Source organism: Microtus pennsylvanicus, chromosome 6, assembly GCF_037038515.1.
Source record: "Microtus pennsylvanicus isolate mMicPen1 chromosome 6, mMicPen1.hap1, whole genome shotgun sequence".
NCBI classification, from domain to species: Eukaryota; Metazoa; Chordata; class Mammalia; order Rodentia; family Cricetidae; genus Microtus; species Microtus pennsylvanicus.
The window spans coordinates 61,212,232-61,788,947 of NC_134584.1; the positions used below are offsets into that span (position 1 = coordinate 61,212,232).

The 576,716-nt window shown below is 35.9% G+C and overlaps 1 protein-coding gene across 1 annotated transcript; it reads right to left on the bottom strand.

The window, feature by feature from the left end:
* Positions 1-33,912: 33,912 nt before the first annotated feature.
* Positions 33,913-474,682, bottom strand: Edil3 (EGF like repeats and discoidin domains 3). The gene is made up of 11 exons (XM_075976362.1): positions 473,620-474,682; positions 357,035-357,163; positions 317,149-317,178; positions 273,932-274,060; positions 227,159-227,272; positions 194,919-195,100; positions 159,084-159,239; positions 157,476-157,620; positions 152,915-153,099; positions 68,151-68,306; positions 33,913-36,792 (listed from the first exon to the last, which is right to left on the bottom strand). The coding sequence occupies exons 1-11, from the start codon at positions 473,684-473,686 to the stop codon at positions 36,643-36,645; spliced, it is 1,443 nt and encodes a 480-aa protein (XP_075832477.1). The 5' UTR covers positions 473,687-474,682; the 3' UTR covers positions 33,913-36,642.
* Between the last annotated feature and the right edge of the window lie 102,034 nt (positions 474,683-576,716).

Below are 576,716 nucleotides of genomic sequence, written 5' to 3' on the forward strand. Positions count from 1 at the left end.
TATTTCTAAATACTCCAGGAAGGTTGGCCTTTTTATCCCAAAACAGTTCAAAGCATAGAAAGTTGGCAACTGAAAGTGGTACATTATCTCAAAGAACAGGCAGTCTGACCTGCTGGAGCTCAGAAACACAACTTCAAAATAACCATTGAAATATTTTGCCATTGTACCTGTCTGGTTGCTGAGTTACACCGTCTTCATTACCCTAATGTTAAGCCTGTCCTTAAGAAAAGGAAAAAATAAAGTCTGTCCTTTGTGTTCCACGATTTTTATTTTATTTACTTATCACAGACATTTTTCATGAAATATAATGATTATCTTAAAAATTCCACTCATGAGAAAGGTCATTCTTGACATCATTAAATAAATATCTTTGTAATGTTATAATTATAGGATACATGACATTTTATTCTGCAGGTCATTATGTCTTTACTTTGACCTTAGAATAGCTATTTTAAGGATAGCAATACTCTAAAATAACTGAATACAAAAGAGAAAACAAAAAAAGTAGAAAAAAGGTTATGCTGACCCATGAATAAAGCACTCATTTCTGTTCCTATATTATTCTATTTTCTCATATGCTAATCATTCAATTCACCAAATGCCTAAATATATTAATAAATATAAAACATAATTCTAAAATTTTCATTATATATGTTGTCTTCAATTGAGAAAAAAATGTAAGCAAGAACAAATATAATGTAGTCATTTAAGAAACTAGAGGAAGCAAAGGTGTAAGATATGGAGGTTCACCCACTAGAAAGTAACTTTTAAATTGGACTGCCAAATGAAGCATTTGAGATTTCTTCAAATATATGCCTGTTTAAATGTATATAGATTTTTATGTAAGACTATGCATAGACAAGAATTTATTTTTGAAATATATAATTTTATACACCTAAATAATACTGAGATATATATATATATATATATATATATATATATATATATTTCATTAGACTGCTTACATGAGACAGCCTTGGTTGTCCAGAAGTGGCTGCTTTCACATTGGAGAGGCACAGCACTTGAGTCTATTAAGTTGAATGGTTGTGCAATCCCAACCTTGCTTTAAAAGCTTTAATCAATGCTGGAAACTTACAAGAGGTGAATTCTGGTTTTATTGAAGTATAAAAGCAGTAGCAGCAGCAACAACAACAGGAGTGTAAAGGAATCTGGGACCAGAATGGATGGACTCTCTAGCAAAATGGGAAGGCAAGAAGGAAAAGAGCAGGATCTCTCCCCTAGAATCTCTTTATAACTGGGTTTGTCAGTGTTCCACACACATCAGTGGTAGATCTTTGCACTTCAGTTAGTATAACTTGAAAATATCACAGGCAAGTCCATGGAGTAATTTAATGTAGATAATCCATCCAGGTGTGCCCAGAGGTTTATCTCATTTAATAGATCCTATTAAAGCAACAACCAATGCTCACCGTCACAAGTGCTAATATGTAATATTCAAAATGGGTTTTCATATATAATATATAGCAACATCAAGTTCCATCTTATCTTAGTTTTATTATGGATACTTAACCTATATATTGTTTTTTTGTGTATCTGTTTACATGTATGTATCTCCAGGAACATAATTACATGCAAAGTCATTAAACTACATGAGTGCTGATGCCAACATTTAAAATTTCAAATATCTTGCCTTTGTGAATTTGGATAATGTACTTTAGCTTCACTTACTGATTTACCAGTTCCCAATAATCCTGGTCAACCGTTGAAATGCAGACAGAATAGGGCACTAAATCTCTCATTTTTTTTCTCTACTTTAATTCCCTTTTCACTTGTTTTTTCTTAATTGTTCATATTATTTCTAAATTCTCTAATCCCTCGGTTGCTGTGCTTTGATTTACCCTTGCTAGAAACTCCAAATTAAAAGTTATTTCATATGAGTGGTTCTCTTATTCTCTTAAATACTAATTCATTCTGGAGAGGGAGGGAAAAAATCTATTGATTACATGTGAAAACAAATTTATGAAACAAAGCACAATGAAGCTAATGATTCCATAGTAACAGTTCTTGAGTATGCCCGCAGTCTTGTAAGAAGTCGTGTTGGTTAAGGAACTCTGGAAACATCAGCACTCCTGACCAACGCAATATTTATTTACTGTGTGAATGGCAGCAAGCCCTTTTTCATCTGAGGGTAGGTTGTCAGCTGATATCTCTTTAAATCAATACCATTTTGAAGGGGTCACGAAGTTAATTTATCCTTTCAGTGACTTGTATATGTGGATTGACAGCTAAGCAGATAGTACGAGTATAAATTTGTGTTTCTTAAGAAGAAACAGTTTATGTGGAATTTTAGGTCACTCTAATTACTATCACTCGAACCAAAATATAATGACAGGTTGCCTTTTGATTCACAGACTAATGGTATAAAGACATTTGAAAGAAGAAACCTTCAATCTCTTCACAGTGGCTTGAATTAGCAGTTCCATGGATAGGACGAGCAGGGACGAGCCTGGAGTAAAACTGATGGAAGTACAGTGTGAATTTCCACCCACCCATAATTATGACAGGTATGACGATTAATCAGAAACTCTGTCTGAAGCTTGTTGGGATTTAGAGATAGGTGACAAAAGAATAAGTTTGGATAAAAACGTGCTTGCTAATGGATCCAAATGAAACCGTCTTTCCCAGAATTCCCTGTTACTCAGGAAGGGGTCTCTGTCCTGATACCCTGGAGCCCTGATTTGTGGGAGCATCTGCTTCCATTGGCTCTGACAGGAGTGTTCTTCTCAGGGAGTTCCAGTCTTCCCACTTCCCTTCTAATTATTCAGATGCTTTTCTCCTCTCAGCTGCTTGTATGGGAGCAAAACTGTGCTTAGTGATTTCTCCTGAGATAAAACTCTAACAACGGCTTACCATAGACAGCACATATGTGACAGACTGAAACTACAGACAAGAAATGAAAATACCTAAGCAGATTAAGCACAAGGTATCTGGAAATAGAGGCTTCCACTTTCCTTTTCTTATCTTTCTTTCTTTCTTTCTTTCTTTCTTTCTTTCTTTCTTTCTTTCTTTCTTTCTTTCTTTCTTCCTTCCTTCCTTCCTTCCCTCCCTCCCTCCCTCCCTCCCTCCCTCTCTCTTTCTGTCTCTCTTTCTTCCCTCCCTCCCTCCCTCCCTCCCTCTCTCTCTCTCTCTCTTTCTTCCCTCCCTCCCTCCCTTCCTCCTTTCTTTCTTTTTTCTTTCTTTCATTCTTTCTTTCCTTTAAAGTTCTAGGAAATGAGGCTGTATTATCCCACACATAGTAGGGACTTAGCACTCATTTGGAATAGTCATGATTATTGTGTTAGTTGTTGGTCTTCATAAGAAAATACAGTTTAATCAATCAGAATTCACTGGCTGCTGAATTGGGCAGTCTGACAAATTTGTTAGCTGGTTAATCCTTAACACTTTGAATAATCTGGGGAGATTTAAAATATTGATGCCTGTTTTCCAATCACCAGAAGACTAATTGACTCTGGCAAGTGTGTGGACTGGAATTTGAGACTTCTCAAAGGTTCCGAGATGTGTGTAAATACAACCAAGGTTGAAAATCGCTGCCTAGATTATGATATCTGGCATACACTACGTGTTTATTTTGTGCCAGCCGTGTACAAAGTACATTATACATGACATCTTGTTTGCTCAGCCAAATAGCTCCACAGAGTGGCAAACATTATCTCCCTTTGCCGATGAAGGCTCTAAACTGAGGTAGACGGTGAATTTTTTAGTCATGTGATCGCTGTGAGTAGGGAAGAAGCCTTTATTAAGTTGTTATATGTGTGTATGTGCATGCATATGTTTATGCACGTTGGGGGGGACGTGAATACTATTATATGCACACGGAAGTCATAGGAAGCCTTATGAGATTCAGTTTCTCTGCTTCCACCATGGAACCCAGGGATTAAATTTAGGGTAATGTGCTTGAAGAGCAAGTGCCTAACCAACTGAGCCATCTTAGTAGCCCAAGAGGAAGGATTTGATCCAGGTCTGACCCTACTTCTATGTTACTGAATATATTCATGAGCAAAATTTGTGATATTTTGAGGGGAAAATGGCTAGCGATAAGCAAAATATGCTGTAGAAAGACTTCACAGTGGGCAGATAGCCTAGCCAGGAGTTTCCAATGTTCTTAGTGATGAGAACTCTCTGGATCCTCCAGTCTGTTTCTTGCCAAATAATTAAGCATTTGTGAGAGTCAATAAGTTTGATCCTCTTTTTATTTATATATACTTCAGTTGATTCATATCTTTTTTTCCTGTTTGCCTCATGTATTTTATTTTTATTTTATTTTATTTATTTATTAAAGATTTTTGTCTCTTCCCCGCCACCGCCTCCAATTTCCCTCCCCCTCCCCCAATTAAGTTCCCCCCCTCATCCCGAAAAGCAATCAGGGTTCCCTGTCCTGTGGGAAGTCCAGGGAACCCCCACCTCCATCCAGGTCTAGCAAGTTGAGCATCCAAACTGCCTAGGCTCCCACAGAGCCAGTGTGTGCAGTAGGATCAGAAACCCATTGCCATTGTTCTTGAGTTCTCAGTAGTCCTCATTGTCTGCTATGTTCAGAGAGTCCGGTTTTATCCCAGGCTTTTCCAGACCCAGGCCAGCTGGCCTTGGTGAATATCTTGGAAAAGCTTGGGGGAAATTCTGGACTAGTTAGGATGAGTTTTCAAATTCTCCTTTAGAGGCAACTTTAGAAAAGGCATAGTTTTGGATCCCAATGACAACAGTGACACTAATAATCTTTGCAATATATTTTTCTGACTCATAGGCTATGTATATTATTTTGTTTCTATGTTTGAAGAAATCTCATGGTAATATCACTCCGGCAGTGTTGACACTAATTCCTTTTACATATGGTTGGTCCTACTTCGTCAACTGAGCCTTTTTCTGGGTTCTCAAGAGTGGAATTTACCAGAAAATTGAAAGGTCTCCCAAGCTCTAAGATACAAAAGATCAACATAGTAAAAACGGCAATCCTAAGAGAAGTCAGGGTGCCCTGCCCTGTGGAAAGTCCAAGGCCCTCCCCACTCCATCCAAGTCTAGGAAGGTGTGCATCCAAACATACTAGGCTCCCAAAAAGCCAGTACATGAAGTAGAATCAAAACCCAGTGCCTTTTCAGACCCAGGCCAGCTGGCCTTGTAGAATTCCTAATAGAACATCCCCATTGTCTCAGTGTGTGGGTGCACCCTTCGCGGTCCTGAGTTCCTTGCTCGTGCTCCCTCTCCTTCTGCTTCTGATTTGGACCTTGAGATTTCTGTCCAGTGCTCCAATGTGGGTCTAATATGCAACTTTAAAAGAAATGTTTTTAATTATAGAAATGAAAACACATGGTATTGAACCTTTGACTATTTCTCAGGACTCTAATATTGTAGCATATTTTTTGATAAAAATTACTAAATTTCAAATGGGCAAATAAAATGCTTATTCAATATAAAAATAAAACCAAGTGCCATGATCATTGGTTTCTCAGTCAGTCCCCTTTGTCAGCCACATTCAGAGAGTCTGGTTTGATCCCATGCTCCTTTAGTCCCAGTCCAGCTGGCCTTGGTGAGCTCCCATTAGATCAGTCACACCATCTCAGTAGGTGGACGCATCCCTTGTAGTCCTGACTTCCTTGCTCATCTTCTCCCTCCTTCTGCTCTACATCTGGACCTTGGGAGCTCAGTCCAGTAGCCCTCCTATACACAAAGAATAAAGAAGCAGAGAGGGAAATCAGAGAAACATCACCTTTCACGATAGCCGCAAATAGCATAAAGTATCTTGGGGTAAGGAAGTGAAAGATCTATTTGACAAGAACTTTAAGGTATTGAACAAAGAAATTGAAGAGGATACTAGAAAATGGAAGGATCTCTCATGCTCTTGGATTGGAAGGATCAACATAGTAAAAACGGCAATTTTACCAAAAGCAATCTATAGATTCAATGCAATCCCCATCAAAATCCCAACAAAATTCTTCACAGACCTTGAATACAATAATTAACTTTATATGAAAAAACAAAAAAATTCAAGATAGCCAAAACAATTCTATACAATAAAATACTTTATTGTATAGAGTTGGAAGTCAGGGATTGTGATGCATCCAGAAGTTCTTTTATTATACAGGATTGTTTTGGCTCTCCTGTGTTTTTTGCTTTTCCATATGAAGGTGAGTACGGTCCTTTCAAAATCTGTGAAGAATTTTGCTGGAATTTTGATAGGCATTGCATTGAATCTGTAGATTGCTTTTGGTAAGATTGTCATTTTTACTATGTTAATTCTATCTACGCAAGAGCATGGGGGAATCTTTCTATTTTCTGGTGTCTTCTTCAACTTCTTTCTTCATAGATTTAAAGTTCTTGTCATACAAGTATTCCCCTTGTTTGGTAAGAGTTACTCTGAGATATTTTATGCTATTTGTGGCTATTGTGAAGGGTGATGTTTCTCTGATTTCTTTCTCAGCCCTTTTATCATCTGAGTACAAAAGGCTACTGATTTTTTTTTTAGTTAATCTTGTATCCTGTTACATTACTGTAAGTGTTTATGAGTTGTAGAAGTTCCTCGGTAGAATATTTGGGGTTGCTTATGTAAACTATCATATCATCAGCAAACAATGAGAGTTTGCCTTCTTCTTTTGCAATTTGTATTCCCTTGATCTCCTTTTGTTGTCTTATTGCTCTAGCTAAGACCTCAAGAACTGTATTGAATAGATATCGAGAGAGTGGACAACCTTGTCTCGTTCTTGATTTCAGTGGGATCGCTGGGAGTTTCTCTCCATTTTGTTTGGTGTTGGCTCTTGGCTTGCTGTACATTGCTTTTATTATGTTTAGATATGTTTCTTGTATCCCTGCTCTAGTTCACTTGGGTGAGTTTGCTTCTTTTTGTTCTAAAGTTTTCAAATGTTCTGTTAATTCCCTAGTATGGGATTTTTTCCAGCTTCTTTATATAGGCATTTAGTGCTATGAACTTGCCTCTTAACACTGCTTTCATTGTGTCCCATAAATTTGGGTATGTTGTGTGGTCATTTTCATTGAATTTTTGGTAGTCTTTAATTTCTCTCTTTATTTCTTCCTTGACCCATTGATGATTCAGGTGAGCATTGTTCTATTTCTATATGTTTGTGGGTTTTTTGGAATTATTATTGTTGTTGACTTCTAGTTTTAAACCATGGTGATCTAATAAGGTGCATTGGGTTATTTCATTTTTTTTATTTGTTGAGATTTGTTTTGTTACTGAGTATGTGGTCAACTTTTGAAAAGGTTCCATGAGGTGTTGAGAATAAGGTATATTCTTTTCTGTTTGGATGGAATATTCTATAGATGTCTATACAGTACATTTGAGTCATAACATCTGTTAGTTCTCTTATATATCTGTTATTTTTTTTTTGTCTGACTGCCCTGTCCAGTGGTGAGAGGGGAGTATTAAAGTCTCTCACTATTAGTATGTAGGGTTTAATGTATGATTTAAGCTTTAGAAGTGTTTTTTTTTTTTTTACATATGAGGGTGTCCTTGTATTCGGGACATAGATGTTCAGTATTGAGATTTCCTCTTGATGAATTTTTCCTGTGACTAATATGAAATGTTCTTCTTTGTCTCTTTTGATTGATTTTAGTTTGAAGCCTATTTTGTTGGATATCAGGATAGCTAAGCTACACCTACTTGTTTCTTAGGTCCATTTGATTGAAATATTTTTTCCCAATTTTTTTACTCAAAGATGATGTCTGTCTTTTAGGTTGAGGTGTGTTTCTTGTAAGCAGAAGAAGGATGGATTCTGTTTTATCCAATCTGTTAGCCTGTGTCTTTTTATAGGTGAGTTGAGTCCATTTATATTAATGGATATTAATAACCTGTGATTGCTATCTCCTGTTAATTTGGTTTTCATTGTTGGTGATGTTAATTTGTGTGTTTTTCCTTTCTTTGGGATTTGCTGTGGTGAGATCACCAATTGCCTGTGGTTTTGTTAATGTAACCAACTTCCTTGGGTTGGAGTTTTTCTTCTAGTACTTTGTGTAGGGCTATGTTTGTAGCTAGGTATTGGTTAAATATGGTTTTGTCTTGGAATATCTTGTTTTGTCCTTTTATGGTGATTGAAAGTTTGAACAGAAAGGTATTATCCACTATCTTAGTTAAGATTTCTATTGCTGTGAAGAGCCACTGTGACTCATAAATAAAGACATTTATTTATAATTGAGGTGGTTGTGGCTTACAGTTCAGAGTTACAGTCGATTATAATCACTGTAGGTACCATGGCTGCATTCAGGCAGACAGGGTGCTGGCTACAGCTTGATTCAGAAGGCAAAAGGGAGTGAACTGTGACACAATGACACTAGTCCTCCAGCAAGGCCATACCTACTCCAACAAAGCCACACATCCTATGATCCTTATGGGATTATGGGGGCCATTCACATTCAAACTACCACACACACTGAGTTATGTCCCCACCGCAGTACCAAACGCTACTAACTAAAATGTTAACATTGTTGTTCAGAAGAATCAAAAGCTTCACTGAAAGGGTGTTTTCCAGGCTATTAAGGGTAGCTTTCCATGAGATTCTCAGAAAGAACGTACAGCGATATAAATGCTGAAAATCTGTAAGACAGGATGTAGGGCTATGTCTTTTTGAGAAATTTTAAGTGATGGTGAACATATTGGAAAAGAGCAAATGCTATCCAGTTTTTCACATCTCACATATCTAAAAAAAGTAACTACTAGATTTGAACTAAAATTCTGTCTGTGATGTCCTGGATGAACCTGGGTTAAAAGGTATAATGTGTTTATTTTATGAAACATTTATATATTTCTAACTTTTATTTTGAACCATGAAATAATTTTTGCCTCATATTTACCTTATTATAGATTAGTATTTCTAAATTTTTATCTTGGTAACTTTAGGATTAATTTATATATTTTATGTGTTTCAGAAAATATTTCTATTTAGGAATCAAAATTCCTTTCCAATAAAAGAACCACATTGCTACATGTCAATTCAGTGTGAAATAACTAAACGTAATTCCTTAGTAAAATCAGGGGATAAAGATTAATTCCAGAAAGTGTTTTGTGCTCACTTCAGCTAAAAATGATGCTGCTTCTTTTGAGAGACGTCTTAGAGTTTCTATTGCTGTGAAGAGACAACATGTCCATAGCAGCAACTCTTATAAAAGATAACACTTAATTGTGGTAGCAGCTTACAGTTTCAGAGGTTTAATCCATTATCATTATGGTGAGGTAATGCAGCTCGGAGTGGTGAACAGGGACAGTGGGTGTGGTTTGAGCACATTTGAAACCTCAAAGCCCGCCTCCACAATGACACACTTCCTCCAATATCCCTCCACCTATTCCAACAAAATCACACCTCCTAATAAGTGCCACTCCCTTTGGGGGCCATTTTCTTTCAAACCACATTCCACTCTCTGGCCCCCAAAGGCTTGTAGCCATATAAAGCCAAAAAGTCCAATGTTAAAAGTCCCTAAAGTCTATAACAGTCTCAAACTTATTTAAAAATCTAAAGTTCAGATTTTCCTCTAAGACTCATACAATCTCTTAAATGTAAATTCAAAATCAAAATGCAGATCGCATACTTCCAACATATAATGGCACAGGATATACATTACCATTCCAAAATGTAGGGATGGGAGCATAGTGAGGAAATACTAGACCAAAGCAAGACCAAAAGTCAGCTGAACAAATTCCAAGCTCTGCATCTCTCTGTTTGAAGTCAAAGTGCTCTGCAGATATCCAACTCATTTCAGCTTTGTTGCCTACAACCCAAGCCTTTTTCTTGAGTTGGTTCCACTCCCTGTTAGGCACCTTACTCAGCAGATATCTCAGGATTCTAGTATCTCTACTATCTTGGGGTCTCCAAGGCAATATAGGCTTCTCCTATACAGAAAGCTTCACCCAATGGCCTCTCTGAGGCTCCATTCAGGGACGCCCACGAAACATCTGACCTCAGTGGCTTTCCTTAGTCTCAGAGGCAAATCTCATACCCTCGGTTCTATCCTAAACTTTACAGCCAGAACGATGTGTTCGAAGCAGCCAAGTTTTGCTGGTTGCTGGATCTGGAATAGGGCCTCTTATCAATTAAATCTTCAGCTTTCTGTTGTCAATGGATTCTTCACTGCCTAAGGTAGACTGTTCTGGAATATGTTTGTAGACCAGACTGGGCTCATACTCTGCCAACCTCTAATGGTGTGTATCACAACATCTGGATCTAAACTTTTCTTTAATTGCTTTTCACCAGTTGAAAATTCAGCCTGGTGAAATCTTGCCCTGAGGTCACCACTCCATTTTTTTTTCCATTCCTTAATTTGTGTATCTCCTTGAACACAGGATTTGTATATCTCCATTCTACTTTCTGGTGCTCTTTTTCTCCATGGATTGCTCCTTTTCACTGTAAGTTTTTATAAGCATGAACACTAGAAACCACATGATAGAGTCTATACTAGTCTATTTTCAGATTTCCTCTCCCAGCAGAATCAATCCATAACTCTTCACTTCAGCTGCAAACAGACTTTTTGGACAAGGACAAAAACAAGCCACCTTCTTTACCAAAATATTACAAGAAAGATCTCTAGGCATTATACTAAAATTCTTCTCATCTGAAATCTCTTGAACCAGCCCTCCAAAGTTTAAACAATTCTCAGCAGCATTGTCTTCTATGATTTACTACTATGGCCCACTAAGCAGTACTTAAGCATTCTACTGCTTTTCTATTCCGTAGTCTCAAAGTCCATATTCCTTCAAATAAAAGCATGGCCAGGCCTATCATGGTAATACTCTATCCAGCAATACTGGAGTCCCCGGTACCAACTTTTCTCTTATTCAGGGTTGCTATTGCTATGAACAGACACCATGATCATGGTAACTCTTATAGAGGAAGACATTTAATTTTGGTGGCAACTTACAGCTTCAGAGCTTGGGTAAATTATCATCATGGTGGGGAACATGGCAGCAGGGAATATGGTGGCATGCAGGCAAACATGGTCGAGAGAGTTCTACATCTTGATACAAAGAAGCTACAGGTAAACTCAGACACTGAGCATGGCTTGAGCGTATATCAGACCTCAAAGCCTACCTCCATGGTGACTCACTTCCAACAAGACCATACCACCTAATAATGCTACTCACTTTGGAGGCTGTTTTCTTTCATACAAACAAGCACGTGTCTGCTTTCTCTGCTAAAGTGAACAGAACACTGGGGAACTGTGTTTTTTTGTACAGTTGCTCTTCATAAGTCTTAGGGGGAGTCAATTTCACTTCCTTTTAAATATTTTTATGCTTAGGCATTCATTTTCATATTTAATTTATACATGTTTTATAGTTAGAAGATGTTTTCAAGGTCTTCCTTCCAGAGCTCTCCAGTGGTAGGTAGGATATCTTTCCATAAGCGCTTCTTCTGTTTCTGTGGGAGTTTTAAGCAATGCCAAGAAAGCCAGACTGTGGCCTAGGACACTGTGTCCAGGACCATACACTTCATCTCTGTTGGTCCTGATGTTCTTAATAGGTTTCAAAACACTTGACCCTGAAATACCATTTTACACAGGGCTTAAAAATTATGTAGTCATTTCTGCAGCCAGCTGTTGATTTCTTAATTGCCTCAGATAAATTTTACTTTCTTTATAAAACCCACACTGCTTAGCATGTAATTATTGCTTGCTAAATATTTCCTGATTGATTTTGAAAGACTTTTTGCTGACCCTAGCCAGGAAGATCAATAGTCTCGGTCTGGCATAATCTCTTTGTATGTAAATTATTTCACAGTGGAGATGGGATCTATTATGTAATTAGACAGTGTGTGTTAGTCACAGAAATTGAGGAACAGGAAACTTTTCAAGTAAATAAACATAGTATACTATTTTACAAGTTCACTATTACCATAGATCATTTGTCTAACACTAATACTTTGTGTTTCAATTTTATGTACAGTGTCCATAGCAATAATTTAAAATAAAAATATAATACTTTATGGAATATGCCATTGATGTTTCTTGTCTTCTTCTTATTTAAGTGCTAGGGGTATAATAATCTAGCTGGCAAACATAGGTTTTATATAATCAGTTAGCAAATTCAAAAATATTCCCTTAACATTTCAAATCTGCAGGGGTGGGGGTGGAGCTGAAAGGAGGGAGGGAGAGAGAGAAAGAACTCTTTTACCTTAGACTCAAACTGAGCTTGCTTGCTCTGTGGGAAACCTTAATCAGTTCATTATAGTGTTAGGTTATTTCCTCTCATTAAGGAAATGAATTGCACTGAAAAGTGAAGAGTAAGGAGAAGGAAGGGGGTTTTAGAGTTGTAACTTAAAAAACAAACAAAATTTTAAATAGCTTTTTACAAGCCATCAAGCATATCAAATTGGAGTATTGTCATCATAATTAATAATTGTATCAGTGGTGTGGGAGTGTTTGATGTAGAAGGAAATACTACATGATTTGGAAAGAATATCCTTAGGGAGAACATTATTCATGCAGTTTTACTGGTTCCATATAGATATTGTTGCTTTTATAATTGTGAGCTGCAGGAATGAAGAAAGTAAGTATTTCATTATGCAGTAAGATTATTCTATTCGTTTGTTGGCTTTTTAGGGTAGACTGTGTTTGGTATTGTTAAAAAAAAAACAAATGACAAAATCTTTGACATACAGTGTGGTAATTTAGCTTTTGCTGATATCATGTAATTGAAAGAAACACCATTGTTTTATGTTTCAAAGACTGGGGCCACCTATGCCTAGCAGGAGACATTACAGGGGCAAAGGAGAAAGAAAATGAACAATTTAAGACTGAGCAGATTCAGGTTTCTTATCTCATGATCCACGTTACCAAACAGTGAATCTCCCGTTGTTATTAAAAAGACCAGGCTATGAGAAATATTCCAGAATCAGTTTTACAGAGTAAGCATCATGATTTCGCTTCAGTTAATAAATCAAAAAGTCTGTCATCTAAACTTTTTAAGTTAAAACAAATTACGAACATTTTTCATGTGAGAATAAATGATTTATATGGCAGAATTTTAAATGTATAGGAGAAAATAATTTCCAAAAATAAGACAAAATTTCCTGGAAAATAATAGCATTTTGTTTGTCATTATTATTCACATTAAAATACTATAAATAATGGATGCATGTATATGAAGATTAGAATTACACGTGTAAGTATATATGTCTCTACATATGAAGTTTTGCTAGTGATCATTCCTAGTGAAGACTATATATATTTTATACACATTTGACAAAATCTAGTTGTTAAATTATTAAAGATGAGAAGCCTGATGAAGATACATTAATTTAATTAATCAAGAGAAAAATCAACACATAGGAAAATTGTTTCCTTTTTCTTCTTTGGACAAATTATAATATAATGAGAAACATATAAAATAAGAACATTGTTCATTTTAATGAGAAACATTTGTTTGTTTGCTTGCTTTTTTATTTATTTTTAAGAATTTTCAGACAAATTGCCTCATGCAAGGAAGCCATGAAAGAGGACATCACAGTAATTCCAGGCTGCAGAACATACTTAAAACTGCAGGCAATCCTGTTTCCCAGTGTCACGCATGTGTAATTTCCATCCTGGTATCTTTGAAAGCCCAGAGAATGCTTAATTTAACAGCATCATGCCTTTCATATCTACTTCTAATTCCCAGCTGGAACATGGTATCTCGCTCCACCTTGGTAAGTTGCCCCTTTGTGTATGAGAGTCTTGATCCTTCTCAAGGAAACCCTGATCATGGTAGAACAGAAGTGGGACTAGAGACCTGGGCCTGGCCTGGCAGGAAGTGGCAGAGCTTGTTTTGAGAAGGCTTAGAACACACTATTTCACCCTGTTCAGTGAGAAAGAACAGAGCCTGAAGGCCGTATTTTTGGAAATGTTATATGAAAATTGAAAATAGACTTCTTATGGAATGTAACGTTTTCTCATTAAACGAATGCCTGAAGAACAGCTGTTGATGTTCGTTCAGTGACCTTTGGGGCTTTCTCTTACTGCATTTTTCATAACGCACAAGTGTTCATGTGAGAATAAAATACTGGGCTCACGGTTTAGGTGACCGGATTTCAATTATGTTCCAGCAGTGATGGCTGCCTGGTCTGCATCAGGCTTTCCCCTGCTGGGTGTATTGCCTCACATGAGATGAGCAGGATAAAGAGGCTTTTAGATGTTGGCGATTTTAGGTTTAACTGCACCAATGAAAGGAAAAGAGACATGCCAGTTTTATTAAAGGGTGTCTTGCCCTCCCCCTTCTCCTAATTAGTGTTCTATGTCTGGACAGTTCACATACATATAAACACTCAGACATCTTTGAGGCTGAATGGAAAATATTTGTGGCCAACACTCCAGGCAAAATACAGTAGTATTCAAGAACATCTAAAGTGTCTCTGTGTAAGTCTTCACACAGTTATTTTTCCAGTCACAGGACATTTATTTCATTTTGGATTTCTTACTCCCTACTCTTTATTTGTAGATATATACTGCACACACCCCTTGGTCAAAACTCAGTCTGCGGATTATTATTGCTCACATCAGAGGGTCCATTAACTTGCTTATGTTCATAAAAGTGTCTCTTTGGTTTGTAGTAAATATGTAGAAAATGTGCCTTCCAGAATTAAAATTACTCAGACTAAAAGAAAGTATGTCAATAGACTTTTCCCTGGTGGCCACACAATGAATTTCTTTAATAAAAAATTAGATTATTTAGTGAAAATGACCTAATGGTCTCATATTTCACAAAATAATTTTAAATTAAGTCCATTCCTTCATAGTATGCAAAACCAAATGTTTATTATTTTTATTTTACTTTACATTTCAAACCTGGTTGCATTAAAACTCTAATGGAAATTTGGAATCACTTTTTAGGATGCAAACTGTCTACAGAAACCAAAACCAAAGTACCACTAAGCTCCCTAGTTACTGAGTTTGAAGTTTTTATTTCAAAGTGCATGACATTTTATTTTGTTTAAGATATTTTTCCCTTATAATTTAACTAATACTTTCTCACTTTTACATTTTATTCCAGAAATAAATTTCAAGTCACTTTACCAGACAGAGAATCATAAGCAGTAAATGGCAAAGAGAGTATAGAACGGCAGTATTAGATAGTTATAGGTACTATCCATGAATATAGGGTCCGTTATAGCTATGAAGATTCTAATTATCAACTATTTCTCTTATGATAACAGGAAGAATGTGTATCCATAGTAGGTTCTATATTATGTAACATACACATAAAAACATTGTTTACATCATCGGCTGGTTAGCTCAGTTGGTTAAAGCGTGGTGCTAATAACACCAAGATTGCGAGTTCGATCCCTGTATGGGCCAGATATGCTTTTGGTCAGGCAATGGTGGCGCATGCCTTTAATCCCAGCACTCAGGAGGCAGAGGCAGGCGGATCTCTGTGAGTTCGAGACCAGCCTGGTCTACAGAGCTAGTTCCAGGACAGGCTCCAAAGCCACAGAGAAACCCTGTCTTGAAAATCCAAAAAAAAAAAAAAAAAAAACCAACCCCCAAAAAAACATTGTTCACTTTTTTTAAAATCATGTGTGATTTATAGTATATAAAAGAGAAGAATGACCATCAAGTGTCACCTTTGAGAGAATACATGATACATGTTTTTTTTTATATGCAGACAATTGTACATGCTAGGTAGAGAGATAGCCTTATTATCTTCTCTGTGCAGATTAAGTATGACTTTAAAGAAATATGCTACTTGTAATGTCAACAAATGATAGATTTGAGACAGTAAATTTTATGTGTCAACTTGGCTGTTTCATGGTTCTCAGATATTTGTTTGATTATTATTACTCCAGATGCTTTTGTGAGACATTTTAGATGGCATTAGCACTTTAATTAGTAGGATCATAAACACTGATAACATGTATAAGAATTGCCTGATTATTTAAAGACTATAATAAAAAAGATAAATTCCTAAATGAAAGACTTCCATGGAAACTCTTGGATTTGAAGGATAACTTCAAGTCTTGTCTCTTTCTCTACAAACAAATCTGTAGATTAAAAAATATATGATTTATCATCCTCCAATGTAAGTAAGCCTTTCACCTAATCCTTTACCTCTTCCCTTGTGACACCCCCTCAACATATGTTGCTGGCTCTGTTCTTTTTATTTATTCTTTCAATAAAATTACCTAATAGAGTTTTGGAGACAGTTTTGCAATTATTAATAACTTCCGTAAGTAATATAATGGTGTTTCATATGGTCTATCAAAGGCCACATGCATGCTGGGGAGCCAGAAAACTTAGTTGCTGCTTAGTTCAAAAGGTTGAGAGTCTAAGACCATCGGGGACAATGATTTCACCCTGGACTGTGCTCACTGATAGATCACTGTGTACATCCACACCGAATGGGTAAAGACTTCTATTCTTATGATGGCAGTGATTGAATAAGTATCAGGCACATTCACTCAGAAAGGCTTACATGGCACACATTCTGTAGATCTTTCTCTTTCCCTATATATTTCCTTTATTTTCCCTATCTCCCTATTGGAAGTGATGTCCACATTCTGGAAAGGTTTCTCTTTCTCAATCAATGTGGCAATCATTCCTACAATACCCTTAATGACACACCCAGACATCTAAATATGTCTCAACTCAAGCAGGTTGACAATCAATATTAACTATTTTAATTTATTACCAATAAGGAGCTATCTTTTGATTTAATGAATGAGAAGCTTTTGGAAGAGAGAAATGAAGCCATAAAACAATCCCATACCAGTTCAGAATTATTGATTATAAAAATGGTTATTTATTTAAAGGGAAAAAACTTACAGATCACTGTCCTAAACAACAGTCATCTGAGCACAGACAGGAAACAGTCTAGCAGCAGAAGCATGAGAGCAGATGCACTTAAACTATAAGAGACCACACCCAAGTGGGCTGGTATCTTAAAGGCTCCCACAGAATGTGCTCCCACAGCAGAGAAAGCACTTGATAAGTGAAAATGGGGATAAAACTTATGACAGAATTAATGAAATCTACTAAAAAATGTAACTTGTATTTGCTATTTATTTTATTTTTGGTAATATTAGAGGATTGGCAAAAGACAGGGCCTGATTTACTGATTTAATATTCATTGAGACAAGGGGAATGTATTAACTACTTTCTCATTCAAGTACCTGACAAAGAAATAGAGGAGAAAGACTTTGTTTTATTCTGTGACTTCAGAGGGTCACGGTCCATAATGATAAGGACTTGGTCTATAGTGGCAGGAGTATAAATGGTGGCTCATTCACAAAGTGAAGGAACCAGGAATCTAAAATGGGTATAACCTTCACAGTTTCCTAGTGAGATCTAAGGACAGCCAGACCAGACTTCATAATGTCAACACAACTCCAGACCTCATAATGCCAACATAACTCCAGACCTCATAATGCCAACACAATTTTCAAAATGTGTCACAAACTATGGAACAAGTGTGCAAAACATAAGTTTGTAGAAAACAGTTCAGATTTAAGCAATAATGAGAAATAATTGTAAATGCTTTTAATATTTAAAAAATAAATTCTATCACTTGCTGTTCCTTAATCAGGTTGCTCATCTAACAAATAAGTGATCAAGGACTATTCTTATAAATTGCTAGGTATGGGGTACCTTTTTACCCTATGATAGCAATTTGAAATCAGAAGTATATGCATTTGCTAATATGTCTAAAACAAGCTATAAACAATTTTATAGCATCTATTGCCCATTATCCTCTTACAATGCATATAACATAAATAATATAACTACATTCTTATTTATTGTAATGGCGAATCAAAGTACAAATATAGCAAATCATAAATCATTATTTTCAGAGGTCAAAGTGAGTAACTACAAATTTTGCTGTGCAATATATATGTTCTTTTTGTAATACCAGGATATTTAAGAGCAATGAGTGTGGGACTGTGAAGAGTGTGGGCCAGAAAAACTGCAGGTCATGTGGTCCTGGGTTTCTGGTGAGTATGAACAATGGTAAAGGTGTTGGTTTTGTCCAGGAGAACTACTGCTTCTTTACAGAAGGGAAGGGACTTCTTTGGGAGCTTTAAATGAAACATGTTGTGAATGAAAGAGGGCTGTATTCACTTCAACTCACTGTGCTCTGCATATGAGGTTCTTTATATTGCTAAAGTACTTAAAAATTAGTAGAAGCTTAAAGTAAGAACACTGTTGTGGAACATCATTTTTTTTTCTATTTATTTATTTATTAAATATTTCTGCCTCCTCCCCGCCACCGCCTCCCATTTTCCTCCCCCTCCCCCGATCAAGTTCCCCTCCCTCATCAGCCCAAAGAGCAATCAGGGTTCCCTGACCTGTGGGAAGTCCAAGGACCGCCCACCTCCATCCAGGTCTACTAAGGTGAGCATCCAAACTGCCTAGGCTCCCACAAAGCCAGTACATGCAGTACGTGCAGTAGGATCAAAAACCCGGAACATCATGGGGATGAAGATGGACTAGGATACATGAAGATTACTGAGCAACACTGGCTAAAGAATCTCTAACGAAATGGAGATGTAGTTGTCATGGCAGCAATATGCACAGCCCTGTGGCTTCCTCCTGTGAAAATACTGGTTTGGATCGATTCCACAGGACTGGTTTAAGGGTGGAAACATTGAGGATTGTTGTTCTAGAAACATAAGATAAAGCTGAAGGTCGTATACTCAGTTGTATTATAAATTTTATTCTTATGTGTTGTGTGTTAGGCCTTCAATGATCAATTGTTGAAGGACTCTTGAATTCTGCTAAGGTAGGTACATTTTAGGATAATATAAATCTATTTTGCCTAGAGAAGGAATTCCTGGATGAGAGCAAAGAGCATTCATATGAGCGCAAGGATGTGAAGGTGCTTGCAAGCAGGAAGCCATGGCTAGATAATGGGACCTGAAAGAATGCAATATCTAAGGAATCATGCATCTTGATTATGACAGTGTCTTGAAGATGAAATAGCTCTCACAACTGTAGAAAATGCTAGAAAGGAGGGATTTGTAAAACTAGCAGTTTACATCTGGTATTTCCAATCCATCAAGTTTTAAAGTTTGACTAACTCAAATAAAAGATGACATTTAGCACAGACCTCCAATGACTACAGACTGTTTCCGAGGAGAAGAGGAAGTTAGAAGGGATGTTATAATCACAGCAGTAGCTTTTCACAGAAGATCAGAAATAGAAGAGTCCTGTGAGACAAACTTGCCCATTTGTTGAATAAAAATAGTGACAATAGGAATAGTTTATCCTAAATGAAACCTGGCATTAAGCCTCATTCTGGGTAGAGAAATCCTGAATGAAACCGTCTCAACACACGTATTGAAGTTTGGAGATCAGTCTTTCTTTCTACTTAAAGAATCAATCAGTTAATTATAAATTTAAGTATGTTGGTTAAAATAACACACACCCACTTTATTTTTATAAAGGCACATGAATGCATTAAACAGTCTTAATATTGCTGTGTTCTGTTCTCTAGTCTTCTAAGTCTACCTCGTGGGTGAGAGAATTCTTGATTTGTGGCCAAATACCATTAGTAGTGAAACATGAATGCATGTGTTTGATTTAGATCTTGGGAATCATCAGACAGCTGGGTGAAGGTTATGCCTTTCCCTCTGTACACCAAAGAACATGAACAAATGACTTTCCGAGTGTGCAATTCACAACGTATTACATCAGTCAGTGTGAAAAATAAAAGCGCTGGTAACAGTTTGGCTAGAATTATTCTGCAGAGTGAACTGCCTCAGGGGCAACAGAGCATGAGGAGCCCAGTGCTAATGATGGCTTCTTTTCCACACACTCATCAAGCGAGCCTGAGCCCTGTGTACTGCCTTGGGCTCATGGGGGCACTGTGATGCTGAGCAAAAGGGACAGCGACTGGGTTCACGGTGACCAGAAGAGAGCAGGAGTTAATGTTGGATCACAAAAGAGGATTGCCTGAAGTGGCTCTTAGGCCGCTGCTGCTCAGCGGAGCAATTTAATAACGTCGGCAGAAAGCCATGCTTTGGGCAGTCGCTGCCTCAATACTGGATACGCCAGCTTCTGGGATTTTCTGATGTATGGCTTACAGCAAAGTCCTCCTAGTTCACTAATTCTAAAGTCCCTGCCTAAATTTGCCTTTCTGACCCACATCCAGCCTGCTTAATACTCTCCTAATTGATCTCCTTATCCTCTCTTCATTTTTTAAAGGAGCATTTCAACATTCTGTTAAACTAATTGCACGATTTGGGAAGGGAAGTATTGCCATCTGTTTTTAAATATCTACTCTTCCTTTCTTTGATGTAACATACTGTAGCTGAATAATACATCTCCCTGCTTCTCTTGATTCTCATTGTAATGGTGGGAATAGCTTTTTCTGCTCTGCAGACTGGAGTATAAATGGTGGATGCCGGACTCATAATTTGAGGCTAATAAGCAAGCAGTGTAACCAGACAGTTAAGGCCCTCGACTCTGACATGCTGCAGTCCCTCAAGCACAGTTTTCAGTTGTTATGTGAGGCGGGACTAGACTATGACATTGCTTAAGCACTATTACTTTGACCTTCATTGTGGTGACGTAATCCACATTCTAGTGCTCAGTTTAAAAGTCTTCACTGGATCCTCATACCCAAGGCCTGCCTTTGAGGATGGTGTTGTAAGTTCTTCTGAATCCAGATCCAGTCCCTATTTTCAGTTCACTTTTCGGTCACTTGATTATGGGTATTCCAACCATCAAATCCTTCACCTTACCTATTTCTTTCAATTGGTGCTTTCAAATATACTGTACCCTTTTCTTAGAATTAGCTTCTTTATCTCCCTTGGCCCTTTCTCAAAAATTTTTCTACTAATTCTTTAACAGGTAGCTCCAATGTCACTGTCTCATGTTGGAATTCTGAACTTCTTGCAAGATTTTTCCTGGCAGACTTAACTTTTATGGTGCTCCCAGAATCCTCTGCATGCAAGTATGGGAGTCTCTTACCTCTATTGTCTTGCATCATAACCTCTGTTTATCTCCCTTACTAAGGCTCATTTCACTTCATCTCATTGCCCAGAAATAGACTACATAGCAGCCCTTTCCCCTTAGCTGTAACACAGGCAAAATGAGTGGTAAGTAATCTGGATGAAGATATTGTTCCAGAGAATGTCTTTATTCAGGAATGAAGCCGTGAATGAGATGGAAATTCTGTCATCTCAGATGGCAGGAAGGTTTGGAGGTGGTCTGTATTCTTCTCTAATTGCATGCATTTGCTAGTGGGGTGGGGAGCAAGAGAAGGGGAGACTAAGGGCCCAAACAGCGTGAAGAAAATGTCTTTCTTATATTCACTGTTGTATATTCCTAGAACTTTGAAAAATAAGAAAGTGTGCAGACAAGCCCCATGAGGAACTAGGACAGTGCAGTCCTTGCATACAAGCATTGCTTGTTTTACTAGTATGTTCTACAGCTTATCTTATTTTAAGAGCCCTTGATCTTGCTTCTTGACACCCATGGACTACATAGACCTATTTGGTGACTAATCACAGTTTTGTTTAATCTGCTTTGTCATATATCTCCTGCTTTGTCTTGAACAAGATGTTAAAATTCTCAGTGGTCACCATTTGCAAAGAATCTAATTTCCATTTAAGAATGTTCTTCTGAGTCAAACTCCTTGAGAAAGACACAATGGGATGGAGTTTATAAATTCTTTTTATGTGAAAGGAGACAATGGGGATAAACACCTTATGTGTAGCTAAAGCTATAAACTGATTTCAAAACTAAAACTTTTTCTTGGAAACGATGTTATAGTTTGTAGTTTCGTTTTCTTCCGATTTCTGAATAAATATCCAGGAAAAAGGGTGGATAATTTAATGAATGTATTAAAGGTGGTCATATAGTATAATGCTTTAAATCAAGAAATCTGAGCTCAAATATGCAAGTTCGTAGCCTGGGCCTGTTCCATTGCAGCAGGATACTTAAAGTTGTTTGCATTAGCTACCTTGGGTATCACATGGAAATAACATTACTATAGACTTCATAAGCCTCCAAAGAGGATTAAATGAGATTAGTATACGAACTCTTTCTTTAGTGTTGGCACATCATAAATGCAATAAATAGTAGGGCTATCCATTCTTATTTCACATAATATTTATTTGTCAGTTAATTTTCTTTTCCTTGACCTCTTCCATAACCTGAGACAATGAACTGTTTCAAAACTTATATCATAGAGATTGGTGACCTTATTAAAAGAAAGCATCAAGAATCCAATTCCATATTTTCTGGAAAGATAAACTGCCGATGGGGAGGGTATAAGCTCATGTCTAAGTAACGCCTTTCATTTTGGTTTACAAATAAATAAGCTTTTTTTTTCTTAAGGTGTGGATAGGACTATCATATTGTGAGATTTTTCTAGATGAAGCAAATAAATAAAAAATGAGGTAGGGAAAGGGCTCATAAAATTAACCCACATGTTTTTTGGCACATATCTTTATGTTGGCCACCCCTGAGACAGCACCAGGGTTTAAAATGGATTCATGCCCAAATTCTTCATGGTATAATTTTAAAGGTTTTAAGAAAAATATGTGGCCACAATGAACACACATTCTGTGCTTTATGAATGACCTGTTTATGGCAGTGGCTCTGTACAACTCAAGCAGACTGTCTTAACCCAAATTCATGCCTTGTTAGGACGTGATATTTTAAATCTAATCCTTTTGAATCTCCTTTCAACCACATTAATGTACAGATACTGCTGTAGTGAGCTGTGTAACTTTACACGAACCCCGTCCTTGTCACTAATGTGACTATGAAGGAGTCTGTTTGCTATGCTTCAGTGTGTGCTTCCAGCCCGTTTCTGACGGCAGGAAATAGCAGCTCAATCATTGAAGCCCCGACTTTTCCTCTACTGCTAAAAGTAAATAGCCCCAGAAAGCTTCCTCACGCCAAGGAAGTCTGGATAAATCTGTGATAGGCAGCAGAGGGCTGTCTGTTGTGCCTGTCAGAATGACACCTGAAGGAAGGCGCCTGGCTCCTGCTGACAGATAAGGTGAAGGTTGCTGAGGCAGAGATAAAAAGCTCACTAGGTCAAAATATATTAAAGACTGAAAGATCCCAACAGGAGTTCTTAGCAATGCAACCGCAAGCCTTTCTCTGAACAAAATGACATTCTGTTCTGATTTTTGAGGGTTTATAAAAAAGCATACTATGTAAGTGGAATGAGGGTACATCACACACACACACACACACACACACACACACACACACACACACACAGAGCATCTCTCTCTTTCACTCGCTGTAGCTCACTGACTACTTTTCCAGTGGCGTGCTTAGAAAAGAGAAGCAATCACTGCAAAGAGAATGGACAGAATGGAGTAGTTTGTTGCCGGAAGCAGAAGCTTTCATTGCTCTGAATGTGGGAGCCGGTGTTGGTGATATGGTGGTGCTGCTGTTAAATGTCAGTTCTGAAGACAGATAGAGCCAAGGAAAAGTCTTAACTGGCTCATTTTCACTGTTGCCATCGCTTACACGTTTTAGATCCTAACATGCTTTATATAAACATGCACGCCTTCCCTCCCATCCTACCCAGTGGTATATTCTCAGTGAAGATCTTGTGAGGCATTATTTGCTATGGTTTGCATTCCCCAGATGAGCACTTTTCCCAATCAGCAAGATAAAATTATATTAAATTATATGAATTAAAATTAAAAGTGTGATTTGACTTTGCTTAGAGCATTTTGTGCATCCATGTAACTGAATCACCATATCTCACTCTCTTCACATCCATGTATTTTCTCACCTTCTGATCTCCACATTTACCTGCTTTTCAAAAAGAATTAGCCTTGTGTAACATTAATCAGGAGAATTAGACATAAGTAGCATAATAAGTAAATCTAAAGGGAGGTGATTATTACTTTGTATTTCAAAATGAAAACGTCTATCTTACTAGCCTCATTAAGAGGACTTTTTAAATCTTTATTTCTACACATCCTAACCACTATTCCTGTCAACGATTTGAACTTACTGTTAAGTTTCCAGTGCAAGTCACTCTTGGTGAGACAAGACAACAGAGGGAGCTCCTTGAATGAGTATCCCTTTGGTGTCAGGAAAAGAGCTGAACAAAAAACATGTGAGAGCTGGTGAAGTGTGTGTGTGTGTGTGTGTGTGTGTGTGTGTGTGTGTGTACATGCGCGCGCAGGTGTGTGTGCATGCATGTGCATGAGTGTGTGTGTGTGTGCGTGCGCGTGTGTGCGTTTGTAAGGGGTGGCCCCTTGGAAACACAGATGCTCATTGAATGTAAGGACAACAAAGACAGGCTTCCTCATTGTGCAGTTCTCTGGATAGAAATGGAACTACCCCCATAGAAATATAGAAATAGTCAAAAATTTTATGGAGACAGGGTAAACAGCAGGAAGGTACAAACTTCCAATCCCCAGGTCAGAAGGAAAAGACACAATGATTGTTGGGGCAACACCACCCTGGACTAAACAGTGAGGTTCTGTCTCAAACAAAACAAAAGAAAAACAAACAACAACACAAACAAACAATGAAATCCCCAGCCCCAAACCAACCAAGCAAACTAAAACAAAACCAGCATATAGGAGTGGTCCCACACTTTGTGATTGGATGGGGAGACAGGCATGAATTTGAGTTATTTCTAGTTATAGATGTAACAGGAATCCAGCTGCGAACGTGGAATAAAGAGACACTGGCATGAGCTTTACAGGGGAGGTCAGTGACAGGGAGTGGTCAGCTGATGTAGAACAGAGTTAAAAACGAAATAGAAGATGTTTGGGTTGGCTCCAGTAAAGGTTTGCTGACAGCAGGTTCTAGAAGAACTCACAATGATACTGACATTTAAGACGGAAAAGATTCCAAAGTGATGGCAGAATTGATGAACACCACAAAAGGAGAAGAAAAATGTATGAACTTTTTAACCCTTTTTTAAAGACAGAGAGGTGGGACTTGAACAGAGGAGTTTTCCAGGAGTCTCTTCAGAGTGGGCCTGACTACTTGGCTACTGTCTTGCCATGTTGTAATCTCAGTCAGTCAACCAAGAAACTTGCAAAACAGTGTGAAGTGTACGGTTTGCATACACATTAAATACTGTCTTTGTTTTCTATCCCAAAGACAAAGAAATTAGACCTTCAAATATATCCTTTCTAGTTCCAAAATACCCAAGTCACAATTATTCCACAATTAGCCACCCTTTCCTTGATAAAATAAGAATGAATAAAGATCAAAAAACATAAGGTCCTGCATCTTTCTACCTCATCTCTAGGGAATCGCCTCTAGGTGCTGCATTCCCTGTGTCTCCATTGAAGTGGCAGTGTACTATGGCCTCTCACAGTTTCTAGCAATCTGTCTCATTAGACAAAGCCACAGTCTTCCATTTGACTGAATGGCCGGCAGATATATACATGATGGTTCAAACTGACTGCTTACAGTTAACACAGCTCTAGTGCTGGGGAATGATAAAAAGATGTCATCACAATAAACATTCCTGGTCATTATGAATAGTGCCTTGAAAGTTATGGCTCCTGAGACCACCTGGGCTTAAGGGAGCCTATGGGCAGTAGGTTTTTCCAGACCCAATGTTGTGTGGAACTCTCCTTGCTTTCCTTTCCTTTCTTCATCCTTTTCCTCCCCTCTTCTTCCTTCCCTCACATTTTCTCACCTGCTCTTTTTCAGTTATCCCTTCTCTTCTCCTCCTTCTGCATCTCCTCCTCAGCCCTCACCTCTTTCTTTCTTTTTCAGCATGAGGGAAAAGACATGTTGGTCTTCTTTCCAAGACATAACTGTTAAATTAAAGACAGTAAATATAGAGACTTATGGTTTTAGATCACTTTTAATATATGCTATAGGTGTGCATGTATGTCTGCACATATCTACATAATGCAATGTATTTATATGTATATATATATAAATGTACATATGTATATAAAATCACATGCATACGTATATATTTTTCTAGGGGAAATAAAGCAAGAAGCTGTGAGAAGATTTGGACCCAGGGAGGCTGTTTGACTCCCAGCCTTGAGATTCTATTTTATAAAACAAACTTGATTTGATTACCTGATGATAGCTATAATGCTAATCTTTTCACAACTGGCCACCTTGGGTGTACCAAACAATAAGGCATATCTACAAAGTGGAAGAAGTTCTTCATTGGAGGATCTTGTAAGATGTTTGATGTACTCTTTCAGAACAGATTGGACAGTTAGATTAGTAGATTTTGTATAAAATTCAAAAAATCAAACAGAATAAATGAATTAAAGTTTATGTATCTTCGGTGTTTGAATAATGTCATAATGTTTGAACCTCTGAATAACTCTTTTGCAACAAAATAAGTAGTAACGTTATGAACATAGTTCCCAAATGGATCGTTGCTTTTATTGAAAGTTAACTCATAACACTGAAATCATTCCATTGGACTGCATCTCTTCTAAATAAATGTTCCTGACACTAAGGTAAATTTCAGCTCAGTCACAGTTATTATTTCATGGCTGAAATTATGATAGAGGCCAATTTCATTTTTATTTAGACAGTGTTACATAAATTTTAAAATACCAAGGGATATTCCAAAGACAAGAAACATGATTTGAGTGAGAAAACTATTGCTTTCCTCTAACATGATTATAGGATAAAGTATATTCACACTAGCATGCAACATAGGTGATGCATCTTTTAATATTTTAATGTTTATCACTTCACTATGGCAGTCTGCTTCTCGTATCTCTCTTTGATGTATGTCAGTGTCCTGGAGGAAGTTGTAGTGGAAACTCCTATCAGGGCTTCTAAAACATGACACTGCCTTTCAATCCATTTCTTTTACATAACGTGTAAGATAAACCATAAACTATAATGCAAAGGTACATATATTTAATTGGAATTTACAGGTAATTTTTGACTGTACTATCTAATTAACCTTCTTGGAGGGAAAATCATATTTTACATGTTTCATTAAAAATTATTTTTGTTAATCCATTTAAAGTTTTATTACATTTACTTATTTCGAGTGTATATAAATATATACATATATGTATGTGTCTGTACCACAGTGTCCCTGTGAAGGTCAGAGAACAACTTGAGGTAGTCAGTCCCTTCCCTCCACCTTGGAGATCCCAGGAACTCAGTTCAAGTCATCGGTAGTGGGGGCAAGTGTCAAGTGTCATTTCCTGCTTAGTCGCCTTGCTAACCCCCGTCTTTCACTATAAAAATACTTTAAGAAAAGGCTGAGAACCAAAGGATACAATGTTGAGTGGGGAATGAAGGGAAATGGAGTTGGGAAGAATTGGAGGATAGGGAGGAATATTGTAAAAAGTTTCTTAAAGAGCTAACACAATTTAAAACATCAGTATTTATACATTTTCTTCTCAGAGTTGATTGTTCCTTAATCACATTTCTCAAAGATCTGTTCAGGTTATTCTAGTTCACTGATGAGTAGTGGACAAAATTGGTTATTTAACTCAAGTATGGAAATTTAATTTACTGATTACATGGGGTTGTACAGGGTTATTTGTAACTGATTAAGCTTTAATTACATTAATTAAAAAGTCACCAAAGAACAAAAAAGACAATTCCTGATCTATTTATTGTTAAAAACTGGATCTTTTATTGTGATGACATTTACTTTGCATGTCTACATACGTATGTATATGGTGTGTGTACATACGCACATGTGCATTTGTTGGGGGAGTATACATGCATGCATAAGAAAGCAAGATAACAATTCTAGTTCTGTTTCTCAGGCACTGTTCTGTTGGATCCAGCCCAATTGGGCTGTGTGTTCCTGAGAAGGGGAGTGCGGGCAGAGGAAAGGAATAAACAGACAGAAGATAGATTCAGGAGGGCTTCTAGTGACTACTGTCGCAAAAAGCCCTGAGTTTATTATTCACAATCCTTCCATACCCCAGTGAAAGGGGAGGGTACAAGACTTCCATGATACAAAGAACAAGCAAGCGTAATTACCTCCTTACATCTCAAAACACCTGGTAACTATGCCCTAAGACAAAACATCCTGTTGACTGGTCTTTGAAGAGTTAAGGCGTCCAGTAGTGACACCCATGGTCAAACATCTCATTCTTCATCCTCCATGAACAAGATTAGGTCTGAAGTCTCTTAGCTTTAGTCAAGATGGAACAGAATCAAAGCAATGGGCCCTCACACTGTTCACTTTATGTTTTGAGATGGGGTCTTGAGTTGGTCTGGACCTTATCGACTAGACTGTAGGTTTTTTACTCTTTCAGGGACTGCCATCTAGCTCCCCAGTAAATACAATGACTTATTATTACTTAACAAACACAAAGTCTTAGCTTGCTTTATTTCGAGGCAGCTTTTCTTAACTTTAATTATCCATCTACCTTTTGCCTCTGGGCTTTTACCTTTTGATATTTCTGCATATCTTTTCTTTCTAATCTTATTCCATGTCTGGTTGTGCTACTGGGTAGCTGGCCCCTGTTGTCCTGTCTCCTCATTTTCAAACTCCTCCCCTTCTCTCTTTCTTCTGTTTATTCTCTCTGCCTTGTAGCCCTGACCATCTCTCTCCTGCCTAGCTATTGGCCATATAGCTCTTTATCAGTGAATAAACTAACTCTCCAAACCCTTATCTATGGTTTTATTCTTATTTTTTTTAGATTAATTAAGTACATCATTTTCTCTTCCCATTTCCTCCCTTCTAACTTTCCCATAGATCTTTCCCTGCTCTCCTTCAAATTCATGTCCTCTTTTATCATTGTTGTTGCATGCATGCATATACATATATAGCTCTAATATAAATGACTAAGTATGTATAATGATACTTGTATGTGTGTGTTTAAGGGTTACCATTTGCAGTGACCATTTGGAATTGGTCAGCATGTCAAAATAACCCTATTGAATAGTAGTGGTGTGAATACTACGATGGTAGCCAACAACACTCTCGTTGGAATTAAGACCTGATCAATAAGAGGGAAATCATGCCTGGTACTGGAAATCCAACCAACTCCCTAGATATAGTAAAGCCATAGATTCTGCAGAACTTACAACCACCAAATTATTAAACCTTTATAATCTGTAACTACATTCTAAGCATTTGTCATTATACCCAGAGATGATTATAGTCCTCATTCCTCATCAAGGAAACTTCTTGATGCAACAGACAGAGGCCATTATAGAAAATCACAACCAATAAAAATGCAGAATTGTGGGGTCCAGTCCCAATGGATACATCTATGAAACACCTAAAGATCAGGAATTATTGTAGAATGAGAAATTAAAAAAACTGTAAGAACCAGAGAATTTGGAAGCATTCTGTGACATTGTGTCTCCCAATAATGGTAGAAGCTTCATACACAATGTCTCACCAACACAACTCCCTAAACATAAGTGGAACAAGGACAATAATAGATGTGACAAAATAGATAGAGGAAAGTCCATAAGTTCTCAACCTAAACAAAAACTAGAGGCCACGGAGGAATACGGAGAGTGGGAGACACTCTCTTCTCCTGATAAGTGAACACCATATTTATTTATTTATTAAAGATTTCTGTCTCTTTCCTGCCACCGCCTCCCATTTCCCTCCCCCTCCCCCAATAAAGTCCCCCTTCCTTGTCAGCCCAAAGAGCAATCAGGGTTCCCTGATTTACTTTGCTGCTTTTCTTCTACTTAATATTATAGTAACACAAATTGGGGGAGGTAGAAGTGATGATAGAGTGACTTTCAATTTTCTTTGTATTCCAAGTGATGCACTTTTTAGTTTCTCTTCTTTCTTCATTTCTTTCTTTCTTTCTTTCTTTCTTTCTTTCTTTCTTTCTTTCTTTCTTTCTTTCATTTTTCCTTCCTTCCTTCCTTCCTTCCTTCCTTCCTTCCTTCCTTCCTTCCTTTCTTTCTTTGAATTAAAACAAGAACAGGGATATTGAACTGTCACAGGGTAGCCTTAAAATTAAGCTAATAATCAAAGTCCTACAACATGGTCAAAATCTAGTCTCTTTGAATTCCATTTCTTTTCTTAGAAAGAGGATATATTGTCCTTAGAATTGGAATGAGTTGAACATGGAATAATTGCACTAATCATTATGTTTGATTTTCCAACTTACCTTCTTCAGTGTGCCTTCTCTACTCTGTTACATTGAGTGAAACAGTTCCTATGTTCTTTCTTTGTGTGGGGACTTTTTGTATTGTTGTAGAAGTAATCATATATGTTTCCTTTATATTTTTCTCCCTAGTTCCATCCTATAAACTGAGAGCTATCATCAGATTTTTAGCTCTATACTTTCAAAGTGTCATATACTGGCTGCTACAAGATAAGTGCTTCTACCTTTCTGAATTAATTTAATAGTTAACAACAACACCAATGAAACATAAGTTGAATACTATTAACTTTTTCCAGAAAACGAATCCAATTGTTTAGGAACAGTCTTATTTACAAAATATATTACCTTTCTTTTATACATCCAGAGAAACACTAAATACAAAAATTTTAATCTCCCAGGACCTGAATCATAGTATATTGCAATAATTCAGGAGTATAAGCATGTTATATTAAATTTAAGAAGCAGCATACGTATTTAAAAGATTGAGTTTCTAGACATAATAAGGACATGAGAGGCGATCATATTACAATATTTTTAAATTGATTTTATTTGGGATTTTCAAGACAGGGTTTTTGTATAGCTTTGGAACCTGTCTTGGAACTCTCTCTGAAGGCCAGGCTGGCCTCAAATTCACAGAGATCCACCTACCTCTGCCTCCTGAATGCTGGGATGAAAGGCATGTGCCACCACCACCCAGCTCATATTATGAATTTTTAAATTGTACCTAACTATAGAAAGTTCTGGGAGACACTAGCCAGCTGTGAGGAAGCAAGTCATACAAAAAATGAGGTAACAGCATGGCCATGTGGCATACATAGATTAATAGAAATTGGCCAATTTAAATGTAAGAGCTATCAAGTAATAAGCCTGAGCCATCAGTCAAACATTTATAGTTAATACTAAGCTTTTTAGTGGTTATTTGGGAACTGGTGGGCAGAAGAGAAACTTCTCATTCCATAAAGTCCATTTAAAAATTATTTAATCTCTTTTAAGGCAAGCAGGCAAACCACTCTCTGATTTATGTTTCAATACAAGTAAAAGGTGTAACACTATTAGTCTTGAGCTATAACTCAAAAACCTACCTTCATGTCACATTTGAAAGGTCACAGATGTTTGCTCCCCACAAAAATCCAGAAGGATATGTATGGAAGAAAAGTCTGTATCACAATCGAGTACCTTACAGAGGAGAAGAGCAAAGAGCTTTGCCCTCCAGGTAGAAGAAATCCACACAATTCTGTTTGTTATGTTTTATTTTCCTCTTAGAAATCCTATCAGGCTTCTAGCCCCAAACTTTTCTCCAGCTCCAGCCTATTGACAGGATCCATTGAATTCAGCTGGAAACTCACGCTGGCTAGGATGCATTCAAAAACCCAGTGGCCAGCAGACATCAACTGGGTACAAGGCAACTCAGTGGTAATGTGGACAGGGTTTTGAATGTTTATGGCTGTGTCTCAGAGTTAGAAAAATATGCTGTGTTGTGATCTATTGTGTCAAGAACACTCACAGTCAAGGCCATAATTGATAAAAAAAAAAGCTATAAATAGTCCCCCCTCTGCCTTACCACACCATTTCTTTTGTGTACCTGGAGTACCAGATCCCATATACCAAACCTCAGAGCAGCGTATTCATGCTATTTAATAGGGTTCTTTGGAAGGATGTTTCTGATGTTGGGGCAAAAGGAATATATTACATATCTAAGTTAAAAAATCTCCATAACCCAGCAAGCAAAACACATTTATTGTTACCTCTGTGATATGCTACCTTTAATCCCTTCTCTGAATTTCTAATTCCTCCCCTCAGGCCCAGGCAGAAAATACTTTGGCTTCTAAAAGCACAGTGGCGATCCAGCTGGTCAGACTCCCTGGTCTATAGACTTTCTTCCTGTTAGAAAGTGTCTTTAGAGTTTTATTTGGTTTGTCTTTTGACCTTTTCTATATCACAGAGAACGGACAACTATGAAACGTGTCAGTCTGGTTAGGGTCTGTCAGTTGGTGTGACTTTCATTTAAACCATTCCTGTTCTTTTTATCAAATGCTCACAGCCTGCTCCAGTTATCTTCCTGTTGATTCTCAACCACTGCGCTTACGTGATTGTCAGAATCTCGTTTCCTCTGTCCACAGGGAACGCATTGTTTGAATGCGCTGCGGGTCTGCCTGCTGCTGCTCCCATGCAGAAGAAGGCAGTGGGTTGAGCTTGCCTTGCAATTCATCTTCTTTCCTAACATACTGATGTGTAGACAGATGAAGTGTGTGATGGAGTTTTATATAAATATGGAAAAATATGACTTTAAGAACATTAATGTAAAATTGTATCAGAGGCAATCACCATATGCTATGCTCAATGGTGAGATGCGCTGACCATTTGCAGATGTGACTATAACACTTTTCAGTAGAAATAGTATTATGAAATGACTTCTGCAAGTTTTGAAAAAATAAATGAGGTGCCTTTTCCAAGAATGTTCCCTCTTTCCTGCTACCAAATTCAACGAATAGAAACAGCTCTTTAATAAGTGCGACTTACTTACTCTGGAAAACACTTTCCTTGGCAGCAAAGGTGAAATGCCCGGTATGAATTATAGGTGGTTACTAAAACAGAATCAAAAACATCTTATTTTCTCCCTCAAAATCAATAGAGAAATTGCTACTTACTCTAGGCATTCCCGACTCTGTAAGGACAAATGTGGCCGTGGATCTTGTTTCAGAGTAGTTGAGATATTTTCCACTGGCAAAATGTTTTAATCCTTCTTTTTCTCTCAAACAAAACAGTCCGTTTGTATCTTAAAGGCAATATTTTCACAAATAAGCAACAAATTGCTGTGATCATTAATTTTGTAAAAATGAATATTGGTAAAAGTGCCAAGAAGCATTGCATTCTGGACACTAACATTTTTACTTTTTTACTTTAGTTTTAAAAATATCTTTATTTAGAGTTATGCATTCAGATCTCAAAACTGAAACTGTAGAAACCATTTTCAGGTTGTACCGACTTGTGCTATCCTTTCTCCCATTGTCTGAGTTGTTTCCTCCTCATGAGGCTTTTCTCCTGGAATTCTAAGTGTTCCTTTTACTTTTTTATCCTGAAGCAGCTGCTGTCTGAAGGCCTCTCAGTTGATTTTCCTCTCAATAATCTGCTATTATAATAAAAATTTTATTCCACAGAGTTGCTTTCATAATTCACTATCAAACTTATTGAGAATATTTTCATAATTGTTTTTACTTAATGAAAGCACATTTATGTATGTTTGTGTATGCAAAAAATTAGGCAAAAATGGAACCCCATTGAACCATTCATATTAAAATGCAATTAAATAGGAGCATGTGGGAATACAGGACCATGAAACTTGCTCTACCACAGATTCCCAGACGTTGAAAGAAAACAACTTTTAAAACCTAAGTTTTGCTCTAATTTTTTGAATCCTAATAAATGATTAAAAAGTAGCGATAACACATGCTTATTTTCCTGGCGACATCTACAGAGCCAAAATAAGTTTATAAAAAAAAGTCATGTGTTAGACTTCTGTTAAGCAATAACTGCAGTTAGACCTAAATAGACATTATTATTGTCTCGTTATTGCTTACTACCAAAGGGCTTCCTTCAACATACTCCTGAGCATTGTTAACTGAAAGAGTAGTAGAAATATCATATTAATAACAACATATTTACTAGTCTTGTACTTCACTACCCTAAGTATACATGAGAAAAAAATGATTGAATTATTAATAGTTTGCAAATTTTCTGCAAAATTTCTGTAAAAAGTATAGAGGAATGTACATATTTTAATAATCTCAGATAAAATGTTTGTGCAGTCTCACATTAGAAAACAATTATAATCTCTATATTTTTATTTACCTATTTTGTTGATATGTATAAATAAAAATTAAGCAAAGTATGTGTTCAAGGTTAGTATGCACCGTGTGTTTATGTTTTCCGATAGACTTGTTTAATTAAGACAACGTAGCTTTTCAAAAGTTTATTTTAAGTTTGAAGACTAGACAGGGTCATACTGATTTTACAACATCCTATATGACTTAAGTATATCTACAAAGAAAAAAACAACTTGGAATATTACACAGCTTGAAAATTTGCAAAAGTTATGTGTACCTTAGTTATAACTGTTCTTACAGACAGACCAGATGCCAGCATTCAATGCTATATTTCATAATTTGTTGTCTATCAAAGATACAGTCGTTAATTCCTGGTCTTCAAAATTTATACTTATCTTTATGAAGACATTCACAAAGAGAAAGTCAACCCTAAAGTAGAAATTAGTATCTGTGACAAATGATTACACTGGGATATAAATGAAATGGATATGTCAAAAGTTAATTAATTAATAATATCCTAAATTACATAATTAGCTCATGAAAATTATATACTAAAATGAGACTAGGTAATTCTTCTTCATTCTGCTGTTTGTAAAACTTTGCTTGTAAATAGAAATAAAACATCATGTTTCAGCTTGAAGCCGCAGATACAACTGACATGAGAGCTACTTCCCAGTACTTGCCACTGTTTTCTGTGTGAGCATCCTTTGTTGACAAATGCATGCCATGTGATGTAAAGCACATTGAGCAGAGGGAAAGTGCATAAACAAGAGAAAACCTTCCACTGACTTTCCAAACAGTAGCAAATACCATTAATCCCAACTCCTCTGGAACACAAATTTTAAACAGGTATCAAGAGAACAAAATTCAAAATATCTTATGAAGCCATGAATAGTTTTGAGAAAGTATTTTGACATAAAATATTATTTATAATTTCTAGAATTTAACATTAAAGATAAAGAATCTTCAAAGTAAAACACCTTCAGATTTAGTAGTACTGCTATCGCTGATAGAAACAAGGACTATGAACTAGTCAGCAAGAGCCGCACGTTTAGGACATAAGCAATTGTATGGGATGCTATTTTAATTTAAAATACTATTTTGCCCATCTATGCTGATAATTTTAAACATTACATAGGAAAACAGTATTGAGGACATAGTACTTTGTTTGTAGAAAATGTTGAATATTATTCAACATTTTATATACTGAAAATCAGCACTTTTTTTTTTTTTTTTTACAAATCTGATACAGTAAGCATGTAGGCATGGGGCAAGCATTTGACCTGATGGTTACCTATGAGTTTGCTGTTTAGAATGGCAATCTGATTGACTTTCTCTTTCAATTCTTACTGTGATTGAATAATACTCCATAATTACATCGAGAAATACTGTGAACACGTGGACAGACAGCACATAACAGTAGTGACTTTCCTTATACAACACACATATTAAAGGAAAAATAAAACAAAACATAGCAGTGTTTGCAGGGCCTTAGCATTTCATATACATACCATCCTTTCTTTGGACCTTCAATTTAAAACTCCAATAATTCTATGTCAAGGTCTTATAAAATAAATACTTGTAAGGATTATAAATTAGGTGTGTGGGGCATCTATAGAGGCGGCATGAGCTTTAATTAGAGACATATATCAATGATTCTGCCATTATCAATAACAAATTATTATGATAATTGCTTAGTTTTCTAGGACGTTTGAAGCACAAAAGAAATAGAAATCAATTTTCATCTTAAAAATGGTTTATGACTTTGTCATTAGTAAATACATTGCTTCTCACAAATTCTGCAATGTGCTTTCTTGAGAAACCACCACTGGTTTCAAACAGCATTGGGGTTTTCATTTCACAGGAAGAGTGGAAATTTGCAAGGATATGTTGAGTACACTTGGCCAAGCTGTGCACTAGGCTCACATACATTTGCTAACATCTTAAACACACACAGAATGATTCTATTATTTCAAACAAAAATGAAACTTTAAATTCCAGGGATTTGTGTTTTTGTTGCTCTTTTTTTTTAAACTAAATGAAAAGGGATTCTCAAAAGAGGTATTTGGAAATGAGATAGAGCTTCATTCAAAAATAAAAATTCAGGTTCAATGTACTTATATTAATATAGAACCATTTACTGATAACCAATCATGTTGAATGTATGTTCAATATTAACAGATGTTCCATGTATGTGAATAAACATAATACATTCAGGTAAATAAAGGGTGAAAATTCAATGAGAAAAGATAATAACTGATTTATGTCACATATAAATAATATAAACTTGAACATAAAAGACTTAGTTTTTATTAGAAGTAAAGAAAATAAGAATAGAATTGTTATATGATTGGTATGGCATATAATATATTCCTCTCCAAGTCTCTGTAATAAACACTAATAGGGTTAGGCACAGGGAAACAATCAAGGTAACCCAATTCGTTACAGAAAAAAACCTTATTGCTAAAATTGAATGTTTTATAAGTGTTGGTTGAACAGTAACCATAGATCTCTCTTAACTCTTTCATCTGATAACTATGAGTTTCTTTACTTTTGCTGTAAAAGGGAGACTTGCTTTGCCCACTATACTTCAACCCAAGGTATATAATTCAGAGAAGGAGGACTATAATTCAGAGACAGTGTGATGTTACTTAAGAGAGTTGTGCAATAAAAACTAAATTAAGTTATTGAAGAGGCAGGCTAAGAACTCCTTAAAAGCCAGTTAGTAGCCCATCATAAATTTGAACACTTTTTCATGAGTAAAAGAAAACTCATTCAGCTTCCATCAGATTTTGCACAGTTCATTTCATGGAGATACTTGTAGGGAAATAAAGAAATGCATTGTGGGATGTGGAGTTCCTTCATTCCTCTTCTGTGCAGCCCAGCAGCTCTGACCGCAGAGTGATTCTTCCATACCAGGACCAAGGAAGGATTCTTATGTGTCGTGCATAAATGGGAGGGTCGATGACATTTTTCCTGTGAGTGTCGTTGTCAAAATTGCCTTGAAAAACCTAATAAAGAAGAGTAAAGAACATGATTATATAGTCCTTTCCCTCTGTAAGCTTGCTTTCTTATCTCTAGTACACATTGTAAATTTAAATATTTTATTTTTATTATTATTTTTGTTTGAGACAGGGTTTTTCTGCATAGTCCTGACTGTCCCAGAGGTTCCTTTGTAGACCACTTGGCCTGAAACTCACAGAGAGCCTCCAGCCTCTGCCTCCCAAGTGTTGGGGTTAATAGCATGTGCTATCACCCCTGGAACAATTTTACTTGTAATTGCAATATTTCACTGTTTATTGTGTGGGATGCATCAGTACGGGTATATGCAAATGCGTGGGTGTTTCTATATGCACATTTGTGTTTGTGTGTGCGAATGTGTGTGTGTGTATCTTCCTGTAAAGCATTAGGCAATATGGTGATGATTAATAAAAGCAGCACAGCAGAGGCTGGAGAGTTGGAGCAGCAGTTAAGAACACTGAGCACTCTTCAGAATCTGGGTTTGAGTCCCAATACCTGCATGATGGCTAGCAACCATCGGTAACTACAGGTCTGGAGATCTAATACCTGCTTCTTCAGGGCTCCACAGGCGTCAGACACATATGTGGTGCACAGGTATAAATTCACACTAAATACCCATACACATATAATGGTGATGATGATGATGATAAATGCTGCAACCCACAGAGCCTGAGTGCTTGGTATAATCAGAGGGAATGAAGTTATCTCAGAAACACATACAGTGATGGTGGAGTTGAGTAAGGTTCTCTGCCAGCGTAGCACTCAACCACTTTAGAATGGTTTTATGTACTGCACAGAGGAATGAGTTAGCTGGCGTCTGTAAGAGGTCTCTGTAGGTGAGCCGTCTCAGGCTCCAAAGACTCCAGAGGAGGAAGCTGTAGGCTTTGCATGCACCTATCTTCCATTAGTATTCATAATCTCACACTCCTACTTCCAAGGAGAGATTTGCAGCCTCCCTAGAGCCTGTCTCATGTTAGCTTAGCCAACTATCCCATTGCTTTAGGACTTAGAGTTCTTGACACGGTCAGGCCCATATGAAAGTACACCTTCACTCAAAGCTTAACTCTCTCTGGGCTTCCTCTGCCCCCTCTGCAATAACAAATTTCAAAGGCAAACGGCAGAGACTATTTGATTGTCTTTTTGCTGCTTCTACTGGAAGATCATTTGCCCTGAGTGGCAAATGTTAAGTGCAGTCCCCGTCTGGTAGGGCAGTAACTGTTTAACTTGACAGAAAATATATCTTCATAGATAATTTTCAAGTAAATATTTGCTGAATAAAAGAATACAGAGCAATGCTATTTCCAGAAACTACCATGCTTGCATATCTGATTTGTTTTCAGTTAATGGAATTTTTAAAATTTTTCAGTAGGGATTTGGCCTGTACTGACCAGCGAGGAACTCTTCATGAATTCATATATGTTACTGAGTAGCAGCATCTCTATTGACAAAATCTCATTTGTTCAGAATATAGCATGTAAGCAAAAATCCTGTGAAAAGTTGACACTTTAAACATCAGTAGACCAGAGAACATACTTTCATATGCTGACATTTCCTAACACACACAGTTGGATTCTATTGACATAAAATTTTACAATGAAATATGAGATTCAACATCCAACATATCGGTCTGCTAAAAAATTTAATGCCTTTGTTTGAAATAGTTGAGTTTAAATTCATTAATATGCATTGCAAAATATATAATAGTTATTAAAGTGTTATATTACTTAATAGAAAAGAAATAGAGAAAAAGACAATTTTCTTTTAAGTTTCTACTCTGTTACAGTCTTCTATAAGGAGCTGTAAAGCCCCCAAATTATAATTATTAACTATATTTAGCTCTTTTTTATACTTTATTGTTTTTAATTGAGCTATAGTTTTTCCTCACTCCTGTTCCTTCTTCCCCTCTCCCCTTCAACCCTCCCTGTCATACATATATATTTAGTTCTATATAAGATGAAATAAATCAATTGTGAAAATGACTGCAGCTATACAATTTCCAATGTAAGTCTAAAAAACACAGATATTTGGACATTCATTTTAACAGTAAATGAATTTTGATAACACAGGAAAATTTATAAAATTTGTGACTATAGAAAATTGCCCAGATTTATATTGCAATCATCTAAACCTTAATCAACCAGTACTGAAAATACAGGTTATTTTTCAAAGGCTCACAGTAATGATGGCATAAAGCACCAAGCATGCAAAACATGAACTTGCTTGTTTTCAGGGGACATCTTGCTTTCGTTGTGCAAACATTAGCACACATCCTGTTTCCTGGTCTCTAGCACAGTAGATGTTGCTGAAAATGCAATTTCAGTATTTTACTTGAGCAAGTAAGGCAAACACAACATTTCTTGTTGCCTTAACAAAATTGGTAAGCTTTCCAGAAATATGTGTTTGAAACACCCACTTTAATTAGGATCTGAAAGGGTTAAGGGCATCTATGGATTCCCCATAAAAAGGGAAGACAACTAGATGAGAGAGGTCTGCAATTTTTTTGAAAAAGTACTCACAAGTTTAATTTAGCCAGAAGGCTAATTATCTTATGATGAGTTTGTGGTTATCGTGGAGAGCTCTCAAGCATTTGCTAATACATGGGACCTCAAGTAAAAGTTACTCAAGGCGCTTTGCACAGGCGTGCATAATTATAACCTAAGAGAAGCAAGAGGGAGGAAAAGGACAATTCTCTAAGCGTGGATGAGTTTCCAAATTTTGTTTTCTACTGTGAACTCTTCTGTGATACTAGTTAAAATTCAAATCAGATTCTGGTGGGGATTCAATCCTCAGCACAGGCGATAATATCATATAAAATGCAACAATAAAATGCTCCCCCCAGCAACAGCTTTGATGCTTTTAAGATGAGATTGTCATTGGTTTCTACAGACCAATATCTATTAGACCACTGCATATATCAATTGCATGAAGCCATCAAGCATTGTGGAGGAAATTGAGTATATCCTTTGTTACCATCAGTAAGTCACAGCTAACATTACTATTTCTGTTGTTTTGAGACCGGATCTTTTTACCCCGATTGGTCCTGAAAAATGTGGTTCTGCCAAGAACTCCCAAGTTCTAGGAGTACCAGTGTGCGGTACTACTATGTCTGACATTATATCTCAGCTTTTGTGAGTCCGAAATTGGAACTCCAAGACTCTAAGCATGGAGCAATGGATCATGCTGTGTGTGTGTGTGTGTGAGTGTATGTGTGTGTGTGTGATTTCTTATAAAAAGTCATCTGACTTACAAAATTCTGCTTTGTTTCTATTCTAAACTTAATAGAGCAAATTTCTTATACATGTTTCTATTCTTTCAGTATTCTGGAAACTTCTTTAGGTCCCTGAAATGGTGTTTAGTTCTGGGTACTGGTACATTGTTTCCCCAAGCTCCTGAAGACTAGAATCAACCAAACCTACAATGGCTGAGTAAAGTCTATGCTCTTCTGTGTCGCACATCTTTTTCATTGTGTTAGCACAAGCACACTGTTTGTTTTATTGATTATGTGTACACTTTGCTAATGTATGTAAGAGATAGAGGACAAGAGGAATGAAAATTTCCAGGGAAGTTGCACTCATGAAATCTCAGTATTATGGTTGCCTAAAAAAGACCTGAACAGGAACAAAACCAACTGACACGCCAATGTCGATCATGGAAAACTCCCAAGGCACCAACCCTGAAGAAAGCGCTAGAAACACTTAACAAGTGCTGAGAGAGGAAAAAAACAAAAATGAATAAATGTGTAAGTACAACTCAACTTCTTGAGTGTATTTAGTGTTGCTTGTATATGTTTCCAGGGCTGACCAGTATGTATAAACATTAATACATAAAGAATAAGAGGCCATGACTGTGAGAGGTATTGAGGATATATGAAAGGGTGAGAAGAGAGAACAGCGAAGGAGGAAGCGATGTGACTATATGTTAATTAAAAATGAATAAATCTACTTGAAATACCAGTTATAAAAAATCCATTACATTGGGTGGTAGTTTTTCCTGTATTATGGAGAATGGGAGAAGGAGTTTATGAAGAAGAGAAAATTCTATACTTATATTCACTTACCCTTTCATGCAGTAGATTTATAGTAGAGAAGTTAGATATGAACTACCGCTTCTAGCTCAGCTTCCCAGGAACCTTGTTTTAATCTACTATTTATCCACAAAACGAATGAATCTGAGTTGAAGAACTCCAGATCTCCTAGAATCAGGTGCCTCTATATTTATTTTATTACATCCATTGGTGTATGTGTGTGTGTCTATTTATCTATGTGTGTCTGTTTGTCTGTGTGTGTATGTGTGCACATGTGTATGGGGGGTGGAGAGGGGCATGTATGCTCGTGTTGAGGTCAGTCAACAATTTGTTAAAGTTGGTTTCCTCCTTCCATCATGTCCTCCCTGGGTACGGACCTCAGCTCATCTAGCTCCATAGTCAGGGCCCTTAGCTGCTGAGCTCCTTCACTAACTCTGCCCACACCCTTTCTAGATCTCACATGTGACTTTGACCTAACTTGGCCCCATTACAATTTAATAGGAAAGATATGCGTTTAGATAGTTTAAAAGTCTCTAATTTTTAAATTTATAATTTTTCCATTGCTGTGAGTGCTGTTCTTACATCATTCCCAGCCCACGCTTTCCTTCCCAGCACCTCCTGTGTCTCCTCCCATAATTCCCTCTCAAATTCATGACCTTTCATTTGATTATTATTGTTACATGTGCAACACTAAAAAAGCTCAGGAGATTTGGTGTGTGTTGTGTGTGTGTGTGTGGTGTGTGTGTGTGTGTGTGTTTGTGTGTGTATGCCTCCTGAGTGAAGTTTATAATTTGATTAGAAATTCTCCTCAACCCACTGTTTTATGATCAATGAAAACAGAAACTTGCCTAACAAATGAAAAATACGTTCACATATTCAATAGTAGCACAAATATCTTCAGAAACTGAAATTTAGTATTTCAAACTGAACACTAATGGTTAAAATTTTCTGGTATTTCATCATTTCCAGACTATGCTCCTCTGGTGTGCAGATCATAGAATGACCTCTGTTGTAAGTGTGGCAATTAATTAATAGGCAAACCATAATATGAACAGAAGAAAGAATCAGGCACAACTTTGCTGTGGACATGATAGTATGATCAATACCAACTAATAATTAGAGAAACTTATTCTTTCAGATGTTTTCCTTAAGAGTGTAGTTTTCCATTGTGTTACTTCTAAGAAGGATATTAAACTGGAAACAAAAATTATACTGATCTTTATTTTATTCAACCCTTGGTATTATAAAAGTTCATGGAATTTGAAATAAGTTTTTAATCTATTGAACAATAATTAGTGGACATTAGAATTTAAATATTTACTTTATAAAGTTACTATGTACTTTATGTACACGTGAGCATAAAATCTGATTTTGATGTGTGACATCTAGGTCACATGCTTGTTAAAGTAAACTCAGAAATGTTAATTTGTTGTTATATGGTTAACACTATTAATTACATGCTTGGATATTTTTATATTTTCCAAAGTTTAGAGTTTCAAACTGAATTAAATGATAGAATTTAATTTTTTTAAAGTCACACAAATTTCATAGTATTAGAGTGTACAAATGAAGTTAAAATAAATAGTTTTTATTTTAATAATGTTTAGAACTGAGATTTAAGTGTTCCTCATTCTAAAATTTATTGACCATAGTCTAGGAAAATCAATAATTTAATTTAGTTTCTATGTGTCTATCATCATATTCCAGAATTTAAAAATTAATTTAAGTGAAAAGATAAATGATTTTTTAATTGCTTAAATATATATTTCAAAAAAGATTTATAAGTATGAAGCTCTGGCCTTGCTTGATTTGTAAAATTTGCAAGCCAAGTCTGATTCTTTTAGAATAGACTCCAACTATTAATCAGGAAATTTAATTTTCTAAGGATATTTTCTAGCATCCTAAAACCATTTCATGATAGAGTGGCTAGTGCATCATTTTTGAAAGTTTCCTTTGCAATCAATTCCACTAACCCAATGAACCTCTGTAACAAAATTAGCCTAAATACAAGTACATTTTTTTCAGTATAATAAGGAAATAAGAATCTACACTCCAGGTAACTTCCAATATACTAGGAAATGTTTCTTTGTAAAACAGGGCATAATGAGAATCCATCCTAAGAGGTTCAGATCACAGGACTGCATAGCAAGGAGCTGGGTTTCAGGGAGCAGCCAGCACTGTAGGATATCCGAACAGTGCTGTAGCAAGCACACATTTGAACCTTGAGAAACAAAGTACCTTCCATCTTAGCTCAAGAGGTTGGACCCACTACCCTCTACAGTTACAGGTGAAATGATGGCCACCTGATACACCATGTTAAGCAGTGACCATTTTTGTGTTTGAGTCAAAGGAGATTCAACAAAATGTATACATTGACTTTCTTTGAAGCCAGAGGCATAAATTTACATGTCTCAGTTTCAGAAAATATGCACGTAGTCATAGGTAAGAGATCAAGTAGAAAATACTTTTTCTGTATTAGCCACTAGCTCTAAAATGTTACTGATCAGTTTTCCTTTCTCCCCAAAGTCATCTCATTATTTTTGTAAGCGCAGTGTATTGAAGTACATTTTCTTTTGTATGTAGTCTACTCACCTGTACTATTTGAAACAAACAGTTAACTAAAACTTCTTTTAGTCGATGAATCTCCAGAAGGATTTAGGAATCGGATGTTCATGCTTTCCTAGTGATTATAGATTCAGGAAGTTTCAAGGACACACCAGTTCAACTTTGTATAGTCTAGGGTACATCTACCCTGAGAGAATTTTGGCTTTTGCCATTAGCTACTGTGAGGCCAACTGTAAACCTTTGGAAAGTCCTGTCACCTCACACGTTTTTGTGCTCCTGTGGGGTATGGGACACATTGAATAATCTATACTAGCATTGTCATTTAGGTGGGAGTTTGGGTCAGCTTCAATCCTGAATGGGCTATCTTGGGCTTCTACATGTCACTTCATTTGCTGTATTTCTTTCCATGCTTCTTCACTATGTTAAGTTAATTGTAAGCACAGCATTCTAACATACATCCTGTGTGTATTTTGAGTGATTATTCAGATTTTAGGGTGATCTTTAGGACCGCCAGTGTTTATGTCACTGTATATAAGGAGAAACCTAGCATTTGTGTTCAGTGGTATAGACAGGCCAACAGACGTCGAGGAAGGATTTTTAATACTTTTAACATTAATAATTTCAACCAGGGACTCCAGTTCCAGAAAGCATTGTGTCTAAGGCTTTCCCAGTGTCCAGGACAGCTTACAACAGATTTTCATAGTTCAAAACTAACTTGTCATTATTTTCTGAATAAATATTGATATTGCAATTTAGTAGTATTTATTTACTTGTACTCTTAGATAAATAATCTAGACACTCCTCTATCAGGATATATTTCATATCAAATTCACACTTTTATTTTTAACTTACAAATGACATTTATTATCATAGAAACAAACCTAATATATTATATAACATATTATATAACTATATATATTCTAAATATATTCTAGCTAGAATAGCTTATTCATTCTTTTCAATACTTTGGTTAAAAAGAACTCACTATCTTTATATGCATGAATTTCTTTAATATTTTTGCAAGAGCTAATAAATTTCTTTAAGACTGTTACTTTGGCCAGCTCTTTAGGTTCAACTTTATGTCACAGTTTTCCGAGAGCCATAGAACATGGTGACACAGAAAACGTTCCGCATCGTAATTCACATTGGATTCCCACTTTTATCTGTGTTCCTTTCAGAATGTTTTGTTCCATAAGCTCTTTTACAGAGATCCTGCTTGCTTCAAGGTTTGTTTGTGTCTCAGACTCTCAATGAAATCATAGAAGTCTTTCAAGCAAGCTGCCTGTCCTGAGATTTAGTTTCAAAGGCCCAACTGTAGACAATTTTTACATTAAGAAGAAAGTAAAAGTGCAGTTTTCCTCCAGTGCAGAAATGATTTAAATTGAACATAAACAAGTGGATTTTCCAGGAAGTTCTTTGGACTTGGACAGTTACTCTCAAGCCATTCCTCGTGGCTCTAATATTTGCATTTTGTTGTACTTATGTAGAAAGGAAAGATTTTTTGTTTTCGTTTTTTACTTTAGGCAGTTCGACATTACTTCAGGTAGCTTGACATTTTACTGGACTGATGTATAGCATGCTCTGAGTACATGTAAAACTCCAATCTCCTATTACACTGCAAGATTGGAAAAAAAAAGAAAAAAACCCAAACAAAAACCCCTAGCCATGCATTTGACGCTCACTTAGAACCCGTGCAGTGTTATTTTCACTACTTGTTCTTTCTGTGAGTTTGTATTTTCTTTTTAACAGGAACCAATAGGTGTTCCCATAACAGTTGATGAACAATTTGCTCATGTATTGTCCCTTTCATATACTCCACACGCTTTGTCCTTTCATTGTTCCCAAATCCATAGAATCTCCTTTGTTCTCATATAACTGACATGTCAGCTGCTTGGCTGACAGTTACTTCTTGACTGGGAAACAGCTCCATGGTGACTGTCAGAATTCCTTCTCTCATCTCATTTAAGATTATTCAGAAAGAAAAGAAAATGGACTGGCACTGACTGTGCTTTGGAAAATCTGAATGTTTCTGATCTTGCATAGAAATATTTCATTCCTAGTTGTGTAGTAATAAGCAATAAACTTTCTTCATCTTATCAAACGCTTCATTCCTGTCAAAGCACAGATTCAGGTCCTTAGACTATTGTGAATAACCAACTTATTTAGGAATTTCTAACATTCATCCAACGAAACGAGAGGCAAAATGGACAAGGAGTTAGTTCTATCCTTTCTGGGAACAGTTTTCATACACAAACTTGGCTTCAAATATCCAGAGAAGATGTTTCTCTTCCTCCACCTCTCATTGCATCTCAATAAGGCTACACTATGTGCCCATTTTGGTCTTGAACTCACAGTTCCCCTGCCTCTGCCTCAGAAGTCTGGTGGACAGCATCCCAGCGGATTACAGGTATGTGTACCATGCCCACATAGATAGTGTGTTTAGAAGATCACATGGTCTTCACAAAGAAATTTATACTCTGAATTTTGATAGGTCGTGATTTTCTGTAATTGTCCCTGTCACACAGAGAAGTTTCCTTGAAGAAAAATGAGGAATGAACTCTGTGGTCATAAGGACAGATGGTTAGATTTGTCTTAGGGATTATGCTGGTATCCATAACTCTAATGTTACATAGACTTACCAGGCATATACATGTATATGCATGTAAAGGAATTAATGAAATAGGACATACATTTGAAAAAAAGCAAGAAGGTATATGGGAGGGTTTGGAGGGAGAAAATGGAAGGGGAAAAGGATGTAATCACATTATAATTTCAAAAATAGAAGAAAAAGAAAGATAGCAACTCATACTCTGCTTTGTTATTAAGTTGGTGACCCCAGAACAAAGACCCAGAGAAAGAGCAGAGCGAAGTCCACTCTTTACGACTATTCCTATTCTAAACCTACTGGCATTTAGAAAGCTCACTCTAAAAGCCAGCAGCTAGGGGACATCACCATATTTAACTTCTTTTATGATGAAAGCTACCTTAAGTGACAAGAATGTTCTTGGAAATATATCACACAGGATGATAGCCTATAAAGATTTATGAAACATAAAATATTCCATTCTAAACTGTGGCTATATATTTAAACTATCTGCCTTCTGGCACTCAGACATCAGTGTCATATGAAAGATCCCCATAGAAAAGGAATAGTTTTAGAAAATCATCTGCTTTTCAAAGATGTCTCCAAAAGACATTAGCAGGACCCGTCAGAGAAAAAGGACATCTTTATTTTTCACTTTTACACTGGAAATACAGAAATTCCTTTCTTCTTTTCTTTGAGAGGACCAAGTCACCTCACTCTCCACTGAAGCCCTCAGCTCAACTCTCAGTCTCTTAAATCACACCAGGTATTTTCCATTTCATCAGAAAAATTTGTGGACTGCTTCCAGCCCTCCATATCAGATAAAATACAAATGATATGACAGTAGAGAAATTGATGTGTTTTTGGTAATTCTCACCTGACATTAGGAGCCTTTTCCTCCCTTCAATTCTCCTTGAAGTTTCACCTTATCTTAGTAAGAGCTAACAAAATATAAAGCTGTGTATTTGAACATAGAAGTGATTAAAGCATTCACCTATGTTCCTTTCAGGCCAGATCAATACTTAGAAGATGAAATATTATAGAGTAAGATACCATCTTCCAGTTCTTTGTGGCCAAGTCGAGTGTGAGCATTGCACTGGAGTGCCAACTTATGGATGTACTTGATGTGTGATGTACTTCTGTATATGTGCTGCTTTAATTGGTTAGTATATAAAGCAGTTTTGGTCAATGGCTTAGCAGAGCAAAGCCAGGCTGGAAGAGAAATAGAGAGAGAGTAGGCAGAGTCAAAGAGACGCCACATAGCTGCTGAAAAAGAAAGACACCAAGAACCTTTACCAGTAGTTTACAGCCTTATGACAATACAAAGGTGAATAGAAATGGGTTAAAAGTATACAATGGAAAAAGAAGAGCATCTTCAACAAATTGTGCTGGCAAAACTGGATGTCAATCTGTAGAAGAATGAACATAGATCCATATCTATCACCATGCACAAAACTCAAGTCCAAATGGATTAAAGACCTCAATATCAGTCCGAACACACTGAACCTGATAGAAGAGAAAGTGGGAAGTACTCTACAACACATGGGCACAGGAGACCACTTCCTACGTATAACCCCAGCAGCACAGACATTAAGGGCCTCATTGAATAAATGGGACCTCCTGAGACTGAGAAGCTTCTGTAAAGCAAAGGACACTATCACTAAGACAAAAAAGCAACCCACTTACTGGGAGAAGATCTTCACCAACCCCGCAACTGACAAAGGTCTGATCTCCAAAATATATAAAGAACTCAAGAAACTAGACCGTAATAGGCTAATCAACCCAATTATAAAATGAGGCACTGAGCTGAACAGAGAATTCTCAACAGAAGAGCTTCAAATGGCCAAAAGACACTTAAGGTCATGCTCAACTTCCTTAGCGATCAGGGAAATGCAAATCAAGAAAACTTTAAGATACCATCTTACACCTGTCAGAATGGCTAAAATTAAAAAACACCAATGATAGCCTTTGCTGGAGAGGTTGTGGAGAAAGGGGTACACTCATCCATTGCTGGTGGGAATGCAAACTTGTGCAACCACTCCGGAAAGCAGTGTGGCGGTTTCTCAGGAAATTCGAGATCAACCTACCCCTGGACCGAGCAATACCACTCTTTGGAATATACCCAAGAGAGGCCCTATCATACAACAAAAGTATATGCTCAACTATGTTCATAGCAGCATTGTTTGTAATAGCCAGAACCTGCAAACCACCTAGATGCCCTTCAATGGAAGAATGGATGAAGAAAGTATGGAATATATACATATTAGAGTACTACTCAGCAGTAAAAAACAAGGACTTCTTGAATTTTGCATACAAATGGATGGAAATAGAAAACACTATCCTGAGTGAGGTAAGCCAGACCCAAAAAGAGGAACATGGGATGTACTCACTCATATTTTGTTTCTAGCCATAAATAAAGGACATTGAGCCTATAATTCGTGATCCTAGAGAAGATAAATAAGAAGGTGAACCCAAAGAAAAACATATAGGCATCCTCCTGAATATTAACCTTCATCAGGCGATGAAAGGAGACAGAGACAGAGACCCACATTGGAGCACCAGACAGAAATCTCAAGGTCCAAATCAGGAGCAGAAGGAGAGAGAGCACGAGCAGGGAACTCAGGACCGCGAGGGGTGCACCCACACACTGAGACAATGGGGATGTTCTATCGGGATCTCACCAAGGCCAGCTGGCCTGGGTCTGAAAAAGCCTGGGATAAAACTGGACTAGCTGAACATAGCGGACAATGGGGACTACTGAGAACTCAAGAACAATGGCAATGGGTTTTTGATCCTACTGCATGTACTGGCTTTGGGGGAGCCTAGGCAGTTTGGATGCTCAACTTACTAGACCTGGATGGAGGTGGGGGTTCCTTGGACTTCCCACAGGACAGGAAACCCTAATTGCTTTTCGGGCTGAGGAGGGGGGGACTTAATTGGGGGAGGGGGAGGGAAATGGGAGGCGGTGGCGGGGAGGAGGCAGAAATCCTTAATAAATAAATAATTTTTTTAAAAAAAAGAAATGGGTTAATTCAAGGTGTAAGAGCTGGCTCGACGTTTGCCTGAGTCATTGGTCAAGCAGTGTTGTAATTAATATAGTTTCTGTGTGTTATTGGTGTCTTGGCAGCCAGGAAATGAATGAACAGGTACTTGTGTATTTTGTCCAGGAACAGGAAGAAGGCATTCTCTTTTATCTGCCCCAAGCTTCCTCATGAAAGCACGAGGTGCAGGCAAAAAATCTAGAAAATCTGTAATGGCCACAAGCTGGCAAAACAAGCATTTACAATATAGTTATATTTAAAAATTCAGGTTTGTCTGGTCCCAGTGTATCTAAGTACACTGTCATTTTGACTAAATTTGTCAAACATAACAGAGAAAATTCTCCCCTAAGCTGAGTTTGGTCTGAAGTGAATCTTGCATCTTTTACTTGGGGAACTATGGGTAAGTTGATTATGAAAAAAATACATGGTACCAGAAAAAACTTCATCAAATTTGCTAAATAAGGAAAAGAAACAAAAGTGTACTTTTTATGTGAAAGTAATGACTTCTTTTAATTGGTATAATCTATAAAGTATCTCACTTGTAGATAAAGTTATATTCTTTCTAGATTTGTTAGAAGGTAGGAAGTGAGATCTTGTCTTCCATCTTCTGAGCTCTTCAGGGATGCTGGGATTCCATGTTGAGATGATTCTGATTTATCTTTTCTAAGTGATTTTTTAAAAAATACAGGTTGTGTTTCTGATAGTGTTTTTTTGTTATTATTTTATAAACTTTATTATTAAAAAAACCTTGTAAAAAATAAAAAAGTCATAAAGTAAAATTAACTGGACCAAAAGTCTATACAAATAATTGGATTTCTACATTGAACCGGTATTCAGAACAGAAGCTTCAGAGCTTCATGTTAAATTTTATACTTTGGTATTGAATATGGTTTTTACACTTATCTGCCATCAAAACAAAAAAAAAAAAAATTCGTGACAGCAAAATCCTGATGACAACAAGAAATGCACTGCCTCTTTTAAAAAGCCCCAGAGGGTGTCAGGTTATGTAAGTTCCAAGAGTGTGCTTATACAATTGATATATTACAAATGTATACATTGTTGACAAATTATCTATTTGCAAGTTTAGAAAGTAAAGGAAATATATGAAAATACCCTAAGTGGGTAGCTTTATAGGGTATGGGAGATTTAGGGGTCCTTTTCAGTTTATCATTACCATGGACATATAACAAGATGCTCTTATTCTTTTTGAGACTGAGACTATAAAAAGCCAGAAGAATAGCACGTTAATTAAGCCATTTTGAAAATGTTGAAGGACAGACTTTTAATTGCTGAACATATTGCTGCTGATGGCGTGTTGGTGGATAATAAAACTGGCATATGGGCCACATAGAACTAGTGTTTTTTAGTTGAGCATTTTTTAGCCTCAAATTATATCACATAGTTAATATTTAGTTTCGGGTGATTGTTTTGTTATAAAATAAAGATCAAAGTGTCTTTTGCCCGTGTTTTGGTCAGCAGTTGTCATTGCAGAAGCAAAGGTGTGGGCTCTTTCAAAGTCAGATTGGCCAGTTACTCACCTTATGCATATCAAAGTTCACATCACATAGGTGTTGGTGTGTTTCTTAATGAAAAGACTAATAGTTTTCTTCCAGTCAGTGTTTCCTACCTACATTAGGTTCTTTACTATCAGTAATAACATTCCTTAATTTAAATAATCTATTAAAGTTGTTAATTATGGCTATTCTGCCTGAAGCCCATCACTAATAAGTATCTTAATATGTAAACATTTTAAGACAAAGATGGGTACATAATAGGGATGACTATTCCTCACAGCAGAAGTACAAGTGTGAGCCGGACTGAATAATGAGCAACATCTTTTGTTAAGGAATATTGTCACTATATCACTATTTTGCTAGGTCTAATACTATATAAGAAGAACCTGAGGAAAGGATTCTCAGAATTTTGAGCAAGGACTTGTTTATTGATTTATCATGAGTAAAATATTTAAAAACATAAATTGTTAGGTTTTTTTTCTTTACCTGTTTGTTTTCTAAAGAGAGCAAAAGAAAGAAGGCATGGATTTGGATGAGTGAGGCAGTATGCAGGATCAAGAAGGAACTGGGGAAGGGGAAATCTTGATCAGATTTTCTTGTATAAAAAAGTGTGTTTTCAATTAAAGAAACAATTACAAAAATACATAAAGTGAAAATAAATAATTTTTTGACATTTGAAAATTTGGGAAATTAATGTGTACAAAATCAAACTTTTCATTATTGTTATTCATAAGCATTTTTTGTTTATGCTGCTAGGGCTTTTCATATGCATTTTTAATTCTTATGAAAACATCTGTTAGCAAGACAAAAACACATGGTTTCAAATTTTAGGGTAGTTTATCAATTACTCTAAAAGAAAAGTTCCGGGTTGTGGGGGGCATAAAATAATTAGCATCAAGAAAGGAAAAACATGTCTTCATCTGTGTTGTTTGTTTTTCTCTGTCAATATCCTTAAAATTATCTTTGTAGAATTTCCTGGGGTGTTACTGTCGCTAAATATAAATGATATCATTATGCCAGGCCCAACCCAACCTAACCAAATGCCAATTTATGGATTTTGTGTGTGATATTCTTTTCATGATGGTTTTTCGTTAGCACCTTTAGTTTATTCTGTTTAATTTATTCTGTTTTGCTTCTTTGTTTTTATTTTTAAGAATGCTTTTGTTGGTTTGTTTTTTTATATAAAGAAGGTTAAAAAAATCTAAATACTGAAAAGAAAATTAAACTTCTCATTTGTTAAAAATGGTTGTCTCTTTTATATCACACGTCTTTATTTTTAGAGCCTAGAATAGAATACAAAGGATTCTCCTAGGAAACTTGAAGTCTATTTATAAATTATAACTGGCTTTCCACAATGTCTACATTGTGAATGGTTCTTTGTAAATTCATGAGTTGATTACAATAAAATGGCCTCTTGCTTGTCCTCGTGGCCAGCCTGTCACTCTTGCTAGTTTTTTTTTTATTTTTTTATTTTTTTTTATTTCCATCATCCAGAATGCTGTTCTGTTCCTCAGCTGTGACTACAGGAGACGCTGCTAACCCTCTTTTCTGAACTGTCTCTTCTCTGCCCGATGTACTGCTTTCCGTGTTCCTTCCTGCTCTTCAAGCCTTCTCCAACCTAGACTCAAGTGCATCCAAATTTGGCTTTGCTCAGCTGTCTGCATTTGATTTCGCATCCTGTCTTCTAGTCTTGATCATGGGTCTTCTTTTCAGAATTGCTTCTGAGGAGTGAATTCCCGTCTTGTCTTTGCACATGTTAACAATGTAACAAGGTACTGGTTACAAATTGACATTTGACCAAATTGCTTATCATGTTCAGAGTTCAGTAGGTAAATTCAGATCTAGAAACCCATTTCACTCAGTTAAATCATCTCTTCTGTTAATGGATATCCCTCTCTAGCTGTGTCCTGCTTAGTTATGGGCTTCAGATGAATGATAATTACTGTACTGTTGTAGGAAAGGGATTTAAAAGCTGCAGATAAATGTATGGAACAGAAGTCTGTAAAAATCTATGTTTAGACAATATAGGGATATTTAGTGCGATTCAGCTATAATGTGGCTGACACTTGACATGGGAGTAGACTATGAGGCAGCACAATACGGTGATATCAAATGTTTGGCAAACTCCAAAGTCAACTTTGATATGGCAGTAGTAGCATTATTTCTAGCAGAATGCCATTTTTTTTTTTTTTTGCTGAACAGTTCAAAAATAACTTTGAGGTGAGATGCCAGAGCCCTTGCCTTCACCAATTGGCCAGTGTGTATCTGCCTGTAGACTAGTGTTCCTAATTTTGTGCGGCCTGTATCCTTGTCTCTGTATTTGCCTATTGTTGTGGTATATTAGAAAGATTACCTTTCTAGATGCTAAAATTTCTAGTACCTTGATCTTGAAGTTTTCAACATCTAAACTTCAGAAATAAAATTCTGCTTTATATAATCTCACCAGATTATGCAACATGTTGTCTGTTTATTTATTTATTTAATTTGTTTTCTAGGCATGGTCTTATTCTATAATCCAAGCTGACCTGGAAATGCATAGCAGAGGTTGACCTGAAAGCAGTTGCATTTCTTCTGTCTTATACCCAAGTATTGGGTTTATAGGCATGATCTATCATGAATGCATGATATAGTCATATAATAGCTGAGACAAATTAAGACTCATAGATTTCATGTTTACACTAGTCATTTTTATCACTGCCTATTTTATAATAGTATTAAATCAGTTTTGATGAACTAAGTCAATAATACAACTACACCTATTTAAAACCTTCAGTCCTTTGACATCATTGTACAGTGCCAAACTGTCAGCCTTGAGTACATACATACAAGTGACACTGTCTGGACCAAACAGATTATATTTAGGGATATGTATATATATATATATATATATATATATATATATATATATATATATATATGAATGCAATAACAATTAGTGAATAAAGAGGCCATAAATTTGAAAGAGAGCAAGTAAGGGTATATTGGAGTGTTCAGAGGACAAAGCAAAGCAGGAAATGTTTCATTTATATTTGTAGTAATATGGGCGCGGCTGGGCTGTGTCCCCAAAACCCCAGCCGCCTGCCCGGCTCGGCTAGCTTATGCCCCGAAATAATTACACAGACACTGTATTCTTTTAAACACTGCTTGACCCATCTCTATCTAGCCTCTTCTAGGCTAACTCTCGCACCTGGACTAGCCCATTTCTTATCATCTGTGTAGCACCGGTCTTACCGGGAAGATTCTAGCCTAAGTCCATCTTGGGTCGGAGCTTCAGAGCTTCATCGCGTGTGTCTGCCCAGGAGCCGGGAGCATGGCGGACGTCTGCTCCCGAGAAGAGCGCTGTGGAGTCTGAGCTCACTTCCTCTTCCTCCCAGCGTTCTGTTCTGTCTACTCCTCCCACCTATCTTCTAACCAATGAGATGGGCCAAGGCAGTTCCTTTATTGCTTAGCCAATGAAATCAACAGATTGACATATGACACTCCCACATCACTTCCCCTTTTTCTGTTTAAACAAAAAAGAAAGGCTTTAACTTCAACCTAGCAAAATTACATATAACAAAACAGTTATCAAGTAAAAGTTACATCAGAAACATTTATACATATAACAAAATTGACCTTAAATCTCTATCAATTCAAATTATTCATACCTATATCATTTCCCCCTTTAAATGTAAAAGAACATTTATAAATAATATTTTGGGAACATGGGCGCAGTTTTTTCTCTCCAAACTGCTTCCTGCTGAATGGGGGCGCTGTTAATCAGATCATTTAGGGTGTAACCTGTGTGCCAGGTTTATCTCAGTTGGCAGTTGAGTGACGTAATTTTTTGAGGGCGTTCACAGGAACATTTCAGGAGGTCGTGGTCTATCATACCAAATCGGGATAGAAGAAATCCAAAGGGTCTGGTCCTCTGTGAAAACAAAAGAAGACTCTCTCCAAAGCATCATATCCTTAGACCCAAATTCTGATATCATACCCTCATGATATCCGTTCTGGTTCCACTGGGCAGCCCATATAATGAAATGTCTCTCTGTACTTAGCTCCTTCACAGTCAAAAATTTTAAAGAAAACACAATAATACAAAGAATCCAGACTCTCTGTGAATTTTTCATCTTTACGCGGCTTATTTTTACTCTATCACTTTACTTTATTCTGTCTCTTTAAAGACTTTACCTTTTTTTTTTTTAAAAAACCATTAACTTTATTCTCTATATTCTTTTTCTTCTCTCTCCCAAGCCTACGTACATTCATCCAACAGTGTGACTCGTTTAGTGGTCTGAATCTGTCCTAATGTGAATCTGCAATTTTTTACTATCCAGGAGCACTTTTGATTTGCGCCTTTAAATCATTAGGTGCTTAAGAATCTAAGCTGTGAAATTTCTAGGTTAACTTTTTGCTTTTTGAGCGTACATCTTTGACCAGGCTGTCTTTGAACTCTCAGAGATCCTCCTGTCTCTGCCTCCCAGGCATTGGGATTAAAGGCATTTGCTACTATACCTTGAACTCACAGAGATCTGTTTGTCTCTGCCTTCTAGGCACTGGGATTAAAGGCATGTGCTACCACACCTTGAAGTCACAGAGGTCTATCTCCCTCTGCCTCCCAAGTGTTGGGATTAAAGGTGTGTACTAAGACACACAACAACTCTCTTCCTTTTTTTGTTTTTTGCTTTAAGAACTTCAACTTTCAGCTTGCATATATTTTTAACACACTTTAAACCATTCAGAAATTTACTCTGTCTTTGAATCTCTCTTTACTGTATATCTCTCTTTTTCTGACCACAAGAGCCTTTAATTTGCCAAGCAATCTCACTCAGTAGGACTAAAGGCGTGGCTTTGACGGCTGGATGTAGCCCATTCCTTAGCTTTCCAGCCTCATGGCTGAGGTACAGGCTGCAGCCATGTTTATAGCCACACCTGGCATTTCAAGGTCCCTGCCAGCCAGCAAGCTACAGCAGACAACACTCAAGTCCTCTCTCGGTAGCCGGCCCTCCTGCCTCAAACAGTCAGAGTTTGCCCTGGCAGGATGGCCCAGAAAGCCGGCATTTTAAAATGGCGCAGCTTTTTTCCTGCTACGGCTGTAAACCGAAAAGCATGCGTTCAGCTTTTCGTCAACACCGTTTAAGTGTTTCGTGGCAGGACCTCTTAATGAGCTGCAGGGTTTTGCAGCTGAAGCTGAGTCAGGAAGCCTCTTGGGGCTACCAGGTAGGAGCGGCACTCAGCACTTTAATTCTGAGACTGAGCGTGCAGCACAGAAATTCTTTTCATCCAAGTAACATCCAAATCTGACAGGCAGAGCACTGCGCAGTCTAAAAACACGTCTCTGTATGGCAGCAGGAATCCGCCATGCTCTTCCGCCTGCCTAAGCCTGATTCTGCCTTCTGCCCAGGAGCAGGCGGGGAGCTCTGAGTCATCGTCAAGGTCTCAGAGCACTCTCCTTCCGATCCCAAGCGGGAACACAAACATAAAGCCAGAGTTTGCACTGGCGGCACAGCCCCAGGAAGCCACTCTTTGAAATGACACAGCGTTTTTTCTGCTGCTGTTGCCGAATCAGGAAATCTCTCTACAGCACGCCACCAACAAACAGCAAAAATCTGTGTTAAACTCTCTCTCCCTTATTTTTAAGACTTCTCAGGTTTTTTAAGTGGGTTTAGTTAGCCACACGTCTGGGCGTCATTTGTAGTAATATGGGCGTGGCTGGGCTGTGTCCCCAAAACCCCAGCCGCCTGCCCGGCTCGGCTAGCTTATGCCCCGAAATAATTACACAGACACTGTATTCTTTTAAACACTGCTTGACCCATCTCTATCTAGCCTCTTCTAGGCTAACTCTCGCACCTGGACTAGCCCATTTCTTATCATCTGTGTAGCACCGGTCTTACCGGGAAGATTCTAGCCTAAGTCCATCTTGGGTCGGAGCTTCAGAGCTTCATCGCGTGTGTCTGCCCAGGAGCCGGGAGCATGGCGGACGTCTGCTCCCGAGAAGAGCGCTGTGGAGTCTGAGCTCACTTCCTCTTCCTCCCAGCGTTCTGTTCTGTCTACTCCTCCCACCTATCTTCTAACCAATGAGATGGGCCAAGGCAGTTCCTTTATTGCTTAGCCAATGAAATCAACAGATTGACATATGACACTCCCACATCATCACACTCCCACATCATCACATGACATCAACAGATTGACATATGACACTCCCAATCTCACATTGACTTCCATACTTATGTGAATATGGAAATTTGTTATATTCTTTGTTATATAGCTCCTGTATTAGTAAGGACCCTATGCTGGCTCAGTTTTATATTAACTTGGCACAATTAGGGTCATTTTAAAATAGGGAATCTCAACTGAGAAAATTCTCTCACTAGACTGATCTGTGGTCAAGCCCATGTGCATTTTCTTGATTAATGATTGACAGGGTGGACCCAGATCACTGCATGTGGTGTACCCCTGGTCAGTGGTCCTGGGTTTTATACTAAATCAGGATGAATAAGGCATTAGGATCAAGACAAGTAGCACTGCTCCGTGACCACTGCATCAGCTCCTGCCTCTCGGTTCTGCCTTGAGTTCCTGCCCTAAGTTTTTCAATAAAGGACTCTGATGTGGAAATATAAAAAATATAAATCCCTCTTCCCCTCAAGCTGCCTTGGTTATGGTGTTCACAGCAATAGAAACCAATGCTAGAATAGTCTCTAATACTGAATTACAGCAAAAAACAAAACAAAACAAAACAAAACAGGTAATTTTTCAAAACAGTTGATATATTTATGTAGCAACATCCTTATTTTTAGATAAAACTTAAAACTATATCACTGTCTCCTTAACTTCAGTTTCAATTAAGTCATCAAGCAAACATCCAAGTGGGAAAGCAAGGTGACTGTGGCTGCGTTTCTATCACGTGGCACAATTTACTTGTTATCTTTGAGATCTATGAGTTTGTGTGCAGCAATCTCCTTTTTGGAAATTGCTTTCAGAACGAAATTTCTTTCCTTTTCATTCAACCTTATTTGAGAATGGTGTTGGGGGCTGATGCTGAGGGACTGAGCCTAATAGCTCCACCGGGCAAGTGATCAGCAGTATGGCTGCTCTCTTGACAGGACAATTCACTCCCTTGCCCCCCCCCCCCCGCAAGCATCTTTCTCCATGATTACCACAGTAGATTCCATTCTCCTTATTTTTAAAGTATGTGTGTGAGTTTGTGCATATGTGCTTGTGGAATATGTGTATGCACTGGCTTTGTGTGAATGCACATATGTATAGGCCAGAGGTTAATGCTGAGTGTTTTTGTCTGTTTATTTCCACATTACTATTACGATTATTATCTGTAAACAGGGTCTCTCACCTAAATTGTAGCTCACCAATTTGAGCTAAACTAATTAGCCAGGCAAGCCCCCAAGAACTCTCCTGTTTGTACCTCTCCAGCACCATGATTCCAGGCTTATGTTACAACAACTGCAATATACATATGTTTTCAGGATCTGAACTTCTCGTGTTGGTTTCACAAGTACTTTTTCTACCAAGCCAACTCTGCTATCTTTGAAAAGAATTTTTTAGATGAAGAATTCTCATTCTAACAACATTTTCAAGAGACAGCCTTACCAATGTTTATTCTGCTGTCGGCTGCCTTACTATGTACTGGATTTGAGGGGCTTTAAACTTCCACATTTAATTTCAGTTCTTTGATAGTGATCCCTTCAGAGTTTCAGTGGGATGTTCTGTGGCATTTGCAATCCTCTTGAAGTTGAATATATCCTTCAGAGCAGACTGTGGAGAGTTTGCAGTGATGCTTATGTATGTTAAAAGTCAACTTGGCATTAGGCAGTTCTTACTTTCCACAGAGTGGGTCCCAAGATTCAAAGTCAAGTCTCTGAGTGAGTGGCAAGAGCTTTTACATACTTAATCATCTCCCTGGCCTGGTCATCATTACAAACACTAGGAAAGGGAATGAAGTTAAGAAGATCAGTAATTCTTTATGTCTACCAGAAAGTCATAGGCTTTGAAACTGGCGATCTGTGCAGGGAAACTCCCTGGATTTAATCTATCAGACAATGTACTTAGTTGGCTACACTTTAGTCTTTCAAAATATGCTGATGAAATAGAAGTTTTGCATCTTTCCTCATTATAAATGGTGATTTTGGTTCTACTATATTATGCTAAGTTACATTCTTCTATAACTATAACATGCAAACGATTGAGTGAATACACATGTCACTGTTGTGGAATATTAATTTAACTAAGCAAAGTTGTGTTACACCTGTTTATGTTGTGGAATATTACTTTAACTATATGAAAATGTGTTACATTTGTCTGTGGTGTGTTTAATTATGTAAAGATATGTTGCATTTGTTTCATCTTGCCTGCCTAAGGCACTTCATAAGTGTAATAAAAGCTGAACATCCAATATCTAGACATAAGGGTAATAAGTTAGAGTGGTGGACAAAGTGAATAAGGAGAAGTAGAAGTCTAGATTTGAGAGAGAAGAAGGAGGAGATAATAAGGGAGGAAGGGTGGGACATGCCCAGGGCCAGAAGCAAGGCAGTCACCAGATAGACAGACAAAAGAATCAGTGAAGGTAAGATATACGTAAGGAAATAAAGGTAAACAGTTCTGGGGCAAAAAGTAAGATGAAGAGAAACAGGTTAAGATATAGCTGGCAAGACTATTTTTGTCAAAACTCTATCTCCTCAAAATACTGTTCCTCCCCTGTAGAGAGCTGCGTGGAGCCGCAACTGATGGCGATTATGGCTAAGGCCCGACTCATGCTATTATCATGCAATGATTGTCAGCTGCTTACATATGTGTGGACCTATGGGCAGTGCCCACCTGGCAACTTGGGGTTTGCGGTCCGTGCCTTTTTAAGGGCTGGGAGAGATTTGCCCGGTGAGAGAGAGAAAGAGAGAGAGAGAGAGAGAGAGAGAGAGAGGGAGGGAGGGAGAGAGGGAGGGAGGGAGGGAGGGAGGGAGGAAGAGAAATAGAGAAAGAAAGATTGCTGTCAAAAAGTCCTGAATAAACTGCTGCAAGAAGAGCTCCGGTGTTGCGTCTTCCTTGATGGTCGAGGCGGGCATGACACTCTCCATACTTACTTTTGATGGCATAGTACCTTTTTTGCATAAATATCTATCTTAAAATTTAAAATTTCCATCTTGATATTAATAATGCTTAAGTTTTACACAGTGAAATTTTTCTAACAATAATCTCTAAAGTCTCCAGAAGGAAGATGGGAGTCCACAACAATTTTACCTGTTTCATAATGATTCCATCAATTCGATAAACACCACTCAAAGATCAGCTTTGGACCGTAAGCTGTCCAAGACAATTTCAATTTAGCTAGCTGAGATAGTCCACCTTCTTACAACACTCCAGCCAGAATGTCATATTAGAACTTTATATTAGAACATTAGATAAGCCTTACCCACTACTCAGAGACCAGCTGCAAATATTACAGCTACTCCTTTTGAGACTTTACCATTGTTTTAGATATTTACAAGATCCCATAGAGATACCATCACCCCCAAGACAGCTGGAAGTAATTCTAAGAAATTGATACTCCCTCTCACAACAGATGCGATGGATAAATTTTGGTCTTTCTCTGGATTGGTTATAAGTTACTATAGGGTTGGGGGCAGAATAATAATAATCAAATTCAGGAATTTTATTTGATATAGAATAAAGGGGGAATAGACAGGATAGGATAATTACGTAGATTAGGGTATCTACTTGTAAACTTCTTTAGTAACTATTAGTTTTAGACAATTTACAATGGTATAGATTCTTGTATATTGTTACATATGTAAAAATATTTTTTTATTCCTGTCTAAGATAATTTGTATATTGATACAAATTCAAAATTATATTTGTCATTTTGTATATTATTCCTATTTCCGCTTAAAATGTTTTGTACACAAATTTAAAATTATTTTTGTCATAATGTATGTATGTTTCTACTTCAGCTTAAGATATTGTGTATACTGATACAAAGTTAGAATTTTTTGTCATATTGCACTATACATTTCTACCTTTGATTAAGACATTATTATATATTGTTCTAATTTTGAGATCATTGTCTTCATGCTGTATACATGTTTGAAAATGCTAATTTTGAATGCAAAAAGACAATTGGACCTTTAAAGGTCAGATCAGCACCTATTGACAAATTGATCTTACACACAGCCAATGTTGAGTCTCTTAACTATAGTGTTGTGGCCTGGATAGGAGGGGCAATTTCCAAAGGCCTAAAAAGAAATCAAAATGTCAAATGTTTTTTATTATGTTTGAATATACCATCTGAAATGAAATTGTAGACAGGGCATTTCTAAAAATAATATCCCTTCTAGGAATGACCCAAATAGATGATTCCAATCAATCTTCTGGATTATGCAGAAGATGTGGCAAAGGCTGACATTGGACCAATGACTATAGCTCAACACGGTACAATCAAGGTAAACCTTTTTCATCAGGAAATGCCTTTGGAGGCCCCTTTCAGTACCCAAAGTTGAATGTGGTCCAGTCATTCCCAAGAGGATCCAATGCCTATTGTAAAAAACCATATTTCTCTGAATAATAGAATAGCTTTGGAGGATGAATCAAAAATTTCAGGAGGAACCATCAAACATTATTTTGGCAGATTTCTATAAGTGACCAAAGACTAGAGCTAAGGGTATAGATAAGCAACATTGTAATTGAGAAGATCATTAGACACAAATGCAGATGTGACTATTATTACTCCAGAATCAAGGCACCCAAATAGGCCCCTTCAGGAGGTAGATATTCAATTCCTAGGGATTGGAACCCTATCTCAGGTAAAATAAAGCATGAAATAGATTGAATGAATAGGGGCAGCAGGAAGAGAAGAAGGCTAAGGCCAAACGTGGTTAATGGAGCAGTGAATCTATGGGATTGTGATCTGTTCCAGCAATGGAACACCCAGATTAACATTCCTCCAGTCTCAGAAAGGAAACATAGACTAACTTATGTTTCTGGGAATAATATTATAAGGCACTATTAAAAAACAGTTACTGACCATTCAGACAGTATAAACAAGGCACAACAGCTGTTGATCTTTCAGAGGTACCAATGGCCCTACCCTTTAATATGGTTAACTGACAAACCTCTCTGGGTTGGGCAGTGACCTTTGACATCAGAAAAACTATAGGGTTTTGAAATGCTGGTTCAGGAACAGCTAAATACTAGATATATTGAAGGATCTACCAGCCTTTGGAATCTCCTGTATTTGTTATTTGAAAGAAATCTGGAGAATTTGACAGACCCAAGAACCATAAATAAAGCAATTCAGCCAATGGTATCTCTACAGCCTGTAATGCTTTTGCTTTCTTTATTACCTAAAGAATATACTCTTATAGTTACTGACTTAAAAGAATGTTTCTTCACTATACCATTATAAGACAAAGATAGGGAAACATTTGCCTTCATGATGCCTACTTATAACAACTCTCAGCAAGTTAAGAGATATCAATGGAAGGTCCTCCCACAGGAAAAGTTAAATAACTCTACCCTGTGCTAATATTTTGTGCAAAATCCATTGGAAATAATTTATGTACAATTTCCATAATATATAATTTACCATTAAATGGATGATAACCTATGGGCTGATTCATTAAAATTTTAATGTGTACACATTTAAAAAATAAGAAAAATGTTTGAAGAAGTAAAGAAAATTTTGTCTTGCTGTGGATTCCAAATTATTCCTTAAAAATTACAAAGATAAGATTCTACTAATTCTATAGGATATAAAATAGGTCTACAAAAAATAGATCACATAAGGTAAAAATCAGGAGAGATTGATTGCAGACTCTTAGTAACTTTCAAAGATTGCGAGGGGATATTTCAAATTTATTGACACTATTAGGATAGAAGCTGAGGAAGTGAGTAATTTGTTTAGGACACTAGAAAAGGACAAAGACTTAGATAATCCTAGAGAATTATCAGCTGAAACTGAAAGATAATTGACTTTAGTGGAAAAGAAATTACAGAATGCACTTATGGATCATGTGGAGATAAAACTTAACTGCATTCTGGTTATGTTACACTTTAGGCAATCCTCTTTGGGAATTTTGATGCAGAGTGAAGATATTACATTTCAATGGCTATTTCTACCACGTAAACAGAATAAGAAATTAGAGACATGTTTAAAAGATTTCTGATTTGATTTTAAAAGGAATAGTAAGACTGTCAACTTCAAGAATGGACCCAGCAGAAATTATACTACATTTAACTAATGAGGAAATTTCGTCTTCAAGGGAAAGTAATGAATATTGACAAAGAGCTTGCAATAATTTTTGGGAAACATTAACAACAGTTATCTCAAAATTGAGAGAATTAAATTCATAAAAGGAATCAGATGGATCCTTCCATGAATTGTATGGATAAGACCAATTTCTGGAGTCCCAACATTCTGTACTGATGCAAACAAATTAGGAAAAAAGGGTAAACCAGGAAACTTAAGCAAAGAAATTCAAAGCTCTTTGCAATTCTGTGAAAAAAGTCTGAATAATATGCCCTTCTCATGATACTAATGGATTTTACAGAACCTCTCAGTATAGTTATTATCAATATACAGAAAGGGTTGTTCTACAAATTGAAATTTCTATATTTATTCCTGATAGAACAAAATTAACTTCATTATTTATACAATTACAAGAAATACTCAGGAATAGGAATCATCCCATATATGTATATAAAACACACATAAGATTCCATATGGGTTTGCCATGTCCTCTAGCACAATGTAATGATGAAATCTATCTGTTATTGATAAGAAATATACTTGACACCTCAGGATTTTATTTAAAAACCATCATAACAAGAGCAAAGGTTTAAAAAATGATTTTTCTGTTGCTTGGCAGCAAGCCAAGAAAGTTGAGAAAGAATTCCTACTTGTTCTTTCTTTAACCAAACTCCATTACCTGAAGAAAGTAGCCATAAAGGTATGCAAACAAATGAAATGTGGCAAATGACTGTGTTTCATTTTGCATAATTTAAAAAATTAAAATATGTACACCATATAATAGACATGTTTTTCAGGATTTCAATGGACAACTACTTTGAGTCCTGAAAAGGATTATTCTGTCATGCTCATCATGGGAATACCTGTACAAATTAATACTGACAATGATCCAGCATATATCTCTAGTAAAATGAAAGAATTTTTTGTATATTATAATATAAAGCCTATTACAGGTACACCACACAATCCTACAGGACAAGCGATTATAGAAAGATTTAATTGTACATTAAAAGAAATGTTTAGTATACAGGTAGGAGAAAGTAAGACCTCCAGAGATAGATTGCATAATGCCTTATTAATTGTGAGTTTTTAATGCTAACGAGAAAGGAACAACAACTGTGGAAAGACATTGGACAACAGAAAAAAAAACTCCTTATTTAAACCAGCCTATGTGCTTTAAAGATGTGTTAACTTTAGAATGGAAACCAGGACATGTTATATTGGAGAAGGAGCTTCATTTTTGTTCTAGAGGAGAAGAAGAGCTATGGATACTATCAAAATTGATAAAGATTTGATTTGAGTAGGAGAGAACTCCCAAGAAAGAGAAATGGTGCTTCATCAATCCATGTGACAGGTCAAAAGGAAAACTCAACAAATAAAGATCAGGAAAACATTATGCTTTTCTTATCTTTACAAAAAATAAAAATACCCATCTTAAAGATATCAAAAGACCTTGAGCATCTAGACATCTAAAAAAGAAGGGAAAACTATCCAGAAAAAAAATTACTAAGCAAAGAAAAATCTGATTTATGCTACCAGTATTCTTTGCAGGGTAAAATCTCACTACCTAAATATCTATATCTCTTTACTTCTCAGAAAAGATGTAGTCTCAACTCAATTAAAATTCAAAGTTGGTTTTGGAGTTGGAGCATGGCTCGCTCCTTCTCTAAAGAACATTTATAATTAATAAGAAGTTTCTATGCCATGATTTGGAGCTGGTTGGTGGCCTAAAAGAAAAAGCCCATAACATGTCATTCCTTCAAGGAGTTTTCCCTCTTAAGCTATATTCCTAATTTCTTAGTTCTATGATTTCGGTCTACTATTATTTTAACTTTAAAGTATTTAAATGAAGCTCTTCATAATGGAATTTGGGAACTTATTAAAATCAAAAAACCTTTCTGGAGATACTAATTCATACAGATGTCTACCAACTAGTCAGAGGTCAGTCAAAGTCCTAAGAATTGTAATGCATCTTTTTCTGAGTAGCAAACTCCAAAACCTTTTTTTATTTCAAATTTTAAATTTTGGTTATAGAGTTGACTGGGATGGTCCTTCCCACATTTGTTTATTTATATTAACTACGGTCTCTATAAACATTCAGACTTAAGTATTACCTGCAGATACTCTGAGGCAGAGGCCAGAGTCTGTATTTTCTTTCCTACTCACTTTCTTTCCTCCTTTTTTTGTTCCTGTCTTAATAACAACCCCCCCCATTATCTCTATCTTTAATTTCCTAGTTTCATTAAATGACTAAGCTGGATTTAGGCTCAGAGAGGTTCTCCTGCCTATCTTGTACTAGACCTATAAGCAGGATCCACTAGATAGGTTTTGTTTCAACAGACATTCCCATGAAAATCAGATGGCTTTTGTATCTGAACCCCTGGGTAAGAAAGTTCACCATCATGAGTGAACTGAGATGTTTTACCCATTTCTTCAAGGTTCTTTCTTTCTTAAGGTTCCACAGTTTTTCTTTTTTCATATTTCTGAGAATTTTTTCATTCTTTTTTATCTCATGCTTTTATGGTTTTTAAACACTTAATGACTTCAAGGATAGAGAAGAAATAAAATATTAGCAGTCCTTTTCATCGTCAAAGTGCCTGCAGTGTAAATTCGTATCCTGACACTATGGCATTATACCTAATCTACTGAATAAGGAAACTTATTTTTAACTTTTTAATTTTTTCCATATATGAACTCTTCCTGAAATTTATTATTGTTTTGCTTTCAGTTTTATCCTCAAAAATTAAACACTGAAAGTTTCTGTCAAGTTTTGTAGTTTTCCTGCTAAACATAGTAAAACAGCACTCCAGAAGTTTGAAACAAATGTCACCTTCATAAGAGCAAGGGAACATTTGACTTTCAAATTAAATGGCAGCTGAAGCCACGTAGTGAAGAAAGCTAAAAGCCAGTTCAGTGTTAAGAAATACTGTGCACTGGAAAGAGGACCCTAAGGATGTGTGGACTGTATTAAAGTGTCACCACAGGCCGAGTTAGGGCTGACTAAATAATGAATACCGTTAACAAACAGAATTGTGGATGCTGTGAGAGGTTGCCTAGAAAATGACATCTGCAGGATGAAAACAGAGCATCCTTTTGCTTTCAGTTGGATTTTGCTACTTGTGTATGCACAGGTAGATGAATACATTTCTATGTTTGTGCAGACATTGCTATGTGTAAATGAATACTATTTTATAACCATTCTAAAGATCAGTTACTTAGTGCCATAGAAAAACAGAAAAAGCATTTATGTGTTTTAGAATTTTATTTTCACCACTTATAGTAGAACAGAGTTACTACTATTTGATGGTTGTTTTCCTTACATAATCTTACTGAGGCAGGCAAGCATAGGAGCTGGTTTATCTTGGAACCCTCATAAACCTAGTTCCTCCACCTGAATGTGCTATGGTCATAGTATACTGTTTTGTGTGCACACCACTCACCCAGTAATATACCTAGCGACCGCATCACCCTCTCACCTCTATAGTCCCATCTGGAAATGAAAAAATACAGTACATAGAAAATAAATATTTAAATGATTAATTGAAAACTATTTGCATCGATAATAACATCAAATATTAATGATTTGAAAGCTTGTTTTTGTTTGTTTTCAAAGTAGAGTTAGATTGGACTCAAAAATCCCACTATATACAAAGAATTTCATCCCAAATATACTTTATATGAGTAAAATACACGTACATTACCTGGAGGTAATGTTTTCAAATGCTGGATGAAATGAATTTTTATAGGGAAAATATTGTAAGATATGAGTCACTTAATATTTAAATGACAATATGACTTTCTTTGTGCTACTATATGAAAGCAACTAAGATGACAAGGCAAGGAAAACTAGGCAAACCCATAGTAATAATGAAAGTTAGTTATATCACTCTCAGTAACGGTCAGCAGGCAAAACAGCAGTAGGATACAGAGAACTTGAATAACATTATCAACTTAGCAATAACGTCAGTCAGCAACTTCATAGAATGCATTTGCATATGTTTCTAGCTGTGATAACAAGATCAAGTGCATTCATTATCAAATACAGTAAAACAACTTAAAATATTCAAATATAAGCATTAATTTACATCTCAAATTTAAATAGAAATAAGTATGTCAACAAATGAATGCTTGCGTGTTCTTTTGTTTTAGGTTTTGTGTTTTAGAAATAGCTTCATAAAATAACTCAGGTTAGCCTTGAATTTGTGCCAGATCTCTTGCCTCGGTTTTCTGGGATCATATGCACATGTCTCCATGCCCCACTGATTGTAAAGACTTAACTACTATTTATTTTGAGTGCATATTGAAAAATAGTTTAAAAGACTTCTCTGTCTTAAAACAAATTCCAAGTTTAAATCCTGCATTTCATGAAGCACATAATTCTACAGAACAGTGTCTGTAAACCCTCAGAGGATTTTATATACCCATGTCTTGCTGTATAGTATGGAGAATTTGAGAATTTTTATTAATAAAAATATTTACTTTATTAGTAAATAAGTTTTACTATCATAATCTCTACTGAAAAGTCTTTTATTTGAAATTCTTATTTAGCATGGTTTATTGTATGCATTGTCATTTTTAGAATATATTCAAAATTGTTTGGGCATTCTTTTTATTACTTACCCTTTGCTAAATATTATGCTTTGCAGTTTTGTGTTTAAAGGATGTGTGTGTTTGTGTGTGTGTGCTTGTATGTTTCTTGTCTTTTTTCTTCCTTTTCTTTCTTTTTATTATGTGTTTCTTTTTGCCTGTTTGTCTGCTTTGTTTTCTAAAGAGAGAGAGAAAGAAGAGACATGTAGTTGGGTGGGTGGAAAAAATGGGAGGAGTGTCTGGGAAGAGTTGGGAAAATGGAAACCATGATCAAAATACATTGAATGAAATCATTTTCCATTAAAAGTTCCATATGAAGAGCAGAAGGAGGGAGAAGATGAGCAAAGAAGTCAGGATCGCGAGGGGTGCGTCCACCCACTGAGACGGTGGGACTGATCTAATGGGAGATCACCAAGGCCAGTTGGACTGGAACTGATGGAGCATGTGATCAAACCGGAATCTCTGAATGTGGTTGACAGTGGAGGCTGATGGAGAAGTCAAGGACAATGGCACTGGGTTTTGATTCTACTGCATGGACAGGCTTTGTGGGAACCTAGTCTATTTGGATGCTCACTTTCCTGGACTGGGGGGAGCAGAGAGGACCTTGGACTTCCCATAGGGTAGGGAATCCTGACTGCTCCTTGGACTGGAGAGGGACGGGGAGGGGGAGTGGGGAGAGCGGAGGGAAGTGGGAGGAGGGAAGGAGGTGGGAATTTTCAATAAAAAAAATAAATAAAATAATAAAATAAAAATATAACCAGAGACTGACCCTTCACTCTACAAAGCATGCAGACCACTTACCTTATCTTTTCTCTGTTTTTCATCCTGGTACACAGTCCAGTGCTCACCATCATTGCTGTAGGCTAGTTTGTATGAACCGACAAACTGCACATGACCAAAATCCTTAGCTCCTTGTGTGATGATGCCTGTCACTTTGGTAGGTACAAGAAGATCAACCTAAAAAGAGAAGAGCACAGTCATTAAACGGAATGAATTAACCCATTATAAATTTGTAAAACTCTTGAACTCAAGAGATTAAAAAACATACATGCTAAGAGAAAAACCCTCCTGGCTATTTGTACTTTGAAAGAGATGAATGCATTTATTATTGGCTTATATTTTTATCTTGCCATTAGATATATAGTCTAAGATGTCTTCACCCACCAGGTGGAATACTTTAAAATAAAGTGATGGTCAGTTTAGCTCACTAGTACTTCTTATATTAAACTGGTTCACTTGTTGTGCAGCCATATGACACTGACATTGAACATTTGTGATCATAACTTAATGTACAGATTTAGCGATCAATTCAATCACAGAAAAACAAAGTAATATAGTATGTGGTCAATTAAAGACCAATTATTGCTTCACGAAGTGGAATACAAACAGTATATAACACTTAATAATTAAATATTAAGATTCCCACCAAGTTCCTGTGAATTTTGTTTAATTCAAGACTGTATAATTGATTGATATTAATCATTTTACAATGAAAATCCCCTTTCAGAAAACTATAATCATAAATAATTTGAGGATAGAGTCGTGTTCAAAACTGAAGGAAATATATAAGGACAACTGGAGAAAAGGAAAAAAAATGAAGACTTAACAATATGAGAGTCTAACTGTACATCTAGGCGATTATATTTTGGTTTTCATGCAAAATGGTGAAAAAAAACTACGAATAAATCCTATTAGTCTTCTGTACTAGCTGATTAACAGGCAAGTCTCCTGCATGCAGGCTGCTACAACATCAGACCTGGTAATCAAAAAGGTCCACTCTGTCTTCAAACTCACTCATCCCCTGTGACCTCAGCAGCTCCCTGAGACACAGACTATGACTATATAGAGTTGATCAAGAGGTGAGTAACCAGTTCCCCAGCTGGACATCCCAGTCTCTAGGCTTTAGGCCTCTCTCCCACCTACCTTAGCTGCACTAGTCATTCAGAGGGCAGGACTCCTGCATACAGGATGCCCAACCCCCCATCAGACCCTGTAATCTGTTAGTTTCACTTTGCCTCCAAACTCAGCCATCCACAGAGACCTTAGAAGCTCCCTGAGACACAGAGAGTGGCAGTACAGAGCAGATCAAGAATGGTTCCTGAGACACATACAGCAGATATACATATTGTAACTGTAATTCTTTTTTAATAGCTGTTTTGTTATATGTAATTTTACTATGTTAAAGTTCAAACCTTCCGTTTTATTTAAATAGAAAAGGGGAGGTGATGTGAGATTCTCCTCTGTATGCTGTGACTACCAATTGTTAATAAAGAAACTGACTTGGCCTGATAGGATAGAACAGAGATAGGTGGAGAAAACTAAACTGCATGCTGGGAGTGAGAAGCCATGGAGCTGCTGCCAGAAAAAGACACACAGAATCTTGCTGGTAGGCCATGAGCCTCATGGTAAAATATAAAATAATGGAAATGGGTTTAATTAAGATGTAAATCTAGCCAATAAAAAGTTAGAGCTAAAAAATGTCAATTAGTGATTTAACTAATACAGTTTCTGTGTGGTTATTTTGGCAGTCTGGGCACCTGGGAAACAAACAAATGGCCTCCATACTACTATTTGGCACTCCAACATGTGCTAGCTAGATCCACAAAAAAACCTGAAAATTTTTAAAAAGTAATCTTAGACACAACAGAACAGAGTTAAGCACAGCTTCTTGGTAGGCAGCATTTTGCCGGCAGCATGCTGTAGCTCCTTTAAGAGATTAAAGGTTATGTTTTACTGATTCAGCAGTAGCAGAAAAAAAAACCACACAGTTTTGAAATGCCAGCTTTCGGGCCCATGCTGCCAGCGTGACATCTGGCTCTTTCAGGAGGCTGAGCATTTAAATGAGGTTTGTGAACAGAGTGCTACAACTTGCTTAATGGCAACATAGACAGGTTGTGTGCCTAAAAATTGGACTGTGAGCATGGCTTTTGGAGGCAGCAAACAGCTCCTCCATGCTGAACTGGGTGGACCAAGCAGTCAGGGCCTTGTTTGCCCTAGCAAGGCTACTGCTTAGGTGTTTAAGAATCACTTAGCCCTGGTCAGAAGAGGATTACCAATACACGATAAGGACAGTTTCAGAAATAACAGACCTCTAAATGAGAAACACTGTGTCTAAAAAATGTACATAGGCTTGGGAGAAAGAAGAAAAAGGGTAACGAGATGGTAAATGTAATATAAAAGTGTACAGTCATAGATTAAAGAAGTAAAGATAATAAAATATAGATCAAGAAACATAAGCCAAATAAAGATGGAATATACACAGCTCAGATTATGAATATTATTATGTTTTCTTTGAATTTCTTGACTGTGAAGAAGCTAAGTACAGAGAGACATTTCATTGTATGGGCTACTAAGCTAAACCAATTTATATTTTAAAGGTACCTTGATTCCAAAATTTGGGTCTAAGGATATGTTGCTTTGGAAAAGAGGTTATTCTTTTGTTTCCACAGAGGATGTGAACCTATGGAATCCTTCCAGACTAATATGGAAGAACCCCTGAAAGATTGCTGTTGATACCCCCCAAAATTACTTTGCCCAACTGCTGACTAAGATGAACCTAGTACACAGGACACACCATGAACCTGATTAATATCATCCCCTATCAACAAGAAATAGTCTAGAGAACAACACTCATATTCCCAAATATTGTTTAAAATGTTTGTTTATATTTAAAGGGGGATATATCCATTTGTATGGATCTTGGTTTATTGATACAAATTTAAGGTAAATTTTGTTATACTGTATATATATATACATATATATATATATATATATATATATTCTGCTTTTAATTAACATTGTGTTTGTGTAGCTTATTTAAAAATGTAATGTTAGTTAAAAAGTATAGATTAATAGATAATCATCTATAATAGTCAAGCTCATAGTCATGTTAGTTAGGTTTTCTAGATATATAAAGATATATTTCAATTAGATAAGTATTCTTTAAATCTTTCAGAGACCTTCAGAATATGACACTTATATTTAAGAAAATTAGGGCTTTTCATGACAATGAGACACATCTCCTCCTGGCAACAACAATCTATTTCAAGAGGATAATGGGAATCAAAGAGGCTCCTTATGGAGTCTGTTCACCATTTGGACAAGAAACTGTTCTTGCCCAGGCTGCTTAACTGGAAGTGCAAGAGCCATAGAGACATGACTGCTGATCCTGCCTAAAGGTGAGAAAGGGCCTTCAGGGTTCCTGCTTCATGAAAGAGTCTGCCAGACACATTCAGGACATAAAAGAAAGCGATTGGTAAACTGCCAATGTAGGCAGAACTGTCTTTGAAATTTCTTGTTTCATGGAAAAGTCTGCTGAGCCTATAGGCTAAAGATGGATGCCCCAATGGTACAGAAGAATTTTGGGTCATTGTCCAGGCAACAAGATGTCTCTATCATTTCTAGAGTTTTAGAAGTTGCTTACAATGTTCTTTCTGTTTACTTAGGTAATATTATGTTCTTCTGTAGCCTTTGATGAAGTTGAAGAATTTATACTTATAGTTTTCCTTAGTTATGACAAAAGATAAAGTAAATATAAATATTGTAACTGTAATTCTTGCTTGGTAGCTGTTTTGTTAAATGTAATTTTATTATGTGAAAGTTAAAGCATTCCTTTTTATTTAAACAGAAATAGAGAGTAATGTTGCATTCCCCTCTATATGCTTTGAATACCATTGGTTAGTAAAGACACTGTCTTAGGCCTGTGATAATGTAGAACAGAGCTAGGTGGGGAAAACTAAAGTGAATGCTGGTAGAAAGAAGGGAGGAGTCAGAGAGAAGCCATGGTGTCGTTGCCCCAGACAGACATGCCAGTGGTGTAGGAGGTTCTTCTGTTCATGTGTTGCTTTCATTGATTAATGAATAAAGAAACTGCTTTGTGCTTTTGATAGGGCAAAACTTAGGTAGGTGGGGAAAACAGAACTGGAGGCTGGGAGGAAGAAAGCAGAGTTGGAGAGAAGCCATGGATCTCTGGTAAGCCACTGCCACGTGGCAATACACAGATTAACAAAGATGGGTTAAACTAATATGTAAGAGATAGCAATAAGAAGTTAGAGCTAATGGCAAAGCAGTGTTTTAATTAATACGGTTTCTATGTTGCTATTTCAGGTGTAAGCTAGCCGGGCAGCTGGGACAAACAAGTGGTCCTCTCCCTTGCAGCACGCCAAAACCTTTCCAGTAGGCCACAAGCCTTGTATTAAAATATAAAATAATGGAAATGTGTTAAATTAAGATGTAAAAGCTAGCCAATAAGAAGTTTGATCTTAAAAGGTCAAGCAGTTTAATCAATACAGTTTCTGTGTGGTTATTTCAGGAGTCTAGGAAGGCAGGAAACAAACAAGCAGCCTCCTACTGTAAAATGTTATGAGTGAAAAGTATAAAAGAATTGAGTGAAAAACCAAGGTATTATGTAGTAAAATTATTAAAATATAATAGAAACCTAGGGGTTAGGGATTCTTTTCATCCAATGGCATAAAACAGTTCTAAAATTTTCCTACTTACTATAAACTCATTCTTGAATCTTTTTTACAGCTTGCAACTCTAATGAAAATTCAATTTAAAAACTTGATTTTCTTGGCAGGCAACTTTTGAAGTCACCTTTGCTTTTCTTTGTGTTTATTTCTGTGTGCTTTTTATCTTTTTTGCCTGGACAATGCATCCTCTTCTGACTATATCCTATGACTAAGTTCCATGCTACATCCTTAAATTTATCATCCTTAACCACCACAATCTCATGTGTACTTTCAAACACTGTGTTCTTTTGCTCCTATTTCTGGTCTTTTCTCTTATGAGCATGCATGTTAACTCCAAACAGATGGTCGGGGTCAGCTGTAGGTCATGAGTGATAACAAATTGCCATGGTGCATAAATAGAAAGAAAGCATATTTAGTAGCACAAATATTCATTGAAAATATAAGAAAATTTTCCTAGGTATTAAACTGTGGGTTTGCACACAAAAATGTATACAAATATATTTGTGTGTGCATTTAAATTCATATGGACTTTTTCTCATTTGGATGAACTTCCACTTTAAATAGTAAGCTAAATTTAAATGATTAAGATAAAGAAATGCCTCTATCAGTTTGTGAAAATATTTCAGTAGAAACATTATCAATGTGTTATGCTATCTAAAATATTTCATGAGTCAAGCAAGCATTCTGGATAGCAAATGTGATGTTTCGGGAATGAATGTTGCCTCATACTGTTCTAGGGGTATTCTGGAATATTCCATATTCGGTTCTTTAATAGGCCAAGTACTATATTATCTCTTTACACATGAGAAAATAAATACATATAAATACATAGAGAAGTAACATAACAGAGCACACATTCCAATGGTTAACAGTGAATTAAGGTCTTGAGATTCTATGCTAATTCATTCTGTTTCAGGAGTCTACCACATAGAGGAATTCTTTAATCATTGAATTATACATTCAATGAGTCAATGATTTTACCTTTTCTTTTTTCTTGGAATAGTGAATAATATGTGAGGAATGACTATATTCATTAAAATCACAGTATATAAAAAGCAACAAAAACAATACTGCTGTGTTTTAACATAAATTTTCTCTCTGCTCTTTGGCTGACTCAGCTTAAAAATATGGGTAGCTTTTACTGTTATATAGGCAAATCTAATTGCTCAGAGACACTTGGTCAAAGCCGATGTCTATCATAATGTTCTTCATGCTAATTGACATTCAAAACAGAAAAAAAAAAACAACTAAGTACCTGATAGCACTGAACCAGTGTACCATCACAGACTGCAAACACAGGAATTCAACTGCTCAGGGGTATGAACCACTCAGGGTGGACTCTTTAGCCGCAAATGCCTATGGATCCTCAGTTGAGATTTGAGAAAAACTCTTATGACATGCATGTGTTTCTGTGGTGATTCCTGCAGTCATCTGGGTTTCCTACTGGGTGGCAATGCTTTCTCCTAAATTTTATGCCTTGACTCTTTCCAATAGATATATTTTCCACCCACTCTAACTTGCTCCCCTCCTCTAGTCTTTTTTTTTCTTTAAATCTAGAAATGTTTTTCTTTTCTGTTTCAATTCAGCCAGCTTCTGTACTTAAACAGGCAGCATAGGCAACAATCTGTTTGAACCTGGACTTTATCCTAAATTTCCCTGCGTTAAATTTAGAATACCAGCCATAAGAAGGCTTCTTTCAGTATAAAAACAATTTTGACTCATATGTGAAATGAACTTGCTGAAACGGCACACACAGAACTACTCTGAGCAGGAAATGGGGAGTTCTGGCCAATGACCAGTTTCTCCTGTCAATCTGAACTGAAGTGGAACTGTAAACTTTTTGGGTAAAATACTCGATTTTCTAGTAGATTCCCATCTCCAAAGGTACCTCTCAAATAGGATCAACTGTTCAGGGCACTGGGCAGGTTCATGGCTCTATATTTGGCATAGCACACTGCACTTCGTCTGAATTTCTATGACAAGAACCTTACATGTAACAAGTTCTCAATAAAAGTTTCGTTGCTTTAACTGGAGCTGATTCCTTAGTAGGTTCCATGAATAGGAACAAACCAATGGCTAAGAAACAATGTCATCACCTATCCTTCCAGAAAACCCTCTGCACTATCTGCCTTAATCCAGTTTGTTTTGTCTTCTATAAGACGTAATATTTTTGGTCATGGCAATGAAGTACGGTAAGTTGTAGCATAAAGATTATCGGTAAAAGCAAGTAGCTAATATGTCTTTAATGTTTCGAAACTCAGTTTTGAGAGTAAGTGTCCTCACACAGCTGGAGGTGAATGCTCCTTATCTGCCTATGTGCTCATCTTTCTCTCTCAATCTCTCTCGGGAAAGTTAAGTAAGCCTCTGCAGAGGGTACCATGAAAATACAATGCTGTGTGTTATTTTATTAAGGTATGATAGCCAGCCTTTTTAACTGATTTGATCTCACGAGTCTAAGGTTTAGACTCCTTAAAATATTGAGGATGTTTAGTAATATATGAATTTTAGAATCTCTTATCATTATTTCTTTGTTAAAATAGTTAATTTCCAAAAGTAGTTTCAACCATTTAAGATAGCAATTTGTTTTATTATGCTATATTTTAAAAATTAAAGGATAAGTAATAAAATCCTATGTATGGTTCCAGGAGTAGCTTTCTGAGTGCAGGTAGTTATGCAGTATTATGCAGGACAATTGTAATATGCCACCATTCTAAATATCCAAGTTATTATCTGCCCTGGACTCCCATTAGAGAAAATCCTATATTTAACGGTTCCCTTCAGTAACAAAATCTACAGAGCCATATGCCAGCTTAAGCTTCATCCCCATATGCTGTCAGCCTATGATGGTTAACTTTCGAAAGTGATTAATTTAGCCTTGTGGAATCAGTTCAACTCAATATTTTCAGGTATCTTGGTGGTTATGAGCCTGTTAGAATTAGCCATTTTATTAGCCTTAAGACTACTAAAAGGGAATTATATTTACAAAAAATATAAGGCCTTTAGTTTTTACACAATTCAAAGTGTTTTCATAAGCTTAGCTCATGTATATGTGGCTTTGAATTTTGTATGATTTATCTTGGGTGTTTTGCATATAAGAATAACAACAACAAGTTGTGGTGGCTATATTATATTGTTTATTGCAGAACATGATCTATAAAAATATTTTATCAATTTTTCTTTAACATCATTTGCTTCCAGTTCTTTTATCCACAGCAAGAACATAAGCTAAACTTCGTTTATGTTTCATTGTTCATTGCTGTTGCTTCTTTGTAGACAATGAGCCTGCTATTTGAGTCACAGCATGCACTGTCTCCATTTGTCCACATTACAGGCTTTTATCTGCTGTATAATTTCTCTCTACTGCTCACCAACTCTCTCTTGTAGAAAAGTTTGCTCATGAAACCCCCAATAGAAAAAGAAGTTTTCATTTTCATATCCTGAATTGGCACTAAATGACATTTCATTTCATTTTCCTGCTTCTGTACTCTCACGAACTATATATATATATTATCCTTTCTAATATCCTATTACAGATTTTCTTGTTCATCTTTGAGGTTGATAGTTTATCTAGCAGTTGAATTCCCATAGATGACCATGCACTTTACTTTACATTTGACTTTATAAGTTTTTGTCTTTCCTTATGCAAATCTAACATACTTTTGTGATTGTATAACATTTTGTGCCTTAAAAGACCTGTTTAATTGCATCAGCTAAAAATTATTTACAAGTGCTATAATTTCTACTGTATTTTTCCTTTATTATTTATTTGTTTATTTATTTATATTTATTCAGTTTTAATATTAAGCTATCCTGGGTATATATTTATATGTATGTATTGTGTGTCCATAAATATATACATGTGTGTGATTACAAGCTTATTTATACCCATATATGTGTGTTCTATGGTAAGGGAACATACTATTTTTTGTTATTATAATTTTCTCTAATTGTTTAGTGATACATTTTTAAAAATATGCATCCTTTCCTGGCTGATTATTACAAGATTGATGCTTTCTTCTTGAAATTATTACTATCAATCATCATTATTTACCAGAATATCTCTTGGTATGAATTTCATTTATACTGATTGGATAGATTGGTATGGATTTTCACAAGCTAAATTCTCTTTCCCGAGAGACAATGGAATAGGACTTAAAGGATTTTTTGTCTCACATTTAATTTCATTCACTTTTCAGTTTTTGAGATCTTATGTACCTCCATATTTTTAAGTATTTATTTTTCTTCTTAACCCTAAATACCAATCATTCAAATACTGAATCTTTACTTATTTTCTTATTTGTAGCATTTTTCCCATCATCATTTAGTTTTTATAATTCCACTATGTATTCTCAGAGAGTTTCTCCATTTGTCTTCTTCAATGTTAATATTTTTATTTCTAGCCATGTATTTACAGCATTGAAATGTTTAAATTTCTTTGTTAAACATAGATACAATGAATTCCTCATCATCTTAGCATTCACTTCCCCTCATGTTCTTGAGAATAGCATCTTTACATAGAGTCCTACAAACAGCTGAATACACAGAAAAATGGATCATCTCTTCCTGCTTTTTTCACAGCCTCAGGACACTTTTCTCTCCTTTGTTGTACTGCATATTAAGAATAATCACCTCAGTCAAAACATATGCATTCTCTTTTCCTTAGATTTGAGAAAGGAGAATTGTTGTTAGAGACCAAATGAACTTCCCTTTCCAACCATCAGTGTAAGGAGGTCTCCTTGATTTTTTTTTTCTCAGACTTTCCTCTATCAACACTGTCTCTGGCATCCTTCCCAAAGCCTGGCAAACATTTACATGGTTCAACTGAAGCTGGTTGAAGGACAGTTCTCTTCTGTTCTTCCCGCTTTACTTCAAATAGAGATAGGGCATGTTATTTTCTTGATAATATGAAATTTGAAGTGCTCTCTTGTTTATGTTTAAATGGAGATTTTGTTTGAATAACTGTAGTTCCCGATTAGGTAATTTACCTTCTATCATATTATTATCAGTTTTCTCCTCAAGATGCAGAATCTTAGGGTCAGGAAATTATCCTTCATTATTCACCCTGTGCCCTGTGTACATAATAAAGAGTTCCAGTGACATGTTTTGAAAGGTTTCATAAGTTAAAATAAATTTATTTATTTATTTATTAAAGATTTCTGTCTCTTCCCCGCCACCGCCTCCCATTTCCCTTCCCCCCCAATCAAGTTCCCCTCCCTTGTCAGCCCAAAGAGCAATCAGGGTTCCCTGCCCTGTGGGAAGTCCTAGGACCACCCACCTCATCCAGGTCTAGTAAGGTGAGCATCCAAACTGCCTAGGCTCCCCCAAAGCCAGTACATGCAGTGGATCAAAAACCCATTGCCATTGTTCTTGGGTTCTCAGTAGTCCCCATTGTCCGCTATGTTCAGCAAGTCCGATTTTATCCCAGGCTTTTTCAGACCCAGGCCAGTTGGCCTTGGTGAGTTCCCAATAGAACATCCCCATTCTCTCAGTGTGTGGGCTCACCCCTTGCGGTCCTGAGTTCCTTGCTCATGCTCTCTCTCCTTCTGCTCCTGATTTGGACCTTGAGATTTCTGTCCGGTGCTCCAATGTGGGTCTCTGTCTCTTGTCTCCTTCATCGCCTGATGAAGGTTAATATTCAGGAGGATGCCTATATGTTTTTCTTTGGGTTCACCTTCTTATTTAGCTTCTCTATGATCTCCAATTATAGGCTCAATGTCCTTTATTTATGGCTAGAAACCAAATGTTCATAGCAGCATTGTTTGTAATAGCCAGAACCTGGAAACAACCTAGTTGCCTTTCAATGGAAGAATGGATGAAGAAAGTATGGAATATATACATATTAGAGTACTACTCAGCAGTAAAAAACAAGGACTTCTTGAATTTTGCATACAAATGGATGGAAATAGAAAACACTATCCTGAGTGAGGTAAGCCAGACCTAAAAAGAAGAACATGGGATGTACTCACTCATATTTGGTTTCTAGCCATAAGTTACAATAAATTAAGTAGCATACTCACTGTATCCCTGCTCCCCTCTTGCACGGTCTGTGATAATGGATGTTGGTTTCCCCTTATCATTGGCTACTATTGCCACCTTTGAATTTCTGGATGCAATAATGTAGCCACAGGGCCCTCATCCAAGAGTGCCTTTGGTTCTGGCCTGTTTTACTGATTGAGGTATCAGAATCTCATAATATGATTACAAGAGATGCTGTCCAAATACTGAAAACTTGGTGTGCATAGTGCAAGGACTATGGAAGGGATCAAAGGCTGCAACACTTATGATGAACAAATTGAAAGAGTTAAAAAGATGCAAGTGGATTTTTCAGAAGCTCAACAGAGAAAGTCTTAAACTTGATTCTGCTCTATAAACTCTGAAGGAAGCTTTGACATAATTAAGGGAATCCCATTAGACTTTTTTCATATTAAAAAGTATTCCTTAGTGAATAATTTAAAAATACTATCAAACTAATATAAATATTATTAAATATACTTAAATTTGAAAAGTAAGAAAGGCCAGACCTAATGTGCTGCTGTAGACTTGCTGAAGTGATGCTCTACTGGGGGAGAATTACTTATCTTTTTGTCTTTTTTATAATAAGTAGGTCATAGTTATTCTCCACTATAATTTTGCTTTTGAATTGTTTTGAAAACTGATACTTAATTATAGTTATTAATAATTAGATAAACATGCTAGTTATTATCCATTATCTCCAACTTCTATGTTCTAAAAATTAAGCAGGATGAAGAATATAGCTTCAAAATCCAGAAAGAAGAATTGCACTTTCTTGGAGTATCATTGAAAGTGACTTTCTGCTGAGTTCTTCAAAAGCAGGGCTGCCTCAGGAGAGAGCAGAATTCTTCATTCACTTTTCAAGACTAATTCTGATTAGGCAAGAACCTGGACTTATTTATTCCATGAATATAGTTCAAAATGGTCATTAATTGAATCCGTCTTCAACTGATAAGGCTATTACTAGTTGGTAATTGACTATTTAATACATGTCAGTGATCAAAGAGCATTGCAATACACAATAAAATTTTGGATATATTAAAAAATCTGTTGGAGCCAAACTGAATTAGCAAAGAATACTATCACCAATAACTTACATATAATTTACAAAGCAATGATATTTCTTTTAAGGGAGAATTGACATAGTTTGTTATTGATCTATTTTTAAAAGCCCAGGTGTACATTGTGTAGCTGAAATTTTGCTGCATGCTCCTGAAAAGCTTTCTGAAAATATTCTTAAGAATAACTTTAATGATTCATCCTACCACAAGCACATTTGCTCAACAATGTTCATTTATAATAGCCAGTAGCTAGGAATAGCCTTGATATCCTTTGATAGGAGAATGGGTTTAAAAAATGTGGTATATTCTCACACTAAAGTATTACTCAGCTGTTTAAAAATGGCAACATGAAATTTACAAGAAAGTGGATGGATCTAGAAAAAAATCATTCTGAATGTAACCCAGACTCAGAAAGATAATATGGTTTCTATTTGATTATAAGTGGATATTAGCTGTTAAGTAAATATTATTCAAGCTAAAATCTTCAGACTCAGTAATTTTAGGAAAGAAGAAAGGTCTCAGGGGCACTTGGATCTCTCTGAGAGGGAGAAATAGAATAGATTATATGAATGGACTTGGGATAAGTGGAAACAGGAAAGAGGGGATAAGGTGAGGAAATGGAGGTGAGACAGGGTAGAAGGAAAGAATGTGGGGGAGAGACAGCTGGAATTGAAGGACATTAGAGGAATTATTTGGAAACTTTCTAAACTATATGAAGATGATTCTAGTATGGTCTGCTAATAATGGAGAATACAGGGTCTCAACCAGACTCTCTTGCCGCCACAAAAGGCTTGAAGCAGTGGACTGGGTTGTACTTAATTGAATTGTAGGTCAAGGATGTACCATGAAATCCCCAAACAACCAAGTCTGTTGGTAAGAGAAAGAGTTGCTCTCCACAACCTGACAACAGGGTCCCATTGTTGAGGACAACACTTGTATAACTAATTGAACATGAGAAGTCAGGATGGTGGCTTTTACCCTATGTTTTAATCTCATTAGTGCATAAAGGTACTCTGATGTCTACTGAAAGAGAAATGTATACACCACTCAGCCACAAAAGCCTCTGATCTATAATATCAATCTTTCCTGCCTGCAAAACATTGTAGGGAAATGGTGGCACCGTGCTTGTGGGCATAGCCAACCAATATCTGATTTTTTATAAGGTTCACTCTACAAAAAGGACTGAAGATCAATACTAAAAAGTAATCCCACACTCAAAATTGAGTATAATAAAGAGTTATTTATTTATGGGTAGACTCACAGATCACTGTCCTCTACATGAATGGGGAACAGAAACCGAATCCAGTAGGTAGGAGAGAAAGAGGTTGCATAGAAGCTTTATGACTGCATTTATAGTATAAGAGACCATGCTCAATGGGACTGGTATCTTAAAGTCTATTGGCTGAAGGAGTTCCCACAGCAAAGGGTCACACACCTGACACTGTTTGGGCAACCAAAAACCAGAGGGTAGTTAGCCCAGAGACCTAGGGTAAAATCAAAAATTATTGGTTTAAAACAATTATTGATAAATAAACAAACAAAAATGTAACGGCGTAAACGAATGCAGACAGATTGTAAAAATATATATACAGCTTTAATGGAGAAATAGACTTACAGAACCACCGTTCCCATGGAGACCAGGAAAGCAGAAGCAAGCACAGCGAGCATGCTTGCCAGATTTATAGGTAAACATTAGCCTGAGGCGAACATGCCCCCTAAGGGGCGGGACTTATCCCTACAAAAAACTTTCTAATAGTATTGTGCTATACTCACAAATCAGTGCCCTAATTAGTCATTATCAGAGAGGCTTTCTCCAGCAGCAAAGGGAAACAGATACAGAGACATATAGCCAGGCATTATGTGGAGAGAGTCTAAATGGAATATCTCTATCAGATTCCTTCCTTCCCAGAGCTCAGGGAATCCTATAGAAGAGGAAGAGGAATTATTTTAAGAGCCAGATTGGAAGGAGGACTGTATGAGAACAGGGCTCTCTAAATCAACTAAGCAAAGGATATATGAACTTGTAGAGACTAAAGCAGTAAGCACAGGGCCCATAAAAATCTTCACCAAGTCCTCTGCATATCTACTATAAATTTTAGACATGTATTTTTATGATAACGTGAGTGTGAGTATGTGCTGTGACTTTTGTGCTTGCACTTGGGACTCTCTTCCTACTGTTAGGGTGCTGTGTCCAACTATGAAATATTAGGCTTTTGCTTCATTTTATTTGTCATTTAGGATTGTTATCTTTTAGAAGCCTGTTCTTTTCTAATGAGGGGCAGAAAGGAAATGGTTATGGAAGGACTAGGAGGTTGGGAAGAAATGGGAGGAGTTGAAAAGGGTGTCAGGATGTAATTTATGAGAAAAAATCTATTTGCAGTAGGAGGAAAAAAGAATTACTTTAATAAATCTAATTTTAGCAAAGGTATTTCCTTTATATAACCATTTTATATTTTGAATACTCACAAACAAAAACTATGTGTCTCTATATGTTTGTATATAAACATTCTTGTTTTTTCAATTATAGATGAAAAGGAGTTTGAAAGGCAACTACTCACAGTAAAAAATACACCATATTGACAAACTACACTGCATGTCTTGGACACAAAGTGAGTGAAAATACTAAGCAAGCTGACATATATGTATTTTTATATAGCCTTCTTGCTGGAGAAGCTCTGTGTCTTCTGTTAAAATAAGATGCTGAAAATTTCCAATTCACTCTTAAATTACTTTGTTTTATCAGACCACACAAACATAATGAGAAACTTTTCTAATCTCACTTGGATATGTGTATATGTCACGATGAATAATTTTTAGACTAAGCCAATAATCACAGAACAAAGAATGTTAGATACAATTGTGGTTTTGTTTGCTTATTTTTTTGTTTTTCCTCTTGAGTACTCAAAAGTAATCAGGAAGAACAAGCCCTTGCAGGAACCATAAATAAGGTGAATATGTCAAAGTTTTTGAGAAAGGACACTATCAGTGTCAACAGTTAAAGAAAAAACCATAAAGAGCACCTAAGAGGTTGGAGGAGGATATGGGGATGACTATCACTAGTGGGGTACAACAATTGATTTATTAATACAGAGAGTTAACTGCTGATGGAGGAAGGTTATTGGTTAATTAATAAAGAAACTTCTGGGCCTGGTAGGTTAGAACATAGGTGGGTGGAGTAACAGAACAGAATGCTGGAAGGAAGAGGAAGTGAGAGAGATGCCATGCCTCTGCTCTCCAGGGCAGACACAATGAAGCAAGCCGCCAAGTCAGACATGCTGAATCTTTCCCAGTAAGACTGGTGCTACACAGATTACTAAATATGGGTTAGGTAAGATGTGAGAATCAGCCATTAAGAGGCTAGAACTAATGGGCCACGCAGTGTTTAAAAGAATACAGTTTCTGTGTAATTATTTAGGGTAAAGCTAGCCAGGTAGCAGGAAGTGGCCTGCCGTTCCTCATACTACAAACTGCCCCAAGGCATACCTACAGTAAATATATTTTATCCAAAATATATAGTGCACACATGATACAAAAATGCAGATTAAAAGGATACAAATTATTTCCAGTCAAATCCTTCATTAGTAGTATCACCAATGTCATAGTTATAATAGAAACAAATTTTTTCAAGAGTGTCAAGTTCCTTAACATCAGTCATGACAAATTATACAAGGATTATAATACACAATTGTGGATATTTCTCATGAAATACATATAAAATAGAAATACTTTATTCACATTTATCTTTATTTATGAAATATGTATTATGTACATATTTTGATGTGTTTTTGTTTATTTCTATTTATTTTATCTTGAGTTTAACTAATAAATGACAATTTTATTGTGACTCCAATTTTAAACTTCTCATTTAAAAACTGATTTCTATTTTACATTTATTCTTCTTAATACCATTTCTATTTTTGACTTTATTAAAATGTAGAAAATAAAACAGTGTAGGACAAGGATAAAATCTGCATATGATGTCATAGTTATATACTAACTAAATCCAATTGTACAATGTGGTTGAAGATATCTATAGTGAAGCTCATACACGGTGTGTGGATAACACAAGGTTTTGCCTTGAAATAAGATGAATAATATCCATTAAACATGTTACTCTTCTTTTTGACAGAATTTCTCTGTGCAACTGTCCTAGCTGTCGTGGAACTAGTTCTTGTAAACCAGGCTGGTCTTGAACTCATAGAGATCCACCTGCTTCTGCCTCCCAAGTGCTAGTATTAAAGGCGTGGATCACTACCACCTGGATAAATAGTTTACTCTTGATTGCATGCAAAAAAATATTCTGCTTCCATTTTTTTCCTTTGAGAAGCAGCACTGCCTTTGTACTATGTATGTGTATGTGCTTATCTCAGGACTCACATAAATGCTCATTTCCTTATACAATCAGCTCCAAGAATTCTCATATTTATGAATTCATACTCTTTAATTTTGAAACTATTCCTGCACTATCTTTCAATTATTCCAAAATAGCTCCTAAACTGCTGTCTTAAAGTTGATGTGGATGTGGGTGCTGTGGGACAATGGTCTTCTATCCTGTCACTTGTATTATTTTTAATAAAATGCTGATTGGCCAGTAGCCAGGTAGGAAGTATAGGTGGGGCAACCAGGCAGGAAGTAGAGGCAGGGCAATGAGAATGCTGGGAAGAGGGAAAAAAAAGCAATCTGCAGTTGTGACCCAGAAGCAGAGGAAGCAGGATGTGACTGCCTGGCCAAATAAGGTACCAAAACACATAGCTAACTCAGACAAGAATTATGGGCTAATTTAAGTTATAAGAATTAGTTAATAAGAAGAATGAGCTAATAGGCCAATCAGTTTATAACTAATGTAGACCTCTGTGTGATTCTTTGGGACTTAACTGCGGCAGAACTGAGCTGGCCAGTCACCATGTGGGATTAAAAATCACTTGAAGTAAGCTCATTATATTCAACTACTCTATATTTTTGCACACATGGTCAAGATTTTTATAAACCTCCAAGTTATACCTTACGTTTGCATCTTTAATTAAGAAATTTGTGATATCAATTCCTCATCACTTGATTATTTTAATTTACTAGTGTTTAATTTCTCATTAGAAGCATTAAGACCAAAAATTGTTGAATTATTTATTCATAGTTTAGTTTTGAAGAAGGGTCTCATTATGTAGCTCTGGTAGACTGGAACTAGCTGTGTGCCAGGCTGGCTTTAAAAGCAGATCTGTCTGCCTTTACTCCACTAGTACATTATCTGGGTGAGGACTGGTGCCCATGGATGGGGGCTTGTTGGCTAGGGCTGTGGCTCAGTGGTGGAGCCCTTCTAGTGGGCACGAAGCCCGGGATTCAAGTCACAATATCACAAACAAAAAAGAATAAATAAGACAAAAAATATTAAAGGCATGTGCAGCACCACAACCTTTTCTTTTTTTTGAGACAGGGTTTCTCTGTAGCTTTGGAGCCTGTCCTGGCACTAGCTCTTGTAGACCAGGCTGGTCTCGAACTCACAGAGATCTGCCTGCCTCTGCCTCCTGAGTGCTGGGATTAAAGGCGTGCGCCACCACCGCCCGGCAACTTTTTAACTGTAGTTGTAACTTGAAAAATAATTGGAAGTATTATTGCATATTCAGAAATACACACTAAGAAATACAAATTATTTTAATTTGATATTTGCACATTAAAGGTTTAGAAATCAAAAGAAATTTTTAATGAAATTCTGTTTTGATTCAAGGGAAGAAAAGCACATAAATTATTAGATAAAATGATATTAAGCTATAATATCAGAAGCCATTTTACAATCAAATGAGAAGCAATAAAAAACAGAAATAAAAAATACACCTAAAGAGGATGTTTTTGTATGTCTTTTCCAATAGGAAAACACCTTGTGCATTTCAAGAAATGCTAAATCGTAGAGTCTTTGCAACTGTTTCTTTTAAGCACAGCCAGTGGTGGAACAAGACAATGTCTCTTTGAAGGCTCTCTGAAGGGGACTGGGAGAACCAGAATAGAGGTCACAGAATAGTTTCCTCTCTTTAATACTCTATACTGCTGAAAAACATGACCTTCTGTTGGAATGTGCTGCCTACAATGCTTGCACAGTCACATTCCTTAAGGGCAGCAGGAAATGACATTGATCAGCATTCATACAGTGCACACCAGCATGAAGAGGCTTCGGGGATGCTGGGAAGATTGAAAGGTAAATTGTGATGAACAAGGGAAACAGTACAGTCTTTGGGAAATTCTCCCACTACCACAGCCAATGAGGCTGTATTTTCAAGTTATAACAATTATATGAAATAATACAATAAAACACAAATAGTACAAAATATATTTAACATTTTTTTACAGAGTGCACATTTTAATAGTTTTTTGGCGAATATGTTTTATTGAGAATTTTCCCATTTATTATTTATTTTCTACAAAAATATAAAATCATGACTAGGTAGTATTGAATACTATCAAATTTTATTTATTTCATATTGTGATAATCATTACTAGTTCTCAATTAGTTAATATATAAAAGCCACACATAATACTAAAAGTGTTAAGTAATTAAAACATTAACAATCAGTGTGACCATCTCCATTATGACCTTGTATTTTTATCCTACTTAAAGGTATCCCATGATGAATTATTTAAATGTCTTTACTTTTCAAATATAGCTAAGACAGACATGTTGTAGCATTTAACATTCACAACTGTTTTTTGAGATTGTTTTTAAATTTTCCATAAATAATATTATATGGAAATATTTTAGGGGCTGTTTTCTAAAATTAGTATTTTCCTTTTTATCAACAGTGAAATTCTAAAATTACTAGAATTTGCTTATTTCTACTGTTGTTCCATGTTTGCAGATACAGCAATGTATTTATTCATTTTGTGTATACTGCTTTAGGGTTGTGAGTTTTAAAGTTAGAAAAATGAACATTTCTGTACTTATTCCTTTTTTAAAAAATATTTAATTTTTCAAAAATATTATGCATATGGGTGTTTTTTCTGGCATGTACATGTGCATGCCTGGTGCTCAGAGAAGTAAGTAAGTGTCTAGGACCCTTTGGAACTATAGTATATATAGCTGTGAGCTGCCATGTGCTGCCTGGAGCAGAACACAGGTCCTCTGGGCTCTTAACCACTGAGCAAATGTTCAGGCCTGACTTGTGCTTATTTTTTGATGTGGACATTAAAAACAATTATTTTTACCAATACCTTATGACTTTTCTTAGAGAAATGTAAGAGTATTTAATTTCACAAGATAAGGTTGGGCTTTCAAAATGTCCTTAGTTTACACTCAAAAGATAAGTTTAAATCACAGTTTTAATATCTCAGTTTATAAACTAACACCTAACATGGTTCAAGTAAGAATGTACTTGATAGTCTTATATTTAATGCTTAGATCTCGTTGGTGGAACTTTTGGGAAGAATTAGAAGGTTTAGCTTTATTAGAGAGGTATGTAGCTGAGGGCGGGCTTGAGGTTTCCAAAGCTATGCCATACCCAGTTATTCTTTCTCTCTACTTTCCGACTCTTTTTTAGCTTTAGGGTTGTGGGTCAGATGTTAGCTCCTTGCTACCAATATAGAGAGTTTACTGCCTGTTTGCTGAGATAGTCTCCACCATGATGGAAATAGACTCATCCTCTGAGACTATAAGACAGCCCCCAATTAAATGCTTTCTTTTATAGGTTGCCTGCGTCATGGTGTCTCTTCACAGCACCAGAAAAGTCACTAAGACAATGATAGCAGATGCCTTCTCAAAATAAAGATCTTACACATTCTTGAAATAGATTATTATTTACTAATGAAGGTATTTATACTTTGATGGATACCATTTAAAGTGTTTTATTAAAACATTTGCATTAGTATTCATGTGTGAAATTTCCATTCCTATCCTTTTTTATAATATATTTTGTCCAGTTCTGATTCAGAGAAATCATTCTTTCACAAAACACAGTTTCACAGAGAGAAACTATTGTTGAATTAAAGTAGTTTTTTCATCTGAACGTTTGTGTAAGGAAGAGTGATTACATTTGAAAGCCGAAATTCAGATTTAATTTCATAACAATGATATATTATTTTGTTCAGTTTTTTCTTTTGTTACACTCTTCATTTTTTCCCCTAAACACATCTGACTTTTTAGTATGACTTTGAGGTTCATTATTTATAATAAATATTGGCTGTCTGTTCCACTTTTTTTACTAGCATAAATATTTCTGTTTAATTTTTCCACTTTATATGTATTTCTGTCACATTTTAGCATATTAGTTTGTGGTGGTTTGACTAGGTACAACTCCTGTAGACTCCAGTGTTTGAATGCTTGGTCCATAGAGAATGTCACTAATAGGAGGTGTGGCCTTTTTGGAGGAAGTGTGTCACTGTGGGAGTGGTCTTGGAGATCTTCTTTGCTTAAGTTATAATCAGTTTGACACACAGTCAGTCTCTTTCTGTTGCTTGCAGAACAAGATGTAGAACTCTGAGCTCCTTCTCCAGCACCTGTACGCCACCATGTCCTGCCTTGATGATAATTAACTAAACCTCTGAAACTGTAATCAAGCTCCAAATAAATGTTTTTCTTTGTAAGAGTTGCCATGGCTATGGTCTCTTTGCAGCAATAGAAACTCTATGATATAGTTTTTTTCTTTATTATTTTGAATATTTTGCCAGAAATTATCTATTGATTATTTCCTTATTTTTAAAAAATCACCTTTGAAGTCTTGAACTTAAATTTTTCTTTTCAAAAAAATAAAAGTCTTCCTTTATATATATAGTAAACATCAAAGGTGGGGTGAAATTCTGAAACTGTGCTAAATTTGGACAAACATAGCACACTAAGGTCACTTTTTGTCTCAGTGAATAACATAGCTTATCACAGAGCTTACAAAATACAGAAAACATTAGCACTTTTTTCTACAAGTTTTAATCAATTAGAAATAAAATTATAAAATCTAATCAATGTACCAATAAATCCTTTACAGAGTAAGTATGGATAGAGGAGTAAAATCCTTAGTTAAAAGAATTTTAACATAGATAAACAAAATGATAGAACATATTTTATAATGAGAAGTATCATTATTTAAAGGTGTGTCTAATTGCCTCAGTTGTTCTATAGTTTTTAATGCTTCCATTAGGATTTTATAATGATTTTCTGAATTAATATAAAATCTTTTGGAAACAAACAAAGAAGGAATAAGAAAATCCAAATAAGTGAGTGACCCAACCTGAAACAGTAGAGGCATGGAAGGGGTGTGAAATGAGCTACTACTATCCAAAATTAGGACTTAAAGCAAGTAAGATATCATAGTTATTTAGCAGCATTGTGATGAGGATAGATACACTGGCAATTGTAAATAAATAAAGATATAAATTGTGCTTCTTACGAGTTTGTTGTGAGACACAGATGGCGGTGAGAATAAATGAAAGTAGATTCAGCAAACAATGCAGCAGAAATTGGCTATTTGTACAGAAAATAAATGTTGGAGTCTTTCTTTTTACCATATGCCAAATAGATTTCTAGTGACTTAATTTCTTTAATGTAAAGAAAAACCTTTAAGTATTCTTGAAGGATATATATGGAAGTAAGTCATTGGTCCCACGAAGGCAGAAATCATGTTAAACAAAACTTTAAAAAGATATTATGTTGTAGGAGCTGTGGGCTGTGTTCCTGCCTCCCCAGCTCCTGGTCGCCTGGCTAGCTTATGCCCCGAAATAACAGTATACAAATTATATTATTTTAAACACTCCTTGGCCCATTATATCTAGCCTCTTCTTGGCTAACTCTCGCACCTGGACTAGCCCATTTCTAATAATGTGTGTAGCACCCCAAGCTGCGCTTACCGGGAAGATTCTAGCCTACGTCCATCCTAGGTCGGAGCTTCATTGTGTGTGTCCCCGAGGGCTTAGCTATGGCGTCTGTCTGAGGTGTCTACCTCACTTTCTCTTCCTCCCAGCATTCTGTTCTGTTTACTCCTCCCACCTATGTTTTAACCTATGAGGCTAAGCAGTTTCTTTATTACTTAACTAATGACCTTCCTCCATCAATATTACTATAGTAAATTAAAATTCTTGTAACAAGTTCTAAATTATGCAAAAAACATAGGTAAAGACCATCTCCAAAATGTTTTGAGAACTGTAAATCATTGCAAAAAGCAAACCTATAATCAAGATGTGGTGGTGCAGATTTGCAATCCAGTGCTATCGAGGAAGAAATGGGAGGATTTGAAATTCAAGGTAATTCTTTGTTATATTGTGAATTTCAAGACAGGCTGTCAAGAATAAATAAAAGTAAAATTCATATATATGCATATATACATACATAAAATCTAGGGAGAGAGCACATTGGGTAAATTGCTTGCTATTCATCACAGGAATTTGAATTCAGATTCCCAAGAATCATGGAAAGGCTAAGCCTGGAAGCAGGCACTTGACTATCACCCCAGGTGTGGAGGGACAGAGATTGTTGGATCCCAGGAGCTAGGAAATCTTCTAGTCTACACAGTTCCACAAGCTCCTAATTCAGAAAAAAGTTTTGTCTCAAAAATTAAGATGAGTTGCATTAGGAAAAGACATCATACTTTGACCTATGATGTCTACAAGTATGCACACACACATGCAAATAAACAAGAGTACATGCACATATATACATTGTATGTCTCTTTCCAACCAAATAAAAAGCAAATACTTTCTGTACAAAGGACAAATATACAAAATGTAATTATAGATATGATGTGGTGATTTGAACAAGAACAGCCACCACAAGCTCATTGGTTTGAATACTTGGTTCCTTAATGAAGTTTCTCTTTCTCTCTCCATCTTCCTTCCTCTAACTTGCAGATGAGATGTGAGCTCTCAGCTACTGCTCCAGTGCTATGCCTGCCTGCCTGCTGTCATACATACCGCCATGATGGTCACATCACAGTCCCACTCTCAGAAACTGAAAGCAAGCTTCCCTCCATTATGATTATTTTTATAGGTTGCCATGATCATGGTATCTCTTTATAATATTGGAGAAATAATGAAGTCAGAAGTAAAATAAATGCTGCCTTCCATATTCTGCTTCCTTTGTGTGTTTTAGCACCACATCAATAAAAGAAACTAGTACAACTGTGTAGAGATAGCTAATGTTTAGTGACATTGAAAATGTACAGAAACACTCCATTTGAGAACTTCACCCCTAAGTGCATTCCTGAGATAAGCTATCATATATCGTTATATGGAGACATAAAGGAGAGCATTATCAGCAGCAGTACATTTGGATGAGATAACTGCAGAGCATAAAGTCTATTAAGATAAATGATACCTCAAAGGGATATATTTCTTCAATGCTTTAAACAATTGTAATAGCATTGCATGCAAAACATAGGAAAATTCTCAAAACTGTAGTATTTGACTAAATTAATATAAATAATGTAATGAGTTGCAGATAAATAGGAATATGTAAAATTCCCAAATGTACTGACGAGTTTTCTGTTGACTTGACATAAGTCAGAATCATCAGAGAGGAAGGAGCCTCAATTCACAAAATGCCTCTATAAACTTTATTTTCTTTCTTTCTTTCTTTCTTTCTTTCTTTCTTTCTTTCTTTCTTTCTTTCTTCTTTCATTCTTTCTTTCTGTCCCTCTCTCCCTTCCTTCCTCTCTCCCTTCCTTCCTTCTTTCTGCTTTTGTTTTAATTTTATGTTTTGAGACAGGGTTTTTCTGTGTAGCCCTGTGTCCTGAAACTCACTCTGTAGACCATACTGGCCTGGAACTCACAGAGATCCACCTCTCTCCGCCTCCATAGTCCTGGGATTAAAGGAGTGCACAATAATTGCTCAACTGTAAGGAATTTTCTTAATTTTCAATTGACTGGGGAGGCTCAGGCCATAGCTGGTGCTGCTATCCCTGGGTTCGAAGTCCTGGATTCTATTAGAAAGAAGGCCAAACAATCTATGGATGAGAAAGCCAGTGAGAAACACCCCTCCATGGCCTCTGCATCAGCTCCTACCTGTAGGCTCCAGCCCTGGCTTCCTTTGATGATGGACTACAATTTGGAATTGTAAGCCAACTAAACCCTTTGTTCCACAACATGCTTTTGGTCATGGTGTTTGGTCACAGCAATAGAAATCCTAACTAAGACAACAAGTAGAAAGTAAGCAAAGAGAGTCACTAATGCCCAGTGGTAACCAAATACATTTTGCTCTCACTTTGTTCTAACATGGCCACCAATTATCTCTGTCTCCCAGGAATTCTTTCTTTCTTACCCAGACTAGTGTAGCAAGATACAATATGACCTTTCGTTTCTTTTCCTAACCACTCCTAATACCCATCTCTTGCTGAAATTAGATTGCATAATTAAAAAGTGATAGCTTAACTTGAGATGATTTTTAGTATGGGTACTTTGGCCAAGAGAGCTATTTCTACAGTGTTCTTTAGGATTTATTGCAAAGATACAATGGGACCCAAAGTCATATAGAAAAAAAAATAAGTAAAAAGACACCCAGAACCAGAAAGAAGTTTAACTAGTTCTGTGGGCAGATGACATTAACTCCTATGTAGAAAATCCATTACAGTCCACTTAAAGCTTTTATTTCAAAAGCAAATTCAGCATGTTTATAAACTGCAAGTGAATTTGAAGATGCAACATTGTTAAATGCAAAATCTGCCAAATGATCTACATATTCAACACAATCCCAGTGAAAATTCCATCTACCCTTCCTAGAGGATAATGATGAATTAGTTTTAAAATTCACACGTAGGGTCAGAGAGTCCAAATAGCAGAAATACTCTTACAAAATAACAAAATTGGATGATTTTTATTTCTCAGTTTCAAAAATTTTCTGCAAAAATATTAACTGAAATAGTATAGAACTATTAATATAAATGAATGCATATATATGCATATAAATGTATGCATATAGGCATGTATATATGAATTTAATTTTGCTTGTAATTTGTATAATCTTTTATACCTATTTTTACTATGCCCGAACTCATATCAGTAATAATAAGTAGCTCAGTAAACAAACACACATACAGAAAACTTTGTAGTTTGCTGAAATTATTTTCACATTTCTTCTGCCTTTAGTATAAAATAATCAGGGTAATGGTCATGTAGACATGAATTAGCAATTATAATTGCAGATTTCTTAAGTTATTTCACAAAGTTAGTCTCCCATAATAATAGACTAGTTCTTATATGGAAACTATATCTAATTAAATGACCTGCTATAAGTGTTATTTCTTCACTATAACTTTTAGTAAAATCAATATAACCAATGTACTTTAAAGACCTTCTTGATGACTATGTATAATAGTAAGAAAATTTAATGACATCAATTGAACAGTATTTATTGGCTTGCCAATATATTCTTTCTTCCTTTCATAGCATTTCTCATAAAGTTTGATGCTTAGTATAAAACCAGAAGTTCAATAACTTGTGTTCTGACTTTTAGCGTTTAAATTTTATGTAAGGCCTAAGCTAATATGTCAACTAATATATCAAAATTAGCATTTATAATTGAGATTCATTCAAAGTGGGAAAATGGCTTTGCTGAGATTCTCCCCGATTGTGGAGTAGACCTCACTTTTGTCTCTAGCAGGTCGACACAATAATTTTACCAAGTGCTTATTAGACAATATGTCATGAAGTACATATTTATATTGTTCACCAAATAAAACCAGAGTGGGTTCTATTTTTCTATAAGTTCACAATTCAGGAAACTCAGAAAAACTGTGTTGCTTCTCCAAGGTCATGTATATCAGGTATATTCAATACATGGCTACTGTGTTTAGTATTCTCAAGATTTATCCCAAAGAAAGGTCCTGGTGGGAGACACATTGAAAAGCAAGCAATCGTTTTCTGTGTTCGGAATCCGAGGAAGAATACCTGTGAGCAGCTTTCGGGCAGAGAAGCATCTTATTTCTTGTTTATCTGCTCCAGTGTGAATGCTTCTGTAACCCACGTGCTGTGAGGCGATATTTCTGCAATTGTCTAAAAGGGGCTGTATGTACCTGGTGGCTCTTACATTCTTGAGTCTGTCGTGCCTATAGTTTTGTGAGTACTAGTAAGAAACACACTATATTTCAGTAATTTATTAAGAATGTTTGACTTTGGCTAGAGTCAGAGCTCACAGAGTTCTCTTTCTTCCATTTGCTTTGGATCTCCCAAATTTATTAGCAGGTCTTCATATATCAGGCATCTGAGAACTCGGTAATTTGACCAGCAGACAGATGCAGCAGAAGAAACTGAGGCAAAAACAAAAGCTGAGGCTGGGTTTTAAAATACACAGTACCAACTTTTTCATCATGAGTAGTAAAGAAAAGACTCAATTTATGTTTGATCAAAGACAAAGAATTGCTGAAGGGAAAATTCAAGGTGGAGTATTAAGAACTCCACGTTTAGACTGATAGCGCAATGACTTTGGCAGCCTTGTGCTGTGTAAGCTTGGAGAGTAAGTGGTTGAAAGTTGGTGAGAGTAACCCTAATGCTTTGTCAGCAATACAGGGTGAGATGAAGGTGTCTGCACTCAAAGAATGTAATTGGAACTGAAAAACCAGCGCCTGAGTGAAGGAGAATGCACATTTTTTTTCTGTGCACCACTGACTCTGTTTAATCAGAGTTTAAATCAAGATAAGGGACAACAAGCAGATAGTCTGTGGCACTCCTGCAGAAAGAGTGGGGTAAACACTGGTAGATAAGGATCCCAGGCAGGTTGACACAGTAGGATGCAAGGTCATTTCCCCCCAGTAAATGTGAGAACCAGAAGAATAGAGGGTGTTAGGACTTTACTTCTGCTTGTTTCTTAATTTACCTGCTGGAAAGTAGAATATTCAGAACCAAACTTTGGCTTACCTGAAGAGGCCAGATGAGAGAAATTGCAGATTTAGGAATGAGGAGTACGGGCTAGGGCAGAATATACGGAGTGATGTACGTATCTTGGAAAACCAGATTTTATCTGTTGTGGGAATTCATTCAGCTACAGTTATGAATGGCTGCTAAAATTTTAGAGACTCAATTATGGAAAGGAAATGACTTAAGATAGGGAGAGGGGCAGATATGGTTCCCACCTCCATAGGAAAGAACAGATAAAGGGCAGAGTATATGCTCTATGTCATGGAACACTAACATAGGTAAACAAACGTGAATTCGAAGCAAAAAGAAGCCAGGGAGATCAGTGCCAATGAATCCCGTATGGATTAATGAAGACCTTAGGATCCAGGGTAGACCTGCAGTTATTTGCATTTCACTGTTTATAATTAAAAAAGGAACTCATTCATATTAAAAGATCTTCTGCCTGAGACAAATGTGTTTTGCTGAAGTAGAGGAGAAGCGGGATTAACCACATGGCTAAGGCATCATATAGCACTAAAGTAAGTAAGGTTGGTGAGCACACACTGCAAGGTTACTGGGTAGTTTCTGCGACTTTGGAATTTCTTTGCTTGAAACACAATTCTGTTTTCATTCCCTTCCACCCTAAGTAAAGGAAGACTCTATAATAACTCAGCAAACCCTGTTTGCTGCCTACGGATTCCATTTTGTGCTAGCCCTGTTATTGTCTCCTTGCATAAGAATTCCTCCAGAGATAAGAAATCAAAGAAAGGGAATGGAAATCACTCATGACAGCACTGCACTTTTTGCTATTTTCTGACATGATTCCTCTGCTTTAACAAGGCCTGCTATGAAATAGCTGAAAAAATAATTCATTGATGTATAATATATTCTGAAGAGGCAAAATGTTCACTAAGACACTCATTCATTTCTTTACTATCAGCTTGAAAACAATGTTTGTTCATCAGTGAAATGATTTAGATTAATTGTGGGTCCAATGCTGGCACAATGCTTGGGAACTTAGGGGTGGTTGGTCTTCTACATTAAAATGAAAAATAAAGGTCTGAAATCACTAATTAAAAACACTCACAACTTAAGTAAATTACGTTTAATTTTATACTTGGCTGAATTCTCTTGCTCATTGTTTTAGAGATTTTTATCTAGAACTAGCTGTTAGGCAAACTTATTTTAAAATTCACTATGCTAATTCACTTATTTTAAACCATTCCTTTTTGATAATATAAATAGGATCTGCTCATATGTTAAGATTTAAGATGTGATCTGTGCCATGTCATATTAATGCTGGAATAAATCTACTTTTACAGAGTCAACTAAGGTAGTGAAACACGAGATTTCATGTTAAAAATACAGAGTTGCAAGGCAGAACAGGAAAATAAAACATAAAAACAATGAGTGTTTACTGGTTAAAATGCAACGGGGCTCAGTGTGCTGACTTATAAATAAACATGCATTTCATATCTTCTCCTTCATGACTCTTAGTCTAAAAAATGAAACAAATGATTTGATGGTAAACCTAAAACAATAGCTTTAATCTGGTGTGGGAAGTCCTTCTGTATATGTATTGCTGTTATTGGTTAATGAATAAAGCTGTTTTAGGCCTGCAACAGGGCAGAATAGAGTAAGGCAGGAATTCTAAGCAGATGGAGGAGAAAAGAAGGCAGAGTCAAAGAGACTACATGTTGTTGCAAAAGGAGACAGACGCCGGCCAGAACCTTATCAGTAAAACCCAAGCCTTGTGGTAAAATATAAGATAATGGTAATGGGTTAATTTAAGATATAAAAGCTAGCTACCAATACTCTTAAGTGGTTTGCCAAGCAGTGTTGTAATTAATATAGTTTCTGTGAGATTATTTTGTGTCTGCACGGCTGGAAACAAACAACAGTCTCCATCTACTTCAGTCCTTCAGTGTTTTTCAGCGTCCGTGCTCCTTTTATTCTTCTATAACAGCAAAATTCCAGATAATGAAGATGTAGTTTACATCATAAACTTCCTTCTCTCAGATACTTTATGATATAATACTAAGGCCAGGAGACAAGTATTTAAAATTTGAACTCTTATGCTGTAGTTTCATGACCTCTCTGAATCCTAAGTATAAAATAATAGGCATAGATTATTGAGATTCCTTTCCATTTGGTAATATCTGTGCATTCCTGTGCACATGCTAATAGTATTACTTCTAAATCATTTTTATGCTCAAAATAATTCAAACACAAATTCAAGATTTAATGAGTATTTACTATGTGTGAAGTCCTGAAGTCAGTAAAATCTTATTGTGGGAAAGTGAGGGGAAATTTTTGCAAGCACAGATTAAAGCCTCCAAGACCCTTTGAGCAGAGGAACCAAGGACACAGAAAAGTACAAAACTGTCAGATCCAAAGCAAATCTGGTTATTGAGGCATTAATGAAGGAAGGAGGACAAGTCTTGGCAGGGAGTCTGCTTGCAAATGCTATGTCCCTTGAAATGGCTCCACAGGCTCGGAGAAGATAAAGAATCTGAGTCCTCGGAGTGTATGGGAGGATGTCCATCAAATAGGAACAAGGGCTTGAGTTTGTTGGAAAAGCAAGATAACAAACTTATATCTATGGATTCGAGATTGTTTTTTAACCATGAATGGGCAATATCTAAAGTATAGATAATTAATTTTCCACTATGTTCCACTTGAGCAAATCTTTTAAGCTCTCTAGACTTAGCATATTTATAAAATGTGATGTTAGTCTTGCCCAGACCTGACCTCCAGCAGCCTGTGTTTTTATTTTTCAATCTTATGTTCAGCTCTAAAACTGTGCGGTCTCTAGGTATAAATTTTTATAGAGACTACCACACTTGAAAATAGCTCCGTGTCAGCCTGTTTTATTCACAAACAGCATAAATGACCATTATCATACATAATTTGTGAGTCCAGAACACACTCTAGCAACACTTTATGGCTTTTTGAAAAGAAGCTTGCATTCATGTGACACAACACAAATTTAATTTTTTTTGGTTTTGCCAGCTTTCCAAACAGTATTCTATACTTAATTTCTAATTTTAGTATGCTGACCTTTTAATGTTTACAATTTATGAAAATATGTAGCCCATTTTCCACCAGATTTTCTGCAGCAATGTGAGGGGGAAACCTGGGGTGGCAATTCCTACATTTCATCTGTGCTAGAAAAACAATGTTGCTGCTAAAAATACAAAAAAAAAAAATCAATTGCTAGAAAGAACAGATCCTCTATATATCTTTGGCTTATGCTTAGTGTTGCTTCATGCAGCTTTGTTATTAGGTGGAAACTGACTTTGCCTCATTCTCCATACATAAGCCCTATACACAAGGACTCATCATGTCTGGCCATGTTTCAATATCTTACTCTGAAGGGAAATAATTACATCTTTGCCCAAGTTTAGGAGTGTTGATCTAAAACCTTTTTCTTTTCATGTTTCTTTGGGATTTGGAAGTAATTTATATGTAGTGTGAAGGGATGTATTATTTAGTAAGATTAATCTCAAATATCATTTATTATGATGTCATGCAATGTCAACCATAAATCAGAAATGGAACCAGGGTAGGGCATTATGTGCAGTGCCCCCTCCCTCACTGGATACATTTATTGCAAAACTGCACTTTTTTTTCCAGTTGAAAACGAATGTTCTTGTTCACATACTACTATTTCATATTCATACTGTAATTAGTAAGAGGCGTCCTTAGTATATGAAGAAGAAAGTAATTCAACAGCATTAAAGCAGTCAAAGTCAATACATTTTGGTGTTGATATTTCAAGTGATTTATGTGCTTATCAAACTGAACGATATAATAATGCATCATTACAAAAATCTGCTGACACTGAGAAGAAAGCTCATATTTCTCAGATTTGGGCCACTCCTAAAGAGAGACATGAAAATTCTTGTTTCATATTTGCTAAAATATAGGTATAACTTTATTTGAGAGTTTAAAAAGTTATCAGTTAAAAGATGGATTCCGTAATGTCAAGGAAGATAAACCCAATATTCTCTCCTAGATCCTTTTACGTCTGATTTTCTACAGAGCTGCTCTGCTTCAGCCAGAACTTGAGTGGAAGCTTTTTTTCTGCAAAGCATGCACTAGCTGACTGAATGTCAATCATGTATTATCTGCTATCCTGAGACAATTGCATACTGTCTTCAAGCTGTTTCTTCTCCTATAAGGTGAGGCCCATAGCAACTGTTCCTGACTTATTTTTGTAAACTTGTTATACTTCTTTATAAGACAGATATGGAATGAAAAAGGCTATTATGATATTTTACATAGGTTGAATGCTAAAATGTATTTAAGACATATTTCCTTGAGTTACAAACTTGTTTGCTCCTAAAGCAATAGAAGCAGTGTTTCCTAGCAACAGATTAGACCAATATAAAACCCAGCATACAGGTGCAATGAGAAGGAGCAGAAGTATAATGGTGAATAAGGATCACATTGATCAAACTTTGACAATCACTAAGGACCTTCTGTGTGAGAACTCCGAGTTCCCATTGAAAAGTAATTTTATGGTGGGGGGAAGCTATTAAGTATTTTGCTTATAAATCTGATAATTATAGAGTAAATCTTGTGTTTCTTACTTTAATTTCCTTGTTTCTCCAGATAATTGAATAAAACTCTTAAATTTGGAATTATGTCTTTCTTTGGTTAAACATGAGAAACTAAGCTTATGTTCAATTTTAACAAATGCTAAACAAAGAGAATCAGAAGTCCCACTCCACCCTCACCCCATCTGCTCTTCAACTGGCAAGAAAAGATTGACAGTTTCTTTAGTAAAGGAAGACACTCTCTGACTTTGCCCCATGTCCTGTCCTGTCCTGTCTGGCTTCCCCTCCCTCCACTTAAGTGCCTCCCACCAGCTCCCTGTGCTCAGAATATCTCCACTCTTTCTGTCCCAGAGTGAGGCTTCTCTAAGAGCACTGAGCAATGGAGAGGGTTCCTGGGCAGAGGAGATATTTGGGGAAGAAAAATGTTGATATTTTCCTAATGTTGCTATGCACTATTCAGTGCCCTTGGATTTTGGGAATGGGGAGTAAGTTTCTCCAGATGATGGCTTTGCATCTAAGTAAATGCATTCTAGAATTTGCAGTAAAGAGTTTAGATTGAAAGAGTTTAATAAATTCAAGAAGAGATATTTGAGATCTTAGGTCTCCACTCTTATAACCACAGTGTCCACACTACTATGCATTCCTTCTGCCTAAATGTGTGCAACTCTCTCAAACATGCCACTGCATAGGAGATGATATCTTAGCAGAGTGAAAATAGTTTCCCTGTTCACCTTTATGCATGGCTAGGAACTGACCTTGAAGCCATGATGATAGCTCTCCTCTGAGAATCAGAAAAAAAAAAGTAGGCTCGGGGCTGGCAACAGAGAATATAATTCTATCAACAATTTGAATATGCTAAAAGTAGACTTCCTCAAAAGAGAAAGGAGAACAACCAATATTGCAATTGTTGTCATCTAAGACACTGAACAGGGGATGTGCCTTAGCCATTCCTGGACTCCCAAGTTAAAGAAACTGTGATGTTAAAAATACACACATTGAAATTGAAAATTTATTATTCAGAATTGTATACCATTATCGCAGACAAAAAGTGTACATCACAAAGATGACTTGGTAAACTGTCATCAGTCACACAGCAAAGACAAGGTTGTGGTCACAGGTAAGAGCAGGGCATCAAGCAACATGAGGAAGGGGGAGAGAAAACATTTTTCATTATTTACCAAGTGTAAAGACAGTGTTTGTGAATGAATGCAAACTCTTGCTACTATCAGTTCTTCAAAAATTCAATCATTTCAACTCATCCTATATTTTCAGCTTCTGAAGCCTTTCTTTTGATTAAACATTTATGTTCCTTGCCTCTAAAATGTTAGTACTCTATTACATATTTTGTTTTCACAGCTTTATTTAAAAGTCCTAAATCAACTGGCTTACTCCCACTTCCCTTCCACACCTAGCGAACTGCAAAATACCTGATTTTTAGAATAGCATATCCAGAAATATTTGACAGTGTAAGAAATCTTCATTTATATCAGGGATGTGTACAGTGAAGTAGTTAAGTCTTGTTTTAATTGGAAAGAGCTAAATGTACTTTCTGGTAACCAATCACTCTCTTTTACTGTATCTGCCTCATCAATTCGCCATCTGCCTCCAAATTTCATCCAACAACATGTTTTTCTTTAATCACACCTCTATTTTCTCACTTTTATTTAACTTCACATGAACATCATGAGTGTTAACACATTCATGCTCTGAACCGGGGATAATCATCCTCTGTCATTCATTCGCTGCCAATTAGTGTTGGACTAAACTTAAGCAGATCAAAGACAATTATGGGTGAACAAATGTGGTACTGACAGCACGAGAAAGCTGGGAAGCACATTTGGGGTTGTACATAGTGTCTATAGTCACTCGGTGCTGCCTTTCTCTGGATAGAGATGCTTGTCTTGATGATGGGCCATGCAATTTTCGCTGGCACAATGATTTCATCATTCCCTTTCCCAACTGCTATCTTTAATATTTTTAATTATATGTGCATGGGGGTTTTGCCTGGATGCATTTCTCTGTAGCACATGTGTGTCTGGTTCCCACACAGCCAGGGGAGTGTGTTGGATCTGCTGGGACTGAAGTTACAGACAGTTGTGAGCAAACATGTTGGTGCTTGGAATAGAACCCGAGTCCTCTGGAAGAGTATCCAGTGTTCTTAACTACTGAGCCGTCTCTCTAGCCCCATACCCCTGTCTTAGTGGGAGGTTCATATTGCCTCAAATTCCCTTAGGTTAGACTATCTTCTCACATCTTCTGGTCCAGCTAACTTATTTGGCAATTACTCTCAGAGAGTTTCCATTTCATGCTCTGAAATCTACCTTTTGCTCCAGGAGGTTTTAAATGTCTTCAGCACATGCACTACACAGGATTCAGTTGTAAAGAACAGTGGTGGCTAGAACTCCCAGCATACACTTCTAGGTGAGGATTGCCAGCACAGACTCTGAAAGCACAGGAAGGCTAACAGCCAAGAGTAAACAGAACCTCATAGTGCTTAGACATCTAAACACGGTTTCCTCAGACGAAAAATCGACATCAGCAAAGCAAAATACTGATAGAGAAATTGTCTATTTGATATTGATAATATAGTCTCTAAATCTTCATCATTAAGACAAAAATGGTGATTTTAATTTTCAAAAGCAGCTTTGTAAAAGATGGTGTACCAAAATCATGCCAACATGATTGTTTCAAAATGCTGCCCTAGTGATGTGGATTAATGAAGACACAAGACATAGCAAGAACAACTAAGTAGCTAAAACATAGTAGTGTAAGCATATAAAGTGTTTGTTGTAAAGTTATTGACATTAAGGGCACACTTTAGTCCAGCATTAAGTTGCTTTATCAATGGACAAATGAAAATTCCTGCAAATATGTTTATATCTCATTAATTAATTTGGACCAAGCAAAACATAAAGAAGTAGGATAAAATTTAAATATATGAAGTATTTTATATATTAGGAACATTGTAACACAATGTATTCAGGAATTATGAGGCTAGAATTATTTTTTAAGGTATATTTTAATTTATAATTATTTTGTGTGTATGAAATATATACATGTGAGCATCTCATGGAAATCAGAGAAAGATGTTTGGCTTCTTAGAGCTGGCAGTTGTAAGACACCTAACATGGATACTGGAAGTTGAATTTCGGTCCTCTGAAATAACACTCTTAATTTCTGGGTCATCTTATTCCCACTAGAAATATTTCGTAAAGTGATATTTGATTGATTAGTCAAAATATATTTCATTTTTTCTCTCAAGAAATAATATGAAAATATAAATTTTCATATACAATTAACTGATGGAGAACCTCCTTCAGCCTCCCCAAACTTATTACTGCTCAATATATAAGCAATAGTTGTTGTTCTGGAGCAGGAAATTTATTTTGACATGAAAAAATATTAAAATAATCAAGACATGAAAGATAAGAATAAGTGATCCTCTTAATGAATAGAATTCAGTTGGCAATAAACCACACTTAAAAATATTTCTTTGTTAAGGCAGTGTCCACTGACTGTACAAATGGCCAGTATCTATAAACTGAATACTGAGATTGCATAGTCTTTGTATTATTATTACATAAACAAAATTGATAATGTTACAAGAAGATATTTATTTAAACACCATATTTTTTTTCTATTTCTGAATCAAAATTAGAAGCCCTAGCAGGGCACATTGGTTTTCTTTCTATATTTTGACCCTTTCACAATATAAATGTCATCATTTTATCATATTTGAGGGAGTCTGGGAAGATATTCTGAAGCAAGTTATTAAATATCATGATTTTCCTGGCACAGGTATTCTTCTCAAATATAAACCAGTGAAAGTAAAATTATGTATTGAACATTATGTGATGCTAACAATTCTACGATCACCTTAGAGTTATGAGGTAATATGCTTGATTTATGGAGTACATTTAGACAAATACTTTTTATGAGTTGTGGCAGTGCTATCTAGAATAAACAAAGTTAAATAGGAGACATTTTAATCATCTACCAAGTTACATTTTCTAGAGTGTGTGAGAAACTGGCATTACAAATCATTTATTAACTTCACAGGACCATTCATCCCATTCATTATTCTACTCTTCCAGGATGTCGAAGGTTTGACTTCGACAAAAACAAGCAAACAAACAAACAAACAAAAACAACAACAACAAAAAACTTTGCCATTGCTTATTTTAGCCTACACCTAGTCAGCAAAGTCTGGGTACAGTGAAAATTGACTTTTAGTAACTAGTTTCCCTGAAATAGCTGAAGAAAACAAAGATCTAGATAAAAGAATTACAATGGATTTTGGTAATTGTTAGGCATTCTTTTTTTGAGTCTGGTATTTTATGAGAAAGAAACACTCTTAGCCAATACCAGATTGCTTAGTTGTTTCCAAATTACATCTTGCCTGAAGAAAAACTCTGGATCTATTAGAGTATTTCTCCCTAAATTGCTTACAGAGGAAAACATTTCTCAATTTGTTTTTCAAGAGAATTTGTTTTCCACTGGAATTTCTGATTGAAATAAAATTAACTTAAAACATCATTGTATATAAAACCTTTCTACAATTCCTAATATAGTTTTCATTTATTTATTTATCTTATGTATGCATTTATTAAACCAATGGCATACAAAAATACTCTTTCATCACAGAGGTGTTCTCTCTCTCCCTCTCTCTCTCTTCCCCCCGTGTGTGTATGTGTTGTATGTGTGCTGTTATTTGCATGTGAAATGACCCCTAAAGACTCATGTTTTAAAGACTCACTTTGTCTTCAGCTGGTGGCACTGTCTTAGGAGCATGTGAAATCTTGAGAGTACGGCCTAGCTAGTGAAAGTAAAACATTGGGGGTTGTCTTGAAAATGATATCTGCTCTGTTCTGCCCAGTGCCTCTGTTTCCTGATAGTCTCTGTTGTAATTAAGCCATACTGCATCATTCTGCAACTCAGGCTCAATTTCCCTAATCTTCGTACCTTCCTTTCCATTAGGGATCTATTTCCTGAACTGTGAGTCCAAGGACAGCTTTCTCATTTTTTGACGGTTCTCCTAGCTTTATACCACACAGTAAGGAGAAAAGTAAATGAAAGGGGGAGGGGGTATGCATTGCCTTTTCCTTTATATTGGCTTCTTTTGCTTACAATATACATTTATTAATAAAAATGAGAACAAATTTGATCTTAAGAAATCAATAACATTTCAAAATTCATTTTGTATCTAGTTTTTTAGAGAAAGTACAATGTACTTTAACAAAATCCCCAATTTCCCTTCTATTACCCCATCCCTCCCTAGAAGGTTGACAGTTACTGGCTGAAGTCATGATGTTTGCACATAAGCACACATTTTTATGGATGAATTGCGAAATGGAATGGAAAACATTTATTTCTTTGAATTTCACTTCATAGTGTATCATACCAATACCTGACACGCAATTGATGAACCATTTGAAGTTATCTCTATATCAATTTAAAGAGTAAAATTACTTGGCAATAATCATTAAAACTGCTGAGCTGTTACATATTAAAAATGACTGTTAAATCTAGGAAGCCGAAACTTTAATCCATTTTCAAATATTCTTAAAATTTTTTAATAAAATCTGAACTAAGTAAGACTTATCACATAATTACTTTAGGGATTAAAAATATCAAAATCTTTCCTGGTGAATCATTCTAATGGTCAGTGAAATTTGTATGCTATCTGTGATATTTCTTAGTGGTTGTATCTCAATTTCTGCTTTATTACATTCTATTACCATATTTTATTCATTTGCCTATTTCTCCCTGACTTAAAACTTCTAACTGGGAAGAGAAAATGCTCTAAGTCTCATGTAGACTTATCCTTTTATGTAAGCAACACTCTGAGTCTGATTATGTTCTTGACACATAGACTTTATATGTGATGTGGTCAGACAATGAGTACTTTAAATTAACCTTCGTTCCTATAATTGATCAATTAGGAAACTTAAAGTACAACCACTATGGCCATATTTTTCTGTGACCTGTTTATGAGTAATCTTAAACTCTTTTATTTCAATAGTCAAATTTAATGATGCCTGGTAAATCTGAAGATATTTTGAGATGAATAGCTTAGATAAAAGGAGAACAAGTTGCTGATTAACTTTAGTTGCTCCTAGAAGCCTATTAGTCGTTATATTATGTAAGTGCTACTGGACAAATGCAAGCCTTTATTACAATATTGGACACAAATCAATTAAATTATAAAATCTCTTACTAGAGTATATAACTTTTCATGGTACCTATATTTCAGGACAGTTACAATTATATTTCCCGCACTGGTATTAAACCTGGAAAAGCCTATTCTAGCTGAAAGAGTGCTGCTGTGAGGCCAAAATGATAAAGAATGCAGAACAACAGAGGAGAGAGGCAGCCAAGCCAATAGTAGAAGTCTCTGATGGTGCTTTAAAGAGCGCATACCTCACATCATTCAACTGAGAAGTGCGTTCGTTGTAATAAAAGACGTAATTATTTTTGTGCAATGAAAAATTTAAATTGTGTGTGTGTGTGCTCAGGAACACATGTATGTGCTTGAGTGTGTGTGTACATGTGCACTCATGCGTGAATGTGGGTGTGCATATACCATGGAGCATGTGCTGAGAAGGTAATCTTGGGGGGTAGCCTTTGTCCTTCTACTTTGCTTGAGAGATTTTTTTAAAATTACTTTTTCATTATTGTTTTTCTGCTTTGTAAAACTTACTGGTCCATGAGTCTCCAGAGATTCTCTAGTGTCCATCTTCTATCTCACAGTAGCAGCAGGTACTAAAAACATGCTTGTTACATGTCTAGCTTTGAAGTAGGTTTTGGGGATCTGAACTCAGGTATTCATGGTTGCCTATCAAGTCTTTGTTTTTTTCTATGAGCCATCTCCGTAGCCAAGATACAAATCTTTGTTGATGATGTTACTTTGACAAAACAATTTTTAAAATAAATATTTGGTTAAGAAATGCAGTAGGTGTTGAGATGAGGTTTAAAAAAGGGAGTCTAAAATTATTAGTTGACTACTAAGAAAAGGAGAAAAAGGTATTTTATCAGAGTCTGTTTTTCCAAGATCTGGTAAATGTAGATCTTTGACCATAATGGACTCTGGCTTGTATGTTTTGCCTTGTCCTCACAAATTTAGTTGTATTTTTCTTCTAGAAATAGAATAAAAACATAACAAAACAAAAATTCCTAAACAATGCTTGTTTCTTTATAAGATTCTGGATAATGAGGTTTATTTCTGTCTGAGTTTGTTGTTTGTTACATAAACATCTTAACAGGGTAATGTTGGAAACGATAATCATTAACCTAGTGACCATTTCTGCTAAAGAGACAAAAACTGAACCAGTGACGTTTTCCAGCATTTTCTCCAAACTTAAACTATTTATACTGCATTTTGATGAGATGGCATTTTCACTCCCTGGACCTCATTAAGCTTTTATTTTGAATAACAAAGATTTAGCACATTGAGATCTCATCTATCTGTGATATGATCACTATGGAAGTAACTTAAGCATGCTAACATTATTGTCAGACAATTAAGCAAATTCCAGGTAGATTGATGTTTAATTTAATGAGACTAACATTTAAATGGAGATCTTGAGAGACTAATGGCATCAAGAAATGTCAAGAGTAAAGAACACTGTCATGAGTCAGTTGTTATACAAACAACAAATTGAGCCTATGCAAAGGGGAATTAGATGACTGGAGACTGGAAAGATTCTAGGAATGGCTGGAAAACAGGACTCTAACCAGACATTGAAGGATCACACAGGCAGCCCAGGGACTTGGAGAGGCCAAGTCACTAATGTAAGTTGCATGACAAACAGGCAACTTGGGGAAGACACAGACCACAGGAGGCAGATGAGAGCCAGAGAGGCAGCTTTCGGATATGCAAGCAAGGAGCTCACCTCTTAGGAACTCATTAAAAGCTAGCTTTGTAGGATTGCGGTAGGGGCTGTTTGGAGAACAAAGCCTGACATTCAGACTTCACATTCCTTCCCTTTATACTGGTAGAATGAATCTTTCTGAATATTGCATTTATCAGTGTAAACTTTACCTTCAATTGCATCAAATAAAAATTCTAATCTGTAGCCTGGGTACTTTAAGCATAATCCTTCCCAAGAGCATTGTTGAATCTCCTCAGTACTGTGTTTTTGTTTTCTACTTAGCCTATGCAAGGTTGCAAGTATTCTCCGTCTTTCCTTTATTTGCTTCACTGTGTTTTTTCAAAGTGTTGTTATTCTAAATATAGTTATAAATTACACATGCTTAGGTAAAGAAAAGATATAGGAGTTTCTCCTTTAGGATCCGTGACAGCTCCAGTCATGAATAGCTGGCTCAGTTTGTAGTACCAGACATGAATTTTTTCCTATTGAGAGAGAATAAAGTCCAATTAGGAAGCTGTTGGTTACTCTCAAGATATGGGTGCCACATTACACCCTTAGAGATACCTTGTTGGATTTTAGATGCTTCTGGTTTACGGTCTTTAAAACTGTCTAGTATTATTGATTGTTTTTCTTTCCCAGTAGCTCACATAGAACCTTTGTTTACTCTGAGAGCTAGTCTTTAGGGAAGAGACTTATGTAATAACCTGCATCCATCTTTGGAAACACCCCTGTCCCTGGAGTTGCCTTGGTCCAGACTCCACCTCCAGAAAAGCCATTAAGCTGTGGACCACTCCCACAGGCTATTTAGGCTGCCACCCAGAAAAGGAACACGTGCTCTTTGGGTTTTGTGTGGTCTTCCCTCTTTTTTCCCCTTGCCATGCTCCCAGACCACCAGGAAGCACTGCATTAAACGTGGGCATCTTTTATTCTGTCTAATTTGGTATGATTGGAATTATTTGCGTCGGTGGAGAGGCTCGTTTTAGGATTATTCCTAACATATATTTCTTAAGAAATATACCTAACATATGGAAGTTTCCACTGAGGAGGTCTGCTTTTCCCACGGGTCCAGTGCTGCGTGCTGGAAAATGCCCTTCTCCCTTGCTCTCCACGAGGCTAAGATTGGCTTCGACTTGGTGAGTTCCCCTTTTGGAGTACATGGCTGATAGGGTCCCTGGGGGGGCCATTTGCGCATCTTTATTTTTGTCCATTTTCGGGCTTTCCAATGAAGTTGCAGCCGTGCCTTGATGAAATGAGACGGGTGTTTGGAGATGTCTACCACTCATTTCTCATGCACCTCTGTTTTGACTCAAAAGTTCTCTCCCGTGGACACATTGCAACAGACTTGATTTCTAATAGGCATGGGCTTCTAAATGGGTCCTTGCGATTCAAAGCCAATTACTCAAACACCCTTTGGCTGTCTCTTACAAAAATCCTTTTAAACTGGGGCTATCTAACATCTGACATAAAATAAACAAGGTTCTAAAAGCCCATAGTTTCTACATGCATGTTCCCCCATTTCCCCACTTCCCTTCCCGCTTCTATATCACCTTTCTGTTTCTCTAGCTGTTTGTCTCACTCTGAAATCCTCTAAAACAGGTATGTTTCCCCCTGTCCTTCCGCTCTCCTGGCTTCTGTCACCTAACTATGCCGGGATTTTAAGTTGGTCAGCTGACACAGGTTCCTAAAAGTGTTTTGTCTATCTGTTAGAATAATGTGTCCACAGTATGTCTGTGTAACTTTGTGGGTATGTTTTCATAGTATACTCAATTTATGATTCTGTGTGCATGTGTGCTCATTTTGTGATCAGTAAAATTTATAACTCCAGACTACTACAGCTTTGGAAAAATACAAACACGTGGGTAACTTCTATATTGACCTTTCCGGGTAAGAGTACGCACATGTGCTAGTATTCTTTGACTTATTACTAGCATTGGTAAACTGTAACTAATTGGATAAAATACATGTCTAAATTTAGTTTATATGCTCAGTTTAAATAACAGGTAATGGTACCCAATTTTCAAGTGCCTTTAAAGATCTGGGAGTATGCATTTAACAAAAGAGCCTCTAACACAGAGACATGTTAGCTCCCACAGCACCCTTTAGCATCCAAGAAGATGCATGGTTACAGAACACCTTCTGCCGTGAGGCTTGCCTTTGGGTTTAACAAAGCTACCCACATAGCAAAAACTGGCCTTTCCTTTCTTCAGCTTCCTGGATGCCACCCAGGGAATCAATCTTCTCATCCTGTCAAGACAGGTAGATTAAATCGTCCCCCTCACAAGAAAATCTTTGGGCTTCTTGTACTCAACTGCTAACGGAAAACACTGCTTCTAGGCTGATGTTCTCCAAGGACTGAGGAGAAATTTGGGATTGCCTGTGTAGCTAAAAAGCTGTCTCATTTTTGCTCATTTATCCCTTTAGATCTGTCTAATGACATTTGATGACTTAAAGTACAATTAACTTATTACTTCATCCATGGCATTTGATGACTCAAGGTACTGATAGCTCATTACCTTATTTATTAAGTTTCCTGGTAATAATACAATCAGGTATGTCTCTTTCACAGGCCTCACAGTTCAGGATTAACAGGTTTTAGTTGTATCTTAAAATTGTCTGTCTAATAGCATTTGATGACTTAAGGTACTGGTGGTTCATTACTTCATTTGTTAAGTTTCCTGCTAAAATACAGACAGGTGTGCCTCTTTAACAGGCTTCATAGTCCAGGACTAACAGGTTTCAGGCGTATCTTAAAATTCCAAAAGACCCAATTCCCTTTAATTGTTTTTTTTTAAATGTTTATATCTTTTGACCTAAAGCAATAGCCTTTTGCTATGACACCAAGTTGTAAATCTGTTCCTGCTCTCTTATAAATACCTATAGGTTCCTGAGAAAGTTCTGCTGCTGTTCCAAAAATCAGGTATGATAAAAAAAAAAAAACTAAGAGTCTCCAGAGCCTATTTTAACTCCAGCCAGTTTCAAGCATATTTTACAGGTAACTCCTGCTGTCTGGGCTAAGAACAACTTAGGAAATGCTCTCCAGACAATGCCAGACACGTACACCAGCTCCTGGTACTTCACCATTTATACCTACTCTCCTGGATCAAGGACACCTACCAACTAAAATCTGGTTTTATCTTCTATTATATCCCAATTATACACCTGAGCCTCATCTGTACAACCAGGGCACTTCTCTTGTCCCATTCTTTCTTGCAGTAAGTGACTTCCCATGGCTAGCCCCATTTATAGGACCAATAATAACATTTTTTTTCTAGCCACATGCCTTCTCATCTCCCTCCAAAAACAGCTGCCTGAGGACTCCAGGATGACAGTAAACTGGATGCCACTACAAACACACCTCTTGTGAGCATGAGCCCACCAACTCCCAGCTCCTTCCTATCCCATGTTGCTCCATGCCTGCAGGAAGTAGCCAGTCTTGAGCTGACACCCCTTTATCCAAAAAGATTCTAAAATGTTGGCCATAAGTATCACCTCAGCTCCCTGTCACCCCTTACACATAGAGTCAGGAATGTAATTCCTGGCATCCATCTTTGGAAGTCCCCCTCCCACTGGGAGTTGCCTTGGTCCAGACTCCACTTCCAGAGAAGCCTGCCAAGCAGTGACCCCACCTCAGAAAGGGTCAAAAAAAAAAAAAGCCTGCCAAGCAGTGGACCACCCCCACAGCCTATTTAAGCTGCCAAGGAACACATGGTCTTTGAATTTTGCGTGGTCTCCCCCTGTCTCTCTTCCCCTCCCTAGTCTCCTGAAGAATCCGGGAGCGCTGCATTAAATGTAGGCATCTTTATTCAATCTAGTTTGGTCTGATTGGAATTATTTGCGTTGGCAGAAAGGCTCATCTTAGGATATACCTAACAGCTTCCTGGTCATTTCCAGCTAAGTTTTCCCAAGTCCTTTGTTCAAAGTGTGCAGTATCCTTAGTAATGGGGTTTCACCTTCAAATTCTGAGTGTAAACCAAAGGCAATGGCAAATCTCTTTATATCCACAGATAAGTATAGTTCTTACCATCTATCAAAGAACCATTTTTGCAACAGATGGAGACTATTACAGAAATCTACACTTAGCAAAAGTTCAGGGAACAACTGAATGTGGTGTTTAACCCCAAATGGTATATCTACAACTTAACTGTCTGCAGGATAGGGGGCAGAAAGATTGCAAGAGCCAGAGAGGAATGGGAAGTCTGCTATAAGTCACTGTCTTCTATGCATCACAGAGAAACTGCATCCATGGAATCCCAATGATATGGTTTCTTTAAAAGGAGCTAAATAATACCAGTTGATATGCCAAGTTGGAAAAGGGACATCTAACAGGACTCTCCTATTTGATAACAAGTTATAAGCAATTCATAGATACTGAGAGAGAGAAAAATCAAACTTCTCCAGGGATAAGCCCTGTGGTTGCTTGAATAAAAATGCTTCACAAAGGCTCATATTGTTGAATACTTGTACCCCAGTTGGGAGAACTGTTTTTGGAAGGATTAGAGGGATCCTTATTGAAGGAGATGTGTCACTCACTAGGGGTGAGCTTTGAGGTTTCAAGTCTATTCTCATTTCCAGTGTACTCTGTCTCATGCTTGTGGATCAACATGATGCAAGCTTTCAGCGTTTTCTTCTGCCATGCCTTTGCTCCACCATCATGGCCTCTAACCCCATGAACCCGTAAGACTAATTAAATGCTTTCTTGTATAAGTTGCCTTGGTCATGATGTTTTATCAAAACAATGAAAAGGTACCTAGACAAGCCCCCTGACAGATTATCCTGATAGGTATATTTGTATAAGAGAAGTAATTATTTATACTTTAGGTATTTATTTTCTTTGATTTATAAATAGAAATTGTATTACTATTTTTTAAAGTTGCTCCTTAAGATATAAAGATAATGTATATGGAAAAGCGACCTTTATGCATGTTTCTACAATTCCTTCAAGACTATTACTGGGCACTGGTGAAGTCCAAGGAAAGGGAAAGTGAAATAATTTCCAGTTTAAATGACTTTGATGTGATCACTCATTGTGTACTTGTATTAAAATCTGACATTAAGCTCAGTGAGTATAAAACATATTTCAAGAGGGGTTTGCAGCACTCCTGGTTAACATCTTGGAAAAGTTTTGCTTAACTTTGTGTTTCAGTAATTTCTACAGCGGAGTTTTCTCATGCACAGTGGCCTGGATTACAAATGATTTGAACATATCCATTTAAATAAATAAATAAATAATAAAGTTTGTTATTCCCTATGATTTAAAACATCTTTACTATTTGTCAAGACTCTACCCTGAACTATTAAAAAAGATGATAAATAATCAAAGAAATTACAAATACCTTTAGATGTGATTTCATTTCTCTTTGTCAGATTAAAGAAACCAAAGTCATTGCCCAATAAATAGTTTTCATTTTCCAGAACTCTAACTGAATGCATGAAATCTATTAGGTGCATTACCATTTATATGCAGATTTTACTGTGTTCAGATAAAATGTGCACTTCAAACTTTACAAGAGTTTCCTCCCAATTAAAGGAACATAAAGCTGGTGGATTTAAAGAATTAAAAATGTTCTAAATTGTTTTAGAGATACAATTTTTAAATAATAAGAAATCTAACTTTCAAGGGAGACTTTTCATCCTTTCATGCTCAGTTTCTAGGAACTGAAGTTAAGAGCTTTATCTCCCATTTGAAACCAATTACATCTAAAAACATAATGTAAATTAAAGCAGCTCAAATTTATTTTTCAAGCATTTAATCTAAAAACACTAAAAAAGTATTGTTCATCACAAAATTTCCTTTTTATTAGGATGCCTCAGTTAATGTAACATACCACTTGTGATTTAGCAAGTAGCTGTTTCAAGTGAGAATGAATCATAATATTTATTCTCAGCCAGCCACGCTGGCATGTGCCTGAAATTCTGAGAGGTGAAGGCCGGAGAAAGGCGAGTTTGAGATAATCTGATATTACAGGCAGGAAGAGACACAAGGAGAGATCCTGTCTTAAAGAACCAAGGGCTGAACATAACATCATTTTAGACTCTGCAGCTACTAGAGGGCTTCCATGCACCATACCTCCCCTCACCTGATGGCTTTAGTGTGACTGGCTTGTACTTCTTTACCAACTAGTTTACCAACTCTACCTCTGTATCATGGCTCCCAAATTCCAGACTGGTACTGTGGCCCTTGCCTTCTCATTGGCTACAACTTGCTTCTATAGGAACATTACCCCGAGTTTGATCCCCAATTTTCTGATAATGAACAATGAAACTATTTGACATCTGTCAAAAGGAATCAGGAATATTGTGTTGCCAAATACAGAGATTTCCTGTGGGTTATGACTGTTAATGTATAAAGTGAGGAATTTGGGGGGAGGGGAGCAATATGAGCCATAAACGATCATTTATTCAATGAATATTTATGGCTGCTAATATTTTCTCATTATAAAGGTTGGGATGCATCAGTGATTAAGAAAATACAACATGTATCAGTATATGTTTTTTTAACAGTAAATAATATTGAGAAGTCTGTGTTGATGGAATAGGATATTTTTCAAGATACAAATTGTTTACATGCCAAACATTTTATTTAGTGTCAATTTTTAAGCTAAATCAATAAAATCTAAAAACAACTTGTGCTAATATGGTTGAAAAATTAGTCAATGCAATTATTTTAGTTTGGACTTAATTATACATAAAGTAAAAGATAGTTATTTTCTCTCTTTTCTTTTTATGGGATGAGGCACACTCTGGGGTTTGCTATAGAGATTCATATCATGTTGGATTTCCTAACTTCCTAATCTTGACTAATTCTTTGAACCTACTATGTATGATAAAATTACTACTCTGTTCACTTGAAGTAAATCATGATTCTATTATTTTCGACAGGCTTTCCTTTTCAGTATTTATTTTGGAGCAGACATAAGACAAATGAGATAACATTGTATGCCTCCCACTTTAGTTGTCTAAACCTTTATTATTCTTTTTTTTACCATTTCTGTTAAAATAGTTTTTAATAATAACCTGCTGACATTTAAATTTATTTTCTCTCCTTTGCTAAGTTCTTCAAAGGAGAACCTTAAGTCTTGTTCCCAGTTGGTTGGTGATTGACCTAGGCTGCTGAACCTTCACACTTAGTCTCTATACACAAACAGCCTTCAGAAATCCTTCATCATTTCAACAGCTCACAAAACATCTCCCTCTTTATCTCTTGAGGGAAATCTGGCTCATGTTCTATGCCTTGGTCCTCTGTGAATCTGTGCCTGGCCTTGGCACATACTGTAAGGCTTTTTATGAAGCAGCCTATTTTCTTTTTTTTCTTATTTATTTATTTATTTATTAAAGATTTCTGCCTCCTCCCTGCCACTTCCTCTCATTTCCCTAAATGATCTGATTAACAGCACCCCCATTCAGCAGGAAGCAGTTTGGAGAGAAAAAACTGCGCCCATGTTCCCATATATTGTCTATAAATATTCTTTTACATTTAAAGGGGGGAATGATATAGGTATGAATAATTTGCATTGGTGTGGATTTTAAGGTCAATTTTGTTATATGTATATGTATTTCTGATCTTGATTAAGGTATTGTGATTGTGTAGTTCATTTTTAAAATGTAATGTATAATTAGGAAATATAGGTTGTTGATGGATAATCATAAATAATAGTCAAGTTTGTAGTCATGTTACTTAGTTTTCTAGATATATAGAGATATATTTCAGATAGGCATTCTTCATATCTCTCAAAGGCTGCAGAATATGGCATTTAAAATATTTTAATAACTTAGGACTTTTCATGACAATGAGACATGTCTGCTCCTGGCGGCACCAATCTATTTCGAGAGGAAGATGGGCATCGAAGAGGATCCTTATGGAGTTTGATAGCCATTTGGGGAAGAAACTGCTCTTGCCTGGACTGTTGCATAAACTGGACACAAAGAACCCACAGAGAGAGGACTGCTGAACTTGCATAAAGGTGAGATGGTCCTTTGGGGTTCCTGTTTCATGAAAGAGTCTGCGAAACATTCTGCAGGACACAGCAGAAAGTGACTGAACTGTCTTTGGAATTTCCTGCTTGATGAAAATGTCTGCTGGATACTATGGGCCTGAAGGCTGAAGATGGATGCCCCAATGGTACAAAAGAACTTTGGGTGACTGTACAGGCAACGAGATGACTCTGTCATTTCTAAAGTTTTCTTATTTCTTGTTTACTTAGGTAGTATTATATCCTTCTGGAGTCTTTGATGGAGTTGAAGAATGAATAGATAGTTATAGTTTTCCTTAGTTATGATAAAAGATAAAAGAGATATAAATATTGCAACTGTAATTCTTGTTTGATAACTGTTTTGCTATATGTAATTTTACTATGTTAAAATGAAAGCCTTCTTTTTTGTTTAAACAGAAAAAGGGGAAATGATGTGGGAGCGATTTCTTTCTAATCTGTTGCTTTCATTGGTTAATTAATAAAGAAACTGCCTAGGCCCATTTGATAGGCCAACCCTTAGGTGGGTGGAGTAAACAGAAGCTGAGTCAGGGAGTTGCCATCGTTCTCCCACTCCAGACAGACGCAGGTTAAGATCTTTCCTGGTAAGCACACCTTGTGGTGCTACATAGATTACTAGAAATGGGTTAAGAGGCTGAAACTAATGGGCCAGGCAGTGTTTAAAAGAATACAGTTTCCGTGTAATTATTTTGGGTAAAGCTAGCCGTGTGGGTGTCAGGAAGCAGCCCACCACCCCTATTATTTCAACACCCTCCCCTCCAACAATCAAGTCCCCCTCCCTCATCAGCCAGAAGAGCAATCATTTGTGATCCTAGAGAAGCTAAATAAGAAGGTGAACCCAAAGAAAAACGTATAGTCATCCTCCTGGATATTAACCTTCATCAGGCAATGAAAGGAGACAGAAACCCACATTGGAACACCGGATTGAAATCCCAAGGTCCAAATCAGGAGCAGAAGGAGAGAGAGCATGAACAAGGAACTCAGGACTGCAAGGGGTGCACCACACACTGAGACAATGGGGACGTTCTATAGGGAACTTACCAAGGTCAGCTGGCCTGGGTCTGAAAAAGCATGGATAAAACCAGACTCACTGAACATAGCGGACAATGAAGACTACTGAGAACTCAAGAACAATGGCACTGGGTTTTGATCCTACTGCACGTACTGGCTTTGGGGGAGCCTAGGCAGTTTGGATGCTCACCTTACTAGACCTTTGTTATTCTTTAAAAACTTAAAAATCCTGGCAAGAGAAATCACTCGGTGGGTAACAGTACTTGGATCTCTGCTTGGGGACCTGAGTTTGATCACTGGGACCCACATGATTGAAGGAGAAAACAGACTAGTATTTCACCCTCTGACTTCTCCGCAAGCACAATAACATTCCTATGCTTGCACACATACATGGACATGCAGAGATACACAGACAAATAATATAATAAAAATATCCATATTTCTACCAGAAAACCTCGTGGAAAGTAATATTTATAAGGTAGGAATGCCTCTGAAAGCTTTCATTTGTGATAAAAGTTTTTCTAGAAAACCATTTTGCTTTACATATTTATCATTTCAGAAATATATTTAATACCCTGTGTACTGTGTCTCTTAGGGTGGATTTACCTTTATTAGTGTGACTTAAAATATAAATTCAAAACAAAAAGTTAAATCTAAAATCTAAGTCTAGATTTTCTTTATGCATACCAAAACAAGAGGTGGCCTTTTGTAAATCTCATTTTATTTCTTCCTTTTCTTCCTCAAAAGTCTCATTATGGCCCAGTGTTTTAGAAATTATTGTTCTAAGATTCAATTCCTTATAGTATTTTATGTTTGATGGATTGTATAGTTCATCAAGCTGAACAAATATTAAATTTAAGTGCTTTGTTTCCGAGATATAGGAGATCATAGATTGCTGGCAGCACAGGAACGGCAGAAAAGAATATTTACTCTAAGGGATGAAAGACTGAGATTTCACAGTTTGATTTTCCTGTACAACTTAGTTTCATAGCATCTGACCTCATCTTTCATCATCACAAACCTCAATTTTTCATGGACAATACAATAAAAAATCTTTGCCCTAAGATTTCACTGTTTTTATGAGGATCAATACAAATGGTATACAGTAAACCTTCTCTTGATATTTTTCTTTCATATTTACCCTCACATTCAACCCCAATTCTGCTGTCCAGATTTATAATTCCTGTAAAATATGAAGCACCATAGAGATTTAAGGCTATATTATCTTCTCTGACAATGTGTTAGGCTGCCATGATAGACTTGGCTAGGGATAAGTCTATTCTTCTGTGTGTTATGATGAGGGTGATGTGATGGTTCAGTGAGCGTTATTACAATAATTTTTATTCATTTTAAAGATAATTCCACTTTCCAAATGTGTATGCTAATGTTTTTGTTTAGCAATATTATAACCTGATTTTCTGGTATAGATTGGCAAACTTCTCTCATATTTATTCTTATAAAACTCTGTGCATATCAAGTTAATTTTTCTGTTCAAATTTTTATCATAACTCTGGGTTATCTTTAATAAGAAATAACATGTTGTTAAAAAGCAAATAACATGTTGTGGCATATTAGTGTAAAATGTCAAGCTTTTTACATTTGTTTTTTAAGTAAACATGGAAATACTTGAGGGAACTTCGTTCTTTGGGTGGGAAATACATGAGGCATGGTTTGGATGGAATAAAGAGTATGCACTCACTGAGTAATATGACATGAAGAGTAATCATTACAAATTCAAATATTTTGTGTTTTCTTTTCAATGGTTACTTATGCTGTCATCTGATCGTAAAATTACTGATCATAAATTCTGTCATTTCCAGTAAAGTTTCTACATAGACTTAGAGAAACAAATGAGCAGACTCCCTAAGAAGGCCTGCTTTATGCCATGGAGAGTCAACCTAAGTTTCACCTTTCTTTAACCACCATATGAGAATCTGAGCATATACAGACCTCCTCCTCTCCACTTAATCTCCCTTTTTCGCTGAATTCTGAACATACAAGAGGACACTCATCACATTCCTATCTTAACTCTTAAGGCATGATTATCTGAAGTATGTATTGAAACATGAGAATGCAGCATCGTGCACTGCTTTTCATCTTTCTAAGTGAAAGCCCAACTTTGCATCAATGTGTCATTTTCATAATCTGATATTTCTCTGAAAATCATCTTCACCAGACTCTGAAGTGCATATAATTTAAAAAAATCTGAGAAAATTTACTCCTGATTCCCCAAGCAGTTAAACATCATATTCCCTGAAAGAAGGATGTTAAGGTTCCTTTGTGTCTTGGATTTAGCACACTATAGGTCAAAAGGACTTGAATTATTTATTTAACTTATTTATTATTTATTTAATATATCTATTCAGGTTGGTCTCACTTGCACGTGTCTTTAAACTTACTCTTGGTCTACTGCTAAAGCCATGACTTCAAAACCGCTCATGTCCCACCTTGAGAAAGAAACTGCAGTTGCTGCCTCTTTCCTAAATATTCAAAACAAATATGAGTGTATTTACGATTTTATAACCACACCTACTCCCCCACACATTCAAAAATACCTTCTTTGGAAATTTAAATTCTTCCAGAATTCTAAAGACATGTTGTAAAATGCCATGATGTGTATAAAAACTTTTCTTAGTAAAATTTTTAAATTGAATTTTTCCTTACCCGAGTCTCAAGATTAACTGCTAGTTATTTTAAAATTTTAGTGAAGTTAAATAGATTGAAAGGTCTCCTGTGTACTTTCTCAAGATATAGTTGCTCATGTTAAAAGCAAAACTACCAAGTCAACCTCATTCTTACTATAATCTAACATCTAAATGGTAGCTGTTATATCTGAAAGGTTTGGGTTTAGATTTCTAATTAAGAGAGTAAATGTATTGACTTTTTATAAGAATTATTGACATGTTTTTAACTTTCAGAAGAAAATGTTATCAAGCTAAAGAATTCATGTATTTTTAAGAAATCTTTGACAATGAATTCAGCTGAATGTTTCAGCTATTTATCTATTCTAGTGATTTATCTATCTATGCGGTTATCTGTTTTTTTCAGCAAGAACAGTAAGAATTGATGGCAAAGTTCTACAAATATCCATAGATCATTGTCCTCCTCAGAGTGTCGTTATATTAGAAAAAGCTCTTTCTAATTCTTCTGAAATTTCCTTGTCCACATTTTACAGGAAAATGAATGCAAGTTTCTACATACACAGGTATGCATATCAAAAATTCTACCTTTAGCTGGAATAAAGTGGTAACTCGCAGATGTTAGTAACTTTAGTCCTAGGTGATCTAATTCTCTTCTGACCCCTGGGGGGTTTACATGTATGTGGTGCACAGACATACATGAAAACAAAACACCCAACCACACAAAATTATAATTTGAAAGAAAACTAAAAAACAGCTAACAGGTAGATCCTTATATTTTAGGATCTAAATAAGGGAACTATTTAAGTTATTTTTATCAGACAACAATATGCAGAAGAGTTTACAAAGTCTTCAGCAAAGCCACGTTTCCATGATTTTGAGAACCTATAGTCAGCAGACAGCACAGATTTGTCGAATGTCCAGCTCTATAACATCACATGCTTTAGAACAGTAAAATCTGAAGCACGGTTTTTGCAGTATATTTTTAGTAACTGAAAATTTACAAATTGCACAAGGACTTCCACCACTGGCTGTTTCATTCCTGAGGCTCCACATCCACTGTACTAATTAATAGCCTAGATCTATTTCAAGATATACGATTAAACACTTATATGATACTCAAATGTGAAATTGATGAGATTTAGCCTTTTCCAGGGAGTATTGGGTATCAAAGTTCACATTAATCTCTCTTTATAGAATTTTCATTGAAATATTTATCATGGACCCAATTAGTAATTCACATAAGGCAAAAATATCAGTATCATTATCAAGCAATAGTAAAAATCATGATATAATATTTATATCTCTTTTCAGATTACAGTTTAAGTGACACAATAGCACTGATAAATTCCAACTTACATTTCTTTAAAGGAGAGAAGCAGATTAAATTTGAATAATTAATTTTAATGCTTTCTTTTATATGTAGCACATTAAATTTTCACTTGCTCTGCAGCATCAATGAGGGGCTATAATCTAATTTCTGAGATTTGGAGATTATGTCAACCCAGATTAGTCTTTGTGTTTATGACAGGCATCCTTTCTCAGAGGCAATAGAGAATTTGTAACTATATTTACTCCTAATTGGCTTGACCCAGGTGTGCTATCAACATACTGACCTTTCTTAGAAAATTGCTCTAGGGGTAATTGTGCTTATTTTCTGGAATATATCCTTGAATTAATTTTCAATCATTCCTAGGATGTGGAATGTTTTTGATATGAATGTGAAAATCTGTGTTAGAGTTGAACAGCATCTAGCAGAGTTGCAGGAAATAACAAACCTTTTGTTCCATTGCTCCACTTGTGCTATTTAGTGATGTGTCAGCTTTAAATTACTTGATAATTAATTACAAAGAATCATTAGATATGAAGCTGTGGATCCGGCACTTTTCATACTATAAGTGCATGTTTCCCTAACTTGATGGTTCTTTTTTAAAATCCTATTTTAAACCTGACATTATAAAAGGCAACACATAAAGCTAGTAGCAGGAAGAAAGATCCATGAACAAGAATTCAGACTCTGGGTTCCTATATTGACTCTTACACTTTTTAGTTGTGTGATGCTTCAGACTGTAAGTAGCAGAGAACTCAAAATGTATTAGCTCATGTAGTTAGGGAGATGTATTGTTTCAACTTATGATGTCTGGAGATAGGTCCCCTTCAGGACTGGTTAATGAAGAAACTCCCCAGGACCCCAAAAGACATAATGTTTTTCATTACTTTATTACTACACTATCTTCACTATATTGGTATTTTTTTCCTTGCTGGTATCCTTGAACACTTCAACTGCATTGACAAAAGTTAGTGAATGACAGTCTCACAATGCAGTAGTCAGTAAAGTGATATTTAACTAACTTTGCAACTAATAACACTATAAAGGAAATCCCATTGAGTAGCTTTGCAGCTGAATTTATCATGTTGTATTTGCAGGAAAGGGTTCATGTTGCAGGTGTTTACCTGGATGGAATCCTCAGGATTTTCAAATAAGAGAAGTAACTCAATCTTGCTGCTCTTCATCTGACAGCATTTGCTATCATTTATCTAGCATTCTGTAGCTTTTGTTACAGAGTTTCTGAATCAGTTAAATTATGTGAAAATATTTACAGCAACACACTGTATCAGACAAGCCTACAGCATTATGAAAATATGTTTATAATATGTCTTAGTATATCCTTCATTGATAGTCTACTGTAACATTGTGCACAAAGAAGAATGAGACAAGGTCATGATAAATTACTCTGTTCTTTTATGTCATCTCCACATCACATCAATCAAACCCAGTTACCAGACCCCCTACCAGACAGTAACAAAACACGGGGTTGAAGGGTTTAGTAGTTCACATTATGTTTCAGAATGGAGATATAAATTTGGTTCTATTAAAACAACTTGTATATGTTCTTTAAAGTGGGGTCCCTGAAGCCGCCAGTAGGGAATTAAATAGATGTACAGATGTGTACTTGTTTGTGTCCCAGAATATCTCAATGCATGACGGACTAACTCACCATCTGCATTTAAACAAGATGTCCAGGTGATTCATATGAACGTATTTCCCTCCGCGAGTAACCACTTGTAGAATATAGTTTCTGCTTTTAGCCAACAGATGTTTTGAATGTAAATATTTTGACAAAATTGTGCTAGCGTTGATTCCTCCCTAAAAATAATTTTCTGAAGCAAACTACATGAGTAAAACTAGTCCTTAACCAATTTCCTTTTCATCAATATTGCTTCTTCCTTTTATTTTTATAAAGATATTTTAATTGAGCTATTTTCTTAAATGTGATTTTACAACAAATTTCAGGTTAGTCAGTTAACACTTTTTCTTTCATATGTAATAATGATGTTTGGCCTGACTGTACAATTCCTTTGTGGGATTTGCTATCAAGTCAAATTTTCTGACTTAAATTTATTACCCAACTTCATCAAAATTTTGGTATTTTAACACTATTACATTGCTACTACAAATTTCTGTCACTTGAGATTTATCTCTCAAAAATTTTATTTTTATTTGATTGTTCACTACAGTAATTTTACCTTAAATGATATAGTACTCTGAGATGTTGAATACTAAGGTTGTAAACGGTCATATAGGGCTTTATCCAGTGTAAGTTACATCCTCACACAAGAATGCATTTTCTTCATGTCTGTTATCTTTTACTTTCAAGCTATATTTTACTAGCATCTGCTGCGAACAATATAAAGAGAATATAATAAGGGATAGGTTGTGCTGGTTGCTCTAAAGAGTATTCATTAGTAAATATTCCATTAGCATTTAGGTGTTAAACTGGCATCAATTTCTCACTACTAATTATCTCCCTGAAATAATATGGGACACATTACAGATATTCCAAGCATTTTTCAAATGGGCGATAAGTCAGCTTTGTAACCATTACTTACACGGTCTGAGAGCCCAGAATGGTGACTGCACTTCTCCCTGACCAACGGGTAGTTGCTGTTCCTTCTGCTAAGTATAGCAGAGTCCAAAAGTAGAAACAGAAACATATTAAGACTTTTTTCCTGGGTTTTTGTTCATTTTCATTCAATTCAAAATGAATTGGGCTGTGAGTCTGGGGAGACTGGAAATCCTTGAGGGGATGTGAGCACACTGGTTACTGAGACTATGTGGCAGTCTGATGTCAACTACACTGTAAGAGAGAGTGGACAGTGGGTGAAGATAGTGAAGTCCTGATCCCACAGCGAGATCCACGGAAACTCCAGCAAAGCCTGAGAATATACCACTGCTGCTGGCATGGAAATGGAAGGAATGATCCTAAAATGCCTTATATGTTTCAGGTCACACAAAGTGCCTCTTATTTCATGCTGCACACCCTTCTTGAGAAGATGAAATTATCTATAACTTAAATTTTCAGCTTGGTTTTGCTTGAACTGCAGATGGAATTACGTCAACTTTAGAGCAATTTCTGAATATTTGTACTGCCACATCTCATAGGAAATTGATATCTTCAAATCAGATTTTATTTCTTGGTGATCTGATTGTAAAAGGTAAAATGAGTTCATACTCTGCTGGTCATGCGCAGCTATCCCTGTACCCTCTAACACATATATTCCTTCGCCTGCTCTTTGCCCCCAATGACATGTCAAGCTGCCTTTGAAGTGTCCCTAACTAGTCTTCGCTTTTACAGATTCAGTCATTCAAATGTATTCCTCACAACTGTCATCGAGACCACTGTGCTCTGCAAGTCTACCCAAGTAACCCCTCAATAAAATATTTCAGAGGTTCCTAGATCTTCCCTTGCAAAGGCAGTGAATTGTGACTGAAAAAGTTGCACGATTGAGAATCAGATGCACAAACTAGAATCTTGAATCTGCCATATATTCCATGTCTTCCTGAGAAAGTTGCTTCTCTGTCCTTTTAGTTTAAAACATTTGCATCACAACATTGTTCTGAAAGCTTGATAAAATTATCCATATATATATAAAATATAAGACATATAATACATAAGTACATATGATTCAACTAAGGAACAATTTTTAGTGAAATTTTCAACTTTAAAAATTTAGTACTTTACAATACACTTGTATATATAAACACAATAACTTGAATATTATCATATTCATGCATTTTCTAAATATATATGTAATATTGCTTATGTACAATTTTAAGTTTAAACAAAAAGGGCCAATCTATATTGAAGTAAGTCCTAAACATATTTTTTTATACTCTTTATAATAATAATAGTAATGAAAACATAAATGCCACCTTAATAAATTTTCATAAGATTATGTTGATATTAATCATGGAATATTTTGGGTTATATTTTAAAATTATTTATTTCAATTTTTTGAGATTATAATATAATCACGTTTTCCCCTTTCCTTTCCTCCCTCCAAGTTCTTCTGTATACCCCTCCTGTTTTCTTTCAAATTTAGGCCTTTTTTAATCAATTGTGAATTGAAAAAAAATTGCATACATTTTTTATACATTCCTAAATTCAGAAACTCAACATGCACAGTTTTTATGATATTACTTGAAGGAATGTCACTTAGGATGTCAGAAGTTACATTCATATTATCTTATGATGAGGTGAAAAAGGACAACATAGTGGATATGTTAATGTGGATAGGATAAGGCACAAAAGACCTTGACTCTACATAAAGATTTTCTTTTTTTTTTTTTTGAATATTGTTTTGGTATCTTGAAGTTAAAGAAAAACTTGCGTGTGTGTTTGTGTGTGTGTGAGTTGTGTTCTCGATAGATTTTGGGGCCTCACAAACGCTTATTATAATTTAACATGGAACTGCGATCCGTGAACTCCCTCAGTATAACATGTTTGGGTAGTCACAAAACATCAATCATTTTTCACCTGTTTTCTTCTTGAAGTAATAATACACTAAAATATGCAATATAAAAACAACAAGAACACTTTCCATCATGGTAATTTGCACTAATCAAATAATGACAAAAGCAGGCAGACACACTTGCCAAGTACATCTACTGTCTTGTACACACTAATTAGAAAATTTATGGGACATTGTGTTCAATCCTGAGAATGTATTTTTTAAAAGCTATTTAAGCACTTCTTTACACAGAGAAGATACTCAAGAAGCTTTGTTTAACGAAGGGCAACGTAATTAGGTTAACTACAATGAATGGAGTTCTCTGCAAACTGGAATAATCTTGGCTCATGAAAAGATATTGTATCTAAACAGATTGTGTTGAAAAGGTGAGATCAGAAGTGCTTTTCTGAGTCTGTCAGTCTGTTAGGGTCTAGTCAGTGTTCTGTATTTGTTATTACTTCAGGTAGCCCTTTGATTTTACACATGACAGACTTTATGATCACAAAAATATTTACATGTCTAGGAATTGTTAATAATGCTCTTTAAATTGATTACATTTGTAAGAAAGTTCAAACCACAGATCTTTGGTGTGTGTGTGTTACTTTAAATTTTGTAATCTCCACTTCACAAACATAAAAATGTAAGGCTAGATACCTTTTTACAAGGAATGCATATATCTACAATTGTTTAGAAAATATATGAAAGCAAAGCATATTTCCATGACATAGCCAGTACTTGACAAATAGTGTAATAAGAATAATCACATTGAATTCTGGATTATTCTTGGGCTGTGTTTATATTGCTATGGTGTAGAATGTTTTAAGCTATATTAATTTAGGAGCTATAGAGCTTGCTCAATGACTAGAGGTTTCAACACAAGAAACAAGCCTGAGGATTTGTTTTGAGGTTGCATTCCTAGCACCCACAAGATTATCAAATGGACAAAGAAAATTTGGTGTTTCAAATGTAGATACCTGGTATCTGTTCCTAGAGAAAGGTACAGATACATATTAGCTATCCCTGTCATCTCTGGGTTGAATGAAGAAACTCTGCCTCAATGATTAAGAAGGTGGTGAGTAACCAATAAGACTCTGATGTCAACCTTCCCTTTCTACACAAGGTACACATATGTATATGTACAGCCCCACACTCATGCCCCAGCAAATGGTACCACATACACACATATTGCACACACACACACACACACACACACACACACACACACATATTCATATAAAGAAACAGTCAAATGAATACATTAACATACTTGATGGATTATGCTTCAATTAAATAAAATTGAGTTACTATGGTATATGTGTATATTCTATGATTATATTTATAAATCTTACCCTAAACCTGGCATCATTTTCTTCTCACCACAGTTTGTATGCATAATAGTCCATGTGGATGTTGATTCTGATTTCTACAGTAGGAGAATGGCAGAATGATGGGGGAGACCTCGAGGGAGGGAGAGGCTAAGTGAGACTGCTCCGTGACCACGTGACTGCCTGATGGAGGAAGACCATTGGTTAATTAATAAAGAAACTGCTTGGCCTGATAGGTTAGAACATAGGTGGGTGGAGTAAACAGAACAGAATGCTGGGAGGAAGTGAGGCAGACGTCATGCCACTCCTCTCCAGGGCAGACACGATAAAGCCAGCTGCCAGGTCAGACATGCTGAATCTTTTCCCAGTAAGGCTGGTGCTACACACATTAAGAGGACTGGGTTAACCTAGATGTGAGTATTAGCAAGTAAGAGGATAGAGCTAATGGGCCAAGCAGTGTTTAAATGAATACAATTTGTGTGTTGTTATTTCGGGGCATAAGCTAGCCAGGTGGCTGGGAGCCAGGTGGCAGGAACGCACTCCACAGCTCCTTCAACAACTGCCTCCGCTTATTTCCAAACTATGCCATCGGTTAGACTCTCCCCGTCTCCCCTTCCACTAGTTCTTTGCACTGACTGATTAGATTTCATAGTTGTAAGACCATATCACAGCAAATCACTGCAGATTGCAGATGGATTATCGTGGAGGCTAGAATTCTAAGCTCAAGGCTTGGTGGGTTTGTTTCCTTCTCAAACAGTTCAATGGCTTAAAGACAGTCACGTTCTACCAGTGCCTTTCCAACATGTGGGCCTATATGCTAATATACAAATCTTTTTTTCTTACAAGCCCGTAAGGCCAATGGAGTTAAGATTTCCCATTTGAACTCATTTAACCTTAGGAGCCATTACACCCAGTCTTCAAAGACGTTCCTTTCTGAGGCACTAGGGGAAGTCTTCATCATGTCAGTTTGAGCTAACAGTTTAATACAGGCATGTTGTAAAAACACTTACATTATAAACATTTCAATATAGAATAATTCACATATTTTATAATAACTATCTATCATTTATTTATTTATATTAATTGTTTTGCCTACATGTATGTATGTGTAGTACAAGCATGTCTGCTGCCTGCAGAGGTTGGAAGAAGATTTTTCAAGCTTTGACTGAAATGTATTTATCAGGGTATTTAGATGATAATGCTGGAAAACTTTATTTACAGGTAGTTGTCTGGATGTGGTTTGGTACTGATTTACTTGGCCATTCTGCCAACACATTATCATTAGATGTTACGGTTTATACAGCCACCTAAAATTCCAACACTGAATGCTTAATTGCACACAACATAATACTTGTTCAGGGCCTATTAGAAGTAACCAGATCATATGATAGATGGGATTAGTATTCTTAACATAACAGACGAAGGCTTTTCTCTCTGTGCCTTTACCATGTAAAACACATTAAGGAACTATCTATGTATGAACCAGAAGTCAGCGTCATCTAACACCACCACAGTGGTGCTTTGACCTCAGGTTCCCCAGGCTCCAGATAGAGGTATATCACTTTTAGTTCCATAATTTCTTTTTAGTTATTCAATCTACGGTACCTTTATTAGCAGTCCAAACCACTGAGTCATAAATCTCTGAGCAAAAGAAAATAACAGAAAAGTCACTCTGAGGACTCAAAATATTATAGAGGATTTCATTTAAAATTTCATTAACACAGAACCTCAGTGAACTAGGTTAAAATGTCCTACTAACCATATAAAAGAGAATGGAAAGCAGAGTTTGAGAATTTCACTGTTCTTAATTTATAGAGGAATCCTCATTTTGTTTTGTTTTTTTTACTGAAACAGCTATTCAGAGAAGACTGTGCATAGGATTGCAAAACGTCTTTCCCTATTTAATTAAAAATAAAAGTTTTATCTGAACTGGATTAAACACCAGTACTGTATAATTGAACCAATAACCTTTAAAGGGATCGTTTTTAGAGAATCAATGAACACTGTTCTGTATTGAAGGTCATTAGAAGGCTATCCTTGAGATCCACTGCATAGCCTTTAAAATCCACTTGGCCTTTACAATTTGTCTATATGGCATTTCCCTAAAATCCAAGCAACTAAACAGGAAAAATAACAAAGCATCCACTAAGTAAACTTAGTACTCATTTTGAAAATAAAATTATTTCCAAATATAAGATTTGTGATGTTTTATTTGACAGATGGTATTTAGAGATTTCTGAAAGGTAGGTTGGTTCCTGTAAGTAACACAGGTAAATTAAATATTTGTCTATAGAAGTGAATTATTAATCAGATATAAGAGGGATTTCAGCTTCCACATTTTTTTTACAAATTGTATTTTCAAAGCACAGTTTTTGTAATGTTTGCCCTATATGTGAATTACACAGCTACATGGACATAAAAGAAACTTTGTAAATGTCAATAATAGCTTAGATGGAAAGCTCTATTGCTGAGCACTCTTCTGAAGCATTCAGAAATGTCTCAAGAAATGGGAAAGGAAGAAAAAGGCACAGGAATTTGAGTTAAGGACAATGCCGTTCTGACACACAATAAATGCTAACGGCTTTTAAAAAATAGTCCTTCCAGGTTCAGAAATACAAATGATGCCTTTGCTCTAAATATACACTATTATTTTCTTTCTTCAAATATATAGAATAGAGTACATATTAGGATGTGTACTCTAAAATTGAGGAGTGAATGACTAAGAACATGTGAACTGCTGTATTCAACAGAGTTCAGCTGGGTTAAGGGACTGTTTGGAGAAGTCTCCACTTGGGCCTCTTCAATGATGCATACAAGAGATTCAGGAACCTTATGTTTGAACTGTTCCTCTATAGGAAAGAAGGTCATACTTTAAGGCAAATAAGCTGCCTGCCCCAGTTTGCTCATAAAAGAGTACCTTGGAGTTTCTCCAACTTTTAGATACACAGTTTACTTGTCTGCTCATCCATTCTAGTGTAGGATGCTCACCCATTCTTATCCACCTTCTTGGTGCACTGCCTTTTGCCTTCTTTTTATGGTACTGAGTTCTTTCTCAGTTCATTATTTCTTGATCACAAATTTTGTGTATTAAAGATGAAATAATTCAATGAATACAAGTTAGTGACTTGCTTTCTTTATCCTTAACATACATTATTCAAGTTTTCCCTTTTCTGACTTCAAAATTAATAGTGTTAAGTTTCATATGACTCACAGAAGCAAATGATGAACACACTGTTATATTGTATGAATTTTGGAGGAAGCGCATAGATGGAAGTCTGTTGCAGGTACCTGTGAGACAGACACAAGGTACTTCCTGACACATTGCTGCTTTAAGTTTTCTAAAAGTTGAATTGTCTGTGGCTGAATATTTTAATATGACAGATTAATTTAAAAGTGGGTCCTCTCGGTCTCCACACCATTGTTTCTGGCCCAAGAATCATAGTTGTCTTCTTCCTTGAGCAGTCCTATTTTGAAGGGAAACATTGGATAACTCTTCACTGCTGTCAGTAAGAAGAGACCAAGATCTTCAGCTTACTCTAAAGCAGTGGTTCTCAACCTTCCTAATGCTGCAACTCTTTAATACAGTTCCTCCTGTTGTGGTGACCCCAAACCATAAAATTATTTTTGTTGCTACTTCGTAACTTTAATTTTTTGCCACTGTTATGACTTGTAATGTAAATATCTGATTTGCCAGATATCTGATATGTGACCCCTGTGAAAGGGTTCTTCATCTCCGAAGAGGTTGCAACCCACAGTTTGAGTACCACTGCTCTAATGAATAAAGGGAATATTGGTGGAGGCATTTTCTGTGTGCTTCTCCTCGTGCAGGCAGTAGGTCAAAATATTGACAGATTAAAAAGGTGCCAACCTTCAAACTTACACATTTTAGAAGAGTAATTGCTTGTGTATTTTCAAAATAGTTTTATAAATTTTGCTAACATGAGAAGAGCCTCACATTGCAGGTGCATAATTATACTGTCATTGAACACAAACACAGATGTATACAACTAAATTAGAAAGAATAATTTCATTGAGGAAACAATGGCACTTATTTCTCCTTTCACATTTTTTTGGCTTAAGAAAATTCAACTGATTTTTATCTATTTTTTTTCAAAGGCTGAAGGATGTGTTCTCATGTTTACAGTATAGGAGAGGAAAAGTGATCGTGTAATTGGAGATGTCACAAGGGGAAACTTCATTAGATCATGGGTTAGTTGTCTTTGGTGTCACCATAATAATAACCATATCATCAAAAAAAAAACTTTGTCAGGAGTCTGCGCACATACACACACAAACACAGAAGAGAAACTGCCTCCAATCCATCTATTATGGCTCTTACTGCAATTTTGCCCACTGAACAAGGGAGGGATTCCATGCATTATTTACACGCCATCAATATACAAGACACACTCATAGATGTTATGTCATTATGAATCTATATTAGCCCTTTGATGTAAGGCTAGCCTCATTTTGAAGATGAAGCATCCTTAGATGTGAAATGTGCACACATAACCAGTAAATATAATACACAGAGCTAAAATTTAAAGCATAGGAAACAGAATCTAGTCTTTCTACCACTCAATATACCCCGAGAAACCCTGGGAAAAGGTGGCCCCAGCAATGACATCAAGTCACATCAATCCTAAAAATACAATTGATCTATTTATTCTTTGTACTCACAGTTTGGGAATATAGATTTATTATTAAAAGAAAGGAAATATTTGTCATTACCTTATATTATAAACAGTAAGACTATTGAAATTATGTTGAATTATTAAGTGAATAGTTGGGAAAGACTAAAACTGAGTCACACGACAGAATTCTCACTAGTGCTAGCTTCTAATCAGAAAGATTTATTTGAGCATCTAGGCAAATCAAATCTGTTTTTGTTGTTGTTTTCTTTACTTTTTTTATTCTTAAAGTTTGATTCAACTTAGGAGACCAAGGAGATAAATTCACACTCATGGTACTATAGCAACTAAATCTCAAATCTTAGGAAAGATATAATTTATTCATTTATGAAAAAGGACAATTTTATTTAAATTCTTTTCATGTTTTTCTAGAGAAAGAGTTTATTTTTCATGTTAAATTGCTTGTTTTTATTTCTTTGTTAAAGCACTGAAAAATAAAATCAATTACATTTTTAAAAGATGATGATATCCTAAAATTACTTTCATTTAATTCACAATAAACTTTGCGAAATGGGTTTTGAAATAGCATGCTTCATTGATAAACAATTTCACTAAAAATTCTGTTTTTCATTTTATAAGCATGTTATCACTTTATAAAATGAAATGCAAATATCACTTTATAAAATGAAATGCAAATACACTGTTTAGTACAATAAGCTTCCTGTGACATTGATATTAGCTGAACTTCTTGCTTCTCAATCTTTTCGGGATTTTTATTGTACGATCAACAGATCTACACATTGTTTTTTTTTCTGAAACATTTTGAAATCATACTTCTAACTCCTTTGTGGAGACATAACCAACCCAAGTCAAACTTAAGGCATGTATTCTAGCAATCAATTCTCAAAACTTTTCACTGAGTCCTATGCTAGCTCTCTTCTAGATCTGCACTAGAGTCTTAGAATGTATTAGATTATACATTATCCATTCTTTCTAATTTATATTAAATTTCTAATTTATAGCTATCTTTATTGTGGATGAAATTCTCTAGGTTAGAAATTTTGTTTTTTACTTCACCTCTGGACTCAAGAGTCCAGTGCTAGAGTTCATATGAAAAATATCCTTTGAAGCAAATGCAATACTTAGATGGTATTTATTAAAATATTCAAATTTAATTAAAGACATCATATAGTTGAGGAGTATAAACTCAGTGGAGTGAAAGCCAGTAATTACTGGGACACATTTTCCTGAATAATGATGGATGGAATCACTTAGTATTCAGGAGACCTGTCTCCTAGGTTTTTGTCCATGTTGGAAACCATTGCCTTCTTTGGGTTAAGGATGATTATTGTGACACTATGCTTCTAGAGTCCCTCTGAATCAATTATTGCTCTTATACACAATTGTAGACATTATTATTTCTCTGAACGTAAGACAAGGGATCAATTAGAAAGGCAGACCCATTGTGTGGCATTCTCTCTATTTTGAAAAGAAATATTTAGAGTGTAGAAGGGGCAGACCATCTACCCAGGTGCCTGAAAAATATTGATGGCAAAGCCAAAGAACCCAGGTAATTTGTAGATTTTTAAGGAAATCATCACAAGTAAAACTTTTTAGACATTTCATCGGAACTTAAACTTTTTAAAATTTTTGATGTTACAGTTCCCATGTTTCTCCTTTTCTTCCAAACTCTCTCATACATCCCCTGTTCTCTTTCAACCTTATAGCTTCTTTTGTCATTCATTGTTTTATATGCAAATATGTATATAATTTATATTACTAAATGTTTCCTCCTTAACCTGTATTATGTTGCTCATATGTGTATTGTCAGGGGTGATCATTTGGCATTGGAAAACCAATTGGTGTGCCCTTCCCTGAAGAAGACTATTTCTCTTGTTCTCAGCAAACCTGTATTTTGTTTAGGAATGAGGCTTTGTGGGTTTTCTCCACCTGCAGTTACATCTCTGTTGGTTTTATCCATGTTCAGCTAATGTTTAGGCAGTCATGTTAATGAGACTTCATTGATGTAGCTTTGGCATTGCTAGGAGACACAGTCTTCCAGCCAACTCCTTGATTCTTTGACTCTTACAATCCTTTAGCTCTCTTTTCCAGAACAGTCCTGTCACCCTAGACGTGGCCGTGTTTTGTAGATGTTTGCATTAGAACTGAGATCAATAACGCTACATTTTGATTAGTTTAGCTTTGTGCAGTGGTTTCTCTCTCTGTTGGAAAGGGAAATTTCCTTGATAAAGGGTGAAGACTATCTGTGCCAGGCAGCAAAAGTTTAGGAAATTATACGCCTTGCAAACTTACTACTGTTCATCATAGACAGAGGAGTCACTAGAAGACATGCAAGGATTAGAATCTGTCAAAATAGCTGCTCAATACAATTGCAAAATTGTAAACTTTTAGTTCTAAAGAATCTGCCCTCCTTTAAAGCACTCTCATTCTATATTGTCTTCCTTTCCAGATATTTAGTCTCTTCTTGTTAGGTAGGCGATAGATGCCTCTGACAGACAAGATGGCAGACCCTGCGAATGTGTACATTCATGCCTTCCCTGCTTTCCTAGATGGGTTTTTTTATCCTAAGCACTGCAAGGTAAACTGTAAGGCGCTTTTTGTACTCGCATTTATCTCATTCTGCTCAGCTGGGCACTGTGGCATATGGCAGGGCAGGTTGTGTGTGCATGAAAATAGATACTCATCTGAGTGTCAAGATGGTGGTGAAAAGCTTGCTAGCCTCTGTCACTGAGGTGTGCTCCTTGATCAGTGGTTCATGCAGAGGAAGGGCTGAATTTAAACACATGCACTTCAAAGACCATCATCAGGGAAAGCCACTCCTGTTTGAAGATGTGATGTTGCTTTTGTCTCCTGGGTAGAGTACTCCAAATGAAACTTGAAGCTTTTGGATAAATAGCATTAATCTATAGAAGTAGCAATCGGCCAATTTAATGCTACTGCTCATTTCCATTTCCTTTCTAGTTCTATTTGCATAATGATTAAATAGAAAAATGCAAGGAAGATTTAATAGATTTTTTCTATAAAACAGCTTATCTGTAACTTCAAAAATTAGGCAAACATCTCCAATTAGAAAGGAGGCAGTAACAAATAAGACAGATGTCTGTAATATAGTTCCACTTATTTAAAACAATAAAAACTCTCTTGGAAAAGAATTTATTAATACTATTTATAAGTGGGTTTCTGTTTATTAAAGAACCCCAGAGAATAAAATTCCTGTATGTTAGAGATAATATGTTTTCTATATTTGCTTATTTGTATTTTAATTCCTGATGTTATTTATAAATATAATTTCAAAGTGCCTTATTTTTAAGTTGCTTTTTTTTTGTTTCAGGAGCTGAATAGTTGGTAGAGCCCCACAGTTCTCCAGTTATGTTAAAAAGAACTTCATGACTGAACAAGCAAACAAAAACAACCAGTGTGTAGAATTTTCTAAAACATAAAAGAATTCACTGATTATTTCTTAGTCATTTGTTATTCATAACTTCTTGCTGGTTGTGACATTTGACATGTAGAGAAGGGCTGAGCACCAATACAAGAACTGAGTTAAGGCAGAGAGGGTCCAAGCTACATTATTCTTTCTTTCAATTTCTTATCTGAGAGAAAATTATTGGCTCCAACCAATAGCTTTGTGGCCTCCTTCTTCAGTTCCCCCAAGTTCTTTTTACATAATCTTGCCATACCAATGCAACTTCCTTATTTTCTCCCACTAACTCCCTCCTTCCCTATGACTTCCCTATGACAATTCTGGTACAAAAAAAAGTATCTTAAATAATTTCAACAAGGAAGATGTGGTGTCTTCACTGAACGGTATAGCTCTGGCCAAAGATTACATGAGTGTATTAGCAGCTCCTTCTTATGCTGGGCTACCATGACCAAGTTAGTGCCTTTACAGAACAAGGAAAGCTGAATAAAACACTGAATAACAGGTATGAGTTGGTGGTGATTGTGGATCTCAGCATTTCCTCTTCATACTTAAACAGAGCTCTCACAGAAAAGTCAGAATTATAAAGATTTAGAGTATATGAAATTATTAGACTTCAATCTGAGCACAAAATATCATGTTTTCTTTTTTCTGTTTTTTGAAACTTGTGTGTGCACTCTGTGTGTGTGTGTGTGTGTGTGTGTGCTCACACGCATGCATGTAGCGTGTGCCAGAACATTTGTGCAAAAGTCAGAAGACAACTTGAGGTGCAGTCCTCGCCTTCCATCCTGGGTGAGGTAGGGCTTGCTTATTGTTCACAGTGGTTATCACCTCAGTAGCTGTGCCACAAGGTTCAGGAGAGTCTACTCTCTCCACCGCCCATCCCACACAACCCCACACAACAGGATCCCTTCAGTTATACATGAGTATATTTGCAAGATTCCTGGATTCAGGACTCAGGTCATCATGCTTGTTCAGTGAGCATTTTTCTAACAGAATTCTCTAACCAGCCCTCTGAAGGTATAGTCAAATGATCTCCAGTACTGCTAATTTCTAGATTATCTATCAGTGTTAAGGAGACAGAGCTCACCCAGCATATGTACATTCTCTAGGCATCATATATAAAGCTTTATTTATGTAATTGAGTTAAATCTTCCTATAGTCCAATGAAAATGGCATTTACTGTATTTCATAGATGAAGAAACTGTTTGTAAAGGAGAAAATATGAAGATGTGAGCTCAAATTGTAAAGGTTATCAGCTATTTAAATAATATGAGCCTGCTATTCCTCAAAGAAAGTAAACACACACATCTTAGAGACTTGAAAAGTCATTGAAAAATACTTTCTACAAACCATAAACACAAGAGGCTCAGAGTATTTAACTCAGAGGTGTTCCTAGCAATATCAATGCATTCCTGAGATGGAAAATGCTATACTGAATTCTTTTTTATATTGAAAGAAACTGACGATAGAATTTAACATTTAGGTTGATATGTAAACATAAAAGGTCCCTTCCCAGTTGTTGGTACAGCAGAGACAGAATTTTAAAAAAATCATCTGACTCATCTTCTTCAGAAAATAATGGAGATTGATAATTTAGACATAAAAATCAATTTAAGAATATATGCTCAGATGTTAACCAACTATCAGTGTTTCCAACATCTATTCATCTGGGGTAGAGCACAGTGTAAAATGGTCCCAGGCAAGCAATCCTACTAGAATCACTATCTATTAGCTAAACATCACCCCTATATTAATGTCCTTGCTTTTTTTAAACAACTAGATATTACAAGAGGAAGAACACGGATAAGATTGAAGTATTCAGCAAAATAAAATACCAGAGTCCTAGTTCAATTTTAATTTCATATAAATCAGAATGGAGTTTTTTTAATGAATATTACTCAACAATATTTTGGACAAGATTATCCTAAAACTTATTCAACATTAATTTGAAATTCAAATTCAGCAAAGTTTCCTATATTTTTATCTGATAACCTTAAAAGACAGAAGATGTCATGTTCGGTATCACTGAGCGCTAAGTCATTCTGAAGAATAACACAGCAAAGTAGTTAACATTTTCAAAGCAATAATGTCCTTCAAACTGTACACATGTAACACCCTTAATCCTGAACATATCCCTATAACATAGGCAATACAGTCCCTATTTAGCGAATAAGAGTATTGCAATAGTTAAAAATAGATGCAGTTGCTTAACTATGTACATACACCTTATAACTAGGAGGGAAAAAAAATTGATCCCAGAGGAATCTGCAGTGGAATTTAACACACTAACCATTATATTGTGCAGTTGCTTATAAAATATATAAGTTCACTTACAAGGATTCTTCAAAATTAAACAGATATCAGCTGTTTAAAACAATATCATTGAACACATTTTCAAAGTTAAATGCATGTACTTTATATTAGACCTCCTTAGATACTGGTAATATTCATGACCACTGTTTAGACAATTTGTCATTGGGAAGGAACAGCAATATGTCTTTGTCTATTTAGATTCTGTCACACACAGGCCAGAGAAAACCAGAATTACAGTATATATACCCACTTTCTAATGGATTTTTTAAATTTATATTAACTGTGTATCTTTGATAGATTTTATTTTCTCTAGAGTCAAAAATAATTAAATTTGTTGTTTTAATTTAATAAATGTCAATCAACATAAGCCTGAGTTTTAATAGTCAATCATTTTTAATTAAATATATGTAAATCCCATCAAAATAGTTGCCTATAAATAAGTATCTTTTTAAAAATTTCATCTGTCATGAAGAATCCAAGGGTATTTGTCCCCAAATGCACTTTTCTGTGTGTAGCAAACACCAATAACATGAGCATCTCAGAGGATGGAGCTAAGAGCATTTCAGTCTGCTGGTAGACTCCGATGCACACGTCCTTTAACCAAACTTGGAGCAAATGCTTTTGACACCCAGGATGTAAGCAGATACAAGCAGCTGTTGATGCGCTTTCCTCCCCTGAGAGCTTTGAGCTGTCTTATTTTTAGAAATGTCTCTATTTCCCATTAGAAAGTTTGAGGCAGCTGTAGAAACATACGCATATATACTTAGTGTTGCATTCTGAAGTGCTTTTAGCCCCATTATCTCACGTCACAGCTCCTCCCATATCATCAGACATATGTCTAACGGAACAGATGGGTCTTGTGGTACTCATGAAGGGACATCAAATCTGGCAGCCATGGGGATTAAAACTCCAAGGTGCTTTTCATGCAAGAAAGGAAGGCTGAAGCCCCAGTAGGTGGCAGGAAGTTAAAGGAAGGAAAAAAACGAGAGTGACTCCAAGTTTAAGGAAAGGATTACTCACTGTTTACTAAGAAAGACTGATAAACCCCGTCATTTGAGAAAGAATGAAACCTTTTATTTTATTCACTTACTAACAACACTTGTCTTTGCTACTTGTGTTATATAAACACGAGGTATAAAAGCCATTCGAGACAGATACAAACTTGAAAACAATTGTTGCAAGACACTCATCTGCACTGCATTTTCAAAATATATAACAAGTTGTTAATTGTGATTCTAGGTAATTATTTCTTTGTTTTTCTCTTTATCATGCTGCGAACCCTTGAATGAGAGAATTTATATAATATAAAATATTCAAATGGGCACAGGAACTGTTTTTATTGATTAAAAGCTTAAACATATATATTTCTGCTTTTTAAAAAAAAATTCTGATTAGGTCTGGAGAAATGGCTCAGAGGTTAAGAGCACTGGCTTCTCTTCAAGAAGTCCTGAGTTCAATTCCCAGCAACCCCATCGTGGCTTACAAGCATTTGTAGTGAGATCTGAGGCCCTCTTCTAGTATTCAGGCTCTACATGCAGATAAGTAAATCTTAATAGTAATTTTAAAATTTCTGATTAAAAAAGACAACCAGCAATAGATGAAAATCACATGGAAAAATGTAAATCTATTATTGAACAAGCTGATGACCAGCATGTTAAGGATGTAATCTCTCTAAGAGATACATGATGTTTTAATAGGTTAGAGTTCCTGTTATAGAACATGTGAAATGTGTTCTGAAACAGGTATTGTTTAATATTTCTAAGTTGCTTTTCAAATTGAGCCATATTATTTCATAACTGATGATGTGTATTCATACTATAAGAATAAGATATTATATGTGTGTGTTTATGTGAATGTAAATATGTACATATATATCAGAGAAGCATCTGACCATGTGTGTTTGGCTGAACCAAGCTTTTGAAGCTATCACCTGGGATAGTGGATTACAAGTGCTCCCTAAAACAAACCAGTTAGAAAAGATGTGAAAGCTGCTTCAGTGGCCTACATTTTCCCAACAGCAATATTCTCTATATAAATGTATTTTATCTTGATATTGACTGGCAACTAAATAATTGACAACTAATACATGTATACACATACATATGCATGCACATGAATGCGTTCTTACAAATAATAAAAGAAAGAAGCATAATAGAATTACCTACACATTATAGTGTCATTGATTTGAAATAAAACTTAGATAATCTAAGACAACCAAACCATATGAATTTAGTCCTGGAAGCTTGTTAGACAAAGAACACATATCTAAATGTGATGCATATGTATATTTACACATGACCAAGTTGCAAGAAGAATGCAATTTATTCCTTCTACTTCTTTTGTTCTATTTTAAAACAAACTGTTCTTTCCAAATATCCAGTACCCAATATTTACTAATGTTTACTAAAAATAATAGCATATATAATTTTAATCATAGAGAGCAACCAATTAAGTGAAGAAGCTAGATCAATAGATATACAAAGAACTGTCAATCATGATAAGTGGCTGGGGCTCAGCTGTTCAGGACTGGTCAAATGTATTACCTCCCGAGAAAAGCAGTCACCCCACTCACAGGACAACTCGATAAACACTCTGGTAAATATCACTGCGTGAACTATTATGTGTGATGTCCCCTTTGCATGAAGTCTGGCTGTCCAGTCTTCAGCAAGCTTCTCTGACTCGTAACCTCATTACCAAACAAAACCTCTTAGCTCACAGGAAGTGCTGCTGCACAGACAAATAAGATCACCAATTAAAACTGAACACAATTTTCCTTGGGAATCTTTACAAATGCTCATCTGATTCCAAATATAATTCTCAAGGTCTAATTTTTACCCACTGGCTTTCTTTCTACTCATGGCTTTAAAGGAGAGAAGTTACTATTTTATTATTAGGAGTGATAATGAAAACATAACTAGTGTCACAAAATAAAGTTTATCTGTGTGAGAGCTTGCGCGCGCGCACACACACACGTCATTTAATGTTCATGATCTTCAAATCAAAAATGGACCCGCTGAACACACTTTTAATAGTTTCAATTCTGCCATTCATCTTTTCAATGGATTCAAACACTGCTTATCAACAGAAAAAGAACCTCCATTTTTAGTTTTGCTGTTTTCACGGCTTTTTGAAATTCTGCAATGTTCGTGTATAAATATTCTCTTCAGCTTTGTTTTGCTTATTTCTATTGTTTTTCTACTTGGATAGTAGAGAATTACTTTGATAGAATCATGTTATAGCTATTTTAAAGATAGTTTGTAGTAAAGTAAGGTCATTCTTTAAATTCTTGTATATACCAAAGTATATGGGTGTTAAAAATTTCAATAGCTATTTCAGAGCTATGTCTTCAATAATAGATTTTTTTTCTTTTAGGACTTTTTAATAAGTATTTTCTTTAAATGTGAGCTTACTAATGGCAGTATGCATTGAAAATCAGGATACTTCTTCATATTCAGAAATAATACTTTGGGACCCAATGGTCACTTGATCTGTGAAAAACCCTCCTTCACACTTGTGTAAACCAACAGTGTAGAGACTGAGAAGCCAATCACTTTTTAGCAGATATGAATTCTATGGCCAAGACATTCTTTTCAATCAGAAAAGAACTAAATTAAAGAAGACTTATTTAATTTGGAAGTTTAAACTCCATTTCTTTCCTACACATTTCTACCAAATTAATATTAAACTGATCATCTGTGGGGTAAGATGCTGTCAGACAAAGGTTAACATTAAAATTGCAGTCCTACCGTTCTTTTAATTTCACTAATTTGGTTGAAATATTGTGCAGATGACCATAAATTAGTGAATTTTAAATACAATAAAAAAATGCTTTCTCTGTGTCAGCATTTTTATTGCTAACAATCAATTTTGTTTTATTGTCATTTATTAACTTTGATAGATTTATTTCAACAATCAATTTGTATTTCCATAGTCACTAACAATAAGGAATATACTTATAAATGGTGTATACTTATATAGTCTTCTCATACATTATTTTAAAATAAGTTTTTCAATCAATCTGAAATCCTTCCATTATTTTCCTTCATATTCTTAAATCATACCAAAATGAATCATATTTTATAATTTACTAGATCATGATATGAGTACTTTCATTCCTGGTTGATTAAATATTTTCTGTTCATGCTGAATCAGTTGGACAACTAAGATAATACATGTTAGGGAGAATTACTTAGCTGTTGAAAGTTATTGATAAAGGTCTGCTCGACCTTGACTAAAGGTCAGAGAGTTCAGACCTATTCTTGCTCCTTTAAGGTTATCTGCCTGGAGGTTTGACCTAGGGTGTGGCTACTTGATGTTTTGATATTAAAAAGGTAATTACTTTGTTTGTTCTTTGTATTGGATCCAACTAGGACAAGCTCAATAGAGTCTGGAGTCTCAGTAGTTTACCCTAAGGCACTATCTTGTTCTAAGAAAGACTACAAACTGAGACTACAAAGACACAACCCAGGAAGAGATTCCCTCCCCCAAAGGAAATTCCTAACTTTCCAACAGGAGTAGATAGGACCACCTGCTAGCACACACCCACTGCTTTTTACCAGGATACCCCTAGAGAAATATCAGCCAATGAGGGGTCCTAAACCTTAGAAATCCCTCACCCCCACCTTTTCTACTATAAAAACCAAACCCCAGCTGAGCTCAGGGGCTCTCTTATCATTCCAATATATTGGATACATGGAGACCGAGTGCTCAAACTTGTGTAAGAATAAAGGCTCTTTGATTTTGTACACAGGACTCTGTCTCTTAGTTGGTTTTGGGATGACGCTGTGATCTGGGCACTATAATGATCTGTCCTGTCCCTTTAAGATACAAGCAACAGCCCCCAGCTTCCAGTTCCCTTTATCTGTCTCTTTTAACAGAGGTAGCTGTTGCTGTGCCTGTGCCCCTCCTCCATCTCTCTCTCTCTCTCTCTCTCTCTTTCTCTCTCTCTCTCCTCTCTCTGTCTCTCTCTCTTCTCTCTCTCTCTCTCTCTCTCTCTCTCTCTCTCTCTCTCTCTCTCTCCTCTTCTCCCCTTCTTCCCTTCCCCTCTATAACTCACTAAATAAATATCCAACCTTACTCTGCATGGTGTGCCTGTCTGTCTCTTGCCTGCTGTGTGGCTCCTTGCCTGGGACCAGCAGCTTTCAGAGACATGCGGTGTGGTCTTGTGTTGTGCCCATCCCCCTGCCTCTCCTGGAGGGATTGGCTTCCCTGTTGAGGTCTTTCACCCACCATGCCTGGGACTTGCTTCCCTTCACTGCAACCACTTGTGGAACTGTGCCATTGTGCCGTCCCTGCCTCCTGTCTGGCACTGGCTGCTCTTGGGACCCACAGCCCGCTGCCTGTCGTCACTTTGGGAGCCACTCTGGGACCTGAAGCATTTTTACTTAAATCATAACAGGCTTAACACTTTGCATCCTGGTAATGTAGTCTTGCCTTCCTCTTCTTTGTTGGCTTGGAGTATATAAGGGCTATTAGAAATAAACATGAGATGATTCTCAGTATTTGTAGGCTGCCCTCCTAACTATATTTGTTGTCTTTTGTCTATTTATTTCTCAATCCTCACTCTTCCCCACAAGAGCAGATGAATATGTCAGGCCAGACGGGACAGATGGTGCCCAGCGTGGGGCTTGGTATAAAAGAATAATGTGATAGAGACTTCAGATGACTAAGAGACACAAGGTGTAACGTAAAAATCTAGTGCTTGAATAAATAGTAAATGTGGAAATATGGTGACTATATCGCCAATAAAATTGTAAATAAGATTGTAGCTACGGGTCAGGGTAAAAGAAATCAACTGTCTGTAGAATTGCCTAGAGATATTTTAAAGGCCAGAGGGGCTCAGGTGCAGTGGCGGCAAATACAGAAATTTTTAGAGTTTGTAAATAGTCTAAACTTCCTACCTCCTCCCCAACACTGGTGGCACAGTTGTTGACATTTTCAAACTGCCCTGGGACTCTAGGAAGCGAGAGGGCAACCCCACCCATGCTCCTGATCAGTCTGAACTCTGGGTGCTTTGGTCTGGGAGCAGCCTCCACTAGTGATCAAGCAAGGGAGAGAGCCAATGGAGTGCAAGGCCTGTGGACCAGTGAGGGCTGTGGGCTGAGGCCTCTTGGTATAGCTGCTTGCCACTGCAGCTGCTCTCTTGTCCTCAGCCCAATGGAGCTGCTGAGAGCACAGCTTCCAGTCAGCCCTAGTCAGACAGAGACAATGGTGGGCTGCATCCTTAGGGAGCTGCTGCCCCACCCAGGCAAGCATCTGTGAAAATGCTAATGCTGCCTGTCATCTAATGGAAGCTTTGCAGCCTAGATTAGATTATTTTAGATTTAAAGGATTGTGTATTTGGGACATATGCTGTATCCTAAAGAAATTAAGCCTCAAAAAATTGGAAATTGGAAAAGATAGCTTACAAACTTTGAATGACTTTCAGAAATTATTGGGAGATATTCAATGGCTCTGAAACTATTTAAAATTGCCTATGAGAGATTGGAGACCCTCAATGAGATTATTAAGGGGAATAGTGATCCCAGTTCCCCTAGACATCTTACAGATGCTGCTAAACAGGTACTGGTTCTGGTGGAATATGTCATATAGAGTCAACAGGTACATTACATTAATTATGATCAACTTAGGCAAGCATATATTTTGCCTACAAGATTCAATCCTGTGGCAGTATTATAATGGTCTGCTCTGTTCCTTTAAGAGACAAGCCACACCCACTCTTTTCCCATCCTCAAAGGCAAGCTGATCTTCAGCTAACAGCCTGCATCCATCCCTTCCTTTTCATCTCACTCTCAAAAAGGGAGCTTCTGTCTCTCCCCACTTCTTCCTTTCCCCCTTCTGTCTCTCTCTGTGTGTCCCTCTCTCTGCTCTTCTCCCTCTCCATTTTCCTTCCATAACCCACTAAATAATTATACAACCTCACTCTGCCTAGTGTGTCTATTCCTCTGTCTCTCACCCTCCACATGGCTCCCTGCCTGGGACTAGCCGCCTTTGGAGACCTGCAGCATGGTCTCTTGGTGTGCCCATTTGTCTCTCCTCACTGCCCTCTGTGGCCTACTGCAGCCACTTGGGGACTGAGTGCTCTTGGAACCTGCTGCCTGCCCCCACTAAGGGACCTGTGGCGTGGTCTCATGGGCTGCAGTTTACTTAATTCATTATAAGTGTTATGGCTGAATCTTCCTGTTTCTCCAGTTATGGTCTTAAACCCTTATTTTGAAGCAGTAGCTTGTTTGGTACAAAGAAGACTGGCTAGAATGTAGGTGATATTTCAGTAGAGAACTCAGTGTGATCAATATTCCTTATACTAGACATCAGGTTGGTTGGTTATTTCAAAATAATGATTCTTAGGCAATTGCATTTGCTTAACTTCTAGGCCAAAACTGATAATCATTTTCCAGCTGACCAGTTGTTGCAATTTGCACAAGTTCATTCCTTTATTTTTCCTAAAACTGTAATGAAAGATCCCTTAAAGGATGCCTTGTTATTTTTTTCAGATGGTTCTTTTAATGGAAGAGTAGCATATGCTATTGATAGTAAAGGATATGTAGAACAAACAGATGCAGCTTCAGCTCAAATACTTAAACTGTGAGCTGTTGTTATGGCTTTCCAACTTTTTCAAATAATACATTTAATTTATATACTGACATTCATTATTATATTTTAGAGCTGATCAAGTCATAGAGCCCTCCCCCCTCTCCTGCATGGGAACTAATGATAGTCAAGTTAGTATACTGTTTCATACAATTCAAAACACCATTCATCAAAAAAGTCATGCTTTGTGGGTCATATTAGAGCACATTCAAATATTTCTGGTCTATTGACTGAAGGTAATGCTTTAGCTAATAAATGTACTTGGTTGATTACTTTATCTCAAGTTGAGCTTGCTCAGCAATTACATTCTTTACCTCATCAAAACAGTACAAGAGAAAATGCTTGTCAGATTGTTAAGCAACGTGACATATTCTGACAATATTAACCTGCATCCCATCTTGTAGTAAATCCTCGAGGTCTGCTTCCTATTCATTTATGGTAAATGAATGTTACTCATGTTACAGAATTTGGCAAATTAAGGTATGTGCATGTGGTGATCAATGCATATTCAGGTTTCCTAATGGCCATTGCACAAACTGAAGAAGCCACTAAGTATGTGACAACTAACTTAAAATGCTTTTCATATATGCAAATTCTTAAAATTGTAAACATGGATAATGGATACGAATATATTAGTAAAGCATTTCAGCAATTTGGTTCCCAGTGGGATACTGAACATGAAACAGACATTCCTTATAATCTTCAAGGACAGGGAATTGTAGAGCATGCCCATGGCTCCTTTAAAACACAACTTCAAAAAATAAATAAAAGGGAGTTTTACCCCTAGTCACCACATAATGTGTTAAATCATGCCCTTTTTATTTTAAATTTCTTTCCTGTGAGCCAGTCTATCACAGATAGATTTTGACATGATGGCATCAGTGCCACCTTCACTAAAGCAAAATAGAAAGGCCCTTGTTCTGAATTATGGAAAGGATCTGACCCTTTCTTAATATGGGGTTGACAGCATGTTTGTGTTTTTTTTTCACAGAAGGAGAATGAAGCTCGGTGTTTGCCTGAATGTTTGGCCTGATGTATGGGAACAAAGGAATGCCAGGCCCAATGACATTATTTATGCTGAGACCCCCCCCACACACACTTCAGGAGAGTTGCAGTGAGATTGCTGACCCTGTGTTCTTGACCGTCTGATGTCAACATTTTTCAGTCTGAGAAGAGAAGGAGATCATGGTAATGGCTGGTGATTCCCAACTTCCTGATAGAACTGCTGTACAGAATTCCAGACCTCTGTTAGTCCTATTTAATTTGGAGCTGGGCCAGGAAATTGACAAAATGTTTGACTGTGTATCTACAAAATACCTTGAGACACAAAAGTTAACTTCATCAGTATGATGTTCAATCTGCTGTTGAAATGGAGGATCTAACAACTGGGACCTCAAAAATATCCCCTTGAGGGAAAGGGACTTGTTGAAGCAATTGGGCATGTTTATGGAGGCAATGAATGACTAAAGCCCCCATTCAGCATATGAAGACGAATGGCATAAAAATATTGCTTCTTCCCAGGGACTGGAACAGTTTAAACACATCTTTGAAAGTTTGTAGCAGCAATACAACTGGACTATAGAGAGGAAAATGGCCCATAGTTCATTTATCACAGAAACTTTTTCTTGATTTTTAATTAGAACGAAGTTATGAGAATTGTAATTTGACCAACTGTGTATTTATTGCTAATTTTCATACTAGAATTATGGTATTGGCCTGATAATACTATTAACTACTTAAGTTCATAATAAAGACGTTTCTGGTTTAGAAAAGGTTAGAGCTTATCTGAGAAAAAATTGACATAATGCTAATGAGTGTTTAGATTTGATGTTTAATAAGACAAATGCTAAAGACATCACAGACCAATTTAAAAAGGCCTCCCATCTTGGTCATTCTTAACTCCTTTATTAGAAGGTATTGTGGCCATAGGAGCATGTATATCGCAAAACATGATCAGCTTAACTATGATTTTCTAGTTACTTTTAAACTCTCTGGATGGAAAGTTGGCTCACAGGTGCATGGAATCGAGTTATGCATTCTCCCTTAATCCTTTATGGGAAGAGGCTGGTAGTCAAAGATTAGGTAAGATCTTTTTTCCATCCAGGCAATTTAAGACAGAACATGCATGATAAAATGTATGTATCGATTACGGCTAAGTCTGGAAGGTTGAAGAAGACAATGTAAGACAGGCACAGTTGTCTGTCCTTTGTCAGAAGTGTAGGTTTTATTAAATATATTAAAAAGGGGGAATCTGTGGGAGCTCACAGAAGTGGGTCTATTCCACCTTGACTGAAGGTCAGAGAGTTCACACCTATTTTTGCTCCTTCAAGGCTATATGACAGCAGGTTTGACCTAATGTGTGGCTGTTAACAGAATGTTTGGACCTAGGGTGTGGTTACTTAATGTTTTGGGTATTAAGAATGTAATTGCTTTGTTTGCTTTTTGTATTGGTAAAGAATTCTTTTGCCTTCCCCCTCTTTTTGGCTTGGAGTATATAAGGGTTATTAGAAATAAACGTGAAGTGAATCTCAGTATTTACTGGATGCTCTCCAACTTTATCTGTTGTCTCTTTTCTGTTTATTTCTCAATCCTCATTCTTCTTTCAAAGTGCAGATGAACACGTTACGCCAGCCTCAAAATTTTTTTTCTGTTACTGTGATAAAACATTTTGACTAAACACAACTTGGAGAAGAAAGGATTTATTTGGCATAAACTTTCATTTCACAGTCTATCATGAGGAAAGCCAGGGCAGGAACTTGGAGGCAGGAACTGAAGCAGAAGTTATGGAGGGATGCTTCTCAGCCTGTTTTTTTTCTTTCTTTCTTTTTTAATATATACAACTTGTGACCACATGTCCTGGGGAGGCACTACATACCTTTTCCCTCCTACAGTAATCATTCATCAAGAAAATGCCTCACAGTCTTGCCTACAGTCCAATTGATGCATATATTTTCTTATCTGAGGTTTTACCTTACTAGAAGACCGTGTTGCGTCATGTTGACAAATGACCAACCAGCACACAATTCTTCATGTTTTATTATAATTGGTGGTGCCTAAAGATCATATCTTGATGTTTTACAAACTACAGGAAGGGAAACAAGGGATTATTAGACTCTAATTAATTTCTCTTGTTTTAGCAGAAAAACCTTCATTCCTTTTGACTATCTCACTAAAAACTAATCACACAGTCTCATAGAGTGATTTCTAAAATACAAAAACAAAATGTGATTGAAATTCATTTTTATTACTTCTAATTTTAAGAATTATTTTAGATTTTGAAATGATAGTATAATTACATAATTTCCCCTTTCCCTTTCTGTTATTTGCATGTATGTTTTTAGGGCTGATCAGTTGTTTTTGGATAACCAATTGGGTTCTCTTACTTGGGGAAGACAATGTTTTCATTCTCAGAATTACTTAGTTGCCTATAGCTCTTTGAGTGGGTTTGAAGACTCATGATCTTTTTCTGTCCACTTTGGCTTATCTATTGATCTTGTCCTTGTTCAACTCATGTTCAGGTAGTCACATTTGTAAGGCTGTATGGGTGTACATTCTGACATTACTAGGAGACAGAATATCACATCAAACTTCCTCATCCTCTTGTTCTTACAATCTTTCTTCTCCCTCTACCTAAATGATCCCCATTTTTTGATGCATGAGTTGTTTTAATGAGGCGGCTTAGACACAGAAAGAGCAGAATTGCATGTTCTTTTTTGCCTGAGGCATCTAGCTTCAAATATGCTGATGTGAGTAGGTATTGTGGAATAACTTCAGGAACCAGGAACATAAAGGACCCATTACTGGAGTGGAGGTTGGTGATAATACAGAGAGGAATAACAGAGGATACATGATCTGAAATGAGGAAATGGGAAACATGGGGAGGCTCTAGTTATAGAGGAGGAAAACAAGTACAGAAAATATAAGAGGAAAGTAAATAATAGTAAGGAAATCTGGAAAAGTCTTAAGGATTCTTACTGTTAATGAATTACCTACAAAATGAGGTAATATACATAAGTATGTTTATAAATATGCATAATATAATTTAAATCAATTTTTCTTATCTGGGCTGACAATGCTTCCTCCAAAAAAACAGAGACTACTTATCCAAAGCCAATACCAAGAAAGAAGCTGTCTTTGAGTTGTTGGTCAGAGAAATTCAAGAGACAACCCCAGTGTTGGAAGTTCTTATTGCTTAAGACTTTATGCACTTCAGACCCGATATCCAGAGGCCCCTGAGTTGCAGCTGTCCTGAATAACTCTTTCCTGCAGAGTAACTTTCACAGTATCAATGGCCACTGAAACTTTTGAAGGAGGCAAACAACCAAGAGCTCTACCCAGCTTGATACCTATGAGTACCAATGGTGGCTAGCATGGCATGGTAATTGCAAGGGTGCCATGATAGTACACATGCCGTGGCAGTAACCAAAGCTCTCCATTTGTATTGGATTTAAGACCCACTTAATATGAAGGACATCATGCCTGATTCTGGATACGTAGTCAACTAACCACGTCTAGTGAAGTCATGGATATTGGAGGAGAACCTGTGACCACCACGTCACTAAACCAGCAGAATCTCTAACTACATTCTAAATATGTTTCCTAACACACAAAGTTAAGTGTGATCCTCACCCCCATTGAGGGAATTTCTCTGTAAAAAATGGAGATCATTATAGAAAACTACAACTAATCAAGTGTGCAGCTGAAGAACCCAGTGCCAATTGTTTTTTTTTAATAGCGTAAAATTTTTGATAATCCAACTGTGTGAGGAATATCCATAAATCAGGTATTATTACTATGTGCGCTTTCATTTATGGCAACAATGGGAAGTTGAAAATATACTTTCATTTTGGCAGGGTTCTAGAGCCATCATGATGGGGCTTTTGGTACAAAGTTTGATTATTTTATCAAGTTTGGAAGAATGTGCCACAGCATGGTAGAAGACTATTCTTTAAGAAGTCTGAGAAATTCCTCTATTAAGGTTGTCTGTGAACCTAAGGACACTTCTGCAATGCTGAGGTACATCCTTCTTAAGGATTTATGATTAACAATAATTCAAGAAAGCTTATCAATCATGATCTTCACACATGAAACAGTAACATAGCTTATCATTATGAGAATTCCAGACACTGCTATATCACAGAAGACACAGACAAGATGATTAGAATACTAATAAGCATTACATGGAAGTTATGTTTAAAACAGGAATTCTTAAAGAAATACACAAAAATCCTCTCTAATAAATCATAATTAAATGGAAGAGTATTTGGCAGGATTAATTTACAGTACATTTCATTTACAAATATTATTAGATTAGGTTCTAACAAAACATTAAGCTTGAATAAACCTCGTCTATATATTGCTGATATGTAAAAGTAACTTTTTTTAAAAAAAATTAAGAAAATAATTAGTAATGAAGAAAGATAATTCAGATGAGAGAATGGCTTTCCTTATGAAGAGCTATCACTCATGATTTATTATTTATATTTTAAAACACAACTAAATTAATGATTTCAGAAACTTTGTTTAAGGATAAAAATTGGCCTCTATGCCAACAGCTCAAAACAACTGTATACACTGTTTTGTATAAAATGTTAATCATAGTTTCAACAAGACACTACACAGCAACCATGCTAATGGTGTGTAGATAGGTTGCATCCTCCCAAGTAGAAGATATGGAAAAATTGTCATATTCTGGAAGTTTTTCCTTGTACAATGTCAGGAAAATATATAAATAAAAGAAGTTGTCAGTTTATTTTTCCATGGAGAGTTTGGATATGTTTTGACACGACAAAAATTAGATATCCACTTGAAGAACTAGTCTCAGAATTGACAGAAAATATGTCATCAAGAGAATAAATCGATGCCAGTGTGTGAGAGCCTTTACGGAGACAGACAGGTTAAACAAAGTGATGGATGGAAGCTGGCTATGAAAATCACATCTCTATTTTTATAAGTGTATTTGTTTCATTTTTATCTTTCTAGAGAAATTTGCCTTTAGCCATTTCTTTATGTGTATATTTCTAGAATACATCCATCTGCCTAAGTTGCTATTTGCGTGTACAATATTTTGTATTGCTCTGCATGACATTATATATCATGAATAAGCTTATTTATAATCAGATATATTCTTGGGATAACTTGGATCTTATAATTTTAAAATAATTTATAGCCAAATGTCAAAATTTATTTATCTTTATTATTGTTAATACTAAGAAAGGCAATGAACATTGTCCATGGTTTATGCACACTAGGAACTTGTTGTGTTTTAAAAACTTGATCTTTGATAAAAAATTATATTTACACATGTATGCATATATTTAAAATCTTATAATTGTGAGGGTTGCAGTTTTTACTCAATAGTAAAATATGTCTGAATTAATTTTATACCTATACAAAATATTATTTGAAACTATTATAATTGTCTGTTTATACTAAAAATCAAATATATACTCTACAGACAAAAATGCATTGTTTGAATTTCATTTCACTTGAAATATCTTTCCCATGCAACATGCCATTATGAAGTATCACCTACATGTCACTATTAATTATTATATTTACTTAGGTTCTGGAGTACAAGCTGAGAAAATAAACAGACTGCCATTCCAATATAGCAGACATTCTGAAGCTAACAACCTTGCACTGGATTATAATTTTGAATTTGCTTTACATTACTACAGCAAAGGGATTACTGAAAACATGGTAAAACTCAGAAGTCCTATTTTCTATAGTTTCACTTCCTCGAGTTGCAGGTACTGACTGATAAGTAACCCAATTCAAAAGCATTAAGAAGAAATTCAGGAAATAAATATTTCGCAACTCGTAAATAGCAATTCTTTCTGAGTCTTGCCATGGGATATTGAGCTGTCCTGTTTTGTTCAATCCACACATGAATTATCTCTTTGTTCAATGGATCTCCACTCTGTGTGCTACCTGCCCATCAGCCACTAATAGATGTGTTGTTTGTATAACCTATCATTATGCTGAAATGATTTTTTTCAAGTAAGTTTTATTTTACTTCTAAATTGCATGCAAACATAAAGTCATAATGAAAAGGAGGCACTAAAGCACAAAACAAAGACGGATTAGAGTTAGCTCTTTCACTAATTGACAATCCTGCAAAACATATTGGAAAACAATTATACATGATTCAGTATGATCTATGACTTTGGGCCTCTGTGATGGTCTTAGAACGGATCATCGTCTATGACAATGTGAAACTAGTAAACATGGAAGAGATCCTAGGTCAGATACAGGAAGGGCATAGCTCATGGCCAAGCCTTTGCATGGACAGGAACATCCAATGTCACCCTGATGGATCTCGTGTCAGAGGCTGATGTTTTGTGTTCTCCCTTTCTCTCCTAAGAGTAAATTTATAACAGAAGAATGAGAGACAGATGGAGGTAAGTGTGAGGAAATTAAAACGAATGAATGAGGACAAATCAGGGCAAGATTTTTGGGCTGTATTAGGGATTTATATTTCATTCTCGGGCCTAGAAAAAACAACTGATCAGTTTCCAGCAAGAGTGAAATAAAACTGCATTTGCATTTTAGCATACATTCATGAATATGCCTCCCACCCACGCTCACAAGTTACGATTAGAAAAACAGATTTTTTTTTTTGAAGTAAAGAAATTGAAACTGGAAAGGTGGTTAAGAAGCTTCAGGATGCACCCAGGAAATAGGGGTGGCAATTCAGATCTGGAATTTATGGGATTGTAAGAATGGTAATGATTTCAAGATAGCTTGGTCTCCATTTTAGTAGCTGAAATCACTGACATTTGGTAAATCAATTAATCTGAGCCTATGGAGTTGGTAAGAGAGACATCACTGAGAGGATAACCAGTAGATGAAGGGCCGGTGCTGGGAGAGAGCACTTAGCAGCATCCAGCGAAGGAAAACATGTTTGGTGTCATGTTCGTCAACTGAAACGATGAATTCTAAGAAACAAGTGCCTTCTTCAGCGCCTGAAGAGGACTGGGGCTTGAGTATGTGGGATGCTTCAGGGTCGTATGACACATAATCACTTGTTACAAAAATGATTTAATGTACTGAGAAGTGTTACCAGCTAGCTAAGAAAAGCAGGTTGGATGACAAAGTAATATACAGGAAACACACCCACACAGGAAAATTTAAGGTGACTATAGGAAAAAAATGGTATATTCCCAATTGTGGGAATATAATATCGTAAAACCTAGTGACTAAACTGAAAAGGAGCATTGGAAGTTTCAGGTGACCTTGGCAATGACAGATGTGGTTGGTGAAAGTTAGCTTTTGTTGTTTTAAGTACTTTCATGGTTTAGAGACATACCACGGCTTCTCCCAGGTTTTGAAACTCATTAATAAAATGTAACATCAAAGTGGAGCCCTTGCATATGAAAGAAACTAATCTCATTATGAAGTTGAGCCATCGTGTCTTTTGTTGTCACAGAAGACAGCAGAAAGACTATTTATGCACAAAGGTATACCATAATAAAGGTTTTTCAAGAGGACTATTTTAAAATGAATCAAATATAATGTTACATTAATTGCAAGTATCAACAGACTCTGTAGAACCCACATTTCTTTAATGAATGAATTAATTCTATGGGGGAGAGTGTACTCAAATCATCCTAATGCTTTGCAATCAGAGGAAAAGGGATACTCTGAGTCATCACATTACAAGACTCTCTGTAGGTCAGTGGCATGAATTCAGTGTTCTTTGATCCTGATGTTAACTGTCAATATTAAATAAAATACAAAACATCAGAACATTTAAAACTTAGCAAGCAGATTGTCTCAAATTTGATCAGGTGATCTACAGATTTGATCTGTATGTACAGTGTGATCTGGTACAATTTACCCAGCCAACTTGTCCACAGCCTGCATCTGTATATCAGTGCTGAGTACATAAAGGCCAGAGATATGATTTCATAAGTTGTTTCTATTTTTCCATTTTGGAAAAGTCAAATATGAAAGCCAATTTAAAGCAATATAAAATAATGATTCTGGCATTCAGCTAGCCACTAGGAAATATTTTACAGTACAAGAGTAGTAGGCAGTAAAATAATCTCAGGCCATTACCTGTAACCACTGTGACTGGTCGTTGTGGCCGGAGGTCCAGGCATTTACTTTGCCTTGTTTGTCCAGCCGGGCTTTCCTTGGTTCCCAAGTGAACATGTCCATGTTGAGTGTTCTGAAGACGCTGGAGGCCGTGATCTGGTAGTCTTGTATATGCCCTGATTTCATCCCCAAAGGTTCTGAACAGCCTGGTAAAAGAGAAGAACTCTGTGAAGAAAACAATTGATCATTCTAGAACTTTTCCTTGTTCATTTCAGAGTGGCAAGAGAAGACTGAAAATAATGCTATTCATTCTCCCAAAGAGAGGACGTCTAAATTCAAAAGAGGAGCTCTAATCAGAACTAAATCTGGAATAAAATAGAACAACAAGATAGCCCATTCAAGCTATTTTGTCTGAATGTATTTTGGAAAAATTGAAAACAATTCAGAATACTTTTCTGTGATAGATGATTTTGCAAAATGAAAACATTGCTGAAATGCTCTCTGCTGTCTCATTACCGAGAGCCTCGTGACTGTTCCCTAGTTCTCAACAATTTCATTGTGTCTTGGAGAACCGGCATTTTCTCATAAAGTATATTTGGTTTTCTCTTATTTGTTTTCATAATATCGTCGATGAAATTTTCCCAGTACAGAGTCATTTTCCTAAATTACTTCACAGTCATATTCTTAACTGGACAGCATTTTGTTGTCTAAGAAATATGCACTAATCTTACATTTCAGAAGTAATGTAGCCAGGTTGGCTTTGTGCTCTATCAATCCTTACTCAGCCTTTAAGTGTTGGAAGGACACGAAAGTGCTGAAACACTTAATGCAAATTGTAACATTGACTAATTTGGCATAAATATGTCTTCTTCTAGAAGGGATGAAGATAATATTTACTTATTATATACCATGTGCCAGGAATTGTACAGTTGTGGAATTTAGAATATTAAAATAGAAGAATATTAAAAACTCCAAAACCATTACTATTATTTCCATAAACTCTTATATTTATGCTAAATATCATTTAACACTTATATTTTGGAAGATTATCAAATTTTTAACATGATTTTCCACTTTTGATGTGTAATGCAATTTTGGTTTAAAATGGTATTAAAAATGTAGTATCAATGTGTGGGTGTGCTAAAACAACTAATCAAATTTGTAGAGGAGACAAGAGTATGCTATTGTATTGTCCAGTGACTAAGATTTCCTTATAAAAGTTGTTACAGTTTGGCCAAGGATCTGGCAAGGTGAAGTAGATTGTTAAAGAGCAAGAGCGAGAGAGATAGAGAGATAGAGAGAGAGAGAGAGAGAGAGAGAGAGAGAGAGAGAGGGAGAGAGGGAGAGAGGGAGAGAGGGAGAGAGGGAGAGAGGGAGAGAGGGAGAGAGGGAGAGAGGGAGGGAGAGAGAGAGGGAGAGAGGGAGGGAGAGAGGGAGAGAGGGAGAGAGGGAGAGGGAGAGAAGGAGAGAGAGGGAGAGGGAGAGAGAGAGGGAGAGAGAGAGGGAGAGAGAGAGGGAGAGAGAGAACTTCTTTTTCCTTCCTCCCATACTCTACTGACCTTACTAACCTCCCCCTTCCCTTCATTGAATGTATGGTCTTAAACCTATAACTTATAAGTTCAGTGTTCAAATCTCCAAAATGAAAGCACCAATAGAGGCTACCTTAGGCAGGTATCTTAGGAAAAAGTAGTTGATTAAATACCAAATATTTAAAAATAATGCTGATACAATCACTATTCATTAAAAATGAGCTCCTTTAAAATTTCCATAAAACTCATTCCAACAGAAAGCAGTGTTAAGTTTCCAAGTATCCACCTATCAGCTCTTACCTAATAGTTTCCTACAACTGTACAGTTGCTCATGTAGACTATTTTATGTGTAGGCTCGAAGACAAAAAGCATAGTGCACTCCACTGACAGTAATTGACTATAATCACTGTATGCACTAGTCAATCTGAATCATATCTTCCCTCCTGCAACTTCTCTGTGTAGTCTGTACTTCCATCTTCAACTGTATAGAAACATTGACATGGAAGACTGTTTTCTTAGCCAGAATCTTATTGACAATACCTACATCCAAACCCAATGTTAAAGAGACTATAAAGCCAAAGTGCGAATTCTGAGGGGGAAAATGCAATGTCCTGACAGAGATCTCAAATTCTAGGAAGTTCTAATAGCCATAGTGGTGTGGTATTTGTCTTCGGGCAATTCCGAAGTCATGTGCACTCTCTTCTTGATTCTGAATTCTTAAATTGGAGCCTGCCTTCACCTACTGCTGGAGACCGATCTTTTTAAAAAATGTGTTTAATTTGCAGAAGACATGAAATAGAAAAACAGAGTCACTTTTTATTGCTTTTTAAAATAAAATATCTGAAAAAATGAATAGAAATGCCTCTGATAGTTTCTTTTTAATCACCAAATTCATTTCATGTTCATTCTAATGTCCATTATATAGCAAGGAGAAATGCTAAATAATTATTAATTAGAAGAATGGGTGAATGAGTTTTAGTTTTCTTTTCATGGTCATGAATTTATTTCCTCCCAAATGTCCTAAGTCATCTTTCATACAATTTAAAAGATGTTCTTTTCTAGTGTCCAAGGAAAGATGAGCTGCTTCCAGGTGATGCTAAACATCTATGACTGTTGAAAGCAATAAGGGGGACTTGTGCTTGTCAGTATTACACACAACTGAATAGACTATTATGATATAAATATTTGACAATATTTATTTCTAAGAATCAAAGCTAAGTTATTTAGCAATGGTCTTTATATCTCACAAATCTCCTGTTCCATTCATTTGATTTTGTGAATAAAAATTATTTACCTCTTCTACCAGTATAATAGAACCTAAAAAATAAAGTATTAACATAAGCATTGATTATTTCTATGGTGAAACACTCCAGACTTTAAAACCAATCAGCAATAGATACTGTTATCTGCACCAAATTTTAAAATCAATTTGTGGGGTTGGGCTTCAGAGCACTATTTCCTATTCAAAAAACGAAGTCTGTAAAGAGTCAGGAATAACCTCTTGTCAAGCTTGAAAGCAAAATATTTTTACACCTTAAGGGTGTAACTGTGTCATGTATGAGAGGCTGATCCTCATGAATCAAAGGATTGAAGCATTGGCGAAGGTGATATTAAGCAACAAAAAAACCAGAGGGCTTACTGCAAACCTCATCATACTGTGGTTTTCTTGTGATTGCTTTATGATGAATGGCTTAGAGATGACACTGGCCTCTGGTGATAAAATGATGTGCAATACAAACACTCTGCAGCAATAATTCTGCTCACATTTACTAACAGTCAATAATCTGATACAAATAATTTTAAAAGAAATCTCTCTGTTAAGATAATTAATATCAATGAAAATATTTTTCCATAAACAACACTGATGTAGCTAATGCTCATGTGATCCTTAAAGTAGATTCACTCATATGGCAAATTGACTAATTTCTTTCAATGCAATGGGCTTGTTAAGAATGCTCTTTTTAATATTTTTTTTATTTGCTTACAATAGCTCCTCAGTTTTCTCCTTGAGGAAAAGATGCTAATAAAGGGTAGGTAGGAAAAAATGTGGGTTCACGGTACAGAGGCATTATGGGACAGTGGGAGAGAGAGAAATAAGCATGAATTAAATATATTTGTGAAAATTTCAAAGAACTAACTTAATTTTTTATAACGGCAGTTTTCTTTCAAATTTGGAAAAAGGCTTTTCCTGTTTTGGGGATTATGCTAAAACACGACACAAGTAAACTTTCCAATTTATTCACAGTTGTTTGAACAAAAGAAATATTTTGAGATGGTGGCAAAGATAGGCAAGTTTATCTGCATGAAATGCAATAACTGCCCTCTAAATCACAGTTGAGTGGAATAAGCAGAAAGGATTTTCTATTTAGTTCAGAATATAGCTACAAAAATAAAATGGGATGCAGACATAAAGTTTCTGTGTTTGTATCCTGTTGTGATGCTCCTGCAGGAGAATTATTTAACTCTGTGTTCTTTGATGGAGTACCCTTGAGCTAGATAACCATGACTTATGTAATAAGCAGGTTGCTAGCTGAGAATGCTCCAAGAATGAATTTATAGTGGTACTCTTGGTGTTGAAGTATTCCTCCCTAGGGAGGGATGACAAATTTACATGTTCCATAAAATCTAAAAAGAAAGCACCAAATTTAAAGACAAAATGTGATTTTTTTTGGCCTTTCAGCCTAAATTTACACAATTTATGAGGTCAAGCAGACTGTATTTTTAAATTGAACTTTCATTACCAAACACAAATCATATTTGCAACCAAAATCAATGGGGCACATCTTTTGGCAACAGCTTCTCATGAGAATTCCCTGCATTCTATTTGATTACACGGAGATGTACTTGACTCTATATGATTTCTGCCGGGTGCTTGACAACTTTATTTGACATATAAACGGCATGCATTTTCTCATTGAACCATGCCCTACATGTTTTGTAGAAGACATAAAATTGTGTGTGTGCTGAAAACCTAGAGAATAGTAGGTAATACATACAGAGCTGTTTTCTGTCCTCGTCAAAGCCACTTTCATAATAGGAAACAGGAGACTTACCTGAAAGTTCACAGCCAAGAAGCTCCATTCTTAGAGTACAGTGCCTTCGACAAATTTGGGGATAGAGTCTGACATACTGAGCTTTGATTGGGGGCGTGAAAGAGTTAGCATAAGGTGTGTTGTTGTCAACATTTCCACGAAACACCTGTGGAAAGACATATAAGATTTTAAAAGCTGGGCCTGGTGGCTCACACCTGTAAAAACTTTATTAAGGTGGCTGAGATAGGAGGATCACCATTATCCTCATAGGTCACCATGAGTTCAAAGTCAGCATAGGCTATAGAGTGAAACTGTTACCCTTTTGTGTATACATATATGTGTATATGTGTATGTACATACAAATACATTTGCAATGTATTCTTTAATTATTTTCATATATGTGAAAATGTTCACACTTGATGCAATTCTTAGAAGATTATAATAAAGTATTATTGAGAATTTAAGAAACACCTTGCCTTTCACAGTCAACAAAAAGCCACATATAAAATCTGAATTAAAACTGTTAACCACTGTGGACTGTGACATAATCATACTTCCCTCATAAATTTTTTAATTTTTAAAAGGATTTATTTATTTAGTTTAATGTGTATGAGTGTTTTGCATGCATGCATGTGTGTGCATAATGTGCAAGGTTAGACAAAGATCTCAGATCAGATGAAATTATAGTAAACTAGACTGGTGTAAGCCACAGTGTAAGTGCTGAAAACCTAACCCAGGGTCTTCCACAAGAGTCATAAGTGGTCTTATCTACTGAGCTATGTCTTCAGCCCCCTCCTTCACTTTAATGGCCAGGACTGCAGGGACAGATAAAGTCATTCTCCCCATCTCTCTCTCTCTCTCTCTCTCTCTCTCTCTCTCTCTCTCTCTCTATATATATATATATATATATATATATATATATATATATATCTCACATCATAGACAATCTATCATCTATATTATTTATATACCTTTTCTGTTGTCTATCTATCATCTCCTCATAAAAATTAGCAACCTAAGTCCTTCAAGTTAATCTAAGCCTGTCCATTTGCAAATAAATAGACTTTTCTGGTAAGCATCTTTCCTTCTGTTCTTCTTAGTCAGACTTTCAAATGTTATTAAAAAATAAATTAATTTAAAATCCTGAACAGCAAAGGAAAAGAAGATATTAGATGTCATACTCATTTCTTCACAACATTTTCTTCTGCTCAGTAACAAATACATTTCCAGTGCAAAATATGTACAGATATACATCCTTTCCATAATTCAAAGTTCTTGTTTTTAAAATAGTCAAGTCAATTATTTGATTGAGGAGAAGGCTGTCTGTAAAGCAAGGAGACTAAATTGGAAAGCTGATTGTCCTTTAAGCAGCTTGTCTGTTATGCACGTCACTCTGGTAACTTTTTGACAAGTATTTGACGGACCACCAATTAAAATCTGAGAAAATCTTAAACGACAGCTGTTAGAAATTTCTAACTTAGGGAAGTCCTGCTCCCTCCAACCAATTAAATCCAAAAAGCTGCAGAAATGTATTTTAACATAAGCCTCTAACAGAAGGCTCAGGTGTCACATGATAACATGTGACCGTCATAGAACTGAGTTAAATTCCGTATGATGGGTTAGTCTTACCATGTCTTCATTGGAGCCTTTCACTTTGTACATTGCCCAGGTCTTCCCATCATTGCTGTAGGCAATTTTGTAGGATTTTATGTATTCTGGGCTTCCAATCCTTTTTGCTCCTTGGGTAATAACGCCAGTAACTCTCATTTTTCTTTGCAAATTTATCTAAGGAGACAAAGTAGTCAATGAAAATCTTTTCCACTGCTGTCAGGGTTGCAATATTGGCAATCAATACTGATGTTGGGAATGGAATATTTTACTTATTTTTCTATTCAACTAATATGAAGTGCTTATCAATAGTTGGTATTTTTCATGCAAATATATCAAGTAGTGATATATTTAAATTCAAAATATCATCTAATGATGGGATATAAAACAATCTATTACATGTTCAATGGCCCCCTCAAAATAGAAGACTTGAAACTCTTTGGTTCATTTTGCTGTATAGGTATATATGTATAGGTATGCCTTCATAAATTCAATGATGGGAACACTCTTCTCATTAACATAATTCTGTGTTATCACTGTAAACCTCTAGTGCTGATTTGATTATTAGTGCGTCTCTCTGATTGAGGACTCCAGAGTTTCCCTTAACAATGAAGCATAGAGAGTCCAGAGTATGATACATGTTAGATGGAGAAAAGCTAAAAAGCAGAAGTGATGCCAGAACCAATCATAAGCATCTTTTTTTTTTTTTTTTTTTTTTTGGTTTTTCGAGACAGGGTTTCTCTGTGGCTTTGGAGCCTGTCCTGGAACTAGCTCTGTAGACCAGGCTGGTCTCGAACTCACAGAGATCCGCCTGCCTCTGCCTCCCGAGTGCTGGGATTAAAGGCGTGCGCCACCATCGCCCGGCAAACTTTATTTATTTATTTATTTATTTTTATTTATTTATTTTTTTTATTTTGGTTTTTCGAGACAGGGTTTCTCTGTGGCTTTGGAGCCTGTCCTGGAACTAGCTCTGTAGACCAGACCAGGCTGGTCTCGAACTCACAGAGATCCGCCTGCCTCTGCCTCCCGAGTGCTGGGATTAAAGGTGTGCGCCACCACCGCCCGGCCATAAGCATCTTTTATTTCTGACTCTTTCCCCTTTGATCTCTGCTGTGTTGTGTAAAATGTCAATGGATGGGGAACTTTAGATGTTCAACCAATAGTTGCTTTTCTCTTCCTTTTATCACATTGCAACTTTCCAAATGATATATCTTTCCATTGTAAATCAGTTTGCAGCAGAAATCATAGACAGCTACATTATAAAAATATTATTCTGTTATTCAAAGAGAAAGCATGTTTTGACTTTTATTGTACATCAATTAATTAATTTGTATGATGGGAACATGTTTTATTCATATAGAATAAACACCAAACTACTTCATTTGCACTCAATGCCTTCATTATATTCGTACATGTATACTTAACAGGAAATTACTGTTTTTGATAAATTTCTGTAAAGCACTAACCTCTCTACCAGTACAAATTGAGTGATTTAAATGTTTTTTACATTTATATTAGTTACTAATTTAGCAACATTTTTCCAGAAAAGAAGTCATCAAAGTCTCAGATGTTTATAAACAGGCTTTTTCATGGTATGAAGAGCCTTTGAGAGTAGCATTTAAGTGAAAGACATTGTGAAAGAAGAAGTCAGTGGCATTCTATCACATGTTCCTTAATGTCCCAATGTCTCCCTACTCTCTGAACATCATGAGATTTGGGCCAACTTCTGCAAGGCTCAGCCTTACTATTATATATAAAAGCCAGAGATTTTGATATACATATATACATGCATACATAAATACTATAAGAGAGCTTAGTTCCTACCTCACTTTACTGAGTAGAACTGCCTTATCTTTCAGTAAAGTTTAACATTGTTAGTCTTGAGATAATCTAGATTCTGAAGCCTACATCACTAACCCAAATTGTCCTCCAAAACAGTTTTTCTGTTATAGAACTATCAGTGGTACCATGTTTCTTCAACAATGCTGTGTGGATTGGCCCATACATTCAACTTTGTTTTTCTCATTTTGTGGTCAGACATCACAGTCATTAGAGATGTGATTGCATTCTCAGCTCCATTCCTGTTCCCAGGCTCAGAAAATGAACACACTCCTCAATGTAAGTTTAGCTTGCTACACTTAGTATTTATCTACATTTGTTTCAGTCCTCTGATGGTTGGATATGATGCTCTTACTGTGTTCCCTATACTAAGTAAGCCCTGATAGACATTTTTCATTATGTTATTAAATTTGCATGTTGCTATGCAACCAGTTTGTCTATGAACCTTCATCCTCTTCTCATATTTCTCTGGGGTGTCTTAAGAGTCTGAACCTTCCCCATACATGGAACATAAACAGTTGGCTCTTTGAATTATGTTTCTTCCCATTTTGGAAGCCAGCCTTTATTTTAAACTACATTTCATACTGCTGAGATTTCCTTTTTCAATTATGTTTTATCTCATTTCAATTATCTTGTTTACGCCTCTTGTAGACAGCCAAATTATCTCAGCTAGAAATTTGGCTGATGAGCTATATAGTAATTTTCTAAAGCCTAAATGGAAAAACTGTATCAGAATTATATAATAAAAATCTGAATTCATTTTTTTCAACAAACTATTAAGAATTGCTTTAAAAGGTTCATATTTTCTTGAGTATTTAACAAGATCAGGTCTAGGTATATATTCTAAGAATGCAGAAACCCAATTAGTCAAACATCGCCTCATTTGACTTGTTCCTATTAAGTAAACATTTGCAATTAAATATCAGCAATGTTTTCATTAAATACTAACGAAAACAAAACTTTTTTTGGTTTTTCGAGACAGGGTTTCTCTATGGCTTTGGAGCCTGTCCTGGAACTAGCTGTTGTAGACCAGGCTGGCCTCGGACTAACAGAGATCCGCCTGCCTCTGCCTCCTGAGTGCTGGGATTAAAGGCGTGCGCCACCACCACCTGCCTGAAAACAAAACTTTCCAAAGTTGTGCTTGTAGTACAGGTTCTAGGACTTCATTAGGCTTAAGAATACTGATAATCACATAGTTAGAATTATTATTCTTGGAAAAATAGTAATTCAACACAAGTAAGTGAGAATTTCACTTCCATGATGGTACACACACTTAAACCAGGAATCAAAGTTACTGCCAAGTAATAGATAGATAGATAGATAGATAGATAGATAGATAGATAGATAGATAGATAGATAGATAGATAGGTTGGCCTTAGAGGGAGACTAAGCCATAGCTTTAGAGGCATTGTCACCATAAACACCTATTGCAAGTAGACCTAGTCCATCCTATTACAACCTTTTATGTTTGATTCTTCCCAGGCAAAACTGATCTTAGATTCACCTTGCTTTGTGGACTATACTGGGAACTACATTAACTGTTTATTGGAAATTTCTAAATTATTTTCTAAGTACTTATATTCAAAAATATATTTTTATTTTGTATGACTTGTTACAAAGACCATATTTCTACACAGAATAGCGGGGACACTGTGTGGGCATAAAAGACTTAAGTCCTTCCTGAGGTATTTCAAGCACATTGTGTCCCTCAATGAATGTGAGTAGGAACATCCATTCAGTTATGCATTGTATAGATTCCAGGCTGAGGTCAGGCAGCTACAGAAAGGACTGAAGTATGCACAGCTAGTTTGACTTCCTACCTTTGTAACGTTGTTCAATTTGTCTAAGCTTTGAAGTGTAATTTTACGCACTGCTTAAAGGATGTTAATAGAATTTTGATACATTATATGGTTTACACATAAAAATATTTGGCCCCGAGGAAAAGAAATATTAAAATAATTACGTCTGGTTTGCTTTTCAGGTTTTCATTTGGGGGTTAAGGTAGTTTAAATTAAAATAATTCCACCAGAATTTAGTCCTTAACACTTAATATTAAGGGATATCAAGGAGAATATCTTCATGAATTCATAATCATAATAGCCATCTAAAACTAATTTGGTAAACAGCTTCTAGAGGTATGCATTATTAAGGTACTTAGGGCTACCACCTTAAGTGTATGGTGTACATGTGTGTATGTATGTGTGTAGATGTTTGTATATATATATATATATATATATGCATGTGTGTATTTGTGTATGAGTGTGTATATGTGCATATATGTGTATGTGAATATGTGTGTTTAGGCAGTGTGTAAATATCTATGTTTGTATGTGTATATTGCATGCATATATATGTGTGTGTGTGTGTGTGTGTGTGTATGCATGTTTGTGTAAATACAACCATGAGCTTTAAATTTTTGAAAAGTCAGCAATTAGAATCTGCTGGTGGGCTTCTACCCTGCATCTGCTATTGGACATGATCTTGCAAGAAATATCAGATACAATCCTTTCAATCAAAAATTGTAAAACTTGTGCTTAGGACAAGAAATTAAAATACTTTATCCCCTCCATCCTATAAGACAATTATGGGAATTAGCCTGCTTCGAGAAAGTGACCCTTTTCTCCTTGAAGACATGATCCCCTTCTCCTTCTTCATTCATTTCCTGTGCAAAAGTCTTTTCAGACTATCTACCTGAATAAAATGGCGATGTTAGAGGATTGCGAGATCAGATCCAGACCATGGGGCAAAGATACAGCTGCCACCTGAGTCAGAATAAAAAGCAAATGCCCTTCTTGTCTCAGTTAGTGTTTTCTGTTCTGGAGCACACATTCCTGATCCCAGGAATAGAGTTTGCCATGTTCAGAAACATTAGCTGGAATGGAGTTGGGATGGTATTCTCTTTCTTTGTGACTTATATCTAACATTCTATTCCAAGAAATTGCAGGAAAATGACTGAAATTAATCACACTCTGAAACACACACACACACATGCATACACAACTAGCAAAAATAAAATCCTAACAGTACTATGAGACATCCTTAGAGCAAATGGATATTTTAAGATTTTAGTACTTTTTATACCTGAAGCATATGAAGTGAAACTTCAAGGGCTGAACAATACTGGGCAGGAAACTTCTAGATATGTCCCGTTTCCTTCTCAGTTTGTTTGTATGCCCTTTACTCAGTTCCAGCTGACAATCGTGAGAATCAGTCATAAATTATGGGACTGCACTGAAATGGGAGGCTTTGATTACTAGCCAGGCTGTGTGTTTGACCCTAGGCACTCCATATCTTTACTTAGGGACTCTACGGCAAAGAAAAGATGCAGAGTTTGTCTTTCAGGGCAGTAGAGTGTAGGGTTGAGGAGGAAAAGACTAACTTCTGCTGTGGGAAGTCCTCTTGAGTTAACTCAAAGATTACTAAAAGTATGAGGGAGGAGGCTTTATAATATCATAGAAGAAATACTTAAATTAAAAACCAACTGTACTTATTATGAATGAACATAAAATGACTTAAATATAAGATCCAAAGGAGGAAAGGAGCAATGTAAAGTAGCAGGTAAATAAAATACTGTTCCAAAAGACATGGTTAAAAACCTTTCAAGAATAGGACAGAGCAGTTGGGTGGTGATAACACATGCCTTTAATCCTAGTGCATGGGAGGCAGAGATCTCTGTGATTTTGAAGTCAGCCTGGTCTACAGAGTGAGTTCCAGGATAGTAGGGGCTATTACACGGAGAAACCCTGTCTCAAAAACAAAACAAAATTAAAAAAAAATATAAGGACAGACCAATTATCTATATTGGAAGATGATATAAAATTCATGGTAACAATTAAAAGGAATGATGAATCTATTTATATTTTACTAAATGTCCTCATTGAATTCAATGAATTAGATGATCTTATAAATTGATAACTAAAACACAACCCATTTCAAAAAGAGCAAAGTATTATTTGCTTACTTGAAATTAAATGAAATAGACAGGTTACTCCAATTCACCCATGAGGGGCAAGAGCAGAAACTTTGATTCTATGCTATTAACAATGATCTTTACATATTTCTGGTGAATTTAAATAACAGAGTTGTGTGGTTACATGAAACAAATTGACAGTGCACATGTTATTCAATTCTGCCACCGTAGTTTTAGAATGTGTCCTTTGAGTATAATCACACAAAGTGATTTGATAAAAATTCCAAGCTAGTCCTTTCAGTACCATGTGTAATAAGCCCAATTTCCAATGATTTAAACTGTCTATCAGGAGATAAGTAAGGATTTTCAAGAGATAGATGTTCAAAACATGGAATACTGGCAAGTTGTAAATCAAAAGAACAAGCATAAGAGACAGACAGATGTAGGGATAGGAATGTAGAGGAAAAAGGAAAAAGAATTGAGTGGAAAAGGATAGAGAGAAGAAGAGAGAGGCAGATACTGAAGGAGAATTCTTAGCTTATTGATATAGAAAACACACCGCGACTCCATCAACACACAGTAAATTATATACTTTAAAGAACTCAAAGAACTTAAGATTTCTATGACACCAATACATCACAGATAAAGTTCATAGCAAGAGAATAGTAATGGTAAGGATATCTGAAATATCAAAACTTGACTAGCATAGCAGTATGGTTCATATCTTTGACCTTAGCACTTGAGACAGAAAGGTTGTCATGAAGGATTGTCATGAAAGCTACTGGCCTACAGAGTAAGGATCTGTTACTAAATAAACAAATACAAAAACTAAGAACTAGAACGGTTTTTGTGGGAAATTATTTCTCAAACTTTTAGTCTCAGAATTGCCATATTAAAAATCATTAAAAGCACAAATATTAATATACATATGCATGTGTGGTTTTAAATATGAATGTGCAGTTACTTTGTTAGATATTTACAATAAATCATTTCAGAAATGTTGATAAGTTCAGACTGAAAAGTGACTGGGGAGTAAAAGCTCTTGCTGAGGAAACCTGATAACCTGAGTAACCTCTGGAACTCGTGTGTTGATGGAAGTACAATACTCACAACACAAAATTAGTCTCTCATCTCCACACATGACCATAACATATGGAGACCCATACACATCACACACATATAAGGAGATAATAGCAATAATAAATGAATTATATTTCAAATGAAATTTCTACTAAAATAATAAATAATAAAATAGTCACAGGCTACTAGAAGTACTGAACTTTTGTAAAAAAATACATTATTCAAGTATAAACAAATATTTACTGAGACATTGGTTCTTGTATTTCTTTTTTTGTTGTTGTTTGTTTGTTTCAAGACAGGGTTTTTCTGTGTATCTCTGAATCCTGTCCTGGAACTCATTCTGTAGACCAGGCTGGCCTTGAAATCACAGAAACCAGTCTGCTTTTGCCTTCTGAGCGCTGAGATTAAAGGTGTTTATCACCACCACCTAATGGTTTATAGTTTTCTAAATTTCTTTCAGATATGTCTTGGAAAGGCTTCTCTCTTACTTCCACTTTGAATCTATAGGAATGTACTATATTGTCTGAGATATATGAAAAAAATAAAGCTTTTTAGAGCTGTACAAGAAAGCTATAGTTTAATAAGCTATTCCGTAATTCTAAATATTTTTTGATATCAAATCAGTGCTTGGGATATCTGTTTAAATTTCAGTGAAAGTAACTTCTTAAGTTTTACTTGCTGTGTGAAATACAAATTCTCCCAATGAATTTTTCTTATCTGGTTTGCTAAAGTCTGCGGATTGTTGTATGCTTTAGAGAGTTCATTTCCTCATGTGCCATTTTGTAAAATTGTGCATTGATAGTTTTTAACATCCTGGCTCACTAAGCTATGTTGATTCTCTAAGTGATGACAGTTGATATTAATTAATTTCAAAAGAGTCATATAATTAATATCGAAACCAATTTTATCAAAAGAAAATTTCTGTTGGTTACAAGCTGTCAAAATCACATTTGCTTATGAAGTTTTTAACACTAATTTGAACTTGAGATTTCTGATTTTCTATCAGTAAATACAGTCAGCCATTTTCCCTGGTGTGGAGAATCTCTGGCAAATTGCTTGGAATGACGGCTATGGTTTATCTGATAATTGTTTTCTGACATAAACCTGTTGCTGCAATCATGAGGGAGGGGAGTTCATATAAAAAAATCATTGAACCACACAGTGTATTAGCTGGTGATATCAAATTTCGGCACTAAGCAGAGCATGTTTTTTACAATTCCCATTGCCTCACACAGAATGTGAGAGCCTTAACAGGGACTGACAGTTAATTAAGTCAGTTATCATTATAGCTTCATTAGGGGAATTTAAAAATGAACAGTGTGTTCTTGTTTTGCTCCTAAATGTGCATGTTAGAGACGATTCATTGACAGTGATTATGTTTGGTGCCACTGTCTATAATGTTAGTAAGTGAAAGACGGGAAGGAATATATAAATTTCATGGAAATAATGTAACATGTGAGCTTCCCGGATGGGCTTTGAGGATTCCCTGTCCTAGAGACTTGTGGACAACTAATATTGTTTTTTTGTTTTTTTTGTTTTTTGAGACAGGGTTTCTCTGTGGTTTTGGAGCCTGTCCTGGAACTAGTTCTTGTAGACCAGGCTGGTCTTGAACTCACAGAGATCCGCCTGCCTCTTCCTCCCAAGTGCTAAGATTAAAGGCGTGTGCCACCACCGCCCAGCCTCACAACTAATATTGTTAAAGAAGCATTTTTTTTTAAAAAAAAAAAAAACCAGACACAAACACATTGCTCAGGGTTCATTCAAGTAGCCACACATTATTTGCATGCACATAACCCAAAAAGAGAAAAAATGCAAATTTAATGAAGTAAATGATGTTAAAATAAATAAAAGTAATCAAGGTGAAAGGAATGACCAGAACTGAATATGTACTTCTTTTAAACAAAATACAAATTAAATAAGTATAAGCAAACACATGTGAAATAGGAGAAGAGAAAACCAGAATATTCAGAATTTGTGAGGTATTACGTTGCTCATGGTGAATGTGTAAGCTTGCTGTATTTCATTGTTAATAAAACCAAGAAACTTTATTTCTAAGTATGTTGCCTTAAAAAAGAAAGTATCTGTACTCATGAAAAATTGAAAATTTTACATTAGCAAAGAGGAGGAGAAGTGTGAAGAGAATCCTCCAGAAGAATGAAGAAATAAAATACAGAAAATGGGGTATAATTCAGCAGTAGAATAATTATCCAGCATATGACAAGTTCACAGTTTGATTCCTAGCAACACAAACACACACACACGACACACACACCTGTCTCTGCACACATAGACTTTGTATGCTTTAGTTTTCTAGTTTGCATCTGTGTGTGTGTACGTTTGTGTCTTTGGTAGCTCTCACACAGTGAACTTACTACATTTTATGTGTCACAAATGTTCTTACTTGAACCCCAAAAAAAAATAAGCATATGTGAAATAGCACAGAATGGAATGTATTCCATGAGTGCATATGAATTTCAGCTCTAAAGCAAATGCTTTCCAGTAAGTTACTTACAAACTTCACAGCTCTGAAAGCAAAGGTATTCTAGGACTCCGGAGCAAGGAATACCCTGTCACACTGCACAGCAAACCTCACCCAAGTGGTTTATTGAGAAGGAAGAATCTGGCAGGGTGGCAGCCTCTGCTTGGGCAAGGAGCTGCAAAGAACCGAGCCGGAAGATGGCTTTATATAAGGCTCCTTGGGGGAAAGGCACAGCTTTCCTATGTGACCTGGGAATGGAGGGATTGTGTGGCCTGATCTTAGGCCTGTTTTTCTTTTGTAGGACAGGGCCTGGCCATTCTTTTGCCTGGAGTGGCCTGGACATAACCAGTCTTGCCTTGGGGAATGATGAGGGAGGTGGGAAAGAGTAGGAATTTAGTATTAATGAAAAAGTATCTTACTCTGTACTACAGAGCTATAGTAACCAAAAGAACATGGTACTGGCTTAAAATCAGACATGTTGATTTATGAAATTGAACTGAAGACACAGACATAAATCCACGCACTGATTTTTGATAAAGAAACCAAAAGTAGTCAGATAAAGATAGCATCTGTAATAAATGGTGCTAGTCAAACTGATGACTGTGTTCGGGAGAATGTAAATTAATCAATATTTATCAACCTGCACAATACTCAACTTTAAATGAATCAACAGTTTAAACATAAGACAAAATACCCTGAATCTGATAAAACAAAAAAGTGGGGAATTGTGATGAACTAATTGACACAGGGAAGGACTTTCTGAGCAGGACACAGAGAACACGGACATTAAGCCCAATAATTAATAAATGCTACCATTTAAAGCTGAAAAACTTATGTACAGGAAAGGACACCATCAGTCACACAATGCAACAACCTACGGAATAGGAAAATATATTTACTAACTTTACATCTGAGGTAGTTTGAAAGAAAATGGTCTTGTAATTCTCTCGGATTGTGTTTTCTTTCTTGTCTCTATTTCAGGTTTCAAGTCTTGAATAGTTTCTTTCATATGTTTCATTGCTTTTTCTTGGTTTTCTGTAAGGGATTTGTTGATGTCTTCCAATTTTTGTTCTTCCTTTCCTCCATTTCTTTCAGGGAATTTTTCATTTCCTCTTTAAGGGCCTCAAACAAACATTCTCCTAAAGTTATTTTTTTAGGGCATTTTGATCTGCTTCATCTGTATGTGATTGTTCAAGTTTTGTCTTGTAGGGCTACTAGTTTTTTTTTTACTGGTGTTGTCTAGGTCTTTGCGGTGTTGCATGTGTTCTTACCTCGTCTACCCATCTTTTCTCTGATTGGTGTAGTTGGGGCTGTCTGTGACTCTGGTCATCAATCTTCCAGGTGCCAGTGGATTCAAGGCTCAGACGGTTGCTCTATATGGTATAGTCGGGGCCACAGTTCCAGTCATCCTGTTGGTCACTTTGTGTTCCTGGAAGTTGCTCTGTGTTCCCAGGGTTTAAACTCTCTGCAATACCAGGGGTCATTTGGGCCCACGGAGGTTGCTTTCTGCTGAGGTTGCTGCCTTGGGAATGTCCAGAACCAGGGCTATAAGTTTACTCATCCCAACATCTACTTTTCTCTGAACTCTTGGAGCAAATGAAGGGTTCAGACTTGCAGATCTAAAGCTTCAGGATCTCCATGACAACAGCAACAACAGGATATCCAAGAGGGGTCTCAATGAGGGCCCAGAATCAATACTGTAGCAGAAACCAGAGGCCTGGACCCAGACCAGAGACTCCTGCCTTTATAAAAGATGGAAAATTTTCTTTTTGCCTTTAATATCCTTCTTTTACCCTGTACCTTTAATGTTTTGATTATTATGTCTCATGGACAGTGTTCTTTCTGGTCCTTTCTGCTTTTGTGTTATGTATACTTCTTGTAAGACATCTCCTTCTTTAAATTCCTTCCAGGAATTTTTTATGATAATCTTATTAAAAATGTTTTCTGTGCCTTTTTACTGGATTCATTCTTCTATACCTATTATTCATAGGTTTATTCTTTTCATCACATCCTAGATTTCCTGGATGTTTTATGCCTAGATATTTTTAGAGTTACCATTTCTTTTGACTGAACTATTGATCTTTTCAACTCTATCTTCAAGATGTGAAATTATCTTTTCCATGTCTTTTAATCTCTTGGTGAAGCTTACCTCTGAGATTTTGTTTGACTTTTTGAGATTTTCATTTCAAGTTTTATTTCATTGGTGTGGGGGGGATTAAATTTCTTCGTTAAATTTTAAGCTTATATTTTGTACTGTTTTTCCTATTTAATTTTCTCAGAAGTTGCTGGCTTCTGGATTAGGCATATTGTCTTTGCTCATAATTGTATTTGTATATTGGATCTAGGTACTTGTGTGATAGCCTTTAATTGTTTGTTGGTGTAGATATTTGGTCTTGTCTTTGTTGTGTAGGTAGCTGATTCTATGATTATTGTTACCCTAAGCTTTAGGCTATGGACCAGAAAGAAGAACAATGCTTGGTTTTCAGGTTTATGACTCTGGGTTTTGGGGTTCAGACTTCTACTAGTCCTAGAATTTATGAGTTTAGCCCTTGAAGCCACTGATGCATTGGGTTAGCAGGAACTAAAGTTAAACTATTTTTGGAATTATCTTAAACAGTACGTGGGATTTGTTTCCATGATGACAAATTAAGTATACCCTGGTTCTGCCAAGGGTGGCAGCAAGGAACCTGAAATGATTGAAGGGAGACTAGGAGGAAAGGCTGAGGTAGACAGGCCATAGTAGTAAGTCTAACAGTATTTCCAAGAGTCAGAATGGAGAAGAAGAATGCTATAGGCAGCCTGCCTGGGTCCTAGCTAAGTGGGGAGCTAGGGAATTCCTGAAATACCATGTTTCTGCGGGTTCTTGAGAATCACGAGGAATGAAAAGGGGTTGGCAGGAATGTGTGAAGTGGACAGCAAGAAAGAATTAAGAGGACCCTGGATTTGTACTAGAAGGCCAATTTCCAAGAGGATGGACATGGCCTGGAGAAACAGCACAGACAGACTAGAGGCAGCACAGCACATCAAATAGTACACTGAATAGTCCAGAATGGAAGACAGAAAAGGAAGACACAGGTATCCTACCAGGCTCCAGGCCAAATGTGGTGGCTATGGGGTGCCTGAGTTTGTGATAAGTCAGAAATGAATGAAGGTTATCTATGAGAAATGGTTGAAAAAGGCCAGAGAACAAAGAAACAGCTAGACTCTCTTTCATTTATTTTAAATACTTTTATACTTAAAATGTAAACAAAGAAATAATTTTTTTATCATTGTAGCTCTAGGAATCACTTACAAGCAAATATCAGTTGGAAAAAAAATGCGTGATTCAAAAATAATTTTTAGAAAAATCACATAGGTTCCTTTCCTTCTTGGATATAAAAGGCAGTAGCTTGTTGGTAGATGTTTTAAAAGTGAATCGACATTGAACTCCTATGCAAATACACAAAAGTATGCAATAATGTTCTCTTTAAGGAACAATTAGTATATGAATATATATTCAAAATTTTGTACCAAACCACATGATTTGTTTAAACTACAACTTATTGATAATTATTTCTTTTACATTTTAAAAATTGTATCATATATATTTGTGTGTGTGTGTGGTATGTCTTTATATTTGTCCGCTGAGGTTAGAAGAGGCATCAGATTTCTTAATGTTGGAGTTAAAGGCAGTTAGTAGACAACAGATGTAAACACTGGGAACCAAATCATCTGTAAGAACAGCAGAGGTTCTTAAGCATTCTCTAATTTTTTGTTTTTTTCATTTTTGCTTTCGTTTTTAATGAGAATGCATGCATCCTGCATGGTGTAAGCGAGGGCTCAGTGAAACCTCTGAAGAAAGCTACTCCATAGGGGGAAAGGTTTATTTGACATACGAAACTTTTACATGGTTGTTTGTCAGGCAGCAGAGATAGCATAGCCAGAGGCAATGGGGGGAGTCCAAAGTTGCCATGGCTTTCTCTCAAAACAGAGAGAGTATCAGGAAAACAGGGTAAGCCTTGCCACTTATAAGTGAGTTTTGTAGCTGCAGAGAGAAAGGTATGTAAGCCAGGGCTATATAGAAGTTTAGAGTAGCAGTGGGAAGGTGAGGTGAGGTTTTGATATGTGTTATGAGTATATGGTGATGGTGCTATGTGTTATGGGTATGCTAAGTGTTATGGGTATATGGTGATGTATGTTATTGGCCATGGTGACATATGTTATGGGTACATGTGATGGTGATATGTGTTTTGGGTATATGGAGATGGTAATATATGTTATTGGTATTTGGTGATGGTGATATGTGTTAAGGGTATATGGTAATAGGGAAGTAATGGCTTTTCCTAATATCATTTTTTTGAAGGGTGCAGAATGTAAGCTGTCACCTAGTCACCAGCAATCTCTGTTTACCCTGTCATAGTCCAAACTGTAAGTTTGCACACTAGCACTGGCACTGGCATTTGAGGGTGTTCCACATTGGGCCTAACACATTGGTGACTTGTGGTGCACATACCGATGTCATAACAATTTATTTGGTGGCACTGTATTTCCAATTCTTGTATTTATAAGATTTCAATGCTCAGAAGACTGCTAAAATAGTGCCTATTTCAAAATATAGGAAATAAAAAAGTTATTCAAAAGATAAGCAGCAAAACATTCTCTAAGACAGAAAATAAGAGAAAGATAATGTATTATGGCTATGAGTGAGGGATATGACATTTAACTTAAGGCAAAAGAAACTGCAGGATAAGAGAGACCAAGTTGGAAATGTTTTTATTTCCAGAAATACTTAAATTTTTGTTCAAATGAATAAAATATTACAATCGAATATTTTACTTCAGCATATAAATTCTCTTCATATTGAATTACAATGTTAATTTTAATTATTATTTTGAAAAAATACAGAAAGGACATCTAAATAATAAAAATTATCATTATATTTTTATCTTTACACACATACCATACAATATTCAATAAAGATCGAAAGATTACTGAAATAGAACTTTGAAATCCTTCTAGGTATGGGTTCTGAGAGAATATATGTCTTTATATTTAGTCACTGACCATGTTCTTGACACAGACAGACCTTAAAAGAACATATATTTAATTATGTGTATGTGTGTGCCTGTGTAATTGCCTAAGGTAGCCAAAGAGGGCGTTTGCTCATCGGGAACAGTCCTTAGCAGGCATTTGTCAGTCATCCCATATGGAACTGGCAATCAAGCTCTGCACTTCAGAAGAACAGTATATATCTGTTTCTCACTGCGCCAAGTCTCCAACCGCCAGGGAGAAAATTCTTTGTTATTTCCTGAGTCATTGAAACCTCTGCCACAGAACTCCTAAATCCCCTGTAACAGCCTTGATGATAAAAACCTCTTTTGCCTTGATGAAGTTATTCTTTGTAGGCTCATTTTCAAGTTAGGATCTGGTTGCCAAGGGAACCATCCATGTCATCAGAGATAGGGAATTTTCAGTCTTAACTTACACCCTCAAGGAAGCAAGAGAGGCTTAAGGTTTAGTTGACTTCGCAGGTCAGTGGTGTTGTCATTTATGTTTATATAAAAAGTTTGCATTAAACATCTAAATACAGCACTGGTTATAGAAGACACCGGCTAGGTTTCTGGGAAATGATATAGTAGAGAGAGCAGGGACACTCAACACTCAGCCCAGTTTCTCTCATACTTCATCCAGAGTCCCTTCATCTGACCTTTTTCTTCAGCATCCTTCCTAGTAACCTTTGCAATAAATTGAAACACATGATTGTTTGTCCAAATTTCTGTGAGCTATCCTAGTAAATCATTCTTACCCAAGCTCCTGGTATTGGGAGACTGATTTATTGCTAGTTGGTCAGAAATTACTTCCTGTGACTGGCATCTGAAGAGGGAGGTGATCTTTCCTGAGCCTTTAACCTATGTAGCAGACACTAACTCAGGCTAGTGTTAAAATTAAGGTAAATTGTTAAAAAAGAAAAGAAAGTGTTCGGTTGAAAAATTGGTAAATGGAGGGAAGAAATTCCATATATTTGGTGATCAGAGAAAGAATGCTGAGTTTGCCAACAGGAAGAACATCATTGTTCCTCCCTCAGATAACTGTTTTCACTGGTCAGCATGAAAACAGTCCCCCACTAGGAGGGATCTATTTAGCAGCAGTTAACAAAAATATCTTCAGGCAAAAGAAAACAAAACAAAACAAGAAAAAAACCCAGACAAGCATCTATATTGTTTGATAATAGGAATATTGAATCATGTAGACAGTTGTAAATATCATCTTCTTGCACTTTGGATTGCGAAGCTATCACTTGAAGGGTTAAATAAATAAACATATATGGGTTATTACCCAAAGTTCTGGAAAAAATGTTTAACTTAAAAGTTATAAAGTATTGAAACTCCTTTTTTCACCTGCGTCATCATATATAATATAATTAATATGACATTATAAAATATAATATAGTCCAATATAACAATACAGAACAATATCAACATCGACTATGAATGATTAAGTTTTCGAGAACACCAAGAATGTGGTTTTAGGAAGGCTCCATAGGTGTTTAGGGCAGCAGAGTAGCCCTGAAGCAGTGTTTACTGTGTGGAACTGACTAGTTTCCTTGTGGAACTGACTAGTTTTCTTGGTTGTCAGAGGATCTCATCAGAGTCATCTAAATCACCAAAAAAATCCAGGCAGCGCGCACAGTGCATCCACACAGTCTCACACGCTATGTCTGCCTTCTGCATGCTACAAAACCCTCTTCTGATTTTGAGTTGAATTGCTCAGTCTGACATTGTTTTTCCAAGACAGTGTGTGTGCGTGTGCATGTGTGTGTGAGAGTATTTTCATTAAGTTGCAATTGTGCATGTTAATCTAACTTGGTAATGTAATTAAACAGTAGCCTCCAACTTATCCAGTTTTTTTTCTTTTCTTTCATTACTGTGGTTAATTGGGATTTGAAAACATTAACTACAAAATATAATAAATAATCTATATGTATTAAGCATTTAACTATAGTATTGTTGCAATTGTTTTACATCCATTTAATTGTTGTTAATCTTTTCCTGAACCTAATTTATAGGGCAAATTCTAACAAATGTGTGTTTGTTTAGGGGAAAACAGTATAGACAAGATGAGTACCAAGCACACTTTCAGAGAGCTGGGAGGTGCAAATGGAATGTGTCCTTTGGGATTATGCAGGGGTCTACTACATTAATGACACTAAGAAAGATTGCTTTTTATCTACAAACATGAAATTTTTTTTTGAAATATTGCAAAAGGGAAAATTACTGAAAAAGCTTCTCACTCTGGGAGAAATAATTAACATTCAGGATTCTACACTTGTATAACTTCACTAATATATTTTTTAAAAGACATAAAATCTGAAGTATTAATAATACATTTGTTGATGAGGTTGACTCAAGAATGAAAAATGTATGTAGTAGAATTTAAACCTGTTTTCCCCTTAAATATCATTGATATTACACAAGCTCTGAAGTGCTAGGAGCAAGGGTGACTAAATTATCCTCCGGTGGCCTGGGCACTGGTCAGCCTTGAATATGTGTCCAATTAGTCCCCCCCCCCTTGGATAAAGTGGTGGGAAAAGAGCATGTGTTTAAACATAACTGCTGCGGTCTCCTTATGACTCCTTGCACCTGGTAAAACTTCCACTTAAAGGAAAACACCCCATTCACTACACAGCATGCATCAGATACAACGCCCCAGCAGGGCTGTGCTCTGCTGGCTCTTCCAGAAACATTGGCAAGGAAAGGCATTTCCGTCTGACTCTCCACCTGTTCCTTATGCACTTTCTCTGTACTGCGCCATCTCCTCTCTTTTGACTCTTGATATCGTTAATATTTCTTCATCTGCTCTGTCATCTACAGACTCACATTCTGGCAAAAAGTCACCTTTGCTTTACATTGCAGCTTGTGTATTAAGTATAATATATATACATCTATATGTGCACACACATACACATGTGCGCATGAGTGCACACACACACATACATACACACACACACACATTAAGGTAGTCCTGAACTCTCATGGATAACATCTGAGACAGAGACTATCTAAGATAGAGACTTCAGACCATGTCCTGAATTTTGTAATTTTCTGGTCCTTTTCCTTCTTACCTCTTATAACTGGTGTAAAAATTGAATGAATGATTTATTTAAAAAATATGGTAATTTGAAAGGGCTCATGAAAAACCTAAATAAATAAATGAGGAAAGGAAGTCAAACATGTGAATCCTCTGTTTCATCTGCATCTTAGGAAACCAGAGTGAAAACTGAAAAAGAGCGCTGAGTACGAAAGAAACTAATGTCACTATATCCTCAGAAATGCTAATTCCAAACAAAACATAAAAGAAACAAAGAAAATGAGGTCACCTTGTTAGCACACACACTCAGAAACACAAACAGAGACTCAGACACGCACACACTTGATAAACTAGAGGTGTTACCAAAAGGCATGCACTTTCTATATAAGCTCAGAGGAGTTGGTCTGCTAGGAGAAAGAAAGGTTAGATGGAGGCTTCTTTCACTTTACTTTGTGAAACTCCTCTGGATCACTGTGCCCAGAGGCAGCAGGTCTGTAGTTGGTGTAATGTGGGCATTGCAGATAGCATAAAAGGTTTTTATGACAAGTGTGTGTGTGTGTGTGTTATGTGTGCATGAAGATGTATGTTACTTCTGAGATTTAGCCCAATAATGAGGATGAGGAATCTCACACAGTGTTTTAATAAACGATTGCTACTGCTCTGACCATTACAGTGAGAAGAACTTCAAGTTGGTAAAACCAAACACTTCGCTGAAAGATCCAGAAAGGGAAAATAAAAATAGAATCTCTAATTACTCCATCTGAAACAAACAGAATTCTCTAATGCACACGTCCCTATCAGCGACACTGAGGAATAGATAGGAAGACCCTCATGCACTCACTATGACCATCCCTCATTATTCTTTGTCATATGCAAATAAAAGACAGGCCGATGAAGTAGCTACCAGCATCCGCTGTCAGGGTATTCTATACCATTCAGTGTTGGGGTTGAAAACAAATTTTTGGTGAGGCTTTTGAGCAATAGCCTTCAATACAGAAAAAAAGCACGGTGAAAGAAAATCTTGAAAGGTATTTCATGAAAGTAGGAAATGATGACAAAATTCTGCAAGGCAAACACGTGCTGTTCTGTGAAGTGTGGCAAGCTGTGTAGGATATTGTTTTCTGCCATCATGGAATGTACTTGGCATTACTGAAAAGAGGGAAAAAAATCAGGAGATCATTGCTCTGTTATGCAAACAACTTCACATCTGCACTCACTGCTGGACTCTGGGAAACTGACTCTTGTCTTTGTTTGCCCCTCTGACAGATCATGACAATTGTAGAAGACAGTATGACATCCTTGTGTATCAAGGCTCGTCTTCACAACTTAACATTATTACTAAAATTCAAAATTTTATCTAAACATTCTAACTTTTAGCTGGCTTTTTTCCTTATTATTTAGTCTAAATGCACTTTCTAGGAATGGTATTAAATAATTTGTTTATTTTATTTACATATGTTTATGGCACATTAATTAGTGTCTACCATCAAACTTACTCTTACAATATTTCATAATCTTCAAAATAACTCACTGGACACAAAACTGCAGTGCAGTCTGTAGCAAATTCTCCCTAGATTAGTATATTTTAATTCTCCCAACTGCCTATTCATCTTTGTATTGAAGATTAATTTCTAATTAAATAAATTTCTTCCAAGGAACTTAACATGTTTTAAATGATCATCTTAAACAAAAATATAAATAGCAAAATATCCAAAGTCCATTAACATTTAGAACAAATACACTTGAAGTAGTGTTTTGGGGACTGAGATTAAGAGTTAGGAGCTAAGATGTAGTGATAACTCTCTGAGAACCCTGACTGAGCAGATAACAAGCCAGCAAAACAACATTAGGATACGGGCATCCTGTGCTGTCTCTGGTGTATGAGTTTGTGTGCGTGTTTAGGGCTTAGTTTACTTGGTGTTGATGAGCAAACTAACTTCACACGTCCTACCTTGATAAATAGATATTAAAAGTAGTCCAGCAGTGGTGGTGGTGCATGCCTGTAATATCAGCACTTGGAGTCAGAGGCAGGCAGATCTCTATAAGTTTAAGGCCAGTCTTTTCTATAGTAAATTCCAGGACAGACAGGGATGAGAGAGACAACCTATCTAACCCCAACCAAAGACATTAAAAGTAGCAAAAAATAGAAGTATTGCCTCTTCCCTCCATAAACCTTGATGCTAGCTTCTTCCATGAGTACTAGGAACTGAAGTTATAACATTGTCCTAGTGTGACAGGCACAAACCCGATGGAGTCATTTCCCCAGCCTCGGGTTACATGGTTTTAAAATAATCTTGCTGAGTAAATGTTGGAAACTAAGAAATTATTTTAAAATCCATACATGACATCTTTTGTAAGTTTTAACTTCTGCTTTGCGCCTTAATATATTTGTATTTAACATTTTTAAATCTCCAAGAATTTAATATTTCAAATGAGTACATGTTTTATTTTTCACCATTATTTCATCAGTGTCCTGAGTGTAGAGAAGCTGCATCACACTCGCCACTGAGAACATACATTTCTGTCTATCACATCTGTCATCCGGCCTTAGGAATTCTGGGATGAGAAGTGAGTGAGGAGTCTGTTTACATTTCACATGTTCCTGTGGTTCAAAAGCAGTGTAGATTTCTTCTAACATAGTATTAAAATCACATTTGGACTATTATAATTAGATGAATTAAATAATGCTTGTCACTTTTTGAGAAGATATTGAACTGTAGATTTCACTATTTTCTCATTACAATAAAAATTGTTAGTTGTCTTTTTTTCTTTGGCTTTTTGAGACACGGTTTCTCTGTGTAACTTTGAAGCTTGTCTTGGAATTCCCTCTATAGACCAGGCTGTCCTCGAATTCTCTATGAAGAGATTTGCCTATCTCTGCCTCTCAAGTGCCGTAATTAAAGGCATGCACCACCACCACCTGGCTATGTTAGTAGCCTTTTCCTTCGTCCAATCATACAGATACACACAGGTCTACACATCCAGAAACAGATACAAATACACACATATACACAGACACTCACAGAGAAACACATACACATATACACATACACACACATAGACACACACAGAGATTCACATACACAGACAGAGATACACATACACAGACAGAGATACACATAGACACATAGACACATGCACATATGTACAGACACACAAACACACACACTTTTCACTATAGCAATTACCAATTTCCGAAATATCGTCTAAACTTAATTTTAATGCTGAATCTCTTTATTACACAGATTTGACTCTCAATTATTTTTTAAAAAAATCATTAGATATTAAACTGATAAGAATGGATACTACATTTGATTTAGTTTCAGGGAACCATGGAGTTGGCCTGGTCTTGCTGACTCATAAGAGATGCACTTCCTCGGACAGTGAAACATTCAGGCTGCTTTGTGTTTTTCTATATGATCCCTTAGTGGTCAAAGCAGCATGGAAGCTTGACAAGACAACTGGTCTTAAGCATTAATCTTGTGTTCTGTTTGTGGCTTGCAAAATTCATTGTATCCTGCAACTACAACTGTATGGACCCTGGTAATTGCCATAATATTTTGTTTCTGATAAATGTATACAAAATCTGATTGTTCTCAATAAAATTGCCACAGCCTCAATTTTTTTTCCTGTGGATGCTCAGTCACTAACATTTCACCAAAAGGCTAGTTTTCTACAAATAATCTCACTGGGAAACAGAACTCTTATGCCCAGCAAAAGATGGCTAACAGAAAGCAAACTCAATGGCATCTTTGGACGTTCTTTGTCTCATAACTTTGTGTTAAGGCTCTTCTTTTTCCATTTCTCTTTTCTTCCATCATTTGTTCCTTTCTTTTCTCTCTCTTTCTTTCTTACTTTTTTTCTTCTTTTTAAAATCTTATGGGACTTTGCATATATATTATGGTTTCTAGTTTTGTGTTTCTCTGGGATTTTTGTGTGCAAAAATCTTTTGCTTTTTCTTTGGCTTTTTCCTATTCCAATTTAATTTTCTTTAATCCATTTTAGTATTATCCCTCAGATGTCTGTATGTTTTCTAATGAGAGACAGAAAGGGTATGGATGCAAATGAGACGAGAGGTAGAGAAAAACTTGGAGAAGTATGGGGAGGGAAAACTATAATTAGAATCAATAGTATTTAAAAATCTATTTTCAGCAAGAGAAAAAAATCATTAGATGTGGTTAACTCATTAATAGCTTAAAACTATAATCTATAAACACTATTAAAATGCATGAGAAAAATAAAAAAAAATTGAAAAGAGATTTTGGTCTTGTCACATGTGGTCTAAAGAGGAAAAGACACAAAACAAATTGCAACATAAGGATGGGTGCTGACTGTGACTGAAAAAGCATGGGATAAAACCGGACTCTCTGAACATGGCGAACAATGAGAGCTGATGAGACGCCAAGGACAATGGCAAGGGGTTTTGATCCTACGTAATGTGCTGGCTTGGTGGGAGCCTAGCCAGTTTGGATGTTCACCTTCCTAGATATGGACGGAGGGGGGAGGACCTAGGACTTACCACAGGGCAGGGAACCCTGACAGCTCTTTGGACTGGAGAGGGAGAGGGAAAGGAGTGGGGGGAGGGGGAGAAGGGTGGGAGGAAGGGGAGAGGGGTGGGTGGAGGGGGAGAAGGGTGGGAGGAGGGGGAGGGAAATGGGAGGCTGGGAGGAGGTGGAAACTTGTTTTTTTTTCTCATTTTCTCAATAAAAAAAGATTTTTTTTAAAAAAAGGATGGGTGCTAGAAAATGAAAACTTCCTTGACTGCAAGGATAAAAATACCCATTTGTGTGAATTGCAGATAAAATACTGACACATCAAAAGGTCAAGGCACTTCACTGGGTTTGCTTGCTTCCATGAGATGACATGTCCCAGAGTAAATTATCTACACAATTGTTACTTGCCCTAAATGATGGGTTCCCTTCCCTAATGCCCACACAAGGAAGTATGAGGTCTCCCATTAAAATTTGAAATATTGTTTGTATTCAAACAATTTCTATGTCAGCATAGGATACTTCTACAGGTTTAAAAACTGTAAACAGTAGGTGCTCAATGAATAGTAGTTCACCTGCTGCAGATTAGAAACCAAGGGAAGCATTCTAAAACATATTAGATAATTAACTCTTTTATATTTTGTGTACAATTTTCCCGTTTAGGTTAAGTCACCTCCCAAGGGAAAGTTTATGATCCATAGGCAGTTACATTAAATTGTGGAGTTTTTGTTCCATGAGATTACTGTGGTTTGGTATAAGGCTTGAAAAATATCATTATGTAGAGATACTGGCTCAGGCTAGGCTCCTGTTAGGAAAACTAAACTAGAAAAATTCCCATTTAATTCTAAATTTAGTATTTTATCTATTAACCACAGTAATGAGAGCAATCAACTAAGAAGACCTAAGTTTAACAGAGTTGTTTAAATGTGAGAACTGAAAAAAATGGCCTATATGTTATGAACTTGCAGCAAAATGCTTCAAACTGTTGGAGCATTAAGTGCATAATAGAAGTACAAAAGCTATGAGCTTATTTGTGCATGAGGGTGAGTTAGATTATTTTTCCAAGAAGCAAAATCATAAGAAAATGAAGCAATCTATATTAAGTATAACGGTGTTAGGCTCAAACAGCTACAATTTTAATTAAATATATCAATTCCGGGAAAGCAGCAACAGCAACATTAAGAATAAACACATGGGGAAAATGTAGCCAATATATGATATAAAAATATGTTCTCAAAAACATTAATGGAAAATGGACTCACTTATTCATAAACTCAAAGTTCAGTTATTTTCTTCCTGTGAGCCATGCACAGTGGTTCTGCTGGGGAAGCTTGTTGTCTATAAAATGACTTGATGGGAATAGGAAAAACATGACACCTTATCCCAGGATCCCCACTTGCTCTGAATTTGTCTTGTTTGAATGGAAATTCCCAATCTTCCTTCCATTAGTTCTGGTCATAATACTTACGAGGGAATGGTGGCAGATACTGAGATGAGAAAGGCCAGTGCCTCTTTAAAGCAACAGCATCTGGCTGATTAATCTACGTCTACCCTCTGTACAGGGAGGGAAACCTACCTTTCCAACTGCACACTAGACACTCTCATCCAGAAAGTAAATAGATGGGCCACTTTCTCAAATATGCCTGCGCAAAGAGGTGTCTTCTTGCTGGTTACTGTGTTGTGTGTTCACAGTAAGATGGTGGGCAAGAGTTCATTCAAAATTCTAGTTTTGACAGAGTTAAGGAGACACTGAAAAACCTTAATGAATATTGAGAGTGAAGTTAGTTTTCCTGTCTCAGACTTTAACACTTTGGAGGCAGTTTACTTTTTTATATTTTATTTTCTTATTCTTTCCAAACTTAACCCCTAAATTCTTCAGTATAGTGGGACTTTTTCATGCTGCTTCTGGCTTCTCTCCATCTTCTGTTGGACTTAGCTTACTTGTTTCCCAAATTGTAACAGAAAGTTACATAAGGCCATCCTAAAATATGAGGAAATGCCAAAGTTATCTTCAATAATTAAAGTGCAAAATGATTTTTTTGTTATAGTCTGGCCTTGTAAAATATAGAACCTTCTTCTTTAAAGACGTGATGGCAGATTTAACAATAAAACATTTAAAGCCAGGTCTTGCGAGATGCAGATATTTTTACACTCCTTTTACTATTTAATTATGATTTAATTATTGAAAGCTTCCTGTTGCCGAGAAACATCTATTGAAAGTGGTTGAACATGAGTATACCAGTTTGTGTACCAATACGGGTCTTTCCAAGAGGGACAGAACATAGTCAGGCTGACCATAACGAATCACCAAGAGATCTGAAGTAGCTAGCCTGGATTTGTCAAGCCCCATTACAACTCATTGTTTTAAAATGCCTCACACCAGGGGCACTTTTTCTGTGCTGTGCCCTGCTTTCCACAATCTTGAGATATTTAATGAACTTGCTTCTAACAATGGAAGAGACGAGACAGCACTATAGTGAAGAAAGTATCTCTTGAGAGTGAGCTTCAATCAAATCATCAGTATCAAAATGAATGTGAGGTATCTGCTCTAAGAATTCTTTGTTGCCCTCTGACCTACCAACTTTAAAACTCTAAGAGAGAGCCCTGTTTACAAAGAGATCTTCATGTGGATTTTATGTAAAGTTTGAGAACCACTGTCTCAGACAAGCAGTGAACTACTGAATGATGAATAAACATAAGATTTTACCTTCAAGCTCTAGGAAATTTCAACACTTCCTCACACTCACTATGCACCATGTTCACCTCCTACCCACTCCCAACCAAGAGGAATTATCAAGAGCTGTTGAAAACCATACAGCACAGAGGGTCTTCTATTTTCAAAGCTGGTCTCCTGCTCCATCTGTCTGAGTTTGAATGATAATTTTGTATCATAAACCTTTAGCAAACCCAAATGACTGAGCAGTATCTGCACACCTAACTAAAAGGATATCAACACGAGTGGTTTGAAGGTGTCAGTCATCACACAGAGTAGCTAGAGTTATCAGGACTGTACAGCCATTTTCATGCCATGAGAAAGGTATCTGTTTCTAGGTCTGTTTTGTTAAGTCTATGTTCGGTTAGTTTTGAAAATTCAAACTCTCAGACAGAAAAGGGTTTTAAATTAATTGCTGCCATGAGAAAAACGGAGCTTTCAGAATGAGGCCAGGTGGCTTGGTACATGGTCATATTTTCAACACAAGGAGGTTTTCAGTGAGGCTCTGGGGCAGAACAAATTTGTTCAGAGTCTGCTGTGGAAATAAGGCATTCCTTCAGCCCTGTCCAAATAGTAATACCACCAGTTCCCAGAAGATAAACATGGAGAGACAGTCAAGCCGTTACTTCAGGCTCACACATTTCTCCTACTTCTCTGTATTTCTCACATGTAGGTACTTGAGGACAGGCTGCCAGGAAACTTTCTGTATTCTTGCAGAAGGCATTGAGGTGGCTGTTCAGCTTCTGCAGGAGGGACAGAAGTGGCACCTACTCATTAAGAGCAATCCCCACAGGGGATTCTGGTAAGCCGGCTCAACAGCCTTGGCTGAGAGGATTCTGCCTCCTAATATTGAGGAGTACAGTTAGCGGCATAGATTTGTAAGCAGCTATGGCAGATAATAGAGTTCCTCAGATCTGATTTGAGCTTGGAGTGCTGTCTCCTCCAGTTCCACATGCCAGAAACAGACCTATGCATATCAGAGGATGCCTAGCTGGCTGTGTGATGAGACACCAAGAAAGAACCAGGTTAGTGGCCACACACACAAAAAATCAAGGCAGATTCTATATCCAGAAATTCTGAATTCTGAATGTTTTTCTCATAAAAAGAGAGTTGCTCCTTCTCAGTATTCAGGTTTTCTTCATTTTAGTATGGTTTGAAATTATGAAGGTTGTATTAGGGCATTAAAATCTCATTCTTTGTAAATCCAAAAGTCAAATTAAAAAAATCTCCTCATGCCTAACATGTAAAACAAGTAAAATGAAAAATATTATTTATTTCTGTTTAGAGTGAAATAAAATTACATAATTTTTATCCTCTCCTCCCTTCAAATCCTCTAACATACTCCACCTTGCTTCATCTCAATTTCATGGCCCATATTTTCACATGGTATTACTACATACATATATGTCTAAGCATATTTACATATGTTTCTAAATATATTGGGCACAGTCTGCATAATGTTACTTGTTTCTAGGTTGGTCATTTGGTAAAATTTGGGATTCTTTCAGAAATGGATTTAGAAAGATTGTTAAGGACAAGAGTATTAGACAATTTGGTGTGACACTGTGTCTCCTAGGGATATCAGAAGCTACACCCATAAAGTCTCACCAACATGTAGTATTTTATACAAGGAAGACTTACTAAACCATCCCTTAAAGTTTGATGGATGCTAAACTTTACTGGAAAGCAAGTCACTAGGATTCTTTATGTACTGTAAACAGCAGCACAGAGGCGACTTTTATAACTTTGAGAGTAAAATTATAAATCTTGGATGTTAGGAAAACACTAGGATTTTTAATTCTGTCTCAGAACATGAATCTGATAGAGACAGGATACATTTATATTACAAGAGTATGTCTGGGTTTCTAGACTATATAGTAAAAGTTTATTAAAACCCTCAAAAATCTTAACAAAGCATTCCCTAAAAAAGTTCATTATTACATTTTAGTATGTGTGTATGTATGCATGTGTATGAGTGTATGTGTTTTTAGTGTGTGTGTATATATGTATGAATGTGCGTGTGCTTTTAGTGTTTGTGTTGTAGTGCATTTGTGTTCTTGTACTGTGCTTGTGTTCTTGTAGTGTGTGTGTGTGTCTGTGTGTCTCTGTGTGTGTGTGTAGTGTGCCTACACATGACAGAGACCGTTTATGGAAGTTAAGGACAGCTTGCTAGAGTTAGCTCTCTTCTTCTATCGTTTAGGTCCCAGGGTTCTGATTCAGGTCATCAGGATTGGCAGAAAGAACCCTTACTGGCTGAGCTATCTAGATGACCCTGAACATCAAGGCTTTAACAGTTCAGGAATGAAACATAAATGAGGCAAGAAAAAGGGTCATGGTGATGTTTGGTACACAGTGTTTAACTACCTGTCTTCTCCATAAGGGATTTACAGTAAATTATTTATGTATCCCTATTGTTGCATGTGAAAGTAGTTTGTGGCGATTGGGAAGGCAATGCTGGATATTGCATTTTTATGAACTTAGGGTCCTCTACCTGATGTGGGATTCCCTTCTGTATGCTATGAATGTTTTATTACCATTGGGTAATAAAGAAGCTGCTTTGAGCCTATGACAACACAGAATAGACTAAGGCATAAATTTCAAGCAGAGATAGAGGAGAAAAGAAGGCGGAGTCAGGGAGATGCCAAGTAGCTGTCTAAGGAGATAGATGCCCTGGGGGTTTACCGCTAAATCACAAGCCTCATGGTAAAATAGAAAGTAATAGGAATTTGTTTATTTAAAATATAAGAGTCAGTTAATAAGAAGCCTGAGCTAATAGGCTGAGCAATATTTTAGTTAATACAGTTTCTGTGTGATTATTTCAGGTCTGTGCAGCCAGGAAACAAACAGCAGCTTTTGTCACTTTTCTTACTCATTGTACAATAAATGCCAGCAATGGGATATCATATGTAGCTGTACAGACAGAATCCAGTTGTTTGTGTTTTGTCAGAATCCTTGAATGTTGTTGTTATGTTATGTTATTTCCATGGAAAATAGAACCTATCTTTTAGGTTTCATGTTCCCTATTCTTTCAGTATTAAGTCATATGAATCTATTAACAAATTTTAAAATATGATGTTATGGAAATGTATTGAAAATAAGCAAAAATCCTATCATCAGATGATTACAGTATATGAGAGAAACAGACCAAAAAGTGCTACTGTGGAAATGACCATGATGATTATACTGTTTTTGTGGAACTCTCAGTTTCACTGTTAAAACAGCTTCTAAAAACAAAAAGAAGGAAAGAAGGAAGGAAGGAAGGAAGGAAGGAAGGAAGGAAGGAAGGAAGGAAGGAAGGAAGGAAGGAGGGAAGGAGGGAGGGAGGGAGGAAGGGAGAAAGGGAAAAAAAGAAAGAAAGAAATAAGGAAGAAAGGAAGAACCTCCCCCCGTGCATAAAATTTGCAACCATGAATTGTGTAACATAAAGTCATCAACGAACTATCAGTAGTTTTTGAACTACAGAATTCAGGTGATTTTCTTTGGGATAGTGTCTTTTTTATTAATACAGAAGAGCCCAGGGTCACTTCAAAGCATTAACTGTTTCATTGCTAACACATAATCCCAAATTATCTGTTAATACTACAGTAAAATGTCCCGTAGCTAATTACAGAGCACTGAGTTACCCCAAAACACTGAAGCTAACAACACCCCCCCCGAAAACACCCTGCTAGGCTCCTGGCAACTTGCAAACTTGTCACCAGGCAGTGCAAATGTACTATCTTCCTTTCCTACTTTGTTTCACTCCTCGCTCCTCTCTCTTCCTCCGTCTCACAGTCATCACTCTCGGTGTTTCCAAGGACAGGTACCCAAGTCCATCCTCACCTCCAATATACTTATTGTTGTTTGTCTTTCAATTTACCTTTTCTCTAACTGAGGCAGAAAAAACAAAACAGTAATAACAACAGCCCATGCTTTCCAGGCAGATGAGGCAACTTTTACGGCACTGCTGTCTGAAGATGAACTCAGAAGATTTTATTTTTGCCAAACAACCAAAATGCTGAGCATTATGAAATTGAAATATAGGACATATCTTTTATTTACAGTAACATATAATGTGATTAAAAAAAGCATCATAGCCAAATCTTTTTAAAGTAAAATAGATTACTTTGAAACCAAAAAGATCTAATCTGCTTTAATCAGTGTTAAAACACTACTACCACCACAGAGACAAGTAGCAATTCAACTTTTAAATGAGTGTTTAAGTATTATACTATATTATCCCCCATCAGACATATCTTCATATAATAATTTAGTGATACAGTTACTAGGGTAATGAAAATTTCCTTGCATTCCACAATTGTACTTACGAAGTTTTAAGGTTTATTTTTTAAATGTACTACTAAAATAAGTTACATTGGATAAGTGATGGAGGAGGGTCATCTTTCTATCTGTTGTTTCATTGGTTAAATAAAGAAACTGCCTTGGCCCTTTAATAGGACATAAAATTAGGTAGGCGGAGTAAACAGAACAGAAGGCTGGGAGAAAGAAGCTGAGTCAAGGAGTCACCATGATTCTCCCACTGCAGACAGAAGCAGGTTAAGATCTTCTCTGGTAATCCACCTTGTGGCCTACACACATTATTAGAAATGGGCTAGTCCAGGTGTGAGAGTTAGCTGAGAAAAGGCTAGATATAATGGGCCAAGTGGTGTTTAAAAAAATACATTTTCCGTGTAATTATTTCCGGTAAAGCTAGCCGGGTGGAGGGACACAGCCCGCCGCTCATACTACAACAGATAAGTTATTGAACTCTACCAGCAAGTTCAAACAAACTATCCTGTTAGTTTTCTTCCTTTCTTTTCCATTTCCATATGTAAAACCTTCTCCCCTGATTTCCCACAAGGGTACTATAGATTGAATCCAGGACAAAAGGAAACACTCTACTGACTAGGATATTTCGTTTTTACACTGAGTATTCTAGGCTGGCCTAGAATGGAACCTGAATCTCCAAGCTGGCGGATTCAGAGAATCTCAAAAGTAAGCACCATTTTGCTCAGTTTTTGATACTAGTAAGACAAGTCAGAGCACCTGAGCATGTCCAGTGAGTGTCAGTTAGCAGTCTTCACAGGTGAAGAGCTACAGTGTTAGTCGTCTACACAGAACTAGCTAGAATAGCTAGCGCATGACCAGTGAGTGTCCAAAATCAGTCTGCCCGACAAATAGCTGAATAGGGATCCCAAATCATCTCAGAAAGAAAATGATGAGACATAGAACACTATTACATATTCCCATAAATATATTCAAAAATGGAAAATAGATCTTTAAAAATACTTACTGAGTAGTCAGTCTGGCTAATCATATTTAGTTAGCAAAACACTCAAAGGTTTAGTACAAACTTTTAGATCTTTAAATGAAGTATTTCAAGACATATGGACCTGTGCAACATTCCTATTTTTACTACATTATTCAGAAATATAAACTTATATCTTAGGGTGCTAAGATGTGAAATGTGATGTGGCTGCAGTTTAATAGGAACAAATCTAAGTGAAGAGTAAAAGGTCAGAAAAATTTGTTAAAATAAAATAAAAAATTGTTGAGCCACATTTACTGTACTTATCCTTTAAGACAGAACCAATTATGAACATTATTAATAATTGCTCAGCATGTAAATTGAAACTGTCAACTTTGATATTCATTTTATCAAGTTAAAGAAAAAAGTTAAGCTGTGTACTAAAATTTGTGTATTAAGTCATATACCTGAGAGACTAAGAGGCCAGTGCACTTATTATAAGTGCATTTAACCAAGTATTCAAAAGCTTGAAAGACTGAATAAAATAAATAAAAGAATCAAAAAAACAGGAGAATTTAATAATGTATTTTTCAACACAGAGAAATTAGTATCTAATACGAGTAAGCCTCTTACATATGAGTATTAGTTAATTGATAAAGGATTTTTCTTTTGAAAAATATCATACAATAATATACTCTTACAGAACACAATAAGAATATGTGCACCCCGAGCATAACCAAACCTTGAGTATTAAACAAGACTAAACAGGTTTCAGTTTTTGCTCCTTGTGTACATGTGATATTCCTCCACAAACATGTTAGATGTGCCCTTGCTCATTTCTCCTGAATCATTATGATCTTCGCATAAAAAGTAAATTGACCATCACATACTATCACCTTCATGGTCACCATTCCTCGTAGAAGTATGCTAAATCTTTAATTTTTCTAAGCGACCAGTTCATCTTTAATCTAAACTTTTCTCAACTAACCATTTTCTTATATCATTGAATTATTTCTTCTTTGGGACAAAGAATATATAAATATCTTATGAAGAATTTAAAAAGTTCATATTTTGTTCATGAATTTATGTTGGCATGCATTTGCAGAAATCAACTCATAAGTTACAGTTTGACTTTTTAAATATGTTCACTGTACATTTGTACAAAAAGTATCAGAGTGTAGAAATGCTACATCTATAACAAGTTGGCAGCAGATTAGTGCACATATACCTCGTTTTCATTTTGTATTGCCCAGTTGAAAAATATTTAAGTGACTTTTTTACCATTTCCTAACTATTGTAACTAAAGTGACAATGAACATGACTAAGCAAGTATTTGTCCAAAGGAGGAAATGTTCTATACCACAAATAAATTCTTAATAGCTATGAAGACAAAGGCAATGTATCTAATTTACATATAATTTCCTAAGAGCTCTAAACAAAGAAAGACACTAAAAGAGATTTTGGCTTAGTTTTGAAGAAGGAAAGTGTTTCTAATCAGCCATAAATCAATTTTATTGATATTAATGCCTATAGACAAATGTTTAAATATAATATACTTAATAAAGTAACATGACATGCTCCATGTTTCTCTCATTGAAATCATGGTGTAGCAACCTGCTATCCAATAAAAATCACTCAGAGGGCTCCATTGTTGAGTAATATTTGTATACTGGGAGATGTGTTACTTTGATTGGTTTAATAAAAATCTTAAGGGTCAATAGCTAGTCAAGAGAGAGAAAGAGTAGATAATCAAGGCATAAAGGAGACCTGGCAGGAACATCAGGAAGTCAAACATACAGAATGAAACAGAGGTAAATAATCACATGGCAGAACATAGATTAATAGAAGTGTATTAATTTGTTATAAGAACTAGTAGAACAATCCTAAGTCAAAGACCAACTTTTCATAGTGAATAATAAGTCTCTGTTTCATTGTGAGCTTGTGGCAGATGAAAAGCGTAGTACACTTGGCATTCCAATACTTTGCCACAACCACAGGGACAGAGAAGTCATGCCAGCTGGTGCCACTACTGTCACTGCCTGGGCCTCTCTGCCCATGGGGACTCCAGAAAGTGGGCTAAACAGCTATACAGAGCTGGGCTGTAAATGTGACTCCCCCTGGTACCTCTGACATGAGACTAGTCTCTCAATGAATCAAGTGGGGAGAACCAGCTTCCAGTGCCATAAGCTAGCCACATAACAAAGGGCCTAGCAGGTGAAGGCTTGGCTCACACTGTCAGAGAATACTGCAGGTACTTAGTAAAGTTAGGTCAAGAATGAGAAAACCTCTGAACAGGTAGGGTATGCTTTAAAATGTGCTTAAAGGTTAAAGAAAGAAAAGAAAATGGATATACACTGTCATTAAAATAGTTTAAAAGTAATAGTAAAGTCTTTAAAGAGAGAGTAAAGTAATACCCCCCCCCCCCAAAAAAAAAAAGCCACATATGGAAAATACACAAGGAGTCTGCATCTGATATTGGAGTTCCCTCTGTGTGCTGTCATTAATGAATAAAGAAACTGTCTTGGCCTGTTGATAGGCCAGAACTTAGGTAGGTGGGGAAGAAGGAACTGAATTCTGGGAGGAAGAAGATGGAATCAGAGAGATGCCTTGGAACCGCCAGAAACAGATACTGTGAATTTTACCCTGTAAGACACTGTCACATAGTGATATATAGATTAATAGAAATGGGTTAAAATAATATGAGTTAGCCAATAAGAAGCTAGAACTAATGGGCCAAGCAGTGTTTTAATTAATACAGTTCCTGTGTGATTATTTTGGGGCTAAGCTAGCCGGGCAGCTGGGATGAATAAGCAGCTCCCCTCCATGTAACATGAATCCTCGTCTATGATGCTTTGATGACTTTGACCTTTTTAAATGATAATGAACAAAAAAGTGCCAGCTATTGAGAGATACTGGATTGTAGAAAAGTCTACTGAATTAAACCAGTTTATATATTTTAAGGATGTTTTAATTTTAAGTTTAAAATGGATGTCAGAAAATATGTTGCATTGGGGGGAAGTTATGCCTTATTTTTTCAAAAATAGGAAACAAAAGCTATGAATTTCTTCAAAATTAATAAAGATGAGATTTGATAGGGAGAGACCTCCCGAAGATCCTGGCTGCAGACTTGAAGGAGGAAGCCAGGAAAGACTACAAGACAGGTGACATGTATGCTGATCCCTCTGCATGGGAACAGTTCTGAGATTGGATGAGACAGGCTAAAGTTTGATGGCTACAGAATCCTAATGACTTATTACATGCCATCCTTTCATATGCCATGGAGAGAGTTTGATCATAAAGTCCAAACAGACTTATAAAGTTAGCAGGTGACTTTTACCTGCTTAAATATAAGAGTTCTCAGGAAAAAAAAAAAAAGACCAGACACCAGTGACAATAACTCTGGCTGGACAGGAAAGGAACCAGCATAGGATCAAACTAGGCCCTCGGGTGACAAGGTGTGGGTGACAGTTGATGGGACACACTGCAGGGCCTCTAGCAGTAGGATTAGGATTTATCCCTACTGCTTGTACTGGCCCTTTGGAACTCATTCTCTTTGGAGGAATGACTTGCTCATCCTAGATATAGTAGGGAGGACCTTGATCCTTCCTGTAAGTAATGTGCCTTACCCTCTCTGAGGAGTGGATGGGGGTGGGGTGGAGGCGAAAGTTGAGAGAACAGGAGGAGGGGAAGAGTGGGAACTGGGATTGGTATGTAAAACAAAGAAAGATATTTTAAAAATAAAAGAAATAAAAAAAAACAAAAAAAATAGAATGTCTATCACACTCTTCCCCTCAAAACTCAGAGATTTATGCAAAATAGCAGGCAAAAAGAATGTAGGAGCTAGAGGTGGTGGAAAACTCCAAACAAAGATCATTTTTCAAATACAAAATGGTTGATACATGTATGAACTCACAGAGACTATAGCCATCACCCTTTACTAAGAAGATGTTTTCAATTAATAGCTGCTGGGAGAGAAAATATCTTATTTCCTTATCAGTCTTCACCAGCACAGTAACACTGAGGATATAAACCACACTCCAGGGTAGGCCTTATGCTCAGGAGTAATTGACCAATACAAAATAGGACTCCATGGTTTTTGTGTGCTTTTTTTTGGTTGTTGTTATTTTCACTTGGTGTTCTTTTACTGTTATGTTTTATTTTGTTTAGAAAGAGAAAAATAACGTGAAATTCTGTGGGTAGGGAAGGGGAGTATATGAGAGAGAAAAATATGACCAAAATATTCAAATATTTGTAGAGAGAGTATTTATCTCTATTTTCAATTTTTTTTTTACAAATAACGATATGACACTTTTTTTGGATAAAAGGGAGCTAGTTAGAAGCAAGCCTAAGTATAGGCTGAGATTTCATAATTACTAAGGTGTCTCTGTGTCATTATTTGAGTGCTGGCTGATGAGACAGAGGAAGACTCATTGTACTTTATGGCAACAGAATGAGGTACAAATTTTCTAATGACCCTAGGTCATTTTCAATCTCTCCCACCAGATTTAAACACATTCTTCCAGTAACTCTCCTTGTCCTCATTTTCTAATTGATGTTTGCTAGATTCTCATGTGGCATCTTTTATTATGCTGTTTTCCAAGAATCTAGATCAGTGGAAGCTATCTTCCAAAATTGCCTTATATCAAAATTTCCTGACCCATGTAGCTTCAACAAGAGTACTTTGACATTTGGTATGTGCTATTAATGATATGAGACACAGTGATTATATTAAGGTACCACATGAACAGAGGTATAATATTTCACATAAGTCAGTTTTGATCATCTTTCCTGTCTTCCTAATATATATAATTTTTGTTTTTGCTTAAATGCCCAGGAAGCCTAAATGGATAGAATTTGAGATGTCAGCTTTACTATGCTATTTCTTCTCCAGCCAAGCTCTTAATATCAATACATTATTGCTTCCTCCTGTTGTAAACTTAGCTGGTTGATGAGAATGAAATCCACTGTGAATCTCAGGGAATCCTGCTGAAGAAAGGTAGGAAGAACTGTAGGAGCCAGAGGGGTCAAGGACACCACAGAAAATACACATCATCAACTAACCTGTGCTCATAGGAGCTCACAGAAAATGAAACTACCAAGGAACCTACATGGAACCAGCCTGGGCCCTCTGCAAATAAGGTACAGTTGTGTAGCTTGGTCTTCCGGTGGGACTCATAACAGTGGGAACAGGGGTGGGCTCTGACTCTTCTGTTGGCTTTTGGGATCCCTTTCTCATACTGAGTTGCCTTTTCTGACCTTAATATGTGGGAGAGGAGTTGGAGTCATACTGCAACTTGATATACCATTAGTTTTTGATAACCATGAGAGGCCTACCCTGTTCTGAATAGAAACAGAGAGGTAGTAAATGTGTGTTGGGGGACTGTAAGGAGAGGAAAACTGCTTTCCAGGTGGAGAAAAATAAAAAGAGATCCCTAAAAAAAATTACAAATGCCCTTGAAGAGTTATATGTTTTATAATTAATTCTACAATATTATATCTACCTATAAAGTAATTACCTACTTTGAATATTTCTATAATGTGAAGATTGTAACATATTCATATTGTTACACTCTTTATACTATGAAGCTTTCCAAACCTTTTCAGAACTGATCCATAGCAATGCCCCTCAGAATGTTTAAAAAATTCTTTATTTATACAGTGGGATATTAGCATGACCCATTGTACATTTTACATTTGTACATGGGAAATTATTTCTCAAAAAATACATAGATGAAATTGTTTCTTTATAGTTTCATAATTTGTTATTAAATGTTAACATTGTATGAACAAACATATGCAAATGATGATAGATATCTGTTTTCAGTACAACTTACAGCAGGGCACTCATGTCTAAGAATGCTCCCATTTTAGTATGGTTTTCACATATTCAGAGCATGCGTATCTTTCCCACATTTTCAAATTGTTCACAGTTTCATCATAAACCAAATTACACTTTGAGCATGGGAAAGAATCACACCAAAATCTTCCTAATCTACTCCCATAAATGATTCTGATCATTTGGAGGACAGCTCTGTCCCATCCCTCTCTTACCTGAATCCATGGCCATCGGTCATTTTCAGCAGCTGTCCAGGCATTTATGAGTCCCTTCTTATTAAGCCGAGCATAGTAGGGATACCACTTCTGGAGTCCAAAAAGTGCTCGGTGGGTGGACGAAGCTGTGATCTGCTGATTGGATATAATCCCTCCTTCGATTCCCAACGGCCCAGAGCATTCTGAAAAGAAATCATGATAAATATGCATGTGTATCAGAAATCGTAAGGATGACACACGCTGTGGCATAGCATTTAATTAATTAATTTATTTATTTATTTTATTTAATTTATACCATATACCGTTTTAGCCCTACCCACTGGCAGATCTGTTACTGATTATTACGTTTGCAAATAGTGACTGCTCCTTGTATTTGAAAGTGGCTTCGCAGAATGCAGATTCTTTATTGTGATTTAGATATGTGAAGATGTATCATCTTAAATTGAGAGCTATATCAGAAAAGCTACTTATTTTAAAAGGCCTATGTTCTAACCTATCTCACATTCCATTTTGTCAAAGCTTAGTAATACTCAAGAGTCTTTAGTCCTTAAATATTAGTTGGTGATTTTTTTCTTGACAAGAGTATATATGAATTTTGAATCAAAATTATTGTGATGCTAATGATTTTTACTTTTATGAACTTTCAAACTTCAATTTTTTATATTAAATCAGTAATACATTCATAAAATCTCAATATATGATTTGTTGAAATTTATATAATAGTTACCTATGTCATCTGAATTACAGAAACAATATATTCCAATACTTCTACTAAAAGAACACATAGCTATGAACCAACATGCTTGACATTTTCCTACTTATAGTATGTGAAAAACTTAAATTGTTATTTAAAAGAATTTATTGAAAATGTACAATTCTGCATGTTTAGTTTGTGCATTTAAAATGTAAATATCTAGCAATTTTATACAAATGTGCAACCTGGAACCTTAAACATTCTTAATAAAAAAATAAATTGCTAAGGTTAAAGTATGCATTAAAACCATATGTTCTTATATACTAAATATATTTATTTCTTAAAATTAGCAGTGAAGTTAAAGTCATATAGTTATGTTTCAAACATACATTATGTAGTTCAAAACACTTCATTTATTTTAAATTTAGTGTTAAAGGTTTTATACTAGTAAAATAATACAGTTAAATTAGTATTCGAATTTAAAATTTTATTAACATTTCATATGTTGAATTTTTTAGTGCAGATTTGGGTAATCAATAATAATTCTATTATGATATCTATTATAATGTGCTGTTTGAATTCCTGAGCCTGTGAATAGAGAACATTGCCCTTATTTATAGTGTCAATTCCTATTAATTATCTTGATTGGTGATTACTATCAAGATTACTTTAGGTTTTAATCAATTTAGTTACTTTATTAATTAAGTTTAATTAAATTTAATAATTTTGTTTCTTATTGGTCACTGTTTTCATTGACATCAACATCAACATGCTTTTCTTTTCTAATACATGCTCAGTGGATTAAACAGCTCATTGAAAATTACCAACACTTGAGTGGCTTTAAAACTTTAAAGATGGAAATATAAAATATAGATATGCAATTATTTCATCAGATTACTTTAGGAAAGATGAGGTCTACATAGGAAAATCTCTTCTTTGCAATTCTCTTGAAATGTTATATCTAGACAATGTTCTCTTTCTCAGCTTGGGTTTGACTTACTTTTACTTTCTTAAAGAACTTTACATCTCATTTTGAAGTCATTCAAATTAAAAATTACAGTTCTAGGAACTGCATAATAAACAAATTCTCATATTTTTAAACACTTAACATGAAAACATAGAATGCTGATTCTTCGGACTCTTGCTTTCTTTCACATTTTAAACTTAAAAAGCTGTGCAAACTTCATAAGAAGCTATGAAACTTTCATGATTACTCTTGGTTAAAGTATAAAAACTGCAGAAGCCTTTTTGATGAATATCACCATTTTTGGCTGTATTTCTTTGTGTAAGGTTGAGAACTCATGGGGTGGAGATTGTAACTATGTTTTCAAGAATTTGAACTTACATTTGTCTGTGTAGCTTTAATTAATAAAAAGAGAGGCTATGCACTTAGAAGAGAACAAGGAGGAGTATATGGAAAGTTTGGATGGAGGAAAGGAAATGAGAAATGATGTAATTATATTACCTCTCAATAAATAAAAAAGACTATCACCATTAAAATAGTTTTAGGGACCTGTGTCTGCTGTTTGTGTAATGTTTGAATACAATGATTCTGGAAGCAGAGAGACTGTTGACTGCAGACTGTTTAGTTTAGACCACTAAATAGATTGACAGTCCTGCAGAGCCTAGCTTAATCAATTAGATTGCATGGCAGTTTTAGGAAGAATGGAATCTCATTTAGAGATGTATATCTAAATATCTTATGTTATGGAAGATATTGTTTCCAGCACTTTGAGAAGGGACTACATTTTCAACTACACTGTTCAGTAGATCCTTGTAGTTGTTACCCTTAAACTATCCATCTCCCTTATTAAGGAACACATCAGCAAATATTGGCTATGAGCTTTTGCATTGTCATAAGCTGAATACAGATGGATGATTTTCACTTTGTTGCCTATCTTTTTTTTTTGGCTCATTTTGCAGCCAACTGTATGATGGAGTTCAACTACTGTAAGGTTTTAGCCCACAAGCTGTGAGGGCCTTTTAGATGTGTGCCAAGAATCAAAGAAATTCTCCTCGTTGTATGAAACTCTCATCTAAACTTCATAAAACACAGATTTGAAGCTCCATGAACTCTGTGCTAGCAATTAGTCAGTACAGTCTCTACTAGGAACTGGCATAGGTAGTGGAATTACTTCTCCGTATTTTGGATGCTCAAAGATTGCAAATTGAAGGCAAATTTCTGTTTAAATAGTATCAAGTATTCAATAGTATCTTCTATCACAATAGTTAAGTAATATCATGGAAACTAGGGTCATCCTGAAATTCGCCTGTGAAATTTTATGTGTATCTAAGCTTCAGTATCTCCTTGATTGCATAGACAAAAGAGTGAAAGAAGAGAGGTTATGGTAGCAAGAAACTCTTCTGGGGTGGAGAACACAGAATACACAACGGTTGTGCTGGTGTACCATGAAGAAAGCTGGAGGTCTTATTCCCGTACCACATAAGCCCCATGTGATGATGCGTTCATGTGAACCAATATAGGGAGACAGAGAAATAAGGATAAAAGTCAAGGTTTTTGTCAAGCTGCAAGTAAATTCCAGGTCATCCTGACCTGTATACGATCCTGTCTCATACAACCAAACAAAACATGAAAAATATTTCTTTTTTTTCACTAGAGATGTCCTGCCATAGGCAGATGAAGGTAAAGGTTGATGAGGCACTGAGCATTGGGAAGCATGGGGTCTCTAGGTGATGCTGCAGAGTCCACGGTGATTTACACTTTTTTTATTAGCTGAGTGATTCAGTCTATCTATCTATCTATCTATCTATCTATCTATCTATCTATCTATCTATCTATCTATCTATCATCTATCTATCTATCAATCATCTATCTATCATCTATCTATCTATCTATCTATCTATCTATCTATCTATCTATCTATCTATCTATCTATCTATCTATCATCTATCTATATCATGTGCTATAAGACTCCCAACCTATGCCAAGTTCTCATTAATTACACAGGGTCATTTATTTAACAATAAATTGAAAAAAAGTGCTCACATATTATATTTATAGAGGATGTGTGTCTATTAAGTACTTCAAATGATGAACTTTATTTTTATGTTGTCCAGTTTATAGGCATTGCTTTTACCAGTGCTCAAGTCCATCTTGCTGGTTTTCTTCAAACAATCTTTTATAACATTTGCATGTCTACTGTTTCAATTACATATATCAGATAAGTACAGCACTGTAAACTCAATTGTGAGGGATTGATCAATGAAGCCTGAATGCAAGAGACAACATCTTATCTTCTACATGCTAATTGTCTATGACTATGTTTTCTTTAGTTTTTAAGCTTATATTTTATTTTATGTGTATAGTGTTTTGCCTTTGTGTATGTCTGTGTATCATGTAAACCTGGTGCCTACAGAAGTCAGAAGAGGACATCAAATCACCTGAAAAAAGGAGTTAGATAATTTTGAGCTACCATATAGGTACTGGGAATACAAGTTGAGTTCTTTTTAAGAAAAGCCTATGCCATTAATTAGTTAATTAATTAATTTTTTTGGACAGGGTTTCTCCTCAGGGTTTCTCTGTGTAGCCCTGGCTGTCCTGCAATTTGTTCTGTAGACCAAGCTGGTCACAAACTCACAGAAATTCACCTGCCTCTGTCTCCAGTTAGAGCTGGGATTAAGGGCTTGTACCACCACTGCTTAGTTCAGCCCGTGTTCTTAATTTCTGAACCGTCTCTCTAACCCCTATGCTATTTTATAGGGGTTGTGATGATACACAATTTATCAGTTGTGAGGGCACTAAATGTAAGGTGTGATTATTATTTTTTTATTGTAAATAAAGAACATGGCTCTGTGAAGTCACTTGAAATTTCCTTTAACTGGATCCCAGTTGAAGTGACTCAGATTCAGGCCTTTTAGCCATTTTATTTTAAGCAGCACTAGATCTATTTCACGTCTAAAACTTTAGATGCACAATCCCTTCAACACTGCAAGCACTCAATAAATAAATGCTGAGCATAGCTACCGAAGCATTGTTTGGTAAATAGCAAACCAATGAATAAATTCTAACTATATGTTTATCTCACCTGGACACATTGTCACAAGAGCATCTTCTCTCAATAATCATGAGAATCACAAACAAATGATGTCATCGTCATGAAAAGTTCAGAATCTAATTTTGTTCAGCCTGTGCTATATTCTTACTCACTGCCCTATTAAATACAACAGTTTAATAATATAGAAAGATGTTATAGTGCAAATGTAAATGTCTATAGAACTAAGATTAAGTGACCTTAAGCAATTCATAGTAGGATGCTTAAAATAAATATATTATGGGGGTGCATTGCCATCACTATTAGTAAATGAAAGAAGAAATGTGCACTGATAATTGATTAGTCCATGTAATGAGAATTATGTGTTTGAAAATCATATCTCCCTAAATACTCACACTTGATTTTTAGTGTAATACATTAAAGAAGAAAAAAGATACCACACTATTTCATTACTGAGGACAAGGAAATGCATGTTAACACTATAAAAATGGATGTGAGATGTGGAGTGTCTCTTCAAAGATTGAGAATATTTCTTCTGCTGCTGCGTTATTTGCGGAACTCTCTTTCCCTGAGTAGAGTATACAGGGAATATGAAGAATATTTCTAGGGCCTTCGAAATACGAAGGTGCTCACAAACTGAGATGTATTGGAATAGTGAGTGGAAGAGAATGACAGCAAGGTACAGAAAAGAATGAGTTTCAGAAGTATCCGAGACTCCTGTGCGCTAGTCTTCCCCAGGACTCTAAAGTGTTCACTGGAGGCTGCCCTTGGCCCAAACACTGCTTATTTAATATGGATAGCTAGAATGGTTGGTTTTAATGTCAACTTCCCACATATTAGTGTCATCTGAGCAGAGAGCCCCACTTGAGGAACTGTTCTGATTGCCATAATTGATGCACAAAGATCCCATCCAAATGTAGTTAGCACCTTCTGGTGGCAGCCAGATTATAAAGGGAGCTGGAAAGAGGATTATTATTCACCTCTTGCTCACTTGGCCTTTCATCTGGCTGCCGAGTTGATTTACCTTGATGCCTCTGATGCTGATATAGATTCCTTCTCTAATATATATCAAGAATTTCAGGTTTCTATTGACAACAAGGAACTGGCAGTTCTCCAGGAGCCTCCATGTTTGCAACACAAGATTGGGACAACTAAGGCACCCAGTCTCATAAATTGAGGTGTATTCTCAGCCTCTCAAGTATAAGGCAATTGTTACTATTTTGAATGAGCTGATTTACAAATTACACACACTGTACATAAATACACACAATCACACACACATTCCATTCATTCCATCAGTTTAGTTCCTTTAGAGAAACCTGAAAAAAATTATCACAGACAAATTCAAGTTTGACTCATTAACTGAACTCGTGTTATGTGCTTATCTATCTAAAATGCATCTACCCTCCATTAATTTGAACAGTTTTTAATCATACATATACATTTAAAGTCTGCTACAAGCTAGGCACTTTCCTATGTAGTGTTCATACGAGGGAATGAAAAAACCACAAAATAACTTTGTTCTCAAAGAATTAATATTTTTTCTGCAGGCATGAACTATAAACAAATAAATAACTAGGAAAGAGCATAGCCTGGAAGTCCTATGAAGAAAAAAATAAGAGCTGTGAATCCCATTGACAGTGAGTTATATGATCAGAGGTGGACTTTCTGAAAGGTAATTCTAAATGCAATTGACGGAGAGAGAAGGAAGTGCAAGCCATTAAGGTGTCTTTACAATCACATCAGCCAGGTGTAGCAGGGCACGCCTTTAATCCTAGCAGCAGGGAGGCAAAGACAAGTGGATCTCTGTGAATTTGAGTCCAGCCTGTCTACATAGTGAGTTCCAGGACAACCAGAGCTACACAGTGAGACCCTGCCTCAAAAAATGGAAAATAAAAAAAAATAAGTTACTGTTTTAGTTAAACAAAAACTGCAAAGTAAATAAACATTAAACACTCATTTTGACTTTAGAGATTTTGCAGTACATAACTGTAACATAAAGTACTTTATTTTAGGAAAAGAAAACCAAAGTAACAATTAAATATAAATTAATTAATGATAATTTATAAGAGTGTAAAGCACCTCATTGAGTTTTTGGCAAATTCTCTACTGCTAATTGCCCTGCTCTGCAATTCTAGCTGAGAGCATGAAGGGGACCTCATTTTAAGAATGTGTACACTGATCAGGCTTTTGCATAAAGCATGTGACCAGTTTCTCTTCAGGTGTCAGGGCGGCTTGGGTTTGAACTCCTACAGCACACTTACCAATGATGCTACCTTGGGGAATTTACTTAACCTTTGAAAGTTCTGGAAAGCACTTTAGAAGTCCTAGGTCCAGGACACATCTAATAACAATTGATTCAGAATGGCATGGTGTAGGAGTCTGGTGTCTTTATTTTTAAAACATCTATAGAATATCAATACACCTCAAAGTATGCGCATAAGGGATCAATCACCTATGTATCAGAGAGGATATCACTCGTTTACAAACTTGTTCGGAAGGACAGGAGCAAGTACTGAACTAGAACCTACTAAGCCTATTGCAGTCAGCATGCCTTCATAATATTGCAGTGTTGTTTTACTGCAGTTAAAGAGATCTGATATAAAATGCATGGATGGATGAAACGGACTTTACTGTAAATAACTAGAGACTTATGGTTTAAACATATGCCACAAATTCAGACAGATTTGACTCCATCCATCTCTTCTAAGAGAAGTAAAAATGTAGAACAAAACCGACTAATATTCCCATGAAAATGTTCACTAATAAAAATTATAAATACACACATATGCACATCCATTAATCATACAGTTATGGAAAGTGGTTCAGAGCATCATGTCACTTGTCATCTCCTTAATACCATATCCATCATCAGATATTTTTGTCACTAAAGCATTCAACTTGTCAGATAAAGCTCTTTGCCTGGGGGAAATATAAACCATGCCTTCTGTAATGAATGAAAATGAAATGAATCCCTGCAGTATATTGCCAGCCTCGCTGGAAATAAAAATAACTAATTAAATAACCTCCTTTTAAAATAGGTCTGTGTCTGGCAGGCGCTTTTCTTCTTAGTGGTAGAAAATAGGGGTCTCTTATAGAAGAGCCTCGTATTAACACTGTGGCAAATCAGATTACAGCTTGAAAAGGCATATATATATGATGGGTATTTTCCAACCAATTTAATATCTGAACAATGCTACAGTTACAGTGAATGAAGATGCTGTTTTAGCTGTTGGCAGTTTTGCTGATGTAGTCAAAGGCATATCAGAAAGTAAAGTATCTGGCCTTCCTATTGAACTGAACCCCTGCTTCCCTCCTTGGCAACACCCTTTCTGCCCCAGCGTGGCACATGTATTAGCAAACAATATGAATGTTGCTTTTATTTATTATTCCGATTTCCAAGGTCACATACAGGATATATTGAAATAACATCATAAAATTGGTATATTTAAATGTGACCTTGACTGGAAGGCAGAGACTTCTTTTCAGAGAAGTATCTGTCAATAGAAAACAACAATAACAACAACACAAAGCAGTTAACCACCTAAAACTAAAATAATATTTTTTATTACTTCAGTTTTTGAGATTGCAATATATTTACATTACTTAACCCTTCTCTTTTCTCCTTCTAACTCCTCTTGCTTTCTTTCTAAAATGTCCATTTCCTTAATTAATTGCTGTTGCTTGCATATATGTGTGTGAACATATTTCCATTCTTAAATACAACGCAATCAGTTTGTGGAATGTTACTTGTATGTGTATGGTGTATGTTTGTGTGTGTGCGCATATGTGTGTAGTGTGTGTACACATGTACACCTAAATACAACCTACTCAGTTTGTACAATATCACTTGTCTGTATTTATGTGTGTATGCCTATATTCCTAAATATAACCTACTCAGTCTATAAAATGTCACTTGTACATATATATATATATGTGTGTGTGTGTGTGTGTGTGTGTGTGTATACAAATACATTTTCTCTTCAGTCTGTATAATCACACTTGTATGTACGTACATAGGTGTGTGTGCATGTGTATCAACATATATAATCACTCAAACAGTATAATGTCACTTGAATGTGTGTGTGCATTTACATAACACTCACATAAAAGTTGTTCAGTCTATATAATATTATCACTTTTATGTATGTTTTCAGGAAAATTTCCTTACATGTGGTCTTTTTGTTGCAAAGAAATGGCTTTGGGTTTATTCTCTTAAGGTTTCATTGTACTATTGCAAAGATATAAAGAACCAGTTGTGTTAAATATTATATGAAACAGTACAAAAATATTATTAAATAACCATATTTTCCAAAGTCTGTAATTTTATTAGAAAGATTGCCACTGATTATCAAGATTGTACTCAGCATGTGCAAGAGACAGCAGAGAAAATGTCAGCAGTAAATTAAGTGTTTTAGTCTGCTTCATATATTACAAACCATAATATATACTCTAGCATCTACAACTTGTATAAGTAAAGTTTATTCCACAAACAAAGTTATGCATCTATTACACTGTGTGTTTTGTGCTAATCAACCCTTAAACATCTGGATATAACCCTACTAGCTTTACTCTTTTCTCATGGTCTATTTACAGATTTGCCAAAGAGTTTAAATTAAGTGATTTGTAACTTCCACATGTACAGTGTTTTAAGAACAAAAAAAATTTGAAATCAAGGCACACATAATTGTTATTAATTACAGTAATCATTTGCTGCTATGGATAACTTCATCACAGCTCAAGACCTCATGGCTGTGCATCTGTCAACTCTTTCGCACATGGCTCACTTTCATTAATAAAAATTTTTGTATGCAAAGGAAATTGTCTGAAAATCTCACTACTTTAGACTCCAAAAGTCAATAATTTTTCATGAATGCTAAACATTCAGAAGGTGAGAGTCAACTTATTAGATGTTTACTATTTACTTTTCAACAATTTACTAGATATTTCAGAATAAATTTTACCCAGAAAACTGTATCTGAAATAGTTTTTTAATCAGCGTCTATCATTTTTACTTATCACATTATTCCTCTAATCTCAATTAATTGTTGAGATCAATCCTGGTATACAAAAAATCTAAGTCCATATTGCAACTTTAAAGAACTTATATGTTTGTTTTTGCACATATATTTTTTATATTCACTTATAAATGTATATATAAATTTCATGTAACATTATACTTGTTTTATGACTTTTTGTGTATTTGGTTCTTTCCTGATAGACTGGTATATTTCCTGCATTACTCATAGCAACTGGCAGTAAGAGGTACTCAGACACCTAACTATATTTCTATTAAGGCTCAGATAATTGATGGAATCTCCTTTTTCATCATTCTCAACAATGCTATGGATACATTTTAACCTCAGTCCCAGACTTTTCTATATCTATTTTCCTTCGTTTCCACAATTAGAAGAAGTACTATCTAAACATGTTGATTTCCTCTAGATGAACATACTATACATCCTACCTGCTCCCCTCCAAAATTGTGTGCAATTATTGAGTCATGATAAGCATTGCAATTTTAGTGACATTTATGTAGAGTGAAGAAATCTATAGAAAAAAATAATCTGGAACATTGGCCATCTATCTATGAATTTAGTATTAATAAATGAGAATACAGGTGAATTTATTTTGTAATCTCTGTTCCTGCTGTTTCTGCCACAGACTGAAGATTAAGGTTTGACATAGATCACATATCATTCGACCCAAGATTAGGGACATAGTGAAATTACTCGATTGGTAATGAAGCTTTCAACCAAGTCTAAAAACAAGAGTTTGATCCCCCCGAACCCACAACACAAAGGAGATAATTAACACCAAGTTGATCTCTGATCTTTACATATGTGGCAATATATACACTTTCCATATATACACATATTGTATACACACACATGATCACACGTATATAAGGGGGAGTTAGGAAAGGAATACAGGTCAGTTAATAAAGCACTTTCTATACAAGAATGAGGACAAGAGTTAAAAGTTCCATGATTTCAATATAGTCTGTAACCCCAGCGCTCCTCTAGCAAGATATGTGTTAGAAACAGGAGAATTACTGAGAGCTTATGAGTTAGCAAGCCTGGCATATGCATGAGTGAGTAATTAAAAATCTCAAGTGAAGCTGAAGACAAGGACCAAAAACCTGACTTTTTAGTTCTGCACACCGTGTTATACACAAATCCTCACAAAGCTAAACATGCATGTGTGTGTGTGTGTGTGTGCACATATGTGTTTTTGCCTCTTTGTATACTTCACAGGTATAACATCTCTTACTTCAGTAAGGTAGAGAGTGATTATATTGCAGGACTTAGCTTCGTGGGATCAAGTTTAAAGTTGGTGTCATTTCACATCTAGAGATGCATAACTGAGGTGGATTGTGAAAAGGCTATCTCAAGGATTTCTACCTCTTATATTTCCTCTCTTGCTGTTTAGCGTCACTGTAAATATAGGGGCCATTGTTATATTTCTTCACTAAAGAAAGTCAGTCCATTGTGATACAGAACATTGCTTTGTGTGTAATGGAGTGGCGCAGCATCAATTGGGGAGTGAGTGTTGGCAGTGTTACCACGGGGAACAGGACATTGGACCATAGGTGTCCTGCTAGCAAGATGAGCGCTCATCCATAATTTCCAAATCATTACCACTATTTATCATGTGCTTTGTGGCTTTACTTGGGGGTTTGTTTGTCACCTTGTCTTTTCAATAATCTTTTTGTATTTATCCAGCAATCATAATAACAATGAAAAAGCAATAGTTAAATATTTGTGTGTCAGAAAGAGGGCATTCCCCGCACACCCACTGTCTACTCTCATCACACTTGCGTGGACCCAGAGCTCATCATCATGTTTATAGTAATGTGAGTAAAATTATTCAATTAATTATAGTTACCTCCAACCTTCGTCATTTAGAAAGTGAGATTTTATCCTTGAATTTCAACACTGTTTTTAAAACTATCTTGTACTATGTGGTTAAAGCGGAATAGTAAAAAAGAAAAATCTTTTCATCCTTTAATAAAAGCAGCCTTGTTGCGACATTCCTTGGCTAGTTTGCTAGTGAGATTTCAAAAACTCTATAATTATATTTCTGAGAGTAGAGAAGCTGAACGTAGAGTGTAAAACAGTGGCCGTCTTTCATTTTTATGTTGCTAAAAAGTGTAAGACGAACATGAAAAATATTCCAATTTTTCTTTTAAAACTTCAGTTTAATTTAGATTAAATAGTTTTCTGTTCATACATTTAAATATATTACTTTCTGCTTCTCATTTTCAAAATTATAGTAGACGATGTTTTGTTCTCTTTGTCCCTCCCTCCCCACCCTCCCGCTCTGTGTTTGTGGGCCTCCTCTGTGTGTGTGGTGTTTGTGAGCCCCTTCTCTGTATGTGTGTGTGTGTGTGTGTGTGTGTGTGTGTGTGTGAGCCCCTTCTGTGTGTGTGTGTGTTTGTGGGTCCCTTTTTTTGTGTCTGTTTGTAAATATTACTAAAGTCAAAGGAACATTAGTTACCTACATAATTTCCCAAATATGCCTTATTCAATGTAAAATACAATGCATGTATTTTAATTGATGTTGAGGGGAGGCAGTAAATACAATGAGAAAAATGTCTACAAATGTCTTTTGGAAAGTTGAGATCAGAGGAGAGATTTGGCACACAAGACAAGGAAGGCACTGGCAACAATTAAAGGGCAGTCTGTGCATGGCCTTTGGCGAAATGCTGTAAGTAGAGGATTTGAATGGATCCCATTTATAATGGGGAGGAAAGTAAAACATCATTCTATGTTTCTAAGTATGTTCCTGATATTCCTTAATTTTGACGATAAAAATAAAGAAAATTTTAATAAGTTTCTGAGGGCATTACCCTACCTTGTAAAGTACATGAGAGATTTTCAACCAGTTACATTTAGTGCCTTAGACTAAATTGTCCCCTCTCCTGTTGCCATATTAATTTCAGTGTAAAAATTTATATATTTCTTAAAACTATTTTAAGATTAAATATTATGTTCTTTGACTCACAGGACATGGAACATTTACCTTTTTATGACTCTACCAACCACTATAGTGATACAATTAATAATAGTTTCATGTCAATATTTATAGTTTTGCATGATTAATAAACTCAAAGGAGCATGCACAAGGAACTTTGTCAAACTGCTCTAATAATGAAATAAGTCTCAAAAGATAGCACTTCCCACACTAAGAAAAGAAGATAAAATCACCTATGAATTCTTTTTTAACTCAGATATAAAAAAATCCTGTCACTTTATGTTGCTAGTAAGGTCTTATGCACAGCTTGCTGACCTAATGAACCTTTATTTAAAGGAAGCATTTTAAGTACAAATATTGTCATAATGGAGAAATCTCAATAAATGGAACTCATCATTTTTGTAGCAAAAGCAATAGAATAAGAATGCAAGAATAAAAAGTTCTGGCAGCCTATTTAATATAGAACTGATAATAGAGAAACAGAGGGGCATAACATAAATATAAGAAATTTACCAGTTTGGGTTTATATATAATTTGAAGGTGTTCCTCTTTTTATCCAGATAAATAGGATGGTTCTCTTTGCACAAACCAGAGAAGCCAAAAGAAGGTCATGACTACAATATACATATGTCTTAGTATCAAAGATCATGTATTATGTATTTTGATATCGCCTCAGCCTGTAGCGTAACTGTGTTGTTAAGAGTCTTTGAAAAATCCTGAGTTGTTAGACAATCCCTTATACTTTATACCTGTGTCCATTTAATTAGCATCGTTAAAGAAAGTCTAAGCAATTGTTAGGAGCATAGTTTTTGGGAGCCATAGACAGTTACGGGAGATCCTCCCACTCCTCCAGCCTATCGCCGCTGAGATACCAGCCCCTTGGGGCGTGGTCTCTCTCCCTTTAAAAAAAGCGGCCACTTCCCTCTCCTCTCTCTCTTCACTTCCTGCTCCGCCGGTGACTTGACTTCCTTCCTGGTTACGCAGAGGGCTGACAGTGATCTGTAAGTTTTTTCCCCTTTAAATAAATACCACCGTATTAATCATAATTCCAAACTGGTGTGGCATTGTTTATGACTTACAACGTTTGGTTTTAGAACCTCTCCTTTCCCCGCTCGGCTGCCGGCCGCGGCTTGGCGGGAGCCCTCCCTTCCTCAGCCACAGCCTGTGCCTTGCGGCTGCGGCCTTGGCCTCCCCACGTGGGATTTAAACTCCACAGGCCCGCGTAGTCTCTGCTCGCCTGGTTTGCTCTTTTCTGAGTCATTTTTAAATCTCCCTTGCAAGCACAGCTCTTAAGTGGCGCGAACCAGAGCACGCGGTTGCTGAAAGCTGCAACCCCTCAGGGTGACTCTGTCACGTGGAGGCATAAGCGGCTTCCAGGTTGCTCTTCTCTATCCCTGGATTCTGGTTTCTGGTTCCATCTCTGGAATTGATTTAATTACATTTACTTTGTTGAGCAACTTACATTTTCCAGTTTTTAACAAATACTAGGCGGACTCTGAAACAGGACCCTGTTTTCGTCGAGACTTGGCAACAGCGCCACCTGCTGGATAATAGGTAATATGGCAGTTCTCGTTTTCAACGCAAATTTTACTGTTCTGGTTACCAATACAATGGGTTATATCATGCAAGGTTTATATGACTATGGGGATAACTTAATTTACTGGTTACTAGGTTTCAGTATTCTTTTGCATATTCTATCATTTAGAAAGATCATGGCACTCCTAAGAACCATACAATCTTTACTAGAAACTCATGCAGGTCAGGAGATTAAGGATTCAAAAGAGACAATAATAAAAAGACTTGAAATGATTGAAGAAATGATTGGAGCTGGTGAACAGAGTAATAAGGCACAAGGACAGGATACAATGCCAACACCAGCTATTAGAACTGGCTTACCAAAGGTTTTAGCAGCATACCCTATACTTAATTCTGACAAAGCGTCAACTTCTAAAGGCTCAAAGGGAGTCAGAGAAGCTAGATGGACGCCAATAGCAATGAATGATCTAAAAGAAATTAAGCAAGCTATTGTTAATTTTGGCTTGCACTCTGCATACGTAAAGGAAATGATAAGGACTTGGGCTTCTAATGCTAGAGCTACCCCCCATGATTTCCATCAGTTAGTGTCTGCAGTTTTAGATAATGGACCTTCCTTGATGTTTGGAATTTATTTCAGAGAAGAATCCAAACATATGGAACAGCAAGGAAGAGCAAAAGGTATTGAGGTTTCCCAAGATCAAATTCTTGGTGCAGGAGAATATGCTGATCCACAGGTCCAAGCTCTTTATGATGATGAAGTACTGTGTCTATGTCACCAAGCAGCTTTAAATGCTTGGAATAGGATACAAGATCCAGCAAAAAGGGTTGAATCATATACCAGAATTAGGCAGGGTCAGAGAGAACCCTTTATTGACTTTTTGCAAAGATTAATTAAGGCTCTGGACATAGGGGTAACAGACCCAGAAGCTAGACGAATACTTCTTGAATCTCTAGCTTTTGAGAATGCAAACATAGAATGCAAAAAGATAATTGGGCCTTTAAAGTCTAGATCAGCACCTATGGATGAATGGATTCAGGATACGATGAATGTTGAGACGTTTAGCTATAACGATGAATCTTGGGTAGGAGAAGCGATTTCCACAGCAATGAGGAGACATCAAACTGCCAGGTGTTTTACTTGTGGTAAATTAGGACATCTGAAAAGGGATTGCAGGCACAGAATTTCTAGGAATATTATCTCCTCTGGGAATGACAAAAATAGGAGACCTAGGCCTTCAGGTATATGTAGGAGATGCAGTAAAGGCCGACATTGGTCCAATGAATGCAGGTCAACAACAGACAAACAAGGCAACCCAATACCATCGGGAAACTCCTTGAGGGGCCTCTCGCAGGCCCCCAAGCCAACAGTGGCCCAGTCATTCCCAGTCACAGTGGAGAACGTGCCTCACCAAGAAAATTAAAAGCTCCAATTTCTGCTGTAAAAAGTAATACTGGTCTAAATGATGAAATCCATGTGGAGGATGAATCAAAAAACCCAGTTGGACAGAGTAAACGTATATTTTGGCAGACTTCTATTAATGATCAAAGACCAAAGCTAAGAGTCTGTATAAATGGCACTTTTATTGAAGGCTTATTAGACACAAGTGCGGATGTAAGTATCATTACCCCAGAATCTTGGCATCCAAATTGGCCTCTTCAAGAGGTAGATGTTCAGTTCCTGGGAATTGGAACCCTATCTCGTGTAAAACAAAGCATAAGATGGGTTGAATGCATAGGGCCCGAAGGGCAAATAGGAAGACTAAGGCCATATATAGCCAATATTGCCATAAATTTATGGGGCCGTGACCTGCTACAGCAATGGAATACCCAGATTAACATTCCTGTAGTTCCAGGAACTCATAATTCTGGGAAGTATATGATGAGGTATTATGGAAAAAGGTCACCAGCCATTCAGGCTGTACAAGAACATACAGCCAATACCAAACCTTTAGAGGTACCAACAGCCCTTCCTTTAAAATGGCTAACTGAGAAGCCAATATGGATCAAACAGTGGCCTCTAGCTGAAGATAAACTACAGGCATTGGAACAGCTGGTGCAGGAGCAACTAGATGCTCACCACATTGAAGAATCAACCAGCCCTTGGAATTCTCCTGTGTTTGTTGTAAAAAAGAAATCTGGTAAATGGAGAATGGTGACAGATCTAAGAGCTGTCAACAAAGTAATTCAACCTATGGGCTCACTACAATCTGGAATTCCTTTGCCTTCTCTGTTACCAAAAGGATGGCCTCTTATAGTTATTGATTTGAAAGATTGTTTTTTCACTATACCGTTACAAGAAAAGGATAGAGAAAAATTTGCCTTCACAGTGCCTACTTATAATAATTCTCAGCCCAATAGGAGATATCAATGGACTGTCCTCCCACAGGGTATGCTCAATAGTCCTACACTGTGCCAATATTTTGTAAATAAGCCATTGGAAATAATTCGTAAACAATTCCCCAAGTCCATTATTTATCATTACATGGATGACATCTTGTTATCTGATTCAAATAAAGATACTTTAGAAAGGATGTTTGAAGAAGTAAAGAAAGTCTTGCCTAGGTGGGGATTACAAATTGCCCCTGAAAAGATTCAAAGAGGAAATTCTATTAATTACCTAGGTTACAGAATAGGGTTAGAGAAAATTAAAATGCAAAAGGCACAAATTAGGAGAGACCGGTTAAAGACTCTTAATGACTTCCAAAGATTGTTAGGAGACATTTCTAGTCTATGACCAGCTGTTGGGATAACACCTGATCTAATAGTCCATTTAAACAAAACCTTAGATGGTGATAAAGATTTGAATAGTCCAAGAAAACTGACAGCTGAAGCAGAAAAGGAACTGACAATGATTGAGGAAAAATTACAGGAGGCACATGTGGATAGGGTGAACCCAAATCTTAGCTGCATCCTAGTCATATTGCCTTCCAGAATTTCTCCTACAGGGATTCTAATGCAGAGGGAAGATATTATTTTAGAGTGGATATTTATACCTAATAAACCAAGTAAAAAATTAAAAACTTATGTGGAAAAAGTCTCTGAATTAATTATAAAAGGTAAGCTGAGACTTCGTCAACTAGCAGGTATAGACCCAGCAGAAATTATAGTGCCTTTTACTACTGAAGAAATAAAAAAGTTATGGGAAGACAATGAACCGTGGCAAAGAGCTTGTGCTAATTTTTTGGGAGAAATTAATAGCAACTATCCCAAAAGTGGTAGACTTAACCCCATAAAAAGAACTTCTTGGATTCTTCCTAGAATTGTACGTGATGCTCCAATAACTGGAGCCCGTACGTTCTATACTGATGCAAATAAATCAGGGAAAGCAGGTTACAAGTCAGATGAATTGAGTAAGGTGGAACAAAGCCCTTATAATTCTGTCCAGAAGGCAGAATTATATGCCATTCTTATGGTGCTAAGGGATTTTAAAGAACCTCTTAATATAGTTACAGATTCACAATATGCAGAAAGAGTTATCTTGCATATTGAAACCGCTGAATTTATACCAGATGACACAGAGTTGACTTCATTGTTTATCCAAGTACAAGACATAATCAGGAACAGGCTTTGTCCGATGTACATAACACACATCCGTTCCCATACAGGTCTGCCTGGTCCTCTAGCCCAAGGCAACGCTGAGATTGATCAATTATTGATTGGAAGTGTGTTGCAGGCCTCAGAATTTCATAAGAAGCATCATGTCAATAGTAAAGGCCTAAAGAAAGAATTTTCCATTACTTGGCAACAAGCTAAGGACATTATAAAGAGATGTCCTACTTGTTCTTTCTATAATCAAACACCGTTGCCTGCAGGGAGTAACCCAAAGGGCACTAAGAGAAATGAAATCTGGCAGATGGATGTGTTCCACTTTATAGAATTTGGTAAATTAAAATATGTACACCACACCATAGACACGTATTCAGGTTTTCAATGGGCTACTGCCCTGAGCTCAGAAAAGGCTGATTTAGTAATCACACATTTATTGGAAGTTATGGCCATCATGGGTATACCTGCACAAATAAAGACAGATAATGGTCCAGCATATGTATCTAAGAAAATGAAACGCTTTTTTGATTATTATAATATAAAACACATTACAGGTATACCAAATAATCCTACAGGTCAGACAGTTATAGAAAGATCAAATCGTACTATAAAGGATACGCTGAACAAACAGAAAGGGACCGAAAATACCCCCAGAAATAGATTACATAATGCTTTATTAACCTTGAATTTTCTTAACGCTAATGAGAAAGGAACAACAGCAGCAGAAAGACATTGGATAATGGAAAAGTCTGCTGAACTAAATCAACCGATTTATTTCAAAGATGTGCTGACCTCTCAGTGGAAGCCAGGAGATGTGCTACGTTGGGGAAGGGGTTTTGCTCTTGTTTCCACAGGAGAAGAAAAATTGTGGATACCATCAAAATTAATAAAGTTTCGATTTGAAGAGGAGAAACCTCTTGGAAAGGAGAAATGACAACTCATCCACAATGATGATATTCATACAGGTGGTAAGAAAAACATATAGAATGGGGGCAGGGTTCTGTTCTTATCTCCACAGGAAAACACTCATCTTTGAGAAATTCAAGGGACCCTGGATGTTTGGATACTGACAGATGGAAAAATACCTGCCCGATAGGAAATATCAAGAAAACTGAATGGGTTGTGTAAGTAATATTAAACCATATTTCTAAATTTATAAAGCTGGTTTTGAAGTTGGACTCTGGCTCAGTCCCTCTCCAATTCCAAGCCTGTTAGTAAGAGAAAAACCCAGAGTTTCTGGAGTTTCTGTCTCATGTCAAGAGCCATGATGTGGGACAGAAAGAAATATGAGTTTAGAAAACATCTTTGCTTTTCTTCATATCTATCATACTTTTCATTGAATATATCTATCATGTCTTTCATTGAATATATATATATATATATATATATATATATATATATATATATATATATGTCTATATGATTAATGCTTAAGTTTTTCATAATGAACAATGAGTTTTTCCTGAAGTGACATTTGAAGTTTCCAGGAAGAAGATGGGGCCCCATAACAACAACTCCACCTGGTTGATATGACGTCATGATACTGATAGCGCTACAACAAGACCTGCTTTGGGTACCAGCTGCACAAGACAGTTCCAACTTGGTTAGCTGAAATGGTGCACATCTTATACAACATTTTGGCCAGACCTGCACAAAATACTCAGAGACTATTGGCAATTTTAAAAGACATTGATCTTGAAATTTAACCATCATTTTACTTTCACAGGATCCCCCAGAAAGAACGTCGCCCCCATGACAGCTGGAAGTAATTCTAGAGGACGACGTCCCCTCTCCCAGTAAAGTTTGCCCTTGGGTTTAGGGACATCATTTAGGGGTTGATTATAATTAGTATACGATTGAGGGTTGGGGGAGGAATTTTATAAGCTCAGGGATCATTTTGAAAAAAAAAAGAGGGATGATGGGATAATAGATTTGTAATTGTGAGTTACTGTTTTTAGACAAATATATTGGTATAGATTCTTGTATATTGATACAAAGTTAAATTATATTGACTATTGTATGCATGCATGCTTCTACCTTGTTTAAAACATTTTTATGTATTGACATATATTGTATTGTATATATTTACCATATTGCTGTGTACATTTCTACCTCTGATTAAGATACTTATATAATGTTTGTGTATTGATATATATTTACCTACTACAATGTATATTTGTACATTGTTTATATTTGGAGGTCATTGTCCTCATTTGTTTCACAGTTGTTTATTGTCTTAATCTTTAAGTTAGATAGATATTGAGAATTATATAGACTATAGTCATCTAAGTTTGTCATTTATAATTAGACTAATCAGGTTCTTTAGATATATAGAGATTATACTCAGTATAGATAGATAATCTTCAACTTCTTCAAAGAGCTGTAGAAAATGGCCTTTAATCTAACTCAGAGTTTTGTGGTAGTGAGACACAATTGCTCCTGGCAACACCACTCTATTCCCGAGAGAATGTTGAGCACCAAAGACACTCCACCTGGAGCCTTTCTTTTTAGCAGAACTGGCCTTTGGGCAAAGAAATGCCCGTACCTCAACCACCGACAAAGATACAGAGCATGCATCAATGGATAAAACAGGACTGTCTTATCCTGCCAAGACAGGGTAAGATAGTTTTGAAAAGTTGCTTGCCTTTGAAATTGGTGTGTCAGTTATGTTAGGCCTTAGCCAAAGTTGGTTGCTTCAACGCTGCTAATGTGACTTTGGGTGATTGCCTAGGTAGCTAGTTGTCTCTGTGATTTGTTGCATGTTTTGGAAGTTGTTTTATTGAACTTCCTAATTAACCAGGTAACATTATTTCCCTTCTCAGATCTTTGATGGGGTTGAAGACTATATAGATGTAGTTACTTTTCTCTCATGACTTGGCCAAGTTATTTATTATACAAGACCTAAGCTAGTTAGAATAGGATATTTGTACTTATTGTATATAATTTCATAGTAGGTTTAGAACTCTCTTATTTAAACAAAGGGGGAGGTGTTACAGGAGGTCCTCCCACTCCTCCAGCCTATCGCTGCTGAGATACCAGCCCCTTGGGGCGTGGTCTCTCTCCCTTTAAAAAAGCGGCCACTTCCCTCTCCTCTCTCTCTTCACTTCCTGCTCCGCTGGTGACTTGACTTCCTTCCTGGTTACGCAGAGGGCTGACAGTGATCTGTAAGTTTTTTCCCCTTTAAATAAATACCACCCTATTAATCATAATTCCAAACTGGTGTGGCATTGTTTATGACTTACGTTTTCAATAGACTGCATTAAACATGTCTAGGTGTAACTGAATCTAATATTTAAAAAAGAGCTACCTTTAAAAAACAATTACATTTAATCCTAATTTAATGCTTTAAAAGTGATACACAACTTGTTAAAAATCAGTTACAGATGCTGAGACAGCTCAGTGAGAAAGAGCACTGTTGGGTGCTCTTGTAGAGGAACTCAGTTCAATTCTCAGTGTTCACAAGGTGGCTCATAATCAACTGTACCTCCAGTTCTTCTTCTGAATTCCTTGGCACATGGCACACATGAAGACAATGCATCCATAAAATAAAATAAACTTAAAAAATCATGTACAGATGTACTTTCTTCTCTGGTATGAGTCCACATCTACTTATTCTTGAGGTGATGATTCTGAACAACTGAAACCTTTTTTTATGAACTCATACACCAGTGACTTATTATGCATCACCTGTGCGAAAGACACTGTAGTCAAATATCAATTCCTATTAACTTCTACATGGATAATCGATTAAGAGATTCCAACAGGTCAGAAATGGTGGCCGTGAAGGCATGGCATGTATAGTCTTCAGTTGACTTCCCTTTGCCTTTTAAATACATCTAAGAGTTAATAGATGATTTCATCTTTCTACACATTAGAACTTTCTAAACCTACACTGTGGTTAATACATATCTTATTTTGTTTTTTTCCCCTTAGGTATTATATGCATAGTGACAGAAAACAAAACTCATTAGAGAGAACAATAATTGACTAATATTGACATCCAGTGACAATTCTTGATGATAAGTTTTAACTCCAAAAGCTTCATTCACATTATACAGAGGAAACATAGTTGGTTACAGATAAACCATGAATTAGGGGTTTTAAGTCCTTTCTATCACATAGATATTACATAGATATCACCCATTATTAGCTGGTGATATTGATAGTTATTTTTCAGGATGATGCCCTTGAATGAATAGAATAAAATACAAGAAAACACAAACTGCTTTAAAATGTTTTATATATACTTACTAAAACATTATTAAAAGACCTAATAATTGGTTTGATAAAATTTATATTAAGAAAAACATTCCTTATATTGCTAGATATTTAAATCAAGTATAATGTGATATGAAAATGTATGTGATATTTGCTACTGCTTGTCATAGCTTGTACTACTATTCTAGTGGTAATTTCCTATATTCATGGGATTAGAGGCTTAGCTTCCTAGAGATATCCTTGCCAGGCAATCACAAGGCTATCAGCTTAATCCCCAGCACAAGATATATATATATATATATATATATATATATATATATATATATATATATATGTGTGTGTGTGTGTGTGTGTGTGTGTGTGTGTGTGTAGAGAGAGAACAAGACTATATATATATTTGGGCAACTATTGAAAACTCAATATATGGAGTTTTATTCAAGCTCCTTTGTTCATTTATACCTTAAGACCGCCTGCCTTGATTAAATACTTAGTAGAAAGTATTTAAAAGAATGAGACCAATAATGCAGTTAGTAGAAAAGCTTTGTCTATAAGTCTCACGAGTGTGCTGAACAAGGAAGACACCAATTGACATGCCAAACTAAACAGGGAACAGCCCATATACTCCAACTCTACATAAAGAACTACAGGCATCTGAGGATGCTGAGAGTGGTGGTCTCCCATCAGGAAAATATCAGTTGATTTTCCCGTGTTATATGGTCAGTCCTGAATATATACACACAAATAACACTATGTGGGCTGAGCACATTTTCTGCTACAGTTTCCTCAGAGACAGAAATTTAAGATCCTTAACCAGGAAGGCAAACAACTCAAAAGTGCTTCAGCAAGTCCCTACCCTGAAACTGACAAGATCCCCTCAGTCTCTCTCTTTCACAGTTAGCAATACAACTGCAAAGAAATGACTAAAATAAGGCAAGGGGCAAAGCAAACTTTGAGAGCAGATCATCTGTCTGGAAGAAGTAGATACCAGCCAAGAGCATGGAAGAAATGTAGACAAACTGGAAATATGCTCTTCAACCTGCTGAACTGACTGCTGGCTATGTAGCATGTTCTTGGTTCCCAGTTTTTGTGAAGTGTCACTTGTGCTAGGGTGGACCTTGGTGATGAAGCTGTCGTTGAGTCGTTTCTGCACCTGTAAGTGAATACTTCCTATACTTCTGTAAATATCCCCAATAAAATTCACTGGTTCACCACGTTGGACTTTGGTCATATCTGTATTTGGCACGTTGTGGGATCCTTATCTGGGAATAGGTATGTGTTCTGTCTCTCCAGGAAACATTCTATCATGCTACAGCAGGTTATAAAAATAAATGTGTATATACAAATACAAGTACATACATACATACATACACACACAGACACACACACAGACACACACACAGACACACACACACAGACACACACAGACACACACACACACACACACACACACACACACACACACACATATATATATATATATATATATATATATATATATATATATATGCCTGCAATAACAATTAGTGAATAAAAACAGATATGAATTTGTGGGAGAGCAGGTAAGGGCATGTGACTTTAAAGAAAAGAAAGACTAGGAATCAATGTTACTATATTATAATTTCAAAAATACAATAATTATAAATGAAAAGAAGATTATTAGTTATCCTAGAATACAGGGATAATTCTATTGGAAAAGGAGATGATATTATTAAGTTACTATTTAGTAGATAAGACATAATATTTACAGATGAGTCATCATCTAATAGGTGTTCACCAAAATCTGTGTTTATTTGAAAGTAAGAAAATGTAAAGTGAATTTTACTTGGATGGAGCCAACACAGCAATTTCAGAATTTTTTCTGAGTATAGAACTGCATTTTCCATGCTGGGTATTTTGTGGTTGGATAATCGTGACATGCATTTATGGACTTCCTTAAACAACTCTGGTTCTCTCCATTTCTCTTGTCAGAAAGTTTATTTTTTGGCCTACCCTAGTTTTCCTTGAAGTTTACTATTGCCCTCACTGACTTTGCACTTCTGGTTCTTTTTATAGAACCATACTCAAGTTCAAGTCACTTTCATGTTGGATATTTTATGTGTCTGATTCTTTAGAGTTCTAAAAAGAAACATAATATTGACCAGATAAGGCTATTCAGGTAAGTACTATGAAATTTATTTTTACAACCGTGGCTGCTTTAATGTCTCTTTTGAGTTATATGCTCAGATTAACATGCCCCATAACCTGGGATCGTATCTGCGATTATTATCTCTGACTTACACCTGTGCAGTCTAGACACTCAATCCAGCATGCTTCTCCACCTACTGCTGCAGTTACATAAGGACCATTAATGTCTTGAGACTTTAATTTAGAAGTTCTTTCCTAAGGCTCTATTTTATTGACCAACTCTTTACAAACATGATCTTCTTTGTTCTTTCTTACTTTCATTTCTCTGATTATCATTTAGTTTTGATTTTGAGTTTTGAAATGAGATCTCATTTTGCCTAGGGTGGACTTGAACCCATGGTATATACAACCAAAGGTAACCATGAACTATTGAGCTTCTTGTTTCTACCTCCTTTGTGCTGAGGTGATGGGCACATGGGTCCATATCCAACCTTCGATTACTTTTTCATTGTGAAAACACACACACACACACACATGCGTGCACACACACACACACACACACACACACACACACACACACATACACACACTTCCTTTCTTAGCAATGCCATCCAGTCATCTCTGTTTTTAATTGTTTCTTAATAGCTGAGTTTTAATTAACATGATTGTAGAAGTATATTAATAGTATTTAGCTTTCTAAGAGGTCTTGACTGAAATCTATCATTTGTAACTTAACTTCTTTTAACCTTTAATACCAGTAAACAAATAAAGATATATTTACAACAACATTTTCTCCTGGGTTAGATAACATTTCTCATCCACAGGAAATGTAGTTAGCTCTTATTTTCACTTCATTTTATTTTTTGCATATGATTGATTCCCATGCAGTTAATATATCCCCGAAGTGCACTGTGCATGATGTGTACTGATTTTATTTAAAGCTGTGTTATACAGATCAAGAACTTTAATTAGTTTATTTGGGAATGAAAGGCACATCCATCCCAGTTGAAAGGATGGTACCAATCCGAATAGGGTTCTCTAGCTTCCACATCTGAATTTTATCATCTAAAGGTTTCCAGGGGACAGCCCACATCTTTGTAACAAGCAACCCTACTTTCTTCAGATGTCCTAATTACACTGGCAAATTCGACACACCCAGGCAGAAAGAAGTTCATTTTGCCTGCGTCTCTCAGCAGATACAGTTAGCCTTGATGTAGAATTGCACACATGGCCTTGGCACCACTGAAAGCCTTCGGTAGGAATCATTCATGCTGCTTCTGTCACTGTTAAATTAAGCTCCAGGTTGCCAGTAAAATTTATTGCACCTATTTAAAATCTGTGAGAGCTCTGAAAATAACTCTATCATTTGGGTTATTGCAGTTATTGAGGGACCATCTATAACCTTTCTCTGTCTGAAAAAGGCATGCATTCCTGCTGCTGCTGGCCATGATAGCATAGGAAATCATTGTGGATTTTGATCTAATTTCCTCATTATGAATGAACTCTTTCAGGCTCACAATGATCATCAGACCCTAAATTTGACGAATGTATACAAGAATGCCTTCCCATTACATGTAGAGGTTAATGTGCAATGTTATTGCTTGGTAGCTAAAATCTGTCATAAAAATTCTATTTTAACCATGTCTCAGGTTCTAGACTTGGAACAACTTCTTTTCTAATGATTTTCTTGTGTAATTTTTTCACTTTTGATACTACATATGCTTTAAGTTCTTTGATAGTTTCACATGCTACAAGTCCAGATGATAAATGTTACAATTTGAATTTATAATCTAAGAAAGGTAAATAAAAGGCTAAATTGAAAATCCAAGACATCTACAGTGTAACAATAGAGGAATAGTGCCATAAATAAAAATTCAAAGTTATTGTATGGTATTTCATTCATCATTTACAACCCAATATTAAACTACAAAGAAATGAGAACGTGATTCAATTTGTTAGAGGTATTTTCATGCGTTCTAGAAAGGTCTACAAGAGCCAGTTGTTTATATTTCTTTCTCTTTTATTTCATTATCATTCTAAGGACCAGTGTACTCTTCTCCCTAAATAATACCTTTTGTAGGATATGAGATTTATGAGAAAACATGTATTATGGGAAGATTGTGGAAGCTCTGCATATAGGACTATGTCTGGCAATATACTGGCCTCACAACCACTCAGCCATTCTGCCTATAAATTCAACTATATTACACTTGGTAAATTCCCACTTCCTTAACACGTGGGTCTGGTCTGCTGTTGGCCAAGGGACTGGTGTTTGGCCCTGTTCAGGGCCCAGGTCACCATGTTCCGCATTCTGCAACATGGTATGGGAGGAAATAGTAACCCAAACAATGTGAACCCTAGTCATGGCACACTTTGATCTCTCAAAGGGATCTCTCCTGCATGCCTAGGACCCATTAATGACAGTATGGGACAACCTATTCTTGATGGAGTTGAAGGGGGAAGAATGGATCTGCAATAAAACACAAAATTCGCTTTTGTTTGTACAAAAACTTCCTGTATTCATATGGTAGGTATAATGTGACATGAACCTTTGCCCAGGTATGTGATGTAGATGTTGGTACAGGGAATGCCTCACTTAAAGTGATGCTTTGAGTATCATGGCTATTGATTTCATTGCAGGTAAGATCAGGTTGGGTGCTGTCTCACTGTGACATTAGGCTATTCCATAATCACTCTGCTAATGAAAAGGTAACATTCATTGTTATGTCTTTTTTTTTCAATTTCTCAATTCCAATGTCCTTTAGCTTAGGTTAAAAACTACTTTCTTCTGGTTTCATCTAAAATGTTTATTGTGTAATGCTTTTGTCATAGTTGCTCTTGTTTGATTTCATGATACTTGTCAGTTTTTATAATCAGAGTCTATATTATTCTTTCTCACACCATTAATCTGTGTAATGTATGACAGTCGAAATTGATTCCATTCTGACTATTGTTGCTCCCTAGTCTCAGAACGAAAGTAGCTGGATGTAATTAGAGAACAAATTAATTTATTCACAGATGTTATAAAACCTCATATCTATGTAGTCATGCCAAGAATGCTTCAAAAACATTCATCTCTGGTCTATTTAATCACAGATTTGAATGCAATCTGATTTATTTGCTTTTATTCATATTTAATGTTTTTCCAAGTACTGATAATTTTTAAAAACCTTATTTTATATACAAGTTATTTTGAAAATGTGGGAGCCTTTGTGTGACTCAGTTTCCATCTGGAGTCCATTCTGACTTATAAGTCATCTGAGTTCAAGCTTGCCTGCTCTGCTTTTTCCAATAAACTTGAGGGTTATGGGAGACTTCTGATTTAGCCCATGGGAAAGAGCGTTTTGCTCATGAGAAAAGAACACTATCTAGTAGAAAGTATACTTCTGACACCAAACCTCCGGAATATCAAAACAGAAAGTAAGACTGCTTTAAAGCATCAAATGCATGTTAGAGAGGAGGCTGCTCATTTAAGGACAGGAATGGCCTGTGGTTAGATACTGACTGTGCCACGGTTTGTCCTGCTTTTGTATATAAGCAAGCTCTAAAATAAACTCTGGGCCATTTGTCTGCTTGATTTGATCAACAGGCTGCTAGACAGACCTCCCAATTCTATCCTGTATCTTTTGTCTCAGTTTCTTTCATTTGCCTCTCCTTTGACCTTAATGACTCTCCGTTCCAGGAACCCTCGCTGACTTTGTAAGAGCATGCTCCTACATAAAAATATGCCTTTTATTTGTCTATTTGCTTATGCTTTCATCTTATAAACATATATTAATTGTACAGGTAAAGCAGTTCATTATGGAATTTCATTATGGAATTTTCCATACACATGTACTATACATCTATTAATTTACTATCCATTACTCTCCCTTATATCTTTCTCTACTCTTATTGGTAAATTTTCTCTTTCCTAAGTTATTCTAATATTATTAGTTTCCAGTTCACTTTCACCTTAGCAGTTATCAAGAAAACCATCGACAACAAATGCTGATGAGGACTCATAGGAAAGGAAATTGTATACACACACGGCACAGCCATACTACTCCTTGGGTGTACACCTAAGGAGAATTAAGTGACCATAACAACAGGGCCACAAGCCCAGCCACGCTGCAAGATTCTTGTATTCTCAAGAGTCAAATCACGGAAGCAGCCTATTTACCTATCAACTTAACAATGATAGAGAAAATGCAGTATGTATAAACAACTAACTTTTATTCCACCATAAGGAAGAATTCATTTATGTCATTTACAGAGAAATCAATGGAAGTGGTGCTGTCTGATGACATACAACAAAACCAAAAGAGAAATATAAAATTTCTCCAATATAAGATACAAGTTGTTTCAATAATTTTTTTTAAAAACCAGTTTAAATAGATTAACAACAAAATTACATATTAACAAAGTGTGCTATGTTTTAATACATACATTTTTATATAAGGTCCAAATCAGGTTATATATACCTCTTCATTATTTCTAGATAAAAACATTAATATAATCTAGCTATTTGAAATATCATATTATTGCTATTTCTAGTTACTCTAAAACATAACTGCTCTCCAGAACTTATTTTTCCTATTCATAACTTGTTACCTTCCTCCAGCTCTCCCACAATATCACATCCTAACCTATACCATTCTCACTTCCATAGATCAGTCTTTTATGATTAACAAATGTGTGAGCTTACATGGCCTTTGTCTGCTGGGATTATTTTACTGGTAGATTTCTTGAGTGCTATATATTATAATTCATAATATATTCATCTTTATGTTGTAAGAAGATACCACATTATTTACTCTAAATACATTGCTTATGTTTCCTTTTCACTAAGGTTTTTGAAAAAGAGCATTGATATCTTAAAATAGCCACGAACACCGAAGCATGAATGAATAATTAAGGGTTCATGGTTGACTTTATATTTTAAAGAAGGGAAAAGATAGTAACTGCTGTCTCCTGGAGTTATTTTATTTGGTGTAAGAGTATTTATCCTTATATAATTGGAGATGCCTCAGTATTTTTTTTTTACCTCATGCACCTTAAAAATCGAATCATCTGAGACATTATTGCTGTCTTCCACACACATTGTTCTCAATCACATATACTCAGTTACTAAGCATGGGTAAGTTGAGTATGTAAAAAAATAAATTAAATAAAGTTACATAGATATTTAAAGATACCATGAGGCTTCATTAATAATACCATTTTTAATAAGTAAAAATTCTTGTGGCATTGTTTATAGTTTTTAATATAGATGTCTTACAAAATACTTGATATATGTGGCTAATACAATGTCCATTAATAGAAATCAATTTGTAGATGAGGAATCTGAAGCTTAAGATGAGTAATTAACTCAGTTGTATAGTGAAAGGAATAGCAGAAAGGAGAAATTTGAATTCCAGTTCTATTTATTAGGGCAAAGTCTATGTTCTTGCCTCCAATATTGCCAAGACAACTTAAGGTCACTCCTCAAAGGCAAGTGCTTGAAAGTGTGTGGTGTAACAAATTCATTCCTTTGTCCCACAAATGGCAGGAACATTATATGCAGGGTTGCAGGTTATGCAGCTGCAGCTAGCTGGGATTCAGGCCAAACTGTAGTTTACTAACCATGCAATACCTAAGGAAGTTACTCAATTAATCTCTAGCTTCATTCTCTCCATAAAGTGAAGCTGGAAATAGACAGAACCTATTTCAAACGTTGCTGAGAGGATTACGTAAGTTGGTTTCTAAATTATGTAGAGGGGAGTTTGACACACAATGCGGCCTTAAATTAAAATCAACATTATGATATGACCGCTGTCATTAAAAATTATTTCAAGATCTCAATCAAGTTCCAAGGGTATAACATGCATTTCACATGTATTTATAAAATGTTTGACCACTTTTCAACTGAGTAAACCAGTGTTGATAGAAAGATATTGGCATACATGCTAGTAGCAAAAAGACAAATATACATGTATAGAGAAGTTAAAAGTAGATATTATATGTACCTGGGTATTTGCATATACTAATTAATTTGTTAGTGAAGGTTTCAATTGTGGCTGCTGAAAAGGAAGGCAAATAAACCTAGCTCTAAATTTTCAAAATTTTTTCACATATATTATGTTTTGTTACAACCATAGGTAGAATTATTAGAACAAAGGTTGATAGAGGCACCTACACTATTTTACTCATCTGCTATATAGAGCAGTTTGGTATTCTGAAGCATTACCTTATTTCCTACGGAGGAGTTTGGTTTTGTTTTTGACCCCCATCACCCCAAATCATATGAGTCTCAATTCTTTTTTGGCATTATGTTCTGGAGTTATGAATTATAAGAGCTCTATGGGTAACTATTTTATCCATAAATAGTGTAGTGATGAAAATGCATTTTAGTGTCATTCCTGAAATTTAATTATGACCTATTTAAACATTCAAGATATGCATATGGTTATTGTGAGCTACAAAACCCAACAAATAAAATCAAGTCTGGTTATTTTTAGATTAGTTAACTAATATGCTTTCAATTTCCATTGCATTATTTCAGCTTAAGTATCACATCCAGTTAAACATACATGACAAAACACATCCATTCTCATAAGGATGCGTTTATCATTACAGAACGTCATCATTTTTCTCCAAGCTGTTTATGAAATTGGCCCCCTGAGCTCTTGAGCTTGTCATTTAAAATAATCAAGGGAAACTACACAAAGACTTTAATTAGAGGAATTTTGTGATACTTTAATAAATACAGGGACACCTAAATGATATTCATGCCAATCAAAAGTGATTTCATTAAGAATAAAGAACAATGAACTTTAATCAAATCTTGCAATAAATAAATGGAAAATAGTACATGTTAAAGCAAGTGTGTTGTGTGAACTATATACAAATCTAAGCTGAAATTATTTTGCCTTAACCCACCTATAAATATAGTTAATAAACAGCTACTAATAATATATTTAAAAATTCCATTAGACAATTCTGATTCCTGATAGGTAATTTTCATGTTAAATGTGGAGTGTTGCCTTATACTTATAAATGCTGATTGGCCAGACAGGTTGTATAGGCAGGAAAACTAGACAGGAAGTAAAAATGATGCAATGAGAACAGGAGAATTCTGGGAAGGAGGAATTCCTCCTACTCCTGCCCAGACTCTGAAGAAGCAAGATATGAGCTGCCCTGCTGAGAAAGGTACCGAACCAGGTGGCTAGCTTAAATAAGAACAATGGGTTAATATAAGCTACAAGAGCTAATAAGTAGCCCGAGATAATGGGCCAATCAGTTTTATAACTTATAGAGATCTCTGTGTGATTTTCTTTGGGGCTTGCCGGCTGTGGGGTACTGGGCAGAACATAAACCCCAACAAGCATGATACATCTTGTGACTTATGTTGTGAAAACTTGGGAAAACCATATGAAACATCAGCCTGAGTTTCTATAGCTAAATATCAATCTACATTATTATTATGAATTTGAATTAAGTTATTGTGTTATTCAGAGGGCACAATATACATAAAATCAGCACTTTATGGAGTTTCCTTAAAGGCCCAAATTATGAACTATTGTTATTGGTGTTATTATTTACAAAGGTTTACCGCAAGTTAAGCACCATTCCATTGATTACAGGCCTGTCACTCTTCTTTCCAACTTTAATTTAAAAAATTAACAATAAATTGTTAAGGAATAATTTCCTCCTACTTATTAACATTTTCTTAGCTATTAGTCCCAGATATCAGAACTCTACTATCATAGGTTCCAAATCCTTGCTGGATTATAGTTTATCTCTGTATGTTAACTGCAACTGAGTTAATTTCCATTATATTTTCAATCCAATGCATCTCTCTTGGTTGGCATAAATTTTAGTGTTATGTATATCGATATGTAAAATGGGAGCAATGCAGAAATAAGCCTGGGTATCTGATGAGAAGCTCCCATTCTTTTCAGATTATGCATGTTGCATCTCCATGTCTCTAGACTGAATAACACCCCCAGAGAATATATGTATCAATAAGAACACATATGCAATGAGTCACTCAATCAATCATGCATTCTCAAAGCAGATGATAATAATTTAGGTTCATATTCCACTGGAAATGTAGACTTAACAAGTGAAAGCAGGTTTATGTATAAATGTAGTTACATTATAACACTTACTATGTTGACAGTTTCTTCCCATATATTCTCCTGGGCATTCGCAGGAATAGTTAGCAACGAGGTCTGTACATATTCCACCATTTCTGCAAGGCTCAGCTTCACATTCATTTATATCTGAGGGAGGAAGAACAAAAGAAGAAAAGTATTGACACAAATGTGTGGATATTAGAAAATGTAAGCATGTTACTCTTTTGAGTTTATGTGCACAGCTTTTAGAACACAAATGCGGCTTAAGCCAGCATTTTATTTTAAAAAAATTAGATCAATTTTAAGTAGAATTGAGAATCTATGCAAGATCAACAGACTTAAACCATTCCACAGTTCTAAAAAAATATGATTAGTTTGGGGAAATATTTGGTGCATCCTTAGAATTAAATCAAACAAATTAGCCCTGATAGAGAAAAATTGGTTTCTCTTACAAGATCTCAAATCTATCCTGCAGCAATAACTGCCAATTAACACTGTCTCGTTTCATCTCAATTCATTAAAATTCTAACTGACAGAGAGGTTTTAGTTTCTAAATAGTTTGTCTTTGATGAGAAGCAAATTAGAGTTAATAGCTAAAGCTCATTTCATGTAAAGTATAATAAGTGTAAATGATGACCGCTTCCTAAACTCATTCATGAGTTTCTAAAGTTAGGTTGGCTAGAGGGACTTACCTTTGCTATATCATCACTACATGATGTAAAACCATGCAAAACAGAAACCATGTAATGATTTACACTAATATCCATGATAGTTTTAGACAACAGAAAAAATAATGTGAGTTTTTGAAACTTTTTCTTTCCGTGTATTTGTGTGTGTTTGCACGTATGCTTTGTGAATGATTTGATTACACTGTGTAAAGATATGTCACTGTGTGAGGTTTAATAAAAGGACGAGTGGCCAATAGCTAGGCGAGATGTATAGTCAAGACCGTTGGACAGTGAGAGATCTGAAAAGAAGAAATTCAAAGTCACTAGCCAGAATACAGGGAGCAAGGCACCCAGGAAGAGAGATAAAAGTCACGAGTCATGTGGCAACACATAGATCAATAGAAATGGGGTAATCTTAACAAACATAAGCTATAAGTCAATGTTTTATAATTAATAAGAAGTTCTCCGTTTTTTTTTTTTAATTTACTTTTTTGTGAACTGGCAGCCCAAAGATAAAGCCTATTACCTATGGTATCCAACATCTGGCCACATATATCCACATAAGGCCTAAGAAACTTTACAAAAATCTTCAAAACATAGAGTCAATTGATGCTTCCTGGTGACATCAGTCACTCCAGTGGGCAACAAACAGAGGTTTGACTACCACCTGCTGTCTGTGGGCTGGAGCCAGTGACCAGCACCATGCACTAGTACCATTTGCTAAGCTGAGCCATATGGTTTCTGACATAGCCAGTTTTATATTTGTTTCATGTACTCAGTTAAGACTGATCCATACTTAAAAGACCTCTAAACAGGTTACAGTGTCTTTAAAAAATGTATGGGGGTTTAAAAAAAGAAAAGAAAATGGGTATAGAAAGTCATTGAAAAATTATTTTAAAAGTAAAATATAAGATAAGAATTTAAAAGATAGAATAAAATACAAAAAGGAAAAGCCACATTAAGATGGAAAACACAGAGAGTCTAGAGCCCATATAGTGTTTTGTCCACTTTGAAGTTCTGAATGCTAATGAACAGAAAAGAACAGATCCTGAGAGATAGTGGACTGTGGAAGGGACTGCTGAATTAAAACAGCCTAGAAACTTTGGGAATGCGTTAATTTAAAAATGCAAGTTCAAAAATGTATTGCATTGGGGAAAAGGTTTTGCTTTTATTTTCACAGAAAATGTAAATCTTTGCTTTTTATTCAGGTTAAAGATGATCAAGTTTGAGAGGGAAAGACTTCCTGAAAATTGTAATTATAGACATTAAAAAAAAACTATGAGAGGTGATACATATTTTACCTGTTCAAAAATAAAACAAAAAGTCATCTTTGGCTGGTGTGTGTACAATATAGAATCCTAACTTGTGTCAGTGCAGATATGTATGTAACCTTTAAATGTTTGTTTGTTTTCAGATCAAAGGAACATGGATCCAATAAAAATAGGTGGCCCAGGTACTCCAGTCTCTCAGAGTACCTCTGTTGCAGTTTCCTCAGAGTTCTGTTTCCAGAAAAGTTTCGAGGCTTCTGGCTGAGATGGTCTAACCTCACAGACTATTCTAGCAAGGACTACAGATAAACCTTGTACTTTCTCTTCCACAGAGAATAGACAACAAATGTTATGGCTAGTTTTTGCAGGACATAGCCATTAACGAAGTTTTCTCAGGGTCTTTTCAAGATGTCATTACTCCTACTCAACAGGAAGTACCCAAGAGATTATGATGCCCACATCCCCAAGAGTTTAGGTTGGTGTTTTTGTAATTCTATTGGTATGGATGTTACAGATGCTTGTCATCATTTATCAAGGTTAGCAACAAGTTGTTACTGACCATGATCAGGAATAATGTTTAACAAAGGAGATTAGATTAAAGGATCTTTTTTCTGAAGGGAAAAATGGAGAATACATTAGAGAAATGATGGGATAAAATGGTAAATTATTGCATGCAATTTTGAGCAACCATTAGTATCAAATATTTTACATTGGTATGGATTTTTATATCTTGGAAATTTAAAGTTAGTTTTATTTTATTGTGTGTATGTTTCTACTCTTGTTTAAAGTATACAACTCATTAAAAAATGTAAAGTTTTAGTCCTTGAAATCTATTTAAGATATTTTCAAAAGACATGTCATCTATATCAATCAAATTTATAGTCAAATTAAATATGTTTTCAAGGTCATACAGAGATATAATTTAGATAAATATTTCAAACACTTTGAAGACCTACAGAATATGGAGTTTAAAATGTCATAGCAAGATAAGGCTTTTCATCACAGCGAAGAATGTCTGCTCCTGGCAGCACCAGTTTACTTCAAAAAAGAATGACAAAGCATCAAAAAATATTCATGTGGAATTTAGTTGTATTTTGGCAAAAGCGAGCCATTTGGCAAGAAATTGTTCTTGCCTCTATTACTGACAGTATGATGTCACAAGCAGGGCACAAAAGAAAGATTCTGCTAAACTTTACCAAGACAAGGTAAAACAGTTCTTCAAAATTTATGCTTTATGGAAAAGTCTGTTTTATTTAGTCCTATAGACTGAATATGGATGCCCCAACACTATAGGAAACTTGGGGGAGATTACCCAGACCTTCAGATGTCTCCGACATTTCTTAGTTGTGGAAGATTCTTGTTCTGCACTTTTTATTTTTTTAGGCAATATTATATCCTTCTGGGGTCTTTGACAAAGTAGCAGACTAGATACTTAAAGATTTCCTTAATTATGATAGAAGGTAAATTAGGTATAAAACATTGTTCTCACCAAAATAAAATTAATAATAGTAATTTTTTCTGAATTTGCCAAATGCAAATGGATGGAATGGGCATTGCAAATGTAATTATAACTTGATAATTACTCTTATTGTGTATAGTTTTACCATGTTAGAGTTAAAACTCTTTCCTTTATAATTAGACAAAAAGGGAGAAATGTGAAATTTTTGATTATACTGTGTAAACATGTGTCACTATGATTGGTTTAATAAAAGTTAAGTCACTAATAGCCAGGTAAGAGGTATAACCAGGACTTCTGGACAGAGAGAGTTCGGTGAAGAAGAAAGGTAGAGTCATCAGCTAGTCACAGAAGAAGTAAGACATGCAAGAGGAGAGAGAAAAGTCACAATTCATGTGGCAACACAAAAATGACTAGAAATCAGTTAATTTAAGTTATAAGAGCGGATTAGGAACAAACCTGAACTATAAGTCAAGATTTCATAATTAATATGAAGTCTCCCTGTCACGATTTTGCATTTGAGTATAGTGTGGATGTTAGCTAGAAGAGGGTTTTGGGTTTCCTAGACTTAATGTGTTGTAAGGAAAGGGCTGCTTGTTTTTCCCTTGGCTAGCTTAGCTCCAAAATAACCACACAGAAATTGTTTTAATTAAAACACTTCTTGGCCCTTTAGCTCTAGGCTCTTATTGGCTAATTCTTACATCTTAATTTAACCCATTTCTATTAATCTGTGTATCACCATATGGCAGTGGATTACCAGGTAAAATTCCCAGCATCTGTCTCCAGTGGATCCATGGTGTCTCTCCTACTCTGCCTCCCTTCCTTCAGCATCCAGTTCTGTCTCCTCCACCTACCTAAGTTCTGCCCTATCAACTAGGCCAAGGCAGTTTCTTTATTCATTAACCAATGAAAGCAACACACAGAGAGATCTCCTATACCACTTATGAGCAATTGTGATCCTGCTGATGTGGGTGCTGAGAACACTGTCATATTTTCTGGAAGGATAGCAAGATGCATCCCGGAAACATGATTCCACAGTATTCTCTTTGTTTATTCAATCTGATAAAATTCTCATTTTTTTGGTCATATCACAATTTTAATTATTTAAAGTGTGATGAAAATCATTGCACTCTGGTGTTGTGAGAAGTCTTTCATCCTTTAAGATACTGGCCCACTTTGGGCATGGTCTTGTATACTATATAAGTACAGATGAATAGCATGCAAGACCTTTTTGTTGCTGGATTCAGTTCCAATTCCTAGGCGTGAGGATTGTTAATTGCTCCCCTACTGTGAGTTTTTCTCCAAGTAAATAAACCTTTGTTATACTCCGTTCTGGGCTATTGTGGAACTCTTTGGTATGACAACAGCATTCATTTTGTTGTTAGTACAGTTTATGACAATGATCAGTTTTGGCTACCCTGAAACTAGCCAGAATTTTTTATCTGTATCATATTTACTGAAAAATATCTTTGATGATATTATGTCAATGACTGAAAAATCAAAGCTTCATTTATAAGAATGTATCATTTCTTTCATGAAGTAAGATACAAAATGTTATTTCTTTATATACAGAAATATATCAGAATCTAAGTACTTATACCTGAACAAGACCAAATAAAAAAAAGATAATTTGATTTTGGATTTGTGGGCACAACTTAATAAATGTAAATGAAAACAAGATATAGATGGTATTTCCAATCAGGAAACCATTAAAAATAAGAATTATGAGGATATGAAATTGTATTTATGTGTACAAGCCTTCCACATTTGAAAGGAGTGTGGGTATCCCAAAGCTAAAGAAATAAGGAAGGGAATCGACTACAAGAACCACTTGTCTCCTGACCTAATCTGATCCTATGTTTTAGCTCTACAGACTTAGAACAGGGCAGAGCAGTGTCCTCTTATACTGCCAGTTTAGCTTGTGCTAAGGAAACCTTTCTCCTGTGGATTTGCCAAATCAACAGGGCAACAGTGGGGATCAATTTCAGGTGACATTAATAGCTATAACATATAATTTTATTTTTCAATATAAGACATTGAATATGTTCATTTTAAGTTTCAAATACCCCAAATTATACATTGTTAGGGCTTTAACTTTTAGAGGAATTGAATTTTCACCACCAACAATGTAATGATAACCAGTTTTTTTATGTTAACAAGATGGACACACACTGCTCTCTTTGTTTTGCCAAGTCTCCCAGATGTTTGTAAAATAAATAGTCTTATCAATATGTGAATGTGAATCAAAGAGACAAATAATCTTTTAAAACTTTCAACTATAGGTAACTTTAAGGCATATTGATAACTAATAACAAAACAAGTTATAATTAAGGTCATCTGATTCTTCAAATAAAGTCAATATAATTATCCAGAGATTAAAATCATATAGTTGTATCTGCTGGTCTCAAAATGTTCTATAGACATTACCCAACTGTGACAAGAAAGGGTACTTTCAAAATTTAAATGTATACTTCCTAGGTTTTTAAAACACAAAATGCTTTCAAATTCAAATACACAAAAAAACTTAAATAAATTATATGCTTAATACAATAGAAAATTTAGCAAATCAACCCATGTGTCCTTATCTAGTAACATTCAGGAATAAAGAGCAGGCAGCAATTACGCAGAAATGCTTATGTATTAGTGTAATGCAGCTCTTTTGTTGATGGTGGCTATTTGCACTGTGATTAACACTGCAAGCAGTCTAAATGAAAACTGACCTCAATTTGTGCAAATCATGTTTAATTAAAGACTAGATAGAAATGTTCATGGGATACAATGTAGTGAAATGAAAATTAAATCTGTATAATAGATTGAAGGTATTTATTTTTGTCACAAATCAAATCATTATCATTTTCAGAAAAAAAGTCTACATTTATTTTCATTATAGTGAAATAGGGATTATATTTGTTTCTAAGAAACACATGACACTGTAGTCATTACCTTTCATAAATAAAGATTGTCATACCCAATCACATTTACAGTTCAAGTATAATAATAATAACTAAGCTTCCATGACTACTTTGTAAGAATATTTAGTGGTTTCATAATATATTCCTAATAAGGTAAAGAATCTGACTTCTGAAAACATAAAACAGCCGGGCGATGGTGGCGCATGCCTTGAATTCCAGCACTCGGGAGGCAGAGGTAGGCGGATCTCTGTGAGTTCGAGACCAGCCTGGTCTACAGAGCTAGTTCCAGGACAGGCTCCAAAGCCACAGAGAAACCCTGTCTCGAAAAACAAAAAAAAAAAAAAAAAAGAAAGAAAGAAAAAAAGAAAACACAAAACTTTGCTATTCACCATTTTGAATAGTATATGGGTGTGTTTGGCACACAGAGAACATAATACATATGAATTTCATATGTATTATGAGTATCATATGAGATCATAGAGTATCATTGGTACCCAGTGGTCATGATGCACACACAATTTCAGATGACTCATCTTTCTGAGTTTCCCATGAGAAACTGAGAGTTTTCTCATGAATTACCTTTGCCTTTTCTTGTGGCCCCTTTCTTATTTTCTGTTTTCTTTATTTTGCTTTTTGATAAAGAAAAAAAGTAAATGAAAATGAGAAGGTATGAGAAAATGAACAGTTGGATTTCCTTAAAATAAAACAGTAATTTATGAGCCTTGATTTTTACCTAATTACACAGGCTCATTCATATCTGCATAATATAAGATGCTTAACCATGGTGATGTTCTTATTTCCTGTAGCCCTGTAAATGCTGGTAGCTATGATGGCTAATCTTGGTTGTCAAGTGGATTGGATCTATAATCAAATAAGGCACACACTTCTGCACAAGTCTATAAGGGTATGCTCTGAAAAAAATCATCTGAAGTGGAGACCGTCTTCTAGATGACAGTGCCTTCCAAATGGGTGTCCACATAGAAAGAGGTCAAAGGTAAGAGTGCTAATTTTTTGACTGCCTATTCTCACTCCTTGTTAATGAAAGCACACATCCTATTACCTGTTACTGGAATCTTTCACTGACATCAGTACCTAGTTTCATTGGTCTTCTGACATTAGTACAAATCTCACAGTTCTCCAGAAATCCTCCCCTCAACACCAAATTTAACTCTACACTATCCTGTGGACTGAGCAGTTATTGGATTTGCAGAGTTACCAGATGAAGAAAGCCACTGTGGGATTAATTTTGCAAGTACATCTAACACATCTTCTCAATAAGTGTTTATTTGATTTGTTCTAACTTTAAGAAAGAATGAATATTCAGTGTACTAGTTAGTGTTATTATTATTATGGTGAAACACTATGAAGAAAAGAAGGATGGAGAATATGAGGGTTTATTTTACTTTAATTTCCATATCATATTTCATCACTGAAGAAAGTCAGGCTAGGAACTGCACCAGGGTATGAATTATGAGGCAGGAAGGCAGGAGCTTATGCAGAGGTGGTAAAGGAATGCTCCTACTGGCTTGCAATTCATGCCTTGTGCAGCATGCATATGTAGGATTCCCCTCTGTATGCTGTGAATACTATTGGTTAATAAATAAACTGTCTTGAGCCTGCACAGGGCAGCATAGCGATAGGTGGGGAAAACTGAACTGAAAAATTACAAATTGGTGTGCCAATGTATGCCAGCTAAATCCACATAAAACCTAAGAAAGCTTGATTTAATTGATACAGTTTCCGTGTATTATTTTGAATCTGGGTTGCCAGAAATGAACAAGTGGCTTCCTTACTATAGTATACTATATTGCAGAACCCAGAACTGCCATGCCAGGAGCAGACACACCCACAATCACTAATTAAGAAGATGCCCTGCAGTTTTGTTTATGACCCGATCTTAAGGAAATCGAGGATTAGTCTTCTCCAATGATTCTAACTTGCATAAAACTAACTAGTGCATATGGTAACCAGGTTCTGAGAATTTATAGTCAATCTCTCATCTATCTATCTATCTATCTATCTATCTATCTATCTATCTATCTATCTATCTATCTATCATCTATCTACTATCTTTCATCTCTCTCTACATATGTATAGTTATATATCTTTTTACATAGAGATTATAATCTCTTATTTGTAGTCACCCGTACAAATAAAATAAAATTCCGTAGTTTCAACATACAGTGCCACAGAATATATATATTACATTCAAATTGGGAGGACTGGGGAAATTATGAGAAATATTGGACTCAAAACAGACAAAACCCAGCATGGCAAAATCCAAATCCTGTAGTTCTATGTGTAATATCAAAAGACTTATCTGGTTCTGTCCTTCCAGCTTTGCTCATTGTAACACATTTCATTTACTGGCTGGTTCCATGCACCATCTACAGCTCTTCTTGGAAGATATTCCTCAGTTCTGGCACTTTACAAGAGCCTTCTCGGGGTCTTCACCATAATCCATACTCCACTTTCACAAATTTATGCAAAAGAGCCTCTCAGGGCCTTTATAAAGAAACGCCTCTGCCCTCCAAATGTTCTAAACTGCTATCTTAACAAGAGAAAGAATGCTTAACCCCTTTAACCTTGTATCCTTCCTCACTTAGGACCAGAACAATGTGGCCATTGCTGGCAAATTTGACTGACTTTTAAGGATGGAACTTGCCCTGCCCCCTTGAATGGAATTTACATATCTTGGATTTGTTGGTGCTTTTTAGGGGCAGAAAATTCCTCAGACATTTCCTTTTTGTATACTTTAGGATTAGCTGTAAGGGATTTTGCCCTGAAACCACCATTCCCTTTATTCCATTTGAAATCAAGAATCTTCTCATTTCTTTAAGCACAAGCGTTGATCTAGCATTAATTTCCTCATACTCCACTCCCCTCAAACTGTACATTTTGTATTTCTTTCTGTCTTGCTTGCTCTTTTTTCATTGCAGACCTGCATATGGGTGACCATTAATAACCATGTGGCAGAGCCAATTTTCTGCTAGCTTAAAATCTCTGCCAACAAAATTAGTCCCCAAAACTTCAACTTAGCCTCAGGTAGATTCTTAAGGCAAGGGTCAAAAGTTGCCATATTCTTTGTCAAAATATCACAAGTCTGTAGCCTAGCTGTTAAAATTTTTCTCCCTGAAGCCTTTGCTCTCATCACTGCTATATTCCAGTGTGTTACTAGGCTCTACTTCTTCCTAGTAACTAGGAAGACCAATTAAGCCCCGCTTAGAGTGTTCAATCACTTTCCCTGTCTAAAGTCCCCAAATATTTCTTACTCCCCCAAAAGCAGAACGATCAAGTTTGTTAGTGCAACTTCACCCTTCCTATTATCAACTTCTGTCTTAGTCACTTTTATGGTGCTATTATATGACACCACAACCAAGGCAACTTAATGAAGAAAGAGTCTAATAGGATCTAACATTTTCAGATCTTTAGAGCTTATCACTATCCTGGCTGGGAACTAGGTTTCAAGCAAGCAGGTAGTCATTATGCTAGAGTAGGAGCTAAGAACTTACATCTTGATCCATAAGTATGAGACAGTGAATGAAAGTTGGGTAAGACCTGGGCTTTTATGTATAAAATCCCCTTGAACTAGTGAGGAAACTCCTTTAACAATGGCATGCCTCAATCTTTTCTAAACAGTTCTGCTAATTGGAGACCAAGTATTCAAACATATTACTCTATGATGATCATTCTCATTCAAACCCCCACAGTCAATATGAATACTGATCTTTGGAGAGTTCATCTTATATACACCAACACGCTGAGAAGTATTTAGCTATTCCTTGTATTCTTATTCTGAGTGTTTTTCTTGTGTATTTTGTGCAAACAATAATCTAAAGACAGGAGTGACTGGATGTCAATTAACTTTGGAAAAACAAAGTTGCACTTGATAGTTCTTTACTCATGCCTTTCAAAGTCAATAGATGATCTACTAAGACTTTCTTGTAGCAATGATAATTTCAGTTGTTGGTTAAGTGGCTTAGTGAAGGAGGGACAGGAGAAAAGCTGCTTAGATACACTACCTTAAACTGTAATTGGAATATAGTTTCAGAGACCAAGGAAGACCAGTTCCTTATATGTTGTAATAGGAGCGGCGGGGCTGCATCTCCAGCACCCCGGCCACCTGGCTAGCTTATGCCCCGAAATAACAACACACAAATTGTATTCTTTTAAACACTGCTTGGCCCATTATATCTAGCCTCTTCTCGGCTAACTCTCGCACCTGGACTAGCCCATTTCTAATAATCTGTGTAGCATCAGTATTACCAGGAAAGATTCAGCATGTCTGACCTGGCAGCTTGCTTCATGGCATCTGCCCTGGAGAGGGGAGCATAGCCTCTGAGCTCACTTCCTCTTCCTCCCAGCATTCTGTTCTGTTTACTCCTCCCACCTATGTTTTAACCTATGAGGGCCAAGCAGTTTCTTTATTATAATTAACCAATGACCTTCCTCCATCACTTATAGAAGACAGGATGGCTGACAGGTTAGTGGGCTGGGAAAGGATGAGTGATGGATGGCCAACAGGAAAGCAGAGTGGAAAAGGGTGACTGATGTCTATTTTAGGGTTCATGGCCTAGATTTGGGTGAGATGGCTGAGTGGGAGGGAAGGGCAGTGGTCTCAAAGATTGTCTTTCTAAATTTCTGGTTAGAACTCCAAGTAGCTCCAGTATGATGAAGTGTAGTGGTGGCTGATACAGGAGCAAGCAGAGGAAGGGAGCTGACTCTGGAGTTTTCTTAAGTTGTTTGTATCAAGTTCTTACAGATAATTTCTGGTAGGCACTATGAACCCATGTGTGTAGATGCATTTACTTTGCCAACTTTGGATAACTGTATTTTAAGTACTGTGCACATGTTCATTCTAGAATACAAATCAGTTTGGGGAAAATCTGTTCTATTTTCTTTCTTGGTTGATATCTAACCTTTCTTCTCCATGTATAAACTAAGTCCTAAAACTTTAAGCTGGTACAGGGATCCACAGAATGAACACACATCTTTTTATATAAATAGGACAATGACAGGATTTTTTTTTTCTCTAAGATTAAATTTCTGGATCTCCTTTGTTTACCTTTGGGTGTTTTTTCTCCTTATGATATTGTTAGTGATAGAAAATTAGTTATGAAGGGCTTATTTTCAAGATTCTACCAATATTTATTCTTAAAACATATCTCAGCTTCCCATTTAACTATCAAATATTACACCAATCTCCTATCAGTTATTGCATCACAAATTAAGGCATTTGATAATTTCTTTCATATATAGCCTTTACTTTTTAAAATTTCTCTGTCAAGTTTGAATAGCTATTGATTAATTCATAGAATTCTGTTCTACTAATAACATGCTGAATTTAATTATTTCATAATCAGAACCACCCAGAGCAATTCCCAGGCATTTCTGAACCAGTAAGAATGTTTTTTTTTTTAAATCTTGTATGTCTTTATGTCTTTTGAACTTGTTTTTCATCTTACTGCCAGTAATTCATCTTAAAATGCCAAATTCAAAGCTATTTTTTTCAATCATTGTCTACACATGCCACTCACTATATTATATTGATACCTAGGTAAGTTTTCATTGTGAAAAACAATAGTTAACATAAGCTACAAATAAAAGGTTCATTTGCTGGCCATTTTTCCTAAAATATCATATTCCGTACTCATCTCTGCCCTGAAAACTTGTCATTTTTTGCTGTGGGAACTCCTTCATCCAATAGTATCTGTAAGATACTAGACTACTTGAGTGTGTTCTCTTGTACTATAAATGCTGATTTAAATTTTGCACAGACTGTCTCTATCAGCTGCTGCATTCAGTTCCTGTTCCACATTGGTGAAGAGGACTGTGATCTGTGAGTCAACCCCTAAATAAAGAACTCTTTATTATACTCAATTCTGAACTAGTATGGGACTACTTTATAGTATCCATCTACATCTTGCACCTACATGGATACCAACTCCATGTCTACTGGGATTGGTGCAAAATATCCTTGGCCAAAGGTCTCCCACACTTGCCTACCTGGCTTGATTTCACCTACTAAGCATCTTTTTGTATTTTGCCAAAATCCCACCACTGCGGAGCCACCTCTTTGGTGGGCCAGGTGCCTGGCAACTTGGCAATTTTAGGGGCTCATGCATGATTTCCCCCACATTTTCCATGCTGCATAGCAACTTGTGCAGTTTATAGTTTGTGTTCCTGGATCAAGAGTTCTGGGTTCCTTGATATTCTGGCTACCAAAACACTCTGTGTACAGAATCAAATTTAACTGCTCTTAATTTGTCAAGCAAAGCGTATTTGTCAGTATTTAAGGAGACACCAACTCAGAACTAAGCATGTCATGTCTCTCGGCCACACAGCCACAACCTTGACACCTGCTGGCCAATAAAGATTATTACGCCTACAACAACTTAACTGAAATCTCATAACAAAGCTGATCTAATGGGAGCTCACCAAAGCAAGCTGGACTTGCACTGATGGAGCACATTATCAAACCGGATTCTCTAAACTTGGCTGACAAGGAGGGCTGACTGAGAAGCCAAGGAAAATGGCACTGGGTTTTGATCCTACTGCATTTACTGGCTTTATGGGAGCCTAGTTTTTGTGGGATGCTCACCTTCCTAGACCTGGATGGAGGGGGTAAGACCTTGGACTTCCCACTGGACAGGGAACCCTGACTGCTCTTTGGACTGGAGAGGGAGGGTGAAGGCAATGGGGGGAGGGGGAGGAAAATGGGAAGAGGTGGAAATTTTTAAGTATAAATAAATAAGAAAAATAAAAAGTAAAAAATCAATAAATTTGGAAGTTATATATTTGCATACAGTATCAACATCCAGGAATTTAATAACCTTTTTGTTTATACTATGGATGGTAATCTGCAAGGCTTATGTGGGTTTTTTGATACATCCATTTATTTGCTATTGAGACTTAGCTTTGTTTTTCATATTATATCCTTAAGAAAATGGTTTGAAAACAGAGCCAAAATTGAGGCACTTTTAGAAATGATACTGTCTTTAATTATTAACAACTAGCTCACAGGATTAATATCACTAAAAATTAGAAGTTAGCTGAAAAAATCAATACCATTGAAAAAGTAATATTAATTGGACAGACAAAATTCAATCCATGTCAAAGGGTGCTGAGAAATTATCTGAAAGAAGTTATACTGTTGAATTTGACAATTGAAACCTGTTTAAAAAGTTATGATAAGTTAGTAGATAATCTCTCCAGGATGGCAATCTGCACTAAATCCAAATATTATCCAAGGATGAGAAGTTATACTTAATGGAAAAATTTCATACCTTGGATGTGTTGACCTCACAATGAAAGCCAGGAGATATGCTACTTTGGGGAAGGGGTTTTACTCTTGTTTCCACAGGAGAAGAAATGCTACGGACACCAAAAGAACTAAAAAAGATTCAGTTTGAAAAAGAGGAACCTCTTGAGAAAGAAATGACAGCTCATCCACAGAGGTGACAATAATACAGGTAGTAAGGAAACCTCATAAGGGTTGGGGCAGGGTTCTGTTCTTGTCTTTGCAGGAAAATACCCATCTTCAAAATGTCGGGAGATCTTGGATATCTAGATGCCTAAAGAAGAAAATATAACTATCCAGAAAGAATCACTAAGCAAAAAGAAATCTGACTTATGATGCTGTATCATTTGCTGGGTAATCTGAACATGTATATATCTCTACACAACTTTCAGAGGTTAGTTCTCATCCACCGTGTGGTTTCCAAGAATCAAACTAGGGTTGTTAAGCTTGGTGGCAAGCAACTCTACTTGCTGAACAATTTCACCAACCTTTCATATGGTTTTAATGCAACCTATATTTCATTTGAAGGATACAGTTAAGGAATGTTTCTAAAGTGATATGAATCATAGTATAGAGACCTTCAGACAGATGGTGAGTCTACTGCTGGTATTTGTATTATGTTTACAGATTTTTTGCCAAAAGAAATGTCTAGATGATGAAAGACAGTGAAGAGGGAGAGAGGGAGGGAAAGTAAAAGAGCAAGAGAAGAAAGGAAAAAGAAAGAAAACACATGTGGGAAGAGGCTCTACTGGGTTTTTGCTTTCATATCTGTCATTCAATAACCATAAAACCAGAGAAAAGGTGACATGCTGTCCATGTGCCCTTGTTCCCTAACTCTAAAATGAGAATAAATTTAATAACTACTTAATACAGTTATATTGAAGAGTAAATGGCATATAGAAAAATATTTATCATGTTGCCTAACTTTAAAATAAATCATATAAAAAGTAAAAAAAATTAAAGCTAACTTTGGATTTGAACAATGACTATCCTCTAAATCCAAGCATGTTGTTAAAAGAAAAATTCAGAGTCTCATATCAGGAGTCATCTGTTATTGGACAGAAAGAAGAAAAAATTTAGGAAAAATTTTATATCACTCCATGCCTATTTTTGTCTCTTTGTACCTTTTATTGAATATATGTCTATATGAATAATGTTTAAGTTTTTCACAATGAGCAATGAATTTTCCTAAAATAATCTTTGAAATTTCCAGAAATAAGATGGGGCTCCACCACAACAATTCCCCCTGGTTGATATGACATTATGATGAAGATAGCACTTTAAGATCAGTTTTGGGTACCAGGTACTGAAAATGATTCCAACTTGCTTAGCTGAAGTGGTGCACCTTCTTAAAACATTCTGGCCAGAACTTTTAATAATCATCCAGAAAAACCCTAATGAATACTCAGTGGCAATTACAATTACACCAGACAGTAATCTTGAATTTTAACCATCATTTTAGTTTTACAGGATCCCATAGAAAGAAATCGCCCCCATGACAGCTGGAAGCAGTTCTAGAAGATGACAACCCCTCTCCCAACAAAGTTTGTCTTCGCAGTAGGTACATCAATTAGAAATTGATTATAACTGGTATAGGGTTGGAGGTTGAGGTGGAAATTATGTTGGCTCAGGGATTTCTTTTGAATGAAAAATGGGAAATTGGGATAATAGGTAGATTAGTGTGTGCTGACACACACTAATAATAATAATGAGTAATAGAGCAAATGCTTGTAAGCTATTATTTATAGATATTTACATTGATATAGATTATTGTATATTGATATAAATTCAAATTACATTTGTTATATTGAATATGCTCCTATTTCTGTTTACAATATTTGTACACCCATAAAATTTTTTGTCATATTGTATGCATGAATGCTTTTTATCTCTGCTTAAGACATTTTCTATATTGATACAATTTTAGGATATATTTAGCACATTGCACTATACATTTTTACCTCTGGTCAAATTACTTATACATTGTTTACATTTTGAGGCCATTGTCCTCCTTTGCTGTGCAGTTGTTTAAAGATTGTTTAATATTTCAATATGAAGTCTTAGTCTTTAAGATATATAGATATAAGAATTATATGCCATTAGTCATCCATGTTTGTCATACTTATATTTAGAATAATTAGATTATTTAGCTATTTAGAGATTATATTCTGCAGAGATAGGTAATCTTTAAACACATCAAAAAACTGTAGAATATAACACTTAAATAACTTAGGTTTTGTTGACGTGAGACATGATTACTCCTGGCAGCACTGATATATTCCCAAGAAAATGTTGGGCCCTGAATACATTCCACTTGGAGCTTGCTTCTTTTTGGCAAAATTGAATGTTTCCTTTTTAAGAGATTTTATCTTCTGAATGGATAAACACTTGCCAGGTGATCATGGGAACATGTGTTCTAATTCCAGAACCCATCTAAAACCAGACTTATTATCCCAGGCCTACTGTCCCAATGCTGCTACATCCAGAGGAGAGGCAGAGACAGGAAAATCGCTAGGAGCTTGTGTACCAGCTTGCCTAAGGAATACATCTATAAACAACAAAGAAACCCTGTCGAAAAAGGAAGATTATGAGAATTTATACCCGAGGTTGTTCTGAATTCTACTTGCTTGTAGCACAGATGCACCTGCACTCTCACACATGAATGTGTACACATACATGTGGCTCACACATACCTATACACTTGATTCACACATATAAAACATCTGAGTTATAATACACAAACCTGACTCGCATGTACATGTACACCTGGCTCACACATACATACATCTGACTCACACACATAAACCCACTGATAAGTTGTTTTGTTCCAAGATGTTTTCTTTTTTTAATATATCTTAATTTAGACACAATTAGATCACTTTCCTCTTCTCTTTCGTCTTTTAAATTCTTCTCATGTCCCCTCTCTCAAACTTTTTTAATGCCTATATTATTTTACCTCAAATTGTTGGACTCTTTTCTACTCAATAGGAGCTATAGTAATAGTGATATATGTACCCGTTAATATTATCTATAAAATGTACCATAATTAGCAAAACAACATTGGATTTCTCTAGAGCAAATGTACAATATTGCTTAAAAAGGAAATTAATTTGTCTGGTGCTAAAAGATGAGCATGAGGTATTTTTTTAGATTTATTAAACTGGTAAGGAACATGAAAGAACACAATATTTTCAGGAAAGCAAATACTTTAAGTGTAAGGAACATACACCATAGATGACTTTGCTTAGCGAGGGGGGGCATTAACAATGAGGGTTAATATGAAGACAGAGACCAGATTTGGGGTCATTAATGATGGGATTAATATGGAGACAAATCCTCGATTTGAGGCCATTAAAGATGGGGTCAATATGGAGACAGAGACTGGATTTTATGGTCATAGAATCAAATTTGGAAGTTTGAACTTTAGTCTTTGGACACTGAAGAATTTACTAGAAATTGGAAAAATCATTCAGAAAGTCAGAGATAAACATGTTGAGTACATATCAATAAAATCCTTAAGATATTAGTTACTATGGTTGTGTAATTTTGAACTTTGGGCATAGTTTGCAATGCATATTCTGGTTTATCAGATGTAATGAATAAAATTCAATTTCATGGTATTTTTGTAATATTCTTCTTGTTTTATTGTTATTTGCTGGAAATGCAAACAATCTTGGACATCTATATTTACTTGAATAATTGGACTTCAATTTTTGACCAGAATGTGATTTCCTGATTTCATTTTTTTTCATATAAACATTTTAACTTTAGCATATGGTGTGTTTTAAATTTTGTACATTCAGCAGACAATTGAGGAAAACTACATAAAGTAGAAAATCATTATTGACAAATGGTTTTCCTTAGGCTCTTGCTCAAGCTAAAATCTATTGCTTTCATTTTGTAAAGCAGTTCATAATTTTTAGGCACTTCCTCTGTGTGAACTTTAATAAGTTTAGCTGAAAAATGGCATAACAGGAAAATGTGTGTGTGTGTGTGTGTGTGTTTGTATGATATCAACTAGTTACTATCATTATACATATAGACAAAAGAAGAAGAGAACAGCAAGGTTGAAAATGTAATCAGATTTCCCAGAGTTGAAACAACAGTACTATAAACTGCCAGCCTCATAGTCTGTCTTAGGATCTGCAGTATTCTTTATTTCAGCTCTCATAACCCAACACATTCACTACCACTCCACACTTCCCTTTAAGGTTCTGTTTGATATGTCAGGAGACTCAACCATGAAAACTTCAACATATATAATGGAATAGTGTTTATAATAACAGAAATATTAACATATTTCCTCAGGGTCAAAGATTCTTGACCAAAGGTCTGAATTTGAATAACCCCCATTTCCACTTTTCTATTTATCTCTCTGATTAATTTTATTAAGGAGTTTAAATGTTTTGAGTTTCATGGGCTTTAAGAAATTTGCCTCTTAAATTCACACCTGTTATCAATGCAGATATTTTTCTTTAACGGAGTTATTTTATTTTTGCTTTCTTTCACACACAACATTTAGCTTTGTACTCAGATAAAGGCTTCCTTTTGCTTTAGATTTCTTCTTTCTAGAAGGTATAGACAGACTTTATAGCTTTGAAATAAATGTTTTGCTATTTACCCTGAGTAATCATTAATATTATTTTAAAATATATTTTTGAAATGTAATGTACATGTTGAAAAGTAAACAAAACAATAAAGTTAATGAGTAATTGTTAAGAAGAAAATTAGTGCCTTTGGGAAAGTCAAGCACTTGAGTCCTCCCAAGCATCCCAAAGTCTTTCTGTTATCTTTCAATTCAACAGCTTTTTATAGTTTTTCAATGTAGTTTACAATGTTTTGATGTTAATACATATATATCTTCTGTTTTGACTTTTAATGCCATAGTTACAAAGTCAGTCATTCAGCATGTGCATTTCTATCTGTGGCTTCTTGCACATGGTTGTTACAGAAGACTATAATGAGCTCCTTTCATTGCTATATGTGTATCACTGCAAAATAAACCACAGGCATTTTCCTGTTTCACTTGTAACGGCACTGTGTTGTTGGAAATAAAAAGATCAGAGTCCATACTTGTAGCTGTCTCTTGATGCATTAATGTATTGAATGTCTTCAAAGTAAAATGTCTAGTAGTAAAATAGCTGGCTCATTTAAATGCACACATTCAACTTAGTAGACAATGCCAGATGGTTCTGTAAAGTGGTGGCAAGAATTTCACTGTGACCAGCAATTTAGTTCATAGTAATTTTTGAAGACAGGAACTACATGAAACTACAAGTGACCACTTATTTCATGTACAAGTTATGAACAGAAAGGCTTAATGCCAAAATATTCTCTAAATATTCCACCAAGAAGATTGTTTTAAGGGGATAAACTCAAACTTTCAACTCACAGAGTTAAACTATGTGTTTCTGTTTGTTGGTCTTTAATTTTTTATTATCAGTAACTTTAGACTATGAATATTCAAACATTGGTTCTAAGTAATGTTTATTTAAATGTCAGGTACTAACACTCAGTTACAGTTTGTATATATGTAGAAGAATAAGTCAACCTAAACATTTGATTCATTTATTTAAATGAGTTTTACAACTGGATTCTCAACTATAGATACAACAAGACTCATTAATGAAATACAACTATGTCCTTGGCATGCATATATATATATATATATATATATATATATATATATATATAATATTGATATATATTGATATCTCCTAAATGTTGGTATGATTAAATAAATATGGAGGCACAATGGGGAATTAGGCAAAACTTTTAGAGTTTCTGAAGGTTAGATAAGGTAATTGATGGCAAGAAATTTTACAACTTTTAAACTTGAAAGGTTTAGAAAGAACCAGCCTGATCCTTTCAATAAGTTTTAGGATATACTCATATTATTTTATAGAATATTTTACTATATCCCTGGAGGAGAAGTAGGTACAACTATGATGAGGATTTTTATATACAGAAACTTCTCTGGCTTTATTCTTAAAGAAGCGGGCAGAATTTTTATGAAATATTTAAAAAGAGCAGCTCGCTCTTAGAGTTACTTGAGAGACAGTGATTGATAAAAAGCAGTGCACAACCTTTAAGGCTACTGAACTGTGTCATTAAAAAATACCACAATTGCTCACAAATTGTGACATTTAATTTTATTAAATTTGTACCTCAGCTTTCTGTAAACACTGGAAGATAAATCAGTGGGATATCTATATGATGGGCTTAAGTTAACATTAATAAGTATAGAAAAGTCTCAAATCCCAAGTAGCTTCAGCTTCTATTAAATGAAACAGGGTGACTGGAGTTCTCTCATTCCTAAATCTTGTCTCCATAGTTACAGGATGTTTTGGTTAATCTTGGCAGAGCTTAACAAAAAATATCTGCCAGTTAAGTCGACTTTGGAAAAATTTGTTTCAAACCAACTATTCACTATTCATTGCTTAAAAAGTTAGCCATTATTTTTATAGTTTATTTTTATGTCCATATTTGTAAATACACACTAATCTCATGTTATTTTACAGTAAAAGTGATAATCATGGTGGGGGTGATTCTAAATATCTTTGCTTCTGGTCCTGACATTAGGAATAGGAACCAGAATTTTCAGGTAACCTGCCTGTAAAGCAGTCTTCACCTAGATATTCTACCACTGCCTAGGTTAGTATATTGAGAGGAATCCCAAAGGACTGCATGGCATGACAGAGTACAGACAGAGATGGCACTTTTCAGGGGAAAGGAACAAATTCTGAGAATGAACTCCTATAGTCCTATGGAAAGCAATATGGATATCGTGAGAAAATTATAATTAGAATGAGTATGTCAACTATCAATCTCAGTACTGGGTAAATACCAGAAGGAAAGGATGTCTTCACATCAAGAGACATCTGCATGCTTATAATCATTGGACTATGGTTCACAAAATCTAAGATGTGGAAGTCATAGTGAATATCAACTCAGGAGTAGAGAAAATCCTTACAACAGAATAACAGCTGCAGAAAGGGACGAGTCCTTCTGCTTAGGAGAATAGGATGGAAGAGGAAATCACTGTGTTAACAAAATATGCCAGACATAGAAAAAAAGTTATCACTTGGATTATATAACTTAGTTGGCCCTACTCATGAAATAATTTATGCTAGATCAAAAAGATCAAAAAGATCTACTTTGAAGAAGGAAATTGCATAAGACAAATGAGCTCAAGAGGTTACAGAAAACAGCAAAGCATAGAATTTTTAATAAGACAGGGCATTGCCTTTGCTATAATTTACAAGTAACTAATATTTAACAGATTGCTGCAACAGGTTTCTACACATTGAAAGTGTCAGATAGAGACCTGGTAAATACAAAAGGGCACCGAGTTTCTAGAAATGAAACAATAATGAATTAAGTTAATAGAGAACGAACTGGGGATAATAGTAGTTCAGATATTGTCCACACATGCTATATTCCCTGCAGATTAGTGAATGCTAAAGGCATATTAGCAGACAACACACAAAATAAACACAAAGGTACAAAGCACGCTGAACATCACTGACTTGGGGATCCGTACAGATGAAAAATTCCTATAATATTCCTATAGTGGAAAAATAGAAAACTTTGAGATTAAATGTGCAAGTTTGTCCCAAACAGTATATGTATAGAGCTTAAGAGATCCTAAACATGAAGAATTACACAAAAAAACCCCACTGTGATTACAAAAGTAATCCCACAAATATTGAAGACTTTCCATAAGGTTTGGCAATTTATTTGCGTGAAAAAGAAGAATTTAGGGTCATTCTCACCCCACTTATAGACTTCCTTGAAATAGACTGCAGACATAACAAATAAAATCTAAAGCTGTTTTAAAATCATGGAATACATATTAAATAAAACATATTTGTGTGTGCTCAGTTGAGACAAAACTTTTTAAATTAGAATACCAAATGTTAATCAAAAAACATTGATAAACTCTATGTGATCAAAAATGTAAATGCCTGCTGCTCAAAGCCCAATATAAGTGAATTAAAAATCAAGCCCCAAATTGGCAGAATATACCTTTTAGTAAAGAATCTATGACAGCATTTACATTTGCAACATGTAAAGAATTATTGTTAACATCTTAATAAAAAATAAGTAACTTCAGAAAATGGTCAAAATGTTCATGAAAGCATGAATTTTACAATGGCAGAAAATATATGATGAGAAATTCAACACCTTTGTCATCAAAGTTATAAAGGAAATCCAAATTAAGATGCCATTGAATATGTGTTACAATGGCTGAAAATTAAGAAGCTTTCTTTAGTCAGTCTTGTTTAGAACAGAGAGTTAAACTTATACAACAGTAGGTTATATATAAAGTAATACAATCACTATGAAAAACAAATCGACAGAACCTCATGTAAACATTATATCTGCAGTAGTATGAAGCCATTTGACCCCTACATCTTTTTCCAATGCAGATGAAAATAGGCCACTCTTTATTTTTAATGGAATATTTATTTAAAATATTCCCAAATTTGGTATTCATCATTTGTATGTATATATTTTAATTGCAGCAGATAAATACCATTCGTCATTATTTATCAATAAAATGGCTCTTAATATAAACAATAGATGAAAAAAGCTCAAATAAACTGTTCTCAGTAAAGAAACCAAAGGAAAGTACCTATTATCTGATTCCATTTTTAGAATTTTAGAGAATGAATTAATCTGTGTTGACATAAAGTGTAGAGGTTGAGATAAAGTTACAGGCACATGAAGAGAATGAGTGAGTGTGGAAGGCAAAGGGGGCTCAGAATATCTAGAAAGGTCCTGGTTTCACAGATGCCCTCCTGTGTCAGAATGGATCATACTCCAACATTCAAAGAATATCTTATTCTCTGTCAATTGTTTCTCAACAAAGCTGGAGAAACAGTGATCATCCAATGTATTCATTGGCTGTGAGCAGAAAGCTGTTCAAACACACACACACACACACACACACACACACACAAGCACAATGCAGACCAACAATCACTATATCAGAAAATTAATGAGAAAATGCCAACCCCCCAAGATTCATAAAGGTGAGGCATTTTTCCTTTCCAATATATTTTGGCTCAAAACAAGAACTGTGCAGCCCAAATGAAATGAGGCAGGTCTTGCTAGGAAGACTGAGTAGTTTAATCAAACAACTAATAGGAGGAGCTATATTCATAAAAGTGAGAAAATTCTAGTATTTTGATGTAGTTTATGTGCCACTCTGAGGTTATTTCTGTCACTCAGGAGATGCTTTCCAGTGGCCTTAAATGAAGATGAAAGCCCTGGAAACAGATACTTTTCTTTTTCTCTCAGATGTTTACTTTCAGACTGAATCCCTTTCTGATATGTTAACTTTCAGAAATCTGAAACACATTAGAGCGTACCTGGGGTTAATAATGCCTTCCCTAATAGTTATTATTACCAGTAGATTTCTGAGGAAAATTCATTATGTATATTTATGAGTAAGCTATCTGTATCTCTATGACCTATTCAAGATGTCGTAATTTCCATGTGAAAATCATGAAGTACTTTTCTCTAGGTATATTATCCTACAAAGTACATGTGTGTATTCAGGGCTTATTATTTCTTTCAAATTATATTGAAATGGAAATCTTATATCCAGTAATTACTTGCCATGTAATTTCGCATTGGAGGTGTGAGCCTCAGGGTTAGCCATTTGTATCATATCCATTGAATCTGATTAAAATAATTAACTATTTCCATAGCAAAGTGACACATGGACGTCCTACTGTCAGACAGGAAGAGCTCAAACTAGAAACTGTATTTCCGTAATAGTCCTGTGTAAGACTGACAACATAGCTTAGTTTCCTTTAATAAAATCCAATGACTTGTGACTTACGATAAGTATCAGTAAATAGTAGTATATGTGGAGCCCCATGCACTTAATGTGCTTGTTAAACCGGTTCTGAGTTTAATGATTTGAGTTTATGCAGCATCTTCCACACACTCATTAAGTTCCTTGTGCTGAGCTTCGGAGGATGAAAGAGGGATTATGGAGTCTCAGTTAAATGAACTACGGAATTATATTTAGAAGTAATGTTAATATGTTTCCAAGCTAGAAACTTTTCACAGGTGAATAAAACACGTAAAATAATTTGGTAGACATGCAGGAGTAAAGAGGATCCAAGAGCTTTTGATTATGTTGCTTTACTGAAATGCAAACTGCTTACGAAGTTTGCAGAACACTATGCCTGTTTCATCACTAAACTATATTAAGCCCCTGTTATGTAAGGATAGAGATTGTAGTTTTGTATATTACTTTGTGATGTTTGAGACATTATTTGGCTCACGACTTTTTACTTTATTCCTTTCAAAATCAGTAACTATCATTAGGTAAGTGAAAAATGATCTCCCACAACACTTTCCTTTTTACTGTTCATTGTTATTATTCTTTATGTTCGTGTGCGTGTGCGTATGTGCACATGTGTGTTTGCCATGTGAGTACAGATTCCTGCAGAACCCAGAAGAGGGATCCAGAGGCCATGGGCCACGTGTTACAGACAAGTGGGAACCATCCCACATAGAGGTCCTAGGAACAAGAATCAGGTCTTCTTAAAAACCACCAAGAGCATTGAGCCACCTCTCCAGCTCCACTCTTGAGTTTTGTTGTATACTATTTCAACCTTACAGTGATTACTCTGTAACCTTAAATATAGGACTATATTTCACCCTGCTTTTTGTTTATCAGCTTTAGACATTAAGACTGCTGCACTATGCTTCAAATCTCTTTTCTATCTCTAAAGCCCTACTAATAGTTTTGATTTTTATATATTCTGCTCTACAGTTTTGTTTTATTCACTGCACAGTCAGTTAACACAAGTTTAAAACAATTCCAGGAATCATGGTCTACAGCAGCACAGGTGTACTTATTATTAGACTCATAGAATATTTTGTTAATTCTATAAGAATCCCACATGTTTTGATCATATTTACACCCAGCCTAAACCTGTCAGATCTACTAACCCTGCTCTACCAACCAAATACTGAGTCATTTGTTTTTATAATTATGTCATGTGCAATTTGTGTTGCTTGTATACTTTTGGGTGTGGGGTTATCCACTGGTGTATGATGGACCTACCATAGCTCACATCCTTAAAGAAAACTGATTCATTTTCTTCCAGTATCTCTCATATATCAATAGCTTTTCAGCCAGAGGAGAGACTGTATGCTTGCCTAGTATCTCCAATCTGGAGCCTTGTCTGGTTTGGACTTGTGCAGATCCTGCACATGCTGTCACAATCACTCTGAGTTCATGTATGCAGCTGTCCTGTAGGGTCCTTGTAGTCCTCCATTCCCTCTGCCTCTTGTTATCTTTCTGCACCCTCTCTACAATGATCCCTGAGTGAAGATGGCCATCTCATTTAACATTCATTCTCTTATTCCCTGCACCTTCGTTACTTATGCGGCTCTGCGTCCACTATAAAAAATGTTTCCCTGGTGAACATGGAGAGATATCCTAATCTATGGGTACAATAATAAATCATTAGAGATTAATTTAATATATGTCAGTTTATCATAATGATAGTAGTAGTTATTCCCCTAAGGCATATGATCAGTCTTGTAATAGTGTCTTGGCCTTGATAACAATGCTGATTGGGGATTCCATCTTGAAAAGGAGAGTTATCTAATCAGAAAGTTAATGACTATTCCCTGACATTCATTTCATTATTGGACTTGTGGTCATATGCTTCCAAATCATTATTTTAACTCACAGGGTTTAGAAATCAGGAAGACACAGAGTTTCTTTTCGCCTCTGGGTACTTTCTGACAACATAAAAACTAGCCAACAGGTAGGAAGCTTCCAGATCAGTAGCATCTTGTTTTCAATGCCTCTACTCTCATTTTGCTAAAGAGATTACATAGGATACTCTTGCTACTCTGTCTTGAGCAGTTTACCTCAACTATCTGGTAAAACTTGATTAACTCCTTACATAAATTCAAAAAATAGAAATTACAGTTGTCTGGCTATGTTTCTTTGGTTCATGTATGTGTTTGTTCATAAACAGACTTCTCTGTGCTTGGTTGAAGGCATGATTAGCACTTCTGAGTGGGGAACACAGACACAGAACTTGCTCCAAGGCTTCTGCCCTCTTTTCAAATTGCATTGAGTACTTTATGAGGATTCCATAGAAAATCATAGATCATTTCTAATAGGTGAAGAACATTCTTGACTCTATTCCAGGCTTTTGTGGCTAGGGATGCACATCCTGTCTTCTTCACCAACCAACATGATAACCTTCTATACTTCTTCATCCAGGGAGACAGAAATCAATCTTATTGTTTGGGGTTGTTCATTTCTTTCTTCCTTTAAACAATTATTTTTTATGTTTATACGTCTGTATCTTTGTGCATAGAGATGTGAAAATATGTGCATATTTGTGTGCAGGTGTCCACAAAGGAGAGCATAACATCCTTTTGAGATGGAGCTGTGGTTTTTATATCCTTTATTTTGCCTTTCTCCATTGTTAGATCATTTTTTTATATATAAGAAAACTTATTTTCAATCTATCATCAATCTATATTTTCAGCCACCAGATATCTTCCAACTATCTATCATCATTTATCTATTTAAAGACTTAAAATAGGCAATGCACTTTTTAATCTTTTCAAAGTAACTAAAATATTTGCTATTTCCTCCAGTGCCGTTAAGAAAAGACTTCTATTCTTAAAGTCAACTCAACTTCTGACTGTAACCCGTTTTGTGATGATGGTAGCCCAGAACACAAAGAAATTTCTTCTACTACTCCTAAGTGGAAATAAGAGGCCAGGCAGTGGTGGCACACGCCTTTAATTTCAGCACTTGGGAGGCAGAGGCAGGCGGATCTCTGTGAGTCTGAGACCAGCCTGGTCTACAAGAGATAGTTCCAGGACAGGCTCCCAAACCACAGAGAAACCCTGTCTCAACCCCACCCCCACCCCCCAAAAAAAAAGAAAAAGAAAGAAAGAAGAGATCATTTCCTGCTAAAGCATTGACCTTGTCCTGGAGATTTTATAAAAAAAAAAGATCATGAAACTATGCTTTTCTAAAAATGTAACATGTAGTACATAAAACACTTCTTCAATATGTGTTTGTCTGAAACAATAAACCAGAGCAATAGTATCACACAACATAGAGAAAGGCTGAAATGGTAGAAGATCATTCAAGGGGTGGAACAAGGGATGGAAGAGAATATTTGCTTTACCTTTTTGTTTTATTGAACCATTGAAAAAGATTTTACTAGAATCTGTACATAAACCTTCTGCTTCACTTAAAAAATGAATTTTAGAGGAATTACCTAGTTGCTTCTGAAACAGTCATATGTTCATTTCACATGTGAAATAGTAATCCATTGAATAATATTCAGACCACTATTGTCTGTCTTTTAATTTATTAAATGAGACAGAGTCTCACTGTGTAGTATAGTCCGGCCCTGAACTCTTGATTTTCCTGCTTCAGCCCCTTGATGCTGAGATGTGTATAGGAGAAAACATGGCCAGCTTTTTCCAAAGTACTGTACAGAAACAACATGAGCCACAGGACTGCTGTGATTAGAAGAGGTCAGGAACTTTCAAAGGTTTTAAGAAAACATATGTGAATAAGTATATGTTTATATCAACTTTTTTCTGGCAATATTATTTCATTTTGCTCTATAAGATACTATTCTTTGAAATATAAATTCTTTCTATTTTCCATCACATTATCTCTTGTGCCCTTTCAATTTTGTTCATTCAATATAACTAATGTTGTATTCCCAATTACATCTGTGTTACCCACGTTCCTAACCTTTGTATGAAGCCTATGTAGACGTAGGTATGGATATGTTGATGATTATTTTTATTCTTAAATTCTGTTGGAACATTTGCTCTTCACTTGCAATTAGTTCTTATACAGTTGTATTATACATTTAAAGATAAAAGCATATAAAATTCAAAATGCATAATTTACAAATGCATTTGTATTTAGAAAGGATAACTAAAATAAAACAATGTCTCCGCTTAGAATATTGCGTATTTTGATGCCAATAAACTGGGATGCTCTGAAATTTTCTAGACAATAATAGCTAGGATATATCACTGAACAAAGTGTTGCTCTAACAAAGCAGCATGATGCATTTAATTAAAACATTAAAATAGTACACAGACAAGACTGAGACACAACAAGCTTCATTACATCTGAGAAAACAGAAAAAAAGGGAGCACATTTATAAAACCAGAATAAAACTGACAGTGAAAGTAATTGAAATATGACTGGCTTATGAATCTATCAATTACTTTGTGCAGGGTAATGTAACATTTTGGCATTCTCATTTCTCCACTCTTATCTGACAATTCACAAAAGTAGGTAACCTTCAAGGTCTTAGCAATTTACTTTTTCACCCAGAAGGAGAACGCTGTTCTGAAATTTTCATGATTAGTATTGACACTGAAAGAAATTAAAGTCAATACTGAGAATATAACTTATTCAATTTCCACCAGCAAAACAAAACAAAACAAAAAAACTTCTGTTACATTCATACATATCTAAACATGTCAGCTGTTTCTCAGAAACAAGTCCTGAATTCGGCTACAAATAGAAGTCCCTGGAGATGAAAGGGAACTCGGAAATTCAACAAGATACACTGTTTCCCAAAGCAAAAATTTGGGGATCTACTAACAAACATGAGGCAGCATTGTTTAATGCTACCTATTGGTAAAGCAGCTTGTGTTTGCTTACTACTTATTCAAAAGTAAGGTGGATAATATAAAATAAGACATAAATAAATAAATATGATAATCTTGGTGTTTATATCCTAAAGTTTTTATACTACGATCTTCAGGAAAAAATTCACAAAAAAGCATGTACTAGCGAATAAATTCTGTAATTTACCTTAATTTTTCAGCCTCAAACTTATGGGATCCAATTCTATAACTTTTTATTTTTGCATGCCTGTTTGATTCTCAATGTATAGAGTATTGATGTAGTCTTTAAAACTTTTACAGTCATTTTATTCCCCCTCCACAACCTCTTTATTACAAAACTCATAAAATCATATACTACATGCCTATCAAAGATTATACACAGAAAAATGAAAACAAACAACATACACTTTTGTGATATTTTAAATATATCTCCATTGTCTCTGTGTTTACTGACAGGTGTGAATATTTAGCTACAGGGTTCCCAGGAGATCCACTTTCCGCATCTCTACCATACAATTTAATGAATAGAAATTTATCTATTGTGAGCTCACCAAGGCCAGCTGGATTGGGACTGAATAAGCATGGGATGAAACCGAACTCTCTGAACATGGTGGACTGTAGCACCCCAAGGTGCCCTTACCGGGAAGATTCTAGCCTACGTCCATCCTGGGTCGGAGCTGAATCACATCTGCCCGGGAGAGCAGAGCATGGCGCCTCTGTCTGAGGCTTCTTACCTCACTTCCTCTTCCTCCCAGCATTCTGTTCTGTTTACTCCACCCACCTATGTTCTAACCTATGAGCCCAAGCAGTTTGTTTATTACTTAACCAATGAAATCAACAGATTGATATATGACACTCCCACATCAGTGGACAATGAAGGCTGATGAGAAGCCAAGGACAATGGCACTAGGTTTTGATCCTACTGCATGAACTGGCTTTGTGGGAGCCTAGCCTGTTTGGATGCTCACCTTCCTGGACTTGGATGGAGTGGGGGAGGACCTTGGACTTCCCACAGGGCAGGGAATCCAGACTGCTTTTCAGACTGGAGAGGGAGGGGGAATGGAGTAGGGGGAGGAAGAAAGGAGTGGGGTTAGGGGGAGAGGAGTGGGGTGACGGGGAGAGGAGTGGGGGGAGGGGGAGAGGAATGGGGTGAGGGGGAGGAAAATGGGAGGTAGGGAGGAGGCAGAAATTTTTTTCAACAACAACAACAAAAAGAAATTTACATTACACAAAGTATTGAAAGACAACTGGTATCTAAAGTAAATAATCTGCATTTGTAATTTAGCTTACCTTAAATTCCTATATAGAAGCCAGAACACAGGAGTTTTTATAGCTATTTTTTGAAAGTGTGTGCACATGCATTGGTTTTATTTTGTTTTCACTATTGTAGTCTGAGTCAATATATAAATTAAGAATACATATCAGTCTAGTGGTTGATAGAACTATATTAGTCACATTTCTATGTTTATAGAAAGATAATTGTATTATTTATTCTTATATTTATTTTCTCTTTTAGAGGAACTAATAAAATTATTTTTTTCTGGGCTTCAGGATGCCTCCTTTGGAAACCTAGGCTTCGTAACACCAGCTTGTACTCAGGTCTGGGTAATGTGGGCATGTGGTAGAACCACCACATGACTATGAGAGCAGCCTCTTTCGAAACATAAAATCACTGCTGCTTTCTTCATCTCAAGAGTGATCCAGGCTATAAAATTAAAAAAAAAAAAGGTCAAAAGTTTCTCTTAGATAAACACTTGGTATTTGTTGGCTTTTGAGTCTTTATTATCTTTTCAAACAACTTCACTGAGATTTTTATTCATTTTAGGCAATAGGATGCCTTGAGCATATTTTCATTTAATAAGCAATTCCCCAATTGTAGCTTAAATAGCAAGATAATTCCATGTACTGTGTATAAATTCAAAAGGATATTAAATTTGGGACTTCTCTTTCCTTGCTTACACCTGCTACATTTTGGGATTGTTGTAGTCTATGGGAATCTGGGACTCTGAGCATTGGCAAAGCTTCTTTGGAATGGCAGCCCCCTCATAATGATGGATAGCTAAAATGTGTAAATATGTGAATAAATTATTTCAAATGTGTGTCTGTTCGCTTTATTAAAATGTAGGAGGCTGTGCTCAAATTTAGAACTTTGGTGTCTCTGAGTTCCATAAAATAAATGGAAAAAAGGTCATGTGTGCCAGACAGTTCTAAATGTACACATCTTGAAGGATGCCTGCCCATTTCCAAACTCCATGATTTGCTTCACCCTCAGGTATACACTGACAGCTGTGTATACCTGCTGCTGATCTGGGGATTGGATATATTAATTGGTATGGTCCATCCATGGGAGAACAGACATAGAGAAGAAACTCTTACAGGCCTGTATACTCAGTGTCATTTGGGAAAATATTTTGCCACTGGGAGACAGAACATGTCCCTAGGTGTGTGTGCTCCTGGGAGCTGTTAGGCCTGTACTCTGGAGTGCATGTTAGAGGAAGCTTTCTGGTTTGAAGCTTAAGGCAGAGCTTACTGCTGGCATTGTGTATAAAAGGAGCTGGGAATCAATTTAGGGTTGGCAGGAGTCTTGATTCTAGAGGGGTTCCAGGGGTCCAGAGAGATGTCCCCAGCTAGGTTCTTTGGCAGCTGAGGAGAGAGAGCCTGAAATGGCCCTATCCTATATCCATACTAATGAATATCTTGCATATCACCATAGAACCTTCATCTGGCGATGGATAGAAATAGAGACAGACACCCACACTGGAGCACTGGACTGAGCTCCCAAGGTCCAAATGAGAAGCAGAAGGAGGGAGAGCATGAGCAAGGAAGTCAGGACCGCAAAGGGTGCATCCACCCACTGAAACAGTGGGGCTGATCTATTAGGAGCTCAACAAGGCCAGCTGGGCTGGGACTGAAAAAGCATGGGATAAAACCAGACTCTCTGAACATGGCGGACAATGAGGGCTGCTGAGAAGCCAAGGACAATGGCAGTGGGTTTTGATCCTACTGCATGTACTGGCTTTGTAGGAGCCTAGCCTGTTTTGATGCTCACCTTCCTAGACCTGGATGGAGTGGGGAGGACCTTGGTCTTCCCACAGGGCAGGGAATCCTGACTGCTCTTTGGACTGGAGAGGGAGGGGAAGGGGAGTAGAGGGTGGGGAGTAGGGGGAGGGGGAGGGAAAGGGGAGGCTGGGAGTAGGCAGAAATTTTTAATAAAAAAAAAGGAGCTGGGAAGGAAAGAAGGATTCATTATTTTTCTTATTGTAGAATATCTTCATCCAAGCACCGTGTTTTTCTATCTCTGGTATTATAGATGAGAGTCTTACTTCATGCTTCTGTTAATGTGGCTGTAACAGAAACTCAATTATAGGTTCTTTGTCTTCATGAGGCAATTTCATGCAATTTCACTACTGAGAATTCCACACACATAGTCCCCTTCAGTGATTTGCCATTATACCATTTTGTTGTAGAATGAGGGAGATGCCCTGGAAGCTGCTGTAAGACTCCATGCCTCCAAAAGCATAGAGCTGCTTGGTTTGGGGAGATAAGTTGGTTCCACTTGGAATCCACTCACATTCCTTCACTGTCATATTTTGGAATCTCTGTCCTATCACCTAAGCATCCTTGCCTTTGCCCTGTTATGGTCCAGAATGGAGTCAGCCAGAGGTTCTATTTGTTCACAGAGCTCATATATGTCAAAGCATCAGTTCAAATCTAATATATTATAAGAAATCTTAATGAATATAAAACAGAATCTAGCATCTTACTTCTTTATACCCTTGCTTCTTAGTGTTCTAGTCCCTTAATTTGTAATTATATTCTTAATATAAATCATAACTTTTAAAGAAAGTGTTTGAGAGAAAGAATGTGAATGGCTTCAAATATCCATCAAAGCTCTCGAATTTGAATTGACAAAGCACAGGAAGCTAAAAGTTGGACAAACAGTTTGATCCCCCAAAAGTGGCTGTACTTTCAAGTCACAGAACCAAATCGACTGAAGTATCTAAAACCCATAAAATCACTGGGAGGTTAACTTTAAACATACTCCAAACAATTTGAAACTGTCAAGTCATAAGCTGTATCAGAAAGATAGCTAGCTATAAATATCTTCTTCAATTCAGTAGCGCTTAAGGGGAAAGAAAAACATTGTATTCTTAGATGAAAGGTGTCATTTGTACTATTGCATGACTATACTCCAAGTTGAAAAAAATTATACAGCCTTGAATGTCATGCATCACTTAAAAATAGCCTAGTAACAGTTCAGTTCCCTCAAGAAACCTAAATGTATTTATTTTTGTTTAGTTTTTACATAAGAGACTCTAAATATAACTATGTATTATAAATCTAAGGTGAACTTATGAATAGGAAAGTCATTAAGAGTCAAGGAGCCAATGCCACAGGAATTAAAAAATTACTCAGGAAAACTGAGAATCAAAATTATCCATCTTGAGTCAAACAATTGATAAAATTTTTGGTAAAATAAGTAATTTTATATTAACACAGATTCTTTTGTCATTTATAGGAATAAAATGTCATGTCACGTTTTAGTACATATTATATATATAATAGACATATATGTTTAAATGGAGATATAGAAAATGACTATCTATATTGAAAAATATCACACATAATTATTATCAAGTAACAACATATCTATTTATAAATGAATCCCATTTCTTAATCTATCAAAATAAGCCCAATTATTTTTATAACTTTAAATAGAAACATGAAATCACTGCTTGCCACTGAGTAGAATGGATCTTCTGAAGTTGCTAGGTGGTACTCTGGTTACCTCTGGTTTTATTGTGCTGTGATTTCCTCATTACACATGAAGGCCAAAGGGGAAAGCTGAAAATACTGATTTATTTTCAATGTACATAATTTTCATACATATATCAGTTGAAATGGATTATAGTAAAATCCCTAAATATTAAGACAACTATGAATAAGAACAGAAATACAAAGCTATAGTGTAGGCTTTGAGCCATAGAACCTTAAGAAGGATGCTCACTGGATTTCAATATTGTTTCTCTATATTAGATAAAATAGCTTTTGTGATTCTAGTTACCATTTTCCTCAGAAATGGAAATATAAGTTACCATGAAATACAAAAATGAAAAATATTTAAAACAGATATTTTAATAAAGATTCATTAAGCAAATGTTGCTAAGCTAGGATAATGCAGGCATCTTTCTAGACAGAGGAGATAAATGCCTAGGTGAAGCAGCTATGTAAAACTATGTATGTCTACTGTAAAATGTCAAGGATATAGCAATGTTTTCTTTTGCTATTTACTGTATTTTCTCCATATTTTTACTTTAGTTTTCCAAAATTAAGCTAGTGGCTTCCAACACCTTCTGTTATTCATGTGTTTGTTAATGTGCCCAACGTATTTGAGTGGCTTAAAACATAATTTTGAAATACAGTTAGATATCAAGTATATATATGGCAATCATATAACTTTCATATACATAAAACTGGGAAAATTACAGAACAAAAAGAAATGGACAGAAATAATAGAAATATTATATAGAAGGTGAGATATACGAGTATTTTCTTTTGTGAGACACAGAGGCATAAGAGCTGATATTGGAGATGAATAATAGTGAAAGGCTTTTCTGGGCATAGAAACTGCTTCAGCAAAGGCTGGACATGGGGGAAAAAATCAACAAATGCGGAAGAAGAAAGAAAAGTGAAAAACTCTGGGGAGCATTTGGGTATGAAAGAATAGAAATGACACCAGGAAATACAATCAGTGCTGAAGTCTGGCAAAGCATGAGGCTCATTTCATGGAACTGGTGAAATTAACTACACCACATTTGGAGTGAAATGCATGAGGAGTGTATGTGCATAGCTGACCTCTTTCTGTTAGGGAACTGATGATTTATAATGAACACATCCAAATACATGCAAGTGCCTCCCACTGAACTGTTCCCACCATAGCTTTCCTCTACCAGGTACTATAAAGCACTGCCTAAAAGCCTTCTGAAGAACAGCACAGTCCTTGAAGGACACATACCAGAGCCATCAGTTCTAGGGCAAACCACTCATGATGTTCTCAGTGTGAACTTGGGTTCTCAGGGCATTTTCTCTTATAAGGATAACTCTGGTCCTGAACATATCTCCAACACTACTAAGTCCTTCCTTGCATTACCACGCTCAAAGTGTATAGAACTTTGGCTGTACAACAGAAGCTTATGAAATTCTTCAGTTTGTATTGTCCAGATGAAGTTATAAGGTATAGGTGACTTGGAAAATGTGGCCGAGGAAGTGCTCTATTACTCAAAGGACAGTGACTCCTGGAAAAACAGTTTGCTAACTACAAAGCAGAAATAATGGCACAGACTAGTAGCAAACAGGTCAAATCACTCTTTAGGTAATCTTGATGGGGACCACTTTTCATTGCTCTATAATATTTCAGACAAAACAAGTCACTACGTACACGGCAATATAAACTTATTCATTATGTCTAGGACACTGTAGTTATATATGAGTGGGGGCTTTCCCCTACTGTATTTTTTATTAGAACATGCTTATTTGAAGATGCAAAGGAACCTTGCCATGGCTTTTAGGTACACTCTACCTTTGCTTCCTGCATCAATTACCTGTCCACTCCCATCTGGGTGGTTATTAAATTCTCCATTTTTGACTTTTTCTGCTCATCAAAGACTATGTCTTATAGGTCACTGAGTTAAACAGTTTTAAATTCTTAAAAAATTTGTATCAATTATCTATTAGTCATTCTTTAAAAACTGAAATATGACACAGAACCATCAAAAAGATCATGAATATTGGTATTCTCAAAAAGAAGAGAGAAAATAAGCAATGTTCCAAATTCATTATGCCATAAGCCTCATTATCAGGTGAAGTGGTCTTTCATTCCTCATTAATTTCATAGGTTCTAAAAGGCACATATTTCATGTTTCCTTTTGGTTTACTTCAGGGGCCAACATCACAGAACACACACGGTTGCTTTATTGATCAACACCAATATATTCCTTTATTCTTTTAATATATATCAAACAGTTACTATAACCTAGGTTCTTTCAGGCAAGGCAGTAGGAGTGAGACATAAGCAAATTAACATTTTATTGTAGAAAAGAACCTTATTCGTTAGATAGAAGGACAAATACCATAAATACAGAATATATTATGCTGTGAGTAATAAATGCTAATGCCAATTAATAATAATAATAATAATAAATGCTGTGTAAAGAGGTGATACAGAAAGGTACAACAGAATGTCCTTCTCCTCACTAAACTATCACTTTGAAATGTATCTCTTTTGTTAAAGTCTGATATCAAGATAAGAGACAAGCATTGTAGTAATCTAGGAAAGAGCAAAGCATGTAAGTGACTCAGATCCAAAAGTCCCAGACAGAAAGCAACCGTGTCATGACTGAAGACAAGAGAAGTAACAGAGAGAAAATTGTTAGAACATGAGTTGGTGAAAGATGGTCCGGGAGATCAGCAGGTCCAACACGTTGGCTCTCAGCAAAGCAGATAAAATTCAACTTTGAGCATGCTAGGTTACCCTGGATGTTTTTGAATACAGAAATGACTCAATGTAAAGTCTCATTTAAAGCAGTCATTTAAGCTTTTTATAATGGAGATAGACAAGTGATAAGTGTACAGTCAGCAAAACATTTAGCATAATGTCACACTGGAAATGGTGGTTTGGTGGAGAAGATGGGTGGAGGGAATGGAATCTGGATAGTTTTTAACAAATCACAGGACACGCAGAGGCATCAGGCCCAGATGTCTTAATTCTTCTGCAAAGAAAATAAGAGCAGTAGCATTTACAGCGTCTCTCCTCTCTCCGTGTTTGGTTAGTGTGTGACTCTCTCACTTTCTCTCCCTCACACACCTGTTGCTGAAAGAAATTATAGCATAATTAGTCCTTACTTTTTAAGCTGAGGAGTTTAGTGTTTCATTCCTCTATTCCATAACTAGCTCATATATATTCAGTATTTATTTTAGTCCTGATTCCTTCTGTCATGCTAAAAGGAAAGAGTATTTTGGAAAACCAGTTACTGAGGTAATGATGAATAAATTGCAAATGCATAACTTTCATAATTGCACAAAAGCACTTACAAATATTTTAAATTGTCCAGGAATTTTTAGATAAAATCTAGTGAGTAACAATCAATCCAGTGATTTCTGCTTAGCTGAAACTGTGAGCTGACCCTCATTATTGTCTTGACAGACTCATAGTCACCTTAGATACATACATCTGATATGACTGTGACAATGTTCCAAGAATGTTTAACTTAAAAGAGAAAGTCTAAACCCAGTTCGAGCAGTATAGAATATACTGGATTCCTGGATTGAGTAACAATGGAAAAATGAGAAAGAAAGTTGAGCATCAATCTTCTCTTCAATGCAGCTATTATGCCATCTGCTTCATCAGTTGCTGCCTCCTCAGCTATGTATTCCTGGCCACAGTGGACATCACCATTCTCTCTTAATCTAAGCCAAAATTCTTTTTTCCTGCTTTAAATTTCTAGTAATTATCTAAATGGTCATTCATATAAATGAGAAAAATAACTCCCATGGGAAGAAAACCAGGACTTATCAGAATTACTAATTCAAATCTGTATGACATGCTAAGGCCTGTATTTAATCCCTGGTATATATGAGCTCTCATTTCATCATATATGCCTGTGTTCATCATCCGGATAAACTGTATTTATCTTAATACAAAAGCCAAGCAATTCCTTTACTTTCTACATAAAATAGTATTTTTCAGATCATTAAGGGTAAGATATTTTCATTTAGAACTATTCTAAGTTGTCATTAAAATTATTAAAAGTTTCTGAATTACAAAAGTTAATTCATCTTCAAGATATATATATATATATATATATATATATATATATATATATATATATATATATATGCTGTAATATGATTACTAAATCAATAAGGGAAATGAGAGCCAAAATCAATCAAGTTAGATCCTAAAGCCAACACTGGTAAATATTCGCTCAATACAATGTTGATGTCCAGATTTCTCATTACAATGTAAATTATGCCCTTATTTTCCAAAACGATTATTGTATTTTATCTTGTAATTATATTAGTTTTGATTTACATCTTTCTTTGAAATGTTTTCTTGAAAGTCAACTGTACCGTACAATTATAACTCAGCTAACATGAAAGACAAAATGATAATGTATTGTCAGTTGATTTTTATGGTTGTACCTTAGCTGAAAATTACAGTTTTAATTATTTATTTATACTGCAGACGTTTTACTTTACAGCAGCATGAAAACAACTTGTGCACAGTCAAAAACAAACCAGGCAAGCATAGGATAACCCAGATATGAAGAGGCTTCGATCAGTCCCTGTGAGGAAATGCTAGTTCCTAGTTGATAGGGAGCAGAGCATGTGGCCTGGGAGTGCACTATCAGGCATGATGCAGCCCTACCCTTGATAAAAATCAGCATGGGGTGACTGATTTTATCATGTGTCTCTTTTCTAATATATTTTATTGCTCTTGAATTTTGTATATTTATATAATGTTTTCATCAAAGCTCCATTTCCTGCCTTAAGATTCATTCCTTATCCCCCACCACTTCTTTTTTCTCTGAACTTTATGTGCTTTCTTATCTTCTATTTTAAATAGAGGGTATTTAGTGCTGAGTCCATTTAGGGTTTCATGTATGTGTAAGGATATAGAAAGAAATCTATTGATCCATATGTGCCTTTCAGTGGACACATCCTGGACAAAACCTTACTTTTCCATAACCAACAACCATCACTTGCAAGTAGTTTCTTATCTCTGGGTTGGACTTTATGAATTTTATATATATAGTTTGAATCAGTGAGAAGACTCAGAGGGTAAACGCATTTGTTTCCATGCTTGGTTACTTGAGTTTGATCCCAGAACCATATAGAAGATGCGGAGGAGAAATTCACTCAGGTTATGTCTGATCTCTACACATGCACATAGCATGTGTTGTTCTTTTTTAAAAAATGCTCCAAGATCCCCGCGGCAGTAGGCAGCAGAAATGCTGTAAGTCCCAAATGGTGGCGGCGGGCCATGTGGTGGTAGGCAGCGGGGTCTGGGAGTAGCCAGTCCCAGGCAGAGACAGCTGCTGGTCCCAGAGCAGTGGTGGCGGGCCATGTGGCAGCAGGCAGTGGGCCCCAGGCAGAGACGGCTGCTGGTCCCAGAGCAATGGCTGGTCCCAGGCAGGGAGACATATGGCGGGCGGGCAGAAAACAGAAACATGGATAGACACGACATGCAGGGTGAGGTTGAATGTTTATTCAGGGGTTTATGGAGGAGGAAGGGTGAAGGGAGGGAAAGAGAGAGGGGGAGAGAGAGAGAGAGAGAGAGAGAAAGAGAGAAAGAGAGAGAGAGAGAGAGAGAGAGAGAGAGAAGAGGAGAAAGAGACAGAGAAGGGGGAAGCAGAGAAGTGGGGAGAGAGGCAGAAACGAAGCTCTGTAGGGATGTCTCTCTGTAGGCTGTGAGCATGTTTTATTACTATTGGTTAATAAAGCGGATGATTTGGTCAATAGTCAGCCAGAATAGAGCCAGAAGGGAAATCTAAGCAAAGATACAGGGCAAAAGAAGACAGAGTCAGGGAAATGTCAGTAGCTGTCGGAGAAGATGTCAGACTATTACCAGTAAGTCATGGACCACATGACAATAAACAGATTACTAGAAATGGGTTAATTTAAGTTGTGAAAGCTATTTAGTAATAAGCCTGAGGCATTGGCCAAACAGTTTATAATTAATCTTGAGCATTAGAGTGATTATTCAGGAAATGGTAGATGGGAGAAAAACCTTATCATCATATATTTACAAGCCATTGTTTTAATACTTATCTAGAACTCAGTACCTAAATATGTGTTTTGTTATTGATGCTTTTTAAATTTTAGATCCTATCTTAGTCAAGCCATAGACAACAGAAAAAATACTGTAATAATGCATATTAGAAATGATAAAAAATAAAAAAAATGTATTATATAGTCCAACAAAAGGTAATTTATTTCCTACTCAAGTTCATTAGTAAAAAATAAATGTTTATGATATTCATGTAATCGATGTTAAATAATTTTTCAAATATGAACACTGTACACATCTACTCAAGTCTTTATTAACCATGTATGGCTTCATAAACCATGCATGTTATTTGGAAAGAGGCCGCTAGTTAGTTCTTGGCTGATTAGCCTCGAAATAATCACAGAAAAACTGTATTAATTAAATCACTGCTTGGCCCATTAGCTCTAACCTTTTATTGATTAACTCTTACATCTTAATTTAACCCATTTCTATTAATCTGTGTATTGCCGCCTGGCTGTGGCTTACCAGCTAAAGTTTTAGCAGGTCTGACTCTGGCAGCTCCATGGCTTCTCTCTGACTTTACCCCTCTTTTTCCCAGCATTAAGCTGTAAGAGTTTTAAAGTGAGTGCATAGATAATGCCTAGGACCCTAAAAATACCCAATGTAGGCAGGTAAGACAAAAACTATTTACTTCAATATTTGTACACATCATGTTTCCAGTACACAAGGCAGCAAAACTTCAGTAAGCTTCTGTTGAATTGAGAAATCTGATGAGCAATTCTGAAGTTCTGAATGATTAAATGTCAAATGGCCATTCATCTATTGATCAAGATTATTTCAAAGCCAGGTTTAATCCATAATATCCCCCATAAATTGCTGCTTCCTCTAGCTATGACACTGTAGATAGATGGCTAGTCAGTAAGTTAGTGGCCCTTAAGTTTGAGGCAGCTAAAGATTACATGGGTACTGAAAACTAACATACACAGACCGAGCAGGTTGTACTTATGTATTGAAGAATATGCACACATGCACACACACACACACACACACAAACACACACGTAACAAGAATTAGTGGAAAAGGAGTCTATGGATTTGAATGAGAGCAAGGCATAAATGGGAAGGCAAAGGAATAATGATGTGATTATAGTATAGTGGCAAATAGTAAAAGAAGTAAAAAATTTATAGGCATGAAGTCCAACATTTTTGCCAAATATTCTGATTCTATAGGATACAAATAAAACAATAATTGCATAGAAACAATAAAAAACATGTAATTTTCAAACATGATTAGGTACAATTACCATTAATTATTGAAGTAACAAATATCATTTCCTAAATATAATAAAAATGAATTTTGCAGTTTATAAAAATGAAATGAGTCATGAGTACAGTGAACAGTAGCTGAAAGTGTTAAATTAAACATCTATAACTCAAAATTGAGATCAGCCTGTTTTACAGTAGGCAGCAAAATCTATAAAGAGAAAATGTTATATTCTACATTTTTTTTCTGGGCAACTTTTTCAGAGAGAAAGGAGGTTACAAAGCTTTCTATCTTGAGCTAACCTAATAACATGGACGGTGTCTTTAATAGGCCAATCATTTAACTCCTGAGCTTGGTTGGCTTCAAGGCCAGCCTTTCTTTTCTGAAGAGGAAGAAACTGAAAGCGGTGGAACTGAGCATGCAGGTTGGGAGAATGCTTCCTTGGGAAGATAGGCAGAGTCCTGGTAATGAAGAAATAGTCCTTCTCAACAGCATTAGATTTGTTACTAAGCAACAAGCAAAAATATGAGTACTTCGAGTACACTCTAAATTCAGCATCTTGTAGAATACTCTATGCTTATAAAAACCTTTCAGAAGCCTACTGTCTTGACAACTAAATTAGACACCAATTCATCCTGTAATTTGTATGATTTAATTTACACACATATCAAAGTTGGTCTGTGCATATCACAAACTTTCTTTGTCATTTTAAAAACAAATATAATTTTTCCATCAAACCTAATACTTAACATTATTATAAAATTCTTAGAAGGTTATAATTTCATTACATTTTTGATATAATTAAAAATCCATGTAATCACTAAAATGCAAAACTAACAGAAACAAATGCTGATTAAAGTGTACAACAGTCTGTAACTCATTGCTGGTAAGTATGCCATACAATAAGGAGATTTAAAATATTTTTTAACCAAACTGAGTGCACTTCTGCCCTCCAATCCACCACCTGCATTCCATCCCAGGTTTAGTTAAATGAGCTGAAAATGTGTGCTCACCAAAACTCTGCACAGGTAGCTTCATTTATTTTCCCCTAAACAAAAAGAGTTAAGAAGGCAAAATATATTCTAGTAGACAAATGTGGAAACAAAACTGGTAAAACTGTAGAACATGAGCATTTTTAAAAAATAAATGAACCACAAAAATATAGACTATATTATAGAGGAACCCTAAATACATATTTTAAAGTAATAATTATCTACTTGAAAGACAACACAGTTTAAGATTCTCACCGTTTAACATACTGAAAAAGGCACAACTACAGAGACGAAATACAGTATCAGCACCTATTAAAGGTAAAATGTTATCTTAGAGTTTCTCTTGCTGTGAAGAGTCACTATAACCATGGCAACTCTTACAGAGGAAAACGTTTAATTGGGGCTAGCTTATAGTTCCAGAGGTTTAGTCCATTATTGGTGGGTCACGGTGCTGTGCATGCACACAAGATGCTAAAAAAGGAGCTGAGAGTTCTATATCTTGATCCACAGGCAGCAGAAGGAACTGTGTGTCACACTGGACTTAGCTTGAACATGAAAGACCTCAAAGCCAACCTCCACAGCAACACGCTTCCTCCAAAAGGGTCACACCTCTTAATAGTGCCACTCCTTCTGGGTAAAGCATTCAAACACGTAAGTCTGTGGGGGCCATACCTATTCAAATCACAAGGGCTGAACAAGAAAAGATACATAGCTAGAAAATGGGGATATTTAGCTAAGTAAAACTGTTTTGTGTGACCAGTGGACATATATTTTATGACTTTTATAATCACACGTAAGTATATGATAAAAAGTGTGGACCCAAATATACAGTGTGGACTTTAGTTGACAGAACTGTAGAAAAAGTTGAGAGTTGTGGAACACACCTTTAACGGTAGTACTCAGGAGGCAGAGGCAGGGGCATCTCTGGCCGTTTGAGGCCTTTCTATATATGTATATATATTGAAATCTAGCAATCTATGTATTGAAATCCAGTCTAGTCAATAGCTGCATAGTGAAACCCTCCCTCCAAACAAACCAAACCAAACTGCTGCATCAAAATTAATTTACAAAAATACCTATTATGCGAGGTAAAATGCTAAAATTAGGACACAATTACAGAAGGAGAGATAAATGGGGTTTTCCATATTCCCTGTTCATTTTTCTGTAAAATAAAACTATTCTAAGAATAAAGTGTATATATTTTTATCAATTTAGTCCTAACTTATTAGTATTATTAGTGTTGGCACTGGAAAAGATTTTTGTAATTATCCCTTGGCTAAGTTCTTCCTAAAATAAATTTATTAACATACATTTATCAATCATGTATCAGAAAGTTATTTTTGATTGTTTATAAATATATATTCCAAAAGTATATTTAGTTCACAATCTATCATATAGAATTGATTTAGTAATTATTTCTTCTTTCTTCCTAATAAAATATTTCTATGCCTGCTTGTATTCTAATGAGATAAAGAAATAGTATAAATTGTGTGAGCAGGAAATAGGGAGGAACTAGTTGGGGATAGGAGGAGCTGGGAGAAACTTAAGAAAGCTAGGTACTAGTAATCAAAATATGTTGTATAAAAAGCAATCTATTTTCAATAAAAATACTACATTGTATTTGTATAAATAAAAGTATGCTACATATGAATTAAAAATATCACTGGGTTATTAGTACACTTCTCAAATTATTGACTTTCAAAATAGTTTGATTTCAAAAACCTTAATAAATGCTTTGTCTAATATCTATTACGATATAACAGAAGGTAGAAATCATTTCTTCTTTCTGAAATGGTACATGTAGATTTTTCAAGTCCAATGAATGATTTATCAATGTGTGTGTGTGTGTGTGTCTAATTGATCAATTAGAGGATCATGAACACAAATTCTACTCAGTTAAGTTATAATTAATCTACTTTTCTAAAATGCTTATGGGTGGTGCTGAGATCTCATCACACCTTGGGTAGCAATGCCTTAGGAAATATCTGGGTCATAAAGCTGTTATGAGAATAGAAAACTGACTCACATCTCTGTCTTTCCTATCGAGGGATTAAACATTTCTTTCTACTTCTCCTACCTGAAGAATCTCCGAGGGCCTCTAGCACTTCTAAATCTGCTTTTCCAATGTATAATCCTTTCCAATTCCACCTGAAAGAGGAAGGTTTGATAACCTTTGTGCAGTGAGCAAGCCTCCATTTAGTCATAATACTCCCCTGACTTATGTGAACCCAAGGTCACCTTTTTCTACTTCAATACCTTAATTTATATGTTTTCAATTGAGGAAAGGTCAAATGACTGACTCAAGGTCACTTTTCCAATAACTGTAAAGGTCATGTCTCAAATCCCAGTTTCTAAATCCAGATTCAGTCCTCTTTCATCCATTTTTGCCTCACTTCTTATAATGATGCATGCCACAGGAGACAAACAGGGTAATTTAGATATAAAATACCAATCCAGAATTGAATTTCATAGCCTTGGGCTTTCCACTACAACTCTTGAGAGGCAGTTAAAGTTTTTGGAATGTAAGTTACTATAAAGGGGGAAGTCTCATGCTTTAAAGTAAGACTTGGAGTTCAGGAATAAATTGTGATTCCAAGTTTCTGTATTATGAGATAAGGGAATGTGGGAAAAGACTTGAATGTCCCACAGTGGTATATGGAATAAAGAATTATCTTAGACTGACCCATCTCTAATGTTCCACAATAAATGGCTCATCTAACCATACGTAGTAGCTAGAGGCAGATGGCTAGTTTATGTCAGCTTGACACAGGCTAGGGTCATCTGAAAGGAGGGCACCACGATTGAAAAAATACCTACATAAGTTTTAGCTGTAGGATTGTTTTAAATTAGTGATTGATAGGGGGAGGCCACTCTATTGAGGGTGAAGCTACCCTCTGCTTGTGATCCTAGGTTCTATAATAAAACAGATTGAGGAAGCTAAGATGAGCAAGTTGGTATGTAGCATGCCTCCCTGGCCTCTGCTTCAACTTTGGCACAGGCTCCTGTCCTGTTTGAGTTTTTGTCCTAATTTCTTTCAGGGATCAATGACAATGTGGACATCTGAGCCAAATAAACCCTTCTTCCCCAAGTTGCTTTTCATCTTGGTGTTCTATCATAGCAATAGTAACCCTAACTAGGACAGAGGCCATCTATCTTGAAACTTTGTTGGTTCTGAACATGCTGTTGTAGTTTCTGTGAGATCTTATGCACATCTGACTAGTTGTATATGGAAGTCATCCTGCAGTTCTGGCTCTTCTAATCTTTCAGCCTCGGGTTCACTGAAGAGCTGGTGGGAGCACTCTGAGCCCTGAGAGAGGGGTTTGAGATTTAAGATTAAGTGTTCCCAATTCCTCAGTCTTTGTACCTTGGTTGCTTGGGTGGCCATGAACCTTAGATTGCATATGCCATCTGGCCTAGTGGAAAAGCAAATTCTAATGTTCTGTTAAAATAACATAGATTACTAGACCTGGATGGAGGTGGGTGGTCCTTGGACTTTCCACAGGTCAGGAAACCCTGATTGCTCTTCGGGCTGAGGAGGGAGGGGGACTTGATGGGGGAGGGGAGGGAAATGGGAGGTGGTGGCGGGGAGGAGGCAGAAATCTTTAATAAATAAATAAATAAAATAACATAGCATTAAAATGACTCCTAATGTCAATTCTGATGTAACCAAAGATCAGAGTCTTGCTCAGCTATCATCAGAGAAACTTCTTCTTACAGTAACTGGGAACTGGAACAGACTCACAACTGAACACTGTGCATAAGTGATTACATTTAAATTTCAAGTGTGAGTGTGTTTCTTGTGCTTTGATTTTTTTATTCTTATCCAACTTGTTTTTGTTGTTTACTCCTTTTCCTATAGAAACAGATAAGAAAAGTCATAGAGTTGAGTGGGTGTTGAAGTAGGAAGTACCTTGCAGGAGTAGGGAGAGGGGAAACTACCATCAAAATATATTGTATGAGAAATTATTTTCAATAAAAATATGTATATTATACTATTTTGAAGCCAGGGATTTTTTTTTTCGGGACAGGGTTTCTCTGTGGTTTTGGAGCCTGTCCTGGAACTAGCTCTTGTAGACCAGGCTGGTCTTGAACTCACAAAGATCCGCCTGCCTCTGCCTCCCCAGTGCTGGGATTAAAGGCGTGAGCCACCACTGCCTGGCTTGAAGCCAGGGATTTTTACTTATTCCCTATAGCTGATTTTTGAAAACATCCATGACAAAAATCTGTTTCTTCCTTTGGAGAGATCCTTTGTGTGCACTAAATACAAAAAGTTCATGCTCGATTACAGGAGTAAGAAGGCTGTCTACCTCAGGCCTTGCATCTGGTAACACATCTTTATACTCCGGGCAGAAATGGTTCTCATATTTCCATCATGGGATTGAATGAAAGGAAACACCAGAGATGCAGGCAGAGTTGCTATCCTAGTCTCTCTAGGTATGTTATGAGAAGCTCCCATGTGGAGAATGAGCTGTGATTCTACCTTCAAGGACAACCAACCTTGGCACTTCTGAATGTAGGGTATGAAAATGAATAGTCTCTAATTTGCTTGTTAATGATCTGAGACTTAGAGATCACTCAAGGAAGGCCAGGTGCCAGTTGTAAGGAACAAGAACATTTCAGTACTTACAGAAAACTTCTCCAGAAGTTCTACAAATTCCTGATAGTGGAAAGACTGTAGGAAATCGCAGGCTGCTTCCAGTGTCTCAGAGTTAAGACATATTATGCTTGCTCTGGGTGGCTGAAAATCTGACAGGGCTGATATGACAAGATTTGTCTAAACCATTTTGCTAAGTGTACTTTTGTATTCATTGGCAATATTCCATATTCACTCTTCCTACCCCATGCTGTCTCCCTAGCCCTAACCTTGATGCCCTGATCAATACACAAGCTCACCTTCTGCATTCAGCATGCATGTGACCATCTCTATAAGATCATCTGTCAGCAGTTCAGAGTTTATTGTGGCCTTCCTGCATGTGAGATTGCACAGTGGAAAAGGTCCTAAGCCTCTCATTAGGCAATTTTATGTTTGTTGAAGGCCCAGAGATTTTTGCATATAGAAATGTCAATATGTAAGAAGGAGAACACTGAGTTATATATTGTTTAGAGCCTAGAGTATCCTTAGTTTCTTGAGCATTGCTTGTTAACCTAATCACTAGAATAATTGCTGGAATACTTGGAGAATGTATTTTATGGACAAGTATGAAGGAGAGAGACAAATATTAAAACATGAATGACAACATATTGTAACATATATTGAATAATAATGACAAGAGCTAGCAAGCAAATTGCTAGTCACACAGAGTATGAGGACTGAAGCAGCCCTCATCATGGGAGATAGCATATACTGTAGAGAGGCAGCATGAGCCAAAACGCCTGGGCTTCGTGCTGCTCTACACATCTATGACTTGACTGCAAACAAGAAGGGTAATGACTTGTACACAATAGATCAATAAAAATAAAACCACATTGAATATCACTAACTTACTGTGCTGACAGTGAATCCCATTAAACCCCCGCGGGCATTTACAAACATAGCCTATGAATGTGTCCCCTCGATACGCTTCACTTATCTCACAGGTTCCTCCGTTGTGACATGGATTGGGGATGCAGGGACCTGAAAGACAGGGAAAAAAGGACTTCATGATGCATGTGCTTAATAAAAAATATTTTAACAACATTTCCAGTTGACAGTTTTATTCTTGATAGTCTATAGAAAGAGCGCCAGGTGTGTGAATACTGGTAAGAGGCCAGAATTTAAATATAGGTGCCATGTGATTTGGGGAAATCATTTAATTTTTCTGTTGCCTTGGTGTGGTCTTTTGACAAATATTAATATGATGAAATTAACTTTAATGGTTACACTACAGTTAAAAGAGTTTGTGTATTAAAATATGCAGAACAGTACAACCATATTTTATGCATTCAAAAATATCCTTAATTCAATTATTATTACCAGAATTTCTGAATTGTGGAATACCTTCTTCATGTACAACAATTAATACTGCAGTTTTTAAAGGCCATGATGATACAAAAATCATCTGACTCTACCAATATAGAGAAAGTTAAGTGCATAGATGATGCTTGCAATCATTTTTTTGAATTTTCATAAATTTGAGATGGAAATTTGCTTCAGAGAAACCGTCCTGTCAACCCTAAACCCAGTAGCTAATGAAGAGCTGCATGTTGAGTAAGTGGCTATGATAATCATGATGTAGGATTTGAGGATGTTAGTTCAACAAAGATTTTAAACTGTTGCATAAAATAGAGTCATTCTGAGAGTTCCCTGGCCAAATGCAGCTATTAGCAGTGTGATTAGATGGGAGCATCCAGCTACTGCTGGGTAGAATCTGCTGCAACAATGTTCCCTCTGGGTCACACTCCTAAGGCAGCAACAGAACAACGTGTGGTACCAAACTGGGCCAGGCCCACCTCACGTGTGCATTCTGTACTCAGGAATGCTTCACTGGTACAGCTGAGGTTTCTCTGAACCACACTGTCAGTCTGAAGCTTTTTGAAGGAAATGCTTTATTTTCATCATTGTTTTTATCTTTTAGAAGTGACAGGCAGTGTCACAATCTGAGGGACTATGTTAAACACTCATACTCTCTGATCTCTTATGTCCCTCATAAGCATTCAGCACAATGCTTGACATTGCATTCAGCATCCGGGAGTGTATGCTAACTGAGTGAAGACAGACCTAGAGGAGAGATTCTAGAGAAAACTCTAGGGAAATCATGGAAAAGCTTTCCCTGGAAGATGAAATAAGATCAAAAAGAACAAAAATAAGTTATAAGGATTAGAATACAAGAGCATTGCCTTGTCCTAGTAGGATATAAAGCTGATGCTAAGCAGTGGGCTATTAATGTGTCTCTGAACAACAATGGATGCACAAGAGACAAGATGAGACAGTATACTTACTTATACTTACTTATCTTTGGAAAAGTAGATTAGACAAGAATGTGAGACCAGGTAATAAAATGATGATACACAATTAATAAAAACTCAGTGGTATAGGAGGCTCTTCTGTCTTTGTGTTGCTTTCATTGGTTAATAAAGAAACTGCTTTGGGACCTTGATAATGCAGAACTTAGGTAGGTATGGGAAATTAAACAGAATGCTGGAAGGAAGATAACAGGGTCAGAGAGAGCCGCCATGGAACCTCCAGAGCCAAACATGCTGAATCTTTCCCGGTAAGCCACTGCCATGTGGTGGTACACAGATCAATAGAAATGGGTTAAACTGAGATGTAAGAGTTAGCCAATAAGAAGTTAAAGCTAATGGGCCAAACAGTATTTAAATAATACAATTTCTGTGTGGTTATTTCGGGGCTAAGCTAACTGGGTGGCCAGGACAAACAAGCAGGCCCTCCAAGCAACAACTCAGAGAGAGATATTGGAGTTCAACCTAAAGGTCAGAAAAGCTAAACAGCAAGCCCCTGGCTCTTACCTCTACTTCAGTCTGAAATGGTGATCCTGCATCCAAGAATCTTAGAATGAGATTAAGAATGAGAGCTGTCTGCTCCTATTTTATGATCATCTCTATAGCTCAGATCGAAGGTGTGTACCACTAAGATTAAAGGCATATACCTATGTCACACTGACTGGTCTGTAAGGCTGACCAGTAGGATGGCTTTACTAACTTATCTTTAGGCAAGCTTTATTTATTAAAGTACAAATAAAAAACTATTACAAAATAACTGTTATTGGATGGAAGAACTGATGGAAGATGGGAGAGACTAATATGAGAAATTTGTTTTTTTAAAATACAGATGGTAGAACACTTTGTGAGGAAAAACTAATTGAAAAGATAGTTAAAGGTTGGTGTTAGAAAATTGGTGTTATGATTATGACACGAAACACCTGATAATTCATCAGTGAATCCAGAGTTCTGGAGGCAGATCTCGAGAAGAGCAAGAACTTCCAGCTGAGACAAGGAAGGCAGAGCATTGGACACAATGATACTGAAGACTTGGTACAACTAAGATGCTCCACCAAACAAGGTGTGTGATGGGACACTAGTTCAACAGAACATATGGCTCTGTGTGACCTTGCACTTCTCTCCCAATCCCTCTGCCTTGATAAAACCCATTAGATTACATTCCTAAAGCTAGCCACCAAGGTTTATTCCTGTATTTGGCCACTTACTCCTTTTGAGGCTGACGACCAAGGTCCAGCTATCAAATTATTGAGGTTCAGACATCAAATTCCCCTTAAACTCACCTAATTAACATGCCTAATTAAAATTAAACACCTTGTTCTCCCATGGGATTTCCCCTTTTACCTATATATCACTGTGCTGATGTTTAAAGAGGAAGGCTAGAGGAAGTTGATAGTATTTAGCAGATCAATATCCCCAGAGATGCATATAGATCTAAAAATGAGAATCTGTGATTTCAGGAGAGGAGAACCAAATAAAAGTGGCACTAAGACTTTCATTCATTAATTCTCTCTTAAATAAGAAAAAAAATATCTTTTAAGTAATTGTCACCTGATAGCCATATATATATATATATATATATATATATATATATATATATGGCATGAGAATATATAAAAAATATTCAAGTGGTTATATAATCCTGAACCAACAGGGTACTATGAAGACTACTTAACCCAATCTCACAATTTAGCATATAAGAAAACATAACCTAATAAGAATTCAGTAAAATCTAAAAACTGCCATATATGAAGAAAATTGGATTTAAGGAATTATACCTTGGAGAAAAAATAGTTATTAAGAGCAAAAGTAATGAAGCTATTCTTGCTTCCTCGAGAGAGTGGAGTAATTATAGTAGAGAGAATCAAAACCTTTCCCACATTCACTTTGGCTTAAGAAACTCCATGGGGGATTAATAAAGGAATTGAATGTAAGACCTTTGCTTGGTCTTGCTAGGAGATAAAACTGAGGCCATGAAGTGGGTTATTTAAAGTCTCTCTGAAGAACAATGGTGCATGGGAGCCTGGCTGAGATGGCACACTATGCCACTTATCTCTGGAAAATTAGACAAGGCAAGAAAGTGAAATCAGATACATTAGTAGAAGAAAGAAGAGGGGAAAGATGGGGGAGAGCAATAGATCCAACACAAAGCTGAAAAGAAAGTCCCCATGGTGAGAGGGGCCGATGAAATGCTGGGTTGTTCAATTCAAACCCTGGGTGGTTAAATTCATGAAGAAAAGTTTCTATCAAGAAATAGTAATGCCGGTTAATTCAGGCTTAAGTCATTTTTACAGATCTTCTGTGAATTATATTTTAAGTGATCTAGCTATCCACCAATGTCTGCTAATTTGAGGAGTCTGTGGGGTTGTGTTTGAGAGAGACAATAGGAATATTTGTGGTATTTTACAACATTGGGAAGAGAAGGAAAGAGAAGGAAAGGGAAGGGAGGGGAAGGGAAGGGAGGGGAAGCAAGGGGAGGGGAGGGGAGAAAAGGGGAAGGGAAAGGAAGGGGAGGGGAGGGAAGAGAAGTGTTGTTGGGGATGGGGTTCAGTGGATTCCAGTTAATACAGAAACCTGAAGATAAGGTTGACCCAGGGACCCTAAATCCTAAATACCTGGGACACAATAAAGTCTGTACAGTAATCCTGGTTCAGTCTCTGGATTCTCTGCAGATGTGAGTTTGTGAGTTTAAGCTCTTTGTATCTGCATCCCAAAGGGGATCATGACCTCAGCTGATATCATGGTTTTAGGAAAGGATTGCTCTTACTGTTAGTATCTACTATATAAAATTTAGTGAATTAAAGAACAAGGGTGAAGTAAATCAAATGGGACTAGGATTTTCTTTTACAGAGACCCTTAAGTTCTTAGTTTTCTTTATACTGAAAGAATATATCCTGGATTTGTGGGAGGAGGGACAGGCACAAAGAGGTTAAGTAACATATCTAATCAGCAAGGCTTTTATCACACTTTGCCTGACTACAAAGTCTACAATCTTCCTAGCAAGCCATGCTTGCTCCCTTGTTGTCAGTGTGTGCATTAATGTTAGTTATGACAGATGTAAACAGTCAGCATGAATTCGCTGAGCATATTTCTATAAATAATGCAACATTCCAAGCCTCCTCTAATGTAAGAATCTCAGAGCATTTTCAGCAATTGAATCAGAGTATGTTAGATACTATGTATATATAGAGAAGGCCCTCTTATAATGCTTTATCTCATTATTATAACCTTTGAATTCAATTTCACCAATATAATTTTAACATAATTATGTGTAAGCCTAAATCTGTATAGTCTCTATATTCATATGTGTGTGTGCATTTATGCTTATGTCTTTCTCTGTACGTCTGTGTGTACTGCAATAGCACATGAACATGAGTGTGTCTTTGTGTATGTGGGCATGCATGCATTTTCTCTCTCAGTTGGGACCACCTGTTCTTGCATGCAAAAATCAGAAAAGAGTGTTTTATGTCCTCCTCTATCACTTTCCACTAATTTCTTTTGAGGAAGGCCTTTTCCTGAACCTGGGGCTCATGTTTGTGCATCTGAGCTGGATGCTCAAACAAGACTAGGCAACCCTACAAGCTCAAACCAGGCATTGGTAGGAATATCTGGCTTTTTTTTTTTTTTTGGTTTTTTCGAGACAGGGTTTCTCTGTGGTTTTGGAGCCTGTCCTGGAACTAGCTCTGTAGACCAGGCTGGTCTCGAACTCACAGAGATCCGCCTGCCTCTGCCTCCCGAGTGCTGGGATTAAAGGCGTGCGCCACCACCACCCGGCTAATATCTGGCTTTTAATAAGGTTCTGGGATCCAAACTCCAGTTCTCATGACTGTGGGGCAATCATTCTTAACTACTGAGCCAGATCTCTAGCCTCCATCCCTAGTTTCTATATACCTTTTCTGAACTCTTTGATTTCTCAATTCAGGAAGTTTGAGTAATCAGATGGGTGACTTCTTATCCCTTGCCCCTTCAGGCCATAAACATCATATGGGAAGAGTTCAGGTTTCTATATGTAAATTCCTTTTATAGATGATGAAATGAAGTTATGGTGATAACAAATGGTAGTATTGACATGTGTTGAATATACCCTATTCTAGATTTAGTTCTATAAAACAACAATGGCTATTTTCTAGAATTTTCTATACTTTACTAGTCTCAATCCTTCTTAATTTGTAATTGGTTCTCTTTTTTCTCTCTAATATGGTTGAAGCTTTAAAATTGTCATTTTAAATTGCAGTATTGTATTATTTTCATCATTACTGCATACATTTTCATTCTTTGACAAACATATGACTAAGAAGTATGTAACTTTGTACAACATTATTAGCTTTACTTAATTTGTTGGTCAATCCACATATCAATAAGGCAGTATATTTTGAACATGAGCCAAGCAAAGTGAATAGAAAGTAATTCAGCACGTAACAATAAAATGAATTTAGGTGAGCACTGACAAATTTTGCTTGGTACTCAGATTTGCTTTGTATTTGATATTGAACATAAATAATCAAAATGTACCACAATAATTTCTAGCTAGCTTTTCTCCAATTGATAAAGAGGCTAATCACATGAAAATGAAGGAGATGGGAAGTCTTCCATCTTCGTGCCATCTAGCCATATCCAGTTGGTAATTTTGATACTAAATTATTTTAGGTTTTAGTATACGGACCAATAAAAGTAACTGCTTATCATATGTGAAGTTGTTTCTTCTGTACTGGTAAGAATAAAATTGACCTTACAAAAGTAGTATCTATTCTTGAGGCACTTAATATGTTATAGGCACTGTGCTTGTAGTTTGTAGTCAGTGCTTTGAATGAGGGCCCCAGAAAGACTAAGCTCACAGTATCAGAGTACATTCGGTTCTCCAGTATGTTCAGTTGATTTTAATGAACATTTGACAGCTGGCCAGTACTGTGGATGTCAGTATATTTAATTAATCTCACTCAGGATTAATACCTGTCATTGGGTAGAAAATGGTTTATAGAAATTTAATTCTGAGATTTCCCTCTGGTATTATAGTAATTTCTTTAAAACTTTTGCTGTTTGACAGTTTCATACTTTTATATAATGAACTTTAGACATTTAACACCCCTTATCTTTGATGCTCTACATTGTTGATTTTAATAGCCCAGACTCTATTATATTTGAAGCATATCTCCTGTAACCTGTCAGTCCTGTACATAGCATTGAAACAAACAACGAAACAACAAACAAAGTCTGAGAACAAATTAATGCTTGTGAGCCACTTAGATGTTCTAACAGAAAGAAGACCCACAAATCTGTCATCAGTGTCTTCCCACTGTAAGAAGCTCTCTAAAGACGGCGGCATCATTTTTGTATTATAGACATATAGAAGCAGAAAGAGTGGAGAACTAATCGGTTCTGGTTGGTGTTTTGAGCCATCTTACTAAACCCAAACACTTTCATAATATCACTCTTAGAAAAGAACATAAATGAACTTTCAAATGCAAAAGGCTTCTGGGAGTTTTTAAATCAATGCTGCAATACTTTTCTAGGGAATTTTGAAGTAGCTCCTAACACAATGGGGACAGCATGTGATCAAAATTAATGAACGACTGAGCTCAACAACATTCTTTCCGGGCATCTTTATGCAAGTTCATTTAAGTATGCCAACAAGATTAATTGTTCACAAAAACAACTGATTCATATACTTTGCTCTTTTGCTTCCTTCTCTTCATAATTCTAATAATAGTGTTAAAATTGTTTTCTTATGTGTAACACAGTTACCTTCTCACACAATAAGCACTATGCTCCAATTACGACAGTTGTAGAGAATATACAGAACCTTAGGAAGCAAATCCATTAACACTCTTGTGTTTGTGCACATTCGGATCTGGTCTAGTTTAGAGATTATGCCTCCAAAGGCTTGGGATTAATGGTTAAAGGTGAATGTACACTTTAGATGACATGATGGAGAAAGCCAGTGTAGAACTTATAAAAGCACAAACTTTCGCGTTGCTGTTGCTGGACAAATGAAGGGAAACAGGAATCAAAAACTGGTTTTGACACTCATCTTATAAAGCATATTGAAGTCTACACATGAGCTTATGTTTATTAAGATTTTGATATTTTGTTACTCTCAATTTTTTTAACCTTGTCCACTCCATTTTAAAAGTAACCGAGAAACCACAGTGCTGGCTCAGTAGTTAACACTGTTCTTGCAATATACATGTTTTTGGCTTCCAGTACCCATGTTGGCAGTCTACAACCCCATATAACTCCAGTTCTAGTGCACCTATTACTGGATCTTGTAGGCGCGCCTGCAATCACACACGCCCAAACACAACACGTAGCTAATAATAATAAAAAATAAAAATACTGAAAAATAGTTGAAAAGAAGAAATTATTTCAGACATGTTGATGAGATTGATGCTTTCCAAATGTCTTCTGTGCAGTCTCCTGTTTTTGTTTTCTTCTTTGATCTTTTTCTCATAAATATAAATGTACAACATTCAGTTGTGTTATGATGAGCTAGTCCAAAATACTTTGTATTTAAAAACAGAATTAAGCTACTTCAAACAAAATAAAACAATCTCATTATTGAGGAAAAATCATCAAGATGAATATTATTGCTCTTTAAACTATAAAAGCTTTGAGGAAGATCATGCAAAATAAAATCTGGGGTAAGCAGACACTCTTCCTGTATGTGTTGACAAACTGTCTCCTTTGGAAGACACAGGCTTCAGTGTGCAAGTGTCCACAGGAGGCCCTGAGATGACCAGTGGTTACATGGAATGCTCTCCTGGCCTCGTATTCATTTCAGGTTGGCCGCAACTAATTTCCACTCAGTTGGTAGCTTGAATCAGCAGAAATATTCCCTCTGAACTCCGAAAGGCAGAAATCAAAAACAAGGCATCAACTATACTCTTGGAAAAATAACAATCTCCTTTTTACTTATCTTCCCACTTCTCAGGGCTCCTGTTAATGATGTCATGTAGTCATGAGCATTGTAAGGGCACTGGCTACATCTTTTAGTTATTAACAACATCAGGCCAATCCCCCCACCTGCCTTAACAGGCATTCTCCCATTTCTTTGTCTCCCCTCTTCTTTTTTTCCCATATCGGAAGATAACTGCAAGCCCACTATAAATTTGGTATGAATTCATGACCAAATATTTATCAGTTTACATCTGCAAGGACCCTGTGAGCTCAAGATGCAAAATTTCTATGTTGATGCCTGAGGTAGTCAGATTTTTCATCACTGTGACAAATATCTGAGAGAAATAGTTTAACAAAGATTTCTTTGAACATTAGTTTCAGAGGCTTGAATCCATTGTTATGTGGCCCCATTTTCATGGGTCTGTGATAAAGGGGTCTTCAAGACAGACAGGTTTTGATAAATTAGACCTGCTAAGTTATGGTGGTTGGAGGTAGCAAGAAAGGTAAATGGTAGATGGGTGGAGCCAGAAACAAATATCCTGAATGAGATAATCCAGACCTAGTAAAATAAGCATTACTTTTTTTCTCACTTCTGGATGTTAACTTTCAATATTCAGGGATGAGCTGGTGGTTATTGGGGGCAAGACAATTGAAATCTCAGAATACAGAGTGGGGAGGTGGATATGTTATCCCACCACTAGCTGCGGGGATATGAGCATTTGACGGCTTTTGGGAGGTGGGGAGTAATTATTTTTTCATCCTTTCTAGAAAACTAATGTATGTGATTGCTGGTAGGCTAACCACATACTCAAGAAAGCACCAATCCCAAGACAAAATGGACAACACAAACTGGACTCCATGGTGAAAGAAGAAGAGCAGAGAACTAATCTCAAAGTTGGAAAGTTGGGTGGAAAGGGATGATGTAGCCAATAGTGTAATAAAGGGAAGAATTGAGGCAGTAAATATGTTCAAATTGTGTTGTCTGAAATGCTCAAGGAGTTATAAGAATAAATTCTGTTTTTAACACGAGATCTAAATCAAAATTTAGGGCCAAGAGTCCTGTTTTATGTCAGGAAACACACACATAAACACACACGACCCACAAAGACAGAGAGGTGGAGAGAGGAAGGAAGGAAGGAAGGAAGGAAGGGAGGGAGGGAGGGAGGGAGGGAGGGAGGGAGAGAGGGAGGGAGGGAGAGAGGGAGGGAGGGAAAGAGTGAAAGAGAATGAGGGAAAAGCAGTAGATGTTGGGAGGAGTTAGGGCTATATGTACTTTGAGGAAGCTGAGAAGCCCCCTTCTAGCCAGGTCCCACCTCCTATCACAATGATCTACTAAGTAAACTAATCTATTTTTAATTTGTGCTTTTATGATCTGAACACTTCTCACAGACTAGCTACATTATCTGGGAGCAGGGGCTTTAATCTGTAAGACCTTTGAAGGACAATGTTCAGTCAAACTACAAATAATACCATAATCTCTAGGATCTTAGAATGTGAATGAGGGTCCCAGAGATTAAGGAATGATTAAGGTTAAATGAAGTCACATGTGAGTGTTCTACTCTGTTCTGCAGGTCTGCACTAGGAGATTGTATTTGGCCATACAAAGGGTGAGAAATGGTTCTGTGTCTCAGAAGCCATGTGAGAACAGCAAGAAGACACCCTGAATGTGAATTTCCAAGCTTTGGAACTTGAGAAGACACATTTGTATTGTTTAAGCTGCTTTGTACTTTGAAGACTCTGATATTCAGTCTTTCCAGAGAGGGAGACAATCTCCAGGTATAGCCCTTGAGTTTGCAGCTTTCTTATGGAAATGGATTTGATTAAGGGAACCACGGTCCTAACTTAATATCAGAATTGATGATAATGATCATACCTATCAGCAGTGTCATCATAGTGAAGTGATTGAAGGGTCTTGACAATGGTAAACATCAAGAAAGTTCTCCAAACTAGTAGCAATGACTGGGAATTATCTACTATTGGGTACCTGGGTGTCATCAAAGAAGATAGGCAACCGTATGAGAGGAAGAAATTTTAAAGAAATATTTCTGATGTGGGATTCCCCACTGTATGCTTTGAATACCATTGGTTAATAAAGAAACTGTCTTAGGCCTGCGCAGGGAATAGAGATAGGTGGGTAAAATTAAACTGAATGCTGTGAGAAAGAAGGCAGAGTGAAAGAGAAGTTATGTAGCCCCACTGTAGCCAGATGGAATTTTATCCGGTACACCACAGCCTTGTGGCGATACACAGATTACTAGAAATGGGTTAAATTAAGATGTTAGAGTTAGCCAATAAGAAGCTAGAGCTAATGGGCCAAGCAGTGTTTTAGTTAATACAGTTTCTGTGTGATTATTTCTGGGCTAAGCATCCAGGAACCAACAAGTGGTTTCCAACAATAGATTTTCTTCAGACCTATATCCTTTCAAAACTCTTGTTTAGCACTAGGCTTTCTGATTATAAATCATTAATTTGCTGAGAAAATTATTACATGTACGTAAGTTGATAAATATTTTTAATCATTGTGGCACAGGAGGTGATAAATCATTCACTCGTTATTAAATATGCTTCCAACTTTAAATTATGAGTAACAAATTTTAGTGGAATGATTTTCTGTTTCAAATGTCAGTAACTACTGCTGCAGCTAGCACCGTGTTGGCAAGTGCACTCTGCCCTTCCCCAGACTCAGGCATCTTCTTCTTCTGCTGTGGCAAGCTTTCAAACACCATGTGCATGACGGGAATTCTCAATTCTGACAGTTTTATCACCCAATCAGAATGTTGCAGCATTTTCTGCATTCTTACTGAATACGCATTAAAGTGATCAAAAATGTTATTTCTGGGCATTTGCGAGTTAATGGCTAATATTTACTGCTTGAGGAAGGTGTGATTCCAATTATAGAGCAATATGTAGTGAACACAAGACAAGGTAATTTTTTTTAAGACATAAAGTAGGATCTATATATATGTTTATTAATAGAAGAGCTGGCATATTAGAATCTTTGGCAAATTAACAGATATGTCATATTATCATAATGTTGTTAGATTTAGTAAATAGAAGATTAAGTGACATTTTGTATATAACACCATCAATAATATAAACACCAGAGAAGTAGAAAACAGGCATGGAAAGGAGAAGAGCCCCGAGTTTCAGTGTGAGAAATTCTGTGAAAACTTGGAAAGAACATAGGCTAATTTATAATTCAGCTTTCAGTAATTTTTAGCTAATGCAAAGAAATCATCTCAAAAATTTTTACCTAGTAGGCTGTTTCCAAAAAATATATTTTGCAAGTCACTTGTATGATAACTGTGTGCATCAGAATCCACTAGCTCTGTATTGAAGGAAAAAAAATGGGAATGGGAAGATGGCTCAAGGATTAATTCAGATCGTTAGTTACTCTTCCTAATGAGCAGCATTCACAGAACCCACATGGCTGCTCACAACTATCCAGGCTCAGGGGATTTTATGCCCTCTTCTGGCCACTACAAGCCCTGCAAGTATGTGGTACACAGACATACTTTCAGGCAAACACTGAAGTAGATGCAGAAAGAGGAGGAGAAAAACTTAAGTTTTCACAAAAAAAAAAAAAAAACTTAAGGATTTACATTTGTAGGTGGTAAAGGGTCCAAACTTATCTATCACTCAAATTTTCCTTTAGCTACTGCTACCTTATAAACTCTCATATTTCAGTAGAAGAGAAATGTAATAGTAGAATAGAAACCATTCTTTTCTGTAAGATTGTTATAGAAATTTCTGGGCCCATGATTCCAGAGCATAAGCAATCTCACTATGTTCCATGCAACTAGAAGCAACTGCAGAATTTCCCTGTTCTTCATCAATCTTTCCTTGACAGCTCTTCACCTTATTCACCTCCCACTCAGCTTGCTGCCTGTATTTCAGCTTAGCATCTCACTGTATACTGCTTCATTCCTAACTGTATGATAGGTCTCTTTTGTCTCCGTGAATCCATAATTAACTGCTTGTACAAAGTATCCCTCTGTGCTTTATTCTTTATCACCAGACACTAGTGAAATATTTCAAGCATGAACGCTAACTGACTGAAATATTCATAATTTCAATATGACTGCCAAACTGCTATCATAATCAATAACAAACTGTAATGGTTGCAGAATTGATACAGTTTTTGTAGCCTTTTATTAATCCTACCCATTTGTAGCTTGGAATCAAGCCACAATTTCTTTGTCGAATATTGTTGCAATCATTAAAATATTAAATGGTGCACAATCTTATAAATTAATGGGCATATAAAATTGATGCACTTTTGCATGATCCTCTTTCCTTTGAAAGCAGTTATAGAAAGTGGTGGAACAGTTTCTGTTTCTTCTGAAATCTGACCTTTGTGATTGTCGTCTTAATCACCAAGCAGAGAGGCCCCTGCAGGAGATATCCAGCTGCATTCAGACGGGAAAGGTATAGACTCCGACTTCACAGCTGAGAACACTGACGCGCAGCTGGACAGGGCAGTTGTTGTTTGGACTGCCTTCTAAGGTCGCACATGTGGCTTCTTTGTGGCAGACTTGGGAAAGCATCAAACAAAGCAGGCATGGATCCTGGCCAGCTGGCCATCTGTTCCTTCACCCACTGTGATAATTTGGTCTTGTAGAATTTTGTTAAGTGAGCATTAAGTAATGACCATGTCAAACAGGGTGCATAGTGAAAGCCTCTTAATCACAGAATGAAAATGCAGAGGATGCTCACTTAAACACAGAAAAGGTCACCAAATTCATCCAAGGCAAAACACAAAGCAAGGCAAAACAAAGCCCAAACCAAAACAGTGAAATAGAGGCAAAGGGCAGTAATTAACTGCATTTGAATGTTTGGATTGTATCATATTGAATCCATACCAAAAAGAAGTGGGTGGACTTTGTATGAGGCAACTAAAACCTAGTTAAATACAATCAGAGTTTCTATTATCTTCTTTTGCAAAAACATATTAAAGAGTTGAGATGCTAAGAAAATGTGAGTGGCTATATCATATTAATTAAGGTAAAGACATTTATAAGTCATTGATATAAAACAATAACTTGTTCTGAATGCTCAGAATATTTTTCTGTGTAACTGTTCTTCTCTTGTTTTGCTAGTTTTTTAGCGATAGCATTCAAAAGAATGGGTTTCTTATAGATTTGTATGCATACTTTGTCTATCATCCATTCCCCTTCACTTCTCTCTAAGTCACTGGTTCTCAACCTTTCTAATGCTGAGACCTTTTAATACAGGTACTCATGTTGTGGCAATCCCCAACCATAACATTAATTTTTGATTTACCTCATAACTGGATTTGTACTGTTATTATGAATATCTGTATTTTTGATGCTGTCAGGCAACCACTGTGAAAGGGTCATTGAGCTCCTTACAGGTACCTTGCTTTGCTTGTCACGAACCACTGGTCTGAATCTCTCTCTGAGCCCTATTGCCCAGCCCCATCTTCCTATGAAATTTATTCTTCCCCAACACAGTATTTTTTAATTATTTAGGAATGCCACACATTGCACACCATTCACACTCACTCACCATTCCTTCCAGGTTGACCCAAAATAGAAAAAGAGCACCAAGTTCTACTTGCATTGGACATATACCCATTGGCACATGATCAAACTCCCAGTGACCAGACCCTTTTTTCACACCTCTGCTAGTTTATGTCACACATACTTCATCATCTTACCCAAAGCATTTAAGATTTCTTCCCATATTTTTCCTTTCCAGATCCTTGATTTACCTGTGTATGCATGAATACATGTGCTAACACACACACACAACACACACACACACACACACACAATTAAATGCACCCAAATACTGTATTTTTCTATAAATAAGTGGGCTTAAAGAAAAAATACATATGGTCAAAAATACTTGAAATAAAGTGTTCAGCTTCCTTAACTATCAGAAAAATGTAAATTAAAGCTGAAATTACAACTCACTTCAGCTACAAGTAAGACAGCAAATGCTGGGCCAGTATGTGGGGAAAGATGGAATTCTTGTTCATTGCTGGTGGCAATCCACCAGTGTAGCCATTATGAAAGTCAGTGTGAAGATTTCTGAAGAAACAATGAAATTAGAACATAGTGTCTAAGATACCATTCTAAAGTGCTACTACGGAGTAAGATACATGCTCTATCCCTTTCTGAGAATGCAGCTTTCCATCATATATAATTCCTTCTCCAATCAAGAAAACATTAAAAAGTTTAGAGAATTAATTAGGTTACCATGAAAATGAGTGAATTCAATGAGACCATTGTTATATGTATCATTATACTTAGCAATCAGTTGATCCCCTAGTGACTGCCCTTCCAATGCCCACTCTCACACTTGAATGAATTTCTCCCTTTCCAAAGATAACCTTTATTTCTTTTCATGTTTATTCCTTTTACTTTCTATATCCCTTTTTCTTTAAGATCTTTAAACCACACTCCAGGGCATGCCTCAAGGCCAGGAGTAAAAAGTCAACACAAATCAAATTCCATGCTTTTGGTTTTTATTGCTTACTGTAAGCTCTTGTGATATTTTGCTTTGTGTGAGCATATTTTTCTTATCAGTACTTATACATTTTTATTGTCATTTTTTGGGGGTTATTTCTTTACTTTCATAAGGGGGGCAGTTCATTTTCACAAATCTGTTCATAACAGTTAACCAGGTAAAATTACATTAAATTTTGACCATATAAAAGTCAGCTCTACTCCATGAATTTTGCTTAAGTATCTTCCTATCTCCAAAGATTTTTCTTCCCTTACTCCTTACAAAATCTAGTTCTTACCAAGATTTTATCTTCACCAACCATCTTCCATCATTGTTTTCTTATTCTCCCAGCAAACAATTATCCAGTTTTTGTTGATTTATTAGTTCACATATTTGTTTGTTGGCCTTATTGTTCAGGTCAGAGTGGAGCTATTATTGTGTTCCAGACACAATGCTTACTGAATAGTTTTCTAAATATCATCAGAGGACTTTGCTTTCTTATCTTTCATGGTTTTCAGCAACAGAGAAATACACTAATCAAATAAACACACCAAGAATTGAATTGTTTAGTATATCATTTGTAAATGGAGACTACTCATTCATTTCCCAACTGCCCAGACCTGAATAATCACACAGAAACTATATTAATTATAACACTGTTTGTCCTATTAGCTCAGGCTTCTTATTAAGTAACTTGTACATCTTAAATTAACCCATTTCTATTAATCTATTTATCACCTAGAGGCTGTGGCTTACTAGTAAGCTTCAGGTATCTGTTTCTTTTGTCAGTTACATGGCTTCTTCTTGTCTCGATCTGCGCTCTCTCTCTCTCTCTCTCTCTCTCTCTCTCTCTCTCTCTCTCTCTCTCTCTCTCTGTTTTGATTTCCTGCCTGTCTTTATCCTGCCCTGCAACTTCTTTATTAACCAATGGTAAAAAGAACATATTCACAGCATACAGAGGGGAATTCCACATGAGTCATTAAAGAAAGTGTACTATGACCTAAAAACTATTAGGTTTGTGAAAGAAATAAACCCCAAACTAGAACCCAAACACTTAGTAAGAGTAGTTGTAAAGAAAGAAGCATGACCCAGGTGTAGCTCTATGGAAGCAGAAGTGGGACAGAAGCGGGGGCCTGTAAGGTGACCTGTGTAGCTTAAGTAAATGGAGCAAGTATAAAAGGATAGACAAGAGCTGAGCAAGAAAAGTCTTTGCAAGCATTATTGAAAAAAAATCTTTAAAAGATACACTGACATGTCTAAAAATAATATAGCTGGCCTGAATTTCAACATTAAAGAAAAATTTCTGGACTGTATAGATGATATTTGAAAAGGATGAGTAAAGATACAGTAAACCAACTCAATATCACAACACTGGTTCAGGAAAAGCACACAAGGAGGCCTGGACTGGGTTGATGCAGATATGGAGAAAGTAGGCAGATGTCCCAGACTGTTCAGGGATGACCTTTTCCAGATTTCACAGCTTGGTGTATGAGCGCTGGTGCCACCTGCTGACAAAGCAGAGCTGAACGGGAACTCTTAGTTCTCCTTTGGAAGTGTTGAGAAACTGCTTCAGACAGGTTTTTCATAACCCAGCCTCTGCTAGGTCATGGAGAATATGCCCAACAAACATAAGTGTAAGTGTTCCTAGCTGTAGGTAGAAATTAATGGACATGGATGTGCCCACTAACTATAGGAGAGAACACAGAACAAAGAACAAACAGTCTAGTATAAAGTCTAGTATAATGTCAAGAGCTGGTCAAAGACATGAAAGAAGTTATCAGGAAAATGACACCTTTGTCCAGTAGTAATTGCTTAAGACAAACTCTTATTTGTCTTAATCAAAATTGCCACTAAGCACCTGACCTGTAAGATCTGTTGCAAGTGCTCTATTTCCACACCTCCAAGTATACAGTGTATATACACTGCATAAGAGAATTAGGTTAAGGGAGTCTGCTCCTTCAAGAGCCATAATTTCAGTTCAGTTGGAAATTTTGTTTGGTCTTTTTCTTACCCAGAGAATCACTGTCATAAGGAAAAGTTATAATCTAAATCCTATCACCATGTATTACTCTTAAAATTTGGCTTATATGGTCCCCTAAGAAGAAACCTAGGCAATGAAAAAATATTTAATGGAAATGAAAGATAAACAGTTAAGAATATGCTAAGGAGCCAGGTTGTGGTGGCACATGCCTTTAATCCCAGCACTCGAGAGGCAGAAGCAGACAGAACTCCATGAGTTTGAGGCCAACTTTATTTACAAGAGATAGTTCCAGGACAGGCCTCAAAGCTACTGAGAAACCTGTCTCAAAAAAAAAAAAAAAAAGAATATGCTAAGGATTGGTACTCATTTTTGGATTTATATGGAACATTTTCTTAGGTTATATTTCAGTTTGATTCTCTGTTAGCTGTCCCCTGCTGGTTCTAGAGTGGGTGGTACTGTCATGACACAACGCTGAAGTCCTGTATTTCAGGAAATACCTAAGACTGATTAAGTCATTCTGATTGGAGAGTCCAGTTTATACTGCTATAAATGATGACGAGAAATGCTCTGCAAAGCTTTGCTCATGCTGTGCACAGGAAAGGCAAATAAATAAATAAATATGTAATACAGATAAATAAATAACCAAATATAATTAAATAAACAGTAACAGCCTCAAACACTGTGCATCTCCTGTGTGCCTGGAAATGTGGTTGATATATATTGAGAAGTCTGGAAATCCAGGTAATGTATGTACCAACTCATTATCATTGCAAACTCAGTTGAAAATGTTGAGCTATTCAGCACAATTCACGTTCTAAGCCCCACAAGTGTTAAATATATATCACCAGAGTCATATTACTATAAAATCTTCATTCCTACATTTCCAGTATTATGCATTCAAATTTGTAAATTCCATGTTACATTAATCACATGAATATAGATAGGCAAATTTTACACAGCACCACAGTAATTACTATATTCCTTCCAAAAGAAACCATTCTTGCTGACACTTTTCTAGTGAATGCTGCTAAGATTACTTGCAGTTCATAAATGGCACAGTTCCACAGTTCATGAAGTTATGAGACATTGAAGCCCACCTCAATCTAATTCAAATGATAAAAAGATACATATTCCATTTTAATACTACTTTCTTTGGACTCAGAAACTATATTGAATACTGTATTAAATATTCTTATAAAAACATTATGAGAAGTGGCAATAATCTAGTTTTTGCTGTGCTGCAATTTAATATTTAAAATGTTTTCTTGTTCCAAATAAATTTGTTGATTGAGATAACTAGGATATTACCATCTGTTTGGACAGAGATAGTGAGTTCACTCCCCTGTCCAAAATGCTGCAGATTAATTTTGTCTATTATCTTTTCTTACTCCAATAAACTTTACTTTTATAAAATGGTATTAGAATGCATGGAAACAACACACAAAAGGGCAAATTGCAGCTTTCGTGGTACTAAAAGACGCCATGCATCTTCCAAAGGGGGGGGCAGCCAACAGTCCTACCCAGCTGTGACTCCTATGAATATCATCAATGACTTGCATGGCATAATAATCCTTAGGGTGCAGGAGCAACCAGCAGCTCTCCAATTTGACTTAAGACCCACTCAATGAAAGTAATAACATGCCTGGTCCTGGAAACCTAGCTAACTAATCAGTGCTAGAGAAACTGTGATAACTGGAGGAGAATCTATAGCTATTAATTTACTAAACTAATATAATCCCCAAATCTATCTATCTATCTATCTATCTATCTATCTATCTATCTATCTATCTATCTATCTATCATCTATCTATCTATCTATCTATCTATCTATCTATCTATCTATCTATCTATCATCTATCTATCTATCATCTATCTATCTATTATCTTACACTAAAGATAAAAGCAGTTTTCACCGCTCATCAAGGAAACTTCTCTTCGCAACAGGCAGGGACCACTGCCAAAAACTAAAACTAATCAATATGCATATTTGGAACTCAGTTTATAAATACATATACAAAAATTTCTCACACCTAAGGCTCAGGGAGCATTGTAGAAGAGAGGACAGAAAGATTGTAAGAGCCAGATGAGGTACTTTGATGTGAGACTGTTTCTCTCACTAATACCAGAAGCTATACAACTAAAGTCTCACTAATACGGCTAATATGGCCAAGCAAAGAGAGCAGAAGGAGGACATGCTAAACTGGACCGGGGTAGTTCATAACATTTCAACACATAAAAAAAAACTACATATAACTGAGGAGAGCTGTGAGCCTGAAGGTAGTCCTCCCCAGGGAAGACGACATCAACTGATTGTCCAGTGTAAAATGATCAACTTTGAAAACATACATACAAGTCACACTATATGTATTCAACAGGTTATACTCAGAGGTATATATGTATATATTAATAGGTGTATGAATGTAACCACAATTGATGAAAAAGAAGCAATGAATAAAAAAGAGCAAGGTAGTTTATATGGAAGGTTTTGGAGGAAGGAAGGGAAAGGGAAATATAATTAAAAAACAATCTCAAAAATAAACAAGAAAAACAAATGAATGTCTTAAGTAGTTAATTAGATATTGGATAGCCAATCAGCCATTTAAATATAGTAAGTCTGCAATGTTTTATTTAAGATCAATTTAACAAAGACAAAAGAATTCCCAAGTAACAGAATTTGCTGCAAGTGGCAGAATGTGAATCTTTCACATGGTTAATTAAAATAGCTTATAGCAAGATATTTTGTGTAAAAAAAAGCTTTTAAAATACTTTATGAATCTAATTGAGGTAGGTCGCAGACAATGAAATAAAAAGATTTATTATTGTCTATTTAATACTTAAAAAATTTATAAATATTGAAATTTCCAAAAACTTGCTAAACCTTTGTCTTACACTGTTGTACATGACAGTATGGTGGTTTCTATGAATATGTTGATTTGCAAACACAGATGGTAGGCAGCAAAAATGCCTGGAACTATGACTTTCAGAGACTGACATATTATTTAAGGTTATATACTTGTGTGATATGTAACAAGTAACTACATCTTATTACACTTGCTTTAATAGTTTTCAGGATGAAATAATTTTAAACATTTTGTATGCTAGAAACTTAAAGAATTTAAAATCTCTGAATATATTTGTCAAAGGGAACAAATAGTCCTCATGGTGAAACTCTTTCCTTTCTCTCTTATTGTGATCTTTCTCAATAACATTTATCCTCTTTTAATATAGCATGAAACTTACTTATTATGATTTTGAGTTTTGTTTCCTGTCTCCCTCTCCTAAACAGAATGTTCATGAGATAGAACTTTCTCTATCTCACTAATGCAACTAAATGTTATCAGGAACACTGTCAACATATTATGGTAAATGATTATATCTCTTCATTTATTTGGTTTATTGTAACCAAAGCTGTATTTGTTCTTCATTAGACCAATACATCTCTTAATGTGTACTGCAAATCATTGTGATATATCCAAAAAATGTCTTCACGGGATTACCTTTCAGAATTATCTTATCAAGCTATATCAAAACAATGTAAGAGAAATCTTCTGGTTTGTTTGTTTGTTTTTAAAGGAAGTATGTTCTCTATGATCTAAGCAGCATATTTGAGCTTAAACAAAATTGTTTTACGAACAATTTGATCTTAAAATATTCCTCAGACATAAAGATTATATTATGAACTTACTGTGTGTCAGAATCTAGGTATATTGAGAAATAATGATATATATAGTCAATAGCCTCAATTATAGTATAGGCCACTTTCCTGAAGAATATCAGTTGTTGTAGTGCAATGTAGTGTGAAAGCTGCCAAGAAAGAAAATGAATCAATAACCCCATTCTCTTGTAGTGCCTAGGAGCCACAGCATTGACTAACACCACAATATAGCTTCAAAGATGCAATAATGGCACTGACATCTTTGAGGAAACCAACAGCCATTTCATGTTAAAATCAATTCAACAGAAGGGAATTCAAGACTGGCATTGCAATTCTCCTGAATTACATTGTGCACATGGCTAATGAAGCCAAAGACACTACAGTAGAAGCTACTACATCCAGTTTCTGAGAACAGTATCTCACTGTGTTCAAAATCCCATTCCTTATATCTGCAGGTAGGCATAGCTCTTATCCACATGAAAGAATATGCTTTATGTAGCAGACAGGGGACATAACAAAATATAAACATGGTCAAAATGCAGAGAACAATGGACTGTGGATTGTTCAACCCTATTTGATACAACTACAATAGAGTCCACAATTAAGGCTCAGAGAACAGCATGTAAGAGGTAGTGGAATGGTTTTAAGAGAAAAAAGCAATTCTATGCTGACAGAGTACTCCACACACACACACATACACACAAAGTTTTGTGACATGTTATGTTATATTTAACATAATGAAACTAAAGTGATTAGTTAAGTATGTCTAAGGCCAATGGACATAACAAATAGCATTACTTATACAGAAATTGATAGCACCTTCCGTGGAAAATATTTGCATAATGAGAAAGTGAAAGATTGTCTCAAATGGAGGTTGGATTTTGTGAAGCAATTAACAAATCTAGTTGATTTGATTTATGATGCAATTTGCTCTCAAAAAAAGCCAATGGAAATTATTTCTCGAGCAACTGGACTTGGTAGAATACATGGTATTCTATTAAAGCTCTGAAGTTGGAATAAGGTAAATTCACAGCATTTTAATAGTATGTATTTTACTATAATACATTTAATTCTTGTATGATAAATCTCATAAAAATAATATGAAGTCTGAATACCAATGCTCAAATATGCACCACTTGATTCTTTTCAGGAAGTGATTACAAAATTGTCTTTCAGTTTTCTACTATACTGCTTTCAGTGTATGGTCCAACAAAAGGAATACTGGAAGTGGATCATTTCTTTGTACACATTCTGATTAAACGTATTAGAAAATATTTTCTAAAAGAAGGATCTTTGTTAATGAATAATTGAACAATATGCATTTGTGGTGACAAAATGCATAGATCTTTGGGAATTGACATGGGAATTTTCTAAATAAGTGAATGTATGTTTCTAATTCATTATTCACTGGATGCCTATATATAAACTCAAATAGCATACTTAGTGTCTTAATCTGTTTTCCATAGTCAGAAAATTTTGTCCAGTGTAGAGGTGGAGCTTTTCAGTTGTGCTCAGTTTTCTCAAACCCACAGCCTTGCCTCTGCTTCTTAAAATTACTAGCAAGTTCTAATATGGAGTAAAGTCTTGGACTTGTCATTTGAATTTGCAGTAGGAGTTTCTCCACTTAAAAAGTGAGAAATAATATGTGTGATTTCTGGCAGACGTGGTAAGAAGAAATAGGCAATTAGGGATGCTTTCTACAACTGCTTTCTGACAGCAGAGGCTACTGGTGAGATGTAGTCTAATTGAAATCTCTAGGTGTCTACAGTCAGCAGAGACTGTCTAGTGCCTCATACTGGGTGGGTATTCTAAAAACTCTTCTATTTTTAACAACTTGGGTCTAATTGTACTTCAGTCATGCAGTTAAGATCAACTTAACTAACTAAAGGAGGGGGTAGTGTGAATCTGGAGTAGTCTTTTTATTACTTTTTTTTAGACTACAAAGAACAAAGCATATTCATTAAAGACACCAAACTGGAAAGTATGACACATGTAATAAAGAAGACACTGTTTGGTTTAACTTTTTTAAAAACTGACTATAGCATTCTGACTTGGTGGCTATTGTCACAGTGCTGACAGTTGAAAAGATCACCACTCATAACTATAAGCATGACAAAAGAGATGACAATCTTAAGAATGTATTAAGATAAATACACTCTATTACTTCCTAATACTTAAAAACAAACTTTCTGCAAAGATAGTTTTAGAATTGTACCGCTAGGGACATTTATTAGCCATAGACTTGACAGCATTTGAGACCAAAACCTAATGCGAGTACAAAGCAACATGTAGTAAGAAGTGGGAATTAAATGTCACCTTAGGAGACCTGGATAGAGGTGGGCGGTCCTTGGGCTTCCCACAGGTCAGGGAACCCTGATTGCTTTTTGAGCAGATGAGGGTGACTTGATCGGGGGAGGGGGAGGGAAATGGGAGGCGGTGGCAGGGAGGAGGCAGAAATCCTTAATAAATAAATAAATTAAAAAAATCAAACAAAGATATCAACCTCAAAATAAAAAAAATAAAATAAAATTTAAAGGATAAAAAAAATGTCATTTAAGTGTTTTATGTACAACACAGAAATTGGGTGTGGTGTACATACAGAGGAAGAAAGAAAATGTAAGAGACATGTACTGGTTGACTGCAAGTTACAGCACTAGAAAAGCAGATAAGACGGGAAATATTTTCCCATACATGCGAGCTGGCCATACCTGTGGTTTTTCCATACTGACTCTCCAGGGGTCACTACAAATTTACATTTCAGTGAAAGACTAGAGACACCAAAGGTCTTTGGTTCCTGGATTTGCGAACATGATCCACAACACAACTAATGCAAACCCAAGAGGCATCACAGGGAAGAGGGCAAAGAGAAAATAAATGTGTAGTTAGAAAGAACAGTAAAATGGGTACATATATTATTGTAACCAAGTGATAGAGTGCACTTTCACTAAACAAGGAAAATGTCAAGAGTTCATGGTCGAACTGTATCTTGCAATGAAACTAATGAGATATACTATCTTCAAAATGCTAGAATTTTGCATCTAACTGGTAACTTGAGAAAAGCAAAATCAGAAAAAGAATCAGTATTTCATATCTTTGTACTCTGCATAATATAAGACAGAACAATCCTCAATAATGGTCTGTGTTATGAGTATTGTACACCATGTTTGCCTAAACTAAAAGCCGAGGGAATTAAGTAGATACTACCACTGGAAAGATTTTTATATCTTCAAATAAAAAATTTGTAACAAAGATGACCCAACAGGTGTTGAATGAACCCCTTAACATAATTAAGTCTTACATGTGAATTAATTCAACTTTGCTTCCAAATGGCATTGGAATCATAGTGCTGGTTTTGATGTGCCAACAGCACATGTTCCTGTTGGGCATAATATTTAATGAAATTCATGAGGAATTCTGAATTAGATGAATATTTAAAGTAGTCTTTACTGAAATCTCAAGTTATAATTTACTTAAATAACTTAATTTAAAGGTTATATAGTTAACTATGATAGAATCTTTAACAAAATGGTCAGAAGTGACAGTTAACATACTTAGGACAAGGTATTATCCCTTTTCTAGACATATGAGTTTTACAAAAGTTTCTCCAAGGAAACAAAATATTATTAATTTTATATGAAATAAATAAATGTGTATTTTATATATGCTATGTCTGAAGAAGGAAAAATTTTAAGTTTGAAGGGAGCTTATCTATACATTCTTTCAACATTTGCTTTTGACATTTCCTTAAAAATGACTAACAACTCTCAAATAAATTGATTTTGTCATTAAAAAACAACTTTGAATTACATGTCAGAGAGTTCTTTACTTGTAATTGTATATATATTACAAAATTATAAATAATTTTATATAAATATATTTAAATTAATTTTTTTGAAAATAAGCTGTAAATATTGGAACCCTGGACAACTTCCCAAGGCTAGCAAAGTCATGGATCTTTGAGAGCCTATAATCACCATTTCACGTATCCAACATAATCCCTAACTACATTCTAAGAATTTGTCCTCATTCTACAGATAATTGTAGTCTTCATCCCCCCCATCAAGAAAGTTCTCTCTGCTACAGATGAACACTCTTATTGAAATACATTACTACCAATCAAAATGCAGGCTTGCATTAGTTTTATACTGGGAAAACTAGTATATGGACCATTTCACCTTGCACAATAACTGAACAAATCAATGTGATGATCATCATCATGCATATTACCCAAATTACTGGATTACAAAGTTATTATTTTGCTTCTTAAGTTTTAAAAAAAGAGTAAGGATATTGAATCCATGTGGCCACCATAAGACAAACAGAGGGATCCAGATCTAGGAATCCCCTGTCCCACAATTCGTTTTCAGTGTTCTGACATGAGGTTTAGGTTTAAAGAGAAAGCAAAGGGGTATGCAGACCTACCTAATCCTTGTCAAGGTATGCCTCTCCGCCCCGTATCTGTTCCCATTGTCTTGCTGCTAGTACAAAGTAATTGTAAAGTAATTGCTTCTTTTTCTCAAGTAGAAATTAGAAATTCATATAGTTTGGCTAGTCAAATTCCCTTTTATATAATCCATATGCCCATTGAAAATCCTTTGAAACTTAGAGTACATAAAAATTGTTGCATTTATATCTTAATATTTTGCATTGCCTAATTTAATTAAACTTGGTACTGATATTTTTCTTTAATTATCATCAGAATATAAGGTAAAATAAAATTGAAGTTTTACAATCTGATCATTGATATTTATTCTATTTTTCATTTAATTAAATATCTTACAACTTCCTTGATACTGTTTTGAAATGTCCATAGATCTCCACTGAACCATCAGGGCTAGACATTATCTAACTATTTTCCATCTTTGGATTTACATACAAGCTGCCCTTTCTTAATTTGCTTCAGTTACTTAATTAAATCAATTAACTTGGAAATTCTGAAGGCCCTTCATAACTACATATCAGTTTCCTTCAAAGAATTGCCTTCACGTCTTTGAAGTAACATATTACTCATCCACCAAATCTTAAGATTCTCTTTTCTGCTGTGGCTATTTAAAAGTATAAGTCAAATGGCCCAACATAAACTATCAAAAAATGGCTTCATGTGTTAAAGGAAAATTGTTACTTTTGTATAATTTTTAAATTCAGAGGTTCTGTAAGAAGGTTTAGATGTTGAAGTTAAACTTTTTTGCAAAGTGTGCATATGTGTTCAAACCTATCCACATCACATTTTGTGTGCATATGTGTTCAAACCTATCCACATCACATTTTGTGTGCATATGTGTTCAAACCTGTCCACATCACATTTTGTGTGCATATGTGTTCAAACCTATCCACATCACATTTTGCGTGCATATGTGTTCAAACCTATCCACATCACATTTTGTTTTTGATATCAGTATTAGTCAGCCTCCAAATGCTCCGTGTGTAAACTGGAAACGTTCCATAAACAATGAAGATGTCAGAAGCATGATAAAAAGCAAGAAAAAAATGAAGCAGATGTTATTTCCAAAGCCTCCATGTCTTTCATAAAAGTGATATGCGATGTATAATGCCTATAATATTAAAAATTATATAAAGAAACTATGTCTGCTTGAGAACGTGGCTCCTTAATAACAGATGGTGAACAGTAGGGCTTCTATCAATCATAGGGTCGAGAATTGGCAGGGCTTTAACACTCAGCGATAGAGATACATGTACTTATTGGTTATCCTGTTCGCTGGTAAATAAAGTGGAAAAAATTCCATTAAGATGTTTTCTTGACACATTTTTCACAGTCATCGATTGGTATTTTCTGCTCTATCTCTCAAGTTCCTCCACATGGTGATTTCCCAGGGGTCATATCCCCACCACACTGAAACACTCAGCTCTTGTTATCTGAATCTGGGAGTTTGGACTTGTGTCTAAGCACGTTATAATTTATATTTTATTGTCAGCCACTTTAAAAGAAAATTTCAACGTGTAAAAAATACATTGGCTTAATCACAGGATCTGCATGTTAAAATTGTCATGAAAGCAAAATAGGATTGGGATAGTTTAAAAGATAAATGCATTATAGTAAGATTAAACTTTGCCTTCTAATTGCTAAAATGAACTTAGACAAGGAACTATATGCTTTTATCATGTCAAACATTTGCTTTCCATTCAAAAATGGTAAATATATTGAGCTGATTTTTATCTGCAAGTGACAATATTAAAATAGAATGTAAAGTTTATATCTATGCTTTTTGATATTTGTCACTTTATTTAAAATAAGAATTTTCTTAGTGTTATCTAATTTGAATCTCTGTATGGAGTTAAAGAGCAAATATAATAAAAAGTAGAGATAAAATTATATAATTATGAAGTACCCAATTTGTGAAGGTCAACTTCATTTATGGAAAGTGAAAGAGAGAGAGATCCTATGAATACTTAAGATATTATTACAATATCTTTTCCAATCCTTATGTGTTTTTAAGCCTCATGTTTTTAGTTATATAAACCTTATTATAGCTGTTATCCAGCTTCTTACACAAACCCACTTGTATAAAGTCAATGAAGTAATGGTTAATCCCTCTGCTACTGAATTTCATTTGGGTGAGGCATTGGAGATATCTGGAGACTTTATCTATTACTTTGGATTTTTACTTCTACATATTAAATAGTTTCTTTTTACTTATTTGGAGATCATGGGTGATATCGATTGATTCTTCCTCCCAGCATTTCCAACCTTTCAGCATTGTGACAGAACATTGTCATCTACAAACTTCACATGCAAGAACTGTATGATTGAGTTTCAAAAGAAAACACACACATGCACACACAGAGTCTGATACTGATTTAAATTTCCATTATTGTGGTATTGTGTTGGGCTTTATTCACAGTAATTATAGTCCACAGATTGCTATGTTATCCAGGAGGCATTAATTTCATCATTGTGCTTCAGTATCAATTTTCATGCAGAAAATCTGTAAGAGATATAGAGTCCCACCCATTCTTATAAATATTTTTATACCTCCACATACTTGATTACATAAAAGTAAAAGACACAAAAATTATCAGCCTAACTCACTAGTATACATTAATAAAGCTAAGCTACTATTTTAGCAAGCTGAATGTTGCTAAAACAAAAAACTTGTGTTACACCTATATTCAAGGCATAGTGCCATGTGAACGTTTGTTTACTTAAAAATATTCCATACAGAGATGTACTGCTTAAGGATCTAAAGATGATGTCAGTCTTGGTCCCCCATAGGAGTCCCAAATTGAAAGACAAGTATTCTTCTGATAGAGACATCAGAAAAGACACGATGTCAATGCAGAGGTGACGGCCAACACAGTAGTAATGTGGCTTCAATCAGTGACAGGAAAGAATGCCAACTCCTATCACAAATAAGAAATATGACAAAAAGACTCCAGAGTCTGTGGCACAGTGGGTCCTTGGCCTTGCTGACATCTTGAGTTCAGAATTCTCAGCTCAATAACCATGAGAGTAAGTCTTTTTCTCTGTCATTTTAGAGTTAATCTCATATGTGCCAGCCTGGCCTCAAATTTGATATGTACCTGAGAACTGACTCTAAAGTTCTAATCATCTTAACATCACCTCCCAAATTCTGAGATTTCAATTCTTCACCGTTATCCTTGGCTCTACAGGACGATGGGAATCAAGTCATGGGCACTGTGCCCCCTGAGCAAGCATTGCTCAAACTGAGATCTGTTCTAGCACAGTCTTCCTACTTGAGCACAGTCATGTTTCTCTGGTGTCAGTTACCTTCAGCAGACTAGTTCAAAATGTAGGTGCAAAATGGTAAAAAGGAATACACTGATTTATAACCATGTGGCAATCTGAATAGACTCATAAAATTTTGCTCTTGTTTGTTCCTTCCAGCCTGAATTTGAATCATGCTTCCAACCACTGTGTCTACATGATACATTCCACCCACAAAGTGACCATATTCCTTATAAGATCAGTAATTTCAGGATCCTTGTGCTTTGTTGCAAGTTATAATATTACTAAAGTGTAAAATGTTGGAAACGTAGGCACAATAAGTAAAATATTATAAAATGTTCCACATGAAAAGGCAAAGGCTCTGGACAATAAGGAGAAAATGTATGCTGGTAATGGTAACAAATGCAGAAATAGCAAATCTTTTGATGAAGTCATCAAAAGGCAAAATAGTGCTAGTTTTGCCATGTCACTTCAAACTGCAAAATTTATGATCACATTATATTTAATAAATGTAAAAATGCATTAAATTTGTATGTACATATATAAAAGATTAACATAGCATAGGTTAATTGGTAGTAATCAGGATTTCAGATATCTACCAGTAGCTTCTGTAACACACCTTTCTAAATAGGACTAATTAAATTTTTTAACAGTTTCAAAAAATGTATATATCTATACATGCTCAAAATGCATAAGAAATTGGGAAGGCCTACTAATTATAATTTTCACAATGGTTAGAGTATGTCCCTGCAAGAAGGTACTCTGAAGTAGGTTATGTACTATGGACAATTGCCTACTCATGAAGGAGACATTGGTTTTCATGCCGCCATTTGCACTTCTGGGAATGAAATGGAGGGATGAGTCTTGATCTTGAATGTGTCCCCAATCTATATAAAGGAAACGTTCTATTTACATTTCATATACGAAGACACTCTAGTACTTTGGTTAATATAAGTAATTGCCTCCTTCAAACTCTTATTTCCAAGGGCTGGAGAGATCACTCAGAAGAACACTGACTGCCCTTCCAGAAGTCCTGAGTGGAAATCCCAACACCCACATGGTGGCTCATAACTCTAGTTCCAGTGGACCCAGCACCCTCACACAGACATACATGCAGATAAAATACCAATTCACATAGAATAAAAATAAATATCATTTATTAAACACCCCTAATTTACTCCTTCTTTCCTATTCAAAGAAGCACTTTATGTAAAAAGCAGGAAGCAAATCTGTGATTTCAAAGAAAATAAATCCCTATTGCAGTCATGCTAACCATAGTCACCTTTTGTAGAAAGCATTTCTAACAGATGCATAAGTTCAGGATTGGAAAATGAGAAATCACTGTGTTACAAACAGACAAGAAATGCAGGACAAGAGATGAGTGTAAATGGTATTTTTTTTTCCCTGCAGATTTATAACATTCTGTAACAGCCAAAAATGAATTAAACTTTTCTAGCCACAATGTGCAGGGCATCTAGAAAATACAGTAGAGGAGGTTGTTCTGCCTCTTGTGGGGAAATAGAGTTATGAAGGTGCATTAAAACCAGGCACTGCACAGGCATCGACATTGGAAAGAAATGGGGTCTCATGAAATTGAAGCTTCTGTAAAGCAAAGGACATCATCAATAGTACAAAATGGCAGCCTACAGAATGGGAAAAGATTTTTCCCCAACCCCATATGTGACAGGGTTGATTTCCAAAATATATAAAGAACCCAAACAACTAGATATCAACAAACCAAACAAATCCATTAAAAAATGGAGTACAGATCTAAATAGAATTCTCAACAAATGAATCTTAAATGGTCAAGAAAAGGAGATGTCCAACATCTTAGAAAACAGGGAAATGCAAATCAAAACAACTCTGAGATTCTATCTTACACATGTCAAAATGGCTAAAATCAAAAACACAAGTGACAGATCATGCTGGAGAGGATGTGGAGCAAGGAGAACAATACAAAATTGCTGATGGAATTGCATATTCATGCAGCCACTTTAGAAGTCAGTGTGGCAGTGCCTGGGACTCAACCTACTACAAGACCCAGCTATACCAATGTTGGGCAGATGTGCAAAGGATGCTCAATCATACCAAAAGGACACATGCTCAAGTATGTTCATAGTAGCTTTATTTGTAAGAGCCAGAACCTGGAAGCAACCTAGGTGTCCCTCTATCAAGAAATGAATAAAGAAAATGTGGTACATTTGCACAATGAAGTGTTACTCAGCTGTTAAAACCAAGGACACTGGGAAATTTGATGGCATATGAATGGAAAAAGAAAAAAAAATCATCCTGAGTGAGGTAACCCAGATAAAGAAAAGAAAATCATGGTATGTACTCACTCATAAGTGGATATTAGCTGAAAACAAAGGACAACTATGCTATACAATTCACAGACATAGAGAGACTAGGTAACAAGGGAAGTTCATGGAGGGACACCCAGATCTCCCTGGGAAAAGGAAATAGAAGAGATTTTGTGAGTGGACTAAGGGTAGAATGAGAAGGTAAAATGATCCATCAGGTAAGGTAGGCACTGAGGGAGAGAATGCTGAGGGGAACTACTGGGGAACATTTTGAAGTCAGGTGGAAGCCTGGCTCAAGGTAATCTCCCAGGTGTCTATGGGGTGGACCCCACTTTAGACTCCTAGCAATAGTACATAAGTAGCCTGAACCGGCCTTAACCCGTGATAAGAATGGCGCCTGGCCCAATTCTCAACAGAGAGGCACCATCCAGCAACTGATGAATGCAGATGCAGACACCACAACGAAACATTAGGTGGAGTTCAGGAATCTTGCAGAGGAAGATTGTAGAAGGCAGAGAGGTCAAGCACACCATGGGAAGGCTCACACAATGAACTAACCTGGGCTCGTAGGGGCTCACAAGGACTGAACTGACAACCAGGGAGGCAGTATGAGACTGACCTAGGCCCTCTGCATATATTACAGCTCGGTAGTTTGGTCCTCTTATGTGACTCCTAACAGTGGGAACAGGCTACTTCTCCAACATTTTTAGTAACTTTTCAGACCCTACTTCTCATGCTGGGTTTCCTTGCTCAGCTTTGATATAAGGAAGAAGCTCTGTTTTACTTCAACTTGACATGCCATGTCTTATTGATACTCATAGGAGACCTGCCCATTCCTGCATGGAGAAGTGGGAGAAGGAGATTGGAGGGTGTAAGAGGGAGAAAGGGGGAGAGGGACTGGGTGGGAAGGATGGAGAAAAGGAAGGCTGCAGTAGAGATGTAAAGTAAATAAATGAAAACAACAGCAAAACAAGCACAATAGAAAACAAGCACAGAGTTTTACTAGTTCACTTGAAAGAATACCTTAAAGAACCATATTTAGTGATCCACGAATTATTCAAATATATACAAAATTAAACATTCATCAACAGTTTCGTCTCGTTGCCACCTCCATTTAAGCAAGCATCCAGAAAGAAGACAGCATTCATTGGTGATACAAACCAAAAGAAACTGAAGATTATGCGAATTACATTTGATTAATAATATGCTAATCTCTTTGTTCTACAGATCTATATATTCCTAGATATCTCCCAAGTATGACAGCTTGCTTGAACATTCTGGTAAGAGAACAGCAAACTAGGGATGGTGACAGGTTTTTAGAAACTAAACATGACTCAGACATTTCAGTGGTTTCTGTACTAACAAAATACACAACACAGAATGTTAAAATATGCCGTTCACTTCAGTTTTATTTTTCTAGTACGAGAATTTCCACAATTACTCCAATACATTCTGTCATTAACTTAAGCACTAAAGGAGACTTGAGGGCTTCATTCTAAGGCCAGTATCACAATATCTAAGAATGATAATCAAAATAAGACAAAAATCCTTGACTAATAAATGCTGAAGTCTTATTTCTTATTTTTTTATTCCTGAGAAATTACTGTTCATTCTTTATGAAGAGCCTTTGTGCAAACTTAGAAACAATGATGTTTAAACATCTCTACGTTAAATTAATAGACACTTTTATTTGATAGAGATGTATAATTTTGAGTAATTGTGGAAGATATCATTAAATCTTGATGAATTCCAGTATGAGAAGACCTTGTTTGAACTGATACATTTTTCTTTCTTTTTTCAAAAAATGTTTTTGAGAATATAGTTAAAAGAATAAGATTCCTTGAGATTTTATCAAACAGTTGGGGTATTTGTCACTTCCCCCTCCTCCATCTATCTTAACTTCCTGGTAAGTGGATGCATATACATGTATATATATATATATATATATATATATATATATATATATATATATACATATATGTAAGTATATATACTTTGTAAGTATAATATTTGCTTAAGATTATATTTATGATATATAATAATATAATATATAAAACCTATCTATCATCTATTTATCATATATATGATATATATATCATATATATATATAAAATCTTTTTAATCTATCTATCTAAAATCTTAAAGGGAGTTATGCCAACATTGCTGACAATGTGGCTCCACAAGAACCACAGACTAACAAAAATCCCAATAGTAGGTAGGGGAAATATCCTTCAGAATTATTGCTTAGGGTAGTTTAAGAGACTCCCAAAATAATACAGATTGTATCTGTTACCCTTCATTGCTTCTCATGGATTGATGGTATACTCGTATTGCTGAAGACACCACATCCTTAAGGCATAGGACTCTGAGTTTTCAAGCTGAACCAAACCTTATAGCCTTCCTTTTTCCTTCATTTTGGCCTCCATGGTACCAGAAAATACCGTACAAGCTTCCAAAAGTGGGAAAGCAGTTAATAGTCCTACCCAGCTCTGATATCTGCTAATCATAGCAATGCCTAGCATGACAAAATATTCATAATGGTTCACTTAGGGGCACTCACATGTTGGAGGTAACCTATGACTGTCCAATCAGACTTCAGGCCCACACATGGAGGATTCATTATTTCAGGTACTAAAGTCAGATTTGTGGGAAGTGAACTCATGGATCTTAGAAGAGAATCTGTTACCATGACTTTACCAGGCCATTATAATTCCTAGCTACATCATCAGTCTTATCCTTACATTCACAGGTAATTGTAGCTATCACCCCTCATCAATGAAGCTTCTCTTTCTTTATCCTCCTGGACCTCTAATTCCAGAAATCAACTGGATATAAAATCTCCTGAGGAGGCTCTGCATGGCAGGGCTCATCTTTGAACTGTCTCTGTTTCCTGATGCAATCCTCTCTATCAGCTCCCAGCATCAGAAACCTGCTGGTTGTTGTCATGTTTCAGTGCCTTGATTTCCTGCTAGCAAATATTAACAATGGCCACATTATTAGTATTGTTAACCGAAAGAATACTGACAAAAAGCATATTCTGCTGCAACAAAAGCAAAAAATAGAGATCAATATAATGGCCCTTTTATTCGGTTAAAGAGTTTAAATAGCAATTTAAAGCATGTTTAAAATTTGTATCAAGCAATAATCATGTTATTATTTCCTTTGTATTTTCATCAAGGAAATGTATCTATCATCTTTTTTGCAAACCTCTAAGTTCCCATGAAAAGGAAACTGGTTTCTTGAATAAGCAATGCTTTTTAAAACTGCATAAAATCAGTCTGACTTAATTTGTCATTGACTTAATCAAACCACAAAAATCTATGAAGTACTTACTATGTAAACATTATAGCTATAGCAGGTGGCATTTCAGTAACGACTAACTGGAAAAAAATCCAATGCATTTTTGGTTATGTCAGCTGATACAAAAATAACTAATGCGTAAGGTTTACCGAGATTCAAATCAACATTGACATTTGAAACACAAGGTATAAATCCATGAAAGCCTGGAGGAGTGAACTGTTGAAGAACATAAGAAGGTGCCCTTTATTTCAGCGTGAAGAATGATGTGACATATGAAAATCCCCTTGACATAGTCCTAATCTAAAACCTGCTGGGCATTTTCTATGCTCCACCCAGTTTCAAGATGACTATTTGCTTACTCTTGAGAACCACACAGGAGGTCCCTGAGTGGCCTTGCTTTAAGGTGGGCTTCACTGGCTTCAGTTTCTACCCACCAGACTGAAGAATATGACGGAGATCATACAACTGTCTAGTAATGATTAAGGCCTTTGAAACCTTAGCTTTCCATGACACATCCCTTTTAACAAGGCCACATCACGTAATTCTTCCCAAACAGTTGCACCAATGGGGGACTAAGTATTTAAACTTCTGAGCCTATGGGACCTCTCATTCAAACCACCACAGTGACTTTGGCACTTTGGCTTGACTTTAGCCATCACTGACCTACGCATTCCCTTTTCTGTTTTAAAGGAGCAACCTAATTCTGGTTCAGGACAAACACCTCCTCTGGTACAGAGCTTACAATTCTCAGGGAAAGATTTCATCACCTGATTTTCCTAGAGGAAGAGAGGATGACCAACTTACTCAGAAACATCGGAAGGGATTAAATCTTCCCAATGAGAGTATTATGGGATATCCATTTTAAGGCAAGGAAAATCATTATTCCCTGGAGACTTCATATCTTGCTGTGGACCTGACTTAGCCCTTTCCTCCAGAATCTCTCACCCTTCGCTTAGAGACCAACTCCATTCCTTTTGTCGGCAGGATATGCACAGCAACATTTTTTACCAGGGCCTCCTAGTTTCTAAGCCAGGCTAGGTCTCAGTGAAGCGATTTCAATATCCTTCTTGTCTTCCATCTGATCTCTCCAGTTTCATGCTCAGCTTTGTAGCAGTCTGCTTGTGGGAGTCCCATTTCCCACACCAGCTTACTTCACTGAAGACCCAATCTCTTGTTAAAGACGCATGGTCTCCTTAATCAGTCCATCCCTTTCTCTCCAGACATCCTCTCTGTCCTTCTGCAGCCTACTTGAAGAAGCCATCTTTCCCTAACACCTCAACTTCCTTGGAACTTTGTCTCTTAGTGTGTAACCAATTTATTTAGTTCTTTCCTGCAGGCCCTATCAGTCTTTCCATTTCTGTTTCTTTCTGCCAGCTACTGACCTGGAGAAGTGTTCCCTACCAGAGACCCCACAGCCCCCACACTTGCCTAGGATCCAGAGAGTAACCAAGAAACAGAACACCAAACCAACAAAGACAAAAACAGACCTCAACTAAATCATCAAAATTCCAGATTCCTAAACTCAAACCCCCAAACACAAAAATGCCAAGACAATACGCTTCCTCCAGAATCTAACAACCCATATTACACTTGACCTTGAGAAATACAGAATAGCTACACACAAGACAAAGAATGCAAAAGAGCAGTTATGAATATATTCAAGGGCATAGAGATGAACAGGTGGGTGGGTATGGTGATGATCTGGGAGAAGTGTGGGTGTGAACAAGTGGGTGGGGTATGGCGATGATCTGGGAGGAGTGTGGGTGTGAACAGGTAGGAGGGGGGTGTGTGTGTGAACAGGTGGGTGGGGTATGGTGATGATCCGGGAGAAGCGTGGGTGTGAACAGGTGGGTAGGGTATGGTGATGATCCGGGAGAAGTGTGGGTGTGAACAGGTGGGTAGGGTATGGTGACAATCTGGGAGGAGTGTGTGTGTGAACAGGTGGTTGGGGTATAGTGACAATCTGGGAGGAGTGTGTGTGTGTGTGAACAAGTGGGTGGGGGTATGGTGATGATCTGAGAGGTGTGTGAATGTGAGTATCATCAGAATACATTTTACAAAAACAAATATTTTTCATAAAAAGTAAGAGTGAAGAGATTTACTATATCATTTCTTTTCCTCCAATGGACATAGCTAAGGGTGCATAGGGTCTCAATAGATACTACCAGGATGTAAACAGATTTTAAGATTAATATTCATGTTCTATGTAAATATATGTATTTATAATGCAGAAGCCTGAAGTGAACTTAAGAGGGAAAGACAAAGTAAGTATTTAGCGTCATTATTGAGCCATCTATTTTTCATTCAGCGACTCAACAAAACCACTTAGCTGTTAAAGAATTTCTTTTCTTCTATATTCATGCACACATATGCACACTTAATGACACATTGTTCGAAAATTGACTATTTTATTTTTCATGCCATATTTAGAAATAGGGAAAAGACTGAAATATCAATCCAATATAACTTTCTCAATAGTAGTCACAATATATTCTTTAATTTCCTTCATAACATTTGAAATATAAGTATAGGTTTAGATACAGATTGAACTAAGAAAAGAGAGATTTAGAAAATCACATGTTCATTTTTCCTTATTAACTATTTAAAAAGTATTTTATGTGGAGGAATGAAATAGATCTATTGATTTTGTTGGTTGATTGGGGTTTGGTGTGGATGGAAACATGAGGGATCAGGTTGAGGAGGGAAGGATGGTGGGGGAGAGATGACTAGAATTGGGTGGGATATATAAACCTAGGGCTCACAGAGACTGACGCACCAATCACGGAACCTATGAGGATGATTCTAGTGAGCACTTCCAGCAATGGAAGTTTGGAGGCTGAATGGCCATCTTCTGTAAACAGACATTGCATCCAATATTGGAACTGGGATACCAACACAGCTACAGATAGGACACTACCTATCCTGCCTGCAAGATGTGCTAGGGTAATGTTGTTTCAGAGCTTTTAGGAGTGACCAATCAATGATGAGTCCAACTTGAGACTCACAGCACAAGAGGGAGCTCAAGCCAGAAATGGCCAGGAACCAGAGGCTGAACAGTCCATAGACCTCAGATAGAACTAAACACACCTGGGAAAAAAAGTCAATGAATTCTAATGATATTCTGCTATACTCATATAAATTGGTACCTAACCCAAGAGTAATCAGAGATGGTTCTTCCAGCAGCTGATAGAAGCAGATACAGAGACACCACAGCTAAATATTAATTGGAGACCAATGAACCCCACAAAACAGTGGGAGTAAGGAATGTAAAAGCCAGAGGAGTTGAGGATACTGGATAACATGGCCCACATAATCAACTAAGCAGGGCTCATAGGGCTCATAGCGACTGAGGCAGCAACCATGGAATCAGTTTGTGCTAGGTCGTCTGTGTGTATGCTGTCATTGTTTAGCTTGGGAATTTTGTGGGTCTCCTATCAGTATGAGTAGGGCTGTCTATGATTATTTTGCCTGCTCTTGGGACTCTTTTCATCCTTTGGATCTGCCTTGTCCAGACTTGATAGGAAGGGTTTGTGTCTGGTCTTATTGCATACTGTTATGCTGAGTTTGGTTGCTATCCATGGAAGGCCTGTTCTATTTTGCCAGGAAAGTGAGGTACTATGGATATTGAAGGAGCAGACACGGCAAAGCTGTGATTAGGATGTATTGTGTGAGAGTTTGCTTCTTATAGCTGAACACCATATCACAACACATGAATATTTTGAATGGAAGCATTCTGAGATACATAAACATGTCACAGAAAATAAAGCATTGTTTGTACTCTATCTTGAGAGAATTTACTTAAAAATAAGATTTAATATGCTTGTTCTAATTTTGTAAATTTTGAGGAAATAATGGTACATGACCTACCCAGCTGTATGTAATTATAAATATGTAGATGAAGATATGTATAAATCTTTATAGTTTAAAGATAATTTTATTTATTTGATGGTTTACTTATAAAACATTTCTAGAGACTAAGCTATTTCTTGCTTTACCACAAAGTTTACCCAAGTAATATATGAAAAATTGCTATGTACATATAATAAGAATGAAAATTGCAATTGTTTCCCAATATCTCAACATTATTATTACTCAACAATCAATAGGAAAGTTTCATTCTATGATCTTTTACATTAGTGCCTTGGAGGACTAGTTGAATTAAATCTTTAGAAGCTAAGATCTCTCCCCATTTCTCCTAGAATCTAGAGATAATTGCTTCTTTCTTGTTTTACAAACTGTAGCAATAAACTTTGGATTTTATAAATTAGGTTTTAATATTTAAGCCTCTTTTGAATATATTTATGAACAAGACCATTCTTGATAAAATAATTAGTAAAGTTCCTGCAGGCAATGGAGAAAAATATGTATTTCTCTACAAAGGATTATAGAAAATTCATGACAAATAGAAGAGAAAGAAGAATAAAAATGCAGAGCTCTATCTCAGGCCCCAAGGAAATAAAGTACAAAGATCAAAATGAGGAAGCAGCTATTGCTCATTAGGAAATAGTTGGGTAAGATATCATTTCTTTCTGAAATGTATGAGATTTAGAATAATTGAGCAAAGTCAGCCAAGCAGAATTAAACTCCACAAGAAAATAGAAAACAGACCTAAAATAAATGTTACAGAGCTTTAAAAAAATCACCATAAATGGAAGCAATATTTTTGTAGGATAATAATAAATATTTCAAAAATTAGAGGAAAAATATCTAATGATTGTGCTTTGGTATAGGTACACAGTGTTTTATTAATAATCTTTTATTTGATAGAACAAAACTATAACTTTTCGTTATTAGTAAAACCATTTCTATACATTTTTATATGTTGGTGTAAACTATATGTGATAAAGTGTGCTTACTGAATAGCTAAACTGATAGCTTAAAAATATTTTAAAGGTTTTTAAGGAAACAATGTCAGTGTTACAGTAGTGAGCATCTTTGATTTCAGAGAAGTATACTTTTGAATCCAGGTAGTGCCACTCTCATGAATCCTAGTGTCAAATACGCAGAGTTTTGTTTAAGTTATGAAAAGTTAAATTTACAAACAAATAGAGTAGAGGGTAGGTTTTACAAACTATAATATAGCTCTCATTGCCAAGAACTTTCATAGCTTTTTGATAAAAGCATCCCTAACACACCTGAAGTGATGAACTATTGTCATTTTGATTTATATTTCCTTCATGATCTGTGACATTTACCTCCTTTCCCATGGCATTGTTCCACCAGATTTGCAGAGGGGTCCACGAAGTACATTTGTCTAGTTTTTAACCAATTCTTTTGGGATTTGTCACTGTATTGTGTGGGTTTCTTTTTCTGAAATTAAGTTCATGCCAGGTGTTACAAGTCTTACATCCCGCTCACTGGATGCTTTCTCAGGGCCATGATTGATTTCTTTAGGAAATGTTTGTGGTTTTGTGTGCTCACATTGTTTAATTCTTTTGCTGTCTGAGTTTTATTGTGATACCCAAACCATCATTTCCAGGTCACAGGTCCAGGATCCAGTCTGTTGCTCAATTTACTTCTAGGACTTTTATGTGTTCCAAGCATTATATTTTTATGTTTCAATTTAATTTATTTGGAATAGGCTTCTTAGTTGTGTGTGTGTGTGTGTGTGTGTGTGTGTGTGTGTGTGTGTGTGTTTGTCTGTCTGTTTGCCTGTCTGTCAGGGGAATGTTCTGGGAATCCTGTTTGATTTCTCCTGGGAATGAATATTGGAGTTATTGTGAGACACTGTGAAATTTCCTCAAACGAATGAAACTACTAAGGCAAATGTCTCTTCCACTTGTATATCCAATGTATAACCATCATCTCATAGACATAACTACATTAATTACCATGTTCACTGCAACATTATAATAGCTAAGGTATGGAAAAAATCTTGGTGTTCATCCATAGAAAAGTAGAGAAGGAAATTATCACATATACTAATACATACAGTGCAGTGCTAGTTACCCTTAACAAGAGTTTTTGACATCTGAAACAACATCGATAGTTCTACATCTGCACATGTCATTTTAGATATATGTGAAATTAAAGTATTTGCATACATATAAACCCTTAGTAGAATAGGGATTATTGGGGCATTGGCTGGCTTGGCTTCTATATCAGTTTCAGAGAATGGTCATCTACAGAGGGATTATACAGCATGAGCATAGCAGCCAATCGTATTAAACTGTGTATTAGGAAATTGCTAAAAGAGCCCATTATATATAGTTGAAAGCAAATATATGTATATATTTTAAATATATATATTACATCATAAACTCTATAATGTTCAGATAATTCTAAAGTAAATTCAACAATAAGAGGGAAAACATGTTTGGCTTCATTTTTTTCATAAGAATATATTTTAAAAAGAAAATAAACAATAAATCAGCTAAAGATAGTTAATACTTCATTATAATTAATCCTTATGATTCAAACACAAAATTATTTTGCAGTGGAAACAACAAACTTCACAGATAATAATATCAAAATGTGATATGTCAGCAGAAATTAGATTACCTGGGTCTAGAAAGTGGAGGACAAGGTAAGAATAAAAGATAAATCAAACTATGGTTTGGGAATACAAAGTCATCTGTTCAGAAACATCTCAACTTCAAAGTTTTTTTTTTATTGATAAAAGAAGAATAAAGAAAAAAAAACAAATTTCCACCTCCTCCCAGCCTCCCCTTTCCCTCCCCCTCCTCCCACTCTTCTCCCCCTCCTCCCACCCCTCTCCCCTTCCCCCACTCCTCTCCCCCTCTCTCTCCAGTCCAAAGAGCAGTCAGGGTTCCCTGCCCTGTGGTAAGTCCTAGGTCCTCCCCCCTCCGTCCATATCTAGGAAGGTGAACATCCAAACTGGATGCCCACTTAAAGAAAACTATTATCAACTTCAAAGTTTTGAAGTTGAGGAAAATAAGGTCATAAATTAGATAGAAGAGGCTCAACAATCTATGAACCTGCTCTTCAGTCATGTGAATTTCACAGGCCTGATGAGAACAAGTGTGCAGTGCCAACTTGGGTAGGAGAAATGTAAAGGAGTTTTCCTCATCCAAATTCGTGTAGAGCATTCTAATGATGGGAAATTGAAACAACCTGTGGGTTTATCTGAAATCACTGATGGGGACATTTGTAATGTATGCTATGTTATATAGCATTCATGTATCATTGCAATTTATCAATAAAAAGCATATATTAATTATTTTGCCATAATCATCTTATTTTGATCTTTTTTATCTGTTCTTACAGGACAGTTCTTCCCTGGATTAACACAAAAGTAGAAACCATAAGGCCATGCAGCTGAGCAAAATTTCTTTGATCAATAGAACAGACTGCACCTCATCCATAAGCTCCAACAGAATCATTGTGCTAACTAGACTTTCATACAATGATAAAGTCCATTTTTAAAAGAAAAATATTTTAGGGGCTGGAGAGATGGCTCAGAGTTTAAGAGCATTTCCAGATGTCCTGAGTTCAATGCCAAGCAACAACATGGTGGGTCACAACCATCTATTGTGAGATCTGGTGCCCTCTTCTGTTGTGCAGGCATACATGTAGGCCAAACACTGTATATATAATAAATAAATGAATAAATCTTTTAAAAATATTTTAAAGAGAAGAACTATTTATTCATTAAATGTTGACTGAGGTTTCTGTCCCACCCAGTTCTGCAGCCATTTAGTCCCAAAGAAATATATTGAGGTCTACATTAATTATAAACAAATTGGCCCAGTAGCTCAGGCTTTTTATTAATTATTTCTTATAACTTATATCAACCCATAATTCTTGTCTGTGTTAGCCACATGGCTTGGTATTTTTTTCATTGATGCAGTCACATCGTGCTTGCTTTGTGCCTGGCTTCCTTTGTGTATGGATGACAACTGCAGACTGTTTCTTTCCTCTTCCCAGAATTGCCCTGCCTTTATTTCCTGCCTGTTTGCTGTTTCCCCGCCTATACTTCCTGCCTGGCCACTGGCCAATCAGTATTTTATTAAAAATAATACAGGTGACAGAATAAAAAACCTGTTGTCCTACAGCAATTGGTTTCATAAGTTGCTGTCCATAAATGTGGGTCTTGATGGTGGAATGGCTCATGCCATGTCTAGGAAAGAGAGACATTTCCCTTCTGTTTGGTTTTTCCATTCAGTTTCCCTGGGAGCTTATTGGAACTGACCAATCAGGGTTTTCCTATGTGAACGAAACCTCCCCGGATGCAGCCTCCATCAGGGGAGTGTTTTACGAATCTTCTAGGCATTTTTTTTTCAGTAAAATCATATTGATAATCAAGATTAAGCACAGAGCTAAAATCATCTCTGTCATGCAATCAACCAAAGTTGACCTTAGCTTTGGGAACCATTTCCTTGCTTTGTTCTTCAACCATAAGTTCTTTCCTCCATTCCATAGGAGAAAACTCCCTAGTGCTGACCTCATCAGACTGTTCCTCTTCAGAGCCTTCAGTGACGTCATCTCAGGCCTTATTCTCTGGAAGCTACTTGTCTAGCATTCTGGTGGTTTATTAATTGCCAGTTAAGTGCAATGTATCTACAATATGTCCATGGAACTGTGTTTTCTTTTCCTAGTGTTTCTCTTTGGTCTGTCTCACATTCCTGGAAACATGTTGAGAAGCCCATATTCCCTTCTACCAATGCAGACATTGACACTCTCTGTGATAGTCACTTCAGGATTTACACTGTGCTTAAAAATCACAATTAGTTAGATGAAAACAAAATCATGATATAAGATAGAAGATCTTAAAAATATGTGAATTAAAACATTTTAAATAGGTGACTTAGTCAACCACATAATTTTCATCCTTAAATTTAAATATCATGTCTGATGTTGTAGCTATATTTACAATACAATATAATGCCTTGGAGAATATTCCAGAAAATTATAATTTTTTTCCCTTCTGGGATTTAACTGAGACATTTTACCTTCATTATTTTTAAGCATTTATTTCAGTACCATAGTTTTATATGTTTCCATATTCTTTAATGTTGGTGTTGCTATAATTTCCTATGTAATAGCTCATTTGAGGTAATTTTCTTCTTTCACAAAATTTTCTGAGACATTATTCAAACTAGCTTAGTATAACTTGCCTATAAAATGAAAATACAAACAAAACAGCTAATTTTCTGGTCAAAACACAAACAAAGTATACTTCAAAAAGTTGGGCCTTTGCTTTTTCTTGTATGTTCACTTGCTCATTTAAAATAGAATCATAATATGTAATTCAGGTTGACTTGGAATTTGTTGAGAAGGGCACTTTGCTGTGGAACTCATGATGTCCTCTATCAGACTCCTAAGGGCTGGAATTAGAGGTGTGTACCATCATCCTTGACTTAAACATCATTTGTGATGCTGTGGAGGCTACAGTAACTTCATCCTATAGCTGGGTGAATACTCAAATACTGAGGTCGATTTTCCATTGCTAGACTGACAAATAGGAAAACAAGTCTTTATAGTATAGAAAGCTTACCTGCTGAAGTAGGCTCTTCTTCATCTGATGCTATATTAAAGGGATGGAGATGAAGTAGACAAAAAAGGGGGATGGAGTAGGCAGTGGCAGGGGAAAGGGAAAAAAAGAGAAAAAATTGAACATTAATATGCTGCATATTTTCAAATAACCACTACTAGCCAATGCCTAATAATTTTGGCATACACTACATTTTTTTAATCATCTAATTGCATATAATTAATTAGAGGAAATGCAAATAAATGTATGCACTATTTAATGTATGTATTTATTAGAAATGACAATATTATTGTTCTAATTTAGTTCATGAAGTTTTAAACAGTTTTTCAAGACGTTAGTCATATATAATATATAGATGCTGGGAATGGACCCCCCCGTAGTTAACAGGCTTCAAAGAGGGGCAAGAAGTAGGCAAGGGATGAAGTAAGCCAGGCCACGGTGGTGGTGAGATTCTTCAGGCTGAATAACTAGCAGTCGGAATGATTCTTTATCTTTACATAATTAGGTAAACGGGGAGAGATGCATGTTGACCTAGAACATAGGTCATAGCATTTTTGTTTCTCGACATGTGTTTAAATTTTTTCTCTTGCACATCTGGGGTCATAAGATTAGTCATCATTGATAAACAGAGTTATCCTTTATAATAATTTTTACTCACTAACCCCATAACCCAATTTATAAGAACTAGAGGCGTATGACAGCCAGTTTTCAGGTTGGTAGCTCTTGTCTCTTCAAGGATGTTATATAGAAAAAATATCTTCATGCTAGCATGCGTAGATGGCCACTTCCTGAGTGAGCAATGTATTATTAACTCTTAATGGTCAGAGTGTCCATGAAAACTAATTAGGTCAAAGATACTGCAGTTATTATTCAAATTCTGGCATAATACAATGTTTTATATTTTATATATTTCTAGAATTAATTTTTCTGTCTAATCCTGTCATTCTTTTGTTCCTTAATCACAAGACACACAGTGGTCCTGCATGAGCTAACTTTTATAAGAAAGGGAGGCACCTCTTTCTTTTATCATCTTTCTACACCATTCTTTGTCCATCAATATAAGTTCTTCTGTGGGCTAAGGTAATTTCAGCTAATCTACCTTTGTTGTTGTATATGCCACGGAATTGCTTGAGTGTATAGAAGGAAGAGGCTTGTAATGTGAGCTGTGGCCAACTCTTCTAGCCCACCAAATCATGTTTACCTTTTAAAGTTTACTTTGTTTTGATTATCTTGTTCCAGAGCAAGGACAGGGGTTGATGTTATAATATCTAAGACCGCCATAGGGAGATCTCTGGCTTCTAAATGTACATTACAACCTTTAAGGTATAAGGAAGACCTTCAAATAGATAAAAATATCACTAAAAGAGGAAGAGGTAGCATGCCCAGGATTTTCCTGGGGAAAGCAGTGCTCCTGGGGGAAGGCAAAAATGAGTGATAGGAAAATTTCCATCATTCCAATATCCCCAATTGTACAAATATTAAAAGTCTCCCAAGCATACAATATGTGGAAATCAAAACCAAAGGTGGCATGGCAGACATCATGCAGCTCAGCTTTGCTGGGTCTTTGCCAAGTCACTGTGCTAGCTTTCTGATGTTTGCTGGCTCCATGAGATATGACTATGCCATCGCAACCTTTGTAATTTTTTAACTTAAGGGTTGGTAGATCTACTAGTGTGGCTGGTAATGCATTTCTCAGTCTATGAAATACAGTTGAAAGGACAAAAATAAAAATAAGCACAACTCAATTCCCAGGATTACCCCCAACGAAGGATTCACTTTTCATTTTCTATTCAGTTAAAAGTCTCCTTAACAGTAGCAACTTTTACTCTGTGTGATAGAACATGCTTATTAAACCTTCTGATTCAAAACCATGGTGACTATTTGTAAATTAAGTTCAAGTGCCCATGCACTGTGCATAGCCTGTCTGTTATTTCCCTATCCTATCTTCTCACCCAAACACTGAAGCATATACATTTATTCATTGTCATGTACCATACACACTTCAAGAATCAGGAATGATAAATGATATCATGATAAAGGCATGAATGTGTACTTGTTTCCTTGTCTCACGGTCTGCCCAAGGCTGACCTGGAATTGAAAGTTGGCCTTGAACTCACAGAACTGAAGTGATTATATGTCCTAAACCCCCTTACCCCAAGTATAGGAATTATGACACCCAGCTTTGTGGATACAAATTTTAAAGAATGCATCCAGATAATCTTCTAATATATTCTTCAGCCCACATAAAGATAAACATGGATACTATAAAGGCAGAGATAATAATATGAAGAAAATATCCAACTGCAGTATTTCACAAACCTAGAACTGATGTCTGGCCTCTCTGTCAAGCTAATTACTCAGAATCCTTTTAAACGGCACTAATTTGTAGAAGGATTGAAATATTGACATGTAATATTACTATGTGGCTATATAAACCATAACTTCTTACAGTGTTAATCATGTTTTTGAGAGCAGTGAGACTACAAGCAGTAACCTAATGTGTGCATGTTGGGAGGAAACACAGAAAGGATGAGAGTGAAAAGCAGAGGTCACATGAGCAGTTTCCTAATTTCTCATGCAATCTACCTTTTTAGCTTTATTTTCCTACACACATGCTGGCATACTGGGTAGTGGTGTGTCTGCTCTGTGCATACGAGCAATTTTCCCAGAATATTATCATGGGATAATATGTCAAAAGCTAATATTATTCCACTTGATTTACCATGCTTTAAAATAAAGGAATTATTAAATTGAATGGTTTATCCCCATTCAAGCTTTATCCCCACTTGATATGCTAACTAATGTATCTTGTATAACCAGGAAATGTTCTCCACTCTTTCCATTAAAGTCCCAACTCTACTGGCTACATTTGAAACACGCTTACTTTGGGTCCTTACTGTACTTTCCACACCATTTTGGCTTACATCACGGGCACATAAAGAAATAGAGAGAGCAAACATGGTTGGCACACATGACATTGAAAACATAAATATTTAAAAAGCTGTTTCCACTTCATCATGTTCAAAATATACCATAACACAATAACAGAAGAAAGTACTGATAACTTCCTAATTTCTTGGTAGGAAATTGTCAAGAAGACCTGCAAAAAGATTTGACTTACATAGTTCATTCCAAATATCTGGATATTTAAATGGCTAAAAGTAAATACACTTGTAGCTATGCATGTTACATTATTAAAACAATTTAATTCTCAAGGCAATCAATAGTTGAAGATTAGTGAGGTTGCACTGTTTCTACAGACTCTAAAATTTGAACTGTCTATTTGAATTTGAGATGATATCAGTTTGACTGAAAAACTGTGGTTTTTCCTTATACCTTATTGCTCAGCAAATGCTGATTCAGTGCATTCTCAGAAAAAGTAGAAAAATAAATGACAAAGATTCTCTTTTTTTTCCCATGGAAATTTATTTATTTATTTATTTATTTATTTATTTATTTATTTATTTAGTAAAGATTTCTGTCTCTTCCCCGCCACCTGAAAAAGCCTGGGATAAAATTGGACTCGCTGAACATAGAGGACAATGAGGACTACTGGGAACTCAAGAACAATGGCAATGGGTTTTTGATCCTACTGCATGTACTGGATTTGTGGGAGCCTAGGCAGTTTGGATGCTCACCTTACTAGACCTGGATGGAGGTGGGTGGTCCTTGGACTTCCCACAGGGCAGGGAACCCTGATTGCTGTTTGGGCTGACGAGGGAGGGGGACTTGATTGGGGGAGGGGGAAGGAAATGGGAGGCAGTGGCGGGGAAGAGACAGAAATCTTTAATAAATAAATAAATTGATGTCACCAGAAAAAAATAAAATAATGAAACAAAATCTAACATTGGGGGTGAAGTGATAAGTCCTTTTGGGGACTTCCCTATGCCTTATGCAATGCAGGGATATAAACAGAAAAGTGAGAGCCTGCCTATAGTTACACAGAGCATGAAGAAGCAGCTATATACAAAGATGAAATAGTAGAATTGCTAAGTTTCTTAAGTCTGTTTTGAATACATTAGCCAGGATTTACAGCCTCTAGAAAGTTCCCAAAAGGCACATATAAACATAATTATTGTTGTGGTTGGGTTCTGCTTGATATTAAAACCAATGTTTAAAAAAGTACAGAGTAGGCCAGACAGCATGTGCCTTTAGTGCCAGCAATTAGGAGGCAAAGGCAGGTGATTCTCTGAGTTTGAGGCCAGCCTGGTCTACAAAGCAAGTTCCAGGACAGCCAGGGTTACAGGCAGAAACCCTGTCTCAACAAATAAAAAAATAGTAAGAAGTGTTCTCAAATTATATTTGGTTTTGGTATACCTTAAAGTATCTTGACCACAAATGGACAGTATAGAATGACAAGGAGCAGAGTATTGTGTAGGGTTTTATTTCTATGAAGCCTCTAACTTGATTTCCAACAATATTTAGGTTTCATTAAGAAATACACATAATTTTAATATATACAAGTTCACCAAGACACATATATTGGAATTAGTTTATTTAACTAATTAGTAGCTATATAGTTGTATTAAAAGGCTCTGTGTAGCTTAATTATATCACAGAACAAAACATCAAAAAGTATTAAGAGGTGGTAACTCAAGTCTCAGGATAAAAATAAACCGTAAAGTTGATATCAGTCGTCTGAATAATGTCATTTCCAAAAAACTTGCATCATTGACAGCACTGTCAGACTAGCCATGTGACTTGGGCTGTTCCCATTTGCTCCTTAGAGTCAGTCATGAACTCACTGGTTAGGAAAGATGTTGATCTGACCCCAGCCAGTCTTGTTTAGTTCTGGAAATTAACACACAAGCACTAAGCAAAGCAACTGATAAAGTAAGAGTTGCTCATGTCAACTCTTAAATGCACTGCAATTCGTGTGATGTTAGGAAGACAGTCAGTAAAGAAACATCTGACATTCAGGAATTAACTAAAGATTGTTCTTTCATCAAGCATAGCAAACTCTCCCTTGGTGTTTGCTAAAATGTTATAACGTTTCACACATCTTTTGAATTTGAATTTGAATTTTGGGAGTTATCCCAGGCTGTTGCATTTTTAAAAGCTCTGCAGGTGGCTTTTGTGAATACTACGTTCTGAAAATGACGGCAGTAGACCATCAAAGTTGATTAACTGGAAGGAAGCCATGGGTCCAGTTGGTGAAAGTTTTATAGTATGTTAGAAGCAGGAAAAAATAAGTAAAATAAAATCACTTTGAAATATATATTGCGATTCTCTCACTTTTTCTCATAATATTGTCAATTTTTGTTATCTTTACTGTTGAAATTGGAGGAAAATGGCAGTAGGTTTAAATTCAAGGTACCTAAAGCAAAATCTGCCCTCTTTTCTTACCCACAGTCACTGTTCCAGGTATAGAAATAAGTATGCCTCTTGTTAGGTTTGATTCCTAGATACTCAACTCTCTCATATAGAATGAAACAGTTCCTGCATAAAATGATATCCAACATTCGTTACCCTTTAACAGATTTCTGTATTTCATATAATATTTAATATATTGCAAACTGCATGCAAATAGTTGTTATACCATACTGCTTAGAAAATAACATCCAGAGTAGAAATACTTTTTGATTAGTGCAGAAGCAAATTACTTTCTATCTAATACTGGTTGACTCTCCACCACAGAGAAGATAAGATCTGCCACCATTTGCCAACATTGAGTAATGAGAACTCTGTTGATTCTGGCACGGGGAGACACAGCTTTTTCTGAGAAAGTGCCAGTAAGTATATCTTTCATATTGATTCTTCTCTGTCTCTCCTTTATGTATCAATGAGGAAGGCTATAGAAACCTAACGACTTATCAAACAACTTAAAAATCATAATTAATACTATCTTTAAAAGAAGGCTCAGTAGCTGGGCAGTGACGGCATACACCTTTAATCTCAGCACTTGGGATGCAGAGGCAGGTGATATTTGTGAGTTGAAGACCAACCTAGTCTACAGAGCAGGACAGTTAGGACTGTAACACAGAAAAAGCTTGTCTCAAAAGAAAAATAAATAAGACTCACTGGTTGCTAAGCAATTTATTAGACATTTGTTTACATAAATTCAATTATAAACAAAATATTTTTGCAAGCCTATAACTGTCCATGCAATTGTTTCCATATTCATTGCTACATTCTGGTTATTGTTTAAGATATATTATTAAATGTTTTGGTAGATATTCATATGCTTATAGCTATGATCACTTTATATAACTTTTTTATCAATACTGCATGTGTATATTATTGAGAAAAAGGATATAATCACTTAAAACTTTAAATTGGTTAGTTAACTATAGAAACATATGGAAACTATACTTGACAATCCTATGGAACCACTAACCCATACAAAACATGAATTCTGATGAGAAAAACTACACTCTATAATATTTAGATAGCTTGTTGTTCAGGCTAATGCTAATCTGTTGCTGTGTTAAAGTATGCCGGGATGCATTAAAATTATTTGAGGCAGTTGAGATAAAAAAATGCATGTAAACTCAGGCTCTCAGAACCCTCCAGTATGCGTTAATACAATAAAATTACTCCTTTGATTTTGAAGTGGATCACTTCTTTTTCCCAGACAATCTAGCGTGCATATGTATAGGAAGTGGGAGAGTACACAGAAGAAGCAGGAGAATTTCACTGGAAGACTCCTTTGCTTGCATACACATCCCTGCCCCCTTCAAACTCTTCCCTTTTCTTCTTCAGGTACCAACTGTGCAGTACAATAACTACTCAAACACAATAGTCCGTATATTACCACAATAACCTCTGGTGCAAACACATGAGTCTTCACTGGGAATACTTTTGTGTGTTTTTGTGTTTTAAGCAATTCTCTCTGTGCTTTTTGCACCTTTAACATTTCTGGATTTTAAATGAGCTTTTGTACTTGGATAATTTATGTATTACAAACAGTTCTGTTGCCAATGTGACTTCACATCTCATAGGGAAACCACATTAGGAAGTATAAGCTAGACACTTTCATCAAACATTATTATGTGGATACTGATCAACTCATAGAGACTTAGAAAATTCTGTGTACTATGCCATAAACCCAGTTACTTTTTGCAAATGTATGATTTTTAGCATTAAATGTCTAGTCTATGCAATTAGCTATTCCATATGTAATAATATTTACTGATATTTAAAAGTATTTTATATTTAACTGCAATGAAGTAAAGGTTTTGATAATGTTCATATTTGATTAGTCATGCCTGTTTGATGCCAGATAAAAGTGTAGTGTGCTTTCATTATAAAATATAAAAAAAGCAAACAATTTCAGACTTAAATTCAATCATAAAAGTAATGTAGATTATATTGCTTGTAAGGCTGTTTTTGGAAAGACTGAAGAAATATTTAAAGAAAAGTGTAAGTTGTATGTTTTGTTGTTGTTGTTTCCTTGTTTCGGTTTTTTGGTTGTTGGCTCAATGAAAATAGGACTTAAGAGTATCAGAATTTCAGTTATCATCTTCTTGCTTGTTTGAATGTATGACAAAGACTTTCCTAAAACGTCTCAGGCAATCTAGGAAGAGGTCAATTCGACACTATAGGAAGTATAGAGCATATAAGAATTTCACTCAGTGGATGCGATATTTGAAAGGAAAATAAACAAATAAATCAAAAACTCCTCTTTTTAAAGAATTTTGCATGCATTTTAAGTCTAAGACAAGACTGAATCTAATTTTGCTTACCATATGAGAGAGGATTTCTATTCTAGAACCCAAAGTAGAACAAGAGTTCAAAGGTAAATGTCCAAACACAGTAAAGTTGGAGAGCCTTTAAATTTTCAGTTTTGTTTCTCAATAAAGCTCAACTGCTTTCTTATACAATAGTATTAATAGGATAAAAAGAAAGCTTTGAATGACCATCTACATTTTGCTATACAAATCTCTATATATTTAAATATATTATTTAAATAACTAAATTTAATTTCTTGCTATAGATCAAGAAAGGAAAGACATTATATTTGAAAGAAAAAGAGTACTCTACTGACATGTGATGCATGAATAATTACATCTGCAATTGTTAAGAATACTCAGAACACATCAAACAATAGTGTCTTAACAGAGTAGGTTAATTACAAGGACCCGAAGATGCAGTTTTGATGTTTGGCAGCAATAGAACTCATATGGGCTTTACAACTAATTATATACTGAATTATTTTAAATACCCTTGACAGTGAATTTAATAGTAAAGGGTACAAATAAAGAATAAAAGATAAAAGGGAAACTTTGGTTTTACTATTTGCTGTTGGCTAACAAATTTATTTATAAAAGTAAACAGAAGTCTTACAGTCGAGTAGTTTGTGCAGACTACATAACATTACAGCTTTTATTAATGACATGTTTTCTTAGTTAACAATGGTTAAGGTGTGTTATACTATAAAAGAATATACAATTAAATATTCTAATGGTTCTAAAGCATGTTTTGTTTAATCACTCAACCCTCTTCACATATGTAAACTTATTCCATCTTCTTGGGTTAATTTCACTTCATACCCAGTCACTTACTTAGGGGCAATTAGTATCCAGAATAAACAGTTACCCCCTCCCACTCTCCAGTGACACTCACACTATACCATAGAAACCATAGTAATTAAATACAGCCCAAAGTAATTTGTAGACTTGTTTTGCATGCAGGACACTATCCTTATTTTAAGGATAATGGTTATATATTAATTTCATATAGTGATCATAATTGGGAATGAGTAAATAGTTTTAGGTAGTTATTCAATTATAGAGATGAGAAAATAAAACCCAGTGGTTAAATTTATTGACATTTTGTAAAATCATTACCCTGTTAAAGTGATGGTAGGAAGTTAAACTAAAGGTATCTTGAAATGACTGATGGTCAAATAGAAAGACATTTCAAGGGATAAAACAGATGAGAAGTTATTGAAATTATGCCTGACAGTTACTCATTTTCAATAGAATTAATCTAGTCATAATATTTGGGAAATTGAATATGAAAGCGATAACTTGCCCTATAGTAAGAACGATTAATGTGGTCCAAAGTACCAGGGACCTGAAATTATCTGTTCTCTCTATGCATTATCTGCTCTCTCTATGAATGTGGTCACAGCAGCTGAATTATGTATTTGACTCTGCAAGTAGTGGGGACAGATACCATCAGATTCCTGCTCATTGGACTTAATTCTGTCAGAAAGACTGTTCAATTCACCCTCAATTCATTTCCTTAAGTCTGAACAAATGACCTGATGTACAAAGCAAATGTGTTAAAAGCAAAAAAAAAAAAAAATCCTACAATGTAAGGAAAAGATCAGTAATTCTGGCACAAAACTCAGTGACAATATGACAAAATCCATGTAAGGAAACCACAGAATCAAAGAACATAAAATGTTAATGCTGGTTAAGATGTGCTGGCAGAAAGACAACTGTGATAGCGAGTTAGTGTTTGCAATAGAAAATCAAATATTTATCAAATCATCTGAGTTAACTCAAAGTGCATATATAACACATTTTAAAGAAACTCTACTAAAAATTTAGAACATGTACAGTTCTTCAAATATGTGCTATCTATAATATAACAGATTCTAAGACCATGCTACAGAACCTTTTCTACATTTTATTAACATTTATTGTGTGAGCATTCATGTGCACGCATGTTGTGTTGCATTCGAGGAGGTCAGAAGACAATCTTCAGGATACGGTCCTCTTAATCCATGAGTACAGTAAGTGCACACAGGCTATCAGTCTTGACAGCAATAGCTGTTGATCTCTGAATCAGTTTATTGGTTCATTTTTTAAAAATCTGAATAATATTACACATAGTGGTTGTATTATATTTAGTGAGTAGTTGCCTAAAGAGTAATTGCTCAGTTTATGACTATAGCATATTATATTGAACTATTTGGTGAAAGATACTTGTATAGATTCTGCTGTGTCTTTTGTGGAAGAATATGTGTCTAAACAATATCAAATCCCATTAGAAACATGATAAAATGTGAACCATAAGTATTAGTAAGTTCATTAAATATAGAACAAACTACAATCTTAAACATAATACAAAATATTCATGTTTTATAAGTAATGAGTTAAATTAATCTATGTTATTAACCTTTTTCTACAGCATACATTTAATTAGATTGGGATATGTTATATTTAAAGCTTCTTCCCATGGGATGTAATTTATTTTTGTAATGGTAACCATAGATGGAGTAGAACTAGAACATTCCTTACCCCATGTCTTTGTAGCACAAGACACATGTGGCTGAGTCTTATTTGTTACAATCTTAGATTAAGGGACAGGGCTCTCTGTCCTCAACAGCATTTTGAAATGAAGAGTACATGTCTTTGTGGCACGATTGAGCATCCTTTGGATATATACCCAAAGGTGGTATTGCTGCGTCTTGAGGAAGGTTATTTCCTAATTATCTGAGAAATCACCACACTGACATCCAAAGGCGCTGTACCACTTGCATTCCCACCAGCAATGCACGAGTGTTCACTTTACCCCACAACCTCTCCAGCACAAGCTGTCAGCAGTGTTTTTGATTTTGACCAGGTATAAATAGAATCTCAGAGTTGTTTTGATTTGCATTTCTCTGATGACTAAGGACGATGAACATTTCCCTAAGTGTCTTTCAGCCATTTTAGATTCCTCTGTTGAGAGTTCTCTGTTTAGGTCTGTACTCCATTTTTTTTTACTGGATTATTTGTTCTTTTGATGACCAATTTCTTGAGTTGTTTGTATATTTTAGAGATCAGACATCTGTCTGATGTGGGGTTGGTGAAGATTTTTTCTCATTCTGTAGGGTATCATTTTGTCTTGTTGACCGTGTCCTTTGCTTTACAGAAGCTTTCTAGATTCAAGAGTTCCCATTTATTGTTTCTCTCAGTGTCTGTATGGCTGGAATTATATTTAGAAAGTGCTCTCCTGTACCAATGCATTCAAATTTACTTTCTCTTCTACAAGGTTCAGCGTTGCTGGCTTTATGTTGAGGTCTTGCATTTGGACTTGAGTTTTGTGCATGGTGATAGATATGGGTCTATTTTCATTCTTTTACATGTTGATATCCAGCTATGCCAGCACCATTTGTTAAATATGTTTTCTTTTTTCCATTTGATATTTTTACTTCTTTGCAGTTCTTGTCGTACAAGTCTTCCACTTGTTTGGTTAGAGTTACTCTGATATATTTTATGCTATTTGTGGTTATTGTGAAGGGTGATGTTTTTTCTGATTTCTTTCTCAGTGTAGGGCATATTCCTAACTTCTGATTCATGTAGAGATACTCAATCTACTATGACAATACCATTTCTGGGTTGGTGGGCCTGGCCATCATAGGAAAAGAAGTTGAGCAAACTAGGACAAGCACATAGGTATCAACCTTATCATCCTTTCCTCTTCTGTTCTTACCTTCTGGTTTCTGCCTTGAGCTACTACTATCTTGGAGTCTCTCAGTAATGGACTGTAACTTGGAATCCAAACAAACCCTTTCCTCTCTAAGTTATTGCTGGTCAGGGTACTTATTGAAATAACAGAAACTCAATTAGGATATATGGCAATTCTATTTTTAGTTTAAGTAAAATATCTATAGGAATTTCCATAATGGCTGCTTCAGCTCCCTTTTCCTAGGTCTTTACTATCATTTTGTCCATTACTTTGAATTCTTTATTGTTTGATTGTTTTTCAATCATTGTGTCTGAGGTGAGATGGATTATCAAAGTAGTCTTAATTTACATTTCCTGACAGTTAAGACGTTGAATGCCTAAAAATTTATTTACTGATATTTGTGTTTGCTCTTTTGAGGGAAGTTTGTCCATTTCCTTAGCTCATTTATTGATTGGCAGTTAGATAATTTAGTGTTTTGTTTGTTTGCTTGCAGTTCATTATATTTTCTAGACAGAACTTTTCTGACTGAAATGTAGCTGTTAAGATAATTCTCTGGGGATTTTTCTCATTCTGCTAACTGCTTCCTTTGTTATGCTGAAACACTTGAATATCTTGAAATGCCATTTGTTAATCCTTGGGTGTTTTCCCCCAGCAATTAGAGTCAGTTAAGAAAGTTCTTGTTGCCTGGTGATGGTGGCAGCCATGCCTTTAATCCCGGAAGTTGGCAGATTTCTGTTAGTTTGAGGACAGTCTGGTCTACAGAGCAAGCTCCAGAGGAGCCAGGGCTGCATAGAGAAACCCTGTCTTGGAAAACCAAAAAAGTAAAAGGAAAGAAAAAAAAAAGAGGGAGACAGAGTTCTTGTCTATGCCTGTATCTTAAGTGCTTTGCCTTAGTTTCATAATTTCATGTTTTACTGGTGGCGTCTTTTCTAGTTTGCTTGGAAATAAACCAACACAAGGAGGAAAGTATTTATTTCAGCTTTTAAGATCCATTTATCAGGAAGTGAATTCAAAGTGGGAACTCAACTTTGATCCTGGAGACAGGAAGTGAAGCAGATCCTGAGGGAAAATGTTTCCTCACTCCTCACATTCAGACTTCTGACTCAAGTCTTGTCCTTTCCCTTTTTATGTGTCTTAGTAACACGTAAAACACTGTACATGCCTGTCCTGACATTCAATGTCTTCTCACTCTTTCTCTACAATGCCTACCCACTGTACCATTGCTTTCAAACCTCCATTTTCTCTAAAAAATAAAAAAATAATAAAATAAAATGACCATTTTTTTTTCTTCAGCTCTATCTTGATCATCACGGCAACCTCTGATATTTATAGCTTGCATGAACTTCTGTTATTTATCTCCCAAATGATAATAAAAATGTTCCTCTGGCTTCCAACTGAGTCATTTTTAAATATTATTTTATCAATGGTTCTAACAGGTTACAAAAAAAAGGAAAGAAAAAATTCCCAGAATCATATAATTGATCCTAGGATGTCTGTGCAGTTTCATTCTGCCTTATAGTATTAGGTTAGTAGTGCACTTTCCATTTTTTCTACATAGAACCCTTTATGAAGTATTCATGTTCACTAAGATTGTTGGTATTACACACCACAATACAAGCCCTCACCAATAAGATGATCAGAAAGACAATTGCTTCTGTCATATCACTGTGGTAAAAGAATGAATAAACATGAATAGGAACTTCAGAAAGTACATTTTTACATGTTAAACAATACTCTTTGAATAAACATGGACCTTTGCAGAAAAACCAAACAGGAATTGAACAGTATTATAGATAAATCCTCCTTATGAATATAAATGCAAAATTATTCAATGAAATTTTTGCAAACCTAATCAAAGAACACATCAAAAAGATCATCCACCATTATCAAGTAGGCTTTATTCCAGAGTTAAAAATGGTTAAATATAATGAAATTAATTTTAAAAACTACTATATAAACAAAGTGAAAGAAAAAACATGATTATCTCATTAGATGCAGAGCTGGCCTTAGACAAAATCCAGTATCCCTTCACGTTAGAACTCCTGTACAGATTAAGGAAGGGTTTAAAAGATATACCTAAACATAGAGCCATAGGCAACATCAGCTTAGATCCAGAGAAACTCAAAGAAATTTCAACAAAATCAGGAACAAGACAAGGTTGATCACTCTTTCCATACTTATTCAATGTAGCGTTTGAAGTCTTAGCTAGAGCAATAAAGCAAGTGGAGAAGATCAGGGGTATACAAGCTAGAAATTAAGAAGTCAGATTCTCTTTATCTGCAGATGGTATGACATTATGAATCAGTGACCCTAAAAATTCCACTGGGGAACTCCTATAGTTGACAGTTTCAGCAAAGTAACTGGGTACAAAATTAATACATAAAAATCCATTCATTCTCTTTAGTAACTTTTCTAATCCCCATGCCCCTACCCTGGCAAGTAGTATTCTTGTCCAACTTGGTTGCTGACGGGGTAACTCTAACCAAGTGAGTAAAAGATTGTATGTTAACAACTTCAAGTCTTCAAGAAAGAAAGTGAAGAAGATATGAGAAGATAGAAAGATCTCATGGAGATGCAGGATTAACATGGTAAAATGATAGTCTACCAAGCACAATCTTCAGTTTCAATGCATTCACTATCAAAATTCCAACACAATTGTTCACATATCTTAAAAGGATAATTCTCAACTTCAATGAAAACAATAGCAACAATCAGAATAACCTTGAACATTAAAGAACTCCTGAAGTTTTACTATTTTTTGGTTTCAAGCTGTACTACAAAGCTATTGTTTTAAAAAAAAACAAAGTAAAAAACAGCATGGTATTGGTGTAAAAACAGTCTTCTTGACCAATAGAATAAAATTGAAGACATAAAGTTAAATTCATTACCTATGGACATTTGATATTTGATAAAGAAGACAGAAAATATACACACACAAAAAGACATCATCTTCAACAAATGTTGCTAGCAAAACTTCATGTCTCCATAAAAGAACGCAAATAGACCCACGTTCATCACACTGTACAAAATTCAACTCCAAGTCAATCTAAGACTCAGTATAAAACTGGTTACACTGAACCTGTATAAAGAAAGTAGAAAATAGACCCTAACTTTTTGTGACAGGAGACAGAGTCCTAAACAGAATACTGATAGAGCAAGCACTAAGATCAACAATTAATAAATGGAACCTCATTAAACTAAAATCTTCTTTAGGGAAAGGACATTTTCGGGCTGGAGAGATGGCTCAGCCATTAAAGGCTAGGCTCACCACCAAAAACACAAGGGTAAGGACATTGTCAATTGGACATAGTGGCAGTGTACAGAGTGGAACGATTTTTTTTAACTCTGCATCGGATTGAGGACTAATATACAAAATACATAAGAACTCAAGAAACTAAATATAAAAAAACCCAATATTCCAGTAAAAAAATGGTGTGCAGATCTATACAGAAAATTCTCAAAACAGAATACTCAATTTTTTTAACATCCTTAACCATCAGGGAAATACTTTGAGATTTCACTTTTTTTTTTCTGTAGCTTTGGAGCCTGTCCTAGAACTAGCTCTTGTAGACTAGGCTGGCCTCGAACTCAGAGATCCACCTGTCTGGGATTAAAGACCTGTGCCACCATCGCCCAGCTTGAGATTTCATAGTAGACCTGTCAGTATGTTAACATCAATAAAAATGTAATAGCTCAGGCTGGAAAGGATGTAGAGTAAGGGGAACAGCCATTCACTGCTGGTAGAAATGCAAATTTGTACCACCACTGTGGAAATTAGTGTGGCAGTTCCACAGAAATTGGGAAGCAATCCACGTCAAGATCCAGTGGTCCACTTTTGAGCATATAACCAAAGGATGATTCATTCTACCACAAAGACAATTGCTCGACCATGTTCATTGCTGCTCTATACATAATATCCATAAACTGGAAACCTATATGTTCCTCAACTGAAATACAAATAGAGAAAATATGGTACATTTATTTACACAATGAATTAGCATTCATCCATTAAAAATAATAACATCACGAACTTTGCAGGAAAATGGATGGAACTAGAAAAAATCACTTAGACCCAGAAAATAAATACAGCATGCACTCATTTATATGTGGATATTAGCCAGTAAATAAATAATAACAGTGCTATAATCTATAGACATTGAAAGGTTAGGTATAGGAAAGGGATTAGGGTGTACTCGTGGATCTTCTTGGGAGGGGAAAATAAAATAGATTTTATGAGTGGGTAGGGGTTAGGGGAGATGGGAACAAGAGGATCAGGTTGATGGGGAGAAGGGAGAAGAGATAATTAGAATTAAGGGACATTTGAAGGATGTTATACAAATATAGCACAGTGGAAAATTCCTAAGATATGTGAAGGCAATCCTAATAAGGTCTCCAAATAATAAAAGTGATAGAGTCCCAATTTTCCATCTCTTGTCACCAAAGGAAGTTTCCAGTGCTGGGATTGGATCACATACAATTGAGTTGTTGGCCAAATGATCCCATTGGAATCTCCAGCAATGTTGCTGGAGCTCCTCCGCTCCTTCAGCCAATAGCTGCTGAGATACCAGCCCATTGGGGTGTGGTCTCTCTCTCTCTCTCTCTCTCTCTCTCTCTCTCTCTCTCTCTCTCTTTAAAAAAGCTGCCATTGCCCTCTGCTTGTTCTCAGGCTTCTGGCTCCGATGTTGTCTGGGATGGTGATCTGTAAGTTTCCCCCCTTAAATAAATAACCATTCTATTAATCATAATTCCAAACTGGTGTGGGATTGTTTGTGACTTGTGCCTTCACAACAGCACAGTTATTGTTGAAATAATAGGTTGCTCTACTCAAAAAGACAGCAAGGCTCCATTGCTGAAGACAACACCCGCACAACTCATTGAACATGGAGAGTCAAGCCTTTGCCTACAAAGAATCTTCACATTTATGTTCTAGTATCTGTGGTGTGGGAAGGTTCTCTGTAGGCTACCAAAAGAAAAAAGTACATACCAACTTAGCTACAAAACCTTTAAACTATAATGGTGTCCTCCTGAAAAATATGCTAGGGCAATTGTGGCAGGGAGCTTGTGGGAATAACCAACCAATATGTGTTTTGACTTGAGGCCCAATCCACAAAATGGACCACATACCTCACACTGCTTGAGTGACCAAGAACCAGAGAATAGATAGGTCATAGAAAAATCAAATACTACTAAAGAAAAAGTAAAAAAAAAAACTGTAGCACAATTAATAAAAATTGAGAGACAAGTATTGAGATTCAACTTGAGGTCAGAAAAGTCATATAGCCAGCCACTAGCTCTTACCTCTACCTCAGTCTGAAATGGAAATCCTGTTTCCAGGAATCCTCAGCATGAGACTATCTGAGAGCTGTCTCCTTCTGTCTTATATTCCTCTCTAATGCTGGGATTAAAGATGTGTGCCACCACTTCATGGTCTGTAAGGCTGACCGGGGTGACTGTTTTACTCTCTCATTTTCAGGCAAGTTTTGTTTACTAAAACACAAGTGAAATATTCCTACAAGTACCAAGAAAATGACTTTGATGATAGATGGTGGGTTGGTTCTTTATTCATTCATCGTTAGAGAATCTTTCTCCTGGAAGAGACAGGAGCAAATACAGAGACCCATAGCCAACATAGCAAAGAGAAGGAACTTGGAACAGTAGCTCTAAATGGGATGTCTCCAACATATCTGACCCTTGAGAATTCAGGGAATCTTAGGGAGGAGGGGGAAAGAGTGTGAGTGACAGAAGGGACGGAGGACAGCAGGACAAGGAGGCTCTCTGATTCACCTCAGCCAAGATCATATGACCCACATAGACAGAAGCAGCATCAAGTTACACCTTTCACTATTTTTAATCTTATGTCGAGTTTTGAAAGATAAAAAAATAGTGAAATGTGTAACTTGAAGGGAGATGGAGTATTCCTTAACATAGCTTTAACTCATACCAATAATGTACAAGACTGTCTTCTGGACTGTAATGTCTTCTGCAATGTTTTCTGTCTCTTCAGCAATGGGATAATGACTGCTATATAATTTTTCCTGCTATTGAAATTGGGTCTAAAATGAAAGGCTTTCTTTCCTCAACCATTAGAACTTTCTTTAAAGGGAAATAGTGTGTCTATGTGTAGACATTAATCCAGTGACAATGTAATTTCCCTTTTTGCAATTTGTCTCCCGAGGCTCCTCCCCTCCCTGCCTTAATTGGAATGCCTTTAAAAAACCCAACTTATGCAAAGGAAAATAGACGCATGCAAGGCCATTTAGAGCTGATTTGACTTGTGCTTTTTATCTTCACATTGTTTTTTTTCTGAACTGGGCTTGTAGCTCAGGGATAGAATACAAGTTCTACACGCTCCAGCTCTGGATTTCATCTCCAGCATTAACTAACTAACTACTTAATACATAATAAAAATACATTTTGCTTTGTGAATGGACACTCTTAATATTTATTCATTGAAACTTTTAAAAACTGTGTAAGGAATAGGCCCTTCACAGCCTCTGAAAAATGAAATAAAGTTCAAAGCAAACATGAAGGTGATATAGTCAACTTTTCATTCAGAAAGAAACTCTTCACAGTTCAGGGCACTCTGCTTCTCACACAGGAATTCCTCATGTTTCTTTCCCAGAGCTGACCTCTAGAAAACGATAGAATAATGTCTCTTGGCATGAAATGACAGACGGTGAAACATTGATACAACTATCATATCTTCCATGGTTCTTAATTTTTTTTTAACATTCTCACTTATATAGTTTTCATTGCAGCAAGTTTGTCTACTGTAGAAAAATCTCAAATTTGTGGAGAGATTTAAAATGTTAATAAAGATGTGAATAGTCATCTGATATGGTTTAAGTACCAAGAAGTAGAATTGTGTCTTGTCTTTAGACTATGGTCTAGAACAAAAACCTGATTTTGTAAAAGGAACTAAAGAGTCAAGAATTAATTTCCTTTCCTCCCTGTGACACACCAGTAGGATAGCAGTGTTCTTATTCTCTTCCTGCCCAAAGGCTAGCCTAGTGAGCTGGGGAGCAGAAAGCCTCAGATGAGGAGACACACTTGTGGGAAATGTGAGTTGAGGAGGTGGCATGTGTGTCATGATGTATATTGAAAGTATCTTAGAATCAGAAAAAAAAAAAAAAACAGATAAATGTTTGAAGCCAAGAGAAGTCCTTAAGTCATTCTTCCAGCATTTCATTTTTCTCTTCGTTTAAGTGTTCAAACTGGGTGTAGGTCACATGTACTTGATTAGCATTCACAGACTGTAAAAGCACACTTTCTTTCCTTAGTGAAATGATTTGCTCTCTGCTCAGGACAAGGAGACCCTCAAGCTGAATATAAGATGTGATGGAATAAAACAGAATTTCCTCTCATCAAGTGACATTTCTACCTGTTAAAGAGCCTTTGGAAAATTGTGTAAAGTGTAATTATTGTTCCTTGCAATAATTCATTTGTGTTTAGAATTTTTGGTATAGTAACAAGTATTGCCTTCCGATGAGTCACTTTTATACATTTTCAAATCAGCTAGTTGTTAGTCCCATTGAAAACAATTAAAATAATTAATAGATTGAAAAATGGACTCTGGGATGGAGAATAAATAAAAGCAATTGAGAAAGGTACAGCTTAGAACACTTGATCTTCAAACGACAGGCCTGAGGTACTGAAGCATTATTTTAAAACTTCCCCAGTTGATGTTCAGGTTCGAATTTTGCATCTCATTTTGGTAATAATTTCAAACTTCAATAATAACGAACATTGAAGGGTTCTAGAATCAAGCTTTGGGGTAACTTTGCTAACACTACTGAAACTGCACAGGAACAGATAAAGGAGTGCCCGGAGGCCTTCCCATCCTAGGGCAGACCACCTTCTTGTTTTGCTACCCATTGTTCCCCACAAAACTTTATAATCTGAGCAGGCAACTATTTATTTATTTTTTTCTAGAGAGCTCTCACTTTTTTTACATATATGCTTTAATCACACCACTTTCACACAAAATATTCTAATTTAACATTTGCAGCAGATGAGCTGCATTTTCCTTTGAGTTCATCTTAACAGTCAGCCATGTCATAGAAAGTCATCTGCGGGGTTGGGCATGATCTCATTCACTTGCGGCCCAGAGCATCTTTTCCACTCATGCAGTCATTGTTTTCTGCACTGGGTAATGACTTTTGGTGCAACTGTGCACGTCCTTTTGCAACTGCCTGTATCCCGAGGGAGGCATCTTATCTGGAGGTCACTGAGAAAGGAAGATTATCTGCTGGGGGCTCAAGCAAAGCTGTCCAGGGATGTTGAATATACACGGTTAAATGGAAGTTCGTAGGGTTCCTATTTCCTTTATTTAATATTTATGCAAAGCCATACAGGGCTTATTGTTGATATACCATACCCAAGAACATAATATTGATGTGTTGTCATAAATTCTGACTTGGCATTCATTATATTTTTAGAGGAGGACCATTCTGCAGTCTTATAAAGAAAAATCAATCCATAAGTTATTTGCTTTAAGCATGCAAAGCTATATTCCTGAAAGGCTGACTCTTAATTATGCAAGCCTTACTTACATTATTCATAATTTTCAAATAATAAAACACAGGGTTATTTTCTCATAGCAAATGAGGTGATTTGTCAAATTATGTGTTGAAAGAAAAATTTTTAATAACATCAAAATCTGACAGTTAAATTACTCCTAGTTTTTATATTCAAGCACAAGCAGAAAAATCTGATCTAAAAATAATAGGTCAGGATTTACCACACACTTCACTAATGTTATTAAAGACTGAAATGGTGGAAAACTATTCAGAGGTGTAGGTGTTTGATCTCTGTACACAGCTTTTGAATTGAGTAGAAGGCTTAACTATGTGTATTATTAAACTCCTAGATGGAACTTTCAATCATGTAAAAACTGTTTGAAGAACTTTGAACAGAATGATTTGCTGAGTGTGTTTAAAGTGTTGATCCATGTTTCACAGATAAGTAGAGTAAAGCAAAGCACAGTCATCCATAGGTAGCTTTGGTGCGTTGGTCTTAGAAAGTACATTCCTTCCCAGGAATCTACAAGGATGGCTCCAGCTAAGACCCTAAGCAATAGAGGAGAGGGTACTTGAACTGGCCTTGCCCTGTAGTCAGATTGATGAATATCTTAAATGTCACCATAGAACCTTCATCCTGCAACTGATGGAAACAGAGGCAAAGAGCCACAGCAGAGCACTGGGCTGAGCTACCAAAGTCCAGTGGAAGAGTGAGAGGAATGAGAATATGAGCAAAGAGGTCAAGACCATGATAGGGACACCCACTAAAACAGCTTGCCTGTGCTAAAGAGAGCTCACCAACTCCAACCGGACAGGGAAGGAACCAGCATAGGACCAAACTAGGTCATTGGGATGTGGGCAACAGTAGTATGGCTGGGGCAGACTGTGGCCACTGGCTGTCAGACCAGGATTTATCCCTGCTGCTTTTACTAGCTTTTTGGAACCCATTCTCTTTGGTGGGATACCTTGCTTGGCCTACATATAGTAGAGAGTTTCTTAGTCTTTCCTCAAAGCAATGTGCCTAACTATCCCGAGGAGCAGATGGAGGGAGAAGATGGTGTAGGTGGTGGGAATGGGAGGAGGAGAGAAACTGTGAACTAGGAATGGCATGTAAAATAAAAAAGGATAGTTTTTTTTAAATAAAAAATGCTAAAAAAAAGAAAGTACAGTCATCCATATATATGTGTATGTGTGGTGCATAGGTCTTAGAAAGTACAATCTTCCATTTGTGGCTGTAGTACATTGGTCTTACAGCATTTCATATGTAGCTGTGGGGTATATTGGTCTTAGACAGTACAGTCATCCATGTACCCATTTAAGACCCATTTATGACCCATGTACCCATTTAAGACTCGTTTAAAACCCATGCACCCATTTAAGACCCATGTACTCATTTAAGACTCATTTAAGACCTATTGGTTTTAAAAACTCTGAGAGAACAAAACTGTGTATACTTCAGTCCCTTATAGAAAATGAAAAAGCATTTGATTATTACGTAGGCATACTCTTCCCTATACCACAACACCTTTACATGACACATATTAACACTGTGCAATGTGAACATCTGTCATGTTCATTATTTAGGAAATGCCATTCTTTAGACAATGTTTGGACATGCTTAGTACATTTACAATTTTTAAGTATATTCTATTCATGGCTGTCCTACTTCAAATACTTAGAACAGATTACAAACAGAAGAGGCAATATTTGAATACAGCCTAGCTCACTTCTGCTTCTTAACCACAATACCAGGCTGCATTTCTTTTTAGAACCAATTCTTTCAGTTAGCTACATACCTCAGAATTTCATGAAACCTCTCCAGCAAATGCCAAATGTTATCCTTATATGTAATATATTTTGACTCAGGTTCAACCATTGTTTCTATATATCCTCATATGTGTAACTGGAACATGAACACTATATTGTAGAGAAAGTCTGGGGTAACCTATGTAATAACCATTCTGCCCTTGAAGAAGAGTATATTACTTTAGTCTAGTCATTGCATTCATCACAAACTTACTCCTCATTTAACTCTGAGATTGGTATTAGATCACCGTCTGATTTATAGGTTCTGACATATAAATATGTTTCGTATACATGTGGTATTAGTATAGTATAAAATGAGGCAATGTTAATGGATAAAATATACCTTTGACATTAGGCTATCAGTTAACCACATGAAATATTTCTGGCTTATGCCTTTCAGTGTTTCTTACTTGAAGACATTGCCACCATGCCTGTTTGGCTGTGTGCAGTGAATCTATCCTTGCAGTATATAATCAAGAAATCATTTCAGTGAGTAACACTGTTAATATCTATGGGTGAATAATTAATGAGACCTTTGAAACAGAAGATGTTGTGTAGCATATCAAGTTTGTCTTTTGTCCTGGACACTTGAGACACTGGTGGAAAAAAGGAAATTTACATATAGATGTGTCCTTAGAAAATTTTCAGCTCTCCTGCAGATGGGCACACTGTGCCCAATGGCTCTCTATTGTGGAGATGAAATACTGCAGCCCTGATTTTGCTGTGAAACTGTAATAAGGTAAATTCCTCATGTGTCTATATCAACATGCTAAATAAAAAAGGCACAGACACTTATTTGAAATTTGCCATATTTTCCATCGATAGTATATCAGTAAATAGATATGCTTATCATGATTCCATAATTTTCTGAGGAAATAAAGTTTTATCCTTTCCATTTGATTTTATATATGCTGTGATGGAAATCAAGATAATAAATATGAATTGTTGTCTATTTCAGTTTAATAAATTTTATATTTTCAAAAAACAAGATGGAAAGCTGTTGAATATGCCCAGCTTGATAAGGAGAGCCATTTCAAGGTTATGCAAGGTCAACGTGCACTAAGGAACATGGGCTGCAGCAGCTTCCTGCACACTATATATATATATATATATATATATATATATATATATATATATATATATATATATATATATGTTCTCAAAGTATTATATATAGAAAACAATCCATTTTTAAAGAGTAAAAAGGTTATCTGGAAATGTCACCTCTTTCTTTTCCTCAGGGAATGGGACTAAACAAACATTCACAAATATTGCCTTCTCCTTCCAGTTCCTCAACAGAGCACTGATGCCTTCATCTTTATTTCAATAACTTTGCTTACATAATTCTCAAAGCAAATAACATGCTGCTCGTTCCTGTTTGGTGTCAACCAGTTTTGTGGACAATGGTGGAGCAGTTTCTAAAGTTTTCTCGCTTTTTTTTTTATCATGATCTTTATCTGTAAAAATATTTCTTTCCTTTTTTTTTGGCATGCACGACTTACAGTTTATTGAAACTTTTAAATCAGGAATGGAGGACAACAAAAAGTCAGGCAGAGGACAGCTCACCAAAACTCCTAAGACTCAATGCTCCAGGTTAGACAAAAGGCACCTCTGACCTTCACAGAGCCCAACAATACATGTGCTCTACACGATGTTACCCTCCCTGGATATCCAGGGCCACTAGATAGATCTAGAGCCCTGTTGCCTCCATGATATTCATTTACCACCCCTAACTGTCCCAAGGAGAGAAGTCGGAAAGCTAGAATTCATAAGCAACAACATGATTACCTCAGATGACTTTGTCCTTGCATGGCCAGCATGGCAAGGCATGACAGAAATGCAGAAAGATGTTCCCTTCTATAGAACAACAGTTTTATATTCTGCACGAGAGGAAGCTGGTGACCATCTAGTCAGATCCTACCCAAATTTCCTAGCCTTAGTCCTTTTCCATTGTCCCCCGCCATGAGAAAAAGTCTCAGAATGAGAGAACTTCAAGCAAGAAAATAGTGGGAACTGCTGAAGCCTTATCTTTATCGGGCATTACATAATCAGCGCAAGACTGTCAGCACATGGAAAGCAGCATAGATTAGAGGAGAACTGGATCTATTGAAGCCATATGCTTTGAGATGTCATGTCAGCATCTTAAACATGTCCTGTTTCAGTGAGGATACTAACACTGATGTTCTTCCTCTTTCTACCTTTGTGTCAATACTGATGTGCAGAAAGGGAGTAAACCAATGCTCTGTCATGAGTCAATCTTCTGTTCTTGCCAGCCAGGTGATGTTAATGATTTTATCATTTCTGCCATCATTTGGTCTTCCTAGTCCACCTCAGCTAATCTGTAACAAAGGTGCTCTAGAACATCACTAAGATTTTTTTTTTTTTTTGATTAGGCTGGGCCATGGTGACGCATGCCTTTAATCCCAGTACTCAGGAGATAGAGGCAGAAGGATCTCTGTGAGTTCGAGATTTACAAGAGCTCGTTCTAGGACAGGCTCCAAAGCTACAAAAAGATTTATTTGATCAAATGTCAATTTCTTCACATACTTCTCCTAATTTTGGGGACTGATCTCTTCTTTATAGTCTTACTCAAACTTACTGGAATTAATATCTATCTCAGCTAATTTTGTCCCTTTTAGATAATTTATATATGATTATAATAATCAAGGTTTAAATGAAACAAAGGGGACAGAATTTTCTTATGTTATTTAATTATGCTTAGTAACAATGTGTTTTTAGAAAAATCAACAAATACACACTTTTTTTGTTTCTACTATGGAAATAAACAATTCCAAATAGAACTATCATTAAGTGGACCTAAATCCACTGAAATTTGTTTCAATTGAAGGATACCATAATTAGATTTTCAGTCTTTTTTACATAATTCTTATGGTATTAGATATTGTTTTTCCTTTTGTGATACAGGGTTTTGTTGTATTGCCTAGGCTAGCTATGAACTGGACATCCTACTACAGCTGTATCCCAATTTCTGGGATTATAAGTATGTGTCACCATGCTTGGCTGCAGGGTTTCAAATACAATGTCATTGTGCTTAAGAACTGAGCAATCTCTACTGTTGCTTTTTCTGCAAATACCATTGAACAACTAAACCTAAAGGAAATTCTAGTTTTCTATTCCTTATAAGAGTATAAGAAGAACATTTTGTCCATTTAAAAACATGTCAATTTCACTAATGATAGCGTTTTAAGACTTTGTCTTTATTGCTTCAAATTTAAATTCAAAAATGATTTGTTATAATTGGAATACTATAGCTCAGTGTACAGTTAACTCACTATAAAGAAAGCAAACAGAAGATACAATTTCCAAGAAAAGAGGCATGTATTCATATTAAAATTCAATAGCAAAGGAAACACGCACAATAAGATGTGAGACTTTCAGGAGTGCTGAGCATATCTTAAATGTTTTAAAACCCACTGTAAGTCTTCTATAAGGCATATTTATGAAAGTGTTCAAGTGGGAAAAGATACATTTTCTAAAGATGAATATTATCACAGCGCCTGTGATTGCAGTTTTAAAATGATGCTGCCTTGCTGTGTTGCCTAGACTAGCTCTGAGTGCAGCTTCTGCTTTAGGCTCAAGAGTACTTGGGTCACAGGTATTAGCCATAACAACGAGACTTATTACTTTAAAATAGTACTTTTCCTTTTCATAAATGTATAAAACTGTGCATTTCATTAAATTCCTAATAATATTAATTAGAATAAATGAACACTTTAATTTTACATTGGAACTTTAGGTTTCATTATATTATCCTGAAATAAAATAATACACCTTTTTCCATTTTAAACTGTTTATATATTTTCTCTCTTTGTAAGAAAAATAATCAGTGTATGGAGAAATTTCTCAGTGGTTTAAAAGCACTTGACTGCTATTGCAGAGGACTTAAATCCATTACCCAGAGCCCTCACTGAGTATTACACAGATGCCTATAAGTTCAGATTGGGGGACCTGAAGTCCTCTTCTGTCCCAATGTGCACCAACTCACATAGTGAGTACAGCATACATACCCCAGACAAATATACACACATGTATAATGCAAATTTTAAGTTTATAAGTAATAGTAGAGAAATTTCATAGGAATAATTTTACTAGATTTTATAATCTAATAACTACAGTAACTACAAACCTTTGCATATATTTATCAATGTTTTTATTGACAAATCAAATTTTAAACATGCAATTATAAGAAAGGTAATAAACTAGCCTCAATACCCTCTTCTGTACTCCACACACACCTTTGCAACAAAAATGGATAGCTCAAAAAATAAACGACAATTTTACTGGAGAGGTTGTGGGGTAAAGGGAACACTCCTGCATTGCTGGTGGGAGCCTGCATTGCTGGTGGTACAGCCACTTTGGATGTCAGTATGGCTACTTCTGGATGTCGTGGGAAGGAGTAAAAGACAAGATCTCCTGAGTAAACTGGAAGCATGGAAACCACGTGAGAGGGTTGAAGGAGATAGGAGAGACAGGGAGGGAAGCAGGGAAAAATGTACAGCTCAAAGACATCAATTTTCAAAAAAAAAATAAGCTTTCAAATGCAGTCTTTGGCACAGGATATGTGAAAAGTCCTCATTATTTAGATTTGCTCTTATTATTCTTGGGCACTTCAGTACTGTTGATATTGAAGACAGCAAACCCAGAAGAGATCAGATGAACCATCTTTGAAATCCCATCTACAAAAATGGATCTAGTGTCTGTGGCTCACAACAAGGTGAGTATGTTAGAGTAAGATGTCAGAGACATGACAACTCATTCAGTGACAGGAAGATGCATTAGCATATAAAGTATCACAACCTGGGTCTGATTCAAAAACCAAGGTGGAAGGAAAAAGCCAACTTCTAAAAGCTGTCCTCTGTCACTCTGTAATCTGCCTGTGTGCTGTGACTGGTACATGCCCACATTCTCTCTCTCTCTCTCTCTCTCTCTCTCTCTCTCTCTCTCTCTCTCTCTCTCTCTCTCTCTCTCTCACACACACACACACACACACACACAACACACACACACACAACAAACGCACCCAAACCATAAACATATGCATGAAAAATTCATTGATCAATAATTGTAAATATTTAACATCCACTCCTTATGTTACAAAGCTATAATATGTACACATTATTAAAATCTATAAATGTTTGTTATTATCTGTTAATGACATATCCATTGTCATCACACATGCAAAGTATCCATCTTCTACTAATAAAAAAATATCTCACAGCAAAACAGTTGTCTAAATGGTAAATACTAAATAAAATTCTTAATATGTTTATATATTATATAATAAAAATATTTATATTATATTCTGCTATAAGTGAAAGCTTTAACAATAAATGGGTCCTTTTTTTCCCAACTGGAGAACAACTGTTTTCTGTACTCAATAATAATAAGGTGTGTTGATTTCCTATTTTGATTTTTTCACAAGCTAATATAAAATTGCTAGATCTTTCTATCTGCAAACTAACATTATAACCATAATGATTAATAATTAATTAAAAGCATTAAACTAAAAAGCTAATAAGTTTATAGGTACGCTATAAACATTATTTGATGCATAAAGTAAAACTACTTTTTTTGTAGTACTGCTAACAAGGATTAAAAAATGAACTTCTAGATGTATCACAGTCCCTGACTTCAAACTCTAGTACAGTGTTACAGTAATGAAAACAACCTGTTGGTGGTATAAAAACAGACAGAAGGAGCAATGGAATCAAATTTAAGATCCAGATATCAATCTACACACTTACAAACACCTGAATTTTGACAAAGAACCTAAAAATATAAAATGGAAAAAATAATTGGTTTGGTATAACTGGACACCAACATGTAGAAGAATGCAAGAAGATCCATATCTATTCCCATATACAAAATTCAAGTTCAAATGGATCAAAGACTTCAACATAAAACCAACCATACTGAACCTCATAAAACAGAAAGTGGGATGTACAACATTGTCACACGAAACCACCTCTTAAATATAACCCCAGTAGCACAGACACTGAGAGCAACAATTAATAAATGGGACCTTCTGAAACTGAAAATTTTCTGTAAAGCAAAGGACATAGCCAACAAGAAAAAACAGAAACCTTCAGAATGGGAAAAAATCTTCACCAGCCCCACACATACAGAAAATTGATCTCCAAAATATACAAATAAATCAAGAAACTTGATATCAAAAGAACAAATAATCAAAAAAATGGGTATAGGCCTAAACAGAGACCTTTTAACAGATGAATATCAAATGAATGAAAAACTCTTAATGAAATGCTCAACATCCGTAGCCATCAGAGAAGTGGAAATCAAAACAACACTGAGATTCCATCTGATACCTATCAGAATGGCCAAGATCAAAAACACTGATGACAGCTTATGCTGGAGAGAATGAGAGATAAGGGGAACACTCTTTCATGGCAGTTGGGAGGGCAAACTTGTCCAGCCACTTTGGAAATCAGTATGGTAATTTCTCAGAAAATTAGGTAATGATCTACCTCAAGACCCAGCAATACTACTTTTGGGTATAGACCAAAAGGATGCTCAATCATACCACGAGAACATGTGCTCAAGTATGTTCATAGTAGCATTATTCATAATAGCCAGAACCTGGAAACGACCTAAATGCCCCTCAACTGAAGAATGGATAAAGAAAAATATGGTACATATACACAACGGAGTATTACTCAGTGGTAAAAAAAATGACATCTTGATATTTGCACACAAATGAATAGATCTTTAAAAAAACATATTTGGTGAGGTAACCCAGACCCAGGACGCAAATATAATATGTACTCACTCATAAGTGGTTTTTAGACATTTTATATATTACCGGTGAAAACAAGTTGTCCCCAAAATACACATACATTCATGTCCAAGAAACGTGTAGAGCAAACAAGGTATTTTTTTTTAAATCCAGTTCTTTTGCTGGCAGGCTGAATTTTGACATAAAGCAAAGAAAAACCAGCCTACATTTCACAACCCTAGGGGACCTAACAACAAAGAGGACCATCAGAGATACATACATGGATCGACACAGGCAGGAAAAAAAAGACAAGATCTCATGTATAAATTGGGAGCATGGATATTATGAAAAAGGGTATAAGGGGAGGGGAAGGAAGGGGGAGCAGAAAAAAATGTATAACTCAATAAAAACCATAAAAAAGAACAAGCAGCCCAATTGTTAGCTGATGTGCCTTTCTTGCCAGAATGAGTTGGTGACCAAGGGTTATGATTAATTTCCTGTAATTGTTTCTACCTCAATTCCCGAATTTTAAAAACAAAATTGTTGATGAGTTGTTATGTACCTTAAAGTTTTAAAGTAGAGCTGACTGATTATTTTTATATACAAGTTTAGATTTATGATTCTAATAGGATATCTTATACCATTATCTTTTGAGACAAATAATAAAATGATTGGTTCTTTCTTTATAACTTCAAAATTTTGCATTCCAGCAAAAGAACTAGCTGAAAAAAATACCTTGTTTGCTCTATAATGAGTTGCTTGGGCACGAATATATTTGTATTTTGGGGACAACTTGTTTTCACCTGAAATACGTAAAATGTTGAAGCATGTAAAGAATATGGAAAACATGCTGTTTTTTTGCTTGTATTCATTCACGTGAAAAATAGAATGTAGCCACTCTGATTTTTATATGGATTAAAAGGTTTTTGTGAGGGTGTATAAGTAACATGGTCTGGAGCCTGAAACTTTTTGCCCCCTGATATATCTGTTTTTTCAAGTAAATTCAAAAATTCAAAACCAAGTAAAGTCAAACTTGCTGGAAAAGAAACGTAAGGTATTTGACATCTAGCCAAGCAGTTCTATTTGTTTACATACATTTATTGGTTTAGAAAAGTAAGTAAATATAACTATAAAGATAATCTCTTGAGCTCTCGTTGACTGGGAGACCTCTGCAGTCATCTCACAAAGCAATCAGCTCTGGGAGAAACTATTTTAGAGCATACAGAATAGTTAGCTTTCTTTATAATAATTTCATATAAGATGGACTAAAATATGTGTTACCTTTTCTTGGTACAAAAGTAATATTAATGGGAGAATCTGTTAAGCATTTATAATATTATTTATGATAAACATTTTAATAAAATATAAAAAATATTCATTTGGTAATTAAAATTTGGAAATATGAAAATAGCCTCAAACCTCTTAGGACTATTTAAAGTTTGTCATCATTCTGGCATTGCACAGCCACTCACCAGAACCATCTCAGACAGTGTCTGATGGGGACACAGCTTCATATTCTAGAACCAATCATTTTTTTAAGAGATAAGTGTGAATATGGTTATCACAGGACAGTCAAATGCACACTCAGCTTGCAGCTTCTTTTCCAATGTGTCTTCATGTTTCTGGGATAAACAGCCTTTTGTTTTGTAATGATGTAGGAACAATGGGACAGATTAGAATTAATGAGCTTGGAGTGCCAGAAATTAAATAGAATATTAATCTATTCTAGAAAAATAATACCAATTGCAAAATGAAAATAGGTTTGGCTGGGATGAGACAAAGAAGAGAGTATGGTAGAAGTGAATCACATGCCATTGGGTCTTTTCCCCTATGTGCTGGAAATGAGGAGCCTGACTAGATATCAACCAGCCTGTGAAGATGCAGAGGCAGAACCAGTGTCACGATGTCTTCCTATGAACTGCCCCATTAAACCCATTTCTGTAATATTCTCCTTTTCCCCAAAAGACTGCTAGATCACATAGTACTACCAAATTCCAAGCCTGATATGAGTTAAATTTGTGCTCAATATTATCACCTTAAGATGCCTAGTAGCTTATAGTAAGCCATAAGATTAGGTTAAAAGTATTTCTATATTGTAATGGCATATTCATCTTAAAGGAAAATTATCCTTGTGTTCAAATTCTACTGTCTTCTAGAATTCTATCTCCATATTTCTATTTATCTTGGTTCTTTATCTCAGAACTTCTCTTGGTTTTATCTCCATTGCTCTTGGATTGGGAGGATCAACATAGTAAAAATGGCAATTCTACCAAAAGCAATCTATAGATTCAATGCAATCCTTATCAAAATCCCATCAAAATTCTTCACATATCTGGAGAAGACAATAATCAACTTTATATGGAAAAACAAAAAACCCTGGATAGCAAAAACAATCTTATACAATAAAGGATCGTCTGGAGGCATTACCATCCCTGACTTCAAACACTATTACAGAGCTAAAGTATTGAAAACAGCTTGGTATTGGCATAAAAACAGAGAAGTCGACCAATGGATTCGAATAGAAGACCCTGACTTTAACCCACAAACCTATGAACACCTGATTTTGATAAAGGAGCTAAAAGTATACAATGGAAAAAAAGAGAGCGTCTTCAACAAATTATGCTGGCAAAACTGGATGTCAATCTGCAGAAGAATGAAAATAGATCCATATCTATCACCATGCACAAAACTCAAGTCCAAATGGATAAAAGACCTCAATATCGGTCCGAACACACTGAACCTAATAAAAGAGAAAGTGGGAAGTACTCTACAACACATGGGCACAGGAGATCGCTTCCTATGTATAACCCCAGCAGCACAGACATTACGTGACTCATTGAATAAATGGGACCTCCTGAGACTGAGAAGCTTCTGTAAAGCAAAGGACACTGTCACTAAGACAAAAAAGCAACCCACTTACTGGGAGAAGATCTTCACCAACCCCGCAACTGACAAAGGTCTGATCTCCAAAATATATAAAGAACTCAAGAAACTAGACCGTAATAGACTAATCAACCCAATTATAAAATGGGACACTGAGCTGAACAGAGAATTCTCAACAGAAGAACTTCAAATGGCCAAGAGACACTTAAGGTCATGTTCATCTTCCTTAATGATCAGGGAAATGCAAATCAAGACAACTTTAAGATACCATCTTACACTTGTCAGAATGGCTAAAATAAAAACACCAATGATAGCCTTTGCTGGAGAGGTTGTGGAGAAAGCAGTACACTCATCCATTGCTGGTGGGAATGCAAACTTGTGCAACCACTTTGGAAAGCAGTGTGGTGGTTTCTCAGGAAATTCGGGATCAACCTACCCATGGACCCAGCAATACCACTCTTGGGAATATACCCAAGAGAGGCCTTATCATATAACAAAAGTATATGCTCTACTATGTTCATAGCAGCATTGTTTGTAATAGCCAGAACCTGGAAACAACCTAGATGCGCTTCAATGGAAGAATGGATGAAGAAAGTGTAGAATATATACATATTAGAGTACTACTCAGCAGTAAAAAACAAGGACTTCTTGAATTTTGCATACAAATGGATGGAAATAGAAAACACTATTCTGAGTGAGGTAAGCCAGACCCAAAAAGAGGAACATGGGATGTACTCACTCATATTTGGTTTCTAGCCATAAATAAAGGACATTGAGCCTATAATTAAAGATCCTAGAGAAGCTAAATAAGGAGAACCCAAATAAAAACATATAGGCATCCTCCTGAATATTAACCTTCATCAGGCGATGAAAGGAGACAGAGACAGAGACCCACATTGGAGCACCGGACAGAAATCTCAAGGTCCAAATCAGGAGCAGAAGGAGACGAAGCACGAGCAAGGAACTCAGGACCACGAGGGGTGCACCCACACACTGAGACAATGGGGATGTTCTATTGGGAACTCACCAAGGCCAGCTGGCCTGGGTCTGAAAAAGCCTGGGATAAAACCTGACTCGCTGAACATAGCAGACAATGAGGTCTACTGAGAAACCAAGAACAATGGCAATGGGTTTTTGAACCTACTGCACGTACTGGTTTTGTGGGAGCCTAGGCAGTTTGGATGCTCAATTTATTAGACCTGGATGGAGGTGGGTGGTCCTTGGACTTCCCACAGGGCAGGGAACACTGATGCTCTTTGAGCTGACGAGGGAGGGGGACTTGATTGGGTGAGGTTGAGGTAAATGGGAGGCGGTGGCGGGGAAGAGACAGAAACCTTTAATGAATAAATAAATAAATAAATAAATAAATAAATAAATAAATAAATACGATAAAACTAAAAAAAAATCTAACTTCTTGATCTTTCAAACATCACTGCCCAATCCCTTAGATCTTTAAAGACAAAGTCTATGTTTATGCTGCCATGTGCTCTGTGCACATAGTAGACACTCAAATATTTGATGAATAATAAATTTGATGAGTAATAAATAATACACTGAGGAATATTTTCCTTAGTAATTGAAAATATACTACTAATTCTTAAGAACAGTTGCTCCATTCTGCCCATATTTTAATAACCATATACACAATTATAACTTCCAAATATGTGCTTGACATCTTGAAATATGTCTAGCAAATTCTTCTAATTCAATTCCTGGAATGCTGAATTTACTGTTTGCCTGTATATCTATTTGTACTCAACTTTAGTATCTCACAAAATTGTAGTCTCGTGAGAAAGAACACTTATGGCTTTTCCAGAAGACCAGAATTAAATTCTCAGCACACATGTTGGGCAGTTTGCACTTGTCTATAATTTCCAGTAATAGGTGATGTAAACAATGCCCTCTTTTGGACTAACTGGTACCTACACACACATGCAACCATCCCATACACCCATTTATACTCCATTAATAAAAACAAATAAAAAATATATATTTTTTAAAAAAATACAAGGAGAAGAAAAGTCTTTTTGTTTCAGCTGTATGAATTGTTCGCTGTATCCTCTAAACTCCCAGTGCTGCCCCTCAATCTGCTGGGCATTGTCTTCCCACTCAATGACACCAAGTGTGCCTGATAACCTATATCATGGTCAATCTGTTCCATCTCCTCCCATAGCCCAGCAACATCATCTTTACTACATGTTAATCATCTCTGTTGTTTTTGGTAGGAAAAACAGATTTGTTAGTGACTTTTCTTATCCCCTAACTAACACATATAGTGTCTTTAATCTGGAGTAAGTTTAGTTCCTTATTTTCTACGTTAGACTTATAGTTATTTGTAAATGTTATGTTTTTCATTCATGCATGAATTCTCTGACATGCACATGTAGCAGGGAACTTATTCATAATTTCATGTATTTAGACCAGTATTCTTATTTATTACCTAGCTGTCCATAGTTTTCATCATCTATTTCATCTCTTCTTCCTCAATTTATAGCAATCCCTGTGAGTATAATGTTCACCTTTATCATTAAGTAAATGACTTTATAGTTATTTGATTATTGATGAAGGGATATTAAGACTGACTAACTGACTGACTGACAGGTTGATTGAGTTCTGGGGTTGTAATACTGATCTCGCATGAAGTAAAAATTAATTGATCTGAACTACAGCACTAGCCAAGATTATAAATTTTCTTAAAATCATTTGTTTTTCATGTTCAGAGATTCCAGTTTTATCCCATGCTTTTTCGGTAACAGTCCAGCTGGCCTTGGTGAGCTCCCAGTAGATCAGCTCCACTGTCTCAGTGGGTGGGTGCACCCCTCGTGGTCCCGACTTCTTTGCTCATGTTCTCCCTCCTTCTGCTCCTCATTGGGACCTTGGGAGCTCAGTCCAGTGCTCCAGTGTGGGTCTCTGTCTCTATCTCCATCCATCACCAGATGAAGGTTCTATGATGATATGCAAGATATTTGTCAGTATTGCTCTAGGATAGGGTCATTTCAGGTTCCCTATCCTCAGCTGCCCAAGGAACTAACTGGGGACCTCAGCTTGGGCACCTGGGAGCCCCTCTAGGGTCAAGTCTCTTGCCCACCCTAAAGTGGCTCCCTTAACTAAGAATTGTGGTTCCGTGCTCCCCTATCCAACCTACCTTTATCCCAATCCTCTTGTTTCCCGAAGTCCCCCCCTCCTTCCTGGCGAACAATGAGGGCTGATGAGACGCCAAGGACAATGGCACAGGGTTTTGATCCTTCTTAATGTGTTGGCTTGGTGGGAGCCTAGTCAGTTTGGATGTTCACCTTCCTAGATATGGACGGAGGGGGGAGGACCTAGGACTCACCACAGGGCAGGGAACCCTGACTGCTCTTTGGACTGGAGAGGGAGGGGGAGAGGAGTAGGGGGAGGGGGAGAAGAGTGGGAGGAGGGGGAGGGAAATGGGAGGCTGGGAGGAGGTGGAAATTTGTTTTTTTTTTTATTTTCCTTTTACCAATAAAAAAATCATTTGTTTTTGTTCCTTTTCATTTCATCAACATACTATGTGGTTGTACTTATATTTGTTACTATTAATAATATTTGATTTTTAAAAAATTACTCGCTCCAATAGGAAACACAGCATTGTGCTACATAAAATAGATATTTTAAAAATTGCTGATATTTCCATTGATAAACTCTAAGCTATTCACTATCAACAGACATTTTATTTATGTAAGGTCTGTATGAACAGCTCCACATCGCTGTATAGGAATATGATCCAGATGAGAACTGTGGAGTTCTGTCTACAAATGCCTGGAGAGATAGTCAGCATCCAGAGCACATCTGTGCAAAATTAGTGCATTTGGTGGGTGATGTTTTCAAATTCAAGGATATGATGCGGCAAGTTTTGCTTTAATTTGCTGCAAGAGAAAGTTTCTTATTGCTTTCTACAAGGAATCAGAAATAAATCTTAGGAATTTGAAGAGGTTGAACAGATATGAATGTGGGATTTTAAGTGTGTGAAGAGAATGAGAGAGCAAGATAGCAAAAGAGGGTGAAAGAGCTTATGAGTAAGTTCATTTTCTTTTCTTGTGAAATAAAAATACATTTAAATAATTAAATGATTATAAAATGTATATCATTGCATAATAATGTGAAAATACTATATATAACTAAATAAAATTTAATATGTAAGTAATATATATATTTTACACACACATATATATGTGTGTGTGTATATGTATGTATATATATATATATATATATATATATATATATAGAGAGAGAGAGAGAGAGAGAGAGAGAGAGAGAGAAAGTTTATTAAAGAAAAATTCAAAGTAAATATGTTACCTGATGAATGAATTACACAACCTGGGAGACTTAACTGTCTTAACCTCTAAGATTTGTGTCAGGAATGCAAGTGATATGAGGATTGAAAGCAAACGTGGTACAGTGCTTCAAGCTTATTTGACACTAAGTGTTTTGTGCGGGAAAAAGAAAATCCAAAAATTGGATGAGAAAGTCATTTGAATTGCATAGCATGGAGAACTTTAAATGAAGCTATGACAAATTATTAAGGTGTGAAGTAAAATCATGATGGAATTTTTATATATATATATATGTATATGAAATTACCCCTGACTGACAGATAAATCACTGAGACAAATGTAATTTTAAACATACTACTAAAACACAATTTTTAAATTTTGGATATTATAAGTATGATGTTTGTCCCTTTCTTTCTTACCTTTCTTCCCTCCAAACCCTGTCATATATGCACTCCTCCTTCAATTTCATGGCTTTTTTAATTAATTGTTATTTTATGTATATAAACATGTATATTATGTATATATATAAACATTGTATAAATGTTTCTAAATATAATCTATTTGGTCTGTAAAATACTATTTTTATATATGTTTCCAGTGTTTTTCATTTAGCAATTGACAACCAGTTGCTATGATCTTCCCAGGTCTCTTGCTCCTAGCTTTTCTCCTTTGTCCATAATTCTTTGCATAGGATTGAAAACTTATGAGATTTTTATAATATTTTGTAGACAATTATGAGTAAGTTCATTTTCTTTTCTTGTGAAATAAAAATACATTTAAATAATCAAATGATTATAAAATGTATATCATTGTATAATAATGTGAAAATACTATATATAACTAAATAAAACTTAATGTATAAGTAAAAATATCATAGCTCTATGTTGTTATTACCTAAAAATATTCATTTTTTATTTTCAATATTTTATATATAAAATCTCACAATTCTTTATGATTTGTCTCTGTTGCTACCTAATATGGAGAAACAATGACTACAAAATGTCTCAGGTAGTTATCAACTGAAAAGTCAGAGTGAGCAATGTTAAAAAGAAAATGCTTCAAATATTTGGTCCTTACGTTTTAAGAAAAGAGTAAATACTGAAGTAAATAAACTTTAAAAACACTGCTAGTTAGTATTTTTAATCAGTAAATGTTCAATATTACATTAATATATGCTTGATAAATACAGGCTTGAGAAAGAGGTTGTTGAAACAAAAATAATATGTTTGTTCTATGAAAGTACCTAAGTGGGAAATTATTATTTTCTCCTAAATTCTAAATATTTTAATGAAATAAATATAAATTAATGAATAATTTTAAAAGTCTGGTGTGAAAAGCTGGCTGTGTAAGCATCAAGTCCGCTACATGGATCCCAAGTACCCACATAAGAAATCAGGTGTTTCCACATGAGCCTGTAACCCCAGAGATGCATTTGATGGAAAAGACAGAAGGGTTGCCAAGGCTTGCTACTAGCCAGTCTACCTGAAAACCCACAGAGTCACCTAATTCCTACCCTGACACAAGATGATGAGCTAGAAAGCAGTAGAAAAGGACACCAGAGTCTTCCTGTAACCCCCACTTCCAGCATGTGTCTATGCTACACACACACATATGTGTATACACACATATACATAATCATATTATTTTATAAAACATCAATGTTCCTTAACACACAAAGAGCATTTTAACCTTTTACATTTAAGTATTACAGTAAATTTTCCATTGTTTTGATGTTAAAGCTTTATACATAAAAGGGAATTGACATAATATCTATGGTATATGGTAAAAGGTATATGGCCCCTTGTTCCGTCCAGCCCGTGAACCTTATACCTGAAATAACACACCGAGATCTGTATTAATTAAATTGATGTCTGGCCCATTAGCTCTAGCCCCTTACTGGCTAACTCTCACATCTTAATTAACCCATTTATATTAGTATGTATTGCCACTTGACAGTGGCTTATTGGCATGAATCTAACCAGCGTCTGTCTCAGAGAAGAGAGCCATGGCCTCTGCCACATTGCCATCTTCCTCCCAGCATTCTTTTCTGTCTACTACACCTATCTAAGGGCTGCCCTATCAAAAGGCCTAGGGAGTTTCTTTATTCAACCAATGAAATCAACACATAGAAAGAAGACCCTCCTACACCAATGGTATGCTTCATTGTGGGGTGGGAAAAAAAGTTCTATCTTTTCCAAGAACTGTTAAATATATCTTAGTGAAGGGAGAGGTTGAATGAAACATATTATAACAAATAAAGTTAAAATAATGTAGTTTAACTACCAAATAGCTAATTTTATAAGGGATTTAATAGCATAATGATAAACCTGATGAAAATGTAAGTGTAGGAGGGGGAGGGAAATGGGAGGCTGGGAGGAGGTGGAAACTTGTTTTTTTTTCTCATTTTCTCAATAAAAGAAAGATAAAAAAAGTTAAATAATAAACAGAATCCTAAAGACTGAAAAAAAAAAAAGAAAATGTAAGTGTATAAGCATCCAATTCCTTAAGTGTCACTGAACTAACTATAATACACAGTATGACAGCTTTCTTAAAACACTCTTCCAATGAAATGATGGATGATTAATTAATTATTAAAAGTGGGACATTAATTATCACTTTGTCTCTGGTTTATAATTTGAAGTTAAATGATGCAGACAAAACATTTTATAGTACAAAGAAACTATGAATTTGATATTGGTGGAATTAAAATAATGACACTAAATTTTCATTCTAAATTTCAACATTTCTGGTAGAAGTACTTACAGGTCTAGTTTTCTTTGGTAACATAGACTTCTGAATATATGATTATCATATCGAACTCTAAAATGCTACTTTTATATATGTGTAGATGATGTCAAAGTGATTACCAACTTGATTTCTATGGAATAATGTCAAGCTCCATAAAATATTGCTGATTTAATAAAAACCTTTAAAGACAATTATCTTTGATATGAATTAAGCTGGCTAAGTGCTTTAAGAATAATATAAGCCAATTGTTATTCGGATTCAATCTTGCTAGTGTAGTATAAAAACCTAAGAAGCACATTAATGTTCACAACTGGAATATGAACATAGAAAATTAATAATTTCATTTACAGATTCCTTTTATTGTTCAGCTAGCAGTTATGGGGCTCTTCCTAAACTCAGCCTATATCAGAAGCATCAGATACAAGGATAGGTAAGACAAACTCATCCCTGGTTACAAATGCTATTAATTGTTGTTTTCCAAATTAATTACCAATAGCTATTGAAGTGTCTAGTTTTCCAGCAATAATGGTGGCTGACAAAATTTTATTCAACCTAATTGTATTTTGTACTTCACAACTATAAACCACTTTGTACAAAGTGTCCAGACCTGATTATGGTGCTGCTTTGACCCAGAGAAAATATTTGTACAGGAGCTTACAAATTGTGGTTTCTAAAATACTTTTAAATTCCTTGAGAAATTTCTACATGCATTTTGATCAATTTTACCCCTATTCTTCTCCTTAATTTCTTCCATACCTGTTCCTACCTCTCTCCAATCTAACTTTCTATCCTTTCCTTTTTGAAGTTGTATAAACCATATACTCCAATCTGTTCTGTCCACATAGCTCAGGATGGGACAACATTCAATGCAGTGTGGGCAACCTCCTAGGAGCCATTAAAGTATAAACATGTTGTTAATGGGGAGCCATTTGGAAACAATGAAAGTTATACAATATATAGCAATAAAATTTTCACAGATTAAAAAGTGATTTTGGAAAATAATCAGTGACATAGATCAATTTTGACAAAGATGAGGCTTTTTTGAAAGGGTTTTGCTGAGAATTGCCATGGAATGCTATCTTCTTTATATTCCTAAAAGGTGATGTGTGCTCATGTTCTAAGAAAAGTAGTGATTTAGGAGATTTTCAAAGTACTAATACTCGTTATCAGTTCTTTTAAAAAGTTCTGCTAAATTTAAGTTAATGATTTTACCTAAGTCAACACTAGAATTGTGTCCTTTCTTTGCATTCAAATATGTTTTATTAATATGAGAGGCTTATGGAATTAAATTTATTAAATTATTATTTGGAGCTTAATTTTACTACTAATCACTAAGCTGGGAACAATGATGTATTTTAAGAATATCATCAATAAAAATATAATTATAACACTAAATAAAAACAATAGAATCGACAGTATTAAAGCCTAGGAAGTTCAATAGAATCTTACAAAGGCTCTTCAGCCCACAAGAGTCACATCTGTGAGTCATGCACAAAACAATCATGATGAAGACGGGGATGCTGAAATCTTGCACTTACCAACCTCCACAACACTAGAGCAGTTGGGATCTGTGAAGCCCTCTGGACACTCACAGGAAAAGGAATCATCAGCCAATCCCGACAGACAGATGCCACCATTTTCACATGGATTGGGGCTGCAAATGTCACCTGAGGAACAGAAAGTCAGAGTTTGACTTTTCATGTTTATCTTAGGATTAGAACTCACCAGGTTACTTGGTATACCAACTCACTAAAGATCAGGGCTAGACTGTTTTATTTTTTTCTAATTAGTTCAATACATCTCTTTACAGCCCTATAAATTTTCCTTTGTAATGTTTTGGTTCCTTTCTCTAATGTACTGGGATGTATTTCCCAATACTTAGAATCTGCTAGAGAAATGGCCACCAGTGTTGACTAGAAAATGGTAATTGGTGAAGTTGTCTCCTGTAGTAACTTGTAAGACAGAAAGCGTATGTGATAACATTTTGGATGGAATAATGAGGTTTCCATAGAGACTGTTAATATGTCAGTTGGCTCTTAATATCTGCATGTGATAAGCTACTACAAGAAACAGGCATGCCAAGCACAGAGCCCTTTAATTGAAATTTAAAGAAATACAGAGGGACCAGAATATGACTGGAAAATGAAACTATTGCTCAATTTTAAGCACTCAAATTAATAACTGGACAAATTTTAAACTTTGACAGAAAGATATAACCCCATCATAAAGTCATTTATGTGCCTTAATGTTCACGAAAACAGTTCAGAGAATTCATTTGGAGCATAAATGGGCCTCTCAAGATATCAAAGGGCATCACAAAATCCTGAGAGGTTTCCCTGAGTAATCTGGCATGTGTAGGGTAGCACTGCTGATTCAATGTGGAAGGAATGGCTGGCAGCCTTTAGGTAAAGTCCTGGGTAGACAAGTATGAATTATTGTGCAAAGAAGACTTGAGGTAGATTTATCCGAACATTTCAAATGAGACTTTATAAGTTAAAATGACACCTACAATGTGAAAAAAATGAGAAAGAAGAAAATAAAAATGGAGGGAATAATCAACAGCATCATTAGCATCATCTAGACCAAAGATTTAATTTATTTCATTGCATCACTAATAAAATAAAATAAAATAAATGTGCATGAAGGAAGATGCACCTAGTGTGAACCCAGTTTTCCAGAGGAAAGTGATAAGCAACATATCTACCAAGAACAGAGAGAATTTAGAGTGAATAGTCACCAAAGCAATTTTGCAGTGTCCTTTATAATTTCATTTGTTTTCAGCACTATCCCTAACAGGGTGTGCCTTCCCCAGGCAGTATAAGTTGTTTATGTAAAATCCATAAGGGCAAGGCAAACTGAAGATACTTACAGAGTCTTATATGAATTGACAAATAATAAAGCAGTGTCTGGTGTGGGAGAGTTGTCTGTATTCTGTCAATCATGTTTTAAATAAATGCTGATTGACCAGTCAGGAAGTATAGGTAGGAAAACCAGACAGGAAGTAGAGGTGATGCAATGAGAACAGGAGAATTCTGGGAAGGAGGTTGTTGATTTCTCCCAGTCCTGTACAGACCACAGAGGAAGCAAGATGTGACCTTCTAGCTGAAAAAGGTACCAAGCCATATGGCAAATACGTATATGTGTATATATATGTATATATATATATATGAATAATGGATTAATATAAGCTATAAGAGCTAATAAGTAGCCTGAGCTAATGGGCCAATCAGCTTTATAATTTATAGAGATCTCTGTGTGATTTTCTTTGGGGCTTTCCGGCTATGGGGTACCGGGCAGGACAGAAACCCCAACAAGCAGGCCTCATTCATGTTACAAGTGTCTGGGAGAGAGTTTTAGCAAGAGAGATATTCTTTGGGCTTGCATTTATATTAATTCAAAAATCAATAAAAGCTCATTCTGAACTGCTTCTTTCTAGCAGTTAAGGCCCTATGCAGTATACACACACACACACACACACACACACTGATCTCCTTCTTTTGTAGCTCATACCACACACTACAAGTACTGATGTCGATTGACAGAATTAAAAAATATGTAAAGTTGGTAGTTTTGTTTGATTATCCAGCAATTAGGAGCTCAGCTGTTCATTTTCTGAACTTTATTGTTGTTTGATTATTGAATTATTTTTTCATTTTGCTTTTGCCTTTTCTTAGTCAGAATTAGTACTATTGTAATAAAATATCATGGCTAAAGCAACTTGGGGAGCGAAAGGTTTATGAGGCTTATGCTTCCAAATCACTGTTCAGCATCAAATTCAATCAGGGCCGGAACTCAAACAGGGCAGGAACCTGGAGGCAGGACTTGATGCAGAAGTAAAGGAGGGGAGGATGGCTGCTTACTGACTTGTTCCTCCTGCTTCCTTATAGAATCCAGGACCACCAGCCCAGGGATAGCATCATCAACAAAGGGCTGGGGCTGAGCCCTCCACATCAATCACTAATTAAGAATATGCTCCACAAACTTGGTTACAGCCCAATCTTAGGAAGGCATTTCTTCAATCGAGACTCCTAGATCTCTGAAGACACTAGCTTCTGTCAAGTTGTCATAAAATTAGTCAGCACATGCCTACTAATTTGTACTATGGTAAAACTTGTAAACATTTTTAGTTGAAATATACAACTTGAATATAACATGATGGAGTAACAACTTATTAGAATTATGGTTAACTTATCAAACTTAAATTTACATTTATCAAGCTTATATCTACTATATTAGCAACTTTATAAATATATTTTGATTTAAGTTTTGTATCCTTACACTTTCCCTGTTATTTCCACACATCCTGAATCTAGCCTATGAACTTGAAAATATCAGACAAGTACCCCACTTCTTAGCTACATTCTCAAACATAAGGCCTCAACATATTGGTAAATTTTCTCTACTTTGTGTCTTACACACAACATTAATATTTGCACATCATTTTAAGGGATAGAAATGATAAAAATTACTACAGTATACAATTAATCCAAATGACATTGCAACAAAATAAGTATTGGTTTTGAAGTAAAGCAAGAAATCTGTGTGTTGATTTTTATAGTTCACAACAGGATGACCAAGTAGTCTGTCTTAAGAGATGGTGTAAATGTATTTGGTTTTAAAGGCAGTATTTTATCTGAAAAAAAAAAGTCTGTTTCATTTCAGATGTCTAGAACATTTCAAATAAATATTTCTAATAAGAAAGCTGGTATTGAATTTGAGGGCTTTCCTTACACAATTAATTATTAAATGTTAGTGAGTCATTAGGGCTGAAATAGGACGCAGGGGCAGATGAGAGATCCTTCCGATAATAAGTAAATATTTCAGCAGATAAAGAAACATTTTTCTGAAAAAATATAAGAAGTATTAGACTAAAAGTTAGGTCCCACAATTGTGACAGTTTACACAAGTTAAATCTACTATGTCAAAATCTGAGGATATTCACAAGGTTCCTCAGTATTAGGTGGATAATCTGACCAGCACATAAAATTGTGGCCTTGCACAAAACAAAGACAACTGTAACAACCAAAGTTAACCACTATGAGCCTTAGGGTCCTACTGTGAATCTGTTTCTGCCATGCACAATTATAATAGCATTCTCATTGTAGTAATGTTTTCCAAGACTCAGATACAAAAAGGAAGTTAAGAGTGTAACAAGTGTAGCCTGCTAAGGAAAGCCTCTACGGCAGAGCACTTGTCTAGCATTCAGAAAGGCCCTGTACTTTCTACCTAATACCAGGAAAGAAAAGAATCTACAGAAGTTTACTAAGAAATAATGACAGCATGTTGGCAGTTCAATGACCACCACACCGCTCATTTCTTTATAGTATCCTAAGTAAACATTTTGCATAAAACGACAAACATATGAAGGTAATGCCCATGGAGGATGGGATGATGAAAAACCAAAGCAAACAAAGAAATCCCTCATTTTCTTTTTTTTTAATTAATTTATTTATTTATTAAAGATTTCTGTCTCTTCCCCGCCACCGCCTCCCATTTCCCTCCCCCTCCCCCAATTAAGTCTCCCCCCAGCCCGAAAAGCAATCAGGGTTCCCTGTCCTGTGGGAAGTCAGCAAGCGATGAAAGGAGACAGAGACAGAGACCCAAATTGGAGCACAGGACTGAAATCTCAAGGTCCAAATCAGGAGCAGAAGGAGAGAGAGCACGAGCATGGAATCCCTCATTTCAATGCATGTCTTAGACCTATGCGAAGAACTAAAGGGACTGAGGATGAAGAAATAGCCAGGAACAATGAAATCCTCTGTAACACAGCATGGAGCTCCAGGGCAAAACCCACTCTGACAGAATCCTTTTGGGACAGGCACAAACAGGCAGTAGTGGTTTTGCCCTGAATTTGGGCTGTATACAAATTGGGCTGGGTCCATGGGGCATCCCCCAAGTCTGAAGAGGGGATTGTAAGCTTACCATGGATCTGAAAAAGCATGTTGTCCCATAAAATTTGATTGGGCAGTGTCTCTCCATGGGCACAATAGAGTTCAATCTCAAAGCTACCTGCTTTTTCTTCTGCTCACCAAAACCATCAACTTACTTTGCTATTTTCTACATTTAGTAGTTGTCAAGATGATGGTGTAGGTGTGTGTTGGCAGTCTGAAGAGAAAGTAAGGGTCCTGGGTAAATATTTGTCAAAACTTCTGATTCTCTGCAATTCGAAATAATGTAAGGAAATGCCTACTTGAAGGAGAGAAAAAAATCAAAGTTAAAACTTAATAAGTCCTTGGAATTCAAATAAATGATTTTTTTCTATTTAGTCATTCTCTAGATTGATAGGTCTTAAAACTACGATGGCAATCAGCACAGGAAGGCAGCTCAGCAAAGAAAAACAAGACAATACAGATTGCAATCCCTTTCTCTCCACTGTCAGCAGGCACTCTGCTATGGCTCTGCACGCTGCAATCTGAACAGTATTAATACCTTGATGTTTCCTGGCTGGCTAGCCTCACCTTCTTTAGATTAGGACAGATGTGTTTAATTTTATTCTAACTATGTTTTATAGTTCCATCTGCAGTTTATGGCAGAGTCGGGCAAATTAAGCTGATGCTGGTTTGCCTTTTGGCAATAGAATGAAGCAATTATTTTTCCCAGGAGAAAGAAATCTTTGCAGGCTAAATTTAACTTAACCATTTGCCTGAACTTTCCACCCACTCACGAGTTCTGAAAGGACTGGAATAGTCAACTTCAGCTTTAACTTCATTTTGCTCACTGACCCTTACTTGTTGCCAGTAACTTCATGTTGAAAGGGACATAAAGAACATCTTATTTTCTCTCATTATCTACTCACAAGCCACGAACCTTGAACTTTTAGAGTAACATTTGTAGATACCTCAACTATCACCTCTTTCTATAAAAAAACAGAGCAGAATAAATAAGTAATGACAAAAAAAAGAACAAGAAACAAAAAATTGGTACATTTTAATGCCGTTTTCTATTTTATCAGTATACACAACTATGATACTTCTAATTCACATAAAAAGAATATTCTATTATGACAGTACAGTGGAAATTGTTATACAAGATGGCTAATTTGTTTAACTGATATTTAAGATCTCAAATAGTTTATATGCTATATTTTCTAGATAAGCTTGTGTCTGTCTTCTGTTTGCATTTCAGAGAATTACTGACTCATTCATCATGTATTTGTTTGCCAGAAGAAACCACATTGAGATGCCAAAGTGCAGCAGAGATGAAACATATAATGTTCCTGCACTCTTAGAGTTTATATTATAGAAGAAATGAATAATGAAAGCCTTACAAATAAGCAAACAGTGTGTCGCCCGCTGTAAAAACAAAGCCAGGAGAAAAATCTCCCTGATATAGAATGCTATAAAAAGAAGTGATTATTTAACATTGAGAGTCAAGCAATGTCTTTATCTTAGCTGTGAACTAAAGGATGAGCAGAAGGGAGCAGTGTCAAAAGGAAGAAAGACCTTTCTTTTTAGAGAGAACAAGTGACTAGCTCTCATGGTAGGGACAAGAGTGATGAGGGCAACTCATGCAAGATCAGTGTATATGCGACACAGTAATGGCTTGACATTAAGTATTTGTTAGGAGAACAAGTTTTTATAGAAACATGTGTAATTTGAAAGTCCATATTTAATTCTCCTAGTGCAGCAAATAAAATACAGTGTTCTTGATTTATATATCTTAAGCATCTAAAATATACTTATTATTTACATGCTGTTTTCATATAGTTGTATATTGATGTTGTTTTATTAATATATTTACATAGCGTTACTAACGTATTCATGTGTTTGTAGCATAATATAAACAAATTTCTTTAGATGAATATGGGAATCTCTGTTTTATCTTCTTCACTAGCTGTGCTAGCAAATATGAGACTATAGCCTCAATGTTTATTCTGACCTCTTTCTACCTCTACAAACACACTCATATAAAGTTGTAAAACTAAAACTAAGAAAATTATGTTACTCAAGAATTTTACTTCTTGAACATAACTTATTACTTAATCAATTCAGTTTCTCAGCATGGTAATTGTGCAGGATGTTGCAAATCATATTGAAATGTGGGAAAGCAAAACACAGGAAATACTTGAATTCACATTCCACAAGCAGGGAAATGTGAACCTGTACATTACTATGCCACCTTCAATTTATCCCTCTTCCATTGAACATGGCAGCTATAATGCTACTTCATTAAAGAACTAAAAGAAAGCAAAATCTTTGCTTTCAATTGCACAAGTCAGAATTTTGAAACAACTATCAATTGAGTGCATAAAATGATTAGTCAAATCTTGTTCACAAATGAGCAATAACTCTAGTTAAAATGAAATAAAGCTCACGAGAACTTATATAGCCAAGCTGCCAAAACCTACCAAAAAAGTTAGCATTCTTATGATTTATTCTATAAGAAAACATGGAAAAATGTCTGTTTTTAAACCAACAATAGGCTTTTTAAGTTGTTATCCCTTAATATATCATGTATATTCTAATTAGTTGAATGCATACAATTCTATTTTAAAACCTTTTCTCACTTACTAAAAGCTATGGTCACTGTATATTTCAACAGTTTATTAAAAAGACATGAATTACCACTCAATAAGGAGCGATGAATATATTAAAGGAATTTTTAAGAATTCATATGGAAACTTGCATATCATTGTACAACTTGTGTGTTTGTGTGTCTTAAAATATAGTTACCCTGTATGACGTTGACCATAAACAATGATTCTACTAAATGCCAGAGAACAACAAATAAAAATATCAGTTCCAGAAATAGGCAGCCTCTTTTAGGCTCTTGAGTAGTGGGATCTCCAAGCATTCTGCATGATTTCCAATGCTCTAGGTTACTTTCCAAAACCATTGGATAATCTCACATAGCTGAAGATGCCCTAGATTTGCACTATGTAAGGCGGAGCCATCATGCAGGTCCTGATCTGGAAGCTTTGTCTCTATTACTTAGTTGCCATAGTTCTTGAAAATATTATTTTGGTATCAGAGGAAACTTCAAGCTACAAAGCCACTGGCCTACTGAGATATGATCATAGGAACAACAGTGACAGTAATGTCATAGGATTAATCAATCACTTTCTGATTGCGATTAAGTGTCCTCTGTAAGATGAAACTCTTACTTGGTACCATTGTTTGGTCAAAAAATTGTTACTAAACAGGCCATAAGCCCTAAGAGAGAGAATTCTATTCTTATTCTCCTAAATGGACATTGTATTAAACTGATCGCTAATTGAAAACGTAAGTCATAAACAATGCCACACCAGTTTGGAATTATGATTAATAGGGTGGTATTTATTTAAAGGGGAAAAAACTTACAGATCACTGTCAGCCCTCTGCGTAACCAGGAAGGAAGTCAAGTCACCAGCGGAGCAGAAAGTGAAGAGAGAGAGAGGAGAGGGAAATGGCCGCTTTTTTAAAGGGAGAGAGACCACGCCCCAAGGGGCTGGTATCTCAGCGGCAATAGGCTGGAGGAGTGGGAGGACCTCCCGTAACAGCTAATGGTTTAAAATTATACGCACACATAAATCAATATATCTCCCAAACTTTGTCATGGAAGCTTCTATTGTGGTTGATGGTGATTAATACAAGACCCACAACCTGTCAAGGTACAGAAAATAAGTGACCACAGAATCCCAGAATTCCCTGCCCACATCAAGAAATTTGTCAAATTTCTCCTCCCCAAACTAAGGTTCTTTGCAGAAAAGGACAGCAAATAGTTCAAGAGTGAGAGGTGGTGGATGATTATAAGCATATAGTGTCATTTGGGGACTGTAGGGCAACTGCACATGTCAACTTACAGCAGTTGTGGCAGTATGGACAAGACCTAAGCAAACTCAATTCATACAGAATTTCACCATGGAGAACGAGGTGGCAGCAAGGTTTGTCTCTAGTTGAGGAGCTATTAGCATTTGGTAGACGATGGGAGAGGAAACGTCGTTTTTCTTTAAGAGTCTAACCCCTGGTAAGTTGATGAAACTCTAGTTAAGAGCTACACATACAAGAATAAATGAGCAGTACAAAGTGGACTTGATAGATTTAAAAATGATGAAACACAGAAGGGAAGAAAGAAAGAAAGAAAGAAAGAAAGAAAGAAAGAAAGAAAGGAAGGAAGGAAGGAAGGAAGGAAGGAAGGAAGGAAGGAAGGAAGGAAGAGAAAACACCTATTTTGGTAGATAAAACAAGGGAATGGATCTGGGAGGAGTTGGAAGAGGTGCAAATTTAATCAAAACACATTGTGAGAAATTCTCAAAGATTCAGTATAAAAGAAAACCTTTCAAAAATAGTGTGATTTGAGTCTATGATTTTGTGCTTTAAAAATAATTTATATGCTTCTTGAGATATCTCAGCTTCTCAAAATATGCATCATCAAGCCCAACCTGAGTTCCCTCTCCAGAATTCACATGGTAGAAAGTGAATACCCACCCAAAATGTTCTCAGGTCTCCTCGTGTGCATCACAGTACATGCAAATAGGTATAAAGGCACATTGGTACACATTGACATATACCCACAAAACAGACAAGCATGCAATTAAAACTAACTTCTGCATAATACTGTATAACATTGGTAATTTAAATAGAAAAAAATCTATTTTAAAATTCAAAGAAATACTAGAAATACGTAAGAATAATAATGTAAGAATAATATATTATTGATAGACATTGAACATCTTTGCTATGAACAACCATCTGATTCTGTACCTCAATGACATTATTGTCCAAAATTACTCACATAAAACCCTGAAAGTGTCTGTCAGATATATGACCCAAGGAATACTTACATACAAACACACTTAAAGGATTCTGAGGCTAATCTAAAAAAAAAAAAACATGCTCAAATGCAATTCAGAGGGTTTCATTGCTATCTTAGAACACCTTTTCCTCTGCAAATTGTTTCCAAATACTAATAGCAGAGAGGATGAAATTACCCACAAGAAAATCAATAACTGTTGATTGTTAACTGTTTAAAATTCTATCAATTTTATGAACTTTCAATCAAATTTTCCTATATAAGTAGACAGAAATATGTCTTAGACTCCAACAAAGAGAATATATTTGATATACTTTGTGTTTTCAAACACCTAGGGAGTCCTTTAACATAACAGAGGCTAGGTTTTTTTTAGAACTGAATGGTACATTAAAGATGAACTAACCCAGTTGTTCTCAAACTCCACTGTGTATTGGAATCACAAGGGAGTTTCTCAAATGCTTGATGCTCAGTCCAATTAAGTCAGCATCCTGAGAAATGAGATCCAACCTTCAACACTGCCTAATACAAGTGCTACATTTCACTGAAGAAGACAAAAGAAAGGCAGAAAATAATAGACAGAAAAATAAAAGGAAAGAAGAGAAATGAAAGGCCAGAAAAACATATGTTAGGGGGAATAATGGGGAAAGATATTAGAATTCCAAGCTTTCTTTATTAGTGCCCTATGAGTTAGGAAAGAAACCTTTTCCAGTAAGTTATATCTGCCAAAATGCAAACAAGGACATATTCTAAGTGATAAATATAGAATAACTATAATTTAATTTTAAGATGTATTGTCTTTGTGTAAATGAAGGAGAGATCCAAACAGCAGTCAGATGATTATTATTTTATAATAAAGTAAACTTTTAAAGTATTTTGTTCTATTTCTAACTATGAATGGATATCCTTGCAGTTATTCAGTTGACAGCTGATGTGACAGTGACTTGTGCCGCTAAAAGTATATATTTGGAAGGCCAGTATAGAGAATTATCTGGTCTCACAGTCTAAAAGTAGATACAAAATAAGACAAGAGATGGTTTTCTGTGCTATGTAAGACAAAGCAAGCCTAAGAAAGGATCCAAACTCAGACATAGGAACTTGAAAGCCTTCAGAGAGTAAATTAACTCTAGAGAGAAACCCTATGGCCAACAGGGTCATACAGCTCAGATTAGTTAGTCAGTGGCTCAGATATGCTGACTTGATTTACTGGTTTTGCTGGCTCTCAATGACCCTTAGGCAAATAGATTCAAAAATTGTGACCATGAATGCCACCTTGGTAAATAAAAGTCGATCGTTGGCTGCAGTGGAAAGGTTTGTAACTGTGGCACTGAAGAGTCCAAGCAAGACCCCTTCTCTCAATAAATAAATTAATAAGTATATAAATTAATTAACAAACCATCTAAATATAGTATAAATGAATAAGAAGAAAGGTTAAATGGAATGTTTCATTAGACTAATGGCTCCCTGTGTGGTCGATGAGTAGCTAACTTTTTGGTTGTTAGAGTTTGGCCTGTCACATGGGACAAGATCTGATTCAATCTGCAATCATTATTCTCAAGACTTTCAGGTTCCAGGAGCACCTGCATGTTTTTGCTGTGCTCACTTAAGAAACTAAAGAGTCTTCTTTTTTCCCCCAGGATTTTCACAGATGCTTTGCTGAACACTCTATTTCATGTTATTGTGATTAAGAACATCAGATGGACCCGCTTCAAGATGCTACTCTGCCTGCACAGGAGCCCTTTTCTATGTCTCTGTTGACTTCTTTGAAAAAAAAAAGATCTCTGGTAAAGCTCAACTGGCATAATCCATCTCATAAGTATGAGCAAAGTTTCTTGACAATAAAATGTCTTCATCAAAGCTATTCAAGTCATTGGAACTCAAGAGTGTTTGGGATTGAAACTTACTGTATTAACTATACATGTCGGGGACCTGGTAGTGTATTGATGATGAAAAGAAACATCTAGTAGCAGAGACAAGGATACTGGCAAAGGATAAACTAGAGGAGTAGGAAGTAAGAAAAACAGAGGATTTTCAGAGAACATGCAGAAGGACTGTTTTGCTTGAGGAGTGAGACAATGAGAAGAAGCTCACGCTGGATGTCATGTCTTTGTATGTGATGTGACACATTCACATTCAAATATTGCATCTGGTGTTTTCATGAAGTGGGGTGCTACAAATGTAATGAATCAGAAGTTTGAGAAAATAAAAAGTTAATATTTACCTGTAGGGCTTAGAGAACATTTTCTTGGAAAAACAGGGGTAAAAATGAGCAAAGGGAAAGAATTCCCCTGCCCTGACAGACAAGAACTGGTTACAGCATGGACCTGCCACGTATGTGGTTGGAGGGGAGCAGCTGAAGTGTGCATACACCACAATGAGAGCCAGGCTTGTGCCTTGACAACACCGGTAGGCAAGGCTCCCAGAACTCAGGGTGAACCTCAGACTGAGGCAGATTTATTGAAAAAAATAAGGAAACACTGTGAAAGGGTATAGTTTTAAATTATATATCTAACAATTATGTAAACATCACAAGCTACTGAATTTTTCTCTCAGAAAATGCTGCAGTTCCTTCCTTTGACCGGAGAGGACAACTCAGAAGTTCGACAGGTAGACTCTGGCTTCTGTATAAATAATGCAGCACACCATGAAGGTATGACTCAGCCCATCGATCCCTTCACACACACAAACCCATAGCGATTTTATGAAAACAAGAGCTCTGAAACAGATAAAAATCCAGTGTTATCTTCAACACTTGTATCACTATGCCTTCTTTTTCAAACATTAGATCATGAATCCTGCCTTTCCTAACCGCATCTGCCTACCCACAGTTTGAAAATAATCCTTAAGGGAAAACATCTCTTACTCCTGCAAATTAGACTGATAATTTGTCAGGCACAAATCCACAAGAGGAATGGGACATTCTGTTCGGCACTCCATGTACCAGAAAAATTACCAAAGCAGAAATTAGACAGTCTTATCCTCTTTTATTTAGAATCTTGTTTCAAAATTTATAATTGTAAGGCGGCATTAGAATGACTTAATATCAATTACAGCTGATCAAAGCTGAAGGAGTACCTTGTAGTGCTTCAAGTGTGTCTTCAGCCACTGATCGCGAAGATGTTTAAAGTATCAGTCTTTTGTGGCAGAACACTGTAAGCTACAACAACAAACCCAGGAGTAAGCTTTTATCTGCCTGCCGATCAGAATAACACATATGCTGCAAAACTGCAAACTAGTCCTCCTCCAGTAATATACTAGCTAAGAGGCATCTAGCCAATTTATATTCTGAAAATCTTAATGAAAAAGTCATATATAGATTGTGGTTAAATTTTGTAAGTAAAGAAAGAGGTCATATTCATCTTTAATACAGTATGTTTGCATGAAGGCACTTTATAAATAGATGAACTATACTGTATTCTGATATGGACTAAAAAAATGTCAGAGTTCAGCATTTCTAGCCACTGTTATTCATCCTAGGGAACAAGAAAGTAAAGGGAATTCTTTGTAGTTGTGCCTACCGCTATGTAAGGGTACAAATGATCTCGCTAAGTTTCTAACTAGTGTGGGCTCTCTTATTCTGATATAAGGCCCCAGTGAACTATCTACTGTTTAATACAAGGGAGTCCCTAAGGGGGAGAGACACCTGAGCAATTAATTCAGCAGAGGGTAGAATCTGCTGAGTTCTGAGATCTTCTTGGCTAGAATGAGTGCCCAGGCATTGCTGCTAACACCCCCATTTGCATCTTTATAGGGAACAACCTATTGTAAGGAGGGCAGCAGAGCCCTTTCTTCAGGAGTGCCTGATGTCTTAATGGAAGTCCATTTAGAATATTAGTGCTTTTACCCTAAGTGTATCTAAGAGAGTCTGAGGGAGCGAGGGTTTGGTATTCTTCCGGCTTTCCAAATAGCAATATAACGGTTTGCTGAAAGGAAGCCATTAGGCACAGAAATGGACAGCTTCTGAGCTTGAATGCAGCCAAAAGCCTATGTTCTCCTTCATCTCAGTAGTCCCTTGCCAGTTTTTCCAGGTTGCTAATCTCAGTGCCTACCTGTCCTCACTTCTGTGATAAATAAAAGCTCTCGGCCAGTCCTGACAGGAGGGTGAGTTTTGCACAATCGACGGCCAAGACTACCAACTTCGTGTCTATATTCCTCTACAGTAGGTGAGGCTCTGTCCTTGTCTGCCTTTTATTTTCTCAGTGTTGGAATTATTTTGAAGTCATTTTGTCAGCAACTCCCAAAAGGTGCATTCAATTTAAAATCACCTGCGGTGTAGGCCTTCAAATTCCCAAACCGTGTGGAAGTTTCCTGTTCCATGTTCTGCTAAGATTTCTAGTAACAGTAGTGCCTCAGTATGTGACCAGTGCTGGGGGAAAAGTGTCTTAGGATCCAGAGGGGCTTGTGCAGAACTACCACTTCCTCCCTCTCATCACCACTGTGATTAAGCTAAGAAAACCTAAGCTATCAAAATTGTTTCAAGAATTCTTCTTTTATTTCTTCCCTACACTTTATGAATTTTAAATTTCTTTATCTATTTTATTAATGTGTATTTATGCATATGTGTTTGCGTACAATGAACCATCTCATTCCCCCCTCCAAATTTTCCTGTATCCCCCATTTACTTTATACTTTAAAAAATATATTATGGTATTTTTTATTGTTTTTATTGAGCTATATATTTTTCTCTGTTCCACTCCCTTTCTCCCCCTTCCCCTTCTACACACTTCCATGATCTCCATGCTTTCTATTTACTCAGGAGATCTTGTCTTTTTCCACTTCGCATGTAGATTAGATCCATGTATGTCTCCCTTAGGGTTCTCTGGTATTGTGAATTTTAGGGCAATTTTTATTTGCTTTATGTCTAAAATCCACTTATAAATGAGTACATATTATATTTGTATTTCTGGGTCTGAGTTACTTCACTCAACAGAATGTTTTCTAGATCCATCCACTTGCCTGAAAATGTCAAGATGTCATTATTTTATTCCGCTGTGTAGTACTCCTTTGTGTAAATATAACATATCTTCTTTATTCTTTTTTTCCCAAGGGGCATTTTGGTTGATTCCAGGTTCTGTCTAGACAAATAATACTGCTATGAACATAACTGATCACATATTCTTGTGGTATGATTGAGCATCCTTTGGATATATACACCAAAATGGTATTACTGGGTCTTGAGGTAGGTTGTTTCCTAATTTTCTGAGGAAAAATACCAGAACCCATAAAATATGCACATGACTTATGTAATAATGATTTATAATCACTGCTATTTATATATTAAATATGCCTTAATGGAATCTTATTGTGTGGAAAGAGCTCAAAATCTGGTATAAATGGGTATGATATGGTAGGCTGGCAATTAACTATTCAAAGTATAACATTATAATGCCCTAACTCCCTTCCCAAAATACAATAATAATATATTTTTTCTAGTGTGTTCAGAGATAGAATTCTTAAAATTATTTAATTTTGTGATATATATATATATATTATAATTACATCATTTCCCCTTTCTTCCCTCCTTCCCAACTTATAATTCTCTTTTGCTATTTACTTATTTTATATTGGCATACATATTTCTAAATATGTAATTACAACCTTTGCTCAGTCTTCCTAATGTTATATTCCCTTAAATAATTCTACTCTTTCATTCATACTATCTATTAGAACATCATATTATTTCTTAGCAAGAGCAGTTAATAGTTCCTGTCTTAACTGCCTACCAAGCATTTCACTATTTCATGCTTACGAAGATCATACACAGTCCTTAACTCTTATTAATCACAATGAGAATGATGGAGGAAGGTCATTGTTAAGTAATAAAGAAACTGCTTGGCCTCATAGGTTAAAACATAGGTGGGAGGAGTAAACAGAACAGAATGCTGGGAGGAAGAGGAAGTGAGCTCAGAGGCCATGCTCCCCTCTCCTGGGCAGATGCCATGAAGCAAGCTGCCAGGTCAGACAGGCTGAATCTTTCCCAGGAAGACTGATGTTACACAGATTATTAGAGATGGGTTGTTCGGGATATGAGAATTAGCCTGTAAGGGCTAGAGTTAATGGGCCAAGCAGTGTTTTAAAAGAATACAATTTGTGTGTTGTTATTTCTGTTGTAAACCTAGCCGGTGGTGGGAGCTGGGTGGCAGAATGCAACCTGCAGTGCCTACTACAGAATGGCGCCCAGACGTGTGGACAACTGAATCCACTGAAAGCCTGAGAAAGCTTAAGAAAGAGTAAAGCATATTTTCTTGGTAGCAGCAATTTCTTGGGTCTGCTCTGCTTGCTAAAGGCAAGCAAGCGCTCGCATCTAAGAGAGGCTTCCTGACTCAGCTTTAGCTGCAAAACCCTGCAGCTCATTAAGAGGTCCTGCCATGAAACACTTAAACGGTGTTGACGAAAAGCTGAACGCATGCTTTTCGGTTTTCAGACATAGCAGGAAAAAAGCTGCGCCGTTTAAAAATGCCGGCTTTCTGGGCTGTCCTGCCAGGGCAAACTCTGACTCTTTTACGCACTTTTATGCAGGCGGCTCATGCGGTTTGCAAGCACAGGCTGCTGAAGCTGGCTTGCTGGCAGGGACCTTGAAATGGCATAGAGTTGTGGCAGTAAACATGGCTACAGCCAGTACCTCAGCCATGAGGCTGGAAAGCTAAGGAATGGGCTGGATCTAGTTGTATTTTAAAAGAATACAACTTGTGTGTTGATATTTCTGTTGTAAAGCTAGCCGATGGTGGGATCTTGCAACATAGAATTCTTTTCCAGATGCAAACGAGATGTGAAACAACAATCCATTTTGTATTCTCTCTGTGAATACAAAGTCAGTATTCCTGAATGCATGTGATGTTTACAAAAATGATATTATAGCTCACTTACACAATGCATCTGAATGATTCATCATTAAAAATGTAGGAGCATTGTAATTTAAAATATTGCAATGAGAATGTCTACACAGATAAGAGTATCACCTCAACATTGTGACCTACTTCTATCAGCCAAGTTCATTTGATATTGGTAATGATCTGAACTATTTCCACTAGGTTTTCAGTAACTGTAAAAATGAGGTCTGTTTTACCATGCTCGAACAATGTTTTGAATGTTATTATTGTTAAATGATAATTTAGAAAATTGCCTGTCTTCACAGTATTTGAACCTTACAAAATTAACTCAGGAACCTACACTGCTAATTTAATTTTTATGCTTTCCATTTTAAAATTAAAGGCTTTTCTTAATTCTAGAAATGCTGTATGTTTACTTTATAAAATTTGGGAAATAAATAATAAAAAAAGCAGAAATCACTTGTTCATTACAATTCACTTCCTTACCTATAATCATAACTAATTTGAATTACAGTCAAGAAAAGTTTTCACTGTGTAATTGCAATGAGTATAATCATTTCTTGATAGTAAAAGAATACAGGACACCCTTTCTTAAAAGGTTAAAGAAACTTATTACATACTTTCCTCAAAGAGTTAAGGAAAATATATGACTGTTGCATATTTTTCCCCTAGTTTTCATTCCCTAACCCTAAATGACAATTATTACTGCAACTCATTCTTAGAATCTTTTCTGAAATTTCCTATATACTTAAATTTATGTCTGTTTTAACACAGTTGGACAGAAATGACCATGCCCCATGCCTCAGTTTTGGTTTAAAAATACATCTGAGATACTGTAAGCATAAAGCAATTTTGCTTAGCAAGTATATAGCACCAAATAATGTAAGCACACTCTGCTTCAAAGTTTCAAGCCTCTATACTTTTAGTACACTCCAGTTCCTCTCCAGTGCAATCTATTTTGAATTGGTGACACACTGAAATCTTTGCTAACTTTATTTTGAATAGAAGCCTTACAAGAGAATCAAGTCATAGTTTTCAAATAATTTCATGCATATTACCTATTACCTATTAAAAATGGTTTTCAATTTAGAATACCACTAATGTTCCGTCACTCTTTAGGTTTGTAAGCATTGGTTTGGGATTGCATCCAAATTGATTTTTATTAGTTTTAGCAATGTGTAACTATGATTCTGCTACTCTCTAATAGGGACAGTTTATAAGATGGGTTCTATTAAAATGAACTCTGATATATTATCACCTGGGAAGAAACAGCAGAGAATTATTTGCCTTACTGAATTGCTATTGCAAAACAGACACAAATTTGGGGGTCTTAATCCTTAATATTGTCTTGAATGTGAGTCCCAATGTTAATGTGATTTTTGCTGGCAACTTTCCCAGACTAGGGTTAGGAAATCCAAGGGATATATCAGCATTCATTACTGAGTTCCCATCCTCATGATCCCTCCTTCCTCCTTGAGACTGAGATAAATTTCACAGGGAATGTTTAGCATGTGCAAACACATGGACAGTTTATAAAATGTGTCTCCATCTTCTCATTTCCCTGAACAGAAAAGTGGTAGATACAGTGAGATCTCTCTAAAGTTAGAGACAGAGAACTAAAAGGCTATGTGTAAAGAAATCAGTGCAATGCTTACATCTTCATAGGGAGGTCATAAGAATAACTGTTTTCCATTGTGTTTATCTTGCAGTATTTCCTGATGTCACATACACTGGCTATCACCAATAAGAAAACAATTAATTAAAAACTAACAGCATTTAAAAATTAATTGGCAGCTCCGTAGAAGTAGAAATATAACTATCAAGGTTAAAATGAGAAATATAGAAAAGTGAATATATAATCATTACTAAAGAGAGAGAAAGAAAGAGAGAGAGGGAGAGAGAGAGAGACAGAGAGAGAGAGAGAGAGAGAGAGAGATCTTCAAGAACTCAGCATGTTTTCTTCACCCACAGAGTACAGGTGTGAAGTATCATGTGTCTCAGAGTTGATAAGCTTTTGAGCCAGAGGATACATAGATTTCTGTCACTAAACTGCTGATATTGTTCATTTAACAAACATATGTTCTATTCTAGTCGGTCACACCTTTTGGGCAAAATTAATGGGAAACTCATTTCCAAAACAATATTTCTTTTTCATTCATTCATATATATATATATATATATATATATATATATATATATATATATATTACATATATATGAGAGAGAGAGGTTAAAATTTCATTTAATTTTCAAAATTGACAATAATATCACTAACAAGATATGAAATCCACTAACCTAACACTTATTTATTATTGCTTCTGATGAAGTATAATGGTCACATTTTGTGAAGGCTACATTTACAGTTAAAATGGTAGTAAGGAAAAGTTAATACAAAGGAGTTTTAGTAACACACTCAGAATTCAGTACCAAATAAACAATATCAACTGATGAAAATCTACATAGTGTGCTTGCCCGTCTCTTACCTGGGCTCTGAGAGAAAAAAAAATAAACTATAAACCATGTAGGAGGAAAAAGTAAAACTATCATAGAAAAATTTAAAAATTTATTTGAGACACCTACACACTCATTCTCTGAAAATATTCTCTTTCTTGCATCTGTTGCATCACTCCACTCTGAAAGCATGCACCATTGTCTTACTGGATCAAGACCCAGCAAACTAGAGTAAAAAATAAACTATCCACAGATCTACTTTGCCTGATTTTATTCTTTCAGTTTTACCTAGACAACTTAAATTTCCTGTTTTTGGAGTCTACTGAACAGTTTCAAATATGAGTGTGCATAACTATTTCACACATACACACATTTATTTAGTAATGCAAAGCAGCTTACAGCAGTAAAAGTGATTCTATTTCAAAATATTGTATTACGAATACATAGTTTAGCATGGAATTGGATGTAGAAGTCAAATGTCCATAAATTCTCACTAAAACAAAGAAAAAGTTAAGTTTACTAAGCAAAGAAAACTAATGATGATGTTCAGAGACTCCTTACAAAAGATGTGTGTGCCTTTGGTTTTTTTGTGAAGCTCTTAGCTGCTCGTGTGTTTGATATAATCTAAGCCTGCAAGTCACTGAGAGTTTAGTTTATATCTGGAAAAAAATCTACTTTATGTTCACTTAAGGCACTTCATCAAGTTTTTCTAATTGATTAATGAAATTATGCCTTATGCTTGTTAATATAATTATTAAATTACTAAATCAGCTGCAATATAATACCACTGGGATTATAATTCAGTTTTAGAAACTATTGGCAAGATAAGATCCAGAATCATTTTCAGGATCAGTAAAGAAGTCTTCCAGGCAGGAAAGGTAATTAGCAGCAATCAAAGTTATTAGAGATCCTCAATGTTGACTCAGTTTCAGGGTCTCTACTCCTGCTATTGCCCAGATTTTCTTGGAGCTCGTAACTTAACGTTTAAATGATTGGCTCCATCCTTTAACAAAAGAGAAATTGTAAACTGCTCAGTATTGACATTGTTTAAGAATATTGAGCTGCAATCTAAAGACATAGCAAATATGTTCCAAGAAAAGACACATTTTTGTTTTGCCTTCATAAGCTTCCTCCTGACTTTACGTTTTGCTGTAAAGAAAGAAACAAAATTATTTCCACTTTTCAATCTAAACTTTAGTGACTTTCTATTATGAACATTATTTTTTCAATCTCCCTGTTCTAAAATAAAACACAGAAATGATAATTACAATTATAGATTTACTATGACAGAATTATCTCAAAAATCAAAGTACCAAAAGCCAATGATTCTTTGAATTTATAGAATATTTCCAAATTTCTATAATATCTAATATATTGAACATCTCCAGAAACTACATACAGAAACAAGCACAAACAGACATGTGTGTATACACACACAAGATTTTATTTAATATGTAAAGCTAAACCATAAGGTTCCCATTACTGGCATTTCCAAACATAAGTCAAGTGAGGTTTAAATGGAGACTTGCACCTAATAAACTCACGAGTCTTCAGTAAACTGCCAATGTTTTTAAACTTGCCAAGTTTCTATGTCCACCTGCAAGGTGCCCTCAAGCCCCTTGGCCATTCAGAAGGAAGTGTTTGACACACTTCTTTAAAACAGCACTGAGAAAAACATATTTACCTTGAAATGTGAAATGTGTAACTAGTGGTTCATTAATGTGTTTTCTGGAAGCTGACAGTAAGAAGGTCTTGATTGTTCCCTAAGATAAATGGGAATACAGAACCATGGCATGTGTGACAATTCTCAGAAAATTAGGAAACAACTTCCTCAAGACCCAGTAATACCATTTCTGGGTATATATCTAGGGGATGCTCAATTGTGCCACAAGGACATGTGCTCAACTATGTTCATAGCAGCTTTGTTTGTCATAGACACTACTTTCTTATTTTGGGAATGTACTCAACTCAGGAGTTGACTGTCTCTTCTCTTTACAACAGTTTGGGTTTTGTTTGTCTGTGGTATCTGGTTACAGTGATTCCAGGACTAAAGTCTTTGAAGGACCCACAAACATTCCCTTATATGAGAAAAAGTCACTTACAAAGGGAGTCAAAGCGGAAAGACTCCCTTCACACACTATTGGTCCTAAACATACAAAACATTTTCCTTGATTCTTTGGATTGTTTTCTGTGCTTCTATTTTGTTGACTTCTCAAATTTTGCATGCAAATGGATGGAAATAGAAAATACTATCCTGAGTGAGGTAACCCAGACCCAAAAAGATGAACATGGGATGTACTCACTCATAATTGGTTTCTAGCCTTAAATAAAGGTCAGTGAGTCTATAATTGGCTATCCTAAAGAAGCTAAATAAGAAGGTGAACCCAAAGAAAAACATATAGCTATCCTCCTGGGTAGGGGAAGTAGACAAGATTGCCAGGCAAAAAATCGGGATCTTAAGGGTGGGGTGGGAGGGGGGTAAGGGGAGATGGGGAGAGAAAAGTGAGAAGGGTAGGATAGGGAGAACTTGGGGCAACGGGATGATTGGGATAAAGGAAGGATGGATAGGGGAGCAGGGAAGCACATGTCTTAATTAAGGGAGCCATCTTAGGGTTGGGAAGAGACTTGGACCTAGAGGGGCTTCCAGGTGCCCAAGGCGAGGTCCCCCGTTAGTTCCTGGGGCAGCTGAAGATAGGGAACCTGAAATGATCCTATCCTATAGCCATACTGATGAATATTTTGCATATCCCCATAGAACCTTCATCTGGCGATGGATGGAGATAGAGACAGAGACCTACACTGGAGTACTGGACTGAGCTCCCAAAGTCCCAATGAGGAACAGAAGGAGGGAGAAGATGAGCAAGGAAGTCAGGACCAAGTGGGGTGCACCCACCCACGGAGACAGTGGGGCTGATCTATTGGGAGCTCACCAAAGCCAGCTGGACTGTGACTGAAAAAGCAGGGGATAAAACCGGACTCTCTGAATATGGCGGACAATGAGGACTGCTGAGAAGCCAAGGACAATGGCACTGGGTTTTGATCCTACTTCATGTTCTGGCTTCGTGGGAACCTAGCCAGTTTGGATGTTCACCTTCCTAGACCAGAATGGAGGGGGGAGGACTTTGGACTTTCCACAGGGCAGGGAACCCTGACTGCTCTTCAGACTTGAGAGGGAGGGGTAGAGGAGTGGGGGGGGGGAAGGAGTGGGCGGCTGGGAGGAGGCGGAAATTGTTTTTTTCTCAATAAAAAAAAAGAAATATTTAAAAAAAATCATTTTCCTGACACTGCTCCTGTCTGTGATGGGTACTATTAACAGCCAACTTTAAAAGACCTAGACTCACTGAAGAGACAAGCTTGTAGGCATCTGTGAGGGATTATTTAGAGTAACTTAGTTGAGGGGGAAAGACCTTCTCTAAATCTAGGTCAACAACATTTTAAGAGATGAAGTCTGAGATTGAATAAAGGGAGGAAAACCAGTGATAGTAAGCATTCACATTCAATTCTTCACTTCCTCAATGTAGACAGTGTGATCCAGCTCTGGCTGCAATGTCTTCTGCACTGCCATGGAACAGAAGCCCTTAAAATATAAACTATAGCAAACACTCCTTCCTAAAATTGCTTCTTGTTGGTATTTTATCATCACAAAGAAAACAAATGCAATACTTTTTCTTTTCCCTAAGGGCACTGCTTGGTGTTGATCTGAATCTTCAGTTTCATACTTTTGGATAAATCACCCTATAAAGGAGACAGCCACCTTCCTATTGGGATAAACAGAAGAGGAATCTTCTGATTATGAAACAAATGTCCTTATACTCACACTAAATTAAGTCACTTATGGCTGGTTTCCACAAGGAAAAAGTGAATATAGAAATGTGCTTAGATATTAGGGTTGTGTTGAAGATGAAGGAGTGAGTATTAGCAAGATACTTCACAGAGGACCTAGCACATAAAGGGAAGGCAATGACATGAGAGATAAGTAAATTCACAAAGCATATTTTAAATAAGCATATAGATGCAGAATTGTCACAGTGGATCATGATTTCCCAATGACACTTTGTTTATATATGGTCATTCCTGGGAGCCCCAGATGTCACCTTCCACCTGTTCTGGTGTGAGCAACGCTATAATCCATGACCCAGAATAGGACAATGTCACCCCAGTGCAGATCCTGTGCTCCTTTATCCAGATGTTTGTATTCCCGCATCCTAACAGTCCCATATACTTATACTTTGTATTTATGTTTTTATGATGGAGGGAGAAGGTAGGAAAAGAATTGAGAGCACCTTATTTCATAGTTTCACAATTTTTCATTGATTAAAACCCTATAAAGAATACTGAATTCTTACTGTAGACAACTAAGTTTTACTGTCTAAATTTACTGTTGTTCAAGATCTTGACAACAATGAAGATGGAATCATTTATTTTTCCAATGTCTTCCTGCAATTTTTTTTAAAAAAATGAACATTTGCGTTTTATTCATTTAAATTTCCTAGTGGAAGATATGATTTGAACATCTTAAATATTTTAACATTATTCCTTCACAACTGATATCTGTACTAACACCATTTTCAAATAATATTCTAGTTCAATTTCAGTGAGGTGAATTTAAGAAGTTCATGAAAGAAGGACATTTTATGTATGCATTTTGATGTTTTTAGGAAAAATAAAATAGACATATTATGTTCAGCTAATGAATGCTATTGTTAATGTTATTTCAGTAAACTGGGGTAAAACATAACTTTTTATCAAGAAAAAATCTTTAAGTAGATAGAAGAGGAAATTGTTTTTTTTAAAAAATAAACATCCCTTAGCTTTTTAATTGAAAGATGGAAGAACTGTTTGCAATCAGTAAGTCACAGACCTCTGTGTTGTCACAGATGGAAGTTGTTAATTGCTTATATCCATAGACTAACTATCCATTGGATGTATTAGTATTTTATTCCTAACTAAATTGTTCTTATTGCACACATATGCATTAACTCTTCAAACAGAATCTTGGAATTTTTAATTTTATCCTTAAGATGACCAAACAATATGGGGGATATTGTGAAATATCTAGTACACTTGGACTTAAATAAAAGACAAGCATAGTTTTCATAATCTACGGCTGTCAAAGGATTCTAAAAGTTGGTCTGTCTGATGGTTATATAAGCTGTATCCTTAGGAAATGGCGGCAATTATTTTTAAGAGTGCATTTTAAAACAAAGATCTTATAGATAAATGTAAAAGTAGTTCATCAATTTCTGTTTGCTTTGTTTTTGATTTTTTTCAAATACAACTGCTAGTAACAGATCAACACTATTATGACAAGATCCTGATAAAGAGTTGAGAAATATACTCTAGTTTCAAGCCAGGCTTAGATTATAGTGTGAAGATATTTATAAATATAGACAGATATTTTATAAAATATTTACATTGTCTTATTTATTTATTTTTTAGTTTTTTCGAGACAGGGTTTCTCTGTAGCTTTGGAGCCTGTCCTGGCACTAGCTCTTGTAGACCAGGCTGACCTCAAACTCACAGAGATCCACCTGCCTCTGCCTCCCGAGTGCTGGGATTAAAGGCGTGCGCCACCACCACCCGGCTACATTGTCTTATTTATGAATCTGAACAAAAATTGTGTGTCCAGAATTGTATGTTTAATTGTTCAGTCTTCTTCCTGTACTTGATTGGTAGCTGTTCTTTAAGTGCCTCTGTGACTTTAAAATTTCGTTTTTGCCAGGCAATGGTGGCACACACCTATGATCTTAGAGTTCACAAGGTAGAGGCAGGCATATCTCTGAGTTTGAGGCCATCCTGCTTTCTCTGACTTCACAGAGAACCCCTATCTTGAAACATAGCCAAACCAAACCAAATCATTTATTTTATTTTTTGATATTATAATTTCATCAATTACCCCCTCTGTTTCCTTCCTTGCAAACCTACCATTGCAAACCTTCTAGCTCTCTTTAAAGCATGCCGTCTGTTTTCAATAATTGCTGTTTCAAACATACATCTATATTGTGAAATGCAGAGCTACTAACTTCCCAGGGTGTTTGTTACTTGTATGACTTTTCACCACTTCCTTCACAATCTGTCAACATTTATTTATCTGCTTTTTGAATTATTTATCAGATTTGTCAATGTGTTGTGTCTCTGTCATTACTTTTTTGATATACCTCATAGCTTCAGGCTCATGTCCTATGCATGATCAAAGCAAATACCTATGTGTATCAATCACATTCTAAATGTAAAATAAAATGGACCAAGAATCATCTTAGCGTTTGGGCCCCTTAATAACAGTGTACTACATGAAATCAATTTCTTAAAATTCAAATAAATGATGCTCCTGTGTGCTTAACCACCTCAGCCCTAGGTGCAGCAGATTTCATTGTTTATACTCCTTCAAATCTCATTGATTCGAATCCCACCCATCATGTGACACAATGAGGATGTCCTTGTGAAGGAGACACCAGAGAGTCCTGTCTGCTACAGAGGTCACCAAGGAATGGGTTATTCACAAAGAGCTGCTTTCAGAACTGTAGGAAATATCATTTATATTCATTACTATCATTTACAAGACACCTATCATGTACAGGTCCTTAAAAACTATTATTTTTTATCATATAGTAAATAAAGAATTTTAATTGTCAATAAAATTTGACCTTTTATCTCTACTTTCAAATATGTTACTACAAAATTAAGAGCAAAATCTAACATATTTTATATGATTTACTTTGTAAAAATTGATATTACTGCTTTATACCCTAAACTATAAAATCAACATATATTTAAACTTTTATCCTGTGTCATTCATATAGAACAATAATTTAATATTATTACATATATATAATATATAATAATAATTGTACTATACTTGTAGTTTCTATCATTTGTTTAGTAGCTCTTTAGAACATTTTTCTTTTCACCCCTTTGTAAACATTAGAATAATAAAAATCCAAGCAAGGCTTATTCTTTTAATGAACTTCTTGGTAATGCATGAAGCCAAAATCCTTCCTTTGAAGGTGTATTCACTTCTGGATACACTATTAAGTAGAAGGCATCTCGTCCATTAGCACTAGACCACTGACAGACATTCTCCAAACGCTCAGCCTTTGTAGAGTACTCTTCAGTGGTACTTGAGTTCTAATAATACCTGTTTGTGTCCTCCGCATAGTCCCCAAATAATTCAAAGAAATTGGTAAGGTTTTAATCACAGCTGACGTCAATCAAATAGCCTACTTTCTGTCTCTGTTTTATAAATGGAAAATGATATACACATAGGTTTATAGAGAAGAACAAATGATTAAGAACAGAAGGGTAAAGAAGACCTTAGGAAACTTAGAGAGATAACAGGGAAGAGTATTTCAAAAAGAACACACAAAAGTGTGAAATACATGAGGTATGTAACTTTTGTATAATTCATCTTTCTTTCTTTTGTTCTTTCTTTCTTTCAAATAAGCTCTGTTGTCACTAGAAGATAAGGATCTGGCATATTAATTTCAGAATTATTTATATTTTTAGCAATAAATCTGGCATAACATAAGAATTCAAATATGATTCCTGCCTTCCAGTTCCAAAGTCTTGTTTCCAACTTTGTAGCACATATTGGGATGCAGCCTCTCCTCTCTTTTGATTATTATTATTATGAATTTTGCTTGGTTGTTTTGTCTTATTCTAGTGGTTTTCTGGCTTTTTATTTTTTCTTACTTTATTTTTTTATAATTATGTGGACACACGCTCTACATCGGCTTATATAGTATATGAGGCCACGCCCCAATGGGCAGGTAACCACCGGCTATAAGACTTCCTACAGTATAATTATTTCTATTCTCTATTCATATTTTAATGAAAGTCATAGAAAATGGTGTGGGTTTGTGTGGGTTCGTTAGTTGGGAGAATATAAGAATAATTGGGGAGATGGATATTGTAATCATAATATATTGTATGAAAAAAATAATTCGAATATCCTCTGGATTTACAGAATCACCTATGTAAAATTATCTCCTCAAAATCTCTATTCATAAGGTTAAAGCTGAAAACGCCTATCTTCTATATTTCCTTTTTTTCACTGAATTTCCAAGTATTGGAATCCTATTTATAGGTTCAGGGTCATATCAGGCTGAGGGGACAAAAATACTCTCTGGATGATTGCAAGGATCAGTGGAGGCAGCAATAGCACATCGTCTGAGTCTACTGCCAATGTAAATCTCTTTCTATTGTGATCAGGCTTTGCTTTCCTCATAGGCTCAGACAAACTCTGCAGACTCTGGGTACCCAGTGTATCACCACAGAGGCACTGCACACATCAGTTCAGATCTGTTGTCTTCTCCGGAGAATCCAGGATTCTCTGCCCTCTCTCAGCTCTGTCCCTCCATGTATGTCTGCATTGTTTGCATTCTAGAATCGCGGGGCATCTCTTTAGCAATAGCAGCCCCAGACCCCATAGGAATGCGGTTTACATCTCAGTTCTGCTAACTTCAACCTTGTGACCTTAGAAAAAGTTGCCACAGCCTCAGTTTCCTCTTCGGCCTTACATTGCAAGGAATAAGTAAGAGCACTTTAATGCTCATTGCATATTAAATTTCCGAAACGACCTTTTCCAAATTCAAGAATGAAAATGTAAGGCCGGGAGGTGGTGGTGCACGCCTTTAATCCCAGCACTCAGGAGGCAGAGGCAGGCAGATCTCTGTGAGTTCGAGGCCAGCCTGGTCTACAAGAGCTAGTTCCAGGACAGGAACCAAAAAGCTACTGAGAAACCCTGTCTCAAATAAACAAACAAACAAAGAAAAAACAGACAATTAAAATGTATACAAACCCTGCAGTAGTAGAAGTTATTCAGTCTAACAGTCTAACTACCTCTAGGAAGAAGATATAATTTGAATGGTGTAAGCATATAAAAACACGGCTTTATCTAAATAATCCAGATCAATAAAACAAATTGTAATCAGTGAGAATCTGTCACCATTCCACTGACAGTCCAAACTGTTTTATTTTTCTCAGAAGTCGTGTCATACAGATCTGCATAATTAAAGAAGTCTGTCTGCCTCCTACATCTGCATTTTTTATTTCTATGCAATTATATTAACAGAAATATTGTCTCTGTATGTCTGCATGTAGCTAAACTCACAATGGTATATATATATATATATATATATATATATATATATATATATATATGAATTTGTTTAGAACATGATAGGCTATTCACACCCTAAAATCATTTCTTTAGTATTTGTAGTTGGAACATGTATTCGCAGAACATTTTACTGTTCATAACTGTGCCCCCAGCATTCAAATTTGGACAGGTACACTGGTACGAAGAGAACTTTGACCTCTCAGATTGCTCTAGCTTGTTCTTTTGTTACTTCTGTGCTCACTGCCCAGAGCAAAATGCAGAGCAACAGCCCCTTAAAGATATTTCTGCTGCCCTCTCTGTAACACACTCTCTTCCCTCCCTCCCTCCCTCCCTCCCTCCCTCCCTCCCTCTCTCTCTCTCTCTCTCTCTCTCTCTCTCTCTCTCTCTCTCTCTCTCACACACACACACACACACACACACACACACACACACACACACTCACCTCCCACTCCAAAATGCCTGCTGTTGCTCATGCTCCCCAGATGCCCCAGAATTCTCTACAAAAATAGTCATTACTTCATTGTCAGTGGACTGATGCAGCCCAGCACTTAATCCCTGGGGTCTCTCTCCTCCTATTTAATGTACCACTGCTCAAGAATTGATGCTGTCCAGTTATCACAGAAGTCTAAAAGCTGAGCATTTCCTGTGCTTTATGGTGCTTGATGCCGCCGTGGTCACATTTGCTTTTCACCTTTTCCCACGTGATTGTTAGCACTGACAGGCGTAGGCTGAGTATAAGAAAGGCAAAATGCAATGTTTCTGTACGCTTGCTCTCTACAAAACCTTATTACAAAGAATCGCTTCTTAGCGATGCCCTGGCACTTTTGTCCCTGACTGCATTCCCTTGCTTTCACCTTTGCTAAGCAAAGAAATGTGTCAGTACAAACGTAAAGACTGATGATCATAGTTTCTCCCACTGGTCTTAACCAACACCTTGATGCTATGAAAGTTTTAACAGTATGTGCTGCAGTAAGAGGATATGGATTTGTGGTACACAGACTTGTGCTCAAATGCGATCTGCACAAAGCATGACATTTATATCTTTCCATGGTTGTGTTACTTTTCTGGGTTCTTTTTCATCCCCTTCGCAATATAGTCTTGCAGCACTCACTCGACAGTGACTTTTATTCCACTAGCACATTCTAGGGATTGGTGTTTCTTAGTCATAATCCTCCTAGACTGTAAGCTTTCCCTTAGTAGGTGGTGTTCCTATGACTATGATGTAGGGATTTTTTTTTCTTCACTTGTGAGCTATGCTTTGAAAATATATATTTTTCCTATATCCTTTCCATGCCGAGACTGTTAGTACTGCATAGCTGTGTCTACATCAGAGATTCATTTAACCATTTAAAATGTGTGCTCTGTAAAACACTTCTGGAGATATGAAAAGACAGAAATAAATAAAACCAAACATATAAAACACAGGGTTACACAGGGAAATGAACACATTAAAGATTGCAAAATCCCAGGAACAGTTTTCTAAGTAAGTGTCCAACAAAGGACATCACTATCATTGACTACTAACATTTTGAAATTATTTCAGGAATTTTGTGTGATTTCCAACTTGTGATACGGTACTGTTTTCTGATCAGTCTGTTCTTATTCAATTCAGACCCTCTCACTTCTACTTTAATCAACCATGATCATATATGACTATAAATATTTCTGATATTTCATTTACAAGTTTGCATCTCATCAGTTTAAAGGGGGCTATGAAAAGGGAGGGGAGGGTGTGAATGGAGACTAATTATTCCTGACACCTAGACCCGAATAATCACACAGAAACTATATTAAGTACAACATTGCTTGGCCTATTAGTTCAGGTTTCTTATTAACTAATACTTATATCTTAAATTAACCCATTTATGTTTGTCTGTATACTGTCAAGGCTGTGGCCAACCAGTAAGTTTCCACTGTGTCCTTCTCCTTTGGCAGCTACATGGCATCTCTTTGACTCCACTTACTCTCTCTATACATACCTTTACTCAGATTTCTCTCCTGGATTTATTCTGCCCTGCCACAGTCCAAAGAAGCTTCTTTATTAACCAATAATAATAAAACATATTCACAGCATACAGAGTGGAATACCACTTTATCTCTCATTTTCTATCTAAATAAAAAGGGTTTCAACTTTAACATAGCAACATTGCATATAACAAAACAGGTATCAAGCAAGAATTACAGTTACAATATTTCGTTGTGAGTATAAAGTTTCATATATAATTTATCATCTTTTATCACAACTAAGAAAAACTATAACTACATTCCTTCAACTCTAGCAAAGACTCTAGAAGGATATAATATTATGTAAGTAAACAAGAAGTGCATTGTAAGCAACTTCAAAAGTTCTAAAAATAACAGAGACATCTCATTGCCTGGACAATCATCCAAAGTTCTTCTGTAAAATTGGGGCATCCATCTTTAGCCTACAAACCTATAGTATCTGGCAGAGTTTTTCATGAAGCAGGAAATTTCAAAGACTGTTTTACTTATATTGACTATTTGTTAGTCACTTTCTTCTGTGTCCTGCAGAATGTCTGACAAACTTTTTCATGAAGCAGGAACCCTGAAGGACTGTCTCACCTTCTTTAGGCAAGTTCAGCAGTCATTTTTCTGTGGGTTCTGTACATCCAATTTATACAGCATACCATCAAGCAGTCTAGGCGGAAGCAATTTCTTGCCCAAATGGCTAGCCTTGTTGCATTGAAGGTAAATTCCATAATAAAAATTTCTTCAGTGCCCATCAACCACTCAGGTAATTGGTGCTTCCAGAAGCAGAGATATCTCACTGTTGATAAAAGCCTAAGTCCTTACTTAAGACCTTTTAAATGCCATATTCTGTAGGTCTTTCAAGTGTTCAAAGTTATTTGATTGAAATATATCTATGTATATCCTGAAAACCTAACACAATTAAAAGCTTGATTATTACAGATGATTGACTATTAATCTGCATATCTTAACTATACATTATGTTTTTAAATAAGCTGCACAACAAATACTTTAATCAAGAGTAGAAATAAATATACAGTGTACCAAAATTTACCTTAAATTTGTATCAATAGATCGAGATCCATACTGATGAAAATTATACATCTCTGTATCATATCCCCCCCTTTTATATTTTTAGAAATAGATTGATTTTTGCCATTTAACTGCTTATACACAACCCCCTTTAAATGAAAACAAACATTTATAAACAATCATTTTGGGAATTTGGGCATAGCTTTCTCCAAACTGTTTCCTGCTGTTTGATGGGTGAAGTATTTTAGGGGTTCATCAAGCCTTTTGGGGGAGTCTTATTCCATTAAACCACATTAGTCTGGAAGGAATCCATAGGTTCTCATTTTCTGTGGAACGAAGCTGTGTCCTACTCATAAGGTTTTGGCATGTTCCTCTCCTTTGACAACTACATGGTGTCTCATTGCCTCTTCCTACTCTCTCTATATATATTTCTGTTTGGGTTTCCCACCTGGCTTTATTATATCCTGCCTTAGGCTGAAGGACTTCTTTATTAACCAATGGTAATACGGCATATTCACAGGATACAGAGAGGAGTTCTACATCAAGAGGGAGCTCTTGCTCCTAAAATTACTTCATCTTTATTGCTATTATTCATTTACCATTAGAATATTTTTAATCATCACGTTCCCTTTTAATAACAGGGAGTCTGTTTTAATACATTTTAGTTTTCACTTACATTTAACTTGTGCTCTCATCCCATTCTAATGCCATAGTGCATAAGACACTCAGCTATGCATCTAATCAGTGTTTTAAAATGTTCTCCGTTAATATGATTTGTTGGCAGTATCCAGGTCACAGTCTGGGAATGGCGAGTGCACAGTTTTTCTGCAGGGGCGGTCGAGATTGTGTACATGATCATAGCGTTTCCCTTCTGGTGATGACAACCAGTATTTCTCTAATCTTGGCTGTACTAATAATGGACCATAATTCCAAGCAGGACTTTGTCAAATTATGATATACTGAAGAACTCAAAGAAGTACTCAGAATTTAAGTTGTAATTAACACTCATATTGGCATGGTTTTAATGTACCAAATTTCAGTATTTTATTTTAAACAAAACAAAGCATTAATAGCATTGTTTTTAAATAAGAGTATATAAATTAAATTAAGTTATATGACTATATGTGGGTTCTGGTGCACTGCTAAACATTGATTGAACTACTCCTTATTTGTTCTTTAAAGCATTCAGACCTAATTCTACACTCTGTATTATAGTTATATCTTAGTTATGCCTGCGACAGAAGGTGGAATACTTTAACTTAGTCAATAATTGGTATGGCCAAATTTCTGTTATTTTCACTTATTGGGAAAGATATCACAGACCTTTCTTTTCTTGGTTTGTATTTACCTAATTTCATTAGTGTAGTTTGTGAAAGTTCTCATCTTTAGTCTAGTGTTCATTGTTAATATCTGGTATCAATCTGTGTGGAAATATTTTCAATTCAAGTCACATGCTGTTTGATAAAGAAGTCAACATGTTCTATATTTGCCCTTATCAGTAAGCTAATCAAATGTGGTGTAAGAAAATTCAAAAAACTGCTTTTATGTCCACCCCTGTACACTTGATTGTATATTACCATTAATATTGTAGAAGAAGGTAATTTAATAAAAACTTTCCATTGGGGTTATATGCTCAGTAATCATAAAGTAGGGCCAATATACTGTTCTAATTTGACTCTCTAATGCCCTTCCCCCAAGACCCATGTGCTAACATGAATCTTTAGTAGGGTATAGTACTGTGAGGAGGTGATGGAAACTTTATTAGATGAAAGTCAGTAGGAGGAACTTAGGTTGTTGGGGAGGCACCACTGCAAGGGTATTAATGCATCAGAATTTTCATCCTTATCCCCATTTATAAACAATGATAACATGGACAGCTTTGCACTGTTCTGCATTCTTTCCCACAAATCTGTCTTGACACAGGTGCCAAACAGTGCAGTAAATGTGAACTGAAACCATGGGCTCAAGTTGTCAATTTGCCACATAGATAATACAGTTTATGCATCTCTATAGCAGTGTAAAATGATTATATTCATTATTTAAAATATGTATTTTGTACTTCCAAAACTCTATAAGGAAGACAATAATACTAATCTCTACTACACACAACAAGTTCTTATCAATTTTGTTTCATTCCCCTGCATCCCAGGAGTTGGGCTATCTCACACCACTCTGGAGTCTTGTTCACTTCCCACCATCTAGCTGCTTTCTTAGCCAAGCATCCCAACTACATTCTTTTAGAAAATACATTAATTTAATTAAAAAATGAATTAAAATGCTTGCTTGAATGTTCATTTATAGTCAGTGAGAAAGCTCAGTAAAGAAAGAATCTTAAAGCCATGCCTGGAAAGTTGAATTCAATTCCTGGGATCCACATGGTGGGAGAATATTTCTTTCCCCAGGCTACCTTATCTCAGTATAGCACATATCACAAAGACAGTAAGTTAATAAATTTTAAAATTGCTTTTCTATGATCTTTATTAATAGAGAATATATTTTGTGTATTTATTAATGATTTGAGTTATTCAACATGGGGAATTATTAGAGCAAGTACACAGTCAACAATTGCAGTGCTCCAAATACATATGTTTTAACCTTTAGTTACTTTTAACTGTTAATCTTTGTCCTAAAACTTAATTTAATATTCCATATCTTAAGCACTTTTTGCTCCCTCTCCACATTTATCAGTAGTAAGATACCAACTCTACACACATCATCATTATTTTCCAATGGAATTGTTATAACCATATACTACTTTTGGTTCCCCACTGGACCATCAAATCTTTAAGTACAAAGGCCCATCTTTTACTAAGATATTGTCATTATGCACAGGGCCATAACTATCTGTGTACAGTTGAATGTAACTAATTCAAGATCTAATGAAAGGAATGATTTTATGGAAAGCAACTTGAGGGCTAAGTGTTTGTCTTTGCCTCATTTGTTATTCTAAATTTCTTCTAATACCCTAATTGTGTATCCGATACCTAGTATTCAGTCCTAGTATTCAAACCTGAATAGACTTACCAGGTTGTATTTATATGTTGCATCATTTTTGTGTAACAGAAACGGTAAAAGAAGAGCAGGCATGAACTAGGCAGGGAAGCAGGGAAGATCAGACAAAGGAACACAAGAAGAATAGAAAGAGAAGGAGAAGAGAAACAACTTAATTATATTGTAATTAAATGAAAAGGAATAATGGAAAGGTCTTGATACATTGACTTCCCTAAAACATTATTGAATAAGGTAACATGTTGGTTAATACTACCATTATTTTTGGTATGATCAAAAATGTTACTATTTTTCTTGCTGAAAGGTATAACTTTAGGATTTATAGTTAACTATCCATTACTATACCAGAAACATTGCGGAAAAATCTATAAAGTCTATTATTTTTAGTGACATTCTCTACTCCAGATAACAGTGTGTGTTGGGTTGAAGTTTAGTTTATAAAGCAACTCAAATGTCAGAAGAGGTCAATATCAACAAGAATGTGTCTACAAGCATAAAAAAAAACTTTTCAAAAAGATTATAAATGAAGCATATTTAAAGTAAGAACATCAGCCTGTAAAATACTGTCATTTGAACATTCCTTGGGACCTTTTTGAATATCAGTTGATAATGAACTGTTTACTATTATGAGTTTAACATATTTTGATTTAAAGAAAAAAATTAATGATAAAAAGCTGCTATTAATTAAATAACATACACTAAAAGTGTCTATTCCTGGGGACTTGGAGAGACAGCTCAGTGTTTAAAAGCATGTAATGCATTTTCAGAAAACTCAAGTTTCTCTCCAGCACCTTCACTTTGCAGTGAACAGACCATCTTTTACTCCAACTCCAGAGGTCCCCGGCAGTTCTAGCCACTGTGGGCAACTGTAGTCACACTCACATCCCCACACACAGATGCACACATATGCATACAATTAAAAATAAACCTTTGAAAAAAAGCCAGTGGTTATATATATATATATATATATATATATATATATATATATATATATATGTGTGTGTGTGTGTGTGTGTGTGTGTGTGTGTGTGTGTGTGTGTTTATATATGATACATACATGAAAACATTATGTACATGTATGAGCTATAATATTTATCTTTCAAATGCAGTTTATCTGATAGAGACTTGTTCATCAGAGAAACCAATTTTGAGATACCAATGTATTATACACGGGATAGTTTTCTGGAGTGAAATCACTCACTATGCATTCAGAGATTTTCATCTTTCAAGTGTGTGATATCTAGTACACACATACACACACACACTGTATATAAACTGTATGCAATAAGAAGCCAGTTGAATGAACCAGCACATTTTGTCTTTACACTTTTATGAACACTGAACACCTAATGTTACTCTGGAGCCCCACGACAAAATATATTAATTAGTGGAAACTACACTAAACACCAAGTTTATGTCACAGTAATGCTTCTGTGTGGTTGCAGACAAGCTGACATGTAACTACTAAGACATTTGAGGTTATTGGTATGCATTACTATGCTTCTGGTGACTGCCGCTGCCTTCCCCATGGATTTAATGAAGGAAAGTGATGGACTTGGATGGAAAGCCTTTAGAGGAAAAGTGTCAGGGCACCTAGTCTGCCAATGGCACAAGGGATCCGGGAGCACTGATTAATTTCATTCCTAGAACCTTATATGGAAATGGAGAGGCACGCTGAGCACAGCATTAAAAATATATTACAAATATGTCCTGGTTAACCTGTTTGAAGATTATTGCTGGCAGTCAGAATCACACGCTATGGAGTTCCATAAGAGTATTTTTCCACGGGTTGACCTGGGGATGAAACTCTCATTCTGTATCTTTAAATTTTTTGCTTTAGCTTTAGGCTTACAGTGAACTCTATAGTCAAGCTGCATAAATATTCCCGAGCACTGCTTTGTGTGCCATGTTCTCCTGAGACTAGTGCAGACAGTAGATTGCAGTTAGGAATTTTAAATATGTTCTTAATTCCATGGTGATCATGTGCTTTTGTATTCTCTCATACACACACACACACACACACAATGTTGTGTGTTTTAGTTCACAAAGGTACTTCCTTTTCTATGCTTTTTGATGATAAACTTATTATTGAAAAAAATATTATCTGCTCCTCATTTGAAAGCAAAAAAGATAGATGCCCACATGAAAGTATAGAAGATTTATTAGAGAAAAACAGAATAAATAAAATATTCTCTAAAATATAGAAAGATATCCAACAATAAGCCTTGCAGTACAGACTGACATGGCATGCTGTAGGTCTTATCAAACCTAGGGTGAAGGAATTCAGCAGGCTTTCACACTCCGAAGGAAGACTGTATTTCACGTGGAGTGTGCTTTCTGTCCTCTTCAATGCTACACCAGAGACCCGCCACACTGCAAATTTAGTTGGCTTCTTTATTTACAGAAACCATGATTGCATTTTTTTCCTATGGAACAACTTACTCGGTTGAAGAGGGTAAGAGCATACACACACTACTGTAGTTTGTTCCTTTAGGGGTATTCAGAAGCAATACTTCTTTGGTACATGTTTTTACTTTTTTCTTTTGTCCTCATCAAATACAGCACTACACTTCACATTATAATCAATTAAACTCATTCTCAACTGTTCAGCATTCTGGCTTCCCAATGGAGCAGCCTGCACGTGCCTGATCTCCACACTAGGGTGTTTGGACAGAATATCTGGGATCTCTGCCCACCCTCAGTCATGAAGAGTCTGCCATGCTGTTGCAGGAGGTTAATGAAGGCTAGAAGGACCTACTTACTGCATGGTTTAGGGTATCCTGTCCGTGTTTTTCTGAAAGTACCCCACATTTTAGATGACTATGACCAAAAACCAATTTCAGTGATGCAAAGTGCATCACTTAATAGTGCATAGCATCAAGCAGAGAGCCTTCTGTTTGGTGGTGGTCTGAGTAACATTGTTATAGGAATGAGTATCTGCATAGGTTTTATAATAGCAGAATTCTATTAATTTAAAGCTATGTTTAATTACGTGCTTTATTCATATGAGGTACAGGTACTATCCTAATTAATAAAGAAAAATTTAATTTAATCTTTAAAACTTACAACTCAGTTTTGATATTATAGGTTCTGTGAAGCTATCTTAGGATATCTTATTAAGCATGTTAAATGTGGGTACCTGATTTCCAAAGTTCTTGATCTTATCTATAGCATATTTCCATATTGTCAATAACAAAATTCTGAGAGAAAGCTTGCTTCACAGTTTGAATATTTGAAATATCATATGCCTATGTCTAAGGAATATTTTTGAAGATGGTTACTGAAATTTATCTTAGTAATCTAGCCTGAATTTTAAAATCAACAAAATTATACAAGCTAAGTGAATATTTGGGATCTAAATGCAGACATATCTATACCACACAAGTATATGCACCTAGACATTAGTTTGCATAGTAATATAGAAAAATAACACAAACGCCTTGAATGTAAAAGCACTGCTTAATGCAACTGTCTGTTTTAATCCTCTCCTAATGGGAATGGTCAGCAGTTGTGGAGGCCTGCTTACTTCATAAAATAACTTCTTTATTGGCTGCCATAACAATTTTCACCCTGGATTTTCACTTACTTCTCTGGCCATTCCTTTCTCGTGAGTTTTTATTCCTCATATATTTTTTCTTTTTACTACTTTGTTTTGAAGGTTCTATGTTATACCTATTCTCTGTTATTACCATCTATCTGTAATCTGCTGTCCAGCTAGGGAACTCAGAAGTCCATTGCCTCAGCATTTTAAGTACCAGGATTACAGACATGTACTGCCATGCTCAACTTCATTCTAACTTTTAATTTTAGAATGTTTCAATGTTCAGGATTTTGTGCATTCTGTTTATATTCACTCCAACAATAATTTCAGGCTATTTTGTATGAATATTCATTAACTCATGACTAAATGATTTTATCTCATTAATACATTCCCCCCCAAAACTTTAGAATTATAAAATCAATCATATGAGTATTTCTATCTCATATTTAACATATTGAAGTTTCCTGACCATTTTCCCAGGCCTACTTTCCTGTTGACTTTATTACCTCAGTTTATGTTAGCTATAACCTTAGAGACCCTCAAACCAAGCCACGAGAGGCATTCATGACTTACCTTTCTCTTTCATGTCTATTTCCTTTCAGCAGATCTGACTGTCTTTACCTTCAAAACACATTCAAAGCATGCCTGGGTCTTGCATAGTAAGCATCCAAATTAAAATTGTAATTCTCCTTTGCCTTGTCTTGTGTGCTAACTACTTATCCAGCTTGCCTTTACACATGATAAATATGTTCTCAATAACAGGACACAGTGATCTTGTGAAACATAAGATATCTTAATACAATTCTTAGTGTAAGGATATATCACACATATTTAACAGGGATATAGTGCACGCCTGTCTGGCATTTATACATACAAACATTATATGAGTTAAACTAGACCTGCATCAACCATACTGCAGTAGATTCTCATCTTCCTCTCATCTCTACCTCTTTTCTTCATTCTTGTCTCCATCATTCAGTTTACCATAGCCCATAGGTACCTTAATATATCTCACAAGTTCACATCAGGATGGTTCTTCTGAAACTCTATCTAACCCTACTTTCTTAGCTTATTCTTATTCTAAGCCTGAGAAGATCTTGCCTGCATTGTAGTCTCATTTAGTAGTTAGTTCATATATTCCTTTTTAAGAGAGTCCGTGATGACTATAACACTTAATATATTATGTCTCCATGCTTCTACTTTCAAGTGTTTCTTTCATAAAACCCCCAGGTCTCACATATTAAAAGTTTTACTTAAATATTTTATAATTGTTCTTCTTTAATACTAGTATGAATCCCTCAAAAGTTAAACTATTTTTTTGTTTTTATTTTCACTCTTATTTTAGAATGCCTAATAAATTAGGAAGCAATAGAAGATAAAAAGGGGGAAGGGGGGAAAGAAACAGTGAGAGAAGAGAAGAAAAATCAAGATTTTTACAACGAAGTTTCAGGATTGAACTGTGGCCCAAATATGCCTACTTTATCCTAGATTGCTGCACTGCTTGTGGTGTTTCTAAACAATGGCTATCCCCAAAAGTTTATATTCTCTAGGTTTCCAGATTGAATTGGGAATGTTTTCTAAAGAAGGAAACAAATAAGTCAAAGTCACTTCATAATTCAAGTTTGTTTCTTAGATTTAAATTTACATATTTAATATTATAATTTACAAAGATAATTTTTCAATAATCACAGTGTTCCACTTCTTTTAAATCAATGTAGACTATCATCAGAGATGCTTCAGTTTTATCTACCTTTCTTTTATAGAGAACTCAAGTTTCTACTTGCTCAGTTTGTGGAGACTTTTCACCATTGCCTCCCTAATCTTTTTAGTTTTATGCTCATCAGTTCTTTCTCTAAAGAAGGATGCATGCTCAAATTGTCAATATGCTTCCTGCTTTATGGTTTACTCACTCATCCACTTCTTAAGTTTATGTCTTCTCTCAAAAGGGCCCACTAGCTATCCCTTGTTTGTGATTCTAGAATGTGTTTCTCAGCCTCTGTTTTCTAATTTTTGGGACAGCATTCAAATGGTTAGATGTCCTTTGATCCTTCTCCTTTTCTGGGTGTTCTTTCTTGTTATGAAATTCTTATTAAAGGAGTTTTATATTCTTCCACTGAAATCATGAATGCCAGTATAAAGTGTCATCATTTTAATGTTCCCGCCCTTATTATAATGCATGAAACTCTTTTTTTTGCCTTTTAGACAACATATGTATATAATGTCTTAATAGCCATTAATATGCTCTCTTGCTGGAATAAAGCATTGATGTTTCCAACCAGGATATTGACTCTTGAGAGTGTGTAAATTCCTTCTTCCCCGATAACCTCCCAACATTAAGGAGCTACTTTCTGTCTGGGAGACCAACAGTAAGGTACTTGTTGAGGTCCATCCTCAACATAATAACCTCTTACCAGGGTAGGGGCATGGGAATTTTGAAAATATAAGTAAATAATATTAAGATACATAAAGATAATAAGACAGAAATCATACAATTATACCAGGAGAATATTTTAGTGATTACTGAAATCCCCCATGTTTATTTTTTTCACAGCCTTTATACCCAACTATAAACCAATTTAAATGGTGGGTAATAACAAAAGACTTTATTAACATGATCAAGGATAACTCACACAGTCAATCACTCATTCACTTTATCACTCTGAGATATCAAATCATAAGCATTTTGTTTTCTAGATAGTGAAGCCGCTCTAAATCTCTTTTGCTGTAGGCCACCCTTCCCCATGTGACCTCATAGTTACAGAATTACAAACAGAAGTATTTTGCATATCCTGACCATCTGTCAGGATTGAATGGAGCTATCTTAATTTCAAAAGAATCAAGCAATCACATCCTGAGTTGGGACATGCAACTATGCGTCAACCATTTTGAGTGACCTCCAAACTCTCTGACCAACAGACAAGGTGGAAATTAGGCTCACATTTTGGGCCTAGACAGGTGCTTAATTATGAACTATAGCAAACACTGTGTTGTCTATTGGAGCTATCCAGTATCACAGTCCCTAGTAATATGCACTTGAGACCATTTTATGTTTCTGATACAGTGTATCCCTCCATCTGGCCAGTCTTGTTTCTCTTACTACAAAAGCTTTTCTGCTTCCAGCTAAATCTCCATGTTAGACTCATTTGGGTTTCTGGAGATACATTCAGACACACATCATCTCTAATAATGAAAATAATATCTGAAATATTATAGGAACTCATAAAATATCCCCAAACTATCACTGTGGCATGAGAATCATTTTTAGTTAAGGATATTTCATAAGTAACAAATAAAAAGGACCCATTCTCACATTTTTTTCCCAAATGGAACAAAAAAAAAGAAGTTTTCTTGGTACCAGGAAGGGTGTTATTGATAAATAATATCTGCATATGCATACTTTGATAGAACAGGACTGTTTATATTGGTTATTATCTCAGATCAGTTACCCATCACTGTGAGAAAAAGCATTGAAGATAACAATCTTGGGTAGAAAGGGTTTATTTTGGCTCACAGTCCTAGGTTATGGTGTACCACTGTAGGTAAGCCATAGAGACAGTAGCTTGAAGAAATTTGGCATATGGCATATATGGTCAGAAACAGAAAGCAATGGATGGATAAATGCTAGTACTTCACTTATTTTATCAACTACTACACAATCAGGGATCCTTTGCCTGGGGACTTCTGGCAGCCTTGGTAGGCACACATCTACTCATATAATCTTAGGTGATCTAGATAATTCCTCAGAGACATGTCCACAGGCCAATCTAATACAGACAATATCCCATTGATACACTCTTCCAAGGTGAATCTAGAATGTTTTGACTACTAGAAATATCACGATTATCTCATTTACTGTACAAATCTTTAATTAGAATTGTTAAGTATTCATTAAAAATTAGAAGTTATTAATGACTTACTGATATTTTTATATCTTGACGTGTTACATTCTGATCATTCCTTCATCTGTTTTCCCCTCCACTTTACTTACTTCTTACCTCTACTTCTCTTCTCATCCCATAGATATCATTTAATTTTCATGTTTTCTTTTTTATTTTCATATATTATAGAAAATATGCAATATTTATCTCTTTATACCAGTCTTATCTCAGTCAACATGCCTGTTGATTCCATATATCCACTATGATTACCAGCAATTTCTTCTTCTCTATGACTGAATAATACAACATTGCATACATGTATATCACATATCATATATATATGTAATATATAAGTACAATTGCACATGCCATCTTTTCTTTAATAATTTCAATTGATAAGTACTTAAATCATTTTGATCTCTTAATTTTATTTTCCTCATCTCACAATTCAGTTATTTTATACAACTGTAACTTTTTGTTTAACTTACTATCTTGCACAATCTTTTTTTCTATATGTTTGGGTCATTTACTTTCTTGTTGGTTTTCTATATCCTTACAAAATAAAACAAACACGTTTTGCTCCTATAAGTATACCTTATGTTAATTTAATTCATCAGCCTACACAAAGTCCCAAAGAATGTGGAAGTAATATTTTGCCTCTCCTACATTATCCCAAGTAACAGAGTTTCAATTCTTGAACAGGCAGCTATGGAACACTTGCTAGGAACACTGCACTAAAAATACTCTCCACAATGGAAAGTTATAAATAGAAAGATGTGTTCATATTATCTTCTTGACAAGTTTCTTGAATGTTTCAATATATAGACCTTTGAAAAAGATTCCAGTAGTACCTGCCCCACAATGAGGTTACATGTCATTCAAAATCCTTTGAGTCACCAAGTAGGTGCTGTAAGAATAAAAAGTAGTGAAAGGAGAAAAGATCTCATGTATATATTTTTTAATTCTTTTAAATCAATTAAGACATACTGATTTCCATTTTCTGAACAAGAATGTTAGTCATTTTGAAATATTTAATTATTTGAAAATCTATATTTTTACATTGAACAGATATATCAACTTTTTTGATTGTATATAGAGAAAATACATAAATAGGGAACAAGGAACACTTTGAAGAGAGGTGTTTTTGGATTAAATTTTTGAAACAGAAGATATAGTTCCTTTTTAAAAGATACATATGAAAAACCAATCTTGAAAGACAGAGTATAATATGATGAAATATATATATATATATATATATATACACACACACACACACACACACACACACACACACACAAAAGAGATTCAAGTTAAGGAAAAATATATGTAAATGACAAGTAAAATTGAATTTTACAGTAATATATATTAATTTAATATACATTCTTAAACTTAATTTAATAGACATTCTTAAACTTAAGTATAATTTAAGAATATAAATTCTTAAAACAATATGGCACAACATAACACTTTAAAAGCAACTAATTTTTATAGACAAACCCTAGTACATCTAAGTACATCTGTCATTAACACACCCTATACTGATGTAGACTAGATGGCAGCATTCATTTAAAGTTACAGCTGCAAATCCAATTTTGTATTCACACTAGGTAAGTGGCTACTCATCATTCATACTAAATCTACAGTAATGGGTAATCAAAGAATATGAGTGGATAGTGCTCTTCAAGCACCATATGAATTGGTCAGATGGTGGTGGTACACATTTTTAAATCCCAGCACTTGGGAGACAGAAATAGGTAGATCTACAGAGCTAGATCCAGGACAGGCACCAAAACTACAAAGAAACTCTGTCTCAAGGAACTAACTGGGGACCTTGGCTTGGGCTCCTGGGAGCCACTCTAGGTTCAAGTCTCTTGCCAACCCTAAGGTGGCTCCCTTAACTAAGAATTGTGCTTCCGTGCTCCCCTATCCAACCTTCCTTTATCCCAATCCTCCTTTTTCTCCAAGTTCCCCCATCCTCCCCTTCCCCTTTTCCCTCCCCATCTCCCATTACCCCCATCCCACCCCACCCCCAAGATCCCACTTTTCTCCCCGGCAATTTTGTCTACTTCCCATAGCCAAGAGGATAACTATATGTTTTTCCTTTGGTTCACCTTCTTACTTAGCTTCTTTAGGATCACCAATTGTAGACTCCGTGACCTTATTTATGGCTAGAAACCAATTATGAGTGAGTACATCCCATATTCATCTTTTTGGGTCTGGGTTACCTCACTTAGAATAGTGCCTTGGCAGCTGAGGATAGGGAACCTGAAATGACCGTAGTCTATAGCAATGCTGACAAATATCTTGCATATCATCATAGAACCTTCCTCTATCTGGTGATGGATGGAGATAGAGACAGAGACCCACACTGGAGCACTGGACTGAGCTCCCAAAGTCCCAATGAGGAGCAGAAGGAGGGAGAACATGAGCAAAGAAGTCGGGACCACGAGGGGTGCACCCACCCACTGAGACAGTGGAGCTGATCTACTGGGAGCTCACCAAGGCCAGCTGGACTGTGACTGAAAAAGCATGGGATAAAACCGGACTCTCTGAACATGGCGAACAATGAGGGCTGATGAGAAGCCAAGGACAATGGCAAGGGGTTTTGATCCTACGCAATGTGCTGGCTTTTGGGAGCCTAGCCAGTTTGGATGTTCACCTTCCTAGATATGGACGGAGGGGGGAGGACCTAGGACTTACCACAGGGCAGGAAACCCTGACTGCTCTTTGGACTGGAGAGGGAGGGGGAGAGGGGTGGGAGGAGGGGGAGAAGGGTGGGAGGAGGGGGAGAAGGGTGGGAGGAAGGAGAGAAGGGTGGGAGGATGGGGAGAAGGGTGGGAGGAGGGGGAGGGAAATGGGAGGCTGGAATGAGGTGGAAACTTGTTTTTTTTTTTTTTCTTTTCTCAATTAAAAAAAAAAAGAAACTCTGTCTCGAAAAACAAAACAAAACAAAAGAAACAACCAAAACAAGAATGCAAAGCAGACTAGCAACAGGCAAAAGGTACACTGGTCTGGGGTTAGGGAATTACTTTGCAATAAGAGTATGCTATTTATTTTTAATTGTATTCAAATGCCTTTTATGTTAAAAAATAATTTCCCATTTAATTGCACAACTAAAAATTACTTATACAAAAATTTCTACTAAAAATTGATAACTTTGATAAATGATTTTTTGAGGAAAAAATGATTTTTTGCCTTGGGTATTTATACTCACATAAATTTTGACCAAATCATATTTATCACAACTAGATGGATTTTGATGAAGATTGGTCAAAAAGACAAATTAAATGTCTTACTAAATTATGTTATTGCTATTTATAAAACACAATCAGAAAACTAGGCTCTGGCCAGAGAAGTTACTATGATAATTATGTCTTCCAAAGGATATGCTGAGGTACCAATTGCACAGAATCTCATGGTTAAGCTCTAGTTTTGGCATCTTCAAATGTTTAAGTGGATTCAGCTGATGACTTTAGGCCCCTAATCCAAGACAACCAGCTCCATCACAAGAAGAACATGGCATAGACACATTCAGGACAAAATGGGCAGAAATCATGAGTTTCCTGGGCAGAGAAACAGACTTCTGAAGCAAAGAACTCTGTTGATACCTTGATCTTGAACTTCTAAACTGCCAAATTATGACAAATAGGTATCTAATCTCATGCCACCTATTAGGTGGTACTTCTTCTAGCAGCCCAGGACATAGTATTGCAAGTATGATATCTGGTGTTATTCATATCTTTCTATGAATAGCTACAATTGTTGATAATGCTAACAGTACAATTTAGAAAATATATAATCATGATATGCAAAGTTTGAAGCTTGTTTTCAGCATGAAGCATCATGAGGCAGTTAGGATTTCACAACTTTTCTCATGCTGAATAAGATGCACTGTTTGGGAGCCAGGAAAGCATTTGCATTGATAAATGCTCTTTTGTTGAATTCTTTCAGCTCTGTGAACATGAAACAGAACAAGATACTGGCACAGATTTGTGCCACCCAGTGACATGTGATCTGTTGGGAGAGATGATAAACGGTTTGAACACTGACACCTGAAGATACAAAAACAAATGATCTTGTAATCATTGCACCTTAATTCTTTGTAAAGATTTGAAAATATAATTTCATTAAAATATTTGACTTGCATTGTTGATCCATTTGTTTATTTCATATTAAGAACTCATGGATATTGATCAAGCCCAAGCAATTCGCAAAATATAACAATTTCTTAAGGCCCTTAAGTTAGTACTCTTAGAATAAACAGAATTTTCAAGTTGAGGAATTGAAGTTGAAATAACACAAAGTTGAAGAACTTCCCCACAGATACCAAAGCAAGGAGTATTGACCATATTTATGCTATCATATGTTTTCATATATAAATATAAAGATAGTTAAGGATACACACACACACATACACAATAAAACATCTTAGGGCAACACATATACACTAAAATAAAATGTTCAATAGGTAAAATTTCAAAGCTTTCCATTATTTGTGGACTTATTTGTAGTTCCTGATGAAGCACCACAGTTATACAGTTGATTACCATAAAAAGATTCATTGTAGCTTCATTTGCCAGGTAGAAAAGGTTTATACAATGGAGTTTGTTAATTGTTTTAATGGAGAGACTGCTAACCTGAATTTAATCTTTAAAATAATCCATTTTTGTCTGTTGACATTTTATGCATATAGATTGTCATAAAAACTCCTAATAGTTCTACAAACATATAAGTACTTATTTTTTATTTGTTGCAAATAGAACCATACTGTGTGACGCATCTGCAGGATTTAGAGGAAGGAGCAGAAGCAGGGTAGCATATTAAGAGGAAGTCAATCTCACTGAAAACTAGCACAGATTAAGTTAAATATGCTATAAAGTCCATAAATAAGTTATTTTTCAGACAGAAATACAGTGAAAACTTTTAAGTAGTCATATATGTACATATATAATTTAATATCTATTTTTATTTTCAAAGTTACATCATGATCAACAAGTATTCTGGTAGAACACTAAGTAGTCATGGCAAATGGTTAAATTTTGTGTTCTTTCTGTTCCAGACAATTCATCATAAATAAAGAAATGGAAAGAAACACTATCACACACACATACACACAAGTATTTGTCCCTAAAAATAACAATTTTGTAGGTGAAAATATTGACTGTTTTATTTTAACTTATATATTTGTTTAATATGTTATTAAAAAATGGGCTATCATTAGGTATCATCTGAACACTAAGGAAATGAAAAAGAACGTAAAGAAATTGCAACAATGTTTGTAGTTTAGATATTTAACAACATTTTTAAAGAAACAGGAAAGCCTGCCATCATAATAATGGAACACCAGAACACACCCACCAGAAAAACCAACTCAGTTACATTATTATGAGGTTAAATGATCTTCAATATTCAACAAAGAGCTAATATGTAAAAAGTCAGTTATACAAGATCTCCTTAGTAAATTTGGAACTTGGAGACCTTGGGGGAAGCATTGAAGGTGAGAGGGGAGAGGCAGGGAGGGGAGCAGAGAAAAACGTAGAGCTCAATAATAATCAATAAAAAATAGAAGAGAAAACAAAAAAAAAATGTCAGACACAAACTTTCTATAAATTTAATAACTAATTTTGAGAGCTATGTAACTGGAGGTTTCTCTCCTGACAGTCAACTTCCAAATAACCATTCCAAGGCTTAATATTAATTATAAGCAGTTTGGCCTATTAGCTCAGGTTTATTATTAACTAGTTCTTACAACTTAAACTAAACCATTTCTATTTTATATTTTACCATGAGACTTATGGCTTGTTACCTCCTATCTTGGTTCTCTGGCGACTGCTCGCATTTCTCTGACTTCTACTTCTTTTTCTCTCAGCTTGGTTTTCCCACCTAGCTTTAGTCTGCCTGATTCTTGGCCAAATTAGCTTCCTTATTAGCCAATTAATAAGACATAATTACAGAGTACAGAAGGGCACTCCACATCAGAGCTATGCTAAAATTCCTGTGTTTCAGTTTAAAAGCTACAAAAGCATAATAATAATAATAATAATAATAATAATATAACTCTTAGTTGAGAAAAAACATTAAGTTCCTCCCCTCCCTTGCTCTAGGACCTTCAACATCTCCTTTTTATGCTTGAGTCTTCAGGCACTGAAGCTCAGACTGTCTATATGCGCAACTAATTACTGTTTTATCAACATTCAATTTTAGTTGGATGTTTTAGTAATATTGTGGATAAAAATTGGATCCCAGAATAAATCAGTTCTATTCTACATTTCCCACAGGACCTAGGAAAATGACACATATTCCAGGAATATTAAGCATGTATTTTAAAATTAAAATGAAACTTTATCTGAATTTAAAGACTGAAAAGTAATTCTTTTTTGAGAAAAGTTAAAGTTTTAAAATTAATCACTAAAGATACACACTCACTGTATTCCAATAAATTTAAACAAAATAAAACAAAAATACATGTATATATTAAGGTTTCACATTAAGGAGAATCATTGGCAGTTCTTTTCCCACCCCCTCCAAAGGAAACACCCTGTCAAAAAGGAAAAAAATTGGCTCCATGGTTGCCCGGAACCTGCTCTTGCCTTGAATGTATCATGAACCAATATCATTCCTCTGACTTCCTCTCAAACATAATTGACCTGTCTGTCACCCCTTACCTACTCTTCCATCCCCTGACTGCCTTTTTTGTCTCACTCAATTTTAATTTTCAGAATGTTGGGTTGTTGGACTATGAAAATCAGCTCTGAACCTCTATGCCTCTATACCTCTGATTCCTTTCTGGACTACTTGCTTCCCTTATCATTGTTTGTGAAGTTCTTAATTGCTACAATGGAATTTTAATCCAGCAAGAAAAGAGTCATAACAACCAGAAGAACCACTTCATTAATGTCTGGGAAATGAAATGCATCTGTGCTGAAAAATGGAATGCTGTCATGTACAACTTAGTTCATAACACTAAGTCATCAGCATCAGGTTAAGTACAAGAGGTCTTCTCTGGGATGCATTAACAGGTGGCGATGTGTGCAGACATAGTCACAGTCTGTGTACACTTTAAGTAATAGGAATATGATGGGGAAAGCTGTTGGACCTTGAGATAGTAGCATGTTGGATAATATTGTAGACTAAAATAGGAATCAAGAAGGCCACTATGTAACTGTGGTGATGCATAGAACATCATGAAAGAAGCACATGGCAGAGGATGTCCACCCTCTATTTTAGGACTCTTACATTGAGAGTTATATATTTAAGCTAACTAATACAATTTCTTGTGCATAACTATATTTACAATCATATAATCTATATACGAATACCAAATGAGCATATATGACCAACTAATCCACGTGTATTCCTTCAAAATGATGCTCATCTGAAATTCTCACTACTTAATGTCCCTACAGAAATTAAAAAGTGTTTCAAAATTCTACCTTCTTAAATTGATGTAATTTTTTTTTTCGACACATGGTTTCTCTGTGTTGCTTTGTAGTCTCTCCTGGAACTCATTCTGTAGACCAGGCTGGCCTTGAACTTACAGAGTTCCACCTGCCTCTGCCTTCCGAGTGCTGGTATTAAAGGGGTGTGCCACCACAATCCAGCAAGATGTTATTTTTCTAACTAATCCATTGTTTGTAACTAATCTTCATTTTCTGCTATTGTAAATACCCTAAGTTTATGCTACTTGTATGCATAGTAATAAAGGCTGTAATTCTTAGAGTTAGTGGTTGTCTTGATTGTCAGGAATACAAGACTTTGTGCTGTGTCACTGAAAAAAAGTCCATATTTTATATGTATAGACTAACAGCTCTCCATAGTTCTCAGTGGGTTAAAGTGTAATAGGAATACACCCTCTACTTTCTTAGAGCAAAGATAAGAATACCTTTCAACACCTTAAAGGTTACAAACTTTAAACATGCAAGAGAGTAGGTTGATGCCAAGATCATCAAAGGATTTCTTCTTTTCAGCTCATAGATGAATTAAGTATCTTTTGCCAAAGAAAAAATCTGTAGCATTCCAAGACTAAGAATCTTTAAAGGCCACTTTTCTTTTCTGCTTGCCATATTCAATATCACTGAAATATGACCCTTAAAAGTACTCGGAAGTATCAAGTGCTTTTAATTCTGCATGGAAATGACTTTAGTTTTCCAAGTTAAATGTCTATAATATACAATTAGTATGATTACATAAAATAAAATTTATTGTAACAGATAGCATAGAAAACTCCATAAAATAGATATTAGTTTGTGAAAAACAAATAGATATGTTACAATCTCCAGTTTTTTGTTCTCTGCGATTTCTGTGTGTGCAAATATATGTGCATGTCCACACACATATGCTCCTTGTACCTTTTCTTTATCTCTTGTATTCTCTTTGTCTGTTTGCTCTAGTTTGAATTGTTTGTTTTCATCTTATTATTAATTTTAGATGTCTATTTTTTTTCTAATATGAAAGGGCAATAAAGGGTGTAGATTTTGATGGGAGAGGAAGTGAGGAGGATCTAAGAGGAGTTGAGGGAGGGGAAAAACTAATCAGAACATATTGTATGAAAAAAATCTATTTTCAATAATGCAAAAGGAACAAATTCAATTCTATAGTATATCTAGTTACACAATAATTCTCTGTTAATTGATAAAAAATTATAGTTAGGTAAACTCATATCCTTTTTCACAGACAAGAAATGGAGTCTCTAAGATAGCCACTCAAATATTAGGCTGCTGTGTTTTTGTGCTATCAAGCTGCAGCAGACCTGGAATTCAATACTCCAGGCCCCTGAGACATTTGCGTGCACACACAAACGGAGGCCTATGCTAACACAGTTTTATAAAACACCTTAGAAATTTCACAAAGTAGTATCTACTAAGAAGTTTCTTTTTTTAAGTCAAAGGAAAATTCTTGAAGCAAAATGAAACCAACAGCATGAACTATAAAAGACAGTTCTCATGACAGCATGAATTTCAGACTTGTCAATCTCAAAATCATCCTGTTAAGTCAAGTCATGTGTGATACAGTGCCCTCTCATGCTTGCAAGCCTTCGCCTGTCTTACTTTAGAGGGCGAAATACAGAAATAGGTTGGCCATAGTCTTCCTTGCTAAAATGTGTCAGTTCCAATCTAATTATAAAAAGGACAATTATCATTATTTTGACAAAAGCCTGTCATAGATTTACTAGAGAGTATAGCTTCACTGGCACTCATCCAATTGCAGGCAGCCATGGCTGACAGTCTGTGAGATAAACCTTCACCAAATCAAGACTTCATTTAAAACATTCCCACGAACTCCATACTTCTCTTCTAATGAGCTTTTATTTTTTGCTTAAAGAGAATTTTCAGGGTTTTTTTTTCACACAGATTAGTCCAAATTGGATATTGAAGATAAAAATAAAAGAAGAAATATACATATTTTAATTGCTTTTTTTACCTTTGGTATTTCTGTGTGCAAGTGTGTGTGTATGTTTGTGTGTGTGTGTGTGTGTGTGTGTGGTGGAGAGAGACACAGAGATAGACAGTGAGACAGAAAGAGAGACAGGGAAAGATCCTGATCAAAGGTTGCACAGGTTTCTTCATATAATCAGAGATGAGAGACAAACCTACATATAATCTATGATATAGTGAAAAATATTTGGGCAGTCAACATTAAAATCTTCAAAATCAGTACTTTTTTTTTTCTCTAAAGAATATTGATTGTATATAGAATACCTACATCTGGTATAAAATGTGTTTCAAATATCAATGATTTAGTGTGGCATATCTCACAGTGTAGCTTCCTGATGAATTTAGTGGTAATGCAGCAGCCTCCATTTTCTTATTTTATTCACTCTTTTAAATATTTTATCATTTTTTTCTGTAGCTTACACTATCATGGTAATAACTGTGCATGACAAAATTGAGAAGGTAACCCACAACTAGCTATTTTATCTTAAATAGAAATCTGGTAACCTACATAAAGATTAGCATAGCTCTGTCAATTTATTTATATTCATTTAAATTTTATTTATTTATTAAATGTTTTATTTATTGATGGGAGGCCCACATGTATCATGGAACATGCATATAAGTCAGAAAACATCATTTTAAGAGTCAAATCTTTCCTTCCACTCCAGGTTCAAAGGGTCATACTCAGGCGTACAGGTTCCCAAAGCCAGTGTATTTACCTACTGAACTGCTTCTCCAGTCCTAATACCCTTAATTCTCAAAAAAAAAAAAAAATGCAAGGAGAGACAAAGAACTGGCTGAATCATATTCAATTTCATTCACATCTCCCTAAGTGCCTGCCCATGCCATTGAGTTTCCTAATGTTTACATATCTGTGAGAAGGTTCTGATACAGCAACCTCAGAGAGCTAAGTGGTTTCTGCTCTACACATAATCTCCCCACTTATATTTGGAATCGTACACTTTGACAGATCTACCCAACTCTCCTTCTCATAGGCATCACACTCAGTACATTCATTCATGTTTATTCATGAACTATGACTCGACCTTCCCTACATTCTCTCTAGTATTCTGCAATAGTTTCATAAATCACTTGAACTTCACTATCTCTCGATCCTCCCTTAAAACAGAAGTACCTGCAGTTATCACATCAGTGCCCTCATCTCAGGCTCTTGACTGTTTGGTCACTGAATCAACCATTAATTTTCTTTATTCAGTGAATAGTCTAATAATATCTGTGCATGTGTGAGTGATTCTCCTCATATTTGTGGATTGAGCCCCAGGATCTCACAAGACAAGCAAAGCATTGCCTGGCAATTTTCCTTGCAGTAGGTATGCCAGTCTTCAGAGTGTTGTGTACTGAGGCAGATATACATTGCATAGCTCTAGGGGCCACAGAGATGGCTGAGATCAAGGTGAGCCGTTATGTATTTTATTAGTCTCTGGTCTATTATATAAATGTTCCTTCTGCCTTTAATGACTCAATCTTGGACCGGACTGCCTATGATAATTATGTAATTTCTGCCTCATGGTTGCTATCCCAACAATTCTATCCCCTTATATAAACAAGAAGTTGGATTAAAAACTTTTCATTATGTCTTTGAGTGACAAGTAAGATATTTCGTGAATACTCCAGTGAATTAAAGCACTGGCACTCTGTTTATTTTTTCATTTCCCATATTCTTTCTTCCTTTCTTCTTTGGTTAAGATAAGTCTACTTTGTTTTTTTCACTAAGGATAACACAACGCAAAACTAAAGCACTTTTGAAATATGCTTTTTACACTTCTGTCTTGAATTCATAGTTACCTAACCAAACTGTATATGAGAAACTAAGAGATTAAAGAATTTAGAATGGCCATTATTTGCAACTAACCACACCACTCACCATAACATTTTTGTTCTTATTTTTCCTATAACCAACGACCAATACAGTTAGCTCTTATAGCACCCCAGACTTCACTTTCTTCATGTTGTGAAATGCTAATTTGTTAACATTCTGAACTACAGAACTACATCTGTCCCTTAGTCATTTATTACAGTCTCTTTTCCTGTGCCGTGTTGTTCCTCCCAAATAACTTAGTGATTCATTTCAATATGGAAAGATGATAAGCAATCAATATTCTATTTATCACTTACATGTTATTCATTATTTTATTATTTACCAATTCTTTATTTTCAAACTTAACATTTAAGGATCACTGAGGTGCTCAAAATGTAAAAGGAATTACTGTCAAGATTGAAAATCAGATCTAAATATCTAGAATAAAATTGGTGGGAGAAAAAGCAAGAACCAACCCTTTACAGTTGTCTCCTGAGCTCCATAGACATATTGTGACATGAGCGCACACAAGTGTACATGCATACATGCACACACAAATGATTAAACTAACTAACTAAATAAATAAATGGACATTTTAAACAGTCGTGACTAAAATTATAAATACCTAACAGTAATAAAATGTATGCAATGGCACATTGAATTTTTTTCTTTACTTCCTATTCTTATACCCCACTTCTCAGAGATAAGCACACTCGCCTTTAATCCCTGAACTTTGGGTGGCAAAGGCAAGCAAATATCTCAGGTGGTGACCAGTCTGGTCTATAGAGCAAGTTCCAGCACAATGGATTACTTAAAGAAACCCTGTGTTGAAAAAAAAATATGAAGGAAAAGAAAAAGGAGGAGAAGGAGAAAGAAGAGGAGGAGGAGAAGGAAAGGAGAGAGGAGGAGGGAGAGGAGGAGGAGAAGGGGAAGAGGAAGAAGAAGAAGAAGAAGAAGAAGAAGAAGAAGAAGAAGAAGAAGAAGAAGAAGAAGAAGAAGAAGAAGAAGAAGAAATATGTGTTTATAATGGTTATGTACTTAGATGCAAATACACATTCCTCTTCATTTTGATATTACCTGTGACAAAGTGAAGGAAGCCATATACTCTACTATAATCATTTCAGTTCAACAGTATATTATGAACAACTTTTCATGGTGAGATAATTTTATTTTACAGAGCAATATATTCATCACAGTGAAATATGTTTTATTTGCTTATTTATTTGATTGTTTCTCTAATCACTTATTTTTAAACCATACTTTCATGAATTTGTGACTTTAGATATTTATAAGTCTGCACTAAAAATCAAACACATTAACACCCACAGTAAACAGCTTAGTTCATCTATAATGTTTTCTCCATGGTGATACAAGAATGATTTCTATGAAAAGTCTAAACTGGTAACAGGACATCTGGTTTTCACATAATATAACAAGCTAAACTATATTTTTAGTATTTGTCAATGGACTGACAAAAGTGTCAAACTTACAGTTTTCAACTCAAAGTCACGTAGAGTGCGCCAAAATCGTGTTTTCTAGAAAAGGGAGATTTCTCAATGTAGTGTAAAACGTCTGGGACATAGCTGCTGTTTAACTAATGTGTATGGCAGAACACAAATGCTGACTGCCAGATTGTGTCATGTAGTTTGGAAAGGCTACTTCTATTCCATTGGTGTTGCTTTAGTAGGATGATAGAAGAATAATGCCAAAGGTCTAGATTTAAGTTGCCTAAATTAATGTTTGAAGGTCAACTTTACAAACAATTGTTGCAAATATCAATTAAATGAGAACCAAAAAATCATTAGTTTTTGAGCACAGCAACAGATATACTAGATAGGAATTTGAAACGTTATAACAATTTATAAACAATAAAAAGTGTTCACAGTATTTAAGAAAGTTAATCAAACTGAAAAGCTAGAGGGAAAAAGCATATCAATAATTAATAAATCCAGGTTCTAATCAATACACACACACACACACACACACATATATATATACATATATAATATGTATATATATTGTAAATATAATGTATATTAAACTTTTCAGTGATTTATTCCCGAGTACATACATGAACAATTGTATTAACTACTTTCTCCTCCTTGAAAAAAAACCACATTTTCTCTGGCCTATCCTGAAACAGTTTTCTGCGCCAGCATTGTATATAATTTGTTCTGCAAAATTGAATTCTGACCGTTTTGTGTAATCATTCCCCACAGTTCCTATAAGTGCTGCCCCTGTCTCCAGAGTCCATTTAGATCCAGGCTGTAATCCACCAGCTCAATGAAGCAGGTTCTCTCTCAGGATCTGCAACGTTTGATTCGGTGTTTTGGTGTAAATTTCCAGTCTGTGAGTTCTATTGCTTATGGATTAAAAATGAACTAAACAGTTACTGTGCGATATGCTGGTAACCCCTACTTCCATTAGCTAGTCCCCACATTTTCTGATCTGTGAAATTGAAATATTCTTCAGATTTACTAAGCTTGCCTTTTTGTAATAATGATTATTTTCCACCTAACTCTACGTTCTAAAGAGAAGAATAAAAGCTCATGGGGGAAATTAACCTAAGAATAGTGACTAAGTATAAATAAGTAATTTCTCTGATACATTTCTTTTGCTGGTAACAAAGAAGTATTGGAATCCAAGCCAGGTTTAAAGAAATTGCATAATTAGATTAGGCATTGTCTAGAAATGTAGCAATTTGAACTTAGGAGCAAGTAACCTATCCATGCAGCTAAAATTGAATTCCGCTGAAATTGTGAAATGTGGTAAATTTTAAAGACAAGACTGCTATTTGTTTTTTTTTCTTTTCTTTCTTTCTTTATTTATTAAAGATTTCTGCCTCCTCCCTGCCACTGCATCCCATTACCCTCCCCCTTCCAAAATCAAGTCCACCTCCATCGCCAGCCCAAACAGCTATCAGGGTTCCATGCCATGTGGGAAGTCCAAGGACCGCCCACCTCTATCCAGTTCTAGTAAGGTGAGCATCCAAACTGCTTAGGCTCCCACAAAGCCAGTATGTGCAGTAGGATCAAAAACCCATTGCCATTGTTCTTGAGTTCTCAGTAGTCCTCATTGTCCGCTATGTTCAGAGAGTCCGGTTTTATCCCAGGCTTTTTCAGACCCAGGCCAGCTGGCCTTGGTGAGTTCCCGATAGAACATCCCCATTGACTCAGTGTGTGGGTGCACCCCCACGCAGTCCTGAGTTCCTTGCTCGTGCTCCCTCTCCTTCTGCTCCTGATTTGGACCTTGAGATTTCAGTCCGGTGCTCCAATGTGGGTCTCTGTCTCTGTCTCCTTTCATCGCCTGATGAAGGTTAATATTAGGAAGATGCCTATATGTTTTTCTTTGGGTTCTCCTTATTTAGCTTCTCTAGGATCGCGAATTATAGGCTCAATGTCCTTTATTTATGGCTAGAAACCAAATACGAGTGAGTACATCCCATGTTCCTCTTTCTGGGTCTGGCTTACCTCACTCAGGAAAGTGTTTTCTATTTCCATCCATTTGCATGCAAAATTCAAGAAGTCCTTGTTTTTTACTGCAGAGTAGTACTCTAATATGTACATATTCCATACTTTCTTCATCCATTCTTCCATTGAAGGGCATCTAGGTTGTAGCCAGAACCAAGACTGCTATTTGAAACCTTGTGTTCCTACTATGTTTCTAAGATCAGGGCACACCTTTAACTGTGACAGCTCTTATTGACAATTATCATCTATACAAATAATTATGACTTTCTGACCAAATGCAAACTAGGAGCTTTGAAATAATGCCACATGGATGCATCATATTCTACAGATCAATTACTTGTGGCTTTCTCAGGTAATTTTAATGAAAAGGTCCCGATTTCAGAATTTACAGTCATGAATGCAGTTTCAAATATGTATCAAACTCTCACAAAGGCACTGGCTTATTGGTGCATCTACCATTTTATTATTATGTGCTGTGATAGCTGGCAAAATATTCAGGATAGAAAGTTATGCTCACTGCATGAATACATTCCTTGGAAAATTGCTTCTGCAGCCCCCAATGCAGCCCACTCAAGTGGAATTTTCCAAATCAAGTGAATGCTTATATATGTATGTGTGCAGTTCCAAACCTAAATCTTGCTCTGAACCAGTCAGGTGACCAACAACAGCTATTTTCTGTGTGTATACCTTAATTTCCTTGTCTTCAAAATAAGAGGAACAAATATTTCAGTCAGGAGGGTCTTCATGAACAATAACTAGGTATAGAATATGAACTGTTTCATACAGTCCTGAACACAGAGCCGAGAGAGTAGCCAATAAAAGGTGAGTATTGTGCATCTATTCTTCTGAGAAGCGGCTTCTAAAGCTCCATATTTTACGCAATATGTACAAGAGTTTTAAAAGAGAGCAATGGCAGGACAATAGACTAATCCAAGTTAGAGATAAAGAATTAGCGAACAAAAAATTCCAAGTGCAGATTTATAAATAGAAGAGAGCAAAACATCATAGAGTCTGTAATGATAGGATAGAGGTCATCTGGATGAGCAAACAATCAACAACAGCAAAACCCACCAATAATCTGAGTCACACCTGTTCTTCCACCAGGAGAGCTTCAGAGAAGAAAAGTGTTCTGAGTTTTGGGAAACTTCAGCTATACTGTGAGGACAAGTCTTCCCAGACCTACAGAACAAGTGCTCTTTTGATTGAACAAAAAACAAATAAAAATTTTACCTCTCATGAAATAAATGAATTCAGGAGGCCAATGATAAAATGAGAGCTAAGATGCCAATAGGATAACATCCAGAATTAATAATATTTTTTTTTAAAAAAAATCACTATAGATCCTTGAAGAGGAAACTGACTTGTGAAATTACATTTTATATAGGCTTGGTCAGAACTGTAGGGTGTCCACACTGGGTGGAGGAAATATAAAAGTACAAAGGCTGTGGTTGGAATTCTGAGAGAAAATGATATCTCTCCTTGGGAGTCATTAACGAGAAATAAGCTGAGGGCAAGAACAAACATAATAGAAGTCCACACTTAGTCATGCACGGCTAATGAACTATAAAGGCAGAGGGATCAGAAGGCAGTGCAGTGTCTGGGAAGTCTGAAGTCGGAAGCAGCAAAGATGCAGCTAGGAAGGTGGAGAAGGCTACCACGAGGTATGCTAAGCCAAGGTGGACACAACAGAAAGGAACCAGGGGAGATTCCAGCCTTTTACACACTAAACTATTTATTATTAACTGAAAAATTTTGAAGCGTCATCTGTCAGAGAGTAAGAAGGAAATAATTAGGATAGAGAGGATTAAAAACAGGAGGATAATCCAGAAAGAGCACACCATAGTTCATCTGAGAGAAATAAATGCAAGGATGAGCAGGAGAGGAATTCAAAGGAAGCAGGGATTGTAATATGAGACTTCATGGCTAAAAGGCTTCCTAACTTTCTAGCATTTATCAGGCTGAGAAGGAAAAACCAGGAAACACATGATCTAAAATGCAGAGCTAGGAGGGCCACAACAGCCAGTTGCTGGCCCTAATTTACACAGCAACTTTGAAGACAGAACTTCGGTGATCCCTTATGTAAGACAGAAACCTCAGGATGATATGTGCTAATGAATGAATATTCATGTTTTAGAGCATAATGAGTTCGGCTAAAATACAAAAAAATAAAAAAGTGGATAGGCAGTAGCGTAGTTACAAATCAGTAAAGACCATTTATTTTATTTCAATTTAATTCATTTTTTTAATTAAGTGATTTTCTTGGACATATGTAATATTAATTATTATTAATAGCTATAATTCTTATAGCTAGAAATTTTTAGCAATATTAGGATAAAAATCAAAATAAGCAATTAATTAAAATAGATATCTTAAATAAAAATCTACATTTTCCATCAAGAAAAGCTGTAACTAAAACATAGGTTTATAAAAAATATCCTATGTATAAGGAAAAGCTATAGGTCTGATGATTCATAATTGAAAATATTTTGAAAACTTAAATGAGTTATTTTTTCTGATAACAGTTGTGTTATGTATGTATGTATGTATATAAGTATGTATGTATATAGGACTGCATAGTGAATTCAAGGCCTGTCTGGCTATATGAGGCTCTAGTCTCTAAGAGAAGACATGATTCTTAGGAGGTCAACATGGCTTTTAGATCATGTAAGTAGGTAAGCTTCTACCACCACTCAGTAAATCATCATTTACATAACCTTAATGAATTTTGTGGGTCATACAAGTGATATTCATACTTGTGTCCTATGAACACGTCATACAGCATTTATGTTTCCCTTTTCCTTCCTGTGTTATGATTCTCAACAGGTTAACCCTGGGACTGAATCTCCCACCTCAACTCCAACTTCTCAGCTCCATGATTCTTCTGACATTCTCACATCTACACAAATAGAACTCTGAAATCTTAACTGATTGATGTTTCTAACTCTAAAATGTTTGCAATTCTTTGTGATCAGAATGCCTTTCATGAACCTGTGAACACCATAGACCCACAGCATGTTATGTAAGCATTCCTATGGCCATCCCAGAGATAGCATACAAATCTGAAATAAGAAAGGAACACAAAAAAGTAAAACAAACAACAGTAACAAAATAAAAATAAAAATGAAAGGCCAAAAAGTTACATAAATAATTAAATCCTTACAAAGATGTTAACTAAGTTTAAAACAATATTCTAAATTTCTTTTCTAGATGGGCAATATCCTAGAGCCTTGAATTGAGACATTCCTTAAAATAACACATCTAAACTCAGAGTAGAATTTTACAAACAGCAGTTGCATGGGAAGCTAATGCTGATGAGGTCATTTTAGAAATCATCCTATTAACTTAGGGAGTCTTTATGCAAAGACGTAGGGGAAATGTTTTAAATGTGGGCAAACTGATTTAGAGCAAAGTCAATTTTGAGCTCTGTTGTACCTTCCTTAACACCACACAATCTATGAATACCATGTTAAGCTGTATTTTCAATCATTTGGAGAATGTGGAAAGTACTTATTCTAAATATCATTTTTATTCCATTGCATTAGACACGCACACATCAGAAAACAAACAAAGTCACATTTTGTGGGGCCTCACTCTTGTGAGCCACACAATCACCTGGAGAACTACTCCAAAACCTTTGAAGGCCACATTTTTCTGTCTTTTTCATCATACAAATAGTTACCGTATCCCAAGTGTTTGCTCTTCCAGAATCTTTGTTCTTTAGGAACATTCTTAAGTTGACAAACATGCAAATATCCATCCCTACTATACTTGGATTGAGTTACAATTTACAAACCAGAAAGAGCACAAACTGTGAGCACGTGGCTCCATGTTTAGGTAGAGATGTGTCCTCAGAACCTCTCCATTCTGTACACCTCCCCTTAACACTCCAGCATGCTCTCCTGTGCCCTCAGTCTGTCAGTGTCTGGGTTTTATATCTGCAATGTATATTTTTTCTATCTTTTTTCACTCAAAATTATATGTTTGAAATCCATCTATAATGTGCCATGAGGTAGATTTTTTTTCCATTACCATAGATTCTGGATGAATATGTTATTTAGGTTATCTTTTCAACAGCTGATGGAAATTGGTTTGTTTTCACTTCTGGCATTATGAACGGCTTCCTTCATGAACATTCTCTTCTAAGCCATGAATGGTTAAATAGTTTGTCTCAGATCAGACATAGTTAACTTACATTAGCTGCAATAAGTAATGGCAAATGGCTTTATACTGTTAGATCCCAACTCTGGGATGCTAACTCCTCAGGAGGGTTGCCCCAAGAAACCACTTGCTTTTGATGCAAAAGCAAGAGGAATTTTATTCTCCTTTGAGCAAATGGGCTCCTCAGCCAGGCAAGGGAGAGAAGCCCCAGCTAGCTATTACAGGCTGCTTTTAAAGGCAAAATAACCCCACATATTCAGAGAGGGGCGTACAGTGGGTTGTTTGTCAAATTCAGGGATTGGCTCCTTTTAAGGGCATTTACTATGATTGGTTATGTCAAAGGCGGGACAGGCGGTTGCTGGGTCACGCGAAGGACAGGGAAGCACTTGCATGCTGTTGGAAAACACCTAAAGTTCTAGTCAACAGGCAGGGTGGGGTCACAACTAGTTCACAAAAACATGTTTTCTCCAGTTCACAAAAACATGTTTTCTTCAATACAAAGTGTACCCTTATCTATTAAACACATTTTCTATTTCATGCTTCCACATGTTCATAGTATAGGTAAATATGGTTATGGCATTCCGCTTTTTTTAGCTATGTACAATATAATATATCAGAGTACTTCCCCTTAAAAGTTATGATGTACTTTCCTCAACATACCAATAAGCTAAATATCTATAAGTATAGGATATAGAATAAGGATGAAGTATATAAATAGATAAATTGCCAAATATAACACTGAAATATTTTATTTATTTATTTTTATTTTATTTTTTTTGTTTTTTATGACAGGGTTTCTCTGTATCTTTGGAGGCTGTCCAGGAACTAGCTCTTGTAGACCAGGATGGCCTAGAGCTCACAGATCCGCCTGCCTCTGCCTCCCAAATGCAGGGATCAAAGGCGTGCACCACCACCACCCAGTGCCTGAAATATTTTAAATAAATATACTTTGAAAGAAAATATAATTTAATATCTCTTAGAAGAAATATTTTAAGTAGCATTCCATTCCTGACATAATATACTATTTGAATTAGCCCTAAGATGTGTGTTTTTTACATTTTTTTATTATGTGTATACACATATCTTTGTTTAGGTGTGCGTACCTAAACAAGTGCCCACAGAGGCAAGTCATAAATGTGTTATTTCTATTGCAGGATCCACATGTGTTCATATCTGAAAAAGTTCAAATGTACAACTGAAATCAAGTGGGTCATTTAGAATCCCCCCACACCTCTCTCTCTCTCTCTCTCTCTCTCTCTCTCTCTCTCTCTCTCTCTCTCTCTCTCTCTCTCTCTGTGTGTATGTGTGTGTTTTGAAACAGGATTTCATTTGCCCAGGCTCAATATTGGTATCAAGCAGAAGCTTGAACCTCCTGCTCTGTCTCCAGAGATTACTGGCCAAAAAATTCCCAGTTCAGAATTTCCTTCTAATACATAAAATATAAAATAAATACCATGGTTTTGTTGGTCAGGTTCATAGAATATGCCAATTCATATTCAAATGGACCACTGTATTTTCCAATTAAATAAAGTGGAAAACAAGTAATTTCATTGCTCTAGGTGTTGAATATTAAAGATATGAATGATATTTACTTATTTTATGTATGTTTTAATTTTGAGTGTTTTGACACTGCAATAAAAGAGATTATCAGATGGATATGCTGTATACTATCTCATTCACACAATACAAAAGCAGTCCAGCTTCAAAAATACTAGAAGGAAGCCAGTAGTCAGTACATCTTGTATAGAATCCTGTAGTTTTGCGGTCCTAGTTTTTAATCTTCGGTTATTCATAAGTCTTTCTGAAATTCTACTTTCTTTTCTGTGTAATTTAAAGAATATCTAATGAGAGGATTATTTGGGTAACTGTAAAGAGTCAGGTAGACTTCTTAACACATCTTTGAAGTTACAACTGCTTTTCTAAAACCCACAATGCTCAAGCCATAGCCTAACTAATCAAATTAGACTCACCGCCAGAAGCAAGGCACCTGTATGTCTGAAGACTCCTGGATGCCAATTACTTAAAATCATAATACTTAGAAGAAATGTGTGTACTAAAAGTTTAGATAGACAATATAGGGGAATTACCATTTAGTCAGAAAAAAAAAACAAGGAAAGCATGGATGACCAAATGGGAATCAGGTGATAATTCAATTCATGAAAAGCTCAGAAGGTAGAGAATGGGCCCGAACAGCAGGAAGCTCCACTGATGAATTCAGTCATCATAGTGCTGGCTCCTCCATCAAGTCTCAATGATGTTACCATGTCTACTTTATCTTCATGCCAAGCTTACTTTATTGTTTCTGCATTGAATTTAATTGTGTGCTATCATGTTAATGAATGTGTGTGAAGGGAAGCCTACTCTGGGCTATTGGGAATTCTTAGCATCAATCAGAAATGTAACCTAAAACATTTCTAAAATTTAATAAATTCACCTTACTAAAATTATATCTTCAATTTGCCTTTGTGGAAAAGAATGTAAATCTTCCTTCCAAAACATTCTGAAGATAAATTGTCATCATTTAATTCTTTCCCATGGCTTTACTTTCTATAATATGAAATATTTTAAATACATAAAATAAAATTTGTCTAAAGTTTCTCAAGTAAAATATTATGGCACATAAATTTTTTCACTGTCTCAAAGACAATAAACTTTAAAACGCCCTCCTAATTTAATAGACATTTATGCTTATTGAGACTTTTAGAGGAATGAATCCCAAGAACCAAAGAAATCTCATGAAAGTTATTATGCTAATCTCATTACTTCTAGTAGTTCAAGAAACGTAGTTGAAATATAAATATATTTTCATTTTAATCTTTCTACATTAGTGCTTGGGAAGAGGTAACAGGAAGTGTGATGTAATGTTACTAAATGTTCACTGGACATTATCTTTAATTTCATTTACTTTCTGGTATGGCAATATATATGGTGATGACTGTAAAAGCTATGTGAACTGATCTATGTCCTGTTAATATTATGAATCACTAAATTTTTTTAGTGATTGAGATAATTGTTTGACTCTGGATGTTTAGAATATACATGAGAGTGTTGAAATTGCATATTACGAGCTACCAGAAAACTGCGAGCACTGTGAAAGCTGTATAGTTCTACCCATAAATGACTAGAACAAAACAGATAAATCATGAAATCCTTACTTCTCACCTGGAGAACTAGAAAGATGTTTGACATTGGAGGTGCTTGGCATGGGATTCTGCTAGATGTGTCTCAGGACTACCAAACTCCACAGTTGCCCACTGTTTGCTTCCTATTATACCATGGTGCTTTCTACCTTTCATGCTTCCATCCCAAAAGGAGATAAACCACTCAACTGAATTAACCATATCTGTGAGATCAACTGTAACAAGCAGTTAATTAAAGGAATTTACTGTAATTAATGTTCCTGGAAAAGTTGTCTGTAAGTCATGTTCTCGTGAAATGAATCTCTTTAAATTCATTAAATAAAGTATACTGGTTGAAAGAATTATACTATGAATATTTAAAAATATTTTGCTATTTCACATCCATCAATTAAACACATATGTGGGCCAGAAGCACTCATATAATACGAGCTTTCTCTAAATGCTAAAGTTCAGATGCCAGATCAGATGCAAGTGTTCAGAAGCTACATTTTAGTAAAGCCTGGGAACAAGGACATCTTGTTTGATGACTCAACTGAGGGAGTGCTGGCTCAACTGAGGGAGAAGGCAATGAATATAATTTAATCAACATTCTCTGTTGTTTTGATATGCTGCTTTGTCCAACTGAAAATCTGCTTGGGGTTGGGGGTTGAGTAGGCATAGGAGTCAATGGAACAGACTTCTGAGAAAAAAATTGGGTGATGCAATCTCAAATATCCTGGGGGATTTGTCCAGGCGCATGCCCTCAATGACTGGTCATGGAAATTAAAGTCTTCAGACTTTATGAAGATATTGTAGCTGATCTGAGACTGAGGTAGTATTGAAATTTTTCTGGACTCTTTAGACTACATCATCGGGTGGGTGCTCCAGGAAAAGAACCCCTCTCTGAGCAGATCTGTATTCATAGACTTAGGGAACAAACCAGGACCTGCTCATGTTGCTTGCCTTCAAGCCAACTGTCATAGCTCTTTCCTGTTACTGTGAACAAATACTGACAAAACGAACCTGGGGAAGGAATGGTTTATTTATCCTATAACTCACAATTCAGCATCCACAGAAGCCAGAGCAGGACATGATGGAAGAAACCCAGAGGCAGGAACTCAGGCAAAGAGTATGAAGAAACCCAGATTTCAGCAACCATTTATATAGGACAGGTACGTGTTCCCAGGGACAGCACTGGTCACACAGTAGCCTGAGTCCTCGTACATCAACTGGCAATCAAGAAAATGCCCCATAGACTTACTGCAGGACAATCTGACAGAAACAATTACTGAATTGAGGTCTTAGTTTTTTTTTTTATCAAGATCATAGCTGAAGTATGATACAATCTTATTTGAAGCATGAGAGAAAAGAAACTAAGCTTTCAACAAGGCTTCTTTTACATGGGTGTCCAGGAAGAAATTGTAAGTGCAGTTGCAATATGGGTCACACTTGCTAAAAGTTTTGATAGAAAAATAATTAAAAAAGTTAAGAAATCAATCCCTTCTACACTGTTTAGCCCAGATTTTATTTGAACATTTTTCATGCTAATATGTGTGTGTGTGTGTGTGTGTGTGTGTTTTGAGTTCCAACATTTCGTATCCACATTTTGGGTTATGTTCTACAAACATTTTATTTTGTTTTTTTACTTAATAATTTTGGTGTTTAAATTAAAGTTTATTCACGCTGGTTGAACTGAAGGAATGTATGGGATCAATTCTTCCCCCTTACCTTTTGTGTTTAATTTGTCTGGCTTTGGTTAGGATATGTTTATTTATTTAATTTTTCTGCTTTCAATGATAAAGCAGTAAAGAGAAGTGTGGTAAGCAACTCTCTCTCTCTATTCCAATGCATCAAACCCTTTTCCTGGGCTGAAGTTGTCCTGTATATTTAAAGGGTCATCACTAACAACTACCCTTTCAGTTATATAGTTTTGCATTTAGAGAATCAGGAGATAAAGCATAGTTATTCTATATTAGAAAGTGATCACCTGTAGATGCATAACATAAGCAAGCTCAATGCATCTTTGGAGGTTCTTTGTCTCCTATTGTTTTGCCAGGACATTGTTTGGGCCAACAAAGGCAGGTTCCTGTACACACATCTCTGAATTTATGCCTTTCCTGTGCTTTTCTCTGGCTCTTTTGTTCTGTTTGATTTTTCCTGCTTGATTTGTGTGTGTGTGTGTGTGTGTGTGTGTGTGTGTGTGTGTGTGTGTGTGTAAGACATTGATGGAGTTGGGGATGGAGAACCTGTTATCAGAATATATTTAATATAATATATTAAAAATAATAAACTTTTTAATATTTAAATTTTTGTTTCAATAAAGGGGAAAATAGGGCAAGTGGGTGGAGAATGGACTGCATATGCAGTTTGTAGGATACTTGCTCAGTCTGATTTTTTTTATTTATTTATTTTTTGGATAGAGTTTCTTTGAGTATCTTTGGAGCCTCTCCTGGCATTTACTCTGTAGACAAGGCTAGCTTTGAACTCATAGAGAACTGCCTGCCTCTGCCTCCTGAGTGCTGTAATTAAAGATGTGTGCCACTACAGCCCTGCAAGTTTTTACCTCTTGCAAGTCTGTTCTGTTCTAATGAGAGACAGAGGGAAGTAAATCCCGATTGGAGGGGAGGTGATAAGTGGGAAGTATAGAGGGAGGGGAAAGTGCCATCAGGATATATTATATGGAGAAAGAGTCTATTTTCAATAAAAGGAAAAAAAGACAATGAAACAAAACAAAAATTTCATTAAACCCATCAAACAATGAAAGTAAGCAAAAGGAAGAACAAAATAAGGAAGGAAGGGAGAGAAGAAGAAAGGTAGAAAACGTTGAGATGGAGGAAGGACAGATATAAGAACAAGGAAAGAGATATCTTGATTGAGGGATCGTTTTGAGGGGTAGCGAGAAACCGGGTTCTAGAAAAAAATGCAGGAATCCACAAGGATGACCCCAGCTAAGACCCTAAGCAACAGAGGAGAGGGTGCCTGAACTGGCCTTGCCCTGTAGTCAGACTGATGATTATCTTAAATATCACCATAAAACCTTTGTCCAACAACAGATGGAAAAAGAGGCAAAGACCTCATCAGAGCACTGGACTGAGCTCCAAGGCCCAGGCAAAGTGTGGAAGGAGTGAGATTATGAGCAAGGAGGTCAAGACGATGAGGGGTTCACCCACTGAGAAAATGTGCCTGAGCTAATGTGAGCTCACCAACTCTAACTGGACTGGAAATGAACACTCATGGGATCAAACTAGTCCCTCTGAATGTGGTTGACAGTTGGGGCAGACTGTGTGGCCAATGACAACAGCACTTGGATTTATCTTTACTGCATGTACTGGCTTTTTGGGATCCTATTCTCTTTGGATGTATACCTTGCTCAACCTAGATGTAGTGAGGAGGGGTTTGGACTTTCCACAGGGCAGGGTGCCTTGTTCTCTCTTAAGATTGAAGGGGGATGGGGAGAGGGTGTGTGGAGAGAGTGGAAAGGGAGGGGGAGGAGGGGAGGAAGTGGGAATTTGAAATAGTACATTTTAAAGTAATTAAAAAAAAGAAAAATTAGGAAAAGAAAAAGTGATTCATGAAAAATCAACGGGTACATCGGGTTAACGAAAATGGACTAAGTTCCTTAAAGATCTACATCATAGAAGATACTGATTACTGACACACTTATTTAAAGCAGCATTAGATGATTTAGTCAGAGGAATTAGGAATTAAAAAAAAAGTAAAGTTACCCAAGTTAAAAAAGAAAACATGCACATTTTTTGCATGTTGGTGGCGTAGTAGAAGCCACAGGACTCCAGTCAGACTCATTGCTCCCAGCAATGATCACTTGGCTTCTGTATACCTATCAAAATATAATTTTTTTCTGATTTTTCCTTCTTTTGTTTTCTATGTAGCCAAACAGCTTTCGCTTGTAAAAAGTATTGTATGTATCTTTACACTGAATTCTGTTTTTTTTGTTTGATTTTTTAGCACTCTCTGTATCTCATGTTTTTATAATTCAGTAATCTGAAATGTATTCTCATTCTTAACTTCTTTATATTTTTTTATACAATTTTTTTTCTCCACACACAAACTAGACTCATAGTCAGTTAGGTCTACTTGTACCCAACATGGGTTCCCATTTGTTGAAGCATCACTGACAATAAAATAAATGTTTATCATGTAGTATGTTGTTTTGTTACACGCATGTGGCTATAAAGAAGTTGATTAGCATGTCTGTTACTTGAGATATTTACCTTGAAGTTGTTAGAACATTTGAAATCCCCTCTGTCAGCAGACTTCCTGTATACTCGCAAAGGTCATTTGAAGCTTCGTTTCCCTGGGTTCTGCAGCTTCTGCCAACTCCACATTGCAAGTATTCATAGAAAATGAATTCCCATAATGACTAGCTTTTGTGTATTTAATGCTATTTTGTTTCTAGTTCATTCTCTTTAGATCTTTTTCTGCAAGAACAATTGTAATTGTACATTTTATTTTTACCACCCATGCAGGAGTTTTGTGCTTACATCAGTTTCATCCTAGAGACAACAACTTCCCAATGTTACTTTATAGTAAATTTTAGAACCACTTACTTAATGGAAATTGAGGTTCCAACATCCTTGGAGCAAATATTTATGGCTAACCTTTCTGGAAAAAAATATTCCATGTTTTTATTTCTTTTCAGTCACTGGCAAGACTGAGAAATCTGAGGTCTTTTCTACTATTCCAGTTGTGAGAGAAACACTATTTCAACTTAGTTTTGTATGAGTATATGCTGCAGAGGCGTAGACAGAGTTTACCTGCATGATTCTGTTAAGTGAATGAATGGCTACTTCCCCCCAAATTACTTGTTTCCAGTATTAAAATTGCATTCAGCAATTTTTATTCATATTCTTATATGCTCACATTCTTTCCTGCTCCACAAGAGTGAAAAAATCCATCATCACAGAATAGAAAAACAAGCAGGTAATGGAAACCTTTTCTGAAACAAAACTGTAGAAGCATGTCCTACACAAACGTTTCACTCCTTCCCAGCAACCCTATTCTACAGAGTTATAAATGCTAGATACAGAACTTGTTTCTTAAAGCAGGGTCTTATAATGGAAGCAATCCAGGCTTATAATATTGGTGCCAGTTAGACCACAGTGAGATAGGTTATGTGAGCTGTTACCATCTCATCTCCTGTTTTATTCTGTTACATTCTGTAGAAAGGTGTGGGTCTATTAACAAAGAAAAAAAGAAAAATAAAATCTTAATATATCCAGGAAATATGCCTTTGCATATTGACACTCAACACCCAATAGTGTAATGCACCCAGCAATAATGTTCTGGGTGATTTTAATTGAGCTCACTTGTTTGAAACTGACTGTTGACTCCGGTTTGCCTAGGATTGTGCATATGTGCTATAAATGGCCCTATAGACTATCTCATTCCCATGCCTGTAATTTGGTGCAGAAAGCAAAGATTTCTTCAGCTCAAATGACAATAAAATTTCACTCAAGTCAAGAGCCTTGTATGAACACACCAGTAAAAGATGTGTGGAGCTCAAGTAAAGTGAGATGCCAGCAGCAGCTGGTGAGTTACGACTTCTCTCACTCGAATCTCTAAGATTAATTCATTGGGGAGAAGGCAAAGTAGCAGATACACATTGTTTTCTACATAAGCTTGAAATTTTCCTCAGGGAACTTTCAAATTAGTTTTCTGTTAAGGGAGAGAGAAAAGGAAAGATGAAAAGGACCATCTCTTAAAAGAGTCACAGTTATTTGACATAGAGCTGTCAGTGATTTAAAGCAACCAGAGCTGACACACTCCCTACTTATGAATCATCACTATCTGCATACTAATGATGGCATACTCAATATGCCTCTTCTAATATTTCTTCTATCCAATAACTGCAAAAAGCATGCCTGTTAGAAAACAGGAAAATTGCTCATCAATATTTCCTTTCTAAGAGCTGGTGAGATGAATAACTAGGAACATAAACATAGTTTTCATCTTCCATTACAAATGCTTTGTCTGAAATCCTATATCTGTTTGCTATCACTGCTTGCTGAATATTAGCAATGGGCAAGAAGAACAGGATGTGTAAGGTAAGAAGTGGATAATTTCTGCCAAGTCTGTGCTGGGGTTTCTCTTATACTCAGTGAACACCAAGAACAGTCAGAATAAACAATTGCCCCAACTTCCCATCTTTATACCTGGTGTTCAGATGTTACATAATACAGAAAACCTCTGCTTCTGTTACATAGTGTTGTCAGGGAAAGCTTTTTCTTTCAGGTATAAGGATAAGTATTTGGGATAAATTTAGGAATTGTGTTGATTTAGTGTCGGTTATCTTCTAAGACTACTGCAACCTGTGACACTCTTCCACATTACTAACTCATCTGCTTTTCTGGGATGTTAGCATATTGTCATCCCCTCCATTTTGCATACTCTTTGCCTTTGTTTCTATTTTGACATTTTCTTGCTATTTCATGATTAATTTTTTATTAGTGGAATTAATTTTCATCTTCACTTTAGTCTATAAATCATTTGATATTTTAAAAATAATTGATACTCAGCACATTAACTGAAATAACACTATAAAAGATTTTCAGAAATAAGCAAAATTAAAAATTATGTTTTAGAGAGATGTTGCATACCAAGATATGAGTGCAGCTACTATTGCATCTTTAGGGATATTTAGCCATATTGGTCATTGTAGTTTGTTGGCTCAAAAGCTAGCTAGACTATTGGTTGCTTGTCTTCCATGGCAACTAACATAGTGACTCTAAGACTATGAAAATTGGTCAGTAGGAAGGAGATGTTCATATCAGATGAAGCTCAGATCCTGAGCCCTGTGTCCACAATATACAGTGTCTTCTGTAATAGGGACTTACCTTCATCATCTGACAGGCAACCATGAGCAACAGCAATAGCCTATATTGTTTTAGAAGTCTCTTGGATGCCCTTAGTCAACAATTCAAAAGGAGGATTTCTCAAGGCTGGTATTGGGTTTTACATTTTCAGTAGTTTATGGCACCTGGAGGGAACATTGTCAGCCCAGGTAGCATTTTTATCATTCAAATATGTTTACTCATAAACTTGAATGCCTTATATATAATTTTAAATGAGAAAAATTGGTTTTATTACCATTTTTCATCCATCTCTAGAAGTTGTTTTTCTACCTTCCTCCCTCGCCTTATATAGTGTGACTTTACTCCCTTCTGCCCAAGACGTAAGGTGTTCTCAACAGAAGATGAATCATGCCTGAAGTAGACATTTAACCAACTATTTAGAATTAGTGCACTCATCTGTCTTAGAAGAGAACCTACGCTAAATCAACAGAATTCCCAAATGCATCCCAAATACTTATCCTTATACCCACAGATAAGGGTAGCTCTCATCCTTCCTCAAAGAAGCTTCACTTTACAGCAGGCAGAGACCCTTAAGGAAAACCGAAACTGGACAAAATGCAGGAGAAAACTGAACATAGGGTATTTAGTCCCAAAAGAACAAACAACAGTACAATCCATGACCCTAATGCTCAGAGAATGTCATGGGCATATGACTTTAAGAACCAGAATACCAGGAAATTTGCTGTTGGATCATGTCTCCTGAAAACAAGAAATGACAGAGCAGCTTTGGTTATGATATCTTATCAAGACCTGAATGAGGACATACCAATATCATGATAGCATAAAAGGGTGAATTTTATGGTCTCCACTACTAGACAAAGTGAGAGATGCTGAGAGAAAGAATTAGTCAGCCCCAGTGAGAAAACTCCTAACTGGATATTCAATACTGAGTGGTCAGCCCTGACATAATACATGATATACATACATGCAAACATATGTATACACTAAACAGACTCAACATGTTGAATTTACACACACACACACACATATCTGGCCCATCATATTTGTGCATTAGTATGTGAATGTGTATATGTATATATTTATATATAATATATACTTACATATTATAAACACAAATATAATATAAGCATTAAATACACATACACATGCCAGAAGAGGCCATGAATGCGAGAAGGCATTGGTATGATGTGTTCATGGTAGAAGTTAATAGTTGGAAAGAAAAGGGAAAGAGGAAAATGTAAAATTATATTTTAATTAAAAAAATTTTAATCATGTTATTTTATGACCTTAACTTCTATTAATAACTTTACTGAATAAGGAGAGAAGTCTGTTGATGACAGAACAGTATTATGAAATATTAGGATAAATTGTACATAAAAGTATGTTGTACCTTCCTCAAAAATAGAATACTCAGATTTGCAGAAGAAATGTTATTCTATTTACCACCAAGATAACATGTCACTTGTTTTCAGATATCTGGTTTAAACATTAAGATACCTAGACAAATCAGTACTCAACACACATAGAAAATGCGTAGTTTCAAGAGACATCTAGTTTATAAACTGAGCTTCAACACTATCCCTCACATCACTAATTCTATCTCAAACAATATGAAGTATGTGCCACTTAAGTCAAGCTGATAAAATAACAATCTCACAAAGTTAAGAGTTTCTCCTGGAAGAACTAGATGCTTTCTTTTTCTATTGAAAAAAGGAAAGGATGAATTCTAAAATTGGTCCAGAAGAGTTGGAATTCAGAAATGCAGAAGCACGCATTGTGCTTTTGCTCAGACAGCAGTAAACATGCAGGAGTGAGATGGACTGGATGGGAGTTGTCAGGCTGGAATGGACATCACACAGAACTGCCAAAAAGGCTTTTGAGAAGCCCGACTCCTTACTTTGCTTAAATATGCAAATAATTCAAGGTGGAGAGACTCAGAAGGCTTTTCTTAATGTTTAAACTCATAAAATCTACACTATTGCTGTGTGCAAATTTTCTTCTCCAAGGCAGGAGACTATTTTTGAAAGAGTAGAAATGGAATTAATTCATGTAATTTTTATACTGAAATTAGTCTAATTACAGCTCTCGATGTAAGCATGGCATATGTTAAGTAAGCTAAATGTGGTCATTTTGTATACAAATCAGTAATGTTTATTACTAGAAAAAACCTGAAAAAAATAGCATTCTTATTCATATTATATTCTGTGCTGATCAGTTATCTTTCTTTGTCTGCATTTAATGTGCATAGTCAAGAAAAACATTATGTAGATGAGGAATCAAACTAATAAGAAAGTAGTCAACATTTACAACAGAGGAATAAATTGTTAATAAAAATCTCTAGCTGTTTCTGCTTTATTTTTAACTCAGTCTTTGATTTAACTTTAGTATTAAGCTAATCGGCCTCTCTTGGATGCTAGAGTAGTCTTGTGAGTAAGCATGCTGTCTACTTATCTATACCTTCTTTCCTGGAAATGAAACACCATCCAGCTGAAAGAAAGAAAGTTCACATGATTCATGCTGCTAGTCAGGAGTTTTATGAGGCATAGGAAGTATATCAGAGAAGTGTAGGTGTTTCAACCCTTATTATAACTGATATTTCCTGTTTATTTACTTTTAGTTTCTTTCTGATGGCTGTCTTTGAAACAGTTTTACAGAGTAGAGTTAAATAAAAGTTACCTTATTCACTTTTATTTAGTAGTAAGATCAATTTGTGTATAGGTGTTATAAATTCAATTTCATGCCTTCCAATTATGTTCATGACTTGAACAGTGTATTATCAATAATATTTCAACATTATTATTATTTTACTAGAAAAGAATGAAGCAAAGACTTTTAACCTTTCACTGAAGATATTTGTACAAAATAATGCTAAAACACCGAAGTACTATTAATATTTTAAAGACATTTTTATTGGTTTCTATAATAAACAAGAAATTAAAATACTAATTCTATGGAAGTTTTGTTTCAAGCTGAAAGATAAATTTCTGTGTCAAACAGTAATAAAGAGAAATGTTTACAACATTAAATTATTTTAAGCAAAGAGTTTTCCATTGTTTTACTTTTAAACTTGAGGCACTTATCATTAATTAAACAAGACCAAAAGAATCAATAATTGACTTCAAATCAATATCCATATATTATACCAGTATATTATTTCTTCTATAACATAACTAATATGGAAAATTCACCTTAAACTATCAATAACATTAGGTAGAGATTATGGTTTGGAAATTTATGCTGATGAGATGGCTTATTTGGTTAAGTTCTTATTGATGAAAACCCTTCCATAGAGATGAAGACACACAAATGCATTGAATTCACATAGACACACAAAACATGTGGACGAACAACCATTTACCTCTCTCTCCTCATGTACGTTAACACACATGCATGAGTATCTTCAAATGTATGACCATGAATACACACACGCATGTAGAATAATGACTGATGCCAGATACAATAAAAACAAAAACATCAAGTATGCAGTGTTTTCATTTGTAGATGCTTGGAGAACCCAGGCAATTACAATAATTTACAAAGCCAAGATTGAATGAAGTTTAGAAAGAAAGGAGGCAAGTGTCACTTGACATTGAGTTTCATTGAATTCACTTACACAGTGACCTCATGGGAAGAATATAGTGGCATTTCATTTGTATTTTAATAACCAAAACAACCAGCCACAAGTTCTTACCTCTACCCCAGTCTGAAGTGGCGATCCTGACTCAAGGGATCTCAGGATGAGACTAAGACTGAGAGCTGTCTTCTCCTGTTTCACAACCTTCTCTAGTTCTGGGATTAAGGACCACTACTGCCTGGCTTTTATGGTAAACTAGTGTGGCTACTGGACTTACAGATATGTGTCACTGTGGCTACTGGGATAAAAGATGTGTGTCATTGTTGCCTGCTCTGTAAGGCTGGCCAGTGTGACTGTTTTACTTTTCTGATCTTCAGGCAAGTTTTATTTATTAAAATACAAATGAAATATCACTACAGAAGAAAAATATAACTTGCGGCCGATTTATCCGTAATCATTGTGTACTACAGTGCATGGGCGTTGATTACTTGTCTTCTTTTATGAAGATTGATGATTTATATCTCTGAATCAACTTGATATTTATTTAGTGAGTGACTCATATCCTTGAAAAATAAAAATGTTGGACTTCAAACATCTTCACCATCATGTGGTACTCTCATTTTCTTTTTGACACAGTGTTTCTCTGTGTAACATCTCTAGCTGTCTTGGAACTAGCTTTGTAGACCAGACTGGCCTCGAACTCACAGAGACCTGCCTACCTCTGCCTCCCGAGTGCTGGGATTAAAGGCATTTGCACTATTGCCTGGCACTGATACTGCCATTTTTAATGACACAATAAAATTCATATCGTTCTTTATCTTTCTGTTAAAGTATCCTTTTATATCGGTCTTACTAAAATTTTTTTCTCAATAAACTCCATTTTTAAAAGTCCTGGGCAAGCTTGAGCCAGACTAATTCACAGCACAAAGAGCAGGGCAGGTGGGCATGAAATCCTACCCTGAGCTGAGTTATTGACTTTTGATCCCTGCAGGAAGAGGGACAGTAAGTTTTCTTTAAAGATGTGAACCCTAGTCAGTCAACCACATGCCAAGGAAGGTCTGACTTCAAAAACAGCTAGGCGAATCAAATTAGAGTTAGTGGGGCACAGGGACGGGGAAGAAGAAAGCTCAAAGTTGAGTAGGTGGGATGGAAAGGCAAAGAGAGCGGTCAGAATCAGAGTTGAAAGTGGAATGGATATGTTCAAAGTACACTGTATGATTCTCAAAGAATTCATAAAAATATTGCTTTTTTTAAAAAAAAAAACTAACTACAAATAACTACAGGTTCATATGGTTTTTGGTTAAATAATTTTGGGTGAGAAGATCTCAATATTTTTATGTCTCTCTTTTTCAGATCAGAGGACATAGAAACATTTAAATATAAGTTAAATAATTGTATAAGAAATAATACTAATTTCCATTGAAATTTTAACTTTGCAAATCTTTCTTTTAGACTAAAATTGAGAAGGAACCTTTTAATGTCCCAGTAAGAACAGTGATTAAATAGTTCTTTGTCACATGGTCTTCAACACCCTGTCAAATCAGAAGTTGCTAGGACTGAAGGAGCCCATGCAGCCCATAGCTTTCGAGAATAAAAGCCAATTTTGTAACAACTCCTGTCAGCACAATGCTGGGCACCACCCAGCTGTTGCAGATTGAGGCAGTGTGCTACCTCCATATTAACACAAAAGCAGTGGTCACTTCATTCACTGCCTTTCATTTTTTTCTAAAACAGCATGCCAGTTGACAGATGTGAAATTCATGGTTTAGAGTCAAATAATTTTTCTGTTACTTCCTTTATAATGGGGAACTTCTCTAGGTTAGCTTCCTCCTAGGAAAAATAATTAAAAATGCTACCCTGGAGAGAGTGAGGATCAGGAGAATCACACAGGCAAACACACCTGTGAGTACACACATATTCCTGTGAAGTTAAGCTAGCATTACTGCCAGCCCTTATCTTTAATGCTTGATATGATGTCACAGGGAGACATTATGTTTGGGACATTTTTCTAGCAAAATCTATTAAACTTGGCATTTCCAGATATATTCATTTCACAAATGGTAACTCCTTTATAGTATATGAACTATCCATCATGTGTAAAACTACTTCACAGCATGAACAATAATACTGACCATCATCCAGTTGCTGAGCTGCCAGACAGTCGTAACTGCTGACCCACAGTTAGACCTAGTCCTTAAAATGTAGTTGTAAATGCTGTGACATTAATGAACAACATGGACCAATTTTAAAAACTGAATTATGTTTTTTATTGATTAATAAATTAGAAAAGTCAAACCCATGACCAAAAGACTCCTGGTTGTAAGGAAATAGAGCAAAATGAGAATGGCACACAATCTTAGTAACGATAAAAATGGTGAGGCCTGGGGAAATACAACCATTCTTTGCTGTTTCCCAATACATAATGGCCCTTGCCTATTTAATCCCCCTGCCAATTTGTTAATAATTATACAGTACAATCATGTTTCAGGTCTTGATGTGAACGAAATCTGGTTTACTCTGACAATTACAAGTGACTTGCAGTGATAGCAGAGTTCACTCAACCCGATACGGTAGGTTTTCCTTAGTGCTCTCAGGTCCCAAAGTGATAAAGTCCATCATTTCTGTCGAGGGGGTTACTGTGAATCATAGGGCTTTAGTCTGGGATGTTGTTTGTAACTCTTCCCTTTGTGGGAGTGCTATATATTCAAAGTGCTTAGTCTATATGTTTTTCATCCCTTCTGCATCTCTAAATGTTTTTCATATATATATATATATATATATATATATATATATATATATATATATATTCCCCTTCTTTTTCCTTGCTAAGGATATTGCAGCTGTGCTGTTCATTTAATTCATCCCTGATTCCCAGTTCTCTTTTTCTGGCTGCTATAAAGTTTTTTTTTTTATCTTCCTATTTTATCCTCCATTTTTACCCCCTAGGTTATTTCTCGTTTCATGTTAGATGTGCAAGAGGAATTCTAGGTAATGAAAGTGCTCAATTGTGTCATTTGTTTGAATCACTTGTGAAATAAATCTTTTGAGTCATGTTTAAGTAGAAGTCTGAGGCTATAATGAATGCCATGGCTAGGTTTCTAATTCATTGTATGCACAACCAAATGGAAATTGTGACTAGTGAGGGAGGTAATTGCAAAGCACAGGACTCTCATTATTATAAACAAAGTGAAGGTGGATGATTTGGACAAGATGGAGAAAATGTACTGTTATACTAAAACCAGCACCAGGTAATTTAGGAAGAATGCATGTTTATTCTGTATATCTTTGAATACTAGGAAATATTGAATGAGTAGGAAGAATTTGTGATCTTATCCATGAATCTTACCCTCCTCTTAGAGTGTTCTCACATACAAAAGTACAAAAGGTTGAACAGTTCCTCTGCATTTCTGCTATAAGATTATTAATCCCACGGAAAATATTGTGTCCTAATTCTTTTCACTATCTTTTTTAGTTATTTGTCTTAAGATTTAGATAGTGCTGGTAACTGAACCCCAGACCTCCTACACTTTATATAAAATGCTCACCTTTTAACATTATCATTTTCACCTTTAACATTACCAAACTCAGATCAACAACAAGAAAAAATATTCAGAGACACAATGAGATTACTGAGGAGGAATACCAATCAAGGTATCAGTAAGGGCAGATGGAAAGTTAGGGTACAATTTTTAAATAGTGGTCCAAATCAGGAGCAGAAGGAGAGAGAGCACGACCAGGGAACAGGTTTTAAACCCCAAATGAATATGTAGCAGATCTAACATTTAAGTTTTTGAGAAATTAATAGGAGGATAAAACATAACACTGGGAAAGAAAATGAGGACCTAATCATGAGAAGTTTTACATGTGAGACTCAAATCTGAGGTTTTTCTTTTTTTCTTTATAAATCATGAATCTGGTACCATTAGGACTGTATAGAGGAGGGATCCGAGATGACAATAATACAAGGATTTAATGAGCATCCAGACCGAAGTAGTAAGTCTCAAACCAGAAATGCTATTAAAAATATAAGCATTTGCCTAAAATAAGATAGAGCTTAAGCTTGATCTTTAAAATTGGAGTGGGTGAGGATGGCAGACCACAGAGAAGTTTGTAAACTTTAACTCAGACACATTTAATCTAAAACATACCTGGTAAAGGGTTAAATATCACTATAGAATAATAATTCGCTTTAACTTGTTCCTTTTTTATAGTAAAATATCATTTCAAAATGAGACTATGGTATATTTACATTGAAATGAGATCAATTTTTAAAAAATGAAAGACTGAGAAACTTGCTCAACGTCACAATCCAAGTTAACAGCAGAATCTCCAAATAATTTGGTTCTTGCCTATACTGTATATGAATTTTAGCCACAGGGTGGTTCTTCATTTGCTGAGATTGTTTACAGTACAATGGAATCAGGCTAAGACTAGCTTGGGAAGATCCCTAGCCAATGTTTCATGAATCAGATTTAGAATATTCTTCAAACCTAAAATCAAAACTTGGATAAGGTATTTCTTAATGATTCAATGAGAAGTTCTGATTACCAAAATTCTTGCTCTCCGAACTATTTCTTCTTACTGCCGTAGTGAAACTGGAGAAAACAGCCTCCAACATGTACATGTCTCTAGAACATTCTCACACATGTAAAATGATGGATATATGTGAAGAATAAAATCTTTCTGGAGTCATGCAGCTGTGAATTTGTACTACCTGCTATTTTCTGAGTGAATGGAAACATTCTTGTGACCTGAAATATTTTCTGTCACTATTTTTGGTCAAGGGAAATGACTCATCACCAAAAGAATAATCTCTTTTATAACAGTGCAAACATTTCATTTTTACTAAAGAATTATAATGTTTAATTATGAAATGAATAAGAAATCATAATAATATGAAACACTATTGAAAACCCATGAAGCTATGCTCTTTGTGCTGCAGTGAAATATGAGGTGATTTGTCATGCAACTTTATAAAATTATGTTCATTCTCTCTTTTATTTTAGAAGTGCTTTCATGCTTCCCTGGAGTTTCATAACTATTACTTAATGCAGATCTATATTTATAAATGTATATCTGATAGTCAAAGAGGTGGAGCAGAAATATATTTAGAAAACTAACTGTAGGTTTCCACTCATTTAAATTCTTCCCATTATTTTGCAAATAATACTATTCAGGCTAGAGCTCGCATAACTAACTATTACTGAAAATTTTATTAACTCTTGCGAAGATGAGGACTAAGGAGACCATTCTTTTTTTTATTGACTTTATTGAGATCTACATTTTTCTCTGCCCTTTTCCCTGTCTCCCCTTCAATCCTCCTCCAAGGCCCCATGATCGCAGTTTACTCAGGAGATCTTGTCCTTTTCTACTTCCCATGTAGATTGGATCCAGGAATGAAGAAGACCACTCTTCTAAGCTCATATTTGAAAAATTCACAGTAAATAAAACAACTTTCTCTGGTCCAAATAACAAAAGGAGACATTCTGTGAACAGGAACTTTAATGCATCTGTGTACTGTGGTTAGTATTGTTCTCATCTGTCACTCACTCTGAATAGATATCATGGAAGAATAATTTTCCATGAAACTGATTGAATTTAATATACCCTGAAATCAAGTCCAAATAACCCAAAGCAGGATAAAAGCCATCTGCCTAGGCACAATCAGTCAAACTATAGACAAGTGTGCAAATAATGATTGAAAGAAAAATTCATTAACATATTTGGTTTTAAGTTTGATTTTGCCATAAATTATGAGTTTGATAAGAGCTAACCAACACATTAGCCTTACTACTTTAAACAAGATACTCAATCATGTTTGACATATAATTATGCCTACATTCAATCCTAGCGAGAATTAAATAAAGTGGATGTAATACTACCAACACAATGTCTTAACTACCTAACCACATATATAATTTAACAGGATGGTTTGCCTGAAACTGCTCCACATTGACACCGTTTAACCCCTGATATTACTCAAAAGTCTTCTGTCACTTTAATTGTTTCTTAGTTTGTAATTGTCAGAGGCACTGGAAGTAGGTTAACTTATCCTCCGATAACTATAGAAAAATTATCTATGAACTTGTTTGTTGTAAATACTTTCGTTTTCATATATATATATATATATGTGTGTGTGTGTGTGTGTGTGTGTGTGTGTGTGTGTGTGTAGTCCCCTTTGTTTCATATATATATAAATATATATATGAAACAAAGGGGACTATTCTTTTATCTTTTCAGCTGTTGTGTTGACAGGATCATATACAGATTCACCATTCATAATCAAAGCAGGATAGAAAGTTTCCTTTTCATTCTCTGTTCAAATCACTTAAAATGTTTGTGACTTAATATTATTTTATGACAAACATCACTCTTGGAGATTTCAATATTTAAAATTCAAGATAAACAAAATGTTTGCCTGTCTCAATTTTTTTCTCTCTTTGGCCTCTGCCTTTCTGCCTCTCCTCCTTCCTCTCTTGAGAGAAAAAGAATTGAGCAAACTATTGTGATCTCACTTAAATTCAGTCATCAAACATTGTGCTTTGCACTTTTTTTGGCTAATATTTTCTTTAAATAAAAACTCTCATTTAATATATTTGAATACTTAAATTTATTTATATTTCTTTAATTTAAAATAATACAAACTTTCATTATATTTAAAATTAATGTCTTTTTTGATGTGTGGTGTATGTGCGTGTTCATGTGTGTGAGTCATAAACTCTATTTTTTTTGCTGTGTTCCTGAAATGGTGTAACAAATGGGTCAGGTTTTTAAGTACTTTTTACCTGAAATAAAAATAATTTTTAACATTTATGCTTTATTATTAATGAATTGCCCCAATCTAAAATCTAAAGAGGAAATAATATTTTTTGACCTATTTTAGGATGAGTCAACTTATCATCACAGGCGTGGGAAGTACACTACGTACAACCACTACATTTTAGAAAAAGCATGATGTTTATTATGACTTACCTAATAATTCCATGAGTTTTTTTAAGCATTGAGACATCAGAAAGCTAATGGAAAGCAAAATACAACAAATATGGACAAATCTTGTGGTACACACATAGTTATACATTTATTTGTGCCCATCTCTTTGCAGAAGTAGAGAACAAAGTGCTGTCTGCTGTGTTTGTAGTTTAACACACTTGCTGTCTCTATCAGAAGCAATGGTCTAGTTCCAGGACAGGCTCCAAAACCACAGAGAAACCCTGTCTCGAAAAACCAAAAAACAACAACAACAACAACAAAAATAGAACCTTGGCAGCAAGGTCTTACCTCTTATGAGAGAATTTCGCAACTTGGACCTAAAAAACCCAGTCCCTTGCCTCCATTTCCTTCATGCTCAGATCATTTGGATTGAGGTCTCACGAAAATCCTGGCATGAGACTCTTGTGCATTAAGTATTTACAAAAAGGAAACAACACATACGCAGGAGCAGGCACACATGATTTAATAAGGCACCCTTCAAAGTTAAAGCAGGATAGACATTTTCTTGTTCATTTACTCTCCAATTTGTTTAAAATGCTTGTGACATATCACCTTTATTATGGCAAGCATCAGTTTTGGATATTTCAATAGCTAAATTTCAAAAATAACAAAAGACTTGCCTGTCTCAAATCTCTCTCTATTTTGCCTATGTCTGTCTGCCCTTCTACTTTCTGCTCCTAAGAGACAATCTGATTATACAACAATTCTACTTTTAAAGAAAAGATGGTGGTTCAAGTTGTTCAATTATTGGGAAGGTAGAACTTTGTGAAAAGAGGATCTAAGAAAGACTTAAAGTCCACAAAATACCAAATGACATCAAAACATTCTCCAATTCATCCTACCAATTGAGAAATGATAGCACTCCACTTTCATATGGGTTACATCACTACAATAAGTTTACAGTGTTCAATGACAGTTTGAGCTCTATAACTAACTCATATCATCTATTCTCACAACCCAGTGGTCCTCACAAATGTCTATGGGACATTAAAGCATAACCAAGGTGACTGGAGTTGTTATTGCAATTATTATTAGTTTTTAATCTGTGAATCAGATATTTGGGAACAAAGAAGTTTGGTTATATGTCTTTTACCAACTTTTTTTATGGAAGTTAAAAAGTTTTGAGTATTTTAATGAAAAATTTCCTTTAAGTTGAGACGCATTATTCAAGTAAGACACACACTTAGATCAGAAATAATGAAAAAAAATATCATGGATACCATAAAATTATACTCTGTTTATACACATTTGAATAATTGATTGAGAGTACTTTTGACATACTAAGTAAAATGCATTTGAAATTATTCAACATGTTACCTTTTATGGCATTTTAATGTTGCTACAAGATTATTTTTTCATTTATTTGAGCTTTAGAATCTTTTATTCAAGTACGTCTGTTATTTTTTATACACATAAATTAATTTTAATTAAAAGATATTTTATGCCTGGCAGGGGTGGTACACTCCTTTAATCCTAGCACTTGGGAGGCAGAGGCAGGAGGGACTCTGTGAGTTCAGGGCCAGCCTGGTCTACAGAGTAAGTTCCAATACAGCTAGGGCTGTTACACAGAGAAACCCTGTCTTGAAAAACAAACAAACAAACATAAAAGAAAGAAAAGAAAAGAAAAAAGATAGCTTTTACCAGCACTGAGAAATGCAGCAGTAATTTATTATTCTCTCAAAATAAAATATTTCAACTTTTCATATGTTCATTAAATACAAGACATTTTTGAGGTATTAACTAGGATGATTGTGCCCAAATTGAAAAGTACCTAAGATACATATTACCATGGCTAAAATAAGTTAAAATAATTTTGTTCTTTAGTTTATTAAGACATTTAAAGGGATCTAGCATAATTTTTCGTAATCTTTCTTCTTCCCTTTGTGGAAATTTTTTTCATACATTTTTATTAAATTCCTTTCAGACAGTATATTTTGAGCATGTTTGTCCCTCTCCCCACTTCCTCAGTTTCTCAGATCCAGTCAGTTCTTGCCCACCTCCACATCTACTCAACATTACTTTCTCTGTCTCTCTGTTTCTCTCTTAAAAAAATAAAAAAAAGGAAATTAAAACAATCTAAAGAACCCAATACCACAAAAAATTAAAATAAAAAACCTTTAAGTTTACTACATTCTATTGAGAATATTAGATGATAATAAACCATTTGATGTTTTAAATGTTGATGTTCAATCATGTATTGAGTCTCTCAGGCATTCCTAAGCAGTAAGTTCTATCAGTTTTACAGAAGGAAACTGACAGCCCTGCTCTAGCCACCCTTCCTGTTGCTCTTACAGTCTCAAACAGTCATTTAAACTAGAATCTGTTCTCTCTCCACACAGATGGGACTCTACCAGCTATGGAGTATAAACTTATTTTGTAACACCTCAACAATCCTTAGCTGTATTTCTGGGTAACCAGTCTCACTAGTTTTCTTTTTTATAGAAAGACAAAACCACACCTATTAGGAACATCCGAAACATAATAGCAAAAGAATTGAGAAGTATTCAAATATTATTCTCAAGACATTTCAGGTAATTTTTGATAGAGGAAATATATAACAAGTTTTTAAAAAATACTTCCCAATATTCTCCTCATCTAAAATTCTTTTACTCCACGGTTTACAGTAGGCCAGAAGCAGTCCAATTACTGCGTTGCCAGATTCGAACTTCAAGAAAACCTCTACAAAATACCCAAAATGTGAGCTCTGAAAATCTTTTCATAAGACGCTAAAACAATTAGGTCCTGTTGTTATGAATTAGTCCCTAATTGAAAAAGGATCAGGATAATGCAGAAAGAGATGGTATATTATGATTTTGTGGATAGAAGGGGGAATCAGAATGCAAGATGTACATGTCCCTGTTCATTTGAAAGAAAAAGGAATGTGAGGCAATGCACATTTGCAAACATTACTAAAAGTCGAAGCTTTGATGTGCACAAAGAGTGTATGATATAAAGTTCAAGATGACAAAAGATGAACTGCAAATGCTAAACATTGGGCAAATACTGAATGACATAAATCACAAGAGAGATTGCCTCTTTGCAGAAGCGTAAGCAGCCACAGAAAGGTTTAAGACTCCCACAGAGGTGACCAGAGAAAAGTGTCTCCTGGATGCACAATGAAGACTTTCTTTAAAGACTGGTGCTTTCTGGAATTTCATTCCTCTTTAAAAGTGCACCCATTTACTTCGACTATTTTATCCTTAAATCTCTGTTGCAGGGCTCACCAAGCTGTTATTTTCAAAGACGAAATAAGTCTTGTAGACTTGAAGGTCAAACTGCTTCTGCTGTTATTACTAGTCTCTGCTGATGTACTGCAAAAACAGCCAGTGAGAAAACGTGAGTGAATTGGCTTGGCTATGTTCCAATAAAACTTTACTTACAGAAACAGAGCGGTCAGCGTAGTGGCTCATGCCTGTAGTCCAAACACTCAGGAAGCTGAGGCAGGAAGACTGCTACAATATTGAGGCCAGGTTGAACTATATGGTAAATTCAGTTCTAGACTGGGCTCCAGTAAGAGAACTATCATTAAATCAATCAATCAATCAGTCAATCAATCAATCCATTTGTCAGTCAATTAATCTTTCCATCAATCAATAGTAGTAATAGTTCTGATTCACAGCATATGGACATAGGAGAGTAAATACTACCCTGTTTTTCGAACAACTGAATGCTCCAATTTTATTTCCACTTGCCATGTGCTTGTTCAATTATTCTAAGTAGAGTAGATGTTTGTCATTTTGTCTGTCTGATAATTCTCTAGTTTTCTTCTCTGAATAACTCTTTAATGTAAATTAGTACATCACTACTTGTGCTTTTGGCAGCTGTAAAAACAAAAACAAAAAACAAAACAAAAACGAGAGGACAAGAAAAAGCAGCAGGACATCAGAACTAGTGATGCTGACTACAGGATGTTTGTGAATCTCTCCAGAGACCAAGCTCACCCTAGTTTGCCAGGCTTGATATTTATCAGCTGTATTTTGGTGCCTGTATGAGGGAGGATTGTATGAGAATGAATCCCACACATGATCTAGGGATAGAATGAGGCTAAATTCTGATGGCATTATTTAAGTCTCAGAATCCATCTGTGTGTGTAACAAGGAAAGTTTCAACTACACGAGACAATGCATTCCATTTTTGCTTCAGTTAAAGTTAGTTTTCTGGCCTTTGCCTGCAAAATGTACTGACAAAAATATGTTGAGAAATTACTATTATATGCTAAGGCTTCTAAGTCCTAGCCTTAGGTCCACACTTTGTATGTTAACTTGTTTCTCAAAACATATATTTAGGAAGACAAATATTTTGGTCTCTATTCATTTCCATATTCAAATCTAGGCAGCATTGATCATTTGAATGTAAGGAAAATAATAGAGCCACAGATCTATTCACAGTTCATCAACATGCCCTATTTTATCTGTCTCATTAGAAAAGTTATGTGACTTCTCTAAACAGTTATAACTTATATCATGAATATCTCAGAAAGAAGCATTAATCCTTTGTGAGAACGCCAAATTCACAACTCTAGCAACAGTGCTGTTTAATTTTGTTACAATTCCTGGTGCTCATTTATTATGTAAATACAATACATTTACTGTTAAACATCTGTCTTTTTTACCTAAATACACATAATCATTGTTTGCCTTTTTTTCTTACATCATATTCATTCTGGTAATTTTTAAGGAGACTGGTTGGGATTAATTTAGAAAAAAATAAAGATCCCTAAACCTCTGTAATGAGTAATTTTTAAAGGAGAATCTATAATTGAATGTAAATTCAAAAGTGCTATCCTGTCTTATGACCATCTTTATACTAACTTTATTTTTCAGTACAGAGCTACCGCTTGAATCAGAGTAGAGTTCTGTACCACTATTTTTTGACAGTATAAACTATTACAGTTTTTTATTTCATTTTGAAAACTGTCAATATCCTAAATGAATTAAATTTTTGTGAAATGTATTTAGATATTTTAACCACAATTGTGTTATAAAGATTTGGGAATCAAATGCTACAATTCTTAGTAGGTGCAATATATATCCTTCATTGCCTGCCATTTAATTTCCCTCTCCCTCCTGTTTTCCAATGATGGAGTAGACATGAAATAAGATCAAAGTCAGGAACAAGAACAATTATGAGGAAGGATAATCCATAGATATGACCAGTTAGTGAATAGCGGTAGCTACATCACTCTGGATAATAAGTCTCATGTCAAAAACTGAGCATTTTTCAAGCATTAGACAGTGGGTTCTATGAGAGTTGGATCACTTAAGTACTAAGTCTATGAGGTAAGTAATTAAAGACTGGGCCATAAATATGTTAATTCCTCATTATTTTCACTCAAACTATTTCAGAGAAAGACTTTAAACAGAGATGTGAGTGGCAACTCTACATCACTCTCAGCATTCCAAACTGAAAGGCAAAGGATAGGTTTGGCACTGAGAGTGTCCACTGTGCAGTGGTCTTCAAAGAAAACACTTGGTTAACCTTCTTTAGCCAAAAAACTTTCAATGGTTCTTCTTCGGTTTTAAAAAATTTAAAAATAACACCTGATTTTGTCTTTTCATTTAATTTTATATGTCTCACATTTTGACGTTTGTCCTTCTATTAAAAAATAAAAGTAAACAATTAAACAAAACCCAAAAACTTTGTCAAACCAAAAGAAATTAAAGATCTATATTTCTAAATTAAAGACATGATTAAAACACACAGGTGGTTTTCCTATGTGTTAGTTTGTTTTCTTTCTTTAGCCCTGTAACTGAGAAAATTCACCACCACACAAAAGTACACATTAGAAATGAAAGCTCCACCTCAACTCATAAAACCCATTCATCTGGTGATTGCTTAGCAATGTTACTCTTCAAATATTTTACATGTCATTAAATCAGTGTTGTATTTCAATATTTCTCAAATTGTAGAAATTAAATATTTGATTCAATCATCATTTTGACAAATATATACACTTTCTCATTTAATATGTATGGCACTGTACAAGAAGATACTTCTAAGTCATCTTGAATACTAGAACTCAACAAACAACTGAGTTACACAACCCTTTCTCTTTATGGTGTTATAATAAACCTTTTTGTATTAAGCCTTTTAAAAAGGTGAATCATATTCTTAACTTCTAAATCCAATATTTGAAACATTTTACCACTATTGTTTATAAAGAACAACAGCATGCTATGCCAAAGAACAGGTCTTGAGGCCACAGTGCCCCAGATATTTTTCAGCCTTGTGTTGAGGAGAATGATATCCAGAGGGCTCTAATTAGTGACAGCGTATTCACCTGTGCTCTCTAGGCAGCCTTGACCCGCAGCAGCTTGCTTTCTCTCCTGTAGCAATAGGTCAAGGGGTGATTGTAAAGAATTGATCTGTTATGTTTCAATTAGCTGAGCCTCTAATCTCAAAAGGCAGAAATGCACTTCAACACGCGCTGTCTCAAAAATGTATCCTATCCATTTTTTGAGAAGAAAAACTAATATTTATGATTTTATATTAAAACTCAATTTTATTCCCATCATACTTTAGGGTAATATGTAAAACAACTTTAAATTAAGAAAATTGTCTTTAAGCAAAATCTCATGTTTAAATGGAACCATGTTCACATGTTATAGCAATTTTTATGCATACACATAACACAGGGGCCAACAACACATCAGTTAATATATAATCTCCTTTGCCCTCTCCATATACCATATCACAGCTCACATAATTTAATGAATAGAAATTATTTCACAGCACGACTACACCAGTATTGTGCTAAGCATTTTATTGCATATTTTACACACTATATTATAAGATTTATAATTACATATTATATCGGATACTTTTTATTGATTTAATATACATAATTTACTGCCTGCCAGGTACTCTTCTAAAAAGAATCAACAATTCATTTTATTCACATGACATAACAGCTCTACAAGGTAGATGCTAGCATTGCTTTTATGCTGCAAATTAGGAATTGGAGGTGCAGAGAAACTGGGTGCTATAAAGAAAGGTCCTGTTGTATACAACTCTTAGATCCAAGGTTGGTGTCCTCATATGCTATAGTAAGATCTATTAGTGTGGTATAGTATGATTCAGTTGTTTAGATCTCAAAGGTATATCTAATATTTAGTTCTGTGTGTTCCTTAAATTATGTCTTGTGTCAATTTTTATATGAAAATTTGTAGTAAATTATATTCTTCCCATTAATAAATGCTTAAAGCAATACTAGGTATATTAAACTTCTGTCAAAGACCATTTCACAGAGGTTCAGATTTTATTTATCTACCTGCTTGGTGGGATGAAATATTGCTTGATACATCTATTTGTAACGTAAGTGAAAGACCTGTTGGAAAAAATATTACCTAGAGTTTTGTATTACACAGGCTTAAAAATTTGGGCTAGGCATATTCATACAACCAGCTGTGAACTTCTAAACGACACACATCATACATAAAAAATAGTAAGTTGATAGATCAGTTTAAATATTCACATGTTGATTTAAATGTTATTCTTGCAGGAACACAACATATGCTGCTATCTAGCTTTATTAAGAATATTGAACCAGGCTAGAAAGATGGTTGAGCTGTTGAAGGCTAGGCTCACAACTAAAAATCAAGAAAAGTGAATTAAGGCATCTTTAAACAGCAGCCACACTTGTTTTTCTTATACTTGCACACAAAAATATCCCATAGGCAGATGTTTTCTACTGCTGATTTAAGTATTCACTCTTGGAACACATATTCTAACCACATGCCACTCAATATAAATAAAAACTAAACAACATATTCATTTTTGTGCTATTCTAAGCTTTATTTATGTGAGTGTGCGTGCATGTATGTGTGGGTACATCTGTGAGTGTGTATGTCTGTGCACATGTGTGCAAGTGCCTTTTGAGGGCAAAATAGGAGCTGGCTCCTTGGAGTTGAAGTTACAGGTAGTTTTGAGTTGCCAAACATAGATTCTAAGAACCACATTTGGGTTCTTCAGAACTGAGTCATCTCTCTAGCCGTAGACTTAAGCTTTCTTATTTGTCATATTCATAAGATGAAGGGATTCCACACAGAACTTTAGGAAAACAACTGATGTCAAAGAAGTAAACAGGTGATCATCAATAGCCAGGAAAACTTCGGTCACAGTAAAAAACAACAACAACAACAACAAAGCAATGATTTCAAAGCATCCATACACAGAAATGCTAGTGTGAGTAATGACTGTATCCCCGTGCTTCTGAAAGCTGTGGAAGGGGTGGCATTTTAAGGCTCACCATATGAATTAATGCCCGGATTATTTATCTAAGTCTATCATTCAAATATCTATACCTTAAAATATTGTATTTCACGCTGTAAAATTACATAATGTCATCTTTCAGTTGTAGTAAAATCTTTTTTTTCATTTTATTTATTTATTTATTTATTAAAGATTTCTTTCTCTAACCCACCACCGCCTCCCATATCCCTCCCCCTCCCCCAATCAACTCCCCCTCTCTCATCAGCCTGAAGAGCAGACCAGGTTCCCTGCCCTGTGGGAAGTCCGAGGACCTCCCACCTCCTTCCAGGTCTAGTAAGGTGAACATCCAAACAAGAATAGTTTTCATAATTTACTTCCTATTTTTTTAAAAAATAATATAACTAAATCATTTAAAATAGTATACAACTTTTACTCAAGACACATGTCGAAAAGACGTTTTAGTTAGGTTACTAAAATAGGAACTTGTGGGCAGCAACTGATACAGCAGCCATGAAGCAGTGCTGCTTACTGGCTTGCTTCTATAATTCCTTCAGTCTGCTTCCTTATGGTACCCAGCGTCACCAGCCCTGGGCAGGCATTGCCCAGGGTAAACTGGGTCCTCCTACATAAATCACCAATCAAGAAAATGCACTAGAGCCTTGTTCACAGGCCCATTGTCTGAGTGCATCTTCTCAATTCAGATTTTCTCTTCCAAAATAACTCCAGTTTGTGTCAGGTTGACACAAAACTAACCAGCACAGAAGAGTAGACAAGAATGTGAAGTGCGGGGAGAGGAAAGGACAGGAGAAGTGAAAGGAGAGGAGAGAAGAGTAATTAAGGAGATGGGAGGGAAGAGATTTAGTGGTGATTAGCGTGCGTTATACACATATGCAAACTTTGCAAAGAATAGATTTAATAGATGATAATAACATCAATAATAAAGTTAAAAGTCCTAATGTAAATAAAATGATGAGATGTTTAATTTTTATTTTGGTATTGTCTTAAAAATCTGTGTAGTTTACAGTCACCAGGCATATTAATTATATGTTATCATATTTCACAAAGTCAATATCCACACGTGGGTGATTCCTGCAGAATTAAGCAGCAAGGCCTTTTGCAGCTAAACCGTTACCACCCCTTCTTTTTCTTTTAAATCGTCTTTTTTGTATTTAGCAAGGTATCTGTGGGCTGCAAAGAAAGGCACATTTTGAGCAAACTGTCTGATCTCATTAGGACTGCAAGCACATTTTCTCTACTTTGACTCTTCCTGGAATTGTGAGACAATAATTCTCAGTCTGCTTTTTGGCTTTGTGTTTTCTGAACAAATATCTAAATACAATCTTGGACACTTTTAAGTTCTGTTGCTGATAAAAACTGAATTCTGGCTCTGGGTCCTCTGCAAGTATATATATATATATATATATATATATATATATATATATATATATACATATATATATATATGTACGTGTATAAAAGCAAGCAGACAAAGCTGTCTATTTTATGCAAAATGCAAACTTTAAGCAAAGCAATGATTTCGGATCTCATATCCTAATATTTCTTAGGATTCATATCTTGGCTTGCTAGTAATAACTAGTAGCATTTAGAATACCTAATCAGTTAATGGTTGTTAAGTATTTATCATATGAGAACATAGCTTTAAAATATAAATAACTTTGTTTTCTGTAACTGCATTTGGTTACTTTTGTCCAATACACACAACTGAAGTCTCTTCAAGAATTATTCAGTGTACATTTTATTTCTCTTATAAGTTTTATGTTAACTTTCATTTTCTTTTTTAAGAAATTAAATTTTACTGTCTATGGTTTATGTTTGCCTCTCATTTTAGGGACATCATTTAAAATCATCTGTCAAGTTATAAAAAAATGAATACTGTGAGTATGAACATCTCTATAAGAAAAAGAAGCATGCATCCAAATCAGAGCAGATGGCCCATTTATCTACAACAATATTTAACATGACAGAATTTTAGTATGATGAAATGATATAGACACCTTTGAAAGTTCACTTTAACAGAGTTTCAAAACAGTTTAAAAAACATCATTCCACTTTAAAGCTAAGAAAATGAAGTGAGTGTAAGTTATAACTCAGTTCACAGCCACTAATATCTTTTAAGGAAATTGAAAAATATGGTATGAAAACACCATTCTTGATCATTTGGATAAATTCACTCTATAAAGGTTCCAAACCTCTTATTTTTTAAAATAATTACCACGATGATGATGATGATGATGATGATGATTAATTGTTTTTCAAGATAGGGTTTCTTTGTGTAGCTTTGGTAGAACAGGCTAGCCTTAAACTCAAAGAGATTCACCTCCGTCTCCCTCCCAAGTGTTGGTATTAAAAGTGTGCACCCCCACCATCCAGCCAACATATTTTTAAGACTCAGTGTGCTGAAACCAGTACTGAAGGTGCTCTTCTTACAGTTAGAACATTACTTTCTTTTTTGTTTCTGTAGGATAAAATGCAAAATTTAATAGCTCAAACAGTCTAAATTTACCTTAAAATTTAAGAAAGCAAACATGAATAGATATTCCTAGGCTAAATTACGGAGTCAGCAGGACAGTATTTCTTTCTGGAAGTCCCAGAAAACAAATCTCTTCCCTCAGTTTCTAGGCCTAGGATGGTATTCTTTGACCCAGTCTCTGTTTCTGTCTTCATAGCTAGCAAGGACTGATTCAGTCATTTTTATGGTTATTTCCAAGACTACTCTATCACCATAACTCCTTCTTCATCATTTAAAAGAATATGGCAACTGGGCTAAAGAGATAATCAAGGAAAATTGTCCTATTGGAAGAATCTTAAGTTCATTACGTCTATACAGTCTTTGCTCTTTCAATTCAGTTAGGACATGGAGAGCATTATAGGACCATTTTCCCCCTTCTGTGATCTAATAATACCATGTAATATTTTCTAAAAGGACAGTTAAATATCATTTCAATATGTGTGATTTTTAATTAAAAAAATAAACTTCTTTGAGTAGTTAAATTTAAAGATAAAATAATTTGTATTTATTTCATTAAAATAATTTTAATACTATTGCTGCTCTTCACCATCAAATTACGATTCCATTAATTTCTTGTGTAACTGTGTAAGACGATTTTAAAACTAAAGAGTGATCATATATTTCAATCAGTGATTGATTCAAGCATTGTCTTGGATCATTGCCCTCATAATAAATCATGAATATGCCAGTGTAACATATAAAATACATAGAAATAAGTTTGATAAATGTTATCTTAATGCCCAGTTTAAACTAAAATTTATACAGCTATGCGCATAATTAGATTACATACTGTGACACTTTACAATATATCATTAAATAAAAAGTACAAATTTTAACATATGTAAGTTTGTTAATAAATATCAAGCCCAAGCCTTAAGATTAAGCATGATGACATCCTACTTTTGCATACCATGCAATGCTGATGTTCCGATTTGAAATAAGTTGAGAATACCTTAAGCACATGAAATCGTGAAAAATATATTTGTTATCTGTCAGTTAAATTATAAAATCTTAGCAGATACAAGATCTAGAGAAACTAGCATTTATTTGGAACTAAAGGAGTGTACCACTTAATCAAAGAGGTTTGCTGGATGAACAAAATTGGAAAATATTCATTAAGCAACTAAAACACCCACACTGGAGCAACAGAGAGCCCAACCTTGGCTTTGGGGATACAAATCTGAGCAGGAACTGGAGTAGAGTCTTGATTGAGTAGGGGAGTTCCCATTGCTATTAGGCAATTTTTGTCTCCTACCTTAAAATGGTCATTTAACTGAATTAAACTTCTATCAGAGTTCATTGAAAGAACTTGCTCAAAAAATTAAGATAGAATGTGATAGAGGAAATCATCCAAACACAAACATACACCACATTGTACAGACATTCATCAAAAGATAGTACTGAAATGATATAACAATTATCATCAAATCAAAACATTCAAAGAAGCATATTGACATACTATTTACAACTACTGTCTGAAAGGGTGACAGCAACGTGCAGCTGAGAGGAGTGTATCATTGCTACCTGTACAGTTTTGATCTACTTTGCTCAGTCCATTCTGTGCAATGAGTAGTTATTTAAAAAGCAAGTCAATTGGTTGTTTGTGTTTGCTGTTGTTGTTGCTTTTGATTTTTTATAGGATTTATAAGACAGTCTCTCTAATTTGGTCTTAGCCCAGGTGTGAAACAAAGTGCAAGCAAAGATTCCTGGGAACTCCTTTTTTTCTGAAATAAAGTTCACATAAAGTCTCACTGCTCACACATTTAATCTTTAAGCTTTAAAGGGAAAGGCAACACTGAATACTCTTTTCTTGCCACATTTGCCTACTACTTTGCAAAAATCTAGCAATAATTATATATATATATATATATATATATATATATGATTTATTTATTTTATTTGAATCATGTCTGCTTTCATTTGAATGTACACTGAGTGTTTGGTGCCCCCATAAGTCAGAAGGGGGTATCAGATCTCCTGGAACTTGATTCACAAATGATTTTCAGCTCTCATATAGGTACTCAGAATCAAACCCAGTCCTCTGCAAGAACAGTAAGTGATCCTAATCATCAAGCCAACTCCTTGGCCAAATATAGCAATGTATTTATAAAACAATAGAGTCACTCTTCCATCCTAAACTTTTCCAATTTTATGGTGCTGCCTGTTAGATTAAAGTTTAGTTATTGCAACCTTCAGTGTGTCAGAGTGCTATCAATCTTTGTATATATTTCTGAACACTTACACAAATTTACTATATTTGCTTTTTATGTAAAAACTTTACAATATGAAATGTTCAAAAGCACATTTCAAACAGCTAGTCACAGCATGAGGCTGAGCAATGTCTGTTCTACTTACATAATTCCTGTTCAAATCAAGACAAGTACGAATAGTGAGGGATTAAATAACATGTTGCTGTGTGCTTTCAAGTCTTTTGTTTCAGAAATTAAAGTGCAAGTCACTTCACAAGCATATTGATGGACTTTTTCAGGTCACAAAATAACTATACAGAAACAGATGTGTTGTCATTTACCAGTAGAAAATACTATGAAAAAGGGACCAAGAACACAATATCTTTTACAAGAGCTGCAAAAATATTTTATAGACTAAATTTTCCAAGGGAAAAAATACTATCTATAACTAGAAATGGGAAAAGACCAATGCATGCCCAGTTCACACATTGGAATAGTCAGTATTGCAAAATGATGCAGTACCTACTACTATTTCTGGATTAAGCACACTCCATGTAGAACTACCTATTACATTCTTCACAGGGAAACATAAATCTATTTGAAACTTTCTATGGAACCATAAAACGTCCAGAGTAGCTAGAAATACCTTGATCAAAAATTACAATAAAGGTGACATTATAATATGTGACTTCAAAATATAATACAAAGCTGGTATAGATTGTTACAAGTAGTAATTTTGTTTTTATTTTTTTGACAAATGTCTTACGAACACATATTTTAAAAATGTGGGTATTTTCAATAAACTATGCTTCAAAAATTAAAGCTCCACATAGAGAAGGGAGGTATTTGAGCTTATCTTTTGATCACTGTGACAATAATTTAAAAGAAGGAATGGTTTATAGTGGGTCATTATATGAGAGGTTATAGTTCTTTGTGAGCTCACTCTTTTTTTACACCATGAAAAAGGACATAATGGAATTGAGATACTTGCATCCTATCAGTAAAGAAACCTCAACAAATTTTAACAATGGCTGGTTTACTTCTGTTTTTGTTCATGATGCATTCAATGTCTATTGGACAGTGGCACATTCAGGGTGTGTTTATGTGAGATGTCCTTCTGTATATGTGTTATTATTGATATAATTAATAAAGCTGTTTTGGCCAATGGCTTAGCAGAGTAACGCCAGGTGGAAATATATATATATATATAGCGCGCGCGCGAGAGAGAGAGAGAGAGAGAGAGAGAGAGAGAGAGAGAGAGAAAGAGAGAGAGAGAGAGAGTAGGCAGAGTCAAAGAGATGTCATGTAGCTGCCAAAGGAGGAAGATGCTGGAACTTTACAGTTAGTCCACTGTTCAGTGGTGATACATAGATTTAAAAAAAAAGTTAATTTTAGATTTAAGAGCTAACTAGGAATATGCCTAAGCCATTGGCAAAACAGTGTTGAATTAATACAGTTTCTTTGTGTTTATTCAGGTCTAGATGGCCAGGAAACAAAAGAGCAATCTCTGCGAACAACTGCTTTTGTTCACTATGCATTAAAAGTCTATTGGACAGTGGCATCTTCAGGGTGGGTCTTTCTGTACTAGTCACTGTCCCTCATATCCTCTGGAAAAACACAAAGTTACACTATTCTCCTAGGCATCTCTCCATCAAATCAGGCTAAGAGTTAACAGCAGAGTCTGCCACAACCTTTGTGTCTCCAGCAACAAAATTCAACATAAAATTTTTTAAACATATAAAGTAAGTCCTGAAATTATGAGTAAATTAGAAGATATTTGAATACCCAAGGAACAGGAGCAATAATAAATATAAAATCAGGATGTGTCAAGTTATAGGGCTAATTATACAACAAAGAAAAGCAGGAGAAGGCAGAAAATATGGAAAAACATTTGGAAAATACACATGAGAGGAAAAATATTATCTAGCCTACACAAAGTATAAAAAAAATAAAAGTAAACCATTTAAAAATAGCAATTGACAAAAGGAAATTTAAGATGCCATACAAACATAATTGAAAAATACTTAGCATCACTCATCTCTTCAATATTCACATCAAAAGCAATGAGGAAAACATGGAATGGTTATTTAAAGATTAGAGAGAGCATACAACTGTGAAGATATGGAGAAAAGTAGATTCCTACACAATGGTTGCTGGTATTGTTAAGTATCACAGCCATTACAGAAAAAATGAAGTTTCTTTTAAAAACGTACACTTAAAAACACCACAAAACTAAGAGTCACACTATTGGAAACCAAATAATATGTGGATGGAATTTTGATGGAGGAAGGTCATTGGTTAAAAAATAAAGAAACTGCCTGGCCCTCATAGGATAAAACATAGGTGGGAGGAGTAAACAGAACAGAATGCTGGGAGGAAGAGGAAGTGAGCTCAGAGGCCATGCTCCCCTCTCCTGGGCAGACGCGATGAACCTCAGACCCACGATGGACGTAGGCTAGATTCTTCCTGGTAAGCGCACCTTGGGGTGCTACACACATTATTAGAAATGGGCTAGTCCAGGTGCGAGAGTTAGCCGAGAAGAGGCTAGATATAATGGGCCAAGCAGTGTTTAAAAGAATACAGTTTGTGTGTTGTTATTTCGGGTAAGGCTAGCTGGTGGCGGGAGCTGGGTGGTGGAATGCAACCCGCAGCTCCTACAACAGAATTTCCCCTTCATGCTTCTTGTAGTACATTAACCAGAATCATGAAGTGATGAAATAAATGGAGCCAAGCTTCATGTTTGTAAGACAATGAGTAGATAACGAAAATGAAATGAAATACAAGTTGTCACAAAAGAGAAAGAAATTCTGACATTTGTGATAAGGTAGATGAATCTGGAGATCATCCCATTATCTTAAATAAGTCAGAGGCAAGAAAACAGTGGCTGTGAATTACTTAGCTCGTGTTCAGAGTGAAACATGTCATTAACATTGAGAGCAGAAGGGTGGTTAGTAGAGACTGGCTAGACCAAAAAAGGAGTAAAATAAGAAGTGTCAGCAGTGGGAACCATACAACTATGAGACAGACCAATCAGGTCTGCTGTTCTCTTGTATGTAAGAGCAAGGGCAGATGATAGTAATATATTGAAGACTCCAAAAACAGTAGAAGGATTGATTTTAAAGGTCTCCTGTTTGAGGAGACAAATATATTCACCCTATTAGTACATTATGTGATTTTTAAATTTTATATGCATTTAAGAAGATATAATTATGTACATTTCATCAATTTTAGGGATTAAAGATCTAGTTTTATTACAACCTTGAGTTTTTCAGTGATTGATGTGTATATTCCGAAAGAAGAGGTAAGAGGAGAGAAAATTGGCATGTGATGGTTTTAAAGTGCATCAAAATGTGCTATTCATAGAGCAAAAGATAACATACAGAAAGATTTTAGAAATGTACTGTACCATAGATAAGAAATTATAGACAACTCCTAAAACTCAGTGACACAATGCAAATACTGCCAACTATGGGCATGAACTTAAATGGTGTCAGCACAGGATATATACAAAAGGCTAATAGATACATAGAAAGATATTCAATGTCACTAATGCTACAGAGAATATTAAGATGAGACCATACGCGTGCGCACACACACATGGACACACACATACAAATGAGGGTGTCTGTACAATACATATGTATATGGTATATGTTGGGTAAGCTTATAAAATAATAGGTTTCCATATATATGATATATAACAATGATACTTGAGGCTATTTATCTTTCCTTCTGCACCTCTCTTTGAATTACCTTCCCCTTTCCTCCCAGCTAAACCTTTCACTACATTAACCATTTTCCCTTTTGATGGTGCCTGTGTCCTCCCATCCCTCTCTCTAGAGCTCCATTTTAACCCTCCTTGTTTATTTTCCTGGCTTTTGAAATTACTCCAGATTACTTACTCAAATGTAAACATTTAGAGCTAGGACCCTCAAATAAGAGAGAACATTAGTGTTTGTCTTGCTGGGTGAAGAACCACACACATAGAAAAAGATAATGAAAGAGTGGGCTGAGTACTGTCCTGGTAGTTTCCTCACCAAAGTCTATCTTCATAGAATCTAAAGGTGCTGTACAAGCTACCATGAGAGAAAAGTCATCGTTAATCCTACTAAGCTATAAAACCTATGAACCCTAGTAAGATATTCCCAATTGTGAAATAGTGATTCTTTAAGCTTGAGAGTAATCAATAACCTTCTAATTGGATGTAGGACCTGTCCAATAGAATAGAATCAATGCTTTCCACTGTAAACCTAAGCTAAGAATCATGGCTGGAGGGGAAGTAAACCTCTAAAAGAACCTACTGCTACCATTTGTCTAAATCACTGTGCTAGCTTCTTTCTGTTTCCTAAGTACTTACCCTCATACTCACACTTAATATCAGCTCCAGCCCTCATCAAGGAAGTTTGATTTTGTAGCAGATGGAAGCTGCTACAGAGATCTAGAGTTGGTGAAAAACGCATGTGACTTTTGGGTGGTAAGCTTTATCTAATACTGATGCAGCATCTATGAAAATCAGTGCAGGAAATTACACTAAAGTAAAAATAGATCTACTATTTTGCATCACTGAAGCAGTCCTTGGCATATACTAAAAAACTTACTCCTATCCTGTTACAAAGATCTTCTCAGCCATCTTCAGTGCAAGTCTGTTCTCAATACCTAGATATCAAATGAAGAGTAGATAACTGAAACTTGGTGCATAAACAGATAGGGATTCTCCATAGCTGCAAAAAATGAAGTCATGAAGTTAGAGGCAAATGGACAGAACTGGAAATTCTTATATGTATTTGTTGTCAGTTCTAGGAGTAAAACAAGGACACTGGAAGTAGGGTACAATGACTTTTTTTTTTGGAGGGTCATGTCTGGAATAAACAACTGGGTTGAAGGATTTACTTGCTTGGCATTGGGGCATTGGGTATTTGTTGGATAGTCTCCGGCTTCTGCGGAAAGCTTTATCATTCGGTATACGTAGCCCCAGTTGGTCCATCTACAACAACACTGAGGGGAATATGAGGGAAGAAAAGTCTGAAATACTGTAACAGCCAGAAGACCAAGGCTCTTACAATATATGTAAATAATATGTAGCTTTATAAGCAATAAGTAATAAAATATATAATAATAAATCATTTATTTCCATAATACATCATGAATTTAAGAGAGGATGGTGACACAGGGGAACTCATGGAAGAGAGTGTATGGAAATGATATGATCAGAATGCTTACTTACAAAATTCACAAAAAATAAATAAAATAGAATGCTACCACAACATTAAGATGTCTACTGTTGTAATTCAAAATAACAAGTTATATGCAAGATGTGGGAGTATTAAAACACAAGCATACTGTTTGTGAATAAAAAAATGCTGAAACTCTATGGAAACCTCTAAGTTAATTCTTCATAAATCAAAAAATAGTATTAATATAGAATGCAATAATTCCACTAAAGGAAAAAAATCATTCAACAATAGCCAAATGTGAAGTACCCTAAGTGTCCAAGCGAGAATTAATGACTAGGAATGAATATATATTAGAAGTTTATACTGTCTTATAAGTGTAATTTGAGCATATAGACAGCATGGATGTGAATTAATAACATTGCACTAAGTGAATAAGTTGTGACGAAATACAAATTCTGTGTGATATGATCTCACTTATGTGAACCACTTAAGAATAGTAAAAATCATTGATGTAGAAAGTATGGTTGGGACTCCCTAAGGCACATCATAAAGACCCTCCCAATTGCAGCAGATTCAGCTTTACTCTTTCCCATGAACACATACAGAACCCCACCCCTTCTTTGACTTATTCCAAGTCTTTGTGTCAGCTGCTTATCTAGAAACACTTTCTTCTTGAGAACCTATTGGCCACACCAGGCTGGAAATCAGATCAGTGTCTCACTCAGCCAACATCACTGATTTCCTTATGTGGACGATGAGAATTAGAAAAGAGGACCTTGGAACACTCTGCCTTAAATGTGATGTCTCCATCAATCCCCTTCCTGTAGGATTCAGGGAAATCTTTAGAAGAGGAGGCAGAAAGATTACAAGAGCCAAGGGGCATGAAATATATATAGCAAGGAAACGGTGTCTTCCAGACACAGCAGGACTGACCATATGTGAACTCACAGAGGCTACATACACAGGGTCTGCACAGGTTTAAGTCAGATGGAGTCTCAGTGCTGAGAGAGGAAGTGGAGACAAACCTACAGCCTTCTTCCCTAACAGAGAAGTGCTCTCCAAGTGTTAAGCATTAACAAAAAAAAAAACTAGTTTTCACCAAAGGAGTCTCACTAGGAATACAAACAATGGTTAAGGACAGGTGCATGCCCAACAGTAGTAGATGGTAAGCAGAAAATGAACTCAGTTGCCTTCCTTCCTTCTTTTCCTCCTTTCTTTCATCCTTTCTTCCTTCCTTTCTTCCTCCCTCTCTCTCCCTCTCTTCCTTCCTTTCTTCCTCCCTCATGCTCCCTCCCTCCCCCTCATTTCTTCCCTCCCTCCCTCCATCCCTTCCTCCTTCCCCCTCCCTCCCTCCCTCCTTCCCCACTCACTATCTCCCTCCCTTGCCACTCTCTCTCTCCTACCCTCCTTTATTCCCCCCTCTCTCCTTCCCTTCCCCCCTCCTTCCCCACTCATTCTCTCCTTCCCTCCCTCCCCACTCATTCTCTCCTTCCCTCCCTCCCACTCATTCTCTCCTTTCCTCCCTTTCTTCCTCCCTCCCTCCCTACCTCCCTACCTCCCTACTTGCGTTCTCCTTCCTTCTCTCCCTCTCTCTCCTTCCCTCCCTCTCCACTCATTCTCTCCTTTCCTCCCTTTCTTTCTCTCTCTCTCTCCCTCCTTCCCTTCCTCCCTCCCTTCTTACCTCCCTACTCATGGTCTCCTTCCCTCCCTTTGTCCCTCTTTCTCTTCTTCCCTCCCTTTCTCCTCCTCTCTCTCCTTCCTTCCCTTTCTTCCACCTCTCTCCTTTCCTTTCTACCTCTATCCCCCTCCCTCCTTTCTTGTTTTTTGGTTGTTTGGTTTGTTATTTTTGTTGTTGTTTTGTTTTTTGCCTTAATTTTAAAAAAAATATTATGGTTTCCATTTTTTGATTTTATGTTCTCTGTGTGTGTGTTTACATAATTATCCTGTTTTTTTATTTTATGTTTGTTTATATATTCTGTTTTGCTTAAATTTTTAATGCCTTTTTCTAAAAGAAGGAGAAAGAGAATGAAGGTGTGGAGTTGAATGTGTGTGAAAGTCCTGAGCATATGGGGGCAGATGAGGGAGGGGAAACTATGATCAGGACAGATTGTTTGCCAAATTATTTTCAATAAAAAATTAGAGCTGGAGACATAAAACAGAAACTATGATTGACTTGAGAATGTGAGAAGAGAGTGAGGAAGACTAAGAGGCATTATTTTATTTGTATATGACTTTAACTTTACAAGATGAAGATGGCATTGCAGATTGCGTTCTGACAGTAAACCTAACATGCATTGAGAGAAAATTTTAGGCAATGTGCATTTTATCAACATAAAATAGAAACAAAAACCTATGTGGTATGTCCTACTTCGTGTCAAACTTAATATGTGGAAATATTTATTTTAAAAGGTCTCTACATAATGCCCAATGCCACCTTTAAATAGTTTTATTGCAATGACCATACAATTGGTATGCATTCAAAAGTAAGAAAACTTTAACTGTATTTTAAATAAGAGTAAGAAATTAATTCTTTTACCTGAATTAAAAACATAAAAACCTTCCAAGTCACACGAAGAAGCAAACATTATATACTTTTACCATTTTTACTCTGTACAAACCTTTCTAGAGAGAAATTTCCTTTTACACTTTCAAGTTGAGTGTGGAAATCCCATAATTACTGAAGTTACAAGGACATATATAGTTTGAGAACCACAAGAACATTTAAGGACAACCGAACTGTGATGGCCTGAGGGAGTACACAACACTTTGAAGTGACATCCAGCTTGCCATCACACACACAATTATAAACAGAGCTGTTTCCAGAGCTTTGAGATCCTAGGCAGACAAAGCTGCCAGGTGCTATCTTTAGTTTTCTGCCAGGAACTTTAGGGTTCAGTATGCACAAGGACATGGTGGGAGGAGGAACAGAAGCCATAGATACAGGAAAGTTATTTCTGGTAGAATTTAAGATATCAATTGTCCAGCAGTTAAAATGACTGCCTGCAGCCTTTTGCTCACAATTAAAAATTTTTGTTTTGTGACGTATACTTTTATTAGCTCTTTGTTGTGTGATTACATTTGAAATTCTCCATTTATCCATATACAATCCCAGCTATTTGTTTAGTTAGATAACAACTGAACATTAAACTTCTTTTTAAAAATGTCCAAAAATTAGAAACTTATATGAAAACTAGACCATGTATGGGGAAGTTAGCAAACATTAATTTAATGTTTACTACTAAAACATGGGATTAGGGATATACATATTTTAAGTAACAAAAAGGTGTTTATTCTGCCTTCTTCAAACTTACAGACCACAAGACAGATACATTAAGGGAATTCAAGATGATTAGATAACAAATTTAAAGTATAGAGTACTTGAACATTTTTCTGGAGTATGAGGTGTGAATATGTGTATGTGTATGCATGCATGTATATGGATATGTGTATGGAAGTACGTGTGTGTCTGTCTGTCTGTGTTATCTGGGTAACAGCATAAACTTTAGGGAGACAATTTATTAGCATTTCTCTGAGACTGCAATTTCAGTTGAATAATGTTCTGTGAAATAAATATGGTAGGAAATAGGGGACAGCCAGAAATAGATAGAGAAGTAGATAAAATTATATATAAATAGAGGTGAGTGATGGTTTTATGATAATAATGAAAGGCTTCAAAAGAAAAAAATTACAAAATTAAAAGTTAACAGTAGGCATCTGTGCATTATATTACTGTTTACATGCATGAAAAAGCAACATATAGCATGTTGACATCTTCAGGTAAAGAATCTAATTTTAGCCGGGCGGTGGTGACGCTCGCCTTTAATGCCAGCACTCAGGAGGCAGAGGCAGGCGGATCTCTGTGAGATTGAGGCCAGCCTGGTCTACAAGAGCTAGTTCCAGGACAGGAACCAAAAGCTACGGAGAAACCCTGTCTCGAAAAATAAAAGAAATAAAAAAAATTCTAATTCCAACATTCATGGCAGGAGAGCACATATCACAAAATAATAATAAAATACACCAAATACAGAGCAGAATCCTTTTCGTAAAATTGCATTGAAAGCAAGTGTATAAGATACAATTGTAAGAAAGAACTTGTGGCTTACCTGTGTGTTACATAGAAAGTGATCAGCTCCAAGAAAAAAATCAAGTAAACATATAGCAAACAACATATTAAAAATTAACTGTTAGTTTCAAAATTTTAAAAATGAAGATAAGTGTCTATTACAGTGTTTTAAGTAAGCATATTAATGGAATTTTCTGTTGAAACAGGCAATCTTGTGTATAAATAAGTAGGCTAGTAGGATGGATTTCCAACCAAACCACTAAAATGATGAAAGCAATGGCTGGTAAGAATCACATAAGGCAGGAAAATATGGCCCATTCCAGCATCCAGATAATAAGGGAGAAACATTATTGTTTATGAATATTTGAAGCAGGCAAATTTAAGGATCAAAGAATCTTTCTGTATATTAAGGAAATTCATTAAAAGGGTGGAAATTACATTAATTCTTTTCTGTAAGAATAATTTAGACCAAGAATTAGGGCCACCAATCTGATATGACATTTCCTGTAACCACTAAATATTGACCTCAAAATACACAGAAACTAGTCCTACGGGTGGAAAGTGGGTCAGGGAACAACCACAGAACTTTCTCTATGCCCCCAGCTGAGCACTAAATTTAGAAAAAATACTTTTGTGGATCTGAGGTATTTCTTTAATTATGCTTCAGTGAAATGATTCCTGAATATAAATTTATCAGGCCTATACTTGAAGCTATTAAACCACGATGATGTCAGTGTACGGTCTTACCTTTCCAGTATATAAACCTTTAGATTTCTTTAAAGTTTAAGAAAAGTTGCTTTGTATAAACACATAAAGCCTCCCTATTTATGAGATAATTCAACTACTGTAAGTTTAATGTGCCAAATCTCTAGGCTAAGGATTGTGGGAAGGAGAAATACCTGGACCAGTCTAATAAATCAACTCCCCTTTGAGTCACTATTTACTTTTGCAGCCTCTAACTACATAACATTGCTTCTCACATAAACATTCAGATTTGAAAAAACACAGTGTCTTTTCCAGACTGTTCTGTTTCCTTCCTTGCTAAAAGTCAGTGAGTTGGAACTCATGGCATTCATCTTTACTTCCTGCTATGTCTACTTTATGTCTTCCTGATGGTTACCACATCCCCTCATTCCTTAGTTCCCCTCTTTTCTCATCCTTCCCACCATTTCTCATCACACATATATTTTGTTTGTATCACCCTGATATTCATGACTTTTCAAATAATTGACTTGCTGTCTTGAGACTTTTTCTTCCATTTTGTCTTCAGTCTTCCTTCTAGTTATTCCCATGGTTGTGCTCCAAAATTTGTAATTGGCAAAATTACTCTCATATTGCATTCCGTAAATGACTCTATATTCTGAGTTAATCTGCCTCTTCTTTTCTGCTTCATTTCTCTCCAGAGTCCCATTAAACCTTAGCCAAACTCAGACTTATGGAATGTGGATCTTACAGTCTCTCTTTTTTCTCTGTCTTTTTAAAATATATTTATTGATTTAGTTACATCCTGACCACAGCCTCCCCTCCCTTCTCTCCTCCCACGACTTCCCTTAACTCCCCCTCCTCCATATTCTCTCAGAAAGGGGCAGGCTCCCATGGGCATCTGCAAAGCGTGGCATATCAACCTGCCTTAAGATCAAGCACCTACCCCTGTATTCTGACTTGGCAAGGCAATCAGGCATGAGGAATCAGTTCCCCAAAGTCAGCCAAAGCACCAGGGATGAAAATATATTAGCACCAATTAGCATTGGACAGGAACAGAACTTTGGAAATGACTTTATTTATATGTTTGATGATGGCAAAAGTAGTGAAATCATCCAGGCAACTAAATCAATGGAGAAATTCTTCATGAGTGATTTTTTTCCCAAGATGATTAAATGCAGTGACCAGGTAGGAAAAGAAGAGCAATAGGAGAAAAAAAATACTGTGGTGACCACAAATGGAAGTACAGAACATGGAAAATGAAAGGCAGAAATTGAGGCATGGAAGGATGAGAAACGCAAAACACTTGCAGCTGAGTGATTTCAGTTTATCAAAAATTCTACTGACGATGTTTCTAGACATTATCTAAATCACAGAGATGGCAACCATCAGAGGTAGGCATGAGCAGATGGCATCTCATTTGGTGATATGATATGAGGGGATGGGTGACAGAGCAATACGAAGATAGTTAAGAGCGACTGAAAGCACTTGGAATGCTTTTGGAAAATGAAAACCAGTCAACATCTTATCTTCTCATTCTAAAAACTGAGGACAAAGCAGAACTCCTACGTACCTTAGTCACAGATGTGTGACAGCTGTGGGCAGCTGGAGTCAATTACAAGCCCTCCCTCTTCTGTGAAGGGAAGGTCATTGGAGCTATTAGATCTCAAGTTCTCTTTGAATTGTTATTATAATGCTGGGGAAAGACCTCAGAGCCTAGGCATGCTTCTCATCTTCCTCAGGCTTTAGATTGTTTTGTTGTTGTTGTTTTTAATAAACAAAGTAAATTATGTCCAGGTGTTGTCTGTAGAAAACTTAAGATGGTGTTCGATCCCTGGAACTGGAGTTACAGACAGATTGTATGAGCCACCAAATGGGTGAGGGAAGTTTTTGTCTTTTGGGGTAAATGCTCTTAGCCAATGAGAATCTCTTCTGCTCTAGTTATTAAAGACAGTGTCACACTGTGTAGCCTGGAATTTGTGATACTCCTGTTTCCTCCTCAATGTGTGGACTACAGCATGTGCCACAATACTTGGTCATTGGTTTTTTTATTAGGTTATATGGAAACAAAAGTAAATGAGGGTGCTTTAGATATAGATTTGTCACACATATGTTTATGGTAAGTTAAAAACTTTTATTAAAGCGACAAAAAAATAAAAACTGTGTTGTCTTTCAAAATCACTTTGCACTATGTTATGTAATTGAAATTCCAGAAAAATTAAATCACTATACACTGTGTTCAATAACAATGAATTCAAACATAGGATTGGCAGAATTCTAGAAGACAATCATAAAAATCATGCTAGGATTAAACTGAATGGCAAGATTTGGCCAAAACTCTGTGTTCTGAACCATTTCCCAAGGGTTCCTTTTCTGCTGCCATCCTCAGTATCATTAATAGCAATGTGCACTAAAGGACACATTATTAACTCTTTTTGTCTAAAGAGGAATTTAGTTCATTTCTACAAAAGGTGAAGCCTTTATGACACTTTTCTTTTTAAATTTTAATTTATTAAATTTTCTTTTAATGGATAATTTTTCTAATGTGTTTTTGGATTCGGTTTGCCAGTATTTTGTTGAGGATTTTTGCGTCGAGGTTCATGAGCGAGATTGGCCTGTAATTCTCTTTCTTGGTTGAGTCTTTGTGTGGTTTTGATATCAGAGTAACTGTAGCTTCATAAAAGGAATTTGGCAATGACTCTTCTGTTTCTATATTGTGAAATACATTAAAGAGTATAGGTATTAGGTCTTCTTGGAAGTTCTGGTAGAATTCTGCATTGAAACCATCTGGTCCTGGACTTTTTTTTTTGGTAGGGAGGTTTTTGATAACAGTTTCTAATTCTTTGCGAATAACAGGTCTATTTAGATTGTTTACCTGTTGCTGGTTTAACTTTGGTATATGGTATTTATCTAAAAAAGTGTCCATTTCTTTTACATTTTCCAGTTTTGTGGCATACAGGCTTTTGTAGTAAGATCTAATGCTTCTCTGAATTTCCTCTGTGTCTGTGGTTATGTTCCCCTTTTCATTTCTGATCTTATTAATTTGCATATTCTGTCTCTGCCGTTTGATTAGTTTGGATAGGGGTTTATCAATCTTGTTGATTTTCTCCAGGAACCAGCTTTTTGTTTCATTGATTCTTTGGATTGTTTTCTGTGTTTCTATTTTATTGATTTCAGCCCTCAGTTTGATTATTTCCAGTCTTCTACTCCTCCTAGGTGAGTCTGCTTCTTTTTTTTCTAGAGCTTTCAGGTGGGATGTTAAGTCTCCAATATGTGCTTTCTCCGTTTTCTTTAAGTGGGCACTTAGTGCTATGAGCTTTCCTCTTAGGACTGCTTTCATAGTGTCCCATGGGTTTGAGTATGTTGCTTCTTTATTTTCATTGAATTCAAGGAAAACTTTAATTTCTTTCTTTATTTCTTCTTTGATCCAGGTGTGGTTCGGTAGTTGACTGTTCAGTTTCAATGAGTTAGTAGGCTTTCTGGGGGTAGCATTGGAGTACTACTCAGCGGTAAAAAAAAGGACTTCTCGAATTTTGCATGCAAATGGATGGAAATAGAAAACACTATTCTGAGTGAGGTATCCCAGACCCAAAAAGAGGAACATGGGATGTACTCACTCATAATTGGTTTCTAGCAACAAATAATGGTCATTGAGTCTATAATCTGTGATCCCAAAGAAGCTAAATAAGAAGGTGAACCCAAAGGAAAACATATAGTTGTTATCCTGGGTATGGGAAGTAGATAACTTCCCATACTTGGGAACTTGGGGCTGGGGTGGGACAGGAGTAAGGGGAGATAGAGAGAGAAAAGTAAGAAGGGGAGAATGGGGGGAACTTGGGGAAACAGGATGATTGGGAGAAAGGAAGGTTGGATAGAGGAGCAGGGAATCACATAACTTAATTAAGGGAGCCACCTTAGGGTTGGCAAGAGACTTGAACTTAGAGGGGCTCCCACTTGTCCAGGGTGATGTCCCCAGTTAGCTTCTAGGGCAGCTGAGGATAGGGAACCTGAAATGACTCTATCCTATAGCCATACTGATGAATATCTTGCATATCACCATAGAACCTTCATCTGGCGATGGATGGAGATAGAGACAGAGACCCACACTGGAGCATCGGACTGAGCTCCCAAGGTCCCAATGAAGAGCAGAAGGAGGGAAAACATGAGCAAGGAAGTCAGGACCACGAGGGGTGCACCCACCCACAGAGACAGTGGGACTGATTTATTGGGAGCTCACCAAGGCCAGCTGGACTGTGACGGAAAAAGCATGGAAAAAAACCGGACTCTTTAAACATGGTGTACAATGAGGACTGATGAGAAGCCAAAGACAATGGCATGGGGTTTTGATCCTACTTCATGTTCTGGCCTTGTGGGAGCCTAGCCAGTATGGATGTTCACCTTCCTAGATCTGGATGGAGGTGGGAGGACCTTGGACTTTCCACAGGGCAGGGAACCCTGACTGCTCTTTGGACTGGAGAGGGAGGGGGAGAGGAGTGGGGGGAGGAGGAGAAGAATGGGAGGAGGGGGAGGGAAATGGGAGGCTGGGAGGAGGCGGAAATTTTTTTTCCTTTCAATAAAAAAAAATTCTTTTAAAATTATTTAATATTTTAAATAATTCCCCAAGTATACATTTCATTTTATAAAATAATAATATATTAATTGGTTGTTGGATAGGATATATGTGTTTATTAAATAATAAAATTAGAATATATCTATATGATATGCAGTGTATAACTTATTGCCATACAAGTTCATTTGGTAGTTACAGGGAAAAGTGTAGATTTGATCTAGAACATTTTTGAAGTTTTCAAATAAACTTTATTATAAGACAATTGCAAGGAAATAAAACATTGAACACCCAAATTAACCAGTCCTTAAATCTCTATAACTTAATGACTGTATATATACCTATAATTGCCATCAAAATGGAAGCTCTGAAACTTCACATTGAAATTTTAGATTTACAATATTAAGTTTATTTTATTCAACTGGCTACTAACAATGAAATTATCTGTGTCAGAATTGGAAAATATATATATATATATATATATATATATATATATATATATATATATATATAAACTTTATATCCTTTTCCCTACTTTATGTCCATACCTATGTTCATTCCTTTCTCATGCCCAGATATATTATTTGTTCTACTTTCTTCATGTTGTACTTTACTTTCTAATTTACAGATGACTTAGTCCTATGTGATCATGGAAGTTGTCTTTATATTTATTTTATTATTCATTTGTCAAATAAGTAGTGCTTGCCTGGTTGAGTTAGGAGAATCATAACTGGTATCTCTAACAGAGCAATGTGTAGGATGCATCTCTTAGACTTATTTACCCTACTTCACAAACATCCCTCAGTAAAAGAATCGTGTTGACTTGATTACAATGATGCTCATGTTGTCATGGTGGCAGTCTTCATACAAAAAGACAGAAGAATAAAAAATAGGATTATGACTGAACAATCTTAGCTTTTTTGGAAAATTGCAGATACAAAGAGCACCAGAACATGTGTCTAATAAAGGAATCTTTTGTTTTGTAGCCACATTTCTCTGAATTGAAGACATAAAAAGCATAAAATCCCCTTATATCCTGTCTGTTATTAACAGCATTCTTTCTAAACCAGTGCTCTCTCTTCCAGAAGAGTTAAAAAGTATGTTAAAGGAGATTCATTCTAAACACAGATTGTATGAAATGGTTACATATAATGAGGAACATGCACTTTTAGATTTTCAGAAACTGTCTTTGACGTGTGTGTGTGTGTGTGTGTGTGTGTGTGTGTGTGTGTAGAGTGCTATTCAAAATGTGCACTTACAAGGCTTGAGAGCCTTGGCAGGTAAGAGCCCATGTTGTCATTGTATAGGATTCAGGTTAGTTCCTAGAATCCACAACCACTCTTGGCTGCTGTGATCTCTAAATACACACGTAATTCACATACACACATGAAGAAAATATAAACATGGTGCAGGAGAACTGTCTGTATCCTGTCAATTACATTTTAAATAAACGCTGATTGGCCAGGCAGGAAATATAGGCTGGAAAACCAGACAGGAAGTAAAAATGATGTAATGAGAACAGGAGAATTCTGGGAAGGAGGAAGTTGATTCCTCCCACTCCTGCCCAGATCACTGAAGCAGCAGGATGTGATCTGCCTCACTGAAAAAAGGTACTGAGCCACATGGCTAACATAGATCAGGAAAATGGACTAATCAAGATATGAGAGTTAGCCAGTGAAGAGGCTAGAGCTAATGGGCCAATCAGCTTATAATTTATGGAGACCTATGTGTGATTTTCTTTGGGGCTTAAGAGTTGTGGGGTAAAGGGCAGGACAGAAACAACAAACAGCCAGGGCCCTGTTCTTGTTACATAAACATGAACATAAAATAAAAATATATGAATTTAAAATGATAATAATAAAAAGCCAAATGTGTATTTACTTTCTAAAAACAGTGAGTGTATATGGTTGTGGGTGATATATCCATGCAATATAAGAAACATTAAAAACCCATTTTGATGTTTTTGTAACTGTTGATTTGTTGTTTTACCTATAGTATGGTAATTCAATAAGGTGAAGAGAGTATCGTATCAATAAATGAGAATTTGGAATACAAATATTAAAGCATCTGACTGGTGAGCTGCTTTTGTTTCTTATTATAAAACATTCCAAGATTATACACACACACGTGTATATAATATATAGGAAAAATAATGTGATTACAATTGGAGAAACATATATGTTGGCAAAAGATTAACACATATTTATGATTGACAGACATACTCAACCCAGAAACATTACTATTATAACAAAGGGAATTGATCCATTTGTTTAAAAAAGTATTCTTCAATTTAATATTTTCACTTGACTATTTGGGATTTTCTTGCTCAAATGTCAGGAAAACATTTTACTATGGCTGACCTCATAATCTCCAGTATGAGCAAAATCTAAACAGTCATCGTGAGCTCAGTGGAGGAAGGGATTTAAGGGATTATTTTTCATTCTAAAAATAAACCACTTTGTCAAATACGAAGCAGAAACCTTCAGGATTGTACAGCAACCTAATCCCATTTAAAGATTGCCTCCAACCTAAGCCCATCTCATGTCACAAGAGAGGAAACAAGGGCCTTCCTACTTATGAATAAATAAGTGATCAGTCACTTGGATACAGAACTATTTCAGAGAGCAGAAGGAGTAGAGGAAGTGTGTCTGTCAGCATAATAACAATCTCATCCTGAAATGCTGTACTGTGTCAGAGCCTTCACTGACACTCTTCTAGTTAAATCTCTGTGTTCACTGACGCACAGGCATCCCTGTTGGACAACCAACACTGTCACTACCTTTGTATCAGTACATGTTTAAACGGATAGCAGTAGTACATTGTCTTCAGAAATGTAGCCCAATATCTTTAAGTCACCTTATCTGAATTCTGAAACCGACTTTTTTTCTGTAAAGCAAAATTGTTTTCTATCAATTTCATTTGAATATTCTAGGTAAAATTTTACAAAAAAAAACCGTTTTCTATAGAATAGTTACCTAGCAAGTACATTTCTCAGATGTTTAACTCCTTCGCAATAAAGCAGATTTCTTAAACATATTGCAGAAAAATATTTTATCATGTGTGTGTGTGTGTGTGTGTGTGTGTGTGTGTGTGTAAATACTTCAAAGCTTTTATACCCACAAATGGTTACAGAAAAGTTAGTCAGGGAATTTCAAAGTCCAGGTAAACATATTTTAAAAATAGAATATCTAATCTAAATCCCAAATGTGAATTCCATGCTGTCTGGTCAAGAGTTTCTCATTCTTTGCTCTATGTTTTCAACTATGTGTTCCATGGATGGAGCTGTGAGCAAGTGACTTCTGCACTGTTAGGCACACATGTTTAACTGCCCAGTTGATAGTTTTAGGCAAGACTTTGTGATCAAAGTGAGCAATACAACCCTTGAGTTGTTCTTCAATTCAGATACTAATTGATAGTCACTATTCTAAATCTCAGGGATTGAGAAAGAGGGCACTGTGCTCTCATTTTCAGTTTTCTTCTTCCAAAAATAAAAATGACAAAATCATAGTGTTTTGTAACTGTACAGTCTTTTAATAATGATGAAGAAAGGTCAAATTGATTTTGTCTTGAATGTTGTTTCCTAGTTACAACCCACCAAAGTAGTGGGAGGGAGAAGAAAAAAGTAAAATGGGAGAGACAGAATTGAGCATATTCTTTCTGACTTTAGGAAATGTTAGCACAGAAATAATGCTACTGAAAATAGATCTGATATGTTAATGGCACATAAAATTTTGACATAACTAATAGCAATAATATAATAGTAAATATGTAATACATATTTAAAGAATATATCAACAGATGAAAATGGACAAAAGTTTGATAAATATAAATTAAAAATAATTTTGAGTATCTTATAGACATTGTTAAATAATAGCCATATTATATGTATTAATAACTGCCTGAAAGGTATAAAGACAATGACTAATCTACCTGTATTTAGTCCCCTTTGGCCATATTATTTATATTAGTTAAAGAATTGCAAGTTCTGCAAAGGCACCACTGTAGAAAAAGGATAGGCACTGAGAATTTTCCATATAACAGATGTGTACAAAGACGGATGAATGGGTAAATACATGTAAATTGGTATAGTAGAACAGGACGTACACATATGAAACAGAGTAGGCATGGAGAAGAAACTTAGAAATCATGCTAGAAATTCCAGGAATAATTGTTTGGCCACAAGTCCATCCACATTCTATGTCTATTTCCTTGGAAGGCACTAACAAACACCTTGGGAAAGTAATGGGTTCCCCAAAATGTGAGATTTTTGTTTGTGGCACCTGTGACTCTAAGTTAAAATTCTACAGGTAATGGTATCAGTCCTGACAATTCACCCTTTCTGTCTTTCTCAAGGACTGAAAAGAAATCTCATTTGTTTCATAGACAGGATAAAGAATTTTATGTAGATTTGCAGACTAATATTTTTTATTTACCTCTTTTGCTTCTTTCAAAGGTCTTTAAAAAATATCTGCATTGATTATTCTGACACCTGCTGGTGAGGGCACAGTGGATTTCAATTTTTTTCCCTTCCACAACTATGGAAGCAACCGTTTTCCTGCATATATTCAGAAACAATTAAGTGGTGATTTTTAGCATCCATAGTAACTACACAAAACCTTTTAATTATTACCCCCCACATCGCAATGGCCTTCCTTTGAATTTGTTCAGAAATGCATTTACTTTGATTGGGGAGGTATCCACGTCATTGCACAGGCTGTGAAAAGGCACAAGAGAGGAAGAAATATGCTGGTCTTCTCCCTAAAATCATAGCTAAAATCTCAGTAATAATAATAGCATGACTGCTTTTATAGCTTTAAACCAATGTGCCAAATTTCCAACTAGTTAGCTAATAAAAAGAGCAAATTGATAGCTATGATAGAAGTTTCTAGTACAAATTGTATACCTGCAATGTTACCTATTTTTCACATTTTACCCTTTTAATTATTTATTTATTTTTGCTTTTGAGATGAGATTATGTTTTTGAAAGTTGTAACCACATCCTTCCCATTCCCTTTGCTCCTTTCAAATCTGCCCATAAAACCCCCACTCACAATTAATTCCTGGCTTGAACTGAGCTCAGAAGCCTATATTGGCAAGGATATGATAAAACTGTTATACCATAAATCACACCTAAAGCTATAGCACCTGCAAGTGTGTGCAGTAAACAATACCAGCACCACTTGCTTTCAGTTTAGAAAACTCTCCAAAGCCCTACAGAGTGTACACAAGTGATTGCATATACAGTTAATACTATTACCAGCACCCATTTAAAGGCTGAAACATCTCAAAAATAAATTACCCAATTAACAATGTTATCATAATAACTGGCGAGGAAGTAAGAGTTCGGAGTAATTTGGGCACAAAAACCCATTAAGCATGCTTCGCGGTGGTGTTTAATAGCCATGTTCTTTTACTATAATCAGGTATATTTTAATCCTGTATATTGCTAGATTTTAATTATTAGTAAAAAAAATCATAACCAGGAGAGATCAGTTAACTTTATTAAAATAGTCATTGAATCCACTAGATTCTAATGTTATATAGACATGCATCTTAAGATATTTAATGAAAATACAAGCATTTTAATTTAAGGAAGTGTTCAGAAAAGCACTACATCCGCTTATCGGGGGAAATCTTTGTAACTTTAAGATCCAGGAAGGAAGAACAAACTATTTATATTTCACTTCCCCATTTTTATTGTACATATTTTTCCCAAATCATAAATATTTCTAGACAAAATCGATTTGACATGTAAGGAAACATTTAAGAAATAAAGAACTTTATGAGCACCAAAGGTGAGGCTCTATTATATCATGGCATTGCCTGGCACAGCCCAGACGTGGGTTTCAAACTGCCACAGCAGAGTATGCTCACTTAACTGTTACCTTCGTTAGAGTCTTTTAAAATTAATTTAAAATGTTTCACCTTGAATATGATGCGAGCACTTATTTCTTAAAGTATAAAGTTAATGACCATGCAAATTAGGTGATGAAGACCCAAAGTGCAATAGTAAAATCCCCACAGAAACCTGTTATTTCAGCTTAAACGTCACTATGCTAATCACAGAAGCCTAGCATCATCCGGAGTGAGATTCTTCAGGTATTAATTTCTTCTTATGTAGAATTAACTAAGATCACCATTGATTAAAAGATGGAAATGCAAATGGCAATGATTCATAGCATTTAGGGCATATCTAGAAATTTTTAGATTGTGCCGCTTGCTTAAATACTCCAGGCACAAACTGCAGGAACAGGGACAGATTGCATAAGATGTCACGTGCTTGCTGCAACTGTATGCATGTTATTGGATTTTTTTAAAGCAATACACAATAATGAATAATTTAGGAGTTAATAAAATATTCAATCTGACTGATCCATTGGTTTAATTTTAAACTAAAGACTACTGATAAAAGGAGTTACCTACCATTATCAAGTTCCAGGCGTGAGTGCCTGTAAACTGGAATCCACACAAAGGGGAAACACTAATTCCTATAAGACATTCGATAAATTATAGATACATGATGGGGGATGGGTAAGAAAAAGAGGAGTAAAATTCAGTGCTAACACTAGCTTCAGTAAGTTTTCCAAAAGTTTAATTGTTTGAACCACCAGGCAAGCTCAGCTCTGCCTTTTGCAGAGGTCTGGGGGAAAGAAAAATCAGAGAGGGACAAGTTTAACAGAAAGAGCTAAGACAAAACAGTTGTTTCTTTCCCAGAAGCGTTCCTCCTCTACCCATAGGGTGGCTTACGAAGGGAAGGACAAGTCTGCTGAAGAATGGAGGGAATAGGTTTCAGGAGCTTTGTCTAGAGGACCAAATTGGAAAGTCCGGGCAGCATCTCCATGGTCCACTTGACTGGTGGCTTAAACTGTGCCCTCCGTGGGTTGGGCATCTTCAAAACCTCAGCACAGCTCTAGCAACTAGAAGTCATCTGACAAACACGGTCACTCATTAGGTCTTCTAGCCTTCTTGTCACCTTTGATGTGGGTCAGATAGCGGGAGAGGCACCATGTGGGTGCTTGTGAGTGTGTGCCTGTGTGTGTGTGTGTGTGTGTGTGTGTGTGTGTGTGTGTGTGTGTGTGTGTGTTTGGGGTGGAAATGGAGGCAGGGATAGAAGGAGGAGAGGAGTGCTTTCAGCTTTCCCAGTTCAGGCATCAAAATGCAGAAGGAATCAGACAAGAAATAAAAGAAAGGAGAAATAGCAGCTTTGGGAGCCTTTTCTTTTCCTTACCACTGGAGACTTGACAACCTACTCCAGAATCCTTTCCATAGGCTAACCTTCACTGGAGTGGCTGCCTCTAAGAGGTAACTATCTGGGCTTTTTGGAAAACAGAAGCAAAGAGAGATCTCACACTCACTCCTACACCCAGAGGGCGGGCAAGGGCCACATTGTAGGGCAATAAAAAGACCTGAAGTAGCCACCCCCTGAGTCCTGAAGGCTATGAGGGCATTTGGCCCTCAACACAGATTTCTGGAGCACAGTTCCCTAAGAGTCTACAGCATATCGGTGGTGCCTTGGTGTAGTAGAATATCCATGCAATGCCTAGTCTCTTCTCAAAGGGATTCGAGTCAACGCATTTTTTTTTATCCCCAATACTTCTAGAGCCACAGCATTTTAAAACCTTGTAGTGTATGCAGATCTCCGCTTAAAGCTGTCTGTGAAGGACAATCTTACATATGGATCTCTCAGAAGAGCGGACTGTCTCCGTGAACACAGAGAGGCACAGACACCCCATATCTGGGAACCCCCTCTCCTCTCTCTGTCGGTTCCTGGCTCCAAGTCAGTTCCTGCTGGTAAGGTTCTGATGAGATTTTGTTTTTACAAAGCTTAATGTCTCACAGGACCTGAAAGTCACTGAGACAACTCAGCAGGAGACTCACTGAAGTCCTGCATTTTTTAAATGTTGTTTTATTTTATTTGCTGGTTCCTATTTACACGAAATAGGAAATTTCGTGTATGCTTAGCCATAAAAGGCATAGGCAGACCATTCTGAACAACTTTTCGGCTCCGGGGCTAGGGCCACATGAAGGTTGGTTGGTACCTTACAGCTGTCTGTTACCAAGAGTTATAGAAGAGAATGCACCTTAATGCTCAGGCCCCCTGGGGGTTAGAAGAGAGGGGAGTTGTTGAGTTGTTGTAATTGATGTCACGCGCCCAGGAGCAGGAAGGGGGAGAAAGGAAGCCAGTGAGTGAGCAGACCTCTCCCCATCTCACTGGCAGCACCAACTCTCAGTATAGGGTCCAGGCTGAGAGACCCCCTTAGCCCCCGCCCTGCGCCAGAGCACTGCAACCAGACTACCGCCCTGCGGTTATCCAAGCTGTTTGAGCACCAACTGGATGATGGCCCCGCACACTTGACACACTTGATCCTGCCAGGTCTTATCACAGCCCTACTCACTGTCGTCGACCAGAAATAGTCACACTTGCTAACCAGGGTCCTGCAGAGAAATCAGTGGCAAAGGAAGCCCAGGATGAATAGCCCCCTCCCACCCTTCAGTCTGGTTTTTTAGATCACACCCTCTTCCCAGACTCAGCCCGGGGCACTCTACTCGGACTTTGCTAGCACTTTCTCTGGGTATCCAGGGTGCGTCGCCTCCTCCCTGGCGCTCCCCACTCCAAGCACGCACTGAAGACCCACTGTGGTCGCTTGAGCGGCATTTCCAAAAGGCGCTTCCCGCCAGTCCCGCATCCAGCGACCCCTTCCCAGTCAACTCACCTTTGCCGAACTGGGGCACACCAAGGCTGAGTCCAACCAGAAGCCAGACAGCTACCAGGCGCTTCATGATTCCTGAGGTGACCCGGGAAGGTCCGGGTCGTAGTGGAGGGCACTGTAGGCGAGGTGGCCCTGCAGGACAGCAGTAGACCCCGCCCCTGTCAGAGATTCAAGAGGACGTCTTCTTCCCGCAGCGCTTGCTTAAATTCTTGCGGAAGGGCGAATAAGAGTGATGGCCCCGGGAGAAAGGGTGTCGTCCCCCCCGCTTCTTCTTCGCTGGGGTGCGCGGAGGTGGATGCGCTGGAGAGCGACTGGAGCTCAGTGGGCGCTGCGGGTGGGTCCTGGTCTAGGCGCTGCGGGCGGAGCGAGGGCTCGCTGGGTTCCCGGCTCTCCGACTTTGGTGCTCGCACCGCGGGCGAAGCAGCCAGCAATGACTCGGGCTCACGCTGCTGCCGCGGCTGCCGCGGCTGCTGGGCTTCTGACTTAGAGAACAATGAAGCGTAAGCTGGAGGGGAGCGAGCCTCAGGCCAAGAGCGCACTGTGTACAAACAGTGGCGGCGCGCGGGCGCGCGTGTGAGACTGAGCCTGGCAGGCTGACTCTGGGCTCCCCCGGCGTCCGCCCCCCTGCCCTCCCTCTTCTTATTGCCTGCTCCAATCTCAATCCCCCTCTGCCCCCCTCCCCTCCTTGGAAGGTGGCTCCTTCTACTGGAAGAGAAAGGGAGACAGCGGCAGCCACACCCTGGTACCTGCCACTGTCTGCTAAGTTCCTATATTGCTTGAGCCTTCTCCACACATGATGGAAACTCTAGGGTTAGGGGAACGCAAATGATGTCTCAAAAAAAAAAAGTGTTGATTCCAGGGTTTGTTTTATAGTTAACCCTGAAAAGAAGTCCTCCGAACTTCGGGACTGTCAGGAAAAGAAGTTAAGAGATTTCACAAAGTGGCTCTTGAAGCCTCAAGCAGGGTGAAATCCAACACTGCTGAAAGAAGTGTTCCGATTCCTCATAAGGAGCCAGACCCTGATCAGGCTGGGCCGGCAGCTGCTCGGTTGTTCTGTATGCAAATCAGTAAGCTCAGGACTGGGGAGGAAGGTTGTGGGCTCATCTGCTCCCAGTGGAAAAGGGGAAAAAAATCAAGTAGGAGGGCCTATAAGCAGGACATCTGTTTCATATGAGAAAACGGGAAGAGTGTGGGGACATGGCAGAGAAACAGAGGAGAGAGCAGATTCTTGACGCATCACTCAGGTGGATCAAATTTCGCTGCTCCCCACCAAAACTAAAATAAATGGGCTTATTTTGCACTGAAAGTGATTGAACCAAAAATACAGCCTCTGGCTTACAATCGGGCTTTCTCCTCTGTTTTCGGCTAGAATGATTGCTTACTGTAGATTCAATTCTTGCAGTACCAAGCACCAAAATGAAACAGAGGATTCTGTGCCCTCCCCAATCACTGTTAGGGAGGGAGATGGGAGAACAGAAACACATGCACAGAGCAACTGAAGAAAGCATTCAGTCTACAGCATTAGACGCTGAAAGGGAACAACAATGAGACCTCCTCTTCATTTTTTTCCTCAAGTCCTAGGAACCTCAACTTCTACCATCTTTTTGGTGCTTGAAGTGAAATCAAGGATGGAAGCTATGAAAAACAATTGAAAAGTAACACCAAATGACTGCTAGGGAGGGATCATTGTATCATAGCAAAACATCAACCACAAAACCAATGTGTCTCCTATGTTTGTAAGGAAGGTAACACATGTTTAAATAGTTATCTTGCCAAGGAAAAGAAGATGCACTTATTGACTGTGTACTTTCATGCTTAAGCCAGTCCCTGTTGGAACAGTATTGTTCAGAGTTCTAAACTCATTCTTCTCAATCACAACTCTACTTCTTGGCCCCTGACTATTATTTAACTCTGAAAGTGCACTCATGCTGTGACATGTGCTTTACAAAAGACCTCTCCAACTTGTGAAATGACATGTCACTTTTAAAGGATTACTTCTAAAATATATGGCAAATTTTAAACTACAGAGCCTGAACCCACTCTGCATAAGATAGCCAATGAGAGGCAATAGGATAAAAAATGTGTTTTCTTTCTTATTCCTTTACTATTTCTACTTTTCTAATAATCTATGATATGATACTAAGAAGCCTGTCAAGATTTTAATGTTTTTCTGCAAAATGTAGACTACTAAACACACCCCTTTTTACTGTTTTTATTGAGCTATACATTTTTCTTTTCTTTCCTTCCTACCTCCCCCTCTCCTTTAACCCTCTCCCATGACTCCCATGTTTCTATTATACTCAAGAGTTCTTGTCTTTTTCTCCTTTCTATGTAGATCCATGTGTCTCTCTTAGGGTCCTCTTTGTTGTCTAGTTTCTCTGGGGTTGTAGAAAGTAGGTTGGTTATTTCTTTGCTTTGTGCTACTTATGAGTGAGTACATATTATATTTGTCTTTCAGGGTCTGAGTTACCTCACTAATATGTTTTTTTTCCTAGATCCATCCACGAGCATGCAAATTTCAAGATGTCATTAGTTTTTACTGCTATATAGTATCCCACTGTGTAAATTCGTCACATTTTCTTTACCCAGTCTTTGGTTGAGGAGTATCTAGGTAGTTTCCAGGTTCTGTCTATTACAAATGGTGCTGCTATGAACATGGTTGAGCACATGGCAGAACTGGCCTTTGGGCAAAGAAATGCCCATACCTCAACCACTGACAGAGATACAGAGCATACATCAATGGATAAAACGGGACTGTCATATCCTGCCAAAACAGGGTAAGATAGTTTTGAAAAGTTGCTTGCCTTTGAAAATGGTAAGTCAGTTATGTTAGGCCTTAGCCAAAGTTGGTTGCTTCAACGCTGCAAACGTGACTTTGGGTGATTGCCCAGGTAGCTAGTTGTCTCTGTGATTTGTTGCATGTTTTGGAAGTTGTTTTACTGAACTTCCTAATTACCCAGGTAACATCATTTCCCTTCTCACATCTTCGATGGGGTTGAAGACTATATAAATGTAGTTACTTTTCTCTTATGACTTGGCCAAGTTATTTATTATACAAGACCTAAGCTAGTTAGAATAGGATACTTGTACTTATTGTATATACTTTCATAGTAGGTTTAGAACTCTCTTACTTAAACAAAAGGGGGAGGTGTTGCGGGAGGTTCTTCTGCTCCTCCAGCCTATAGCCGCTGAGATACCAGCCCATTGGGGCGTGGTCTCTCTCCCTTTAAAAAAAGTGGCTACTTCCCTTCTCATTCTCTTTCTCTTCTTGCTCAATTTCCGGGCGACTAGACTCCTTTCTGATTGCGCAGAGGGATGTTGTCTGGAATGGTTATCTGTAAGATTTTTCCCCTTTAAATAAATATCACCCTATTAATCATAATTCCAAACTGGTGTGGCATTGTTTGTGACTTACGCCTTCAGTTAGGTATAAGATAAAATCTCAGACTTCTTTTGATTTACATTTCTCTGATGACTAAGGATTTTGAGTATTTCCTTAAGTGCCTTTTAGTCATTTGAGATTTGTCTGCTGAGAGTTCTCTGTGTAGGTCTGTATCCCATTTTTATTTTTTAATTTTGGATTATCCCTTTTAAAGAAAAGTTTTGTTTTGCTGTTCTTCATTTTGTATTTTTTTATACTCAAATAGACACAACAACACAACAAAATACATAGCCTATGGCCATACAAATGAAGTGATGATGACAATGAAGGTCATTCCCTATAAAGTGGTGTACCACATTTGAAAGGTGTTGCCAGTTTGGCCCCTCTGCCTTCTTAAGTCTAACTTTCCATGATAAGGTGATATATAGTCTTAAACACAGCTGCACTCACCCAGGGTGGGTCACTTCTTTCTTCCTGCCTATTGAAAAATGAACATCTACGAACAACCCTCTCATTGTGAGGATTTCAAATACAACCTCCAATTACAAGTGATTTTACTTTCTCATTTGTGCTGGCCTCACAATTTCTTTTAATGCTCACTCCACTTATATGGGGCTGTACATATGGATGCAGCTCTTTCACAGGTGCGATATAGAAAATGCTTAAAAGATCGCACAAATTGAAAAATCAAAGAAAGAAAGGGTAAAATACATAATACTGTAGTCAACCTTTTCCTGCACATAAAGTGCTAAGAGACCTTTACTAATCACATATGATCCAGCCTCTGGTTTTACAGCTTCTCTAAATATGTGTCTAAAGTGCTAAAAATGATCTATACATCACATGAAAATAGCATTTTCCAAATTGTTTTCTGTTGGCATTCTTATCATAAGAATGTTGATAGGCTTCTGGAAAAAGGAAAATAAAAGTATTGCATGAACAAATGTTTTTGGGAACATTGCATATTAAAGAAGCTTTTTATATACCCTTGATGAATGTATACATATTAAATTCCTTAACGGTTTTGTGGATAAGAAGGTTAAGAGTGGTTAACCTAGTATTTTGAAAACTTGATTTTTTTTGTAGACATCATGCCAAGATTTTTCTTAGTGTACTTGTTAATACATTACAGATTCAGCACCACAAAGAAGGAATATTGACTTAAAACAAAGCAAAAATAAGTAGAATCAAATGAGAGAATGCAGGGAATTTATTGATTTTTGCTAACAACTGAATATTTCTTTCCTGATATGATTGTGGTGATTAATCTCAGTTATCAACTTGATGAGATCTGGAATGACCACCAGGGAATGTTCATGGCACGTTATCCCACTGTGAGTGACATCACTCCCCAGGCTGGGATCCTTGACTGTATGAAGAAAGGGAGACTGAGATCATGAACTGAAGTATCTGTTACAAGATGCTTCTTGACTGGGCATGGAATGTTAACAGTTTTCTCCAGCTCACGCTGCTGTGATTCCATCGTCATGATAGACACCTTGAATCATGAGCTGGGTTAACTCTGTCTCCTTTGACTCACTTTTGGGAGGGTGTTTTATCGCAGCAGCAGAAAGGTAAAGTAATATACAACATTGCTGCCTGGAAGTTGAGCCAATGAAGTGATAAACCTTGCCACAAAAGTCTTAGGCTTTGGAACTCTATTGAGCTGTAAGCAAAACACTTCATTACTTTGGGCTACAGAGGATGTAGCTGGATGGCTAAAAAGCTTAATGGGCCATTCTAGAGGAAGTTTGGAAGACAAGATTGCTGAGAAAACAGTAGACAGTGGAGGTAATGTTAGAAACTATTATTTCTATGTTATTTCCTAAAGACCGGGTTTCATTCTTCCCTATGTCCTGAGTCGTTCACTGGAAGTTGAATTTAAAAGAAATGGACTTCAAGAGATGATAGTGTAATTGTGGAGAAGAGAGAGGGGGGGGTAACTGTCCTTGGTTACACTGGAACAATAGGAAACAGTCTCTGAAAGCAATATTGTACCTATTAGAGATACCAGTTTGTGGAGATTTAAATTCACTGAAAGAGAATTGTTTAAACTAGAACAGAGGCTGAGACTGAAGGAGTGTCCTTATTCTCAGAAGCAAACACATGAAAAGGTATTTTCCTCGGGTCAACTCGCAGAAGGTGATTCTCTTCTGGTCCCCGAGGTGGGGGTTGACATCCCAACTTGGCAACAAAATTTGAAAGTGTCATCCAGGTGGAACTAATTTTACAGATTAATTTAAATCATGGAGAGTTGCCTTATGTTTTCATAGAGCAATTTGGGTAGGACAATGAATGACAGGGTTGAAGTCCATGCAAGAGGCTCTGAGCAGCCACTGTGTAAAGCTGTGAAGGTTAAGGCTAAATTGCAACAGAGATGCAAAAGATGCTGCAAAAGGCATATCCACTTGATACCTACTGAGGAAAGCTTCATGCACAGAGTGGACTGAGTCAAGGCACAGGTTGTGCAGTTAGCAAAGATGGAGGGGTAGATTAACATACTCTCTTTGGTGTCTAGTTGACTTATTAGCCATGATTCAGAGATGCTGGAAATGGAGTTGCAGAATTTGATCTTTGCCCTACTTGGTTTTGGTCTCACTTTGGTTGTGTGTTGTGCTTATATTAAGCCATTAGAAACAGGATGATTTGTTCTATGCCATGATATGATTCAAGTATATAATTTGTTTTGATTTTATAGAATCTCACACTTCAGAGATTGCCTTGTGTCTCAGACAAGTATTTTAGACCTCTTTACTTTTTTTCTTTTGGTTTATTGAGACAGGGTTTCGCTGTAGTTTTGGAGCCTGTCCTGGAACTAGCTCTTGTAGATCAGACTAGCCTCGAGCTCACAAAGATCTGCCTGCCTCTGCCTCCCGAGTGCTGGGATTAAAGGCGTGTGCCACCACTGCCCAGCTGTATTTTAGAGTTCTAAACTGTGGAAACTAATAAAGACTATCAGTACTTCAGTAGTTGGAAAATATTTTGACTTATCTGATAAACATGTGAGAATTTGGAGATAAAGAGTAATAGGTTATGATTTAAATTGATATCAAGTGGACAAGGAATACGGTTGAAATAATTAATTTCAGTTGCCAAAATAATGAGGTCTAGACTTGCCTAAGAGATGAGCTTCTGCTCATGCCTATGGAGATCCTTTGATTAGATTGAGATGGAAAGACGTGACCAGTGTGGTTACCACTGAGAGCAAGCATGGGATGTTTTCTCTAATGTAGGCAGATGACTCTAGGTCTTTGAACTGTGGAGTCACTTCCAAATGAACTATAATCCAGAAGTGTGCCTAAACTGACATTTCCCATATTTAATTGTTTCTATCAGGGTGTTTAATTAAGATTGCAAGAGAAAAACTAAGACATGATGAATTCTGAAGGCAGAGTCTTCTGTGTTAATTAAGTGGTGATGGTAGAACAATCATGAATGGAATTAGTAACCCGAGAGATATTATTTCTGTCTCTCAATCTTTCTGACTCTGTCATTATCTCTGTCTCTGTCTTTATCTCTGTCCCTCTTTTTGCTTTCTCTTGCCCTCTGTTTATTTCTTCACTGATACTATGACATAGTAAATAGATGACCTTCTGTAAGGCAGGAAACATGCTCATGCTTTTACTATTGACTCTACAACCATCCTTATTTAGGATTTCCTAAATACAATAAATAAGAAATAAATGTTAGTTAACCCACCTATGCTATGGCAATTCATTTTATCTGCTTAAACTGAGCAAAGGTTTTTAAGGATTTATTTTTAAATTTTATTTAATGTGTATTTGTATTACCTGCATGCATGTCCAATGTTTTGTGATATTTTGATCTTATTCTGTCAATAAAGTTTGCTTTGAGTCAGAGGGCATAGCTAGCCACTAGCTGACCAAAATTAACCACAGTGGTTTTTGGAGGAATGAGGACAGATACGAGACAGAAAATATTAAAGCAGATCTGAGAGATTATGTCAGCATTTCAAAAGGAGGAAAGGAAGATATAGGAGGTCACTGGTCACCTTTCTGCTACTTCTCTGATCATTCAGGTTCTCACCCCAATATCTGAGTCCCGAAATTTTCTATTGGAAAGGCATTTGTCCGTGACATTCATGTAGTGTGTGCAGAGGCCAGAAGAGGGCATCAAATTCCTGAACTGAAGTTTTTGAGGACTGTGTGGTGTCACATGGTTCTAGTAATTATAATGCAATCTGCAGGCTGCAAGAGCAGCAAAGACTCTTACCCGTCAAGCTATTTCTCCAGCCTTTAAGCAAGTTTTGTTTTAGGATTATTGGTATTGAATAGGAGTTTGGATTCTGGATACTGGATTCAGGACATATCTGAACTGATTTTCCCTACCTCAGTTACAGCTCATTTACCACAAGTAAAGTCAGTCCATTGCTAGGCCTCAGTGCCCCCGTCTGTAAAATGGAGTTAGTCACAGGAAAAACTTGTAATGCTATACTGTTGTATGGTGCGTCCAAGGGCCCAAACCAGTAATTGTCACAGGTGATGATAAGATAAAATGGGAAGTACACATAAAACTATAATCATATGCCAAACTTAAGAATACTCTCACTAATAAGTGATCATCTCTAGCCCTAATTTCGGTTTTCACTAAATTATCTGCAAGCTTGCAGCTCAATTTTCAATTTACCATAAAAACAAAACTAAAACTAAATATATTTCCTATTATTTCTGTCATTTAAAAATGTTGTTAATTAAGTTTACTATAGATAGAATCTTAGCATACTTAATCAAATTATACCAGTCCTCTTTATTCTTTATTTGTCTTCAGTACTGAGGATCAAACCTGGTGTGCCTGGTTACTCAAGCTAAAATTTTATGGCTGAGATACATTACAAGCTCTTAGCAGTGTAATATTATAAATTCAGTCAAGAACAAGTGGATTCCTGACCTTACAACAAGCTGTAAGCTTATAAACACGGTTGTATTTACTGCCAAGTTTGTGGTAATATGTTTTGTAGCAACCATCGATCACTATTATTCTCATCTTTTCTTTGAGAAGGAGGAAATCATAGATTGAAATGAACTGGCTATGTCCTAACATTTGTCAGCGCTGGAGCCAAAGCTTGCATGAAGCATTCTGAGCCCAGGCCTTCAGCCACTGCTATCAGCAGTGTTGGAGAGTCTGCTGCAGGCCACACTGTAGTGTCTTCTCACTTGTACTGCTTTGGTAAGTCATACTCCCCAAATGCCCCCATACCGCACAGAAGGAGAAAGACCATGTCTGCTGAACACTGAGGAAAATGGGGTGCTAAACTTTCCAGTGACTCATCTAATGCCAAAGTGGAAGTGGAGGGCCATTTTACAAGACTTGAACTCTGTTTGGAAGTCTGGAAATATTTTCAGACTTTTGGGTTAGAGTCCTGGTTTAGACAATTGTCTTGTTTATTTTATTCATTCACAGTTCAATTTAAATAGCTATAATTCATACGTTTGTAGCATTTCCCAGAACTTCTTGATTTGTTATGATCTATGGGGTTTGAGTTTGCTATTCCAAACACTTCATTAAATCCTTAAAACATTTGCATAACTTATAAAAACTTTTCCTCTGCTTCCCCAGGATCAGTGTTGTTTGTTCTTTCAACTGTATTCTCATTGCTGCTCCCTGATAACCCTCCTGTAAATACTTCTACGGAACTGCTGCCTTCCCTTAAGTCCTCCTCAAGGTGTTCCCACACCCTGCTTGGTGCTTTTTCCGAGAAAAGTGTAACTTAACCAAGAACAACGAAACTTTGTTTTTAAAGTCTGGTCTTGAAAAAGAAGTTTCTATTGTTCCAGATTCTAGTTTCCAAACAAGCCTACTTTAGTGACTTATATTTTAACCTCCATAAAATATTTTTGAGTGTTGATACTTGTAACAAAAGTTCAATGTGTAGGGAAGATATATATATATATATATATATATATATATATATAGAGAGAGAGAAGACATTTCCCTGCTAATTGTATTTTCTCCTTAAACAAGCATTTCTTGTAACAGAGAAAACTGCAGGGAGCTAATAGCTACTGTCTGCCACATGTGGTGTGTGTGTGTGTGTGTGTGTGTGTGTGTGTGTGTGTGTGTGTATGTACATACCTGAAAGAATGCTTATATAATGTATACACACAACTTTACAATGTTTGCTAAATTATAAGAAAAGCATAAATCTTGCTTACTTAAAAAATGATGTATTTACGAAAGTATATGAAATGTTGCAAAGTGTTTATGTATAATCAACCTTTTTTAAAATTTTGAATGTTCTGCCACTCTTTCAGTATCAAAAGCATTATTACAATAATAATATTTTTTTGTTTTTTAAATCATCATTTTTTCTTACTTTCAATACTTTTTTATTGATAAAAGGAGAATAAAAAAAACACAAATTTCCACCTCCTCCCAGCCTCCCATTTCCCTCCCCCTGCTCCCACCCTTCTCCCCCTCCTCCCACCCTCCTCCCACTCCTTTCCCCTTCCCCCCACTCCTCTCCCCCTCCCTCTCCAGTCCAAAGAGCAGTCAGGGTTCCCTGCCCTGTGGTAAGTCCTAGGTCCTCCCCCCTCCGTCCATATCTAGGAAGGTGAACATCCAAACTGGCTAGGCTCCCACCAAGCCAGCACATTAAGTAGGATCAAAACCCCGTGCCATTGTCCTTGGCCTCTCATCAGCCCTCATTGTTCGCCATGTTCAGAGGATCCAGTTTTATCCCATGCTTTTTCGGTAACAGTCCAGCTGGCCTTGGTGAGCTCCCAATAGATCAGCTCCACTATCTCAGTGCGTGGGTGCATCCCTCGTGGTCCCGACTTCTTTGCTCATGTTCTCCCCCCTTCTGCTCCTCATTGGGCCCTTGGTAGCTCAGTCCAGTGCTCCAGTGTGGGTCTCTATCTCTATCTCCATCCATCACCACATGAAGGTTCTATGATGATATGCAAGATATTCGTCAGTATTGCTCTAGGATAGGGTCATTTCAGGTTCCCTATCCTCAGCTGCCCAAGGAACTAACTGGGGACCTTAGCTTGGGCACCTGGGAGCCCCTCTAGGGTCAAGTCTCTTGCCCACCCTAAAGTGGCTCCCTTAACTAAGAATTGTGGTTCCGTGCTCCCCTATCCTCCTGTTTCCCCAAGTCCCCCCCTCCTTCCCTTCTACCTTTTCTCTCCCCATCTCCCCTTACCCCCATCCCACCCCACCCCCAAAAGCCCAATTTTCTCCCCGGAAATTTTGTCTACTTCCCTTAGCCAAGAGGATAACTATATGTTTTTCCTTGGGTTTACCTTCTTACTTAGCTTCTTTAGGTTCACCTATTTTAGACTCCGTGACCCCTATTTATGGCTAGAAACCAATTATGAGTGAGTACATCCCATGTTCATCTTTTTGGGTCTGGGATACCTCACTCAGGATAGTGTTTTCTATTTCCATCCATTTGCATGCAAAATTCGAGAAGTCATTTTTTTTTTTTTTACCGCAGCATAGTACTCTAGTGTGTTTATATTCCATACTTTCTTCATCCATTCTTCCATTGAAGGGCATCTAGGTTGTTTCCAGGTTCTGGCTATTACAAATAATACTGCTATGAACATAGTTGAACAAATGCTTTTGTCATATGATAGAGCATCTCTTGGGTATATTCCCAAGAGTGGTATTGCTGGGTCGAGGGGTAGGTTGATCCCGAATTGCCTGAGAAACCGAAACACTGACTTCCACAGTGGTTGCACAAGATTGCATCCCCACCAGCAATGGATGAGGGTACCCCTTCCTCCACAGCCTCTCCAGCAAAGGCTATCCTTGGTGTTTTTGACTTTAGCCATTCTGACAGGTGTAAGATGATATCTCAAATTGAGCACGACCTTAAGTGTCTTTTGGCCATTTGAACTTCTTCTGTTGAGAATTCTCTGTTCAGTTCAGTGACCCATTTTTTAATTGGGTTAATTAGCATTTTACAGTCAGAGAGGGAAATCAGAGAAGCTTCTCCATTCACGATAGCCACAAACAGCATAAAATATCTATGGGTAAATCTAACCAAGGAAGTGAAAGATCTATTTGACAAGAACTTTAAGGCATTGAAGAAAGAAATTGAAGAGGATACCAAAAAATGGATGGACCTCCCTTGCTCTTGGATTGGGAGGATCAACATAGTAAAAATGGCAATTCTACCAAAGGCAATTTATAGATTCAATGCAATCCCCATCAAGATCCCATCAAAATTTTTCACAGATCTGGAGAGGACAATAATCAACTTTATATGGAAAAACAAAAAACCCAGGATAGCCAAAACAATCCTATACAATAAAGGATCTTCTGGAGGCATTACCATCCCTGACTTCAAACTCTATTACAGAGCTACAGTAATGAAAACAGGGTGGTACTGGCATAAAAACAGAGAAGTCGACGAATGGAATTGTATAGAAGACCCGGATTTTATCCCACAAATCTATGAACACCTCATTTTCGATAAAGGAGCTAAAAGTATACAATGGAAGAAAGAAAGCATCTTCAACAAATGGTGCTGGCACAACTGGATGTCAACCTGTAGAAGAATGAAAATAGACCCATATCTATCACTGTGCACAAAACTCAAGTCCAAATGGATTAAAGACCTCAATATCAGCCCGAAAACACTGAACCTGATAGAAGAGAAAGTGGAAAATACCCTACAACAGATGGGCACAGGTGATCGCTTCTTAGGTATAACCCCAGAAGCACAGTCATTAAGGGCAACATTGAATAAATGGGACCTACTAAAACTGAGAAGCTTCTGTAAAGCAAAGGACACTGTCACTAAGACACAAGGCAACCTACTGACTGGGAGAAGATCTTCACCAACCCCGCAACAGACAAAGGTCTGATCTCCAAAATATATAATAATATTTTTTTACATGTGCAAGATAAACTCAGTAGGCTAAGCTGCTTGAAGTGGCCTTGTTAGTGAAAGGCAAACACATTTAAAATATTGCATAGGTTTTGAAGTAGCCATTCAAAAAGGATATTAAATTCATCAGTCTACAGTTCATTGAAGGATGTGTGTCTTTGAACATTAAATTATAACAGTTGATGACTTCTGCAATTTTTTAAACAGATCTTATCTCACATTTATTTGTAAAAACAGCATAGGATACTGCTCATTGTCAAATGTTGTACACGTGGGTCACACCAGCCCATTTGTCTCACATTAGTGGATAGAAACTTTTTCTATTGGGTCTTCACAGGGACCTGAGAACCTTTGAGAACCTGTGCAGGAACCTGGGACTGAGGTGGAGCTGAGGCCAATGCCTTGTATTGAACCTTGGGCTTTGGTTAGCAGAGTCTATGACCCTTGATCATGTAGCTCTAATCTACTTTCCATGTTTTGGGTGAGTGATAAAAACAATGGCTGAGATTGTGGCTGGGGTTCTTTGGCATCTGGGGCTTAACCACCTTGGGCTTTGGGGTTTTGTTGGCCTCTGAACAGGCACTCATTGATTTGACATTGTTTGCCTGCATCTTCTTTGGGCCTTTCTTATTGTGCTTCTTGACAAAGCACATTTTCCTTAGGAACTTTGGGTCAACCTCCCTAAGAGATTTGTACCTTTATGACAAAGGTTTCTTGATTCCATATGTGTGCTACTTGGGGAATTGATTGGGTGTGGTGTGGTTCTTGGATTTGGCACTCTCTTCTGAACTCGTGGCTTTGAAGTATCTGTGCTGGGACAGAACAATGCCCTCTTTTTACTCCTCCTTATGCTCCTGCTGCTACTTATGTTTCTTCTTCTTCTTCTTCTTCTTCTTCTTCTTCTTCTTCTTCTTCTTCTTCTTCTTCTTCTTCTTCTTCTTCTTCTCCTTCTCCTTCTCCTTCTCCTTCTCCTTCTCCTTCTCCTTCTCCTTCTTCTCCTTCTTCTTCTCCTCTTCTGCCTTCTTCTTCCTTCTTCTTTCTTCCTCCTCTTCTTTCTTCTTCCTTCTTTTTCATCATCATCTCTTTCTTCATCATCTTTTTCTTCCTTTTTATCCTCCTTCCTCTTCCTTCTTCTTCTTTATCTTCTTCTCCTCCACCAATACCTCTCCTCATCTTTTTCTTCCTTTTCTTTTTTCTCCTTTTTCCTCTTCTTCCTTTTCTTTTTTCTTCATTATCTTTCTTCTTTATCCTCTTCTTTTTTCTCCTACTTCTTCCTCTTTCTCCTTTTCCTAATCTTCCTCTTCTTTTTCTTGTTCTTTTTTCTTCTTTTCATTCTTCTTCTCCTCCACCTCTTTTCTTCCTCTTCTTTTCTCCTTCTTCTTCCTCCTTCTCCCCTTCTTCCTCCCCATCTACTTCTACTTTTTTCTTTCTCCTTCTTCCTCTTTCTCTTCTCCCTCTTTTCCTCCTCCTCTTCTTGTACCTTTTCTTCTTATTCTTGTTCTTCTTCTTGTTCTTGATCCTGTTCTTTTTATTCTCCTTTTCTCCTCTTCCTCCTCTTTCTTCTCCTCCTTTTCTCCTCCTCTTCATTTTCTCCCCCTTCTCTTCTTCTTGTTTTCTTCTCATCCTTCTTTCTCTTCTACTTCTTCCTCTTTTTTATCTTACTATTTCTTCTCAAATTTAGCTTTTATTTGATTTTTGTGGATTTCACATTATACATCTTGATGCCACTCATCTCCCCATCCTTCCACATCTGCTCTCTACCCTAGCAACCCCCCACTCCCCAGGATACAACAAGATAAAATTTTTAAAAAAAGAAAAAAAGGAAAATCTAATTGTCAAAACTGCAGTGTGGTACAATGAATCACAGAGTCCTTTATTCCATCTTGTTACTTGCAAGTGTTCAATGGATTGAGTTCTTGGTCTGTTTTGAGATTTTTTTATATTTCCTACATCATCAATACTGGGCCTTCACTTGGCTTTTCTTAAATACCCTGTTTTTGCCTTGTGTCATAGAGATCTGTAATTTTGGATCTGTACGACCAGCTTCTTCACATGTTCCAGCAGATCATAGCTTTGGTTCTTGGTCTGTGTGGTTGCTGGGTGGGTCATCCCACCAGCTCTCTTTCACCCTCAACACTAGGGTGAGCTCTCCAGCACTCCTCTGGCTATCTCAGGTTATGTTGTAAATAGCAAGGGGCAGTCGATGTATTGTTCTCATATCTTCCACATGTCCTTGTGGTTGGCTTGCCCACACCTAGACTACCAGGACTAGTTCTACTGCGTTGCCTAGTTGAAGTGTAGGGGTCAATCTGCCTACTGATGCAGCTTGTGAGAGGCAGGACCGGCTCTCTTGCTCTATTAACCTCACAGAATGATCACTCACCTACCACAGGCCTCAAGGAGTGTAGGGTGAAGCCTCTCTCCCTTGTCTATGCCATCATATATTAGATGAGGGGTGGGTCTCAGTCTCTCATCCTCACTTTTTCAGGGCCTGTTCATCCACACCTCCATCAACAGGTTCAGCTCTACTGTGTTGCCCAGGCAAAGTGTAGGATCTCCTCTCCCTAGTTCTTCATCTGACAAGGGCAAGATCATCATTCTCATCCATGACAGGTGGCAAGGCATGAGAGGGGAGAGCATCACCATCATAGGATAGACCAAGGCTGCAGGGCCAGCTCTCCCACTCCCAAGACCTAGGGGCAGGCTCGCATGTGTTCCCACCAGCAAGGGTGGAGCTACTATTGTGTACAGGTGAAATAACAGGGCCTGCACTCTTGAATACTACTATAGACCATGAAGGGCAAGGGGCAAGGGTGAGGGCACCTCTCCCCCAACCACACTGCATACAGATAAGAAGTGGAGGTAGCTCTCCCACACTTCTGCAAATGGGTTTGTTTCACCTGCACTGAACGATCACCAGCAGTGCCAACTCCACTGAGCTGCACAGGTCAGGTATAGGGCCTGTTTGTCAGTCAGATGCTGGGCCAGCTCACCAGTTCTCCTGACCTCAGGGTCAGATCTCCCACCTGCCACAGGTGGTAAAGAATGGAGGAGGGAAGGACATTTCCTCCTTGTTCACACCATTGTCCCCCATTGTTCACATATGGCAGTCTAAATCTGCCATTCATCTTACCAAGGAAAATTGGATCTTATTGTTTTGACTATCTGTTATTGTTTCTAATCTTGAACAACTTCCACATATTTAAATTAATATTTTGTCAGAGCTGTCATTTCCCTTCCTTTTCCCTTGGTCATATTGGAGTGATAACACTTTTGTATTAACTCTTATGAAGTTTGTATATATTAAAGTAACCAGTGTGCAGTATGTTATAGTTATGTGAAAATTTATTCCGTTAGTTCCCCAATACTTTGTTGATTTAGCTGTAATAAAGTATAGTACGCCTAGGTGATGACATTTGTTCATCCCTGCACTCTGATTCAGTTTTTGCTCAGATATACTTTCTCTATTCTTGGTTTATAACATATCTTTCAATGTCTTGTAGTAATTATTTGAGTATCATATTTCATCAGTGTATGAACTAATCTTGCCCAACTCATTTCTCTATAAATTGCTGCTATAGGTCTTATTTTCTCCCAAGATCACCACATATACCAAAGACACGTATTAAACGAATCCATCTCTTCTTAATTAATATCAGAAGAGAGCTGAGTCTTTAGTCACTACTGCTTGTCTCTGCTTGTTTTTTACACAGCACCATTTGATTGACTCTACATGTATCTATGGCACACATTTTGTTCAAATATTTTTAATGACTGCTATAGTAAAACCTCTCATTGCCATCCCTCAAGCTACTCTCTGGCCATTCTTCATTAATTTTCTTACAGAAGCTTTAGAATGAGTTGGTCTGGTTGAAAGGAGACAAGCATATTACTAATACTGGTAAACTATCTGTAGACCCAAGTTTTCTTCTATGCTCTTGTTTGTTTTCTGTTTATGTACCTAAATTTTTACATATTGGCATAAATGAACTCCCTATTTTTTATAGCTGGCTGTAGAATGTTTACAAGACTTCTATTTCTCTATATGTAATCATGCACAAGTATAAAGCAATATTAGACAGCCATGGTTACAAATTTTTCATTATTACCATTACTATTGTTATTATTATTTTGCTTTCAGTACATTCCACTGGATTTTCATTGCATAACATTAAAATGCAATTAGTTTTGCATTTTCCTGCAAATATTTATGATTATTTTTTTCTGTAGCAATTTGTTAAAGCTAGTAGTAGTCTAGCATCTGTCCCAAAGCACCGGCACCATAAAAAGTCAAAACACCCCTTTCAGAATAGAAAGAAAAAGAATGCCTATAAGTGCTCTAAGATAGATTATGGGAGAAAAAAAATTGTTGTTTGTTAGTTTGTAGTTTTTCACCTAAAAAGGAAAATATGTTTCTAAAGATCTGTCAGAATTAGAGACTCTAACTTTTCAGGTTCTACTGACAGAAAACTCTCACTCAAAATATTCCAATTAGGAGCAAAAATAAAGATATTTTCATATACTTATACATGCCATCACCATAACTTATTGAATACATGATTTGGGGCAATGTAATATAACTGCTGGAAAACCATCTTGAATTATTTTCTTCTGTATCTACTCTTTATTGGCATTGAATTGTTCTTCAGTTCTGTTTGCAGCATTGCTTAAAATTTGAGACACAGATTTATTTATTTAAAATTTATAAGACAAACATCCCAGAATGTAGCCAAGTAAATGGGTTGCTATTTTAAAAATGTCAGCAAGGCTCCATTGCTGCAGACAACACCCGTGCAACTCATTGAACACAAAGAGGTCTAAACTAGTGCCTATGGAGCAGAATCTTCTTCCCTATGTTCTGGTATACATGGAATGGTAAGACACTCTGCAGGCTACCAAATGAGAAACATATATACCAACCCAGTACAAAACCCTTGCTGTCCTAAAAAATAAGATAGTGCAATGGTGGTACAAATGAGTGGGAGTAACCAACCAATGTCTTATTTGACTTAAGGCCCACTCCAGGAGGTAGACTTCATACACACTTTTTGCATAACCTAGAGCCACAAACTAGATAGCCCAGAGACCTAGAGTAAAAACAAATACTATTGATCTTTAAAAACAAAAGTAGTGATAAAATGACTCCTAATGGCATTTCATATGCCTAGATCAGGGCTTTATCCAGTCATCACCAGATAAGCTTTCTCCTGAAGATAGGAAAATAATACACACAGCCAGGCATTAAGTGTATATATAGAGACAGAAAGACAGACAGACACAGAGAGAGAGAGAGAGAGAGAGAGAGAGAGAGAGAGAGAGAGAGAGACAGACACACACACACACACACACACACACAGAGAGAGAGAGAGAGAGAGAGAGAGAGAGAGAGAGAGACAGACAGACAGACACACACACACACACACACACACAGAGAGAGAGAGAGAGAGAGAGAGAGAGAGAGAGAGAGAGAGAGAGAGAGAGAGAGATTGGAACACTCAACTCTAAATGGGGTATGGTCAGGAAATTCCTGCCAACAGAACTCAGAGAAGCCCTCAAAGAGGATGCAGAAGCCATGTAACAGCTAGGGGTATGGAGGCCACCAGGATAACAAGGTCCTCTAAATCAACTGAGATGAATTTATATACTGAAATAGCAAACACAGGGCCTAAACTGGTCTGCACCAGATCTACGTATATACAACAGTTTTCAGTTTAGTGTTTCTATGGGATCCCCCAATATGTAAAGGAATGGGTCTCTAACTCTTCTGCCTTCTCTTGAACACTTTCTTTGTTTTATCTTTTATTTATTTATTTTTTGTTTTGTTTTTCGAGACAGGGTTTCTCTGTGGCTTTGGAGCCTGTCCTGGAACTAGCTCTGTAGACCAGGCTGGTCTCGAACTCACAGAGATCCGCCTGCCTCTGCCTCCCGAGTGCTGGGATTAAAGGCATGCGCCACCACCACCCGGTTGTTTTATCTTGTTGTATTTTGTTATGTTTTATTGTTATCTCTTAGAAGCTTGTTCTTTTTCTAATAAGTGTCAGTGAGAGAGTGGATCAGGACAGGATGGGAGGTGGCGAGGAACTAGGAAGAGTAGATGGAGGGGAAACTGTAATCAGAATATATCGTATAAGAATCTATTTTTCATAAGGAAAAAATAAGATATACAAGACAGTTATATATCAAGCCTAGTATATGAAGTAAAGAATGTGCTAAGAGAATTTTGAAACTGTGTGTGCTACCCATAGAAAATGACAAGCATTATTAATAAATAATCTTTATGGATTTTCTTTGTTTGAAAGGGCTGAAACCTAAAGAGACAATTCTGTTGATTAAAGACTTATTTTTCTTTATAATCATTGTTTTATACAAAATATGAATATGAAAATGAATATAGTCTAAAATTTTAGAAAATGTTGTTTTAGGTGTATGTTTTTAGCTACAAGCAGAATAACATTTAATATTGTGTGTTTAGAATTAGTGTGCATTCTGCTAATTTTGACTGCAGGTAAAACCATAGTACATTTTTCCCAATACACATAATCATTGAAAATGTTATTATAAATTGAATAAAACACAATCCATGTCTTATGAAATACTTTTAATTCCTTTTAAATGATTGTTTTAGTACTGTAATATAAAATATTTAATTAAATATTTTGAATCTATGCATTTCTTCACCAACCATAATACCTACATTAAAATTGAGCAGGTGCAATACCTGTCATGGTCTTCACTATGAAGAAAATGAAATGATCGACATAGTAATTGCATAAGTATAAACAACATATTTTCAGATGAAATTGTACATAATTTTTTCAATTATATCAATATTTATTTTAAAAGAAAATTAGACTGTAATAATTTTACTGTTGAATGTTGTTAAAACAAAAATAAATATTCTAATCAAGTTTTAAACTGTTTAATTTCATATTTGTAATTTAAAACTGAAGCAACATACTCCTGGATGCATAAGGATACACAATAAACCACATTAAAAGAAAAAATGACTAGATGCTCTCTAAATATAGTGATTGAAATCACAGTGTTATCACCCTTGACCCACTTGCAGATCTGAGACTTTAGGAAGCTTTCTATTTTAAGCAAAATTATAAAGAATGCAAAGGAGGACAAGTCTTCTAACTTTCATAATTCCTCACCAAATTCATAAATGATTGAGATTTTTGCATGAATTCCCACACATCTTACAAATATTTATAGAAATAGAATTTAGTTTGTTTAACAATTTATGATTTGGTGAACATCTTGAACTAAATTGCCAAAGTTTTAAATAGCCATTCCCATGTGTAACTTCATTTGTCCAAAAATCATCAGATTCAAGCAGAATGAAGACTTTTTGCTTAACTGAGATTTCACTTTTCTCCATAATGTAAGAAACGTTTTCGTAATTTTTTCTATAACATAATGAAATGAACTAAAAACAGATATTGTAAATCAACCTGAAATGATTTTATTTTCAAGTACCCTGAAGGCTACTTTTATCACTGTAACTGGAGGTTAACAACTTAAAAGTTTATTAGCATGAAAATCATGTATTCTTTTAAATTTTAAAACCTATTGTATTTTTTTATTGATTTTATTGAGCTCTAAATTTTTTTCTCTGCTCCCCTCCTTTCCTCTCTTCTCCCCTTCAACCCTCGCCCATGGTTCCCATGCTCCAAAAAGAGACTTCTAATTAGTCTTTTTCTACCTCCTGTGTAGATTAGATCCATATATGTCTCTTTTAGAGTCCCTATTGCTGTCTAGGTTCTCTGGGACTGTGAACAGCAAGCTGGCTTTCTTTGCTTCATATACAAAGAATTCAAGAAATTAATGAACAATCCAATAAAAAAAATGGGTTACAGACCTAAACAGAGAACTAACTCTCAACAGAGAAATCTAAAATGGCTGAGACACTTAACAGAAATGCTCAACCTCTTTAGCCCTCAGATAACTGCAAATCAAAACAGCTCCAAGAAACCTTACACCTGAATAAATGACCAAAATCAAAAACACTGATGGCAATTTATGCAGGAGAGATTATGGGGTAAAGGGAACACTCATGCATTGCTGGTGGGAAATCAAACTTGCATAGCCATTTTAAAAATCAGTATGATGATTTCTCAGAAAATTAAGAAGCAACCTTCCAACTGTACTTTTTATGGAGAAAAAAACTGAATATAATAACTTTATTTTACTTCTCTTTGTGCTTCAGAAAAGATGAAATAGAGCAAAAAAAGTAGAAATACTTCCAGTTTTGCTTTGCTTGTTGAACTCAGCATCAGCTGAAAACACCCTATTATTTTAACATTTTCATTTCCCCTTTAAAATAATGTGTCACTCTGGGATTTTCCTGAGCCAGTGACTCAGCTCTGTTCAAGACTAACCCTGAGGACACTATGTGATGAAAATTGTCCTCTTCAAAGACCGTGGGTTTAGTTAACAAGTGCAGAGACTACGTGGCAACCAAGCTCAGTCAGTTCATTTTAAATAAAAGAATTGGTAAGCCTTTTGCCTTTTATATTTAAAACCACCACAAAATGTTTCGTTGTCTCATCAGCAGCATATTATACTGTATTTAAATTTTATTATATTTCTTTTAGATTTTAACATAATTCTTTTTCAAATGCAGAAGGCTAATATTAGAAATTCTGCAAATAGCACGCGTTCCTAATGAGGAAGACAGGTAGCCCTTTTGCTTCTAATTACTTCTGCACAATTCCTTTTAACATTCTACAGCTGAGCTCCCATTTTAATCTCAGATGTCACCTTTGCCCTAAGACATAGTCTTGTTTAGGAAGAAGGCAGCGGCAAGCTTAAATCATTGCTAATGGCAGTCAGGAGGATTTCTGACTAAGTATTTCTTCTCATGGGAGCAATAATCACCAACTCACAGGCAGCTTGGGAATAATGACTAGAGTATTGTTGCTGTCTAATAATATCTAGGCTCAATCAGTACTTAATAAATTAACTCATGCATTAAAGATAATTTTCTGAAGATGGTCAAACATTCCATTCAGGCCATGTTATTGAATAGAAGAGAAATACCACCACTCATCTGTCAAAGTACATCAAAAAAGGACCATCCCTTGTTTTAAAACTACCAGTGTATCAGTATTTCTATGTAATTGTTACTGCTTATCATGAAATAGTTCACTTGTGTGTTTCCTTTCTTCCATCATCTACAATAAAGAGAGTTTTTGTGCAGGCAAAATGTTTAGTAAATCCTATAACCTATAATATCAGATTTTAGTGTATTTCTTCTCAGCTTATTTTATTATTGATAGAAATAATGTTAATTTGTTTCAATAAAGTTTTATATATTTTAAAACCAGGTAGTTTAAATTAACATTCTATTACAGGACAAGTGTCATGCTTCATTTTGATTTTCTTTAAATGCCAATCACTCATAACGTACACCTATGCTCTTTTCAATGGTTTATTGCTAGGAGAGGGTATATTTTAACAACTACTTAGGTTAGAATACACTATTCCAGAGTGTTTTCTACCTGTCCACAAGAACAGGGGTAACCTTTCCCTTCTCAGTATTTGTTGCTTTCATCTTCCTTTTCTCTGTCACTCTTTTTATACATTGGACAACATGTCATAGACACTTTTATAGTAGAAAACAAGGAGATAGTCAGACAGACCAGGGGTTTGTATACACTAGGCTAGCACACTACCACTGAGCTGTATCCCCAGCCCTGTAATTTATCATTATATTTTTAATTGCAATTTTAGGGTTGTGTGTGATTCTCCTGTGAGGAGCAAACAAGTTCATTCTCTTCTTATTGATTAGTTTGAAAATTATCTGCAAACATTTGTTTTGGCTTCTGCTGGTTATTATTTCAGATAATAGCATACGGAAACTTGAAATGATCTCCCAAAACCTCAACAGTTATTTCTGTGGAAACTCTCATGGTGGAAGACTTTCTTGGGTAAACACGGGTGTACACTTTAAATGTTAATAGCGTCATATTTATACAAATTTTCTAACCAGTTAAACTTCTACTAATAATATACTATGTATGTATTCCACCCATGTTTACTTTATATTATATAAGAGTCTTCATTATAGGGTCTGATAAGCAAAAATTCCTGACTGCTGGTGACATCAATCATCTCCATTTCCTCAATGTTTTCTTTCATCTTATATGAACTCTCAATTTATACTTATGCTCATTTTTATTATCATAATTTTTATTTATTTATTTATTAAAGATTTATGCCTCCTCCCCGCCACCGCCTCCCATTTCCCTCCCCCTCCCCCAATCAACTCCCCCTCTCTCATCAGCCCAAGAGCAGTCAGGGTTCCCTGCCCTGTGGGAAGTCCAAGGACCTCCCAGCTCCTTCCAGGTCTAGTAAGGTGAGCATCCAAACAGCCTAGGCTCCCACAAAGCCAGTACGTGATTTTATGTTTTAATGTAATGTAGTGACAATATATTTTCTTAAATATTCAACATTCTATTTTTCTTCTAAAGTTTAAATTTTTTATCTAGCTTACAATCCTTTCAGTTATGCCTACTTATGGCATCATAGGCATATATAAATGAGAAAAGACTGTTCAAATTTACTATTTTATTCTGATGTCTCTTATGTATTATTCTTAAATGTATGTAAAATTTAGTTTATTCCATTTATATAAAATTTAGACTCTACACACACATATACACACGTATAGTCTTTCTCTAAAACCACTTATAAAAAATTGTATTAGTTTTAGATTTGAAAAGCCACAGAACACTATTTTGTACCTTAGAAATAAAAAGGCTGCTTTCTGGTCTGTGATTTTGTTAAATGCCCTGGCTCCTTGCCAAGCCAAGAAAATCTTCTCAAACCACTTACTTTCTGTAGTAAGCTGGAAGCTGACAATGCCCATTTATCTGGAGAAAAAAACCCACCATGACTCTATAAACTCTTCCGCCATGTGTTTTAGCTGTTAATGACATCCCGTTCATACTCAAGAACAAGAAAGAATGAGGAAAGATAAAAGTAAGGGCCTGTGAGATGGCTCGGATGGTACAGTGCTTGATGTGCAAGCCTGGTGACTTAGGTTTGATCATCAGATCCCACGGTGGAAGGAAAACTCAGCTCCCCATAGTCATGCTGTGACACACACACACACACACACACACACACACACACACACACACACACATCAGCACTTCCATGTGTACATCATGCACAGATACACATATCATAACAGAAATGCTGCTTTACTCTTAGGAACTCACACTTTCTTTCTTTCTTGCACAAATGAGGTCTTCCAGGAGTACACAGGTTATCAAGGATCAATCAGTTTTAAAATTCTGCTGGCCTACATTAAAATGGACAGAATATTAGAACTCTGTGTGTGTGTGTGTGTGGTGTGTGTGTGTGTGTGGTGTCTATATACATGTAGGTCATAATAAAACTTAGGAGATTCTTTTTTTTTTTTGCCTCTATTATGTGGATCCCACAAATGAACTCAGCTCATCGGGCTTGGTGGTAGGTATCTTTATCTGTTGAGCCATCTTGCCCTTTTGAATGATTTGAGATGTCTCACTTAAGAACATAGCAGACAATGAGGACTGCTGAGAAGTCAAGAACATGGCACTGGGTTTTGATCCTACTGCACGTACTGGCTTTGTGGGAGCCTAGGCTGTTTGGATGTTCACCTTACTAGCCCTGGAAGGAGCTGGGAGGTCCTTGGACTCCCGACAAGGCAGGGAACCCTGACTGCTCTTGGGCTGATGAGAGAGAGGGAGTTGATTGGGGGAGAGGGAGGGAAATGGGAGGCGATGCTGGGGAGGAGACAGAAATCTTTAATAAATAAAAAAAAAGAACTGTTTGAAAATATGATTCAAACATATAGACTAAATAAATAATTTTATTATTTTGCTAGCATCATTCATTATAAAATGATGCTAGAAAAATAATAAAAGTATTATTTCATATCTTTTAGTGGTTGGTATCATAAACATTAAGGTATGTATGAAGGTTTATAAACTGTACCATGTCTGTTTCATGAGGAAGAAAGAATATTTCAAGGAATTTCTAACACAATAAATCTCTGTACCTAATGTGTCAAACTTATTTCTCATCCACCCTTCATGAATGGTGCCTACTAGTTCTCTTCCACTACTGGTTCAGCTCCGTATCTACTGTCTTGGTTCTGGGTTAGTCCCATTAGCCCTTATTAAAATAATCATACTATCACTGTTACAACCTGAAGCAGAGGCTCATTGTAATAGAAATGACTAAATCATATAGAAGTGTTTCATTTTCAATGACTAAATAAATATGTTCTCAACTCAATGTTTTCAATATTAGATACCCAAAATCCCATGGCTCTTCCAATGTCAGCCATTTCTAAGGGATAATGGTAACCAAAGGGAATACACAGTTGGACTGGAAAATAACAGTGACTTATTTATTGTAATACTTTCAATATATTTTTATTCTTTGAGAATTTCATACATAGTTATAATGTGTTTTGCTCATATTCATCTATATTTTCCCTCCAATTCTGGACTAGCTCCATAACATCCCAAATATATGTCGTTTGCTGACTGAGGGTCAGCCTCCAGCAGCAGGACTCAAAGGGAATCCACAGAGTTGGCATAAAAAGACTTTTTTTATCTGAGGGTGTAAAGGGAAAAAGAAACTCATTCACTATCTTGATAGTTTTCTTCTTTATTTTTCTTCTGTACTTTCTGTCCTTTATTTTCCTAATTTCCTTCTCTCATTCCTGATATTTCCCTTCTAATTCTATCTTTATCCTTGATGGTTCTTTCTAATTCTATCCTTATTTTTTTCTTATTCTCCCATCCTTCCTTCTTCTCTCTATTTTTTCTCTGCAGCTGAAATACCAAAATAATCTTTCAGTCAACATAGAAATTGCAACGTGGGTGCGTTGTCTTTTTCAAGTGAATCGTTATAATGAATACAAATTAAAAACAGCATGTTTTTCATATCCCTTACATGATTAAACATCAAACATATTACAGGTGAAAAACAAATTATACACATGAACACACATGCATTCATACCCAAATAACTTGTTATAGATTAACAGAGTATAAGCAAGCAAGACATTCTTTTCATTCAGTCATTTTACTGGCAGGTTGTGCTTTGTAGTTACCAAGAAAGGAACAATCACTTTATTACTTATCTTGAAAGGCAATCTTATAAGGAATCTTAAGGGACTCACAAACCTATACTCTTATACATGAAAAACAGTCATATCTATTTTAAATCTTTAAGGTACATACCCACTCACCAATAGTTTTTATTAGGATATTGAGGACAAAAATGGATATAAGGAATTAATACCCATTGGTCATCAACCAATTGGTTTACGATCATCTACCTCGAGCCATCAATCCTAGCAAGAAAGACATTAGCTAATGATAACTGGGCTGCTTTGTCTTGTTCCTTGACCTTAAAGAGTTCTTTACTCAACTATATGAAAAATGTTGGATTACCTTCTTGAATTTTCACCTCAAAGCTATTTGACAAAAACACCTTAGTCTAACTTTAAGTTTTTTTTTAAAGCTTTGTTTCTGCTGTGATGTGCTCTAAAACCTGTGAACATATCTCTCAACATTAAAATTAGAAAAATTTAAACTACTTGGGCTACCGGGACTCAGTTGTTTTTTTTCTAACCATTAGTCTATATGGCTACTCAAAAATAACTCATGTGTCTAGATGTGTGGCTTTCCTTGTTTTAGTTTTTAATTATCAAAGCTCTACTTAAACATTCATTGTTATTATCAACTGGATAGTACAGCTTAAAAAGACATCATCTTCATAATAATCCACAGGTAAAACACTGAATAGAATGGGATATTACCTTGATATAAACACACTGCATTAAAGGCAGTGGGGTCTTCCCACACCCATTCACACCATGCTAGATACCAGAGAAAGATGGTCGCCGCAAACATGTAAAGGCACAGGAGAAGCAAAAACCATTCTGGAGTCTGTGATCTCGGGGCCTTGCCTTTCCGAGATTCACTCATCAGTGAATTATCTCCTGGTGGGCTGACACTTGAACTTCAATTGCCACCTGCTTTTTATCTGATATGGAGATATCAGAGATATTGTGTCCTTTTTATTTTTAATAAACCCAGAGTCCAATTGTGCTGCACATACTCAGGTTTACTCTGACATCCACTGGAGTGTGAGTGACCTTCCAACATCCACACTCTTCTTTGTTTTGAGACAGTCTTATGACATATCCTGCTGGTTTTGTGATGTCTATAAAGAACTGCCTGGCCCTAAACTAGTAGAGATCCACCTGCCTCTGGCTCTTGAGTGCTGATATAAAGGTGTGTACCATTACTCTTTGCATGGGACCATGCTCTTAAACTGACTCTCCCTCTCTGGAAAATCTTATGCTGTCAATAGATTCTTAATTAAAAGGAGTGGGGGCATGACAAAGGAGCAGTGGTGGCACGTGCCTTAAATCCCAGCGCTTGGGAGGTAGAGGCAAGTGGATCTCTGTAACGTTGAGGCCACTCTGGTCTAAGGAACAAATTCCAGGACAGTCAAGGCTATACCGAGTTACACTGCCTTCAAAACAAAACAAACAAACAAATATAGAATGAAGTCATGAGCACCTCTCCCCACTCCATGCTATAACATTAACTAGATTTTTCTTGTGTGGGTGTTTTACAAGCAACTTCAGCTGTTATGAATTTCCAAGTACCAGTGATCCTGTAATGTCAAGAAGAGAAAGAAACAGTGGTTTACATCATTGCTGAAAAATCATTATGTCTCTTCAGGTGAGGTGTGCAGCTGTCATTTTAATATTAAAACATCCATTAGATAGGGAGGAAAGGTTCACTAAAAATGCAAAATGTTAGAAGAATTCACAGGAAACTTTCAAAAGTCAAAGGGCTATTCTGGGAGTTTATACAAACAGTAAACAATAGGCTGGGGCAGAGGAGACCCATCTGTGGAGCCACCCACATGCCATGTAGAGAATATCAGTGACATTGCCTTGATACTTAAATGACTGTCTCAGATGTTTTAAACATGAGGGCCTGCTTGTTGGAGTTTCTCTCCTGCCCAGTTTCTACAGACAGTAAGTTCCAAAGAAAATCACACAGAAGTCTACATGAGTTATAAACTGATTGGCCCATTAGCTCAGGCTTTTTATTAGCTCTTATAACATATATTAGCCCATTATTCTAGTATATGTTAGCCACATGGCTCAGTACCTTTTACAGTGGGGTAGGTGACATCCTGTTTCTTCGGTGTCTGGACAGGACTGGGGAGGAATGGGCTTCCTCCTACCCAGAATTCTCCTGTTCCCATTGACCTGCCTCTACTTCCTGTCTTGTTTTCCTGCCTCTACTTCCTGCCTGGCTACTGGCCAATCCACATTTATTTAAAAATAATTGACAGAATATAGACAATTCTCCAACACCAGATGTTTGAGACATCTGTGCCCCTTCAAGGATGCTCAGCTAATACTCATAATTAACTCTGATAATCTCAAAGGTTCCTCTAGCTAGACATTGGTAGAACTTTTCATTGGTCAGATATTTGGGCACTATTTATTGTGAATAAGTGTTTTGCTCATGTCTTCCCAAGAAAAATAAAGCAATGGGATCATTGGTGCTAATGAAACAAGAGATCAGTCTTGTTGGCATTAAGGCAAATATATGTTTCTTAAAGAACTGTAATAAAACGATACAATAAATATGGTTTCTTTAGAAGGAATGTGTACTGATTAGTACTTGTTGAAATAAACTTTAAGCATTTGAGAAAGAAAAGTAAAATAAATAGTTGGTGATAGAAATCCTTGTTCATGTTAAAGCCAGAGTAGCACATTCAAACTGACTGGAAAATATGAAGCAGTCCCAGTGTCACCATGCAAGAGTGGACATGTAATTTTATTAATTAATTTTGGTTTTAGTCAGTAGTACTTGGGAAAGGCTAGTTTATATACACCTATTGATTTATTAATGAACTGATGGTTCTCCAAGAAGTGGAATGCACATAGATTTTCATACATTATAGGAAAGTATGTGTTAATATGAAAATAACCACAATTCATTCAAAATTGATAAATCTACAAAATAATTCCGGTACCTAAGGTTTAGGAAACATTGCTGAAGAGGGAGCAGAAAGACTGTGTAACTTCTAGAGGACCAGCGCATTTTCTGTGAATCTGTATCTCCTAGTAATGCTAGTATTAACACTCATAAAGTCTCAACAACATGACTGCCTAAACATGAACTGAATGAGGACAATAGACATGCCCAAGTAGATGATGGAAAGGCCAAAAGACCTCAGCCTCGCACAAATACAGGAAAGTGAGGATTGCTGACAGTGGGAGAAACAGTCTTCCCAGGGACGAGCATACCAACTACTTATCCGATACCAAATGGTCAGCTTAGGGAGCAAGTTTACAAGTAAAATTATTAAGAGTGAGCAGGCTGTATTTAGGAATATATGTATATATAAATATGTATATAGGCATGCAACAATTAATAGGAAAAAACATGGATTTAAAGAGAACAAGAGAAGTTATATGGAAGATTTTAAAAGGAAATGATGTAATTATATTATAATTTCAAAACTAAAAATAGAAATAATTGTACATGGTGTGATTCAGTTTTGCTGATAATCATTCATAGATGTGTAAGAAATATTTTGCAAAATTTTACTATTCAAAATCCAAGTGTACATACAAATGTATATAAATATGTCTACATATATGTATATGTGTACATATATCATGATAAAAATATTTGAGATTTAAGTATGTATTAAATTTTACTTTTTATTTTCTGATGTATTTTCTACATTTATAATTATCTTACCAAAGAAAAATATCTTTTATGTTACAGCCCATGCAATTTGCTAAGCACATTTAAATTTTATATAATAGGAACCTCCTTTCACTCATATAAATACTACAGTGTTTAGCTTGTATTTTTGTCTCAACTGTTTGACTTTAGCCTCAGTCCTATAGTACTTCTGCATGGCTTGGTACCCTGTGGGTTTCTCACTTTTTTTTTTTTATCTAAATCTGGAAGAGTCAGATGACACTTTGAGTCTTGCTTGATAAACTGTGAAAACTGTTCCATGCTTCATAGAAACCTCATTTTTTCCTAAAGTATGTGTCAAGATAGCATCTTTCCAGGTTGTGAGTATATATTTAGTAATTTTTCATCTTGGCCAACATTGTCTGTTTCAGTGCAAAGAATGCACTTAGAGATCTGATAGAATAAGATGGTTTCTTCTATGTAAGTATAAGGAAAAACCCGTATTTTTGAACGTGAATAAAATAACATGCCCTAAATAGCATTTAAGGATAACTAGGAGACTTTAAGAAAATGTAATTCAACAATAGTAAAAGCCTTGTGACTACTTTTTATTTTTGCAATGCACTGTAACTAGATAGCCACAGATGAATCTTGTGTGGTTGGAAATGTAAAGAGTGGTGTAAAGGGCAAAACAGTACCTTTAAAAGGGCTTAGCACTAAAAAGTATTTTTGAAGCAATGCAGTCAATGCAAAAGAAGGTGAAATAATTTAATTAATACTTATTAGATACTATTAGTCTTTTTACATACAGATTTCAAAATATATTTTTGATTATGAGGAATTATTATTTGTGTGATCCATTCCCAAGAACATTGCTTAATTTAGAATATTAAATTTTTTATAGATATAGCATATATTCTTCCTCTTGATTATGTATGTTTCTGTGTCAGCTCTAGTCAGACTAACCTGCCCAGGTTCAAAAGGAAGAAGATGCAGACTTCTTAGCATGGGGCTGTCCTTTCTTCTGTTGGTCAGAAACGGTTTTGACTCAGTGCTTCAGTGGGAGAGGAGTTCACCCTGACTCATCTCTGTAGAGGAGGGGACGACACCCAGCACACCGAAGAAATCCAGCACACTACTGAAGCCCGAGTCATTCACAGGACCCTGATCTAACCCACAGAGTCAGATACATTAACAGTATACTGAACATGGGCTGGGTCACTCTCAAAATGAAAATTAAAATAAAAAATGGGTTTTAGATGATTGAGAATAGTATTGTTTCATTTCTGGAGTGAGGTAAGAATTTGCAGGAGGGATTTGGGTCTCCTTTTCTTACCACATTATAAATTCACATAATAGTTTAGTTTGTCATGAGTTTATATGGGTAAAACATTCGCATGATGGTCAAATACTTAAGTATGATTTGAAGAAGAGGATATCCATGTCTATTGGTGCTTAGATATAAGTCAAGGCAAAATTCACATATAGTTTAAAACACATTTAGTAGTGACCATTGAAATACTAAAAAAATTAAAGCATTTCATATTTATATAATAAACTTATTTTAAATTTATCTTTAGTGAAATCTTGGTCAAGCAGAGATGTGTATCTGGGTTTATTTTACATTGTGTGCAAAGCAAAAATAGAAAATCATTAGAGGTGTATTTCTCTGCCAACATTATTTTATTTTTCAGATTTTATATTGTGACTTTAACTAAAAAACATATCTTTGTATTATATAAAACATGGAAAACAGAGCACTTGCTCTTACACTGGACTTTCAAAATTTGACAGTATTCATCAGTTAAGACTGAAATTCCAATGAAAACAGAATTATTGCATTCCAATAGTCTTTAGTACTGTATCATTTGTTTTGAAATAAAGTACTCAGCATCCATATACAAGGCCTTGGCATATTTATTGCAAGTTATTATCAGCTTTTTTAATAAAGCTAATGATCTTTAATATCAATAATTGATAAAAATTATTATTCCAATACAACCATAGAACTTTTGATGTATATAGAATACACATCTTAAAAAAGAGCTATGTTATGGAGCCATAAAACTCAAATCTTTAAAGACACAAACCACACAATTTAGATCACTTTATAGTATGACAAAATGTGTTAAGACAACTTAATGTTCCATAGCTGACATGGGGAGAAATTAATGGTCAAATCTTCTACTCATGGTTCTGTGTGTGGATTCTTAGGCTGCAATATTTAAATAGCTAGTGATGAGGCTAGTATTCTATGGGCTTTCTTCTTCCAGGGTCCAGAAATCAATGACTTGGATTGTGGTATTGAGGAATGGGAGTATAAGAACAAATAAGATCGTGGTCTAACTCCGTACTATCTCTTCCATTTTGACAAGCTGGTTGAGCTTCTCTGATTCACCTCCTTTTTAAATGTTTAAATAGGTACCTTTATGACAGCATGAGGCCAGTGAGTTTTGGAGATAATGTGTATAAAGTATGTAATATTTACCAGGTTTACCCATTGAATCGTTTCTAATCTTGTACTGTTTACCCAGGAATAACACTTAGAAACTTCTGTTTTTAAGACATGCTCACTGACAGAGTTCTTCCTTTAGTTTAGTATTATGTTTTAGATGATTCTAAAATAAGTTTTCTAGAAGACAGAAACTTATTACTCATTCTTTCTCTACTATATTTGGTTGCCTTCTTTATATTTTAGTAAGTATTTGTTAAAATAATGTGAGAAATTTTATTAGATAATCTGTTTAAAAGGATAGTTTTTATTTGAATGTCTTCATAAGATAGGTTTTCATCAGATGTTTTTTATTCTCCGCAACTCATGGTAAATCTTCCCTACCTCCTTACACCCCAAGATTTATGCTCTTTTTCTCTTTCTGGCTCTCTAGAAAGCAAAGAAGAACAGAAAAATGTTAGAACAGATAAAAAGTAGAAAAACAGAAAATACCAAAGCTATAAATAAATAAATAAATAAATAAATAAATAAATAAATAGATGCGTAAAATAATTGTGCAGTCCATTTGGTGTTTTGGATAGTCCTGAGTATTGTACTGTCCAAAAGTGCAATTGATAATCCGTTGAAATTCCATTGGCAAAAACAGATTCTCCATCTCCCAGTAGGTATCAGTGGCAAATAGCCTCTCAGTTAGGGGTGGGAAATTTGTGTGAACAGCATTTTCTCCATGTCGGAATTTTGCTGGGTCTGAAATTAGAATAAATGAGGGAATATTAAAGGAGGGACAACTAAAAACCTTTGAAAACCAGATGGAGACCTGCTACTGTAGAAGTTTCCTAAATTATATGGAGTCATATAATTTACTTGAAGTCATCATACAAGATGGGAAACAATACCTCTTCTAAATGTCTTTTCTCTTTTCATTCCTATCTATCTATCTATCTATCTATCTATCTATCTATCTATCTATCTATCTATCTATCTATCTATCTCTGTCTCTCTCTCGATTTCAAAACAGGGTTTCTCTGTATAACAGCTCTGGCTTTCTTGAAACTTTCTTTATAGACCAAGTTGGTCTCAAACTCGCAAAGACCCATCAATTTATGACTCCCGAGTGCTGTGATTAAAGGCCTGAGCCACCACTGCCTGCCTTTAGTTATCTATACTACCAGATAAAACCTCCTTGCCATGAATTGGCTGCAGTTTGTTAAGTTCCTGAGTAAAGGGATCCCGCAGACCCTCTGACCCACAAAATAACACAGGTTACTGAGAAGACTACTAGTTAACCCTTTTGATGGCAAGGCCCTATTGCAGAAGACACAACCTACCTTTGTCATCTAATATGGAGACATTCAACTGATATCCAACTGGAAGCCCCAAATCTACTTAGTAGCTTTCAAGGTGTTGGAAGTTACTTTGCCTAACACCAGAAGAGAAATGTAATAGCATGTTTTGGGTTTTCTTTAGAATTTCGTATATGATCACAGTATTTGCATCACTCTCACTCTTCCCATTCTAGTTCTTCCCTCCAGCATAACATACAAAGTTCAGTGAACTTGGTTCCCTTATTCATATGTCTAGGACTGACCACCCAAGATTGGACAACTATACAGTAGTTTGTACCTGCAGAGAATTGATTCTCTCACTGCCAATAACCATTAACTTCCTGTATCTCTTCATTTAGGTGTGGGACTATGTGAAATTCCTCCTGTCCCTACTGACAGGTCAATTGGTATTTGCATTTTGATGGTCTTATACAGACAACTATACTCATGAAAGTTCATGGGTACCTTTTCCTTGTTATACCTATGGGCACAATCTAATGACAGGAGTCCTGTTATTTAAAATTCCAGCTAATATTTGAAAAGCTTCACTGTAGGAAGGTATATCACATCCTCAGAATGTGCATTTAACAATTATGTGTTGAAGTTTATTTTCAGTTTCTATTTAAGTCCAGATATCGGTCTAAGACGTCTTTCCCATTTATCTTAAACTACATACAATAGTAGAAGTTCACTTTTAGAAGTTATTCTTTTATTCGCAAGTAATAGAATTCTGGAAATATTTATCGAAGTAATATTTCTTGGGCAGGACTGATTCTTAGGATTTCTCTTTAGCAACAAAATATTAGGGCATAACTGCGGTGAGATCTCTGTCTCTATAGACCACCACAGTGGCTTATATTTTCTACTAGAGTCACAGAAATAAATCCAAACCATGATGAGAACATAAGGCTCTTCTAGCAGTCTATAGAATAATCTTAAGATCTACCAATGTTGTTTGAAAGATTCATTAACAAAAAAATGACCATTTCCATACAGAAAAAGCAAAAAACCCTTGATGACATTAAGGTAGCTGGGTGTTCTGTTGCAGAGTTATTATTCTAGAAAATATTAAATGGGAAATACCCAGAGGATATTAGTGTACAGGTTTTAGCTTCAGGTCTCCAAAACTTCAGTGAAACTGGCACATTTCCCAGCACATAACTAAGAAATTGATATATTTAAACATAATCTGTCTCTGTCTTAAAATGCAAAAACTTCCCTTATCTAGATTATTTTAAGAAAAAACATGGCTTTTTTTATAAAGCATAGTTTTAAAAAGGTGATATATTGGTAAAAATGTTAAATATTCATAGTTTAAAATTAATTTCTAATTTTAAATATACTGATGCTTAACATATATTTTAAATCAAACTATTGATTAAGATTTGAATGTGCTTCAAATTTCCTTGAAATAATTTTTAAAACCATTAGACTTACAGATATTTTATAAATGTAAAATAACATTTCCATTCTAGAATTGAGTCAGCTAAAGCAATTATAAAATTTTAATTAATTTCTTGGGCTATCCTCTGCAAGACTAATGTTAAACACATTGTATGCTTATTCTGAGTTTTATTTTTAAAGATTAATTAATTAATTTGTTATGTACACCAGAAGAGGGCACTAGATATCATTATAGGTGGTTACAAACCACCACGTCTTTGCTAAGAATTGAACTCAGAATCTCTAGAAGAGCAGTCAGTGCTCTTAACTTGTGAGCCATCTCTCCAGCCTTATTTTTGAGTTCTTAATGTATGTAGGGGAACACTTGCTTTCTAGATATAAATCTGGAGAAATTATTTTCCTATGATTGGCTTTAGATAGGTGGTGATAAAATAAGTTACAGTATCAAAACAATTTTTTAAAATTTATTAGTTCTGAAAAATCAATGCCTAGAGTTAATAAAAATGACTTAAGAATACTAAATACAGTTTATGATTTAATAGATACTTGTCTCCTAGTGAATAGTCTTTACATGTAAAAAACACATCTCTTGTTTTTCTCATTATGTAAGGAGATGAGATTTTAGAAGTGGATCATGGAAATAAGTTAGAGCCACCTAACTTTCCAATAAGGCAAATCTGTTAAAAGTTTAAATCAAATTGTTTGGATTGAAATGTTTAGACTAAGATGAGTAAATTCTTTGTCCTCAGCAGTCCCATTATAAAGTGAGTTCCAGTTTCATGTGAAAATAGGAACTAATAAATAACATGAATAAAAGGGAACAATAACTAAACAAAAATCTCACAATAAAGAAAACAAGCTCTGATACTTATATTGTAACAAGCATAGGCTATGCCTAAAAGGAAATCAGGGAAAATGCCATCCATGTTTTCATGACCATTCACACATACCCTATATGTCAGCATGCCTGATATTGATGATATGATCATCAAGAGTGGGTGAGGTAACCCAGATAGAGAAAGACAAACATGGTATGTACTCATTCCTAAGTGGATATTAGCTGTAAGATAAAAGAAAACTATGCTACAATTCACAGACCCAGAGAGATTAGGCAACGAAGAGGATTCATGTGGAAACATGTAGATCTCTCTAGGAAGGGAAAATAAAGAGATTTCATGAGTAGAACGAGGACAGGTGGGGATGGGGACATGAGCGATTAGATTTGGGAGCGAGTACTGAAAGAGGCTACTGGAAAGAGGGGTTGAATTTCGGGGTCAGGTAAAAACCTAGCACAAGAGAACCTCACAGGATTCTACAGGGATGACCCAAGCTAAGATTCTTAAAAATAATAAATAGGTAGCCTGAAATGGTCGTCTCCTGTGACCAGTTTGGGGCCTAGCCCAATCGTCACCAGAGAAGTTTCATCCAGCAGCCAATGAAACCAGATGTAGACCCGCAGCCAAACATTAGGCAGAAATCTAGAAATCTCGCAAAAGAAGAAAAAAGATTGTAGGACCCACAGGGGCCAAGGACACCAGAAGAAAACTCACAGAATCAATTAACCTGGTCTCATAGGAGCTCACAGAAACTAAACTGGCAACCATAGAGCCTGAATGGTACCAACGTAGGCAATCTACACATGTTAGAGTTGTGTAGTTTGGTCTTCTTGTGGGACTCCTAACAGTGGGAACAGGAGCTGCCTCTGACTCTTCCTGTTTTTTTTTTTTTTTTTTTTTTTTTTTTTACATACTCCTCATACTGGCTCAAGTTGCCCAGTCTTAATACATGAGGAGATGCTTAGTCTTTTTGCATCTTGAAATGCCATATTTTGTTAATACTCACAAGAGATCTGCCCTTTCTAAGCAGAAATGGAGGAGTACATTGGGCTGGGGTGCAGAGAGGGAGTGAGAGGGTACTGGGAAGAGGAGGGAACAACAACTGCCCCCAGGGTTGTAAAAAAATTCAACAAACAAATAAATAAATAAATTTATTTTTTTTAAAAAGTGAACAACGGAGTGAAATATTTTTATTTTTAATTTTTATTTATTATTTTTAACAAAACAAAAATAAAAAGACAGTAAAATAGCAAAACACCATCCTGACCTAATGTTGTTTTAGGAGTTCAGTGATTTTATTTTTTGCTTATGATTTCCAAATTTTACTAGAATATCATTGTTTTAAGAGACATGATTTCTATTTTTGAAAAAAAAGGTAATTTTAAATGTAGTTGTTAAATTTGAAAATTAATTTGTCTGTTTATAAAAATATTTCACTCTAGATATTACATGATAACCCTACAAATTCATGAAATATTTTAATATTGTTCTCTTAGAATCACACTGCCTATGTCCTTCTGCAGAGCTGTATATCATAGATTGGAGCAGTTTTCTATAATTCCTGGTACCTGGGGTGGTACTAGTGGTAGCTTAAATCTTCCAAACCTACCCAGTGCAATGTTGAGTTCTGGAGCTTACTTAGGCCTCAGTAAAACTGAGAACTTCTAATCTATTTATCTTGGAACTCTGAAATAACAATGAAGGAACTAATTCCTGTTAACCTCAAGAATGAGTCAAGTGGAAGAAGCTCAAAGCATCTGACTGAGCTCTGGCATTAACTCATCAGAAATGTGGTTGGGTCCATCCCCACCAGTCACACAAAAAGGAATCCATGCAAACCAACACAGAATGAACCCGCCTACAGAAATGTCTGAAATAGTTATTATTTTATGTCACTAGGATTTGAAATGGTTTCTTGTACAACAATAGATAACGATCACATTTCCTTACTCTTACCAGATCATATAGCAGGGTAGGAGAAATTAAAGTGGTTGAAAATCAATTCAGAATTTATTGATTTTGAAAATGACACCATAAACATGTAACTCTACTGAGATGCAATGGCAACAAAAGTGAAAAGAGGCTATCCATCAGCTAAATGGAATGGGAACACTTTTATTACTTGCTGAAAATATCTATTTAGTCAGTATTTTTTAATGAATAAAACATATATTGAAGTATACCATTATCTCATAGCACTGGGCAGGATGTCTACGAAGTGAAAGCTAAATGCAGGCTGAGAATAATTGCTCTGTAAGAGATACTTAGATATCTTGACAATTGGGGAAATGGACGATTCTTAGGAGTTGTCAAGATTGCATTATTATGCATCAGATTAATTCTCTAATTCTTTAACACATTCGATAGAGACACTTAAGCTAAGGTTAATGAATTATTTTTATTGTCAGAATATTAAAACCACCTTTTGATTAGGTCCTTATAATTTAACACTTCAAATTTTGATTTCTTCTTTTATCTGTTTTCACGACTTATGTAAACCTTTGAATATTCAATAGATGTTTGATATAGTGACCATTCAATTGATTTTTTTTTGTTTCTAAAGCAAATCTCTCTTCTTGTGGATATTAAGAGGAAATAAGAGAATAATTTCATTTTTAATTTTCCAAATATTTTGAAATTCCCTCCATAGAGTAGTTCATTAGCCTGGAAGTATCCTCCAGACCTAGACACAATCTCATTTATCACTACACACATGGGACCGTAATTGTAGTTATTTATTAAATGTTGGCTTGAATTGGCTAAATATAAATATCTACAACCCAGATACTTTCAAACCCCATGTCTCTGAACTAAATTGCTCTCCCTTTTCCCATGTCTTGCCTAGAAATACAAGAAAATGTTAAGGGTAAGATTTCCAAGTCAGAGTGAATTGAATTACATGTTTGCTTTTGGAAAAATAAAACAGTATGAGAAAAAAAACTGTTTATAAAACATATGTATCCTCTCTACTTATCAAAAACCTCACACAGGAAGATAATTATCATTGGAGGAGAATTGTGATTTAGAGGCAGAAAGTTGCTTTTAAATGGTGACATTTATAGCAGCAGAAAATTCTCCACAAAAAGTCCGGCTAGATGAAAGGGAAGCAGTGTATCTTGCTCGCCTGTGGTAATGGCAGTGTCAGACCTTGCTGGCTGCCTCAGGATTACTGAGCCTTTGTTCCCCTTCCATGGTCCACATGTCTAACTCCATCGCCTCTGGGCAAAGACTGAAGTCAGAGGCATCTTGAGGAAAAGAAAGAGAACCTTCCTGTGTACAATATCTTCTTGGACCACAGCAACTATTTTTCCACTTTGAAAATCAGTTCCCCTCTGGATAGATTTTAAAATATTTTTTCAGAACATATTGATTTACAAAAGTACTTTGTGGTTTCCTTGTAGAAAATGCACTTAGTACTAATAGCATGTTTATTCCTTGCTCCTGACTCCACAGAAGAGGCTTTACCAGAAATGAGATTAAAAAAAAAAAAGAGGTTATCTTTCTTTTCTTGTTTATTTATTTTCAGCTTGGGACCTACTAGCTTTTAATATTTGTTATCTAAAATAATGACCTTGTAAAATGTAACACACATAAAATAAATCAAAATAAAAAATAAATAAAAACAAAGGTAACAAAAATAAACATGACTAAGCATACTTAAAATATACACAAAGTATTTTCTAAATTTGAGTATAAGATAATTGAAAGACAGTCAAAATTTCTTAGACCGACATACAAATTTTACTTATTTAGGATATAGCAGAATATTAAAAAAACAATCAGTTTTATTTGTTTGTTTTGAGACAGGGTTTCATGTGGCCAAGGCTAGCCTTGAACTCACTATGCAATCAAGGATGACGCTGAACATCTGATCCTTCTGCCACTGCTTCCACAACCAGCCTTAAGGATCCTATTTTACGTTTATGTTTAATGATATGTATATTTAACCATCAGATAAGACATCTGACTGAGTTATACCATTCTACATACTTTGTTCTTATCTAGCTGCAATTTTGTCACATGAAGCCTCAGAGTTCGTGACTCAAACCTTCAATAATAGAAGGGAATGAGAAACCACACTTTTCTCACCATCAGCATGAGGCCACACATAATCACACAAGATGCACCTCTTTACAAACCTGTCCTTTGAAAAGCTAAGGATAATTACACCTGCTCTTTCTGTGTTTGCCTCAGTAAGGCCTTTCTGGAGTGATTAGGTGGACATGGCAGATTGCCTTTCCCCAGGCAGAAGAGTGTAGTAAGGGAAGAAAAGTGCAAAGCAGATAATAAGACTTTCTGTAATGGGCGCAGCATGCCAACACTGAAATGTTTCAGGGAAAAATATCATAGTAGGATTTCTCCTGTAAGTCTGAGATTATTTCAAATTTAAAATGCAACATAGCAATGAAGTAGAATTATGAAAGCTTGTTGTCATTTGTTACTTCTTAAAAGTCAATGATTTATGAGTGAAACTATCCCCTAAATTGTAAATTGAATATATCAATAAAACTCCCATCTAAATGGTCCTTATCTGAAAATGCTTACTATGTGAGCTAATGTTTGTTACTCCTACCCCCAACGATGACTATGCTATCTCAAACATGTGCTGCAATTTGGTGGATGTATAAGGGATCAGGATTAATCCACTTCTTCCCTGGGTCCCTGAGAAGGAAGACAGTAAATGACTCACATGTTGACTGACATAAAAGTACAAGCTCAACTCCCAATCATTAGAATCAAGTAACATTGGCCAACTAGAGTTACACTCATTGGAGATACAAATCAACATAACTTTAAATTGGAGACTTTAGAATTGAAATTTGTTCTTTCTTAGATAGACTACTAGTTTCTAAACAGTCTATTTTTTAAAAAGAAATTGATTAGATTATTTAAGAATTAAGGGTTGATTTAAATAGATAATTGACAGAGCAATATTACCCACCATCAAAGACCAACTTGGTGAATCAATGAGTTATATTAACATTACAGGAATACAGGTGAAAGGTAACTTTCAAGAGCAGAAATGACTCAAATACAGTTGCACCAACAAAGACCATAAAAAGATTGGTGGCAATTCTGCTGTTATAAATTTCCCTATTAAAGAGTAACATTATGCCTCTAATTAAATCTTCTCCTCCAGTAAGCACTGTCTTCCTGTGTTAGGATTTTTGTAAGTACAAAGGAAACAAAGGATTTTAAAGTGGATTTCCCAATGGTGCTTTATTTTTCCAAATAATCATGTAATTTAATTCATTTCATGTTGGTAAATTTATAGTTAACATCTTCCTGTTATGTTCACAAAGGCCAGAATACTGATGCACACTACATAAATATGAGCAATTAAACTGGACAGATACTGTTCTTTCCATGCTGCTCGGGTATTCATTGCTTCTATGAGACAGCTCAGCTGGTCTTTGCTTTCCCCAGGCAGTGTAGCTTGTCTATGAGTTTTCTAAATATTTAGATTGTCTAGGTGTTTTTCATCCAGCAAAGAAGATACTCTTGTCTGGTCTTTTACAATTTTTAGTTGTTTCTTTTTTCTTCCTTATTTCCTCCTTTTACTACACAATGAGCAATGTTTTAACTATATTAAAAACTTAAATTATTTTGTGATCTCTTTAACTTTATTACACAACTATCTCATTATTAGAAAAGTCTCTGTTGATATTTAACTGTCCTTTTAAATTTTTTTCTTATTCATAGCATTGCTTTCTATTCTTCTCCTTTACCTCTTTATTTCTGTAAACTTTTTCCTCTTTTCCTTCTTTCTTTTCTCATTCCGTCTTATCATCCATGTACTATTTCCACATTTGTTCTGAGTTTTTTTTCACTTAATAGTACATTCTTCATTCACTATATTTTATTTTTTATAGTCATGGGTTATATTTTTGTGAGCATATTTCAGCATATTTCTATATTTTGCATGTTTTGTTTCTACTACAGCACAGAGTGTTTTTTTTAATCTCTGAGTGACTTCATGCAAGTATTTTTTCCAGAAGGGAAGGATACACAATGAAAAGATTTCAAAGTCAGAGAAGTCATAAAAATGATCTGCTGTATGTGTTGCTAATCAGGAAACAAGAAACCTGGACGAGTTAGGCAACATATCTCTTCCAAAGTAAATAATATATAAAGGCACAATTTTAAGATATCAAAGTAGTTATAAGTTTATATACAAAGATTTCAAATGTTTAATAGTGAAAATTGCTCTAGAAACCAAAGAGGAAACAGTCATAAAAATTATTTCTATATTTGAAGTGGAAGTGCTCATCTAAAGGCAAAGTTCAACAACATGGCTGAGAAAAATCTAACTGTACAGATTGAACAATTAGCAACATGGAAAAATTTTAACCAAAAAACAAGGTTTTGATAAAAATATAAATTGTAGAAAATAATAAAACAGTGAATTAAAAATAATGTGAAGTAACATCAATAAACTAAGCCACTGTGAAAAAAAAAAGTCTGAAACAGAGACAAGAAAAGAGACATTCAGAATCTCAAATAGACATGAGCAAAGAAAATCCTCTCTATGACAATTTAGTCAATATTTTAACAGTACAAATCAAAGAAATAAGATGAAGAGGAATAGGGAAAAAGACAATTCGATTATGAAGGCTCATGCATCAACAAAGTGTCAGTTTCTCATCAGTTGACCCAAAACACAAGAAAAAATGGATTATATATTTCTTTCTTTTTTTTTTTTTTTTTTTTTTGGTTTTTCGAGACAGGGTTTCTCTATGGTTTTGGAGCCTGTCCTGGAACTAGCTCTTGTAGACTAGGCTGGTCTCGAACTCACAGAGATCCACCTGCCTCTGCCTCCCAAGTGCTGGAATTAAAGACGTGAGCCACCACCGCCAGGGTGGATTATATATTTCAAGCCAAGAAAATAGATAATTGCTAACCAAAATTACTGTGTCCTGCAAGATGATCATTTAATATAGATAGAAAAAAATAAACACTTTAAGACCAGCAGAAAGTCATATGCTGCTTTAGGAAGAGTATACACAGAGGAAGAAGCAAAGCTTCCCACAAACACACAGGAAGACCTAAATATCACAAAAGGAGTGAGTGAGTAAAGAAGACCTAGGAAGGAGAACAAACCAGGCAGTAGCAACCGGAGTGACCTTAACACAAATAAGAGAGGACAACAATCAAACAAGGTAGAAAACAAAATGGCAGGAACTGGCAAGCAAATCTCAATAATAATCTTATGTCAAAATGTCCTCCACCCACATAAAAAAGACACCAAGAGTAACTAAGTGGATTAAAAACCAAGAGTCAACTATAAGTTTTCTCAAAAAAGCATACTTCATTAGCAAAGACAGCTATAGAGTAAAACATATGTTTCCTTATGTGCTAGTTTGCTGTCAACAAGTGAAAGATGAAAAAACCTGAAACATTTACTCTAGTAAAGAAAGTAGATTTCAAACCAAAGTTAATAAAAAGAGATAAAGTTATGTTGATAAAACAATTCAATAATAAGCAAATGTATAAATCAAAATTGGGACAAAATTTCATTAAAAGTATTCAAGTTTTGATACAGTTGTGGGTGCATATAGAGTGGTTGACCTCGATCCCTGAGATTTATCTAAGACTCTTCATAGCTAAATCACATGATAGATGATATGGTTTCTTTTCAGCCACTCATAGTACTATCTCTGAAGCAAACAGCATTCTAGCAACAAAGAAAGCTTATTAAATAAATGAAACAATCAAAACAGTTTTTTATAGAATAATGCTGGAAATCAATAACAAAAGAACACAGAAACTACACGAGCATTTGTAGGCTTAACAGTGTATACCTTAATCAAAAGTGTCATTGACAAAACATAGGAGGGAATATTTTAAAATACTGGAAGTAAATAAAAATAAACTATAACTTACTGGAAATTTTGTGGAAAGTTTATAGCTATGAATGTCTACATAAAAAGAGTAACAACAAAACACCAGCCGGGGATTTCCTTCAGTTGTTCAGACTCAGGTCACACCAGTCAGAAGAACAGATCATAATCCACCGTGTTGCCAACCCCAAAGTAGTTTTTTTTTTTTTTGGCTGATCAAGTATGAATCACCCCAGTCAAAATGAGAGGTAGGTGACCCTCTGACAGCTGAACTGCTTTGATTCTGTTCCCAAAGACCCAATCCAGGCCATGACTCTTAGCTCATCTTCTGCTCTGCTGCCTGACACTGTTCTCAAACCACTTCCACTGCGCAGTGACGGGGCAAACCAGTCAGAACAGGGGCAGCCCACAAAAGTTAGAATAATAAGTCATACCAGTCAGAAGAATAGGTGCAAGCCACAACAACAAGAAAAACTTGGACCCCCTTCTTCAGTGAAATGTAGCCCCCAGAAGGTCAGCTGCTGACTTTGACAGAGACTACCTACTAGATCAGAAATCATGCCAGCTGCCAGAAATCTAGGTCACAAAGATTAGCAGACCAAGATGGAAACAAAAACTAAGGAATCAAACACCCATGCAACAAAGGAAAACTCATATATAAGCACCTAGACATATAATCATCCCAAACCCAGATGCCTATACACCAATGGAAGAATATAATCAATAATACCCATGGCAATATGGCAACACCGGAGACCAGATATCCTACAATAACAAGACCCAAATATTTAAACACAGCTGAGTCACAGGGAAATGACCTTAAAATCAAATTTAAAAAGATATTAAGGTTTTTAAAGTAGAAATGAAAAAAAAGTCTTTCAAAGAAATCAAGGAAGAAAAAAATAAAAATTGATAAAATCTATAAATACCTTAAAGAACACCAAGAAAGCCAAGAAAGAAAAAAATACAAGCAAACTGGTGAAAGAAAATATTCAAGAGCTGAAATATAAGCAATAAAGAAAACATAAACTGAGGGAACTTTGGAAATAGAAAATCTGGATAATTGAACAGATACATAAGCAAACATCACCAATATATTACAAGAGGTGAATGAGAAAATCTCATCATTTAAACAATCGATATAAAAAATAGATTCATCAGTCAAAGGAATGTCAAATCTAAAAAAACTCCTATCAAAACTTGCAGGAAATCTGGGACACTATCAATAGACCAAACCTAAGAATAATAGGAATAGAAGAAAGAGGAGATTCCTACCTCAAAAACCCAGAAACTATTTTTAAAAAATTCATAGAAAGAAAATTTCCAACCTAAAGAAGGACATGACTATAAAGGTACAAGAAGTTTACATAACACAAAATAGATTAGAATAGAAAAGAAAGCCCCAAAGACACAAATTAATCAAAACACTAAACATAAATAATAAAGAAAGATTATTAAAAGCTTCAAGGAAAAATGACATGTATCATATAAAGACAGTCCTGTTAGACATACACTGACTTTCCACCAGGCAGTGGTAACATATGCTTTTAATCCCAGCATTTGGGAGGCAGAGGCAGGCAGATCTTTATCAATTTGAGTACAGACTGATTTACAAGAGCTAGTTCCAGGATGGGCTCCAAAATGCTACAGAGAAACCCTGTCTTAAAAAATGCACTGACTTTTCTATGGTGATTCTAAAAGACAGAAGTTCATGGACAATAGAAGTCTTACAGACTCCAAAAGACCATGGGTGCTAACTAGGCTGCTATACCCAGCAATCACAATAGATGGATAAACAAGGTATTTCATAACAAAGTAAAATTTAAATAAATAATATCTATCCACAACTCTAGACATACAAAAGGTACTATACATTCATGGAAACACAGTACGAAATAATCTTACACCAAGAAACCCAAAAGAAAGAAAGACATACCCACACACACTACCAACACAACCACCACCACCATCACATCACCAAAATAACAGGAATTAACAATCAGTAGTAATTGATATCTCTCAATATCAAAACACTGAATTCACCAATACAAAGACACAGACTTCCAGAATGGATGCAGCAATGGGATTCATCTTTCTTCTATACACAATAAACACACCTCAACAACAAAGAGATGTACTACCTAAGATTAAAAAAAAGGAAAGAGATTTTCCAAGCAAATGATCCTAAGAAGCAAGCTGGTCTAACTATTTTAATATCTATCACAATAGATTTCAAATCAAGGTTAATCAAAAGAAATGAAAGATATTTAATACTCATTGAAGGAAAAATCTACCAAGATGACATTTCAGTTCCTAACTTCTACGATCCAAATGCAGGAGCACCCACATTTGTAAAAGAAACATTTCTAAAGCTTTAATTACAAATCAAACCTCACACATTAATAGTGGAAGACTTTAATACTCCACTTCCACTAAGGAACAGGTCTGCCAGACAGAAACTAAACAGAGAAATAATGCATTGAACAGACATTATGAATAAAATGGTCCTACCAGATAGATACAGAGCATTTCATACAAACACCAAAGAATATATCTTCTTTGAACTTCAGCAAGTTAACATCACACCTGAAGCTCTAGAACAAAAGGAGCTGAACATACTTTGAGGAACAGAAGTTACGAAATAATCAAGCTAAGTGTGAAATCAATAAAATAGAAGCAAAGAGAACAATATCAAAGCACAGAGATTTTTTTCTTTTAGAAAATCAACAAGATATACAATTGTTATTGAAACTAACTAAAAGACACAAAGAGAAAATCCAAATAAACAAAATCAGTAATGAAAAGGGATATAACAACAGACACTGAGGAAATCCAAAGATTCATTAGGTCATTTTGCAAAACCCATATTCCAGAAAATTGGAAAATCTAAAAGAAATAAACAATTTTATTGATAGATGCTACTTATCAAAGTTAAATAAAGATTAGATAAACATTCAAAACGTATCCTACAAATAACCTATAAGATAATAGAGACCGTCATTAAAAGTCTCCCAAACAAAAAAGTCCAGGGTTAGATTTTTTTCTTTTCTTTTTTTCCCGTTTATTTATTTATTAAAGATTTCTGTCTCTTCCCCGCCACCGCCTCCCATTTCTCTCCCCCTCCCCCAATCAAGTTCCCCTCCCTTGTCAGCCCATAGAGCTATCAGGGTTCCCTGCCCTGTGGGAAGTCCAAGGACCACCCACCTCCATCCAGGTCTAGTAAGGTAAGCATCCAAACTGCCTAGTCTCCCACAAAGCCAGTACGTGCAGTAGGATCAAAAACCCATTGCCATTGTTCTTGAGTTCTCAGTAGTCCTCATTGTTCGCTATGTTCAGCAAGTCTGGTTTTATCCCAGGCTTTTTCAGACCCAGGCCAGCTGGCCTTGGTGAGTTCTCCATAGTACATCCCCATTGTCTCAGTGTGTGGGACATTGAGCCTATAGTGAGTGATCCTAGAGAAGCTAAATAAGGAGAACCCAAAGAAAAACATATAGGCATCCTCCTGAATATTAACCTTCATCAGGCGATGAAAGGAGACAGAGATAGAGACCCACTTTGGAGTACCGGACAGAAATCTCAAGGTCCAAATCAGGAGCAGAAGGAGAGAGATGAGCAAGGAACTCAGGACCGCGAGGGGTGCACCCACACACTGGGTTAGATGGTTTTAGCACAGAATTCTACCAGACTTTCAAAAGATACAGACTACCAATGTTCCTCTAATTAATTCACTAACTAAAACAGAAAGAACATTACCAAAGTCATTTTATAAAGTCACAGTCACCTGTAAATGGAAATTTCTGTCCTGCCCATTCCTGCAACTGTTCAGTCACGAAGAAACACATAGAGGCACCATTCGTAAACAGAGACTGAGCTTTTCATTCCTGGCTGCAAAACCCAAATAACCACACAGAAACTATATTAATCACAACCCTGTTTGGTCTATGATTCAAGCATATTTTTACTAGTCCTTACATCTTAAATTAACCCATTTCTATTAGTCTGTGTATTGTCACGTGGACTTAGTGTTACTTTACACATCTTGTTTCCTTGGTGGCAGCTGGCATCTCTTTGACTCTACCTATTCTCTCTAAGTATCTCTGTTCAGATTTTCTGCCTGGCTTTACTTTGCTAAGCTACTAGCCAAAAAATTTTATTCACAGACCAATAAAAACAAAAAAAAAAGAAAGCCATCTCACATCAATCATCTTGTTACCCAAAGCACACAAAGATTCAGCAAAGAAAGAGAATTACAGACCAATTTCCCTGATGTGAGTGAGCATCGTTGAAAAAATACAAAATAAAATACTTGCTAACTGAATCCAAAAGCACATTAAAAAGATTAATGATCAAATAGCCTACATCCCAGAGATGCAGGATAGTTCAACATACTAAAATCTGTCAATGTATACACCATATAATAAAATGAAAAAGAAAACCCACATGGTCATCTCATTAATGCTGAAAAGAAGATTTGCAAACTCCAACACCATTTCATGATAAAAGTCTTGGAGAAATCAGGTATACAGGGACATGCCTAAACATAAAAAAGGAAATTTATAACAAGTCTATAGCCAACATTAAATTAAATGGAAAGAAACTCAAAATAATTCCACTAAAATCAGGAACTAAACAAGGCTGTCAACTCTCTCCATATCTATTAATAGTTCTTGAAGTTCTGCCGATTACAAATAAAGATACTATGAATATTGTTGAGCAAGTATCCTTGTGAAATGATTGAGCATTCTTTGTGTATTTGTCCAAGGGTGATATAGTTGGATCTTGAGGCAGATTGATTCCCAATTATCTGAGTAATTGCTATATTGATTTCCAAAGTAGCTGTACAAGTTTGCATTCCCACAAGCAGTGGAAGGCTGTTCCCCTTACTCCACATCCTCTCCATTATAAGATTTTTGTCATTTGTGCTTTTCCACCACAGTCGTCTTCAGAGAGGATCGATTCAGTAACTGTTGAAAACAGAGGCAGAGACCCATAGCCAACAATTAGGTTGAGCTTGGGAAATTCTGCTGAAGAAAGGGAGGGAGCCAGAGAGGTCAAGGGAATCACAGCAAAACCCGCAGATTCAACTCACCTGGACTGTTAGCAGCTTACAGACTTTGATTCAACAACCACTGATACTGAATGGGACTAATCAAGGATATATATATGTGTGTGTGTGTGTGTGTGTGTGTGTGTGTGTGTGTGTGTGTGTGTGTGTATGAAAGTTGTGTAGCTTGGCCTACTCATGGAATTCCTAGCCGTGGGAGCAGAACCTGTCCCTCATTCTTTGGCTGACTTTAGGGAACCTATTTCCCATACTGGGTTACTGTGCCAAGCCTTAATAAAAGGGGAGATGCTTAGTCCTCCTACAACTTGATAAACCATATTTTGTTGATATCTGTGGGAGATCAGCCACTTTTGGACAGAAGCAGAGAGGGAGTGATTGGGGCAGCAGAAAGGAAAGGGAGAAATGAAATGGGAGGAGAAGAGTGGTGTGACTCTATGGTTGGGATATAAAATAAATAAATAAATAATAAATTTTGTTAATAAAAATAAATTAAATTTTTTCCCAAAGAACTAGATTTGAGACCAGAAATAATGTAGTATCAGTAAACTATCAAAATTATTTGATCATTTTCAACATCACTTGTCTAAAAAACTTTTACTATACCTAGTAAATGATATAATTTAGCACACTAAGCACTATAGATGAGGCAGGTGTAACACACAGTGTATTATGTTGAAGATCAGAAAGCACTACATCTAAAATCACCAAAAATACAGGATGGCTAGGAACTCTACTCTTATTCTCTCTTAGTTTTGACTTGGGAGATAGAAATTAAATTAACAGATATAAAATTAAAACTTTTTGTCCAGATTTGTAGACACATAAATTTGTTTTTTAAATGCCCTAAGTACTCCACCAGACCTGATACTCTCTGAACTGCATTAGGAAACTGAATTAATAATGTACACTAATACTGAACTTGCTGAGAAATCAGTGAGGAACATTTATAATAACTTTAAAAAGTAAAATATCTCAATAGATAAATACAACTTGCTCATGCCATGCAATGATATTTGTATGTATATGTTTTTAGGGCTTACCATTTGGTATAAAACAAAAGCAAACAAAATAAGCTATGTGAACTCACAAAAATAAGATTAAATATCTAGCAATAAGCCTAAGTGAGAAATAAAACCTATCTATATAAAATGTTAAAACACTTAGGAAAGAAATGAATATGAGTCTAGAGGATGAAAAGACTACTCTTATATGTAATTTGGCATAATTAATATTATTAAAATGGGTGTGTTACCAAACTGACTGACAGATTCACTGACTTTCATAAAATGCAAATGAAATTATTGATTGAAGTAGATGCAGTACTAAAATTGAAATAGAAACAAAAAATATTCTGGATGTCAGACACAATCAGAAGTCATGGCATTAGCAGTGATTAATATCTGAAATATACAAAGAACTGAAAATTTTAAGCAATAAACAAAAGTCCTTGAACCGATAAATAGGACAAAAACATGAACATACATTTCTTAATGCAGTAAACAAAATTCCTTCCTGACCTCTGTGTCAATTCCTGCCTTGATGTCCCTGCCCTTACTTCTCTGAATGAAGGGTTCTGAGGTGGAAGTATAAGTGAAATAAGCCATTTACCCCTCCCCCAGTTGTTCTTGGTTTTGGTGTTTTATGATGGGAATTGAAACTCCAACTTAGACAAAATGTGTATTTTTTATTCCATTATTAAATCACCAACCAAATGAATTTGGAGACTTAGTTGTCGATTTAAAATATGAAAATTTTCAATTTTTTAAATAAGTATTAAAGCACACTAATATTCCAATTAATATAAGTAATATGTAAAAAGACATAGAGGTCAACAGATTTCACAACTGTCCTCTGTAAACTTTTGTCACATTTTTGTAGATATTTTAGATATTTTAATATGATTATTTTAAATTTTTAGGTGCATTCAATAGAATTTAAACTTTTAAAAATAAATTCAGCATTTAAAGTAAAAGAAACAAAATTACAAATTGCCCTACTTTGTTTTTTGTGAAAACATATCATGGCAATTAGAATACCATATATGTGTGTGTGTGTGTGTGTGTGTGTATACATATATATTATGCATGTGTATGTGTTAACACTAAATGGGCTACAGTGCCTCCATTGTTGCTCAATTTGTTGTGTCTCAGGTCTGTTAGTCTTCATAACTGTCAACTTTCATACTTTACAAAACCCAAATCCAACCAGCCCTTGACTTTCTCTGAACACTTGCCCAACACTGCAATAACAAAACCAAAACCAAACATAGAAGCCTGATCGTTATAATTAACTTCCTGACAGTATGATTTGTCCAGACAGCAGTCCTTATGGAGTGATCACAGGAGGAACATTCGCAGAGCAGAGCTGCAGGTATCAAGCCTTGCTAGACCTAATTCCTCCAAAGATTTATGAACAAGTAGGATGGTATTACAGGTGTCTGTCCTTGTTATATCAAGTCTTTCAAGAGATCAATAGCACCTCTGGTCTCCTAAGCTTCCTCCACTGGCACCTCCCTGCTCTGATTCAAAATAGCAATTAACACTTTGTACTAGCTTTTGATGCGGTAGACTGTTGTTTAGCTGCTGAGATTCAGGTGATAAAAAAAGCTGCTAATTATGAACAGAGACTGCACATTTGTTTTCTGGCTGCTCAAATAATCACACAGAAACTATATTAATTCCAACACTGTTTGGCCAATGGTTCAGGTATATCCTAACTAGCTCTTACATTTTAAATTAACCCATTTCTATTAATCTGTGTATTAGCATGAGGCTTACCAGAAAGGGTCCAGTGTTCTTCTCCTTCAGCAGCTACATGGTGTCTCCCTGACTGCACCTACTCTATATATTTCTGTTCAGATTTTCTACCTTTGATGTGAGATATCCTTCTGTATATGTGTTGTTTTATTGGCTAATGAATAAAGAAGATGCTTTGACCTATGACAGGGGAGAGTAGAACTAGGCAGGAAACCTAAACTGAATGCTGAGAGAAAGAAGGCAGAATCAGTGAGAAGCAAAGACAGAGACAGATGCACCATAACCTTTCCAGTAAACTACAAGCCTCATGGTAAAATATAATATAATATAATATAATATAATATAATATAATATAATATAATATATAAATGGGTTAATTTAAGAGATATAAGAGTTTGCAGAAATACGCTTAAGCTATTGGCCAAACAATATTGCAATTAATATAGTTTCTGTGTGTTTATTTTGGGTCTGAGCTGCTGGAAAAAAAAAAGAGCAGCCTCTGTCAACATGCCTGGTTATATTCTGCCCCGGCATAGGCCATAGGTGCTTCTTTATTACCACCTTTGAAAAAACATATTCACAGCAGAGGGGAATCCCACATCATCTCCCCTTGTCTGCCTAAATAAAAAAAAATGGTTTGCAGTTTAACACAGTAAAATTACATATAACAAAACAGGTATTAAACAAGAATTACACTTACAATATTTTGTCTATCTGTATCTGACAAAATTAAAGACAATATTCTATCATCTATATTATTTTAGTGACTCTAAAATTTCATAACTAATCTATCTTTTATTATAACTAAAAATTCTATATCTGTCTTCAACTCCATCAAAGACACTATAAGGATATAATATTACCCAAGTACATAGGAAATACACTGTAGGCAAGTTGTAAAACTCTAGAATTGACAGAGACATCTTGTTAACTGGACTGTCACCTGAAGTTCTTCTGTAACATTGGGACTTCCATCTTCAGCCTGCAGGTCCATAGTATCTGGCAAACTTTTCTGTGAAGCAGAAAATTTCAAAGACTGTTTTGTCTATATTGGAAGTTTTTCAGTCACTTTCTTCTGTGTCCTGCATAATGTCTGGAAGACTCTTTCATAAAGAAAGAACCCTGAAGGACTCTCTCACCTTCTTTAGGCAAGTTCAGCAGTCAATTTTCTGCAGGTCCTGCATATCAAGTTTATACAGCATATCATCAAGCAGTCCAGGCAAGCGCTGCTTCTTGCCCAAATGACTAGCCTTACCACATTGAAAGCAAATTCCACAATAAGTTTCTCAATACTCATCAACCTCTCTGAAATTATTGGTGCTGTCTGAAGCAGGAATGTCTCATTGTCAAGAAAAATATAAGTTCTTAAAACCTTTTAAATGTCACTTGACTAACCAGGTCTAGATATTATTGATCACACTTAAGGAATGTAAAGTAATGTACTTATTGTTTCCTCTTCCTTAGATCTCTCAATGGTTTATTTTTCTCCCTTTGTAACCTACAGCAGCCCTTTTAAGAGATGTCTGGGACCTCCCCACAGTTGCAGTTGTGGTTAGCTTCAAACTAGCGAATATGTTTTGTTCCGTATCTTCAAAGTATGCCTGTATCTCTGAGAATTTTCCTTATAGTTTTTATTACCAACAAATTGTTTATATATAAACAATTTGTTGGTAATAAAAACTACATGTATGTGTGTGTATTTTGTATGAAAATATATGTTTGGTGATTTGTAACAGCAGAAGATATAAGATTGAGTAGAATTAAGATTGGAGGGGAAAGAATGTAGAAGGATAAAGAATACAGTAAAATGAAGAAGAAGGAGGAGGAGGAAGAGGAGGAGGAGAAGAAGAAAAACTTAAACAAAAAATGAATTAAAACAGAGTTTGTAATTGGAATTAGAATTAAGATAGAGAACCAGACCTGGGAAATTATTGACAGAGTTAGGACAAGGATATTAGATGTAAAGCATAACAATAAAAGCACGACTGGAACTGCAAGTATGTGAGTCTTTTCCCTCAGGTTAGAGCTAGCCTCTGATCCTTTCATTACACTGAGGAAACCTGACTGAACCCTGGGAGGTAGTCAGCAAAGTTGGAATCTGATGGCTTTTGATATGAAGGTAATTAAGAAAGTTGACTATGCTTTTAAAATGCTTTAGTCAATTGAAATATTCAATGTTTAAGTTAATTTTAATAACTTTCTAATAATTTTAAATTAAATTTATTCTTTTATTCACAAAAGCGTTACTAAGTATTTCGAGAGTTTAGCACTAAGGCCAAAATGTAAACAAAATGAGTAACAGTTCACCTGATTTTAAAATCTATGTAATTGTAGATAATTAACATACAACATGAAGATATAAAAGTAAACTTTGCCACATATGTATATATATATATAAAGTTTACACATACACACACACACACATATATAATGCTAGCAAGTTTACACACACACACACACACACACACACACACACACATAAAATGCTAGCAAGGGAAAATGAATGCCTTGACTTAGGGAAGGATGAGAAGTTATCTATGAGGTCCTGGGTAAGGTTTAAAGAAAGAGTAGGTATCAAGTTCAAAAGGAGCAATGCAATTTAAAGTTGAGGTGACCACAAATGGAATTTCGAAGAAAGAAGACTAGAATACTCTCTTTCAAGAGATGACTACACACTGTTTTGTTCTATGTATTCAGAGTTAGTAAGAACAATGTTATAAATCAGCAATCAAGTTTTAAACACATAATTATGATGATGATTTTAGGTTATAAAATCTTGGTGTGCTTGTGTTCTAGGTTAAGCTGGCCATTTTTGTGAAGTCACAAACTAACAACAAAATTACCTCAAGCTGATGCTACAGCTCATTTTATGAGGCATTTCTCAGATTTTGATTGTGCAGGGCAATAAGAATTATGAAATGAATGGTGGAATAGCAATGAAATTTTGCTAAAACTGTGTCATATAGCAGCTTTACTTGCATTCAATGGCTAAGAAGAGCTCACAAACATGTCCATTGGTTGTGTACTCTTTCTGTGTTTAGCTGGACTCCTTCATGGATCTGTGACAAGCATTGTCTCTGCAAGCTTTTGACTCGACTATTTCACATGTTTATTGACTAGTATAGAGCAGCCATGGTTGAGACAATGGGGTGACATGACATTTCGTAGAACCTCATTTTCTAGTAGGCTGGCCAGACTTCCATTTAATTGAAATAGTTTTTCTATTCTCATATTAAAAGGATATACTATATATAGAAAGTCCTCAGGAGTAAACCATTCTTATATAAACTTTCACTTTGTCAATACATAGAATAAAATATCTACAAATGCATTTCAATGAAGTCAAATATTTAGGTGTCAATACCTTCAAGTACATGAAAACAAAGTGAAATGGGAATCCATTTTTTACTGCTGGGCATACTCTTAATTTTCTTCTGTATTTTCAGTGAAACAAAACATAAGACATTTCCCTGGAGTTTCTAATGATTTCTTCCCAATAGTAAATCACAAACTCAAAATAATTTCCTAACTGATGTTTCCAAATCTATCAATGGCACCTCAGATTTCAACTTCACATGCTTAGATGGCTCTGTATATGACAACACTGGAACTAGCAGTAAAAAGTATTTTTACTGTATTTCATTTGTCTTACATCTTTTTGCATTGGTATTGAAACTCATGACTGAAGCCCTACAAATTTAACCTCAATATCATATCCATTTATTTGGTAAAAATGTTTTTTGAAAGGGAAAAGATAAAATGTTTTCCCAATACTTATTGCCCATTATCCAAGAAATCTATTTGCTTTTGTTGTTGTTGTTTGGCTGGTAAGCTGCTAGAAACCAAGGCATTTGGAGGTTTTATTCGCTTTTATGTATGACACAAATAATTATTCCATAAATTGAACATTTGTATGAATATTAAAACATTGTTTGTGACCTACATTTATCATGGATATTTCTTGCTAAATGCCTTCTATAATAGTACTCTTCTGTCAGCATTGCCAGCTCACAAATAATGACCCAGAGAATTATTGTTAATCATGAAATCTTAGCCTTAGCTTAAACTTGTCCCATGCTCTTATATCTTAAAGTAACCCATTTAAGAAAACTACATTCTTTCACATGGCTTGATTACCTCTTCTTAATACATTACTTCCAACATGCTCTGAGTCTGTTGGCAAAATTGCATGCCTAGATTTCTTTTCCGTGTTTCTCTCTCTGCCCAGAAGTCCCACCTATTCGCTCCTGCCTACCTATTGACCATTTGGCACTTTATTAAATCAATCAGGTTTCATGAGCAAAGGCATATCGTTACAATGTAAACAAATATTTTGCAATATTTTCCCTTTCATCTTATTAAAAAGGAAAGGTTTTAACTCTAACATAATAAAACCATATATAATAAAAACTATCAGGTATTGTCTAAATAAAATGGAAATGTTTTAATTCGAACATAGTAAAACTTTATGGAATAAAAGCAACTATCAGGTGAGAATTATATTTACATTATCCAGTCCATTTATATTTGGCAAATTTAGAGACATTACTCCATACTATTCTGTTTAGAAATTTTTTGGCCTGGACCTGACTTTTTACATGTCTACAGTCTTCTCTGATCATATGAGGCAAACCTTAAAATGCTAAGCTATGGCTAGGCCCTCCACTGCCAGCACATGTCCTAGCAGGTGATTCTTCCTTCTTTGAGTAGTTGAGAGCTGAAATCCAATGCCCATGATCCCGGATTGGAGACAGTTTATCTGCCCTAGCTCTGAGAATTTCCTGGGTCCACAGTGCAGTCAGCAATTCTAACTAGGCTCCTGCTATCAAGTAGCATGACACCTGGCCCTCATAAGCCACATTCAAGTGTTCAGGAGTAGGACCTCTTAAAAGTGCTGCTCCAGAGTGCATAGCAAGCGCTGAGCCCACTTGGAACTTTTGTTTTTTTTCAGCCCATATCTACATGTTGTGCTTTCGGCATCAAAGGAAGTAGTATATTCTTGTTGGGACCTCCCGCTCACAAATAATGACCCGAAGACATGGCCCTTAGCTTAGGTTTGTCCTACTAGCTTTTATAATTTAAATTAACTAATTCTTTAAAATCTATGTTTTTTTCACATGTCTCAATCACCTTTTCTTAACATGTCACACCCAACTTGCTCTGAGTCTGCTGGACAAACCTCACCTAGATTCCTCCCCCCCCCCCCAGTTTCTCTTTCTCTGCCCAAAAGTCCCACTATTCTCTCCTGCCTAACTATTTACCATGTAGCTCTCTATTAAACCAATCAAAAGGCATCTTAGGCAGAGACACCTGTTTGCTCTGTAAGCAAATATTCAGCAGCAGTCTTCTTTTGCATTTTTATGGAAAATGTTCTCATTCTTTCTTATGAGAAAATAACACTGAGTCTGTAAACATTTTCTTAGAAAAGTATAGTGATGCTATTGATTTTCTTAGGAATTATATTGCTCCAATCACAATATAATGGGTAGAATCAATAGACATATTATTAATTGTACAGCTTAGGACCAAACCTCATTAGGTTTAGAAAAGCTTGTACAGAAGGTCTGGAAAAGAGCTACTATGATTTGTTCTTTCTGTTCTAGTGTTGTTAATTCAGAGCACATACTTCTTTGCTGTTACAAACGTCTACACAAAAAGGAAGTGTTAATAACATAGTTTGGAGTAAACAGAAAACATATGAAACATCAAAACCTGTTCATTACTGTGGTTTGAATATTTGATTTCCCTGAAAGTACGAGCATTAAATCTTAACCATCTGTGAGAGCGCTAAGAGATAGTGGGTTTTGAAATCTTTAGTGAGGCCTCAAGAGCTTCTGGGTCCCTTGTGACATGTGCAGATACAAAGGCTGATGGTCACCAGTCAAGCAGGAAGTGAGTCCTCATCAGGTAAGTAATAAATCTGCTGGTACTTTGGTCTTAGACTTTTTATCTCTTTTGCCATTTTCACTATCTTCTGCAGAACGTAACTCCTATTGCAGAAGTATTGGCTGTTCAGGGATAATGTTTTTTTTTGTTTTTGTGTGTGCGTGCGTGTGTGTAATAGTAAATAAAAACTCTTGATATTTTCATTTGGAATTGATTGCTCAGCTCAGCCAGCTCTCTACCTAATGGCTGAAATGGCTATGTCTTCATGAGCATAATTGTTAAAAAGCAGTGTGCAGAGCAAAGTAAGTCATTCCCTTACATGGGTATGTCCTTAGTTGTATATTTTCTTTCAAAAGTCTGTGGAGTTCACTTAGTTCTGCCATATGCCCTGGTTTTAGGGCCATCTACTATAGTATGAGTACTCCCTAGGGATACATGTCTGAAGATACTCATGCCTTCTCCACTCGCAGCCATTGTTTACCTATGGCATCAGTGACTGGTGGAGTTTCATGAGCTTTCTCTCTTTGATGTTGACATTTTTGACTTTGTCTTTCATGGGTCTTGAGCATGTAGATAGCCACTGTGAATGCATGTGTTCAACTTTCCAGTCATTCCTTACATCTAAGTGTTTTTATTGCTGTGATGAAACACCACGACCTAAAACCAAGTTGAGAGGAAAGGTTTCATTTGACTTATACTTTAGCATTGCTGTTCATTACTGAAGGACTTCAGGACAGGTACTCAAACAGGGCTGGAATGCACAGGCAGAAGCTGATGCAGAGACCATGAAGGGGAAACGACTGCATTAATTTATGGATATAAAGGCAAGAATTTAGGGGGCAGTTATCAGTATGTGTGTATTAAGGAGAATAATAGCATCAGGTCCTCCTCTATGATTTAGACAGCTGTGGGTTTTGGTTCAGTTGGATGCAATTTATGATTTTATCAATTTATTAATATAAGAATACTAAAATATCACATGTATTCACTCATAGGTGGTTTTTAAACATAAAGCAAAGAAAACCAACCTACAAACCACAGTCCCAGAGAACTTAGACAACAATGAGGACACTAAAAGAGATAAGTCTATCTAATAATAAGATCTAATCTATATGGGAAGTAGAAAGTAGAAAAAGACTAGATATCCTGAGTAAATTGGGAGCATGGGGACCTTGGGGGAGGTTTGAAGGGGGAGGGGAGAGGCAGGTACAGGAGCAAAGAAAAATGTAGAGCTCAGTAAAAATCAATAAAAAAGAAAAATACAAAAATAATCGATATCTTTCAATTGTAACTGTATTAGTCACAGAAAATATGGAATGATTCTTCTCTCTCTCTCTCTCTCTCTCTATATATATATATATATATATATATACATATATATATATATGTATGTATATATATATATATATATATATATATATATATATATATATATATATATTTGCTGGAATGACTGCAGTCTACAAATGGCAATCTGGAAATGGAAAGTCTAAGAATCTAGATTTGTTCAGTTTCACAAGCAAGGTGTCTCAAATGGTCTTCTGTATATCCTGGGATCCCAAAGAAGTTGGTTCCAATGCCAGTGAAGTAAATGAATGGCTAACAAGGGAAGGACAAGCTTATAAGAAAGCAACAAACTCCTTTCATTCTTCCATTGTCTTTCCTGCAGAAGGTGTGGCCCAGATTAAAAGTATGACTTCCAGCCTTGAGGTTCACATTAAAGGCATGTATCATCCAGACTCAAGATCTGGATCAAAAGCCTGTTGTCTTTTCAGCTCAAGATTCTGATCACAAGAGTGCCCCCATTCCCCTGGACTATAGTTCATTCGAGATACAGTTATGTTGACAACCAAGAATACCCATTCCAAGAATTCTAGTTAACTTGGAGAAAGAAATATTGCTTTGGACATTAGAAAATACCAAGTACAGAATTATTATGATGTTTCTTACATGAACATTAATTCTCCCCCAAGAGTGCATTTGTGTTTATATGCACCTGTGCTTTATTATAATTTACATTTTATCATAGATTTACATTTAATAATGATTTCCTCAAGCTTCATGAGACCTAGTGCCCAATCTCTTCAGTGCCTCCCTGACTGACATTGATGACATTCATCTACATATATAGGAAAAATACAGTTTGTGAGCTGAAGATTTTCATAATGATTTAAAACTAATCTGTTACAATCACAATTCCACAACTGAATAGGAAATCTGGGAATAAGAATACTGCCAATATTTGTTGTTTACATCTGGGTGGGTTTCTCTTTTTATTAAAAGTGACAATTTCTAGCAATCATTATGTATTCATTTTTGAATTTCTATGATATTCAAAGCTGGCCTCACAGTCTATAAAGACACCTATAGTACTTTTCTAGTTGTATTCTTCCTTTCAAGAATGGTATCTCTGCATCATCTTTCCCACCATCTTCCCTGACTTTCAAAACATTGTCCAAGTCTCATGCTTGTTAAAATGAAATTAAAATCCAGAACAGCAAAAAAGCACACTTCTTATCTTCTAAATAACTGAGGGTTTTACATAAAAGGTCGCACAAAACTCATGTCATACTTTATTCTATTTTTCTCTCATGCATGAAAGAATTGGTGTTGATAAAGATAAGCCTCAAAATAGTTTACTGACATTCAGTGACAATTTATAACCATAAATTATAAGACAATTTTTATTATATTATTTGAAATAGTACTTAAAGTTTAGTTTATTTTGATATAAAATGTAAACAGCTTAAACTATATACTGATGTACTTGAGATGTAGCTCAGTTGACAAGTATTGGTGTAACTAGAGGTTCCTCACCCAACAACCAGTTCTCGAATAACCACTCGCAGGCTTAATATTAATTACAAACTGTTTGGCCTGTTAGTTCATGATTATTATTAACTCACTATTACAACTTAAATTAACCCATTTCTATTAGTCTATATTTTGCAACAAGGCACATGCCTTGGTACCTTTCATCCTGCGTTTTGTGTGGCTTCTGGCATCACCCAGACTCCATATTATCTTTCCCTTTATCTTTCCTTAGATTTCCATAGGGGAAGAAAAACCTATCTAGTTTTCAACTCCTTCAATGACCCCAGAAGAATATAATATTACTTAAGTAAACAGGAAGTACACTGTAAGCAATTTCCAAAATCTGGAATTGAAAGAAACATCTCGCTGCCTCGACACTCACCCACCCAAAGTTTTTCTGTAATGTTGTGTCTGCCATCTTTGGTCAATAGGCCTAGACTGTCTTGCAGATTTTTCAGTGAAGCAGGAAATCTGAATGATATCCCATCTATTTTGGCAAAATTTGTCAGTCACTTTCTTCTGTGTCCTGTATACTGCCTGGCAGACTCTTTCATGAATCTTGAACTTGTTTTGGCAAGTTCATCACTCATTTTTTTCCATGTCCTATATGTCTAGTTTATACAGCATACAGCAAACCAGACCAGGTAAAAGCAGTTTCTTGCTTAAATGGGTAGGTAGCCTTGCCATACTGAAAACAAATTCCATAAGGAGCTTCTTTGATGTCCATCATCATCATTTAAGTAACTGGTGCTGCCAGGAGCAGATGTGTGTCACTGTTGATAAAAGTATAAGTTCTTAAAATATTTTAAATGCCATATTCTGTAGGTCTTTGAAGTGTTTGAAGATTACCTATTTGAAATATATTCTGTATATCTAGAAAACTTAACTAATATGACTGGTTTGACTATTATAGATGACTATTAATTTGTATTTATTAACTATATATTATTTTTTAACTAGATGTATAAAATAATACCTTAAACAAGAGCAGAAATATGTATATAGTATAAAAAATTTATAGTTATCCTCTTGGCTATGGGAAGTAGACAAAATTGCCGGGGAGAAAATTGGGATCTTGGGGGTGGGGTGGGATGGGGTTAAGGGGAGATGGGGAGAGAAAAGGGAGAAGGGGAGGATGGGGGAAACTTGGGGAAAAAGGATGACTGGGATAAAGGAAGGTTGGATAGAGGAGCACGGAAGCACAACTCTTAGTTAAGGGAGCCAACTTAGGGTTGGCAAGAGACTTGAACCTAGAGTGGCTCCCAGGAGTCCAAGGCGATGTCCCCAGTTAGTTCCTTGGGCAGCTGAGGATAGGGAACCTGAAACGACCCTATCCTATAGTCATACTGATGAATATCTTGCATATCACCATAGAACCTTCATATGGTGATGGATGGAGATAGAGACAGAGACCCACAGTGGAGCACTGGACTGAGCTCCCAAGGTCCCAATGAGGAACAGAAGGAGGGAGAACATGATCAAAGAAGTCGGGACCATGAGGGGTGCACCCACCCACTGAGACAGTGTGGCTGATCTATTGGGCCAGCTGGACTGTGACTGAAAAGCATGGGATAAATCCGGACTCTCTGAACATGGCGAACAATGAGGGCAGATGAGAAGCCAAGGACAATGGCACAGGGTTTTGATCCTACTTAATGTGCTGGCTTTGTGGGAGCCTAGCCAGTTTGGATGTTCACCTTCCTAGATATGGACGGAGGGGGGAGGACCTTGGACTTTCCACAGGGCAGGGAACCCTGACTGCTCTTTGGACTGGAGAGGGAGGAGGAGGGGAGTAGGGGGAGGAGGAGAAGGTTGGGAGGAGAGGGAGAAGGGTGGGAGGAGGGGGAGGGAAATGGGAGGCTGGGAGGAGGTGGAAACTTGTTTTTTTTCCTTTTCTCAATAAAAAAATTTAGCTTAAATTTGTATCAATATACAAAAATCCTATAAACAAGAATAGAAACATGTATATAGTATAATTGAAGTAACTTAAATCCATGGAAATGTAAAATATCTGAGATTTATAGTTTTTTTATCCTATATTCTTATATTTCCATAAATGTAACAAACATCCATAGCCCACTAAATAACCAAAGACCAACCATACCTACCAAAACTCTCCGGAATGTGGATGCCATTTTCTCCAAAATGCTTTCTGCTGTCTCTGAGTGGAGTATCACTATGGTTCCTGATAAAATTTTGAGATAATGAACAAGTACTGGAAAGACCAGTGGTAACCTTTATTGATAGAACCATGTCAAGTTTCAGTAGGTCTCCGTTGATTGAAGCTGGTCCATCTTAACCTGGGAAAAAAATCTAGCCTCTAAATTTCCTATGTTAGAAAAAGCAAAACTGCTTCTGCAAAGCAATGCATCTTTTAAGTTCCATTTTACAAATATATTTTTGACTTCTATTTTAAAGCTAAGGCATTTTAAAAATATTTAGGTGGTACATTTTATCAGTTTGTTCTTCAATCCTATATTGCTCAGCAGCTGTCTCTTGTCCATCAACCATCAAAAAATTTAAAATATAAACTCACTGTTTATTTTCCATCTTTCCGTGCCTTTCCCCCCTTATATTGTTTTTATTGTGTCTTTAAAGACTTTGCTTTATTTTGTAAAACTATTTACTTCCTTTTATAATTGTCTATACTCTTTTCCCTCTTTCTCCCAAACCTAAGTACATTTTTAAAACACAATGTCACCCAACTTTTTTGTCAAAAACTGTCTTTATCATGCATCTGTAATCATTTTTGATCACTGTTTTAAACTGATAAGTGGGCATGGCTAGGGCCAAAGCAACCCCTTTGACTTATGGTTCTGCCCTACTCAGGTTTTAAATATGGCAAAGGTAACAATGAGCATCACTCTTATCCTCTTCACCCCAACCTGCAATCAGGTACTATGCAACCCACACACAAACTTTTATTGTCTGTAAGAGAAAAAGCTAAATAAACCACGAAGCACAAGCTTATGAGACTATTAGCCCTTCTCTACCAGGACTGTGCGAGATTGAGGAAATCCTTCATGCACCTTGGCTCATGGTGGCTGGTGGCAGGCTGGGAGACATATATCTATCTATGCTGCTGCTGGCATGAAACTGTAAGACTAGGAAACCTAGTACAGCTCCATTTCTATGCATTCAGAATCTTTTTTAAAAAGTTTTCACAGGCCCTATGGAAGTTTGAGAGTCTCACTTTGGTATGCCATTTGTAACTGGAGGCTTCTCTCCCCAACACCGGTTCCTGAATAACCACTCAGAGACTTAATATTAATTAAAAACGCCTTTTACTTACTAGTTCAGGATTATTATTGACTAGCTACAACTTAAATTAACCCACTTCTATTATTTTGTATTTTACCATGAGATTTGTGGTAAAATGTAGAACATCTTGCTTCTCTGGTTGCTGCTGACATCTGGCAGACTCTGTGTTTTTTTTTTTCCTTTATCTTTGCTTGGATTTCCCATATGTCTCTATTCTGCCTGGATATTGGATAAATCAACTACTTATTAACCAATGTTAATAAAACATATTCATAGCATGCTGAGGGGGCATCTCACATCATATTACTCTATAATAGAATATCTTGGTTACTCTCCAACACTAAGTATTAAATGTGCATGTATATACACACAATGTACATGTATATACACACAATGACACCCATCTACCACTTATCTACCTCTTTATCCATTACCTATCAATTTATTTATCATCTCCCCATATATCTATGTTGGAAACAACCAATCTTAACCACTTGAAAGACAAAGTGGTAAATAGCATATTGCTGCTGCCTAGAAACATAACCTGGTTTTAGGCATAAATAATATAAATATTATGTATAAGGTTAAATTGCTAGCAAAGTCATGAATCTTTGAGGAGAACCTAGAGCTACTATATTGTTAAAATAGAATAATTTCTTACTATATTCTAAACATTTGTCCTTACATTCATAGGTAAGTGTAGTCCTTGTTCTTCATCAAGGAAACTCCTCTTTAGAATGATCATTACAGAAAATCATAATTTATGAAAATGCAGAGTAGAGTCCAGTCTCAATGAATACATTTGCAATACAACTCAAACATATAAACCTCAGGGTTCATGGAAGAGGACAAAATCAGATCTATGAAATGAGTTCCAGAATAACAGGAAGGACTGTTATGCAGGGAACCCCTATCTCATAATAATAATGATAATAATAATAATATGATAATAATAATAAATTTAATAATTTGTCTGGTATCACAGCAATAGCTTTAATCTCAGCACTCAGGAGGCAGTAACATGTGGAATCCTGTTTTTTCAAAGCCACCTTGGTCTATACAGGGACTCCAATGAGCTCACATTTATATATGCTATAATTAACCACAATAGAGTCATGAATCTGAAAGAAAGCAATGAGTAATATAAGGGATGGTTTGTAAAGTAGAAATATAACAGGGAAATAATGTAATTATAATGTTAAAAATAAAAGACATGATTAAAATAATGCACAAGGGTAGCAGATACAAAAAAACATTCAGTTTAATAAATAGCATAAAAATAAAAGAACAGATAAGTGTCCCCTCTATTGGGGAGCTCTGAATGAATTTGATGGATTATATCAATTGTAGGAATGACATTATCCTGTCCATAATATTGGAAAATTGTTTTGAAAGATGTTACTATGGAGTGTATCACTATTTAAGAATGTAGAAATGTATTATTTATTACAAATACATATGCATCTATCATTTTCTCCAAATAAATACTTTAATTCAAAATAATTATAAATATAAGTCATTAAGATTAAAAATGAAAGGGAGCAGCACAAAATATAAAAATATATTTATCTGGATCACTTCAGAATACTTGTTCAAATATTTGTTTTCTTTGTGGCTATTCTGAGATCACTGTACTCCTTTCAGCCTTCAGGAGGAAGTCAACACATCTATTAAATTTCTAATGCATGAGTTCATTTTTGCAGTCTCCAAAAATATCAAAAATTAAGCCTAAATTTTCAGAGAAATCAGAAATCACTTTTAAGCAGCTGCACATTTTATCTCATTTCTTACAAAATTGCTTCAAGTTATTTTAAATTTTATAGAAACTCTTATTTCTCAGCAACTTAAAGAAACAAGAGAGAATTAAAGATGTCGTTATTTTTTTTCTTCTGTGTAATACTCCATTGTTTTCCTTGTCCATTCTTTGCTCAAGGGGCATTTAGGTTGTTTCCAGGTTCTGGCTATGACAAACAAAGCTGCTATGAACATAGTTGAGCACATGTCCTTGTGGCAGGATTGAGCATCCTTTGGATATATAACCAAAAGTGGTTTTACTGGGTCCAGACACAGAAAGACAATTATCACATGTACTCACTCAAAGGTGAATTTTAAACATAAAGCAAAGAAAACTAGCCTACAAACCACAATTCCAGAGAACTTAGACAACAATGAGGACACTAAGAGATACTTACATAGATCTAATCTTCATGGGAAGTAGAAAAAGACAAGATCTAAGTAAATTGGGAGCATGGGGACCTTTGGGGAGGGTTGAAGTGGGGAGGGGAGAGTCATGGAGGGCAGCAGAAAAAATGTAGAGCTCAATAAAATCAATAATAAAAACAGAAAGAAAAAGAAAAAAAAACAAAGAAACAAGCGAGAGTAATTAGAATCTTTATGGTAGTCACCTCCCCAACTGTACTTATCACAGGACTACTCACTTACATGAAAGGACTATTTGAGAGTATTGTGATTTTGAAATTTGCTGTCATCTTCTGTGATGACACATTCCTTTGATCATGTAATGCCTTTAAACACTCAGGAGACAGAGGTAAAAGGATTCTGTTAGTTCAAGTTCAGCCTTGTCTACATAGTGACTTCCAGTGACCCTTGGATACTTAGAGAGATCCTATATCAGAAAAACAGGAAAAGGAGGAGAAGCAGAAGGAGCAGAAGTGTCAGGATGAGGAAGAAGGTAGGAAGTAGAAAAAAATTCCATATTCTTTTCAAATATTCACCATCAAATTTTACTATTAAGACAGGTAATAAAATTTTAAAATTTCAAAATTCCAAGGAATAGAAAGCATATTAGAAAAGATCACCCTGAAATTGTTTTCTTTCCTTTAGATATAAATAAAAATATAACACAGAAGTTGGTGAAGGAAATAATACTTGTGAGGAAACAATAATTCTAAACTTGATGCTGTGCACCAGGCATTATTGGAGTGAAGCATCTAATGTCTAATTTAATTTACATGGTGATCTTCTGAAGGATGATTTACAAATTTCTTAGATTTACTTGAATATCCAACATGAATGATCAATGCAACATTTTATCTGGATTTAAAAAAAAACTTAATTTAGTTTTACTAGCAAATTTTGCAAGTGTTCATTTTATAATTTTTGCTAAGGTCTTAACTTTCCAAGTCATTAAAGATGAATTTATGTTAGATTATCTAAACAATATTTATGTATAATTAATATTTCCTTTACTTCAATATTCAGCCTCAGATAACAGTGACAGTATCTACGTAAAAATAATTACATTAACAATATCTCTATTTTATGTAAAAGTCTATATTATTTTATATTCATTAACTTTTCATAACACATACACATATTTCACTTGATTTTGTTACACATTATCTAAGAGGAACTTAGGCTCACTTCAGTGAGGACAAGAATCATTATAACATTCTTAGAATTAGTTAAGTAGCAGAATTAAACTAATTCTCAGTTCTGTCTGGTACAGCAAATATAATACACTGAAGTATTTTTAGAACAAATTCTCAATCTTTCAAGAATGGTCTAGAAATATTTTAATAAAAACATTCAGTCTTTTAAGAATATTATAGCGTCTAATCTTCCCATGTATGCTTTCTTTAAAAAAATCAAACAGATGTAAGACTCTTCAGCTTTGAGAAAGAGATTACATATTCATTAAAGTTAATTTTAATTTTCTACTCAAATCACAGAAATATTCATTGCTGATTGATCCTTTAACAATATGTGTAATTGCTCATCTAGTACTTCATTAGGATTTTAGTGGACCACGGTTCTTCAACTGCAGCTGAAATTTCATTAAGATATTTTTGATGAAGCTCTTTTATACTTACATTCTTAGTACTTTGGTTCAGGGTCATTAGGGCCTTCTTGCTAATCTGTCAACACCTATCTCTGTTAGCCACCACAGTTAATCAAGCACTAAAGCATTTCATCTCAGACAACTTAGGCTCACATTGTTTATAGCAATCAAAGGACTTTGCTTTGCTTCTCAATTATTATTACTTTTTGTTTTATTCAAAGTAGAGTTTCTCTGTAGTTTTGTAGCCTCTCATGGAACTACCTCTTGTAGACCAGGCTAGCCTCAAACTCAAAGAGATCCACCTGCCTCTGCCTCCTGAGTGCTATGATTTTAAAGGCTTGCATCAACACTACCCAGCTTCTCCAATTATTTCTTATGATTTATAAGTTCCAGTTGCCCATGTTGAGAGAAAAATTCATGTGTCCTATAAGTAATGATTTTGTGCAATAAATCTTCTGTTGCAATAAATTTTCTGTTGCCAACAGTTATTAATGGTGAATAGACATGCTATTTTCATTTTCATTATAGTTTATAGCTTTAAATGAGTTTTCCAGGAATACACATGTACATACATATCTTAATCAAATCAACTGGTCACTCATTACTTTCCTTTCTTAAGTAATTATTAACTCAAGAATAGGCAGCCCCTTATTGACAAATGTGACTAAAGTCATTTAAGACTATAGTGTCTTATGTTTTAGCCATGCTCTTATGGAAGGCCACCAATATCAGAGTGTATGAGAAGCACAAAGTGGACGTTAAGGACTTAAAAATGATAAAATGAAGAGGACACAAATTTGGGTGGTAAGGGAACAGAGACAGCAGGTAAGAGTTGGGGGAAGGGGATGAATATCTTGAAAATGTATCACATGAAATTCTCTAAGGACTAACTAAAATGGATCAACTTCTGTTATGATCTGTGCCCCTATATTTAAATTGTCTGATATCTTTAAAATGAATGTGGTCTATCTATTCATATGTTTTTCAACTTAACAGAAATGACCACCATGCACACCACACACTCTCTCTCATACACACACACACACATACACATGCACTTCTTGCAACTCTTTCCTGTGGTTCCATATGCACTCTCTGCTCTTATATTCCAACTCCTTAAACTAATTATTTATAGTACATCCAATTTATAAACAGCATCAATTCATGACTTCACTATCCCTCCATAATATTTTAGGTCTTTAGAATATTTTCTACAGTGCTTCTTACTTGAATCCTTTTGAAAAATATATTCATTTTAAAATGCTTTCTTTCAAATATGAATTTTCCTATTATGTGTTACACTGTACATTGGCAGGATCTTGTTCATTCATAGTTGAATTGCAAGTATTTGTGTTTGCGATCAACACAAATTTGTGCTAAGTATTTGAAAATTTAAGAATCGTTTGAATCTTTTGTATGTTTTTTAATTTTTATTAAATTATAGAATCCTGCAAGATATCTTAATTATTTAAACTATTTTTCTCATTCTCACAGAATTTTAATATCAGATAACATTGTGTAATTACAAGCAAAGTACTGAGTTAAAGGTGAGAACATTTGTATATAATGTGATATATAATAAAGAATCTGTCACTGTAGTACCTGATATTAGTAAAATTAACAGAAAGATTTTATGGCTGGATTCTAGAGGAGAAAAATACATTTTTATAGAAGGGGAAAACATAGAACAATAGAAATGTTGCTAGTATACAGAAAGGCATCAAGTGCAAATGCTCAACCAAGAAAATAGAACAAACATGCTAAAGGGGACCAAGAATATGAAAAACTATTAAATCTAAGATATTCTGTAACAGTCAGTTTCTATTGTGATAAAACACTATGACAAAGGCAACATGGGAAGGAAAGGGTTTATTTCATCTTATACTACTAAATAACATGATGACAGAGTGAAGTCAGAAAAAGAATTAAAGCAGAACAGAACCCTGAAGGTAAAATCTGAAGTGAAGTCACACAGGAGTGTTGCTTATTAACTTACTTATTATGGCTTACTCAACTGTTGGAGAAGGAAGCCGCTTGTTGGTTCCTGGCCACACAGCTAGCTCAGTCAGTAGAACATGAGACTCTTAATCTCAGGGTCGTGGGTTCCGGAATCATGTTGGGCACCAATTTGTTCGAGAAGGGAGCCACATGTTGGTTCCTGGCTGCCTGGCTAGCTTAGACCTGAAATAATCACACAGAAACTGTATTAATTAAATCACTGCTTGGCCCATTAATTTTTGTTTTTTGTTTGCTAACTCTTAAATATTAATTTAACCCATCTTTAAAAACTGTATATCACCACAAGGTCATGGCCTACCAGAAAAGATTTAGAATGTTTATCTCTGGTGGCGGCTCTATAGTATCTCTCTGACTACACTCTTCCTTCTCCCAGAATTCAGTTCCATCATCGCTGCCTACCTAACTTCTGCCCTATCAACAAGCCAAGGCAGTTTCTTTTTTTCTTTTTTTTTTTTTTTTTTTGGTTTTTCGAGACAGGGTTTCTCTGTAGCTTTGGTGCTTGTCCCTGACCTAGATCTTGTAGACCAGGCTGGCCTCGACCAAGGCAGTTTCTTTATTCATTAACCAATAAAAGCAACACATAGACAGAAGGACTTCCCACATCACTCCACTTCATTTTGTGGGAGAGGAGATGTTTTGAAACAGGTGCTTTCTTTCTGTAACAGCGCAGGCTGTCCTGAAACTCACTTTGTAGAACAGACTGGGCTTGAACTCACAGAGTTTTTCTTTCCATATGCTGGGATTACAGGAGTGTGTCACCATCTCCTTGTTCTCAATTTGATTTCATGATCCAGGATTACCTGCCCAGGTTGACACCATCCCATAAAGACTGGGTTTTCCCACACCATTAATAATTAATTGAATGTTCCATACACTTGCTTATTGGCTAATCATATGAAGACATTTTATCAAGTAAGATGAATCCTTCATAAATGTGTTCAGTTTTGTGTCTACTAATCCTAGAGTAAAAAGAAATAGACATGTAAGTTCTTGTATTATTATTATTATTAATGTTGTTGTTTTATTACTTAAAAAAATACCAATCCAAACTCACACTCCCTCCTCTCCTCCCACTCTCCTCCAGCTCTCTCCACAGGTCCTCCCACCCCACTCTCCTCCAATCCTAAGAGAGGGCAATTCACCTTGCCCTGTGAAAAGTCCAAAGCCCTCCCTACTACATCTAGGTTGAGCAAGGTACACATCCAAAGAGAATAGCATTCCAAGAAGCCAGTACATGCAGGAGAGACAAATCCAGTGTCACTATCATTGGCCGCTCAGTCTGCCCCAACTGTCAACCACCTTCAAAGGGGACTTATTTGTTTCCATGGTGGTTTAATCTCAGTTCAGTTGGAGACGGTGAGCTCCCATTAGCTCAAGCAAACTGTCTCAGCGGATCAAACCATCATGGTCTTTAATTCCTTGCTCATACTCTCAATCCTTCCACTCTTCAACTGGATCTTGGGAGCTCAGTCCAGTGCTCCAGTGTGGGTCATTGCCTCTGTTCCCATCTGTTGTTGGATGAAGGTTTTATGGTGACATTTAAGATAATCATTAGTATGACTAGAGGGTAAAGCCAGTTCAGACACCCTCAACATTATTGCTTAGGGTCTTAGCTGGTTTCATTCTTGTAGATTCCTGGACATTTTTCTAGAACTATGCTTCTTGCTAACCCCATAATAGCTTCCTTAATCAAGATATCTCTTTCCTTGCTCTCATATATGTCCTTCCTCCATCTCAGCTAGCCCATTTCCTCGAGTTCTCCTCAACCCCTCTTCACCCCTTCCTTCAAATCCCTGCCCGCATGCTCCCAAATTTGTTGTCTGTTTCTAATTCCCAGGTGGGTCTAAATATGTTTTTATTTGTGTTCACCTTATTATTTAGCTTCTCTAGGATCATGCATTATAGGTTCAATATCTTTTGTTTATGACTAGTATCTGCCTATGAGTGAGTACATACTATATTCATTTTTGGAGGTCTAGGTTTCCTCATTCGGGATAGTGTTTTCTAATTCCATCCATTTGCTTGCAAAATTTAAGATGTCATTTTTTTACCACTTAGTAGGACTTGAATGTGTAAATATGTCATATTTTCTTTATCCATTCTTCAGTTGAGGAGCATTTAGGGTGTTTCCAGATTCTGGCTATTACAAATAATGCTGCTATGAACATAGTTGAAAAAATGCTTTTGTAGTATGATTGAGCATCTTTTGGGTATATTCCCAAGAGTGGTATAGTTGGATCCTGAGGTAGGTTGATTCCCAGTTTTCTGAGAAACCACCACAATGATTTCCAAAGTGATTGCACAAGTTTTCATTCCCACCAGCAATGGATGAGTGTTTCCCTTAGTCCACATCCTCTCTAGCATAAGTTATCATTAGTGTTTTTGATCTTAGCCATTGTGACAGGTGTAAGATGGTATCTCAGAGTTGTTTTGATTTGCATTTCCCTGATAGCTAAGAAAGTTGAACATGTCCTTAATTATCTTTTGGCCATTTGGAATTCTTCTGCTGAGAACTCTCTGTTTGGTTCAGTACACCACTTTTTAATTGAGTTATTTAGAATTTTAATGGCTAATTTCTTGAGTTCTTTATATATTTTGGAGATCAGTCCTCTTTCTGAAGTAGGGTTGGTGAAGATATTTTTCCATTCAGTACGCTGCCTTTTTGTATTATTGACTGTGTCCTTTGCTTTACAGAAGCTTCTCAGTTTCAGGAGGTCCCATTTATTTATTGTTGCTCCCATTGTCTGTACTACTGGGGTTATATTTAGGAAGGGGTCTCTCCATGTATTGTAGGCTACTTCCCACTTTCTCCTCTATCAGGTTCAGTGTGGTCACATTTATATTGAGGTCTTTAATCCATTTGTACTTGAGTTTTGTGCATGGCAACCAATATTGATCTTTTTTCATTCTTCTACAGATTGGCATCCAGTTATGCCATCACCATTTGTTGAAGATGCTCTCTTTTTTCCAATGTATAATTTTAGTTTCTTTGTCAAAAATCAAGTGTTTATAGGTGTGTAGATTAATATCTGGGTCTTTAATTAAATTTCATTAGTCAATGTTTCTGTTTTTATGTCAATACCAAGCTGTTTTCATTACTTTAGCTCTATAATAGAGCTTGATGTCAGGGATTGTAATGCCTCCAACATTTCATTTATTGTACAGGATTGTTTTGGCTATCCTGTTTTTTTTTCATATGAAGTTGATTGTTATTCTTTCAAGGTCTGTCAAAAATTGTGTTGGGATTTTGATAGGGATTGCATTGAATCTATATATTGTTTTTGGTAGGATTGCCAATTTTACTATGTTGATCCTACCCATCCAAGAGCGTCTTTCCATTTTCTGGTATCTTCTTCAATTTCTTTCTTCAAAGCCTTAAAGTTCTTACCAAATAGCTCTTTCACTCCCTTGGTTAGTGATACCCCAAGATACTTTATGCTATTTGTGGCTATTGTGAAAGGTGATGTTTCTCTGATTTCTCTCTCAGCTTCCTTATCCTTTGTGTATAGGAGGGCTACCGATTTTTTTTTTTGAGTTGAACTTGTAACCTGCCACTTTACAGAAGGTATTTATCAGCCGTAAAAGTTCTCTGGTAGAGTTTTTGGGGTCACTTATGTACACTATCACATCATCTGCAAATAACAAAAGTTTAACTTCTTCCTTTCCAATTTGAATCCCCTTGATCTCTTGTTGTCTTATTGCTATTGCCAAAACTTCAAGCACTGTGTTGAAGAGATAAGGAGAGAGTGGATAGCCTTGTCTTGCTCTTGATTTTAGTGTAATCACTTTGAGTTTCTCTCCATTTAATTTGATGTTAGCTATCTGCTTGCTATATATTGCTTTTATTATATTAAGATATGATCCTTGTATCCCTAATCTCTCCAAGACCTTTATCATAAAAGGGGTGTTAAATAAAATGGTTATAAGTTTTTTCTTTCAGTTTATTTATATGATGGATTGATGGATTACATTGATAGATTTTCATGTTTAACTAGCTCTGCATTCTGGATTGAAGCCTTGATTATGATGGTTGATTATTTTATGTGTTCTTGAATTGCATTTTCCAGTATTTTATTGAGAATTTTTGCATCCATGTTCACAAGCGAGATTGGTCTGTAATTCTCTTTCTTAGTTGAGTCTTTGTGTGGTTTTGGTATCGGGGCAACTGTAGCCACATAAAAAGAGTTTGACAATGACCCTTCTGTTTCCATTATGTGGAACACTTTGATGAGTATAGGTATAATTTCTTCTTGAAAATTCTGGTAAAATTCTGTACTAAAACCATCTGACCCTGGCCTTTTTTTGGTTAAGAGGTATTTGATGATAGCTCTAATAACCTCACAGACATGTAAGCTTGATGAGGAAATTAATGTAATACAAATGATACATATATTAGAAATATATATACCTTTCTGTGAATTTTATTTGTAATTTCACACATGGAAACTAAATAAAATTGTAATCAAGATGTATATGACAGGCACATTGTCTCAGTGGGTGGACCAGCCCCTCAGGGTTCAGACTTCCTTGCTCATCTTCTCCCTCCTTCTGCCCTTCAACTAGACCTTGGGAGCTCAGTCCATTGCTCTGATGAGAGTCTCTGTCTCTATATCCACCTGTAGCTGGATGAAGATTCTATGGTGATATTCGAGATAAACATCAGTTTGATAGTGGGGCAAGGCCAGTTCAGACACCCTCTGTACTGCTGCCCAAGGACCTAGTTGGATACATCCCCATGGACACCTGGGATCCTCTCAAGAGCCAAGTCTCTTGTCAACCCTAAAATGGCTCCCTTAATGCAGATATCTTCTTCCCTGTTCCTATGGCTGCCCTTCCTCCAATTTTAGCTTCTTTGTCAAAAAAATCAGGTGTTTATATGATGTGGGAGTGTCATATATTAATCTGTTGATTTCATTGGTTAAGCAATAAAGAAACTGCTTGGCCCTCATAGGTTAAAACATAGGTGAGTGGAGTAAACAGAACAGAATGCTGGGAGAAAGAAGCTGAGGCAAGGAGTCGCCATGATTCTCCCACTCCAGGCAGATGCAGGTTAAGATCATTCCTGGTAAGCCAGCTCATGGGCTACACAGATTATAAGAAATGGGCTAGTCCAGGTGCGAGAGTTAGCCAAGAAAAGGATAGATATAATGGGCCAAGTGGTGTTTAAAGGAATACAGTTTCCATGTAATTATTTCGGGTAAAGCTAGCCGTGCGGGCAGCCAGGTGCCGGACGTAGCCCGCTGCTCCTATTTCAACATTTATAGGTGTGTGGATTAATATCAAGGTCTTCAATTCTATTCTATTGGTCAATGTCTCTGTTTTTATGCCAATACCAAGCTGTTTTCATTACTTTAGCTCTGTAATAGAGTTTGAAGTCAGGGATAGTAATGCCTCCAAAAGTTCTTTTATTGTATAGGATTGTTTTGGCTATCCTGGGTTTTTTGTTTTTCCATATAAAGTTGATTATTGTTCTCTCAAGTTCTGTGAAGAATTTTGTTGGGATTTTAATAGGGATTGCATTGAATTTATAGACTGCCTTTGGGAGAACTGCCATTTTTATTATCTTGATCCTACCCATCCAAGAGCATGGGAGATCCTTCTATTTTCTGGTGTCCTCTTCAATTTCTTTCTTCAGAGACTTAAAGTTCTTGTCAAATAGATCTTTCACTTCCTTGGTTAGTGTAACTCCAAGATACTTTATGCTATTTGTGGCTATCGTGAAAGTTGAAGTTTCTCTGATTTCCCCCTCTGCTTCTCTATCCTTTGTGTATAGGAGGGCTACTGATTTCTTTTTTTTTTTTTTTTTTTGAGTTGATCTTGTATCCTGCCACATCACTGAATGTATTTATCAGCTGTAGGAGTTCTTTGGTAGAGTTTTTGGGGTCACTGATGTACACAATCGTATCATCTGCAAATAACAAAAGTTTGACTTCTTCCTTTCTGCTCCAAATCCCCTTGATCTTCTTATGTTGTTTTATTGCTATTGCTAGAACTTCAAGTACTATGTTGAAGAGATTTGGTGAGAGTGGACAGCCTTGTTTTGTTCCTGATTTTAGTGGAATGGCTTTGAGTTTTTCTCCATTTAATTTGATATTAGCTGTTGGCTTGCTGTATATTGTTTTTATTATATTTAAATATGATTCTTGTATCCCTAACCTCTCCAAGACCTTTATCATAAAGGGGTGTTGAATTTTGTCAAATGCTTTTTCATCATCTAATGAAATAAAGTTTTTCTTCTTTCAGTTTATTTATGTGATGGATTACATTGATAGATTTTCATATGTTCAACCAGCCTTGGATCTCTGGGATGAAGCCTTCTTGATTGTAATGGATTATTTTTTTGATGTGTCTTGGATTCGATTTCCAGTATTTTATTGAGAATTTTTGCATCCTTAAACACCAGGGAAATGCATTTCAAAACTATAGAAAATTATTCCTAACCCCAGTCATAACAGAAAAAAAGGCAAATATTAGCATGTATGAAGGAAAGGGGACATACTTATTCACTGCTTATGGAAATGCAAACTGGTGAAGCCATTGTGGAAACTGGTGTGGAGATTCTTCAAAAAATGTCTATATATAGGTCTATGACATGATCCAGTTGTATCACCCTGGGGGATAGACCCAAGCAGCTCTATATCATATTCCAGAGATATTTGCTCATCTGTGCTCATTGCATTTCCCTTCTTAATGGACACAGTAGGCAGCCTAGATTGTTACTTGATAAATGGAAAATGAAAAGTATGGCACATTTACACATTGGAATATTATTGAGCTGATACGATAACCGAAATTTACAGGTGAATGGGTGGATTCTGAGTCTGAGAGGTAACCTAGATCCAGAAAGACAGTTATTGTCTGTTTTCTTTATTTATGGATCACATTTTGAATCTTTAGACATTTGTGTTTCACTTGGAATATTTAAAGAAGTCAGAACTAGTAAGGGTCCATGTGGGGGTTCTCAAAGAAGAAAAGATAGAAAAGTGCTACAAAAAGGGAAACAGAAAGAACAATGGACTCTTATGGTATGACCCAGGTGCTGACAATACCACAGAGACCAAAACTGGTCAAGTGACAGCGAATAAGGGAGTGCAAAAAGCTCATTTATGGAAATGGAAAACTTCTATCATCTCTCCTCCCCACGCACATGGATCACCATGGAAAAAGGAATGAAAATGTTTAAAACTCAGAAGTGGTGGATAACTACAATGAAAATGTGGTTTTGGATGCCTAAAGGCAGTTTAACATATTAATTCAGAGTCCTTATAACAGCCTAGACAATTTCTGATCAAACTAAAGCCAGACCAAAAATACTATCATGAGGAAGCATGAAGAAACAAAGTTTGACACTGACCAGAAGAGCTAATAGCAATAGTTGCTGTCAAAAAGAAAGTCAAATTTTCTAAAGATATAACCCTTTGTAGATAAACACCTATAAGTGGATGTCCTCTAGCCCAAGAGATAGAGAACAAATTGTATTGATAGTTTTTTCTTAAATAGACAAAAGTGGGGGTGAATAGAAGAGAAATTGGGGAATGTATATTATCAAAATATATTCTATAAAAAAATCTCAAAAATTTAATATAGATTTTTAAAGAATGATGATAGTTCACTCAGACAAGTGCATTTTTGGCCAAAAAAAGAAAAAGAAAAAAAGAAAGAAAACAAATCAGGGTTTTCCTAGCTTCTAAAAAATAATACAAGAAAACTGCTTTATCCAAGAATGCATAAAGAAAGTTTGGACTATATATGCATTAGAGTACTACTCAGCGGTAAAAAACAATGACATCTTAAATTTTGCATACAAATGGATGGAAATAGAAAACACTATCCTGAGTGAGATAACCTAGACCCCAAAAAAACGAATATGATATGTATTCACTCATTAGTGGACTCTAGCCATTGACCAAGGACATTAAGCCTATAGTTCACAAGCCTAGAGAAGCCAAATAACAAGGTGAACCCAAAGAGAAACATATATAGATCTTCCTGGAAATTGGAAGCAAACAAGATTTCCAGGCAAAGTTGGGAGCATGGGGGTAGCAGTAGGAGTGGGAGTGAGGTTGGTGGAAGGGGAGAGGGGGAGAAGAAAGAGAAGGGAAAGATTGGCAAGAGCTATGGGGAGTGGGAGGGTGGAGATGGAGGAAGGGTGGATATAGGAGCAAGGAAGAAGATATTTACATTAAGGGAGCCATTTTAGGGTTGACAAGAGATCCCAGGTGTCCATGAGGATGTCCCCAACTAGGTCTTTGGGCAGCAGAGGGTGCCTAAACTGGCCTTGCCCCACTATCATGCTGATGATTATCTCAAATATCACTATAGAATCTTCGTCCGGCTATGGATGGAGATAGAGACAGAGACCCTCATTAGAGCAATGGACTGAGCTCCCAAGGTCCAGTTGAAGGGCAGAAGGAGGAAGAAGATGAGCAAGGAAGTCAGGACCTCGAAAGGTTGGTCCAGTAACTGAGGCAGTGTGCCTATTCTAATGGAAGCTCAACAAATCTAGCTGGACTGGGACTGAATGAACAAGTGATCAAACCCGACTCTCTGATTGTGGCTGACAATGGGGGCTGACTGAGAAGCCATTGATAAAGGCACTGGGACTTGTTTTTATAGCATGTTCTGGCTTTTGGGGACCCTAGTCTATAGGGATGCTTAGCTTCCTAGGCCTGGATGTAGGAGGGAGGGCCTTGCACTTCCCACAGGCAGGATTCCCTGCCCTCTCTCAAGCAGTGAGGGGAAGGGAGGCGGGTAAATTGGAGAGCAGGAGGGAATTGGGAGAAGGGGAGGAAGTATAAATTTTTGAATGGAAAAATAAAAAAAACATGTCCCAAAAGAAAAAAGAAAAATAATAATACAAGAAAACTGCTCTTCCAGGGAAATTTGCAGTTAAATACACAAATTACACCTGTATCTCAAACTCAGAAAAATTTGATGCATATATTATACTAGATTTATGAATGTAGTATTTTCTATTGTCAGGCATAGTTCACTGTTTTATGAATTTGGACTGACTGTACTCATTAGCAAACGTATTAATGGTAGAATGACCCAAATGCAAGATCTTTTAATATTCATTTCCCAATTGAGTTTTTGAGCTCATAGTATTTTACTCATGAGCACAAGTATAGCAAAGGACATAATTATTCATTTATTACGTTTTATAAACCATCAACAGTTTAATCATCATGATCCATATAGTCACTATAGACAGTTTCTAGATGCTTAAATGATTAACATATATTAATTCTTTCCGAGATGGTTGTCATTAGTCCTAGAACTCCAAAGGCTTAGATAGGTTGACTTCTGTGAGTCAAAGGTCAGAAATGTATACTTAATAAGCTCCAGGCTAGCCAAGGATGCATAACAGGAACGTGTCTCAAGACTTCCACTCCACCAAAAGGGAGTTCATTAGATTAAATGAAAAGTATGCTTGAACTACTGTCACAGAGAGACTGACTCTCATAAGAGATATTACGATCAACAATTAATATCCTGAACCTCATAAAGTCAAAAGGCATATTACAGCAAAGGACACCATTATTCAGTCAAAATAATAACCTATGTAATGGAAAAATATACTAAGCAATAATACATCAGATAGAATGTTAGTAGCTAAAACATATAAAAACTAAACCAAGAAACCAACCAAAAATGGTGCACAAAACTATGCAGAGAGTTTTAAAAATTTGAAATACCTATGATTAAAAAGTACAGCAGTGTTTGACATCCTTGGCCATTAGGGAAATGTAAATTAATATTATTTTAAGATTTATTTTGCACCACTCATAATGACCAAGATTCATTAAATAAGTGACAGTACATAGTAACAGCGATGCAGGTAAAGGGGAACACATTTATTGATGGTAGGAGTAAAGATGTAGAGAACTATGAGAATCAGTGCAAAGATCCCCTGAGAATCTGGGAATAGGTTTACCCCAAGACCCAGCTATACTATCCCTGGATGTATGCCTATAAGACTCTACATGCTGCTGCAAAGAGATACTTGTTCATCCATTATCACTGATGCTCTATTCATGACAGTCAGAAATTGGAAAAAGGTTAGGTGTCTACCAACATATGAATGGATAACAAAACTGCAATAGATTTATACCGTGTAATATCATTTAACTCTTAAGAAATAAAACTGTGAAATACACAGGTAAATGGATGAAGTTAAAAGCAAAACTCATAGACAACTGTTGTATGTTTTCTCATATATTTGCATATTACATTTTAAAATTTTTGATGTGTATGCTACAATCCAGATAATCACAGAGATAAAGTACCAGGCAAGAGACCAGGAGGGAAAAGAGAATCTCTCAAGGAAGAAAGAGGAAAGAGAATGTAGTTTTCTGACGAGCTAAAGGGAAAGTTAGAATGAAATAGGAAAATTATGTGGGCAGGACATGAGAGAGAGAGCGAGCAATAAATTAGGGAATACTGGGAGAAACAACTAACACTAATGGCCACTTGAAAAAATATATGGAAGCCTAAAACATACACGCTTCCTAAAATATACATATGTGTGAAAGAAATTTACATGTAGTTAACAAATAATGGGGGACACAGACACCCAACTAGAGATCACATGCCATTAAATTAAATCTCCAGTACCAACAATGGAGTACATCTTGCTAAATTGTTGACCAAAGAAGTGTTATGGACCCCTAAAACATTACAAGCTATTGGCAAAACTTTGGACTGCTCTCCAAAACCTGAAGATAAGGCCTTATTGCTGATAACAACACTTACTTTATGTCACTGAACAGGGAAGGGTGCCTAAGTAGAAGCCTTACTCCTACTGATCAGCCATTCATGGTGCTTTAATGTGCCTTGTAATGTACATTTAATGTACTATGTAAAGGACATAGATATTAATTTACTACATTTTATAAACCATCGACAGTTTTAAGCATTATGATCCATATTCTCCTCTGTGAGCTGCCAGACAAGAAAGGTAATTCCCACTACCATTCAGCTAGAAATTCTGCATCCTATTACAATGAATTGTCTGCAATGTTGGTGCATTGGTGGCACAAATGTTATGGCCATAATCAAGTACATTTTGTTTGTGATTAAGGCCCATTCCATGAGATAGAAGCTATACCAGACACTGATAAAGTGAACCCAAACCTAAGAATAGATAAGTTAAGGACTTTGGGGAAAACATCTTACTATTATTCTGTTAAATGACTCCCAATGGCACACTATTAGGCCCATAGGTTGGTGCCTAGCTCAAAACCTATCATAGAAACTTCTCATTATAGTAAATGAGAATTAGCCAGAGATATACAACTGGAAAAAAAAATCAGGAAAGTGTGACTGTGAAACATTCAACAAAGGATAAAATGTTTTCATCAAATTCTTCCTCTCAAACTTCAGGGGTTTATGCAAAAGAAGAGGTGGAAACACTGTTAGAGACAGACGGTGGCAACTGACATAGAACTGTACAGGTTCCTGAAAATTAGGGTCCTCATTTGGAGAGGCGAAAGTGGGCATAGTTTAGCTCTCTTAACTAAAAAGCTATTTGTAAATGATACCTGTTGAAGAAGGGAAAATCAGTTTTCTTCAGCAGATAATCGTGAGCCATACATGAGTACAAGTTCCCATGGGAACCACACTCCCCAAGAATTAGAGTTACAGAGGTTTATGAGCCACTGATGTCAGATCTGGGAACTGAACTCTGGTACTCTGCAAGGGCAGTATGAGCTCTATACCACTGAGTAAACTCTCTCTTTGCATTTACCTCTCTCTATAATTGCTATTTCCATAGATTTTACCCTAATATCTTCAGTTATCTGGGCACCCTATGAAACAATGGAGAAATCTAGGTTCTCTAGCAAATAAACAATGAGTATTATTACTATTAATAAGGGGATTGGTAAGAAAAGTTATAAGCTCCTGTTCTTCCATGTATTTGCTTTCTTGTATATATATTATATTTGTGGAGTGCATGAATTTATATGTATTCTAGGTTACTTAAAGTCAATGATGGAGTGATACACATTAATTATTTAACAATAGCTTCTTTTAAAACATCCATATCATTTAATCTACATCTATGACAATATTTTATTGTCCCTATATCTCACAAGTACTAAAGGGAATGCATGTAATTGCTACATATATATATTTTCAACCCATTTCTTTTATATACTTCATGACCACACTAATTCTATGCTAATTTATTACACTCGGTTATCAAAATGTACAGTGCAATGTGAAATTTCCAAGTTGCTGGTTTAACTTCTCCTATTGCCATAATACACTGAGGGGGCCTTTCTAACTTATGAAAGAAAATATTCCAGAGACATGCATTCTGAATAGGAATAGTTAACAAACAATACAAAACCTAAAAGTAAAATCAGTTAAATTGTAAATTTTTAAAAAAATTCATGAGAGTAAATGATATAAAATGACTAATCTTCATTGGTCCCATACTAAAATAACATTGGGACCATGACTGTAAATAAATGACTATGAAATAGAGTTTGACATTTGCTTGATGAAATATGAAGCCCATTTTTAATAATTTCAGTGATCTTCTAAATATCATTCAGAAATGCTAGCTGACCTAAATTTCCATTTGGCTAATGACTTTCTCTGCAAAGCATATGACAAGCTGTCACAGCCACAACACTAGTAATACATCAATAGATTATACTGTTTGTACATTTTGTATTTTTTTGAAGCAGAGGAATAGTTCCCACTACAATATAAACTGAATTAATATCTTGCAGAGCCAAGATAGACTCCTAAAATACTGAGCATTCATATAATGCAAAAATCATAGCATAGTTCTTTTCTTAAATAAAGAACATTTAACTCTATCCCACAAAAAATCCTTATTCATCACTTTTGGCTGCTAAACAAAGTCACCTTCAGAAGTCTATAACCAAACATTTTGTAATAAAGTATGTGGAAACGTAAGAGGATGTTTCGTATGCCTTTTGGAGCTTTCTTTCTTCCTCATTGCCTGGGTTAAATCCATATCAATACTACTAATCCATTTCTTTGGTATCTATTTAGGATAGTGCATATGCAAAGGAGAGGGAAAATATTTTTACATGTATTTTATTATTTAGTTGAAATGCTATGAGTTCAAATCTTCATCAATCTGTATATTTGAATAATCATTTCTTATGCATTCTGTACATTGAAAGACACAGTCATTTAAATTTTATCTTTGACAAATATTTTCATTTTGCATAAGAAATCAGGGAAGAATTGGTGAACTCCTTTTGTTAAAATAAAATTGTTTTACAGCAATGAAAGCAAAAATGGCCTGTTAGCTACTTATAAGGGAGAACTATATTCAAAGAAATAATATCAGTACATCAAAGAGCTCTCCAGTGGTGATTGCAGCACTCTTCACAATTGCTAATAATAGATTAATGTGTTGGCCAATTAGTAGTGAATGAGTTGAGAAAACATGAAATATATACTCAGGTAAATTTTATTAAGCTAAAAAGAGGATGAAATATTATAAGCAATGACATGATATTAACAAGGCATGGAACGGTACATATTGAGCATTCTTGCTACAATGTCAGATCTAAACCATTGAGTTTATGGAATAGAAAAAACATAGCAACAATGAGGGATCACTGAGTGGAGGAGAGAGGAGGGAATTGTAGAGAATAGCCTGGTTAGTGACTAGAAAGTCACAGGCAAGCAGGAAGATTACATTTCTGTCTTCTGTCACACAGAGAGTGGTGTTGTGTTTAACAATACATATTATTTGAATAAAAATATCATGGAGAGCAGATTATGTATATTTATTACCAATAAATGCCTGTTGAGGTATCACATAAACCTAAATAACCTGGGTTGATTCAGCAGCAATGTGCACATGATAATCTGATAAATAAGCATTCTCTGACAAGAAACTCATCACCAAAAAAAAAAAAAATTAATTCACTTACAGGTGCTGGTTATGGCAGTCACTCATAGAGTCAACTTAGTGTCCCATTGACTTAGAATTGGGCAGTTTACATTCCTTGTCATTCATAATCTGAACTTTATCTTGGGTTGATTTGGTTTCTTGTACCTGCTGATAGCTACACACCCATCATTTCCTTTGCTTTTATACACAAATCTTTTTATCTTTATTCAGAAACAGTACACTTAAGACCTTCTCCAGTAGAGGCTTTTACCCAGGCTCCAAACGAAAGAGCCAATGAAGTCAATGAATGTATTTTGAGTTGAAAATTCAGCAACTTGTAACAGGTGTACACTGAATGCCATTTATTTATGATGAAAAGAGGGGCACACATATTTGGAAGCATGCTTCCCAAAGGATGAAACTAGTTTATGCATGTAGACTTGCAGGACTTATTTATTTATTTATTGTTTTATATATATATATATATATATATATATATATATATATATATATATATATATATATATATATAGAGACTGTCCTGGAACTAGCTTTTGTAGACCAGGCTGCCCCCAGACTGACAGAGATCCACCTTCCTCTGCTTCCCGAGTACTGGGATTAAAGGCATGCACCATTACTGCCTGGCCGACCTCATTATATTTTGTTCCTGAAGGAAAAACTTAAATCCTTATGTAAATCACTGAACTTCCTCTTTCTATTTAGAAAGATTAGGGAGTTTTTTATACCTGTAATCTTTTGAAGTTGCCTAAGCAATTTTCTAGTCAGAATTCTATTTGTAATAAAAGCTCTTCTAAGACAAAACAAAACATAAAAACCTAGGAAAACATCACATATGGTAAGATAGAACTGAAGAAGGAACACAAATTAGTTTAGAGTCAGATACATATTTATGGTAATTTATGAGTCCAAGGAATGTCAGATGCATTTCTAATCATAGTCATTTTGTGCTGGAAATAAGGGAGTTACAGAAGCTTAAGGACTGTTGCATGTCCACTTGACTGGTTATTTTATGAAGGTCAAGGACAAAGTTGGTTCTCTATTACTACAAACCACTATTATTTCTATTGTACCATCAGGTTCTTGTTTGAAGAGTTCAACTCAAGTAATATTTTAAAGTGACAGAATTAGATTGTGTTGATGTGTCTCTGCCAGTCCTATTGCTGTTGTCTTAAGTTACAAGAAGCTTATAAACGACGTTGTATCTGTGCACCTGCTTAGGATAGGCTGTGCACATGTGTGCATGCATGTGTGTGCAGATAGATGGTTGGTAGAGGTTGATGTCAGCTGTCCTTTGGTCATTCTTCATTATCTCACTGAACCTTATGCTGATAGCTTGGAGATCCTGGCTAACAAACAAGCTACGGCGATCCACCAGTCTGTCCTCATGCTAGGTTCACTTTCAGAGACTTCCAACATGCCTTGCTCTCCTACATTACACTAGGGAGGTTACAGTCCCTAGTCAGGTCCTCATTCTTGCGTAACAGAGACTTTTGTACCAGAGCAATCATTCCACTCCATAAAACTTTCTTATCATAGAGACTTCAAAGAAAGCCTTCTAATGCCAGCTTCAATGGGGCAAAATGAAAGGATCAGCAGGATTTCCTCTTTCCTGGATGATGTAGGCAGAACCCATTTACTTGCTTCTTATATCTTCTAAAGGCTGGCCACAAACTTTGATGGCCCATTTCTATATCCAAAGCCAGCAAGGTAAGGTTGGTATCTTTTACATCAAAACACCCCAAAATACTCCCGTCATCATACCTTGTCATCTCTTTTCATAGGCTATTGACATTCCTTTGGAGACACCTGAATACTCCAGGACTGTTTCCATTGTCAAATAAGCTCACAGCAGCTCAATGTCATATACAATATTAAATTCTCTTTGTAAGAATTTCCTTATTTGCTGTCAAAGAGATTTCACCTCGTGTTAAAACTTATAATACAAGTATATATTATAACTTATGTTACAGTAAAGAAACTGTAAAGAAGGACGTCATTTATGCCCGAAGCTCATTGTAGTGTCATTTTTCTAGTTACCGTGGGAAATTTGGAGGATGATATTTGATTAAATTAGTATTTAGAAAACTCCAATGACAAACTATTGTTCTCTATGATGTGGGTGAATCTCATGAAGTCAGTTGAAGGCCATAAAAGAATATAAAACTGGGAGATTCTCAAGTCTTCCCAATGTCCAGGCTGCCACAATTTAGAATGGATCTCTACCCTTGGTTATCTTGGATCTCAAGCTGGTTGGTACCCAATGCAAACTTTTAAATAACTACACTCGGAAATTTCATGATCTTTTTCCTAAAATAAATCTGCTATGTTCACTCTGCTTCTCCAGAGATCCCTAAGCAAAATAGGTAACCTTGAGTATCTTCAGTCAAATATAAAAGATTTCATTTTATTTCATCAAACTTTGTTATTTCTTCATTTTGCATTTTCCTACTTGGCATTATTTTATTTTTATAAATGTTCTGTTGTCTCATTTCATCAATAATATCCACTCCTATTTTACTTCTTAGTGATACTAATTTACTTTCCATTCTAAAGAAAGCATGTATTATGTAACGGTACAGTTTACTCAGATCATTTGTACTCTTGTTCTACTGTGCTACACTCATCAAGAACACTGAACCAGGAATTTCTATACTGTGATTATTACATAGATTTTAAACATTGCAATTATCAAGTGTAAATTATTCTTTAGAACTCTAACATTCTAGTTCTTGTCCTTTCTATCTAAACGTACTAATTAAAAAAAAAACCAGAATGTTGATAATGGTTCACCACTTATAATATTTAGCTTATATTATTTTGCTGATCCCTAGTATTCTCTGCAACCATAATAATAGAATGAGGCTAAAAAGTAGTGTACACATGCTAGATAAATGCAAAGCAGAGTATGGATAAAGGGGAACTTCTATCCCTTGCGGGACTGAAACACTGTTTGCAAGAGGAAGATTCAAAAATAAGTCCGTCAAAAGATATTATTCTTTGAACTGTATTTGAAGAGGAAGTCATGCTTACTAAAGAAAGTCTTGTCTTAGGAGTCATGTTCCTTGGTAATTCTGAAGAGTTAGATATTCTATTTTTAGATTTATAAACTTTGTGAGGACGAATAGGGTTGGAAGCTTATGCAGATTTATGAGTTCCCAACATGACTCCTAGGTGCAAAATGTTACCAATAATGCTGAATAAAGGAAAAATCGTACATTCAATTTTGTTAAAATTTACATTCTTGAAATATAAATTTAATAACAATCAACTCTTTCAAATTTCCTCTACTTATTTGAGGAGAAATATTTCTCTATTTGTACGTTTAGAAAGAGACAGGTAATTGTTTAGTTACTTCCCATGGCCTAAAGCGGTAAGAATGTGGCACAACTGAGAACAGTAGTTAGTCTTTGACTTCTAATTCATCTTTTCTGCAATGTGTCACTCAACTACAGGAAAGACGTTCTACATGAATTGAGTATATTTCTTTGAACTGAAACAAGTTTTTCTTTTCTATATCAACACCTTCACTACAGGGTATTCTGAGACCTGAAAAGAAAGGCTCTGCACTAAAACTGTGCCTGTGAACAGTTCAGTAGGCACATTAACTGCCAGTGGGAGGGCTATTTAGTCTGGATAGCGTCTGGACAGCAGTATAAGATTATGCGTAACCCCTATTATTCTGTTGATAAAAGTCTTATTACCTTTAGGGTCTGGAAAGTAAGACTTCCACATTTAAGAAAAAGTCAGGTGTCTGGGAGATATAGTAAGAAGCAGCTAGCAAATATAGAGACTTTACTCATTATGAGGCCAAAAAGAGAGTAGACAATGAATTTGAGAATACACTGATTGTAGAAATATAAAATAAGAAATAATTCATAAAAACATGCTAAAGCCTATCTGGAGAAATATTTAAATTTCAATTAAAAATAAAAGATTATAATAAAATGATTTATTATAACTCAAATGAATATAATTTTCTAATTATTGGGAATGATTAATTTGAAACACTTAACACATGAAAGTCATGTATAACCAATATTAAGTTTAGAGGGTCCGTAACAATGTTTGTTTTATTGCTCACAATGGATGAGCACTTTAAATTTTACACAAGAAAAAAACCTGTGATCATTTTTTGCTCTATTTCAGTTCATAGAATAGCTTACTCTCACATTAAAGTAGATAATCCTAAATATTGTTAGGTATGCTTCTGTATTTATCATTGTTTGGTTTCATTTTGAACTATGTTCAATGAATTAAGATAAAATCTTTGTTTTATTTGGCATACCAGAAAATGACTAAGTGATGGTCTTATTGAATTAAAAGATTAAACTGGGTTGTTCACATTTTTGGTCTGTCTAGGTAAATATTTTAAATTGATACATACATTTATTGGTTACAATAAATAATAACTGCAAACTAAATATTCTTAGAAAATGTCATGATATCTCAAAGATAAACTAATTGTATTAATTTAGTTGAGAATGAATATTCTACATTTAAATTACTTCTTTAGTCACAATATTAACAATGACCATGTAATAATGTAAAAACAGTTGATTTTTCATAAGATGCAATGATTAGTAATGACATCCCGCCCAGATTCCCTTCCATATCAGACTACCCTTGATCTGCCAGTAGGTTGATATTGTAGAGTATGTACAGTCAATTCAAGAGTACATGTCCTTTACTCCTCTTTATCCATCATATACCAAATCTGCCAATTGCCAATTGATTCCTCTGAATACTTTTAAATTATTTTCTTACCCCTTCATCATTATTATCATTTTCATCATATTTTCACTGTTGTCTTTAAAGTTCAATGCCTCTTTTGGAGAACTGCATCAATAGTTTCCTTTGCACCTGCTGTAGCATCTAACAATTCCCTTTCTTACCCACCAAGTATTGCTTTGTTAAAAAGAAAACCATATCTTGAGTATGAGTTTTCTTAAAATGTCATTTATTTTCCATAGGAAAACTTTTAATTCTTTAGCTAACTTAGATTTACCTGGACCTCTTATACAGCTTGAGTCCAGTTATCTCAACCTGTTATCTGAAATTAAGGATCTGCTGATATGGTCTGTCTAATCCAACTTACACAAATACTTACATCATATTGTATTCAATCTTGATGGCTTCAAATGTCTATAATCAATGTATTTTACCCTGAAAGTTCTTAAAGCTTTCTGCTGTTTATTCAGAAAAGGCAAGTGACATGGATTTATTAACAGCTATTTGTGTTGTTTTTAGACCTAATATCAATATTTAATGTTATAAACCTTGAAGTAACCACTAAAAAGGTATTCAATATATCCCACCTAAATTAGCACAATTATAATATCTTACTTTGAGATAGGACAGAATTTTCTAAGAATATTTAGCTTACAGTTATCATTTTGTATCCAAGAAGAAGCTGGAGGATAAATTTTAAAATGATAAATATTTTAAACTCATCGACTCATTTATGTTTACCAACTTATGCCTCTCAAGAAAGAACTTAAGTTTACACATCTAAAGATAAAAGCAATAGTAGACCAGTTTGATTTTTTAAAGCGATTATAGGCATTAAAAACAGGCATTTTGATATTTAGAGGTGTTCATCAAGTACTCTGACAACAGTAAATGAACTGTGGATTTATAAGTCTGATTCATGCTATCAAACTCCTTATGCTTTCATATTTATTCTAAGAATAACATTTATATTTTCAAAATTTGGTCATTATGTCACCAACATGTAACAACAAATTTACGTAATAGTGTAAAAACCTGAATTCCTTTTGCAAGTTACAGTAAATCAGTAATTTCCTGGATTATTAAAAATATTTCAGAGCCACTGCATAGAATAAACAAAGTGTTCTGTTTGCTGGAGCTGAATTCAAATATTGTGTTATACATTTTTTTATTGTTAAATTCTAAAAGGTAGAAATTGCATCAAATAATGATAAAATAATTAATGAAATAAAATTTCCAACATCCAATCATAATAGCTTTGGATTTATCCTATTTCTGTGTCCTCAAATGTTAAAGATGCTTGGAAACACAATCATACTTTACAGACTGTACTTAGGTTCAATAACAGTAGTGTTATTTATTCCCAGATTTGTTTTGCACATAATTGATTTTTTTATCTTTGTAATGATATAATTCATTTCAATATACTGAGAACTTCACTAAGTGATGCCCAAGTTATCTGGAGAAGAAGTTAAGTTTCCTTATCCACTTCAGAAAGGAGTAGATTCGAATCCTGGAAAAAAATTCAGCCTTTTTTTTAATCAGTGATATTAAAGGTTAGTTTGCATTTTTGCTATTATTTATTAGAATTATATTGTGCCAAAGAATTAGTTTCCTCTAAGGTTTTAATCTATTAAGCTGAAAGTACTTAGCTTCCCAGTGAGTAACCAGATCTATCTCATTAAAACCGTTCACTGAAAGGCAATATTGATTATGCCCAATAACATGATACTCTCCATTAGTCAGATATGTCATGACTCAAAGATGATGTTTGAAATTTTCGTCAAACACAGTTGTATTTTATATAAATGTTTTTTTTGCCAATATTCTATGTAACTCTTCCTGAACACTGTTGTTTAACTGGGTAATAGCCACTGTCTATTATACTACGACTACTTGAGAGCAATTGAGCTAAGGCCTTTACCCCCACAAAAATAGGTGATAAGAATTTTAATGCTATCATGAGGCTAAGTATTTATTTTAATATCCCAAGCAATTAGTCAGCAAGTCTTTAAACCTCCCACAAGTGTAACATCTATTTCAATGCCTTTCTTATGGGAAAATACACCATATCACTTCTCAAGCATTTTTAACATGAGGTACTACATATAATTGTTAATTTTCTAGTCACCAAAGAACCATAATAAAAAGATTGGCTATGCTTAATAGAGTTTTCAAGGTTATGAAATCACTAACCAAGCACCAAAATGTAAGATTCAAAAGCCTCTGAAGAAAATGTTAGTATCTTTCAGTTTTACATTCTGCTGTGGGTCCCTAGGAAGAGCCCGGATGCCCTTGGCACTCTTCTGTATGACTGTTTCTGCAGCCCTAGGCATTTTCTGTGAACTGTTTTCCCCTCTACGAGTGTACAGTCATAAACAGACTGGGGAAGGTGACTGGTTGGGATTGTTTACAGTTCAAATTCAGAACATGCAAAACTCATAATTAAAATAAATGCTTATTGGGTTTTATGTGTTTATGAAATAAGTGAATGTGGTAGTTTAAAATCAGGGAGAGTAAATTTTCGGCAAAAAAATCTTTCATCTATGACTAGTGTCTGATTTAACTTGAAACTATATTATGAATTTTAAATCATAGTGATTTGTAGAATTTCAATTTACTATTTATGCATAGAGGTTCAGTTTATTTTAATGAAAATCAATAAAGTTTATTATTGAAATTTTAACAACTTTAAAGTAAAAAAAGCATGATTTAGTATAGTATCTATAAGTGCATGTTAATAGTATGTTTAAATACAAAATGAAAGTGTGATGTTCTATTTATGAGTGGCTTATGCTGGTCATGGTTCATTGTTGATAAAAACAGCATAAGTCATAAGACATTAAAATTGAGATCAACTGTTTATATTATCACAACAATATATTGAGGTGGTATTTTGCATTTTTATTTTCATGGTCATAGATTGATTTTAATAGAGATAAGACGGTCAGGTATACATGAATTGAAATGAGCATCCAAACTTAAATAAGGTAATTAGGAAAACAATAGTGACACATTATTTGATCACAACACTCTGGAGATTTAGACAACAGAATTGATATGTGTTTGCAAGCATCCTAGATTCAGATGAAATTGCAGGAGAGTTTGGACTATAGAGTTAACCCTTTCATTTAAAGACAAAAGAAAAAGAAAGAAGAGGAGAAAGGAAGAAAAAGAGGGAGGTGCTAGTGGAGGTCTTTAAAGACATTTTGTCTATGACTGTCAAATAGTACAATATCAAAAATGCTTACAAAATGAACATGTTCATATATGTGCTCCCTTATGAATTTATATTCATATACTTCCTTTACAATGACTCATTATATTAGAGTGACACAAACATGAAGTATTAGGTATTTGCTATTGAATGAACATTTCCAAGGCTCTTTTATGTAAAAGTTTAGTAGTTAGTATTTAGATATGTAATTCATAAATATGTAATTTACAGAAATGACATACCCTGTCATTGTCATGTGCAGCTCTTTAAAGAATTTTCAAAGCTGTGTTGTGTTCCCTACCTGTACTGCAGGAGCCTTTAAGTCATATTATGAGCTATTTTCTCTAAAACAGGAATTCTTATCAATCATAATAATTTTAAATAGACTAAGTGCTATCTATATAGAAATATAGTAAAGGTTAACATACGCTTGAAGGAGTTAAGCACTTCTCAGTCTAGTATTTCTGATGAGAAATCCTCAACAAGAAGATTATGAGGTAAAGGTCACTTAAAGACTGTGCCATGAACTAAACCATTGTCACAGGTGACTCTCAGTTATTAGTACCGGTACAGGGGAGCACATTATGCATATCATTTTGATGATTTCATCGCACAGTGTATTATGCACTGTGCTTTATTTCATATAAAATATTGTCACTGTAGCCTACCAAAATGAAAAATCAGCTTCACACAGTAATAATAATGGACTGCACAATTTGAACAGAACTGCAAATAACAGTAATTTGAAACTTAAGAAAGCCAGAAAGGTGTTAGTTCTAACCTTTCTCAGGTTGATAATATGAATAAGCTCACCTTCTTGTTCTCAACTTCAGTATTTAATATATTAGTGACTTTTCATGCTGCTTTGACAGAATACGCGACAAAGCAATATAAAAAAGGAAGGGGTTCTTTTTGTTTACAGTTTAAGAAAGTGTACATCATGGAGGGGAGACATGAGGGCAGGAGTATGAGGTGGTTCTTCACATTAGTCAACAGTTAAACTACCGAGAGCCAACAGGAAATGAAGCTAGTCTGTGAAGCCACAGGGTTAGTATCTAGTGACTCACCTTTTCAAGTGAGATTCAATTCCTTCTGTAATTTCCACAAACACTACCATTAGCTGCATCCCAAATATTCAAACACCTGAGCCCACAGGGAAACATTTCACCTTCAAACTATAACAATTAACAAGTATCTATTTGTATTTAAAATATCTCATGTACATATAGTTATCATTATTACTGTCATCATTAAGCTATTTTTCATCATCCTTGTTAATTATGACTGAAGATAGTAAGAATTTAAATACCCAAAGAGTCATCCATCAAAAGGTATAGTAGCTCCTCTTCTGTTTTGTGATATGTATCTTGTTTTCCTGACTGAAATCCAGTGACATTAGTGAAATCTTTCTGACAACATTAATGCAATTTCTTTACTTTGCCCTAATACAGCAAAAGAATAACACAATTGCAAAGCCTGTAAGAATCTGGATATCAAATTATTTCTGGAGTGAACTATAATCTCCCTTACAAGTTTAAAAATCCTTTTTATACTTTAGTATCACATCAACAAATAAATGATTAACTAACTTAAGTGGCAGCAATTTGAGAATGGCAACAAAATATAGAGATTATTTAAGATGATTTACTGAGCCTATTATGAGGTCACAAGTTGTTAATCTGAGGTGGTCTTGTGTCTGATATTATTATTTTCTTTGTCATCCTGTGGGGTTTTTTGATGGAGGAATGTCATTGGTTAAATAAAAAGAAACTGCTTGGTCCTCATTGGTTAGAAGATAGGTGGGAAGAGTAAACAGAACAGAACGCTGGGAGGAAGAGGAAGTGAGCTCAGACTCCACAGCTCTCCTCTTGGGAGCAGACGCCTCAGAGAGATGCCATGCCCCGCTCCCGGGCAGACACACGCGATGAAGCTCAGACCCACGATGGACATAGGCTAGAATCTTCCCGGTAAGACCTGTGCTACGTAGAATATTAGAAATGGGCTAGTCCAGGTGCGAGAGTTAGCCTAGAAGAGGCTAGATAGAAATGGGCCAAGCAATGATTAAAAGAATACAGTGTCTGTGTAATTATTTCGGGGCATAAGCTAGCCGTGCAGGCAGCCGGGGTGCTGGGGACGCAGCCCCACCGCCCTTATTACTACAGATTTTTACTTATCTTTTCAGTAAACTGTCTTAAATATTTCAAATTAACACTAACTGTAGCTAGACATGAGCCGTCTATACAGAAAAAGCAGGTATACACGTAGTTCAAGAGAAAATGTCTCTCCATATCCAATAACTTGTCTGTTAACCTAATGCTTTAGTACACTGACATAAGATTATTCTTGATGTTTATTTTGTTTTAGCAACATTTTTGAATGTTCTAAATATTTGAAGTATCAAGATATTTCAAGAAAAGAAAGAGCTTGTGATTCAAATTTTGAGAAGGAGAATATTTACACATTTAGTTCAACTATTTGCTTTTCCAAAGTCTTTTTGCCCACATATCACTAGGAAAACTGGGAATATTAAAACGTACAGTGGCCTTTCTTCAATGTAGGAGATAAAATACCCATTTTCCCACCTAGAGAGCTACAAGTAGGTATTGTTAATGACCTGGAGACTTATCTGTGGCAACAGACCTCACCTACCTTCTGCTACAGAGACAGACCTCACCCAAATCCCCAGATTCCCATTTCTAGTTCCAGTTAATAGAGCCTATCCATAGCAGTGACACCACATGTATTTTATAGCATGCTGACCTTTATACTATCTCGGTAAAAGTCTTCTTAGATTCTGGGTTGTTTAGATATAGAGCCCACCATCATGGTCACATATACTTTGTAAAGGTGTTTTTATGTAGTCACACCCTAAGCTCTATTATGAACCTGGAATTGGAATAATTGTTGCCGCGAAAACTGGATTGGGCATGATTGCTGCCTAAAAACTTTTTTACAAAGTTGTACCATGTTTTAAATATGCTGAAAATGAATCTCCTGGTGTTGCACACTTTGAAGTCTCATCCATCTGCACCGAATTTTCATTCTCATCTCTCAGCTGACTCACTTTCCTGCCAGGCCACTTAAAGGACCCACATCATTTATATATGTATTTTTTTTATCCCCTGTTCATTTACTCTTTTACAAGAACTTTGCTGCTATGTTATATTTGCTAAAAATCTGCTATGGCATAAAAAAAGACAGAGGTTTAAAAACTAAGAGATACATAACTATTTATGCTACTTTATAAAGAAATAGGTTTAAAATACTTCTCATTCCTTTGAAGTAACTTGTATTGATGAGTTTGTTAGATTCTGTGTAATGATAAACACAATGGTTCTCAAAACATTAGCAATACTTTTCTTCTACAAATAACAATATTAATAAATAATAATAATAAACCCACATGTATAAGTGGAACATAATATTAAAATATTGATCCCCCTCCAGTGTTTGTGACATAGTGAGTTGCCAAGCACACATTAATTACTGATAAATTTGTGCAATTGATAGCTTGTCTCATGAAGTAGCTGTGAAGGCTAAATGAGACAATGCCTAGATAGTTCAAAGGATAGACAATTTTTAACCGCATGGAATAATAGCAATGATGATCACAAATGATGAGATGAGCTTCTCTGGTGAATCAGAATGAAGTATTTCAAGTCCTTTTCCTCTCATCTTTAGTTGTGTATCCTTCTGGCATCGTTAGTGGTTTGGAAGATAAATTTCAAATACTGTCTCCTGCATACTCCCACAGTAAACTGGAGCTTTATCTGTGATCCAGAGGATACATAAAGGGCAAGTGTTTTACCAGCTCCTGGCAGCACCAATCTACCTCAAGAGGAAGATGGGCATTAAAGAGGCTCCTTATGGAGTTGGTTAGCCATTTGGGCAAAAAACTGCTCTTGCCTGGGACTGTTACATAAACTGGACAAAAAGAACCCATAGAGAGAGGACTGCTAAACTTGCCTAAAGGTGAGACGATCCTTCGGGGTTCTTGTTTCATAAAAGAGTCTGCGAGGCATTCTACAGAATACAAAAAAAAAAGTGACTAAACTGTCTTTGGAATTTCCTGCTTCATAAAAATGTCTGCTGGATAATATGGGCCTAAAGGCCAAAGATGGATGCCCCAACAGTACAAAAGAACTGTGGGTGACTGTCCAGGCAGCAAGATGTCTCTGTCATTTCTAGAGTTTTAGAAGTTGCTTACTTCTTGTTTACTTAGGTAATATTATATCCTTCTGGAGTCTTCGATGAAGTTGAAGAATAGCTAGTTATAGTTTTCCTTAATTGTGATAAAAGATAAAATAGATATAAATATTGTAACTGTTTTGCTATATGTAATTTTACCTTGTTAAAGTTAAAGCCTTTTTTTCTTTGTTTAAACAGAAAAGGGGGGAATGATGTAGGAGGATCTTCTGTTTATGTGTTACTTTCATTGGTTAAATAAAGAGACTGCCTTGGCCTTTTGATAGGGCAGAAAATTAGGTGGGTGGAGTAGACAAAACAAGATGCTGGGAAGAAGGCAGGCAGAGAGAGCCGCTTTGGAGCCAGCCACAAAGTCAGACATGCAGAATCTCTCCCGGTAAGCCATAGTCACGTGTTGATACACAGATTTAATAAAAATGGTTAATCTATATGTGAGAATTAGCCAATAAGAGGCTAGAGCTAATGGGCCAGGCAGCAATTTAATTAAAAAAAATTAAAAAGGGCAAGTGTTTTTCTAAATACATGTTATATCCTTACCAACTATCACACTGAGGCAATCAATCTAGGTCATCTCCCTGGCTACTGGGTGTCACATCTATGTGAAAGTATGGCGTTACTATGCAATAGAGATTCAGCACTCTAAATACTTCCCTCCTCAAACACAGTAGCTGCTACTGGCGGGACACTCTACATTTAAGCACTAATGTCAAATAAAGAACAATATTAAGTATTCATTAGATACTGTAGAACTCCAGTCAGCCTACAGATATCTACTACCATTTTAATAGTCTTAATCCTAAGTAACTCTTAACCTATTTTCTTTAAAGTTTTATAAGGGCTCATTCATTTTTCCTGTTATGATTTATCTCTTTCATAAATGTCAAGTCCTTTATTTTAACACTAATCTTATCTATTTTATGTTTCCTATTTAATGTATTTGTATCAGTTTCATTCACCAAAATCATAGCCCATATATTCTTTAACTAGATTTCACATTCAGTTGTGCTAAACCCTTGAAACTCTCAAGAATACTTTTGTTTGGGTAAGCAGGGCTTCTATGCAGCATCTTCTTTCAGATGATTTTTAGTCAACCCTTGATAACGGCATTGTTCTGCATTGCATTCATATTCATACATACGGGCACCTTCATTCTAAAACATCTAATTTACCATTCTAGAGACATCAGAGTCTACAGAGATTCTTCTAGTCTGAAATTTCAAATTCTAGAGAGAAAACGTATATGGATTTGTGAAAAGAAATTCTGAATTATTCATGAGTGTTGGAAATCGCTTTTTTACATATTTGTAGTAAATCTCCAACAGAATTTAACTGTGCAAAGTAACATTAAAATCTATTTTTAACTAAATAATGAATAAAATATATTGCAAAAAAATATACAAATAATCTATTTTAATTCTCATGTGGTCTGTGACTACCTTTTCATGGGTGGCATTTGTGAAAATGATTAATTTTTGATTTCACAGGACACGTAACTTTACAAAAGAATGGAAAATTACATACAAAGTTATGGTCTGAGGGAAAAATATCTTAAAATTGAATAGTATTGTTAATTACATGGTTGAAGAAACTGAACATTTTACCTTAAATGATCTGTACACTTTGCAAGAAAGATAAATTCATAACTTCTCCCAAGATAATTTAAAAACATAGGAAATTAAAATGCAGTTGTTCAGTGAAACACTAGGCATCCACACTGTGGACAAGCCTACATTCCTCTAGAAACATGCTGAGCTTAAGGGGCTGAGGATCAAAAATGAAGACCTAAGAGTTGATGACTGGAATTAAAGAAGAGAAAGCAGTCACTACAGCAGACAAATTTGGGCTTATAAAAGCTTATAAGAGCTTATAAAAGGCTCTTAATAAATGAAGACTACTTGTGAATTGCATTCTCAGGAACCTCACACCAGGTAATGCTGAACAAGAGAACTCTGTCACTAGCTTATGAACCAGGATACCAACAGCCAGCACCCTAAGATTCTTGTGTACATCATTCACAGTGCGGCAAAGTCAAGAGAGAAGGACCTTCCTCTGCTGGTATCAAAGAGATTTTGTCAAATGATTATAGGTACTACATTTGACTTTTCCTGAACACAAATTCAAGCAAAGCATGTCCTTAAAAGACTCAAACAAAACAAAACAAGCAAACAAAAGCAGTTTCAAAGTAAAGAAGTTACAAAATAGAGGATATAAATATCTCAAAAGATGCACAAACACAACAATAATAATTACTAAAATCCCTACAAAAATGTGATACAGCATTGTATATTGACAACTCCTCAATGCCAGAGTAATAAAGATAATAACTTAAGTTGAAGAAAAAACCAGATTATTATATATAATAGGCTTTAAGGAGGCTTAAAGAGACAACTCCCTTCACCCAGAAACCTTTAATTGTCAATAAATTCTCAGGAGACATGAGACCTAATGACATCTTAGTTCAACTTTTTTTCAGATCTTTTGAAGAAAGTCACATTTTCAGTAAATTTGTGAACACAACGGCTACATCATTTCCAGATGTCTTTTTGATATATATTCTTCCAATTTTGTCTCCTTTTTTTTATACTCCCTCTTTCATACTGGTTTCTGAGCCTTGAAGCTGTTGAAAAAAACTGCCAAATTTAACGACTAGGTCCATCATTACTTATTCCATGCATCTTGGCTGGTTATGGGTTTCTTCATTAGCTTTTACCTACTGAAGTAAGAAGTTCTTTGATGAATCTCACAAACAACAGAAAATAATATAACTGCCAAGATGTATAGTTAGTCCTCTAATGGCATGTTGCATAATCAATTGCTTACTGGTTTGAGTTGAAGATCATTATATGGAAAGGAACTCATGCTTAATTCTATTTACCAGGTTTAGAATCTGTTGCAGGGAAGTTGTATGTCCTAGGTGAATCTATGACTATTCTGCTAAAACATCATATTGTCAAATTGCCTTGCAAATATGTTAGATGTTTATAATCATAGATTAGTGCTGTGATTGCCCTTTAGTTTCAGCAAATGTTTTTGGTAAAACTGAATTATCTACCTGTGGAAAAAATAGGTCTATATCACTCACCCTACATAGAAATCAATTTAAACTGGATCAATGACCTTAATTTCCAACTGGAAAATTCCTTAAAAGGGAACAGGAAAAACTCTTCAGGACATTGGTATAAGCAAATGTTTCCGAAAATAGCAGCAATAACATAATATATACCCAAGAACTGACAAATGAGATAACATGAATTTGTTAAATTTTTGTACATAAATATAATAAAGTATTAGCAGAATAATCAGGCAGCCTGTAGAATGGGAGTTAACCATGGTTAGGTACTTTAAAAATGTTTTATAAAAGGAAACAAACTGAAAAATAGTCTTCCCTGGAAAAAATTTCCATACTTTCAGACAGTAATAGGAAAATTGTCTAAACAGACAATTTCCTAAAGACAAAATAAAATGGTCAATGTATATTCTTAAATTATTCTGTATCTATATTATTAAATTGTTCTACTCTAGTCATAAAAATGCAAATGAAAGATTTTGGAAGTCTATGACTTCAGTTATTAGGGCCACCATCAAGAAAACCAAGAACAATCAATGACAACAGGATGTGAGAAAAGAGGAAACCTTATCCATACTTCGTGGGGGTATAAGCTAATACAGCTGCTTTGGCAATCAATGTGAAAACTTCTCCAAACTGTAAAAGAATTTCTGCATGACTTAGCTATACCCCTGGACAGATACCAGAGGTATCTTACACATCTATATTTGTTGATGCATTTATTTCACAACAGCAAAAAGTAGAGTTAACATAAATATCCATTAAAACATTAATATTGAAATATGATACACATAACCAATTGGCATACAGAAAGATGAAGTTTGGAAATTTCATATGGAATTGAATGGAACTCAGAAACATTAACTGATGTAACTAAAGTTCAGAAAGTCAAACATGTTTGTTCTCTCCAGTATATAGATCTTCTCATGAATGTACATATCCAGGTGGTAGTAAATAAGGATAGGAGACTAGGAAGATATCCATGTAACTGGAAAAACAAACCGAGACCCATAGTGAGAATAAGGAATACAAGAGAACATCATAAAGAGATAATACCTGGAATCAAAGAGTATGGAGAAGGGGGGTCAGGAAGATGGGGATGATTGAGAGAATCAACTATAAATAGCCATTTATGAAAACCCATGTTTTCATACATTTTAAACTAATTTTCAAAAGTAAAAAGGCATGTATGCATTCACACATCTACTGAATAGGTACCTACTAAGCACCTGCAAGCTATAGGGTGTAGACTCTATATTTGGAGTACTTTACACATATAGGTCAAACATTTTTTCTGTAATTTCCATAATTAGATGCATGTATGCCTAATGAACACAAACAATAATTTTTATTTTAAAAGGGAAATCTCCACTGCATATACAAAGTTTGCAAGGTATAGATTTGAAGCATTCAGATACTAATCTGATTATCTTTGATGTGTTTTAATAGGCTGTACAGGGCATTTGTCTTCTCACGCTAACATTTTTCACTTGGGTTCTGGATCTTGTCCATTATTTCTTTCTTAAATATAACTTCTCAAGGATCTTTACTCTTCATAATATTTTTTTCTAAAAATCCCTGTCCTTAGAAAAACACCATATTTCTTTGTGACAGAAATACACTATTAAAAAGTGAAATTATTCCAGTAATAGGAAAGTCTTACTGTACAATCACTGGCTCATAAATTAACACCTGTCATCCTATAAGCAAAACTCACCCAGCTCATCCTCTCTTGAGAGCTGGAGTGAAGAAGTCTGATATTTGATATATTTCAATATCCATAGCTTAAGTATTTTATCTTGGCTGTCTTCATGTTATCTCCACATTACTGAACAAAGAAGAATTTTATATTTTTGTACAAAACCATACTCCACCCTCGCAGCCTTTCCATCTCGTAGATACAATACATTCTGAAACTGACATATGTGCACCTCCTCACTCAACTATTGTCGACAGAAACTCCTCAATATGTTTTAGTGTCTACATGAAGGGACTTAAGGAAGTGAGTACATTTTGATCAGTCATGAGGTGAGGGTGGTGCCCTACTGATAAAATTTGTTTCCTTGAAAAAGCAAGAAGAGAATAGATCCCTTTCTCTCTCTCCATCTCTCACTGTCTCTCTCTGTTTCTCTCTTTCCCCCCTCTTCTCACTCTCTCCCCCCTCGCTTTGTCTCTCTCCTCCATACCTCTCTCCCTTTCTCACTGTCTCTGTCTATCCCTCTCCTTCTGTCTTTCCCTCTGTCTCTCTCTTTGTCTTTCTCCTTCTCTTGATTTCTTGCCTCAGTCAGCACCCTGTGAAACAAAATACAGAAATAATCTTCAGCTGAAATCAGATCTATTAAGACCTGATACCTAATCTGCTTCAGATTTAAATACAGTGGGTTTTCTTCTTTTCTTTTCTTTTCTTTTCTTTCCAACTCTTTGGAGGCCTGTCACCCAGCACCAAATATATACATGGAGACTTATTCTTACTTATGCATGACCAGCCTTAGCTTGGTCTGTTTCTGGACAGCTATTCTAACGTAAATTGTCCGATTTCTCTTTATCCTTCACCTCTGCTATTTTCTTTTTCTTTATTCTATGTATCTTTCTTCCCTTCTCATTCCATGACTGACTGGGTGACTGCGTGTCTAACCCTGGCATCCTCCTCTCCTCCTTTTCTTTCTCTGCCTTCTTTGCTCTTTATTCTCAGTCCTATATTTCTTTCCTATATATTTTCTCTACCTGACAGCCCTGCCTGTCCATCTACTGCCTAACTACTGGTTGTTCAGTACTTCATTAGACCAATCAGATATTTTAGACAAGCAGAGTAAAACAGTTTTACAGAGTTGAACAAATGTAACGTAAAAGAATGCAGCACATCTTTGCATCATAAAACAAATATCTTACAGCATAAATGAATGTGACACATTTTAAAATCAGATTTCACAAAGTTTCTCTCTTTTATTTAAATAAAAATGAAATATTTTAACTTCAACATAGTGAAACTATATACATAAAAATAGTTATCAATTAAAAATTACACTTACAATAATTAGTCCATTTGTAGTTGTCAAATCAAGAGAAAATACTCCATTATCTATCTTATCTAAATGCTTCCAAAGTTTTATACCTACATTACTTTCTATTATAATTAATGAAAACAGTAATTCTATTTAGGATTTAATTCCCTCAAAGGGCCTAGGTGGATGTTAAATCACGTAAGAACAGAGACATCTGACTATCTGGATAGTCAGCCAAAGTTCCTTTGGCAATCTTGAAGTATCCATTTTTAGCCTACAAGCATAGAATATTTAGAAGAATTTTCAGTGAAGCAGGATTTTTGAATGACTGTCCTATCTTATATTGTTAAAGTTCATCAGTTGCTTTTTCTTGTGTCCTACAGAATATCTGGCAGACTTTTCTATGAAGCAGGAATCTTGAAGATCTGTCCTTCCTTGTCTTGGCAAAATTCAGCAGTCTTTTACCTGTGTCCTGCTTGTTTAGTCTGTAGAGTAAACCGTCTGTAGCCAAGCCAAAAAAAGATCCTTGCCCAAATGGTTAGCCTTGCCACATTAAAAGGACTCTAAAACTAAAGAAAAACTCCATATATAATATTTTTGATGCCCACTATCCTCTTATGAAGCAAATTCTTACCACCAGGTATAGATATAGCTCATTGCCATGATAATCTTTATGTTATCAAGCATCTTAAATGTCATACTCTGTAGGTCCTTAAACTGCTTGAAAAATCATGTATCTGTCTAAAATATATCTATTCAAACTTTAAAAGATATGTATGCTACTACAATTGATTATTATAGATTACCTACTAGCCTTATTTCTTAATTATATATTACATTTTAAAATGAGCTGCATAAGCTAAAACTCCAAATAAGAATAGAAACATATATTCAATATAGCAAAAATAATGTTATTTCTACACTGTACTAAAATTCATGCCAATGCAAAATACCTGTTATTAAGAATGTTTTTATCCTATATTCCTATATTCCCCTAAATGATGACAAACATCTATAACTTACCATACAATCAACAACCACCTTCACCATCTCATGGGAATATGGGCATCATCTTCTCTAGACTGCTTCCTGTTGTCTGTGGCCAAAGGCATCTTTAGTGGTCCCTGACCACTAAAATTGAGATAATACCAAATCATAGGAAGACCAGCTGTAACCATTGTTGTTATATATCACGTTTTAGATTTAGGAGGTCTACCAAGATTAAACATGATCCATATTCATCTGGGAGGAATCCACAGTATCTTGTTTTCTATGGAAGCAAAAGCATAATCTCTTCCCCAAAGCATTCTTGACTTCCATTTAACAAAATACATTTTTTGATTTCCATTTTAAAGTTAAGACATTCCTAAAGTATATAGGGCAGTTTATTTCAAAGGTCCCTTGTTTAGTCCCATGTGTCTTAGCAACTATCATTTGCTTATCAGCAATCAAAAAATCCAAAATCAGCACAATACTACATAGAATCCTAATTCCCTATACATTTTTTTCATTATGTGACTTTTTCTTTTTTTATTATTTTTTTCTTTTCGAAGATTTTATTTTATTGTTTTAAACTAGTTACTCTTTTGTATGAATGTTTATATTCTTTCTCTTTCCTTTCTTAAGCCTACACACATTTTAAGCACACTGTAACTTCTTTAGAGTTTTTCTTCTTGTCTGGATCTCTTTTACTGCTTATCTCTCATCTCTTTTGTGTGCATGAGCAAAATACTACTAAGTAGAGTGGCTGGGACCTCCACCATGGTCTTATTATCTGGCTTTGCCTTCTCCTGAGGTCTGAGGTATGTGACTACTTTGAACCTCCCAGCTCTAGGATGCAGGTGCCATTCACTGTGGCAGGCATTTTAAACTTAGTGCTGCTGCTGAACAACAGTGTTTCTTAAAGGAGTCCTGTCTTTATTTTCAGTTTTTTCGGGTCCTACTTGGTAATTCGAGCCTTATGTTGTTATGCCAAATGTATTTGATATTTTTTAACTTTTCTAGGCCTGCCACTTGCACCCAAATGAATACATGATTTTATTTTTACATCTAAATGACTGGTCTTTCCTTAGCTTTTTTAAAGATAGATTTTCTAATTTAAATTATCCCATTTCTCTTAACTACATTTTGCCTCTGAAATTTTTACCTTTCTTTAGTCTCTACCTTTCCTTCCTTCTTACTCCATGGCTGGGATGCATGGACACAGGTGTCTTTCTTTCTTTCTTTCTTTCTTTCTTTCTTTCTTTCTTTCTTTCTTTCTTTCTTTCTTTCTTTCTCCTTTTCTTGCTCCTCCCACTTTGCTCTTCTCTCTCAATCCTAGATTTCTCCTCCTGTTTATTCTCTCTTCCTGGCAACTCCACTTATCCCTCTCCTGCCTAGCTACTTGCTGTTCAGTTCTTTATTAGCCCAATCAAGTACTTTTGAAAGACAGAGTAACATAGTTTTACAGAATTAAACATAAAAGAATGTAATACATCTTTACATCATTAAACAAATATTCCACAGCATGAA

Bases quoted from the DNA above. Each gene is read 5' to 3' on its own strand.
- Edil3 (XM_075976362.1), bottom strand. From the start codon at position 473,686: ATGAAGCGCCTGGTAGCTGTCTGGCTTCTGGTTGGACTCAGCCTTGGT. The intron at 357,164-473,619 runs GTGAGTTGACTG...TCTGTTCCTCAG, and splicing joins TGTGCCCCAGTTCGGCAAAG to GTGACATTTGCAGCCCCAAT. The intron at 227,273-273,931 runs GTAAGTTAGTGA...TTCCTCCCTCAG, and splicing joins TGGGATTCACTGTCAGCACA to ATATAAATGAATGTGAAGCT.